The 425282-nt window shown below is 38.4% G+C and overlaps 16 protein-coding genes and 2 pseudogenes across 26 annotated transcripts; 11 read left to right on the top strand and 7 right to left on the bottom strand.

Moving 5' to 3' along the window:
- Nucleotides 1–8712: 8712 nt before the first annotated feature.
- On the top strand, nt 8713–14371 carry LOC127635911 (ras association domain-containing protein 2-like). Of its 2 annotated transcripts, none has more exons than XM_052116200.1 (10): nt 8713–8918; nt 9403–9510; nt 9621–9696; nt 9789–9940; nt 12197–12303; nt 12822–12970; nt 13059–13212; nt 13333–13454; nt 13542–13639; nt 13763–14371. In XM_052116200.1, the coding sequence occupies exons 2-10, from the start codon at nt 9455–9457 to the stop codon at nt 13824–13826; spliced, it is 978 nt and encodes a 325-aa protein (XP_051972160.1). In that variant the 5' UTR covers nt 8713–8918; nt 9403–9454; the 3' UTR covers nt 13827–14371. The 2 variants fall into 2 exon arrangements, with proteins under 2 accessions (XP_051972160.1, XP_051972159.1); XM_052116199.1 differs by having other exon boundaries at nt 9377–9510; nt 13763–14370.
- A 2079-nt stretch (nt 14372–16450) lies between these two features.
- Nucleotides 16451–16840, top strand: sprn2 (shadow of prion protein 2). Its single transcript, XM_052115611.1, has one exon. It carries the CDS (start codon nt 16451–16453, stop codon nt 16838–16840), a length of 390 nt encoding a protein of 129 aa, XP_051971571.1.
- Nucleotides 16841–19806: 2966 nt separating this feature from the next.
- On the bottom strand, nt 19807–24919 carry LOC127635518 (uncharacterized; annotated as a pseudogene).
- Nucleotides 24920–26939: 2020 nt separating this feature from the next.
- On the bottom strand, nt 26940–48290 carry si:dkey-81j8.6 (serine/threonine-protein kinase 10). Its single transcript, XM_052116609.1, has 17 exons — nt 48018–48290; nt 44121–44285; nt 43982–44030; nt 43674–43823; nt 43510–43582; nt 42725–42919; nt 41958–42132; nt 38332–40266; nt 37756–37886; nt 36431–36554; nt 35661–35840; nt 35408–35537; nt 33943–34067; nt 33643–33828; nt 31681–31806; nt 31121–31234; nt 26940–31046 (listed from the first exon to the last, which is right to left on the bottom strand). Exons 1-17 carry the CDS (start codon nt 48165–48167, stop codon nt 30921–30923), a joined length of 4134 nt encoding a protein of 1377 aa, XP_051972569.1. The 5' UTR covers nt 48168–48290; the 3' UTR covers nt 26940–30920.
- A 3508-nt stretch (nt 48291–51798) lies between these two features.
- Nucleotides 51799–64079, bottom strand: letm2 (leucine zipper-EF-hand containing transmembrane protein 2). Its single transcript, XM_052115933.1, has 11 exons — nt 63729–64079; nt 63045–63114; nt 58221–58662; nt 56310–56453; nt 55726–55863; nt 55420–55623; nt 55079–55198; nt 54571–54690; nt 53639–53743; nt 53429–53494; nt 51799–53318 (listed from the first exon to the last, which is right to left on the bottom strand). The coding sequence occupies exons 2-11, from the start codon at nt 63089–63091 to the stop codon at nt 53265–53267; spliced, it is 1440 nt and encodes a 479-aa protein (XP_051971893.1). The 5' UTR covers nt 63092–63114; nt 63729–64079; the 3' UTR covers nt 51799–53264.
- A 1178-nt stretch (nt 64080–65257) lies between these two features.
- Nucleotides 65258–91035, top strand: nsd3 (nuclear receptor binding SET domain protein 3). Of its 4 annotated transcripts, none has more exons than XM_052116392.1 (23): nt 65258–65532; nt 66834–67834; nt 68009–68168; nt 68252–68406; nt 68524–69102; nt 70057–70177; nt 70964–71064; nt 71794–71839; nt 72013–72143; nt 72310–72435; nt 73303–73429; nt 73776–73970; nt 74453–74632; nt 78509–78658; nt 80397–80553; nt 81007–81209; nt 81407–81519; nt 81880–82149; nt 82550–82666; nt 82774–82915; nt 84547–84653; nt 87210–87414; nt 87662–91035. In XM_052116392.1, exons 2-23 carry the CDS (start codon nt 66878–66880, stop codon nt 87955–87957), a joined length of 4638 nt encoding a protein of 1545 aa, XP_051972352.1. In that variant the 5' UTR covers nt 65258–65532; nt 66834–66877; the 3' UTR covers nt 87958–91035. The 4 variants fall into 4 exon arrangements, with proteins under 4 accessions (XP_051972352.1, XP_051972354.1, XP_051972351.1 ...); XM_052116394.1 differs by having other exon boundaries at nt 66831–67834; nt 78635–78658; XM_052116391.1 differs by having other exon boundaries at nt 66831–67834.
- A 1947-nt stretch (nt 91036–92982) lies between these two features.
- On the top strand, nt 92983–98638 carry LOC127635876 (phospholipid phosphatase 5-like). 2 transcript variants are annotated; one of them, XM_052116146.1, is made up of 8 exons: nt 92983–93170; nt 93673–93785; nt 94067–94175; nt 94291–94387; nt 95313–95376; nt 95849–95973; nt 96063–96233; nt 97716–98638. In XM_052116146.1, the coding sequence occupies exons 2-8, from the start codon at nt 93715–93717 to the stop codon at nt 97871–97873; spliced, it is 795 nt and encodes a 264-aa protein (XP_051972106.1). In that variant the 5' UTR covers nt 92983–93170; nt 93673–93714; the 3' UTR covers nt 97874–98638. The 2 variants fall into 2 exon arrangements, with proteins under 2 accessions (XP_051972106.1, XP_051972105.1); XM_052116145.1 differs by having other exon boundaries at nt 92983–93235.
- A 1292-nt stretch (nt 98639–99930) lies between these two features.
- On the top strand, nt 99931–114312 carry ddhd2 (DDHD domain containing 2). The gene is made up of 17 exons (XM_052115902.1): nt 99931–100231; nt 104388–104555; nt 105225–105421; nt 108032–108121; nt 108246–108360; nt 108913–109002; nt 109137–109278; nt 109368–109576; nt 109702–109769; nt 110645–110773; nt 110919–111005; nt 111172–111309; nt 111839–111994; nt 112087–112192; nt 112807–112947; nt 113053–113197; nt 113312–114312. Exons 2-17 carry the CDS (start codon nt 104426–104428, stop codon nt 113382–113384), a joined length of 2016 nt encoding a protein of 671 aa, XP_051971862.1. The 5' UTR covers nt 99931–100231; nt 104388–104425; the 3' UTR covers nt 113385–114312.
- Nucleotides 114313–114509: 197 nt separating this feature from the next.
- On the top strand, nt 114510–159916 carry tacc1 (transforming, acidic coiled-coil containing protein 1). 4 transcript variants are annotated; one of them, XM_052115901.1, is made up of 13 exons: nt 114510–114697; nt 139724–139827; nt 146689–147649; nt 149783–149843; nt 150221–150380; nt 154182–154234; nt 154792–154929; nt 155609–155685; nt 155811–155854; nt 155991–156154; nt 156303–156409; nt 156975–157095; nt 158422–159916. In XM_052115901.1, exons 1-13 carry the CDS (start codon nt 114636–114638, stop codon nt 158488–158490), a joined length of 2121 nt encoding a protein of 706 aa, XP_051971861.1. In that variant the 5' UTR covers nt 114510–114635; the 3' UTR covers nt 158491–159916. The 4 variants fall into 4 exon arrangements, with proteins under 4 accessions (XP_051971861.1, XP_051971860.1, XP_051971858.1 ...); XM_052115900.1 differs by lacking the exon at nt 114510–114697 and adding an exon at nt 123260–123483; XM_052115898.1 differs by lacking the exon at nt 114510–114697 and adding an exon at nt 136535–137192.
- A 521-nt stretch (nt 159917–160437) lies between these two features.
- On the top strand, nt 160438–235845 carry LOC127636181 (lysyl oxidase homolog 2A). 2 transcript variants are annotated; one of them, XM_052116607.1, is made up of 16 exons: nt 160438–160619; nt 161276–161416; nt 161985–163613; nt 166906–167205; nt 168345–168523; nt 179653–179861; nt 223762–223978; nt 225365–225548; nt 227786–227937; nt 228058–228225; nt 231649–231814; nt 232135–232375; nt 234095–234210; nt 234482–234618; nt 234698–234809; nt 234934–235845. In XM_052116607.1, the coding sequence occupies exons 4-16, from the start codon at nt 166926–166928 to the stop codon at nt 234996–234998; spliced, it is 2226 nt and encodes a 741-aa protein (XP_051972567.1). In that variant the 5' UTR covers nt 160438–160619; nt 161276–161416; nt 161985–163613; nt 166906–166925; the 3' UTR covers nt 234999–235845. The 2 variants fall into 2 exon arrangements, with proteins under 2 accessions (XP_051972567.1, XP_051972566.1); XM_052116606.1 differs by having other exon boundaries at nt 160453–160619; nt 161303–161416.
- si:ch211-113d22.2 (CD59 glycoprotein) lies at nt 160571–162202 on the top strand. Its single transcript, XM_052115610.1, has 3 exons — nt 160571–160619; nt 161303–161416; nt 161985–162202. Exons 1-3 carry the CDS (start codon nt 160571–160573, stop codon nt 162200–162202), a joined length of 381 nt encoding a protein of 126 aa, XP_051971570.1.
- A 65-nt stretch (nt 235846–235910) lies between the features above and the next one.
- r3hcc1 (R3H domain and coiled-coil containing 1) lies at nt 235911–243231 on the bottom strand. Its single transcript, XM_052115609.1, has 7 exons — nt 243017–243231; nt 242443–242580; nt 241769–242267; nt 238619–238791; nt 238234–238304; nt 238057–238152; nt 235911–237278 (listed from the first exon to the last, which is right to left on the bottom strand). Exons 1-7 carry the CDS (start codon nt 243229–243231, stop codon nt 237169–237171), a joined length of 1302 nt encoding a protein of 433 aa, XP_051971569.1. The 3' UTR covers nt 235911–237168.
- A 639-nt stretch (nt 243232–243870) lies between these two features.
- golga7 (golgin A7) lies at nt 243871–249285 on the bottom strand. The gene is made up of 6 exons (XM_052116094.1): nt 249217–249285; nt 248483–248605; nt 245931–246083; nt 245309–245410; nt 244896–244952; nt 243871–244752 (listed from the first exon to the last, which is right to left on the bottom strand). Exons 1-5 carry the CDS (start codon nt 249223–249225, stop codon nt 244908–244910), a joined length of 432 nt encoding a protein of 143 aa, XP_051972054.1. The 5' UTR covers nt 249226–249285; the 3' UTR covers nt 243871–244752; nt 244896–244907.
- An 11248-nt stretch (nt 249286–260533) lies between these two features.
- Nucleotides 260534–265642, top strand: LOC127635845 (secreted frizzled-related protein 1-like). Its single transcript, XM_052116091.1, has 3 exons — nt 260534–261262; nt 261810–261890; nt 264875–265642. Exons 1-3 carry the CDS (start codon nt 260770–260772, stop codon nt 265195–265197), a joined length of 897 nt encoding a protein of 298 aa, XP_051972051.1. The 5' UTR covers nt 260534–260769; the 3' UTR covers nt 265198–265642.
- Nucleotides 265643–287698: 22056 nt separating this feature from the next.
- Nucleotides 287699–328051, top strand: LOC127635847 (zinc finger matrin-type protein 4-like). The gene is made up of 7 exons (XM_052116092.1): nt 287699–287785; nt 294752–294853; nt 306418–306507; nt 311790–311946; nt 317100–317324; nt 321513–321609; nt 325196–328051. The coding sequence occupies exons 1-7, from the start codon at nt 287699–287701 to the stop codon at nt 325209–325211; spliced, it is 774 nt and encodes a 257-aa protein (XP_051972052.1). The 3' UTR covers nt 325212–328051.
- A 6119-nt stretch (nt 328052–334170) lies between these two features.
- LOC127635850 (transcriptional and immune response regulator-like) lies at nt 334171–334894 on the bottom strand. The gene has a single exon (XM_052116095.1). It carries the CDS (start codon nt 334777–334779, stop codon nt 334486–334488), a length of 294 nt encoding a protein of 97 aa, XP_051972055.1. The 5' UTR covers nt 334780–334894; the 3' UTR covers nt 334171–334485.
- Nucleotides 334895–351233: 16339 nt separating this feature from the next.
- ppp3ccb (protein phosphatase 3, catalytic subunit, gamma isozyme, b) lies at nt 351234–403046 on the bottom strand. Of its 2 annotated transcripts, XM_052116087.1 has the most exons (14): nt 402571–403045; nt 380300–380497; nt 375749–375873; nt 370210–370321; nt 367731–367876; nt 363486–363625; nt 363229–363306; nt 363017–363111; nt 360507–360632; nt 360224–360301; nt 358888–358972; nt 358318–358415; nt 355620–355646; nt 351234–353442 (listed from the first exon to the last, which is right to left on the bottom strand). In XM_052116087.1, exons 1-14 carry the CDS (start codon nt 402620–402622, stop codon nt 353267–353269), a joined length of 1536 nt encoding a protein of 511 aa, XP_051972047.1. In that variant the 5' UTR covers nt 402623–403045; the 3' UTR covers nt 351234–353266. The 2 variants fall into 2 exon arrangements, with proteins under 2 accessions (XP_051972047.1, XP_051972048.1); XM_052116088.1 differs by lacking the exon at nt 355620–355646 and having other exon boundaries at nt 402571–403046.
- Nucleotides 403047–408986: 5940 nt separating this feature from the next.
- On the top strand, nt 408987–418764 carry LOC127635843 (5-hydroxytryptamine receptor 7-like; annotated as a pseudogene).
- The last annotated feature ends 6518 nt before the right edge of the window (nt 418765–425282 follow it).

Below are 425282 nucleotides of genomic sequence, written 5' to 3'. Positions count from 1 at the left end.
AACATGAAAGATTCCACAATAATTGAAATATTGCCCTGTGCCTGAGATAGAAGATCCTTCCTGTTCAGAATCGCCCAAGGCGAGTCGTCGAGGGAAGAGATTAGCTCCGAGAACCAAGCCCTGTTCGGCCAGCGCGGTGCTATCAGTAAGAGGCAAAAACCCTTGCTGGTGAACCTTAGGGTGGAGTTCTTAACTCCCCCGTTGGTATTTCCTGTCTGGACCGTAAATCTGCTCCCGTATATGGGCATCCAGGGATATAACTGACCTGAGTGACAGGAGCTTACCCTGGGCCCTAAGGAGAATCCGACGTCTCAGAAATACAGCTGACAAGAACGTGGGTCTCCTTGAAGATTTATGTAAGAGGCTACTGCTGTATTGTCCACCCGCACCAAGACATGGCAGCCTCAGGAGGAGGTATTTCAGGGCCAGAAATACAGCCATCAACCCGAGACAGTGACTGTGACAACCGAGCTGACGACCCTCCTATCCCCTTAAGCTGGACGACCACTTAAGGCCGCTACCCCGCCCGTCAGGGAGGTGTCTGTCGTTAGCAGTCTGCGACAACAAGACGCACCTAGAGTGGGACCCAAGGCAGAAAACCGGGGTCTGAACCACATAGAAAGGGAACGAAGCCTGAGGCGCGTAACCCTATTTAGCCCAGGGGTTTTGGCCCTTGGAAGAAATCCCCTGGCTTTTGGCCACAACAAAAACGGTCTCATGAGCAGAAGGTCCAGAGGGATCACCATGGACGCGTTCGCCCTGAGACCTGGAAATCCTTGATACTGATAACAGTGCAACCTTGACCTAGCCTGACTTTGCTCAGGGTGATCTGAATGGACTCAATCCTAGCGGGAGACAGTTGTGCCCGCATTGTGATTGAACTCCATACGATGCCCCGATAGACAGTGTTCTGAGTGGGAGAGAGGACGCTTTTCTTGGCGTTGAGCCTCAACCCCAGAGAAACAGATGAGCTAAGACGATGTCCCTGTGCTGAACTGCCAGTTCCTGGAACTGCGCTAGAATCAGCCAGTCGTCTACTTAATTCAGAATGCAGATGCCCCGGAGTCGCAAGGAGCCAACGCTACATCATGCATTGTGAATGTGCAGTAAAAAGGTAAAAAGGGCTAGGCTGAGTAAAAGCACCTGACCCTGGAAGACTTCGCCCCCGGAAGTGAACCTCAGGAACTTTCCATGTTGTGGCAGAACTTCTAAATGAAGTATAGAAGTGCGTCATAAGATCGATGGTGACCAGCCAAATGAGTTGTAGGCCTTGAGACACGACCGTCTTGACAGGCATCATCTTGGACTTGAACACCCATGGGTAGTTCAAGCTTTAAGATCTAAGCCACCCCTCACCCTCCATGGGAAACGAGAAGTATTTAGTGTAATAACTTAACTCTCTCTCTGGAAGGGGAACACATACCATGGCCCCTTTAACCAGGAGATTGATTTTATTTTATTTTTTTACAAAAAAAAAAGAAATCCGGTTTACGGTAGTGAGAACACGCCGTTGAAACACGGAAAAGCGGCGAGAGAATTAAATCCTGACGCCCTTATAAGACCCACAGAAAAGAATATATCTGGCAGAAGTTTCCACGCTGCCAGGATCTCTGAGATGGGTATTATATTTTAACACTTCCTGTTGAGGGGTTGTCGGGTGTTTCGCGTCCTGAATAAAATGCAGGAACAGCAAAAACACCCAATTTTGACGGAAGCCTCTGCAACCCGAAACACCAAGAGGTGGCGGGAATGGAGGGGCTTCGAGGGGGTACCGGGAGGGGTGAAGTGAAGCACGCGCCCCGTCCCGAGGGGAGCTACCCCCTAATCTAGGCGCAAGACCGTCAGGGTTTTCTCTTACTAGAATTTATAGTCCTGAGGTCTTGCTTCGGAGGCTGGCGAGGGTGGCCAGACTGTCCCCAATCCCTGGGAGGAGGAGCACGACTCGCCACGCTTTGCTTTTGAGCCTCCCTTCAGTCAGGACCGAGGTGGGTCTGAGGCTTGCTCGTCAAGCGCAGAACCCACACTCAGGTCATCCAGGAGGTCAGCCTGGTACGCCTGAAAAACAGCATAGTGTGCAGAGCAGCACCAGCCTGACCTGCTGCTTGATAAGCCCTTCCCACTAAAGTGGAGGTTGTCCTACAAGGCTTTGAGGGGAGAGAGGGCTTCTTAAGTGATGATGCCGAGCCCGGCGAGAGATAGCCCGCAAGCGTCTCTTCGACTGGCGGCATCACTGAATACCCCCGTGCCTCAGCACCCACGATGAATATAATGACGTCGAGGGTATGTGAACACGGGAAGAAAATATATATATTTTTTTTATTTATATATATATATATATATATATATATATATTTTTTTTTTTAGGGGTTCTCCATGAGCGAAAAAGCTCTTCATGGAGGTTATCAAAGAAAGGGAAGGGACCCATGAGGCGTTCCCTTTCTTAGACTGGAAGATAAAATCGATCCCCTAATTTGGAGCATTTGGGGGTCTCTTTTTCGCGTGGCCAGTCCAATCTGGCAACCGCACGAGTAACAACATCGAGCAATTCCTCCGTAGATTTTTTATCGCGGACGGAAAGCTCGGAGGCGGGAAGAGAGTCGCGATCCACCTCATGATCCGAAGAAGCGTCGGAACGCGCTTCGAGATCATGTGAAAGACCAGCTGGGTTTGGGGAGAGAGTGAGAGAAAGGGGTCAACCCGTCTCTTGCTCCTCAGCCAAATCCATGCACAAGCCCCACGAACGATCTTTTCGTGAGTGCTGACTCCCGGAAGCAAGCGAGGCGAGCACGACGCACTCTGCCTGTTAAAGCAAATCGCAGTGCTCGCACCTGCCCTGCTGCAACGCGAGAGCAGCGTGCTCTTACCCCCAAACAAACAGCAAAAACTGATGTGTGCCGTCTTCAGCTATAGAGCGAGAAGAGGGGAATCCCTCTGAGGAAAGACCTTCTTTCTCAGGGACGGGGCGCCATCTGGCATCCACGCCCTGGAACCTCCACGTCTGGCCCCTGGACGGAATGCAGAAGATCTGAGTGGTCTACCACCAGCTGTCGTAGACACCATCAAACAAGTGTTCGCAAACTGGTGTTCTTCCCAATCCGAATACCCGCAGAGGTGCACAGTCGGGTCAGTGCTCTCATTCCTACAGGGAAAGCTGGAGGGGCGGCTGTCCCCCTCCACCTTAAATGTATATGTTGCCGCTATAGCAGCCCGCACTGACGTGGTGGACGTTAAGTCCCTAGGAAAGCATGACCTGATCATCAGGTTTCTAAGAGGCGCCCGGAGGTTGAACCCTCCCAGTCCATGCCTGTTTCCCTAATGGGATCTCTCCATGGTCCTTACGGGCCTTCAGAGAACCCCCTTCGAGCCTCTAGAATCAGTCGAGCTAAGTGCCCTCTCGCAGAAGACGACCTTCCTGATTGTGCTCACTTTCATCAAGAGGGTTGGAGACCTGCAAGCGTTCTTTGTCTCACTCTCTGAGCAGCTCTTTGTTTGCTTTGGCGGACAGTGGAAAGGGAATGCTGTCTTGCCAGAGGCTTGCTCACTGGATAGTTGACGCCATCGTATTGGCCTATCAGACCCAGGCCATGCCCGCCCCACTGCGGGTACGAGCACACTCTACAAGAAGTGTGGCATCCTCGTGGCCACTGGCCAACAGCACCTCTGTAGCAGACATCTGTAGAGCAGCGGGCTGGCTGACACCCAATACCTTTGTGAGATTCTACAATCTATGGGTTGAGTTGCATTCCATAGATCTCTCAGTTTTCGGAGAACATGCACTCTGGCTTAATCTGTCAGGCCTCCCTGACAGTGATAAGCGCCGTATCGTGGGTGCCTCGGTAGAGCCTGGCCAGGCTTTCTTTGGCACTGCTGTTGCTTTGATACAACAATGACAAGAAAAAGGAAGATGTTTAAATGATGCCTTCCTAGGAAAGCGGCACCACGCCAGGCGTCCCCCGTGCAGCCCCCAACCATCCTGGTAAAGCAAAGCCATGCAATAAACCACCTCCTAAAGAGAGTAACCCACCCTCCGCTAAGCACTGGGGCAGAACATCTTTCGCCAAGGCCGTGACCAAGAAACCCCACAACTCTACCCCCTCCAATTCTAAGCGTAAATGGCCGGCCTGATGCACGGAATCAGGGGGCTTTGAGTCTACATGCCTCCCGGACTCTTATATTCCTAGTTCACCCATCCAAAAAAAGAGGTTTTCTCTCAGTGCCCACCATGTGTGTTCCCCCGTCCAACTCATGTCGGGGAGCCTCCCCATGAATGGTTCGTGGCTGACCAAGCTTCATTCGGCCCACATCAATTATTTAGAGCTCATGACTGTATGGAAAGCTCTGAATCATTTCAAGCGAAAACTCCCATTGTCCTATGTTCTTCTCGGAAAGGACGAGGACGTGCCCCTTGGCTTGGAGCACTAACCCACCCATGGCCCAAAGTGCTTTTTCCTTATTTTGATAGCACCCAGGTGTCCCAAAGCACCGTGGCTGGCAGAGATAATTCCTCTTTTGAATGCCCAGTCATGGCCCCTACTTCTACACACAGACCTGTTGTCTCAAGTGAACAGGGAGATATATCACCCCAACCCAGACAGGGTGGCTCTTTGGGCTTGGCACGAGAGAGGACAAACTTTAGGTCGACGGGTCCCCCCATGTGAGGTTGCTTCTATACAAAACACTAGGGCCTCCTCCACACTGTACTTATATGACTGTAAGTGGCAAGTGTTTGAAGGGTGGTGTGATGGGCATGGATCCACATCATATCAGTGTTCAGTCTCTGATATTTTGTGTTTTTTGCAAGACTTTATGGATAAGGGCAGGTCTCCTTGCCCTGATTCATAGATTTATGAAGGGTGCCTGCCGTTCTCTCCCAGTTACCAGGAGAACTGTTCCTGAGTGGGACCTCTCTATGGTGCTGGAAGCTTTATCTCAGCAGCCTTTTGAGACCATGGGAAGCATTTCCCTAAAACTGCTGTCTTTAGAGACAGCTTTGCTCCTGCCCTTAGCATCAACTAAACATGTCAGTGACTTGCATGCTCTCTCAGTTCATTCCTCGTGCACTAAATACTCTCTTAGTGGAGATTAGGTTTTCCTCAGGCCCAACCCAGTCTTTATGCCTAAATGCTTCCCAGCATTTTCATGTGAGGTAATGGAGCTTTTCACCCTCCCCCTTTTTCCGCCCCATGGGTGGAACCAGTACTTGGATAGGACCAGCGCATTTGGAAGAGTGATCAGCTCTTCATCTCTTAACATCCCTCCCCAACACACACACGGGGAATCCCATTTCTAGGCAAGGCCTCTCGCATTGGCTTGTTGAAGCTATAATTTTGGCATATGAACCTAGGGGAGTGCAGCCTCCAGGAGGTCTCAGATCTCACTCCACAGGGGGTATTGCCACCTTTTGGGCTCTGTTTAGGGGAGTTTCATTGCACTAGTAACCTATTGTTTGTGACAGGGCAAGTTCACGTGTCACCTTTTTAGACTAACGTCTTTTCCCATCTATGTTTAGCTTTAATAATCATCATGTTATATGCCTTTCATGACTAACAGTTTTATGTTTTAATTTTGTGAAAATTACCGTAATTTCCGGACTATAAGCCGCAACTTTTTTCCCATGCTTTGAACCTTGCGGCTTAAACAACGACGCGGCTAATATATGGATTTTTCCCGCTTTCAAATTTTATTTAAAAAAAAAAAAAAAAAACATTGTGACGTGCTCAGTTTTTTGGCGGCATGAAGCTTTCATTAGACCAATGAAATTGCCGAACGGGTTAGGTCAAACAACTTTTTTGTTTACTGTTTAGATTAAATCGAGCGCGCTCAAACTTCCCATCATTCTGATTACGGTAGTCATTTTGTCACCCTCAAGACACGGAGAAATGCATATGATGCAGCTTTCAAGTTGAAGGCGATTGATCTGGCTGTTGGAAAAGGAAATAGAGCTGCTGCACGGGAGACGTTGGAAACAGCAGCGTGATGAATTGACTCAGTGCAAAAAGACAACTAAAGCTGAGGCTATTCAACTCCGACACCGAAGGAGATGACTTCAGTGGTTTCATGTGCACAAGAGGAGGAAGATAGTGACCAATGACTTTCTTGCTAGACTACTGTTTACTGCAAATTTTTTATTTTTTGTTACAAGCCGTGTGTGGCAGCGGGGGCGTGGTCAAGCGCCCGTCCGGGAGAGAAAAGCGGTAAGGGCGCTTACACCTGAGCTAATGTCTAATTTCAGTAAGCGTAGGGAGAGCGGCATAAAAAGGCAGCAGAGAGTGAGTGAGTGACAGACAGACACACGTCAGTCTAGTGTTGGCGCATAGAAGACCAAGAATTGAGAAACTTTATAAAATTGATTGTAAACATTGCTGTGGCCATTAAAAGCCTTACCTGGAACGTCAAGTGCCCTGCTTCACGTGTCCTTCTTGGGAAAACTGTCACACTGGCACCAGTGTGACAGTTTTCAGCACTTGATGTAAGCGCCCTTAGCGCTTTTCTCTCCCGGACGGGCGCTTGACCATGCCCCCGCTGCCATACCGTGTTTCGTTAAAGCCTATTTATTTGTGTTACAAGCCGTGTTTCGTTAAAGCCTGTGTAAAGTTCATTTGTTTCAATGTACCGGTTGGCACCTGCGGCTTATAGACAGGTGCGGCTTATAATAATAATTTAATCAATAATTTAATCAAAATTTAATCAATAATTTAATCAAAATAATAATTTTTTGAAAATTCAGTGGGTGCGGCTTATATTCAGGTGCGCTCAATAGTCCGGAAATTACGTTAAGACAAAAAAGAGATGTTATCGTCTCAGATTATTAATTATAATTAATAGAAATTATTAGTAAGCCTGGCTAGGACAGTTCTCTGCTTCTGATGAAAACATTCCCATTATTTGACAGTCAGCCTATTTATACTTAACTTAAGCAAACAGAATTTTTAAGATGTACATTTTTGGTTTATTGTTATGGTCCATTCAGACTTTTACATTTTTTAAATTTTCTATCAGGGGTTACCCCTGAACCCCCATGTAGTAACCTATATTTTATCTGTCAAAAGTACTCCTATGTAACATACAAAGGTATCTAATGAAAAATAAATATTCAGAATGTAAAAAACTGGACTGCTGTCAACCAGCTTGAAAACAAATGTTGAACATGTAATATTAATATCCAAGTGCCCTCGAATAATGAACTCTATGAAATATATTATCCTAAACTTTTGGTAGAAAAGATCCCTCACACCCCACTGCTTTAGCTTTATCTCTGGGCCAGTGTCCTCATCTCTGCTTTAAAGAGTCTAATTTGACTGTTTAACTTTTGTTTTTCTTTTACAAAGTACTATTTCTGCCCATGTGGAAAGTTACAATAACTAGTCCAAAAAAAACAAAAGCCATAATTTCAAAGCCATACTGACTGCTGACAGCTATTTTTCGTACTTTTGCTGGGAAGGAAATGTAGAGACCGGACATCTTGAAACTTTAATTGAATACCCCTGGTCTATGAAATAACATTAACAATGGGCAATCATTTTTTTATTTATTTTTTTGCTTGTTTGTGTGTTTTGTAAACTAACATTAACAAAGATTAATAAAGGCTGGTAAAAATGTATATATTCAAAATTAATAAAAGTTCATTTTTAGTTCATGATCCCTAATGCATTACTTAATATTAACATATGGAACCTTATTTTTAAGCACTACCTTTGTTCTAACATTTAAAGGGATAGTTCACCCAAAAATGAAAATCCTCTCATCATTTACCCTTCTGGCATCCCAGATGTGTTTGACTTATTTTGTTCTGCAGAACACAAATTAAGATTTTTAGAAAATATCTCTGCTCTGTTCCAAAAAGGCAGCATAAATTATCCATACAACATCAATGGCTTTATCCATGTTTTCAGAAGCAATATGATAGGTTTGGGTGAGAAACAGATCAATATTTAAGTAATTTATTACTGTAAATCTCCGCCTTTGATCAGACCTGGCCTGTAGGTGGCTGAATGTGAAAGTGAAGTTTAGTTTTTGGTAAAAAATGACTTAAAGACCTATCATATAACTTCTCAAGACATGGATTTATGCTGCCTTTATGGACCTGCTGAGTTCTGGTCACAATTCACTTACATTGTGAGGACCAACAGAGCTGAAATATTATTCTAAAAATCTTCATTTGTGTTCTGCAGAAGAAAGAAAGTCATACACATCTAGAATGGCATGAGGGTGAGTAAATTATGAGAGGATTTTAATTTTTGGGTTAACTATCACTTTAATACCAGCCACAGCAGTTGTTGGAACATTCCTTGCTAGGTGGGAAGATATGAAAGATCTAAAGATACCAAGTGTTTTATAACATGCATCGTTTCTGATTGGTTTGTTTATTTGGAAAAGGGTCACTTGTACTTTCTTTTATACTTCAAGCAGATCAGCCCAGGTGAATCTTCTCATCTGTGGATGTTTTGGCATGCATTCATGAGACGCTATTTTAACCTCTACCCACATTCTATTGGCCTCTTTTTGTATTTGCTCTCTGGTGGAGCGTACTTCCTGTCTTGGTCAGTAAACTGCCTGAGCTTTGGGTATCTGTTTTCGTAATTATCTTGGCTTGCATGCTGAATTGCTGTTGGGGGCAGAACATTTGCAAATCTGTTGCATATGGGAGGAAGTCTAAATTACAATAAAATAGCCCTGACTTCCTGTGTGAGCGTTTACAATGAGGAAGAGTCTTACAGGGAGGGGCAAAGGGTCCTTTCACTTGTCAAATACACACGTTCTATACCACACAGCTGTTTAAATGAGGACAAGCTAACCCAGCCTAAAAACATCCATATTTCTTGGCTGGTACCATCACACTTTCTGAATCCTACTTCTATTACAGGGCTGCTGGAGTTTGACTTTTTCACTGACGGGCTCTCACGTGTTTGGCTTTTACAGTAAGTCACCTCCCTCATCAGCATCTTCTTGTCATGGCTTTTACTCAATGTCAAGGTTCTTTTCCAAAGCTCTTGGAATGGAGATTTCAGATAACTCAGGGCCTTAAGTGAGCAGCATTTCATATTGCAGTTGATCTAAAAAAAAAAAAATGTACTATATAGATAGTAGCTAAGCTGAAATGTTGATTTAAAACTGTCCTCAGCTCTTGCTGTTGAAAGAGAAGGGCAGAAAGTTGTTACTTGGTTGTGATATAAAAGTATTTCTCTGTCATTACTTTTACATTAGTCATTAATAACTTCAAGCTCAAATTAAAGTAGCTCATGTGCTTTCAACAGCCTGTTTTAATAATTAAATGTGCCATGCCACAGTTTATCTCTTCTGGTGTTTGTTGAGCTTGTATGTGTGACTGCTCTGTGATTACGATGCAAAAAGTCACAAGATTCATCTCTGATCACAGAAAGTTCTCTTCTGTCCATTTGAAAGAGCCAGCTTCAACTAATTACAGGCCTTCTTAGAGTTTCTCCACTGACCCAACATGGACAGTGTGGATTCGGACAAGATGCAGATTGGAGAAAACAAATTTGTAAGCAAGTAAGTCACTCCGCCTGTGTTAATGCAATGTATTTTGCTCTTGCTGGTCATACAAATAAATTTTAGCTACAGTTTTTTATAAACATGACCATATTTCATTTTTGTAACAGGAGGGCTATTCTATCACACCTTAAAACGTATAACATTTACTATGAAGGACAAGCTCTCCAGCTGAGACAAAGAGAGGTTAGTTTGATATGTAACCAACTTCTTGCAGACCTACAACCAGTGACTCAAAGTATTATGTTTTATTGATTTCTTGACTTCTATTTATACAGGAGGAAGGAGAGTTGATCATTGACGGTTTGCTCAACGTGTTTTGGGGCGTGCGGCGGCTGATCAAACTGCAAATGCAAGACGAGAAGGAGCCAGGCAGGCCACACCCCTCACTAACATCACAGAGTGCAGAAACGGACATCAGCACAGACAAGTCACAGAAATTATATCATACTAATCCACAATGTAGAAGTTGTTAAATACAAAACAGTCTTTCACATAGGGGCTTAAACTCAAAGCAGTTTTCTATGCATGAATATTCTGGGTTTAATATAAGTTAAGATCAATCAACAGCATTTGACTGTTGATTACCACAACAAAATAAATAATTGACATCCCTCCTTTTCTTAAAAAAGCAACAATCGAGGTTAAATAAAGGTACTTACAATGGAAGTGAATGGGGCCAATTTTTGGAGTGTTTAAGGCAGAAATGAGACGCTTCTAATTTCATTAAAGCCTTTACATTAATTCTTCTGTTAAAACTTGTGTATTATTTGAGCTATAATTAAATTGTCAATTTTTTGTTTTTGTTTTGGGGTTTACATCCTCATGGCAATGAAGTTGTAAATTTGGATATAGTTTTACACACTAAAAACATGTTCACATGCATATTGTTTATGTCTTGTGGGTATACTTTTGAAACTGTGAGTATTTTAACATTTACAAATTGGTCCCCATTCACTAATTGAACTGCAGTAAGTGCCTTACTGTAACTCATATTTTGCTTTTTTAAAAGAAAATAAGGGACAAGGTGAAATTGTTTTTTGAAATTATAAATATATTTTTAAAATAAATAAATAGTATTGCTCTATAAAATATATTTTGTAAGGTAACCTTACAATAATCTGACTAAATTTACCTGAAATTTTAGGTTACAACAAAAGTATTTTTATAGGTTAAATCAAGTATAAATAAATCCTATAAATAAAGCACTTTGCAATGGAATTTTATGGGGCAACATTTGAGTACTGGCATATACTGTAAATATATATACAGGTATATATATATATATATATATATATATATATATATATATATATATATATATATAGTAGGAACAAGACTATATGTTAACATAAGACTAGTAAAATAGAATAGCTTACTAACCTTATTCAAAGTTGTTCTATCCAATATTTCAATTCCTGTCATGACCATTTAAATCCGGTAAAGCAGCTAGAAACCTGGTAGAAAACGACATGATGTAACTGTTTGCAAACTAGGGATGGGTGATACCACTTATTTTCTTTTCAATCCGATATCAAGTACTTTTAGATATTGCTGATATCAATACCAATACCGATACCTCTAATAAATAAAACATTTATGAATTCTTTGGATAAAATTAGCAACTTAAATTATTACTTAATATTTTTATATATATATTTATAGGCCTTAGCAGAAAAGTATTAGGCTGCTTTGTTTACCTTTTGTAAGAATAAGCAACATTTAAAATCACAAAATGAGCCATAGATATTATTAAATGGCTACTATTACTAAAACCAAGTTACAATATGGATACTACAGTAATGATGTAGCAAAACCATGATTAATTTGATCAAAACCTTGGTTACTACCAAAAAAAAAACTATAAAAAAAATGGTTACTACAGTCGTGGTTACTAGTAATGGTTAATACAATATTACTACAGTAAATCCATGGGTAGTTTTCATAAGGGTATCATTTATTAATGAGGATTAAAGATAATTATCAATGTTTTAAATAAACCTGTAAAAATGGTTACACAAGCCCATTATAATACATGTCATGTCTAGGTTTGCCATTACTTGGTGTGAATAACTCCAGATGCTGTTTTTCTGTTATTATATTAGGAAAGCACTGCTCCGTGTTTGAATTAGTGCTATGGCTGAAAGAGTGAGTGCTGTCTGTCTGCTGGTGTATTTTAGCATTTCTGTGCATCAAGAAAAAAAAAAATTGTTCCGGTGTCATGCAACAATGTGCTACTATAAATATTTTTTTTCCACTTCTAAGCTTATGAGATGCATTAATATTCATGTTATCTAAAAAATAAAATCACTAGTTAAAAAAAAATTAGCGAAAAAATGATCCACCCATCCCTATTGTAAACATTTCCAACCACAGGAATTACATTGGTAATACATAACCAGAAGTTCATCCATCTAGACAAGTAGTCCCACCTCAATAATAACAATTGAGACAAATAAAATAAAATAAAAACAATTCTGAATAATTAATGCGAGGGCTTTAACAAAAATACAGAACATTTCCTGTTTTAAACCCACAGAAACGATGTCCCCTTAGACTTCCATTGTAAGTGTGTTACGCTGTGATTTTTGTTTATTTTTCTTAAACTAAGAGCCATAATGTTGCTGAATCTGTATTCAGCACAGAACAATCCTTTCATTAACGTTTTTACTTCCTTGCACTCTAGAAATCATGAAACAAACCAGACCTCCATTGAGGTCACTGCAGCAGACAACCAATCAAAAGACAGCTTGGTTGAAGAGAAAGAAGAGGCCACACTCTCACAGCGAAATCGTAAGGATTCGTATGAATTTTCTAAATTCTGCTAATTCGTATGATACCGTACGACTGCCCTCGTATGAATTCGTATGACCTTCACTGCAGCCAATGACATCGCTGGACATCGTTTACATCTAATACATGACAATTACATTACACAATAACTTCCTATCATGTTTACACACTCTACTGATCGATTAGGTTTATATAAGAGGGTTTGAGTAAGGGCATAATATTAATAAGCATGTCCTTGAAACCTCGCTGCATGGAACTCGCGCTTACACTTCCAGGCATTTGCTCACATGCATGTGAAATCGTACAAAGTCATACAAACTAAATCGTACAAAATCATACGAAAATAGGCAACTCGTAAAATATGTAAAACATTTTTTGTTGAAGAGGCAGGTGAATGCATTCTTGACTTTTTCCAAAATCTTAAAAGAACTTTACGGTGTGTTCACTGACATTTACTCTCTATTCTGTAAATTTGTTTGACTATGTCTGTCTTGTTTTGGTAATATCGCATCGGACAGATGACGGAATGCAGGAAGCGTCACACTCTGATCCTCTCCTCAGGATAAGAAGTGATGTCGGTGGGAGAAGAATTGGAGGTCGGAGACTTGGAATCAGGAGATTCAACAGACACAGATGCTCCTTCAATGGCCACTTCTACAACCACAAGGCAAAAAATTGTGTTCTTGTGTCTTGTCAGTGTGCATTATTAGACTGTCACTCACTTGTTGATTAAAATAATACTTTCTCTCAAACAGACTGCCGTTTTTACCCCAGCGTTTGGTTCTGTGACCAATGTTCGTGTCAACAGTTGCATGACCACAACACAGGTGTTGCGGGTGTTACTCAACAAGTTCAAGATTGAGAACAGCCCAGATGAATTTACCCTGTATCTCGTCCACACTAGTGGAGGTACGTCAGAACTGGAGCAACCAAGTTAAATTCAGTCTTGTTACATCTTTTTTGACTTTGCGTTCTGTACATTTTGCACACTATTTGCCCTGGTGTTCCTCTCCCTATTCCTGTATCCAGAGAGACATCAGCTAAAACCGACTGACCATCCACTGGCGGTCAGAATTTTGCAAGGCCCTTGTGAACAGGTCAGCAAAATCTTCCTAATGGAGACAGACCAGGTGGAAGAGGTTACCTATGATGTAAGAGACTGAATCAGAACATAGTAGCAAGTACACAACAGTGTGATTATAGTATATTTTGTTGTAATACTCAATCTTGTTCTGAAGGTGGCACAATACATCAAGTTTGAGCTTCCAGTGCTACAAAGCTTCATCACCAAACTGCAAGAGGAAGAGGAAAGAGAGATACTGAAGCTAAAGAGAAGGTACTGACCAAAATAGATAAACAGGCTTGTGTTTCTTATTTATTTATTCATTTTAATTAATCATTTTAATGATAATGTGCTCTCATTTCCTTCCTGTGTGCCTATTATTTCCTGTTATTTCAGGTACACTTATATGCAGCGAATCATCAAGAAATATATGCAGTCTTTAGCTGATAAGACTACTTGAGTTGAAAAAGCTGATACTTTCGATACACTTTTTTTCCTCAAACATGTGTCACTTATATATGAAGACCATCTTTGAAGCACCAACAGCAACAAAATGGTTATCTCTCAGGAATTATTTTGTATTGTACCATGTTTTCAGTTTTCTTAGTAATGCAATATCCAAAGATCCCACGGCTTTCTCTAGATATGCTTCAATGGATAATTCAGAAATGAGGAAACAATGAATTGGGTCAAACTAAGAGCCTCTATAAGTGTGATTGTTTTTATTTAAATTGTATTTATTTATTAATTTTTTTTTCTAAAAGTAAAGAAGCTGCTACAAACCTGCTTGAATATAGAGCTCAAATTATGAAGAGAAATACTTTGTAAATGAAATGCATTTGTATTATTTAATTGCAGACAATTTGTAATAAAGTAATGTTTTTTTTTTGTAACAAAATATTTTATTTCTATAATTTTAACAAATTATATTTAACAAGTATTTTACAAGTGTCTGTTCACATATTTTTTGCCTTTGATAATAAAAATAAATAAATAAAAAACATTCTGAAAGAAATATGATGGAAGAAAAATGAGTATGAAATTAATTTCTGACATTTTCACCACTTGAATGGGTCTCATGGGTCCATTCAGATGTCTTGGATGTCTTAAAGACGTCGCTCGATATTGTTAGACATGATGTTTCAACATAAGGTCTCTTAGTTTTTCCATAGGCAAAAAGTGTAATCTACCCTATCTCATTTTGTTAGTTCTTTTTTCTCTTCTCAACGCTGATCTGTTACCATGACAACTGAGATTTGTGATCATAATGGTCAACAATAATAGGCATGAGAGGAAAAGCAGCGTGTCGACGATCGAAGTGTTTTAATTTGGGATGTAAGTCTTAATATAAATTGCTTTACAATGTGCTTTGACCGTGACAACAGACTAGTACCAGGCTGTAAATCTCCATCTATTGTGCCATTGTTCTCAAAGGGGTGGGGCTATTTAGCATCCCGATCGGTCATTCGCTCCTGTTGAGTGAGTGACTGTTCCACAAGGTGGTTGTTTACCACATAGAGCAGAACTCGCGGCGAGGTTGAGCAGTTCATCTAGCAGTGAATAGAAGCCAGTGTTCAGCACTATTTTCAGGTAATACTCTTGTGTTTGTAGCAACAGGTGGAGCATTGACGGTAAGATCTTGCCTTGTTGGCATTTGCAAATTAAGGAGTACGATAAACATGTTTCTGTCACAAAATTCTGAGATAAATCATATATGTTATAGTTTTATATAAGGATGCACGTGGGTAAGATGAAATTGTATTCTAAAGGTGTTTATAGGTTTATTTATTTTAACTGATTAAAATGATTTAATGCTTTTATAACTATTATGACAATGTTGAATTATTTGAAGTGAATGCAATTCCATCATCAATAAAGATATCTGTTAATTCAATGCAATACATAGATAATAGATCATTACAACACTAGTACTTCATTGATTCACAGCACTCTTTCCAGGTACACTTAATCCATATTATTTCTCTGTACGTTTGCTTGTTTTCAGTCAGCATTTGTCTTGATGTGCAATGATGCATGTAATTGGATTCAGATGACCATTGCCACTCACTGCACTTTAATACTGACCAAAAGAGTCAGACTACTGTTAAATAAAACAGATATCCTGAGGTTCATTTTGAGCAAGCGCTATATTTTTATTTGTAAAGGGGGCTTATGTGTATTGGCAAGTTTGATACAAAACCATTGACACAAAAGCACACATTGTTTCTACCTCATGGCATGAGAATAATAGATGTAACAGTTTTATTATGTGAGTTCCAGTGAACAACCTTGAACTGAGCCGAACAATTAACTGTCAGTTTAAGCATATTCATTGAAAAATTCTTCCACAAATCTGAACTATACACAATATATGGATGTAATATTTAATAGGAACCTTTACAAACAATCATCATACAGACCTGAGACAAATTTGAAACAAAAACATTCAAGTTAGATTTCTATCCAATAGTCCAGTAGCAGTTCTTGCTTGTTTGGCTCCCTGGGCGAAACCTGCTTTAACACACCCCCGAAGTTGTTGACCGGGGGTGGTGATTCTAAACGAGAACACCCCCAAAGTTGTTGACCGGGGGGAGATGCCGCCCTGGGCAACTGCCCATGTCACCCATGCTTAAGTCTTATCTAAATTTGTAATAATAAGTACAGTATAAAATGGCGAAATTGTAAGAAGTCATATAAGTTGGAACATACAAAAACGTATGGCTTATACAAAGTGTAACCACAAACCCAAACTAAACCTAATCATTAACTCTGTCTAACCCCTTACCCAAACCCTAAACCTAAACCATTTTAAAAGGGAAAAAATGTACATCAGCATTGCAAACTATATTTTGCTTACTGACATTTCGTTTCTGAAAATAAATGATAGGATAGGAGGCAAGCTAAAAGTTAATGCCTGTATTGTTTTGGTTTTGGTTGGTCTCTATGGGAATGGGAAGTCGTACCTCTTTTCATACAAGCCAAGTCATACAATATCTTAGGATTTTGTCATTTGATCTGTTACTGTAAATATCTGCATGTTAGCCTAATATATTTCCTTTGTCTTTAAAAGGGAAGATAACAACGATGGCTAATCAAAAGCTACTGATCGTGTGGGTGTGGATTTTACTGGTTGCAACACTTTGTCCTTGGGCCAACTGCAAACTTGGACGGGGTTTTGGTGGAAAAAGCAAGGGAGTAGGACAGGGGGCTAAAGAGCCCCCTTCCCAGAGCAAAGGCTCTTCAAGGCAGGGGCTGAAACTGGCAGGTGCTGCAGCCGCGGGGGCTATCGGAGGAGCGGCCATCGGCTATGGTCTGGGTTCTCTGGGCAGACCTCGGTATGGCCACGGCTATGATGGACATGGATACCACAATCGCTCAGACTGGCAGTATAATAGAAGCGCAGCCAGCTCAGACCATGTGGCCAGCATCCTCATGACGCTTGGAGCTTTGGCACATTTTTTTATATGGAACTAAATTACAAGTTTTGGGGCATTTCCTTTGATTGGGAGACAATTTTGAGGTCATTGCGAGACTTTCATAATTAAAAAAGTTTTAATTTTCAAATTACAACGGAGGATGCAATCATTTCGATAAATGAAATAGCAAAATGCATATGTGTTGGATGAAGACGAAAACACTGACTTTCTTAAAAGTAATTATCTTACATTAGCAATATGACTTTGTTGATAAATACTTGGAGGAATATGGAATTATGATAACAAATTTGGACATCAGATTATACTTTAGAGCTGTTCAAAAATATTATGACATGCTCATGGCAGTTCAGGGTAATAATATAATTTTTAATGATGTCTTTATAAAATCAGCAAGCAAATATACAGAATATTCAAATGTATTTATGCAGTGCAACTAATGGGTGTCCGTTCTGCATTGAAGGTGATTAACATTTTTTATTTATGATTTTATTAATTATGGTGTTCCTTATTTATGATGGTGGTCTGTTAATACAACTGCAAAAGATTTAATTTAAGGGCTAATATTTAAGTGCATTCTCTTATACATCTGATATTATTTAATGCAGAATTAAAGTGTTGTAAATTGGGATAGAAAAAAGTATTTTTGTGTATTTTGGCAAGTATTTTATACTCTTTCAATGTTTGCTTCTAGTGTGGTTTTTCGAGTTGAAATTAATAAATTGACTATGCTTAATTATGTCCACTTTGTTTATTGAAAGGTCAAATTGCTTTCTCTAAATCATGGCATTCTTTTTTCTGTTTTTATGGTTGGTTTCTAAGCTGCCTGCCAGATGGATTATGTGAAGGCCTCAATGTGTTTTATGTTGTTAGTTACCATGGCAAAGGTATTCATTATGGCACAAGGGCTTTCAGACATAGCAGACATTGTTTGATCTATAAAAGACAACATCTGTACCATTTGTTCTCCTGAATTTCAATGTAGTGAACAGGGAAATGCTTTGTGTTTCAAAACTTATGCACAGATCAATCAAAAGTTTAAAAAAAGACGAAAAGTGAAAAACTAAGTGTACATAAGAATACAAAAAAAAGAATATGTTAAAGAATGACTAAAAGATGGTCCTTTCTATAGTTTGAATGAACTTTTATGTAATAAACAATACATATAAATTAATTTATCATTTAGCATTCTTGGTTCCCTGAGACGAAGTGAACGAGACTTTGCGAATGCTAGCGTACCACAAGACTCAGAGTTACACGTGTGTATATGTTTTTCAGGAGAAAAAAATATTGATTGCTTGTGTAAATATCCTTATATAAATACAAGAATATAATACAACAAAATGCATCCATAAAAATGCAGATAGCCTACATTTGGTGATATCTTATCTATATATTATTTATCTGGTACCAGTGGCATAGATAAAGTTATTTTGCATTCATTCTTCAATCCATCCAATTAAGATATTGTGATACATTGATTGAGATATATTGAATCACGACTTGTATCGCGATGTGTCATGATGTAGTTGCCGATACCTGGCCCTAGTATGTGCTACCTTTACGTTATATTTCTAATGTTTAAAACTTAAGAAATAGTATTTTGGGCTCCTCTATTTGGATACTGGAATAGAAGTGCAATGTATGCATTTATAATAGATTATTGTTGAATAATTGCATTACTATGAAGTATATGCAACAGTAACAGTCCAGAACCATAATGTCCATTATGAGTGCTGAACTTTGTCTGCTTTTCCTGAAAGTAGACTAAGTAAAGCTCCAAACACTATCAAGCTATTAGTGCTGGATAGGCGATCTTTAAGATGCTCACTGTTTCACCGTCATCATCCTTATGAATCCCAGCAGCCATTAGATAAGTATTGACTGTTTTAGGGGATGCGGTGCCAGTTTTCTTTGGCCCACCTTTCTCTGGGTTGCTATTATTTAGGCCAGGATAAGTCAGTGGCTCATCTCTTTTAACATTATTGCTATATGTATAATCCTTAGTGTCCTGTTCTGTGGTGGCTGGTCCATAGGGAGCGCTGGGGCACCGCCCCATGTGGTAGAATGTGTTTGTCTTTTCTTTCTTTTTTAAATAAATTTTTTTGTGTGTGTGTGTGTGTGTGTGAATAAAATGTAATAACGTGTAATATATAAAATATATATCATTATTTGGGGGAAAATTATCTTCCTTTTCATCCCTTCTCTCGTCAACTGTCCACCACTGACTGCGCATGCTTGGGGCGCTTTTCCCAGCACCCCTCGGTGGAGCAGTGCCAAGTACCAATGCTGACACAAGATATTCATGTGCAAAAGAAACTCTTTTTTCATGTGCCAATCAACGGCCTCGATATTATGGCCTGAGGCTTGGCTAGCTGGATGTAGACATGCAAATGCCTTATTTTGCTTTCCATGTCTACTTTTTAAGATGACAGGGACAGATGAAACACGGACTGTTTAAGGATTAAGGGACCTAAAACATTTATCAGAGAGGATGAAGAAACATGAGTCTACAAGAGAACATATGGACAACAGTGTCAAGCTAGCAATCCTTGGCAGTCAACATAGCTACACAACTGGGCGAAAGCCACAGAATCAGGGTAAGAAAGCACAATGAAGAGGTGGATAAGAATAGGCACATTTTATCAAAGATGATTGAATGTGTGAAATACTGAATGCTCTGGCTATGCTCTCCATGGAGAAAAAACTTTAATCAAAAGCATTCCCGACTTGTAATAATAGGGTCATTGAGAAGCTTGCCACTCAGAAAGACAGAAGGCCAAAATTCCTGTGCAAAGAAGATGTCTGTCTCACAAACATATATGCACGCACACACGTTTGTAAAAAAAAATAATAATTATACTGGCATTAAATAATATAAAGAATAAAAGAGAATTCAGTGTAAATCGCAATTTATGTCTGGACTGGGATTTATTGATAAATCCATCTGCCTCCATATCAAAAAACGTGCGCATGCGCAACAATTATTCCCACGCGAGCATTGGCTCAGAGCCCCAACTGAAAATTTGGCACCAGCCACCACTGGTCCTCCTCCTTTAAAAGGTCAGTTCACTTCATGCATGTGTCCATGTATTGGTCATATGGCTCAGCCTTGTTTGGTTGCCTCAATGTGTAGTTGCGTCCATGGTTACTTTCTTTATTAGAACCGGAGCCATAACATTAGTACATATAGTGGTTGTAGTAATGTTCCTCTTGAGTGCTTCTGAAGTGGAAGTTAGGGTGAGGAAATTCCCAGACTCTGTATCCTATGGCCATTCCTGCCACTGCCCCAACACCTGCAGCAAGCATTGCCTTGTTTGCAAGGCCTATAATTGTATATTGGGAGCACAGCCCATGCTTTGCACTGATCGGAAGAAAGAAGAGCCACCCACGCCAAATCCTTCAGCTCTGAACATGCCTCTGTAGTGTGGGCAGAGAATCTTATTGTTGGTGTTCCAGTTGGGATACCCCCTCCGATGGATGGGTTTCCTCCTGGGTATGCTCCAGGTGGGTTTCCTGTTCTTATTGGGTAATGTCCAGCTTCTGGATATCCACTAGGGTTGTACCCACTTCTGTACCCTGGATACTGATTAGAATAACCTCCTGCAGTAGGGTAGCCCCCTTGGTTTGGAAATCATCCAGGGTTGGAGCCTCGTCCAGGATTTTGACCTCCAGTGGGATAACTACCACCAGCAGGGTACTGATTGGGATATCCTCCAGGATTAGTCCCCCCTCCACCAGGGTACTGCTGATTAGGCTAGCCTGGGTTGCCACCTGCAGACAGATTGGAGGGTTGCCTGGGATAGTTAGGCTGGGTCTTTGTTCCCTGTGATGGCTTTTGGGGAGGTGTCTTTATGACACCAGTCCCTTTCTTGCCTCCATCTGTATTGTGAAGCACTGCCATCAACACCAAAATGAACAGTACAAGTTTGCATAGCTGTTCCATTTTGGTCCAACCAAACCAATACACCTTGACTTAGAAGAAAAATGTGTTTTACACAGTTCTACACAATACTAATGAAATAAACTTACCTGAATGCTAGTGATGGGACAATATATCAAATTTCAAGCTATCGCAAACTCGCAAAAAATCACAAAATCAAAAAATATTATGAAAAATGCTTGAAGCTAAAATGGACATTTCTTTTCCATGTGAAGTGTCTATCAACAATGAGATCCATGCACTTTACTTTAATAAAATAATATGTCTTTTAATCTGAACTGGTTTTGCTTCGGGCCCAAAAATCATATTCATGGCACATAGCACAGTATAAATTGGTGAAAGCAAGATAATAATTTTGCCTTGAATTTGCCTCGGCTGCCCCATTTTTCAAAAATTGTTAACGGAGATAAAGCCATCATATTGTTCTTTCCTTGCTGTCCATGACCCATTCTGAACAGATCTGTGACCCACTTTTAAATCCACGAGTCACGACCCACAATTTCAGAAACACAGTTTTACTGTAATATCCATTCTGTTTTTTTTTTTTTTTTGCTTCATCTGGGGAATCATTGTAATGTCTGGCAAAAAACCATCATCAAAATTGATTCTAAACATCTTTACCATAGCTCTTATGGAGGACCCTTTTAGTATTAGGGAATTGCACACAATACAAGGAGAAACATGAGAGAATATTGGGTAACACTTTAGAATAATGGTCTGTCATTTATATGTAATTAAGCAGGAATAAATACAGGTTTAATGAGTAGTACTACATTAACACTTTAGTTACTAATATGGTAACATGATTAACCAATCAGTAAGTAATAGCGAACTGATGACTGAGTGTCACGATTGAAGGTGAAGGCAGACACGGGATGAGGATCTGCTTGCAGTTATACTTTATTAACTCAAAAGGCAACACGAAAAAACACGAACAAAGGAAACATCCACAATGGGAAAAGGTAAAACAAAACACGGAAGGCATATGAAGGGTTAACAAAACACGGAAGGCTTACAGAAGGAGTAACCGGGGAATAAACCAAGACAGAGAGAACGGATAACAGGCGTCCACATACATCAAAGACCGACAGGGGAATGGAGAAACAAACGGGGTTAAATACAGCGACACAGGAAGATAAGAAACGATATTCAGGTGCAGACAAAAACGCTGTGGCAGTGGTGATGAGGGCCGGGGACCATGGGAAATGTAGTTTTATACACAGACAGTGAAACACGGGGCGGACAACAAGGAAAATGTGACATGGAACCTGATAAGTGACAAGTGAAACAGAAAACGTGACACTGAGGTAGTTCACTGTTAGGTAATCACTAATTACTGAATTTGATTTTCTTCATTGAGAACTATCTACTATCTATGGCTCATTTAATATAACTTCTTATTAATTACTAATCAAAACTTAAACAGTGTCTAAAATGTGAATGCTTATGTTTTTAATCTTACAAGAAGTGTTTAATTTTATGTAAAGTGATTTTTTTTTAGTAACAATGGATCCAATAAAAAAAAAGAATGAGCATCATGTCCATCAAGCTTCTAATCCAATCAGGTTTTGCCATATTCAATGCTCGCGCTGAAACTGAAAGAAGAGCGAGTGCGATTTTGAGATGTCAACCAAAGCAGGTTCACATCTTAATAGATAGCATGCGTAAATCAACAGAGTCCAAAGGCTCAAAGGGGTGCCCTGCGAGAGCTTTTAGGACTAAAGTTAAGTCCCAAGTCGGAACTCTAGCTGGCCAAGGTGGGTTTAATTGTCTTGCTACTTTTAGGAACTTTATGATTAAGTCATGCTTGCCTATAGAGGCGCTGGCTTCATGTGCGTGATACCCAGATATAGTTGCCACATACACTTTGAGCGTTGACGGGGTGAGTCCTACATCTAATTGCTCTTGAAGAAATATTAGAATTTCATGTATGGGCAGTTTACTGGGTCCTTACTATGTGAGAGACACCAGTCAGTGAAAACCTTCCATTTTAGTGCACAGAGGCATCTTGTGGACAGTGCTCTGGCTTGTAAAATGGTGTTCATGACTGAACGCATCAGTTCTGGTGCATGTAGTTCAGGGGCCCCACATGCAGGTTCCACAGCTGGGGCTGGGGATGCCAGATTGTGCCAGGCACCTGAGAGAGGAGATCCCTCCTCAGCTCTATTTCCCATGGTGGGCTGTATAGCATCTCTATCATTTCTGGAAACCATGGCTGGTTGGGCCATTTTGACACAACTAATAGAACCGTTTCCTTGTCCTCCCGGACTTTGCAAATGACAGAGTGGATCAGGCATACCGTATTTGTGTGCCATTGCATCCATTTTCAAAGTGGCTTGGGACTTCGAATACCAAAGGGGACAGTGGGTATTCTGCACTGAGGCAAATAGATTTATTTCTGCTTTGCCAGATATTTCCCAAATCCTCAACACAGTTTGAGGATGAATTCTCCATTCTCCCAGTATCACCCCTTGGCGTGACAGTAGGTCCGTGCCGTAATACAGGCAGCCTGGGACATATGTTGCTCTCAGGGAGAGGAAATGGCGCTCGCTCCATAGGGGAAGGTGACCTGCCAGTCTCAACAGTGGCGGCGAATTAATTCCACCTTTGCGGGTTATATATGCCACAACTGTCATGCTGTCTGAGCGAACCAGGACATGACAGTTCCCTATTTCCGACTGAAAAGCCTTTAAGGCTATAATTACAACCGATAGCTCTAGGCGGTTGATATGCCACGCCCTCCTCACACCTGTCCAGGTCGAATGTCGGGTGTCCATCGCCCCATTGGGACACCTCACTGGTAAAATGCAGGAGCTGTCTATGGTACCAAAGCAGCTATACAGCTGTGGGATATAGTGATGCGCATATGCCCTTGGAGCCAAGCATGTTGTGGCACACGGCGCTTCAGCCAGCACTGAAGTGGTCTCATGTGTAAGAGACCTAATGGGATGATGGCCATAAATCCCAATGCTTTCTGAAACAGCTTCAGAGGAAGTGTTCTCCCAGTTTGAACTGAGACAGACACTGTAGAATGGCCTGAACGTGCTTGCTTGTGGAGTCGAGGCGGACTCCCAAAAAGGAGATATTTTGGCTGGGAGAGAGTGTGCTCTTCGCTCAGTTTACATTGAGGCCTGTTTAGATGCTGAAGCAGTAAGAATCTGTGTTGGCATAACAGAGCCTCTGATTGTGCTAGTAACAGCCAATCATCTAGGTAGTTCAAGATGTGTACGCCGTATTGATATCTCGTACTGAGTTAGCGGGCATGGGTCTTTTAGCCGGGCACAGGCTTGAGAAAGAGCGGGGGCGAGCCGTCTGCACTATGCTCCGTTTGGGCATAAAGTGCCTTATGGCTTGTGACTGCTGCTGAGTTGTGACGTAGCATTCAGCAAACTCACTGCGCCGCCAAAGAGGCTGGCTGGAGACACAGGGGCAGCCAATAGAGATGTCTTCTCTCTGTCACTCATCTCCGTGAGTCAGCCATATATGCCTTTCTAGAATGCCCAGGTTACCCATTAAATTTACGATGGCCTGCGCCGTGACTTTTGTGGCATGCAGCGCCAAGTCTGTTGTGCCCCGAAGCTCTTTAAAAGTCTCCGGATCAAAGCCTTGCTCATCCATTTGTCTGAGGAGCTTCGCTTGGAACACCTGGAGCACTGCCATTGCATCCAGCTTGTCCTGCCACCGAGTAGGCTTTTTCCGCCAGTGTGGACGTCTGCCTACATGGCTTAGAAGGATGAATGGGGCATGATTTCCATGCCCTGCTACTCGTTGGGCAGAGATGTGCCGCTACTGCCTCCTCCACCGGGGGTAGTTGGGCACAGCCGTTCTTTTCACCGTGGTCCACGTTTGTGAGAATGTAGTCACTGCGTGTGCACGCTGAGAGGGGAGTGTGCCAGGACTTAGATAGTTCGCTGTGCACCTCAGGGAAGAACAAGGCAGATCTGTGGGGCATGGCCGCTAGACGGTGTTCGGACTGCAAGAACCACTCATCAAGGCATACCTCTGGGGAGACAACTCGAGATTGAGTTCTTTGACCGCCCTTGCAAGGACGCGAAGCATCTCCCTGTCAGTGGTGCATACACGGTCCTCACCCTCATTGGGGGGAGGGCCGGTAGCATCATCCACTGACCAGTTGCCCGACGTGGTGAGAGACATGACATCATAATTATCATCCATATCATCCCCTGTGTCAGATCCACCAAACGAGACGGGGCAGCACGCTCCTTCAGAGGGCCGGAGCTCGTCTCGCACATAGCGTATGGGGAAATATGTGCTTCGTGGAGATTGAGGGGCTCGTGTGGCATGTCCACCTCAAGTTCGCCCTGCTCAACCTCGCGGCCCAAGGGGGCGTGGCCCAGACAGAAAATGCAGCTCTCATGCTTGTCTGACAGCAGGATGTGTCTCTCGCACAAGGAACACTTACGGAACGACATCTTGAAAAAGACGCGAACACGTAAGTGGCTCTTCTAGATATATAAAAATAAATATAGATTTATATTTATATAACTTATATTTATAACACACAAGTACAATTTGCTTTAAAAGGATACTCTACACCTGCTCATTAATTATTAAAGCATTACCACGACCCTCTCTTTAGAATAATGGTCCAGATCATTAGTAATTCCATTATACTTATGTGGTAACAATTGACTCATTACTTATTATTGACAATTGACTCATATAACAATTATTAAAAAAAGACCTTCAGCAATATCAAACATGCAGAATTTTATAATTTGATTTAATGAACATAAGAGATATCCCAAGGAATACACAGGTTGGGCACATACATCCCTGTATTTCTGTAATGTAAGCTAACTATGATCATGGCCATAAACACCATAGACACTGAGGGGGACATCATGTTTTCATATTAGTTATTAGTACTAACTAAAGTGTTAATGTAGTACTACTCATTAATCCTGTATTAATTCCTGCATAATTAACTATTAATGACGGACCATTATTCTAAAGTGTTACTTAATAATGGACTAGCCATATAATGAGGCTCTGCAGCTCTTTCAGCTAATCCATGTTGTTGTGGTGTCCATGAACCATGGAAGATTGTAAACCATGAAAATGATCTTGTCATGAAAGATACTTTAAAATAAGAAAGCATGCAAACTCTTTTGGATATTGTTGTTATCAATAGTGTTTTATTGTACTTCAAATCAAGTCTATTACACAAAATCAGAATAAAGAAAGTTAAATAACATACATTTTGAAAATACAGCAGGCATTAATGCCACATTTGATAATAAGTGATTTCTAAATGCAGAGTTAGTTTATATTAAATGGGCCTATATGTTAAATGACTGACACTGTCAGAGTTGAAGATTTCTTGGTAAAATCTGCTAATCCTAAACTCTTTTTCCTCAGAACAGCTGTAGTCTACAGTTACAATGGGCCACAATCTACTATGGCTAAAGTTATCCATCTGTGTGCCTTTTGATTTTGTATGTCCAACAAAAAGTAAATGTCTGATTGCAGTGTTCTAATAATCTCTCAGGACATGATAACAAAACTATGTGCTATGTACAATGCATTGGCTTGCTTGATTATACTACGCCATGAAAAAAGGTAGAAAATGTTAACAAAACAATATTGCTGAATTAAAATGTAATTATAATTTCTGTCATTACACATACATTTGGGTTAGGGTTTGAGTTTTATGTCCTGTCTGGCAAAATGTGCTCCCTTGTTTTCTACCTATTTATTAGAATGTTCATTCTGACACCTGTTTACTCGCTCACAAAATTTGTTAGCATGGTTTAACATATTTTATGGTGATACTGTTAATACACTCTGATGACTATTTTCTGAATGACAAAATGTGTTACCCATGCTTTAACACATGGATTGAGGTCTGGGGTCTATTTTCTGGAACACACATAATTCTTTTACTTCCTCTAATGTGTTTTTAATGCACAAATAAAATAAAATATTTATATACTATGCTACAATAAGCTACTACTTGCCATAAGAACTTTTTAGAAAGATTTACATTTACATTTATGCATTTGGCAGACTCTTTTATCCAAAGCGACTTACAGTGCACTTATGGGACAATCCCCCGGAGCAACCTGGAGTTAAGTGTCTTGCTCATACATACTCATAATACAAATTTAAAAGCATTTATACTGTGTGTATATATATATATATATATATATATATATATATATATATATATATATATATATATATATATATACACACTCTTTGGCCACTTTATTAGGTACACATGAACACCTACTTATTCAGGTCATATTGTTTAATTGGAGATGCGGAACGATGGCGAAAATGTATTAATTTAGACTGGGCCCAATGTCTGAAACCAAACAGACAAGAGTTATTATAGATCCCACTGATAGAAAAGGTGCAAGTTCATCAGCTAATGATGTTAACACAGAGCAAGAAACCACCTGCGAGGAACAGAGCAAGTCGACAACTGCGGAGAGCTCTGGCGGGTTGGGGGAAGAAGCATGTGGAGGTGAGCAGACAAACACTGGAGAAGGTCAAAGAATGGAGGCAATATGGACCAAAGCAGCAGTTTAAAACAAAAAAGACATCATATCCTTGGCTTGTCATGGAGGGGTCGCCGCATCTGGGCTGCGCTGTTTGCGAAAAGGTTTGAAGCCTGGGTCCCGAAAAATCGGCAGGAATGAAACTGGCCAAAGAGTGGGTGACATGCTCTGTAACGTTTTCTGCCACAGAGATTAAAAAAACAACAGAGGGCACTCAGGAAAAAAGTTTTTGAACATTCTCAGAGCGAAGGCACACACTGCAGCACTTAGCATTTTCGAAAAGGCAAAAGAAGACTCGTTACAAACAACTATATTAAATAACCTATCCGATGACGTGAACACTACTGCAAGAATTTTTCGAACAGTCTACAAGGAAGCGAAGCGCCACAGACCAGCGTATGCTTCGAGAGTGAAATTGATTGCCAGGAGTAAAATGTCTCGACATGGGAATAATTCTGCACTCTAAGATTGGTCTCATTCTTGATGAAGCAACTAGCTTAAGCAGAAAGAGTGCTTTACATTTACATTACATTTATGCATTTGGCAGACGCTTTTATCCAAAGCGACTTACAGTGCACTTATTACAGGGACAATCCCCCCGGAGCAACGTGACTTGCTTAAGGACACAATGGTGGTGGCTGTGGGGATCAAACCAGCGACCTTCTGATTAACAGTTATGTGCTTTAGCCCACTACACTATCACCACTCAACATTTTAATCATTTATGTCAGATTTCAGCTGTCTGGCATGGAGTCGCCTGAAAACATTTTTGTTGAACTAGAAGACCTAAGTGCCCATGGAATTGTCGCTCAACTATTAGATGGTGTTAATTTTACCCAGGAGTTTCTGTCTAAAACACTAATAGGGCTTTCATGCGATGGCACATCAGTTATGCTCAGCTGCAAGTCTGGAGTGGCAGCAAGACTTAAATCACTCTTTCCAAATATGAAAGTGTGGCACTGCTCAGCGCATCGACTGGAGCTCGCAGTCGGCGATACGATTAAAGAATTGGGGGCAATAAATCATTTCAGGATTTTCATGGATAAACTCTACACACTGTACAGCACATCAAACAAGAACCGAATTGAGCTTAAACGATGTGCTGACGAATAAGATATTCAGTTGTGCAAAATTGGCCGGGTCTTGGACAACAGATGGGTTGCGTCGAGTTTTAGATCTGTCAAAGCTGTATAGAAAAATGACCCTGCCCTCTACAATCATTTCAGTCAGGCAGCAGAAGATTATTCCCGTGACAGCGTTACTCGTGCGAGCTACAGTGGCCTTGCTAAGTGCTTGTCTTTGTACTGTTTTGTCCAAAATCTAGGCCTCATGTATGATGCACTTCAAGAATTGTCCGAGCTGTCCTTGGAGCTCCAAAAACAAGACTGTAACATTATCACGGCACATAGAGCTATTTGTCACGAGGCAAGAGTGTTTGAGGCAATGTCTGAGAGACCAGGTCGTCATAGCCAAATCAGTCAAAATGCTATAAAGGACAGAATCTTCCAAGGTGTTCCTCTGCATCAAGGATGAAGAGAAGACAAAGGTTTGGGTCACAAGGTTTTTTTGGGGGAGTATGGTGAGAAGCCTGGAGAATCACATGCTATTGTACGGAGGAGGAGAAAGGGACCGAATGGGTTACAGCAAACTCATTGAAGAGCTAAAAGTACTTTTTCCTGAATACTGGCCTCAGGATGCCGGAGCAATTTATAATGATAAAGAGGCCGAGTCACTTTGTCAACAGATTGGCATTGACAGCTCTCGATCTGCCATTCGGGCTTTGAGGGAATATCGAGAGAACGGCGGTGAGCTCATCCCAGTGGGATTAAAATAACTTTTGATTGTGGTCAAAACAGTTCCGATTTCAAGTGCAGAGTGTGAGAGGGGTTTTTCTCAAATTAACTTAATTTGCAATGCCAACCGAGCATCTCTCCACACCTCCATAATTTCATAACTTCTATTTCTCTGCCTTGTTGGACCCCCACTATCTCAGTTTAACCCCATTCCATACGTGAGGTCATGGATTTCAAAAGGACACAGGACCGCAAAAGACACCAGAAGCAAAGCACGAAATAGAGAGACAGAGGGAAAAGCAATGTCTGTTTTATGGTCTATTTTAAAAAACTAAAAGGAAAGGTAAGAGCCGCATTATCTTAATTTACTGTGGCATTGCTTGTGTTGATTACATTTTTTATAATTTTTTGGTTTGTTTGTCAAGTGCACGCTGTAATAAAAGCAACTTATTCAAGCTGTTAATCACTTGAATCGCTAATGTGATTGCTCAAATGTTCCATTACTTCTCCCTTCTCCCAACATGACAAACCTTGAGGAGGATGGGCTACAAAAGCAGAAGACCATGTTGGGTTCCACTTCTGTCAGCCAAGAACAGAAAACTGAGGCTGCAGTGGGCCTATCATTTGTGTACCTCAGCAGAAATCCAAATTTGTCAGACCAGGCGATGTTTTGGTGAGCCTGTGCCCACTGTGGCCTCAGTGTCCTGTTCTTAGCTGACAGTAGTCTCACTGACTGTTTGACAGAATTATCACTGCTTTATATGTTCTGTCAATGAACATAGACAACTATTTTTATGGCCATTAATCTTAAAATGCGACAATTTCTTATTTCAGGTAGCCGTTCATGGCGAAGGGAGATCATATAAAAGATTATGAAACAGAACTTATTATAGGTGATTCAATTTAATAAGCCATTTATTGTTTAGCTGTTTTGAATTGATATTACTGCATTAATAAACTTTGTTATACCTTTAAAGATAAGTGTTTTGGTATTGTTCTGCATGCACCTGTGTCAAGGGCTGGTAGGCAAGTGCTCGGATTCATCGTTTTCCTTTTGTATGTCGATGTTTTCTGGACGTCAACATTCCTAAGAGAACAATCTTATAGTGAGACTGCTATACTGTCTGGTTATTAGTCCCTGTTTCCAGGGTTGTTAATATTAATCATTATTAATATTCTATTGATTTTGATAATAGATAATTATCTTTGATGTTTGTTGATTTGAACAATCAATAACCTAATATTAATTCTAATAAATGCTCAATTGTTTTTAATAATTAATAATTATTTGTCATAATTATTGCTAATAACCAAGCCCGCTCCTGAAGAAAGTGCCCAACAGCTACCAAATATTAACAAATTGTGTTTAAACTTTTGACCCACTGGGAATGTGATGAAAGAAATAAAAGCTGAAATAAGTCATTCTCTTTACTATTATTCTGACATTTCACATTCTTAAAATAAAGTAGTGATCCTAACTGACCTAAGACAAGGAATGATTTCTATGATTAAATGTCAGGAATTGTGAAGAACTGAGTTTAAATATATTTGGCTAAGCTGTAAGTAAACTTCTGACTTCAACTGTATATGGGTAGTAGCTGCAGTTTTCTAATTGTTGTATAATGTGGCACATGATGACTCCATATCAATTAAAATTAATTAAATGCAATTCATTACAAATGGTGAAGGACTTGAAGAAAATGTTAATCAGTTACAGCACCTACACATTTCAATATACACATATATGGTACATTATAACCTAATGTTTAAAAAAGGTTTGTGTCTATGTTCTTTGTCAACTACCCATTTTATACATAAAAGCATTGGGGTTTAGACGCAAAACGTTTAAATTGTTTGTCAAGAGAAGCTTAGGTTTGGAAAGAACTTTAAGCGACGAGTTGCATGGCGGTTTTCAGGCTCACTTCCTCGTCTTCTTTGTCCTTCTTTTTCTCTGCGTCTACGAGCCAGATCTTCCTCTAGCACCTGCACATACAAAAGCAATCATGTATTTTCTGAATTGTGAATCTTTAAAACTGGCTAACTTATCCCACCAATACCTCTTTCCTGCATGCTAGCTTATCTCTCCATTCGTTGAGCTCCAGGGTGTGCTCGTCCTCTAGAGCTTTGATCTTTTTCTTCTCCATGTCCACAAGAACTTGAAGCTTCTCATTCTGTGTCCAAACACACATAGACACTGAGTATTACCATTCCTCAATATGAAACACATTTGCTTTCCACTTAAAATTGTATAATGCTCTTGACAAATGTTTATAATGACGTTGGCACACATGAGATAAAGACTCTAAAGATATTTTATTCTAAAAGGCCATCCATTTGATCATCATGATCATACCATGGATATGACCAGCTAATATCTTCTCACTTTATCTTGGTAACCTCCCAATTATTGAACACTTACATTGGTATAATTAATTAATAATGAGTAACAAATATGTCTGCCAAATTGCAATGGCATTGCTTGATGCTGCATCTACACCAATAGGTGTCTGTATAAAGACCAAGACTACTGTTGTTTCAGCAAGGTTTAGCCAGTGCGACCGAGTGCACTTCTACAACAAAGATGCATTTGCAAGATATTGTACGCAAGGTGTCATACCTGAAGATGCTCTAGTTCAACAGTACTGGCGTCACATTGTTCCTGGACTACTTTCAGATGGTTCTCATGACTCTCTTGCAGACTCTGTCTTTCCTGCTTTTGTCTGGCCTCCTCCTCTGACAAAAACTAAGAAAGCCAACCAAGAGACAACAAGCATGTCAACTGCAACTGTTTTGTTACATTCAAAATGCTGGCTAGTTTTAAAAAAACTGTGTTATGTTGATGTGAAGTGATATCAGCATTCCATCAAAACATTTGACATTTTGGTGGCAGTTCATCTGACTTGGTAGAAGCTAGAGCGAAATTAAGTAGCAAAATTGGGGAGGAAGATGCCAACGTGGACAGGTTAAATGACATGTCCTAATTAAAAAATTATGAACAAAACTGCTAAACAAATGTGAACAATAAACAATATGAAAAATATGAGTTCACTTGTTTAAGAGGATTAACATGGTTTGTGCTGACCAAATAATGATTTGTCTTGTTGTCTACCTAGATTCATATTATTTGAATTGGTATTTTTATTCATATTTATAAATTTAAAAAATAAATTAAGAAATGTCAATGCTTAATTTTAAGGAGATTTTTAGAGTATTTTGTACATGTTTTTATTTTGGTTCTGTGTTCAATTAGGAACAGCTGCAGCCGGCAGATCTTCAAAAGATTGGTGGAATCTCCAAAAGAGGGCAAGGTAGCTCCGGAAGGGGGCGTGGTTATTCCAGAAGGGGAATGGACCAGCTCCAAAAAGGGGCGACACTTCCACACACAATTAGGATTAGGGAAAGGGTTAGATTAGGGCAGGTGTTGGCAACCTTTTTGACATGGAGTGCCATTTTTATTTTCTTGGCCTATGCTGTGCCAAACATCCCCCGCCCCCCCCAAAAAATATATCACAAATTTTCTTATTTGATGACTGATCACAAAATGCTGTGGAATCTTAAATATTCTTTATATTGTGTCATATATTTTTCAAAATCACACAGAGAGTTAATCACTAGTACGCAAGCAACATCGAGAGAGGGGCAGTCTATTTTATTTATATTCGCACCTGCATTCCAATCTACATCTTGATGTAATTCTTCCTCATGAAAAGGAAGTGTGCTTTCATCAGCTGAATAAACAATATTAAAGTGCTGCGCGTGCAAGCCATTCGCACATCACAAGCCAATCAGCTATTCAGCCCTTTTCAGTGAATCGCACCTGTAAAATCCTAAAACTTTATTTCCATAATTATTTCCACTATATTTTGAATAAACTCCGATTTTTGAACCCCACGATGTGGGTTTATGTTTTCTCTTTTAATCGTTTAATGTAATTTTGAATGTAACCATGGTTTATGGAAGGTGTATGCGAAACCTTAAGGGTTAATAGTGGTGTTTTCCTTCTTACATCACGTGTGGTTCTGAAAGCAAAAAGAAACAAATAAACATGGAATATAGGCTGTCATCCGCACAGCCTGACCGAAGCAAAGTGGACGCGTTGACTCACGTGATTAACCGAAAGTGAAGTGCTGACGTCTTGTGATGCGCAAATGGCTTGCAAGTGCTGCACGAGTCTGTTGGGTATACTGCAGTCTTGTCACATTTGAACTTTTTGTTTAGCCTCTCATTCAGCTGATGAAAGCACGCTGCGTGATCATGAGGAAGGATTACATCAAGATGTAGTTTGAAATGCAGGTGTGGAATTTCAAATGAATAAAATAGTCTACTCTCTCACCGTTGCTGGCATGCCAGTGATTACCCCTCCACATGCTGATGCTGGCATGCATGCCATAGGTTGCCGACCTCTTGGTAAGGGGCTCTTTATATCTTTTGCTGCTGGCCTGCAGCTATATCTTCTCACTATGTTAGGTCACCACTTGATATCCAATGTAAAATCTGAAGCAAAACCAGTTGAGAACCACCAATCTTACAATTCCAGTTACATTTTTTCTCATTTAGAGGCTTCATCTAAAATCCAGACCTGTGTGAGACACTGACGCTGTTCAGAACCGCTTAGACCTTTCTTCCTGAGTTCCACTTTAAACTGGTTCAAATGGGCTTTGGCTTCAGCTTTCTGGGCCTTCTGAAAGGAAGCTCTTTCCTGGGCCTGCAATGACTTATGTTCCTCTAGAAGAACCTGCTGGAACCAAGATGCTCTCTCCTTATCCTGCCATAAGAAAGAAAAGAGAAACATAACTGACTACTCAGAATGAGGCTCAGAAACGTAATAAAAACCACAGCATGCGTTAAGAGATTATGTTGAATTAACCACAGATTTAACCTTGTTGTGTTTCTTGGTCAGCTGCTGTCTTTGTAGGGAGTACTGTTCCTTCACCTGCTGTTTGAATAGGTGGTACTTCTCCTGTAAATGTCGCTGTTCTAACTCCCAAATCACTGCCTCACGAGCTTCAGAGAGATTGAAGAAGTGGGTATGTTTAGAATAACATACTGCCATACCACTCTTCTGCAAACTGTGCCTACAGTATTCATTGTGCACAATGTTAACTTACTATGACTGTGCACATGTAACGGGAGTTCCAATTGGTACATGAGAGCTGTGTGGTATGTGTATACCTCATTCCCCTGGCCTCAAGAGGCACACTAGCCACAAGCTACAGTACAGTCAGGGGTGGACTGGGAAGAGAAATCGGCCCTAGATTTGAAATAAAAACCGGGCCAAATGTTGTTGGGGGGGTTGCTTGTTTTGACGTTTTGCGCCTGGCCCACTGGGAAAAGACCCGGTTCTCCCTATGGCCAGTCTGCCCCTGAGTACAGTACATGCAAACTTTCAGTATGCATGGTATACCCGGATGACATCCTACTTTTTCCAAAAATGTGCAGTATGCATCAGAGCTTGTGCAAAGCATTCGTCAACCATTTTTTTTTATAATTTTTTTTTATCGTACTGACAATAGTTACACATTTTATCACACCAAATTGGACTATCAATGCAAGTGTCCAGTTTTATTTCTGAGATTACAACTGGATTGTACTCACTTAAATATGCACATAATAAGGTCATGTGACAATTAATTTTGTTTGAAACATTTATCGTTGCATATTGCATACTGTTTCACATACCGTTTTATAAAAATTTTATTAAATGGGCTCAGTCAGACCAAAAATGATACAGAAATTGACAGAAATGTCCCTGAATATTAACATTTGGGAACCAAAAATGCCCGTAATCATTCTTATGTTTTATGTTGTTTGTTTGCTTTTAATATTTTTGGTTTGTTTGTTTGTTTTTTTGTATCATCTGATTTTATTCTAAGCTTAGTTGAATATAGTTTGTGCTGATTAAATTTGAAAGGTAACAACCTAATCAGATTGAAAACTATTTTAATTAATTAAAAGTATTTTACATGAAAGGATGATGCACAGTGTGTTTTTATGTGGTCAGTAAAAATATGCCCTCATAAAGGTATCATGCTGAAAATGTATTCCATATTGCCCCTTAATCAGAAAACAACTTCTGGCACTTGTAGGCAGTATTAAGTGTAGTATTAAACACAGTATTCATTAAGTAATACAATAGTATTCCTTTCCAAACATAGCCAGTGAGTCATCCCTTAATTATGTGTGGTCCAGTAAACATTCCCGAAATCAAGGTCCACTATTATTTGCTGAATTTCAGTGGATAACCAAGAGCAGTCATATGTTTATGATTTTTTTTTTCTTCGTTTTTTTTTTAGAAATTAGATGATAAATAAATATTGTAGGCATATTAGTAGTGGCACACTTACCTCGCTTCAGCTGCTGAGATTTGACTGTAATCTCCCATTCCATGGATGCCACTTTCCTCTTATGATCCTGAACACCTTTCTGCAGAGCCTCATTCAGTTCCTGCTGCTGCTTCTGTAGGAACAGTTGCTCCTGAAACAGTCACAATCTCACACATTAAATGACACATAATTGACCATTTAAATTTTGTCCACAAGCCCTGGTTCATATCTGGCCTGGTTTCGGCCTAGTCAGTGTGGGTGAATGCAGTAGTACCTCTTTAGGGTCAGCTTTCAGGGCACTGCTCTTGCGGTTTAGCTCTTTCTCTTGTTGTGCCTTGAGTCGCCGTGCATCCTCTCTAAGTCGGGCTGTGTGCTCTGCCTCCATTTGACTGCTTTGCTGCTGGTACTGTTTTTCAAGTCTCTCAAGCTCACTGTCATAGTATTGCTTCTTGCTCTACAAAAGGGAGAACATGCAGACGAGGTTACTATTGGTACTTGCTAAGTGGTGTTTGATGGTACTTTTCCGTACAGGTTTTTCACGAGTATTATACTATGCCATGTACATTTTGACACAGCATTTGTGCAACAGACATAAATAATGCCTCAAATTAAGTTACCTATTGAGGAGAGATGCTGTGCTGTTACTTTTCTAAGCAATCAGACTTACTATTTTCACCTTGCAGATGATAAAACGGATGAATCCCTTAGACTTACAATGAAGGAGTCACATTTATGGACCAGAATATCATTGAGATTTGGGGGTTGGCTATTTTGACTTGGGCTGGTAAGAAACCACCCAGAATGCCTGATAAAATTAAGGTGGATTGAATAAAATTAAGTCCCACCCTACATTATTTCTCAGAAATAAGCCCCATTACAGAAGTCATATGCATTGCGAATGCCATTAATTGTTGTCTTAAAAGTACAACTAATGATCTGCCCATTCTAGAACATTAAACAAGACTCTAAACTGTCTTTTTATAGCATATCTTAAATCGCTAAATGAGACAGAAGTGTTGTGGTGCATGTGGTAAATTGACTAACAGTCATCTCTTGTTCTATGTGACGAAACATCTGTTCTCGCTGCTGCTGTAGTTTCTGCTCCAGATGCACATGCTCTCTTTGCTCCTCCCTCTGCAAGAGCTTCAATGCGTGCAGCTCCTGTCGTCTGCAAACACCAGTGTTGGGTAAGTTTTTCAAAAACAGTAATTCACTTCAAAATACAAATCACTTATTTAATATTGTAATCGGATTACAGACTTTACTGATTACTTAAGCAAAAAAAGTACTCACATTACTAATAACTTTTATGTTACTTTCTAAAACACTTTTCACATAAATGCTTTTATGTAACGATGCGATAGGGAGAACAAACAGACCCAAGAGTAGAGTTAACGTTTATGGAATTTATTAATTACAAAATGCAGTCACTGTGGATGCCGAGGAACCCGGCACCGGCTGCAGCAGCAAGAAGAGGTGGCAGGTTAGCAATCCTTAAAGAGTGTGTTCGTTGGATGTGTGTGTGTGTTGTGGAAGTCAGGAACAGATTCGTAGAACACTCTGTTGAAGCTAGTGAGGTGCAGAACAGCGCCCAGCTGAAGAGGGTGATACTACTTCCGACACATGGGCAGAGACGAGGTAACCTCTGTGGAAGACCAGCTGACACCCAGCAATACTGGATGGCAACCACACACCCGAAATTCATATACACGAGAGTAGTACTAGACATCAAACAACATTGTAGCAAAGATACTGAAAACACGATGGGCTTAAGAAGGGCGTGAATTAGAGAAGAATAGGTGTTGCTCGGCATGCTAATCAGTGGCATGATCAGCGTTTCCCCGGGAACAATCAATGTTCCCATGAAAATGGCAATCATGCATGCCGGCCGTGCCTGAGAGACATTGGGGAGAGAAAACAACAAAATAAACAAAACAAATTGGCAAACTCACCGGAGCCGTGAAGTTTTGTTCATATTAACGTAATTCATGTTTTAAATGCATTCTCCATAATACTTTTTTAGGAATACTGTATGAAAAACTGAAGTAATGTAATTTAATTAACTTAATTGAAAATCAATAATTGTAATCTGATTACAAGAATTAGAAAAGTAAGGTGCTACACTACTGTTATAACATAAAAAGTCATTAGATTGCAGTAACAATTACTTTCTAAATAGATTACACCCCAAAATGGCAAGCATCCAAGCAAACAAACAGTAAACACACTTGCATATGAAAGCAACGAGCCATTTATAGATTTAACTGGGTAGGAGAAATCATTTTAACATTGAAATAGTTACACATAATAGATTTAATAATTTTACACTACAAGTTTCTCCATTAGAAATTATGAAGACCACATGTTACCTGTTGGAGCGCATTTGTTGTTCCTTGCTGTCTCTCTCACTAACCTCTTTGGAGGTGGTAACGCTGACCTCTCGACCATCCACCATAAATTTTCGGGTTTTCTTTACTGTCCTCCTGCTTGGGTGTAAGTCCTGAATTGGCACAAACCGAGAACAACATATATTAAATGTTGAAGTTTTGCTAATGGACCTTTTTCACATTTCCATGTTTGGAACACGAAAGTAAACTATGGTGGGGTAAACTCATATAGTGGTACATGCGAGACCACAGAAATGTTCCCATTTGCTCCAAAAGCAAAAGCAAAAAATCCACTTTTAATTTTCCACAACTTTGATTTGGATCATGAGGTGAGAAAAAAAGAAAAATGCTATATTTACCATCACTTCCTTAGCAGCTGTATTTAAAACCCCCTTATAGCAGAGTTAGAGATTTGTTTTGTTTGTTTTTAATTCTAGGGTAATATAACATAACAAAAAATGTATACATTTAAATAATTAAAAAACTATTGAAAATATAAAAGAGTTTGCTAGATTTAAGCTGGTAATTTTGTTGCTAGTTTGTTTGTTTCAGACTCACCCCTTCAAAGCCAGGGGACAGAGGAGGGGAAGTTGGCTCCGTAGTTGGAGAAAGAGGTGGAATTGTGTCATCATTAGATTCTTTAGGTGTGGTTCCATTTGATCCAACATGTGGTGGTATTAAGTCTGAATCGTCTATGCCATTTGCAAGTGGCCCTTCATCGGTTTTATCTTGCCTTTGTTTGTCCTCCTCAAGTGCAAACATCACCTGCTTTTTCAAATTTGGTCCAGTCACATCTATTGTATCATCACCTTTGCTTTTTGATTGGTCTCTTTTGTTGTTCTGTAAGCTAATATAATTCCTTTGGTTACGTTCTTGGTTCGGTTCCTCTGAATCAGTACAAACTTCTGTCTCTTTAGAACAGTTCACTTTCCCAATGCTGTCAGCTTCTCCTTCATTACCACTGAGACTCATTTCCCCCTCAGGACTGGTCTCTTCTGTATTAACTTTACTTGTTAGCTCTGTTACTTTCTCTGAATTTTGTAAAACAATTATCTTTGTCTCCTCATTTTGGATGGGTGTTTCCATCTCATCTGATTGTCTTGTGTTCTCACCGCATTTGTTTCTTGATTCTAGCTCCATTGGTGCCATAATTTCCTCGGTGACTGAATGTTCTTCTTCCTCCGTTCCTGTATCTGTTGCAGCATTCAGTTCCTCACCTTTTTCACTGCTTTCAGGTTTCTCGTTGTTTTCATCTCTAGAGTCTACATCATCATTGACTACCTCTATAATATTATGGTTTTCATTGGAGGCTAAGTGGACATTCTTGTCCGCTACTTCCATGGTAATGTGCTCTTCCGTGGTGGCTGAATGCTTCTCTTTTTCTGTCCTTGTATCTTTATCTCCATTAATATCTGTGCCTTTTGGGCAACTTTCCTCATTTTTTTCATCCCCTGTTCCTCCATTGGTTTCCATTTCCTCTGGCCCTTCTATTTCTACCTTAGTTTTTTCTTCAACAAATGTGATTATTCCCTCATCAGGGTCACTTTCTAATGGTTCAGTTGTCTGTTGCCCTTTCTGAAGATCAGGAATTTCTTCACGTAAGTTACTAGATGGCATCTCAGCAGCCACGCTCGTGTTTATACCTACTGTGAGATGGGAATTGCAAGTTTTCAGAGGACAGGCCAAATCAAGGTACTCGTTTTTAGATCTTTCCTCATCCCATTTGCACGTTTTGGTAAGTGTTTGTTCCAAACTCAAAGCTTCAACCAGTGTGCTCTGTGGATGTTTTGTTCTTGGAAGTGTGGCTTTGTCAACAATAGCAGAATTTTGGAGGGATTTCCAGAATATTTGGTGACTGTGCCCTGAAACTTCATCTGTGTCAGTGTCCACCTTGAAAAGATCTAGTGTTTCCTCTTCAGAGATATTTGTTGGTAGCTTTGTTTGTGTGCTTAAGTTATTTACGATCTTGGTGTCTTCCTTGTCAGTTTCTACTTTAGCTTCCTTGTCTTTGGCATCAGCAGCCTCATTACTTTTAACTTCAACTAAGTCAGATATTTGCTCTTTGGGTTTGTCAGTGTTTTCACTGTCATGGCTGTCATCTCCTTGTGAAACCGAGGGACAATTTCCGACAGTTTGAACTGCACTGGAATCTTCACAGTCTTTAGTTTCCTGAACAGGTGAATTGTCACCCCAGAATCCAGATTTGCAACGACGAGAGCTCCCTGTCAGAAATGAAAGCAGGTTTCCAGGGATGGAGAGACGTCTTGCTCTCGTCTGGGCTTTAACTGTGGCCTGGGAGGCCCTGCGAGTTACTTTAACCTCATTGTTTGGCTCGGGATTGGTGGGATATTGAGGAACAGCATCTACGGTCTTCTGAGGACTCTCAGGTTCATGTGGTCTTTGTTCTTCAAATGCTTGTACTGGTAGTGGCTGTGTTTGCTCGGACTCTGATGCTACCGTCTCATTCTCTGCACCCTGTAGGTCAAACAGAGCCTGTAGAAGAAGAAATGCAGAAAAATATTATTATTTACCTTGCCATAATAATGTGGCTCGGGATAGGGAAGTTTGGGGCCCCCTGTTGGAGCAGCTGCGCCCGCGACCTGACTTCGGATAAGCGGATGAAGATGGATGGATGGATGATAATAATAATAATATTAATAATAATAATAATGAAAATAATTATCCAGTGAAGATATATGTCCAAGGATGTGTCCCTGGCTACTAATTAGCTAACTAGTTTAGAGGTCTGGTATGGACACCAGCATCCCAACATGCCATCAAAGATACCAGCATTGCAAAATGTAATAGGTATTTCTTATCTAAACTTTCTTAAAAGAAGATACATTTACTTGAGAAGCAAACTTATGTATTATTATTTGAGGTTGGCCTATATACTCTATCGGTAAAATGTATATATGATAAAAACCAATACATCGGTCGACCACTAATCATAATTATGTATGTAATTTTGCTTCACAAAATATATAATATTGCACTGATAGTTGCTTTTTTGAAATAACATTTATGAGCAAAAATCAATGCTGATAGTTTTTTAATTATTTATCTGTGATTCCACGAGGTGTGCAAAGGTGGCCACATGACTACTACTACTGATGAATGGTATACTGTTGATAAATGACTGTTCATACAGTATTCATTAGCCAATGACAATATTTACTTTATAGTGTTTATTTTGTAAGACATTATAAATGATGATAAGAGAGCATGTTTTGTTTCCCTTATGTGTTTCTGTGAGCTGGGAGCACAGACATTTCAAAATAAATCAATTGGGATTTTGGTTGCACAATAAACCACACTGTGGGTGTGTGTTTATGTTTGTTTTATGTTGTTTTAAGTTCAGTTATGTCATTAAAGTTATGATGACTGTCCTGCAGGTTCCCGCCTCCTCCTTCCCCATCCTGAACCCATTACATTGGTGCTGAAAACCGGGAAGGAGGAGGAATTTGCTGACGTGGAGTCCTCGCCGCTGCTGTCTGCCAGGGGAGGAGACACGGCCATCCGACAGAGGAGTCCCTGCCTGGAGTTGGAGGAACCGTGCCATCTGCCAGGAAGGGAAGGAGCCGTTCCATCCACCAGGGGTCGGACAACTTGCTGCTGTCCGCCAGGGGAAGACTGGCTGTCATCCACCATAGGGCAGAGGAGTGGCTGAGGACCAGGTGACGGTGTGTCCAGGGGAGACAAAAACCAGGCGAGCAAGTTTTTCTCTCTCCCTCTCCCCTCTCTCCTCTCCCTGCCCTAGTCTCTCCCCAGGTTCCCAGGAGATGGGGTGGACCATCGACTGGTGGAATGGCCGGAAGGGCAGTGTCTCCCCTCCAGAGATGGGGGGGTTAGCCCAGTCCAGATGGCGCCCTGCCCTGAATCGGGCGGGGGAGGAGTGTGAGAGAGAGAGACACATATGCGGACATGCTGTGTGTGTGTTTATATTTGTATTATGTTGTTTTCAGTTCAGTTACGTCATTAAAGTTATGTTGACTGTCCTGCCAGCTCCCGCCTCCTCCTTGCCATACTGAAGATTGCCATACAGCTGAGATTAATTTTTATTTTATTTATTTATTTTCAGTTTTAGAAGTGCAGTCACGTTTTCGGTAAAATCAAATGTCTTGGAATGTATACTCTTGGAAAGAAACATATGTTTAATCTGGCACAGGACCAGATTTATTTACCTCAGCCTCTATGACCTCAGTCACCTCTGCTTTGGCCTCAGCGATGAGCTCTTTAAGCGCTTGCCCATTTCGCCCAGCGTAAGAGAAAGGGTGGGCCAGGAGCTGTTGGGCTCCCCAACGAGCTTCTGGGTTCTTCTGCAACACCCTCCTCAAAAAGTCTTGGAAATGGGACGACCTGGTGGCAGAATTCAAGATAAGGTAAACTGTGTCCTAAACTAAGGGTTGCACAGATACTAAATGTTTGTGCCAATACAGATATCCCATTATTTACAACAACATTTACTGATACCGATACCAGTAGTTTAGTTGTTGTGCTTTATTTTTGCTATCTTGCTTCAAATAGCTGATAATTAGTTACACAATTTGAAAATACATTTAAATAACTTTATTCTCTATATCTCTATGTGTTTTTCATGTTTTAGATGAATGTTCTCAGTTAAAAACAAAAACCTGAAACAAAAAGCACATTATTAACTCACATTTACATTTGTAACACGCATTAACTGAATTCTGAAAAGCCTCTTGTCATGCTCACATTAACATTACTTGTTGTGTCGAGATTTAAGGTAATTCAATTTATTGTGTGAAAACTTGACAGTAGTTGCACCTTGTGAAATTCTTTTTTTACTGTTATTGACACATAATTCATAGTAACTACACACAAGAGATCGTCTGCCAATATCGATGTTTGGCAATACATATGTGCATCTCTATCCTAATCTTAGCTCCAGATCATTAGCCTAAGGATTAACTGAGTAAACACCCACCATTGGCGAGGGTTGGAAAGTGTGGGTGGCGGAGACTTGGTGATCTTCAGTAGGACCCTCATGGGATTGAGAGAATGATGAGGGGGGTCCATCTCAGCAGCCTCAATCAGAGTAATGCCCAGTGACCAGATATCAGCTTTAGAGCTGTAGGGATTGTCCTTTGATGTTTCACACATTATTACCTCCGGTGCAATCCTTGAAAGACAAGATATTTCAAGTCTTGTTTTACAGCGGCAGACAGGTCATTCTCAATAGAAGGATCACAATTTGCAGAACATTTTGTTTAACTATGATACTGTTTATGATTTGAATTGGTTCAGACTTTACTTTAAATTAACAGTTAACACAAAAATGTTTATTCTGTCATGATTTACTCGCCCTCATGTTGTTAGAAAGCTGTTTGACTATCTTTACTCCACATACTCAAACTTGGTGTGTCGAGATCGGTTATGTGCCAAGTTTGAAAATGCACATAAAAGAGAGCTTAAATTTTTAGTTCAATTTTGATCTCTTCAACAAAGCTATCATGGCTTCAGAACACTTGGAAAATAGTGCACAAGACATTTCTGACAACCTTTTATGATACTTTTAAAGTGATTTTTTGACAATCCCTGATCACTATGCTTTCATTGTATGGAAAAAAGCAGCATGAACATTCTTCGATACATATCAGTTGGTGCTTTCATGATAGAAAGAAAGTCATATGTGTTTGGAATGGCATCGAACACGTCCTTTAAAGGGGATGAGCATTTGAGCAAATATAAGGGTGTAACTCTGAGTCTTACCAGTAAGGAGTTCCAATGAAAGTCGATCGTTTTTGAAGGGTATTGTCATTTTTTGCCGACACACCAAAATCAGCTGAGTGAGAAAGCACACATATGTGAGGCAGACTAACATAGACAGGAACAGACTATATGAACATCAGAGGGGAACACGGAAAAGTATGTACCTAGTTTGACCAGTCCCTCCATCGTGAGCAGAATATTGCCAGCCTTCAGATCTCTGTGTATGATGTGATGTTGGTGCAGGTAAGACAGAGCTTGCAGAGTCTGACAGCACACTTCACTGATCTGTTGCTCCGAAAGGCCCCTTTCCAGTTCTGCAGTACACCGAGCAAATGAAATGTGTGATAATGCCACAAAGATGCAGAAGAAAGAATGTCATACAGGCTTGATACGACATAAGGGTGATTAAATAATGACAGAATTTTCATTTTTGGGTGAACCATTCCTTTAACTATGTCTGTCCCACACATACCCAACATGATATCATCTAGGGCTCCCCCGGGGCAGTACTCAATAAGGATCTGAAGAGAGAGGGTAAACTCAATGACAGTTTAAGACTCTAAGGAAATAAACACTGCCACTATTAGACTCTATAAACAGATGTGGCTCACCCACAGCCAGCCCTCAAAGAACATGGAGTCCAGCAAAGAGATAATGTTTGTATGGCGACATGCTGCGAGGATGTCTATCTCAGTGATGTAGTCATCCAGCTGCTCCTCACTGTGTACTTCAATGACTTTAGCAGCTCCCAGGACCCCTGTTGTCTGATTCTGAACCTAAGATTGAGAGGACATAACACTTGCCTTTATCACTTAAAACACCAATCAGCCACAACATTTAAACCACCTGCCTAATATCGTATAGGTCCCCCTCATGCCACCAAAACAGCTCTGACCTGTCGAGGCATGGACTCCACAAGAACTCTGAAGGTGTTCTGTTGTGTCTAGCACCAAGATATTAGCAGCAGATCCTTTAAGTCATGTAAATTGTGAGGAGGGGCACCCGTGGATCACACTTGTTGGTACAGCACATCCCATAGATGCTCAATTGTATTGAGATCTGGGGAAATTGGAGGCTAAGTCAATACCTTGAACTCTTTGTCACGTTCCTCAAACCATTCCTGAACAATTTTTGCAGTGTGGCAGGGCGCATTATCCTGCTGAAAGAGCCCACCGCCATCAGGGAATACCATTCCCATGAAGGGGTGTACGTGGTCTGCAACAATCTTTAGGTAGGTGGTACATGTCAAAGTAAAATCCACATGAATACCAGGACCCAAGGTTTCCCGGCAGAACATTGCCCAGAGCATCACACTGCCTCCGCCGGCCAACCTTCTTCCCATGGTGCAACCTGCTGCCATCTTTTTTCCCAGGTAAACGATGCACACGCATCCGGCTGTCCACATGGTCTAAAAGAAAATGTGATTCATCAGACCAGGCCACCTTCTTACATTGCTCCATGGTCCAGTTCTGATGCTCACGTGCCCATTGTAGGTGCTTTCAGTGGTGGACAGGGGTCAGCATGGGCACTCTGACCGGTCTGCAGCTACGCAGCCCCATACGCAGCAAGCTGCGACGCACTGTGTGTTCTGATATCTTTCTATCATGGCCAGCATTACGTTTTTCAACAGTTTGTGCTACAGTAGCCCTTCTGTGGGATCGGACCAGACAGGCTAGCCTTCGTTCCCCACGCAAATCAATGAGCCTTGGAAACCCATGACTCTGTCACCGGTTCTCCTTCCTTGGAACACTTTTGGAAGGTACTAACCACTGCATACCAGGAACACCCCACAAGACCTGCCATTTTGGAGATGCTCTGACCCAGTCATCTAGTCATCACAATTTGGCCCTTGTCAAAGTCACTCAGATCCTTACACTTGCCCGTTTTTCCTGCTTCCAACACATGAAATTCAAGAACTGACTGTTCACTTGCTGCCTAATATGTCCCACCCCTTGACAGGTGTCATTGTAACAAGATAACAAATGTTATTCACTTGTCAGTGGTTTTGATATTGTGGCTGATCAGTGTGTCTACCTACCTACCTACCTACCTGTCTGTAGGTAGGTAGGTAGGTAGGTAGGTAAGGTAGACAGGCTGATAGGTCAATGCAAATCTATAGGCTTTTCTTACACTTTGAAGGTCCGATACAGGAAAACTTCTGGATACGGGAAAACTTCTAAATCTGGTATTAAGATGTATTTTTGGAGATCCGATCACATGAGGTCAGCAGAATACAGGTCTAAACGTGTTACAAAATGCTTTGTGATCAGATCACAAAAAACAAACAAAGGTAGTCAAAAACGCATTTGACCACATTGCATTTTATTTTTATTTTGCATTGCCTGATGTGTCCTTGACAGCAGTGCAGTCCCATCCCTCACTTGTCAATCAACCGGTGCGCTTATTTTCTAAAAACTTTTGCCGGTTACCTTTGGATTTAAAAGGAAATAACCGTTTTGAAAAAGCAGATACATAAACAAGCCAGAGAATTTCACTGATCTTTTTCAGTGTGTCTGAAATCAACTTGTACGTTGAGATGACAAGCACACACATCTGAAGCTCCTTAACACAGGTAATCCACTAAAATAACGGATAAATATACTTGAAATGTTGCGTTTGTGCTTAGATTAAATTACAGTTGTAACTGCAAGAAACAGTGCAGTTTTTCACCCACTTTTTCTTTGACTTTTATTACTTTTATGTGGTTTATTATCATGCAGTAACACACACAATGACCTAGTGATTTATGTTTGTCATCATGAAATAAGAGACCCTCCAAATCTGATCACAAGTGGTCACAGGAGACGCATTTTAGTGATCAGGTGTAAACAGCGATGTTACTATCCTGGCCACATGAGATGCATCTTAATATCAGGTGTAAACGGGGTCTATTAGTCCAATTAGTTAGAAAAGATAAGTCAGAACCGTCTGAAGGTCTGTGCCAAGTTTGATGGATGTAGCTTGAAAGTAGAAGTTGGGAGTTAGAGTCAGAAATTGTGGTCTTGTTTTAGTCATTTTGGAAAAACCCTAAACATAGTTTGTTGAGTAACAGCCGTTTGTTGGCTTTGTCAAGATAACATAGTCAGAGCAGACCATGATGCACAAGACATGTAAACTGCAGGCTTGTAAATTGCAAAAGTGCAGAAAGCAATAAAGTTGCATCACTCCGTAAAGTGAGATTCATTTTCAGAGAGGGGGAAAAAAGAGTTTGATGTATAAGGGTGAAAATCGCTAACAGGAAGCCACCTTTCACATTTTGGTTTAACAGGAAGTTGCCGAACAACAGAGTACCCTCATAGTCTATCACCTTGGAAGCAAATAAATCTACAATGGTCATAAATAAATGTGTTCATAAATGGAGAGTGAACAAACCGCAAGGTATGGCCATTCAAAAAATAAATACATTTGCAATATCCTACATTCCATGCCAGTTTTAGCCATACTGTACATTCAACACAAAATATTTTCAAAAAATCAAAATACAATGTTCACACTCCATACAAACACTCCAGCTTAAAATCATTTTAAGACGGTGTATATATGACTACACTTTTTATGTACTGTATGTTGTCACTCTGGTTAAATGTAGCATGAATAATTTTCTTGTGCACTTTATTACAGAAAATATTCATATGAAATACATTATTAAAATTAATAACCACTTTTTAAGGCTAATTGCCATTCATAATTGTGTTTAGCACATAGAGTAAGGTCTAATTGTGTCATCACAAAAACAGTGTGACCCCTATTGTCAACCTTAACCACAATGTTTCGTTATCCACAAACACAGATAAACAGCATCATACATCAAATCGTCTGAAGATATGCAAAGCAATAAAATCATAATCATTAATCAGTATTTTTGTCTTGTTTTCCAGATATAGGAGGTTGCAAAGGAGTTTAAGACATTTAGAGAATATACTTTAAATTAAATGTATTTATTTATTTATTCATTCATTTATTTATTGCCCCATTGGTAATTTCGTTTCTAGTTTTAAAAACGAATCTATCTCAATTTTAAGGGCTTAAATTAAGTTTGACCCACATAAAGTTGGGATATGACAAACAAGTTTACTATAGGAAAAATAAACATATTATATAAAGATGTTTAAAAAAAAAAAGTAGGAATAAAACAAACAATTATTTATAAAGCTTATTCCTTTCCATTTAAATCCTTCTGTAGTCAATTTTTTTTCATCCTGAAAATTGAACATTGCACAAAAAAGGTGGTAAAACTGTAGTATACTGTATAATGACATGCAAAAAAGGATGTATTTGTCTGTTCCATTGAAATGCCAGTTTCTTGTAGGAGGGATTTCCTTATTTACATTACATATTAAGACTATATTTTATATCGGTAAAGACCCAGTCTTGTTTGTTTGAATCATTTAATGCTTTCATTGCCTGTAAATCCAAATGAGGAAAATGTTCCTTTTCTGTCTTGTTACTTTCACTCAGACTTAAAGCTCAACATCATCATCCAAACATCCTCTTAAATGACCCCTTACCTTATACACCTTCCCAAAAGCTCCATCCCCCAGTTCACCCAGAGTCTCCCATGTCTGATGTGGATCCACATCCCTCTTCAGGTTTTCATAGTGCCTAACCCGCTTTTTCTCCACACCCAGCCGAAAGATACGCATAAGGAGGGAGGCCATGGCTCCCTCCTTTTAAATCCACCCCTCCTCCTAAAGAAATCCCAGTCCCTTCAATCTACTGGCGGTCCTCAATGCCTCATGCACACTGGAATGAATTAAAACCACTGTCAAATCAAGTTTCAACACACATAGTTTCTACCAGACTGAGTCTCTGCTGGGCAAAGATGTTTTTGATTGTCACATCTCCCCTCCTGTGCACCTCTGACTGAACGAGACAGGAAGCTGCAAGCAACCACATCCTTTAAAAATACGGCCCACAATAATGTGTAGGATGTGTGCCTCGTATGCAGAAAAGTACATCACGACATCTATGTTACTGTCTTTTTCTGTTACAGTTTATAGAGCAAGCAGTGCCGTATTTTGTGTAAGAGAAACATTTTGTTATTGAAAAAAGCAGAAGAGCAGGATAATGTTCTGTTTAGTATAATAGAAAGGCTAATTGCTGTGCAAGTAGGCCTATGCTCTTCACATTTGGTTTCATATTCTCACTTACAGTTTTAAAACCAACCTGCTCTCACTGCCAAGGTGTCAATATTGAAGCATGGTTACTATGAAGACACAAACAGAACATTTCCCACTGTCCCATTTGCTGTTTACTGCAATATGACGATTGTACTGAGAAATACCACTAGAGGTCACTTTTGTCCCACTTTTATATAATTAGACCAGTGCACTATGTAAACACATGCTAGGTAGGGAGAATACAGGTGAAGCAGGAGACTTTCGGATCATCAGTTTTATACAGTATATGATCCATATGGTTCAGCCATGACGTCACACATGACCAATTTAAATAGTTAAATTATCGCCCCTATGCTGTGCAGAGGAAAAAGGAAGAAATATTAAATACAAAAATGTAAAATGCTTCCTCAAACACACATAGGCCTAATTACAATCTTCCAGGTGTTAATGGTAAACTGGGAGTCTGGGACAACTTTTTTTGTCAAAGCGGGACACCTACCTGTTTTAAATACAACATTTAATTTTAAATGTAGTTATTAAATGTGTAATAACGGTACAATGGGGTTAAAGGCACACTTTAAGAAAATTTGGCTTTTTTTTCATCACAAAATGTATCAAAGTAAAAAAAAATAAATATATATATATATATATATATATACCACAGTTAATTCCGGTCCTCGAATCTGATTGGACGAGTGATGTTCCATGAGCACTGATGGTGTGACAGCATCAGCTCTCTGACGCTTCACTGTGTGTATCACTCCGCTTCTGTTCGTGCTGTTCTAACTAAGTGTAGTGTAAATGCTTTTTTGAGTAACAAACTAAGATGATGCTTACTCAAAATAACAACTTCAGAAAAAAGTCAACCATTTCCTGTTAATTTCAAACACATTTGGCATTTTATTACATCTCAACAAACTAATCTCATTATGATTGGATGAGTCAGTGTGAGCCCGCTATGGACATATTTCATAGCAAATCTATTTGCCCCACTTTAAAAAAAACAACAAAAAAAACAACAAAAAACAACAATGTGTTTAATAATAGGGGCCTTTAGCCCCTGCAATTACTCCAAATCCTACCCTTTCACTTATTGGACAGTTTTTATAATGATGTTTGATTTAATGATCTTAAACAAAACTGAAAATTATATATTAGTATTTTTTCTCAAAGGAAATATTCATTTCAGGGATGTTCATTAGCTACATAAATTTGCAACATTTAAAAAATATTAAAAATGAGATCAAATTGCCTCAAAATCACCCTTTATATAAACATTACACACAATAATCTCACGGAAGAGGAAACATTTGCAGTGCATAGGGTCAAACAGTTGTTAAGGAAAGTGATGTTGGTAGTTTTGCTTTTGCTATTTAGTGTTTTGGGAGAAAATAAAATCAATGGAGCATTTTACTCCAAAGAGCCTTTAGCCCTGTTGTACCCTACAATTTCCTTTATTGTGTTAGATTTACTAAATTATAAAATTCCCTATAACATTCAATATTTATAAAAGCTGGCTTTTCTTTAAATGTGGTTTAACAGCCCCTGAAAAAAGAAGCCTTTTTGTCCCATCGCCTACTAGTTTTAGATGAACTTAAAGGATAGTTCACCCAGAAATGAAAATTCTCTCATCATTTACTCACCCTTGCCATCCCAGATGTGTATAATCTTTTTCTTCTGCTGAACACAAATTAAGATTTTTAGCAGAATATCTCTGCTCTGTAGGTCCATACAACACAAGTGAATGGTGACCAGATCTCTGAAGCTCCAAAAGCACATAAAGGCAGTATAAAAGTAATCAGAACGTCTCCAGTGGTTAAATCCATGTCTTCAGAAGCGATGAGATAGGTGTGGGTGAGCAACAGATGAAGTTAAACCCTTTTTTTTTTTTTTTTTACTATAAATCTCCACTTTTACCTGCCCTCCTAACCATTCCTTTGTTTTTGGCATTTCACATTGTTCATGCATATTGACACCTACTGGGCAAGGAGGAGAATTTCTCCTACTATTCCTATAATGCTGGTTTTTATCAATCGATGTGCATACATAGTTGTGAAGAGTATTCACCCAAGAATAGCCCCAAAAGTATTTGGACACTTAATGACAATAAAATATCAACCTCAACTTCACTGCCAACAAATTATGCTAGAACTTTTCAAAGCAATTTTTGCGATTGGTGTCAAGGTGATTTTTAGTGAAGTTTGTTCTTCTCAAGTTCACACAGGTGCTTTTAAAAAACCTTTTGTGAAGTGCTTTGCTTTTTGTATAGAGTGCATGTGCTATGTTTCTCTCAACTAAATGCCTCTTGGTTTATTGTGTTGTTATATGCAATAACAGTCATACATTGCTTTTTTTAATTAAGCACTGTTTAACCATCTGATTGCACATTATACTAAATGTTACTTTTGCATTATAAAGTTTGTAAAAATGCAAATGTGTCAATGATACATGTTAAAACAAGCAGTGAGTCCTGTCCTTGTCAGACAACACAAAGCAATTAAAGGCATGCACTTAGTGAACTGAACTGTATTAGTGGTGGGGATTTGTGCTTAAATAAATGTGCTAATAGTCTAAATAAACAACATGGGAAAAACAAATCTGACTAATTTTCAAAATTCATCTCATGCCTTATAGCTGGATTATTTTGTAATTTTGAGTTCATGAAGCCCTTGAGCGTATAAAGAAAATTGCACATCTACTGTAACTGCCCATGTGCACTGCATTTCTAATGTTACATAAAATGTTGATACATAACAATGCTTGCAGCTGATAACAAGTGTTGCCCATGTTCTCATGGCAAAATAGTACACACAAGACTTATTTCCCAGTTATATGCCATCAACTTATTTGTCTACTCGGCAATGTCATGAAAAATCATTTTAGATTATGTACACACACACTAGTGGCCACCCAAAACTGTTAATGTACAGAATGATAAAAGCTCAAAACCAGTGATGTTGTTCCATGAAAGACTCTGAAGGGGTTAAGAAGTCTTATGATCAACCTCATGGTATGCACTAGTTGATCACTACCCTAATTCTCCACTGATCTGAGCAATGAAGAACTTCAATGGCATTCCTATTAATCAGCTGGTTTATATTTAGTTTTAAGGTCAGCTGAAATATTTAATGAGTTTGCAGCAAATACAATGATATGTAGTAATTCACATCCACATCAATCTTTTAGACTTTTTTAATTAAATGTTTTTAAACTGAACAAAACTTTTAATTAAATGAAAATGATAAATTGTCACTTTTTGGAAACAAAAAAAACAGTAGTATTTGTTTATAATATGCTACATGAAAAAGGGGAATTGTAACACTTATATTTAGACAAGGTATCTGTTGAAGCAGTAATGAGCACCTTGATTTCTTGACTGTACTGTAGCTAAAGACAGTATGCTGTTTTGCCCACTGAGAGGCAGTTTCAAATTCAATTTGACATATTTGATCGACTTACATAAAAAAGTGCACTGAGAAAGTGTGGGATAGGGTGGTTTGAAGAGGTACAAATTTGGATTAAGATTAGAGTTGGGTCAAAGGCAGGCAAAGCCCTGGGCTACACAAAACATACAGGTCAGATTAATCTATTAATTTTAAAATTAAATCTTTATAACATTGCCATATTATGATTTCCCCTCTCAGTGGTTTATCCAGTGCAATGAGAAACGCAATTACAATCCATAAGTTACATGAATCAAAAATAAACATTTGAGTTCAGGAGAATATCGCCACTGTATTTTTCATCGTAAGTGAAATGTAAACTTTACGACTCCAGTGGTCATTTAGCTTTAATTAATCAGTTTCAGTTTAGTTCAAAGGGGGGCACAGCATGAACACATTAAATAAACACTTCATGATAAACAACCCCCCCATCTGTGCCAAACTACAGAGTCTGCCATAGGCAGGCCTGGCGTAATTGCTACACTGCAAATCGCATCCCCCGAGGGAGTGAATGCAAAATTCCCTTGGCAAAGGGAATTTGAAAATGTCAAATAAAATAAAAAATACCCACGTACTTGGCCATTTACAATTCATCTGCCAAACTACATGCTAGCTTTTGCATTCTGCATATTAAAATAATGACTTAATTATTCTTTCAACTTTTAGCCTACACATATGGCACAGCCGACTGTATAAAGCAGCAGCACTTAGATCATATGCAGGTTTTTCACAATTTATTTACAAATTTACATAACGCAGTTCTGCAAAATGAGAGTTCCTTTAGCATTTCACGTCTGGATTGATGCCGTTTCATTGCTAATTTACAGAATCTGTCAAACTGAAGTAACTGAGGTATCGGAAAGTAGGAGTGATGTTTGAAATGTCTTTACAAATTGAAAGCTTTTGCATAATATAAACCATTTTCCCCTTCTTCTAGGACCAAATAAGTGATGAATGACCAGATATCAATGGAGATGGCGATGTCTGCTTTGGAGTTTAGCAGTTACAAGTCCATCAGGTCAATGTGAGCAGTGTTTGTATGGCTGAATGTGAAACAGAAGGGGCAGCAAGGCCTCTGAAATCCAGAGATTTGATGCTTCCTCTGCAGGAGTAGCAGCGATGACCTAACTGTACGCTCTTCTTTTCAGCTAGAACAAGTAATAGGTCTGTAGTAACGGGAGGAGGGCGCATCTCACATCCCATTGGCACTCATCTTGGATTTCTGTGACAACTCTGCCTCTTTAGCCTGATGGGTCAGAGCAAATGGGGTGAGAGTGGGTTGACATAACAGAAAGCACTATCATTCTAAGAACGGTCCTATAAAAGACTGCAGTAGGGAGAGCTTAAAACACTTACATGTATTAACTGAGCTTCTGGTGATGGCATGTCCAACACTCTGGGTTTTTCCAACAACTCTTCTGACTACAAAGAAAAGGTACATATATTTAGCAGAAATACCTCAAATTACTTATATTCTTTTGCTTGGCCATTGTTATGCAAGGCATTGCCTGAAGAGACCCAATGAGACTGATGTCTTAATTGATTATGTAATAAAGGCATTCTTACCTTTCTGTCTTTAATGACGGGAGAAGAGTCCACCAGCACCTCCACGGAGGATGACAATGGATTCTCTTCGGCTGAAGCTTCGCTCTCCACAGGAGGAGTGGCCTTCTGTTATACAGACGTAAACAGAAAGAGGGTCACTGGTTATGACAAGACCATAAACAATACCAATGATAACTTATCAGCTGGCACTTGTGCAATGACGTGCCAGTCTGCATTTCTGCCTGATATCAGAGCTAAGCATCAGTTTGTTTACATTTCAAGGGCAAGTAGAATAGAGGGGTATTCCAGAAAGTAAGGTTATCTTAACTTGCACTTACACGGTGAACTCAGAAAGGCATTCTCAGCAGATTGCCGAATTTTGTTTTATTTAAAAATTATACAAAAACTGTTCCTACTCCCTTAAAGATATAAATGAAATAAGCATCTCAGCAGTTTCTGTGACAGCTGTCCACTTTGTAAACAGCAAACAAAAATGTGTCCGCAGACATTGGTGCTTTTCACCTGTCAATCATTTTGCTCATTTTACTGAGCTGTATTTGAAGCACATCATTGAGGATATGATTCATAATGTTTGTCAGTAGAGGGCGCTGTTGTGTCACTGTTGAATTTGACAGCCACAGGAACTTTTGCTTGGTTTTGGCCTCAAAATTATCTTTGGAGGGCAGGGTGTTGGAATGAGGGGGCGTGGCTAAGTCAACGGTTCAGTCACGTGTAATCTTTAGAGTGCTAAAATCACTTACAGGATCTTTAAGTTAATGTTCTGGTTTAATTAAGAAATTAAACTCTGCTTAATAAAAATGGATTACATGGATACGTTTGATCTTTGAACACTATAGATGGGGCAACAATGATTGTATTATAGAATTTAAGCTAAAAACACATATGAGGCAAGGGATAAAAGACAAGATCTTTTAAGGATATTGAGAGTTTACCTCCAGTTTGGGCACAGGTGGGATGACTGGGGCTTTAGGAGTGAGGTCTGTGAGGTACATTGCACGCGAGAGCAGCAAGAGGGACGGTGGAACGTTCTCTTTGAGGTGCAGGTCCAGCCACTGAGAGACACAGAAAGTGAAAGAACGGATTAGCAATTCATCAATGATTCGAAACAACACATTTTTAGGAATGGGAATTGTAAAGGGCCATTCACACCAAATGCATTTTTGCATGACTCTGCGATTACATCTTTGAATGTTGCTCTATGCAAGTGTTTACGACAACATGTCAAGTTCAAAGAACTTTAACTTTTAAAAAAAACATCTCGAGACATCTGGATTCTGTTACAGTCATTGCGCAGTGCTTAGTTTTTTTTAAAGCAACAGATCTCCAGATCTAAAATATACATTATAGTGTTCAGAGTCTGCAGGTTTGGAAAGAAAGCAAACACACAAATCCTAAGCAAGCTGTTTTACAACTTAGTCAGGCTGGTCTGTGCACACACACCTGCTGCAGCTGCTGTCGGAGCTGATCTGTGGTCAGACCTAAAGATCTCATGCCACGACTCCTGCAGGCAGCCTGAAGTTCTGCGACAGTCATTGCAGCCACACCCTCTGTGGCAATCATCTACATTGAGACAAAAGCAGTAAACAGTGATTATCCAACAGCTAAATCATAAATTACCACTGAGCGGACAATAAAACAAACATTTAAAGGGATAGTTCATCCACAAAATCAACTTATTCAGTCACTGACAAACCTACAAATCGAAGCAATGTGTTAAGTAATAAATGAAACTGTAAAACTTTACTTTGGAGGGTCAGTGACAAGTGTCTGGTTTGTCTCACCTCATCGTCAGCCTTGATTGTGCGCAGCTGCATCATGAGTTGGAAACGCAGCAGGTTATTGGTGCCGATGGGCTGCAGCTCCAGCAGTTTGCACAGCGCCACCAGCTGTGGCCGCTCCAGGTGTTCCAGCGTCAGCTCATCCTCAAAGAGCTTGGAGAACTTTACAATGTCTTTAGTGCTGGGTTGTTCACCGGTGTGTCTCACCTGTAGCGGACAACAGGACCACAAAAAAATTTATAAAGGTTAAATCACATCAAGAACAATTTTGTATTACCATGCGTAAACGGCTTCAGTTCAAAAGCATACCTGCTGCACATAAGTGGAGAACTTCTGAGTTTCATCTCCAACCGCTGCTTTATTCCTCCTGGCCATCTCACCAATGGTCTCCTGCAAGAACTTAGCCAGCTCCAGTTTAGCAGCAAGCCCCTTCTTCTGTTTTTCCTCCTATTGGGGCAAAACAAATCAAATCAACAGTAAAGTTAATCACTAATCTTGAATTTATCATTTTTCTATTGTATTTTAATTCTGTTTTGGTTCCAAATTTCTAAACAAACAGTGGCACACAGATTTATAAAATAGTGAGTGTTTTAATCTTTTGATGGCAATAACAATCTGTAATAAAAAAAAACATATGGATAAATACAAAACTAGAGCAGATACAATGGGCCATTCAGGAAACAAAAGGAGGACTGGTGCGGTAAATTGCACATAAAACCATTGTTACGCATACTGTCACATTCAATGCAACAATTTACGTAAGAATGGCTTTCTGAACAATTCATCCAGTTTCCTGAATGAGCTTAATGAATCAAACTGCACTAACCCAATGCCACTTTCTAATGTCAGCAAAAGAGGACTAGTTGCATTTACATAACAAAAATAAGACGTACCTTCTTGGACTCAGTCTCAAAGGTGGAAGGCAACATTTCTGGAAAGAGCTTGAGAAAAACCGGGAGCAGAAACTCCATGAAAGGAACGATGACAAAGACCATGAATGGCACGAGACGGAACAAGTCAGCGCATGTTCTCATCAGCTGTGGAGAAAATGGGACAGGTCTTACTCAGAAATACACAAAAGACACACTCAAAAACTGAACTTTCACAGTCATAAATTTTACTCAATCCTCCCCTTGGAATTCATGGAAACAAGGGAACTTAAATGAACAGAGATGATTCAACAAAAAATGTGTTTTGTCAGCTTTACTTAATCCATGTGCGTTGAAACAACATTAATATTTTTTGTTTGGTAAACTGAAACTGGGAAGAGAGAGGATTTCTAGTTCTCAGCATACTTTGCATGTTACTCAATGTTAAAATGCAGTGTTATTTTACATTTACATTTATGCATTTGGCAGACGCTTTTATCCAAAGCGACTTACAGTGCACTTATTACAGTGACAATCCCCCCAGAACAACCTGGAGTTAAGTGCCTTGCTCAATGACACAATGGTGATGGCTGTGGGGTTATTTTATGTGTCTTTGTGCAAGAAAGAATAGGGGAGACTTGTTAGTGTTTAATGTTTTATTGAGATTTAGAATAATTTCTGTTATGTTGTAGTTTTGGGGGTTACCATACTGGTGCCCCCCACCATGTGTTTAGCATGCTTACGTTTCCGCTTATGTCACTAGCTAGCATATCACTAAAAGTACCTGTTTACACTTGGCCTCTTCATGCGTTTTCACTGATCATGAAAAAAAACAGGTCTAATTGACCTCCGAAACTTATTCGAGACAGACGCGATGGATCCAATCACTCAAACCAATTGCATTGGGCTCGGTCACGCAGTAAATAATATCAAAAGAAATTAATGCATGTTGTAGGAGAGACAGAGCATTTTTCCTCATTTATTTAACACAGATCGCTGATGAATCTGAAACTAAACACTGACAATGAGCACAGCTTTATACGTCTCACCTACAACATAGACGCACGTTGGGCAAAGTCACTGTTTTAAAATCACAGCCCGGAATTAGCATAATCACGGAGGTGAACACTGTTTTATTGGCATACAGCGCAGGAATTGAAGATCGGATTTATATCCGTTTGGCAGAGACACGTTGATGTGGCCAAGTGCTTTTTCACAATCAGCAATCCAATCAGTAAAAACGCATGGGGCAAATGTAAACAGGCCCAAATAGTTCAATTGAAAATATTCTGACATGTTAGGTTTTATTTTGTTTACTTGACCAGCTAGGATCCCTCTACTTGGAGTATTTAAATTGAAACTGCATGGTAATTTTAATCTAATAAAACTAATTTCAAACATGTTGTTGAACCACTGTCCATGATTGACAGTTTTTAAAAAAGAAATTTTATTGCATATGGGTTAGTGCAAGGATCTCTTTTTGGCTTAATTCAGCTGTACCTCCAAGGTGTTACCCCTCTTTGTTATGTAATCCTGTTTCTGTCACATTACATTATAAATCCTTGACAAAGCACTGGTTTGTTCTAACAGGATTACTGAACATTATTACCTTGTCCTGAGACTCAAAATAATTTATTTACGTAACATACGTAAATTACGTATTAATACTGTGTGAGATTTGAGTCTATAACAAAAATAAATGTACCATGAAGTATTTTCTTTTGGACATGGTTACTTTGAAGTCCCATGTAAATAAAAAATTTCAGGAGGTAATTTTTCAGCACCATACCAAAGTATCACGGTATTACCATCTGATAGCGTCACAGAACCATGGTGACGCTGCAACCTTTTTATATGAGTAACATCAGTCTTCTAATCGAAAACATCCCAGAAATATATTCATTATGATTTTTTTTTTCCCTTAAGTAGACATACCCTCCGTCTCTCTCTCCTGGTGAGCAGCTGTCCGTGTAATAACCTCCAGACCATCCTGGCAGCGATTTTTGTGTCGATTCCCAAAAGGCGGAACCCATGGTAGTAATGCTTGAGTTCATCTAAGACTCTCTGGCCTAGGGACTTCCCTGGCACTGCTGGTGGTGGTGGTTGAGTGCCAGAGGCGGCTGGGACAGATTCACCTTTGCTGGGCTCAGATCCTGTAGCGCTATCCTTCGCCTCTTGAAGCCAAGCATAAGAACTGTGGAGTGGACGTGCAGCTAAGCAACCAGGGCGAATGTAGCTGGAAGTGTAGCAGGGATAGAGCGGCCTGGGACGCCTGGCTGTGAGAGCAGTCTGTCCGATGAACTCAGAGTGGTAGTGTATGCATGCGGTCGAGGGCAGGGAAACGCAACCATGTCTTTTAGAAAGCAAGTAGGATCCCCTGTAAGAAAACAAGAACTGTGAGCACCAAGGAGGAGACATTTTCCCATGTTAAAGGACAAATAAGGTACAATATTTATGGAATGTTCCGGTACAGTAGAAGTTGCAAGGATGCACCAAAATTTTGGCCCCTGAAAATCTTAGCTGCATATTTGAACATTACTTTAAAATCAGGTAATTGAAAAAGCATTGATTATGTTGCACATTAAAGTCCACATCCCCAGAGGTGAAGTGATGGCTATCTTTGTCACTAGAACAATAATAAAGTGTGTTTTCCAGTGCTTTGGTCCTTACAGTCAACCAATATGACATTAAGAAGCATAAAAGCACCATTATGACTTATGCATTAAATTGAATGTCTCTTTTCACTAAAATTAGTTAATTTTGCTGCTGCATTATCCAGTAGAGTAGTTAACAATAAAGGTCTTCTTAAGAGACAACACGGTTTTTTTTATGTAATTCTTCTCCAGCTACGCTATTTTATTTTGAAATTTGTAGTTATAGAAAAAGTGGCTTCAGTGCATCTCTAATAATAACATTCATGAATTTGTTTAATTATTCCAAATAAAATCTAATTAAAAAAAATCATTCGGTTTCAGTTTTCGGCCCAGTGTGTTTAGAATGTTTGGTTTTCGGCTAAGAATTTTCATTACACGTTTGCAATAATGCACTTACAATGAAAGTCTATGGGGCAAGGAACTGCACCAAGACATATGTTAAAATTCACACCCTTTTGAATGTACAGCCACAAGACCTAAACATTATATGCATTAGCATGAGAAGTATGATAAAATTGGTTACTAGTCTTGTCTGTGCAAAGTTATTTCCAATCCTCTCATGAACATGAACTGCCAGTAAACTATAAAGATAAATTAGTGCCCAAATAATTTCAGTGATACACCAACAGGGTAAGCCTTTGAAAAAGAAGCTGTCTGTCACATTATTTAACCAATCAGGTCAGAGTAAACTGGTCAACGAAAACCTAATTTGACTGGTTACTAGAAGCAGGTAGACACTTTCCCCACTCGCGCTTGCAAAAAAGAAAGTCGTGTCAAATGTGTGAGTGCAACAAAAGGGAAGATGAAACGATGTATATCGGAATATTTCTGGAAAATATTTTCACCACAAACACAAGTCATTTACACTTTTGCAGTAGTTTATTTTTACACACACACACAAACTGATCCTACGCAGTTAATCCATTTAGTTGTTCATGACACCATTTCTTTGCTTGCATAAAAATTTCACATTTAGATTTTGAAATTTAGATCAAATTTACTTTGTGTTAATATAAAGTTACAGATTCACACCACATGAATTATGCTTATGCAAAGCATTTAAGTATTGCTAAAAAATCTAATATTACGATTGCAACTTGATTTACACCTTTACAAAACATTCAGGGCTTATGCAATTTATTTTTATGCTTACAATTTGAGTTACACTTTCACAAACCTTTCTCTACACATGCAAATCTTTCAGGGACTTATTTCTATTCATACTAAAATGCAGTAACTTAAGTAATATAGATATATATACATCCAATATTTGGTGTGGCCACCTTTGCCTTCAGAACAGCACCAATTCTCCTAGGTACACCTGGACACAGTCTCTTTATGTAATCCCAGACAGACTCAATATTCAGTGGGGGGCTTTGTGGGGCCATGCTATCTGTTGCAGAGATCCCTGTTCTTCTATTCTATTTGCAAAAGGAAAGTTTGGGAGTCTAAAATGTAAATTTCCTATTGACACACTAAAGATGAACATATAAATAACCATCTTAAAACAAATGTTTTTGTGAAGTATCTTATTTGCCTAAGATTTTTGCACAGTAATATATATATTAGGGATGCACCGATACGATACCTGGATCAGTATCGCTCCGATACTGAAGCTTTTAGATGAGGTTTTATTGGGTTTCAGTCCGACGAGACCGATCTAAATCCAATAGTGTGTGTTAGTCATGTTTGTTACTGTCAAGTTCCAAAAATGAAATAAAAGAACCATAACAACACAGTTAAAGTAGTTAAAAAGACTTGTGCATTTTATTCAAAGCCACTTGAAGATGTGCGATAGCTCTGTGAATCACAAAAGGCTGGGTTTAATAAATAAATATATAAAATGCACGTGCAGCTCCAGCTGCTCTGTTTATACACACACTCGTGGCTATTTTTAGCCTTCACGCGGTGCGCAATATTTGAGTGCTACTTAGGGTTGCAACGGTATGAGATTTTCATGGTACGATAACAGTCTCAGAAAATATCACGGTTTCACGGTATACGGTGTATATACGATATTACACAATTACTATAATAACTTGAAACCTTTTTATTGAAGTATGTGTAAAAAAAGTCTCCCTTTTGAAAATAAAATAAATAGAAAAAATAAGAATGCTAACAGAATTATAAACATGATAAAAAAATAGCATGTAACTATAACATGTTATATAACTAAAGCATGTTAGTTTACATGTTAAATTAACTACTAAATGAAAAATAACATCAGCTGTGTGAGCTTATAAAGTAATGTCCTTTGATTATTAACAGTTAACATTTACTTTAACTCAGTGGTTCTCAACTGGTTTTGCTTCAGGACAGATTTTACATTGGAAATCACGTGTCGACCTGCCTTAGATTAAACATAACCTGTATTTAATGTATCCTGGGTTGCATTTCCTTTTATGTTGTATAGTTTTGTTCATGGTTTTCCAGTACAAGGACATGCATCAAGTGACATTATTTTTGTTGTTGATGTCAACAAAAAATTAAATTTATAGAACTTTTGAGGTTTGTTGCAAAGCGGGCGAGTTTACTTGTTTTTTTTCTAAAACTTTACCTGTTTACATGCTAAAAGTGTCATGATTAGATTAGATTCAACTTTATTGTCATTGTGCAAAACACAAGTACAGAGCCAATGAAATGCAGTAGATGCGGGTCTCTTCTATGGTTTTGCATTTTTTCTCAATACCGTAGATAAGCAAATGTATCACTTTTCAAACCGTGGTATACCGTGAAACTGGTATACATACCGCTGCAACCCTAGTGCTACTAACGAACAACATCTTTGATGTAGATGCTCAAAAGGTCGCTTCACTTATAATATGCAATTAGAATAGCACTGGTTTTTCTTTCACCAGAATTTGAATAAGAAGCTAAGTAAATTAGTGTGAACTTGCCTACAAACAGACACAGTTACAGGACTTCCTGGAGAGTTCATGTCAAAATAAAAGTGTGAAGGTTTAAAAGTTAAAGGTGCACGATTGAGATATATTACTATTCAAATATATTTTTATTATTATTACTTTTTACAAATTATAATAGTATTTAAGTTGAATGGGTTCCAAAAAAATAACTGTGTGAATGAAAAGTGAGCTGATATCTTACAACTATATTGAAAAAAAAAAGCTTCTTTTCTACTGATGACTTATACTGGAATTACTGTTAATTAAGTTTGTGTTTCTTTACATATTAAAGAGCACACCCAATTAGTTCCACACAATTATGTAAAAATATTCTAAACTGATTATGCAAAAAACAAAAACGGAAGAGAAAACGGTTTCGGTGCATCCCTTATATATATATATATATATATATATATATATATATATATGGCTGTCAATTTAACATGTTAATTCAGTGCGATAAAATAACACGTTAAAAAAATGTATGCAATTAATCGCACTTTATACAGTGAAAAAAACAACCTTCAGCAGCAACAACACAAACATGCGTTACCTTCTTGCATTCAAAACACTTGAAGGAGCGCAAATACAAGGGGATCTCAAGATGTGTCTAAAAATTTAGTATTTAACTTGACACTAGACACATTTTATGTTTATGACGCAACACACCCGAGACGCTACACAAGCATGTCTGACGCAGGTGTAAATTGACGGGTCCATAAACACGCCCTCGTAATAAATCTCGAACGGATTGTCATATTCACTTGTGAAATGGATTGCTGTGAACCGTTTGCCAATGATTGACTTATGATCAATAATATGGTAGTAAACAATACATTGTATTCTAAAGCCGCTTTTTGTATTGTCTTATCAATGATTAACTCTTCTGCTACAAGAATGTAATGCATTTGAATTATCTGAATATTTTTTATTATTATTATATATATATATATATATATAAGCAAGCTTCACATTTCTCCTTTAAACCCTCCAGAATGCATTGTCCCCATAGACTTCCATTTAACGCATTATTTTTTATGATGAGGTATGAGTTAACATTTTTGTCTGTAGTAATCTACAGCATGCCATGATTTGAACCCGGAACATTCATTTAATGGAGAGTTAAATGAATGAACAATACTGGGATAGGATACAAAGGTTTATTTTGATAATAGCATCTTGGATGATGATGATGACCTCACCTTGATCTCGTCACGGCCAGAAGCACCTGTGAGCTGAACACTGCCATTATGTGGTCAAAAGCAGGGCGTCCTGCAATGAGACATCAATGCAATTTTAATTACGATCACATCATATACAAAAACCCACAGGCGTGACGTAACACTCATAAATGTGACGCTGTCGCATGACGATGTGGCCAGTCGTGGCACTGCACACAAATAGTGACTCAAGTGTTTAACTCGGCGACTTGTGTGTTGCTAGTACAAGAACAAAAAAATGCTAAAGGCCAAACATGCCACATTTCATATTAATACGTACCGATAGCACAAAAATCGCAAGCAAATGTTCCCGTCTCAATACATCCGGCTATATATTATATAATAGTTACAAGACATAGTTATGCATAGGTAAAAACAGTGAGGCTTTAATGACGGGCAATGAAGGCCACAACAGCAGAGGCCGCAGACTCAAAACACTGACTCTAACAATACTTCATTCATTCACTAGTCTACAACACGACTTTTACAACTCGTGATCGTGAATACACTCGTAACAATATCGATCAACCTCAAAGAAAAGCGATCGAGTACTTTTTTTGTGTGTCATTCGTTAATGTCTAACTTGACAGTGAGCGGAGACTCAACTGAAAGCAAAGAGTAACTAGGTGGGCTAAATCAGATATTGGCGAATAAATAACAACCAACCTGTCGAAATATGTCCGTTTTGTGTCGGCTGAGACTGCTATTAGGCTGTAACCATTGGATATTGTGTCAGATCGGATGACGGTGGGGGGAAAAATGTTCGGCTCGACAGCGCTCCTCCTGCAGCTGAGGGTCAAATTTCCTCGGAGGCGAGGCGACCGCACGGGAGAACAACGAACCTTTCGCGAGACGAGATAATCCATTCACGACGGTATTTCACTCCTTAAGATTAAATTCAATATTTAGATTAATGTTGATGGACTCTGTTTCGAATTTTAGACTGGGCTGTAATGTTGCCTCCGATGCCCCCCGGTCCAGACCTAACCGTCCTACCGAGGAGGATCATGCGATGAGAGCAGACACGTGATTGACAGTGCTGAGCACCAATAGACGAGCGATACGCGCTCTTGATGCTAGCCAATCAGCTGAACGGGGTGTACAGTGGAACTTCCCATGACCTCATCCGTGACGACGAGGCCAGAGAATGCGTGTCTGCGGTTGCTGATCTCAAATCAGTCTTGGTTCAGTGTTGCCATGACAACAGCTTTATCAACCGTGCCTGGAACAGCGCCGTTGCAGTGTTGTTAGCACACGGTGGCGCTATTTTACAGTTCAACAACGCTTGGGCCTCAAGAATAGTTCACCCAGAAATACAATTTCTCTCTTCATTTACTCACCCTCATGCCAACCCAGATGTCTATGACTTTCTTTCTTCTGCTGAATACAAGCAAATAATATTTTGAAGAATCTTTCATATCTGTAGGTCGATACAATGCAAGTAAATGATGGACAGAATTTTTAAACTCACAAAGCTCATAAAGGCAGCATAAAAGTAATCCATTAGACTCCAGTGGTTAAATCCATGTCAGCAGAAATGACATGATAGGTGTGGGATCCCATATATAAATCACATATACAAATTGTAGAATTAAGGATCTGTTAGTACTGGGCCTAAACATACTAATTCATATTCCTGAAATATCTAGTTTATAATTTGTATTTATATTCTATTTTTAGATAGACCTATCTCTGGAGTTAATTCTCTAATCCCATCATTTCACTTATCACCAAACTCAAACAAATGCACATTGGGGAATACAAATTAAATTGGACAAATTTAACCTGTTCATGATCATTTCATAATTTTTATATAGCTGTCTATTGATGTGCTGGTTCATCTAAGATGTAATAATACCATACAAATAGCTTTTTATATGTTTTAGAAAAGTAATTAATAAAAAAAATATGTATACACACCCTTTTATTTTAAACTACACACAATGTAACCCCTATCACAGGCATGCTGTAACAGTCTGTATGATTGGTTGTGCCTTGTAACACATACAGTATATCATATGTTTTGTTGTCTAGCAATTATATTTCTCTAATGATTTTATTTTTAATGTAATCATGTAAGCGGATACAAAAACTACTCGTCCCAACATGCCCAACATGCAGCACAGCCAATGGATGAGATTTTGTTTTGGCGCTGAGACACAGGCCTTAAGCAGTGAGGGCTTTTGTTACAGCCAGAGGGAGGGAGACGGCTATAATAAAATAAATGGGAGGCAAATTTCCCTAGGTCTGCAGGAGCATCCCGCAAAAAACGGGGCCTCTCCCGATTCCATAGCCACGAATCATATCATGGGAATCGATAATTGACTGATCTAGCCCCATTTTTTTTCTCACACAACGGATGAGATCTAAGAAACGTGGATTCATACATCTTTGTGTGTTCATGTATTTATGATAACTGCACGAGGATTCCAATTTATTTGGTGTTTGTTTAGAATGGAACACGCTGAAGGTACAGACACTTTTATTAATACCGCTGCTTCTTTTGATAATTCTGCATTAAAAAAAGCAAACACTCGCTGCATGTGCTCTTGTGTTTTTGATGATAATAAAGCAAAGGTTTTCATCACACCTTTTCCTCGAGGTAGCGCAGATGGAAATGTAATCTGGCCAATTTGATTTAAAGGGGCACGGGCAGCCATGTTGGCGTGTTCGCATTCACTTATTAATTTGCCAAAGGTTCACCTCATGGTGCAATTATTTTGCCAAGAAACATTCCATTTCTAATCAAAACGTGTGTTTAATAAATTCTCGGATGATAAACTAGGAGAGTCCGCGAGTTAATGTTCCCACATTAGCACATCCGCTAACGCCTCCTTTCATTGAGTGCAGCGACATTTCGTGGTCCGCTTTACATTTTACAAGGCTGTTTGTAGAACAATATCTTTTTTAGTATACTAGGGATTAATTTCCTTAATTTGTTACCCATATAATATTTATATTAAGCTAACTACAAACAATATGTTTATTTCGGGTTTGTTTTGCAATCTAGAAAGGGCTAGCAGGCTAATGTTAGCCAGCTGCTGCTCATTGCAGGTTTGTGTTTCTTTGAAATAAAGCTGTATAACGTTTAGTTGATTTAGAAACATCAATTTGTTGTTCTGTGGCGTTGTGTGATGTGACTTTTTGAAGTGTTACATGAAAGTTCAACATTGTATCTTAAAATGCGTTGTTTTAATATTTTCTTATTAGGCAGACAAAACAATCAAAATAGACACTTTTCTATGGTAAATACGTATTAATGTATTGGCCAGGTGGATTATCGGTTATTTTTGTTGTATACTTCTAATTTTACGGGTAAAGGGTGTATTTGAGGACTCTTATCAAATCAATGAGAAAGATAGTTTTATGTTATGTATATAGGCTAAATCGCAGTATGCATTGTTGACAAATGTTAACTCGTTTTATTGGGGGAAAAAAATAGCAATATGGCAAGGCAATATGATTGTAATCTAAATCATATTTGTCAGTGCCCCCTCATGATTCTGGAGAAGTCAGTGTGAAACTTAGAGTAAACTTTATTTACTCCACAGCAAAGGAAACTGCAGTATAGAAGCAGCCAAATACAGTCACAAACTTTTTTTAATATGAATGATGTTATTAAACTAGTTTAATAGTTACTAATTTTGTGTACTAATACTATTTGTGTGGAGCTAAATCTCACAAATGCAATACATTACAGTGACATTTTTCATAAATAAGGCAAGCCTTTGTGTTATAAAAATGTTTTATTGTGTCTTAATATCTCAGCAGGCCCTGTAAGAAAAAGGGAAACTTAAGGATGCTGGAGCAGAACAATGGATTTCTCCTTCTCTTTCATGCAAGGGATCATGGGAAACACAATTCAGCAACCCCCTCAGCTTATTGACTCAGCCAACATCAGACAGGACGATGTCTATGAAGCTATCAGTGACCCAGGAGATGATGGAGGACAGCAAAACTACGACTCCCCCTTGGAGTCAAGCTTTTCCTACCCTGCTGAAGACCTCCCAGTTATTACAAACGGTTACCCGGCAGGCGTAGGTACTTATGAGCAACAGGCTAAATTTGCCTTGTACTCTCAGTTCCCCAATGGCTCAGCTAATGGATATGGAGCTATTAGAAACTATGGGGATCATGGTTTGCTGCTTGGTGAGGGCACGGTATTGAGACCACCGGTGGTCCAGGAGAAGCCTCTGAACCATATCTCACCTCCAACACATCCCCACCATCACCACCAGCCCCATAATCCTCACCATCTCCACTCGCACAACCCACCGCTGTTACCTCACCACCATCACCTGCCTCCTGCTTCCCACATTATGCCTCCAGTCTTACCACCACCTCCTCCCTTGCTCCTGCCTTCCTCTCTTCCTCTCCTGTCACCTCAAGACAGCACCGTCTCCAACCCCATCACACAAGCCACCACCACTCCCAAAAAGACCAGCTCCCCCGAGATCAAGATAAAGATCATTAAGACATACCAGAATGGCAGAGAACTGTTCGAGTCATCATTATGCGGGGACTTGCTGCAAGAAGTTCAGGCTGGTGAGGCTTCCAGAAGAAGACATGAACAGAAAAAGGAGAAGAGGAAATGTAGAAGCAGACATAGTGTTATAAAAGAACAGGAAAGCCAGCAGCCATGCAAAGGTGTGGAGGAAAGGTCAGGGATAGTTTACAGCTCTACACAGCCCAGCGAAGGTCATGTTGTATTCAGAGAAGAACAACCTACTTCAACCCTCAAAAGCCCCAAAGAAGAACCTAAGGAACAGCGAGTGAGTTCCTCTGCTTTGTTTCATATTCTTGCCATATTTCTGCTAATTTCTGCTTCTGAAGAAGATCTTTTGGGCAATACAATCACAAATTATACAATATGCTGTTTCTTTTATTGATACTGCTCTGCTCTTAAGACCGGCATAACACTTGTATTATCAATTATTTGTTTTTAGAATGAAAAGCACTGTCCTTCAGTCATCACTAGCACTGGCTTTTGTCAAAAGTATGAGATTGGTGACCTGGTGTGGGCTAAGGTTGGGACTTATCCTTGGTGGCCTTGCATGGTATCATCAGATCCACAGTCAAAAGTTCACACACGCATCAATACAAGAGGTAATCCATCTTCTGCAACAAGTACAGATGCTTTAATTGTACTAGTGCACTTTCTAATGCCTTGCTTCCATGGTTCCTGGTAGGTAATAGGGAATACCATGTGCAATTCTTTGGGAGTGTTCCTGAGAGGGCCTGGATCCATGACAAAAGAACCAGGGTGTACCAAGGTGAGAGTCAGTTTGATGAGTTGCAAGCAGAGACACTCCGGAAGACAACTAACCCAACAGAGAGACAAAAGGTATGGCTAGATTCTATATCTATGTTGAAGGTGTTCTCCATAATTTTTTTTCCTTTTGGTGACCACTGTTCTATGGTAATTTGTAAGTACTTATTCTGTGGTTTATTTAATTTATAGCTACTTAAGCCTCAGTCTCAAAAGGAGCGTGCCCAGTGGGAAGTTGGCATGGGCCATGCGGAGGCAGCGTTGCTGATGACACGAGAAGAACGCAATGAGAACTACACCTTCATCTACATTGACAAGGAACCCAGTGTTGAGACTGCTGACACTGTTACCTCACCTAGGGCGACTGGCAAAACCCGTCCAGAACGTAAACAGAGACGTTCTAAAGGCAGTGCCGGAGCAAAAGAGGAGCTCCCACCTCGTCGGCAACAGCCACGGAGACAGTGCAGCATCAATAGTGGTGGGGAACCACCATCTCCAAATGAGGAAGAGGACGATATAGACCATTGTCACAAAAAACAACCCCAAAGCTCCCCAGAACCAGACCCCCAACCACAGCAACCCTCCCCACCTCCAATCAGGACACCCTGGAAGACCGCCGCAGCACGCAAGCTCCTCCCACTCTCAATTACTATGAAGAAACTTAACGTAGAGATCATCAAATGCGACTGGCAGCTGCCGAAGCAAAAGGTTGACCTGCCTAAAAAAGTAGAAAGTGAGGAGAGGCCTGGTGATCGTGTTCAGTCACCAGAGGTTACTTTTATTTATTTTATTCTCATTGAAAATTATTTTTTAAAGTTATTTGACCTTTTCCACAAGCTATTTGTCAAAATGGTCAAACTGTAAGAAATGTTAGTTTTGCATATGCTTAAGGCTTAGAAAGAGATGGATAATAGATCTGAGACCAAAACATCACACTTTGGGTTTGCCTTAGATGGTACAATGAGAAGTTATTTAAATATATCAAATACATTTATGACAAATGGCTGGAGTAGCTCTGCATTGTGACAGAAATAGAAATGGAATGTCCGTCAACTTAAGGCATATCATGCCTCAACAAACACTTACCCTTTAGAAAGCTTCATTTACTGTAATAGCACAATTTAGTTTTGACCCATTGTATCGTTTTGGTCTTGTCACAACTAATATTATGGTTGGTCATTATCACCAATCAAATGTGTTTTAGTAGCTAGTCCAGCTACAATTTCTAAAAATGAGTTCCTTCACAAGAGACTTATCACTATGCAATAAATAATGTTGCATTACTAATACAATGTATCACATTAGCATAAGTGGCAAATGCATTTTACACCCCAGTGTAAAGATTAAAGTACAATTTGCATTCGTGCCAGAGTGTGTTAACTAGCAATTAACTGTGATAACATAATTATTAATGAAGATAACTTTTGCGAACTCGCAGTTAGTTAGATAGTTGACATCACCAAATGCCTTTAAAACATTAGCCTAATAATCCAGTATCAAACAATTAGTTGCGTTAATTTACATGCAAAACTCTTATAGCCTACTACTTTAGAAAGTAAAAAAAAAAACAATTCAACAGAGCTTTGGTGTCACTCATGCATGCTGTTCGAGATTAATTTGTGCCTTCCTGCCAGGTAGCTGTTGGTAGTTTTTCCCCCCATTTTGTCTGGCTCCACCAGACTATTGGTTGCAAATAGCCAATGTTTCTCAATCTATCCAACAAAGGTCTCCAGTGATAAGGCTGAGGCAGAGACAGGTTCCAGTGAAGAGGATCGAGCTGTATCTCCCTTAGGCTGGAGTGACCAGGAAAGCAAAGAGCATGCATCGTCGAAAGAGCAGTCCTCAGGTACATGCACAAATGGATGAGAGACGACCAACTCCCTTTTACAGTGAAAGATGCATGTTATGTATGTAAATATGCATATTTGATTGCGTCCTTGGTTTGGTGGTATTAGTCTGATCTATATAGCTGAAAATGGCTCTACTCATTTCAGTCACAAATCACAGTTTATGACAAACTTGACCTGTGAATTTGCTGCTGAAAAGACCAGCATGAATTTCCATGCTGACTCAGACTGGGTCATGCTGGTTAGTACTGGTTTGGTTATGATCTAGCTGTAAAAGTCATGCAAAACTGGGCTACTGAGGCTGGTCAAACAGCATTTTCTTTCTAGTGTAGCTAGTTAAAAGGTGTTAATTGTACACAGTTCTTTATTTTAGTCATAATTTTAGTTTTTTTATTTAATCATGTTATATTCATTAATTTGAGTAAAATTTACTGAATAAATGCATTCTGACTAGCGCGTCCACCTGTTTGTTCACTCGCTCATTCTTTTTGTCATCATGATATGTCATTTTGTCCCATCTTCATTATAGTTGGCAAAGTTTTTTTGGTTTTGTTTTTGTTGACAAGATTAACAATGTTGTGACTATGAAAAACTTGCTTATTACATTATTTTTGAAGTCTGATGGTCATACCTCAACACACCAAGCATCTGAAACACAAAATATTCTGGTCTCTTTAGCATGGATGGTGGTTGCAAGCTAATGTCACACTTTGATATTGTTACTAGTGGGATTGAGTGATTTACAAATCATGTCTGTGTGTGTCCTGTGTGTGCATGACGTGCAGAGCCTCTAGAGAGAAAACAGCAGCGTAGATCTGTGCGAAGCCGTTCTGAGTCTGAGAAAAGTGTGGAACCAGTGCCAAAAAAGAAAGTGAAGAAAGAACAGGTACAGCACACATCCAAATATTTCCCAGCTATTAAATAGTGATGTATCCAACAAAATCTTTGGCTCCTTCTCAATGTCATATCTATTCATTTTCTTAGTGACAATAAGAATAATTATGACATTAAAGCTGAAGTGTGTAGTTTTCTCTGTTAAAATATTTTCTACTATCCCAGCTTTATATGCAGAGACTATTATAATTAAGACATTCCTAGGTTGATAGTTCTGTATCTCTGTGGCTGTATACAAAGTGCTCTAATCATTAAACAAAAAACAATGGCGTGAGTTTGTGGTGGGACTATAATTTTGTTCAATCAATTGCAGAACGGAAAGCTGTTTGAAAACGATGTTTAATTTTGCAATTCTGTTTGGTTGCGCAGAAATTTACACTCATTACACTTGCAATTTCTCATACATGCAGTCTGTTAGTGCTGGGCGATATGATTTTATATATATCATGGTGATGATATAAAGTGTCAATCGTTAGAGATTTTGCTATATCATGTATATCGTAGTATATTAATATCCATGGGTGCGGCCGGCCGGCCAAGTGGAATTTCAGGCGGCTGAAGTCATTTCGGTTCTAATTTTTTTTAAATATGTTTGATATTAGGAAACAAACTGGCCTTATTATGTTTGCCTTATTATGGTAAGGGTGATGTAAAACAAAGCTGTGTTTTTTTGTTATTTTATTTTTACTTGTGCAGCTGACCAGATTGTGTTTCTCCACAGGCGGATACAGCACCACAAATGGATTTCAAAACAGGGTCGCAAAAAGGTGCTCAAGACATTTTTAGGGAATTTTATTCACAGGATGAATATTACATTTATTTAAATGGCATTCTTAAATACAATGTGTTTGTTTTTTAGGGTTTTTTTGTTATCTTTTCAATCAGTAATCTATATTAGACTTTTGGATCTTGTATCACTATTGATGCTCCTATCCTGCAGGAGCCAGTGAGATCTCAGACTCATGTAAACCACTAAAGAAACGCAGCAGAGCATCTACCGATGTGGAGATGGCCTGTTCCCTGTACAGAGACACATCTGACTCAGACTCCAGAGGCCTCAATGACCCACAGGTCAGATCTCACTCTGAAAACACCTTTTTTGATTTTTAACACCTGAGAAATTAAACTCTTTAAGGATACAGAATGGTTGCAAACTTGTGTATTTTAAAAGCAGTTTTTGGTAGCCAAATGGCTTGTGAACTCTACCTCTAAAGTCAAGTTTTTGCATCCATTGTAGTCTGGATTCGGGAAGCGATCGGACAGTCCTGCTACGGTAGATGCTGATGGATCTGATGCCCAGTCAGTGGACTCCAGCCTATCCCGTCAGGGAGGAAGTTCCTCAAAAAAGGATACAGTCTGTCATGTGAGCTCTATATACACTGTGACAATAACGTTACTGCCCTGTGCTGTGATATTACCTGAAATACATTACAGATGTTATTTAAATATTTGTTGCAGTATCGTGATATCACAATTCAGTCGTACAACTTCAGACAACACTGATATAAAGATGACATCACACGACTGAAAAACTGTGATTTATTGATAAATAATAACATGAGATGCTTGGTTGATTCTTTTTTGACATTAGCATATGTTTCTAAGCTAACAACATGATACTCTTAAAAAGTTAAATATGTGAAACGCACAAATATTAGGTGAAATAGGCCATTTTAATTAGATGGATGTTTTTTCAGCATTAGTATTCATTGCTAAGATAACAACGCAATACTCTAAAAAGCACAACACACATAGCATGCACAGACTGTTGCTGAATTTGTCAATTTTAGTTCGATGGAAACATTTTTAATACATTACACTATTGCATTTTGACTTTAATTTCAACATTTATCTTGACTCTTTTTTTCATCCTCCATCTTGGGTGATTTTTATTTTTCTGTTGAGGTCCTTGTAATGCATTCTGGGATTACCTTGTTCATGAATGATATATGCAAAGCTGTCTTAGATTTGGCCAAAACTATGTATCTTTGAAAGTAGCAGTATGTATCTACCTATCTTTTGGAACAGCCTTCACTTTGGAAGTGCACCTATGAAATGCTGCCTACAGAAGCAACTTATCAGATATTAGAAGTTGCAACAGATCTACAGCCATAGAAATGTACAATAGAAGATGTAGAAAGCTACATGTAATGTCTGTCATTTTTATTATTTATATTTGTCATCTCAGGAGTAATTAGAATCTGTTAAAGCTATTCTATGATCTTTTTAGATCTGTGAAACTTTTGGGGATTCGTTGGTGAGCTGTGAAGGGGAGTGTAACAGGCTGTTTCACCCAGAGTGTATGGGATCCAACAGTGGGAAAGAGGGGGAACTCATGTGTAAAGAGTGTAAGACAGGTGAGCAACCCTATATCACTATGGTGGCAATAAATGTTTAAAAATGAACTCTGAAACTTAATTAAGACCTGTTCACACAAAGGTATTCTGATTTAAAGAGAAGTATAAAATATTGTACATATGTATTGTTTTTGTAGTTCTCCTGAAAAAAGTTGGATAGCTGAATGAATTGTTTGGCAATTGATTATTAATTCAAAAAGAAAAAAAAAAAGTTTCATTGCAGTACGACATTTCTGGTTCATAGAGATGCATTGATTTTTTTTATTTTGTATTTGTATTCATTTTCAAAATCTGTATATACTATAATTTTCTTTTTTAAATCTCTTGTTTCCCACACTTTTTCCAGGTTCGCACCCTTGCTTCTCCTGCAAGGTCACAGAAGGTGATGTGAAGCGCTGCTCTGTAAATGGATGTGGCCGCTTCTACCATGATGCATGTGCCCGTAAGCATCCTGGAACCACAGATAATAGAGGCCTCCGCTGCCCCCAGCACAGTTGTGCCACATGCTGTCTCGACAAGGAACTTCTCAAAGCTAGCAAAGGTACACCACAGACTATTCTAGTTCTGATTCCCATTTTACTTTACTATGACTAGTTATCAAACGATTCTTGCTACATTTTTTGAAAATTACTACACTGGTCAAGCTGTATGTTTGTTGTTGCGCGGGCAACACAATAGAAAACTTTTGTTTGTTTATTATATGTCTAATTTCTTATGTATTTTGCGGTTACAGCCTTTCTCTCTATCACAATCAATACATACTGCAAGTGCACAGCTCAGCTGAAACAGGATATATTTTACCGTGACACTGTAGATTCTGTAGCGGGACACCGCCAGAATATTTTAGGACGGTGTTCCATCTGCATCTGCAGAAAATGCTGCTGTTAAAGAATGGTTAACGGTACCAAACGTCATGAGAGTCCTACAGTTCCAGTATTTTTTGAGAAATGGAAATGGCACAAGAACCAGTTCTTTCTACCCAACCCTAGTTAGATGTCAAGAACATTGTATTTTCCCACATAGGTCGCATGCTGCGTTGTATTCGGTGTCCGATGGCATTTCACACAGGAGACAGCTGTGTGGCGGCTGGCAGTGTGTTGATAACACCTCACATCATCATATGTAGCAATCACTCCAGTTCCCGGAAGAACGGACACTTCTCCTCACCTGTGAATGTAGGCTGGTGTTTCATCTGTGCCCGAGGTACAGTAAATTTGATTACTTTTCTGATGATTTGTTTAAAATGATTATGTGTCCCCAACTTTAATGGCATTTAAGTGTGTTAAACGCATGATGAGTTCTTGTCTAAATGTACATGTAACTCTCAATAGCTTTCATAACACATGAGTATTTTAATGTTCTCTAGTCTGTGTCGTCTTTGCAGATGTCAGTGTTTCTTCTAAGAGTAGAACGTGACTTCTGGCCTTCTTTTTATCTTATTATTTTCTTTTAGATGCACTCTGTGTTTGTACACCATCAGATCATGTTTGTGTTCTACTAATTATTTGTTTACTAATTGTCTGTGATTCTTCTCGGGAGGGACTGAGATTGAATTCAGAATCTGCTTTAATTTGAATTTAGATTTCAGAAGGAATTTTGTGCTCTTGTCATACTTTGTAAGACATTTAAAATAACTATAATAACTATTGAATACTCATATAAAAAGATAAAGTACATAACTTTTGTTTTTATTTATTTATGCAAGTTATCGTTTTTAGTAGGTGTGCTCTGATAAACAAATTGACCAATGCATTATTTTTTAAGTTTGGTCTGACAACTGGTATGATGGATAGTATAATAAATCTATACCTTTACCTACTCAAGTGAAATCGGGTAGTATATCGTAACTGTTTAGTACTGTTAAATTCATAGGGTAATAGTATACTGTTTGAACTGGAATAAATAAACTGTATTATCTACTTCCAATATCTGAAATTGACCGTAAATAATCTGACCAATAGTGAAAAAAAAATCTGCTTATTATTATTAACTATTGGCCGATACCACTATATACTGTGCATCCTTAAATTTCAGTCATTGTTGGTTACTTTTTTATTATAATATAGACACTTGTTTTATTGACTGATTGCACCATTAAGTTTAGACATTTTTAGAAACCTTCCCACTCTTTTAGACTAATTGGTAATTATATGTAATTTCTTTAACAATCTCTGTTGCCTTCAGTAATTTGGATAATCCGTGTTGGCATTGGGAGCAGCTTCACATCACATTTATGACTGATGTTTGTCATAACGACCTTTGTCATTAGCATTTGGCTACTATAAAACACAGAAAGCATTTGGCAAGTTGGATGTGACACAATGGCAATTTTTTTGCTGTTTTTTTGTTTTTGTATTAAAGGAATATTCGGGTTCAATACAAGTGAAACTCAATCGACAGCAATTGTGGCATAATGTTGATTACTCGTCTCCTTTTCTTAAAAAAAATAATATCTAAAATCGAGTTTACATTGAGACACTTATAATGGAATGAGAATGTGGCCAATTTTTGGAGGGTTTAAGGCAGGTTATAAGCTTCTTATTTTAGAAAAGCACATACATTAATTCTTATGTTAAAACTCATGGATTATTTGAGCTGTAAAATTGTTTAAATCATAATTATACAGTTCTTTTTTACAGTGACATTACATTGCAACAAAGTTGTAAAATTGGCTAATACTTTACACAAAAATATTTTGTAAGTGATTTTAGAGCAATAATTATGTTTACATGCATGGTGTTTAAATCTTGTGGCTATACTTTTGTAAAAGCGAGTATTATAACATACTAGCCATAACCCAGATTTGTGCTTTTTTTTTTTTTTTTTTGCTTTTTTTTTTATATATATAAAGAAAATGAGGGATGAGTTAATTAAATTTTTGTGTAATCAACATAATGCCCACAAATGCTGCTGATTGAGCTGAACTTGTATTGAACCTGGAATATTCTTTTTAGTTTTACGTTTAGGGCTCAACAGTAAGGGATTTTTCACTGCCAACATTTTCACTGGTCGCACTAAGAGTAATTGTACATTTTATTTAGCCATGTATTTTGTATTGTGAACTTAAAAATGCTTTTTTTAATTTGCAGTAATGGCCGGAAATATTTGGTCTACAACGATAATGTCATTCATTTTATGTTCAATTTGTCATTACAGTTTAGTTTAGTTTTCTCAGTTTGTCTATGAGTTTAAGTTTAGTTTTAGCATTTTTTTATGGCAGCCAAAGCTGAGCGTTTACTGGTATAATTAAAAAAGTCTATCATCGTTACGTTGCTCTGGGCAGTCTTGTATTACGTCTATATAGTGGTATTGATGCTTAAATGTTGTAAAATGTATAACATAGGACAAAAAACATTTAAACTTGATCTACATTGTATCCATATGCATTTCATTAAATGATTAGAAATCATTACTGAACTAACCTTTGGGGAGTATACAATTAAAGGGATAGTTCACCCAAAACATTGAAGTTCTCTAATAATTTACTCACCCGCATGCTATCCCAGATATATATTATTTACTTTCTTCTGCTGAACACAAATTAAGATTTTTAGAAGAATATCTCAGCTCTGTAAATCCTCACAATACAGGTCAATAGGGGCCAGAACTTTGAAGCTCCAAAAAGCACATGCGAGTTAAATTGCCAGTGGCCCAATCCATTTGTTTAGAAGCAATATGATAGGTGAGAAACAGATCAATATTTAAGTCCTTTTTTTACTGTAAATCTTGACATCAGCAGTCTCTTTGGCAGTCATGATTTCAAATCATGATTTCAAGCTCTATTATATTTCCCAGCATCATCTAGCGCTCTGTGAACTGTACTAGTACGTGTAATGGAGCTTGAAATCCCGATTGTTCCTATAGACTGCAATTACAAGATGTACACTGAAAAAAGAGTTTCAGTTTGGTATGTTCTTACCCAAAACAGATTAGATCTCTTAAGACGACATGAAGCCTTTGTGTGCTTTTTAAAGCTTTTAAGTTTAAGACCCCATTCACTTGCATTGTATGGGCCTACAGAGTTGAATTATTCTTCTAAAAATCTTTTGTGTTCACCTGAAGAAAGAAATACATTTGGGGTGGCATGAGTATGAATAAATGATAAGAGTTTTAATTTTTGGGTCAACTATCCCTTTATCTTTTTGAGGTTTAATATTGATGATTGTTGTGGTAGAACACTGGTGGGAAAAGCAAGAAAATGACAGAAATTTGATGTAAATCTAGTAAAGCATATAAACAAGTAAAAGTTAGCTATGATGTGAAAGTGTAGAAGAAAATATATGAAATTATTTCAAATATATATATATAGTTTCTAGAGATTAATCTTTACCAAGTGTGCTCTGCTGCTTAAACACATCTGGGATTTGTTCAAAAGAGGATCTTCAAAGGATCTACTTCCCAGTATTGAATATTTCTTAATTTTTGCTTTTGACTAAGGTAGAAGACATCCTAAGCCTTCTTACATTTCCAAAATTGTCCCACTTTGCCCATATTATGCCTAAAATTAAAAATGAATTCGAGATGATTTTTATTTCTTTTTTTTGTTAGTTTTTGAGTTATGAAAATGTATTTTAGATTAGTTTCAGTTTTTATTTTTATTTTAGTTTGTTTTTGTTTATTATAATAACACTGGTCCAGGATGGGCCTAAATTCTTAAACAGGATTTTGCTGGAAAATTATTCCAAACGATGCAAAGCATTATTGATTGATTTATCTTTTTCAACACATTCTAACAGAAGCTTCGAGTTAAAATGCAGAATTTGCAACAAAGCATCTGAAAATCTAATGAAGACTAACGAATGTCTGATTTAGTTATAACCCAGCACTGGCCCAATGGTGCAAGTGACCAGAAGGGTTAACTGGCCTAAACACTCTCATCCTTATTGTTGAGCCCTGCATTTTGTCCACCAAAATCTTAATGCTCCCACTGCAACACTGAAGTATTCCTCAACACTTGCATTTTTGTGTTATCTTTTCAGGACTACATATTAAATTGTGTGTCATTTTTTCCTGATGTGTGTTTTTCTGGAATCATGGGTAGTTTCATTGCTCATGACTTTTCCTGTTTGTCTCGTGTAGGGCTTTTAGTGCACGACCGTACTGACACCATATTAAGTTCATATACCTTTAAGTCGCACTACCTTCTGACTGAGTCAAATCGTGCTGAGTTGATGAAATTACCTATGATTCCTTCTTCTTCGTCAGCTACCAAAAAGAATATTGGGAAAGGTAAAATCACGTTTTCTTGGTTAATGTAGTTTGCTATCTGTGTGCTTTCACAGCTGTCTTTTTTTGTGCAACTTGTATATTAGTAAATTGTTTTGCTTGCAGTTTTACGCAATCACAATGCTTCTAATGCAAATAGTGGGCTTGAAGTAACACGCAGCAATAAATATCTTGAATTTTCATGAAGAGTATAGTAGTTGAAGGTCAAAGCAGTGTTTGGTTTAAGTTCAGATTGACCAACACATTTTGGGGATATTGTTGTAGTTGTTGTAAGTGGTTCTCAACTGGTTTTGCCTCAGGACCCAGATTTTACATTGGACTTCAAATGGTGACCCAACACAGAACCAAAATGGTTTATTGCACTAAAGTAACCAAACTGTGCTACTACATCACAATACAAAGCACATTGTGATCAGCACAAACCATGCTAGTTTGGAAGACTTCTACCTAGTGACAGATTAATTTGCGCCAAACAAATCTTAAAGTTTGATTGAAGATGCAAGTACAACTACAATTTACATGGTTAATTTGTGCAGTTTTTAAATTGCATAGTATTATTTTTTCCTGCCGTCTTTTTGCAACCCAGTTGAGAACCAATGATATAGATTGCAACATTAAAGCTGACAAAAAAAAAGGTATTACATAGTCATAAATGGCATTGCAGCTTTTAACAAGGTTATAATATGACATGTTATTTTGAGTCTGTAACGCGCTTTGGCTTAGCATTAGCTTGGCTTGTTTCCAAATTGCTTTCCTTCACCTTTCTGTGTTTGCTTGAGCACAATTATGCCCACTCACCCTCCAAACAAGAACATATTTTGGATGGCATTGCTACTGTAATTTGTTTTATTGCCCATCATTGCTAATTTGCCTTGTTTGCCTAAAATGACACCATCCAGAATACCTGCTCTGTGTGTCTGCTAGTGTACAGCAGGTGATGGACAATCACTGCATGCTTCCCATAGTACCCCCCCCCTCCTTTGATCACTTGCTATTGGCTGCTTAAATCACATGGCACAAACAGCAAATATTATAGTGGAATAGCTCACCCAAAAATGACAATTCTGTCATCACTTACTCACACTTGTGTTGAGCCAATCTTTTTTTCTTATGTGACACACAAAGGGAAATATTTTATTGGATATTCCAGTCTGGCAGTTGATAGTGACTGAACACAGTGCTTAAACAAGACCTAAATGTAAAAAATCATAGAAGTAGTCCATGCGAATCCTGCATCTTATTCCAAGTCTTGGAATATCTTGATGCCTGTTGCATGTTCATGAGGGCTATGAAAGAAGCTGGCATGTTGCATTGTTTCTCTCGTGAACCCAGACTTTCAATAAAGATGACTTTTGGGTTGTTTTTCTAAATTCCTTATTCTAGTCCTTATCAACTGCCACTGTATTATAAGGACCGAAATATTCATAATTTTTATTTTCTTTTGTGCTCCACATAAGAAAAAAAGTGTCATATGGGTTTGGAGTCTTTTGGGTGAACTCTTCTTTAAGCTGAAATGTGTTACTCTTCAAACCATGTCCTTAAGCCAAATTGAACTCCAGATTGGCATGTTAAATCTAAACGCAAAGTGTACAAGATTACAGAACAAACTAATCTTAGACGACATATTCATGGATGAGGTTTGGAGAACATCACCTTTAGTGGGAATGGACAAGCATGTGGTAATACTGTGGACCTATGTGTATTCGAATGTGCGTTTTATGTGTATGTGCTTGTCAAAAAGGAGGAAGACTGTTGTGTTGCGAGGCCTGCCCTGCCTCTTTCCACCCCGAGTGTTTGAACATGGAGATGCCGGAGGGGACATGGCTGTGTGGGGAATGCCGAGCAGGCAAGAAACCCCATTATAAGCAGATAGTCTGGGTCAAGCTGGGCAACTACAGGTACGTCTGTTGAACTCTATCTGTGCTGTATGCAAATCTCCTTTAACTAACCATTTCTGAATACATATAATTTAATATGGAATTTTTCACCCAAAAAAGAAAATTCTCTCATCATTTACTCATCCTCATGTAATCTAAGATGTGTATGACTTTCTTCTGCAGAACAGAAATTAAGATCTTTATAATATTTCAGCTCTCATACAATGCAAGTGAATGGGTGCCAAAATTTTGAAGCTCTAAAGAAAGCATAAAAGTAATCCATACTCAAGTGGTTTAATCCATATGTTCAGACACGATATGACAGATTTACTATCACTTTAAGAAAGGTTTTAGTCTGCAAAATCTCCACTGATCATTTTTACAGTTTTTTAAATTGTTATTTTTTTTATTTTAGTTTTTTGAAAATTAGACCAGAGATTTAGATGTTATATTAATGCTGATATTGACCTGTAGATGGTGGCCTGCTGAGATCTGCAACCCTCGCCTGGTTCCCTCCAACATTCAGAGCCTGAAACATGACATTGGTGACTTTCCAGTCTTTTTCTTTGGATCCCATGACTATTACTGGATTAACCAGGGAAGAGTTTTCCCATATGTTGAGAGTGATAGGAACTTTGCAGAGGGGCAAGTTGGCATCAATAAGACCTTCAAGAAAGGTGAGAAACCAAACCAGTTTGGTTGAGTTTAATTTTTATTCTATTTCATTCATTTGTCAATGTTTAGTTTGAAAGGTGATCAGTCTTAACAGTGACCCTAATTAAATGTGAAGTCAGCAGTGTATGAACTATGAAAATATTGCACAGGCTTTATTTCTGAGCTAAAATGACGTGTGTGTATGTGTATGGATGGAAAGCGCTTGAGGAGGCAGCAAAACGATTCCAGGAGCTAAAAGCGCAGCGAGAAACTAAGGAGGCCCTCGAACAGGAACGCAACTCTCGTAGACCCCCACCATACAAACTTATCAAGGTGCGGTAACAATCACAAAAGTACAGTAGAAGCTCAAACCTTCTACACTGAAATTTTCCCCTTCATATTACTGTTTAGTATTTTTGTGACGTTCGTTCAGCCAACGCAACATAAAAATATGTCATACCAAAAGAAATCCATTTGACAAAAAACTCCCAAAAACACTTTTTGTGATAATTTAGATACATTTAGATTTAGAACATTAAGAACCCACTGAACATTTATCTCTCACAGCCTCGCTTTCAATTGTAAGTATTTCAATATTGTGTCTACCCTGACTAAGGTCTATTTGTCAGTATATGTCAATATATTTTTACCAATACCACTATTTAATATAGATTTCAATGTTCCTTATCTCAGTCCAATAAGCCAGTTGGGAAGGTGCAGGTGCATGTCGCTGACCTGTCCGAGATCCCGCGCTGCAACTGCAAACCCACAGATGAGCGTCCATGTAGCCAGGACTCTCAGTGCTTAAACCGCATGCTGCAGTACGAGTGCCATCCGCAGGTCTGTCCCGCAGGTGACCGCTGCCACAACCAATGCTTCTCCAAACGCCTCTATACCGACACAGAGGTCATAAAGACCAATGGCCGAGGATGGGGTCTTAAGACCAAGCAGGACCTCAAGAAGGTGAGTTAACTATCTGAGTGAGTTCAGAAAGTTATTAGTACATTCAGTGTATGTAGTTAAGTTATGAAAGATCTGTTCTAAAAAATGTGTGAGTATAGTGACTTCATATCAGTTTTCTTATACACTTAATAATAAAATGTAAGGCCTACTATGCACACCATGTCTGACCTTTCAGCACAAAAAATGCAGAAACAAATGTCAAACAATTAATTTGGGTATACAAACATTTTTGGGATGAATGATGAAAATTTAGCATTTATCTTGTGTGAAAGATGTGGTGCAGTTGCATTAGACATGGTGCCAAATTCATTTATCTTTATTCATTCTGTGCAGATTGTGTGTTGTGATTTATTTATTTTTCCTTTTAACTGATCTTGGGGCTTCATTTGGTTGTGTGAAGGGGGATTTTGTTTTGGAGTATGTTGGCGAACTGATCGACTCAGAGGAATGCAAGCAGCGAATAAGACATGCCAATGACAACCACGTGACCAACTTTTACATGCTGACTCTTACTAAGGTATCACCATTTTCATATTCACACTGTGAATGTTACATTGTAACAGTTCAGTTCGACAATGCATGCCATCTCAGCTGTATTAAAGTTCCCCCACCTGTGTTCCTCAGGACCGTGTGATAGATGCAGGACCCAAAGGGAACTTATCACGCTTTATGAACCACAGCTGCAGTCCAAACTGTGAGACTCAGAAGTGGACTGTGAATGGGGACGTGCGAATTGGGCTTTTCACCTTGTATGATATGGCTGCTGGTGAGAATAACTATTAAGCATTTGTAGGACTATTGCTTAAACTTCAAGTTAGGAATTTTTTAAAAACCTTTACTTTAAAAAATGGACCAGATTAGGCCTGTCGCAATTTTTAAATAATCGTCTGTTCGCCGTTATTTGAGATAACCGCGATATATTATCTTAATGCCCAAATAAGGGAATATAGAAATGCCATGAACACCATACCATTTGTGTGTCATTCAGTTCTCAGATTTCAGAGCATAATTGAGCCACACTGAGGACATTAACCAGGGCTACGTTTCCCAAAAACATCACAAGCTTAAGTTGATCAAAGGGAAATGCAGCACTGATCAGCTCCTGTCCGGAAGAGCGAAACTCCCGCAAAAATATAAAAGAACGAATATAAACTTTTGATATTGAACACAAAGTGCTCTGGCTTCACTTTAAATAATCATGTAATGGCAAATATAACTGGTCATAGTGGTTGATACACGCAGTGTTAATGACATGGAGTAACACAGAGGAGACACACGCTTACTCCATTTCTGTGGAGTGAAGGTTTTGCTTCTTGAGAAATAAGGGCTTGTGGGTTTAATCAAAGAGCATGTGAAAGTGAAGAAATTAGAACAGAAATATGTTACTATTGCATAATATATGTCAAGTCAAGTCAAGTGGTTTTTATTGTCGTTTCAACCATATACAGTTAGTACAGTACACAGCAAAACGAGACAACGTTCCTCCAGGACCATGGTGCTACATAAAAACAACAAAGGACCAACACAGGACCACATGAGACAACACAACGAAATAAAATACCTAATCTAATAAATATTTATATATTTTTTTATGAATAAAAGAAAAATTATAATCTTTTTTTTATGAAGATATTAGGACAGAAATATCTTACTATTGCATAATATAATACGAAAAGATATTTTATATAATTTATCAATAAATAAATTATTATTTTTTTGTTACAATAACATCAATGTAATTGTAAATTTGACCAAAACTAAAGTTGACCAAAAAGAGAGACATAAGTATTTAGAAATATTTTGATATTGAAAACATTTTTAATGTAATTTAAAATGTTTTAAAGCATTAAAAGGAAATCATATATCCCTATATTATTATTTGATTTATATATTTGAAGTAAATCATGAAAAAAAAAAAGAATACTTCTTGTATGAAGTACATGCACCTTAATAAATATGACAATTAATCATGAAAGCTCTGAAAGAGACAATTAATCGTTATAATTGCAATTATTTATTTGACAATTAATTGTCAGCCAAATTGTATAATCGTGACAGCCCTAAACCAGATCTAGGAATCAGAATACCATGGAGACTTGGGCAAGTAAGCAACCACCTAAAATGTAGTAACAACTAAAACAACTTAGCAACATGCTAAAACCTCTCAGAACACCTTAGCATTCTAAAAGCAATGCCCTGGCAACCACACAGAACACCCTAGCACTGTGGCAGCAGCTTCTGCACAGGCTAGCACTACTCGCAGTTTCATCAGTAAATGTAAACATTTAGTGTAATTTGATAGTGCAATCATAAATACCCATTGCTTTCTTGAACATGTAAGCAGTGTTTGGTTAGAAGCTAATTGGAGTAATCTTGAAACACTCATGTTTTCTTCAGACACAGAACTGACCTTTAATTACAACTTGGACTGTCTGGGTAATGGGAGGACATCGTGCCACTGTGGAGCTGAGAACTGCAGTGGTTTTCTTGGAGTTAAGCCCAAGGTAAAGATTGAATTAGATGGCAGCACATGAAGTGTTTACACACAATTTCCTTCAGTACCATTGAAAATCCTCTGGTGAAGGCATTAGCTAAGGTGTACTTACTGTAGGCTTTTTTTGCTACTTGGTTGTTGTTTGTTTTTGTTTCTCTTTATTCTTGCACATTTAGCTCATGTACGTAATACAAGGTCTATTGTAAATACATCTATGTAACATTTTGTGAATAAGAGTAGTGATGTAATATCAGTTTCTCAAAATGGACATTTCATAATGAAAATTCATGCCAAATCTTACTTTTCAACAGAAATGTATTGCAAAATTAAACATTTTAATAAAATTAAAAACTACATCTCCATGAACTCTTTCACACTCAACATCTAAAATATCATTCTCTCGTTATTCTTTTTTTTATTATGTGAATGTCCAAAAAATTGCTTAGAAATATTTAATTTTGATGTGGGTTTACGCTTGAATTTCCTGTGGGTTTTAAGATTAACATTTTATTTTTAAATAGTTAAATAAGGTCTGGTGTTTACATTAGTCGAAGAGACTTTCAAGTTTTGTTTTACGACATGAATTACCCCCTGTCAAATAGTAAACATTAATTTTTTAAGCTATTACGTGCTTTAAAAAAAGTTAATAAATAAGGACTACAATTTCCACAAGGATGCAAGTTTACATTCTTAATGAATTGGACAATATTGTAGTCCTTATATGGTAACTTCCATTTGAAGGAATGACTGTCATTTTTGATAATTGCGATTAAAATAGCAAGAAACAACAGTAGTAGAATAGCATAAAAAAAAATCTATTATGAAGACTAGTCATATCAGTCTTAAGGCATGTTCCAAACCGCCAACTTCTCCATTATTCTACATCATTTCATAGTGGAAGTAGTGAGAGTAGTATGGTTACACTGAAAATGCAACAAAAAGTAGTGTACCCGAATGATGCACTTTTTCAAATAGAAAAGAAAGTGTGGTATGTTGGACACTTCATGCACTCAATGTTTACCACAGACCTTATTTTACTTGAGAAAACACTATTCTTCTCCATTGAAAGTTCCCAGGGGAAGCTATGGCGAAATTGCCTTCCAGGTTAAACTAAACGGCTCTATTGTAAGTACCCAGTGACGTGCGGTGATGTCTTAAAGAGGCTAGGCACTGAGTTATGAAAGCCAGATTACCTGATTTATTGTTTAAGCTAATAATACGTAATAACAGTGAACGTTACACACAAGCGCGACATATCAAGAAATGTAAAAATCAGGATGTATATCATGTACTCTCTCTCTCTCTCTCTCTCTCTCTCTCTCTCTCTCTATCACAGACACACACACACACAAGCGCGTAAACGGTGAACGTTACGCACAAGCGCGGCATATCGAGAAATGTATATGTATTTTATATATGTTTTATATATAATATATACGATTTTGTTAATATATCTTCATTAGATATTATTATACAAAATTCAGTAGTCAAAACACAGAACATATAACAGAACATAAGTTGTTTATTTTTTACAACATTATGTGCTTATTTTTTTATGTGCAATCTTCATCTTTATAACAGAAGATACAATACAACAATTCTTTACCTTTTCATTGTGGTAGGTTATATACAGCTTCCTTTGCTCGTCAAGTGCAAGGTCGATCCGAGATTTTCCAAAGATTTTCAGTGTAATTTGACACTGGATGTGAGCTGACAACTTTTCATGCTTGGTTAAAGCTGCGGGCAGGTTGTTCAAATCACAATATCCCGCTGAAGTCCAAACAGTCTGACTGGTTGAAAAAAGCAGGCAGGGATAGCAGTACAGCCGCTGATTGTTAGCACAGCCACATAGCCAATCTTTTCTTACATACCAATCAGTTTGAAATGATCGGATAATTTTGGGGCCCTTTTGCTGTACTAGTCCATCTAAGGCTGGCGTAGACCTCCCTCTTGCAATTAACTCATATTTGGAATTAAAATCGAGCTTGGAAAAAATTCTTAATTCCGTGATTACGGCCGGTGCTGTCATTTTGATTTTGAATTTGGCGGGATTAGGCATGTACGCTAGCTGTGGTGTAATGACGTTAGCTACGCAAATGTCAAGGAATATCTCGATTTTAATTGGTCCATGTCTGATACGTAACGGAGATGATTACGGGCATAACATATTTACGTCAAAAGGCACAGCAGATTTGTGCTTTTTGCCGTACGTGTTAAAGAATACAGGATCGAAGTGCGCATGCGCAACATGGGTTTTCCGCGTGTCGTCTGCAATGAATGGACCGTAAAAGCACTGCTTATTTTACCATTTGTTTTTAGTTGATTATGCGTAACTGCTACATTTGTCATCATAACGTCTAAACAATTGGAATAACACACATATTGCATATATAAATCACAAGAATAAAAAGTAAAAATACAAATACAAGTTTATTATTTAATAAACATATTATTTTTGAATTTTGGCAGGGTAGGCAGTGCCTAGTTTGCCTACCCAGACCGCACGTCATTGTAAGTACCGGTCCATGTCTGTTGCTTTGGTCAAACTTCATTTATCTTCCTGTAGAGTGCAGTGGTTATGGAAAGGGAAGAGAAGGTGCGCATTGCTAAACTCAAACCAAAAAAGCGCAAACTGAAGACGGAGAGCAAACAGACCCATGAATATTTCTGCTACTGCTGTGGAGAGGGAGGAGAGCTGGTCATTTGTGACAAAAAGGATTGCCCAAAGGCCTACCATCTCCTCTGCCTCAACCTGACTAAACCTCCATATGGTATGTGCCGTTTGGCCCTCTTTCTGTGGAATGCTGGAATTTAAGTAATGCTAGCTGGAGAAACTAGTTCTGTCACACACTCTGAATAAAATGTTTTTAAGTACACTTGGTCTAAATTAGATTTTCATATGTCTCTTCCACCTGAAATATTTTATGTGCTTCAAAATCACACTTGTCTCTTCAACTTCCCTAGGCTCTCATAGTGAAAACGTGTAATTGTACACTTGTTTTTTTTTATGCTTCTCAGGGCGATGGGAATGCCCCTGGCACCAGTGCAGCGTGTGCCAGCGCGCCGCCACTTCGTTCTGCCACTTCTGCCCTGCCTCGTTCTGCCGAGAGCATGAGAGAGGACAGCTGGCAGTGTCTGCCCTAGACAACCGGCTCTGCTGCTCAAACCATGACCCTCGGAAACCCTTAGTACCCCAGGCTAACCCTAAACGGGTCACAATAAAGAGGGAACCTCTCGAGCCGAAGAAAGCTGAAAAGGAAGGAGATGATGAGGAGGAGGAAGAAGATGAGGATGAGGAGGGGGAGAGAGAGTGACTGGGCCAAAGCACTGAGGAGAAATGAGGGACGAGAGCTTCAGCAAAACAGCTCGAATTACAACAAGAATGAACCTTAGAGTAGCCACATACAGCAAACTGGTTCTCTTTTCAGTAAAAACAAAGCAGACTTGATAAACTTGGGTCGTTGTCCATTTCAAATACACAGCAGCTGGTATGATTTTTTTTTTTACATATCAATTTATGGCCTCACATTAAATTCATAAGGAGTGCTTATACATTACAATGTAAGCAATTCATCTCTGGTTTTATAAACACAACTTTCACGACACTTTAATATTTTTCAGATGTGCTCTTTCGACAAAAACCTCTTGGTTAAAACGACGCCTGTCAATGGCAAACTCGGTTTCAGTGTCTATGGCACTTCAACACTCTATAAACACTTTAAACCAAGAACTTTATTTATGTACCTCATGTAAATAGCAAAGACTGTTGTAATATGTGTAGGGTCAAATAGTTTGCCCTTCACCGGTAGGATTTCACTACATGGGCCTGTTGTGGTAACATCGAAAAACGAGACTCATTCAAGTAAGGTTTAAACTGCCGCCCCAATCCAGTGAGTTTGTGATTTGTAAGATATATAATCAGTAATATATTTATGTCCATGTTTACATCCATTCACAGTGTACAGTATTATTCATCTGTATTAGTCAATTTGATATCACTAAATGTAATGTTGTATTTGTGCCCTTTTTTGTCAGCAGATTTACATTATTGCTTGGCCAGTGCTGTATTGCAGTCATCTTTTGGTCAATCATTTCAGAGTAACGAGTTATAAGTGTTAGAAATAACTAAGTCACCTGCGAAGAACAGTACTGATGTCTACAAACGGTGTAGAGTTAAGCAGCTGTTGGCTCATTCGTCTACATATACTCTAACACTACCATGTCTCTCTTAAATAGAATATTTACCATTGTGAGTGCTGAACAGATGCCAGTGTCATATCAGTTACAAAGAACCCATATCATGTTTCAGAGCAAACGTTAGTTGTACAATCTTTGAATAATGTGATTTTTTTTTTCTTGATGTTTATATTTGGTTCCCCCACATACAAGTGTAAATATAATCAAACTTAGTTATTTGATACACGATAAAGTTGCCATTGTATTCATGCCTTTCAAATCATCGTATTTCATGTGTACAGTAGAGATGAATTACAAAGGTATCAAACCATACCTTAACCAGACTTTCACTGATCATGTTCAGACTGCTCGATGTTTAGCATCTTTCTTGTATTACGTTTTGTTGTAATGACATATGCTACTGTGCTAAAAGATAACTGTCATTGGGCTCGGACGTAGGGAGGGCTGTACGAATTACGACAGAGTGTTGGATAATCCTCTCTGTGACATCTACTTGATGTGAATCTACTTAATAGCTTTGATCTTGGAGAAACTTCCATGTCTTTGTGTTAAGGTGTCTTGAGATCTCCTAAAGTGGAGTAGCTACCGTGCTAAGTTACTGAACTGTTGCTCTCTTGTAACTGGTGGCTGTACAGTTTGAACTGATTGAAGAATTGATCTTAACAGCTCTGTACTTGCCCATTAGTCATAATATACATTTTACATATAGATCACATTGACAGACAAGTATTATACATGATGGCACCACCAAGTATGTTTGTCACTTTATGGAAAGGAGGGAAAGCACTGCAAGTCTCAGTTTACTTGAATTGTCCCATTTTGCCTTTGTTCATTCTCTGTATTTATTGCTCTTTGTCTCAAAGCGGAGCGTTATTGGTAGATAAGACACTTTGAATTTTTTACTTAATAGATTCTTATACATAACGGCAAATTTAAGGAATTCTGACATTTGGAGATGTTACTGCCAAACTGAGATTTGCGTTTCTGAAAATACTGTATGCTCTTACTTGCATCTGCATTTTGTTATTTTGTGTCTGTTATGAATCATGGAAGGCAATTCAGGTGTCTTTTTGTTTATGTTATGTGTTTCTCTCATTGTGATATGTTTATAGTGTACATTTATTTGTATAGAGGTTTACTCTTACTTATAGATTCCATGGGCACTTTTTTTGTTCCTAAAATACCAATATCTGCCCTTATGTTTATAATGAAAAATATCAAGAAAATGCTGTTTGGCAAGATGCAAAGCACACTTTTTATTTGCCTGATTACAGTCGGTACTCGAAGTTACTTATTTTCTTTATTTGGCCTTAGTTGCTTGTTTAGGCAATTTCTGTATCAATAACATTTTGTAATGACAAACAACTTGGCTACTATAGAAATTGCATTTACTTCAGTACCATTTGTTTATGCAGTGGCTCAATCACTGATTTGACTAATTGATTTGTTGCTATATGTTTTTTGCCGCATCAAATGTTAAAAGTGTATAACTTCCATTGATTCCAGTGTTTGGTGTCAGTGCTCTGTACTTTTTTATGTGTATATGAAAGTGTCTTTATCATTTTGTGCTCTCCAAGCATGCCCTTTTGTGTTGCTTAACTAATTTACTAAAGGCGCTGTCCTACTAGCTTACACTATTTGATTTTATGTACTGTTTTCACATTCCTTTTTAAATAGACTCTTTACTAATTCTTGCTACTGAGTTAGAGTTTGTGTAAAGCTTAATGTGTTATTGTAATATTTTCACCATGCGCATTGAATCAAATTACACACTCCAACTGAATAAAACCTGTCCTAAATTATATGGCTTGGGTAGAATGTATGTCCTCCAAGTTTTACAATGATGTACTCATGAATAGAGATTTCTTTGGCTATGTGTCATTGCATTGTGTAAGAGAATGATGCTTGATAAATTCTACACAGCTGCAAAAAAGAAAACCAAAACAAACCAAAAAAAAAAAAAAAAGCTAAATTGTCATTATATTGTGGTGTCATACGAATGCTTGTAAAATTGCTTCTGAATGTTTGTGAACGTAGAACTATTTTGTACATTTATTGTATTTTATTTGACCAACTTTTGAGATGTATTTCTTTAGAATTCATAATTTATTATGAGAGTACTTTTAAGCGACATTCCACAGATTTAAACATTTTCAGACTTGCCTGGTTTGACTTCAATAAACTGTAATGAATGTTCAAGTGTAACCGTTTCCTTTTAATTCGAGTTCCAGTTTGAATTGAGTTCGTCGTATTTGGCGTTGTTGCAGGTTTGGCAAGAAGCTATATAAGAATATGTAAATTATCTGGAAAGCTTGAGTCTTCATTGGCTGAAGAAAATTTGCATGTGTAAAAGCTGTTGAGGGTTGGGACTTGTAGTACGTGTGATAGCCTCTAGAGAGCACTTGTTTCAAAGAATTGAAGTGAAGAGAAGTCGGTTCGTTCGAACAGTTCCTTTCAACAAGTCTTCGAAAATGATTCATAGATTAATTTAAGTCTCACATAAACTGCATAGACCGCTGTAGCATCATTTTTCTTTTTTTATGACGTTAATGAAAATGAGGCTGGGAGGGGCTTAAAGACTCTTCAATGGCATGCACTGTATTTGCTCAGAGGTTTTCAAACTTTTTAAAGTCAAGGACCCCAATTATGATTATGCCCTTGTAAGGGATAAAATATAGTAAACATGATATTATAAGGACATGTTTGAGAAATGTAAATGTCTGGATTTATAGTGCCATTGTACTACAGCAAAATTAATTATTCAAAATGTATGTGGAAAATAAATCCTTTTAGTAATTTAACATGTTTGTATTTTTTCCATTATAGTAATGTAATATGCTGTAACCAACATGAAACTTTTCAGTTCAAATATATATATAGCACTTTTCACAAAAAATATTTTTAAAGCAGCTTCAAAGAAAATATGGAGGTACAAACCCTCATTTCTTCCAAATAAATGTTTTTCTTCATAATATATGAAATTGCATGCAGATTGTAAATGTATTTTTTTATGTTTTAAAACTATGGCTGTCCATAGAATAAAATAATCGTGGTTTCAAAAAGAAACCGTAAATAATTAACTTTTTTTATTTTGTTTTATTAAAACCCACCCACTAATGGCCCCCAGATTGAATTCCCATGTTTTCTGCAGCGTTTGGTCTACAGAAGTTCCTTATATATATATATATATATTTCCAATTCTCCTCAGCGGAATGACCAAAACGATCCTTTTAAAGTGATAGTTCATCCAAAAATGTTAATTCTTTTACTCACCCTCATGTCATCTCAGATATTACTTTCTTCTGCAGAACACAAATTAAGACTTTTAGATGAATATTTCTCTAGGTCCATACAATGAAAGTGAATGTCGTCCAGAAATCGGAAGGTTCAAAAAGCATACAAAGGCAGCATAAAAGTAATCCATACAACTCCAGCGTTAAATCTATAATCAGAAGTGATATATGTGGGTTAAAACAGATCAGTATTAAAGTCCATTTTTAACTACAAATCTCCATTTTAACAATCTTCTCCTTTTGTTTTTGGCAATTTGCATTCTTCGTGCATTTCGCCACCTAGTGGGCAGGGAGTATTTATAGAAAAAATAGGACATAAATATTGATCTGTTTCTCACCCACACCTATCATATCGCTTCTGATGACATGGATTAAACCACTAAAGTTGTATGGATTACTTTTAAGCTGTCTTTGTGTACTTGTTGGGGCTTCAAAGTTCTGGCCACCATTTATTTGCACTGAATACACCAACAGAGTAGAGATATTCTTCTAAACATCTTAGTTCGTGTTCAGCAGAATTCATACACATCTTAAATTAAATTTTTTGGGGGGGTAAACTATAGCTTTAACAACAAAATATTACACATTGAAGATATGTAGTCTATCTCTGAAAGCTTAGTATGTCTATCCCGTCAAAATATAAAGATAGCGCTGTGAATAAGGTCAATTTCTTTAGTTTTCTTCAAATAAGTTGCCCAATTTTGTCAAGAGTTGCATTGTTTATGTTTCCAACGTGCCACTCATCACAGTTTCTTCCATCCCCAACTTCTCGAGATTCGGTTCGATCGAATCGTTTAAAAAGAACCAATCAAAAAGAACGAGTCGCTCGCGATTCGGAGATCCCTGATAGAACTATATGACGTGTTAATGCTAGGATTCATTGCCTCGTCGGGGTTCTTCATCGCTGATCTGTATCGTGATCAGTTGCTGCTTGACATGTGAATTATATATGAAAGACATCACGAAATTCTGCTCCGGTGGCTGTTCTCAACAGCCAGTGAGGCGTCGTTTTAAGCGAAAAAGGAAAGAACCCGAAGGTCTGTATTCAACTTCGCGTTGCAGACAAAAGACGGAGGATATGCGATGTCGTGTTTGCGGAAATGTTCGTAAGCAAATATATAACAGATGTGCCGCTGAGGGTCGCGCGTCTGGTGGCGGCAGCAGCTCAGACTAATAACAAATAATACATATTTCACGTGGCTAGTTTTCTAGTGGTGCTCTGGTTGTCTCACTTTGAAATATCAGTCCTTACTTCCGTGTTGCAGGCGTGACGAGTGTAATGTTCAGTCCTTAATTTGAATAACACCAGTGAATGGTTTCTTTTCTTGTTATATTGGGTTTATAATACTAACAACGTGTGCTGCTGAAGTGACAGTCACATTTCTCATCTTATTTTCCTGCTGGTGTCAGGCTGTTGGTGTTAAAAATCCAACTGATGGTGAACATTTAAGGGTTGATATTGGTTGTTCCTGGCTATATTCTAAAATATATTTAATTCAGTTTTTTTAAATGTTTTATTCTGTCATAATCTTCTTTCAGGTTTTAGGTGGAGCTGTCTCCAATGACAAACCTGCACCAAAGATGAAGAAGAGTTTTGATACCGGCTTCATTGCTGAAGTTGTTGTACGTCTGTTACTTTTAGGCCTATTTCTGTAAGTACACTTTCTGCTTGTAGAATGATCAGAAATAAGCCACAGCTTTCCAATTACTCTGGTCTGAACTACTTATGGGGGTTTGTTGCACCAAGTAACCCTCCTCATTCATAACCAGTTCTACCAGGCTTTTGTTCTATTGATGAACAAGCCGCCCATGCAAAGCAACAGTCACATTCTCTATCAGTTACGTGGGAAGATTTTCCAGTCTTTTGAGTTGCACGTCAGTTTGTCATGGATTTTGTGGATTGTTTTCTCAGCCTGTTGTTATGTTCTTGCAGCGTAACAGAGAAGCTGCCTCCTTTCACCCGTGAGATCCAACCTGAGGAACTCTGGCTCTATAAGTTCCATCCTGTCAAAAAGGACCTTGTTCCTACCCGCCTCATGTTTGTAAGTTAGCTCATTGTTCTGGACACTCAAGCATGAAACAACATTTAAATATGCCATGAAGGGGTGTGAGATGATGTGTAAGTTGCATCTAATTTGAATGTTTCCTTTTATACAGGCTATTGCCCTTTGTACTCCGTTACTGGTTATTTTCTTCTTTGCCTCTTTGAAACAAGGTGAAAAGGGTAACAAAGATATCAAAGAGGCATCCTTGGGTAAGCCCTGACAAAGTGAAACTACTCTTTACTCTTTAAGAAAAACATCTGCATGACAATATGAGAAATGGTTCATATGCAATATACCATAATATGCAGTATTCCATTTAGATAAGTTTATATTTACTAATCAGACATACTGTATTAATTTCACATTTTGAAGAAATCATTGTGTTTGATTTGATCTTGCCTGGAAAATTCTCTCATCATTTACTCAACCTCATGCCATCCCAGATGTGGATGACTTTCTTTCCTCTGCGGAACACAAATTAAGATTTTTAGTAGAAAATTTCAGCTCTGTAGGTCAATACAATGTGAGTGAATGGTGAGCAAAAAAAAAAAAAAAGCTTCTAGAATCACAAAGTCAGCATAAAAGTGATACATACAAATCCAGTGGTTTAATCCATGTCTTCAGAAGATATATGATAGGTGTGGGTGAGAAACAGATCAATATTTAAGTCCTTTATTTCTTTTTTTGTACTATAAATCTCCACGTTCACATTCTTTAGTTTTTTTTGACAGTTGCCATTCTTCTTGCATATCGCCACCTTCTGGTCAGGGCTGGTCAAAGTTGATCTGTTTCTCACCCACACGTGTAATATTGCTTCTGAAGACATGGATTTATTCACTGGAGTCATGCTTGCATTGGGGGGTGAATAAATGACAAGACAATTTTCATTTTTAGGTGAACTATCCCTTTACTAAAGAGTTGTATCGTAACTTTTGAGTCCATATGACTTTCTTATCTTTCTATTTTAATTTAAAATAGGCTTCAAGCCTCCAATTATTGGTTAAAAATAAGTTATATACAATATAGCTGTGTTGATTAAAAAGTCTGTAAAGAGATATTGTACAGTGGTATCAGATGATCTTGATTGTCATTTCAAGCTAAAGGAAGTCTCTATATGTCTTTTATGTGACACAGCTGTGACTTTGACCCTGGTGTTAAATGGAGTTTTCACTAATGCAATCAAGCTAGCTGTGGGCAGGTGAGTGATGAAACCCAATTCTTATTCTAGAGTTAGCTTTGTCTGAATTTTGCACTAGGTGCACCAAATAAGTGGCTTTGTCGGCAGTATTGTCCACCAAAAGATGGCGCATCAATAATAACTGAATTGTTGTATGTGTATTGTTGTTTGCTATTGTTTGTACCCATAATATCACACTATAAATTAAAAATAACATTTCATCATCTGGTTTGACTTATCATAATGAGCAGTGTCCAAAAGCAAAGATTGTGCATTGTCATTTATTGTTGATTTAAGGATCAAATTCAATTATTTATTATTTGTTAATTTAATATTTATATATGTTTACAGCATCAAGCTCTTGATGAGCTCATTTATTCATGCTGTTAATACATTCCCTAGTAAAAAGCTTGTTTTGCTCACCAAGCTCATACATTCTTACCCCAGGTCCAGTTCCTTTTTCCATTAAACATCATATCTTCCTCCCTGCCAGGCCACGACCAGATTTCTTATACCGTTGCTTCCCGGATGGCCAAATGAACTTGGAGCTTCACTGTAGCGGTGACCTGGATGTTGTAATGGAAGGCAGGAAGAGCTTCCCTAGTGGACACTCTTCCTGTAAGAGCTGCTTTGTTTCTATAGCAATGAATTTGCCAAAGGAAAGTTCAGCTATCTGAGAGTATAACCAAATGTTTCTCTTTTCATAGTTGCATTTGCTGGTCTGGGTTTCACTGCCCTGTATGTGGCAGGGAAGCTGCACTGTTTTAACCCAGTGGGCCGAGGCAAAGCTTGGAGGTTATGTGCCTTCCTCACCCCTCTACTCTTTGCCATCTTGATTGCCCTTTCTAGAACATGTGACTACAAACATCACTGGCAAGGTGAAAACCTTTACCTTGCTTTTGTTCTCTAGGAATAATATTACACTGATGCAAATGGTCCAGGATGACATATAGGGAAAGTAATGTGGTTAGATTATTAGCAGTTGTTAGAACTGGTGCTAGTGAACAAAAAGTTGAATTAGCACAAATTACATTTTCTTAGCACACTGAAGAATGCAGTCAAAATGGTTTTGTTATTTTGGAAGAAAATTATAAAAAAAGTTTTATTTACTTCTACTATTATTTTTATATTATATCATATTTTAAAAGATTAGATATAATGATATATTTTTATTATAATACATCATGCCTCTGCTATACCCTTGTGGAAATGCATCCCACTAGCCACTATAGTGTGTCTAAATCTCATAAACATTCTGTATCCTCGGTTTCTGAGTTAAAAGCACCAATGTTTAAGCTCGTCCTTTGGAAATCAAGCAAGAACATTGCCACAGACTTTGAGGGGAAACAGTAATAATATATTGATATAATTAATTTGTGCCCCGGTCTCTTTTTTTACGGACATAAAGATGTGCGATTGTGCCAGGAACATTACCACGACGCAGCCCGCTAAAGTTCGGCAAAGCAGACATCAGACTCCTTGTACATGTTCTTTGTTGCTCCATGTTTGGTTGATGTTGCTTGAAATCTTTATTGGAGCTATTGTTAGAAATTTCAATGGAAGTCAATGGGATTTTGATTGTCCACTAAAGGAAAACCTTTAGTCCGATCAGTTACAAAACATATAGCACGCTAAAGCCTGATTTATACTATGGAAGAAGCCTAACTTTTTTCTCCTGGAAGAACTGAAGCACCCTAGGGCGAATGTTAGTTTTAAAATGAGTCCATTAAGCCTGACATCACTTTGTTTAACGTACTGTTCCAGGCACAGAAGTAATGACAATAATGCAGGTTTTTCTTTCTGTAGCATTGCATCACTTCTTTGCTTTATTAAACTTGTCACGGAGACCCTTTGTTCATACAAATTCCTACCTCTCTCCACTCTTGTCATGGCTATGCTGTCTCTGTGGAGGTTGTGCTATTATTAATCATATAAAAAAGCATACTTCTGCACAATCTCTGAGAGACAGGCTTCCAAGTTTTCCATTTTAAGGACAGTAACCTTGGTATCAACTCATCAGCTGGCCCGCACGCTTACCCACGATTAGTTTTAACCAATCATCAAGGCTCTTTGACTAGTCGAGATGTGTGCAAACAGGAGAAATGTCACCAATCGAACACATTGGAAGAATAAAAACATCACTGCATTTCATCATAATTTGTAGGCAAAATAAGTGAAGCATGTTTGCCCAGTAAGCATAAATTAACCTTTAGTCAGAACAGTCTGAAGGTCTGTGCTAGATGTGGTGTTTAAAGCTTGAAAGCTCTAGGAGAAATTAGTGTTAGAAATAAAATGAATATTGATATGTACTGTATAGTTTTGAATCATTAACCGTTTATTCATCTCCCATTCTTTTCCAGATGTGTTTGTGGGATCTCTCCTCGGTTTGGCCTTATCCTTCTTATGTTACCGACAGCATTACCCAGCTCTCAGTGAATTGGACTGCCACATACCCCTCAAAATAAGAGAGGCAGCAGAACCCAAGCAAGCCAACCCTGGTTACCTCTTACCTTTGTAGGGACTCTTAATTCTGTCACACCCCACGCAGGCCAACAACCACAATAATGTGTCAGAAGTTTACCTTACCAGTGGATTCTGGATACACAAACTTACTGAAGCCAATATGTCTATTTTTGTATATGCTGCCTGTCAGCCAACGGGTACTTATTGTTCTTGCCTTCCTATACTGTTGTAGACATTCGCAATGGATGTTTTGTGTATTGTCAAGCTGTTTTTTGAAAATGTTTTAACAACTTTGTATCATGTCAAGCTCTTTGAGGTTTATATGTGATATATATCAGTGAAAGACCGTAATGTAATGTTACAGCAGCTTCTATATCTATTTTATTATAAAAGACTCCATTAGAGACTGGATGATGAAAGGAAATCTTCTCCCAATATCTTTGTCAATAAAGTTTGTGATTTCTAACATTTATAATGGATTGGCTGGAATGTGTTAAATTAATTTAGTATACTGTATGTCAACACTATAGTGCATTATTTTCTATGAGGAGAACTTTGGTCAGTGTGCTATCTGTCCATAGGGGATGAGGTACAGTTTGGATCATTACTAGAAGAACAGAATGTCCCAACAATGTGTCAGTGATGTAATTGCTGTTTTGTCAAGTTAAACAAACATGAAAACTAATTTATGCTTCATAGGATCTTATAAATATTCTTCTTAAGGCTTTTGCTTAAATGCTTAAAATGTGTTTTGTAGAAATGTTTTTTGTGTCAATGACTTTATAATAAAATGTGGAATGTAGGAATAATAAAAAAAAAGTATAAGTAGGTGTGTCCAAATCTTTGACTAGTTTGCCCAAAAATGAAAATTGTCTCCTAATTTACTCAACCTCATGCCATCGTAGATGTGTGTGACTTTGTCTTCTGCAGAAATCAAATAAGGGTTTTTAGAAGTCCCTTGTTTTGCAAGTGAATGGTGACCAGGGTAGGGTTGCACCAGCACTTAAGTTGAGACTTAAAGTTCACACTAAGGACTTAGTAACTAATAGTTTGTAACTAAGACAGTGCTTAATTTGGCTGCATTACCTGTTCATAAGGCAAGACTTAACTAGTAGGTTGTAAGCTCTCTGTAAAATAATGCGTAGTCGCATAATATGACATTTACTTGTATTGATCCAATAAACAGCCATCAAATCTGTACAAAGAAGTGTTAAAAAACAGTGAATTTCAGTTTGATCTTGTTTCGATTGTTCAAACCTTGTTTGCTCACGTAACTGTCAGCTGTAATAAAATATATCCCCACTGAAATATGAAACGTAATACAACAAGATTTCATTAATGGTATATTTAGCACCTGTAGATAACAATATTCAATAACTATCTAAAATGAATAAGAGGCAATAAATAATTACTAATACAACAGTCTGGAAAAATAGACATTTATTAATTTTAAGAATTTGTATATGTTGAAACTTGACACCAATAGATCAATATCATGCTTAAGAACTGTGACGGTCCAAAAAGCACATAAATGCAGCATAAAAGTAATCCATATGACTCCAATGGTTAAATCTATGTCATCAGAAGGGTGAGAAACACATCAATAGTCCTTTTTTACAATAAATTCTCCTCCCTGCTCAGTAGGTGGTGATATGCACGAAGTATGTGAATTACCAAAATCAAAAGAGGAACGTGAAAGTTAAAATGGACATTTATAGTAAATAATGACTGAAATAATTATCACATTTATCATATAGCTTCTGAAGACATGGATTATAACACTGGAGTCTTATGGATTACTTTTCTGCTGCCTTTATTTTCTTTTTGTAACTTCAAAGTTCTGGCCACCATTCACTATCATTGAATGGACCCACAGAGCTGAAATATTCTTAAAAAAAATATTTTCATTTCGTTTGTGTTCTGCAGAAGAACAGTTGCACATCTAGGATGGCATGAGGGCAAGTAAACAATAAGATAATTTTCATTTTAGGGTGAACTATCCCTTTAAGGAGACACAATGATATTATAATTGAAGTTCATTCACCACGGTGGTCTTTTTAATGAACACGTCTACAAAAACTTCTTCTGCAACACACTAAAAATCAAGATTACTGCTTCATTATTCTGTTGTGCTATTATGAGTTCATTGCGCATGTGGTTGTTTGACTCCGTTTTTGACTCTTTGACATAGGCTTTTCTTGGCACGTTTAAATCTTAGACTTGTCATTGGTAAATTTTTCACCCCTCTTTCCCGATTTAGTCGACCTATAGACTCTTCAAAGACCACTAATATGATTTCCGCAACGGAGTGATCTGTTTACTTCAGACTTGCACGCCATTGTGAGTAAAACTGGATGCTTGCGCTCTGTCAGAAGTCATTTTTGTCCTAAGTGTGCATCCGTACGAGCAGCCGGTGAGTAGATGGCGATATACTCTTATGTTTTTCCTCTTTCTCAGTTTTCTCAGATGCTCTTTATAATCGGCATCAATATTTACTGACATCACAAATTTGCACATTCATAAAGAGAATCAATGGGAAGCAATCTAAATCAGTTTGTCCTTGCGTAATCTTATAAAATACAGTTGATGTTTCTCGATACATTGTATCACAATTTGTGCTGTAGAAATATCGCGCGTCAATTCGACCATAAGATGACACGATCACACGAAAATAAAGTGTACATTTGTCTTTGTCCTCATCCGCTAATTTCAATGCCGCAGTGTCCTACTTCATAGAACAAACCAAACAGTGACACAGACCAACATGTTCCTTTTTAAATATCGCTAATTCCCATTAAACACAGTCTGGTTATTTTGTATCGTTAACGCCAAGTGTTTTATCAGCATTTCACGTTTGGATCAGCTAACAATTTCACTTTTGTCAGTTGTGCTGTCGCCGTCATCATCCATTACGTAATGCAGCCGACACGAGCGTGATGACGCACACGCGCTTCTTGAAGTTTGACTGATGATGTTAAAGTGATAGTTCAATGAAAATTCTCATCATTTACTCACCCTCATACCATCCAATATGTGTATGAATTTCTTTCTTCTGCTGAACACAAGTGAAGATTTCTAGAAGAATATTTCAGCTCTGCTGGTCCATACAATGCAAGTGAATGGGTGATGAATAGAATAAGCAGATACAAACTCATTTTCTGTTGATTTTATTTTCTATTTAAAAAAGGATTAAAGAGAAAGGAGGAAGTGGCTCAATTTTTGTTTTCTTTCATTGTCTAAAAAATTAATTTACAGCTTCAATATTTGATACGCACTGAAACGCCCCTTTTATCTGATAGGTGAACCCGCCCTGTCTTCTGCACTGCAGCCAGTATTAGAGTTGGGACCGCTCTGCAAAGTTTCATTAAATATTGTCCTGAACCACCACTAACTGCAAACTATGCATCCCATATCTATTAGAACCTTGCTGATTGGCACATCATGGTGCTGTTGCGAGGTGTTGCCTCTAATGGACGAAAGGAGCAAGTCACATCACTTGGCCATATGCTTACTGGGAGATGGTTTTTTATATGCAGGGTTGGGAGGGTTACTTTTGAAATGTACTCCACTACAGATTACAGAATACAAGCTGTAAAATGTCATTTGTAACGTATTTTGTTAGATTACTCAAGCTCAGTAACATATTCTAAATACTTTGGATTACTTCTTCAGCACTGGTAGATTTTTTCACTTGTTTTGAATATAAAAATTCTGCCAGTACAGTAAGAAAAAATACATTCTCTGAAAAACCTAAAATATCTTATGCAGTGTTGTTTCTAAAACAAGATCAATCAAATTGATATTGTTTCAAGGATTTTTAGATATTTTTACAGGAAAACAATTAAAAAAAAAATAATATCAAGGTCTTACTAGAAAATAAGAAATTATGATCTAATGTGAATTTTCTTGATAAATAAATATGATTGTGGCTGGTAACATGTGGATGTAAAATGGCTACAAATAATATTTTAGATTAGCGTAAAGCTGACAATTTACACAAGATTTATTTCTATTTCTTCTGCTCAACTTACTTCAGACTTCTCTTTCTGCTCGTATGAATGTAACACATCATAAGAAAGTGTTATACTTTGTATAAAATCCCCACAAGTTAATATGAGTTAACATTCATGTCGGCAGCACACTCTATCAGCAATCAGATGAAAGGGACATTTAAGTGTCGCTCACATGTGCGTATCAAATATTTAAGGTGTAAACTAATTTTTTCAACGCTGAAGGAAAACAAAAATTTAGCCTTTTCCCACAACCTCTTTATTCCTTTTTAAATAGAAAATGAAATGGTGAACATGAAATATGTTTGTATCTGTTTATTTTAATCATCAGTGTTAAAACCAATCAGTGCAAAAAAAAACAAAAAATGTTTGGGTTAGCAAAAGAAAAAGGAATGATCGCAAAAGTACATGGACTTAAAAGCACAATAAGGCAGCATAAAAGTAATCCATATCTTCAGAAGTGGTATAATAGGTGTGGGTGATAAACAGATTAATATTTAAATAATTTATATTATAAATCTCCACTTTCTTCTTCATTTTTTTTTTATTTTTTTTGGGGGTAAATCACATTCTTTGTGCATATCGCCACCTTCTGGTTGGAGCAGTCGAAGGTGGAGATTTATAGTTAAAAAGGACTTTAATATTGATCTGTTTCTAACCAACACCTATCATATTGCTACTGAAGATATAGATTTAACCACTAGACATATTAATTAACTTCAAAGTTCTGGCCACCATTCTCTTGCACTGAATAGACCAACAGATAGAGATAGTTTTTCTAAAATTCTTTGTTTTCAGCATTAGAAAGAAAGTCATACGTATCTAGGATGGCATGAGGGTGAGTAAATAATGAAAGAATTCTCATTTTTGGGTGAACTATCCGTTTAATGATTACTATTCTATCAAGTTATAACAAGTATTGATTTCTATCAAGTAATAACTCTGCTGTTGAACATGACGTGATTGTTTTTATTTTACAGTGTAAATACTTCATACATTAGAACACATTTCTTGATTCTTCACCCAGATGCAAACGGAGTATTTAGTTTAGTTATTTATTATCATATAAATAAATTCATAAATAATGTATAAAAGTATAATACATTTCTAAGTTATTACTTTATTTTTCATTCTGATAGACCATTTAATTTATTTTCTTATTTATGATAACTTGATTTATTTGTATTTTAAATTATATATCTATATTTTCTCTGACATTTTGGCCTTTTTTTTTATTATTTCTATTTAAAGCAGTGCTCACTTGCACTATTCTTTGTAATGTGCAAAGAATAAATTATTTTTTTTATTTTTTTTAATGTTCACTCTAAAGCTGCTTGAAGCATGTATTTCACCTTTTTGCCTAAGTACATATAAGCCAAGGATTGTATTTATTTCTTTAATGGAAGGATAATTTTAGTTCTTAGTCCAGTCCTTAAAAATCAACAGGCTAATATTTAAAACAAAATTCTATAATTTATTTATAATTATAAAACAGATTGTTCGGACTCTTAAATTCTTATTGTTTCAAAGCCATTGAAGAAGGATGCAAATAAACACACACCTGTGACCAAACATATAATCAATAAATGTACAAAAGGCCATTGTTAGGCACAATGCAAAGTGGATTGCCTACAACCCCTTCAGCCATGACTATATTCACAAAATGGTACAACCTCAACTGCCTTATTGCATCTATACAATGATTACCACTTAATACAAATATTAAAAGGACATAAATAAATTATTTTTCCAAAGTAAAATAATTAAATGCCATCCCCCTACTGTAGTCCCTGATAGGAAGTAGAACGTTGCTATGCAACAAGAACAATGGTCAGCTTTTAGGAGTTGTGTACTGATACAAATAGAAGCTCTATGTTGTTTGGTAACCATAAACACCCTGTGACGAAGCAGGCAGAGAATGAGGATCTAAGTGCAGCTGTTTATTTAACAAACATAAGGAAAACTCAGAACAAAGAAAAACACGGGAAACCTGGCACAGAGCATACCAAAACATGCAAGAACTAACACTGGAAACAGGGAAACCAAGGACTTAAATACATAAAGGAACAAACAAGGGAATGAGGAACACCTGGGGAAACAATCAGGGAATGAGAACTAATCAGGGGAAAACCAATCATAAATGAAACTACAAAATGACTACAAAAACCAAACAGGAAACAGGAACTAAACTAAACTTCAACATAAAAGCACAAAAACAAAAGACAACAGAGAACATGACACAACCTACAGTTAGACTAATTAACTATATTACTTTCCAGAGAAATGGTCCATCTGATTTTTTTTATATTATTAAATGTAACTATTTCTTGAACATTGCTGTTGCTACTTTACTTTGCTTCACATTGTGCCTTAGAACATCCCGTAACCATGGTAAAATCACTGCTTCCTGTGGCTTATTGCTTTATTAGTTACACTTCTGTTGGGTGCCACTATATATAAAATATAAATATTTGTTAATAGAGGAGACTTTTATCCAAGGCAAGATGTATTAATCAAGACTTGGTTATTTTTTAAACTAATAAATGATTATATTTGCAGTTAATTGGCCTTGATGTGGCATCCTTGATGTTCTCAGCATGAATGCTGCTGAGCCTTATGAACCCGTCCAGTACCACTGGTTCTACAACCAGCAGGTGGACTCCAGAGACTCCTGGCAACCGTTCAGCAGAGAAGACTCACAGCGGCTGGAGGATGCTTTCTGTCAAGGTCTGAAAATTGCCTTGTTCTTTGAATTACTTGGTAATATAATTTGATTGACATTTTCATTGATTTATTGAAACAGAACTCTTCAGTTAATGTACTATGACAGTTTTAATAATTTTCAGAACTCAAAATGTCCTCCTCAAATAAAAAATATGCTGCACAAATAGCTCATGTCAAAAAATAAATGTAATATATTAACACATGACCACCCCATTTACATGTGAAGAGTGCCAAAAATGGCCTGTTTAATTTTAGAGTTGAGAAAGAGGGTGGAATATAGTCATACAAAATTAATTCGGACTGTTTTTGGTGCAGAAATCCTCAGAGGGACAAAGGGTTTGATGTGACCCCTTGAAGCCTGTGTTTGCAATTGCTGAAAATCAGGACAGGTACTAGGATGCAATCTTTGGTGGGGCACTTGTATGTTTAGGGAGCAATGTTGACTGTTTCACCATCAGTCTGGGAGTCGAGGTTCTTCTTGATTGTTTCGCTGTCAGACTGTGCTGTGGCATAATTCTAGGGGGTCTCGAGGCAAATCTAAGGGGGCAATGTCCCCCCCAGCCCGCCACAAGACCTGGCCATGCTGAGAATAAAGTTGATCTTTATTGCCATGTAAGTTCATATGACATAAATGCATTTGAATTATAACTGTTGGATTTTGATATTATTCAGCAGGGAAAAGTGGCAGGGAGGAAGTGGTGGTGGCTATAGAAGGAAGGAGATATGATGTCAGGCTGCGCGAAAGGAGACGGTATGCTATGTACTGGGAACAAGCACCCACCGAGGTCAGGCGCTGCTCCTGGTTCCATAAAGGCAGTAAAGATGTGACCTACTCTCCCTATACTGAAGAGCTTAGTGATATCCTTGAGGTGAGTCACTGTGACAATTCCAAGTTTTTTGTGTTTTCCCAGTTTTAACTTATGACTATTTTAAATCTGAAATATGAGAGAATTGGGGTTAGTTGTAACACGTTTTATTCCAGTGAATATTTCTCAGGCTGTGCTTATTTCTGAAAGTAAATTTCTGTATAGGCACATACCTTAAAGTCTTAGCTCCAAAAACTTTTTGTTTAAGCCCCAGTAAGCCTTTGTGTTAATGTGGGTCTGGGCACAGACTTAAAGGCAACAAAAGTTCAAAATGAATAAAATCCCAGATGCAGTCTATTGTTTAACCAAAATCCAAATCCCATTAATAACCAGATAAAAGTGAAGACTTATTGCATAGCATGTGACTTTTAACTTTAACATCATTTTGAAATGACAGAGACTTGGCCCAGTTACAATGCTCTATATTAAGCATTAACCAAATTAAGTTTTTCATAGCCTATGTAGTATATTCACCAGATGAAAGGTTTTGTATATTTCACCATAGGAAGTTTAATAACAAAAAAGGTTCTTTACTATTCACAAGATATTAAGATGGCGATACGATGTATGTGCTGACAGGCACGTTTCCATATAGTCACACTATTCTTTGCATGCCCTCGCCTCAATTTAGGACACTTGATTATCTAAGCAAAATAACCAAATATGCATTGAAGTGAGGATAAAAATATGGATGAATATTGTCAATGATGATAAATATAGATACAGCAAATTCCCATGAGATAGGTGTTTGTTTCTATTTCACATTTAGAGGCCGCTGTTATACTCTAGAAACGTTTTAACTGTAGAATCTTCCAGCACAGGCCACAAAGAAACACAGATAAAAAAATAAAAGTAGTGATAGACCGATATATCATCCAGGCCAATGAATCTGCCGATATTTGTCCATTTTGAGATTATCGGCATCAGCCTACAACCATGCTTGCTTGGCTGATTAGCAGAAGTGTGAACTAGATGTAGACCAATATATTGGTTTTACCGATTAATCTGTACCGATAATTGCTTTTTGGAACTGTCAGTTATCAGAAACAAATACATGGCAATAGTTGCCTGTATTTTATTTTAATTTTTCCTCAAATTTTTTTTTCTTCCTTATCAATAAACATCATCTGATGAAATAAATACATACAAAACTCTTCATCTGTAATTTCAAAATAAGAGTCTCAGGCATACCTGTCAACACTCCCGTTTTTCCCGGGAGTATCCCGTATTTCACACCCATCTCCCGACCCCCTACCATTTAGTTATTTCTCCCGGGAAACTCCCGTAATTTGTAAGGCCCAAACCTTGTTATATGAATAATCACATCAATATATTATTCCAAGGTTGTCCAGTTGCCAGATCTTGTATGAAACGCATCCTACTCACACAATCAACACATCATTCAAATTTCCAGCCATTTGTGACCTCAACCTGGCAACCTACAACCCAGTTGCGCTGTTGAAATCTGCGCAGGTAGTAGATGCGGGAAGTTCAATCAAGCATCACTGGTAGATGGGAGGAGAAGACTCAGGTGGTGCTCCGGAGAAAAAAGAAAAAATATATATATATATGTAAATTTAACAACAGCTGGACGGAAGTCTTACATTTCATATCTCAAAGCCATATCGACAATGCCCACGCCTTTTGCAAAGTGTGTCGCACTGATTTTAATATCGGACACAGTGGGAAAAATTACATTACTCAGCACATTAAATTTGTATGTATTTAGCCTACCTCTGCCATCCGGCACCCCCACCCCCCACTCAGAGGTCTCCCAGATTTTGGTACCCAATTGTTGACTGGTATGGTCTCCAGTGTATTTTTGGCCACATTATGCACCATTTCTCTGGTTATAATTGGGATTTTGGTTGCCAATAAACTGCTTTTGTTAATTTTGCAGCTTCAATGTCTATACTCTTCATGGTAAGGCAAGAATAAGATATGTTTTATTATTCTATTGATCGATAAAAAAAAACAATCCACGATCGGTTAACCTCTAGTGTGAACTTTCCCTTTAGTTGATACAAATATGAGTAAATGTTGCATAAAATAAGTGTTTTCTTTACTTCAGATATGTTGTGTACATCTGATTTGCAGCTGTTAAATTGTATTGTTTATTCACATTTATATCGGCCATCCTGCTTTCTAGATATCGTATTGGCATCTGTCATTAAAAACCCATATCGGTCGACAACTACGGTAAAACAGATTGTAAAGGTCTTCAATGGAAAGGAGGAGGCGGGAACCGGCTTTACAATATAAATAATAGTTTTAATGATCAACTTAAAAGACAACATAAACACACATGACGGACATGTCCGCTAACGATCTCTCTCTCCCGCACGATACTCTGCAGTCGACCTTTAAACCTCAGCGGCTTGATTAGCCCAATACGGACTGGGTGTGTATGATCATGACCCGGCCCCGCCCTCCGCCCTGCCACACAGATATATCGGCCTACCTCTAATTTCCACGAAACAAACATTTGTGTAATTGGACTTTTGCATTCAAACCCTTGTAGTTACTAGAATTAGAAGAGCCCATGTGACAACGCACTTTCCCCTCTATAAATGAATTCATGCAAAGTACATTTCTCCTTCATTCAAAACACAGGATGCATATATGATTGCAGTTACCCTGAACGAATGGAAGACGAATGTGGAGCTCCCAACAGGGGAAACTGTCATCCTTCATAACCCAAAGGTATTGTTCAGGTATCTTAGGTAGCAAAGGTATCTTAGGTATCAAAGGTATCTTATCCCTTTGTAAACAGGGGAAAAAAGTTATTTACCTAGTAAATTTTGTCTTTTTCTGTGCATTACCTCAGCTCATGATACAGCATCCAAACAGCTGCAAGGACTATCCCCCTTCCCCGAATGAGCGGGCTCAACCCAGAACACTAAAGAGAGGGATTGACAGTATTTCAGTGGAGATACCAGAGGGTAAGTGCAGCCCAATGATCAATCTATATGTCAAGTCTTCCTTGGGTTTTGCAGTTTGTAAGATGTGATATGTGACCATATGCATTAGTGTTTACATATCAAACTTTATAAAACACCATTCGGAGGTGCTAAAATTTTATTTTGATGCTAACTGAATGTTTTTCTTGTGGGAAATCCAGATAAAACCAGTTTAACATGATAGCCATTTATTGGAACATGGTAGTTAGCTGGTTTCTATCTGGTCCAATCTGGCCATTTGGTGGCCAAACTAGTAGGGATTTGGACAGTTTTGGGACATAGTGGCTAGTCCAGACTGGTCAAAAAAGCTCAGCCAAGTCAGTTAGTTTGACCATCTACCATCTTAAGCTGATTTTAGCTGGAATTTCCATCATTGTGAAAACACAATTATTCAAGATCAAACTAGGATTTGATTGTATTATTATTAATTTTGTGTGGAGATCTTATTAGGTCACATTCCCATTGGGTTTCAGTTCAGCATCATTCTGTTGCTGTGTGTGATAGTGACCCAGTGATTTTTTTATGTTTCCAAAGGAGAACCAGAAAGAGTAGACCATCTAGTATTCATGGTTCATGGTATTGGTCCAGCCTGTGACATACGGCTCCGGGGCATCGTCCAGTGTGGTGAGCTAAATTTTCTTTTACCAGCAACTTTTATCAGCAAAGAAATGAATATACCTCTGACATCTTATTATGCTCCATGTTATTGCACTATTTATGAGAGCAGTCATGTGACGATTTTTCATTCCTTGCTGTAGTGAATGAGTTCCGTAATACCTCCAATGGCCTCATAAACCGTCACTTCAGGCAGGGTATGGACACAAGCACAATTGGAAGAGTAGAGTATCTTCCGGTCAACTGGCACAGAGTCTTGCATGGCGAAACTACAGGAGTTGACAAGTAAGTTGTTTGACTTATAATAAAAACAATAGCATTTTTGTTAGGGAAAACAACATAACTCTTTTCTGTTTCACTTCGTTCCTCAATAGAGACATAGAGAGAATCACACTTCCTAGCATTAGCCGGCTGCGTCAGTTCAGCAATGACACAGTACTGGACCTTTTTTTCTACAATAGCGCTACATACTGCCAGACCATTGTAGATACAGTGGCCTCTGAAATCAACCGTCTGAACAGCCTCTTCCTCCAGAGGCATCCACACTTCACTGGACACGTTTCCCTGGTCGGACACAGTCTAGGTGAATAGCAACAGTATAGGCATAATAACACTTTAGTATTTATTAAAGCCCTAGTTATGAATATTGCAAATTTTTAAAATGGGAATTTAAGATTCCCTTTGAAATATGTATCCTGTTTTTTGAAGGCTCGTTGATCCTGTTTGATCTCTTGACCAATCAAGAGACAAGTTCAGAAGGCACGGCACATGATGAGGTTTGTCACAGAATATATGTTTGTTGTAATAGATTATCAAAATTGTATAGTAATGGTTTATACATTAATGTATACATTTCAGTGGTTATTGTCTAAAATAATACAGTAAGCTTTGAGATGCGTAAAATCCAAAATTTCAGACATTAAAGGTGCACATGAGGCTCATAATAAATATCATATAATCTATTATCTTTATCAGTGTTATTTCAGAGTAGCTTCCCAAGTTTCTCATAACTTAAGGTATTTAATCTACAGTCAAGTTACTTTTTAAAAAAAGTACTTGGCTACACTACAAGCTACTTACAAAAAGTAATTAACTACATTGAAGCAATGTAAAGTAGAAAATATTTTTTCAGATATAATTTTTTAATTCTGCAGTTTAGATTGCAAATTATATAAAACATTAATAAACATATATATATAAAACTAATGTAGCGTTTTGTTATGCTGGAAAATGTTGCTTGTTACTGAAAGAGCTACATCATTGTGTATAGAGCTTAACTACTGTCACACCACTGAAAAAATGGTTAAGTTAGTAGCGTTGGTAATTTAATTAACTACTCCCCAACACTGATCATTACTTGGCTGGTGCTAATATTTCTCATTTAAATAAATATCAGAAAACCAACATGTCATCACCTCTTACACACATGTCTCTACATCACATTTGGCATGTCTAATAATATCTAAAATAAAAACTTGTAATTTTCCAAAAAATGCGACCATTATACATTTTTTTTCATCAAACCATAGTCCTAATATGATGTGGTAACCTAAATGTTTTAGCTTTTTGTCCTGTATGGAATAGAACCATGTCGCTACATATTTAAAAGCAACTCCTAGATTAGTGACAAAGGGCTTTGTGGTTTCCACAGCTCCATGAGGATCCTTACATTGATACAGCCGACTGTTCCTATGAGAGCCTGGAGGAGGTGGTCAGGGGCCAGGGGTTGGAGGAGTACCTCAAAGTACTGCAGAGAGAACAAGTGGATATAGAGTCCCTGGTCAGTTTTCAGTAATTAAAACACATCAGAAACAAAAATCACATTTTGAAATCACAACTAAAATCAAAACAACATTGTATATTTTTCCTCCTCTTATTCTCATATTTTCAGCTAAATGTAAGATAATGTATATAAACCTTTTCAGATGCTCTGCTCAGAGAAGGACCTAAAAGATATTGGTATACCACTTGGTCCTCGCAAGAAGATTATGAACTATGTGAAGAATTGGAAGGTAATTCCAGGGGAACGGATTGTAGTGTCTGGTTAATTGTTTGCAGTTTCCTCTCCACACCCAAAAATGTTGAAGTGGAAAAGATGAGACACGAGTCCATTGTTTAATTTTTTTTTAGCAATTATATCGACACAATTCTGGTAGCTAATTCTTGAATTTCCAACAGCGCAACAGAACTGGAGGTGGACATGCAGCACAATTTGAGACATATTCCTCAAGTGTAGGGATGAAAAGAGCTCAGGAACATCAGACCCCCACCACTAGTGCAGTTGATTATCAGCATTTTGATGTTGGCATTGGACAGGTAACTAAGTGTCGGGTAAAAATTATTTTATATATATTTATTTTTTATCCGGAGGAATAAAATGGACAAAACTACATTAATACATTTATAATGAAATAATTGTATTATTAATTAGGCATATTTATTAATACTTTCATTGTATTTGTAATTATTTATTCCAACATTTAATTTTGTTTATCATTAAATTATATACATTGATTATTATATGTTGAATTATCTTTAATTGGGGGCCTTTCTCTTCAAATAGAAATGCATAAAAATATTTAAATTAGTACTGTCAATTAATTACTTTTCTAATTATTTACAAAATGCTGATTGATTGTTAATCTGCATCTCTTGTAATTCTATTAAAAGTTTTACAAATTGACAGAACTAATTAAAATATATATTTTAATATTTATCTAATTTTTTTTTTATTATTATTTTGTTTCCTGTTGAATCTCCTTTGATACGAGTAGAAACATCTTAAAAATTGTTTATATCTTAATTTCAGTTGTTGTTGCCAACAAACGTCTACTTTATTCTGCAGGTATCCATTGATTATCCTCAGTTGGCATTTCACCCCCAAGCATTCTTTGCTTTTGGTTCACCCATAGGAATGTTTTTAACTGTTAGAGGTCTGAAGAGGATCGACCCTAATTACAGCTTCCCTACCTGCAAGAGTTTCTACAACATCTTCCATCCTGTAAGAATACACCAAAACAATGACTGAGAATGTTATAATTCTCCAAGCTTCATGCAGCTGTGTTCTTACACCCAAAAATATATTCTGTGCAGTTTGACCCAGTGGCATATCGCATCGAGCCCATGATTTTGCCTCCGGACGTGAACTTGCCACCCATGTTGATGCCCCATCATAAAGGCAGAAAGCGGATGCATCTTGGTATTTGATATTGTTTTATGGGGCTAAATCCTTAAAGGGAAAGTTCACCCAAAAAATAAAATCCTGAGGAAAGGAAAAGAGGTTTCATTCTTGGGAGAACTGTCCTTTTACTTTGTATATTCTAAAATTACTCTTAAGGGGGTCGCACACCGGACGTGTTTGGCAGATGACAATGTGCGTACCTTCATTGAAACAACTGTTTTCAATGAAGGTACGCACACATACGCCACCACTTGGCGTCTGTCGGTGGTGCCCAGCTACGACTCTGGAGGCTGTTCAAATTTCTGCCACGCAACTCGCATATTTTCCATTAAATTCAACCCAAATCATTATCAAAGGACATAGATTATTTACTTTAGCTGCATATTTTCCATTAAATTCAACCCAAATCATTATCAAAGGACATAGATTATTTACTTTAGTGTTCTTCATTCTTGAAGAAGGGAAAACCTTGGTAACTTTTGTGTGTACTCTCTGCAACCTGAACTGCATCGACATGCCCCATGTTTGATACCTGTGCTGTGTCCTAGCAGCGATGCGGTGTTGTGCTTCTCGGCCGGTGTGCGACCACCATTAGGTTAACTATTATTGTTTAATGCCTTTGATGCCCGCAGAGCTGAAAGAGGGACTGACTCGAGTCAGTTCTGACTTACTGGGCTCACTGCGCATGGTTTGGCAGAGCATTTCTCAAGTGCCCGCACCAGCACTTGCAGAGGGTGGAGTCAATTCCATGTTCCCCACAGATGAAGCAGAAGGTATCTAATGAAACTTGTGAAACCTGATATGGTGCAGTAAACAAGTTAGTACTGACTAAAAATCAGAAAGTTGTCCACTTAGCATTTTTATTATTTCTATTCCAGTCTTACTAATGGAACAGGATGAGAGGAAGACCGTCAAGGTTGGGATGTTGAATCGTGGGGAACGTATCGATTATGTTCTTCAGGAGACACCAATTGAGAGTTTCAATGAGTACCTGTTTGCAATACAGAGCCATTTGTGCTACTGGTAAGACAATATCTGGACCATATCTGATATACATGTACAGTACATCATGTGTCTTTTTAACGTGGCGACACTTACTTGGTTGGTCTGTAATGATCAATAATTTTTTGTGTGCAGGGAGTCAGAGGACACAGCTCTGTTGGTTCTGAGAGAGCTTTATGGAAATATTCCAGCAAGTTCTCAGTCGTAGATGTTCTTTCCTGATTGTTATATGCCTATATTATCCACAGTTTTCCTAACAACCCCTGGGCGGCACCATGATGATTCAAATTGCCCCTGGACTCTTTTCTGGTTCCGGTTTCCATAAGAAGCAATGTAATAACTACCAAAACAAGCGAATTAGATGGAGAACAATAACCAGTTTAAGTGTTAGTTGGAGTAAAAATTAGTTCAGGCTTAACTTTTGCAGTTGTTGGCTGTCATAACAACTCAAAGTAATTAATGATATCAACATAACTAAATTTGGGCCATCGCTTCATGTCTTAAACCCATTCCTTGAACTTTGATAGGTGAGCCACTGTCAAAAGGTGGTCATCGCAAGTGTAAAGTATTGGCACTATGGAGCCACAAATACACTACTTCAGTACACTTAACAACACATTATCTTCTAAAAACAAACTCAGATTCAAGTGAAAACACAGGAGACTGGAAAACGATAAAAAAAATATACAGGCTTCTGTTATAAATTGTGGGACACAATTCAGGAAAAAAGGTGAATAATGTACTGACAAACTTTAAAGCAAAGTCCACAGTGAATAGAGCAAGAAACTCTTTGGATTTTGACCAGTAAACTGCCTAAGAAATTTACATTTTTAAGTTTTAAATCTCCCCTGAAGAGATCCCAAGTATTACAGTGTTGTGGCAATATTCTCAAGGCAGGCTTTGAGCATTTGATCCACATTAATGTCCCTATGTGCATCCATGCGCATTGTAGCCTAATAAAAACTTGACTCCTACTTTTATCTGAAATATTAACTTATTGTACACTTTGGCCAGTGACTTTCTTATTTTGAGATTGATTCATTCATATCATATTACTGATATGTATTAATTAATACTATATTCCTGAAATATGGATATTTGTGTTTCTTATTTATTTTATTTTGTATTAAACTCTTATCCCAAAAAATGTTTGTGCTCCGTGTACTTAAATTGACTCACCATTTTATCTATTGTCAGACATTTCTCAGACACCAACAAGGCAGAATTCAGATTATAGCCACCGGGAAGATTATTTCCCATTTATCCGTCTGGAACAGGCGCCAACAAATTACAACACCCTCCTTTCCATACTGAGTCATGAACTGCCCTCCCATCCTCCGCCAAGAATTCCACACAGCCAATGTACGCAACACCATTACCTCAAGTCAAGTCTTACGAGACTTTTAGCCTCTCCTTTTAAATCGGGAAGTTCCGCTACTTGAGGACGTTTCCATTTTTTATGAACACTGGAAAAATAACTTTGCATGAAGTCCGATGTCCTGCCGTTGACGTTCATTCGAGGTAAAGAAGCGTTTTTATTCCACAGGAATTTTACTGTTTCCTTTTTTCTTACTTGCCTAGAGGAGAATTTGCCGTACTGCTGAACATGAAGCCGGTGATGTCACATTCGCATGACCATAGTAACGCACTGTTTGTATATGACCATCGGAAATGATTAATGTAAGACTTGTCTGACTGGTTTCAGATTTGTGAGTGCTCAGCTAAACAAATTATTAAACAGGTACAAAAGTTAAAACGAGCACATGTGTCCCTTAAAATCTTTTCAATTGTTTCCTCAAAATTTTTATCACAAAATTCTGTAAACGGAATAGGTGCTGTGTGTGGCCAATTTACACCGAGGGCATTTTTGCATTCTGTTGCGCTACTTTTTAATAACATTTTTTTTTAATTGTTGGTGTATGGATACATGCGTAAGACGGACGTATTTGGCACTTGCGTCGCGTCCCTCGCGTTGAAGGTGAGAAGCGCGTCCCGAGACCTATACGTTCTGTTTCGTTGCGTTCCGTCTGTGTTTGTGAACGCGTGTCTTGTGTGAACGGACCCTCGGCGAGTATTAGAATTTTGTTCAGCTGCTCAATTTTCAGCAGCTCCTGCTCATACCTGTTGCATCCCATTAAATCTCCATGGAATGTTCGCTTCTTAAAATCTGAACATGCGAAAGGCCGCGACACCTTTTGAGAACGGAACAGCTCAATGTTTCTGTGCTGACAGAACTTTGACTGGGTTTTCGCGGGCTTCGTTCAGTCTCGAGCTGTATAAAGTGTAAACCCTTTCAAATCTAAAACATTTCTATTCTTTTTAAAACATATTTAAAGGAGCAAGGTTGTTTACTTAGGGTCTTATTTCTTGGCTGTCTGTTTTATTTGAGAAAAAGATTGTAGAAGCAAAACAACAAACCACTAGCCTTATGTGGAATATTATTTGTTTTCTTAACCTATCCGTGTTTTTCAGGGTACACTCAGGCCACCTGAATTCATAACTATAAATTTGTTGCCCAAAATGGGTACTGTTGTTTTCACACTTTTGCGGAGTTGCTGGGACTTACACACTTTAGTTAAAAAGTGTTACACGCATATTAATTCAACGCATGTATTACTAAAACTGTGGAGGATATTGTTAGGGGGCGTGATTTTTAATCTTATAATCTAATTTTATCTTGATGTTTAATTTTTTTATATAAAGAGATGATGCAACAAATATAGAACTATTCATTAATTCCACACTGAAATGTCATGAGACGCAACTGGCTCAAATGGCAATAGCTATATCATACTGTTGATGTGTTACACTTGCTATAGTTTACTTCCATGTTGCTTCTTCGTCATATAGAAATGTCAAATGTAAATCAAGCCCAGAACTGAAACAACAGTAGCAAAAAACATGTATAAGATGTATGTGTACACACATATGGGATACTGATAATTCACCACTGTTGCACCGAAAATTAACACGATATAGAAGTTACTTGTATGAAATGTACGCATTTTTCTTGTAATAAACAAAGAAATAGACATCCTGCATTAGTAAACCTAAATAGATATAAAATAATCATACAAATATTATTTATGGAATCACAAAAAAAATCTTGAGTCTTTAATGACCCTTTACACAATGGTAATTAAGCAGTTATAAAAAATTATATATATATATATTTTTATTATAAATTTTGTTGTTACACTGTTCAGAAGAGGGTGATTGAGGTATACTAAAGAGGTGTGGGCACAACTCCAGAAAAAAGGATGAGGTAATGGAGGTGGAAAGAGGTCCTGGGTCACTATAGACCCAAGGTATGTATTAAAGGGTTAAATGAATAGTTCATCCAAAAATGAAATAAAGCCACCATTTACTCACCCTCATGTCGTTTCAAACCCATATGACTTTTTTACACAAAAGAAAATTTTAAAGAATGTTCATGCTGCTTGTTTCCATGAGTCAAAATATATTAAAAACATTAAAACATGCAAGAACCAGTGGCGTTCGGCAAACTGATGTCTTACCTGGCACAACGTGCCTTCACGCACTAAAGTTTGAATATGTTCAAGCGCAGATGAGATTTTGGTTCCATCAAAGAAAAAACAATGTTAGAATGACATGAGTGTGAGTAAATGATGCAAATGTTAATTTTGGGAGAACTATTCCTTTTAACATGATCAGTCACAAATGCTAACCACATAAGACCTCTCCTTTGCAGTCACTGCTGAAAATGTATCTCCGCTTCATCCACTTAGGGAAAGTTAAATTTACTCTGTATTAGTCTCATAAAAAAGAGACATTAAAAAGTCCTGCACAACCCACATTTGGAAAGCACACGTCAAAGACCCTCCCATTTATATAAAGGTCTCACTGTTGACTGCTTCTTAGAAGATTTCTCACATAGTTTTCAAACAAGACTGAGACATCAAGTCGAGTAACTGGTATGGGAAGTTCCATATGGCACTTTGATAAATGGCATGACTATAGTTTTGTCATTATTAACATGTAATTCAAAAATGTCTAATTTTTAGTGACCATCTGCTTCAAAGCTTTGCATATGGATTGCATCATCTTAGCTTGGTTCTCTCTCTCTCTCTCTCTCTCTCTCTCTCTCTCTCTCTCTCTCTCTCTCTCTCTTTCTATGCCATTTTTCCCCACTTTCTTGTATTTTCATGTTTCTTGAGGCTGGGAGAAGTACTATGTCATACCTAAAAACACTAATTTGAACATTTGTAGTCATGTGCCCATCAGTTGACTTACAACAATGGAGGGTGAAACTTTAGCACTAGTTTGCTCTTCTGAATCAGAAGTGCAGAAATAACTGCTATGCTCAGATGCTTATAGTGCAGTGGACTATGCAATGTGGAAAGAGAATATGGAAAGATGTTGAGTCAACAGAGGGAAGTTTCCCAGCCTGTGATTGCTCATGGTTCTGTGCCTCTGAAAGGAGAGTAGACAACTCATTGAAATCTGACTGAAGAGAATTTGACATGTTCTGTCATGTACTTGTGTCATGTTCTACTTGTTGCATGGTAACTAGTTAACACAGATTTGTGAGATAATGCTTAGTCCAATGTTTTGATTATTTTCAGCTGTGTTATGAAGGATTTCATAACACAGTTTTCTTTATGTGGTCTCAAATTGGGTTCCTCATTAAATGTCTTCTTGCTAAAAGCAAAATGGCTTTAAGTAGTTTTTAAAGTATGTTTGATGTCCACTAGCGTTTTATGTGCAACCGTTTCTTCACTATTGTTTTTTCTGGCACAATGTGCACCACACTTCACCTGCTTGCTCTCTTTCCCCACAAGAGGTCAATGTTAACCAAATAACGCCATCTCAAGCTTTCAATAAACTGCTAAAAAAAATCCAATGGTTTCATAATATGTTTGTAACATTGTGCATTCTATCTAATTAAGATGGCCTCTCTATGTAGGGAGTGTTGATAAAAAATAGCACATTGAAGCTAGCATAACCATTCAACATGCACAAAGTAACACCTAGTACACAGACTATCATGTAAGTGTAATGGTCATTAAAAGGAAACTTTTAAGGAGTAGTACACCGTGGGATGGAATCACCTCGTTTGGGGAGTTGTGCGGGGAGGCGGTGTTCGAGAAGGTGATTTTTAGAGAGCTGGGAAAATGGGATTTGTTTGTCAGGAAGTGGGGTGGACGTTTGGCTTTTTTTAGAGGGTTCTTGGGGAGGGGCAGTGGTGAGGGATTTGTAGTTAAGTTAGGTATGTGTATTCTGGATGTTGTTTGAAAGTATATATTTTTGTTTTAATGTTGTTTATTTATTAATTAATTTTTATGTTCTAATTGTTGGTGACCACTGTAGTGCTTTTGTGTCGGGTGTGGGGAAATGTATCAAATTGATTCCATATTTCATGTTATGTTTGTATGATTTATCTATGGAATCAATAAAAACTGTTAATAACAAAAGGAATTGTATACACTAAACTGAAAATATTCTCATCTTCACTCGTCCTTATGCCATTCCGAATGTGTATGACATTCTTTCTTCTGCAGAATACAAATTAGGATTTTTAGACAAATAACACAGCTCTTCAGGTCCATACAATGCAAGTGAATGGTGGCCAGAACATTGAAGCACAATAAAGCACATAAAAGCAGCACACAAGTAATCCATATGACTCCAGTGGTTAAATCCATATCTTCAGAAGCTATGATTAGTGTGGTTGAGAATCAAATCAATATTTAAGTCTTTTTTTATATAAAGCTCAACCTTTGACCAGCCCCAACCAGTAGGTGGCGATATGTACAAAGGTGAATCGCCAATAACCAAAAGATGACGAATGTTGAAGTGAAAGTGGAGATTTATACATTTTTATAATCCTTTAACCCTAACCCAGTAAAATGTGTGATACTGACACCTACAGTTGAAGTCAGAAGTTTACATACACCTTTACCAAATACATTTAAACATTTCCTGTCTTAGGTCAGTTAGGATCACTACTTTATTTTAAGAATGTGAAATGTCAGAATAATAGTAGAGAGAATTATTTATTTCAGCTTTTATTCTATCACATTCCCAGTGGGTCAGAAGTTTATATACACTTTGTTAGTATTTGATAGCATTGAATTTAAATAGTTTAACTTTGGTCAAACGGTTTGAGTAGCCTTCCACAAGCTTCTCAAAATAAGTTGCTGAAATTTTGGCCCAGACAGAACTGGTGTAACTGAGTCAGGTTTGTAGGCCTCCTTGCTCGCACACGCTTTTTCAGTTCTGCCCACAAATTTTCTATTGGATTGAGGTCAGGGCTTTGTGATGGTCACTACAATATCTTGAGTTTGTTGTCCTTAAGCCATTTTGCCACAACTTTGGAGGTATGCTTGGGGTCATTGTCCATTTGCGACCAATCTTTAACTTCCTGGCTGATGTCTTGAGATGTTGCTTTAATATATCCACATAAGTTTCCTTCCTCACAATGCAATCTATTTTTTAAGGTGCACCAGTCCCTCCTGCAGCAAAGCCCCCTCCACAACATGATGCTGCCACCCCATGCTTCACGGTTGGGATGGTGCTCTTCGACTTGCAAGCCTCACCCTTTTTCCTCCTAACATAACAATGGTCATTATGGCCAACCAGTTAAACTGTAGTCTGGCCTTTTTATGGCAGTTTTGGAGCAGTGGCTTCTTCCTTGCTGAGCAGCCTTTCAGATTATGTCGATATAGGACTGGTTTTACTGTGGATATAGATACTTGTCTACCTGTTTCACACCAAACTACGTTCATCTCTAGGAGACAGAATTTCTGACTGACGCAGTTAATGCACAGGAGTATAAACACTCGGCATATAATAGTTATTATGATTAAATCTCATTTTTTTAAAGAAAAACAAGCATATCCACGTGCTCAATAAACTATTCTCATTTATACACACCAGTTTAAATGATGGAATGTCCCTTACCTCAGCTAGCATAGTCTTTCTCAGATGCCATGTTTGTTGTTTACAGAAGCGTTGTGGGGTTTACGTTGCTACGGATGCTGCTTTCTGAAGAGCTGCACATATACGAGAGTAAAGTGTACACCGTTTATCCAGTACATTTAAACAGGAACCCAGATTTCTCACAGTAAGCCATATTCTCACAATAACCCGCTTTCCTGGTGTCCATCTGAACGTACTGAGTGGCAGAACCGTTTGCTCAACAGATCAACTTGTGTCCACACTCAACAGCGCCACCCAGTGCATTCTGTTATAACTGCCAGTTTTAGTTTGTGTGTTCAGGATTTAGCATGCATCTCACTGTATCTATGGCCAGCAAAGCAAAACTTTGCAGAATTCGAATAGTATTTTTACTATTATAATAATTATTTCAGAAGGAATATTCAAATATTCGACTGCTTGTGCACATCGTTAATTAAAAGTGAAACAATCTGTCTTTAAACAACTGTTGGATAAATTACTTGTGTCATGCACTAAGCAGATGTCCTAAACAACTTGCCAAAACTATAGTTTGCTAATATGAAATCTGTGGAGTGGTTAAAAATTAGTTTTAATGACTTCAACCTAAGTGTATATAAATTCCTGACTTCAATTGTAGCTGTATAGCAGCTTGCAAAAACAGAATTCTCAGTTATTGATGTCATTGTAAAAATGTGCTATTTGCAGTCAGATATAATTTTTATTCCACAAGTGAAAGCCTCCAATTGCAGTGTATTATTGAGATACAGTGAGTAATATTCGGCTTGTCATATGATCTGGACTGGCTGCAGCTTATGAATGTGCTCCCAGCATCAATGTAGAATAAAGCAGCCTTTACTCGAAGACTGATATAAGACATCTCATATGAGGGTATATCTTTTTAAACATATATAAAAAAAAAAAAATACTATTCTACTAGTACTTTTTTCTATTTACACTACAGTATGTAGTTCATACTGTATATATATATATATATATATATATATATATATATATATATAGTACAGAGTGCACTTTTAAAGGGTTAGTTCAAAAATGAAAATTCCTTCATTATTTACTCACTCTCATGTTATCCCAGGTGTGTATGACTTTCTTTTTTCACCAGGACACACTTGAAGAAAAATATCTCTGCTCAGTGGGTCCTTAAAATGCAAGTGGATGGTGATGGCCAGAAAGAACCGATAGTCAGCATAAACATCATCCATACGACTGCAGTGTTTACATTAATGTCTTCCAAAGCAATACGATTGCTTTGGGTGCAAAAAAGATCAATATATAAGTACTTTTTAAAGTTGTAAGTTTTTGTTTCTTTACTCACAATGGTATGTTTGTGTGCTTATCCTGGATGTCTCAGCTGAGAGGAGAATGTGAGATTACATCCGTATAGTGGCAACGCGAATACATCACACGAGAGACAGCATAAACTCCACCCTCTCATGAAGCTTAACGGAAGCGATGGCTTATAGTTAAAAAGTACTTAAATATTTATCTTTTTCACACCAAAAGTGATCTTATCACTTTAGAAGACATACATGTAACTGCTGGAGTCGTATGGTTGACGTTTATGCTGACTGTCTGTTCTTTTTGGAGCTTCAAAGGAGAAATCTCTATTCACTTGCAATTTAAGGACCTACTGAGCTAAGATATTTTTCTTCAAATGTGTTCTACTGAAGAAAGAAAATCATATACACCTGAGATATCATGAGGGTGAATAAACGATGAGAGAATTTTCATTTTTGGGTGAACAAACCCTTTAATTATTCTGTGATACATACATGTCATTGCGAGGCAATTCAGAGGCGTCCTCGTTGTTAAGGAACCAATGAACGAACTGAATCTCAGAGTTGAGTTGAACTCTGAACATTTCAGTGTCAACAAATGCAGTGCAAATTCTGAAGATGTGTGTAAAAATGTGTCAGGTACATGTGAGGGGAACTTTGAAACTTCTTTAAAAACCTTTCTCATATTCTGCATTTTCCTTTTTTTTTACCCTAAATTAAAGACTGTATGAAACTTTGCATACTGTTGTAATTGTAGAGGATCCTGTAGGCATTGATATTATGTAATGTTTGTTCATCTGAATGCTCTCTAACTTTACCTGGCAAGGTGCTAACATGTTCAGACAAAGGAATTGTTCATCCAAAAATGAAAAGTCTCATTATGTACTCACTATGATGTTGTTCCCAGCCTGTCTGACTGGGCCCACTAAAAGGCTTGAGCAAACTTCCAAGTTGGCCTTGTGATGACTACAATTGTTTAAAATAAACAAAAACCAAGTAATCTGACATCATATTTCTAATTTTTATGTAACAACTCCAACAACCGTTTTTATTGAAGAACACACAGTTTGTGAAACGTCAGTCATCACAACATGAATCACAAGTGACTTAGATCCAAAAGGATTGAGAACAATTGTTTCAAAACTTAAAACTTGCTTTTAAAACTTTAAAACACACACACAAATGCTAAATGCATTTAGACATAAATGTCATAGACTTTGCATTTAGAAAGCTATCAGTCATTTTAACTATATGCTTTTGCATGCTTATCTGTCCAGGTCTCTAACAAGACTACATCACAAGCACTGCTGTCCTTACTTTAACTTCCCAGTCATTTCACATGCAAGCCATTTTTAGAAAATCAAACGTTATACATTATCTTGATATGGTATTAAAAAAGGACAGCTAATCAGATTTGACCCATTTATGTTGTGAACTTTAATTAGACTGTCTCAGGAGATCACAGCAACATTTTTATGAGATCGGTGCAAACGTTGTCTACACTAAGGAGTTGTTAACAATGTTGAACTTTTGCCAAGACAATGCATTAATGCCTGTTCTGAAAAACATGATCACTTTAGATCTTCAATGCAGATCCATTCAGAACAAGATGAGATAAACAGCTTAGATTTCTTATGATTATCTCACCCAACCAGCGTTTTGTGGAATGTCTCACATCAGAATGACAGCTTGTGTGTGTGTGTGTGTGTGTGTGCGCATGTGTGTGTGTGCATGGTTGGAGGTCATGAGTAGTAGCTGTGCATTTGCTACTGTAAGGGTGTGTTTCTGTGTATGTGTGTGAGCTTAGGTGGGAGGGGCCAGAAAGAGAGAGGCGGAGTTAGAGAAACAAGCTGTTTCTGCATTTCTGTACAGATACACTTTGCACCGTCACTGTTGGAGCTCTAAACTGTAAGACTGTAAGCCAAGATGAGCCCATCTCATTTGCTTGGACCACCACAGCCATATACTTGAGCACTTAGACCAACACACACCATCTTACACACTCTATAGGCAGACTGACATCATGGGGGGATCCCAGAGCAAGAAGGGCAATGTGACAAACTCCCTAAAGCAGAAGAGCGTTAGCACGTAAGTGTTAAAGTTTTACTTTTGATTTCTTGTATTTCGTTATTGAATTCAATAGGTTGGTTACTATTCTGATGTGTATTATTTGCATTAAGAGGATAAGACGTCTGTCATAATGCATGATCATATAAAAAGCAGTCAGTACCTTAACGTCATTATACCTGTTCGTTTCAAGAACAGATGGCATTTTGCCAGAGTTATTGAGTAATATGGTTTGTTTGCTAACACTTCCTGGTATAAGTTGTGATAGCAAAGGTGTGACCTTGATGCTTTATTCCCCTGGAGTAAAACTCTTGGAACTGACACTCGTTGTCTATGCAGGTTTTGCATTTTAAATCCTGTGGTTATAGTAACTGTCCGTCACTTAGACTGGGATAGTTTCAAGAAATGTATTTTATTGTGTATTATCATACTTTGTCTGTGAAAAGAAAAATGTGGTTCATGTGCAAATAATTTCCCTCCTATAAAGTACATTGCAATGTCACAGGAATGTATTTTCAATGACAGAAGTCTAGCCTATTTGAAACCCTTTATTTACTGGTGGAGATACTGTATGTCATATACAGTAATATTGCTGTTTCTGACAAAAAGTATTGTAGTGTCTTGTAGTGCTGCCTTAAAGGAATAGTTTAAAAATAAAATAAAACAATTCTTAAATAATTTACTCCCTCATGCCATCCCAGGTGTGTATGACTTTCTATCTTCTGTAAACCACAAATGAAGAATTGTATGAGAAAATCACATACTCTCTGTCCATACAATGCAAATTAATGGTCGCCAGAATTTTCAAGCTCCAAAGAGCACATAAACACATCATGAAAGTAATCCAGTGGTTTAATCGGTATCTTCAGAAGCTATATGATAGGTGTGGGTGAGAAGAAATATTTAAGTCCTTTTTTACTATAAATGATATTCCCTGCCAAGTAGGTGGCTATATGCATGAAGAATGCAAATAGCCAAAAAACAAAAAAAGGGGTGAACAAAAAAAATTATAGTAAAAAGGGACTTATATATTGATCTGTCTCTCATCCACACCTATCATATCGCTTCTGAAGACATGGATTTAACCACTGGAGTCATATGGATTAATTGTATACTGCCTTTATATGTTTTGGGAGCTTCAAAGTTCTAGTCACCATTCACTTGCATTTTATGGACCTACAGAGCTGACATATTCTTCTAAAAGTCTTTGTTTTTGTTCTGCAGAGAAAGTGATAAACATCTGGGATGGCATGAGGGTGAGTAAATGATTTGGGGGGAACGATTCCTTAAAGTCTTGTCTCATTTGTTCACAGCAGTTCACCCAAAATTGAAAATTCTGTCATAATTTACTCACCCTCTGGTTCCAAAGTTGTATGCCTTTCTTCCTTCTGTAGAACTCAAGAAAGAGATGTTAGGCAAAATGTTAGTCTCAGTGACAATTCACTTTCATTGTGTAATTTGTTATTTATTTATTTATGTACAATGGAAGTGAATGGTGACTGAGATTGACATCCTGCCTAACATCTGGTTACACCACCATCTGCTGGATCTTAAATGTGCACAAATGAAACATCAGCTAGTCATTAGTTAGGCTTGATGATCAGATTACATTTACAGTCCTGAAATCATACTGAATGCCAATATCCTCCCTTTGGTAAGCTCAGTTTGGCATGTGGCACAATTTGTGTAGCTTATTTGCATATGCAAATTAATGGATGATTCATAATCTCTTCATGTGCGAGTCGTTATGGTGCTTTTGATTAACCATGTGAACCATGTTTAGTGTTTGTGGGAAATTTTCCTTATGAGACCCAATAGTTAATTAAATTTGCTCTTAATAAATTGAAACATCATGAGACACATGATGCATCTGATTTATCATAGGTTCAATTTACACTGCTTTTATGACTTAGATCCTTTCAGGATTTGGCTAAGTTGTACATAAAAGTTAAACAGCTCCAACTTTGCAGGTCCTATACTGTGAAGTGCTTGTTGTACAAACAAAGAAACAATCCTCCATACTGGTAGTGATTCTCAGAAGGACGCTGAGAATGTTATCATTTTCCCAGAGTGCAGGTCAGAGATGTCAAACATAGTCATTGTTTATAACTGGGTCATTTCTGTCTGGTTTAAAGTTAGCAATAGGCCTGTTTGTGCTCTTTGTCAGATAAAGAATTTCCATTCATATAACCCCCCCACCCCCCTCTCTCTCTCTCTCACTTTTAAAGAAATGCTAATAAGGGCATTCTTTCTGATTCACATTTATTTCAGTTTTTTTTTTTGGTGGGGTTGAGGGAGGAGAGGTGTTGCTTTGGGTTGTGGGTTAGAGGGTCACAGCTGAAATGATATTCTGTATTTTTTGCATGTGATTTATGATGTACATCTATGGACAATGGCATGCTTGTGTTAAAGGGATAGTTGACCCTAAAATGTTTAATTCTGACATCATTCACTCAACCTTATGTTGTTCCAAGCACATTTGACTTTCTTTCTTGCATGTAACACAGACGATGTAAGGCATAATATTAAGCCGGGCGTACACGGTGCAAGTTCTGACACTCTAGAGGTCGTGAGCCCCTCAACACATTACGAGTCAGTTCATCTGATAATCGTACAGCTGCAATCATACACGACACGACTTTACGACCTGGCGAATTCCGGAGCAATTGCATTAATCGCGCTAGCCAGAGGAGAACATTGCTTTAATTCCTAAATAAAAAAGAAGACTGGCAAGGCCTAGGGCTGCATTAGCTGAAAACTCATCTGCAGAATAATAATTAAAATAAATAAATAAATAAAAATGGATAATTATTACAAATGCTGTCCAACATTTGACAGATTCAGATTTCATGACTACATGCATCAATCATAGGGTCAGTGTGTTGTTGCAAGTTACTGCATGATGATAGTGCACAAAATGTACAAGATTAAAAAGAAAGTGTGGAAAATTCACGAACCATTTCTGTTGGTTATACTTGGATTTAATTTAAGTGCATACATGACATTTAGTGCAGAATTCGAGTTATTTTAGTGGAGTATATCTGTTTTAGGCTACGTCCTTCTGATATGTGTCTCTGCTTGCATGTTGATAGCTGTCATTCTAAAGATGATCCTTGAGGTCTTGTCAATGTAAATATGCTTAAAGTCTGCACACAGCAAAGATAAAATAGATATTTTTTAGTGCTGCGGTTGATTGACAGAACTTTCATGAAGTCTATTGTTGAATCACATATCAATATAATATGCATATACAATTATACCAGATGCTATATCCCCCAAAATGAAGCCCTAGAACTGAAGCAAAAGCAAGGATGATGAATAAAAACAGACCATGATGGAAATTTTAAAACTCTGTACGTCAGAGTGATAAAGATGGTTTTCTAGCACAACCCACATGGCAAATGATTTGTTTGAAGAGCAGAGAACAGCATGGCATTTCTGTAGAATCATTCCCAGTGATGTAGTCTTGAATAATATGGGGAAAACAGTTTTAACATGACCATTTTCTCCAAATGTATAAAAGCTTCATGAACACTCAGTTTTCATTGATCGTGTGAGTTGTAGCATCTTCTACTGATTGGCCAACTTCAGGTAGATCGCCAAATCGGCTTGTTCAACCGCACACACCTCACAAATTCAAGTCGACAGCACCAGAATTTTTTACAGTTTTAAAAATGATCCGGAGGTCATGAGCTGCTCGTAACACGCTCGGCTCCTCTTGTAATTTTTCTCACACAATGCAAGCCGTGACCACACGAGCACCAACGATTTCCACGCGATCTCTCCCGAATGGAAAAAATCGATTGGGAGATCGCACGACAAAATTCCACCATGTACGCCCGCCTTTAGGGACTGACAGCCTCAGTCACCATTCACTTTCATTGTCTGGAAAAATATGCAATGGAAGTAAATGGTGACTGAGGCTAACATAGTATAATTTTTATGGGATTGGAACAACATCAGGGTGAGTAAAGGATGACAGAATTTTATTTTTGGGTCAACTATCCCTTTGATAGATTAGTGGGGAAATGCCTCAAGACGGCTTTTATTGAATTAAAGAACAATATATGTTGAATATAAATAGTGTAAGATATTAAATTTAGCCTTTTAGTTATTATAACTTTGAGAGTTAGAATAACTGCCGTGGATTGATCTTGTTGAGATAACTCAGCTGTTAAATTTTTTTGAAGGATAAACTTATAATTTGTTGAACTTAAAAAAAAAACTATTCAGCTGTAATAAAAAATATAAGTCAAAAGAACAACTCATTGCAGTGGTATGGGATGGTCACAATACACTTTGCGCTCCATTCACTCCCATTTAAACGCATCCGAACGCAGGAGGCTGGAAACACAAGCTCATGCAAAGAAATTTGTTCGATGCTGCATACCAAAGTTCAAGCTTGGTAAACTCTGAACCGTACATTTGTCTGATGAGAGGACGCTTGACCAATAGAAGATCAAAATGTCACACCCTGACCTCTTGGCTCAATACAAAGAATACATATTTTAAAGCTGCGTGTTTTATTGTTGCAAAAAAGTGAATAGACAATATATATTATCATTTTTAATAATTAATAATGAAATGAATAATAACATTATATGTTATTTGTTATGTATTATTTAACAGGATCCCTCCCCAGTGACATCATATCCTGGTTTGTTGCGTTGTCTGAAAAAAAAAGAAATGCGTGCTCAAAGCCTAGTGTGACCGCCCCTTTACTGTCTTACTTTTCTTTGTCTTTTCTTTTTTGTATTTTTACTGTTTGCTGCTTTTATTTATGCTGTTGGTTGTTGTGTTTGATCACTTTCAGTAGTTTGTCATGTAGCAATAATAATAATTAAAAAAAGCTCATCTTTTTACTCGCTGTGTTTGATTATTGTCTCCTTGACAAACTTTTGAATATGATAAAGGGCTCAGACATTTGTCTCTGAAGGCAGTTTTGTTTTTTTACCTCCATTTATGGAATGGCCCGACCCACTTCTATGGTTATCAGTAATATTAAATAATCATTTTTGTAATTTAATTTCTATATTCAATTTAAATAGTCGATTGAACTAAGACAGTCAAGTTTACTTAAAAATTAGCTCATTTAACTTTTCCTCTTAAGTTGACACAATTGAAAACTTTAAGGCAACAGGAACTTATTTTTTAAGTTGACCAGCAGATGTCCCAGCACACTGTTTCTGGCAGTTTAAAACAACATGTTTGGAAGGGATTTAATCAAATCTTCATATGATTTCAAAGTGAGTTGCATTTTACATGTTTAAAGAAAGTATCAGGAAAAACTGCTCTCTGATCTTCTTCATGTGCACTAAGTGTACTGTACATTTTTTTACCTCCAGTATTACACAGTGAATAAAAGCTATTTGACTCCAAAATAACATAGTTCTTGTTTTTCACTTAGCTTCCTTTATTAAACCACTCATTAGTTTAATTGTAAATTTGAAGCAACCTTTATTATAAATAATTCTGTTTTACACCACGAGGTGGCATTGTGGCATTCAGCAACTTGCTCTTGACTGCTTTGAAGTGCACATGATTTTATTTTATTTTTACATCTGGGATAGAGTAAAAACGTGTGGAGGCAATACGATGCCTTATATATTTGCAGTAAAGTCAAAAGTCAAGTCAAAAGACCAAGCTGTGTTTAATTGCAAAAAATAACATATGTTGTAAATGAAACCCAAGAATTGAGATCCTTTTTTAATCTTCAACAGACTTTTGCCATACATTTTGCAACACTTCTTTTTCTTTGCGATGCTCCTTTTAATATTCGCGGCACCTCTTTCCATTTTGCGCTTCAATATGTGGCACTGTTTTGACATTTCGAGTCTGACGACATCACTTGGGGTGTGGCTTATTCACGAGGTCAAGGACCATGCGCAGTTTACATACGCCATGATATGAGAAATATGTTACTGTGATTTAAAGTTTGTCTCATTTCCTCTCATTTCTCTCCAAGAATAATATCACTTAAAGCTCATTTTTAGGGTGAAAGTCCTGGTTACAGTGCGTTTGTGCTTTATGTAGCTTTTTAGCTAATATCACTAGCCTGTGTCCTTTGATGATACAGTCCACTATTTTCACCTTAACTAGGTTTAAAAAAAAAAAATCATATTTACATAATGACAAGTATGTGTTTGTGTCTTGTTTTTAAATGTTATTAATAATAATAATAAGGCATTGATAGTGAAGAACAGTGGTATAGCAATGTAAGTGCCTTTATGTAATATGAATCACAATTCCTGAAGAACATATACCATATATTAATGCTCTAATAATTTGTTGGTGCGGGAATTGGGTTTCACATTTTTTTATGTATTTGATAAAACACATTATATTTAGTATTCTTTTGTTTGTTATGTCAGGCCAGTTTTTTATTACTCTCATATAATACAATTTAATGTTCAGTGATGATTGACATATTGGTTCTTGCTATCGTTTTCAGATGTTTCCCCTGTTAACTGTCCATCAACTTTGAGCACTTGACTCACCTCCTCTCAAAATCTGTGGTCCCAGTTCCAATATAGGATACATTTTAAATGTGTAACATAAGATCAGTAATTCTTCTCTGTGGTGGTTGTCAGACATTTTAGGAATATTTCCGTGTCTTCAAATGAAAATGCAATAAAACTTGACAACATTAGCAACTCTGTCTTCTTTTGTCTAAATTAAAGCATCAGTGCACTCAAAAATTACAATTCTGTCATTGTTTACTCACCCTCATTTCCAACATGAGAAATTGTGAATATTGCTGTCACTGTTTTTCCCATACAATAAAAGTAAATGGTGACTGAGGCTGCCAGTCCCTAACATTCAGCCTAATGTCTTTTGGGTTCCACGGATGAGTGTCATATGGCTTTGAAACTACATAAGGGTGAGTAAATGACAGATTTTGTTTTTTTAACTAATCTCTTTGAAATTAAAAATCTCTTATTCTGTGTTTTACCAAGGCATTTGATGTTAGTTAAGTTTTAGTTCTGTGTTAAACAACACAAAAATGACTGTCTGTTTGCTACAGTATTATTTATAAATTAAAAAAAAACATCCAGTATCTTATTTAAAATAAAATATTATAAATTGTTGTGCATGTTACGACAAAAGACAACTAATTTGGTACACTTTACACACAATGGTATACTTGTTAGCTGGAGCTCTGGCATTTTGTGTGCGGTTATGTCAGTTGTCTGGGACTGATGCCTCTAGTCATCACAAGAGCATTCCTGTTAAATTAATATTATACGTAAAGTCCACTCCTTTATTGAAAGAAAACTATCTCACAAAGAAACAAGATTGTGGTCATGAAGCATTGTAGTGCCTCACCAGTAGCACAAAAGCCCCTCAACCCTTTTCATCATCTTGTGATAATGAGCAGGAATCACAATTTCTCCAGTATACTCTAAATTCTTTAGTCTTCTTAGACCTCAGCCATAGGCTTCCTCAGTAAATAACTGGAATACACATTGTTTACAGGGTTAATATAACATAAATATCCCTTATGAGTAACATTGGATTGGTCTGCCACAAAGAATACAAGAGTGCTAAAGAAAACATATGAATTATACTGCTGTTCTTCTACATTAATGCCTTGTTTTTTTTATTAATAACATTTAAAAATAAGACATACATATTATGTTATGTTGTGTTATGTTGCACTTAAAGTAACAGCTTCTTACACTGAATCAAATGACAGACACCACGAAAAAGGTTTAGGTGTTTTGATCAGACATCAACATGGCACAAACACATACTTCCCATTATGTAACTATAAGTTTTTAAAAACCTAGTTAAGGTGAAAATAGTGGACTGTAACATCAAAGGACACGGGCTAGTGATATTGCACTGTAACCAGGACTTTCACCCTAAAAATGAGCTTTAAGTGATATTATTCTGGAGAGAAAATGAGACAAACATTAAATCACAGTGACATATTTCTGCTGATCATTTCCGCTTGTTTTGAAGTTAGCGGGCATCATAGTGCATGCAAACTGCGCATGGTCCTTGACTTCGTGAATAAGCCACACCTCACGTGATGATGTCAGACTTGAAACTCCGCCCCATGTCAAAACAGTGCCACATAGTGAAGCGCAGAGAGAAACGAAGCACATAGCGAAAGAGGTACCATGAGCACTATAAGAAGCATCGCAAAGAAAAAATACTTTCAGAAAAGTGAAATTCATGCTTTGTTTTGCAAAAATATTGATGCCATAAGTCTGTTTCAGATTAAAAAAAGGATCAAAGTTCTTGGGTTTTGTTTACGACATACTTGTTTTTTTGTCTTTTGCAATACTTTATTTTCATTTGTATTTTTTGCAAATATACAGTATAAGGCATCATATTGACTCCATAAAACGACTCTTGATAAAGAACAAACTACGGTTCCATCTTGCAGTTTTAGTGGTTCAATGTCTCAAATACAAAGTCTAGATACATTTTGGAACTTTTAAATGTTTGAGGATATCATTGACATTGAACTTTGCATCGTTCAGCTAAATCTTTAGGGTTAGATAATTCAATGAATATATACATTAGCTCATGCTTGTTTTCCTCTTGGTGCGCCAAAATGTCTCAAACACAGCTGAAACTTGAGTTCTATTGTCATACTCATTATTCGGCCCTTTTTCTTCACTGTTAAAAATACTTTTTAACACCAAAATTGGAGTTATTACACTGTGCTGACCGACTAATATCCATATTGTAATCAAAGACTATCGGCACAAAATCGTAATTTCCGATATTAATGTTATTTTACTGCTGTTGAGATACACCCTTACTTTGAAGGGAGTAGTTTTTCTCATGTGAGTTGTTTTTGGACAGCTGTTCTCTCTGCCTTGTGACTGGAGTAAAAATAACAATGATTATTCCTGAGCTGAAAATAGACTGGAACTCTATAAGGCTTTATATAGATTAGAAAAGTCACACACAAAACATCAGTTATCAGTAGTAGGTGATCAGTTACAGTATTTTGCAACATTTTTACAGACATTTTCTGTTTGAATATATGTTGATTCAGCCGCATGTAAGCTCAGCTCTGACACAAATGTCTGTACTATTGCTATTTCTGCCATCACGGTTATGTAAGATGCCTCTGCTCTCTAATTTGTGTCTTTTTGCCTCAGTACAGTTCTTCTGTTTAGCCATAATCACCTCTTATATTCTTGGACAGATAAATCTATAATTTTATTTCATGCTGAGTAACCAAACAAGCATTGTTTTTTTTAATACCTTTATTTTTGAAAACCTATACTAACCATACAAAACCACAATGCAGTAAATATGCCAACATTGAAACTAAGAAAAAGACTTCAGAGTTTTTGGATTGTCTTTGTTTTCTCTGTATTAGTTGAGCCAAATCCATCTGTCATAACACAATTCTGACAATATGTGAATTGCTGCATTATTGCAAAGTAGCATATTTTATGGCTGTTTCAAATGTGGAAAAGGTTTGGTTTCAAATCCTGCATGTGAATATATTGGGAGTTAAAGCATGTTGTTGCTTTGGCTCAAGTAATATTGTAATATCTAAAATGAAAACAGATGAAAGAGTTGTCACCCCTAGTTTAATTATTTCCTCTTGGTTTTGAAAAAGTATAGTTCGAGTATCCAGTCTTTGCTACTGCACTAAAATCTCCCTAGTAGCAGATGTCATCATTCACACTCAACCAAGATTGGATGCTAGGAGCTTAGGAGATCTCGTGCTGAGCCTAGTGCTTAAGATGGGAATATGATGCTGTCAAGGTTTCCTGAGAGTGTCATTGTTATGATGTGTAAAGCTGGCCTGACATCACAAGTTCATAGCCCCTGGCAGCTGTGCCCATCAAACAAAACTGAACAAAAAATAGCTCTTTTTCCCAGTCAAATTTCCCTGAATATTTTTGATTGTTTTGGTACTCAAAGCAAATGATCCCTGCTGAAAAGCCATGATGGTCCATTATGGAAAGCAGGTGTGCTGGTTTTCTCAACAGGTTTTTGAAACTAGCTCAACCAGCAAGACTTCCTAGGTCAACCAACTTCATAGAGATGATGTTGGTTGACCAGCTTCACCAGCTAAATTTTGCTGGAGAATAACAAAGCTATGCTGATCCACCAGCTAGACCAGTAACACACCAGAATAAATAAGCATGGAAATTTATGCTTGTCTTTTTCTTATGGTATATACATTTTAATGTACAGTACATATAAATGTAAATATAACTGAGCTGTTTTAAATGTAAATATAACTGAGCTGATTAATTTAAGTAACAAAGGTATTTCAGGAAAGTAGCAACAATTTACAAGATCATGAAAATACCAAAAACCTTGATTTAAAACCTTGGCTCTATTCCTTTCAAGCATGTCATCAGGATTTCATAACGGCCCTTTTGGGAATGGAGGAAGTGGTTTGTAAAAAGTAGTGTATCATTAGACAAGAATGAATGAAGCCAGTATTCCACCATCCTGTAAATCAGTACTGAGTGCTGCCCAAGGCACACCCAAAACACAACTGAAATTCTTCAAATTTTTCTGTCTTCTCATATTTTAGTGTCTTTTTCTGGGTTACTAACAAGGGAATTTACCCTTCGCCAAGCTCCAGCCCCCTTGGTTACCATTGCTCGCTCTGAACAGCCTTGCAGAACTCCTCATAGGAATTAATGGGAGACTTCCGTGAAAGACATGGTTTGACAAAATATTCTCATAAATGGAATTGACAGTATTCTTACATGGGCTGGAATGAAGAGTGACATTGTAATGCATGTTTATCTGAAGTTTTTTGTATGCAAAATTGTTAAATTACATAGTAGATTCAATAAAGACTTTGAAGACTATGAATCAGAATCAAGGCAAACTTTTATAACAATCACATCAGAAAAGCATCATTTGATGCTGATTATACACCATATAACATTAGTTTAAGTGAACAGAACTGCACATAACATCTTATATCACATTCAATATGATGCTGTGAACACTTTATTTACTGTCACCTGTACTAAGACTTGAATCAGTATAAATTAATTAATGGTAAGTTTTTAGCTTTAATTTATCTTGGAGCAAATGTTGGTGTCCTTGCTGATGTTATACATGTTAATTTGGGAATGAGGGCAGACACAGTTTAATCCTTTGTATGCTCTCTTCAATATTTATTATTTATTTTTTAAAGTAAGAAAAACACTGTATGAATCCTTTCTGGGTACCTCGTGTCACTATTACAAGTAACCCATTAACAATGTTTTTTCTTTTTTAAATTTTGTGGATAATTTGTGTAAAATTCCACTTAAAACTACTCAACCACACATTACTCCTGTAGACTCATGGGCAAATGTTTTCAGATAAATGGTGACACGTAAATGTGAACTGTAATTAGAAGCACAGATGCACACTCTCTCAGGACTTTTACCTGGGACACAAAATGTCTGAAAAACTGCAGAATTTAGGTCTGCTTGGCTTTCTTGATGTCTAATAGGAGAACATTTATGTCTTGTGAACAGGAAATGTTCTTTGTTCAACTGACTTGTGCCCAGTCATTGTTTTGGGGAAAGGGGCAACATTTCTCAGACTTTTAAGTTATTCTTAGCCATGCTTGGCCTGTTTTCTTTTGTTTTGTGTTTTTTCTTTGATTCTGGCTACTGTGGTGTCTCCTGCCAAGTTTCCCTCGTGTGTTTGAAATGTGAGACCTTCTTGCGCAGTCTTTCTCAGCATGGTTAATGGAATCATAGCCTCATATCCTGAGCATGTGGTATTAAAAACCTCCAAAATGCTCCACAACGTATATGGGTGGTCCATCTTTAGAAAGATCTACACCAACCAAAACCCACCCTTCCTTTTCTTTCATATTCCATCTCTTTGCCAAGACAACAAACTCATACTCTCATTTAGATGGGCGATTAAATAACATGCCTGTCACATTATGTTAAAACATTCTCCCCAGATTTGAAAAACACATCAAAGCTTCATACCAAAGATGGTCACATTTCAAGCAGTCCTGTTAATGCCATACAGGCTTCCAAGGCTATTTTGTTTCTGTTTTCTCATTCAACTGTCTCAAAGAATGAGTTCTGCATATTGTGGTCTGTTTGCATACAGCACTCTAATGTGGAATGACCCATCTTCTCAAAAGAGATCAGTTATGTAAGTTCAGTAACATCTGTTTTCATGGTCCAGTAGAGGTTTTGTAAAGATTTGATCTCTGAGTACACAATATTTTTGCACTCACACTGTCGATGCATTTAGCTAAAGCTCAATTTTGGGAGTTAAAGCCTCCAGAACTATGCTCTGGTGTGGCTCGGCTTTGTGATGGCAACGACCAGCAACACAGTCTCAGTGGGTCTTTATTTTTAGACTGCTAACAGTGATCAAAGGACATTGTGGCAAGATCTTGGTGTGTTATCCATGAACTGAATGTTTGAGCATGGTTTATTTAATGAAGAATAATTATGTAATCTGAATGCCAAGTGTACTTTGGAATCTGAAGGCATTAGTTGTGCCTTTAGGTGTAAATGGCTTGTTTTCTCAATTTGTATAGGTAAAATTAGTAACATATTGGCCAGACTGTTTTTTGTCCAACACTTGGCTATTCTGAGGTTACCAGCACCTGAAAACCTCCATTGGTCCACCACTAGGTAGAATGTCAAGGATGAGCATTGTTGTTTTCTAAAATCGTACCCTGAAGGTTTGCCTGTTTATTTAAATTCTGATATCCATTTGTCAAAATGGTTTGGCATCCAAAGGTTCTTTCTTTTCTTTTCCACTTTTTATTTGATCAATCTTCTCTTTGAAAGAGATGTTGGTTTGAGTACAAATTAGTCATGGGAACACTGAGTGTCCGAGGCATTCCACTAAGGGCATTCCAAACAGGTAGCAAAGTGTGTGTGCACATGCGTGTCTGTGTATAAGCAAGAGTGAGAAAACAGGTTTTACTGGTTGTGAGCCAGAGCTCAAGGCTAGAGATGGTTAATGGAAAAAAGACTGAGGAGGAGCTCAGCCCTGCATTCCAGAGTCTCCCTACTGAAACCATGGAGCCCCCATCTCCCTCCCCTTCAGCTTTAGTTTGTGTTCCCTTATTCTGATTTTCATATGAGAGAGGCAGTTCTGCTTTGGAAGGAAGCTACCATTCCTACATGCAGGGGCTGCCGGGTCAGCCACATCAGAGAAGCAAGCAGTCTGAACTCTTCTCCCCCTGTTTGCATCTACTCAATAGTCTAATCCTGAAGGGGAGGGGGACGGGAGAGTTATCTGGCAGCCAGCTGATCTTTGCTGTGGTATTCTGTGCTCTGAGAGCCAAGAGAGAAAGGAGGCAGAGTCAACTTGTCTGCACTCAGATAGAGGAAGCCGAAAGAAAAACTGAACATCAACAGTCGCGTGAGAGGTTCCGCACACAGCAGGAAGCACAGAGGCTTTGCGACGAAAATATGAAGCTCAGCTTTATGACCACGTTAAGTTCAGCCCACCACTGAGAAAAACATCTGCAAGAGAGGAGGAGAGTTAAAGAGGGAAGGAGAGAGTGACTCACTTGTTTGGATTCGTCCAGAGGGTGTTTCTGTAGACATTTGGCGGATCACAAGCAAGAGTTCAGAGATGTCTTGGCTGTCACCCGTACAGTGGGCCAAATGGACCTGGTCGGCAGTTAGGGGAGGAGGAGAGGAAGATGCAGAGACGGATTTGTGGATGGATGGCGAGCCCCTCACAGAAGAAGCGCGAAGGGCTCTGACAGGAGATCAAGAGGAGGACGAAAGGTCACATGGCTGCAGGCAAGTCTAGAACCTTGTGTCTGGTGAACTCCCCACAATGACCAAGGAAATAAGATATACTCTTGCGGAGGGGTACAAAGTTGGGGGTTTGGGGTGCTTTTGAGAGAGGCAGTGGAAGAGAATATCTGTTCTTTATGATGTCCTTTCCTAAATCAAATCCTTACCTACAGTTTAGAGAACCAAGAAATGGATCCAAGATCAGTCCAACCTTTGAAAAGCTGCCTCCACTGCCACCTGTTTGAGTCAGATGGAGGTGTTAACTGTACTGAATGCTCTGCATCCAGCAAAGGCTTAACAGGCAGCCAAAGATCAGAGGCTCTGTATGCTGATGACTGTTGGTAATCTAGTAATGGTTGGTGAATGTAATGTGTACACATGTATGTTCATCAGCATTCATTTGTTTCTGGGGGGATTTCCTTAGGAAGTGTGCATGGGTCAGAATTTAGCTGTTAGACTAATGTGTCCCTGTGCTCAGATAAAGATCAGAATCTAACCGTTCTCCTCTCCCTGCCCCCTAACAGAGACACGGCTCACTTCCATGCCTACTGATAACACTGTCTTTGCCTGCACTGCTTTCTTTTGTTAATAGTTAGGAAACGTTTTTGTCTATACACAGTTTTACCTTTGTATATATTTAGGTTTTTCAAATGTTTAATTAATGGTGATTTTTTAGGCATTACTATTGTTCATATCTAGGTTAAGGGGGTTGAACAAATCCATAACTCTAATAGCTAGGGTATACTTAATTTTTCATGTGCAGTTACATCTCACACACATTCAAATGCTCAGCCTTTCAAAGAATTCTGTTTTGACAGCGAGCCAGAATGGATCCATGCCAAGCAAAAATCTCACTAAATCTCAAAAACGGTTGGTCAAGATTACGATCAAAGAAAATTTTTCAAGTCAGCAGTAAAATTTGACAATACTATAATCATAAATTGTGCGATTTTACCTCATATTATGCAAAAAAATAAAATAATTCCCAGCATGTATAGTAAATGCACATGCTCATTCTTGAGTTGATCAACAAGCGATGTCTGTATCTAAAAGGTGATTGGCTTTTTTACATTTAAGGCGGGACTTCCTTTCTACATCCATTGACTGTTGGGCTCTTAGAGCATTTTGGTTCCAGTTTCTCCCATTCATTTTAATAGAAGTGGCTAGTCTTTGCTAAATAGTCTCTGGCTGTATGTGGACAGTGTGCGTGTACTGGGCTTATGATAAAATATGTGTGATGTGCATTATGTATGATACATACTGGTATGCGAAACAATTGAAGTATACTTTGGCTTTAAGTATTAAACTTTGGTGTGTAAATTGTTCTGCATGGTTTGTGCTACATGTTACCTTGAATGTGATTTGTTAAGGAAATGTGTGCTATTTAATTTGATGTACGATTTTTACCTTGCAGACCACAAAGAATACCACAAGCACAACTCACATTTCCTTCAGATAATTTACAAATCTAACTTATAGATTTTTTAGTTTCTAAAGTGTTTTACTTTTATCTTCTGGGTGAGAATTGCATTTTGTTTTGGTTCCCCTAAGCTGTGTTGTTGACATCCTGTATATGTGCTGTTGTCTGCTGACATTCCTTTTGCTAAAGGATTCCTTTCCTCACGCCTTACAGCCTAAGACACTAATGCCAATTAATCACTATACAATTCTGAACAATGGCCCAAAAGACTTGCAAATACACTTGTAAAAGCACTCAGGCACCCACCCACATATTCTTTAGAGAGGGCTAGCTGAGTTAAGACCATAGATATGAGTTGAGCAGGCAGGGATAAAAAAACAACAACAAAAAAAAATGTAATTTAGTGTTTTTAGTGAGTGGTTTATGTAGGTCTTGGTTATGCTAATTTCAGAATGTGTGGTGGTTGGTTTGGAGTAACAATACTTTTGTTCTACACCTTTTCATGTAGCTACCATTAAGAGGTTCGTCTATGGTCTGTTGTTTTTGTTTCTCTAAACCAAACTAATAATGGTAACGGTATTGTGGGACAGCAGGTGGCCAAGTACGACAGGACTGGGCAGTTCTCCCAGACTTGGGGACATATTACACACACAGTGAGCGCACACACACACATAAACATACCAGATTCACAATTCTTCCCTTTCAGCTCAGGCTCATGGCCATTACGCTGTCCTGCGAGTATGGCTCTTCTGTGTGACCTCACAAAAACACATATGAGCATAAGTGTAGAGCAAACCATCAGGATAGACTCATATCTATTGTACCATGATATACCGAATGTATTGGAATAGCAGCTAGGGAAACATTGTTATTATTTAATGAGGACATCATGTGCTTAGACCAGTTTTGTTTCTCCCAAGGCTAAAGCTTTGAGCAATATGTGTGAATTGTTTTGTTGAATACTGATGTCATTTACAAAATGCTCAAACTGATCCGAGAACAGCACTGTCCATCGGATTCAAATCAAGCAGTGCCAAATAACCAGTGTAATGTCAACTAAGTACAGATCTGAGAACTGGTCTGTGATTAACCACACTGTTTCTCTTCCCTTCAGTTCAGATTCAGAGGGCCAATTTGAGACACCTGAAAGTGAGACACCTGTTCATCAGCCACTGAAAGAGCTGACAGACCTTGGTCGACCAGTTACAGAGAGCACAGGTAACAGGAAACCTCCTATATCTTATAATGAGTGTGAGACATTCATTAAAAAATGGTAGACTCAGAAATGGCACAGAGCAGCTGTCGTTGCACGTGCCTTTTCCTCTCATACCATACAATGTTGCCATGGCAACAGGAGGAGAGTATGTTTCTCAGTTGTTTTGTTTGTTTGATTTGAGCTGATCTTTTAGAATCCTCTTTTTATGAAATGAATTGTTCATAATGGCAGTTCTTGGCATTTAAAAGTAGTATAGGGAAGTCTGGTTAATTTTAGTGGTTTGTTTGAAAGAATCAGTTCAAAAAATTTATTCACCATAGCTTAGATTCGTTCCCCGAATTCACACACAGCATTCCAATATTTTCTTCCAAACAAATCTGTCCCTGACAGTCTAGTGATTTACAAACACTAATATATCTTTTGAATTAAATCATTCAAAATAAACATTTTATTTGCATGTTTAAACATCAATATTGAACGGTATTGTCAAATAAAAACTAGATCTTAGTTCGAAAAAAAAAATATTATAAACCTATAGACGGGCCTAATTATATTTACCATGTGACTGCTGCGCCAGTCATCTTTGATCAATATTCTTAACCTTTTTCTTATGTAGAACAGTTACTATATACTTAAAAGACACTGCAGCCTAGCTTTCTTTAGATTTTCCTCTATGCCATCGGACATGTGTGCAGTTGCAGGGAAGTGTACCTTATCACTGTAACTAAAACCAGCTGAACTTCCCTTGCCTCTTTTTAAGGAATTTATCTGCCCATAAAAACCTCATAAACGCTCTACAATTTGACTCGTCACTACCGTTAAGCGCATACATGAAAACACATGTCTTTTCCTATTGTTTCTTATGATTTTAGTCTCTAGGTGACGTTTTAATGAAGTTTTCCAATTATTTCTTCAGTGAGGAAGTTTGAAACACAGTTTCTGTGTTTCAATTTATAAGTATTCAGCAGTTATAGTTCATATCAACCTCAGCCTGAATCAAATCAGCGCAAACAGTATCAGTTACATATGTGTAACGGAGTGGAGGAGGTTTTGAGGTTGGAAAATTGAGGTTTGGGTAAAGAGAGGCCCATGAACCAGTGTGGGAACAGTGCACAGCTTGGAATTCAGGGGATTGGTGTTGAACAAAATGTCAGCTTCTCTCAGAGCACGCTTATCAATAGGCAAGGTCATAGACCAATGGAGTGGAGAACATCATGCGATTCATCATTTACTCTGGATAACACACACAGACAGACACTCTAAACACACATTTGCGTTGCATTGAAATAGGGGTTAGTTAGTTAGCAGGCTTGCTAGCTCTTGCTAGCACCCTTTAAGCTATTCCTTTTTGGTCAAACTTTACAATAAGGTTGAATGCAGTATCATTAACTAGTGCAATAGATAACTTGAATGTATTAATGTTAATCATGTATTATGATGTTAATTTCAACATGCATTTTTAACAAATGCATTGGGCATGTTTCCAAGGGTTAATGCATTATGAACTAACATGAACTAACATGAACTAACAATGAAGAATGTTTATTCATTTTAATTCAACAAGATTAATGAATACTGAGAAAACAAAATTTCATCATCATTGCTAATAATACCTAATACATGAACTAATGTTAACTTATACAATCTTATAGTAAAGTTTGACCTCTTCATTCTTTCCTCAGTAAACTTTATATCTGGCATTATACATTTTTTTTTTTAAGCATTTTTTCAAGTTTTGTGACTGTTAAAAAGTTTCTAAAAGCAGCAGTGTGGTCTGAGCTAACAGAGGCAGCAGTGCTTTGCCTATGTGTCATAGCTTAGGACGCTCATGCGGAAAGACAGTAAAAGTCTCCAGCAGAGAGCACAATCCAATTTCCACCACAGACATCCCCATCCTCAAACTGTCTCACAGCTGTACACACACACACACACACACACACACACACACAAACAGAGCCAATGATGGCATGGTACACACGTCTGGTACACATGTTTTCATGCCTAGCCATGCTTTTGCCAGAACTTGTGGTTATGTAAACAGACGTCTTTATGTGTCCCTTCCACCCAGACACTAAATCTAGCTGCACCCCGAATGTAAAGTCCAACATAAACTTGTACTGATACCTTCCGTGCTCAGCAGACATCAGAAAATATGAATACGATTGTGTAACTACCATTATTTACGGTCCTCTCCCCTTCTCGCATTAGTTGCACCCAGTGACTTTCTTAGCATTTAATGTAGTTTAATCTATTATTTACAGTCGATTTGCCTTTGCTACTGTATAACAAGTTCAGTCATACATGGTGTCATTTTCAACAGTTTTGTTGCAATTCAACTTTTTTGTGATCTTTAATGAACAAATTGACTAAAGTGTTTCTAACAGCTTTGTGCATGTGCTTGGAATGAATTTTGTCATTATTTTGACTCTTTATTACATTATCAAAACTGTCTCCACTGGGTGGAGATGAAGTATTTGTGTTTTGAATGTATTAGCTCATGCTGTCCGAAGCAGTGTCTGCTCTGTTTTGATGAAATAAACATTTAGAGACATCACACTCCCAACAAAAAGAGGAAGCTTGAGTCACGGTCACTAGCGCCGCTTGCAAAACCAGTCACATTTTGTCAGATGAAATTCTCGGTCTTTGGTATGGAGTGTTCAAACTGCATCCTTTGCTTTAATAGCCTGAAATCCTCTAGTTATGTGGGAAAATAACATCCATGTCACATTGCTATGATACAGCCTCAACTACAATTTAAAGGTACGGTACGGATTACATTTTCATAGGAAATACCATTATTGAGCTAGAACACAGACACGCACACAAAGTCTTACCACCCACTACGGTAAGCATAAAATAGTGATTTACAGTCAGCGCTGTGGGATTTGATTTGGCGGGAAATTTCAGGCTTCAGTGATTCATCCTTATGTGTTTACGACATAAACATATGAACACAGGAAAGAAGGTCTGGAGGCAGATGTGCTGCTTGTTTAGACAACATATTTTCTGCATATAAGTCTTGTAGGACTTTATCTCACTATCTGTCAGTACATTTACAGGCATGTTAAAAGTTTGAGTTGTCAGATTAAAACAATTACTCATCTTTTAAAATGTAATGTAACCTCTTTAGTCCAACTGAAATTTTTCCGGTCCAATTTTAGTGAAGTTGGACTGACAGACCCAGATCATGCAATAATAACTTGGTTTCCCTCATCATGTATTCCAGTTAATCAGACCACAATTGAACTTGCCATTTTGTGCTTGCTCTGAAAGACAGAGGTGACACACGATGGATGTGTTTGATGTCCTTCCATCAAATATTCCTTTTTAAAAGGCTTCTTAACTAGCTTAGCCAGCAAGACTTAATTGGTCAACTAGCTTTACCAGGAAGACCATACTGGTTGACCAGCATTTTTGGCTTCTTCAGTCATTGAGTCTGCTGCAGTGTTTCCCAACCACTGTGCCACGGCACACTAATGTGCCATGAAAGATTGTCAGGTGTGCTGTGGAAAATGATAAAATTCCACAAAATAAATAAATGCATGAAAAAAAAAATCATTTCAGGTATCCAAATGAAACCATAATCGGTCACTTTTGTAATTGTGAAGAGCAGTGATTAATGTGCAAATGAATGCCTCATAAATTTCTTTTAATTAAATATTATGTTATCGTTTATGAATATCAGAGTCCCCCAGTTATTGAACCAAGAAAACCTTTACTTAACTCATGTGAAATGCACTTTACAATGACGAAAGAACATTATTAAAACTAAAAATTATTATTATTATTATATTGTTTTTTTCATTACCCATTTAGCACTCTTGCCACCTGTGACCTCACACAGAGTAGCCTACCTATGTGACTTGTTTTTTTTTTTTTTTTTTTTTTGCATAGCTGAATTTCAAACATTACAAGTAAACACGCTACTAAGACAGACAGAAAACATGGACAAGTTCTTGAAAAGGAAAAATATTGATGATAGTTTGCCTTTGTGGGATAGTGCTGTGCCGTATAATATTTTAGTCATAGAAAGTGTGACATGGCAGAAAAAAGGTTGGGAAACACTGGTCTATGCCAGCCCATTGAATAGCATGCAGGAAAGTTGTGAAATTTGGCACACAGGTAGAGGACATTCTGATCATTAACTGAAGCAAATTTGGTGTCTCTAACTCAGACCCTCTAGCACCACCAACTGCCCAAATCTTCACACATGTTTATGCTAATAACGTTTGAACCATAAGTGCTAGAAACAAAATATTGTTTTCCTCCGATTCCTTGGCTCTAAATGAATCAACTGCACCATTGTCATTTTCTGTCTTGAAAATTTTCCCGCCATTTTGAATTTTTTAAAAATTTATTTTTTCAAACTCCTCCTAGACCGTTCATCCGATTTGTGCGAAATTTAATCAGATCATCTTCAGACCCGGCTGACAAAAATAATTCAAGTTGATTAGTCAAACGTTTCTCGAATAAAACGTGAACAAATTCAATGTAGAGCACGCCAAATTAGACATGAGGCTATATCTCCACAACTCTAGCATATTCACACCAAACTTAGTGTGTGTTATGATAATCATGGCCGGAGGGTACCTGCACAGTTTTGGCACAGCACCACCTGAAAAATGCATATTTTTGCTTATAACTTCTGAGCGGTTTCACCTAAAATCACAAATCTAGTCTTGTTAGAGTCTGTGCAGGATGAGGAGTCAAATGATACCAAATGTTCCTATATCGGCCATTTTCGGCATCACCCATTTTTAATTTTTATGTAAAATGCTTTATTTTTCAAATGTATTGACATATTGTTTCGAAACTCGTCATTGGCACAATGTCCTGAAGGTACTCAAAAAGTTTTGGGACAGCGCCACCTTTTTTTAGATTTCATGTTAATTGACCAAACCGCTTTAATTTAAAACAACAATGAATATGATGGCACGTGCCAGAATGGTTTTCAGGCTATCTCGGCAATGCTTTGGCATATTTACATGAAACTTTAAATGTGTCATCATGACCACACCTTCACCATATCAATTTGGTGACAGCGCCACCTGTTGGTCAGAAGTAATAAGCTTTTATGTCCCAATTCAACTGATAGTATTCATGGTTTTTCAACCATTTTGCCTAAAATCATGACCAGATTGCTTGAATTACTTCTTTTTTGCCGTTGTTATGCCTAATAATGGGTGATGTGCTTGGCCCCTTAATTCCTGCTTGCAACTATATTTAGAATTGGATTGTGAAAGAGATATGGTGCATTTCATATTGTCTAAAAGTTAAGCCACTGCAGAAATGTGATAATCCTGACCATGAATATAGAGGAGGAGCCTTGAACTCGATGACAGCGATGACCATGGAGCCAAGTGTGGATCAGAATGTTTTAGTTATCCTCGAAGGGAAGGGCTGGCAGCCATCTCAGTTAACAGTGAAGAATGATGTAGTAGCGGATGTGTAGCAACACAAAGAGGAAAACAAATCTTAACCTTGGCAAAAGCAAGAGGTTTGGACATGGACATTGGAGAGGTCTGTGGGAGAAATGTTGTCACTACAGTGCTGAAACCTATTGTCTCTTCCATGCAGGAAAGGCAAGTTTCCTAAAATGCTGGTTAGTTAAGTTCCCTGTTTTTCAAATGATCGCAATTCAAAGATGTGTCCAGTGGAAAACATTGTACAAGTAAAGATATTACTAAGTGTTGCCTTGCATGCAGTGAAGGAGATTTTTGGGACTTTAGGCCTGTGAGGTTTTTATGTATGGAACGGCACAATGAGGTTATGACTGGATCAGTCCCTCTGCAACCTATGGTTAAGTGCCTTAGTCAAGGACAGGATGGTGATGGCTCTTGGCTTGCTTCTTACATGGATTTGAACTAGCATCCTTATTGTTACCAATCTTAGGCCTTAACCACTACACCACACCACTCAAATAAAAAGCTGCCAGCCAGAGATGAACTCAAATCATCCACATGACCAGCTCAATATGTTAAAGCACTAACTGTGTAGGCCTACAGCTTAAACACTACACAGTTTTACACATCAAGAACTCTAGACTCTATATTACGGCATAAAAGTAGCATTAGTGCTTTCCTTCTCCCTCTGTACTGAATTGTACCAAATGTGTAAAATTAAATGAATTACAGTATTTCAACTCTGAGACAAAGTCTCCTGATCAATGGACATGTTCTCTCTTGCATGTAAATATTTAGAACAGATAAAAACAAGCACTTTCCAAAGCTGTCTTAATCGTAGGTTATAAATAGACTGTCTTCTACTGTCTCTTAGCAACAGGCTGTTGCATCAAAACTCAAAGATGACTGCCAGAAAGATGATTACTCAATGGCTACATTAACATTGATGACATTGTTTTAGTCATTGATTCTCAAGGTGTGATCTGTTACCCTCTAGTTACAGCTTAAACTGGTGCAGTTCTTGCATTTTTTCCATTTAACGACATAGAAAGACCAGACTTCTTTCAAGTACATCCAAAATGGAAATACTGAAATGTCCATCCCATTTTTGTGCATAATTCTTAGTCATAGCTGTCCTGCTAAGTTTCTTTATGCATGTTGAAGATAGAGAAGGGAAGGCTATTGTTGAAAAGTGACATTTCCTGCCTTTTCTGTTGAAAGGAAGTCTGTTCTTAAAATATCCTCCATAGGTTGAACAATACAGCTTAAGTGTTCTAAGAACATGTGAAAGGTAAAGTTGAAAACACCAAAAATATTACATAGAAAGATGTATTAGATGATCATACTGTTATATGCACTTATATATTATTGTATATTTCATCAGAATTGTTGACTATCAGAGTTTAATTTAAAAATATTAAAGACCTTAAAAACCAAAACTACTACTTATACTGTCAACAGGTTTCCCAGAAGATGATGTAAATAAGTTGACCTCCATCATCACCCAAAGCCTCACCCTGACTGAGACCTTTCCTGAGGATGCACCTGCCCTGGGCCTGCAGCAGAGCAGTGTTGACCCCAGCCTGACCCTGAAACCCAGGAACCAGCCTTCCTCTGCTGACATGGATGTGGAACATCCATTCCCTGCTGAAGCAGGTCTGACAGTTGCTGCAGAGCCCATCTGCAATGGTCATATTGAAGAACCATCCCCCAAACCACATACCAAGTCCCTCAAACCTAGACCTCCTTCCCTCAAGGTGAAGGCCCCACTTAATGGCGTAGATCCCGACGAGGTGGATGATGACCCACCGATTCTTCTGAAAGAAAGCTACAACATTGACAATGATCAGCTTGACTCTCCACCTGCCAATGCCAGTATTCCCAAATCAGAACTAACAGACAAAACATCCATGCAGCCAGTTAAGTTGGAGTTTGGACTTGATGATGGCGAAGCCAAGAAACCTCCACCCAAGAGGCTTGGAAAGAAGACAAGAAGCAAGCTGGCTTCTCCAAAAACTCAGAGACCGAAAGCTGCAGAAACAGCAGTCCCACTGCCAGAGACTTCATCAGAACAAGACCAACCACCATCTCAGAATGAAGCCCCCATGAATGTTGATGATATTCCCATTCCTAAGAAATCCTACAACTTTGATCCAAGTCAGTGGGATGATCCCAACTTTAATCCTTTTGGAGGGAACAATAAACCTGACAACTCACAGACACTCCTTAAAGGATCGTATAATTTGGACGCTGATAACTTTGATTCTGTTGATCCGTTTAAGCCACCAAAGACCTTAGGGGGAGGTGACATGATTAAATCAACAACTGAGAAGCTAACAGACAAACAAATACCAGAGGGAACTCTGGAGCAGAGGAAGAAAGCCGGGCAATCACCAAATAAAAACAAAGACAGGATCATCACGTGAGTCCCAATTAAGTTGCCAGATGCTGAAACTATTGTGTATTGCAACTTTTTGTTGGCCTTCTGTCGTGTCTATACCTGGCTGAATTTAAAGTTAACAGTTCTACATAAAATTAGCAAACAGGAGAGGTTTTCATTTTGAATTGTCAGTACGCCCCCTTCATTTTCAAAATCACTGTCTAATCTTTCTTTCCTGTGGCATAATTGTATTTCACATTTCACAATCACATTCCCTCAACAAACTAACGTCTATTTGTGTATAAAGCCTGGAAGCTAAAACTCACTCCTACTTGTTTTGTTCATGCACCTCTCTTGCCCTCTAATGTCTTATGACTCGTCCCCCTCTCCACATCCCCTCCTCTTTGTGTCTGCTTTCTCTCTTCCTCACTGTCATACTGTCCTCAGGACCACTGAGCAAGCATGGTTTCTCTGTTTTCTATTGTAAGTATCCTCTCCTGCCCTCATTTCCTCTTACTTTCACTGTTATCTCTTCTGTCCCTTTGCATGTCATGAGCTCTACAAAGCATTGAGCTGCCCTCTGGCTCTAAATCATGTGTCAGTCCTCCAAACAAACTAGGGCAGGAGTTGTACTTTATTTATTATATTCTGAATGTCCAGGCCGACAGTATTGGTTTAGTCCATTGGCTATTGATAATGATTTTGTACTATGAACCTCTCATCATGGTGATCAACACACAGATGGTCTTTTTCCCAAATACCCAAACAGTGTTATTAACTAGCATATATACATTTTTGGATTTTAGTTATGTAGGCTCTGTTTATTTTTGTTTTTTGTTTTTTTTTCCTAAAATAAAATTACCGTTACTATTTGTATTAGTGGTTGACTGATATCTAGAATGCAGGCTTAGCAATGGTCAACATAATGCTGAAATAAGTATAGTATGTCACACAATTTAAAGGTGCGAGTAATTTTTTGCTTTGCTGGCGGATTCAACAGTAGTTTCGGACTTTATACTGACACCTGTCACTATGGATGCAGCATCAATTAAAGGAATATTCCAGGTTCAGTACAAGTTAAGCTCAATCGACAGCATTTGTGGCATAGTGTTGATTACCACAAACACTTATTTCAACTTGCCCCACCTTTTCTTTAAAAAAAGCAAAAATCAATCCAACTTACAATGGAAGTGAATGGGGACCAATTTAAGGATGGTTTAAAGGCAGACATGTGAAGCTTTTAACTTTAAGAAAGCACATACATTGTATTATCTGAGATGTAGAGTTGTTTAAATCATCGTTTTTACAGTCATTTCAGGGTTTTAGGGTTTGTTTACATTTAATCTTCATGGCTTGTTGTTGTGAAATTGGTTACAACTTTACACAGAAAAGGTTAGTAGGCCTAAGTGATTTTATCACACAAATCATTTTAACACACATATTGTTTACATATTGTGTCTATACTTTTGAAACAGTGAGTATTTTAATGTTTATGGATTGGCCCCACTTCCATTGACCACCATTTTTGCTTTTTTTTTTAAGAAAAGCTGGTGCAAGTCAAACTTAATTTTTGTGGTAATCAACATTAAGTCACAACTGCTTTCAATTTAGCTTAACTTGTATTGAACCTGGAATATTCATTTTAAAAGCAAAAGCAAATATGTTTGGTTTCTGAGACCGTGGTAGAAATACCCTATTCTTATCTTATTAAAATGTATTTTGCAACCAAAAGTGATTAAAGAGGATACCAAGAAAACTTACCAAGTGAGTAGCATTTGCAGATGAATGCAACATTTCTGAAATTAAAATGAAAACTATCCAGAATACTAATATGAAATTTACCTAAAGCAATTTGAAAACAGAAAATGTGCATTATCCACTAACAAACCAGTCAGTAGATTTTGGAACTTACATCTGTCCACCTATATGATATATTGGTCTATCACTAATTTCTCTCTGATACTATGAGTACTGTCTACCAATACGCATGCAGAGTATGTGCCGCTTACAAAATCGGGCCGTACTCATACATTGTGCGAGCGCTGCTGATGACACAATTTATGCCACAAAACGTACACATAAAAGTTTGGGCTTTAAGAGGAAAGAATATTTGTGAAAATTGTTCCAATGCTTCTTGGTTTCATATACTGATGCTGGCTGTGTTCCTTTCTGCAGGAACTCATGTAAAGTAAAGAAGTATGAGAACCAGTCCTTAGTCCTTGATGTCTCTAATCAGGTAAGGTTTCTTGGCACTCTCTCCTATCATCCCTTTCTTAGCAAACCCTCCTTCGCACATCTTTCTATCTCATACACACTGATAAAACTCTGTCTTCAGGACATCAGTGCTCTCTGAACCAGTGCTCAAGAGCTTTCTCATGTGCATCGTTGCTGTGTGCACCCTGTGTACTAAAACAGGATGCAGGGCCCAAAGAGGGTCACTGTGTGTTTCCTGTGCTTCTGTCCCAGAGAGTTTAAGACTATAGGAGGACATGCTTTAATTGATTTTTTAGGCATCCAAAATTTTGCCTGATCAACTTACTACAAGTCTATACAGCATTTTATATTGTTCTTCTTAGGCAGTTCATCATGATATTCTGCTGTTCTGATTTGCAGGAGAAAGATGTGCAGGAGGATCCTGCATCTGAGCTGCCTCACCGCGTGCAGCATGCAACTGATGAGGAGAAACTGGCCTCCACTGTCATGGGACAGAAAGACGGGGTGGAGGAATTTTCAGACTGCACCAAAACCATCACCAGTACCAAGACTGCAGATGGTGAGGGAGCTCTTCCACCTTCAGAAATCAGATGGTGGATAAAATTTTAATAGTTAAATAGCCTATTTAAAAGTTTAAAAAGCGTGCTTTTTTATCATGTTTTTCTTTGTTTTCAAATGTTGCATTTTTGTATGTGTTATAAGTCATTATGACTGGATTAAATGATTTAATGACTTGATTAAGATGAGTTATAACATACCACCCAACCGTTTTACTACCAAATTAAATGCTTTGTGAATTGTTTGGAACAAATCATATGAACATACACTGATCAGCCACAACATTATAACCACCTGCCTAATATTGTGAAGGCCCCCCTCATGTCGCCAAAACAGTGCCAACCCACATCTCAGTAAGAATGTCATCTCAGAATAGCATTCTGAGATGACATTCTTCTCACCATAATTGTATAGAGCGGTTATCTGAGTTACCATAGACTTTGTAAGTTCAAACCAGTCTGACCATTCTCTGTTGACCTCTCTTGTCAACAAGACATTTCAGTCCACAGAACTGCTGCTCACTGGATGTTTTTTGTTTTTGGCGCCATTCGGGTAAATTCTAGAGACTTTTGTGCGTGAAAATCCCAGGAGATCAGCAGTTACAGAAATACTCAAACCAGCCCATCTGGCACCAACAATCATACCACGGTCCAAATAACAGAGATCACAGTTTTACCCATTCTGATGGTTGATGTGAACATTAACTGAAGCTCCTGACCTGTATATGAATGATTTTATGCACTGCACTGCTGTGCACGATTGGCTGATTAGATAATAGCATGGATGATTGTTGGTGCCAGACGGGCTGGTTTGAGTATTTCTGTAACTGCTGATTTCCTGGGATTTTCCACACACAACAGTCTCTAGTATTTACTCCAAAAGGTGCCAAAAATAAAAAACATCCAGTGAGGAGTAGTTCTATGGATGGAAAGCCATGTTGATGAAAGAGGTCAACAGAGAATGGCCAGACTGGTTTGAACTGACAAAGTCTATGGTAACTTCGTTAAGTTGTTCAATTGTGGTGAGAAGAATAGGGTCGATACTGTTTTGGTGGCAGAAGGGGACCGACACAAAATTAGGCAGGTGGTTTTAATGTTGTGGCTGATCGATGTATGTGGTTCAAAAGAGTTATTAATTTACAAATTAGTGAATGAAAACAAGAGGTTATCGGTAGTGTGCTCGTTTCTGTGCTTTGCTCTATTGTAGTGCTGCAGTGTTTATTCTCAGATAATCAATCAATAATCATTAGAGACTAGGGCAATCTGGCACTAATGAGGTTTAACAAGCATTGCTCTGTTAGGTCGGACAGATCAGGGGCATTGTGCAAACACAGAACTCTTTTGAGTGAGAAAGCTTACTTGTTCCCCTCTCTCTCCCAGGAAAAGAACAGCCCTCTGTTCCGTTGGCAGAGAGCACCGGGGGCAAATTTTATTTTATTTGCCCAGTAAACAGAAACAGTCCCAGAAAATCCCAATCTTCCCATTACATTTTAAATAGGATCTTCTGAGCCACCAGAGAACAGCAGTTTGGCAAGATTACATTCTTTGTCACATGCCACTATCTACAGTTTTACTGACTATACCCACTAGGCGGCACCATGATAATTCTTATTGCTGCTGGTCTTCATAAGAAACTTCCAATATAAGCCTTCTAGAAAGAGAATAACAACCATTTTTAATGTTAGTTGAAGTACAAATTTATTCTGGCTCAAATTGTTGCCTGGCATAACAACTCGAAGTAGTTACCCAGATTGCACACATATGTCTCCGAGATGTCTGTTTTAGACCTTCTGCTAAACATCTTAAAAAGATCAGATTTACAAATATTCTGTTTAATGATATCAGTGTAACTCACCTCGGTTCTTAGCCTCACGTCATCCACCCACATCTTAAACTTTGATGGGTGAGTCACTTTCATAAGATTGTCATTGCTAATCTTTAAAGTATTGGCACTGTGGAGCCACATGTTTTAGAATTTGGCAATTTTTTAAATTATTATATGCTAAACATCTCATTATCCACTATAAACATATGCACGTGTGAGTGAAAACACTAGAGACCAGAAAGCGAAAACAGGTTTCCATTATTAATCGTGTAACACTTCCAAGCTCAAGAAAAAGGCAGATAAAAGCACTGGTGGTCATATCATGGATATGTCCAATAAAATGTCCCAACAGTACCTTGCTTATAGGCAACATGAAATTATTAAAATTAATAAGTCCATGTTAATCTTAAGAAAAATGCTTTTTACTGACACACGCATCAGTAATACATCTTTATCAAATGTTTTGGGTAGCCTTCCACAAGCTTATCAAAAAAGTTGCTGGAATTTTGGCCCATTCCTCCAGACAGAACTGGTGTAACTGAGTCAGGTTTGTAGGCCTCCTTGCTCGCATACGCTTTTTCAGATCTGCCCACAAATTTTCTATAGGATTGAGGTCAGGGCTTTGTGATGGCCACTCCAATATCTTGACTCTGTTGTCCTTAAGCCATTTTGCCACAACTTTGGAGGTTGGCTAGGGGTCATTGTCCATTTGGAAGAACCATTTGCAGCCGAGCTTTAACTTCCTGGCTGATGTCTTGAGATGTTGCTTCAATATATCCACAAAATGTTCCTTCCTCATGATGCCATCTATTTTGTGAAGTGCACCAGTCCCTCCTGCAGGAAAAAAAACACGAAGAAAAGAATCTTGAGATTTAACATCGACATGTAATCTGAGGGATCATATATATGGATCAGAATGTCATAGAGACAACAGGGTTGGCACTTTCAACTCAAGTTAACAAGATCTATTTAAGTATCACCTTGGGAACTGCCTAGTTACACCCTAACAACCATCCAGAGCACTCTAGCAACTGAAACCCATAGGAGGGATATCTTCAGATGGGGTTCAGCTCATGTTACTCGAGCTATCAAGCAGCCATTAAGAATTATTCTGGCAACTGTCTAGCTACACCCTAGCAACGATTCAGAACACCCCAGCAACCGTATATAAACACTTGTGTCTCTGCACAAGGACATCGTGGCGACATGGGGGTGGGTTCTGTTGACTCGGGTTAACAAACAGATTTTAGGTATCATCCTAGCAACTGCCTAGCAACCATCCAGAGCACCATAGCAACCATATAGCAACACAAATATCTCTGCAACATTGTAGAAATATGGGGGTGGGCTCTTTTGACTTGGGGCAGACTACTAAGGCCCTTGGTGGGACATAATGCTAACAAGTGACAAGAGCCACTCAACAGTTCTTCAGAAATTGTACCTATCAAGTTTTTTAAATCTTAAAAAGATTTAATACCAATTGTATTAATTGTCTCTACCTCTGAAACAACTTTTCTGTTAACGCAAACTGCATCAAGCGGGAAAAATCTAGCAATGTAATCATAACTTGACTTTAAATGCGATGCAGAAATGCAGTTTCATGTCTTTAAAAATAGTACCTCTACAAATAAGTTTTCCTTCAGTTATTTTTACCTCTACAAATAAGTTTTCCTTCAGTTATTTTCATCCTTCTCTTATTCTCACTTGAAGAAATATTACTTTTAAAGTAGATTCAGAAGAAAGAAGTGAACAGCATTACTGGTAGTGCAGAACTATTGGCCTGAATGCAAGTGACACTTGCAGCATCTTGCTCCTGTAGTAGTAGACTGTGCTGCCCTCTACTGATTACCTTGTGAATAACTGTTTAATACTTCTTTTATACTATACATCTTTGGCAATGCTTAAGAGTTACCCTGTGGAAACACAAGAGGGGTGGCAAAAATAGAGTCTGTAACAATTTGTCTTTCTTTCCAATCAGATCTGCCTGTGGGGATAACAGACCAGTTTGATGAGAAAGACCTCTCCTCTCCGGTAAGTTCTGATCGATATGAGATGAGTTATTCCATTCCCATTCACATGACTACCTACATCACATGAACTCAGAGCAGAGGTCCATATCTTTGAAAGAGATTCACAATCATATCCCATTAAGAGGATTAGTGTCCACAGGCCATAATCTGCCAAGGACAAAGAGTTTCACACCAGCTAATAACTGGGTCAGAGGAAAGATTGTAGTCATTGTATCCTATTTATTTATGATCTGTTTTTGTCATGTGTGGTTTAGCAATATTTGAAAATGTTGTTCATATGTTATTAAAGTTTAATGCAAAATGTGTTTAATTATAATGATAATTATTTGCATTATTAATTGTTATAACAACCATAATAAAATAAGTATTACATTGTAATATAATATCATATAAACATTTGATGTGCTCTGATGCATGTTGTCTTTGTTGCATGTTACAAACATGTGATAAGGTTATAGTAATACTCTTGCAATACACTTATACACATAATATATAATATAAACAAAAATAAAATAGCCACTAATTATTAAAGCTTATCTGTGAACTTGCTCTCTGCAGAGTACAGAGGACTTGTGTAAGAGTCATGCTTTGAGTTCTTCAGACAGTGAGACCGTAGATAATTCAAGTTCAGGGCTGGATTCAATCCCTCTCAGTGAGATGGACAAGGCAGCAGTGCTCACACTGATCAGAGAAGAGGTAACACACGAACACCTGCCCTGTGTCTTATTTTACCATTCCAGATTCCACTTTTCTGAGATCTGTCCCAATCCCATCACAGTAGTAGGCCTGCATGTTCTTTAAATAACAATATTATAATTATAATACTAATCAGGGCTGGTACTAGGATGCCGTCGTTGGCAGAGCACTTGTTTGTTTAAAAAAAGGGGTGGGGCAATGTTGATCGTTTTGCCATTAGTCCGGGGGGCAGAGTGCCTCTTGTCAGTCCTGGTGGGACATCTGAAGTTTCTAGTGGTGTATCTGAAGTTTCTATCAGGTTCATGGAAAATCTAGAGGGGCAATGCCCCAACCAAGCCATCCCTTAGCATAAAACTATGAACATGCGCTACATGGATGGCTTTGACTCCGTGTTTATGTCAGTGTCTCCCACTGAACACATTTAGAAGTGCTCTTCCAGTGAACATCGAGGTGGGAGAAAATGGTGGCGGACGCTGTGAATGGGGCCCCCCTTGGAATTGTGGGGCTTCAGCACGTGTAAGCCGTTGCCCCTTAGACTCGGCCATGATTCGAATAGATTTGTTTTATTTTATTTTAGATTTCAAATGTTTCCATTGAAATGTAAATTGGTCATGGGAACTGTGTGTTGACTTGTGATGGAATATGTATGTGAATTTGTGTTTTTATTGTATACTTGCAGATAATCTCCAAAGAGATTGACGCCAATGAGTGGAAAAGGAAATATGAGGAGAGTAGACTAGAGGTCAATGAAATGAGGTAGGCCTACATCCATATCTTGAACCTTTCCCAGAATATTTTAAGTTTAATCCCCACATATTCTCTAACAATGCATTCCTCACAATGAAACAAAGTTCTAACTTTGTTTACTGGTTTCATCATAGGAAAATAGTGGATGAGTATGAGAAGACAGTAGCCCAAATGATTGGTGAGTGATCATGCTTGCCAGAATTGTTTACTGACAGTATGTAATCAACTACATGTAGATTTTTAGCTTAAATGTTATCACACTTTTATGTAGATTTGAAAAGAAGATCTCTCTTTATCTGAAAATGTTTTCCAAGCAGAGGATGAGCAACGTAAGTCCATAGGATCTGAGAAAAGTGTCAACCAGTTAACCTTGGAGAGAGATCAGGCCATAGCCGACCTCAACTCTGTGGAACGCTCACTGTCCGACCTGTTTAGACGCTACGAAAACATGAAGACTGTCCTTGAGGGTTTTAAGAAGGTAACAGATCATTACCAAAGTCCAGTGCAATTCCAATTAACCAAGAATGATTTGCCATAATGTAAATAATTGAGCTGCTTACATTCAGATGATCTATAGAATTTAAAAATCATAATCTGACTGTTTTTTTTGGTCACTCTTGTTTCAGAATGAAGAAGTGCTAAAGAAGTGTGCTCAGGACTACCTCACACGTGTGAGGCAGGAGGAACAACGTTATCAGACTCTCAAAATCCATGCAGAGGAGAAACTTGAAAAGTTTGTTTAACCTTGATATGTATGATATTCAGTTTTAAAGGAGTGGTTCACCCAAATATTTTAATTCTTTCATTATTTACTCACGTCGTTTCAACCCTGAATGCTATAATTTTTTTCAGTGGAAAACAAAAGGCTACTTTGGAAGACTTGGAATATAACGCACAAGTTAGTTAAAACGATTTTATGGTTCCTTTTTGGAGCTTGACAGCCGTGGCCACTGTTAAATGTTGTTGAATGGAATAGAGCTGTACAAAAACTCTCCTTTTGTGTTAAACAGAAGAAATAAATGCATGGGTTTGGAATGACATGAGCGTGAATAAATGATAACAGAATTTTACATTTTGGGTGAACTATTTCTTTAAATATGCTTACTTCTTACTGTGCTTAATAGTTTTCAGCTGCATAGAATTGCTGAGTGGATCTCATGAGTTGCCAGTGTGAACATAATGTGTTTAATCCAATTTATTTCAATCAATGAAAGACTTAAAATTAAAGCTCCAATTTCTCATGGTTGGATGTGATGTTCTTTTGTCCTCTCAGTCTCTGATCTGTGTTTTTGTTGCAGAGCGAATGAGGAAATAGCTCAGGTACGAGCTAAGGCCAACGCAGAGAGTGTGGCGCTGAATGCCAGCCTGAGAAAAGAGCAAATGAAGGTGGACTCCCTGGAGCGAGCGCTTGAACAGAAGGTAAAATCTCACACATTCAGCTTCATGAAACTGGATCTGATAGGATACAACACATCCTGTAACGTCAAATAGGTGAACAGCTCACTTTTTCAAAGAAAAAGAGATCAAATATAATTGTTAAAACTCTTCTTTCAACTTAAAATTCTCTTTGATCCCTTACAATTTAGACTTGACATGGGAAGTTGTGTAGACGAAGAATACAGTTGACATAAATGTACAAAAATGTATATATATACAGTATATATACACCAATCAGCCACAACATTAAAACTACCTGCCTAATATTGTGTAGGTCCCCCTCATGTCGCCAAAACAGCGCCAACCCGTATCTCAGAATAGCATTCTGAGATTATATTCTTCTCACTACAATTGTACAGAGCGGTTATCTGAGTTACTGTAGGCTTTGTCAGTTCGAACCAGTCTGGCCATTCTCTGTTGACCTCTTTATTCAACAAGACATTTCAGTCCACATAACTGACACTCACTGGTGTTTTTTGTTTTTAGCACCATTCGGAGTAAATTCTAGAGACTTTTGTGCGTGAAAATCCCAGGAGGGGATTGAAAAACATTGAAAAAATTATTTCAGTGTTATGTAGTGGTGAAAAATACTCAAGAGGAACCTGACTTCTGGTTTGTCGATACATGTATATAATTCAATATTATTTAGCAGCTTGAGCAAAAAACGATCAGCACACATAATTCTTTTGGCCTATTGCCCGGTTTTACGTTATTTGTAAACATTACCGCCGTTATTACGGGCTTTTAACGTGTGCAAGTGTTGTACTCATACCTGTTTACATTTCAATGACAAAACCAGAGAATAATAAGTCTCATGTAATAGCACGTTTCTTTCGTTGTCAGATTTTTGAATAAGCTTGTTTTTGTTGCTTAGGAGCATCTTGCTCAGTGTCAAGCTCTGTGTCATCTGAGAGAGGTGCATCTTTTGCTGCTGCTGTTTCTGCAGCATAAATCCACCGATTTGCACAGTGTTGTCGGCGTAATAAAACAACATGTTTTTTGTAACTGTTTTGCAGGGACATGACACCGTTGTTTGGCAAATTCGACAAACTGTAACGCTACAATCCTCTTGTCGTTTGCCATCGATCTCGCCTATGTATTGTATATCAACAAGATCGAACATGTTATATCAAAAAGATAGAAAACGTTATATCAGCAAGATCAAAAAGTTATCTCAACAAGATCAAAAACATTATCTCAACAAGATCACAATTGTTATCTCATCAAGATCAATCCAGGCCTATTAATGCTAATTTTGTCATTTAAAATGTTAAATCATTCTAACTGTCATCCACTTTATGTTTGCAGAATCAGGAAATTGAAGAGCTTTCCAAGATTTGTGATGAGCTCATAGCCAAGTTGGGCACTACGGACTAAGAGGAAGTAGAACATACTCATATTGTTGCTTACAAGCCCTGTCTGACACATACCCACTCTGGCCAAGAACACCTTTAGATCTCCAATTACTGTTTTCTTATTGGAATTTTATTAAAGTCACTTTTCCATGGATCTGGTTATATCCAAGGTATGAGCTGAAGAATCAAATAAAGCAGTCAGAAGCATATTTTTTAATGCTTCAAGATTCAAAAGTGCTGATGTTGGACTTACATCCATATTGCCACAATCCACGTTTGCTGTTATAAAAAATGTTTTATGGTGAGAGCCTTGAAAAGGGTGGAGAAAACCACACGCATATCTCTGACATTCTGACGTCTGCTTCAGAAAGTTGGTGGAGTTTGTGTACTTTGCAGATTCGGCTGTTATGGCAGCTGCTTGTATAAGACTTTGGGAGAATTCTACTACCTAGTGTGTGTGTATGGTCAAGTGTCTAAGTAAAAGAAGAGGTGTTTCGTTGGCCTTTTTTGTAGTTTACATGATCACACTGCTGCTATTTGTACCAGAGGTAGCAAATCATATTATTTACACCTTTTCAAGGTAGATAAAACTTTTTTTTGTTACAATACTTGCCATGATCGTACATATGATACAAATTGAAAGAAAACCTTTGAGCATTTTTAAAACTTATGTTTGAAGGGTTTTCAAACAGTTTGCAGTTCCATTCATTGCTTTTCTACCTTGCTACTGTAGGTGTTTAGGTGCCAAATTATCAGAGCTATGGTGTTACCAAATGTGATGTTAAAGAAATCTGATTAGTTAACTTCCATTCATAAGGTCATAATCTTCCAATCAAATGCTCACTTTGCAAAAATCAACTGCACCATTTTTCAAACTAACTGAAAGCACTTAAACATTTTCATTAAGTAATTCATTACATTGTCTTAAAATATGCATGAAGTACTAAGTTTGTCACAGGTTGAAATAATTTTACATTAACAGAGCCTGTCAAAGTGCTTTAGTGATTGCAAAGTTGCCTATGGACTGAATCATTCTTAAACCATTCAATTAAGTAATTACGAGAATTGAAAATCTTATGCCAGACTTGCTGTGCCAGATTCTGAAGTGATGCTATTGGCTGTAGTTTTTAACACATATCTCCACAACTACTATGTTATGCAATATTTCACTGCCAAATTAAACCACTATCCATGTGCCAAACATTAATGGGTATGTGGAGAAATATAAAATAGCCTGTAAATTGCCATGTCATGTTATTTGAGGAGCTATTTGTTGTTCTTTATAGTACTCACTGAAATCTGACCTGTGTGTATTTTTATGAGAATATTATTGTTCTTTAATTGTGTTATTAATGTTTGTAAAGTGGAGGAGATAATGAGTTACACAGAAATCCCATTGACTAATATATATTTTGTGCATAAATGCATTCCCTGAATAAAACTAATAATCTTCATAGTTTTGTTGCGTCATACTTAAATACTGCAATATTTGAAACTATGGTACAAACAATTTTCTAATCAAGACCTTTTATAAATGCAGTCATTTTGCTATATCACAGTCTCAGTGACCACTTCTGCATGGAAATGAGTCTCATATTGTCAGGGAGTTGCATACTGTAGCTAATCTCTTCTTAAGAAGGATATCTGGTGACAGGATAGATTGAGTATTAATATGTGGGACTCACTAAGAGATTGTCATGCAGTTGAGGTTGAATATACTCCACTGAATTTAAACATATTCAGTGTTTCAATCAAAATGTACATCCTATTGTTTAAAGCGAATAGATAGTTGGTTTAAAGCTTTCTGATGACATTATGTGCCTTCTCTTAAATATAATTGGCTTGCATGTCTCCTGCACCAAACCTTAAAAAGAATTATGACACAAAAGTTACATTTGACTAAACAGCCATAACCAATCATTTCCCATCTTTCAAGGTGCATCACCCCATTACCTGTCAATTACGCAGATGCATTGCAAGTGTTAAGCCTGTGTAATGCTCAGGTGATGGGTGCACACTGTGGGATTATAGATAGCTGTTGAGTGGTTTGTAGTTAAGACTTCCACACTGTCCCAGGACTTCACTCATACATTCTCCTCAACATGAAGACTCTCCTTGCTGTGCTGGTCCTGTTTGCTGCTGTGCTACACAGTAAGTGTTTAATAAGTATCAAAACGTATATTGTCGTATCTATCTATCTATCTATCTATCTATCTATCTATCTATCTATCTATCTATCTATCTATCTATCTATCTATCTATCTATCTATCTATCTATCTATCTATCTATCTATCTATCTATCTATCTATCTATCTATCTATCTATCTATCTATCTATCTAATCTATTCACAGTATTGTGCAAAAGTTTTAGGCTCTCAAGATGTTTCACAAAAGCATTTGTCTTACTGTAAGATGGTTATCTATATGTTCAGCTTTAGTATGTCAATAGGAAAAATACTTTTTATACTCTCAAACATTAATTTTGCAAATAGAAAAGATTGGAATAGAAGAACAGGGTGCTCTGCAAGAGATGTCATGGCCCCCACAGATATATATATATATATATATATATATATATATATATATATATATATATATATACACACACACACACAGTATATTTATGTGTGTGTGTGTGTGTGTGTGTGTGTGTGTGTGTGTGTGTGTGTGTTAATATGAAAGCTATAATATGTATATTTAAATTATAACATTTTGTATTAAATATTATTTAAATATATGCATAAGTCAAATGAGACATTATTTATTGGGTGGTAGGGGTTTGCTCATCATAATAATCTCAGATTAGCTGTGTTGTCTTGTCCGCTGTGTGAAGGTGAGGGACTCAAGTGTTTCACCTGTGTGGCTAATAACCAGGACGAGTGTAACCGGCAGGGGTCTACAGTGTGTCCGGCTCACTCAGATGCCTGCTCTACTATCACAGGACCCCGTGAGTACATGCAGTATTCGGACATATGATAGATATAACAGTGCGTTAGTTGGCCACATGGGGGCGACCTCATCACTCTCAACTTTGTTTCCACTGTGATCAAATTTAACAGTTACTACATTTAAGTACAGTAAATGCATTTAATTGACCCATTAATCTTCTATAATAATAATAATAGCAAATGCAATAATAACTGTTAACTACATTTTATATAATGCATATCCCCCATATTAATGTATTTACAGACTCTGTATTGAGGCTTACATAGCAAAGCCACCAAAATAATCATGAATGATGTACAGTTATATTCTCATACTTAAAATGTTAATTTTACTGAATACATTTTAAAATGGAAGCGACAATGAAACATCTGAACTTTAAGATCTTAATTTTAGCTTTAGTTGAAGTTAACTTAATATTGTATTTTGTTTATTTTTTCAAATTATTCACAAACATTTATTTGAGATCAAAACCCATAAGGGGCAATGCTTGGATTGAGGAAATCTTTCCGTAAATGATGTAATTTGTGGCATCACTCTAAATCCACCATGTGTTTCCTCCGCTATAGACTCAGTGATGAAGTCATGTGCTTACAAGTCCTTCTGTGACAAGTCTCACATGAGCAATGGTGAGATGAAGCTGGAATGTTGCTTCAGCGATGACTGTAATGGCCCTCACCGGTCCCACAGCCACGGGGAGCACCAAAATGCTGCCATGGCACTGAGCTCCAGCCCTGTCCTGCTCATTGGGGTCCTGCTCATTAGAGTGGCTGTCAATTCACTGTAAACCCTAAACACACCGACCTATTGCATTACATATTCAATTAATCTGAGTCTGATGGATTAATGTAAACTGTAACCTTTAACTGTAAATGTAACTGATAGAAGTGCTTTTGTCTATTGAATGGCCACATTATCTGTGCATGTGCTTCTGCTGTTATACATACAAGGTTTAAATAAGCCCTGCTTAGAATGTGTCATTTTATGTTGTATATGAGCTCAAATGAGCATCTACGAAACTAATGAATAAAGTTAATAAATGACTATTTTATTGGCATTATCAAGTCATTGTGTTGTAAATGCTCCATTGTCTGTCTCTTTAAACGATAGTTTCTATCTATCTATCTATCTATCTATCTATCTATCTATCTATCTATCTATCTATCTATCTATCTATCTATCTATCTATCTATCTATCTATCTATCTATCTATCTATCTATCTATCTATCTATCTATCTGTCTGTCTGTCTGTCTGTCTGTCTGTCTGTCTGTCTGTCTGTTATATATCTATTTGTCCATCTGTCTGTCTGTCTATTATATATCTATTTGTCCATCTGTCTATCTGTCTGTCTGTCTGTCTGTCTGTCTGTCTGTCTATCTATCTATTTGTCTGCCCGTCTGTCCATCTATCTATCTATCTATCTATCTATCTATCTATCTATCTATCTATCTATCTATCTATCTATCTATCTATCTATCTATCTATCTATCTATCTATCTATCTATCTATCTATCTATCTGTCTATCTGTCTGTCTGTCTGTCTGTCTGTCTGTCTGTCTGTCTATCTATCTATCTATCTATTTGTCTGCCCATCCGTCCATCCATCCATCCATCCATTCATCCATCCATCCATCCATCCACCCATCTATGTTCGTCCGTTTATCCATCCGTGTCACACTGCATGTCTGTCTTTCTGATTTTATCAGTCTGTCCACATTTCATTTGTCTGTCTACATATTTATCTTTCTGACTGGCTAGCTGTTTGCCTGTCTATTCATCTTTATGATTTTCTGTCTATATATCTGTTTTCCTATATGTCTGCCTGCTTGCCTATCTATCTATTCAAATTTCTTTTTGTCTGTCTGCATGTTTGTCAGACTCTGTGTGTGTATCTGCATGTATCTCTCTATCTGTCAGACAGCTTTCCAGTAAATATGGAACAACGCTCACATTATTCCTGTTGAGGAAACATCACACAGACTACAGGGCATCCCCAGCAGAATGACGTCAGTTATGTGCAGCAGACAAACTGGGGCGTCTGGAACTTTCATAATCTGCCAGTCAGGAATGGTTTCAGATTCCAGTGTTGGTGGGAGGAAAGGGATGAACTCATTTAAAAGTGTCGGAATATATTCAGAGGCAGTGTCGCTGCTGCATCCAACTGAGCGTGTAACTTTGCCGAACTTTTTAAAAAAGGTAAGTGTATGGCGCCAAGCGGTTTTAAATGTATAAACTAGTATTAGCAGTTTGAAATTATTGTTCGATAGATGCACATGTCTGTCTCTGAATAGCTAAACATATATCTTGAAATACCGAGGCTGTATTGGAGTGGTTATCGTTGAATGGATGGATGAATACAAATTTTACTGATTTATTAATTGCTTTTATTTAATTACATTTTAGGTATGATATTATGTATTATATTATATTTACGCCTTTATGTGTGTCTTTAATGTTATCATTGTTTTTTATCCGCTATGCCTCTACGTAGCATTATACTGAAAGACTGGAATGTGTGCAACGTGTGATCATGAATAAAAGCTTAAAAAATCAATCAGATTCAGTTGTGGCCAAAAATATAGATATATGATAAAAGAAGGCTGTGATCCTTTGGGACTTTCAATCAAAATATTAACACAAATCTATCCACAAATATATATCAAATAATTCCAAACACAACACAGGAGATATATATATATATATACAATTTTGTGTGACAAAAATGTGTGACAATTATTGGCACACTTGCATTCAATACTTTGTGCAACCTCCCTTTGTCAAGATAACAGCTCTGAGTCTTCTCCTTTAATGCCTAATGAGGTTGGAGAGCACATGGCAAGGGATCTGAGCCAATTCCTCCATAAATAATCTCTCCAGTTCTTTCAAATTCAGAAGTCCACACTAGTGGACTCTACTCTTCAGTTCACCCCACAGGTTTTCTATGGGATTCAGGCCAGGGGACTGGGATGGCCATGGCAGAACCTTAATTTTGTGGTCAGTGAACTATTTTTGTGTTGATTTTTATGTGTGTCCTGATGGAAGATCCAACCACTGCCCATTTTAAGCTTTCTGGCAGAGCAATCAGGATTTTCTTTTTTATCTGTTGGTATTTGATCAAGTCCATGATGCCATGTATCCGAACAAGATGTCCAGGACCTCTGGCATAAAAACAGCCCCACAACATTAAAGATCCTCCACCATATTTAACCGTGGGCATGAGATACTTTCCCATATGGCTACCTCTCTGTTTGCGGCAAACTCATCTCTGATGTTTACTGCCAAAAAGCTCTGTTTTTGGTTATCTGACCTTAGAACCTGTTCCAATTTGAAGTTCCAGAAGTGTCTGGCAAACCAAAGACACTTGAGTTTGTAGTTGCATGAGAGCAGAGGCTTTTTTCTTGAAACCCTCCTAAACAATTTGTTGTGATGTAGGTGACGTCTGATTGTAGTTTTGGAGACTTTCTGACCCCAATACCAAACTAATGTGATCCTTGAAGAATTTTTGACCACTTGAACCATCCTCCTCACCATGCGTAGAGACAACATAGAGACATGTCCTCTATCAGGCCAATTCGTAACATGTCCAATTGATTGGCAATTCTTAATTATTGCCATGATGGTGGAAATGGGTATATTCAATGCTATAGCTATTTTCTTATAGCCACTTCCCATTTTGAGAAGCTCAATAACCTTTTGCTGCGCATCATAAATGTACCCATTGTGACTGATGATTAAGAGAATTTGGCCAGTATGTTACTTCATATTTATACCTATGTGAAACAGGAAGTCATGGCTGAACAATTTAATGTTCCTTGTCACCCACGTGTACTAAAAAAAGTTAAATATGAATGGGAATATACTTCATATATATTTTAATCATAAGAATTTCTATGGGTGCCAATAATTGCGGCAAACGGGTTTTGGAGAAAAATATTTATTTAATTATGAGATTTTTCCCAACTTTCAATTAATTTACTTCAATTAAAGGTTACATTTTTGTGAATATTTTGAATGAAAGATCAAAAGGATAAACAACAAAGCTTTCTTTGCTCATATTTACCAAGGGTGCCAATATTTTTGACCAATACTGTACACATCACACACACGATCAACAGCTTTTAGTGGGGTTTTTTCCCCAACTATCAAACAAACTTTTGGTTTTCAATACATTAACTGCACCCATCTATAATCAAACAGTCTGTTTTGAAACTTTCATTGTTTGGACAGAGTGATTATGATGTTAATTGCAGTCAATTGTTGATGTTTTAGAATAGAAACCCTTTGGAAAAGGGATTTTCTGAGTCAGAAAATGGGATGTTATGTTACCAACTTGATGTTGTGCTGCTGAGTAGACAGATGAAGTGTGCTGAACTTGCATGATATTATTATGGCTGGACTAATAATGAGTACAATTTTTTTAATGTCCACTGTTAAAGAGCATAAGGATACAAGCCATCAACAATCGATTGTGGATGTATATTAGCTGAGATGTCTACTTCTCTGGAATATGTCTAAGAATGGTGGAGGTTATTTCATAAGTACAGGAGTTTCTTTAAACTCAAGCATTCTAGAAATGATTTGGCAGACTTGTTTTTATTCTTGCGTAAAACAAGAAATTATTTGAAGCATTTGGCTTAAGTACAAAGCTGTTTTCCTGAATTTATTTTCATGCACTGAAGCTTTGTAATTTGTTGTTTGATCAGTTAATTTTTACGAATTGTTTAATGCATTTTATTTACTTTTTTTTTTTTTTTTTTAAATCTGTGGCATTAATAAAATACAATTTTAGTTATTGTAATCTCCAATTATAATGGGGCTTGTTCCTACCAAAACTTAATTGGTGGTGTGTTGGGCTGAGTGGTGGAGAAGGTAAACACTCCAGTCATCTGTCTTTAATGGCTTCTGGACTAGAGGGAGGCTGGGGACAGAACTGACATGAAGAGATGGAGCACAGCATGACCATACATATTCTATGTATTAGTGAAGACAAGCTATAGATCATTGTATGATAGTATGGTATGACCTCAACATTAGGTTTAACATCTTTTCAAAGGTTCAGAGTAGCAGAGGTATGCTTATGTACAAACAGGTTTCCCATTTCATGGTCCATAAGCATTTTCCCTGGAGGAATGGTGAATGCTGGAAGAAAATGTAAAAAAAGCTTACTAGACTGTGTGAAATGAATGGTGTCTTGGATGTTCAGATAACCAACATATGCTATTTCCCCAAATTTACCTGTATTTAACTGTACCCTTTGCAACTGCATGTCACATATCCCAACATATTCCTCTTCACCTGCCTTCCAGACTCTAAAGGCTTCACTATTGATCAGCTGTCCTGTTTTGTCAGTTTATCTATGAAATAGAATGTATCAATTTCCATTTTAACCAGAAATCCCAAGGGTGTAAAAAGGAAATTGGCTTGGTGGTTTAGGTTCACTTATTTTACAATATAATTGCTACATTTGTGCTTTCTAATGCTCTTTTAGGTCCCATTGAAAGCATAGCCATGTTGGTCTCTTCTGCACTGTGGTCCTTCCTCAGTCTCTTGATCCTGCTGACCCTGGTTCAGGCCCAGACTCAATCTCAGCAGCCGAAGATTCAGCTGCGCCTTGCTGGAAACAAACGCAAGCATTACGAGGGCCGCGTGGAGGTTTACTATAACAACGAATGGGGAACTGTCTGTGATGATGATTTCTCAATCGAAGCTGCCCACGTTGTGTGCCAGGAACTTGGCTTCCTGGGCGCTGTTTCTTGGACACCATCTGCAAAGTTCGGACAAGGAGAAGGTAGGAAAGAAAATGGAGACTGAGACTTCTAAACCATATCGTTAAATTGTATTATAAGCTTATGCTCCACTGAAAGCTCTGTTGTGTTCATATTGATTACATTTTTTAATACCCAATTGTCACATTTTGGCCATTATGGGTATATGATACCAATCAGACAGCCGTTACCTTAAGGAAAAAGCACAGTATGGAAACAAGATTTAAAATATAGATCAGACTTAATCTCATCCTAAGTCTCTTTATTATAGAAACATGATGATCTGCCTGTATAAATCTGTCCAAAGATTGTAAATCTGAATCTGCATTTCATTGTGTGGGAAGGTTAAAGTCCTGTGGAAGAATGACCACTGGTGTTTCACTCTTTTTCCACTTTCCACAGAGTAAGCAAAATCACTCTCAGCACATTCAGTATAATATGTACTATTAATGTGAGAAGAAAAGGATATTCTGTAAGGATTCATACTTGAAAAGCTTATAGCATGTATGACATTTTTATGCAAGGACACTTGTGGAAATACAACTGTGAATGGAAAGTGTTAAAGCAATGGTCAGTGTTCAATACAATTTAAGCTCAGAAGCTCCCCCAAAAGAAAAAACTTCAGCTTGTCTCTCATTTATTAAAAATAAATGGAAGTGAATGGGGCCAGTCTATAAACATTAAAATACATGCTGTTTCAAAAGTATATCACCATGGAGTAACCATTATACAAATACACGTGATTTTAGTGTGATAAAATCGCTAACTAACCTTATCTGTGTAAAGTTATATCCATTATTATAACATTGTTGTCATGACGATGTAACACAGGTAAGCTAATCCCTGTAACCCGGTGAAAGTAAGTTTAAATGACAAGAATGCCTGTTGAAGCAATGGAAGTTATCAAAATCTACACTTACCCTGTTGAAAGGACCAGTTTAGAACAGCATGAGCAGCAGGCTGGTTTAAGCTGGTCAACCAACCTGGCTTTTGTTTGACTTGAGGTTTTGCTGTTTAAGCTTGTTAAGCAGCCTGGTAGTGACACCAGCTTTTAAGCATCTCACGCAACGGATCGTCATCCAATACACAACATATGCTAGTGACCAGTCCAAAAAGCCATTTGGAAAAACCAACACTTGCTTTTTTATTCCTTATCCCTCAGGTCGCATTTGGCTGGACAATGTCCACTGTGCAGGAAGAGAGAAATCTCTAGCTGATTGCCCCTCAAATGGCTTTGGGGTGTCTGACTGCAGACACAGTGAAGATGTCGGGGTGGTTTGCAATCAGAAGCGCATTCCTGGCCACAAGTTCATCATCAAAACACTGAACAATGATGTTGAGGTACTTCAACCTTCTTGATAAAAAATGAAATGGTTAATTAATGTAACAAGTTTGACAGGTTTGACATTGCTTATTCATTTGTACTTTTACTGTTGTGAAGTGCAGATGTGTGTTCAAGTAAACCAAGCTTAAGTGTCTGTTGTTTGAGTTCAGTACAGAACAACTCTGCTGAAAAGACTGCTGAAACAAGACCAAGTCTGTCTTTTCTGGTCTCCCAGTTTTTTGCACGTTTAATATGGTCTGGACAGATAATAAACCTAAATAATTACCTACCAGTTAAACCAGTTGATTACCAGCATAGCTAGGCTGAAAGACAATAACTACTGGCTTGGTGAGGCTAGGAGGCCAACTTAAACCAGCTAAGACCAATTTAAACCACTTAAGACCAGCCACCCAGCCCAGGCTGGTTTAAGATTTTGTTTCAGCAGAATGATATGTTGAAAATTCCTTTTTAGGAGCTGTAGGGTTCAAACAACATAGTCAGGTATGTGGTCCAAAGACCAGGCTGTATCACCAGCAGATTCCCATCAGAGTGTGGGAGATCTACTTTCCTGGTTTTCTTGGTGAACATTCTGCCTGTCATTTTATCTCTTGGCTAAAAGGAAGAGAATGTCTGTTACCACAGTTCGCACATTCCTCTCCAAAGTTTGCCACTCCAGAATAGTTTATTAGTGTTCAATTCTGCTTTTATGGTGTGCCAGCTGTCCACACACCCCCATGTCCAATGGTCTGTGCCAGGGTCAGTTAGATTATTAACTGATATTTGTATATTTGCCATGTTGGTATGGAAACCAAGGTAAGCAGGTTTAAAGACGGGCTCTTGAGAGCAGTCAAAGAGCCTATGGTGTACTTTTCCATTTCTATGACCCTCAGACTTAATGGCTTTACCACATTGTGCATCTCTATCCCAGTCCTTCCTGCCACCCCCATCTCCAATCTTTTCTATGGGAATGTTAATGTGGTGGAACACTGTGGAGTTGCTGATTAGCAGAAGGAATGACGGCAACACGGAATCCAACTTGTCAAGCGATAATTCTCTATTTACTGTATTAGAAGCAAAAAGGCTGCTTTGGTCTATAGATTCTGATTGGTGAGGGTGTAATTTCTTTATTCCTATATATGAAAAACAATGCTGTCAATTAGAGGTCACCTCAACTACCAGTCAGACGACAGAGTACGCCTATGAATGGCTGTGAGATGTTAGCTATTGGTAGGTGTAATTGTGAGTTTTCCAGTACGCACATACCAGAGGTCTTGGACACAGGAGCTCCTCTGTGAATCACGTTTGGGCGAATTCTCAAAAGGCTGGTTATACACTGGAGTGACATGGTGAGCTAAGACAAAACAGTCTGCCCAGATTTCACAGGCATCTTTCCAATGCCAATGATTTTAAAAGCAAAAACCCATATTTTTTGCGCATTTTTCACATCAAAGGACAATTCGGCATGCAATCATTCCAACCATAGACGAAACTGGCAGCTGAACAATGTGAAATTCTGTACATCACAACAGGGATGCACTGGCCATAAGGAGCAATAGGACTTTCCTCGTGGCAGGTTAAGTAGTGAGCTGGTCCCTCACTGGTCAGACAGCAAAATGATCAAGGAGAACTCCAATGCCAATAAACCATGAGATAATGAGACTGCTCGTTATCCCATTTATTACAAGATTACTTGCCAAATAAATAAATGGACATTGATTTGAGTTTGAAAGATTTATTGATCTTACTTGTAGAGATTGCAGAGTGATACGAGAAGTAGGAATGATGAGCCATCTGATATCACTTTATCCCTGGAACTGTGGCTATTATTCAGAAATATCAGACTGCTAGATGGTGCAATTGACCAATCAGAATCACGATGCATCATAATATCATATTCTCGTCATGTTAGATCATGGTTATTTTGCTCAAAATTATACTGGTATCGGTATTGTATTGTAAAAAATATATGTGTACAGCCCGAATTTACACTTAGCCAAATAATGTATTATCGCATGTTGTATACGTCTTTGAGTGATCAGGTGACTATCTGTCTCGAATGCATCTCAAAGGGCATTTACACAGGTCTTTTTGTGATTGAAACCCTTCTAATCAGAAAAATGCATGAGGTGGCAAAGTGTAACCCCCTTAGCGCATCACTCGCTAACAGACTAAATAGTTTTCATGCCTAAATGGTATGTTAAAAAATGCTTCCACAAATAATCTTCTGTCCTGCCAAAACTGAAAAATAGCAACACAGAGGTTTTTATGTCTATAAAAAAAAGTATATACAAACGGCCCTATTTTAATGTCTGTTTGCTTGCGTTTATTTACCTCTCCTGTGTGTCAGTACAGTGGACCAGTGTGTGCTTCAAACAGGAAACACTACCACTTAGAGACCGAAGGTAAGGAGAGAGAAGGTGTCCGGTAGATGATTGCACTGTGTTCAGACTTTCATAATAAGGCCTCTATTAGAGCATGCCACGATCACATTTGTTAATTTTTTACATGTAAAGATAAACTTTATTGCCCTAAAAGTATGTGGTTACCTTTCACCATTATAACTACAGAACCGGGTTCAATAAAAGTCAAGCGCAATCGTATTTGTGGCATTATATTGGTTACCATAAAAAAAACTGTTCTTACTCATCTCTCCTTTTCTGGGTTACTTATAATGCAACTTACAATGGAAGTGAATGGGGCTAATCCGTAAACATTAAAACACTCACTTTTCAAAAGTATAGACACAAGACGTAGACAATATGTGTTAACATGATTTTAGTGTAATAAAATAGCTTTTTAACTTTATCTGTGTAAAGTTATAGCTAATTTTACAACTTCATTGCCATGATGATGCAACGCTGTTAACTGAAATGATTGTAAAAAATAAATTAAAATGATGATTTAAACAAATTAATGAATGTGCTATTATAAAATTTCAAATTGTATATTTCTGCCTTTGAACCCTCCAAAATTTGGCCCCATTTTGCTTTGGGAGGAACAAGCCAAATTGTTTTGTGGTAATCAACATTATGCAGCAAATGCTGTTGAGTGAGCTGAACTTGCATTGAATATTCCTTTTACTCTATGTGTGAAACTTCGGCGCGCAACACGTCTTGCATAATTCTGCTATGGACATGAGTTAAACATATCATGTGGCTCACTGTGGAGAGTTATGCTAGTACATATCCAAGTGATCAAACAAAAAAAGGCAGAAAATCTTATATACTACGTTCAAGGAGGGACCCAAGCCAAATCATATCCTAGAGACTTGATGTCAATATCACAGAGACTTGGGGGTGGGCTCTTTTGACATGGGCTAGTAAGCCACCACCCAGTAGCCACCCAGAACATGCTAACATATCCCTAGTAACAACATATCAAAATGCTTAAAACCACTCCTAGCATTATGGCGAAATGTACTACTGAGAATCTAGTTGATGTTTTTGCTGTAGTATTAAGATCATGTAATTAAGTAATTAAGATAATGATCTGATTGTCGTTTTTAATCATTTTGCCTTTTTCTCATTTTTCACACCATATTATTTGCCACTTAAACATAAAATGTTTGGACATTTAGTCCTCATCACATGCTGCTAATTGCAGCTGGACTCTTCATTTATTGTCTAAACTCATAAGACAGAGAGAAGACAGAATCAAAGAACAGATAACAGAGGTAAATGCGTAAAGAGAGTGAAGGACATGTTTTGTATTGTTTTAAACATTCAGCGGAACAGATGGATTGCTTATCGTTGGGTAATCAAATTAATCACCACCACACACAAGTTGCCACAACACATGGAAACAATCGAGGGCCAAGGAGTGTTTACCATATGTTCTGAGAATGTTTCCTTGGTTTGAATTCATGTAACTGTTGCAGTTAATCAGCTAATGATTATAGAATTAATTTACATTCATATTTGTAAAAACCTATGCTTTCACACCAAAGCATCTACAGAATATAAATCATGTTATTGACAAATACCAGGACAGACAGCTGAGTGTACACAATGCTTGATAAGAACTTAAACAACTTATCATACAATACAACCTAAAATGAAATATATTCAGTAATTATAGAATTCATGTGGTCATGAAAAACCTGTAAACATCAGGACTGATCTCTTGAACTTTGTCAGGACATGTTCAAGAGGCAAAATGACAGAATGACTGAACATAAATATGATAAATTGCTTATAATGGATTTCTCTTTGTCATGGTAATTGATTAGAATTTATAGTCATCTCCGGCCAAAAGCATGCTTTTAAGTTAACAAGCCAGCGACTGAGTGAACACTCAGTCTAAACGTATCCCAAAGAGGTCATAGTTCAGGATTTTCCACCAGGGCAAAAGATGTTAGCTTTCTCTCAAATTCCATTTTCCACAAGTGTGGGAAACTCAAGATACATTGTGATTTCTAGACAATTAAAGTGGTCAGATTCAAAACCAGGACACCAAAAAAGAGGGGTCAGATATGTTTTATGTGATTATATGGGAAGGAGTTTGGAACAACATTAGGGTAAATGATAACAGAATTTTCATTTTTGGGTGAACAACACCTTTATTTTAAGCAAATGAAAATGAAAAGTTTAACACTGGACGTCAACATGCTGACATTCTCAGGTTCACTCCGAATTCCCCATTCTGAGTTACTGACAAGCACCATGTCCCAACAGATCTTTTTCCATCAATTCAAATGTGTTTTACTGTGTGAATTTTTCTGCGGCGTGACTGAAACCATATTGTGTAAGCAGCCTCAAAGACACAGGTTTTGGTCCAATAGAAACCAGGAAGTAATTGCATTAACATAAACAATGATGTGCGCAATTTGAAGGTTACGTTCTCACACTAAAATTGCATTTTCACTCCACTGATGGTCAGGTTTAGGGTTGGAGTTTGGGTTAGGGGGTAGAATTGATCAAATAAGCATTCCTGGTGACTGTATCACATCATTTTTAACTAAAAATACAACTCACTTTTGGCTCCACTCTGTGGACAATTCACTCAGAAACGTGAGCTCACACAAGCTCATGGGTTTAACATTACTTCCAGCTTTGGCCACTGGGGTTAGCGGTTCAAATTTCAGGAGGCACGGACCCATTTAAGCCACAGAACGTTTGACCTACTGTTGCTGAATTCACAGCACGATCAGTCTGACTGACAACCCATGACAACATTCTGTTAACCCATTGAACGGACTGTACTTTAGTCCCTCACAGCCATGTTTTCATTGAATGAGCATCTAAGGTTGTTTAGGGCTGACATATTGTTTTACTAATGTTTTGTAATAGTGACTAGTTGTGTTGGTGCTTTTACTTTAATATAAGTTTAATGTATTGTTGCTCATATTGTCTTTCTAAAACCATTCCCAACTCTTGAGAACCCAAGACTTGTTCAGACCAGTTCTTTTGACCAAACCAACCACAAACTGTTCAAAATGGTTTCTGATTCATGCAAGTTGAGCCTTGTGTAAAGACTCTTCAGGGCTGAATGTAAATATGCCCAAAGATGCTCTGTGAAATGGGAGTTCATGGGTCACGTCAAGTTGGAGCGTTTCCTTGGAACTGACTCGTTCATGGGACCCTTGTGACCCTTTTCAACTTTGAATGAGTTCACCTTTAGTTCTGTTATGCTTTGTTTCTTTCTCCCTCTTTCTCTTTTGCACACACACACACACACACACACACACACACACACACACACACACACACACACACACACACACACACACACGCACACACACACACACACACACAGTCGTGAGTGCAGTCCTGACACAAAGCTGACCCTGAAGACAAAAAACTGTCTGAAAATAGCATTGCTCTTAGACAGACAGTTGTAGACTGCCTGGGTTTCGAGTGGTGGTGTGAGTATGTGTTATATTTGTGTGTTGGGTTGGCGACAGTCCGATACGATTATATGCATGTACAGGTAATATATTTTGAAAAATGTCCTTAGAGTGAAACAAAACCGACTTGTGAGGAAATCTGAAGATAAAAGGGGCCACATCATGTTTTGCTTTAATCTTATAATGTCATACTTTAATGTACTTAAGGGCCGTTCACACCACACACGTTTTTCCATCTGCGCTCTTATTCTATTATTCTTATATTTATGTATATATATATATATACTTGACAGACATCTTTGACCATTGCATTGTGCCCAGAAGATTTTTCAGAGTCTTGTATAGAAGCACAGTGTTTTTTGATGTCAAGGTCATAAAAGAATGTCAATTTTCAAGCACATCTCAAGACACCTGCGTTATGTTATATGCAAAAGGTTTTTTGTTCGTGCAAGAATGCGGTCAGTCTGAATGGCCCCTTAGTTATAGTTTGGGGTTCATTAAATCTGACAAAACCTCCCTTAAACCATCCGCCCTTTACACTCTCTTCACTCTTTATCCTTTTCCTTCCTCAGTAGGTGTAGAAACGGTCTCTGCTCCTTTGAACTTTCAAAACCACAAACCTGCTCCATCAAAAAAAGGCACGTGTAAGGCCAACGTGAAACACGTGGCAGGAAGTGAATAATAGAGGAGAAATGCCCAGTTGATTTTGACCATGCACCAGACACATCACCTCTCCCTCATTCACCTCATAAAGCCATTCGGAGTAATAATAACAGCAAGTAAATATTTGGTATCTGGATTCTGTGGAAGTGAAATGAAGGTGGTTCTGTCCCAGCTAGCACGTCAACCAGAGAGAAATGTAGGAATGTCTGGCCTACAAGCCACCCTCCACCCCCCACCCCATTCAGTCTTGCTGCTACTGTGGACCTCCCAATCTTAAATGATGTCATATTTGCCCACGCTTTCTTGCTTGTAGGAGATACTGTAACCCGTTACCTGTCTGTACATGTATGTCTAGAACATGCAAGTTTATATGAGCTAACAGAAAGCATTTACAGTGAAGTATCAAAGACCTCTTTGTGCACACATCATAATAGTGAGGAGATTGAATGAACGATACATTGCATTCTTTCTTTCTTTAAAAAAGAATATATTGAGGTTACAGTGAGGCACTTACAATGGTGAATGTGGCCCATTTTGGAGGTTTTAAAGGACGAAATGTGAAGCTTATAATTTTATAAAAGCACTTACATAACTACTGTTAAAACAGAAGAGTAACGTTATCATCACTTTTACAGTCGTTCATCCATTGTAAGTGCCTCACTGTAACCCAGATATTAGATTTTTCTTTTTTTTTTTAAGAAAAGGAGGGACAAGCCAATATTCATTTTTATGGCAATCAACATTATGCCACAAATGCTTTTGATTGAGCTTAACTTGTATTGAACCAGGAATAATATTTGAATGACACAAACTGGTACCTCAATGGCTAAGCTGTGTCTGGCACCAAGTAGTATTTCTCTTCTATTTTATTTAGAGGAGTCTTCTCTTTTATACATTGCATTGGGAATAGAGGTCTGTTAGCTGTATGTGCTTGGTCCATTACATTGCATTTATTGGGCAGACACTTATATCCAAAGAAACTTGTAGTGCATTCAAAATACATGTCATCAGCAGTGGTGGACGAAGTACACATACCATGTACTTGAGTTAAAGTAAAGATACTCAAGGTAAAATTTTACTCAAGTAAAAGTAGAAGTGCTGCCTTTAAACATTCACTTGAGTAAAAGTACAAAAGTATTTGCCTTCAAATGTACTTAAGTATCCAAGTACTATTATAATTTGTCACAAGACTCTTGCTTAACTCAGTCTACATGAAGACTAATGTCACTCTTGGCACACCAATCTATTAATAAAATTACATTAATTAGTCAGATGTGTGTATATATATATATATATATATATATATATATATATATATATATATATATATATATGTATATATGAATTGAATACATTTTTGTGTGTTTAATTTTGGAGGGAAGGGGCTGTTCCCATAAGGTACAATACATTTACAGTATTTACTGTATATATTTTTCTCAAGTGTCTATGGTCATAATTATTAACATCCTAATGTTATGATACATTCACATAAACCTGCACAACGCCATTAAATATATATATATATATATATATATATATACACACACACACACACACACACACACACACACACACACACACACACACACACACACATATATACACACACACACATACATATACACATACATAGACATATATATATATATATATATATATATATATATATATATATATTCTATGTTATGGGAGCAGCCAATTTCCCTCCAAAATTAAACACAAAAACGTATTAATGCAGTGTTTCATCTTGCTTATTTGGCTCAAGATAATAATTTATTAAGCCCACATGTTATAATAACAAGAAACTCTGCTTCTAACCACAGGTAGAGAGCTGTCGTTCCAACCACACAACTCTGCGATGCTGTTTGCGAATGTTCGTTGGAACGATGGTTTCGGGAAACACCGACTCGTTGAACTATGATGATAACGACGGAACTTGCGACCATAGTTGGCTAACGATGCTTTTGGGAAACGCACCCCTGGTTCGCGCTTAGTAGATGCCGCCAAGGCAAGTTCAAAACAAAGCGCGCTGTACTGTGATTGGTGGCTCATTTGATCAGTTACGTTTTTATCCACTCATAAATAAAAAGGAACGACTGATTTTGAAAATGTAGTAGAGTAAAAAGTAAGATATTTGACTTTGAAATGTAGTGGAGTTAAAGTAAAAGTCCCCCCAAATTTAAATACTTCAGTAAAGTACAGATACGCAAAAAAGCTACTTAAGTACAGTAACGAATTACATTTACTTCGTTACTGTCCTCCACTGGTCATCAGTATGTGTACTGCCTGAGAATTGAACCTATGACCTTGGCATCGCTAGAGCTATGCTCTACCAGCTCCAATCCATATTTGAAGGCATGCATTAAACTCTCTATTTTATAATTAAGCACAATGGAGCCAGTCTTCTTTGCAATCTACAAAACATTACCAGCAATTCCCCCAAAAGAAAACCTTTGATTTGAAGTCCAATCTTGATGGATCCTGTTAAACTTTTCATCCTATCAGTCAAGAAGATTACAACATTGTCCATTGTTGGTCACTGCATGTCTGGTCTTGGGACAGCATTTTGTCACGACTTGCTTTTTTCAATTTACTCTTCTATTCAGAGAACATTCTCTCTTAGGCTTGTATTTCATCACTTTAAAGCTGCTGTATTCAGGATTTTTTATGTTTGTTGTATCAGATTTCATTTTTATTTACAGATGGCGGAGAAATTCCTTTTTATATGATGTCCCTGCTCATAAGGATGTATAAACATTCCAAATGTTTTTATTTTCATTGACATATAGGAAGTTAATGAAAGGCAAAATGAAGCTGCACCATCACAGTAAATCAACCTGTTGGAATTCTTACAGTATGTGAGCAAAACCCGAGACTGATCAAACAGGATGTCTCTTAGGTGTAAAAATAAATTGTGGAAGATGTTTGGTCTGGTCTGGTCTCTTTTGGTGTAGATCAAGTTAAAAGGGAATAGGTGTGGGCTCTTTCTCACAGCTGGCTCGGTGACCCCCGCTCTCACCCTTACCTTGAACACAAAGTTCTTTGTTTTCCTCCAGACTTCTTGTGCTAAAGCAAACAGTGATGTGTCTGATTTGAGAGCCCATTTCATCCATGCCCAACCCATTAGTCTGGCCTTTATATAGTAATATTTACATTAAACTCAAATCTTGCTCTCTCCACATATAGAGAAATTCATTTTTTTCCCTGTTCTGTGAGGCCGCCACTTTCTTCTGGCTTTATCCTGCTGGCCAACATCTCTCTAAATTACAAGCCACATTCTCTGCCTTTTCCTGTATTATGTTTACCATGGTCAGTTGAAACTTGTCCAGTGACCACCTTCTTGTTGGTTGTGAAACACTATGGGTACTACACTACATCTGAAACATACCTAATAGTTGATATCATTGCAAAAAGCCCTTGTAGGGTTATATGAGGGGTATTTGTTGGAGCTAAAGAAGATTCCTTTGAACTCAATAAATGATTGTATCCTTTTTATATCCCTCCAAACTATAAGAATGTTCTGCACTTCTGTGGTCTGGATCCTATGAATTGCTTGGATGCAGATTAATTTGTCGTTCCAAAAAAAGTGAATTGGGCTACCTAGTACAGAGCCAAACAAACCCAACTGACCATGAATTTCCATGCTAGTCCAAGCTAGTTTATGATGGTTAGGTGTTGGTCTACCTGTATCTTGTGCACGAGTATAGCCAGCTGTTGATCATGCAACTTAGCTGGTGAAGATGGCAAATCAGTATGGTCTTTCTTGTGAAACTTCATGCCCAAGAAATCTAAGTTAACCACCACAAGACTGCCTAAGGAGATATTGAGAGCATTTCTGAAGACTTCTGTCAGTTGAAGTGATATTTTTGGTAACATTTCTTCTTTGACCTTGTTTTAAACCATATACTGTATGGTCAACCTTGTCAATTGTGATCCATCTCCTATCTGGCTCCTCAGTTTGGCCCTCAAATTTCACCCTGAAGAACCCAGACATATCTTCTACTAACGAAGTGACTCTGTTACTAAAAAATCTTCAGAACTTCCAAGTTATCTACTGTATATGTATGGAAGTTTTGACAATATATCAGCCAGATCTGATGAAAATTACATGAATGTGGATTTTTTTACGAGGTTCCTTACATGGATCACTGCGGTTTTGAGGTGAAATGTCCACTGAGTGGTGTCAAAAGAGAGTTAAAATGTCTCCCAAACAGGTTATATCTGTCTATCGACTATCGTTAAATCAACAAAACCAACCTACTTATCTACTACCTAAACCTAAGTGTCATAAAAAGCAAATGTATAAAATCATATAATTTTGTGGTGCTTCTATGACACTTTCCACTCATGTGTCAAGTCACGTGCTCAGCAGGACTCAATCTTCTGTACTTTACATCGGAAGTACAACGCTCTATTACGCAGTTAAATCACAATGGAACAAGCTTGTAAATGTAGTTGGTTATGTAATGAAAATGTTACAATTTATCATTTAAAATCATTTTGCAAACATGTAGGTAAAGTTACATGATTCTCTAAGATTAGGTTGCAATATATTCACTTATAAATATTGATAAGGGTTACCAAGACAATGTTGACCATTCTTGGAATGTAAGTGCTCTTTTGTTGATTCCTCCTTAGACTCTCAAAGAAAGGGTAGAAGAAATCCGTGTGAGACCCATATCATCCCACCTCAAGCGCATACCCATCACGGAGGGCTATGTGGAGGTGAAGGCCCACGGAAAGTGGCGACAGATCTGCGATGAGGAGTGGACCCCCATGAACAGCCGCGTCGTCTGTGGAATGTACGGATTCCCTGGAGAGAAGAAATACAACAACAAAATCTACAAGTAAGGAAAAGCCCCTTTTCCTATAATGAACTCCAGAACCAAACCACAAAACTAGTTTCAAATCAGATCTACTGTGTCCTACATATCAGTACTGTACTGCTTGGAAAACAAACAGACAAAAAAAAAACAGCATGGTGTCCTGTATAGTATAAACAATAATACAAAAAAAAGAAAGCCACATGGAGAATTTGAGGTTTCGCCAAAAGTAGCATTAACTTACTCTGCAAGAGATATTCTATTGTACTCAGATGCATGTGAACTCCCCCCTGCCCCTATGGTGAATCATTGAATGATTGTTTCCCAACATAACTCTTCTTGGCCTCTTCCCATCTCGCAGAGAACATTGTGTGAATACTGTTACACTGTTAAGATAATTTCACTGTAGAAATGTCTTTAAATTATGTTGTGATTTTATAAATCAAACCACATACTAGTTAAAGCACCGACATTTGTAAAGGTGGGGTGTTTAGATTAATGGACGTGACCTCCAGTAGTGGCGCCTGCAGCTGTATGGTCACTGTGCGTACCATGAGCGCTCAGTCAGCTAGTGCTTTGCCATGTGAACAAGGGGCTGTTCAAACCGAACATATTTTTGCATCCGCTCGTGCTGTTTTTTCATAGTTTTCCATGTAAACATACTCTAGATGGATGTCTTTGAGAACTGCATGACGTTTCAATGTGTTTTTAGCATATCTCATGGGAGCGCTGCATTTTTTTATGACATGTCAAGAAAAAAAAAAAAAGTTCTTCAACTGATAAAAATGCATCTCGAGGTACCTGCATTCTGCTCTATTCGATGTGGTGCCTTTTGCTTCTTTTATAATTTTTTTTTTCGTGAAAACACGCCTGTCTGAACTGCTACTGGAAGAATTGCTTTATCCAATAGTTACATGAATGCTACTTATATAAGAAATCGAGAAAAAAATACATGCTTGTTATCTCAATGTCACCAGAATTGAACGCCTTGGTGTTTTTTGCATAACAAATCTCACGGGGAGCATGCCCCGGACTCCCCAAGATATAAGGTTTAATAGGCAGATTCAGAGGTCTGCAACCAGGTTTGCAACTAATGAAAAAATGAATAGGCCTACCGGTCTTGTTTCGCACTCTCGCTCACAGACATGCACGAACGGACGAGTTAGGGGCCGTTCACACCGAATGTGTTTTTGCGCACGTCTGTTCTTTTTTCCCCATTGATAAACACATGCTGGACTTTGAAAATGTCTTTGACATTTGCACCGCATCTAGCTTTTTCTTTAGAGTCTCGCGCAAGACTGGCACTGTTTAAACAACATGTCAATTTAAAAAGAACTTCACATTTTCAAAAATGCATATTGAGACACCTGCGCTCTGTTTCATTCGTTGCGCTGCGTCTACGTTGTTTATAGCACATTTTTCACAAAGATTCAACAATCTCAACAAGTTCACGCTGCATAGAGGGGACTGTTGCATTGTTTCATATTATTCCAGATTGTTTGTCACCAGGTGAAGTTTCAGCACATAAACGGTAAGGCAATGCTTTTTTCCCCTTCTGCTCTATGTAAGCATATAGTAACAGTAAACATTACACTAAATACAGCTGTACTAGGAGAAGAAATTAGATAGTAAGCGGGCTGTGTTCAGGCTTAAAATCTGACAATATCATTCGGGACTGGTAGGGTTGGGCCACATGGTCTCGGGTTCGGGTTTAATTTTAAGGCCTGTGCAGACCACTATGCAGATTTCTGTGCCTCCCCTCAGATTAAATCCTGCAGGCGCCCATGGTAAAATGTGAAACATCTCAACAACTCCATCCACACAAACACACAAGTAAGTACAATGGACTAGGATTCAGCGATTCAATTACGTCATTACCTAATGACCTCACAACTAAGTAATTGTAACATTATGTTATGGTGTTCATGCTCAGACATTTAAATTAAGCCATTTGTGAACGCATATTGCTGTTTATTGCATTTTATTAAATTAAATTAAATAACAATAACAATGGTGTTTATTTTCAACAGTGTTTCATTCTGTAATCCTGCACACAACTGACAATATTGATTAGATCTTGGATGAGTTTACAACATTAACATTTTGCAACAAAAGCACCCAATACAGACACCGATGCACAAATGGGATATGTTCTATGTGTCTAAAGCATGTAAAGAGAATAAACTAGTCTTAATCGACTCACAAGAAACATGTTTCATACTCTGCATGCATAATAAATTAAATAGTGAACTTAATTTACATCTCTCAACTGAAAAGTTTTTGCATGTCAGAAATGTACATTTGCCCCAGGCTCGTTTATGTCCTCAGTACACGCATACTCATTGTAGGCCAGAATCAGAATCTCACTCAGACTCCTTGGAACACTTTGACAATTTTTGGACCTGCTCATTCTTTTTGAGTCAGACACAACTGAAAAGCTGACTTTCGATTCTGCCTCTTGGTTGAAGTCATTCATTTCGAACCGGTTCTTTGGCAAATGGTCTAGTAACTTTTAAGAGCCACCTAGCCTGTAAGTTCAACTCACTACTAGCGGTCTGCATTTAGCATGTTATTGCTAATACAGAAGTTAATGAAATTCAGATTTCTTGAATACAAACACAACAAGAAAATAATTTGTAATTTTGTATAAATAGGAGTAAAAATGGCTGCTTATTTCTCAAGGCTTTCATTTGCAAATATTTTTTAAATAACACAAACAGGCATCTGAAGGTTTATAAATGTTTTATTCGGCTACATTAACATCTCAACATTAGTCCTCAGTAATCCTCTGCAAACGTCTACAGTTAATCGGACCTGCTCATTTCATTGAAAGTCGGACAGTTCAACCTGCTGCAGAACCAGTATCCTACAGTTTCAGCTGTGTCTTGCATCACTAATCTGGAATCAGCTTTTTAATTAATCAGCTCAAAAGAATTTGTTCAAGAATCAAACAACTAATATGCTCTTTACATTACTGGTATAGAACCATATATTTGTTTTCAGATTTCTCCACTACACTTGCCATTTCAACTAGATTTTTTCCCCACGCTTCACACACACACACGAGTTCCAGATAATTTGTAAGTATTATGGGCATTAAAATGATGGGCATCTAAGGAGGGTATTACGCACACATTTTACCAGTTCACATATCTGGTGGAAAAAAGCCAAATGTTTTGGCACCAAGACCTTCCACAATGTGAAATGTCCAACATCCACATTACCGAGGGTATATGAAATAAGTGAAATTATACAAGGATCTTAAACTACTTGGATGCTTTTGCTGAATACATGTGCACACCCACTGAATTTAAGAGTGCGGTGTGGAAATAACACTTGGATTTTAAGTGATCACACATTGAACTATGGCTAAAGTGACACCACTTTTACTGCGCAGAAAACAAACCGGTTTAACAGGGTAATGCAATTTGTCCTAGTCGTTACCCTGCTTGATACCTTGGTAATAGGGATTACAAGGATACATCTTCGAAAAGTCAGCCAAGGTTACGGTTCCTCTCAAACTACAGTAAGTAGCAAAAGGAAAAGCTGGATCATGCTTGCTGCACATCCATGTAACGGATACATGTGACCCCATAATTGATGGGTGTAGCCATTTTATACCATTTTGTGTTTTTGTATGCAGTACAAGGTGACCCCACACCAGCGTTACAGTAAAAGCTGAATATACAGGTTAAATAAAAACAACCCCCACAAGTCAGATTTTTGGGAAATTTATTAAGGAGTCTGGAATTACAAAACATGTAGTATTTCAGTTGACACATGAAGAATTTACAAGAACCACTAGCCCTTGACCATAGAGTAGTATCGGCTTGAGGAGCTATAGGAAGGTTGAGAAATAGGAGCGGTCTCTCCAGACACTGAACCAGATCTACTCAAGCTCGCAGAAGGCAAAGAGGTACTGAATGACTTTTGACCAACACTTGGCTTATTAGGCATCAAATTGGATACTAGCTGTGAACCATAGTTGGAGAAACTCTGGGATTGAATATATTGACTGGCTACAGAAGTACTGGTCACTTTTTTGACTAGCTGGCTGACATCTGACTGGGAACCAAACGCCTTTAGTGCCGGAGATGGACCGGAGAACATAGCAGCTCGGGCATTCAAGTCCAGTGAGGGAGTTAAATTGGAATCTGTGGGACGTGGCAATGAAGCAAAGCGACCAGACATCTGGCTATCGGTTGCCGATGAAGGCACTTCAGATGAGGCAAGGAGTCTACAGGGTCTCTCAACCACACCAAAGAGACTCTGGGATGCAGAGATAGGGGTCTTACCACTCGGGGTTAAAGAATTCACAGGAGTGCTCAAGGCATATAAGGGAGAAGAAAACCCACTGGGAGGCTGAGAGCTTTGAGGTGAAAAGCTACTCTGCAAGGCATTTGTACCAGAGCTCTGAATACCATGCACCCAACTCCAGGCTGAAGACGGCAATCTTGGAGGCATTTTGCTCGGAGATGAAGGGGATACACTTGGAGTTAGTTGATGGTACGGTCTGGACATGTGTAAGCTTGCATTCAAGGAAGATACAGAGGCAAGCTGGCTAGTGGGGTTTTGGAGCTGGGCAGATGGACCATCAGTTGAACTACTCCCCTGCACAGACATGGGACCACTGAAAACTGCCAGCTGACTGCCAGACTTGCTCGGAGAGCCCAAACTATATGGACTGGAAGTGCTTTGATCACTGGAAGACTGGGTAGAGACACCAAGGGGTGTGGAACCATGCTTTGCATATGCAGGGGATTCTGGGGTATACTGATTAGATGTGCTTGGAGACTGGGAAAATAGACCACTGTAACCACCACTTCCTACATTCTTGGAGATCAATTGACTGGGACCTCCTTGTGAGGACAGTGAATAGAACTTACTGGGAGCTTGAGAGCTTGGAGAGGTGTTGGGTAATGCAGCTGCACCAGTGGTCTGCAAATCTTGAGTCCAACCTAGAGTAGAAGACTGCAATTTGAGAGATGGGAAGGAGCCACTAGGAGTTGCTGCTTGGTAATACTGACTGGACACAGGCACATTAACCTCCAGGGAATGAGATGCAGGGGCATACTGGCTATAGAAACCTTTTGATTGGATTGCAGATCCAACTGTGGAGTCTGTCCTTCCTTGTGCAGAGACAAAATGACTGAAAGGTGCCAGTTGTGCACCAGCCTTGTTCGGAGAGCTTGAACCATGTAGGCTGTAGGAGCTCGGATCACTGGAAGACTGGGTAGAGACACCAAGGGGTGTCGAACCAAGCTTGGCATATGCAAGGGACATAGGGGTATACTGGCTAGAGGTGCTTGGAGACTGGGAAAATAGACCACTGTAACCACCACTTCCTACATTCTTGGAGATCAATTGACTGGGACCTCCTTGTGAGGACAGTGAATAGAACTTACTGGGAGCTTGAGAGGTTTGAGAAGGTGAGCTGCTTGGGGATTTAGCTGCATCAGGTGTCTGAAAACCTTGAGTGGAGGCTGAAGGCTGCCATCTTTGAGCCATTTGGGTCTTGGACAGTTGATACGCACGAGTTGCTTTGCTTTCCTGGCTAACACCTTGGGGTGACGACAAAGGCACAGACAATGATGAAGACCCATAGGCAAATTGACTTTTGGTTCCTTGAGGCTGGGGTGAGGGGTCAAAATAAGTGCTACTCCCCTGTAATGGAAAGGAAGTGGAATCTGAGAGAGCGTCAGAGATGCCTGGGAAGGTAGAAGTATACTGCCTACGTGAACTCTGAGCAGTGGCAGACTGGCTGAAGACACCTTGGGGTGAGAACACTGAAGTGCTTGCAAATTTACTAGAGGGTGCAGGAGCATACTGACCAAAGGCTTTTTGAGACAGGGGAAATGACCCACTGTAATAGCTACTCTCTCCCTGGGAGGATACAAGTTGACTGGAACCTGCCTGAGAAGGGGAGCCAACCTGTGACGGGAGTTGACTAAAAGCCTGATCACTTATGGGCTGGCTAGAAAAACCAAGAGGTGAGGAACCAAGCTTTGTACATGCAAGATAACCAGAGTCAAGCTGGTTAGAGACCCCTTTAGATTGGATGGAGCCACTGTAAGGACTAGCCATTCCCTGACGGACAAAATGAGAGCTGCCTTGGGAGGCAGGGGCATTTAGATTGGAGGAGCTTAAAACTCTGGACTGGCTAGAAACTAGCGGGGAGGACACCGGAGCAGTTAAATATCTGGAAGGAAAAACCGGGGAATACGGACCAGGGACACTTTGAGGTTTGGGAGAGCTACTTCCTTCTTGCACAGGACTACTGGAAATTGTCCATTTATTGCCAGGGCTATTCAGAGCCCTTGACATATACGGATGACGAGAGCTCTGGTCACTGGTGGACTGGCCAGAAATCCGAAGGGGAAAAGTACCAAGCTTGCTGTACATGGAAACAGGGGAATACAGACTAGACATGCTTTGAGACTGGGGAAAACCACTGTAGCTTCCACTTCGGGTGCTCTGGTCAGTAGTGACCTGCCCATAAACACTTGGAGGCCAGGGACCGAGCCTAGCATTTGTAGGGTAACTGCTACCTCCTTGCGGAGTAGAAACAATTTGACTAGAAGCACTTGCGGATTGTGGCCCAGAGCTGCTCTGTGATGTTGAGGAGTACTGGCTTTGGAGACGCTGTCCACTGGTCAATTGGCTTGCAATGTCCTGAACACTTGAACCGGAGGACCCCTGTGGTTGAAGAAGTGATGTAAAACGGCCTGCATGCTGTTCTTCTTGAGATGGGGCAAATAAAGCAGAAATAACACCACTTTGAACAGGAGACATCGATTGTGGGCCACTGGAATCACCACCTTTCACATACTGTGTGAACGGAGGACACTTGGTCCCACTCTCCTGACTACGGTCAGGGAGCACATTAGAGCCCACTTCAACAGGAGAGATCCCGGTCACTGAGGCCTCCAACACAGAAGACTGGGCTGCACGAGGAGAGAAGGAATTGTGAGGGTGGACACGTGGATAAGCCTCACCTAGAAAATAAACAAATGTTTCTCATAAATTAAATGTTAATATGAAGGGAAATAAGTATATAAATGTTAGACCACATACCCACTTCAATTTCTCACCTTTAAACTTAACAGCATTACTCCAAAACACCAGGAGAGTCACAATAAACCTACAATTAAAAAACAAAAATAAACTTTCCCCTTTTATTATAACACTAACAGTATCCCTCATAACAACACATAGAATAAACAAACTTACCTTTTCCACCCCTGATCCATAGCAGGAAAGACAAAGAAACCAAACAATTTTCTCGTTCACCTTTTCAGAACACCACTTCATCACCAAACTCCAAGCACACATGTCATATGAGGTAAATGTCTTTTATAGGCCTAATCAGATCGAATGACTAATCACGTGACTAATTACTTTAAACAGTGTTCACCTGGGATTGGGACTGGTTTTTTATGGATGAACAATGACAGTGTTTGCGCCAATATAATCACATTGCTCAATTTAGCTGTTATTTTGAAATTATTTAATTAAATAATTAAAAACATCCTGAACAAAGCAACAACGTTCTACTTTTTACTTGGGCTCAAAGCTCATGTTTCAAAATTGGCTTCATTTTCTAAATGCTCTAATACCCTCTGCTGATCAGTCAAAGCAGTGCCAGATTTGAACTTTGCAATGTCTATATTAGGCTTCCTCGTTGACTATATAAAATATATAATGTTTTGTTCATTTCAAAACATTTGTCATGTATGTGACTGTGGTTCTATGACTGGTGAGAGACTGCCAGTGGACACTACTGAGTGGAATACCTTCATGTCTCCCTTTTTGCTGAGAACCCAGTATAAAAGCTGTCACCTTGACATTTTTCGATGACATGGTCATGTATAAATGTCCAACACGCAAGTCTTCTCGCTGTGCCGAGTGACAGGAGGCTCTGGCGGTCTTCTGCCTGTAATAGAACCACGGTTACATACGTAACCAACATTCTATTTCCTTAACTCTAGACCTCCAGAGGACACTACTGAGTGAAAGACGAATAACAAAGCTGTCACTAGGGTCCATTGCTATAGTGACTAGCAGGATTGCAAAGTCAAATACATTACATTTACATTTGCATTCAAGGTATACCTTTTATTTGGATGTGTGTACCCTGGAAATCAAACTTATAATCTTGTTATTTTTGGTGCCATGCACTACCCATTGAGCTACAGGAACTATATTCTATATTATATTACAGTAATTATACTCAAAGTCTTTCCCATTATGCTAAGTATTGACTTGATTTCTTTTAACTATATCACAAAGAGATAATTGAATTACAATTATTTAGAACCTTTTGACATTTTTTGGATGAAACATCAACACAGAAAGCATTCATATGAATACTCAAATTGCAAATCTACTGTGAAGCTGGCGATTGATGACTCACATTTCCATCACAAGAGCGTCTGGTTATCCTGCACTATTTTGTAATTAGTTTAGAAGTGTACTAAATTAAGCCTAATCAAAAAAATTACATGTAGAATGGCATTTCACCGGGTCGACCAGACCTTTATAAAAAAGAATTGTAAAAAAGTAATCACTTAAATTTTCCAATGAGCAAGTCTGAGTAACAAAGTCATTATCAGCCATTAAAGTCATGATTTGAGTGAATGTAAATACATTTACACACAGTTGTTGTAGCGCCTCTAGTCAAGTCAAGTCAAGTGGTTTTTATTGTCGTTTCAACCATATACAGTTAGTACAGTACACAGCGAAACGAAACAACGTTCCTCCAGGACCATGGTGCTACATAAAACAACATAGGACAAACCCAGAACCACATGAGACTAAATAACATACCTATATAAAGTGCACATGCAAATGTTTGCAAAAAGTACAGGACAGTACAATAAATAACTAACAATGAACAGGACAATAGACACAGTAAGAGACAGTGCAGCTCCGACCAGTACACAGTAGCGCAAAAGATGACAGTTTCTAAAAATGCCAAATGTAAACATAACATACTATGAGATAGTGTTCAGTTATTGAGGTAGCAGCCAGTTATAAAGTGACAAAATTAAAGTGCAACTCGGGACACATATGTGTGTGTGTGTGTGTGTGTGTGTGTGTGTGTGTCAAACCAGTCTCTGAGTATTAAAGAAGCTGTTACACAGTCTGGCCGTGAGTGCCCAAATGCTTCGGTACCTCTTGTCAGATGGCAGGAGGGTAAAGAGTTTGTGTGAGGGGTGTGTGGGGTCATCCACAATGCTGGTTGCTTTGTGGATGCAGTGTTTTTTGTAAATGTCTTTGATGAAGGGAAGAGAGACCCCAATGATCTCCTCAGCTGTCCTCACTATCCTCTGCAGGGCTTTGTGCTCCGAAACGGTGCAAGTCCCAAACCAGGCAGTGATGCAGCAGCTCAGGATGCTCTCAATAGTCCCTCTATAAAATGTAGTGAGGATGGGGGATGGGAGATGTGCTTTCCTCAGCCTTCGAAGAAAGTAGAGACGCTGCTGGGCTTTCTTGTTAACAGAGCTGTTGTTGAGGGACCAGGTGAGGTTCTCTGCCAGGCGAACACCAAGGAATTTGGTGCTCTTGACGATCTCCACAGAGGAGCCATCGATGTTCAGCGGAGAGCGGTCACTCTGTGCTCTCCTAAAGTCAACAACCATCTCTTTTGTTTTGTCGACATTCAGAGACAGGTTGTTGGCTCTACACCAGTCCGTTAGCCGCTGCACCTCCTCTCTGTATGCTGACTCGTCGTTCTTGCTAATGAGACCCACCACGGTCATGTCATCGGAGAACTTGATGATGTGATTCGAGCTGTGCATTGCTGCACAGTCATGAGTCAGCAGAGTGAACAGCAGTGGACTGAGCACACAGCCCTGGGGGGCCCCAGTGCTCAGTGTGGTGGTGGTGGAGATGCTGTTCCCGATCCAGACTTTATCCACATTTTGTTATGTTACAGCCTTAATCCAAAATTGATTATATTCATTATTTTCCTCAAAATTCTACAAACAATACCCCATAATGACAACTTGAAAGAAGTTTGTTTGAAATCTTTGTAAATGTATTAATCACAAGTACACAAGTATTCACAGCCTTTGCCATGACACTCAAAATTGAGATCAGGTGCATCCTGTTTCTACTGATCATCCTTGAGATGTTTCTACAACTTGACTGGTGTCCACCTGTGGTAAATTCAGTTAATTGGACATGATTTGGAAAGGCAAACACCTGTCTATATTTGGTCATGAATACTGGTGCATGTCAGAGCACAAACCGAGCCATGAAGTCCAACGAATTGTCTGTAGACCTATGAGACAGGATTGTATCGAGGCACAGATCTGGGGAAGGGTACTGAAAAATATATTCTGCAGCATTGAAGGTCCCTATGAGCACAGTGGCCTCCATCATCTGTAAATGGAAGAATTTTGGAACCACCAGGACTCTTCCTAGAGCTGGCCGCCCGGCCAAACTGAGCGATCAGGGGAGAAGGGCCTTAGTCAGGGAGGTGACCAAGAACCTGATGGTCACTCTGACAGAGCGCCAGCATTTCTCTGTGGAGAGAGGAGAACCTTCCAGAAGAACAACCATCTCTGCAGCACACCACCAATCAGGCCTGTATGGTAGAGTGGCCAGACGGAAGCCACTCCTCAGTAAAAGACACATGACAGCCCATCTGGAGTCTGCCAAAAGGCACCTGAAGGATTCTCAGACCATGAGAAACATAATTCTCTGGTCTGATGAAACAAAGATTGATCTCTTTGGCCTGAATGGCAAGCGTCATGTCTGGAGGAAACCTCTTCACATGGCCAATACCATCCCTACAGTGAAGCATGGTGATGGCAGCATCATGCTTTGGGGATGTTTTTCAGTGGCAGGAACTGGGAGACGAGTCCGGATCAAGGGAAAGATGGATGCAGCAATGTACAGAGACATCCTTGATGAAAACTTGCTCCAGAGCACTCTGGACCTCAGACTGGGGTGAAGGTTCATCTTCCAACAGGACAACGACCCTAAGCACACAGCCAAAATAACAAAGGAGTGGCTACGGGACAACTCTGTGAATGTCCTTGAGTGGCCCAGACTTGAACCCGATTGAACATCTCTGGGGAGGTCCGAAAATGGCTGTGCCAACCTGATGGAGCTTGAGAGGTCCTGCAAAGAAGAATGGGAGAAACTGCCAAAAAATAAGTGTACCAAGCTTGTAGCATCATACACAAAAAGACTTGAGGCTGTAATTGGTGCCAAAGGTATTGAGCAAAGGCTGTGAATACTTCTGTACATGTGGTTTTTTTTAATTTTTTTTTTATAAAGTTTCAAAGATTTCAAACAAACTTTCACGTTGTCATTATGGGGGTATTTTTTGTAGAATTAAGGAAAATAATAAATTTAGTCCATTTTGGAATAAGGCTATAAAATGTGGAAAAAGTGAAGTGCTGAGAATACTTTCCGGATGCACTGTATGTGGGTCAAAAAGAGGTGAAATCTAGATGCTTGTTATTTATAAAAACAAATGGTAATTTTATGAGTAATTTACATTTTAAATTGTTTATAGATATTTTATTGAATTCTAAAGACTTTCAGATATATTGAAAATGAAGTATACACTTTTGAGTGAGAATCCAAAATTCTCAAGTATTACAAAAATATGGGCAATTTCCATGTTTGGTGGTAAAATGCAGTGGTACGGCCATAGACTGACCTGAGAAATGTTTACACTCAGAATATTTTTCCAATCATGAAATGTGTCCCGTATTTCAATTGGATGTTTAAAAGAACTAGCCATTCCCAATTTGTGAATGAATAATTCGTTTGAGTCGGTTCTTTTCAGTGAATTGGTCAAACGGGCTTGTAAAATGTTCCGAATCGATTCATGATTCAGTACAATTCGTTCAGATCGCCCTCTCACTGTATCATTTGGAGTGGTTTCTCACGCTGTAAAACAGTATCTAGGAATTTACGAATACAGTGCTGGATACAGTGTAAATATACCTACAGTCAACTGAAACAAAAGGCTGTCTTTTTGAGAGACTTCAGTTAGTGCTGTGTCATGTGAACAAGGGGCTGTTCAAACCGAATGTATTTTTGCATCTGCTCGTAAAATCATTTTCCATGTAAACATTCGCTAGATGGATGTCTTTTGACAACTGCGTCACGTTTCACTGCATTTTTAGCATCTCTCATGGGAGCGCTGCGTTTTTAGACATCATGTCAAGTTAAAAAAACACTTCTTCAACTGATAAAAACGCACTTGAGACACCCGCGTTCTGCTCTCTTTGTTGTGATGCATTTTGCTTTATTTTTTTTAGCACTAAAACGCATCTGCCTGAACGGCTACTGGAAGAAATGCTTTAGCCAATAGTTACATTAATGCTACTCATATAAAAAATTGAGAAAATAAAGAATGCTTATCTCAAAGTCACCAGAATGAAATGCCTTGTTTTGTGCTAAACAAATCTCACAGGGGAGCATGCCCCCAGACCCCTTTAGATATAAGATTTAATAGGCAGATTTAGAGGTCTGCAACCAGATTTGTAACTAATGGGAAAATAAACAGGCCTACCAATCTTGTTTCGCGCTCTTGCTCACAGACATGCGCGAACGGACGGGTTAGGAATCATTCACACAAAATGTGTTTTTGTGCACGTATATTCTGTTTTCCCATTGATAAACACATGCTGGACGAATGTCTTTGACATTTGTAGCACGTCTCACATTTACTTCAGCATCTCGTGCAACACCATTAAACACCATGTCAATTTAAAAAGAATTTCACCTTTTCCGAAACGCATATTGAGACACCTGCGCTTTGTTTCATTCAATTAAGTTACAATAACAATGGTGTTTATTTTCAACAGTGTTTCATTCTGTAATCCTGCACACAACTGACAATATTGATTAGATCTTGGATGAGTTTACAACATTAACATTTTGCAACAAAAGCACCCAATACAGACACCGATGCACAAATGGGATATGTTCTATGTGTCTAAAGCATGTAAAGAGAATAAACTAGTCTTAATCGACTCACAAGAAGCATGTTTCATACTCTGCATGCATAATAAAAAATAGTGAACTTAATTTACATCTCTCAACTGAAAAGTTTTTGCATGTTTCAATAAAAAAAAATTATAAAACGTCATAATTTCCAGTATGTTTTGTTTGTTATTAAAGAAATGTACATTTGCCCCAGGCTCGTTTATGTCCTCAGTACACCCATACTCATAGTCTCACTCAGACTCCTTGGAACACTTTGACAATTTTTGGACCTGCTCATTCTTTTTGAGTCGGACACAACTGAAAAGCTGACTTTCGATTCTGCCTCTTGGTTGAAGTCATTCATTTCGAACCGGTTCTTTGGCAAATGGTCTAGTAACTTTTAAGAGCCACCTAGCCTGTATGAGTTCAACTCATTAATTTCGAACTCTCTCTTAGAGTACTAGCTGTCTACATTAAGCATAATTTTACAGAAACATACATCTGAAGGTTTATAAAAGTTTTATTCGGCTACCAGGAACATCTCAACACAAGTCTTCAGTAATCCTCTGCAAACTTCTACAGTTAATGGGACCTGCTCATTTCATTCCAAGTCAGACAGTTTGACCTGCTGCATAGCCAGTAGCCTACAGTTTCAGCTGTATGTCTTGCATCACTAATCTGGAAATCAACTTTTTAATTAATCCGCTCAAAAGAACGATTTGTTCAAGAATCAAACAACTAATTTGCGCTTTACATTACTGGTATAGAACCAACTATTTGTTTTCAGATTTCTCCACTACACTTGCCATTTCAACTTGATTTTTTCCCCATGCTTCACACCGGGTTCACACACACACACACACGAGTTCCAGATAATTTGTAAGTATTATGGGCATTAAAATAATGGGCATCTAAGGAGGGTATTACACACAGCATTTTACTAGTTCACATATCTGGTGGAAAAAATGTCTTGGCACCAAGACCTTCCACAATGTGAAATGTCCAACCTCCACATTACAGAGGGTATATGAAAGAAGCGAAATTGTGCAAGGATCTTCACCTACTTGGATGCTTTTGCTGAATACATGTACACACCCACTGAATTTAAGAGTGCGGTGTGGAAATAACACTTGGATTATAAGTGATCACACATTGAACGATGGCTAAAGTGACACCACTTTTACTGCTCAGAAAACAAACTGGTTTAACAGTTTAACACAATTTGTCCTAGTCGTTACCCTGCTTGATACCTTGGTAATAGGGAGTACAAGGATACATTTTCGAAAAGTCAGCCAAGGTTACGGTTCCTCTCAAACTACAGTAAGTAGCATAAAAGGAAAAGCTGGATCAAAGCTTGCTGCACATCTATGTAACTGATACATGTGACCCCATAATTGATGGGTGTAGCCATTTTGCATTTTTTTTTTTTTTTATTAATGCAGTACAAGGTGACCCCCGCACCAACTTTACAGTAAAAGCTGAATATACAGGTTAAATAAAAACAACCCCCACAAGTCAGATTTTTGGGAAATTTATTAAGGAGTCTGGAATTAGAAAACATGTAGCATTTCAGTTGACACGAAGAATTTACAAGAACCACTAGCCCTTGACCATAGAGTAGTATCGGCTTGAGGAGCTATAGGAAGGTTGAGAAATAGGAGCGGTCTCTCCAGACACTGAACCAGATCTACTCAAGATCGCAGAAGGCAAAGAGGTACTGAATGACTTTTGACCAACACTTGGCTTATTAGGCATCAAATTGGATACTCGCTGTGAACCATAGTTGGAGAAACTCTGGGATGGAGTATATTGACTGGCTAGAGAAGTACGGGTCACTTTGTTGACTAGCTTGCTGACATCTGACTGGGAATCAAACCCCTTTAGTGCCGGAGATGGACCGGAGAACACAGCAGCTTGGGCATTCAAGTCCAGCGAGGGAGTTAAATTGGAATCTGTGGGACGTTGCAATGAAGCAAAGCGACCAGACATCTGGCTATCGGTTGCCAATGAAGGCACTTCAGATGAGGCAAGGAGTCTACAGGGTCTCTCAACCACACCAAAGAGACTCTGGGATGCAGAGATAGGGGTCTTACCACTCGGGGTTAAAGAATTCACAGGAGTGCTCAAGGCATATAGGGGAGAAGAAAACCCACTGGGAGGCGGAGAGCTTTGAGGTGAAAAGCTACTCTGCAAGGCATCTGTACCAGAGCTCTGAATACCATGCACCCAACTCCAGGCTGAAGACGGCAATCTTGGAGGCATTTTGCTCGGAGATGAAGGGGATACACTTGGAGTTAGTTGATGGTACGGTCTGGACATGGGTACGCTTGCATACAAGGAAGATACAGAGGCAAGCTGGCTAGTGTGGTTTTGGAGCTGGGCAGATGAACCATCAGTAGAACTACTCCCCTGCACAGACATGGGACCACTGAAGACTGCCAGCTGACTGCCAGACTTGCTCGGAGAGCCCAAACCATATGGACTGGAAGTGCTTTGATCACTGGAAGACTGGGTAGAGACACCAAGGGGTGTAGAACCATGCTTTGCATATGCAGGGGATTCTGGGGTATACTGATTAGATGTGCTTGGAGACTGGGAAAAGAGACCACTGTAACCACCACTTCCTACATTCTTGGAGATCAATTGACTGGGACCTCCTTGTGAGGACCGTGAATAGAACTTACTGGGAGCTTGAGAGCTTGGAGAGGTGTTAGGTGATGCAGCTGCACCAGTGGTCTGCAAATCTCGAGTCCAACCTAGAGTAGAAGACTGCAATTTGAGAGATGGGAAGGATCCACTAGGAGTTGCTGCTTGGTAATACTGACTGGACACAGGCACATTAACCTCTGGAAAATGAGATGCAGGGGAATACTGGCTATAGAAATCTTTTGATTGGATTGCAGATCCAACTGTGGAGTCTCTCCTTCCCTGTGCAGAGACAAAATGACTGAAAGGTGCCAGTCGTGCACCAGCCTTGTTCGGAGAGCTTGAACCATGTAGGCTGTAGAAGCTCGGATCACTGAAAGACTGGGTAGAGACACCAAGGGGTGTAGAACCAAGCTTGGCATATGCAAGGGACACAGGGGTATACTGGCTAGTGCTTTGAGACTGGGGAAACGGACCACTGTAACCACCACTTCCTATATTCTTGGAGATCAATTGACTGGGACCTCCTTGTGAGGACAGGGAAGGGAACATACTGGGAGCCTGAGAGGTTTGAGAAGGTGAGCTGCTTGGGGATTTAGCTGCATCAGCTGTCTGAAAACCTTGAGTGGAGGCTGAAGGCTGCCATCTTTGAGCCATTTGGGTCTTGGACAGGGAGTACGCACGAGTTGCTTTGCTCTCCTGGCTAACACCTTGGGGTGAGAACACTGAAGTGCTTGCAAATTTACTAGAGGGTGCAGGAGCATACTGACCAAAGGCTTCTTGAGACAGGGGAAATGACCCACTGTAATAGCTACTCTCTCCCTGGGAGGATACATATTGACTGGAACCTGCCTGAGAAGGAGAGCCGACCTGTGACGGGAGTTGACTAAAAGCCTGATCACTTTTGGGCTGGCTAGAAACACCAAGAGGTGAGGAACCAAGCTTTGTACATGCAAGATACCCAGAGTCAAGCTGGTTAGAGACCCCTTGAGATTGGATGGAGCCACTGTAAGGACTAGCCATTCCCTGACGGACAAAATGAGAGCTGCCTTGGGAGGCAGGGGCATTTAGATTGGAGGAGCTTAAAACTCTGGACTGGCTAGAAACACCTAGCGGGGAGGACACGGGAGCAGTTAAATATCTGGAAGGGAACACCGGGGAATACGGACCAGGGACACTTTGAGGTTTGGGAGAGCTACTTCCTCCTTGCACAGGACTACTGGAAACTGTCCATTTATTGCCAGGGCTACTCCGAGCACTTGACATATACGGACGATGAGAGCTCTGGTCACTGGTGGACTGGCCAGAAATTCTAAGGGGAAAACTACCAAGCTTGCTGTACATGGAAACAGGGGAATACAGACTAGACATGCTTTGAGACTGGGGCAAAGCACTGTAGCTTCCACTTCGGGTGCTCTGGTCAGTAGTGGCCTGCCCATAAACACTTGGAGGCCAGGGACCGAGCCTAGCATTTGTAGGGTAACTGATACCTCCTTGCAGAGTAGAAACAATTTGACTAGAAGCACTTGCGGATTGTGGCCCAGAGCTGCTCTGTGATGTTGAGTACTGGCTTTGGAGACGCTGTCCACTGGTCAGTTGGCTTGCAATGTCCTGAACACTTGAACCGGAGGTCCCCTGGGGTTGTAGAAGTGATGTAAAACTGCCTGCATGCTGTTCTTCTTGAGATGGGGCAAAGAAAGCAGAAATAACACCACTTTGAACAGGAGACATCGATTGTGGGCCACTGGAATCACCACCTTTCACATACTGTGACAACTGAGGACACTTGGTCCCGCTCTCCTGACTACGGTCATGGAGCACATTAGAGCCCACTTCAACAGGAGAGATCCCAGTCACTGAGGCCTCTAACACAGAAGACTGGACTGCACGAGGAGAGAAGGAATTGTGAGGGTGGACACGTGGATAAGCCCCAACTAGAAAATAAACAAAGGTTTCTCATTATAAATTAAATGTTAATATGAAGGGAAATAAGTGTATAAATGTTAGACCACATACCCACTTCAATTTCTCACCTTTAAACTTAACAGCATTACTCCAAAACACCAGGAGAGTCACAAGAAACCTACATTTAAAAAATAAAAACTTTCCCCTTTTATTACAACACTAACCAGATCCCTCATAAAGACATAGAATAAACACACTTACCTTTTCCACCCCTGATCCATAGCAGGAAAAACAAAGAAACCAAACAATTTTCTAGTTCACCTTTTCAGAGCAACACTTCATCACCAAACTCCAAGTACACTTGTCATATGAGGTAAATGTCTTTTATAGGCCTTTAATGACTAATCACGTGACTAATTACTTGAAACTGTGTTCACCTGGGATTGTGACTAGTTTTTAATGGATGAACAATGACAGTGTTTGCGCCAATATAATCACGTTGTTCAATTTAGCTTTTATTTTGAAATTAGTTAATTAAATAATTAAAAACATCCTGAACAAAGCAACAACGTTCTACTTTTTACTTGGGCTCAAAGCTCATCTTTCAAATTGGCTTCATTTTCTAAATGCTCTAATACCCTCTGCTGATCAGTCGAAGCAGTGCCGGATTTGAAATTTGCAATGTCTATATTAGGCTTCCTCATTGACTATATCAAATATATATTGTTTTGTTCATTTCAAAACATTTGTCATGTATGTGACTGTGGTTCTATGACTGGCGAGAGACTGCCAGTGGACACTACTGAGTGGAATACTTTCATGTCTCCCTTTTTGCTGAGAACCCAGTATAAAAGCTGTCACCTTGACATTTTTCGATGACATGGTCATGTATAAATGTCCAACACGCTTGTCTTCTTGCTGTGCCGAGTGACAGGAGGCTCTGGCGGTCTTCTGCCTGTAATAGAACCATGGTTACATACGTAACCAACATTCTATTTCCTTAACTCCAGACCGCCAGAGGACACTACTGAGTGAAAGACGAATAACAAAGCTGTCACGAGGGTCCATTGCTATAGTGACTAGCAGGATTGCAATGTCAAATACATTACATTTACATTTGCATTCAAGGTATACCTTTTATTTGGATGTGTGTACCCTGGAAATCAAACTTATAATTTGTTATATTTGGTGCCATGCACTACCCATTGAGCTACAGGAACTATATTCTATATTATACAGTAATTATACTCAGAGTCTTTCCCATTATGCTAAGTATTGAGTTGATTCCTTCAACTATTTTGTGAATAACAAGTCACAAAGATATAATTGAATTAAAATTATTTAGAACCTTTTGACATTTTCCATTGATTCAGTTATGCATGCAGAATGAAGACGTGCATTAATAATGTGTTGGATGAAACATCAACACAGAAAGCATTCATATGAATACTCAAATTGCAAATCTACTGTCCTTGTGCATTGTATGCTGTAGTAGGGGTGGGCAATATACCGATAGACACGACCTGACCAATAGTGATTTAAAATGCAGAAGGGAAATTAAAAAGTACAATTTCTGAAGCAATTTCATTTCCTGCTCCTTCTTAGACTCTTTCATGTCATGTGTCAGTTTTACTTCTTGGCTGGTCTTGAACCATGGTCTATCAGGTGAGCTACTGCATAAGCTGAATGTGTTGGAATAAGTGTATATATCAAGGTGGGTATGTAATACAATCATTACAATCAATTGTTTTTCAAAAGATGTTTTAGAGTTTGTGTCGATATAATAAAATAGCAGGGTCTGAGTAACAGATAGAAAAATAAGTATTTGTAAAGTCATTATCAGCCATTAAAGTCATGATTTGAGTGAAAGTAAATATATAACACATAGTTGTTGTAGCTCCTCTAGTCAAGTCAAGTGGTTTTTATTGTCGTTTCAACCATATACAGTTAGTACAGTACACAGCGAAACGAGACAACGTTCCTCCAGGACCATGGTGCTACATAAAACAACATAGGATAAACCCAGAACCACATGAGACTACACAGACTAAATAACATTTCTACACAAAGTGCATGTGCAAACGTGTGCAAAAAGTACAGGACAGTACAATAAATTACTAACAATGAACAGGACAATAGACACAGTAAGAGACAGTGCAGCTCCGACCAGTACACAGTAGTGCACAAGATGACAGTTTCTAACAATGCCAAATGTAAACATAACATATTTTGAGATAGTGTTCAGTTATTGAGGTAGCAGCCAGTTATAAAGTGACAAAATTAAAGTGCAACTCGGGACACATATGTATGTGTGTGTGTGTGAGCGTGTATTTATCACTTTGTGGGGACCAAATGTCCCCATAAGGATAGTAAAACCCGAAATTTTTGACCTTGTGGGGACATTTTGTTGGTCCCCATGAGGAAAACAGCTTATAAATCATACTAAATTATGTTTTTTGAAAATGTAAAAATGCAGAAAGTTTTCTGTGAGGGTTAGGTTTAGGGGTAGGGTTGGGTTTAGGGGATAGAATATAAAGTTTGTACAGTATAAAAACCATTATGTCTATGGAAAGTCCCCATAAAACATGGAAACACAACGTGTGTGTGTGTGTGTGTGTGTCAAACCAGTCTCTGAGTATTGAGGAGTCTGATGACTTGGGGGAAGAAGCTGTTACACAGTCTGGCCGTGAGTGCCCGAATGCTTCGGTACCTCTTGTCAGATGGCAGGAGGGTAAAGATTTTGTGTGAGGGGTGTGTGGGGTCGTCCACATTGCTGGTTGCTTTGTGGATGCAGTGTTTTTTGTAAATGTCTTTGATGAAGGGAAGAGAGACCCTTCCCTCCCAAGGAATTTGGTGCTCTTGACGATCTCCACAGAGGAGCCATCGATGTTCAGCGGAGAGCGGTCACTCTGTGCACTCCTAAATTCAACAACCATCTCTTTTGTTTTGTCGACATTCAGAGACAGGTTGTTGGCTCTACACCAGTCCGTTAGCCGCTGCACCTCCTCTGTGTATGCTGACTCGTCGTTCTTGCTGATGAGACCCACCATGGTCATGTCATTGGTTAACTTGATGATGTGATTTGAGCTGTGCATTGCTGCACAGTCGTGAGTCAGCAGAGTGAACAGCAGTGGACTGAGCACACAGCTCTGGGGGGCCCCAGTTCTCAGTGTGGTGGTGGTGGTGGAGATGATGTTCCCGATCTGGACTGACTGAGGTCTCCCAGTCAGGAAGTCCAGGATCCAGTTGTAGAGTGAGGTTTCCAGGCCCAGCAGGTTCAGCTTTCCAATCAGGTGCTGGGGAATGATTGTGTTGAATGCTGAGCTGAAGTCTATGAACAGCATTGAAACGTATGAGTCCTTTTTTATCTAGTGTTCATTTCACCTGGAAAATGCAGGGAATTGTAACTGCAGACACGTATACTCAAGTTTTCACTATGAGGCCAGGTTGATATTAACACCAAATGTAGTAACATGTATAATTTGACAGACATGTTATAGATTTATATTAAAACTACAAAAGGGCAAGGAGAAGTCTATTTATTTTTATTTTAACAAGGGCTGCTTTAATGCAAAAATAAAACAAACTTTCACGTTGTCATTATGGGGTATTGTTTGTAGAATTAAGGAAAATAATGAATTTAGTCCATTTTGGAATATGTCTGTAACATAACAAAATGTGGAAAAAGTGAAGTGCTGAGAATACTTTCCGGATGCACTGTATGTGGGTCAAAAAGAGGTGAAATCTAGATGCTTGTTATTTATAAAAACAAATGGTAATTTTATGAGTAATTTACATTTTAAATTGTTTATAGATATTTTATTGAATTCTAAAGACTTTCAAATATATTGAAAATGAAGTATACACTTTTGAGTAAGAATCCAAAATTCTCAAGTATTACAAAAATATGGGCAATTTCCATGTTTGGTGGTAAAATGCAGTGGTACGTTCATAGACTGACCAGAGAAATGTTTACACTCAGAATATTTTTCCAATCATGAAATGTGTCCCGTATTTCAATTGGATGTTTAAAAGAACTAGCCATTCCCAATTTGTGAATGAATAATTCGTTTGAGTCGGTTCTTTTCAGTGAATTGGTCAAACGGGCTTGCAAAACGTTCCGAATCGATTCATGATTCAGTACAATTCGTTCAGATCGCCCTCTCACTGTATCATTTGGAGTGGTTTCTCACGCTGTAAAACAGTATCTAGGAATTTACGAATACAGTGCTGGATACAGTGTAAATATACCTACAGTCAACTGAAACAAAAAGGTGTCTTTTTGAGAGACTTCAGTTAGTGCTGTGTCATGTGAAGAAGGGGCTGTTCAAACCGAATGTATTTTTGCATCTGCTCGCAAAATCATTTTCCATGTAAACATTCGGCATCTCGTGCAACACCATTAAACACCATGTCAATTTAAAAAGAATTTCACCTTTTCCGAAACGCATATTGAGACACCTGCGCTCTGTTTCATTCAATTAAGTTACAATAACAATGGTGTTTATTTTCAACAGTGTTTCATTCTGTAATCCTGCACACAACTGACAATATTGATTAGATCTTGGATGAGTTTACAACATTAACATTTTGCAACAAAAGCACCCAATACAGACACCGATGCACAAATGGGATATGTTCTATGTGTCTAAAGCATGTAAAGAGAATAAACTAGTCTTAATCGACTCACAAGAAGCATGTTTCATACTCTGCATGCATAATAAAAAATAGTGAACTTAATTTACATCTCTCAACTGAAAAGTTTTTGCATGTTTTAATAAAAAAGATTATTATAAAACGTCATAATTTCCAGTATGTTTTGTTTGTTATTAAAGAAATGTACATTTGCCCCAGGCTCGTTTATGTCCTCAGTACACCCATACTCATAGTCTCACTCAGACTCCTTGGAACACTTTGACAATTTTTGGACCTGCTCATTCTTTTGGAGTCGGACACAACTGAAAAGCTGACTTTCGATTCTGCCTCTTGGTTGAAGTCATTCATTTCGAACCGGTTCTTTGGCAAATGGTCTAGTAACTTTTAAGAGCCACCTAGCCTGTGAGTTCAACTCACTACTAGCTGTCTACATTTAGCATGTTATTGCTGATACAGAAGTTAATGAAATTCAGATTTCTTGAATACAAACAACTAGAAAATAATTTGTAATAATTTGTATAATGAGTAAAAATGGCTGCTTATTTCTCAAGGCCTTCATTTGCAAATATTTTTTAACAGAAACAGACATCTGAAGGTTTATAAACGTTTTATTCGGCTACATTAACATCTCAACGTTAGTCCTCAGTAATCCTCTGCAAACTTCTACAGTTAATCTGACCTGCTCATTTCATTGAAAGTCGGACAGTTCCACCTGCTGCATAGCCAGTATCCTACAGTTTCAGCTGTATGTCTTGCATCACTAATCTGGAATCAACTTTTTAATTAATCAGCTCAAAAGATTGATTTGTTCAAGAATCAAAACACAACTAATTTGCACTTTACATTACTGGTTTAGAACCATATATTTGTTTTCAGATTTCTCCACTTCACCTGCCATTTCAACTTGATTTTTTCCCCACGCTTCACACCGGGTTCACACACACACACACACACGAGTTCCAGATAATTTGTAAGTATTATGGGCATTAAAATAATGGGCATCTAAGGAGGGTATTACACACAGCATTTTACTAGTTCACATATCTGGTGGAAAAAAGCCAGATGTTTTGGCACCAAGACCTTCCACAATGTGAAATGTCCAACCTCCACATTACAGAGGGTATATGAAAGAAGCGAAATTGTGCAAGGGTCTTCACCTACTTGGATGCTTTTGCTGAATACATGTACACACCCACTGAATTTAAGAGTGCGGTGTGGAAATAACACTTGGATTATAAGTGATCACACATTGAACGATGGCTAAAGTGACACCACTTTTACTGCTCAGAAAACAAACTGGTTTAACAGGGTAACACAATTTGTCCTAATCGTTACCCTGCTTGATACCTTGGTAATAGGGAGTACAAGGATACATCTTCGAAAAGTCAGCCAAGGTTACGGTTCCTCTCAAACTACAGTAAGTAGCATAAAAGGAAAAGCTGGATCATGCTTGCTGCACATCCATGTAACTGATACATGTGACCCCATAATTGATGGGTGCATCCATTTTATACCATTTTGTGTGCAGTAAAAGCTGAATATACAGGTTAAATAAAAACAACCCCCACAAGTCAGATTTTTGGGAAATTTATTAAGGAGTCTGGAATTAGAAAACATGTAGCATTTCAGTTGACACGAAGAATTTACAAGAACCACTAGCCCTTGACCATAGAGCAGTATCGGCTTGAGGAGCTATAGGAAGGTTGAGAAATAGGAGCGGTCTCTCCAGACACTGAACCAGATCTACTCAAGATCGCAGAAGGCAAAGAGGTACTGAATGACTTTTGACCAACACTTGGCTTATTAGGCATCAAATTGGATACTCGCTGTGAACCATAGTTGGAGAAACTCTGGGATGAAGTATATTGACTGGCTACAGAAGTACGCGTCACTTTGTTGAATATCTTGCTGACATCTGACTGGGAATCAAACCCCTTTAGTGCCGGAGATGGACCGGAGAACATAGCAGCTTGGGCATTCAAGTCCAGCGAGGGAGTTAAATTGGAATCTGTGGGACGTTGCAATGAAGCAAAGCGACCAGACATCTGGCTATCGGTTGACGATGAAGGCACTTCAGATGAGGCAAGGAGTCTACAGGGTCTCTCAACCACACCAAAGAGACTCTGGGATGCAGAGATAGGGGTCTTACCACTCGGGGTTAAAGAATTCACAGGAGTGCTCAAGGCATATAGGGGAGAAGAAAACCCACTGGGAGGCGGAGAGCTTTGAGGTGAAAAGCTACTCTGCAAGGCATCTGTACCAGAGCTCTGAATACCATGCACCCAACTCCAGGCTGAAGACGGCAATCTTGGAGGCATTTTGCTCGGAGATGAAGGGGATACACTTGGAGTTAGTTGATGGTACGGTCTGGACATGGGTATGCTTGCATACAAGGAAGATACAGAGGCAAGCTGGCTAGTGGGGTTTTGGAGCTGGGCAGATGGACCATCAGTAGAACTACTCCCCTGCACAGACATGGGACCACTGAAAACTACCAGCTGACTGCCAGACTTGCTCGGAGAGCCCAAACCATATGGACTGGAAGTGCTTTGATCACTGGAAGACTGGGTAGAGACACCAAGGGGTGTGGAACCAAGCTTTGCATATGCAGGGGATTCTGGGGTATACTGATTAGATGTGCTTGGAGACTGGGAAAATAGACCACTGTAACCACCACTTCCTACATTCTTGGAGATCAATTGACTGGGACCTCCTTGTGAGGACAGTGAATTGAACTTACTGGGAGCTTGAGAGCTTGGAGGTGTTAGGTGATGCAGCTGCACCAGTGGTCTGCAAATCTCGAGTCCAACCTAGAGTAGAAGACTGCAATTTGAGAGATGGGAAGGATCCACTAGGAGTTGCTGCTTGGTAATACTGACTGGACACAGGCACATTAACCTCTGGAAAATGAGATGCAGGGGAATACTGGCTGGAGGTGCTTTGAGACTGGGGAAACAGACCACTGTAACCACCACTTCCTATATTCTTGGAGATCAATTGACTGGGACCTCCTTGTGAGGACAGGGAAGGGAACATACTGGGAGCTTGAGAGGTTTGAGAAGGTGAGCTGCTTGGGGATTTAGCTGCATCAGGTGTCTGAAAACCTTGAGTGGAGGCTGAAGGCTGCCATCTTTGAGCCATTTGGGTCTTGGACAGGGAGTACGCACGAGTTGCTTTGTTCTCCTGGCTAACACCTTGGGGTGAGAACACTGAAGTGCTTGCAAATTTACTAGAGGGTGCAGGAGCATACTGACCAAAGGCTTCTTGAGACAGGGGAAATGACCCACTGTAATAGCTACTCTCTCCCTGGGAGGATACATATTGACTGGAACCTGCCTGAGAAGGAGAGCCGACCTGTGACGGGAGTTGACTAAAAGCCTGATCACTTTTGGGGTGGCTAGAAACACCAAGAGATGAGGAACCAAGCTTTGTACATGCAAGATACCCAGAGTCAAGCTGGTTAGAGACCCCTTGAGATTGGATGGAGCCACTGTAAGGACTAGCCATTCCCTGACGGACAAAATGAGAGCTGCCTTGGGAGGCAGGGGCATTTAGATTGGAGGAGCTTAAAACTCTGGACTGGCTAGAAACACCTAGCGGGGAGGACACTGGAGCAGTTAAATATCTGGTAGGGAACACCAGGGGATACGGACCAGGGACACTTTGAGGTTTGGGAGAGCTACTTCCTTCTTGCACAGGACTACTGGAAATTGTCCATTTATTGCCAGGGCTACTCAGAGCACTTGACATGTACGGACGATGAGAGCTCTGGTCACTAGTGGACTGGCCAGAAAGCCGAAGGGGAAAAGTACCAAGCTTGCTGTACATGGAAACAGGGGAATACAGACTAGACATGCTTTGAGACTGGGGCAAACCACTGTAGCTTCCACTTCGGGTGCTCTGGTCAGTAGTGGCCTGCCCATAAACACTTGGAGGCCAGGGACCGAGCCTAGCATTTGTAGGGTAACTGATACCTCCTTGCAGAGTAGAAACAATTTGACTAGAAGCACTTGCGGATTGTGGCCCAGAGCTGCTCTGTGATGTTGAGGAGTACTGGCTTTGGAGACGCTGTCCACTGGTCAATTGGCTTGCAATGTCCTGAACACTTGAACCGGAGGACCCCTGGGGTTGTAGAAGTGATGTAAAACTGCCTGCATGCTGTTCTTGAGATGGGGCAAAGAAAGCAGAAATAACACCACTTTGAACAGGAGACATCGATTGCAGGCCACTGGAATCACCACCTTTCACATACTGTGACAACTGAGAAAACTTGGTCCTGCTCTCCTGACTACGGTCAGGGAGAACATTAGAGCCCACTTCAACAGGAGAGATCCCAGTCACTGAGGCCTCTAACACAGAAGACTGGACTGCACGAGGAGAGAAGGAATTGTGAGGGTGGACACGTGGATAAGCCCCAACTAGAAAATAAACAAAGGTTTCTCATTATAAATTAAATGTTAATATGAAGGGAAATAAGTGTATAAACGTTAGACCACATACCCACTTCAATTTCTCACCTTTAAACTTAACAGCATTACTCCAAAACACCAGGAGAGTCACAAGAAACCTACAATTAAAAAACAAAAATAAACTTCCCCTTTTATTACAACACTAACAGTACCCCTTCATAACAACACATAGAATAAACAAACTTACCTTTTCCACCCCTGATCCATAGCAGGAAAGACAAAGAAACCAAACAATTTTCTAATTCACCTTTTCAGACCACCACTTCATCACCAAACTCCAAGCACACATATCATATGAGGTAAATGTCTTTTATAGGCCTTTAATGGTCTAATCAGATCGAATGACTAATCACGTGACTAATTACTTGAAACAGTGTTCACCTGGGATTGTGACTAGTTTTTAATGGATGAACAATGACAGTGTTTGCGCCAATATAATCACGTTGCTCAATTTAGCTGATATTTTGAAATTAGTTAATTAAATAATTAAAAACATCCTGAACAAAGCAACAACATTCTACTTTTTACTTGGGCTCAAAGCTCATCTTTCAAAATTGGCTTCATTTTCTAAATGCTCTAATACCCTCTGCTGATCAGTCAAAACAGTGCCAGATTTGAATTTTGCAATGTCTATATTAGGCTTCCTCGTTGACTATATAAAATATATAATGTTTTGTTCATTTCAAAACATTTGTCATGTATGTGACTGTGGTTCTATGACTGGTGAGAGACTGCCAGTGGACACTACTGAGTGGAATACCTTCATGTCTCCCTTTTTGCTGAGAACCCAGTATAAAAGCTGTCACCTTGACATTTTTCGATGACATGGTCATGTATAAATGTCCAACACGCAAGTCTTCTCGCTGTGCCGAGTGACAGAAGGCTCTGGCGGTCTTCTGCCTGTAATAGAACCACGGTTACATACGTAACCAACATTATATTTCCTTAACTCTAGACTGCCAGAGGACACTACTGAGTGAAAGACGAATTAAAAAGCTGTCACGAGGGTCCATTGCTATAGTGACTAGCAGGATTGCAATGTCAAATACATTACATTTACATTTGCATTCAAGGTATACCTTTTATTTGGATGTGTGTACCCTGGAAATCAAACTTATAATCTTGTTATATTTGGTGCCATGCACCACCCATTGAGCTACAGGAACTATATTCTATATTATATTACAGTAATTATACTCAGAGTCTTTCCCATTATGCTAAGTATTGAGTTGATTTCTTTTAACTATTTTGTGAATAACAAGTCACAAAGAGATAATTGAATTAAAATTATTTAGAACCTTTTGACATTTTCCATTGATTCAGTTATGCATGCAGAATGCAGACGTGCATTAATAATGTGTTGGATGAAACATCAACACAGAAAGCATTCATATGAATACTCAAATTGCAAATCTACTGTGAAGCTGGCGATTGATGACTCACATTTCCATCACAAGAGCGTCTGGTTATCCTGCACTATTTTGTAATTAGTTTAGAAGTGTACTAAATTAAGCTTCATCAAAAAAATTACATGTAGAATGGCATTTCACCGGGTCGACCAGACCTTTATAAAAAAGAATTGTAAAAAAGTAATCACTGAAATCATTATCAGCCATTAAAGTCATGATTTGAGTGAAAGTAAATATATAACACACAGTTGTTGTAGCGCCTCTAGTCAAGTCAAGTCAAGTGGTTTTTATTGTCGTTTCAACCATATACAGTTAGTACAGTACACAGCGAAACGAGACAACGTTCCTCCAGGACCATGGTGCTACATAAAACAACATAGGACAAACCCAGAACCACATGAGACTAAATAACATACCTATATAAAGTGCACATGCAAACGTTTGCAAAAAGTACAGGACAGTACAATAAATTACTAACAATGAACAGGACAATAGACACAGTAAGAGACAGTGCAGCTCCGACCAGTACACAGTAGTGCAAAAGATGACAGTTTCTAAAAATGCCAAATGTAAACATAACATACTATGAGATAGTGTTCAGTTATTGAGGTAGCAGCCAGTTATAAAGTGACAAAATTAAAGTGCAACTCGGGACACATATGTATGTGTGTGTGTGTGTGTGTGTATGTGTCAAACCAGTCTCTGAGTATTGAAGAAGCTGTTACACAGTCTGGCCGTGAGTGCCCAAATGCTTCGGTACCTCTTGTCAGATGGCAGGAGGGTAAAGAGTTTGTGTGAGGGGTGTGTGGGGTCGTCCACAATGCTGGTTGCTTTGTGGATGCAGTGTTTTTTGTAAATGTCTTTGATGAAGGGAAGAGAGACCCTTCTCAGCTGTCCTCACTATACTCTGCAGGGCTTTGTGCTCCGAAACGGTGCAAGTCCCAAACCAGGCAGTGATGCAGCAGCTCAGGATGCTCACAATAGTCCCTCTATAGAATGTAGTGAGGATGGGGGATGGGAGATGTGCTTTCATCAGCCTTCTAAGAAAGTAGAGACGCTGCTGGGCTTTCTTGTTAATAGAGCTGTTGTTGAGGGACCTGGTGAGGTTCTCTGCCAGGCGAACACCAAGGAATTTGGTGCTCTTGACGATCTCCACAGAGGAGCCATCGATGTTCAACGGAGAGCGATCACTCTGTGCTCTCCTAAAGTCAACAACCATCTCTTTTGTTTTGTCGACATTCAGAGACAGGTTGTTGGCTCTACACCAGTCCGTTAGCCGCTGCACCTCCTCTCTGTATGCTGACTCGTCATTCTTGCTGATGAGACCCACCACGGTCATGTCATCGGAGAACTTGATGATGTGATTTGAGCTGTGCATTGCTGCACAGTCGTGAGTCAGCAGAGTGAACAGCAGTGGACTGAGCACACAGCCCTGGGGGGCCCCAGTGCTCAGTGTGGTGGTGGTGGAGATGCTGTTCCCGATCCAGACTTTTTCCACATTTTGTTATGTTACAGCCTTATTCCAATTATTCCTTATTCCATTATATTCATTATTTTCCTCAAAATTCTACAAACAATACCCCATAATGACAACTTGAAAGAAGTTTGTTTGAAATCTTTGTAAATGTATTAAAAATAAAAAACGAAAAAAAATCACATGTACACAAGTATTCACAGCCTTTGCCATGACACTCAAAATTGAGATCAGGTGCATCCTGTTTCCACTGATCATCCTTGAAATGTTTCTACAACTTGATTGGAGTCCACCTGTGGTAAATTCAGTTGATTGGACATGATTTGGAAAGGCAAACACCTGTCTATATTTGGTCATGAATACTGGTGCATGTCAGAGCACAAACCGAGCCATGAAGTCCAACGAATTGTCTGTAGACCTATGAGACAGGACTGTATCGAGACACAGATCCGGGGAAGGGTACAGAAAAAAAAATATTCTGCAGCATTGAAGGTCCCTATGAGCACAGTGGCCTCCATCATCTGTAAATGGAAGAAGTTTGGAACCACCAGGACTCTTCCTAGAGCTGGCCGCCCGGCCAAACTGAGCGATCAGGGGAGAAGGGCCTTAGTCAGGGAGGTGACCAAGAATCAGATGGTCACTCTGACAGAGCTCCAGCGTTTCTCTGTGGAGAGAGGAGAACCTTCCAGAAGAACAACCATCTCTGCAGCACACCACCAATCAGGCCTGTATGGTAGAGTGGCCAGGCGGAAGCCACTCCTCAGTAAAAGGCACATGACAGCCCATCTGGAGTCTGCCAAAAGGCACCTGAAGGATTCTCAGACCATGAGAAACATAATTCTCTAGTCTGATGAAACAAAGATTGATCTCTTTGGCCTGAATGGCAAGCGTCATGTTTGGAGGAAACCTCTTCACATGGCCAATACCATCCCTACAGTGAAGCATGGTGGTGGCAGCATCATGCTTTGGGGATGTTTTTCAGTGGCAGGAACTGGGAGACTAGTCCGGATCAAGGGAAAGATGGATGCAACAATGTACAGAGACATCCTTGATGAAAACTTGCTCCAGAGCACTCTGGACCTCAGACTGGGGTGAAGGTTCATCTTCCAACAGGACAACGACCCTAAGCACACAGCCAAAATAACAAAGGAGTGGCTAAGGGACAACTCTGTGAATGTCCTTGAGTGGCCCAGACTTGAACCGGATTGAACATCTCTGGGGAGGTCCGAAAATGGCTGTGCCAACCTGATGGAGCTTGAGAGGTCCTGCAAAGAAGAATGGGAGAAACTGCCAAAAAATAAGTGTACCAAGCTTGTAGCATCATACACAAAAAGACTTGAGGCTGTAATTGGTGCCAAAGGTATTGAGCAAAGGCTGTGAATACTTCTGTACATGTGTTTTTTTTTTTTTTTTTAATTTTTTATAAAGTTTCAAAGATTTCAAACAAACTTTCACGTTGTCATTATGGGGGTATTTTTTGTAGAATTAAGGAAAATAATAAATTTAGTCCATTTTGGAATAAGGCTATAAAATGTGGAAAAAGTGAAGTGCTGAGAATACTTTCCGGATGCACTGTATGTGGGTCAAAAAGAGGTGAAATCTAGATGCTTGTTATTTATAAAAACAAATGGTAATTTTATGAGTAATTTACATTTTAAATTGTTTATAGATATTTTATTGAATTCTAAAGACTTTCAGATATATTGAAAATGAAGTATACACTTTTGAGTGAGAATCCAAAATTCTCAAGTATTACAAAAATATGGGCAATTTCCATGTTTGGTGGTAAAATGCAGTGGTACGGCCATAGACTGACCTGAGAAATGTTTACACTCAGAATATTTTTCCAATCATGAAATGTGTCCCGTATTTCAATTGGATGTTTAAAAGAACTAGCCATTCCCAATTTGTGAATGAATAATTCGTTTGAGTCGGTTCTTTTCAGTGAATTGGTCAAACGGGCTTGTAAAATGTTCCGAATCGATTCATGATTCAGTACAATTCGTTCAGATCGCCCTCTCACTGTATCATTTGGAGTGGTTTCTCACGCTGTAAAACAGTATCTAGGAATTTACGAATACAGTGCTGGATACAGTGTAAATATACCTACAGTCAACTGAAACAAAAGGCTGTCTTTTTGAAGAGACTTCAGTTAGTGCTGTGTCATGTGAAGAAGGGGCTGTTCAAACCGAATGTATTTTTGCATCTGCTCGCAAAATCATTTTCCATGTAAACATTCGCTAGATGGATGTCTTTTGACAACTGCGTCACGTTTCACTGCATTTTTAGCATCTCTCATGGGAGCGCTGCATTTTTAGACATCATGTCAAGTTAAAAAAACACTTCTTCAACTGATAAAAACGCACTTGAGACACCCGCGTTCTGCTCTCTTTGTTGTGATGCATTTTGCTTTATTTTTTTTAGCACTAAAACGCATCTGTCTGAATGGCTACTGGAAGAAATGCTTTAGCCAATAGTTACATTAATGCTACTCATATAAAAAATCGAGAAAATAAAGAATGCTTATCTCAAAGTCACCAGAATGAAATGCCTTGTTTTGTGCTAAACAAATCTCACAGGGGAGCATGCCCCCAGACCCCTTTAGATATAAGATTTAATAGGCAGATTTAGAGGTCTGCAACCAGATTTGTAACTAATGGGAAAATAAACAGGCCTACCAATCTTGTTTCGCGCTCTTTCTCACAAGACATGCGCGAACGGACGGGTTAGGAATCATTCACACAAAATGTGTTTTTGTGCACGTATGTTCTGTTTTCCCATTGATAAACACATGCTGGACGAATGTCTTTGACATTTGCAGCACGTCTCACATTTACTTCAGCATCTCGTGCAACACCATTAAACACCATGTCAATTTAAAAAGAACTTCACCTTTTCCGAAACGCATATTGAGACACCTGCGCTTTGTTTCATTCAGTTAAGTTACAATAACAATGGTGTTTATTTTCAACAGTGTTTCATTCTGTAATCCTGCACACAACTGACAATATTGATTAGATCTTGGATGAGTTTACAACATTAACATTTTGCAACAAAAGCACCCAATACAGACACCGATGCACAAATGGGATATGTTCTATGTGTCTAAAGCATGTAAAGAGAATAAACTAGTCTTAATCGACTCACAAGAAGCATTTTTCATATTCTGCATGCATAATAAAAAATAGTGAACTTAATTTACATCTCTCAACTGAAAAGTTTTTGCATGTTTTAATAAAAAAAAATAATTATAAAACGTCATAATTTCCAGTATGTTTTGTTTGTTATTAAAGAAATGTACATTTGCCCCAGGCTCGTTTATGTCCTCAGTACAACCATACTCATAGTCTCACTCAGACTCCTTGGAACACTTTGACAATTTTTGGACCTGCTCATTCTTTTTTAGTCGGACACAACTGAAAAGCTGACTTTCGATTCTGCCTTTTGGTTGAAGTCATTCATTTCGAACCGGTTCTTTGGCAAATGGTCTAGTAACTTTTAAGAGCCACCTAGCCTGTATGAGTTCAACTCATTAATTTCGAACTCTCTCTTAGGGTACTAGCTGTCTACATTAAGCATAATTTTACAGAAACATACATCTGAAGGTTTATAAAAGTTTTATTCGGCTACCATGAACATCTCAACACAAGTCTTCAGTAATCCTCTGCAAACTTCTACAGTTAATGGGACCTGCTCATTTCATTCCAAGTCGGACAGTTTGACCTGCTGCATAGCCAGTAGCCTACAGTTTCATCTGTATGTCTTGCATCACTAATCTGGAAATCAACTTTCTAATTAATCCGCTCAAAGTACGATTTGTTCAAGAATCAAACAACTAATTTGCGCTTTACATTACTGGTATAGAACCATCTATTTGTTTTCAGATTTCTCCACTGCACTTGCCATTTCAACTTGATTTTTTCCCCACGCTTCACACCGGGTTCACACACACGAGTTCCAGATAATTTGTAAATATTATGGGCATTAAAATAATGGGCATCTAAGGAGGGTATTACACACAGCATTTTACTAGTTCACATATCTGGTGGAAAAAAGCCAGATGTTTTGGCACCAAGACCTTCCACAATGTGAAATGTCCAACCTCCACATTACAGAGGGTATATGAAAGCGAAATTGTGCAAGGATCTTCACCTACTTGGATGCTTTTGCTGAATACATGTACACACCCACTGAATTTAAGAGTGCGGTGTGGAAATAACACTTGGATTATAAGTGATCACACATTGAACGATGGCTAAAGTGACACCACTTTTACTGCTCAGAAAACAAACTGGTTTAACAGTTTAACACAATTTGTCCTAGTCGTTACCCTGCTTGATACCTTGGTAATAGGGAGTACAAGGATACATTTTCGAAAAGTCAGCCAAGGTTACGGTTCCTCTCAAACTACAGTAAGTAGCATAAAAGGAAAAGCTGGATCATGCTTGCTGCACATCCATGTAACTGATACATGTGACCCCATAATTGATGGGTGCATCCATTTTATACCATTTTGTGTGCAGTACAAGGTGACCCCACACCAGCTTTACAGTAAAAGCTGAATATACAGGTTAAATAAAAACAACCCCCACAAGTCAGATTTTTGGGAAATTTATTAAGGAGTCTGGAATTAGAAAACATGTAGCATTTCAGTTGACACGAAGAATTTACAAGAACCACTAGCCCTTGACCATAGAGTAGTATCGGCTTGAGGAGCTATAGGAAGGTTGAGAAATAGGAGCGGTCTCTCCAGACACTGAACCAGATCTACTCAAGATCACAGAAGGCAAAGAGGTACTGAATGACTTTTGACCAACACTTGGCTTATTAGGCATCAAATTGGATACTCGCTGTGAACCATAGTTGGAGAAACTCTGGGATGGAGTATATTGACTGGCTACAGAAGTACGCGTCACTTTGTTGAATAGCTTGCTGACATCTGACTGGGAATCAAACCCCTTTAGTGCCGGAGATGGACCGGAGAACATAGCAGCTTGGGCATTCAAGTCCAGCGAGGGAGTTAAATTGGAATCTGTGGGACGTTGCAATGAAGCAAAGCGACCAGACATCTGGCTATCGGTTGACGATGAAGGCACTTCAGATGAGGCAAGGAGTCTACAGGGTCTCTCAACCACACCAAAGAGACTCTGGGATGCAGAGATAGGGGTCTTACCACTCGGGGTTAAAGAATTCACAGGAGTGCTCAAGGCATATAGGGGAGAAGAAAACCCACTGGGAGGCGGAGAGCTTTGAGGTGAAAAGCTACTCTGCAAGGCATCTGTACCAGAGCTCTGAATACCATGCACCCAACTCCAGGCTGAAGACGGCAATCTTGGAGGCATTTTGCTCGGAGATGAAGGGGATACACTTGGAGTTAGTTGATGGTACGGTCTGGACATGGGTATGCTTGCATACAAGGAAGATACAGAGGCAAGCTGGCTAGTGTGGTTTTGGAGCTGGGCAGATGAACCATCAGTAGAACTACTCCCCTGCACAGACATGGGACCACTGAAAACTGCCAGCTGACTGCCAGACTTGCTCGGAGAGCCCAAACCATATGGACTGGAAGTGCTTTGATCACTGGAAGACTGGGTAGAGACACCAAGGGGTGTAGAACCATGCTTTGCATATGCAGGGGATTCTGGGGTATACTGATTAGATGTGCTTGGAGACTGGGAAAATAGACCACTGTAACCACCACTTCCTACATTCTTGGAGATCAATTGACTGGGACCTCCTTGTGAGGACAGTGAATAGAACTTACTGGGAGCTTGAGAGCTTGGAGAGGTGTTAGGTGATGCAGCTGCACCAGTGGTCTGCAAATCTCGAGTCCAACCTAGAGTAGAAGACTGCAATTTGAGAGATGGGAAGGATCCACTAGGAGTTGCTGCTTGGTAATACTGACTGGACACAGGCACATTAACCTCCAGGGAATGATATGCAGGGGCATACTGGCTATAGAAATCTTTTGATTGGATTGCAGATCCAACTGTGGAGTCTCTCCTTCCTTGTGCAGAGACAAAATGACTGAAAGGTGCCAGTCGTGCACCAGCCTTGTTCGGAGAGCTTGAACTATGTAGGCTGTAGGAGCTCGGATCACTGGAAGACGGGGTAGAGACACCAAGGGGTGTGGAACCAAGCTTTGCATATGCAGGGGATTCTGGGGTATACTGATTAGATGTGCTTGGAGACTGGGAAAATAGACCACTGTAACCACCACTTCCTACATTCTTGGAGATCAATTGACTGGGACCTCCTTGTGAGGACATTGAATAGAACTTACTGGGAGCTTCAGAGGTTTGAGAAGGTGAGCTGCTTGGGGATTTAGCTGCATCAGGTGTCTGAAAACCTTGAGTGGAGGCTGAAGGCTGCCATCTTTGAGCCATTTGGGTCTTGGACAGGGAGTACGCACGAGTTGCTTTGCTCTCCTGGCTAACACCTTGGGGTGAGAACACTGAAGTGCTTGCAAATTTACTAGAGGGTGCAGGAGCATACTGACCAAAGGCTTCTTGAGACAGGGGAAATGACCCACTGTAATAGCTACTCTTTCCCTGGGAGGATACATATTGACTGGAACCTGCCTGAGAAGGAGAGCCGACCTGTGACGGGAGTTGACTAAAAGCCTGATCACTTTTGGGCTGGCTAGAAACACCAAGAGGTGAGGAACCAAGCTTTGTACATGCAAGATACCCAGAGTCAAGCTGGTTAGAGACCCCTTGAGATTGGATGGAGCCACTGAAAGGACTAGCCATTCCCTGACGGACAAAATGAGAGCTGCCTTGGGAGGCAGGGGCATTTAGATTGGAGGAGCTTAAAACTCTGGACTGGCTAGAAACACCTAGAGGGGAGGACACTGGAGCAGTTAAATATCTGGTAGGGAACACCAGGGGATACGGACCAGGAACACTTTGAGGTTTGGGAGAGCTACTTCCTTCTTGCACAGGACTACTGGAAATTGTCCATTTATTGCCAGGGCTACTCAGAGCACTTGACACATACGGACGATGAGAGCTCTGGTCACTAGTGGACTGGCCAGAAATCCGAAGGGGAAAAGTACCAAGCTTGCTGTACATGGAAACAGGGGAATACAGACTAGACATGCTTTGAGACTGGGGCAAACCACTGTAGCTTCCACTTCGGGTGCTCTGGTCAGTAGTGGCCTGCCCATAAACACTTGGAGGCCAGGGACCGAGCCTAGCATTTGTAGGGTAACTGCTACCTCCTTGCAGAGTAGAAACAATTTGACTAGAAGCACTTGCGGATTGTGGCCCAGAGCTGCTCTGTGATGTTGAGGAGTACTGGCTTTGGAGATGCTGTCCACTGGTCAATTGGCTTGCAATGTCCTGAACACTTAAACCGGAGGACCCCTGGGGTTGTAGAAGTGATGTAAAACTGCCTGCATGCTGTTCTTCTTGAGATGGGGCAAAGAAAGCAGAAATAACACCACTTTGAACAGGAGACATCGATTGCGGGCCACTGGAATCACCACCTTTCACATACTGTGACAACTGAGGACACTTGGTCCCGCTCTCCTGACTACGGTCAGGGTGCACATTAGAGCCCACTTCAACAGGAGAAATCCCAGTCACTGAAGCCTCTAACACAGAAGACTGGACTGCACGAGGAGAGATGGAATTGAGAGGGTGGACACGTGGATAAGCCCCAACTAGAAAATAAACAAAGGTTTCTCATTATAAATTAAAATGTTAATATGAAGGGAAATAAGTGTATAAATGTTTGACCACATACCCACTTCAATTACTCACCTTTAAACTTAACAGCATTACTCCAAAACACCAGGAGAGTCACAAGAAACCTACAATTAAAAAACAAAAATAAACTTCCCCTTTTATTACAACACTAACCAGATCCCTCAAAGACAAAGAATAGACACACTTACCTTTTCCACCCCTGATCCATAGCAGGGAAAAACCAAACAATTTTCTAGTTCACCTTTTCAGAGAAACACTTCATCACCAAACTCCAAGTACACATGTCAAATGAGTACAATGTCTTTTATAGGCCTTTAACGGTCTAATCAGATCAAATGACTAATCACGTGACTAATTACTTGCAACAGTGTTCACCTGGGATTGTGACTGGTTTTTAATGGATGAACAATGACAGTGTTTGCGCCAATATAATCACGTTGCTCAATTTAGCTGTTATTTTGAAATTATTTAATTAAATAATTAAAAACATCCTGAACAAAGCAACAACATTCTACTTTTTACTTGGGCTCAAAGCTCATCTTTCAAAATTGGCTTCATTTTCTAAATGCTCTAATACCCTCTGCTGATCAGTCAAAGCAGTGCCAGATTTGAACTTTGCAATGTCTATATTAGGCTTCCTCGTTGACTATATAAAATATACAATGTTTTGTTCATTTCAAAACATTTGTCATGTATGTGACTGTGGTTCTATGACTGGCGAGAGACTGCCAGTGGACCCTACTGAGTGGAATACCTTCATGTCTCCCTTTTTGCTGAGAACCCAGTATAAAAGCTGTCACCTTGACATTTTTCGATTACATGGTCATGTATAAATGTCCAACACACAAGTCTTCTCGCTGTGCCGAGTGACAGGAGGCTCTGGCGGTCTTCTGCCTGTAATAGAACCATGGTTACATACGTAACCAACATTCTATTTCCTTAACTCCAGACCACCAGAGGACACTACTGAGTGAAAGACGAATAACAAAGCTGTCATGAGGATCCATTGCTATAGTGACTAGCAGGATTGCAATGTCAAATACATTACATTTACATTTGCATTCAAGGTATACCTTTTATTGGGATGTGTGTACCCTGGAAATCAAACTTATAATCTTGGTGTTTTTGGTGCCATGCTCTACCCATTGAGCTACAGGAACTATATTCTATATTATATTACAGTAATTATACTCAGAGTCTTTCCCATTATTCTGAGTATTGAGTTGATTCCTTCAACTATTTTGTGAATAACAAGTCACAAAGAGATTATTGAATTAAAATTATTTAAAACCTTTTGACATTTTCCATTGATTCAGTTATGCATGCAGAATGAAGACGTGCATTAATAATGTGTTGGATGAAACATCAACACAGAAAGCATTCATATGAATACTCAAATTGCAAATCTACTGTGAAGCTGGCGATTGATGACTCACATTTCCATCACAAGAGCGTCTGTTACGATTCCCTGTTGTCTGCCCCGCATTTCACATGTCACTGCCATCTTTGTGTAATTGTTCTCACCTGTGTCTTGTTTGTAATCATCCTGCCTTGTGTGTATATTAACCCTGTTTGCCTTCCACTCAGTGTCGTTTGTTGAATGAATGTATGTGAACGTGGTTACCCTGTTGATGTTCGCTCCCATGCCTGTGTTCCTGAGTTTCCTGTTCCCGTGTTTTGGTTTCATTTTGCCCATCGTGGTAGTTTTGTTTGTTCTTGCCTGTTCGTTTCCATCCATGTTAAATAAACCCCGCACTTGGATCCTCATTCCTTTGTCTGACTCCGTCCTCATTTGTGACAGAACGAAAGACCAACTATGGATCCAGCGGTTCAGCAAGCGAACTACCGTCTGCTCTGCCTCAAACAAGAGGATCGCCCTCTCGAGGACCACATTGGCGATTTCCTCGAGCTGGCGAATGCCTCTGACTTCCCGGACCACATCCTGGTGAGTTTCTTCAGGGGCAACCTGAACGCCTTGCTGAGGGAGCGGTTGCTGCCGGCAGCGCGCGGGTGGAAGCTCTGCGAATTTGTGGAGGCAACCTTGCTGATCGGCGGCTCGTCGTTGACCGTGGGCGTCGCTGAGGAGGATCCTACCTCGCCTCCCCCGGTGGTGGCTCTCCAGTCACCCTTGGCGCTTCCAGTCACGACAGTCCCGCTTGTCAACGAGGTCACCCTCACCCCAGCTCCGCCCCCCGGTCCACGCACATTACCGTGAGCGAGCCCGAGTCCACGCACATCACCGTGAGCGAGCCCGAGTCCTCGTCAGCCACGGTCAGCGAACCCAAGCCAGCACATATCACGCTCACCCAGCCAGTGCCTGTAGCCTCGACCGCCCCTGAGCCAGCGCCTGTAGCCTCGACCGCCCCTGAGCCAGCGCCTGTAGCCTCGACCGCCCCTGAGCCAGCGCCTGTAGCCTCGACCGCCCCTGAGCCAGCGCCTGTAGCCTCGACCGCCCCTGAGCCAGCGCCTGTAGCCTCGACCGCCCCTGAGCCAGCGCCCCTTGACCGTCCCTGAGCCAGCGCCCCTCGACCGTCCCTGAGCTCCGCCCCTCGAGCTTTCCAGAGCTCCTCTCAAGCCACACTGGCCTTCCAAGGCTCCGCCCCTCAAGTCACTCGAGCCTTCCAGGGCTCCACCTCTCGAGCTTTCTAGAGCTCCGCCCCCTGAGCCTCCTATGGCTCCGCCTCTCGAGCCTCCTCCGGCTCCGCCCCCAGAGCCCCCTACGGCTCTGCAACCAGAGCCTTCTGAGCCCCCCACGGCTCCGCCTCCCGAGCCTCCTACGGCTCCGCCCCTAAAGGCCCCTACGGTGCCACCTTCCTCGGCTCCGCCTCCAGGGCCTCCTACGGCTCCGTCTCCCGAGCCTCCTATGGCTCCGCCCCTAAGGGCCCCTACGGCGCCACCTTCCTCGGCTCCACCTCCAGAGCCTTCCAGGCCTCCGCCTTTAAAGCCTCCTACGGCGCCACCTCCATCGCTTCCGCCTCCTGAACCTGTCCTTGCCCTGTGGCCTCTTCCCAGGCCCCCTGACCCAGCCCCTGTCCTGTGGCCTCTTCCCAGGCCCCCTGACCCGGTCCCTGTCCTGTGGTCAGCTCTCAGGCCTCCTCGAACTGTCCCAGTCCTGTGGCCACCTCCCGGGTCCCCTGAACCGGCCCTTGCCCAGTGGCCAGCTCCCAGGCCCTCTAAACCTGTCCCTACCCAGGGGACGTTCCCCAGGCCACCCGACCTGGTTCCCTGCACACACTCCCAGAGACTGCTCACTTGCCCTCTCGGCCTCCCTGGTCTGCCCGTCTGCCCTTTGTGCCCCCGTGGACTGCCTAATTTCCCCTTGTGCCCCCGTGGTCTGTCCGTCACGAATGAGGACGGAGTCAAAGGAATGAGGATCCAAGTGCGGGGTTTATTTAACATGGATGGAAACGAACAGGCAAGAACAAACAAAACTACCACAATGGGCAAAATGAAACCAAAACATGAAAACACGGGAACAGGAAACTCGGGAACACAGGCATGGGAGCGAACATCAACAGGGTAACCACGTTCACATAAATTCATTCAACAAACGACACCGAGTGGAAGGCAAACAGGGTTAATATACACACAAGGCAGGATGATTACAAACAAGACACAGGTGAGAACAATTACACCATGATGGCAGTGACATGTGAAATGCGGGGCAGACAACAGGGAATCGTAACAGCGTCTGGTTATCCTGCACTATTTTGTTATCAGTTTAGAATACGATATTAAGCCTAATCAAAAAAAATTACATGTAGAATGGCATTTCACCGGGTCGACCAGACCTTTATAAAAAGAATGAGCAAGTCTATTCTTTGACAGGGCAGTGCAGTAAAGCAAATAAATAATTGACCATTGTCCATCGTATGCTGTAGTAGGGGTGGGCGATATACCGATAGACACGACCTGACCAATAGTGATTTAAAATGCAGAAGGGAAATTAAAAAGTACAATTTCTGAAGCAATTTCATTTCCTGCTCCTTCTTAGACACTTTCATGTCATGTGTCAGTTTTACTTCTTGGCTGGTCTTGAACCATGGTCTATCAGGTGAGCTACTGCGTAAGCTGAATGTGTTGGAATAAGTTTTTATATATATATATATATATAGGTGGGTCTGTATTACAATCAATTGTTTTTCAAAAGATGTTTTAGAGTTTGTGACGATATAATAAAATGGCAGGGTCTGAGTAACAGATAGAAAAATAAGTATTTGTAAAGTCATTATCAGCCATTAAAGTCATGATTTGAGTGAAAGTAAATATTTAACACACAGTTGTTGTAGCTTCTCTAGTGTTCATTTCACCTGGAAAATGCAGGGAATTGTACCTGCAGACATAACTGTATATGTATATGGTTTTCAATATGAGGGCCAGGATGGTATTAACACCAAATGTGTTAACGTATAATTTGACAGACATGTTGTAGATTTATATTAAAACTACAAAAGGGCAAGGAGAAGTCTATTTATTTTTATTTTTACAAGCAGTTTTAGTTATATATTTTAAATGTTTAGGCTACAAAATGGTATATTTTGTTTTATAATTATTAGTTTGAGTTGTTTCTTTTCAGTGAATTGGTCAAACGGGCTTGTAAAATGTTCCGAATCGATTCATGATTCAGTACAATTCGTTCAGATCGCCCTCTCACTGTATCATTTGGAGTGGTTTCTCACGCTGTAAAACAGTATCTAGGAATTTACGAATACAGTGCTGGATACAGTGTAAATATACCTACAGTCAACTGAAACAAAAATTTGTCTTTTTGAGAGTTAACTTTTAGATATTTTAGCTAGATTTGTGTCATGTGAACAAGGGGGTGTTCAAGCTGAACATGTTTTTCGTCCGCTGCTGCTTTTTTTCAATCAATCGTTTTCCATGTAAACATACACAAGATGTATGCCTTTTGAAAACTGCGTGACGTTTCACTGTGTTTTTTGTATCTGTCACCGCTCACCGGAGCACTGCATTTTTAGACGCTGTGTCAGGTAAAAAAAAAAAAAAATGTATTCAACTAATAAATACGTGTCTCCAGATACCTGCGTTCTGCTCTATTTGTTGTGGCCCGTTATTCTTTTCTTTTTGTTTGCGCCTGTCTGAACTGCTACGGAAAGGAATGCTTTAGCCAAAAGTTACAGGAAGGCCACTCATACTCGAGAAAATAAATGCTTATCTCAAAATCACCAGAATTGAAAACCTTGGTGTTGTTTTTTGCTAAACAAGTCTCATGGGAGCGCATACCCCCAGACCCCTCTAGATATAAGATTTATTAGGCAGATTCAGAGGTCTGCAACCAGATTTGCAACTAATGAAAAAATGAATAGGCCTACCGATCTTGTTTTGTGCAGGCGCTCACCGAATGTGTACACACCGAATGTGATTTTGTGCACATCTGTTCTGTTTTCCTATAGATAAACACATGCTGGACTTTGAAAATGTCTTTGACATTTGCACCGCGTCTCACATTTTCTTCAGCGTCTCGCGCAAGACTGGCACTGTTTAAACAACATGTCAATGTAAAAAGAACTTCACATTTTCAAAAATGCATATTGAGACACCTGCGCTCTGTTTCATTCGTTGCGCTGCGTCTTCGTTGTTTATAGCACATTTTTCACAAAGATTCAACAATCTCAACAAGTTCACGCTGCATAGAGGGGACTGTTGCATTGTTTCATATTATTCCAGATTGTTTGTCACCAGGTGAAGTTTCAGCACATAAACGGTAAGGCAATGCTTTTTTCCCCTTCTGCTCTAGTGTAGTAAGGGGCTATAACGTGCCTTGTTAAAACTGTGTATGTTTACTGTTACTATATGCTTATATAAATAAAAATACAGCTGTACTAGGAGAAGAAATGAGAAGGTAAGTGATTACGGGTCGTGTTCGGGCTTAAAATCTGACAATATCGTTAGGGACCAGTAGCATTGGGCCACCAGGTCTCGGGGTTCGTCATAGGATTCAGCATTATTCAAACAGTCGTTTTTTAGAAACCGATGCCATTGAAGCTACAACCGTCAGACCACCATTCACTTGCATTGTATGGATCTACAGAGCTGAAATATTCTTCTTAAAAATCTTTGTGTTCTGCTGAAGAAAGAACATCATACACATCTGGGATGGCATGAGGTTAAATGATGAGAGAATTTTTGTGTGAACTATCCCTTTAACTTGTACTGAACCCAAAACATTCCTTTAATCACTTGTTGAAAGACAAGACAGAAGCTTTGCATGTGTATATGAGATTTTATACCTCAGGTAAACAGGAATAAGGCCTTAATTGTTGGACATGTTGTACTCATTAAATGGTCTGCTGATCTGAAAGAAAGGAAACAGATTGTTCAAGTCAAGAAGACATTTGGTGACCCATTCTGCATGACAGTGGAATAATGGGAAATGTCCTGTATTCTTGGGTTCATTGTGTTGATGTAGCACAGTATAACTGCCACAAGCAAGATCTGGTAATAATCAAAACAGAAGTACATAAAAATCAAGTTTGTAATTTTTTTTTTAGCTGTTTAAAAACAGTTGTCCCTATTTGGTGCATTATCCAACATCTGTTCTTAGGGTGGTGATATATTGCAAGGCCTAAAAAAATTGGATAAGATTTGCTATAATTATAAATGATCTGTTATCACATAATAATCTGTTTATTTTATGGCAAAACTGATGATTTCTTTTTCTTTGTGGTTCTATTTCAGGTCACTGTCAATGCGGAAGAAAAAGAACTACTGGGGTTTCTCTGTGAACTGTACAGGAAATGAGGCCCAACTGTCTGGCTGTAGACTGGGCAAACCTCTGGAGCCAAAGCGCAATGGCACCTGTGGACATGGCCTACCCGTGGTGGTCAGCTGTGTGCCTGGAAGAGCTTTTGCCCCCTCACCATCCACTGGCTTTCGAAAGGCCTACAGACCATCGGTTAGTTGCATGCACAGGAACTGAATACATGTATAAATGATGCTAGCATCATCCTATGAATGCCCGTAACTAGTTGAATATTTACCATGTACAGTCCCAGTCCCTCTCACAGATCATTTGCGGTTGTATATGGCATGCCTTCAGCCTGTTTTTCCTCTTCTATCTGCCTCTCGCTCACATTTCTGGAAAGAATCGATTGGCTTTCCATTTTTTTCCTGTGGATCCTCAGGCTCATTCAATCTGGAAAATAGTGGTGGCACATGCAAGGTCATGTACTGCACTAAATCACACATTTACTTTTTTGGATGGAAAGGAGATTACATAATATCGAAACAGCCCCAGAGTTCTGAAGTGAGAGTGTTTATACAGTCAATGAACCCTAAACTCTTCCTAATGGCAGATAAAACAGCCATAAACAGACAGGCCTGGACTGAACAAACATCATCATGATTAAGAGCTTCATTGACATGATTGCTTACTCTCTGCAGATGAGATCTGGCAACCTGTGCATTAATATATAATAACCTCAAATTGACATTTGACTGATTTTAAAGGAACAGTTTTCTTATAAGAGTGCTAGTTATACCATATAACAATATAGCACAAAGTGTAACAAAAATCCAAACTACTACTAATAAGCAATGTTAAGGCAAGCATTACTGTCATTATTGCTCAGACTCCTAACCAGAAGTATTACACTTTTGCACTATTTGCAGTATTGGGTGTAAACCGATTAGTAATTAGTCATTGTAATCAAATTACTTTTAAGTCAAAAAGTAGTGTAGCACATTACATATACATTTATTTTAATCTGATTAGAGTTACTGACTTTAAGTTCATTTAATTTCTTTTAAGTAATAAAATAATTTATGTAGAATACATTTAAAACATTAATTATGTTCATTTGTTCGTGCATTTTTGTTCCTGTGACAGCTGAAAGTCACTGACAATTAATTGTAAGGAAGAAATATGTGGTGTTGAGTGTAGGATTTGTGTGCAACTAATGAAGTTCCAAGCATAAGTTTGGAAGGAACTTGTACATCTAGGACTGCCAATCATATCCCAAGGATAAATAAGAGGCTGCAACTACCCCATCAGTAACAATTCTTCCGTCATCCCTCCAACTCACCCAAAAAAAATGGGCAAAAACAACCAGATTTAAATTTGAAGGAGGGTACCAGGCCAAATCTAGGGACAAGAATTTCACATAGATTTAGGGATTGGTTCATCACAAGAATACCCTAGCAACCACATACCAACACACTAAAAACCGCCTTCAACCTAACAAACTTGCACTTTCTTCAGAATATAGAAATCTAGCTCTTTTACATTTTTTATGATGTTTTCTGTAGAACCCACTAATGTCCTCCACGTCCAATTTTCCAGCAACCCCTGGTGCGTCTGCGGGGAGGTGCTAAGATTGGTGAGGGAAGAGTGGAGTTGCTGAAGAATGGAGTTTGGGGAACTGTGTGTGATGATAACTGGAACCTGAATGCCGCCTCTGTTGTGTGTCGCGAGCTTGGCTATGGGACCGCCGAAGAGGCAATCACGGGAGCAAAGTTAGGCCAAGGTCAGTCTTATGCTCACTTAAACTATATTATTCTATTGCTCAAATATTAATTATTTAAAGGACTGCATATAGAATTTAGCCAATTTTGCATAGAGAATGCAGTTAGGTTAATCCTATTTGATATGAATACATACATTTTACGTTTTAGTTAAGAAGGATTTATTTCTGACTCTTGTTAACCTTTAAAGGGTTAGTTCACCCAAAAATGAGCTCACCCTCAAGCCATCCTAGGTGTGTATGACTTTCTTCTTTCAGCCAAACACAATCAGAGTTATATAAAAAAATATCCTGGCTCTTCCAAGCTTTATAATGGGAGTGAACAGTACCTTAGATTTTGAAGCCCAAAAAAAACCACATCCATCCATCAAAAAAGTAATCCATATGGCTCCAGGGGGTTAATGAAGCCCTTCTGAAATGAAGCGATGCATTTTTGTAAGAAAAATACCCATACTGTATTTATACATTTTTAATCACTGACTTCCGGTAACGGCTGTCCGCGGGTTTACGAGAGAGTCTCATGTGTGACATGAGAAGTGACGAACGCGGAAGCCCGCGTTGTTTACCGCAAAGGCAAATGGCGAAAAGAAGTGACTTATTTTAGATATACTGTAGATTGAATTAGTCTTAAAATGGTGCGTTCGTGCATCTGTCCAGTCATTCCAAATGTCTATTCATGGCAGCAAACACTCTCAGCCTCTTTAAGCATTACCTCGCATTTTCTGCAGGAGCACCACCACGTCTCCCGAATTCTCTGTCTACCAGATTCTTTTGTTTGTGCTGCTGCTGCAGCCTCCTACATCTCCCGGAGTTCTTGATCAGTGTACTCCAGTTCAAACAAATAGGGCTGGGCAAAAAACTCAATCTCCTCTTCTCTTCCATCGAAATCCTCCGATATTCTTGACCGGCCTTTTGTTTTGCTCTATCCTCTGCGCTTCCATGTTCGTTACTTCTCACCAGAGCTTACGATACGCCTTCATTATACGCCAGAACTTGACCCTCTTGTGAACGCACGGATGGCCGTTACCAGAAGCCAGTGATTATAAAGTTATAAATATGGATATTTTTCTTACAAAAACACATCGCTATGCTTCAGAAGGCCTTTATTAACCCCCTAGAGCCATATGGATTACTTTTTTGATGGCTGGATGTGCTTTTTTGGGCTTCAAAATCTAAGGTACCATTCACTCCCATTATAAAGCTCGGAAGAGCCAGGATATTTTTTCATATAACTCTGATTGTGTTTGGCTGAAAGAAGAAAGTCATATACAACTAGGATGGCTTGAGGGTGAGTACATTTTCATTTTTGGGTGAACTAACCCTTTAATATTAAAATTTTGATATGAGAATTATAATGTGATCATATTAAGCAGAATGTTTTGTAAAACTTTAAGTGACACATCAGTGTTAAACTTTTTTTTAAATACCACCTACAACAGCCTTCATCTCATCCATTCATCAGACATTCATGGATCACTGCCGTCTAACTAGTCTCTTTGATCAGACATAAGCATTCTTGGGACAGCAGACTCAGCTGTGTATTCAATTATCTGTTCAGCTGTATTCAAGCAGCTCTTCAGATCATAATGGTTTTTTCAGTAGGTACTTACCTACTATACATATTACCTATAATAGTTTCAAATCCATTTTCAGTAGAACTACTGAGTGCATGCACTTCCAAAATTTAAAATTTCATCATAGCATCCAGTGTAAGTTAGCAATTTTTATTATATTTTTCAAGCCTCAGTCTTTTCAAAATTTCAAATTCTAAATTGTGAGAAAATGTTTTACAAAATATTTTTTTCTCCAAAATGACTATTTTCAGGATTTATTGACAAAAGCGCCCATCAAATTGGCTTTCTTAATCTTAAAATAATTTGTAGTCTTGTCCTTCTACTTTAAAAGTTTCCAAACAGTTTGGATTCACTTTTGGATTGGTTTTGGATTCACCCAAGACAGGGCACACCTCCCAAACCACGCTTCCAGAAAGAAAAACCCTTTTGTGTGCCGCGATTACTGTCATCTGATGTTATAAAAACAAAACTTTTTTTTAAAGCCAAATCCTCCTGTGTCTAATGAAAATGAGCACATGTTTCCTGTGACTCAAGTGAATGATATCTGTCTGTTTATTAGTTTAATCCACTACTAATGTTGATGTATGAAGTTTACTCCAAAAAATTAATATGAATAGCAATGTTTAAAATTGAAAATAGACCAGAGATATGTTTGTGTTTCCTCAGGAATAGGCCCGGTCCATATGAATGAGGTGGAGTGCTCTGGTTTCGAGAAATCTCTTACTGACTGCTACTTCAATAATGATGCACTGGGCTGCAGCCATGAGGAAGATGCTGCTGTACGCTGCAATGTTCCTGCCATGGGTTTCCAGAAGAGGGTGAGAACTCGTCAACATTCCTTCAATTTTCACTTAAATCACTATTTAAACACTGATGAAAAAGGTGATGCTAAACATGCAATGTTAAAGACATCAAATTATTTCATTTTACCTTAACAGATTCGTCTAGCTGGAGGAAGAAACCCATATGAGGGGCGTGTGGAGGTTCTTGCTGAGAAGAATGGTTCTCTGGTTTGGGGAACTGTTTGCAGTGAAAACTGGGGGATAATAGATGCGATGGTGGTCTGCAGACAGTTGGGATTAGGCTTTGCCAGTCATGCATTTCAGGTAAATCAACTAAGAGTTTTCCTTTTAGGCCCTTTCCCACCTCCTGGTACTTTTCCCTCAGTAACTTTCTAGATGAGAACTCTTACGAGGTACGGAACACCCGAGGATAATTTTCTCCTGTTGCATTCACATTCACAAAAGAAACCATCGTAGTGATGTCATCTAGTATCGACCATTTTTTTCTGACGTTATTTGCACCTGTTTCAATAGTAACAACAACAAAATCAACAACACCGATGTAGGACGTGGGGATCGTAACTACACTTTTGTTTGTTTAGGGCTGTTTTATATGAACTTTGGCTGCATCGGAAAACGTAGCTGCTTTATCGGTTAATGGTTTAAACAACAGTGTTTTTGGATGAATGGAACTATCTGAACAATTTAAAAAGCTCCTTATTTCATCTTACCTTCATCCATCCTCATACAGCCTCTGAAGGCAGCGTTTTTTTTCTTCTTCAGGTTCCAGTTTAAACTGGGCTCGCGAGGTGTGCGTGCTTGTAGTACACTGTGCTGCATCCGGAGAGATGAGACAAGGTGGCAAAAGCGCTCTGTAACCACGCTGAACTCAGCGGACATCATTTTGAAAATGCACTAGAAACCTCTAAGTAGCATGCTATCAGGTAGCATAATGGTGTTATGGAGCCCATTCACTTGCATTGTATGGACCTAGAGAGCTGAGATATTCTTCTTAAAATCTTTATATGAGTTCAGCAGATGAAAGAAAGTCATACACATCTGGGATGGCATGAGGGTAAATCATGAGAGAATTTTTATCTTTGGGTGAACTATCCCTTCTTTTTTTTTTACTCCCCTTTTCTCCTCAATTTGGAATTCCCAATGCACTCTAGGTCCTCGTGGTGGCGTAGTGACTCGCCTCAATCTTGGTGGTGGAGAATAAATCCCAGTTGCCTCAGAGACCGTCAATACATGCATTTTATCACTTGGCTTGTTGAGCGCATTACTGTGGAAACAGCGCATGTGGAGGCTTCATGCTATTCTGCGGCATCCACGCACAACTCGCCACACCCCCACCGAGAGCGAGAACCACATTATATTGACCTCAAGGAGGTTTCCCCATGTGACTCTACCCTCCCTAGCAACTGGGCCAATTTAGTAGTTTAGGAGACCTGGCTGAAGTCACTCAGCACACCCTGGATTCAGACTCATGACTCCAGGGGAGGTAGTCAGCATCAATACTCGCTGAGCTTCCCATACCCTCTGGGTGAACTGAAATGGTCACGTTGAAATGGTCTGGTAGCTTGTCATGTTTTCTGGTGTCTTGTAACCAAAGCTCAAAAAAGGCAAGATACAGCTTCCAGATGGTGGAGTGGTCATTGAACATGATTTGTCTGACAATCTGGACTGGTGGTTCTTTCCAGACAGCATGTGTGGAGGGTTCTCGACAGACAAAGTGGAGAAAAAGTGGGAGGGAAGTAAGAAAGAGCATATGGAATATTTTACATTCCCTCTCCCAGCGGTGAAAGTCTGAGAGCTTATCTTTCAGTCATGTGGGGAGGATATGACTAAACTCTGCAGAGTCAAAGACATAACTATTTTCCATCTATTGGAAAAAGGAACAAAATTCTAGATGATTACTCATCATGAACATGTGTTTATGGACTCATACACACTGAGAAAGACTTTCCCAGGGAAAGTTCATGGGGAATGGCACGTCCTATGTTTCGAACCTCTAAACGTGCACAACAAGCTGTAATGAGAAGCAGTCTTTAGAGCTGATGCTGAAATCATATTCAACCACATTCAGTCAATCTCTGTAATAGCACCATCATTTGGCACAAGGATATAATGACACCCAGATACAGTATTCCTCTTCAAGGGTATATATACATTTAGATAAGTGAATAACTTTCGTTCAGTAAGTCATAACACAAAAGTAGTTAAGGGTTTATTTTCATATTTCTCATGTGCTATTAGAAGAGTAAAGTGTCTCCAAGATGACGGCGCAAAACATTTTTAAAGGAATATTCCGGGTTTATTTTAAGTTAAGCGCAATCGACAGCATTTGTGGCATAATCTTGTTTCTACAAAACTTTATTTCGACTTATGCCTTTTCTTTATAAAAAGCTAAACGTTATAGTGAGGTACTTACCATGAAGGTACTTAAATCTGTAAACTTAAAAATACTGACTGTTTCAAAAGTATAGCCACAATACGTAAAACAAATATGTGTTAACGTGATATTATTGTGATAAAATCACTTAGTATCCTTTTCTGTGTAAAGTTAAAGCCACTTTTACAACTTTGTTGCCAAGACGATGGAATACTGTAATCCCTAAAATGACCATAAAACGACAATTTAACAGTTCAAATAATACACAAGTTTTAACAGGAGAATTAATGTAAGTGCGTTTATAAAAAATAAAAGCTTCACATTTCTGCCTTTAAACCCTCCAAATAGCCCCTTATAGGACAAACACTTTAACACATGCTGAAAAGACATGAGCAATAAATGCTAAAATTTAAAACATTTACAATAAATACTGACAATAATGTATATAGAGAGTCATATGTAGGTATAGAGGTACATATTTGTAAAGAGATTAATGGAAAGGAGGCGGCGAGAACCGGCTTGAGAATATAAATAATATTTTAATAAGAAAAATAAACAAAAAGACAAACACACACAGGTGTCGGACAACTGTCCATAAATCTCTCTCTCTCTGTCACACTGCCATCTTCGGTCGGCCTTTATCCCTCTCAAGGGATAATTAGTCTGATTAGGGGTCGGGTGTGCGGAATCACGACCCGGCCCCGCCCTCCGCTCTACCACATTCCTCCCTCGTTCTCTCAGGCCAGGGAGCCCCCGGCATGACGTACACCCCCCCTCCCCTTTCCCTGGGGAGGGGCGTGCTTTCCGCCCCATCTGCCAGCGGGTCATCCCCGCCTTCCTGAATCTGGGAGGGGACAGGGGGAGGGAAACAACAATAATTAAAAACACAGGGGGTACTCCCTGTAACAGTGCAGTACCCCCTAAAAACCAAAGTAAAATGGCAGCGGTAACCGCTCCAGGCGGTTGGTTGGGAGCCCCTCCTCCCCTCGCGGTTGGTGGCCATTCCTCTGCTTCCAGGCGGCAGGGCTCCTCCGTCCGCCGGCGGATGGCCGCGGCTGCTCCATTCGGTTGGCCTTTATCCCTCTCGCGGCTAATTAGTCTGATTAGACCCTGCCACAATATTGTAGTTCAGAATGATTAAAAACATGCAGAACATTAGCATCATAGTTTATGTGTTGGTACATTCTGACTTGGGTCATTAACTGATCCCACCCCCTCTTGTACTATTACTAATATAATCACATCTAATCTGTCCTATCAATAAAGGGCTACTACCCCCCCAAATGATGTTACATGATAACAACAATTACTGGTATAATCTCACTGGTTGAGTAATGTGTGTGTTTTTGTAGGAGACATGGTACTGGGCTGGAGATGGCGGTGTGGATGATGTGGTGATGAGTGGGGTCAGATGCTCAGGCACTGAGATGAGTCTCATGCAGTGTCTTCATCATGGCAAATACATCAACTGTCCTAAAGGAGGCGGACGCTTCGCCGCTGGAGTCTCCTGCTCCGAGAGTGAGACATTCACCTCCTATTGATAAGCATGTCTTTTAGAGAAGTGTTCTAATTGATCTTTCTGTCTTAACCATATTAAATGTAATTATAGTCTAAAAAGCTGCACCTAAAGTAATGGTAGTTATTTTAGGATGACCATAATGCTATGCTGGTGCAGAAAATAATGGTCTTTGGGTCGAGGCTGGAACTGATCATCCTTGTCATAAACCATGTAAATAAACTACCATGTAGTCTTTCTACATGATTTACTGTCCTGATGGTCTAGACCAGCATGCCTGCAGAAATGTGCTCTTTCTGACCTCTGCTGTCATCAATCACAGCTGCCCCTGACCTGGTGCTGAATGCTGAGCTGGTAGAGCAGACCACCTATTTGGAAGACCGGCCCATGTACGCTCTGCAGTGTGCCCTCGAGGAGAATTGCCTATCCAGCACTGCCAGAAAAGATGACCACAGCTCGTATCGGCGCCTGCTCCGTTTCTCCTCCCAGATCCACAATGTCGGCCAATCCGACTTCAGACCCAAAATGGGATACCACGCCTGGATCTGGCATGAGTGTCACAGGCAAGAAAGTCTCAAATCACAACCTTTTACACCACTAGAAAATACAAGATATAAATCAAGACTTAAAAGCTATTTGAGCTGATGAACCAATATGGTAGTTTAAAATTCCTGAAAGTCTATATTAAGATAAATATTTGATAGTCAGTGTAGGGTAGATTACTTCTGAAATGTGATCTGATACTGATTACAAATTACACAACTAATATTGTAATCAGAAACTTTTAAATGACACTTTTTATTTAATCTGGTTACTTTTGAATTATGCATTACATGTTTTGATGACAGTCATTCAATTTAAGTGTGTTTAGTACCGATTTACTTTCGTTAAACATTGGAAAAAATATAATTTATGGATAATGTTATTCATATGTATTTATGTAATTCATAAAAAGTAACTTCTTTAATAATTTGATTACACACACTTAAAAATGTAATGATCTAATACAAGTACTTGATTTTTGTAATCTGATTACACAATCCAGATTCAATGTAGTCCATTACTACCCAACCCTTATGATAGTCTCACATAGTCCGAATTTTGACTGGACGACAAAAGGTCTGTTCCACACTGAATCTTACTTTGACCTGTAACCACCCAGATTTGGTTTTTATGTGCTGTTTGGGTTTGGTTAATCTGAAATAGATTGTTAGGACAACAAAAACCAGTGTAGAAACAGTTAGTTGGCTCAACAACCATAATTTATGAATATAAATAGCTTCTACTGAGAAACGTACTTATTTATAAAATTTGAGCTTTCCTTCATTGTGTGTACAACACAAAATTGAATTATAAGGTGATTTTACAGTGCTAAATAAATAAATAAAAGTAATTGTGATTGTTAATTAATTGTTCCTTGTAAGATTTTAAGTACTACTAACTCAAACAATCAAGTACAGAACTGGTTGTGGGGAACAACTAACACTGTATTAGTTGTTAATCTTATGGGTGGCATACCTTGTTAAGTTAAGTGAACAAACTGTTACATTTGCGTATATCTAACAATGGTTTTCGAGTTATTCTGGCATAACTTGACAATAGATTGAATTTACTTAAAAAGCCTGATGCAAAAATGCTACAAATACCTTTTAAGTAAATTCAACACATAATGTTTTTTCAGTGGAATGGTGTGGCAATCTCTATGAATAGTTTTACAAAAAGCACCATACAATTGTTTAAAATGTGATCTGAATTTCTGTATATCCAAAAGTAATAACTTTTTCACAAACATAACTCAAAACGAAGTGGAATATTCAGTTCTGCACATGGTAATCTAGTTAAATTGAGTCAAACAAATCTCTTTTAAAATGCAATGCCACTAACCTGGCATACATTGGCAAATTCTCAAAAGCACTCAACGTGACAGAAGGGGGCGTTCACATTGAAAGCATTTTAGCATCTGGCTGCACTTTTTTGTAATTGTTTTTCGACTTGTTTTTCTTTAATTGCTGTGTCAAGCTTAAGTAAAAGAGGTCCAAATTTTACAAAAGCATCTCGAGATACTGGCATTCTGTTCTATTCGTCGCAAGAACTCGTTTGGTCTGAACGGTCACTTAGTCCTGGAAGTTGTGTAAAGTCAGCCAATCAGATCAGAGCTAATGAGATCGAGAAAGTGCTTTGCAATTTTTTTTTGTAATATGCATCAGTTTGTCATTGATTGGACTGTGGGTGAGCCGTCTGAGGCTGAGACTACATAAATGCTGATCTCGTTGTCTGTACAGGCATTATCACAGCATAGAGGTTTTCACACATTATGACCTGCTGAGTCTAAATGGCACCAAGGTGGCAGAGGGTCACAAGGCCAGCTTCTGCCTGGAGGACACTCAGTGTGATGAAGGTAAGAGATTACAGGACGGTTCAGTAATTTTACAGCCAAATTCGAATGTTTCACCACACTTTGTCATATTACAGCAAACTGAAACATTATTTGTGGTGCATGCTAAGGACATCATCACCATAATAATCACTATATATTATGCTTGAGCAATGACCACTCACATTCCTCATAAAATGCTCAAATTTAGTTCACTTAAATTTTAACATCTGTTTCTATCAATTTAAATGAATTCTCAAGATCTAATAATTGGCAGTTATTTTCTTTCATGCAGGTATTCAGAAACGATATCTTTGTGCCAACTTTGGTGAACAGGGCATCACCGTTGGCTGCTGGGACACCTACAGACACGACATTGATTGTCAGTGGATCGATATCACAGAAGTGAAACCAGGAGACTACATTTTTCAGGTACCATTTACACCACTTCTCTCATGTGAAATTACAATCTATTTTGATGTCTTACTGAAGTGACTCTACTGTCTGATAGGTTATTATCAATCCAAACTATGATGTAGCAGAATCAGATTACACTAACAACATCATGAGGTGCAAATGTCGTTATGATGGATACAGGATATGGACGTACAACTGTCATACAGGTGAATCAGTGAGAAGTACTTGTTAGTGTGTTTGTTCAAACCCTCTCTTGAGATGATTAAGAATCAATTAAACGTGCCATAAATTAACAAACTCACATCTCGTACCGTTGATACTTTTTTCTAGGTGGCTCGTGGAGTTCAGACATGGATGAATACCCTGGAATGAGCAACCAGTTGTTCCACAGATAGAGGAAACTGCCAGGAAAGACAAAGGTTCTCGGTGGAGGATGTTGCAAGCTGTCACTCAGACTTTTACAATTTGATTGACCACTCAGAACTGTGCTGGGAGCAAGAGATCCAGCACATAAAGGGCAGACACTGACATCTTTCCTTTTACAGACCACCAAGTGGAGATGCACCCTTTAGGTTGAAAGGCATATCATGTTTTGCATAATTCTTACTACAGTATATCGCGCTTGCTCTGAACCTAAAGTATCTCACTTCCTTAACATGTACTGTACCGATTGTATTTGTCGCTTGTAGTCTTTACAAACTCATGCCATGAGGTAATCTTCAAACTGAAATGCGAACTGGGATCATCATTAACATTTCAACTCTTTCATAGGCTTTTTCTTCATTGGAATATAACTTAAAGGGAAACGTTATGTTGTCATTTACTCACCCTCATAGAAAAGTCATTCACAGAAAGTCATTCAGGTTTGAAACTACCCATGAGTAACTGATGACAGAATTTGAACTTTTAGGTGAACTATACCTTTAAAATATTGCGGTTTCATAAACAAACCCAACTTTTTCTTCTCATGTACACATATACTTGCAGCTCTGTTAGACACATTTCTGGTTATTCATCAAGCATGTCAAATAATTTATTATGTTCAGTCAGGGATTTGTCAACTTTAAATGTATGCAATATGAAACTGTAATTAGGTGCAAATCTTTTGAAAAAGCTCCCTCCGTTTTATGAGGGTACCTATGACCAGTTAAATGGTTTTAAGTTATACAGTGTGTTTATGAATGGATTGAACAACACACATTGTGAAACCATTGTATTGTATTCTATAATAAAAGAATGGACTAAGCAATTTATTCTGATTATTTGAAGACTTTTTTTTTTAATGTTTTACAATGTGTGGACAGGAACAATACAAAACAATGACACCAATTAAAAAAAGCAAAATATGTTTAATCAAAATTGAATAATAAAAAACAACAGGTTAAGGTATCAAACAATTTTACAACAATCAAATATGCATTAAATAACTGGCAAGGATTATAACTCTCTCTCACTTTCAACCCCTTTCTTTAAATTAGATTGTAGTTGCAGTAATAAGTTCTTAAAAGTGTGTAGTATTTCAAATCAACTCTCATAATAAACAAAGATAAACACAAAATATATATTAACTGTAGAAACCAAACCAATCGAGTTTATAAAGAACTCTAGATTTCGTTATACATCTGCAAATAATACTAGTTTTAAATACGAGATAAACATCTGATGAGCCAGAAATGCCATGAGGTCTACATTTCAATCTCAAATTACACGCATCCCAAAAATTAGATCAATTGCAATGTGTAAAAAACTAAAAAATAAATCCAAGCTTAATCTACAGCACAAAAAAAAAGAAAACAGAGAAACAACTTGAACAACATTATGTGAAGCAAGGCCAATCATAACAAACACAACAAAAATGACTATTCCCTTGCCAGTGTTCCAGGCCTGTTAACTTTTATCTGCCCTGCTAAGATGTCTGCCATTAATTACACTTAACTCCAATTATTAACTTCAACACTTTCATCCTAGATGACCTGTTAAAAGGTCACCCAATTGAAACACACCAATTATTAACCTCAGAACAATCTTACAATGCGCTTCGAAAATTGCAAGGAAGCCTATTCCTAATTAAAATACTCTTTATTATTAATGAATGGATCTATTGGTAATTGCTGGGCCAGATGCTGAGAGATGCCAGGATTGTTAGTAACCAAGCAGGCTAAAGCAAACAAGGCAGTTAACAAAGCCACATTTCCTGCTTCAAACAAGAAACTCATTTAAATGCTTACAAGATCACACAAAAGGGCACAGAAAATTAAAACCAAAACTGAAACATTTGTGGGACGCCACACATCTCATGGACACCTATGTTTGAGCATTTCCCTTATTATGTGACAATAACAAAGATCTATAGCTTATTCATACCCTTTCCATCCATTTTGCTCTTGTATATACATCTGTCAAAGCGGGCATGGTAAAATACAGCCGTTTTTATCTACATTTAATGTTCAGTCTTGCTTTCAATGGTGTAGTAAATGGTGCTAAAGTTAATGTTTCAGGGAATTCGGTCTATTTAGAAAACAAAAACAGTATAGTCTACATGTGAAACAGAGCTTTGAAGGTTTTTCAGAAGCGTTTCCCCCTTAAGCCTCCTCTCAAACCAAGCGCTCTGGTCACCATCCTGCGAGCTACCACTGTGTCTGTACGTGGCCTCTCCTTCACCGGCTGAATAAACTCTGTACATACAGACATAAAAAAATAATTGTCAATCAGATATTAGGGACACTGGACCTCATTCACTAATAATTGCGTACAAGGAAATGTTCATGAAAATGTTATGTCTGCTTCACAACTGGTGCGTAAACACATGAATATGTTCTTACTCTAGTTCTAATGTTAATGAATCTGGATTATTCTAAATGAAGGAGCCCATGCCTGAAGTTTGTAATTTGCCTGAAACCCACCAAAACAATCTCCATATAAAGGCTTTCAGCACAACATTATATTTACATTTAGAATACATTTTATTGCAAACTTGATGAATCGTGATTTCTTAACAAAATGTTTGTACACAGATTTCATGTGTATGCACGGTTAGTAAATGAGACCCATTGTTTCCCACATTCCGCACCACTTGAAACATTTGAAATTTGCACTTTTTAATTATTTTCACAGCAAACAATACTAAATGCAATAGAAATAATTCATAATAGAACAAATTTACAAAACATTTATCAAAGAACATCTTCGAATCTAACATTGTAACAGTACAGTTAGGATGCTGCCATAAAATGCAGCTGCCCAATTAGGCACAAGACAGCGAGGCAACTCCCTAAATTTTGGAACAGGCCAGTAGCGTTTGTCCAATTAACAATAAACTCGTAGATATTAAACTTTACAACCTGAGGTCTATTGATACTGTAGTTGCAATTGGTGTCACGAAACATCTGAAAAACATCTCTTTTATATACTATGACAAAGTGGTTGTCAGGGATTTTCAGTGGCTCAGCTTACCAGCTCGTCTCATTGCTTTCCACTTTGCTTTCTGGCTCCCCTCTGAGAGAGTGCGGGCCTTCAGTAATGGATGCTTAAGGGAGAGAGCCTGTGTAGCTGAACAGAAGCAAAATTGAGTAAGCCAGACATAGGGAGCACATAAACAGGATGGATGGATGCTTAATAAAAAGAAAATACCTGCAGATTGACTTGCAAATATGCCAAGTGCATGAGTGTTATCCACCCATTTGATCTTCATGCCTCCCTCACTGTGAACAGACAAAAGCATAAGACTGTCATGTTTACAGACCATAGAAATAAAGAATACTTTCTTACATCAAGACTTTGGTGCCTAGCTTGGCTCCGTTCTTTAAATGTAAATATATAATCTTTGTTTCCTGTTTTATAATCTGCCACTGCTAGATAATAATAGGTCTGATCAATAAGATAAATAATTCAACAGGCCATATTGTTTGAGGTAGCATTGCAGAAGTATTTGTTCAGATCCCTAACTAGAGATGCTAGACTTATAAATCACCACTAACTACTGTCAGAAGCTTTGAAAGCAGACATATTAGGCTACCTGTAGCCTGCAAAAGCATCGAGGAGGTCGTCCGTTTTAAACATGGCAGGAAAGTCGTAGATCTCAATAACATGTGCAAACTCCTCTTGATTGAGCCAGATATTTGCGTAACAAGAGTAATCATTGCAGGTGTTCTTTATGACAACGTCCCCATGTTTCAGGTTGGCTTTGATCTAAAATGACCAAGACAGAATGGAAGACAAAATAAGATGTGTAAACAGACCAAATAGAGATAAAGGCTATTATTAAGGATGCACCGATATGACATTTTTTTTGGCTGTTACCAATTTTGACAAAAAACTATATGCCTATATTTTGCCACCAGATTACTGTTTTGCACAGAAATTATGCTTTATAAAATGTTATAAAGAGCCAGCCAAATAAAAAGATAAATAGAAGATAAAAAGACAAATATATATATATATATATATATATATATATATATATATATATATATATATATATATATATATATATATTTACAGTACTGTGCAAAAGTTATAGGCACTTGTGAATAATATTGCATAGTGAGGATGTCTTCATAAATAATGACAAATAGTTTTCATTTCTCACTTAATGTCATACAAAGTAAATATAAAGCTAAATCAATATTCGGCTTGACCACTTTTGCCTTTAAAACAGCACCAATTATTCTAGGTACACCTGGACACAGTTTTTCTTGGTTGTTGGCAGAAAGGATGTTTCAAGCTTCTTGGAGAATTCACCACAGTTCTTCTATTTATTTAGGCTGTCTCAATTACTCCTGTCTCTTTATGTAATCTCAGACTGACATGATGTTCAGTAGGGGGCTTTGTGGGGGCCATGACATCTGTTTCAGGGATCCCTGTTCTTCTATTCTAATCTTTCTATTTGCAAAAGTAATGTTTGGGAGTATAAAATGTATATTTCCTATTGACACACTAACGTAACAGTTATAAATAACCATCTTAAGACAAATATTTTTGTGAAACATCTTATGTGCTTTTGCACAGTACAGTGTGTATATATATATATACACACACACACAGGTGAAACTCGAAAAATTAGAATATCGTGAAATTCATTAATTTCAGTAATTCAACTTAAAAGGTGAAACTAATATATTATATAGACTCATTACAAGCAAAGTAAGATATTTGAAGCCTTTATTTGATATAATTTTGATGATTATGGCTTACAGCTTATGAAAACCCCAAATTCAGAATCTCAGAAAATTTGAATATTGTGAAAAGGTTCAGTATTGTAGGCTCAAAGTGTCACACTCTAATCAGCTAAACACCTGCAAAGGGTTCCTGAGCCTTTAAATGGTCTCTCAGTCTGGTTCAGTTGAATTCACAATCATGGGGAAGACTGCTGACCTGACAGTTGTGCAGAAAACCATCATTGACACCCTCCACAAGGAGGGAAAGCCTCAAAAGGTAATTGCAAAAGAAGTTGGATGTTCTCAAAGTGCTGTATCAAAGCACATTAATAGAAAGTTAAGTGGAAGGGAAAAGTGTGGAAGAAAAAGGTGCACAAGCAGCAGGGATGACCGTAGCCTGGAGAGGATTGTCAGGAAAAGGCCATTCAAATGTGTGGGGGAGCTTCACAAGGAGTGGACTGAGGTTGGAGTTACTGCATCAAGAGCCACCACACACAGACGGGTCCTGGACATGGGCTTCAAATGTCGTATTCCTCTTGTCAAGCCGCTCCTGAACAACAAACAACGTCAGAAGCGTCTTACCTGGGCTAAAGAAAAAAAGAACTGGTCTGTTGCTCAGTGGTCCAAAGTCCTCTTTTCTGATGAGAGCAAATTTTGCATCTCATTTAGAAACCAAGGTCCCAGAGTCTGGAGGAAGAATGGAGAGGCACACAATCCAAGATGCTTGAAGTCCAGTGTGAAGTTTCCACAGTCTGTGTTGGTTTGGGGAGCCATGTCATCGGCTGGTGTTGGTCCACTGTGCTTTATTAAGTCCAGAGTCAACGCAGCTTTATGGAGATGCTGACTTCATTTTCCAGCAGGACTTGGCACCTGCCCACACTGCCAAAAGTACCAAAACCTGGTTCAATGACCATGGTATTACTGTGCTTGATTGGCCAGCAAACTCGCCTGACCTGAACCCCATAGAGAATCTATGGGGCATTGCCAAGAGAAAGATGAGAGACATGAGACCAAACAATGCAGAAGAGCTGAAGGCTGCTATTGAAGCATCTTGGTCTTCCATAACACCTCAGCAGTGCCACAGGCTGATAGCATCCATGCCACGCTGCATTGAGGCAGTAATTAATGCAAAAGGGGCCCAAACCAAGTACTGAGTACATATGCATGATTATACTTTTCAGAGGGCCGACATTCCTGTATTTAAAATCCTTTTTTTTTATTGATTTCATGTAATATTCTAATTTTCTGAGATTCTGAATTTGGGGTTTTCATAAGCTGTAAGCCATAATCATCAAAATTATATCAAATAAAGGCTTGAAATATCTTACTTTGCTTGTAATGAGCCTATATAATATATTAGTTTCACCTTTTAAGTTGAATTACTGAAATTAATGAACTTTTGCAAGATATTCAAATTTTTCGAGTTTCACCTGTTACATACATACAATAATGTATAATGTATCTGCCGTCCAGAACAGTAGAGGGCGCCGCTTGCTCACACAGCACTGACTGAAGCACTGAAATGCATCCTATATTTTAAAATGCAGACTATTAAGTTTAGTAATCGTGCAAAATTGTGCATATTGCGAGTTTAATCTTAAAATAAGATTTTAATGGATATCATTCCATTGTCTCAGAAGTCAAAGTGAATCAAAGCATTTTGGAATATTTCCCTCATCATGTAAATGTAAGTGAGACTTTCACAACTGTCACATCTGTAACACAGATTTTTCCTCAATGTGAGAATGAGAATAAAAATGAAATATACGTTCTTAGGAGTGCTAACCCTTCTAAATATTTGTATTTTATTTTGGCTAGCATTATTTCTGGATTGTTCTGGACTGAATTCACAGAGTTTTAACAAAGTGTGTTGATAATTATGAAATAAACAATCCGTTTTTCATACTGGCATTTTCATGATTAACAATTGTCCGATAAATAATGGTGGCCGATACATTGGTGCATCCCTAGCTATTATAATATAAGTTCTAGTACCACTGGTTACCCACCTCGGAGTACAATTTTTCAGTTTCATCACTGCTCTGTGGCTGGATCGCTGCATCCGTGTTGTCAGCACAATCTTCATCTGCTTGGTCATCTAATGTCAAAGACATGACCAAAGACACTGTCCTATCCCAGTCAGGAGACAACGGAGAAGGTCCAGATCTCGAAAGCTGCACAAACTCCTGTTCATCCAGGGATCGGTCAGTACTGTCTGCTCCTGGCTTTTCGTTGGCTACAAGTGGTCTGTCCACATTGTCAGAGTTGGATTCCTCTGATGTTGGGTTGAGATTCTGCTGCTCCAGATCTGTCGAGTTTTCATACACCTTCTGTCTCATAGCCCGTGGAACATAAATAGGCTTGTCTGGCCGTCTGGCTCCTCGTCTGTTGTTGGATCTGGGCTCCAGTGGTCGGATGTTGCCTTTGTCCTCCATTTTCCTGCTCTGACTGTTTGTTCGCACATGAGAACTGCCCTCTGTGTCGCTACTATACTCTTCTAAATCCAACCTGCCAGATTCACCACAATGATGAGTCACCAAAATCCAGTCACTATAACTGTAGAGTCAAGCACACTCTACAACACTTAAGATTGCCGTAAGTCGGTGCAGGGCGACAAGCTTCAGTCTTGTAGTGTGCACTTGGTTTAAGTGTGCCAACATGACATTAGCTCTCGTAGATTTACCTGATGTTGAAATAGCACACTACGACTCTGCGAGCCCAGCCCTCGCCCACAGAGAAGGTGCTGAAGTTGGGATGGTTCTCAGCGGTTTTGTGAGTCAGGAAACGCAGTCGGCTCGGGAGAGGTGGGAAGAGCAGGACACTAGAACAGAGATACATTTTAATGAGACAATATCCCATGAAGCACAAAGAACAAATGGGTAGTGGACATCAAATTTCAAGCATTTGCAGCATCTAAAACTATTTCCAATTCTTCTATTCTGTAATTATACATGCAACTTATGACCTTGTATTAATTGAGAGACTACATAGACTATCTGTACATGTAACAATGCACAAATTAAAAATGAATTTGACACACTGTAAAAATAATGAAAATGAACAAGTGAGGGCAAAAAAGTGACTATCAAAAGATTAAAAACTGTTTCTTATCTAACAAGACCTTAAATATCCCCTTTTCCTTAAACATATATGAAAACAATTAACCAAAATCTTGATGAATCATAAGGAATAATAATAACAATAATGGACATTTAATATGTTAACCACCCAGATAAAGTGATGTGTAATGAAGTTACCAATTCTGGTCATTTCTCTGCTGAAAGCTTTCCAGCTCCTCAAGCACTGTATGGATAAATTCATTCTCTTGTTTGGGAAGGTAACAGCCATCAATGCAAGGAAGAGCCAGGGTGTTAAAAGAGGATGAGCTTGTTCCAGAAAGGCTTACAGTAGCAGGTTTCAGTTCTGATTTGAACAAATTGAACAGCAGATAAGTTGCATACAGGTCAAGCATCACTTGTATAAAGCATATATCAAGAATATAAATAACATCGCTTGTATTCATGAGCAACCTAAAAGTGTTTGTTTTTTTCCCCCATGAATGCACCTACAACTTAAGTAATGAAACCTGGTATTATAATATTCAAAACGTTATTTCAGTTTAGTGTTAATACAGTATGACATATTATCAAGTATTAAACGTTGTAGAGTATGTATAAATGACACAAAAATTACATATGAGCTCAAACTGAATGTCAGGGAAAGTTAATTACTGAATCTGACTGGACATTTCAAATTAAACTCATTTGTATTTAGCATTAGCCAACTAGCTTAGCACACCAGTTTCATTCAATGACATAAAACTCGCTTCAAGACGCACCCAATTTTACAGCATTTAGTCAAACAATAAAATCGTACCACGGTAAAGGGAGCTTGAACCCGTGACAACGATTAAATCCGTGGTAAAATGTAAGAGTTAAACGGACAAAATGATGTTAAGGACATTGAAAACGGACAGCGCTGACGTCATGAGGATTTTATAGTGCGCAGTGCATCCTGTTGGTGAGGAGTGGGATAACAAAACAAGGGTAAATCATGCTTTACAAATATGACAGTTTTTTCTTCTGCATATTAAAATACAGGACAAATGGAGTGCATTTTTTGATGAAAACACTTTAATTTATTGTAAGATACATAGCCTAAATAAGTGTCAAAATATTTTCAAAAAAGACATTGATACAACACAGATAAAAAGAATTACACAAGAAACAGGTTCAACTGACTGACAGCAGTTGAAAATACAAGGAGGGTATGCAATTTTAAATGCAACCATGCTTTAAGGTTTTTATGGCATTTGTGTGTAATGAGGATTATATCGCAGACCCCAATAAAAGTACAGTAGTCCACTGGTAAATATAGTAAAAAAGTAGTGTTAAAAATGCAAGGAAAAGTAAACAGTATTCTGTAGATGGGCACCATGGAATGGAACGATGATCAGTTGAATTACTCAACTGATCATTACTAAACAAAACCATTCAACACAACAAATCTTTCCATGTACGCAAAACTGAAGCTTCTTCATTATTGTTAGTATGACCATTTTAACAAGCACAAGATTGAGTGGAATCACAGAAGATCCAGACAAAATAATGATGCATCTGCAATGTGAACAAGCATTGTGCACTTAATCTATACTTCTCAATAGAGACAGGTATATACAAAAAACATATATTTTTAATGCAGCATTATAAAATAACATGGCACAACACAAATTTTAAATAATTCTGTTTAGTAAGAGTTTGGGGAGCTGCTAACTGAGGGAAAGCTGATTTGGTGAGTTTTGGTAAGATACACACATATACATATATATTACTCTATCCCTCTATGAAAACAAAAAATCAATTGGAGGAATAAGCTGAAAACAAAGATATCAAATGTATCTAGTTTGATAGTTAAAGCATTAGGGTCTGATATCATGAGATGGAGAAGCAGGTTCTGAGTCCAGCAGGCCAATAATCATGTTTAACACATGATCCTGTGGAAATAAATTATGTATTGCATTATTTGCAGTAATACATATAGCTTCTAAATTCCATTTGTGTGTCTATATTGCAATTTACTTCAATACAAGATGTCACACAGCATTGAGTGAGGAAAAAAAAGCAGCAAAACATTTACCTTTGGTGTGTTTTATCTTGAGCCAATACTTCTATCCTCAAAAATAGTGATTTCCACCTTTAAAAGCTCAGGTTAAGGAATTTAAATGATTTTCCATTACATCAACCGCAGTATGTTAATAGATTACATTAACAGTGAGTGGTGGTGAACCTTCTGATCAAAGCAAATAGCAAATAACAATAGTGAATTCTCCAATTCACAATCAAGGCCAATGCTCTCTCAGATGCAAGTTTCTAAGAATGCTTAAATGTACCGGTACTGCCAACTCTGCTCCATCAGAAAACACCTGTTTCACCAGGGGACATAAAACATCTACATGAAAAATTTAGCACAGTAGAGCTGTGATGTATGGGGCAATGAACTTCACAGTTTGAGAGAAATGTCAAAGGACTTTTTAGTGTAGAAAAGGATACAACTCTGAGCCCCCTCTCTATGGGATCTGTGAGGAGTAGACCAAGAGGAGCATAGATCTTCTCATTCTGCTCCTGGATGTACTTGCTGATCTTTTTCAGTACCTGAATAAAATGAAAATAGTGTCATATTGATGAAATGTCTTAATGTCTCTACTTGGCTTCAATTATGATGTGTAAACTGCAAATAAGACAATGCAATCTAGTCACAAACAACAGGCAAATACGTACAGCCTATTAGACTTGCCAAGATATCATCATTTTCACACCTGAACACACACACGGTTCATGTTCAAACCGACTAACACCAGTTTTAACGCTGGTTGGATGCCAAGTGGTACTATGGGGTAATTTTCATTAGCAATAGCCTACGCAATAACGCAAGGCAGATTGATTTCAAACTTTGAACTTGATTTCAAATTTATTTTAACTAAAAATGAAACTGAAAAAATGAAGTGCAATTAAAATGTGTGTTCAACTTTGTCAACCCACCAGCTGAGGGATCGGTGAATATTCTTGTTTTAATGATTTTGCAAATTAATTTATTGTTTATTAATTTGTGCCGAGTAAAACTGGTAACACCATGGCAACCCTACAGCCTATTGCTGTATAAGTGCACATTTACTTTTTCATAGTGGGTCTCCATACAGAGGAAGATTGTGTATGCAGTGAGGCAAGCCAGACAGCCCTCCAGATATGACCTGCCCCCAAGCTTCTCTGCTTCTGCATATAGATTATTCAGGGTCTGCATGGTCTCTTCAAACTGCTGCTTGTCAATCTGGAACAACAAAACCGTTATCACATTCCACATGTTCAAAAGACCACAAGGGGGTCATATTGCATTTACTGTACTTAATACTGAAGGACGAGTCGATGCATTGCAGGTGGCAATCAAAAGTTGTGAATCTAGTCACCATGCACACATAAGGACGGATTTTGTACTTCAAGAACGGTGAGGATTTTGCAGGTTAGTGAATGAAACTGGTGTAATTGGCCAAACTAATGGTGATGTTTATTATGCAATTTCTCTGTATTCGAAAGGTACATATACACAATATAATATCCAGTGATGGCTAGAGTAAATAATCTAAGCCCCTTGATAATGATTTTGGTCAAATGTAAAGGAAAATTCCCTCCATGGCGCTACAGAATTTTGAGCAGCCTCCGGAATCGTAGCTGGGCACCACCATAAAATGGCGGCGGTGTGCGTACCTTCATAGAAAATAATATTTCAAATTTTAGAACACGTCATCTTGTCTGCCAGATGCGTTCAGTGTGCAACCCACATAAGTTACCTTGCCGCGTACTCGCACTTTACCAAAGTTGTGTTGAGAAATATGTATGAACAGACAGAAACTATTGTGTAATGACTAGCCCTATTTGCATCTGAAAAAAAATGCAGATGTAGACCGATAATCTGGAAAATGTTCAGTTTATTGATGTGTAAATAAGGCGTCGATTCCAAACCTAATATACAGTGAGGAAAATAAGTATTTGAACACCCTGCTATTTTGCAAGTTCTCCCACTTAGAAATCATGGAGGGGTCTGAAATTGTCATCGTAGGTGCATGTCCACTGTGAGAGACATAATCTAAAAAACAAAATCCAGAAATCACAATGTATGATTTTTTAACTATTTATTTGTATGATACAGCTGCAAATAAGTATTTGAACACCTGAGAAAATCAATGTTAATATTTGGTACAGTAGCCTTTGTTTGCAATTACAGAGGTCAAATGTTTCCTCTAGTTTTTCACCAGGTTTGCACACACTGCAGGAGGGATTTTGGCCCACTCCTCCACACAGATCTTCTCTAGATCAGTCAGGTTTCTGGGCTGTCGCTGAGAAACACGGAGTTTGAGCTCCCTCCAAAGATTCTCTATTGGGTTTAGGTCTGGAGACTGGCTAGGCCACACCAGAACCTTGATATGCTTCTTACAGAGCCACTCCTTGGTTATCCTGGCTGTGTGCTTCGGGTCATTGTCATGTTGGAAGACCCAGCCTTGACCCATCTTCAATGCTCTAACTGAGGGAAGGAGGTTGTTCCCCAAAATCTCGCAATACATGGCCCCGGTCATCCTCTCCTTAATACAGTGCAGTCACCCTATCCCATGTGCAGAAAAACACCCCCAAACCATGATGCTACCACCCCCATGCTTCACAGTAGGGATGGTGTTCTTGGATGGTACTCATCATTCTTCTACCTCCAAACACGGTTAGTGGAATTATGACCAAAAAGTTCTATTTTGGTCTCATCTGACCACATGACTTTCTCCCATGACTCCTCTGGATCATCCAAATGGTCACTGGCAAACCTAAGACGGGCCTTGACGTGCTGGTTTAAGCAGGGGAACCTTCCGTGCCATGCATGATTTCAAACCATGACGTCTTAGTGTATTACCAACAGTAACCTTGGAAACGGTGGTCCCAGCTCTTTTCAGGTCATTGACCAGCTCCTCCTGTGTAGTTCTGGGCTGATTTCTCACCTTTCTTAGGATCATTGAGACCCCACGAGGTGAGATCTTGCATGGAGCCCCAGTCCGAGGGAGATTGACAGTCATGTTTAGCTTCTTCCATTTTCTAATGATTGCTCCAACAGTGGACCTTTTTTCACCAAGCTGCTTGGCAATTTCCCCGTAGCCCTTTCCAGCCTTGTGGAGGTGTGCAATTTTGTCTCTAGTGTCTTTGGACAGCTCTTTGGTCTTGGCCATGTTAGTAGTTGGATTCTTACTGATTGTATGGGGTGGACAGGTGTCTTTATGCAGCTAACGAACTGAAACGGGTGCATCTAAGTTAGGATAATAAATGGAGTGGAGGTGGACATTTTAAAGGCAGACTAACAGGTCTTTGAGGGTCAGAATTGTAGCTGATAGACAGGTGTTCAAATACTTATTTGCAGCTGTATCATACAAATAAATAGTTTAAAAATCATACATTGTGATTTCTGGATTTTTTTTTTTAGATTATGTCTCTCACAGTGGACATGCACCTACGATGACAATTTCAGACCCCTCCATGATTTCTAAGTGGGAGAACTTGCAAAATAGCAGGGTGTTCAAATACTTATTTTCCTCACTGTATATGTGTATAGATAGAGAGATAGCAGGTGATACTAATATATCTATCTATATATTACTAATGCTTATTTATGCAGAATGCAGTTCTGTTTCTACACACCCTGGTCTCCAGCTCTGTGGGGAACTTGGTCTGAAACTTGCAGATGGTACCAGAGGTGTAGTCTCTCTGAACAAAAACCTTGGAGGCGACGGCTGCTTGCCGCAGGTCCTGCAAGCTGTGCGTCTGCACAGAGAAACAATTTTAATGTTAATATTTATTGAAGGGATAATTCCTTTCTGTGGAACACAAAAGGAGATTTTAACCAGAATGTTAGGGACTGATTTTGTTTTCCATGCGATACAATTGAATGGTGACCGAGATTGAATACTCTGCCTAACATCTCCTTTTGTATTTCACGGAAGAGAAAAGACATTAAGACATGGAACAACAAGAGGGTGAGTAAATTATGACATTTCGGAGTGAAATAATCCGTTAACAACAAAGAAACTAACAACAAAGCAACGCACTACATCACAAACACAAGTGTCCAAATGAAACGACTGAAATTTGATGACAACCTGACACTAATCTGAAAAATACGACCTACATGCGACCCATCTAATATATATATATATATATATATATAAGGAACTGAATATGACGAGACGTCGATCATTATCTTGGACGGCCACTGGAGAAACGCTCGAGTACTAAATAATAACGGTACTACTGAGAAACAAATGAATGATTCAATTGGTTGAGAACACATTTATTACAACGGAATACTTCAAGCGTTCATACTTCGTCGTGAACATGACAAAAGTATTCCTTAAATATTGTTTGTATTCGCGTACCTCCGCCATAGTGGCTGCTGCTCCTCTTCCTGTTATTCAACCTCCTGTACGCCTGAAAACACAGTCTGGTAGGAACCTTTTGCTACATTAATCAGTTCCGCTGCAACACTCAATGACTTTACTAATATTACCCATAACGTTCTTTTGTGTTAGTTAGTACTTCTGTGGTGTTTATAAAAAGTGTTGGGTGTAATGCATTACTAATTAATTAATTACTGTAATTAAATTACTTTTTCATTGAAAAAGAGTATTTTTCATTAATCTTTCAGTAATTTAATTACAGTTACTTCTGATATAAATGTGTTAAATACTTTATAGACTATAGAACAAATCTATATAAAACAACAGTGAATTTAAAATCGAAATGTAACATCTAATATTAAAATATATGTTTTCTAATTTCATGCTGTCCCCTTAAATTCTTTGGCCAGTTCACAAATAATTTATTTGATTTTGTATTATTTATTTAAAAGAATTAAAAGAACAGTTTCATGTCTATCCTTGTATTTTTCATCTGGGCAAGGTTGATAAGGGTTTAAGAAAGTAATTAGTAAGAACGAAGTAATGCAATTACTTTTCAGACAGAGTAATAAGTACAGTAATCTAATTACACTGTAGAGGATGTAATAAGTAGTTAGTAATTAATACAAATTATAGAGTAACCACCAATTTACAGAGCACATGATAACAGTCCTCTTTGTGCAGGACTTACTGTTTACTTCAAATCATCCTCAGGTGCACTTTGTAATTTTTTATATTCCAGTACAAAAGATGTAGACCTAAAGAAACGAATTGTAATTTGGAAATGTTTGTATTAAATTATGAGCACTCACATGAGATGAAGGCTCCAGTCATAACCTTAGAAAAGAAGCTAAATGCTACTTGCTTAATCTTAGTAAGCGGACTGTTATTGGACACTTTCAATCTTGGATTACATATTTAATCATGGCTGACTGTGAATAGTGAATTTCTACAATGGCATCTGTTACAGAAAACTATTGGTTTTGAATGATGCTGCATCCAAGCCACTAGGTGTCACTATAAGTCAAAGATTACACAAACAAAGTCGCTGAGTGCACCATTAAATGAGGTAGAAATTGATTTCTGTTGCAAATGGGCTAGAACCTCCACACATCACATGGGCTAGGGGACCAGTTAAAATAAGTTTATTTCACAGCTAGTTAAAATACCCCCAAAGAAATACCCTATTAACTAGATCTGGAGTTCAGACTCGTGACTCGGACTCGAGTTTGAGTCACGAGTCCAGGTTTAATTGACTTGGACTTGACATGGACTTGACTCAGGCTCGAGCCTTAAGGACACAGGATTGTTTTTGTTTAATTTGATGGACATTATTAAATGTTTTAATATTACCATTAATTAAAAACATTACATTTATTTAATGTATTTCACCCATAATTTTTTATAAATCTAAATTAAATTGAATGGACAAATTGAAAAAGAAGTAGAAAAAAGCCTATATTAAAATTTGAAATAATAATAACTATGGTTGTAATGACACAGCTTTCACTTTCTTTAGTGTATGTTTGAGTGTGTAGGAAAAGAAACAAATAATTGAAAGCCATATGCTTTCATTCTGAAACCACTTTGAAGTCTGTTCAGCAAGATACTAATCATAAAATGTGAATATGAAATGCAACAGAGGGGTTTTTGTTGCATTTAAATTGACAAACTTTTTTTCTTAGTTGTGAAGGTTAAAATAAGATTGAAATATTGATGTTGAGTTTACGGTTACTGTCAGACTCGACTCGGCCTGTTATGTTCTCAGTCTTGAGTTAGACTCTGCCCCTGTTGGACTTGGACTCGACTCGGACTGGAATGTTTAAAGACTCGGACATGACTCGGACTCGACTAATGTGGACTCGAACACAACACTACTATTAACAGCCCAAAGGGTAGTTCCAGTAGACCTCGACACAAGATTTGTATGAATCATTGACTGTCATCATGTCTAGCAAAACTGTCATAAGTGTGATTATGATGTCTTTACATCATATGTGGCTACAGCAAATAATCTAGGATAATTGCTTTGATCATTAAAAAGTATTTCCTCTAGAACAGCTGCTTCCATGAATCTTCATGTTATGACCCGGTTTATAGCTCTTTCCAGGAATCCCGATGAGTCAGATTGTGGTGTTGGAAAAGATCCAGTCTCTCACAGAGAGTGTTTTCATTGTTAGAGTTAGGTTAGGGGTGGTTTATAGATAGAGATACAATAGATGTGTGCATTTAGGTCAAATGGACGTTCAAAACTTGTTTTTTGGTTCTGTATGAAGGTTCCTGCAAGCATCAAGCTAATTGCAGAGGGAAGACAACAGTATTTGTTGCACAGTCATTACAGTGTGAAAATGATGCTGAAACACTGTTACACTATAATAATTAAGAATGTCTTTGTGGAAAAATAAATCTAATGGAAGCAAAAAGATAATTATGTGTCATATAATATCTTCTCACTTAACAAATAAAAAAGAAAAGGAAACTGTGTAACAGTGTCAATTACGTGGCAAATGCGTAATTGATGCAAATAATTTTGTTTCTGCAGAACACAGATGGATTTTAATTATGTGCTGCTTGTAATTTAAATGTAAAAGTAATGAGAGCATGGATGAATTTGAAACAGACATGAGCTCACTACATACTTTGCATAGTACTGTCTCTGTTTACCAGCACTATGACGATATTGTTACAACATTTCAGAAATAGGGGCACTGATGGGGACATGGAATGTATGTTCCCAAGTTCTGGGAAAAGGGAGCAGCCCTATGGTCCAGATTTAGTGCCACCAAGTACTGAAAGTAAACAGAATGAAATAATTTGTGATACTCTTCAGATTTACTATATGAACGGATTGAAATTTAATTGTAAGGTGTACCGTTGCATTGCAAAGTGCACTGTGCTAACTTTTAGCCATGGTGGAAAATAGGCTAATTCCTCAAACGGTCCTCTCTCCTTTTCCACATTTTAAAATCACTTACTTAGATGACTTGTACAGGGTGACATACATCAGAGAGACATTTTTCTGATGAGAATGCAAGGAGCAACCAATGTCAGTCAACATTATATGATAAATGATTCATCATTGGGATCATTTATTCCGCAATGTTTCCTGTGGGACACCTATAGGCCGTTTGTCATGACATATAACAGCCTCTAACATTGAGTTTTCACCATCACTCAAATCCTTTTAGACAGCATTGGAACATCCTAGTTCTATAAAATATGCATTCAGGCCTGTGTATTTTAACATAACTTGTCAGTCAGTAAGATGTGTAAAACAGCTTGCCAGAACACATTAGACAATTCATCAATATAAATGAATAGAAATGTATGGAAGCCCTGAACCGCAAGGTGAAAAATAAATTGTGTTTCAGTTCCTTCCTGAGCCTTAAAACAAGTCTTACATGTTTTTCTCTCTTTCAACATTTTTTTTTCTCTCTTCAAAAATTGTTTTTTTTCTCTTCAAAATATTTTTTTTCTCTCTTCAAAAAAATATTTTGTTCTCTCAAATGTTTTTTTTTTTTTCTTATCTTCAAATTTTTTTTTTCTCTCTTCCAAAATTTATGCTCCAGGTGTTACATATGTCAACGATGCATATAGGCTTCAATGTATTTATAAATTATGTGTTTTGTGCATATAATTGTTAAAGGAATTGTTATTTTAATTTTTGGATATTTATTTGACATTCTTCATCTGGAACTCTTCACTTCTGCAGTAATATAACAAACTTGTTATATTAAAATATATTAAATATATTTTAAATAAATTAAATTCCACCATGAATGTCTGCACATGACATCCCCATTCAGTCACAAGGATTGAATTTATAAATGATCATTTCGTTTAGAAATTAGATTACTTACAACAAAATTAACATTACCAGATGTAACATTTCAAAATGACAGACATAATAATAATTTACCCATGTTTCCAGTTTTCCTCAATACATTCCTTTGCTTTCACCATGTAACACTGAGCAAACGGCATACAAGTGTATAGATAGGCTAACAATTTCAAACAAAAAAATAACTCCAGTTGTTACACTACAATGAATGCCATATCAAACATATGTAACCTGATTTTGTCTTAAGATTTTTAAACCCTTAAATAAATAGTAAATGTATTATTCAACTATAAAGCAACAGAGAAAGCATTAAAAGCATAAAATTACATGTTTTCTGACAGTGGAACCTGGTGGCCAAGGTTGGTACCGCATGCATTTTTTTGAATAGAGAAAAAAAATTATTTGAAGAGAGAAAACAAATTTAAGACTTAGGCTCAGGAAGGAACCGAGACACTATTTTTCCCCCACCTTGCGGATCAGGGCTTCCATAGAAATGTGTTAAAGTAGATGAGGTAGTTCATAGAGCATTTGCCTGTGGGTGTAGCCTACCCATTTTAATTTCTCTCGACAATAGCATGCTTATGTAGAACTATTGCCTAACTTTTATGGCATTTTATTCAAGTTAAAATATTCAATTAAAAATGTAAGTAATTTGCAAAACTTACTGTAGCATGGTATAAGAGGTTGTACACTAATGTTATAAGCATTCAAAGAACATTTTATTGAAGAGGCCTTATTTTTGTAGCTATATCAGAATATCTGTATTGAGTTTATTGTAATTTAATTTATCTGCAGTTTATTGTAGCAGACAAGAACTTTTGTTTAAACTTTGTTCCATCCACACATGGTCTTTATGATCAACCAAACTTTGGCACTTCTACAACTTTCAAATAAGGGAACTCTTTTAATCAGGACCAGAATCGTACAATCATTCAAGTTTAACTCTATAAAACAGTTAGTTTCTAATCATTAAACTTTATCTTTTTATTCATTCATGTGCCACTATTGTTGCAGAAATGCAGCTTTGATCGCATTTCAGTGCAAGCTGGTCCAACACTACTTAGTTAAAAATCTGTTTGTAATTTCACAACGGTGACATGTGGAAGCTGATGTCTTTTGTTTATGTTACAGACATTGGGATGGAAAAATTATGTGTTATTATTGATAGGCAGTGTACTAATCATCCAACAGATGGATATGTATAATAAACACAGTACATGTATAATAAACGCTGTAATACTGTATGTGTATATATATTAATATGACTGGATGAAGTATAGGCCTACTCATATTTTTGTTTGACCTAGTTCATTTTTCCCCATTTATTTATGGTCTTTCTGATATCATGAACTCCCACCAGGTTATAGAGTAACCTGGGATGAACTCCCACCAGGTTATAGAGTAACCTGGGAAACTCCCACCAGGTTTCTTTATACTGTAGTGTTCTGCAACTTTATTTATATTTCACCAATGCACTGTCAAGGGAATATTGAAAATGCCTTCCTAACATAAGTGCTGTCTCAAAAAGAGGGTAAATATCAGATTGCAGCCAAGTCATGAGTGCAGACATTCATAAATCTTTGAATGACTCTCATTTATACATGGAATCTCAAGATTCTAACAACAGGTGGTCTTACTGGAGGGATGCAGGGTCTGTTACCTCCAAAGATGTCCTCTCAATGTTTCAGTTGTGTGTAGAGAGTAAACCCATTCTGCACTGAAGGGGAAAAAAGCATCTTAAACCAGGCTAAAATGGTTTGCAGATCTTAGCTGGTCTCCCTGCTAGCTGGTTTTTGAAGGGGTTTGGGAACTTGTCAGCTGATCGGGTGAGGAGATCAGCTGGTCAACAAGCTAAACCAGCTTAAACAGGCTAACACCAGCAAACCAGGGCTGCATTTCCCAAAAGCATCGTAAGCTAAGTAGATTGGCGCCAATGGTCTCAACGATCAACTTAAGCTTGCATTGCTTTTGGGAAATGCAGCCCAGTTTAGTCTGGTTTGAGCAGTTTTTTTTTTAATTAGGATGACAATGAAAATTATATTTTGATGTAGGCCTAATGAAAACATCTTAGGTCACTATTACTGTATATTGGCATCCTATGATCGTTGGTGATGTGACAACACATCTGTTTTCATTCAAATGTCACATCATTAAAATGTTAACATTGTGAAACAATCTTACTCTTACTCTTTTACTCTTTTTCTACTGATAAAGTGACAGGTTGTGAAATCCATTACACAGCTGCAGCACTAAGGAGGACATGCCCATGCTGACCGGGAATACAACTTGTGGGTTCCTTTATAATTGTTAAGGTTATAATTTGGGTAAAATATGCCCCTCTCAAATCAGTTTAAATAAAACAGCAACATGCAACACAGGGCATCTTACAAGAATCTGCATCCCAGTCCCAAAACCAATCCAAAAATCGCAGATACTTCTGCATAAATTCTGAAGAAATGTGCAAAGGAGCCATCCGGCTTGCATTGCCCAACTTGACAAACACTACTACAAATCGGGCTGCAGAACTTTAATAGAATTGGATTAGACATTTTACATATGCAACCACTGACACAGTCATTTTCACTTACATTTTATTAGTATGTTGTACAAGAGCTTATGAACCCTAAAGCATTTTCAACAAATGCAGCTGTGAGGAACAGTTTTATGGTTTAAGGAAGAATTTAAATAAGAGGTCCAATTCCTGACAATATATCCAACATATCCGAGTCAAGCCAGGATCTTGCCAACATTGCCACAGTTAAGCCTGAATCAGTTATATAGTCATCTTTTTTTGTTTTGAAGCAATATAGGTCAACAACTTCTATTGTTTTACAGTACATCTAATAAACCATGTTTTGTGAAATGCAAACACGCACATATTCCATCTTTGGCAGGTAATATTTATTTTACTATGGCCTCTTTCTGTTCTATGTTTTACACTTAAACTGTCTGTATATGAGGGGTTTTATTTAGGAAGCTGGCATTGGTTGTGTGGCTTTCATTTTGGTTTGGCAAGCTCTGGTGTTTGTGCTGATTTGCTATTGTTCTGATTCCTTGTGTCATTTGAGCATCACAAACTCAGGACTAGTTGTAAATCAGATACATTGAGTATGCAGTAGTATTCCCTATACTTTAGCCTTGTAATAATGGTGCCATGTTGCCTACCTTGTTTGTGAACAATTTAATACAATTTTAAGGCTTTATAGTGTAGCTTCCAAACAACATATTAATGCTTGCGAACATTATATTGCCCATAATTCAAAACAGATGACTGCCAAGCTCAGTGAATGAATGAATGAATGAAATAAGGAATGTATGTTCATATAACAGGTAAGTTGATGAAACTGAAAAACTGGATTCCATAAAGCAAACCAAAATGACAAATGTTGGAAATTTGTAATTGATTGATTTTTAGCCTCATTTACTAACCCTCGTGCCATCCCAGATGTGTATGACTTTCTTTCTTCTGCTGAACACAAATGAAGATTTTTAGAAGAGTTTCTCAGTCTACTCTATTAGTCCATACAATGCAAGTGAATGATGACCAAAATTTGAAACATGAAAAAGTACATAAAGGCAGCATAAAATTAATTCATTTGACTCCAGTGGTTTAAACCATGTCTTGTGAAATTATCCAATCGGTTTTGGGTGAGAACAGAACAAAATTGTTATGTATACCTTGACTTGTCTCACGTTTGCCCTTTGTTTGTCATTTTTGTCACTTTCGTAGTTCCGTAGTTTTCATTTTGTCCCTTTTGTAGTTCCATAGTTCTTGTTAGCCTCGTGTTCTCTGTTCATTGTTTTCACCTGCCCTTGTTAATTTCCCATTGGTTCCTGTTTATTGCCCTGTTATCTTGTTTGAGTTCTGTTTGTTCATTGGCTCCTGTGTTTCCTTGTCCATGTATTTTAACCCAGTTGTTTTCACTTCCCTTGGTGAATCGTTGAATGTAGATGAATGTTTAATGTTGTCATGCCTGGAATGTGTTCCCTGCCCGAGTTCTCAGTTTTATGTCATCGTGTTTAGTTTCCTGTTTGCCCATTGTGGCTGTTTTCTTTGTGTTTATTCGTTTGTTTGTTTAATTAAAGTACAGCTGCATTTAGATCCACTCTCCTCGTCTGCTTCCAAGCCTCCCATTCGTTACAGAACGATTCACCCAAATGGATCTAGCAGCTTATCCGGCGAATTATCGGCTCCTTTGCCTCAAGCAGGGGGACCGCCCTTTGGAGGACCACGTCCAAGATTTTCTGGAGCTGGCACAAATCTCTGATTTCCCCGACCACGCCCTGGTGGTATTCTTCCGGGGTAGCTTGAACGGGTCTCTGAGGGAGCGGTTGCCGCTGACGAATCGTTGCTGGACACTCCTCAATTATGTGGAGGAGACCCTACGAGTCAGCGGATCGCCGCCCACTATGGACGATCTGGAGGATGACGCTACTGCTCTTCCCACGAAGGTACTCCCCCTGTCTGCCACGATTCATCTCTCCACGCCCGTCCTGACTTACAGGCTGCCAACCTCGTCCACTTCAGAGCCGGTGTGCCCCGCTTCCGCAATCCTCAAGCCGGCACACTCAACTTCGTCCACCCAGAGGAGGAAGAGAAGACGGGCTTCCGCCTCCCGGCCCACGCCTGCCCCGGTGAGCAATCCTGCGCCCACGCCTGCCCCGGTGAGCGAGCCTGCGCCTACCCCTGCCCCGGTGAGGGAGCCTGCGCCCACGTCAGCCACGGTCTGCGAGCCTGAGCCCTCGTCAGCTCCGGTCAACCAGCCAGAGCCATTAGCCTCAGCCGTCAGCGAGCCTGTCGCCTCAGCCGTCAGCGAGCCAGCGCCTGTCGCCTCAGCCGTCAGCGAGCCAGCGCCAGCAGCCGTGACCGTCCAAGAGCCAGCGCCAGCAGCCGTGACCGTCCAAGAGCCAGCGCCAGCAGCCGTGACCGTCCAAGAGCCAGCGCCAGCAGCCGTGACCGTCCAAGAGCCAGCGCCAGCAGCCGTGACGTCCAAGAGCCAGCGCCAGCAGCCATGACCGTCCAAGTGCCAGTAGCCATGGCCGTCCAAAAGCCAGCGCCAGTGGTTGTGCCCGTCCAAGAGTCAGCGCCTCTTGAGCCTCCCGAGCCTCCTACGGCTCTGTCCCCAGAGACTCCAGAGCCTTCTTGTGCTCTGCCGCGGCCCCGCCATCCGCGGATCATCCTCGTACAGCGTCAGACTCTCGACGCCCCTGAGCCTGCTAGGGCTCCTCTTCCAGAGCCTCCCAGGGCTCCGCCTCTCAAGCCCCTCGAGCCTCCCAGGGCTCCGCCTCTCAAGCCTTCCAGGGCTCCGCCTCTCAAGCCCCTCGAGCCTTCCAGGATTCCGCCCCTCAAGCCCCTCGAGCCTCCCAGGGCTCCCCCTCCTGAGACTTCCTCGGCTCCCCCTCCTGAGACTTCCTCGGCTCCCCCTCCTGAGACTTCCTCGGCTCCCCCTCCTGAGAATTCCTCGGCTCCCCCTCCTGAGCCTCCCTCGGCTCCGCCTCCAGAGCCTTCCAGGTCTCCGCCCCTAAAGCTTCCTACGGCGCTACCTCCATCGGCTCCACCTCCTGAACCTTCCAGGCCTCCGCCTCTAGAGCCTCCTGCGGCGCCACCTCCCTCGGCTCCGCCTCCAGAGCCTCCCACGGCTCCGCCTCCCACGGTTAGGCCTCCTGAGCCTGTCCCTGCCCTGTGGCCAGCTCCCAGGCCGCCTGAGCCTGTCCCTGCCCTGTGGCCAGCTCCCAGGCCGCCTGAGCCTGTCCCTGCCCTGTGGCCAGCTCCCAGGCCGCCTGAGCCTGTCCCTGCCCTGTGGCCAGCTCCCAGGCCTCCTGAACCGGTCCCTGTCCTGTGGCCACCTCCCAGGCCCCCTGACCCAGCCCCCTCTGTACCCCCCCTGGACTGCCTGTCTGCCCCTCGTTGCCCCCTGGACTGCCTGTCTGCCCCTCGTTGCCCCCCTTGGTCTGTTTGCCCACCACAAGCTTCCCCCCCAGTCAATGGACATTTGTTTTATGTGATGGTACTTTTGAGCGTCTGGAATCCGCTCCTTAAAGGGGGGGGCTCTGTTATGTATACCTTGCCTTGTCTCACGTTTGCCCTTTGTTTGTCATTTTTGTCCCTTTTGTAGTTCCATAGTTTTCTTGTTAGCCTCGTGTTCTCTGTTCATTGTTTTCACCTGCCCTTGTTAATTTCCCATTGGTTCCTGTTTATTGCCCTGTTATCTTGTTTGAGTTCTGTTTGTTCATTGGCTCCTGTGTTTCCTTGTCCATGTATTTTAACCCGGTTGTTTTCACTCCCCTTGGTGAATCGTTGAATGTAGATGAATGTTTAATGTTGTCATGCCTGGAATGTGTTCCCTGCCCGAGTTCTCAGTTTTTTGTCATCGTGTTTAGTTTCCTGTTTGCCCATTGTGGCTGTTTTCTTTGTGTTTATTCGTTTGTTTAATTAAAGTACAGCTGCATTTAGATCCACTCTCCTCGTCTGTTTCCAAGCCTCCCATTTGAAAAAATACAAAAATATAACTCATTTTTTCCAGTACATCTTGAGAGCAGTCTCCTTGGCGATCATGATTTCAAGCTTGATTACACTCCATATAGTGCTCTGCCCATGTATCAAGCACTAGGAATTGTAATCAAGCTTGAAATCATGATCATGCCAACTTTGCCAAGATCCAGCATTGGCAAGATGTTTACTGAAAAAGGAGAACAATTTTGGTTTGTTCTCACCCAAAAGCGATTGGATCGCTTCAAAGGATATGGGTTAAACTACAGGAGCCATTTGGATTACTTTTATTCTGCCTTTTTGGAGTTTCAAAGTTTTGGTCACCATTTTACCTACATTGTAAGGACCAACAGAACACAGATATCCATCTATAATCATTGCTGTGTTTTGCAGAGGAAGAATAAAATCACAAAACATGGACGGCATGAGGGTGAGTAAATGATGAGAGAATTTTCATTTTTGAGTGAAACACCTTTAAGTGTTTTATCTTTATAGGGATTATGGGGAAATATAATTAGTGTACTGAACACAATGTAGTCTTTTAAGAAGAGTCTTTTAAGTGTAAAAAGTCATTGAATTTCATTCATAATGTGCAGAGCAAACAATTGTGTATTCACACAGGCTACATTTATTTTTAAGGTCAGAAATCTTGCCATTCTTTCCATGAAAGAAAGTGTTTGCTGACCATTGAAAAATCTACGTGTCCACAATTATAGTGCATTGCCAGAAATATAGATAACATGTAAGCTATATTTACAAACGTAAAACAGTTTCTATTGTGTCCTCCTGGACCCTAAACACACGCACATCTCTATTTTCTCTACAATATTCTCTATGAACTTCAATCTATGAATCATTAGAAGGGGTTAATACTGTATACACATTTTGCTTCCCCTTGCACAAGAAAACAATGTCTAAGCACATTGGGCAATCTTTTCTGAGCATGCTATGCCAAACTGCGCTCGCGGTTGCATTACTATTGGCTGTTTCACCTTTCAAGTGCGTTCATTACTCTCGCGCAGCGCCACCAAACAACAGAGCACGATCCTCACATTCCAGGACAGGACGACAAAGAGACCAAGTTAGTGCCGCATTGACACACAAACATCCGTGGAGATATTCAGAAAGCATAGGCCTATTTTTGAAAGTACCAACAGGTGGATATAACTATTACCGATACATTATAATTTATCCGCGTGCCATGAAGAACCTTCTCCCCATCCTGTGGATCTTTATCTGGCTGTTTGTCTTCCCTTCGCTCAGGGCTTCTGAGGATGAGTACATCTGGAATTCGGACATGGAGATACACAGTTACGGCAAAAGTCCGCAATGCATGGACATTCCCGAGGACCTGAGGTTGTGTTTTAATGTGGGCTACCGCCAAATGTTGCTTCCCAATTTGCTGGGACATGAAACCATAGCGGAGGTGAAGCAGCAAGCGGGCAGCTGGGTTCCTCTGGTCCACAAAGCCTGTCACCCCGGCACACAAGTGCTCCTCTGCTCTCTCTTCGCCCCCGTGTGCCTTGAGACACGCATATATCCGTGCCGCAGGTTGTGCGAGGATGTGCGGGACAGTTGCACGCCTATTATGGAGGCATTTGGGTTCCCTTGGCCTGAAATGCTCAAATGTGACAAGTTTCCCCAGGACGATGTTTGCATTTCCATGAACAGTAATGACACGGTCAATTCCGCAGGTGTGTAAAATAATTTCAAGTTTAAAGCTTACTTCTTTTTTCTTATTTAAATAATTGTAATTAATTGTTCAGTTGATCAATTTATTGTTTTTTTTATTATTATATATATTTTTTTTAGTTTTGGATCTTTCTGATAAATCAGGTAGAATATATATATATATATATATATATATATATATATATATATATATATATATATATATATATATATATATTATTATTAGATAAGGTGTCTGATGTGACTGAAAAAGATTTGCAATGCTTTATTCAAACACTTAATTTGTATAATAGTGTGCTGCTCCTAGAATAGTCATATACAATGTTTTAATAAAAATAATGCATAATAATAATAAGATATAATATATATATCTCCAACAACAAAAACAAATATATATATATATATATGTTTTTGTTGGTGAAGGAGATCATTTAATAATCTTAAGATTGCTTCAGTTTGCCTCTCTGTTTACAATTTAGGTCAGTAAATTAACATTACTGAATATGCATGTCAGGATATTTTGATTTAATCTTTACTCTCTTACCTCAGGTCCCTCTTCTGTGTGTCCACCATGTGACAATGAGATGGATACAGATGTTATTCTGGAGCACATGTGTGCCAGTGAATTCGGTAAACTTTATTATCAGATATCATGATATCATTGTATTTGTGCAAACAAACTGGAATTAACTTTCTCCACCCAAAACAATATGGTACAACTTTTAATTCAGGTACCAACAAAATAGTAGCTTATACTTATTTAAAAAATTGGTAAATAAAAAACTAAATATAAGATTAATATAGATTATCTGTGAGATCATCTATCCAAGTTGCTAATTAAGACATTTATTTTATGTCTCATGCAGTAAAAAGCACAATGTAGCCTACGTGAAATATGATGTTTTCACCAAGAAAAGAGAAACAAATGACAGTTTTTATTTATGAGCAGTGGATGTGGCAGTACTTTTTTCACCAAGACCACAGTATCAACATGCTGATCAGTGAGGACTTCCTGTTGAAAAAACTTTAAAGTCAAAGACCATTTCGGATTGGAACTATATATTGTCCTTTAATTACATTAAAACATATAAAGTGTGTTCTTAGAATAGACTGCTATGGGAGTCTTAAAAACTGTGAGTTACTATAAAGACAAAGAGATTAAAAATAAATAGAAGGTTATAATGCATTTATAGATCTTTTATGAACATACTGGAAATCATTTATTTTTCCAAACTCTTTTCAGCATACAGCTAATGCAAGTGATTTTCAAAACGATTCAATTATTGGCTGGACCTTTATGACTTTAGGAGATAAAAATCTGATCGGCTGATTCCCAACATTGTGCTTTCAGGGGTCTAGTCCGCAAATTTGTTTCCTATAATATTTCTGCCTGAAAAAGCACATTATTTTTCTAATATTACATCTGGATTCGCACTCCATTCATATATTTCCCTCTTGAGATAAGAATGGTGCATTGGACTGACAGTGGTGCTTAAACATAACAAAATGTGTGTGCACAAACTGACAAACACTGAGTATTGTGTGGCCACTATTGTTTATTTAACATTGGATTGGTGATTTTTGTTGCTCCATTCCCATAGTTTATTTTTTTATGCAACCTCAAAGGTTTTTATGCTTGTATATTTCATGTCTAGATTTGGTTCATTTTTCCATGAGAGTGAATTATTGGAATTCAACCGCAAATGGAGATATTTTGTATTTACAAAAAGCAGAGCTACTTCTCCATTGCAATTGCAGTCTCAAAAACAAGTGTTGTGGTTGGAATACAGCACGTTTAAGTTTTCAGGGTCTGAGATGTTGTCAAACACAGGAAGCTTGCCGGTGGCAAGAATTTCATGGGACCTTTTATTTTATGGCAGGCTATCAAGCAGCAACCCAACAAAAGCTTTTTTCTATAGGCATTACGTAATGTCTACTATGTCTCATGCAGAGATGGAAACCTGAGTCTGAGACTCACTGGGACTTGATTTAACACTAAAGTTGCAGAAAAGTTACTTGAGAATTGACTTAGACTCAAAGCAATTGACTTGAGACTCCATATTGGACACTCTATGTCTACAAGGAAAAACAATTTATCTCAATATTGCAACACAGTTTAGATACAAGAGTGTCTCTCATGCACTCTCTGTTGCTTTTTTCTCCTTCTGAAATTGTGCAACCATTTTCATACTTTTTCCTGGAAATTCCTTGAAATAATAAATATAGATATAAAAAAAAAATCTAAAATTAATTGTCCTGCAACAGAGTTTATACAACGAATCATATGAAAAACGCGTTACCAAAACATGACTTGGATATGTGACAAAATACTAAAACTTGAGACTTGACTTGTACTCTGTGTTAAAGACTTTAGAGACGTTATTGAACACCTCTGGTCTAAAGTCAGGTGTCCCCTACACTTAAGACTTGTGCTTATGTTTACATTTTCAGCAAGAAACTAAATGCTTTATAGTCATTTAAATGTTTATGTTTTATGTTGGAGATATAAATGTAGCCCATGAATAACATTAGCACAAATATAATCAGAAAGCAATGTAATTTCATTGCTGTCGTCTGAGTTGAAATGCAGTTGTATGAATTGCTTGGCCTTAATAGCTTTCTTCTTTGACCATTCCCATCCATCACACCAGTGTATGGTTTTCACATCATAACAGATCATGATGGTGATGATAGTATAACAGTTGATAGTCGTTATATCAAAATGAAACTCCAGGGAATGATAGCCATATGTTATCTGGATGTTATTGATATTATTTTTGGAATATCAAGTTTGAAAACCCTCACATTCCTTCACAATCTTTAAAAAGCCAGTGTTTTGAGGAGTGCCTAAGGGTTCAGTAATAAGACCCTCTTATTTCAGCTTATTAATAACAGAGGAATGTGGAGAAGATTTCAATGATCTCTGTTAATCTTCAGGGGATTTAGAATTTGATCCATTTGTAAGAATCAAATGGATCAAGAAGGTATCCTCAAACACTCTGGATGATACTGAAGTGCAGTACACTGCACCACACATCTTAGCACAATTAGCACAGAATAGCATCTGAAAGACATAAACTTGAGTGTATTCTTGGCCTCAAATGTGAAAACAAATTATCAGAAACAGCAAAGCATTCAGCATCTACTTGGCCAAGAAATACAACAATGGCCTTAAGGAAAAAATGGTCTCCCCAGAATGCAAGTATTTTGAAGAATTCAAATTAAATGTTGAAACTTACAAAACTGTTGCATGCATTCAGTTCCCAGTTTAATTTGCAGAGACAACTTTAATTAAGCCATTTTTAGGTGGATTTTCTAGAAAAGATTTGACCACTGTGGATTTGTTGTACTATCAATATACTTGTCTGTTTGTTTGAGCATCCCAATCAGTCAGACACAACAAAATTGGCTAAACCAAAGGCATGTGTTGGGGCAGGACTATCTGTTTTGTACAACCAAAGGCAGATGGGGGACTTTTTGCGAAACCTGTATGAAAACAATAATTGTTTTTGTAATTCCATTTGGTGATGCTTGTCACAGAATTTACACAGCTTTAAATCGTGTGAAAAAATGAGTACATGTAAAATCTAAATCTTCATCTTTTTCTATTGTAGCAATCAAGGCAAAGATTAAGGAGGTAAAAAAAGAGAACTTGGACCGACAAATCATTCTGCAGGACAAGAGGAAGCCAGTGAAACTTGGATCTCTGAAAAGGCAGGACCTAAAGAAGCTTGTTCTCTACCTGAAAAATGGAGCAGATTGTCCTTGCCAACAACTGGAGAACACAGGGAGCAACTATTTAATTATGGGTCGTTGGGTGGGGAAACAGTATATTTTGACTGGCATTCACAAGTGGGAGAAATCTAGCAATGAATTTAAGAAGGCCCTTAAGAAAATCAAAAGCCATAAATGTCAAGCGTTTGAGTCAGTGTTGTGAAGCAAGTGATTTAACAATTTGGATTTGATTTTTACTGATTTGTTAACTAGCATTGTATTATATTTTGCATTACAGTACAGCATGTGAAACACGGTTTATAATTCATTTTACTTCCATAATCTGACAAAAACTGGATACTCTACGAGTAAAATTGTAGGGCGGAACTTTATCCATCATGAATTGATCGGATCATGAAAAGTGGCCCAGAATAGAGCCAGGTGGTTGGAGAGGAGGGGTTGAAAAGTTAGAGGGATTCGTGACATCAGCAGAAAAAGAAAGGTTGTTTCAGAAGTGGAGCTTTATTACATTTTGATAAAAGATTTTGATGCTAAGTTTGATACTTGTTTTTTTATTTTATTTTTTTCATAATAATGCACAGTGATGAATCATTCAGAATAAAGACATAAACATGCATTAAGAAAGTAAAATGTGTCCAATTTATTTTCCTGTTTGTTTCCAGCCAAACTCCAAAACTGAGAGAGAGCAACCAACAAAACAAAAATATAGTTTGCTTTAAAGAGTTTATGAGGGTAAAAATGGATGCTTTATTTCAAATTCCCTATAGTTACTTTTTCTAAACATTTAAATCACCATTTAACCAATCCAAGTAAAAAACAGTTTTGCATTGTGCTGCGAGTACCTGCTATTCTGTCATACCTGTACAGTCCTGGACAATGTTAACCACTGAGTAATTTCCGCTTGTATAAACATTGTTTTTTATATATCTTGACATTTTGATGCTGGAATAATACCTATCTACAACCCCAATTTAGAGTGCTTTGCTATATTGAAACTAAACATTATATGATGTTTTACCTTGTCTTTGTATGTACAGTCATTTAAAATAAGATGATTGCAACACACTTCAAAAAGTTGGGACAGTCGAGTGTTTACCACTGTGAAACATCACCATTTCTTCTAATAACACTTATTAAGCATTTGGGCACTGAAGACACAAGTTTGTTAAGTTTAGAAAGTGGAATTTTCCCCTCATTCATCCATTATGCAGGTCTTCAGCTGCACAATTGTACGGGGTCTTTGTTGCCGTATTGTGCGCTTCATAATGCACCACAAATTCTCAATTGGAGATGGTCAGGACTGCAGACAGGCCAATCTAGCACCTGCACTCTCTGCTTATTTGGCCAGTGTGTGACTTGAAGTTGTCCTGCTGAAATTCCGGGACGTCCCTAGAAAAGACTGAGCTGGATGGCAGTATACAGTATGCTGCTCCAAAATTTTTATTATTAATTAATTACATTCATGGTGCCCTCACAGATGTGCGAGTTACCCATGCCATGGGCACTGACTCACCCCTGGCCCATACAGACACTGGCCAGATTACCAGATTCAACTATATTGTGCACTTTAGAGGGTGAAATGCCAAATCCTTACAGTTTGTCTTTGGGGAACATTGTTCTCAAAGTGCTGGATTATTTGCTGAAGCCTCTGTTGGCAAATTGTCTCAAATGATCCTTGATCTTGATGGACTGGTTTGTTTTTGGAGGCTTCTTATATACTATGACACGATTGCCTCACCTGTTTATCATCTCCTGTTTCACATTGCCTTGACATTTTAACTCATCAAATTGTTATTAGTCTTAAATTGCCCCTGTCTCAACATTTTTGGAGCATGTTGCAATCATCTGATTTGAAATTACTGTACTTTTTCCCAAAAAAAAAAGAAAAAAGAAAAAAAACAACAATAAAATTCACAAGGTAAAACATCAGATAATGTGTAGTTGTAGTGCTTTCAATATAACAAAGGGTGAATAACATTTACAAATCACTCTTTTTCTTTTATTGGCATATTTCATACTGTCCCACCTTTTTGAAATTGGGGTTGTATTATACAAATAATCTGTTCCCTATCAAAAGCTACACTTTGATGCTGCGATGATTTAGCACTTTGGGAACGTCTTCAGGAGTGACCAGCTGTGAATATGTGTGCAACACGTCAATTAAATTGACTAGAATTTATAGCCTCTGCCGGTGACATCATCAGGATGCGCCAGTACCAGGGGCTATAAATGGATGCGCCACTGGTGCATCGTCAGGTCTGTTGTGCTTCTCAACACTGTCAAAACTTTCTACTTTCCTCTGTTAGGAGTTAGAATTTGTCAGGCAGTGCGCATAAAACCTTTCTCCTTTCTGAAAATGAGTAATAAACATAGCAAGGGGTGTGTTCCCATGTTTACGCCCTATGGCTGAAACGGACACACACCAGTTTTGTTTTGTGTGTTTGGGGGAAGAGCATGCTGCTCTTGCGTTGAGGCGGGGCGGGTGCAAGCATTGCGAGCTGTTTTTAGTCAAAATGCTTCACACTCGTCTCGCTTACTTCCGAGAGCCAGCGCCCACCATTCCATCATGGGGTTCTCGTATGGATCTGGCCGAGGAGCGAGAAATGGGCCCATCCCTATCGCTTGCTCTCTCCCCAGATCCAGCCGGTCCTTCTTATGATCTTGAAGCGCGCTCCAGCACCTCTTCGGTTCATGAGGGGGGCGCTGAATCTCTTGAATTTGCGGACTTCGAGCTACCCACCTCTGAGCGTTCCTCGCACGATAATAAAGCGGCTGAGGAATTACTTGAGGTGGTTACTCGGGCGGTGGCCAGACTACAGTTAGACATATTTCTGTCTGGTGGCCAGGGGAAGGGAACGCTAAATTAGTCCCTTCCTTTCTTTGATGACCTCTGTGACGAGCTTTCTCGTTGATGGCGGAAACCTTATACTTCCAGTGTCTTCGTGCCTTCGACATCAACATATTTGACCATCGTGGGTGCTGAGGCACGGGGGTATTCCATGCCACAGCAGAAGAGACACTCGCGGGTTATCTTTCGCCTGGCTCGGCATCATCTCTAAAGAGACCTACTCTCCCCACAATGCCGTGCAGGACCAACTCTACGCTTGTAAGGAAAGCTTATCAGGCAGCAGGTAAGGCTGGTGCAGCCCTGCACACTATGGCAGTGTTGCAGGCATACCAGTCTGACCAGTTGAAGGACTTGAGTGCGGGCAGTACGGTCAACGAAGAAGCTTTCTCAGAGCTTCGTCGAGCCACGGATCTGTCTCTCCGGGCAATCAAACAGACGGCTCGCGCCATTGGCCGATCGGCTGCTTTGGTCAGCATGGAGAGACACTTATGGCTGAACCTTTCGGGAATCAGAGTCAAGGACAAAGTGTTCCTTCTTGATGCCCCGGTTTCACCTTCTGGCTTGTTCGGTGACTCAATGAACACAGTCATCACCAGGTTCCAGCAGGCGAAGAGTCATGAGGAAGCCATTGGGCAATTCCTTCCTCGCCGCACTCAGGGGGAGGGGCCACCCAGCCCCGCCCCGGTCCTTCTAGAAGGGAGGCTCAGAAACACTCAGAACGTGGTGAATCGCGCTCCCCCTCGTAAAGACTGGGGACCGGCTCATCGCCCTCAGCAGCCCCCAAAGCAAGACCTCAGGACCATTATCTCCAGAAAGAGAAAGCCCTGATGGTCTTGTGCCCAGCCTTGTGGGGGTAGCCCCCCTCGGGACGGGGCGCGTGAAACATCCACCTGTACCTTACCGACACCCCCACGAAACCTCCCATTCCTGCCGCCTCTTGTGTTTCGGGAGTTAGCCAAATGTTGAGTGTTCTGTTGCTTCCTGCAGTAGTCCAGGACACGGAACACTTGACTTCCCCTCAACAGGAAGTGTCCATCTCAGAGAACCTGGCAGCATAAAAGCTACTGCTGGGTGTTTCTATGTGGGTCCTAAGAACAGTAGAAAAAGGCTATTTTCAACGTGACTGATCATTTTTTACTTCATAACAGTAGCTGGTGTTTATAATAAAGTTTTGCAGATAGATAAATTAAATACAATTCATAATTAATATTTGCTCAGTTTCAGTTATTTTTATTATTATTTTCACCATTATCATCGCTGGTTTTATAGTTATTATTATAATTAATACTAGCCCAACAACAACAAAAAAATAATTATAATTCAGCAAATAAGGAGTAGAAATTCATATATATGATTTAAATATGAAAGCAAGTGTAGAAATAAATAACATGTACACATATATTTACAAAAGCCTTTTGTTTATAAATTATATATTTTTGCAACATGAGTGATAATTTTTTTACTTCTTAACAGTAGCTGGTGTTTATAATAAAGTTTTGCAGAAAAACTGTCTGTGTTTCTCACTTCTTGCTCATAGTTTTGAATGAATACATCACATTCAGTTGGGCGGTCAAATTTGGTCTAGTCGCACAAATATTTCAACCTATCTGAAGCTCAAATCAGATCCGAAATTTGGCCTGTGCAGATGGTCGGATCTCCACACAGCAGACCGTGTGACACTCCATTTGAAAATGACTGAACTCTGGTCTGTCATCTTTGTCGGATGCCGTAAAAAGGAGGATTCAGTCCAGTAAGACAAAAGAAAATGATCTGCAAAAATGTAGTGAGTAATTTTCAAGTTTAAATAAAATATTAAGGAGTTGCAATTGCAATTCTTTCTTTGGAAATGTAATTAAGTAAAACTACAAGTATTCAGTTTAAATTGCACTCAAGTGAAGTACAAATCCCAAAAAATAATACTTAAGGATTTTTACACAATTGCTTTACACCCCTGCATTCATATCCATAGTAAGTGCCTCTGCAAACCAGAATTTTACTCTTTTTTTTTTTTTACAGAGGGGCAAGTCAAAGTAAATTTTTGTGATAATCAATTTTATGCCACAAATGCTGCCTATTGAGCTTAACTTATAATGAACCCGGAATATTCCTTTAAAGACTTTGTCTTTGCTTTATACAACTAAAACAGTATGCAATTGCAAGACACAAGTAGCAGTTGTGACCTGCCAAGCAGCGCAGCTTCATAACTAGCCACATGCAGTTAGATCACTGCTAAATTACTTACAATTGAGATTGGATTAGAGACATATCTGCCACTGCATATGCTGCAGAAGCAGAAAAAGTGTTTATCTTGTATAGACAGAGTGGAGATTTGTTTTGGATAAAGAACATCCAGCTCACCTGATGAAAGGCAGTTTGACCGTACCCTCCTGGTTTTGATTTTCAGATGTTGAATGTTGAGGGGAGTAAATTAACTATAAAAGCCAAAACATTAGATGATAAATGGCTGTTTTGTCATTTTTGAACAAATGTAACCTATACTTTTCAACTATGATCTATCTCAACAATCACAATTCTTGATCATCAGTTGAAGGCTGCAAGATGTACAAATGTATGTAGCTGAAGCTTTGCTGAAAAATATCAAGTAATCTGTCTTTCTCAACATGAGTGAGTATGTGATGAAATTTTAACCATTTTTGGGTGAACTATTCTTTTAAAACAAGGCCTCCGTTAAACATTGCTTTTGGTTTTAAACCAAGGCATTTTCCTGAAGAAACATCTGTGGGGTACTGCCTGCCAGTTAGTAAATACCTTGATACAGTTTAAAGGCTCATATTTGTTGCTGGTGAGCTGTGAAGTAGTAAGATATGTTATCTACTACTATCATGCCACAACAGACAAGGCCTTCAAATGATCTGACTTTGCAATAATTCAGACCTCTCATACACAGCATCAAAATGAGTGGTTTAGTTCCTTATTATCACCGTGATTTAGATGAAATGGACTGCATGTGTTATCTAGCCATGAAAGAAGTCATACAGGAGTCAGCAAATTTAAAATCAAGATGTTGACAAGGTAAACTACAGACAAGCACGTACTACGCAAAAAATTGAGCTCTGAAGTGTAAGGATGCATGACCCAAAGTGGTAGTGTGCAATATGTGTATGTGGCTTGTATCTCACTGTACATTACCCTTTTGGCACTGCACCTGTTTACATTCACAGCATCATAAAGCATGCAATCGAGATACCACCAGATTCAGATAGTGCTGGAGTTGACAACATGGCCATTCAAATCAATTTGCCATGAAATCATACTAGATTGAACACTGGTGCTGCTTTAGAAGAGCATAATGTGGCCATGTTTATATGTGGAAAAATAAAGAGCGACTCCATTCACGTATGGAACTAATTAATTGTGGCAGCAAAAAGTGGCATAAAATCTCTACTTTTCAAAAACAAAAATACTTTTTTTCTTTTGCCTACTTGTTATTTGGAAATCTATAATAATTATGACAGTAGGCTCCTTATGTTTGGTCAATGCATTAATGCAGTGGAACTCAAATTTAAGGAATAGACATACTTTGAATCTAACTTTACAGAAACATTTGAAAACACATTTGTTTAAACTATTTATTTATTATGCACAATCAAACAGCAGAAAAAATGTGTACAGTAATGAACTTCAATGGAAGTCTATGGTGCACTGCACCAGAATAAACACAACAATAAACACTGTTTTAAATCTATAGACACAAGACTTGTGGAATGGAGTTGTTTACAAACCTTGTCTGTGCAATGACCTTTCACAGGAATTACGTCAGTTGTGCATTACTCGAATTTCATCCGCCTAGAACGGTAGTCCTATTGGTAAAACTATTGAGCAACTTTTGTCAGCTCACGTAACTAACGTTTTTGTAGAAGTTATTAATATAAATAAAACTTTAACAATAATACTAGCTTCACATACCTTAAAAACCCTCTGGAAAGGCTTTACCCATAGTCTTTTATTGTACGTACATTTATGTGTTTTTACGAACTGAGGGACAAATCAAAATTATTTTTTGTAGTAATTGATAGCATGCCACAGATGTTGTTGATAAAACTTAACATGCATTGAACCCAGAACATTCCTTTAAAACTGTTTAGTTACTTTTGAAGACCTTATCAACCTTTTGTTCTGACTTCTTTTGGGGTGGCTCAAGCCTTAATTATGTAAGCCATCTGCAAAGAAGCACTCTCTAGAAAGAAAATCCAAAAGAGCAAAAAGCCTGTGCGTGTAACCCCCAGGTAAAGTCAACTCATCCCAGCTCATGCAAAACCTTAGTGATGGTTTATCCAGGTAAAGCAAATAGCTTGTTTTGTGCTCTGGGATGAAACCAACTGCTAGACTCTATGGAATGGTTATTGGAAGCAGCTGTTGGCTTTGCTGCTGCATATTTCCCAGCTTCATTGAATGAAAAAGCTTTGCACTTTTGCCTCCAGTCTTTGAGAAAAAAGTGCATTAAAAGTAATAAATAATATGATGCTTTCACAGGAAAGCATCTGAGGTAAGATCAACTTTGCAGTAAACAAACTTCCACATTGTGCAATGTTCTCACACATGCCAACTGTGAATTCTTGCCATATGGGGTGCCAACCAAGGGTGTAGATATGATTGTTGGGGTTACAGTGTGAAGAATTTGCATGTTTCCATTGATCGTGGTTGTGGCATGGGGGGCGTGGTCATGTGTCGGTCTGCAGGAGAGGGACAGCGGTAAGGCTTGTCACTGAACTGTGATAACTCAAGTTCATATGTTCATGGGCAATGGAGGAATCAGGAGACAGTGAACAGTTGTGGTGAGTCTTTATCACACAGACACACACACACACACAAACACACACATGTTTGTTTTCCTATCCTTATGAGGACTTTCCATAGACATAATGATTTTTATACCGTGCAAACTATAGATTCTATCCCCTAAACCTAACATAACCCCTAACCCTAATCATCACAGGAAACTTTCTGCATTTTTACATTTTCAATAAAACATTGTTTAGTATGATTTTTAAGCGATTTGAAATATGGGGACACTAGTCTATGTCCTCATAAAGCACATTTATAGCATAATAACCTTGTGATTACCAGTTTATAACTTACAAAATTGTCCTGGTATATCACAAAAACGCGCGCACACACACACACACACACACACACACACACACACACACACACACACACATCATATCAAATCAAATCAAATCACTTTATTGTAACACTACTGTGTACACAAGTGCAAGAGTAGGTGAAAGTCTTGTGTGCAGTTCCGAATAACATAGCAGTACCAATTACAATAAACAACATATTTACACAACACAATTTACATAACAAATGTACACATACTTACACAACACAATATACAATATACAGTAAACAATATACAATGTACATTAAACAATACACACAATATAGAATACATATATAAAAATAAGGGTAAGGGTATATAAAATATATATACAGTAGTTGAATTGGGGAGAATATATTTGACAGTCCAGTGTGTGATACAAAATGATAATTAATAAAGTGCAGTGCTGATAGTTGATCGTGAGAGATCAAGTGTTAAAAAGTCTGATTGCTTGGGGGAAGAAGCTATCATGTATTAGGCTGATGCGGGTCCTGATGCTGCGATACCTCCTGCCTGATGGTAGCAGTGAGAGCAGCCCACTGTAGCACAACTGGTAGAGCGTAGATCAACTGTAGCACAACTGGTAGATTGTAGCTCAACTGTAGCTCAACTGGTATAGTGTAGCTCAACTGGTAGAGTGTAGCTCAACTGTAGCTCAACTGGTAGAGTTTAGCTCAACTGTAGCTCAACTGGTAGAGTGTAGCTCAACTGTAGCTCAACTGGTATAGTGTAGCTCAACTGGTAGAGTGTAGATCAACTGTAGCTCAACTGGTATAGTATAGCTCAACTGTAGCACAACTGGTGGAGCGTAGCTCAACTGTAGCAAAACTGGTATAGCCTAGTTCAACTGTAGCTCAACTCATAGAGTGTAGGTCAACTGTAGCTAAACTGGTAGAGTTCAGCTCAACTGTAGCTCAACTGGTAGATTTTAGCTCAACTGTAGCTCAACTGGTAGAATGTAGCTCAACTGTAGCTGAACTGATAGAGTTTAGCTCAACTGTAGCTCAACTGGTAGAGTGTAGCTCAACTGGTATAGTATAGCTCAACTGTAGCTCAACTGGTAAAGCGTAGATCAACTGTAGCTGAACTGGTAGAGAGTAGCTCCACTGGTAGAATGTAGCTCAACTGGTAGAGAGTAGCTCAACTGGTGCTCAACTGGTAGAGTGTAGCTCAAATTTAGCTCAACTGTAGCTCAATTGGTATACTGTAGCTCAACTGTAGCTCAACTGGTATAGTGTAGCTCAACTGAAGCAAAACTGGTAGAGCTTAGCTCAACTCTAGCAAAACTGGTATAGCCTAGTTCAACTGTAGCTCAACGGGTAGTGTACAGCTCAAATGTAGCTCAACTGTAGCTCAACTGGTAGAGTTTAGCTACACTGTAGCTCAAATGGAAGACTATAGCTCAACAGTAGCTCATCTGTAGCTCAACTGTAGCTGAACTGGTAGAGAGTAGCTCAACTGGTAGAGTGTAGCTCAACTGTAGCACAACTGGTAGAGCGTAGATCAACTGTAGCACAACTGGTAGAGTGTAGCTCAACTGTAGCTCAACTGTTATAGTGTAGCTCAATTGGTAGAGTGTAGCTCAACTGTAGCTCAACTGGTAGAGTTTAGCTCAACTGTAGCACAACTGGTAGAGTGTAGCTCAACTGTAGCTCAACTGGTATAATGTAGCTCAACTGTAGCACAACTGGTAGAGCATAGCTCAACTGTAGAAAAACTGGTATAGCCTAGTTCAACTGTAGCTCAACTGGTAGAGAGTAGCTCATCTGTAACTAAACTGTAGCTTGTAGGGTATACTGTAGCTCAACCGGTATAGTGTAGCTCACGTGGTATAGCCTAGTTCAACTGTAGCTCAATTGGTAGAGTGCAGCTCAACTGTAGCTCAACCATAGCTCAGCTGGTAGAGTTTAGCTGAACTGTAGATCAACTGGCAGAGTTTAGCTCAACTGTAGCTCAACTGGTAGAATGTAGCTCAACTATAGCTCAACTGGTAGAGTTTAGCTCAACTGTAGCTCAACTGGTAGAGAGTTGCTCAACTGTAGCTGAACTGATAGAGAGTAGCTCAACTGGTAGAGTTTAGCTGAACTGTAGATCAACTGGCAGAGTTTAGCTCAACTGTAGCTCAACTGGTAGAATGTAGCTCAACTATAGCTCAACTGGTAGAGTTTAGCTCAACTGTAGCTCAACTGGTAGAGATTTGCTCAACTGTAGCTGAACTGGTAGAGAGTAGCTCAACTGGTAGAGTCTAGCTCAACTGGTAGAGTGTAGCTCAACTGTAGAAAAACTGGTAGAGAGTAACTCAACTGTAGCTCAACTGGTAGAGTGTAGCTCAACTGTAGCTCAACTGGTAGAATTTCGCTCAACTGTAGCTCAACTGTAGCTCAACTGTAGCTCAACTGGTAGAATGTAGCTCAACTGGTAGAGTTTAGCTCAACTGGTAGAGAGTAGCTCAACTGGTGCTCAACTGGTATACTGTAGCTCAACTGTAGCTCAATTGGTATACTGTAGCTCAGCTGGTATATTGTAGCTCAACTGGTACAGTTTAGCTCAACTGAAGCAAAACTGGTAGAGCTTAGCTCAACTCTAGCAAAACTGGTATAGCCTAGTTCAACTGTAGCTTAACGGGTAGAGTACAGCTCAAATGTAGCTCAACTGTAGCTCAACTGGTAGAGTTTAGCTCAACTGTAGCTCAAATTGAAGACTGTAGCTCATCTGTAGCTCAACTGCAGCTCAACTGGTAGAGAGTAACTCAACTGTAGCTCAACAGGTAGTGAGTAACTCAACTGTAGCTCAACTGGTAGAGTTTAGCTCAACTGTAGCTGAACTGGTAGAATGTAGCTCAACTGTAGCACAACCGGTAGAGCGTAGATCAACTGTAGCACAACTGGTAGAGTGTAACTCAACTGGTAGAGTGTATCTCAACTGTAGCTCAACTGGTATAGTGTAGCTCAACTGTAGCACAACTGGTATAGTGTATCTCAACTGTAGCAAAACTGGTATAGCCTAGTTCAACTGTAGCTCAACTGGTAGAGAGTAGCTCAGTTTTGCTAAGCTGTACCAGTTGAGCTATAGTTGAGCTACACTCTACCAGTTGAGCTAAAGTTGAGCAACTCTCTACCAGCTGAGCTAGAGTTGAGCTGAACTCTACCAGTTGAGCTACAGTTGAGCTCTATCTCAACTCTAGCTCAACTGGTATAGTGTAGCTCAACTGTAGCTCAACTGGTAGAGTTTAGCTCAACTGTAGCAAAACTGATATTGCCTAGTTCAACTGTAGCTTAACTGGTAGAGAGTAGCTCAGTTTTGCTAAGCTGTACCAGCTGAGCTACAGTTGAGCTACACTCTACCAGTTGAGCTAAAGTTGAGCAACTCTCTACCAGCTGAGCTACAGTTGAGCTGAACTCTACCAGTTGAGCTACAGTTGAGCTCTGTCTCAACTCTAGCTCAACTGGTAGAGTTTAGCTCAACTGTAGCTCAACTGGTAGAGTTTAGCTCAACTGTAGCTCAAGTGGTAGAGAGTAGCTTAACGGTAGCTTATCTGGAAGACTGTAGCTCAATTGTAGCTCAAGTGGTAGAGAGTAGCTCAATTGTAATTTAACTGGTAGTATTGGACATATCTTGGTTTCATTGATGTCACTTTTTCCTCGCAGCCACCATATTTGTGACCATCAGTGGAAGGCAGCATTTGCAGTGAATGTAAAAAATACACAATATTACTAAACATCTGTTTTATTCCCGTCTGTATGAATGTAAGAGCTGCTTTTAACTCCTGAAGAAAGCTATTGTCACATCCCACAACGTAGCACATTGAAGGTATGTGGATTTTTGGTCACAAACATGGCGACGTGGTCGTACAGTGATATCTTTGATCTTTGAAATTGATCAGTAGCACACATGCTGGTACAACGTATGCCCTAAATGTAGTTGCTTCGGAAAAAACCCATCTGTCAAATGTGTAAATGTTAAAGATTACACTGGAAAAAATATTTTGTCAGGCAACCTAAAAATATGCATCATGTGAAAACATCAAAATTAACAGATTTTTATTTAAAATAACAAACATAACTAAATCAGTCAGATTACACAGGGTTACAATAAAATACATTTGTATGGGTTACATTAAGTAGACCTAAATCCTTAAGGTAACAATTAGTTTGATCGTAATGCTCACACCCACCCCGCCCCAACGCAAGAGCAGCATGCTCTTCCCCCAAACATACAAAACAAAACTGATGTGTGTCCCTCTCAGCCATAGAGCATAAACAAGGGAACGCACACCCCTTGCTCTGTCTTTCAGTCATTTTTTAAAGAAAAAGTGAAAGGTTTCTGCGCACTGCCTAAAAAATCAAACTCCTAACAGAGGAAAGTAGAACGTTTCTGACAGGCTCATGAAACACAACACACAGAGAGTGATCTGAAGACAAAAGATCTGATGATGCACCTGTGACTCATCTATTTATAGCCCTGCTACAGGTGCATCCAATGATGTAACGAGCAGAGGCTATAAATTCTGGTCAATCTCATTGACGTGTTACACACATATTCACAGCTGGTCACACCTAAAGTTGTTCCCAATGCGCTAAATCAGCGCTGCATCACTTTTTGACAGGGAACTATCAGATTGTACAGTGATAGTACCATCTTCAGCGTCTACACTCAGGGGGAGGGGCCGCCAGCCACCCAGCCCCGCCCTGCCCCGGTCCTTCTAGAAGGGAGGCTCAGAAATAAAGCGTGGCGAGTCGTGCTCCCACTCGTAGCGAATGGGGACCGGCTCGTCGGCTTCAGCAGCCTCCAAAGCAAGTCCTCAGGGCAGTCATTTCAAAGAGGACAAAACTCAATTACAAAATCTCTTGGTAAGAGGGGCCATAGAACATGTTCCCCTTCCATAGAAAGAGTCAGGTTATTACAGCAGATACTTCCTGGTTCCCAAGAAGGGTGGGGGGGATAGTCCGATCTTAGATCTTCGAGGCTTGTATCTCTCAGTCAGGGCGTTCAAGTTCAAGATGCTAATTATCAAGATGGTCGTGTCTCAAATCCAACATCATGCTTGGTTGGTCACGATCGATCTCATGGACGCATACTTTCATATAGAAATTCTGCCACAACACAGGAAGTTCCTGAGGTTCACTTTCAGGGGCGAAGCCTTCCAATATTCCAATATTTCCAAATTGCTAACGACAGACGCCTCCCTGATGGACTGGGGAGTGGTCTTAAGTGGTCGTCCAGCTCAAGGGGAATGGGAGGGTCATCAGCTCGATTGGCACATCAACTGCCTCGAGTTGATGGCTGTATTTCTGGCCCTGAAATACTTCCTCCAGCATTTGAGAGGCTGCCATGTCCTGGTGCAGGTGGACAACACAGCAGCAGTCTCTTACATAAATCATCAAGGAGGTCTACATTCACGCCAGCTGAACACTCTGGCACGTCAGATTCTCCTTTGGGCCCAGGTCATGCTCCTGTCAGTCAGGGCAGTTTATATCCCTGGATGCCTGAATGTGGGAGCAGATTTACTGACGAGACAGAAAATACCGACCGGGGAGTGAAAACTCCACCCCGAGGTAGTGGAACAAATCTGGGTGAGATTTTAGAGGGTAGAAGTGGACCTCTTCACCTATCAACAGACAGTGCAATGTCCCCTCTACTTCTCTCTGAGTCACCCAGCCCCCCTGGGTCTGGACGCGATGGCACATACATGGCCCAGAATGCGCCTGTATGCATTTCCCCGCGTTGTCTGCTCCCCGGAGTTTTGGCCAGAGTTCACCAGCAAGGGTCCTGCCTCTTACCGCGCTGGCCGAACAGGGTATGGTTCTCGGAGAAAATATCTCTCCTCGACGGCTCGCCTTGTGCGATTCCGGACAGGAGGGACCTTCTGTCTCAGGAGCAGGGGACAATATTTCATCCCCGGCCTGAGCTGTGGAACCTTCATGTTTGGTCCCTGAAGGGTACCAACTGAGGGACACTGGGCTGAAGTTATCGAGACCATTCTGAGTGCTATGCTCCCTCTACTAGAAGAAGTTACGCCAATAAATGGGGTGTCTTTGAAAGATGGTGCAGTGCACATAATGTAGATCCAGTTAACTGCCAGATTGCTTCAGTTCTGGACTTTCTGCAGGAAAAATTGTCAGCAGGCACATACCCCCGCTCTATCAGCTTGCCACGCCTTGATTGACGGGATGCCGTTGGGGAGACATCCTCTGCTCGCTCGCTTTGTTCATGGAGCCATCCAACTGAGACCTCCTGCTAGGACCAGGATCCCTTCATGGGACTTAGCTATAGTCCTTGAGGGTCTGGTTGAGACCCCCTTCGAACCTCTTGAGTCAGCATCTGATAAACTTCTGACTCTCAAGATGGTTTTTCTTATGGCAATTACTTCTCTAAAAAGAATTGGGGATCTACAGGCTTGTCTATCTTGCCAGCCTGTTTAGATTTTGCCCCAAGAATGGCTAAAGCAATTTTGCACCCCGCAGCATCTCGTTCCGCTTTTATCAGGAAACAGCGCTTACAGTTAAGTAACCCAAAATGTTTTGCAGTATGAATATGGGGGGTTTTATGTGTTTATTTTAAACTAACGCAGTACTTGAGTTCAGTGTGAAAGTATGCCAACAGAGGTATGCTTACGCAATCCTTTTGATTTTTTATAAAGCCAAATGACCCTTTTTCCGAATCCCTCTGAGTTGCTTAACATTCATATCTGACAATTTTATCAAACACATGTCCTCCTCAACTCCTGTGGGTGGGAGTAAAGGAATGTTGTCTGGTAAACTGCTTCCCAAACTTTGGGTCCAAGAAATGGATTGCATAATCAGTGTGAATGACAGAACAACGATTTATTTAGACATATTCTAAAACATTATGTGCTGATAACTGGTACTTTAAGGCTGCCACTCTTTTCAGGCACAAATTGCTGAATCAGTTTCTTTTCAAACTGGAAGCATGCACCTCCATTGAAATGTAACAGGGATAGATGATAACGGTCTTGGTGTCGTGAACTCTCTGGATTTGGCAGAGATGGGACTTGGTTTGCTGTTGTACATCTTGAGCTACAGGCCTAAACCCTACTGTGAGGTGAGAGTAGATTTTGGCAGGAGGGAAGGATTTCATAAATCAGCTGATTGCCTTTTTTACCTCCTGGATATAAAAACAGCTTTTGCATATGTCTCGTTTATGACACTATCAAATTTAAATGATGTTCATGCCACTCTTATGTCCTTGTGTCAACATCACAAGCTCATGTCTGAGACCTCTCATGCTCTTGTGAGCACAACTATACAACCATAAGGGGTCCGGACATCCACAGTGCGGCGTGTGGTTATTCTCATTCCCAAAGCGCTAAATCAGCGCAGCATCAAAGTGTAGCTTTTTGACAGGGAACGTTTCGGGTTACTTAACTTTAACCCCTGTTCCCTGATAAAAGCGGAACAAGATGCTACGCTTCATTGCTGCACTGGGATGCCCCAGGACTGCTCTTCAGACAAAATACCTGACGATGCACCTGTGACGCATCTACTTATATCCCTGCTACAGGTGCATCCAATGATGTCACCAGCAGAGGCTATAAATTCTGGTCAATTTCATTGATGTGTTGCACACATATTCACAGCTGGTCACTTCTAAAGTTGTTCCCAAAGGACTAAATCAGTGCAGTATCTCGTTCCGCTTTTATCAGGGAACAGGGGTTACAGTTAAGTAACCCGAGATGTTTTGCAGTATGAATATGGGTGTTTTTATGTGTTTATTTTAAACTAACACAGTACTTGAGTTCAGTGTGAAAGTATGCCAACAGAGGTCTGCTTACACAATCCTTTTTATTTTTTATAAAGCCAAATGACCCTTTTTCCGAATCCCTCTCAGTTGTTTAACATTCATATCTGACAATTTTATCAAACACATGGCCTCCTCAACTCCTGTGGGTGGGAGTAAAGGAATGTTGTCTGGTAAACTGCTTCCCAAACTTTGGGTCCAAGAAATGGACTGCATAATCAGTGTGAATGACAGAACAGCGATTTATTTAGACATATTCTAAAACATTATGTGCTGATAACTGGTACTTTAAGGCTGCCAATCTTTTCAGGCACAAATTGCTGAATCAGTTTCTTTTAAAACTGGAAGCATACACCTCCATTGAAATATAACAGGGATAGATGATAACTGTCTTGGGTGTCATGGATCATGGATTTGGCAGAGATGGGACTTGGTTTGTTGTTACATCTTGAGCTACAGGCCTAAACCCTACTGTGAGGTGAGAGCAGATTTTGGCAGGAGGGCAGGATTTCATAAATCAGCTGATTGCCTTTTATACCTCCTGGATATAAACACAGCTTTTGCTTCACAGCTTTCGTTTATGACACTATCAAATTTCACTAACACTAACAAAGGGAATTCTGCTGTTGAGTTAAACTACACTTACCCACTAACCAGAAAAGAAAATATTTGAGTTTAACAATCTTTATGTCATCTATTCTTGTATGTTTTGTATTAATATAATATTACATTCTGTTTAGAGTTGACAGATTGACAAGTTTCTTCTAATGGGAGGTGTATATGTAAGACAAACTACTTATTTATCATCTCCGACCAAACACTTACATATTCATGCAGATTGATCATCTCCATACATGCACTAACACCAAATGCCCAATAGAGGGAAGCACCTACTTTAGCTGATAATAGACGTTGCCAATCTGTTTACAGTCAAGAGCAGGGGTGGGCAACTATTGGTAAAGGGGCCACATCGGGCTTTTAAGTAGTGCATAGGGGACCACATTGTATTACTTTTGAGATACAATGTTCTGCATTGATTTGGGGATTTTTAAGCCCAGAAATAGTAGTGTACTCAGTAATCTGGAGTGTATCTGTGACTAATGGGACTATTCTGCAATTGCCTAAAATATTGTAGCCTATTGCTCTACAAAAGGTAGATACTTTCCTATCAGGCATTAAAAAAAACGGAATAAGGGCTGAGCTTATAAATGTATTTTACCATCTCTTCTTCCCTGTTAATTTCTTAGTCATTTTAACAATCTCTACATCAGAGGTCTGTTTAAATAAATTACAAAATTGAAATTTATAGAACTTTTAATGTCTGGGCAAAGCGGGCGAGTTTTCTTATTTTTTTTCTAAAACATTACCCGTTTACATGCTAAAAAAGTCATGATGCGGGTCTCCTCGTGGTTTGACTTTCAGCACACAACAGAATAACACAGGCTGCATGACTATGACAAATGATTACTGCAAGAGTTAGATTAGCATACAGGTGCAAAGGGACTTCAACATTTCTAAATTGCACAAATAAAAAACACATAATATGCGTCTCAGATTGGCTTTTGTTCGCATGTCAATGATGCAGATACTTTTATATTTAATTTAATCACTGAGAAGGTTTACCTGCAAAGTAGCACCAAACATCACAAGCAGCCTCAAGAATGGACACAGAGTATAACACTTTTCCTTGAGCAGAATATTGCACTACAGATCACTAAGTTTGTTCAAAGGTGAAAGCGAGACGTGCATGGTTGCCAGATTGCACAAAATAAGTATAACATTAGGCAGAATATTTCCAATTTGTGCAAGTATAAATCTCAAACTGGGGTGTTGCATCTCTTATCTGGCAACCCTGAGCATGTTAAATGCTCGTGGAGACGCGTTAAGGTGCGTAAACACTGCCAGCGACATCAGCGACTCCATACCATTCATTTTCAATGAGAGCACAGCGACTTCCGGCGACACGAGCTGTCGCGACCGTTGGCGACTAGATGTGGGCATGTCCAGCAACGCAACACAGTTGAGACAAGTTCAACTTTATTCAAATGAAGAGCGACTAACGGGAGCGACAGCCAATAGGAGAGAAGACAGGAGAGCTCACGTGATCCTTCTCTCTCTCTCTCTCTCTCTCTCTCTCTCTCTCTCTCTCTCTCTCTCTCTCTCTCTCTCTCTCTCTCTCTCTCTCTCTCTCTCTCAGCTCCTGCAGTAACGGAAAGATGGATGACAGGCTAATTCTTGCTGTTAGAATTTTTCCAGTGCTCTATGATTTGTCTCTTCCCACGTACAAGGACATTTTTAAGAAAAATACTGCGTGGAAAGGTGTATCTGAGATCGCGGGGATTTTATGGACCCAGACAGACCGGCATTTGCATTTTCGCCACAGATAAACAGCCGCAATGGCAAACAGCACGCCTTGTTTCTCATTCATCTTTGATATAAAGCATTTTATGTACTGATTCCATTTATATTTAGTCTTTTCCCTCTAAAATTTTTGTTTATAGTGGCAAGAAAAGAGATTCGCTGTCAACAGCAATGGAATGACATTGTGAATGTCATTTATAAACGTTACTAGGCAACCAGTAGTGGGAACGCCCACTAGCGACTTCACCTCCAGCCACTGGCGACCTGCAGCGAAAAAGTCGCTGGCAGTGTGTACGCACCTTTACGTCCCAATGCAAGTTAACTGAAATATCCAATGAAAAAAATGCTTTTACCTTAAACGAGCCATGGGCCACATTAAACCATGGGTAGCGCCTGATCCGGCCACGGGCCGAATGTTGCCCATGTCTGGTCAAGAGCATTAGGCTACAACACAAATATGAAGACAAATATCAGCGGGGTGAACTACTATGGAGATAGAATTGTTTCTAATTCAGAGACAAATAGAAAGAAATTCACCAATAGAAAGTTGATTCACAAATAAATGTAAGGACTTTAACAAAAATAAAGTGAATTCACAAAAAAATTAAATTATTTACAAAGATGTTGATGAACTCACAAACACAGCTCTGTCCAGGATTCATTTGTGAATTGCGCACATTTATTTGTTGATCACTTGCTGCGCACATGTGGATGCCATAATTCAGAAACATTTCTTGCGGAAAGCTGCAGACAATCCTCAAATAGATAGACTCCACCCATCGTCTACTCAAGCCAATCAGATAACTGTCACATTACTCAATCGTAGCATGTTCTATTTTCAACTAATCACGCTTCGTTTTACTATCGGGGACCAGATTCCCAGTGCTCTCATGAGCATAGAATCAAGCACATACAGTTAAGCTCCAAGGCCGCAAACTTTTAAAGAAATGTACGCCATCAAAGGAATATTATGACTTTTTGTATCATTTTCTCTAAGTTATAAACATGTGTATTGTCTTGTCAAATGTTGACAGCTGAAAATTGCCCATTTTTAGAGTGTCCTGATCATTAGATTTATAGCTAACCAGGCTGACTGTATGAGTCTGCTATTTTTAAAGGAGACCTATTATGCCCCTTTTTACAAGATGTAATATAAGTCTCAGGTGTCCCCAGAATGTGTCTGTTAAGTTTCTGCTCAAAATACCCCACAGACCATTTATTATATCATGTTGTAAATGTCTCTTTTTGGGTGGAATCAAAAACACATGGTTTTCGTTTGTGTCTCTTTAAATGCAAATGAGCTGCTGCTCCCCACCCCCTTTCACGAAGAGGGCTGTGTCTTTACAGTTCCTGCTTCAGATATTACAGCAACAACAAATCAGAACTAATATGACTGACAGCGTAAATGGCGGAGTTCAGGCATATATTTATGAACCAGAGTTGGACACTGATGAAGGACAGACTCTGGCAGAAGCCACAAGTGTGAGAATGAACCAGGATGTTTCTGAATGGTTAATTGACACTACACAGCTGTGGTGAGTCAGTCTGGCAACCAACATCCCTCGTGGTACTGATATGCTGTGCAGATGTGCTGGCCTTTGGAAGTAAATTTCACTTTTAGTACAACTCTCTTATGTTCACAGAAAATGTACATAGTTTTCAAAAAATCATCTTACTGTATTGTGCATAATAAAGGTGCGGTTATTAATTATACAGACAGTGAGCTAAAAATAATGACAAAGCTCTGGTCTCCGTGAATACAATTAGAGACAATGGTAACTTTAGCTTTAGCTGGAACATGAACAGTTGGTACTGATCCATGCTTGAGAGTAACATTTTTGGAAAATACTGCTTTATATTGACACTCATTCACAAAGCCGATGTAAAATGATTTGTACAAACATACACAAATGTTGGTATGTTTTGGGGGCACATTTCCTTCAAAAACAAAACTTGTCAACTGCGTCTTCAGTGGCTCTAATGCCGGGAGTGCATGGGACATTATTGTTCCCACTGTATCTGATCCAGTGCGGAAAAAAATGGCAGACTGTGTGTAGATCATCAGGAGAGGATCTATGATAATAGAGTGGAGTCCGTCACCAGTCGTGGGCGAGGCCTGATCTACCGTGACCTCGCTTTAGAGCAGAAATGAAAACCATTCATTTTAACACACTGTTTTTGATTAACAGAAATATAAGAAAGGGGAGTGTATGGACTTTTAACATTGTAGGGTGGTTATGTACACACGCTGCTGACTCACATTTATGTACAAACACCATGTAAAAGTTCCAAACAGACTGCCAAGTATTAGACACTACAAAAGATCAGTAGTACATTTAGTGTCTTTATAAAACCTGAATCATATTAGATGACCTTAAGAGTTAATTAATACCCTATATTACACAGTGTACAAGATTTGCTATGCCAATAATTTGGTTTCACATTATGTTAATGTATTTAATAAAAGCTGAAAGGTAATATTTATTACAATTTTGCATTTGAGCACTTTTCTGTGCATGTTTTAGGAGTTTCTATATTACGGGGTCCCTTCATAAAATAAAGCGTCATGATAATTCACTCATTGGTTATTGCCATCTTTTTCAGATGTTTCCCCTGTGTACTGCCCATCAACTTTGACCACTTGACACAGGAGAGCTTTTAAAATGTGTAATATGAGATAATTAATTGTTCTGTTCTGTCAGATTTCTTTTAAGTTACAATGTCATGTCTTGAAATGAAAGTGAAATACAAAATTTTTATAAACTGTAACATTGTCTTTGGGTTGACTTACTTGAAAATGAAAATTCTGTAATTCCCCCCATCCCCCCCATCAATTTTTTTTTTCTTTTAAACCTGTATTTAGTTTCTTCTGTGGAATATGAGAATACATTATAAAATGTAGATGCTACTAATAAGGCTGAAATTAAAGCAAGGCAGTCAGTCCATATCATTATTCCTATCATATCTTGTTTTGAGTTCCTCCCACAGAAGAAAGTCAGTCGTTTGGGTTTGGAACAACATGAATATATGGATAAATGATGACTCATCTCATTTGGAAAAAATATTTTTGTAATTTAGTTGACAAATCTTTTATTGAGTTCTATCAAGGCATTTTGAGGTAAATAGGTTTTAAAGAGTGTCTGTTTTTTATACTTTAAAGCAAGTCTGTTGGCTAAAAGGTATGATGTTTTGGTTACCAGTTACAGGTTGTCATGCATGTAACTACAAAAGACAATACATTTGAGTACATGTATTTACACACACACACTGGATTTAAACATTAGGCTACATTTGACAAGACACTACACATGTTTATATCTAAATTCTACAAACCATAAGTCACAGTATTCCTCTGATTGCATCCGTTTCTTTAAAAGTTTGCGGCCTTAGAGCATATCTGTATACTTGATTCCATGCTCATGAGAGTGCTGGGACTCTGGTTCCGCCCTGATACTAAAACAAAGCATGATTGGTTGAAGATAGAACGTGCTGCAAATGTTCAGAGTAATGCGTTATCTGATTGGCTTAAGTAGACGATGGGTGGAGTCCACCTATTTGTGGATTGCTGGCAGATTTCCCCAATAAATGTTACAGAATTCAGAAATGTGAGCTGCCATCCACAAATGCACAGCAAGTGATCCACAAATTAATGTGCGCGATTCACAAATGAATGCTGGACAGAGTTGTGTTTGTGAGTTAAAAAAATATTTTCCATTTGTCTCTGAATTAGAAACAATTCTATCTCCATAAACTACTGATACATACAATCACATCTCATGGAGGTTTCAATGAAAATACATCTACTTCAACAATAGGTCTTTTAAAGTTATACGTGTAGGCCTACATAATGTAACTTACACTTTATTTATTTAATTTTGTTAAACATTGCACAGTGTAATTTGATGATATTGAATTTGTTATGATATTGAAATGCGAGAATTTTAAAAATAGGATAAGAGTGTACGGAAATAAACCGAAGATTGCTGTCCAGTTTGCGTTTTTTGGTGAAAATTGGGCTGACTCAGAGTAGGCTACATATATCTATTTAATACATCAAATATAATGAGTTAAAATTCAAAAGCTTGTGTATTAACACATTTGTATCATTCAAAGCATATCGATCGATGAGCACGCACATCATAAACCGATGCGTAAACAGCCTGCAGTCAGATTAATGAATATTTGGTGGAATAATATTTGTATTATGATTATTGATTATCCTTAATACATGTAAAAATCTAAACAGTGTGACTCTCATTAAAATAACAATAAGAAATCAATCATAATAAAAATAAAAAATAAATAAAAACACAAGAAACGCATGGCTTCTTGTGGATTAAGGAAGCAGCTAAGAACTAAATAAATAATAAATAATAATAAAAAAAAGATTTTACAACGCGTTTTAAATTACTTTTTTTTTTTTTCTTCAAATCCAGCCAGCAGACGGATTATATACATTTCATTTAATTATATTTTACTTAATTTTGTCTGAATTTCACTTTGCCTATTTGTGTAAGAATTTAGCAAATGAGCGCGGCGCGGGGCGGAGCTGAAAAGCGGACACTGATGCAGCACCAGCACGCTTAAAGCATTACTCAACATCACATTCAAATGGACTGTACGTGCAGTCCTCACTTACATTCTCATCTCCCTGTGTATCCTGATAACTTGCACCAGAGCTACAGTCTGGAATTACAAGTAAGATTTTGTTTGGCACTTTTAGTCGAATGTCCATCATTTCTCATTCATCACGATTCATGATGCATGAAGTTGTACAGTGTTGGAGCAAAATGGCTAATGGGCATTATTAATGTCCAGTGTTACAGTGTTTTACAAGTTTAATTTTAGCTTTACGTTGTGTGGATGTTCTTTCTTTCTTTCTTTCTTTCTTTCTTTCTTTCTTTCTTTCTTTCTTTCTTTCTTTCTTTCTTTCATGTATGTTGTTATAAAATTCAGGCAAATGCTCTCATGACAAGCTAACTTTTATTATTTATTAGCTTTTATTAAAACAACCTACATGTCTAGAACTGGATCTAAGATTGAACTGAATTGTTGTAAAACAACAAAAATGAACAACAACAAAAGGCATTTACATAAAGGTAGTATATGCAATATTTATGTATACATCATAATTTCAAAGCTGCTTGTTTTGAGTCAAATTGTTATTTGTACCTTCTTAACAGACTGAAATATTATCCATGTAACAAAAGGTGTGCAACCAAACACACAAACAAAATGTTTTAATATTACAGTTTTTGAGGATGATGGCATGTCATGCAACCTTTCCATGCCTCAAAATGCTGTTCGATTGGACTACAGCCTTTGACATCAACAGCATAAAATATGGGAAGCATTTTCTCATCCCCTTTAAAAGTTAATAAGCCTATTAATTTTGCTATCCTATGCAGAATACATAATGCGTTTTATTATTTGCATTTATCTATGTTTTTCCTGTTGTCGGTGACCCCGTTAGAACAGATCAGTAACTAAATTTGGGGTCATGACCACCAGTTGAGAACCACTGTACATCTATTATACTTCTAGCCTACATATATGTTCCTACATTACTCACAATGTGTTCACCTCATGGTAAGTTAGGCTTAAATATAGAACAGAAAAATGGATTCTTAAGGCAATGCTCCTACAGGGAAGGCTGCACTTATTCTGATGAGACACCTCACTCATTGTCTTTTACAATATTATGATGCTTGTATACTTTGCAGGTGCATCAGTTGAGTAGTCAGTCTTCTCTTTGTGGGTTTTGCGGATATAACAGAAAACACCTGCTCTCCTGTGCCTCTTATTGATAATTTTCTCACTTCATTCTCAAATATAACATCTATTGAAATAATGGAAACTGCATTTTTTCTAACTTGAGCTAACCACAAGGAAATCAATATGTGGTTTTGGGGCTTACGCGAGGCAAGCAATCACTTTTCCCTCCCATGAAAGAAGACTGCTCAGGCCTTTGTTAGCCAGAGCTTTTATTGACGTGATTCAATTTGACAAGTGAGACTGATAAGATTCATCTCTTGAGGAAAAAACAAAACATTCTGGACAATTCCCTTTTCTTCCTCCTATTGGGAAATGCTTGTTTATCTCCCACCCCACTTTTCTTTATTTATGGTTACAGTTAGATATCTGGACATTTTGTACAAGCTCTTTCATGTTAGTTTTGACTTTTTTAGCTGAGGTTTTACAGTAGCAGAATGTGTTGAGCTTTCTGGACTGAGCCTCTATAAACCTTTAAGGGGTGTTCACACAGAATGTGTTTTTTCCATCAGTATAACTGTAAAAAATGAAGTTGCATTTTTCCCAGCTTATGGGGGGTTTTGAGTCACAGATACTACAGAATGTGAATTACTTTGCATCTACATAAAAACACAAGTTAGACCAACAATATTCCTTCAAATGTTTCCCAACTAGCCTAACTGAGTTGACTGAATTAACAATTTCATATTAAACAATGTTGCTGATTTGCGAGTTCCCAGCATGCATTGCAACTAGAGATGCTCATTTGGAATTTTTTTCCTGACCGATAGCCGATGCTTGTTAACCGACCATTAACCGTTAACTGACAAGATTCGAATTTTAAATTAGAATTAAATTAACTTAGAATTAAATAATGAAATTGACTCACGTATCTCTCCGTTGTGAGCACCATCCAGCAGTCGGCTAGCAAGTTGCGTTTAAAGCTCTTTTTTTCTCTCTCTGCTAAACAGGCTTCAATTCGACAGGTAATAGTCGGTCTTGATGGGATTTGGTAATTAGGCTCGATTTAGCCCAGTAGCTGCTGAAACCCCTCGCCACAGACCACACTGATGGGCAAAATGTATTTCACCACCATTGAACAGATTCTCTGAGTTATCTCCTCAGACCGCCGTGCATTCTCTGCTAACATGCAGAGCAAAGTATGTTGTCCTCCATTACCCGATGCTTGTGACTGTTTGCTTCAAAAGTGGTATTGCATTGTGCTTGTGCTACTGCTATATTTCAATACTGCATTGCATATCTTACAAATAACCTCATCGCCCTTTCGGTCGAAATGGTTCCACGCAGTACTTCTTTTTGCTTGCAAAATATGGTTGTTGGCACGTGTGGTTGGTTGCACGTGTCGACACGCCTCCATGAGTTGATTGAAATGGATAGCCTGTTTTTCTTTTACCATGCAGCAAACTTTTTTTAGATAACGGTAAAAATCATTACTGTCGGTTAATGGTTTTCCAGGTAATTAAGCATCCCTAATTGCAACATGAGTAAATTCATGTTAGTTTTGTAGGCTATTTTTTGCTGTCTTTTTTATGCTTATACTGTTGTTTTTTGTTGCCACTGTTAATTCATTGCTGTGTGGTGATGTTAAGAGCTCATCATTTAACTTTGAGGTTTTTTGATTGTCACTGTCATTGAGGTTTTTAATCTGAAGAGTTGATGTCTATTGTGTGTCTATGTGAAACAGTTGTATGTACTGCCTTCCCTTACAAGACATAGTAATTTAAATGGTGACTAAATTAAAGTTATCGCCTTGTGAACGGACATTTGGCTGAACAAGGAATACGTGGTTCTCTCAACAAGAATTTTTGTATTTAGTGAACAAACAAATTCACATTGACTAAAAGCAATGTCACTGAGGACAATTCAGAGACATTTTGAGAGTACTCTAATATCTTACCGCATCATCTTGCCCTAAAGTTGTTCCACAATTAATTTTTTACAGTGTTTATTCAGTACATGCGCTGTTAAATATAGTTTTAACAGCACATTAAAATAGTTTTTCTATACAAACACATGATAGACGTCTTAGACCGTGTTGACGCGTCTCGTTTTTAAGACACGTGTCTAGTTAAAACAACTTCAACTTTTAAAAACACATCTTGAGACAACTTCATTTTATTCCTTTCAATGTGCTTCATTTAGATTTAACACACAAACGTGTTCTATGTTAAGGGCACATGAGGAGAAAGTGTTCTATAACTTTGTTAAAGGAATATTCTGGGTTCAAGACAAGTTAAGCCCAATCGAAATCATTTGTCATAATGTTACAAAATTAAATGTCACAAAAATAAATGTTAACTCAAACCTTTGCTTTAAAACAATCTGGTTTACAGTCAAAAAAAGAAATTGCTAACTAAACTTTTCTGTGTAAAGTTATATCCAATTTTTCAACTTCGTTGCCATGACGACCTAACACTGTAAACACTAAAACGGCTGTAAAACTATGATTTAAACAACATTACAGCTCAAATAATACACAAGTATAATATAAATTCAAACTAATAAACTTCAAACTTAAAACGATATAAAATTATTAGCTTCACATTTCTGTATTTAAACCCTGAATAAATTGGCCCCATTCACTTCCATTGTAAGTGCCTCACAGTTGTCACGAATGTAAGACAATGAAGGCAGACGAAGGTTGAGGATCCAAATGCAGCTTACTTTATTGTTAACAAAAACACAAAGGAAAACCCTCAGTGGGGAAATAAACATAAATGGAGAACTCGGGCAGGGAACATAGACCAGGGTAACAACATTCACAAACATTCAACGACTGACAGAGACTGAACAGACAGTGTTTAAATACAAAAACATGCGACAAAGGGGCCAATGAACAAACAGAACACAAACTAGATGACAAGGTGATTAACAGAAACCAAAAGGCAAATTAACAAGGGCAGGTGAAAACAATGACAGAGAACACGAACGCTAACAAGGAGACTATGGAGTTAAACAAGGGACAAAAGTGAAAACTAAGGAGTGCAAAAGTGACAAAAATGGCAAACAAAAGGGCAACAGAGAAACAAGACAAGGTATACATAACAACGGTAACCTTGATTTTTTTCTTTTCGTTTTTTTTAAAGGAGGGAAGAGTTTAAATATTTTTGGTGGTAATCAATATTATGCCACAAATAATAATATTTAATATTTGGAATGCTTAAAAGGTTCATTTTTACAAGGCTTCAATAAGAATAAAATGATATGGGTTCTTTAAAGCCAGGTCAAAAGGATACACATTATCGAGAATATTTTAAAACTTAAAATAATGTGAAAATACAATATATGTATATGCCTTTTTGTTTTTATAGAAAATGTTAGGCAAAAATGGCTATTTGGAGTTGAATAAACAAGCTTTGGGTTTTCTATAACCATAGTCAACCTTTTTTTTCTGAGTGTTGTGTCTGTGGTCTTTGGACTTACAAGTGAAATCATCTGATTATGTATTATGTGTATAGAGCCAGTCATTCACAGTTCTAATTAAAGTCTCAAATATACACTGTCTGATCAATCGGGGTCTCATTCCCAATTGATTTCCCAACCTGCCAAAGTCTTGCATGTATAAATTAAAGGCTGCATTTCTGAGAAATTGTTATTTTGAACTCCATTTGACCCATTGATTAGCATTTAGAAGGGCTTTTGTAGTGCCAATGGTTTCATTACAACCTATAATTTAATTATTTAATTTATTATTTTTGACAAAGGTTTATGGAAGAAATTATTATTATTATTATTTGTTTTGTTAAAGAAGGTTAAATCACCACTAATGTACTGGATGTATTTGGTGTATAGAGATGACAGATGGGTCTATTTTACATTTGGAAGTTAACTAATTATTTTGGACTATGGGCTGCAGGTAGCCAGAGGGTGTTATTTAGTTTTAGGGGGTATCAGAGGGTCACACACATATGGTGAGCAGACTGGGAAGAGAAATCGGCCCTGGATTTTACATAGAAACCGGCCCAAAAGATCTTAGCAGGGGGCATATCTCTGCCCCATTGGCATATTGAGGCACTGTTTTGTGGCCCTCTTCAGCCAGTTGCGGCCCATTCGGCATAACGCGCCATCCCATTCCAGCTTACTGCCGCCCGTTCTGCCCCATTTCAAGGCCGGCCCACCGGGAAAAGTCCCAGTTCTCCCGATGGCCAGTCCGCCCCTGAGCTACAATTTTTTTGATTTTCTCTCTGTCTGTAAACAACTCTGGAATTTGTATAATGTTTAAAGTAACCAGTGAGAAAAAGTGTTTGAAAATAGCCCTATTTTTTTATTTTATTTAAGGATACGTAGAACTCTTTTTTTCATTATTCAAATTTTAGTTGGCAATACCCTTGAATCACAAACAAGCCCTAAGCAGTTTTTTTCTTCAGATCTGGTCCTCCAAAGTAGAATCTAGAACACCACAATATCTCACATGAAACTCTCTCAAAATGGTTTTGAATGAATAAACCTCAATCAAAGCATGTAAATGCAAGAACACATGCTGATTTGGAAAGTAGTCCATTTTGTACACCGTTTACTATATTACTAGTTGGAAGAATTTTTTATTCAGAATATTATTGATAATAAATGTAACTATTGATGGAACGTTGAAGTATTTTATAATGCTTTGTGAGGCTCTGTGTTACAATGATTTTAGTTTCCTGCTGAAAAAAAACAACAAAACAAAAGAACAAGCCTAAGATGGTTAGCTGGTTTAAGATGGTCTTAGCTGGTTTCCCAGCTTGGCCTTGATGGTTTAGGGGCAACCTCTTTTCCTTCTGTCAATAGAAAAAAACCTTATTGTGATCTAAAATCAGTTTTAGAGTCTCTTTAACAGTCTCTATAATATTGAAGGCGAGGATATGGTAATGCCAGCTGGTCCCTGATCAGCGTAAAGCAGGGTGTCATTTACTCTGCTGCTGTCTCCACCAGGCATGGCAGTGAGTTGTAGCTCTTATAACACAAAACGGTGCCAGATTTATCTCTTCTCTTGTCAGTATCATTATACGTCCTCCGTTCTAAGTTCCTTCTCACTTTGCCAAATCCAAATGTCACAGATTTCATCAGTTTGCAGACAGAATGTCAACGTATGATAAACCCAAATTGTCACACAGATAAAATCTTACATGATTGATGTTGGCAAGGGTATAACTGTGCAAGAAATGCGTGAGAGGATATTGTTGATTACCCTTTTTAACTAGTGTTCATTACAATGAAATTTGATATGGACATCTTTAGTCATTGGTTTATCATTGGTGTAATGCTGTACACAGCATTGCTCATTTTGGTCATGGAACTGTTATACAACTAAAAAGTTTACGATGATGAGTTTAAATAACTTGAGGTAGTCTCATGACTTGAGTTTCAATTCTCAAAGCTCTCTGGTATCATTCAGTTTGAAGTGTCTCTTAATGAATGCCTTAAAAAAAGTTTTTGTGTGGGGAGATTGGGGCTAGTTGTCACACAGGTAAGTTGTCACAAGGGCTATATCTGAGTAACAATGATGTTTTGAATCAAAAGTCCATGTACACAAATGTGTGTTTTCTCTAGCAATGGTTTTATATCTTGGTTTCAAACACCTATTTCAAAACTCGCTTCAATTAATTTGTGTCAATTGAGCTTAATTTGTATTAAACACAAAAAAGGATGGCAGATTCCATTGTGACAACTTACTCCATATTCAGTAATGGCACAACTTTTCCTACTTTTGTCATAAAAGCTCAAGTCTTTTTTATCCTTGGCAATAACAGTGGAATAACTTTTTTTGTCTTTAAGGTATGTGCCTGCATACAAACTTATAAATAAATAAATAAATAAATAAAAAGATAAGGTAAAAATTGTGACAACTAGCCCCAGTCTCTCCTAATTGTTAAAATTGTACATATTAATACTCGCAATAATACTCCTCTGTAGATGAAGTCTACAGAAGTGGAACCGGGGCTCTTCACTGACAGCTATTGCAAAGTATGCAGTGCTCAGCTTATCTCTGAGTCACAGAGAGTCGCCCACTATGAGGTGAGTAACGCACACACAAAGCATAAACATTTACTGATACCCGTTAATTTTATCTGCTGTCAATAATTTTCTTCGGTCTGCTGCACACTTTCTTAAATGAGGGCAGATAAGTAGGTTAATTAGATTTTAGCTGCTAATATTCAGATCCAATTAAAAAGGGGGTGTAAAATTTCACCAACCATCAATCACAGTATGCAAATCAATTTTTTTCTGATATTATCAAGATAGACATGCGAGTAGGTCAATTGTATGAAATTATAAATTCTTTTTGATATATTTAAGAACCATTATGCCCACTTTAACCATTACTAACACAATTAACATTACGACACAGTGTACATCTTAAAGACTGTTTCAAGCTCTAATAACAAGCTGACCGAGCATGGGTGTTACAATAATTGCCTTCTTTGTGCAAGCGTTTTAGTACATTTTAAAAGAAGTAATTGCGTTTATTTATTTGTGACCGTTAATGGTTTGCCGATGCATAGACCCCAGCAGGAGGAGTCATTAAGGACACATATGGATTACTAGCAGAGTATTGTCAGCATTCCATCTTTCTAAAATAAAATCTCCCAGTTTTTCCCTGCCGCTTACTAGGAGCCACATTGTTCCTGGCAATTTTAGAACTGTTTTTAATGGCAGAATCCAAGTCAGATAATTATGTACCAATGCATTGGTAGCTATGCCTACAGTTATCTCAGCAGTCCAAAAAGTCAATGGTTCTTACACAGATCTCAGAAACACCCAGCTGTTCCTCATTCGCTCTTTTCACTCTACACCATTTCACCAACTGACCTATGGAATTAGATGTTGCCTTTATATTGCAATCCAGTCATCAAAGCACCTAGACCAGCTGAGGCTCCCTATTTATCAAATCACCAAAGTTGGAGAAGCTGCTTAAAACTATGACTTTCTAAGCTACAAAGCTACTCATTTAAAGACCCCATGAAGTCTCCCATTACAGAGTTTTGTTGATTTTAGTCTGTGTCTGTTAGCTTTGAGGCCATCTATATACTTGTGTTCCACTTAAAGTTAAAATAATTTTTTATCAGATACACATCTAACAGTATTTCTCCTCCAGGGAAACAGACCAAAAATACTGATGACTCAGACTTCACAGATTTTTGTAAAATCAAACACTCTCTAGAATGGGGAATGTCCCCATGTCGAATACCACCAGCAACAGACTAGAAAGTAGCAAATTACAATGTAACTAAAGCCTGTTGGAGGAAAAGCCTGTAAATATGTCCAAGTACCTGTCAAAATTCCTGTTTAAATAGGAAATACGCGTCTCGGTTACGTATATAACCTCGGTTCCTTTAGATGAAGGGAATGAGACATTAAGTCCTTCTACACAACCTAGTTAAAACCTTACTACATTAACGGCAATATTGGCTATGGTATTTAAGCCCCACCCTTTCAGGTGTGAAGCTGTCTGGTATAGAAGCGGGCACGCAAACACCATTCCTCAGAATTTCCTGACTGAGGGACAAAGAGCGCATCGCTCGCACCTCAAAAAACCTTGAGTCCGTAGTGCGGCCAGCTTTCTCAATGTCTCGTTCCCTTCATCTCAGGGAACCAAGGTCACATTTGTAACTGAGATATTCCCTTACGATTCAGTACACTTGACATTGCGTCACTAACTGATGCTATGGGGAACAGATTCCCATCATACCGCACTACACGACATACCCTTCCCAGAGAGGAAACATGATGCCGCAGTGCTGTGGGACGGTGACCGAATTGAGTATGCTGCAAGTGAATGACCCTCATGGTGAGCCAGGAGGGGAACACTCAAAATATATATATGTATGAACTATGGTCATATTGTATGAATTAACCCCTTCACGAACCCAGTCGGGAAGGAAGTTTATTTGTAATGAAAGTGCCTGTGACTTTTGGGAAATACAATGATCTGAATGCAGGCAGTTGTGTAAAATGACGGGGAGCCCATACTTAAAAAGAAGGGCATAAGTATATGTTTGGCCAATGAAATAGCAAGTGCTCTAGAGAGAGAGGACTTGCTATGAGAGAGACGTTATGTCAAAACTTGCGAATGTGTTTTGAGAAGACCATCCTGCTGCAAAACATATGTCTTGTAAAAACACACCGTTCGTCCATGCCCATGAAGAGGCCACGTCTCTAGTTGAGTGTATTTTAACACAAATTGGGCAATTCACTCCCTGTGACTCAAAAGCCAGGGTAATCACATCAACAATCCGGTGAGAAAGTCTTTGACAGCCATTCCTTTTGTGCGTCCTCCATAGCACACAAAGAGATAGTCAGACAGCCTGAATTGGCAGATGCACTCAACGCACGTGTGTAGCGCTCGCAAAGGGCATAACAAATGCAAGGACTGTTCCTCATCAGAATTATATGGAGGAGGGAAAAAGGCTGGAAGGTGAATCACCTGTGCTCTGCAGGGTGTGGTTAGAACCTTTGGCACATAACCTTTCCTGGGTTTGACAGAATTTTGAAAGACCCGGACCAAACTCCTGATATGAATTGTCAACTGACAGTGCTTGCAAACCACCGACCCGTTTTACTGAAGCCAAAGCAAGCAGTAATGTGGTCTTAAGAGAAAGCACACGCAATTCATCATAGTCCAGAGGCTCGAAGAGAGGCCCCGTGAGCACTTTTAGGACCAAAGTTACACACACGCACACACACAATATCAACAATAGCTTGTAAGGATACAAAACTACTGAGAAGCCCTGTGTGGAATCAGGATGCTGAAGCGGACTGTTCACCAGTGAAGTGTCAAGCGGTGAGGCGGAGTAAATGTTGCCAGAACACTGCAGGGGAGCAGAGAGTCTTCTCATTGCTGACTCATGTATGTCGCCATCAAAGTGTTTGTGGGACCGCTTTTATATTGGACATCTTTGTGCCTAAAAGGGCGGGGCTTAAACACTGCAGCAAATCCTGGCATTATTGTAGAAATGTGTCAACTAGGTAGTGTAGAAGGACACTCCCCATAGTGTCAGCTTAGTGACACAATGTCAAGTATACTGAATCATAAGGGAACTGCATTCATCAGGCTGTTTAAAGTAGTTAGACTATACAGTGAAGCTACCCTTTTAAAAAGATGTTAGCTAAAATCTAAAGAAAAGTACCTAACTACATTGCAGGTAATAATTTTTTTAATACATGTTAAACAGATTACAATCACAGCAGTATTTTTCTACTGTGTGAATATGTTGACAAGATTTAACTTGAAAAATTATATATACAGCTAATAAAGGAGGAAAACATGCTAAATTCTTGAAAACAGAGATGAAAATTAGCATTCAATTAAATATTTCAATATTGCAGGAACTTCTATACAGAGCCTCAATGAACAAGTTAATCATTGTAGTGAAACATTTTGAGGTTTTTATCCATATGAAAGACCCAATTCCCTAAAATGATTCTGACTTCCCAATGCTACATGCTGTAAGTGAAAGAGAGGACAAGTTTTATTTATTTATTTATTAAATTGCATTAATTTATTAAAAATTTTCCCATACAACCATGAAAGTGAATGGTGAATGAAGCCAACTTCACACCTAACATCTCCTTTTGTGTTACAATAGAAATTATATTGGTTTGGAACAACATTACATTCGGATTCAGAACATAACATACATTTTTGTGAATTATCCCTTTAAGTCACACTTCAAAATGTCTGAATGTCATTGCATTAGACGCAAAATATCAACTCTAGTTTTAAGTGTGGCTTTTTTTGTAATTAACAGTTTTTATTGATTCCATCCACAAGACAGACAAACACAACATAAAATACGGAATGAATTATATACATTAAACCCATCCCCCGAACATTCCCCCCCACCCGACACAAACATGCAAAGTGGTCACTTACAATTACAACAAAACAAAATAAAACATAAAAAATATACTTTCAAAGAAACAAGAATGCACATGGGGCGGCTGTGGCTCAGATGGTAGAGCGGGTCGGCTACCAATCACAGGGTTGGTGGTTAGAATCCCGGCCCACACGGCTCCACATGCCAAAGTGTCCTTGGGCAAGACACTGAACCCCGAGTTGCTCCCAATGGCAGGCTAGCGCCTTGCATGGCAGCTCTGCCGCCATTGGTGTGTGAATGTTGTGATTGGGACACAGTGTGGATGGGTGATTGGGACACAGTGTAAAGCGCTTTGGTAACCTCTAAGGTTAATAAAAAAGCGCTATATAAGTACAGACCATTTACCATTTACATACACATTAAACTAAAAATTTAAAATCCCTCTCCACTGCCCCTCTTGCTATCAAACAAATCCCATTTTCCCAGCTTTCTAAAATCATCTCCTCAAATGCTGCCCCCCCCCCCCCACCAAACTCTCCGCACCACTCCCAAACCAAGGGTGCCCCAGCCGTCTTCCACCCCCTAAGGACAATTTGTCTGCCAACCATAACTGCAGCTAGGACCCAACTTTTTATTGACTGCGTCAAAAATGAATGCCGGCCCATCACCTAAGATGCAGAGTTTGGGGCAAAATTAAAATTGTGTGTCCAATATATCACACATAAATCTCTGAACCCTCAACCAAACTTCTTGGATCTTAACACATCCCCAAAAAACACGGGTTGTGTCCCTGTCTTCTGATTGGCATCGCCAGCAGGTGGGTGTGTCTATAAGACCAAGCCTATACAATCTAGAGTGGATCCAATAGAATCAATGCAAAATTGATTGAAAAGCTGTCAGTGCCAAAGCTTCGGATTTAGAACAGTTGACTCTGTTTCCTGAGAACTTAGAAAATTAATTAATAATTCTGTGGAGGCAAGGCATAGATCTAGTGGGGTCGGAGACGAATTATAATATATCATATGCGTAAAGCAAAAGCTACCTCCCACCACCACCCCGGGAAAATCATCTTCCTTTCTTATTGTGGCTGCTAATGGTTCCAGGGCAAGACAGAATAATAAAGGGGAAAGAGTGCAACACTGCCCCATCCAGAGTAAATTAATTAAATGAATCCATTTGTTTCATGTTAAACACATGAAATGAATCCATTTGTGTGTACCAGCACTACCGGGTGTCTATAAAGTAACTTATTCCATCCAATAAATGTATTCCCGAACCCATATACTGTATTTCCAAAATCTTAAACAGATAATCCCATTCTACCATATAAAAAGCCTTTTCTGCATCAAGTGAGATGGCAGCGACCAGATTCTGATAATAAAAGATAACACTGACACATGATATTGACGAGACACCTGATGTTATCGGAAGAGCTGTGGCCCCAAATAAACCACATCTGATCTATATGTATCAGAGATGCTATAACTTGAGCAGTTAGCCAAAAATTTTGACAGTATTTTAACGTGGGAGTGGTGGTGGTGAAGTGGTCTAAAGCACATAACTGGTAAACTGGTAATCAGAAAGTCGCTGGTTCGATCCCCACAGCCACCACCATTGTGTCCTTGTGCAAGACACTTAACTCCAGGTTGCTCCGGGGGGATTGTCCCTGTATTAAGTGCACTGTAAGTCGCTTTGGATAAAAGCGTCTGCCAAATGCGTAAATGTAAAATGTAACGTCTTGCTGGATCAGGGCAATTGGATGGTAACTCTTACACTCGTGTGGATCTTTGACCTTTTTAAGAATCAGACTGATCCGGGTTTGTGTCTTGGTTGGCGGAAGCTTTACATTCTTTAATGATTTCATATAAACTTCTAGGAAATGTGGAGCCAGTTCTGTAGCATAAGATCTAAAAAATTCAGCGGCAAAGCCATCCGGCCCCAGAGCCTTGCCTGTAGGCAAGACCTTAATTATCTCGCCAAGCTCCTCCAAGTTTATCTCAGAATCAAGAGAATTTTTTTGCTCAGTTGTCAGTTTAGGGATTTCTAATGGTTCCTCAAAGTTTCTAATATCTTCATCAGTAGGTGAAGACGTTGTACTATAGAGATCAAGATAGAATTCTTTAAAAGCATTATTAATATCAATGGCCGTGGTAAAAATTTCACCACCAGCAGATTTCACTGAGGGAATGGTAGAAAAAGACTCTCTCCGCTTTACATATCTAGCCAAAAGATTCACTGCTTTGTCCCTCAACTCAAAGCATGACTGTCTTGCCCTGAATAGCCATTATAATATATATCTGTATTTCAATCGATTCAATTCTCTGAGGTCTTCAGACAACATTCTGTGCCTCAGCTCTTACTCTGCACTTTTAATGTTCCCTTCCAACTCCACGAGTTCTCGTGCTTTGGATATTTTGATGAATGAGGCATACTGTATGATCCGACCTCTAAGAAACACTGTAAGTGCCTCCCAAGCCACACCCACAGAGGATACTGAGGACCAGTTAAACACGGATTTCAGCCTTTAACATTTGTTGGAATTCAGGATTTTGCAAAAGGGATATATTAAAGCGCCACCTATATGATTACTTTTTCTCCATTTGTGGCAACACTCACCAGGGCGTGAGATTGTCAGATTACACCTTGGAACTGCCACAAAATGTTTATTAAACAATGTAATACCATTTTGCAAAATGCCCCTACCGGCACATCATTTTCATGAGATCATGCTGTTACTTGTTGGAAGAAGTCCCTTACAAAAATTGAAAGTCCGCAAATTCACCGCTGATAATTTTCACATGCAAATGAGTTTGCGGCAAACTTGCAGCAAATTGTCCATCATGCCAAAGGTTTGCTGCAGGCTCACCACTACAGGTGAAGTGCTGCAAACTTCTGGCAAACATTTGCGGTGAATCACAAGGTAATTTGCAGGTGAAAATAATTATAATTTGCCACAAACTTAAAAAATGTTGTAAGCTTGTTACTGAAAAAGCTACACTGTTTTAAAACAGTTGAACAGCTCCCACACTTCTAAAATAATAGCCTGATGTAGTGTAGCATCCAGTGTTACTCCCTAACACCAGCTGTTTCTTTGTTTTTATTTCTCCATCCTTGCTGATAAATAGGCCTGATAAGAACCCAAACAGTCCTTGATTCAGATGAACTTCATGAATATCATGTGCCATTACCTCAGCCATGAACGGCAATGTTTTAATTATTGCATTTTAATCTGCCCATCGCTTTTCATCTCCTGAGGGAATAGAGCCATGTGGACGACACTTGGGCTGGCAGAGAACAAGCTGTTAGCTTGTTAACCCAATCTAGAATCTGATCTTCGCTGCAATATCATGTCTCATATTTAAATGATGAGTCTTTTGCATAAGAGGTTCAGATTTTATCTGACCTTCATATGCTTGGCATGGTTATGCAAGATGACTGTTGATACATGGACCAGCTGGGTTCTGTAATTGGCAGTATTCCCAAATGAAAGATCACACAAGAAACATTTATGTTTGTGCATTAGGTCACAATCCTATAATAACCATGTACCATCTAGTCTCATGTAGTTAAATATGTCTTGTGGAATAAGTCTGGTTCTTATTGCATCTTATTCTTGCCGAGAACCGCCCACTTTAGCCCAAAGTATACTTCGGTTTTGACGCAAACGCTTAGCGTCTGTGAACAGTCGAACGCTAGCCTTTCAAAGTATACTTAATTTGACTGTGCGCATGCACAGGCGGTTTACGCATGTGTGCTGTGACTGCTATGAGATACTTGACTATTTCACTTCAGGAGTTTAGACCCATAAAGATGTCTTTAAAGTCCTTCAGACTAGCGTTATACAAATGCAGGTCTCTCCTTACATCCTCACACGTGAGATCTTGATATACACATTCACTGTTGTTGTTTCTACCTTCGTCTCCTGTTGTTTACCTGCGATTATGTCTACTAGCGCTTCTCCATGACCGTAACGGCTCAGTTGTGAGTGTTGTCGCCTTGTGGACCCAACAGTTCAAGATGCATGCGCATACAGCGCATTAAGAGTATGTTCTGTTAGAAAAATCATGCAGCACACATTCAGTGCTCGAGCATGCAAGCGTTCACATCCGACTGAAGTATACTTTTGGTTATAGATAGGAAGAGACCATCTGTCTGACATGTGAAACAAAAGATAATCTTGGAAATGTGTGTTGACATTGTGATCGATATTTCTGTCCATCCAAAAGAAATAAGTACTGACTGCCATTTAAAACTAATAGCCTTCAAAGTTGTCATGCTATGCATGTTCTCTATTACAAATAGCAGAGTGACACATCTGCTCAGCAGTGCTTTTGGTTTTCTTTCATTTTTACTGAAGAATTCTTTTCCTCTCAGGATTCTGATAACAAAGGCCTGAGGTGGATGCTTGTTATTGTCAGCTGTGCAGTTACCATTAATGAGGATGGTAGAAGTTAGCAAGAGGCAGAGTGATGAGGATATGTGGTCATGCATTTAATGAGACGGATCTCTGCCCCACCTCCCGCTGAGGAGATTCTAACTTACAAGAAGAAACAAAGTTAAAGATAGCCTTGGCTTTCACTCATTATAAGAGAGCAGACTGTTAAGATTGATGCCAAATATTTGCTAGAGCTTTCTAACTGAGAGGTTGTGGTCTCTTTATGCACCCTGAGTAAATGTAGCAATAGTGCACTAATTTAGGCCTGTTTCACACATACCATATAGCTCTGCAGAATTTAAACGAATAGTTTTATAATTTATGGCCATTATCAAAAGTAAAAACTCAATGTAGTAACCCAGAAATCCAGCCTGGTCTCAAAGAAATATGTTACTGTACCTTCTTTTTTTGGAAACTAATTTTTATGTGGCTCCATGTACGTATCGCACAGTTTCCTGTGAAATGAAGACTTTAATTCACTTTCACACAAATCACGTGAAAAACGTCTGATTATCAGTTCATAATAGGGCTGGGCGATATGGCCAAAATTGTTATCACGATAATCTTTTTCATATTGTTTGATATCGATAATTATCACAATATACATTTACACATTGCACTTTCTTTTTTTGATTTCAAAGTTGATGGAAGAAAAGAAGAAAAAATGTATTCTAAACAGTCAAAATAGTCTCTACAAAACTGCACAGGGGGTCCAGAGACGGCCAAAGCAGTGGGGTCTGTGGGATCTTTTACCAAAATATAAAAATATTTATAGTTTGTCAATTGAAAATGAATGTTAAAAGATCATCTGTTTGTTCTGAAGCATAGTGACATCAGTCCAGTATTTGTTGGAATATTTTTTATATTTCTTTAGATTCAGATACCCAAGTATGGGGCATAGAAGTCTTAGTGACTGTGGAATGATGCTGAATGTGGGTTCAGGGGTGTCCCGAGAGAACACTTAATGTAAAAAATGTAAAAAAAAAATGTTTATATATTCATTTAAGTGAGAGACTAGTCTACCAACTAGTAATTTTAGTCTTTCCTTATCCATTCCAGACATCTAATTAATTTTCACAAAATTAGAAAAGAAATCAATTTGTTTATTCAATTTGTTTATTATTAAAGGGGTCATATAATGGTACATGCACTTTTTCAAGTTGATTGTACTGAAATGTGTGTTGGCTGTGCCTGTACACAACCATCCTATTATGATAAAAATCCATCCAGTGTTTTTGTTTTAATCTCCTTATATATTTTCCCCTGCCTCAAATCGAGCCGTTCGACCGTATGACGTCACGCGGTCGGACGCCCCTCCCAGGATTGTTGATTGACAGCAGTGTTTCAACACAGACCCGCCCTCGCTCGTGAGCGAGCTGTCAATCATAGTCCGTCATCATTGTTGATACACTGGAGCAGAATGGCGCCTAAGCGATTGTGGTGTTCTGTTCTTCGGTGTAATAATGAACACAGCAGTCATTTTGATGTTCCTAAATCTGAAGCGCTGAAGACGCAGTGGCTGAGTTTTGTTTACGATGGGAATATTCCCCACGAGCAACGTCAATGCGTTCATGTTTGCGCGAATCATTTTTCACCAGACTGCTTTATAAATGAGGGTCTGTAAAGCTGGTTTTGCTAAGAAGCTGCTGCTGAAAAAAGATTCGGTACCAACTATTTATATTCCCTCTGCACCTCCAGAAGAAGTAAGTGTAACGTTTTATTAACCTTTGTTAATTTTTGCAAATCGCTTGCACGCTTCACAATGAATGTGGCTAATGTTTACACTCAGGGTACATTATGGCATGTTTTCCATAACGTTACGACGTTCTCAATATAATTCATAATCCCACGTTTATAATGAACAACGCGTTATGGTTATTGTGTTATTAAAAACTGTGTACGCAGGTGTTACAGTTAACATGGTAACACTAAGTTACACCAAGGTTTACTTGTATGTTACTGATTAAGAAGTAATGTCAAAAAACAGTTATACGGAGAATAACTCCAGAACGGAGGGCGGGGTGACCAAAGCTCATTATCATTTAAAGTCATATGCTCTGAAGCGGCGTGCTGAAAACAGAGCTGTTTTTGAGCAGGTAAAATTAGTGTTTTCTTAAAATACTAATGAGAAATTTTAATAAAAGTATATTACAAAGTTTTCATTTAGACCCTAAAGATTCATATTAACTTGTACAAAAATGGCATTATATGACCCCTTTAAAGGCTCGTAACATTCTGATTAATAAAGATACATTTAAAATGTGCTTTGAAACCACGTTAACTCATGTGATGCTTTATGTCTACACACATGCAGGGAAAAGAGGCAACGTGTGCGGAGCGGGACAGGGCAGAAACTATGCATGTTTGGTGCTAGAGGACAATATTCAAGATTACAGAGCAGAAAGAACAGAGCTGTTGTCCACATCATTGTTGTTCTGTTGCGCTCTTCACTAGAGACGATGAGAGGGCACAACCGTTGTCATGAAGTCTTGCGGTTTGGATGGAATCAATCCGGTGTCCGACATAACCTAATCGTTAGCAAGGCAGCTAGCATTAGCAAGTTCATCCGTTCTGACCGTACTTTACCACTGGTGCGTTGTGAGCAAAGCTGAGAGCGTTTTCAATTAATTCCTATGAAAGCCGAGCGTCATGCTCGCTAGGTGGATCGTAGGATTGGCAGTGGTGGAGCAAGCTCTCTCCTTAAAATAAAAAAAAAAACTATTTTTGTGTCCTATGGAATAAAGAGTCATACAGATTTTAAACAATATCAGGGTGAAAAATGTCTAATTTTTGGCTGAACTATTCCTTTAATACTGGATGATTAATCTTTCTGCCCTGTATTTTTGATTCCCAAAATATTTAATCTTCCAGGGATCATAACTATTACAAATCTGGATTGAGGATTCTAGTTTATGATGGCTTTAGGCGAGATCTTACTTAACATTTCTTGTTGAAAATGGAATGTGGAACCTCAGTGAGAATTACTTCTCTGGTAACTTTTCACTGTTCGTATGGCTGGGCTTTTATCTGCTACACAACAATCAATATGAACTTTTATCTACCCACCAGAACAATCATTCAAAGGCTGCAGAGAGACTATCTAGCTCTGAGAAATGAGAGCAGTGGTCCGTAATCTTGTTCCCGTTGCTCTGATGAGAATTGTTGAAGAGAGAAATGAGAAATGGGGCCTGACACTGCTTAGTTTCATAATCAATGGGAAATTCTGTTTTTCTGTCTATGCTAAAATGAAAAGACTGTTTGTTAAACCATCTCATAAACCATGTCCTCCCCTTCACTTTCTTTCTGTCTCTCTTCTTCCCTTGCAGAGTCGAAAGCATGCCAACAAAGTTCGGCTGTATTACATGTTACATCCAGTAGATGGGGGTTGTCCTGCAAAGAAGCTTCGGACAGACAATGTAAGTCTCTTCAAACACGAACAATTTAAACTGATAGATGAATGAAGATAAAGTGCATGCGTTAGCACAGAGAGAAAATGTGTTGCCTATTTGTGGTAGACTACAGAGGAAAAATATAACCCCTTACCACTTTTCTTCATAAAATTTAAGAAGACAGTTATATTACTCTGTTGTGGAATCCTGACGTAGCTTCCCAGGAAAGCGGTTTTATGTCCACAACATATTGATTGACATGGATGGCCTCCGCATCTAAGCTTATCACCCGTGCTTGGTCCTGCGTCTCTCACATTTCAGGCTATCGTTGGAATTTAGTGGTGAAGTGAATCTTTTAGAAGTATGAAGAATGACACTATCTATTTTGTTATGGCTTTCACTTGACAAACTGTCACTTTGGGTCACACATAGTTGTGGATCTTTGATCTACACTGCAGGTCTAGGGATAGTATAATACTGGTACAAAATTAAGTAGACAATTTTCTCAACTAGAATAGATCATATATGTTTGCCGTATTTGTGTCATTCCTATGAGACCAGTCAAGAAAATGTCTTGTTCTTTTTTCAGTCCAAAATCAAAAGAAACAAATAAGAAATTATACTTTGCCTATTGAAAAGGAAGCTTACTTTTTAGTTCCATACATTTTATTTTTACATTGTGACATTATTTTTATGACAGTTACACATATTTTACATTCCAATTCTCATTACCGCAATTATCCCAATTCTCATTACAATATTCTCATATATTTGGCACAATGTGATAATAATTAGAAATGATTTAAATTGTATTTAAACATAGTAGTACTCCCTTGTACAACAGTGATTCTTTCAGTTATTGTTTTTTGTTGTTGTTGTTGAAAAAAGAATAATACTTGAATAATAATTGAAAACAATGGAACTTGAGGATAAATATAACCAAGACATTTTCTTGACAGGTATCATGAGAATCACAAATTTTTTATCTATTTATATGGCTGCATTAGTGCTCAGATTGTTACTGTGACAGATTCACAACATTATATTTGGAAAGTCTCACATTTCCAGACTTGGGGCACCTGGCCCAGTTTTCAGTTTAGTGTAGTTTGCAGTTTTGCTCTTTTCATATATGCCATATATCCGATGTCAGTATGGGTCTCAGTCTAACTCACAATGTAAACTTGCCTCAGTATAAGACGCAACTTTCATCGTCTTCATTGGCAAAGCAGTGTTACTCCTTTGAAATTGCTTCTCTCCTGTGTTGATGTGATGATTGTTTCCAGCCAAGGTCAATGTCTAAATGGACAGGTACGGTTGACCTGGGGGTTTGTGAGGTGTTTCCCCTCGGGGAGAGTAAATAAAGACATTATTGCTGTGTATGGAGAGGAATAACAAGAGGACACAGATCAATGCCCTGCAGAATTTTTCACGCTGAAGTGAGACAGACCTCTGCTCAAGTGCATCAGTTCTTTTGCTGTTACAGAAGAGCTAAAGCTAAAGAAATTCTATGAGGGCATGCCTGGGTCTCATTTTCAGATGTTTAGACTCAGCAACACAATAAAGCTAAGCTACTTGCCTGTTTACTGGATGACATTAACCTTGCAATGCTACTTCCTTTGTACTCAGGCTATTGAATATTGATTTGCTGTATGATGCTTTGAATTTTATATTATTCACTCAAATTGACCTGAATAGACTCAATAGATTATGAGGAATCGCAATAAAAAGAGTTCCCATGGTAATGAAAAAACTGCTGACTCCTGTCCAGCACCCGTCGTCAAGCCTTCTGGCCCCTGTCCGCCACCCAGCCTAACCCTTTGCCATTGGCCATTGTCCAACCTAACCCTTTGCCTTTGTCCATTGTCCAACCTGACCCCAGCCAAGTGGCCATATTCCTATCTGCCCAGTCACCTGCGGTTGCCAACAAGCCAGGCCAGTCCTCTGCGACTGCCAATGAGGTGCCTATTCAGCCGGCAGCGGCCGCTCTCCACTCTGTCCAGCCCACAATGGCCTCTCTCTAGTCTGTTCAGCCTGCAGCGACGCTCTCCAATCTGTCCAGCCCGCAGTAACCACTTCCGTCAGCCCTGCCTCCATGGCCATCCCTGCCCTTCCTGTCAGTACCCTCCTCGTTTCTGCCATCATCCTCTCCCAGATTCCTTCACTCCCTGACGATGACCATTGCCTCAGCCCCATCCCAGGCCTGTCCGGCCTCAACCCCCGTTCCCATTCTGACCTCATCCTTGTCCTGCCTGACCTCCTCATGCCTCCAAGGCCACCAGACCCAGTCCCCTTCCTGAATCCTCTTCCAAGGCCACTGAACCCAGTCCCCTCCCTGAAGCCTCTTCCAAAGCCACCAGACCCAGTCCCCTCCCTGAAGCCTCCTCCCTGGTCCCTCCCAGTGGTTCCACCTTCGTCTGCCCTGACGGTTCCTCTCTGGTTTCCCTCCCTTCTCTCCCTTTCTTTTGTCCATTCTGTACTGTGTTAGTGCATCCTCTGTTTGTCTTGTTTGGTGTTTGATGTTCTTCTTTTGGGATGCCAGGAGACGTCCCATTGAGAGAGGTTAGTGCCAGGATCCTATCATTTTGTCATTCTGTTTTTATGTGGTGAAAGGATCCAGATACTCTTCTGTTCTTTGTTGAGTGCATTGGTCAGGGGTACTCTCCTTACCATGTGCTCTTACTGTCCTTATTTTTTGTCTCTGTGTTAGCGCACAGCTTCAGGTTACCGTGAGCTCTTCAGTCGGATTTGTGTTTCATGTTCAGAGCATGGTGTCTGGGTCCTGACTCTCCTGTCTAGTTCGGTTCCGGTTCTGGTGTTGGGATCCGGACACTCATGCTCCATGTCTCGTCTTTCTCCCAGCCCTCCCTCCTTGGTCAGTCCCTCTTGTGTTTGTTTATCTGTTATGGATGTCAGGAGTCATCTGTCAGGGGAGGGATACTGTCACAGTCTGGCCTTACTGTGCCTCCATTGACTGACTGTCTGTCTCGTATGAGTGGTTGCCTGTGGTTTTTGTCTCTCACAAGCTGGTGTATCTTACAGGTGCCATGTTGAGTTTGCCAGCTCCAGTTGCCTTGGCAAATATCATCACCAATCAGCTGATCATCCATGGCATCTGTTCCCCCAATTACCTCTCCCTATATAAGCTCTCCTCATTCTGAGTCCTTTGTCAAATCATTTGTTATCATTGTGCTGTTTTTATCAAGTCAGTTTGTTTCTGCTCCTGTTATTAACTCGGTCGGTTTCTGTTTTTTGTTAGTTTCTCTATATTACGGTCAGTGACTGTGGAGTGGAGTTTTTTCACTCTCTCTCACTTTCACTCTTGTTCTCTCATTCACCCTCTCTCTCTCTCTCTTTTTCTTTTTGAGTGTGTGTTCTCCTAGGTCCGCCTTTGTGCACCTGTTACTCGTTTGCTCGTCTGAGCTACACTGATTGAGTACAACAGACACTGAAGCATAGCATGAGAAGAGGGGAGAAGATACTTTAACCAGTCCAGCAAACAAGCCCTATTCTTTGTCTAAATTTGGTGTTATGTTAATCTTCCTTATCTTTCGTTATGATTTTGGGTGTTTAATTATACTTTATGCGTAAATAAATACTATACTTTAATTATACTATGGTTTTCCATATCAAAGTTGCTTGTATCATTTTTATGTTACATAAAAACTTGTACATAAACTCAGCAAAAAAGAAGCATTCCTTTTTCAGAACACTGTATTTTAAAGATAATTTTGTAAAAATCCAAATGATTTTATTGTAAAGCGGATAAACTAATTTTTCTATTCTTGTTCAATGAACCATAAACACTTAATGAACATGTACCTGTGGAACGGTCACAGTTATAAAAACTTAGGACACTAAAGAGACCTTTCTACTGACTCTGAAAAACACCAAAAGAAAGATGCCCAGATTCCCTTCTCATCTGCATAAATGTGCCTTAGTTATACTGCATGGAGGTATGAGGACTGCAGATGTGGCCAGGGCAATAAATTGCATTATCCGTACTGTGAGATGCCTAAGACAGTGCTACAGGGAGACAGGAAGGACAGCTGATCATCCTCACAGTGGCAGACCACGTGTAACAACACCTGCTCAGGACCGGTACATCCGAATATCACACCAGCAGGACAGGTACAGGTACAGGATGGCAACACCAACTGCCCGAGTTACACCAGAAATGCATAATCCCTCCATCAGTGCTCAGACTGTCCACAATAGGCTGAGAGAGGCTGGACTGAGGGCTTGTAGGCCTGCTGTAAGGCATTACCAGACATCACCGGCAACAATGTTGTCTATGAGCACAAACCCACCTTTGCTGGACCAGACAGGACTGGCAAAAAGTGCTCTTCACTGACGAGTTGCAGTTTTGTCTCACCAGGGGTGATTGTCGGACTCGCATTTAACGTTGAATAAATGAGGGTCCGTCTTGGTCTGGGTCGGTGTATTACAGCATCATCGGACTGAGCTTGCTGTCATTGCAGGCAATCTCAATGCTGTGCGTTACAGGGAAGACATCCTCCTCCCTCATGTGGTACCCTTCCTGCAGGCTCATCCTGACTCTCCAGCATGACAATGCCACCAGCCATACTGCTCATTCTGTGCATGATTTTCTGCAAGTCAGGAATGTCAGTGTTCTGCCATGGTCAGCGAAGAGCCCGGATCTCAATCCCATTGAGCATGTCTGGGACCTGTTGGATTGGAGGGTGAGGGCTAGGGCCATTACCCCAGAAATGTCCGGGAACTTGCAAGTGCCTTGGTGGAAGAGTGGGGTAACATCTCACAGCAAGAACTGGCAAATCTGGTGCAGTCCATGAGGAGGAGATGCACTGCAGTACTTAATGCAGCTGGTTGCCACACCAGATACTGACTGTTACTTTTGATTTAGAATGACTGGAAATGTCATCATGGACAAATCATGGAATTTCATTGGTCAAAATGTGTGGGAATCTGAAAAGCTGATGTACCTAAAAAGACAGAATGAAGCTTCATTACAATAATAACAACTCCAAAGCAGCAATAGAAGACAATATGAAAAACTCTTAGCATGTCAGGGCAGTTGCGTTAGTGGAAGAATTCGAATAGGTGCTACACCCTTTTTTTTTTTAGTTTGCAAATGATTTCTCAAACAGCGTGGCCTACATATGCCACCGTGACAGCTGAATTTCATATCTTCCTCTAAAAGAAATGATGACACATTTGTTTCATAAATCATTCTGTTCTTCCCATATTAGGAGTTGAACTTGATAAATGGTGCTTGTTATGGGATATCAACCCTGTGAGTCTTCCTCTCTGTTGTCTCTGTGTTGTCCCAGGGCAGCACGGAGGGTGATGTGGACAAGAACAAGTGCTGCACGCTGTGCAATATGTCGTTCACTTCAGCAGTGGTGGCCCAGTCACACTACCAGGGCAAGATCCACGCCAAGAGACTGAGACTACTGCTGGGGGAGCCACCTGCCATCACATCCAAAGGTAGGAGGTGGTAATCTAGGATTAGGTCTAAACTGTCTATATCACCATATTTGAAAGCCAAAACCTTTTCTTGTATCAGTATTTGTACTCAAACAAGTTTCACATGTCTAAAGCAGTCACTGCCAGTGATGTATTATGCTCTGCTGCATTTTATATACTGTACAAACATTTCCCTCTCCAGTATTTTCATATTAGCTGATATCTTCTGTTGGCAATAATGTTGGACATTATTTTTTTTTTATTAGATTTAAAAAAGTTATGGCCTGAGGATCTAGGATCAGATCCACATCACTATATTTGTAGGCCATTGATAATAACAAATAAGTGTTTATACACATATAACATCTAAAGCGCCCAATTAAGAAGAAAATTACCTGCTCAGCCATAGATGGAGTTTGATTATTCAAATAGGCGATTTGCTCTAGGGCATGAATTTAGCATGTTACTCTATTATTAGTTTACTGCTTACTAAGGCAAGGCACTGTACATACAATGTATGATATAATTACTTTTGCTCACATTGAGGGGTTTTTTATATCCCTAAATCTGTTAAACTTTTATATTTAAACAATTATACGCAGATAAGTTGTGCAGCTTGATTAAATCCCATAGACTTACATTGCAGGAGGGACCTGAACCAAATCGACAATATCTTCGAAACTTGAAAGAGGACTCTTTTGGCTTGGTCCAGTAGCAACTACCAAGAAAAACCTAGCAACCACTCAAAACACCCTTGAAACCACATAGAAATGCACAAAACTGCTCAGAACACCTCGGCAACCCCATAGCATAGACAACCACTCATAACATCCTGACAGCATCATGGTGACAAATTTTGCACAGTCACCACTTACATTTTCTTCAGAAAATGTAAAACTCTGGTCTATAATTGACAGCATTACAACTGCCACTGGATGTCCTTTTTTCATTTGTTCATTCAGATGTGAGTGTATTGGGCCCATGATAATTTTGAGTTCTCAAGCATGTCACTTGCGGCATGTTTAAGATAAGAGCAGGGCCTTTAGCAGGAGGAATATATCATCTGACTCACTTAGCGTGCATAACTGTGCGTGGCCACAACACCTGAGGGTTTGTAATGACCCATAAAAATAAAAAATGGAAAGAGCAGGATAGGAACACAATCCAGAACAACTGCATGTGGGAATTATGTTGAATTAGATCAAGTAGGAGTGCCACCGTTGTTTCTCTGCATCTTAAGCTGACTGACAAAAACAGGTACCTCTTTATTGACATCTTCCATTGACTTCAGGGGTTTAGAAAACATATCTTCCCACTTTTAGGGAATTTGTTAGTTCATCCCCTGCACTTTTGGGGGAAAAATTGTTGCATTTTGCTTGTCCACATTGCAAAGAAAAAATACAGCAAATCGGGTAAGACTACAAAGCTAAGGTCAAGTCACATAATTAATAAGGCTGTTGATTTAATGTGTTAATTCAGTTCGATTAATTACATAAAATATAACATGTTAAAGACGTATATGTACATTATGCCCTCTGACTGTACGTAAATTCCATTATGAAGAATTTCTCTACCAATGGAGCAATTCAAGATTGAACTATCCCTTCATGTTTTTCATGTCGCATTCAACACGGGGCAATCAGCACAACACATGGTGTACAAGTAATAAGTCGACAGCTGTTCAAAGACAGCTGGATGGAGCACAACTGCAAATGCATGGGTCTTGTGATGCATTTTTTTAAGCTTCAAACAACATTTAACTTTACGTAATTTTCCTGTGCCGGTTGTGTAAATAACAAACATGGCATCCGAGGAAGACTTCACTATTTTACTCTCTGCTGATTTGCTTTATTTCCAAATATTTGTGTTGTTGTGTTTTGTTTCCTTAACTTACTATCGCAACCTGCAGCTGAATTGCGCTGCAATAGTGGGGTTTCCCTCTTACACTCCGGGATTCCTCCAATGTACTAGCGCATATACAGTATGTAGACTGTAAATAGTGTCATGTGTCAAAATTACCTTTATTTGGGGGACTTTCTCAACAAATATTCATATACTGTTTGTGATTAATTGCTGTTAATTAATCGCAATATCATGTAGTTAATTCAATGAAAACTTTTAATCAATTGACAGCCCTTTTAATATTGTGGAAAACCATTCTCTTAACTTTTACACAACTCAGGTTATTGTACCACTCTTACTTCTGCAGTAAATATATGTGTACTGTGCACAGTATGCACATTTCTGTATGCATTATATCCGTATGATCCTTATGTAGGAGATTTACCACAATGGGCAGTATACTGTACAACCAGAGCACACTGTGCAGAATACTGTATCTCAAAAGCAATGCACTTGACTTGACCTTAATTTACAGTGCGTCTAAAGAGACAGAAGTAATTTTGTTGTAAAATTAGATAAAAATGTGAAATATTATTTTGTATTTACGAGATGATTACTGAACGGCAATTAAACATACACATAATGAGCTCACACGAACACAATGTAGCTTACTACTGTTCTAAATAATGCATGTTTTACAAAAAATAGTCAGTAGTGTTTAGTGTTTAGTGTATACTGCGCAGTATTCCATTCAGATCATAGCCTCAGTCTGCGACAACTCTTCTTACCAGACATCTGTTTCAGACATCTGTTTCCACCTGCATGAGTCTAAACTGAAAGTCTTTTTTGATACCTGTAAGGAGTGCAGCAAAACTAAAAACAGCCATTTGTTAAATGTATTTGTTACACTTATTATTTCATATCACACTCTGATTATGTGTCATAATAAAAACAACCCTTCCGTTCAAACACCCTTGGGAGTTGGATGAAAAGTGAGACAAAAGGAAACAGAAAAAAAGGAAAAAGACTGTTGCATATTATGTGGTTATTTTGACACCTTCTATAAATACTATCGTAAAACTGCCAGTGTCATCTACCACAATATCTTCTATTTCAGAAACCAAAGACGAGGAAAGAGCGGTCCCATTTTTGCGCTCCACTGTTTCTTTTTATATTCATTATGATGTGGGATAGTTGTTATTGTAGTGTCTTTTGTTAGCCATTTAGGAATTAATATAATTAGATTAGGAAAATGGAAAAAACACGCGTTCTCGGCTATGTAATAAAAATTCACTAATCTTCAAAACAGACAGGAAAAATATGGGCATATCCCTGCTAGTGCGAGACAAATTACCTCAACGTCTATTTATGAAACTTATTCATCATATTAGTGTCATGAGATTCAGAATGTGTCCTATTAAGTTGCAGCCACAGGGGACATCATGTGTTTCCCATTTGCAGCCTTTACCTGTGAAATACTTCAAACTGACATGAGACTGTGCCCTATGCTATAACAGGAGAGACAGACCGCAAGCAAAACATGCCAATTTAGTCACATCCGCATGTCTCCGAAATTCTAATATGTGTTATTAATGCTGTCACACACCTGCTGTTGTTGCCTAGATACTGGTAAATAAGATGAAAAATGCCCAGGCTATTGCTGGCTGTTAAGATGAGTTGATATGTCACACTGAATAGTTATTATTTACTTTCTCTCCATTTCTATTTTATTTATTTCCATTTTCCAATTCTATCCATTTTCTCTCCAAAAATTCATTTGATGCTCTTTCAATATTATTTAGTTCTAATTTGTATTTTATATATTTAAAGGAATATTCCGGGTTCAAAACAAGTTAAGCTTAATCAACAGCATTTGTGGCATTATGTTAATTACCACAAGAAATTAGATTGACATGTCCCTTTTCTTAAAATTTAAGACTAACTTAAAAGTGAGGCACTTACAATGGAAATGAATGGGGCCAAATTGTGGAGGGTTTAAAGGCAGAATGTGAAGATTATAATTTTATAAAAGCACTTACATGAATTTTTCTGTTAAAACGTGTTTGTTATTTGAGCTGTAAAGTTGGTTACATTGTAATTTTGTATTGTTGTTTTAGGGTTTATGGAACTAATGTCATCATGGCAACAAATGTGAAATTGGATATTACTTTCACAAAAGGTAGTAAGCGATTTTATCACACTAAAAACATGTTAACATGCAAATTGTTTATGTCGTGTGGCGAGACTTTTGAAATTGTGAGTATTTTTATGTTACAGATTTGCCCCATTCACTTCCATTGTAAGTGCCTCACTGTAACCCAGATTTGTGCTCTTTTTAAAAAAAACATTTGTTAAGAAAATTAGGTTGGGATTATTATGCCACAAATGCTGTTGATTGCAATAAGCGTGTACTGAACCTGGAATATTCCTTTAAGCATTTAATCGAGAGAGGAAGTAAAGAGATCTCAGGAAATAATGGGGCCAAGAAAGGGGATCGGGATTAGGACTAAATGTGGGCTGGATTTCAACCTGCATATCCCACATGAGCACCAAGGCTCATTTTGTCTGAAGCACACTATGTTAACCCCTAGGGCACAGCTTCATATTTTGTTTAGTCTAAGCCTAAAAAAACCTATGTAGATTTTGTTGTACACTAGAATGTTCTAAGGAGGATTTTCAAACAATGTATTGCACCTACTGATAGCTTTGTTTATTTGCACATGCATTCTGTGTAGTTTTAGCACCCGATTTGCAAAATAAATAATGCAAATTCAGTAAAGGTGCAAATGCCAAAGTGCTAAATTGTGCTAGATTGTAAAGGATGAAACAACTACTGCGAACTAAGACGCAGAGTCTGAAATACCTTATGCAAAAATTATGCAAATGTTTTGTGAATTTGCCCCTAAACCATGGTCACACTTCACACTCCATTCACTTCAATTGTTATGCATCCGAACACAGGAGACTGCAAACGCAAGCTCATGTAAACAAATTACGTATTCAGTTGAGCTCTAAAGCTAGTCAAAATCTGGCCTGGGAATTCGGATGACAAGACAACGTGTGACCAATTGAATATTGAAATGTCACACAATGATTTCTTGGCTCAATACAAAGAATGCATATATCAAAGCTGTGTGTTTTTGTTGTTCGGAAGTAATCAGATGTTGTATTTTAACATTTTGAATTTAATGTGATATGTAATATATATTATTTATTAAAAATGAAGACCCTTGGGTGTGGCATCATATCTTGTCTGTTACGGTGTCCAAAATTATTTTGCATGCTCAAAGCCTTATGTGACCGCAGCTGAAATCTGTTATGCCTTCCTGCAGAGTTGACATCCAGTTCAGAGCATATGGTGACAGAAGATTCCCCAGGAAGTCCCTCCAGACAGGACAGACTCTCACATCGCTACTGCCAGATGTGCAAGGCCTGGTTCAACAACCCCTGCATGGCCAAACAGCACTATGACGGCAAGAAGCACAAAAAAAACGCAGCCCAAGCTAACCTCCTCGCACAGCTGGGCAAGAGTCCAGAAAACGGAGATGAATTGATTGGTATGTTTCGTATACTCTCTGCGTGCTTCCTTGAAACGGTCAGATGAATCAGCTAATGGGGTAACCTAATGTATTCAGGTTTATTCAGTTATGTTAAATAATATTTTGTACTTTAATCAAACCAGTTAATTTAGATGTTACCACAGAAGGCATATTAATGTTAAATTAATTCAATAAATTAAAAAAAGTATTCATAATTGAATTAATTGCTGGTTAAGCTAGTTAAGTAGCCTGTTAAGGACACTAGTATACAAGCATCCCATGCAGGTTACCAGCAATGCTAGTCTTTTAAATGGGGTTAAAAATAAGTACAAATATTTCAACCCAGTCTCATGAAAATTCTTACATATTTTACTGAGTTGGCTATTTCCTATGAGTTAAATTTGTATGTAAATTTCATCACGTGCAAATGCCCAGATGTGTAATGCAGAAGTAAACTTGAGTTTGGCGCATGAGGCATTAAGGGCATGCTTATTAATATTATACCCTTACCCAAACCACTTAGCTAAACCTAACTGATCAGAAGAGTGTGTAAACATGATAGGAAGCTGTTGTGCGTGACAGAAGCAAGTAATTGTCGCCGTATTCGATGGAAATAATGTCCAGCGATGTCATTGGCTGTAGTGAAAGTCATACGAAAACAGTGCACTCGTAAGATATCATATGAATTAGCCAAATTTAGAAAAGTCGTATGAATCCTTACGATTTCGCCATGAGAGTGAACAACTTTTTACTGTCATCAATATGTGGTTCATAGTCATAAACAACACAACCATAAATGCCACAGTTTAAGTACAGATAAAATTTCAGCATTGACCATCCACTCTTTTACAAGCCTCAGTTGAGGAATTTAATGCTCTTTAGAGTCTTTTCACAAGCAAGTATTTCATTAAAGATCTGCATTATTCAGCAGAAGAGCTTTCGTTAGAGGCAGTTATCAATAGGTAATTAACAAAACAACAAAAAGCCCCTCCAAGCACAAGATCTTTGCTTGCCAAACACACCAACAATGCCGCCAATTTAGCACAACAAAGCCACCTTATTTGTGAGTTTTTGATGTGTGGATAGAAAAGATTCAATTCATGGGAGGTGTTTACTGCCTGCCAGTTTGGCCGAATGTTGCATTTAGAATTAGATTGCAAAGTCTGTCCCTTACGTCACGTTTATGACTCATAAATATGACTCACTGCTGCAGTTTTAATCAAGGCTTCCCAGTACTACACTTTGCAATAATAGTGCATGCTATGGATTGAAGAAAATCTATTTTTGCTGTGTGCTTGTGATGAATATGGCTCTATCAAATATAACATTACATTTATAATATGAGACTTCTACGCTCAAGTCCTATATGAATGTACACCAGAGTAGTATTTGCTGGGTTGGGGAAGCGATTTTGAAAATGTAGCTTGCCAAGCTACAAGCTAGTCATAATTTAAAGTAGTCACTACAGTCAATCTACCCAAATGGGTAGTGGAGCTAGTAACAAGCTACTAACAATAAGGAGCTAACTACTTGGAAGCAACTTAAGTGGGCACTTTTTTAAGTATTTGAGTATTCTCCCAATGAATGAATAATGAATCTCAATTAGGATGACAGCGCTAAAGGGGTCATGACATGCTTTTTTATTATTTTAATATGTTATAATTATAATTAGGACTGTTGATTTGTCACAGTGCGATTGCTTATATAAAAATTACTTTTTATAAAAGAAATGCAATAAATCATGTTCCCAGGTCATAAAAAGGAATATTCTTAAAATCGGAGCAATTCAAGATTGAAGTTTCTTTTCCGCAGAGGGCAGTAAGCGGAAATCGCAACACAACCAAAGTGAGATGCTCCAAAAGCGTACGTCTGATGCTTGTGTCCATTGACGCATTCTAAGAAAATACGTTTTTATAAATAGTTTCAGACAGGTTAACTAGTTCAGTTACAAAATGGATTAATTTGGACTGTGTAGTCCAATGATAGTATATCTAATATAATATAATATAATATAATAATATGGAATATGGAAATATATAGTATATTGACTTACAAAGCCACATTTTGTAATGTCTTATAAATGCTTTGACAGGCCAACTTATAATATTAGTATTTATTTGTTCTTTGCACAAATAACAGTCATATATTTTTAAAGCGTGATTATTTTACACCCTCATTCTGACCCTCTTTCGCTTCTCCTGAAAGACTTGACAGTAAATGCCCACTGTTATGATTGGCACTCTGCTCTTGACTGACCTCCCATCTCACTGCTAACTGGGTGGGTCTACTGAAGTGATTAGGTAAACAAGGCTTTGATTTGGATGGTTTCAACAAATGCCCTAACCCTCTTTTTATAGTGAGAACGAAGAACGTTTTGAGTTCTGAAACATACAGTATGTTTTTATAGTACAATTACCTCTTATATGTTAAAAGATCAAGGAAAAATATATTCCTTATGTCATGACCCCTTTAAACTTGAAAAGATAAATGTACACTAAATACAACAACAACAAAAGAAAAAAAAAATGTATATAACTGACCCTAATTAATATAGTATCCTAGTCGAAAGCACTGCGATGAGCAGCAACGTTTATCTAAATATAATAAATCAGACTTTCCAAATGAAAGCTTGTTAGACTATTGCCTCAGCTCACCCATCTGTAAAGCAGCATGGACTGTTCAATTTGACATTAAAACAGTTTTGTAGAATGTTGTCGCACTGCACTGCTACTTGTAACTTGTTACTTGAAAAAGTGGCTTGTTACTGGAAAAGCTACACTGATTTGAAAACAGTTGATCTACTGTCACGCTACTGACAAAATGTTCTGAAAAAGGTTAGGAGCGTCACCACTTTTAGCCAGTTTCTCCCCAACTTTGTATTTGTTTGTATTACTTGCTAGCATTGAATACAAAAATGTCAAACTTTAGAAACAGCTGGTAACTGAATCAATGTTCAGCAATAATAAAAACATGTTATGTAGTATTCCAATCTGACCTCCCACCTAACATGTAGCCAGTGACTGATATTCCAAGCTTTCCACAAGCTTATAATTCACTGGCCTGTCCTAGTTAGAGGAGGAGAACAGATTTGGTGTAGGAAGACAGAGCTGTGGGTGAATGTGACTTGTCAATGTGTTTCATAGCCCCTTCTGTTATATTTTTTTAATCATTGTGAAAGTGCACAATATCAAGGAAACACTGAGGAATTTCTTTCATCTGTGTTGCGGTAGTACAGCGTAAACGGTGATGAGGCCGGCGTAATCTACGGTTTTGATTAAATATAGATCTGTGCTAAATGGTATCGATGAGGCTCCAGGATGAGGCTCCATTCATTATCTGGCCTTGTTTAAACACAGGAAGACAGCTTGGGATAGCTTAAGGGTCGCATTTAAAGGGATAGGTACCTCATCGATTTCCCCTCAAAATGAATATTCCGTCATCATTTACTCACACCCATGTCATTCCAAACCTGTACAACTCTTTTTCCTTCTCGTGGAACATGGAGATGTTACTGTCAATCCCCATTCACATTCATTGCATCTTTTTTCCATACAATGAAAGTGAATGGTGATGGAGGCTACACATTCTGTATAATATCTCCTTTTGTGTTCCATATAGGTTTAGAACAGAATGAGGGTGTGTAAATGATGAGGGGATTTTCATTTTTGGGCGAACTATCCCTTTAAGACTAATCACCCTGTTGAAAATTACGTAACAGGCCTAGATGGTTCCACACACGAACATGCTCTTTGATGATATGAGTCATGTATAGTTATAAGCTTATGTTTACATGTGAAGAAAACATAAAATCTGGCTTGTTTACAGGGTCACTGGTGCTATCATCATTTTGGGTTTGTCAAATATGATCTTTTGCTTGAGAGAGAATAGCAATGTGCTGCATCATTTCATGTAATATCATTTATGTATGGTGATCCTTCACACCCTGTCTTTACCTACATTGTGGGAACCAAATATCCACATAAGGACAGTAAAACCTGAAATCACCTACACAGTGCCAACAGTCTCTACAAGGAAAACGTCTTATTAAAAATATGAAATAATGTCTCAATGAAAATGTAAAAAGATTTTAGTGAGGGTTAGGTTTAGAGGTAGGGGATAGACAATATCATTAGCTCAAAATAAATAATAGAAGTCAATGTAAAGTCCCCAGCGTAATAGAAAACATATGTGCGTGTGTTTTCTCAGGCCTGAATCGGAGCCACACATGCAAGGTCTGCTGTGTTACACTGAACTCTGTGGCACAATATCACGCACATCTGCAGGGCTCCAAACACCAGAACAAGTGAGTATCAGCCACATTGAATTGTGTGAAATTAAATGCTGTGAAAACTCACTCTCATGTCGTTCCAAACCCATATGACTTTCTTGCTTCTGTGGAACCAAAAAGGAAATGTAAGACAACATATTAGCCTCAGTCACATTTCACTTTGGATCTTTCTTCCCTACAATGAAAGTGAATGGTGACTCAGGCTGTCAGTCCTTTACATTCTGCTTAACATATTGTGGCATGGGGGGGGCGTGGTCATGTGTCGGAGAGAGAGAGCGTTAAGCCTCGTCACCTGGTTCACAATTATCCCTAACACCTGCCTCTCGTTATAGTGATGCAGAGGGAGACCAAAAGGAATGCCAGAGCATCAGTGGGCAGAGAGAGAGAGTGTCCAGAAAGCACGACAGCCAGAGTGTGCTATGTTTTGATTATCTTTACGTTTATAATGACGGTTACCATCGTGTGTATGCATCAAAGTGCAAATTAAAGCACTGACCTTGAACCTGCTTCATTGTCTCCTGACTCCTCCATTGCCCACGAACTAAGATCTCATTACAGTGGGATAATCTAAACATAGCACACTCTGGCAGTCGTGCTTTCTGGACACTCGCTCTCTGCCCACTCTGGCGACTCTCTGGCATTCCTTTTGGTCTCCCTCCGCATCACTATAACGAGAGACAGGTGTTAGGGATAATTGTGAACCAGGTGACAAGGCTTGCCGCTCTCTCTCCTCCTCAGTCCGACACATGACCACGCCCCCCATGCCACACATCTCTTGCTGTGTTATACAGAAGAAAGACATATAGGTTTGGAATGTCAAGGGTGAGTAAATAATGAAAGAAGTTTCATTTGTGGGTGACCTATTCCTTTAACATGTCATTAATGTCATGTGGATGCTAATGCAAATATTACTGTATGGAAATGTGCAATAGCAATACTCATAGCAGCAGGCACTAGGTGTAAACGTGCATTGTGCTCATGCGAGAGAAGCTAATGGAGTGTATATGGGATCAATATCTGCTCTGAATCAATATTCCGCTTGACCGGGCCATGTCCTAATGGTACCGTGCAGGCCGCAGTTTCCATGCTGAGGCTGCACTGGAGCAGGCAAGGTCAGAACGTAACACGCTGCGTGGAATGCTAATGCGGTAGAAATAAAGGAGAAGGAACGTGAGATGCATGATGGGAACAGCCAGGCGTGTCCAAGCTGTCACCGAGTGGCATGTGGTGGCATTATTACACACACCCTTTCTGCATGCGGTATGTGTTCATAAGAATGCAAAAGAGGCTCTGAGCGTGCACAAGGACAATTCACAATGCTCAATGATTCAAGAGAGAAGCTGGAGGGCAGAGTAGCTACATTTATGCAGACAGAAAGTTAGTCCGTACAAAAATGCCAATTTAATTTTCATTTACTCACTCACATTTTGTTTTCAAACCTGTATGACTTTCTTTCTTCCATGGAACACAAAATGATAATGGAACTAACAGTCTCAGTCACCATTCACTTTAATTGTATGGTAAAAAAACAGGAATGAAAGTGAATGGTGACTGAGACTGTCATTCTCTAACATTCTGTTGAATGAATCTCCTTTTATTTTATACAGAAGAAAGGTATATGAGTTAAACGATGTGTGTGAATAAATAACAGAATTTACATTTTTAGGTGAACTATCACTTTAACTTACTGAAGGTTCTTCTCAAATTCGATGTTGACTTTTACTGATTTTGGAGCAAGTTATGGGGATTCCATTGTGTGCACAGACCTTAGGACTACTGTGTATGCATTGTAAAGATGGGAATCGTGAGGAATTTAACTACTCCAGTTCTGTTTCTGTTTTGTCTTTATGGTTACGATTCTTTAATGGTTCCATTAATGATACTTACTTTTGAGGAAGCGATATTTGGAAGTAAATGCAATTCTTATTCTCATATCTCAGCAGTCTGTTGCCAAATGATGAGATCATTTCAGATTTCAACAGAGCAGATATAACAAATCAGAGATGCATTTAATACAGTTCTTGCAAAAGACGTGTTTAAACAGTATTTTTAATGACTTTTCAAATATTTTTAAGAGGCATAAATTGAATCCAATAATTGGTACATCTGTAACTATATGCAGTCAAAATAAATACAATTCCGTCCAACTGAATTAATCTTAGTAATCTTTGATCAAATTAAATTTAAAAGCCTAAATATTTTAGATTTAATTTATTGAATTTGGTTCAACATTACCCAATTTATTATACAATGATTTAATTTTGTTATGAAATTAAAATGTGTAATAAAAATGGGCTAAAATATTTTTTGAGTGTATTAAACAAGATTAGAAAAATTATAAACAAACAAACATTTGCAAAAAATTTGTATTCATATATTAGTGGAACTGCATTACATGGACATGCTGTGTTGTTTTGTGCTGCAGATTCAAAGAACCGGCTCATAAGAGTCATTTGTTCAGGAATCAGACTACACTGGTAGCACTGTGTTTCGCACTATAAATTCAAAATCTCATTCGAGTCATTCTTTCGGGAATAGGATGACAGTGATGCTGTGTGTTTCACGGTGTAGATTCAGTAGAGGGGCAGAGTATTTCAGTACTGTTTTCTGTCCACATCTGCTGAAAAATTCACATTCAAGAATTGTTAACTGAACCGAAAGTAATGAAAATCAAACATTTCCGGTATTTTAAAAAAAAATGGAACTGATAACAAATAAGAACCAGATCTAGGTTCCCAACCAAACATTATGAATTAAGCTATTACCAATGTTACATTTATAAAGTGTTATCTCTGCTCTCCCCTAAAATTATCTTTACGTTTACTGTATATGTGTAATAATGGCGAAGGGAACACGCAGAGCTGAATGCTTTTTTAACATACTCGGGGCAAGAAATGAGAGCTAAGGCATATGTTCTCTAAGCCTGTTTAGTCATGGGTACTTAAACACTCACTCTGAACTATTCACCTCCCGAAACGCTGCCAAACACAGCAGGGGATTTGGTTGGCAGAAACCTAAATTTCATGCTTTTTGGGTTGTTCTGATTTGTTCATCTTTCGAACCCCAGTCCATTAACCTCAATGACCTGATGGAACTAATCGTTTGACTGAGTACAAGGAGTCGCAGTTCTGGCCAGAGGCTCGTGACTCGGCTTCATTGAGCGTTTCTGCATTTGTGCTGTGGGAGCGTGTGCGGCCGGAATTGGAAAGTCAATGATGGATCAATGAAAGGGCAATGAATGTCATTGCATGGAGTTCAGATTGGGTCACTTTTTGCACACCCTTTGTCCATCATCTATAGTAAAGAGATTACGTCATGCTCAGATGGAGGCTGCTTATGACAATCAATTCGATTAGAATCAATTGTGTTTTATTGGCATGATAAAAGCAGCAGTGTATTGCCAACACATTTGTTTAGAATTTGCAAGGGTTACAAAGAATACAACTTGAACGGAGGAGAACAAAATGAGCAAGTGGAAATGAAAGACAAAAACATTTAAATGCAATGCAGAATTCAAGGTGCCATGTTTAGTATATGTGCATATATGTTCTGCTACTGTTGTTGTGCAAAATGTAATCATGTGTTTTGATTTCTCTCCCAGCTTGAAGAACAAGTGAAGTTTAATGGAACAGAATGGACTTCTTTCAATAACAAACATGTAACTTGAAGTTGTGTCTGTGGAAGTCAAAGAATCCTTCCTTCAAACCATGACAAGACAGCAACATCAACTCCTATTCTCTTGTTAAATAAAAGTGGTATAGACACTACCAATGCAGAGAGAAGGTAACCAGACTTTGGACGTGATAATGGACTATGATAAATATTGCAGTGTATAAATTTGTACAAGAAAAGAAAAGAATCCTGCTCCATCAAGTTATACTATTTTTTTTTTTATAATATTGTGTTTATATTTTAATTTAAATTAAATTAGTCAGAACTGACGCTTCACTGTTTGTATCACTCCACTTGTGTTCGTGCCATTCTAAACTAAAGAGTAAGCGCTAGTAGGCATGGGCTGTCATGGGGGAATTGTTCTCTTATGACATTAATAATAGACATTTTTAGTCTTTTGAGGCTGCATTTCGACTCAAAATTGGAAAGGACCAATCATGTTATTAAACCATTTGCAAACATCTTTCTTTGAAATCAATCTGAAGCTACCTTCTTCATTGCTTTAGGTTTAAGAAGATATTCCAGTGTTGTTCATCGGCATATGCTTTCATTATACGAGCGATATTACTGCGCTATAAAAATAAGTGTTGTTGTATAAATGGATATAAAATGAACCACTTGCAATCTCTTTCAATGATCGTTGAAGAAAGAAACCGTTAGGGAGGCATGAATTCTGAGATAAAAAAGTTATTAGTGTACTTTGCTGAGATGGGGTCATTTTGGTGCTCTTTATAATGAACTGAATGTGCATTTCCATTTGCGTGACAATGTGTCTTTTAAGCGAGCCGAAATAATTGAATTATCCCCAAAGCAACAGCACTTATTGAGATCCTGAAACTTTTTTAAAAGAAGCTGCCCACTCTCATATTATTTCTTTTTAATGTATTGTTTTGTCTCTTTTGAATGGCTTCCTAGAGAATAAAAACAAATCTGACAAACACAATTTGCAGTTCAGGTTCCTCTACATTATGTTAAAGTATCACGGGGCTTGAATTTCAAACACTATCAAGTTGAATGTTCCACGCGGTCTAATGCTAATTCACACATATTTAGCAAGTGCCAGTGTTGTTTGTGTACTGGAATGAGAGGCATCCAACGGAAATAAAAAGCGACCCCCATAAATCACGTCTTAGTGTCTCCCAAAGGCCTTTTTCATACAGTATTTTGCCAAAATGATGTGCGTGGTAAAAGGGCCCATTGGGCCTTAAAGATAAAAGGACCAGTGTAAAAGAACAAGGAAACAATCTTTAAAGATGAAATGCACTGCAAGTAATTCCCAACAGACAGCCAGCATCTGAATTTCTGCAAGCCCTGGAGGGGTTTCCTTTGTACAAAGCTACAGATCTACTGATGTCCTGTGATGCACAATTTATAATTGACTCATACTGAAGTGTTAGTGACATAAAATATCAAAATGCTTGTTAAAATCTACTCTAAATTACATAAAAACTCTAAGTTTTACCAGGTTTAATCATGTATGCCATTTAGTTTGAGGCAGTCACTCTTTTAATCAGTTTTTCTAAGGAATAGTTCACTCAAAAATAAAAAATCCATTAATTTAGGGTACTCACCCTCCTGTTGTTTTAAAACATTTGCTATGTTATCTGTGGAACACAAAAGGAGAATCTACACACAGGCCTTAGCCATACAATGACGTGGCAAACATGTATGTCAAGCTCCAAAAATGACAAATAAGCACCATAAAATTAGTTCACATGAATCATGTGCGATTATTCCAATTGGGATGGTTCAAAATGAACCCCAAAATGGACATTTTGTCATTATTTACTCACCCTCATGCCATCCCAGATGTGTATGTGCCTTTATTCAGCGGGAACACAAACAAAGATTTTTAGAAGATTATCTCCGATCTGTATGACCATACAGTACAAGTGAATGGTGATCAGACCTTTGAAGCTACAAAAATCACATAGGAAACATAGAAGTAATCCATATGACTCCAGAGGTTAAATCTATATCTTCAGAAGCAATATAATAGGTCTGGGTGAGAAACAGATCAAAATCTAAGTCCTTTTTTTTATTCTAAATCTCCACTTTCACTTTTCATCTGAATGTGAAAGTTAAAGTGGAGATTGAGAGTAATAAAAAAATCTATTGTTTCACCATCAGAAGTTTCTGCAGGGGCTCGAGGCAAATTTAGGGGGGGGAAATGCCCCCCAGTCCCCCTTAGACCCAGCCATGTTGCCAGCCAACAGACCAAAATATAAGTCAAGTGAACTTGAGAACTGCTGCGACCAGATCATTGAGTACCGAATCGGTTTGACTCAGATGAGAATTGTTCTATTTAGCCGGTTCTTTTCTGTAAACAGGGTGATCCGGTCTCCAAGTTCAACTCACTGACTCGATAGCGGACAAAATAATGACTTTTCATTTTTGGGCAAATGGAAGTGCCATTTTACCAAAATACAGCTTAAGTTAATACAGGAGGTTTGTTTTAACAAATTGAGGTGGTTTTACAAATTTGCTCCCATGTAAAGAAATAGACTATGTTAGCACAACCACAACTGTGAGTCTCTATTTCTGTGGGCGCAGCTCATTATGTGTTGAGCGCTAAAATGATTGATTATTCAAATGAATGCAAAAAGCACAGCAAGGGCCGCTGATAATGTATTCATAACTTTTACCTTTAAATAATAGAATATAGAGAGAGTAAATCTCAGCGGTATTCTGTCATATAGTTATTAAGCTGTTTGTGCATTGGAGGAAAAAATTGTCATGTGCCGAAAGCCAATTGTTCTGTCATCTGAATTAGCTATTTAATAAAAGTTTGCTGAGGAACACATTTGCTAATTCAACTCAATTAATGATCATAAATGCAATAGTGCTGATTTCAGTGATGTAAATGCAGTATTGGTGAGTAATAACCAGTTAAAATACTTTGTCTTAATTTTGAGCTATACAGTATATCTGTTGTTTTTTGTTTTATTTTATCTCTTGAGAGAGAACAGATTCCTTCAATTAAACCAGAGCAAATGTGGCTATTTAAAACAAACAACTATAGATTAATAGTGATCTACTATAATTTTCTACAAAGATCTGAGAGTATGCTTGTAAACATTAGTATTTTACTCACTTCCATGTGGGGGGTGGATGGATGGAGAGATAAATACAGTGGATAAATGGATGGATAGATGGACAGACTGACAGACAGGTGGATGGATAGATGAAACCGGCAGTACAAGCGTGATATGCATAAATGTAAGTTTCACATGTGCCATATCACATGCAGTCGCTCTCGAATTTTCTAACTACATTTTTTTTTCCCCATCACACATAGGAAATCACTTCAGATGCTGATATTTATATTACCTTTACACAGAGCACTTTGGAGTGAGGGGTTATGGTGCTGAACAATTGATGTTTTCTATCTCATAGTGACCTGTTATAACAAATCCATGTTGCTGCATTCAATGTGCATCCACACGGCAGTGTTTCCCAACTGGCAGATTTGTCAGTTTCATAAACCTATGATAAAACCTTTTCATGAAAAAGGGATTACTAGAGACAAAGAAAATGCTGAGAGCAAGTTTTTCATATATTTTTCAACTTCTACTGTAAATCCAGCAATAAAGATATATTGAATATCCTCTGTGGAATCTGGATAGTTTTGTCGATTCGGCTCTGTATACCTTTGCTGCCGTTTTGGAGCTCTCGCCCTTTTTTGGAGCTCTACCTGCAGCTTAATCGTTCTCTAGTCCATCCAGAAATGAATTTTCTGATGTCATTTGCACACCTTCATTCCCATGTCATTCCCAACCTTTGTGACTTGTTTTTGGAACTCTTCCGTGAACACAAAAGGAGATGTTAGGCAAAATGTTAGCCTCAGACAACATTCCCTTTCATTGTAAAAAGAAAGAAAGAAATGCAATAAAAGAGAATGATGACTGGAACAATCTACCTAATATGTCTCCTTTTTTGTTCCTCAGAGGAAAGGCATACGGGTATGTGTTTGGTACAACATGAGGGGGAGTAAATGATGACAGAACGTTTTCTTTTGGGTGAAATATCACTTGTTTGTTTTTGCCCAAACACTTGTACCTCAATTTTAATCTCAATATGTCTCTAGTAGTTTTATTTCGATTTTGGCCTTTTCAAAGTATGGCCACAATGTCCAAACGTGCCATACTTTGCATGTCCAAATATTGAAGATGTGAGTCAAAAACAACAGCAACAACAGCAAAAATATGTTTGAACACAGAAGTCTAGAACCAGACGTACAAATGCATGATCCAAACATGATAACCCCAGTATTTTTCTGGCAGCACACCTTGGTCTTCCAGCTCAGTATTCAGCGAGCTTGCCGGGCAAGATATATTTAGTGAGATATTCCGAGCTGAACTTTAATCAGCAGAAGGCATGACATAGTTCAGCTGTTTATCATGGCCTACTCTGACCTTACAGAGTACACACGGTGGGAGGGACACTTTTACCATAACACGTCTTGTTGAAGGAGTTCAGATGGACTGTTTCACACTTTTACTTTGTGATTCTCTTTAACTTTTAATCAGTAAAAAAAAGTGACTGACTAAATAAATTATCATGTAAACTTGATTTTTTTTTCCTGCTTTACTCTATAAAAGCAGAACACTCTGTAGTCAGTCAGACAAGACCAAAAGTATGAATAATGTTCCAACATAGTCAATCTTTGGGACATGTTTCCATGTTTTCTCTGCATGCAAAAAAGAAAAAGGAAAAACACCCCCAAAACAACTAAATTAATCATTACTATTATTATAAGAAGAACTCTTACCGACATATTGTAGGCCCTCACTGGCTCTGTGGTGATGAAAATAACACAGGCCTGAAAAATCTGTTTTCAGGTTCAGAACCAGTAACTTCTATGTGGCAAAGACTGGAAAAAGGAAAACAAAAAGAAGAAAAATGTGATTAATAACAAATGAGTTTAGACAGTTGGACTACATTTAAGTTAATGCGATACTTTGTTTGACTACAACTGCCACCATAGTTACTACTACTGAAGATAAACAATAATTTGATATTGGGACTTGTGAAAACACGTCAATCCATCTCTAAATTATAGTTTTATTCCTATGAAAAAACAATTTTGCTTAAATTTGCAATCATTCATGATTTGGAAACTGGTCATTTGTAATTTATCCTTTTTAAAAACAACTTCATATGTCTGATCCCATATGACACCCACATTTAAGAGCATGAGGACTTTATTAAACTAGATGTAACTGACTCTCGCTCAGGCAATATCGGTTAAACACGCTCTTATCTCAGTGAACAGACACGTTTAGTTCCATGACATGTTGTGACATTGCTGATTCAGCATGTATCGATTGGCAGAAATGATTTCTAGCATCAGAAAGTCTCCTCTGACCATAAAAATAATACTGGCTTATGCAAATACTTTTGAAACAGCAAGATGTTTTTTTTGAGTAACAAGTTAAGATAATGCTATTCAAAATAACCACTTCAGAAAAGGGTGTACCATTTCCTGTTAATTTCAAACACATTTGGCATTTCATAACATCTAAGTATTTTATAAACAAATTCATCTCCATTGTAATTGGACCAGTCAATGTGAGCCCACTTTGAACATTCTTCATCAACAAATCTATTCCCCCCACACTACAGTGTGTTTTATGAGGGATTTTAGCCCCTGCAACAGGGGAGCTTTTTACCACAAATAATAGGCAGAGTCTACACTGAGGATACACATATGTGTAACGTAGGCTGGCAAGCAATGACAGGTAGCAACCGATGATGATGATGAAGTGTATTACCCAAGTGCAGTTTATTACATGAAACATTAGTCCAAACAAACTTGACTTGACACTAAACACAAACATGAGCATGAGCATGAACATGGACTTGACTTTACCTAAGCATGCCAACACAAACAAATATACAAACAATACCTAACCCTGATAAAATGGAAACATAAGACTTAAATACATGGACATGGGAAACATAAACCAATGAACAAACAGAACTCTAACCAAGATAACAAGACAATGAGCATAAACCAATGACATAATAGAACCGATAACAAGAATATGAACCAACACAATGAACAGACACAATGAACATGAGGGAAACAGGATGGTCACATGACTTGACATGGAAAAAGGGAATCACATGACAAGGCAGGGACAACGTGACATCCCCCCACACACACAAAGTTCAAGAGGGAGCTGGGGGGGTTAGCTGTGGCAGGCGTGGACGCTGGCTCGTTGGCCGTGACAGGCGTGGGCACTGGCTCGTTGAGGAGGGGTGGGCCTGGGCCGTGGAGCAGAGGCTTGCTTGTGACAGGGCATGGAGCAGACTGAAGTATGGCTGAGACATGGCATTAAGCACTCTCTGGTGTTGCTTTGACATGGCAGGGAGCAGACTGTGGCGTTGCTGTGATGTGACATGAAGCATACTCTGGCGTTGCTGTGCCATGACAGGGAGCAGACACTGGTGTTGCTGTGACATGGCAGGGAGCAGACTCTGGCGTTGCTGTGACATGGCAGGGAGCAGACTCTGGTGTTGCTGTGACATGGCAGGGAGCAGACTCTGGCGTTGCTGTGACATGGCAGGGAGCAGACTCTGGTGTTGCTGTGACATGGCAGGGAGCAGACTCTGGCGTTGCTGTGACATGGCAGGGAGCAGACTCTGGTGTTGCTGTGACATGGCAGGGAGCCGACACTGGTGTTGCTGTGACATGGCAGGGAGCAGACTCTGGTGTTTCTGTGACACGGCAGGGAGCAGACACTGGTGTTGCTGTGACATCACATGGAACAACTTTTCAAAATAAAAGACATTAACAGAAAACATGAACAAAAACACATCTAGATGTGTCATGCCTAGAAACCCCTACCCACAGAAACCCCTACCCCTAAACTTAATATTACCTTATAAAAATTAACCATGGTTTAACTATAGTAACCATAATATCACATGGTATTTTTCTAGTAAAATCATAGTAACAACAAAATTAAAACATGGTTACTATATTAACCGTATTCCTTACCATATTACTGTAGAAACTCCATGGTTAATTGCATTAAAACTATGAATTCCGCCAAAAAAATATGGTTACTACAATATTACTATAATGAAACCAATGACCATATCACCCTGTAGCTCAAAACCCGTTTCCCACTGAAGTTAAGCAGAGTTGAGCCTGGTTAGTACCTGGATGGTAGACCTCCTGGGGGAAACTAAGTTTGCTGCTGGAAGAGGTATTAGGGAGGCCAGCAGGGGATGCTCATCTTGTGGCCTGTTTGGGTCTTAATGCCCCAATATAGTGATGGGGACACTTTACTGTTTAAAGGCACCATCCTTCGGTTGAGACATTAAACAAAGGTACTGACTCTCTGTGGTCATTAAAAATCTCAGAACACTTCTAAAAAAAAAAAGAGTAGGGGTGTAACCCCGGTGTCCTGGCTAAATTCCCCCTTATTGGCTTTTATCAATCATGGCTTCCTAATAATCCCCATCCATGAATTGGCTATATCACTCTACTCTCTCCTCTCCAACAATAGCTGGTGTGTAGTAAGCTACTGGTGCACTTGCTGCTGTCACACCATCCAGGTTGATGCTGCACACTGGTGGTGGTTGAGGAGAGTCCTCTGTTCACTGTGTAAAGTGCTTTGAGTGAAGTGTTAGAAAAGCACTGTATAAATGTAACATTCATTCAAATTGTGATCAAACCTTCTCAACTCCTCGACCTTTACTGTGACCAAATCACTGAGAGTTATCAACCTTTATATATATCTTTATTTTATTTATTTTTAGTAGCAGTCAAGGAAATATTAAGAGTGGAGACAGGAAACAGGATGGGGAAAACTGGGGGAAAAATGGAAATCAAACCCAGGTCGTCCATGCGAGAAAAACACATCCACAGCAACTTTACACCCCACCCCACTGAAGCAACACAAAAGGGTGTAGTTTGTCTTCAATTTCAATGTTTTCAACAGACAATTTGAGTGCAAATAGCCGCACTGTGAGAACAGATGCAAATGGTTCCTTTCACATATTGGATGGCTATTGAAAAAACTTTGATTTAATCACCTTGAACAAAACAGAAAACAACAAATAAGTATTTTGTCTCAAAATAAATTATAAATACAATTTAAATAATAAATTGCAGAATAATTTAATAATAAAGTTAAATAAATAATTAATATAATTAGCTACATACATTTGCAAAATTTACAAAAATATTATTAAATATTACAAATAATTAAATATTAGATACAATAAACCTTTAGACATTACGCGCAATGATCTCATGGATCAGGAAACCTTTGCTGTGCAGTGACAAACTGTCAAAAAGTAGTTTTGTTGCTGTTCAATTGTTTTGAGAGAAAATCAATAATAAAAAAAAAATATTCCCTTATAAATAAGTCCCTTGTTTTCTTAAAAAACAAAACAAAAAAATCCTTAATCCACATTGAATGAGGGCCAGTCCATGAAGTAATGCAACGGAACCCTAAAACGATGACTTTACAGGTTTTATTTTAATAGAAGAATTAATAAGTGCTTTTATTAAATTATAAGTCTCATATTTCTGCCTTCAAACCATCCAAACACTGGCCCCATTCACTTTCATTGTAAGTGCCTCACTGTATGTATGAAATGTATTGGCAAGTCAAAATTATTTTTGTGGTAATTAACTTTATGACACAAATGCTGTCGATTGAGCTTAACTTGTATTGGACCTGGAATATTCCTTTGATAAATGACAACCCTATGTAGCTACTTAAAGTACAGAGTGTACACAACTTGGTTTTTTTTTCAGTCTTTATCAAGATCACACAGTTCTATGTGACAGAACTTAATATTTTTATCAAGTTAGTATCAACAAGAAATGGACTGTATAAACCTCAAATTCAACTCAGAAAAAATATTCAATCAAGTATTCAAAACAGTTTATTTAAAGTCAACAATGGAAAACAGACAATGCTGATTCTTTTCATAGTCTCTATGCAGTAGCACCAATTGCATCAGTCTACATTAAGATGTTCTCTGGGAGCATCAGCACTTCTACAGCCGCAGATCAGTCGTCTATCTCTGATGTTCATAATATGACATGGTTCGACTAGCAAACCAGCACAAGTTCAGCATAAAATTCCTTTGAGGTAGGCTACACCAGAGTCCAGCGTTGGGTAGCACATCCCAATATCACACGTGATTATGGTCCGGATCTGTGCAAACATCGGCACAACTTCCAAACAATCTTCAACGAAACTTGAACGACTGGCGCGAAAGTCCAGTAATAAGCATAAATCTGTCTTTCTTGTCCTGTTGAAGAGCAATGAGCGCTTTGGACACGTCCTCAGGATCCTGGTAGAGCGCGAAGATGCTCTTGGCTCTCTCCACCGCCTTCAGGTCTCCTGCTTTCTCAAAGAGTTTCACCAGAACGTCCTGGTTGATGTTCTCAAAGATGTTCGCCAACGCTTTCTTGCGGTGCGCCGTGTCGAACTTGACGACGCTCATGGCGGGACGAGAGTTTGAGGTCGAGTAGGCAGACATGGTTGTAGAAGGATACGGTTTTTGAGACGTCCTGTGTCTGTTAGAGGTCTGCTGTTGGAAATCTCTGACTGCAGCATTGGAGATAGCAGCCGGTATTATAGGGGGTTGTCTCTGTGACCGAGAATTCCCCATTGAAGTGACTTCATACATGACGGTAAGTTACCGCCCAAGTTCAACTGCTGCTCTCTTAAAGCAAGACGCACTCAGGGAGCTCCAGCTCTGACGCAAAGAATAGTTTAGCTAAGAATTCATTAATAAAGAATATGAAGGAAACTTGTTTTAAAGCTTTATCCCACCTACCTTAAAATTGTATGGTTGATTTCAGTAACTTAACACAGTTACAGACAATTATTGAATATGCTATATGAATATTGCTAGATATGGCAATACTGTACCAACATGAAATTAATATATCAATAATTGTTCTATAACACTGAAGTAATATCACACTCGCAATCGTGCTATTGTTTCCATATCAGCTATTCCGGCCAAATCACAGCTGTGCTGACATGGAACAAAGTGTGATGATATTGCTTTTATACAACAGTTCAGCAAACAAAAGAACACCGTTAAAAAAAAAAAAGCACAACTTTATTCCTGTATGACTCTTGGATTCCAACTATTGGTGCTTTACACACAAATGAATGTTTTGAACAAACCTTTCAAGTAAATGAATCATTCTCGTTGACTTACATTGTTCCGGTGGTGAAAAGCCGTGTTTTAATGAGCCAGTTGAGTCCAAGTTTGAATTACTCATAACATAAAAGATGCTCATTTGTCGCCACGTACTGGCGTAAATATTCAATCTCTGGAAATGGTGACTGAACAAATAAGTGAATTAAGTCAAAAATGAACAACAAATCAAAACCCCCAAAACTATTGGGAAAGCCATTAGCACAGAAGTAATACAAACAGTTAATTCTCCCAATGCTGTTGGACTGTATATCAGCACTCTTGGAACACCACTCGTTCAATCAGATTCAAGGATCGGACTAATTGTTGTGTATAATATTATAAGCAGGATAATGTATAGTCATCCAGTTGTTTTTGCAAAATAAACCAAGACAGGGTGAGCAGGACCCCGTCACGAAGCGTCTTGAAGGTTTTTTTGTTGTTGTTGCAATAACAATCTGCTGACTGTACATTATCCCACTTATTACACGGCTACTAATCAATTAAATAAATAATTGGACATTAAATATTGATTTGCATTCAAATAATGTTAATAGGTGAGAGGTAATAAAATGCTGAACAGCTGAAATCCACCCATTTATTGCATAAATAATCTGACTCATCATTAAGCATCTTGTAACAAGAATACTTACCAAATAAATAAATAAATGGAAATGAAACATTGATTGGAGTTTAAATGATTTTATTAGCTTACTTGAAGAGATTGCACAGTGATCCATGAAGCAGGAAAGATTACTCGCTATAACAGATGAGCGAGAAGGGTATAGTTGCAGGCATTGCTCCAAAAGGTGGCGGGAGCTCCAAACCGCCATTAAAGATATAGGGAACACCTTACATAACCCTTTCACTATCTTAAACGTGATTGGAAGTGACGACACCTTTTGGTGTAGCCACGCCCACTTTTGGAGTAACCCCACCCTCTTTGGAAGTGTGGTTGTTACTTAGAGATTTCGGACCACTAGATGGCGCCATTGACCAATCAGAATAGAGTATTCCAGAGTGCTGTGTAATATAATATAACTTATATTTAGACTATATTAGGTTCTAGTTGGTCTATCACTACTGTAAAAATGTTTTGTCTGGTAACCTTTAAAAACTTTGCTTGTAACATCTATGAACTGCTTAAAAATAGCACTTAAAATTACTGAATCAACCTGACTAATAAAAAAAGCACTTTTTATGGGTTAGCTCAGGTAGCAGTAGCTCATTAATGTAACAACAGCACATCACTTTTTACAGCGTAGCAGATCACTCAAGTTTGTAGTTTTCTTGCTTTACAGATGTTGCAGTCAGTCTCCCCAAAGTATGTTGTCATAACATCTGGTTTATTGATGATGAGGGAGACACACAGGGTGAGAGCACCTTGCTCAGTGCAGATGATTTCATCTGTACAAGTTTAACATTTTAATGTTTTATGTCACCTGGGAAGTAGCTGCATGATGCTCAGATACGTAAAACTTCAATCTTCATGTAAACAACCTCCGTTATTTAAAATTTCAGCACTCATCTTCCTTCAGTAGGACAATACACTGCGTGAAGTAAATTAGCTACAGTACCGTATGTGCTTCATTGGTAGATTAGATCTCATCAGGGATGCTGGTTTGAGGAACAACATGCATTCTTTTAGTTTATGACAATGTCCAAAAATAAGCACTGATGTACTGTAGTGCATGACGTATGCCATGCTTGCATGTCTGATGCATTATAACACATGTGCCAAGGCAAGGGGATCATACAATGAATGCTTGGCTTTTATGAGTGTAGTAGTTTTTGCCACACATTGCAGAGCAAGCAAACATCTAAGTTCCTCTGTATAGCCTACCCTAGTGTAATATAGAATTGTATGACAAATATGGGATAGGAATGCTGTGAGAATTCACTGTCTCCCAAAATCTTCCATCGAAAGAAAATCTGCACCATTAAAATGATCAACATTTCATTTGGTAAATGCATTGATTTTGCATATTTACACACTTTGTCACAAGATAGTTTGAGTCTAGCTGAATGGATATGAACTTCAACTCACAGAGCAACAGTCATAGCAAAAATCAATTCATTTGAAGTGAACTGCTGTGTGATATGACACTGCTGTCAGTAAGTACTAGATAGTGATTTGAGAACAGCGCACTCTAGTGGTGGAAAAGAACATACATCTGCACATCAGTTAACAATTTTAGACAAAATTGGCACTGAATACGGTTGATGCTGAACATATACAATTTGTAGTCTACACAATGACATTCACTGAAACGGTGCATGTACAGAAAATCTATGTGGACATTTAAACATTTGCATTAAAACATGCTGCCTAGTGGTTATGAAACATAATGTATTCTAAAAATATGGGTTGTTTACAAATACAAAATAGTTTGTCACAAGTACTTATTTAGATGAAAAGTAGATTCATATATGCAATTTATCAATTCACGTTTCTTGTCCCCTTACAACATAAATACCTCTGAGTCACCTTTACCACATGTATACAATTTATATTTGCATCAGTCTCAAACAAAAAGACTTGACCTACTTTGTAGACTTCGTTTTCATTTTTCCAGAGAAAGTAAACAATCACTCAAACGTCTGCAAAGGCATTTGAAGACTTAGTCATCATTGCTTTTTTCAGCTTGCTAATATTTTCTGTTGCTTTCTAAAATAACACTTTCTTGTTCCTTTTTTTAAGGTTCAAGTTTGACTTATTTTCCAGGGAAGAACGAATATGGGTTAAAACATCATGGGATTGGGTAAATGATGACAATTTCAGGGCTGGACTGGGACAAAACAACAACAAAAATGGTATATTGGTATATGACAATTATTGAATCGCAAATACAGTTAGCAATATTAATATTGCATATTTTGTCATGTAGATATGCACATTTGACAGTAAAGCATTGAGTTTGAATGCAAGTGTTACGACCTAACTTAAAAATCTGTAAAAAGTTAATTAACACCTAATTTATGAAGGGCTATGTTCAAACATTCTGACAGAAGGACTTCTATACTGATATCAATCTTTTATCAGGCTCTTAATTATTGAATTAACTTTTTCCATTAAAGTTCATTGGAATTATAATTTATAATTTAGATTATGGTAATCATATGAAAAACCATGCTCCTCATTACCATGGTTAGATGTAATTATGGTTTCTAAAAAAAAAATCTATGGTATCTGCAATAAAAAAAAAAAAAAACTGGCCATATAAAAGTGTCTTATAGTCCCCTAATATACATTATTTACCATAATTGTAATAATAGTAAGATTTATTGTAAATAAATAGCAGTATCAGGACAATGATGCTTGTGATGATCAACTTCGTAAACATGGTGAGTGATTTTCCAAATACCCTGGTGCAGAGATGGTTTTCCGACAGGGCTAATGAGGCCAGTGCCCAGGGGCCCTTGACTGCCCGGGGGGGTCCTGGGCTTTAAGGTTGCGTGATCCAGTTTGGCGATTCCCCTGCTAGAAAACACATCAACAATGAAAACAAAACCACCCCTGCTCAACAACTTTTGGCCATGAAAATGAACCCCAATACAACTTTTGGGCTTTGAAATCCATTTTGGAGGGGGACCCTTGGAGATAACTGTCCCCAGAGCTTTTGCAGGTCATAATCCGTCCCTGTCCTGGTGTACCCACAGTATTTGCCCAATACTTAAAGGATAAACACAGGCAAACGTTGTCATTGCAAGGAGTGCATGCACTACCATTTATTACTTATGATTCGCTTAAGTAAAGGCAAATATAAAACAATGGAAGTTGAACTTCAGCCAAGATTTGAGATAAACTGTAAACAAAGACGTACCGTGCGTGTTGTAGACGATGACATAGAGTTCTAAATTATTTGTATTATCACTATTTTTTACTGTCTGCAGGTTTACAGGCAACTAAACACATTTGTGGTTCTGGTGGGGTTGGAGATATGGATGGATAAAGATCAAATTCAAGTAGTTTCCAGTGCATCCAAAACTCTTCCTTTACCCAGTGGAAAAATACCGCATTGGGGAAAACAAGCATGCATGACAACGCTTAGCTGATTTCATGAGTTGGCTATAGATTCTAATAGACGTGTTTGTGTCCGATACATTTTCTTATACAAACTTGTATTTGATCTTTTCTTGGCATCTGTTAGAAATCTGTGTGGCATGTCCTCAGCCCTCATTAGGGTACTACTTTATATTTATGGTTTAATTTAGCTCAGTTATTAGCAATAAGTCACTTGAAACAATTAAAGAGATAATGTTTGCCAATAAGTAAGTGTGTTTACATGCACAAACTTCAACCAATTATGCTTAAGCCAACAACGGGTTTGGTCATGTAAACAACAAACGTGTTGTGCCTATTGTATGTGCATTTAAGCTTTAACATCAAAGAATATTCATATTATTTCAAATCTAATTTAACCATGTGTTTTTTTTTTTTTTTTTGCATTGTTTGATTTTTTTTTTAAAAGGCTGATTTTAGGAAGATCAGCATATTGGTGTGCATGTAAACACACTATCACAAAGGTTGATTGTTTATCACTGCACATTATCCCACTCATTATATGACTACTTACCAAATAAATAAACAAATAAATGTATATGAAATATTTGGTTGAAACTATTTCATAATGCAAGAAGAAAGAGTCCATGATGCGATACAACAGACATGAAACTACCACTGCTATGCAGGAAACTGTTTGTCTGATACAATTAATTATACAGTTTAGCTGTCATTATACAAAAAGTATTTGACCGCAGAATGCCACTGTTGTCCTATCAGAATCAAGTATTCCAGAAAGCTGTAAATGTATATTTAATAGTGCGTTCACATCATGTCATAATTACTGCAATCACAAGATGGAACTCATAGATTCTACTGGAGCTATCCACGTCCTCATAAGTTTCTATGGCAACACTTATAACGCCAAAATGTCTTTGTTGTTAATAACATCAAAATGTTTATCAATTCATAAATTCACCCCTATACTGTATGTTCTTGCAAAATGTTTCAGAACACACACAAAAAAATCTCCAGGCATAATGCCACATGGTATATCAAACAGAAATCTGTTGGAGCTCTCATAGAATTCAGAGTTTAAAACTTATAATTACTAGTTATTTCTTCTTATGGTGTAAGAAGAACCTGCTGTGAAGTGGGTATCATGCTAAAAGCAAAGCAATGATGCTTATTACCTCTTTTTCAGGATTATGCTTCCATTGCGGCTCTGGTTTGGGTGGTTTCATCCCACAAGCTGGGTCACAAGTTGGGTATGGAGCTTGACGAGATCCCACAGTGCTCCTGCTCTCCTAGTACCTGCATCATGGCGCCCTCTCTCAGGTACTGGCCAGCAGTATAATCCAAAGCAATTTAAGCCTATGTTGCATAAGGTTGTCAAAACAATGCCACAACAAATGTGTGCCGTAATCAAAGCTAATGGAGGTCCAACTAAATATTGGGAGTTTTTAATTAATTAATGCATTTTTTTGGCCAGGCAGTTTAGTTAACCAAAGGAATAGTTAAAAAAAAAATACAAAAAATGTGTCAAGTAGTCCATGCAAGTTGTACATCAAATTTCAAATCTTGGTGAGAAAATACCCAAAATACAAGCAATTTCAGTCGCAAGTTCTCGCATGAACGTATGCCACTGTGAAAAAGCTTCTCTCATGGACTCATGAATGCGCAACTATGATACCGTTTTAGTGCCATGAGGAAAATAAATTAATTCTAAGACTTTGTGAATAAATTAATAATATATTGAGAATAAAGTCATATCACTATGAGATTAAATATTTCGATAATGAAGTAAAACTGACGAGAATAAAGTCATAGCATTATGAGATTAAAGTCGTAATATTTTGAGAATCAAGTCAAAATTACCAGAAACATAATTTTTGTTTTATCATGATATATTTCTTTCACATCGCCCAGCCCTACTGTGCACTTGTAGCCTGACTGCCATTATGCAGCATGCAATTTGTGACTGCCATGTAAACAGACTAGGACTATTTGAATCATCCATTGGAGGGAGGAAGAAGAGGAGGAGGAAGAGGGAGAATTAATCACTCATTGCACACTATCACCCTCCTTTGTTAACCATATTTTAATTAATTATTTTGGTCTGTTTTAAACTGCAGTGTCACATTACTCACATGTGTCTTCTAGGCAAATCTTGTAAGAACATATCTTTCTGTTGCCATTTCAATTACGCTTATCAAAGAAGTGCAATAAAGCGTTATACTGTGTTATGTGTCATGTAAATTTAGATCTACCTTTAGAACTAATTCACACCTATCATGTGACTCAATTATTTATTCAGCACTGCATGTTCTTGACGTACAGCTGTCGCGATGTGTCTCATGTGCAATTTGATTTATAGCTACTGCCATTCTCCAGAGAGTGCAGGAACAGTACAGGTGAGTGTGACTTGCCCAAATACTGCTGGGACGTAGTGCACAATAACTGAATACGCCGTTAGCAAGCAAAAAAACTAAAACAAGAATTAAACACAAAACTACCATACATTTAGGTGAAACATGTGGGTGTTGGAAGACCCCTATTTATTTTTGTATTACATTTTTCTGCCACAGACAATGCAAGAAAACGTGTCCAATGTTAAAAAAGACGTGCAATAAATCTGTTAAAACATTTATGAACACTTATATTCAGCATACAAGTGTTCAGCATATATTGCCATTTTCAGATTCGTAGCCTACTGTATTAATAGCACTTCAAATTCTAATCACATTTTATTTTACACATGTGCACCTGTAGCCTTGGTGACAACAACAATCATGCATGCTTGCATTCATCATAAAACTATTAAAAAACTATTTTGGTTACTCACGTCTACAGTACAGTAATTGACAAAATCAATGGGAGCGATCTAAACTAGAAGTTGATTTGTTTTTGATGCACTGCACAGCTACTCTAGCTACTTTATTTTGCATGTCTGTCTGTAATATTGATTTTATTCGGAAACATAGATGTATGGGTGTTTCTTCTACAGTGGGCGCTCTACATAGTTTTCCTTTGCTGAAAATGTTTGCTTTTGTGAAGAATACAATGCTTGAAAATGGATTCTAATAAAAACATTTTGTGATTAGAACCCAAATAAGAAAAGCACAAGAAATGTTCTTACCATCGTAGAAGTAAAAGTCTTCTAAAAAGTCTCAAATGAAGCCCCCACTGGCTCAGCTGTTCCATAAATGCGACATAGAATGTAAACAGAAGTTATCCTTAGAGTTTGCCATCTTACATTTTGGTCTTTAAATAGCCCGATCTTAGTTTTTTATGCAACTGACTGAAAAAGTTAAGAACAAAACTTTAGACGACTAACTAGTAAGACTAGACTTTTATTTATTTATTTATTAAAAGTGATGTTTAAAGAAATCAAAGTAAAAACTACTTTAAGTCCACGGTGCTCAAAATGCCTGAAGTTAAAGAAACACCCATATATTACATTTCAGACATGTCTGGATTGGCTGCGATTTTGTTGTGTTTAGCATTTTTGCTTTGAGGGTGGACAAAAAAATGAAACAACAAATTGTTGGAAACATGTGGCATCATCCTTGGTGAGGACGTACTGTTATTGAGTGTATGAAACCTCCACTGTTACACCAAGTCTTAACCAGCCAATACTGTGACAAAACACATTATAGATCATTATTTTTATTTTTTTGTGGCACATTGAGTAGCCCTGTCCACAGCATCTCGTTGGTCCAAATACCCACACCAAATGAAACATTTTATTGATTTTGTCAGCATTTTCACTTAAAGTGTGAACAGAAATTACATATTACTGGAAATTGACCTGGTTGGGACATGTCAGAATAAAAGGCCAATTTCTTTGCAAAATATAGCATCTGACTCAAGGTTCAGACTTTGCAAGGTTGCAGTAAATGATGAACAGATGCTTAGAATAGGTAAGCTTATATTTGATTGGATTCTTTCAGCTGCTGTGGTTGCCATGGATTCCTGCTACAGTCTGAATGCTGAAGGCACACACACTGCCACACTGCAAGTACCAGACACCAGAGGAATACTTAGGGTGCCAGCAAAAATATGGTGATCAATGTTACTTTGTCAAGAAAAAACATGAATGAACCCCTTCTCTATATATCACTGTCCACCATATTTTTACACCATAGGGATGTGATGTTTGGGAAACCATTCTGCTCTAATGGCAAGGAAGATCCATTATTTGGACACAATGTCGCTATTGTGTCATGCAAGACTACAATTTACAGCGACTACAGATTATGGGCAGGTCTTAACTGGGACAAAGTGTGGAGACGGTTTGGTGAGAAAAGTTCATTCAGCAGACTCCCTGTTGGCCACTCATTTGTGCTGCTTAATGTTAAGGACACAATGGTATAGGCCTCAAAACATTTTACAAGGACCTTTTATCGGTCATCTCAGACTCACAGTGTGTTGTATGGATCTAGGTTTGTAACAACAGTGAATGTTTGCCATTGAGGGCAGTGTATGGAGAGCAGAACAGCACTTGCAATGGACATGCAGTAAGAATGGTTCCTCAATACATTATATAAGCAGTCCACCGACCTTCAAGGCACAATGGAAGATCATTTTGTTCTGTACAGTGATGCATTTCCAAGTGAAACCAAATATGCTTGTAGGGCTTAAATTAAACTGATCTGTTTTTTAAACTTTTACTCATCGGGATTTGATTGGATTGTGCAAAGATTGGCTAAAAACCCAAACAGCCTTGAATATGTCCGCAGAAAAGTGATTTAAAGTGTGAGACAGTTGTTAGTTGTCAACTATGCAACATTTTAACCATTAACATTTTATTAGTTCATTACAAGGCGTAGTTTCATAACAGAATAAAGGGGATTGGTCGAAATGTAAGAGGGATATGTGATGTCAGCCGAAAAGGATAGTTGTTTTAAAGGCAGCGCAAGTTAATACATTTAGATAAAAGACTATGAAGATACATATTTAAAATAAAAAACATGCACTGATGAAACATACCCAATAAGATATTAAGAAAGTAAAAAGGGTCAATATTGCATTTGGTCTTCATTTTGTATCACAATATCGCTTGTGTGGGAGATAGCAAGTAATGAGCTAGCATAGTGTCATTAATTACACAGCAAAGAAAGATGGGTACAACCACTGTAGTGATATCTAGTTTTACAGTGTCTGATGCGGAACACAAACAAAGATATTCTGAAGGATGAGGTGCTTTAGGATTTACAAGGTGTTCTTAAAAACGTAAAGTTTGGTCTGTTTACCCCCCATAGCAATCGTATTACTTCAACAAACATGGATCAAACCACTCAGGTCATATGGATTACCATTTTGATGCCTTTGTGTCCTTTTTGGAGCTGTACATAAAGTACATACTTCAAAATATTTTTGTTTGTGTTCTGCATAAGTCAAACAGCAGAGTCATACGAGTTTGAGATACCGTGACGCATTTTTTTTGGGTGAATCCTCATATGTCTAAATTTGTCTCATTGGTGTGTAATCACAAGCAAGAGTGTCAGTGTGAGCCAGGATGGATGCCTCCAAACTGTAATGAGATGTACAAATACCCTACTGAGTATTCTCAGGAGAGTAATCAAAATCTATGCAAAATATTGTCTTTTAACTGTCACTTTTTGTTAGATAACTCATTTATGAATCTGTATTTCCCATAGTTCTCATTTGTAATTTGTTTCTATATCTGTCATTGTAGCACAGTACAGGGCTCTAACTGTTTGGTTTCTGTCTTCCTGCAGATGGCCGCATTGCAATAGACATTTGGGATCAGGGGTCTATATTCTTGTTTTGGCTATTTCCATGGTCCTCAAACTAAGAACCCTTCGCTCCAGGCACAAGAGGTACTGATTCAACGTTACTGTGAACTTGTGAAGCAAGTAATTTTGGCCAAAATGGCTAATTGAAATGGAAGATTCTGCCAAAATGGGTATTTCCAAGCTTGAACTACATTACAATTACTAGTAAATGAACAGTTAGTGCAAGATAACATTCACATTCTACTTTAAATGTTTAAGATGCCAGGTAAGCCACACCCACAAGTCGGAGACAGAGCCCTAGTGGGCACGAGGCCACGTTTGTAAAACCACCCGGGTTAAAATGGCCAACCCAGTAATAAGCGTCAGTGAGACAGCAGAGGGAGCTCTATGCACTTCCTTTCTCCTATGAACAGAGGAATTTGAAGTCATAGTTGGATGTTTGAAGTAAAAGATACAGGGGTTTTATTTGCGAAACGTTTTTTTGATGTTTCCGCCAAAGTGGGTAATTAAATGAAGTAGTTTGCACAGCTGATACACATATGAACTATATTTAATTGAACACTAAATCTGCATGAGTGAGATATCACTCAAAATTGCACAGAAAAGGATTTATTATGCATTGCTTTGGTAATAAATTGCTTTTACTTTGTGTGTGTGTTATTAAATAAATTGTTTTTGAAAGAGGTGACTAAAGTATTAAATTCTCAAACTAAAATTGCAATATCATATTTTGCTATAGTTCGATAGACACAAGTGAATACAATATCCCACACTAGCAAGGGTCTACTAGATAATGAAGGTAGATTTGAACCTCAATACAACAATACAAGTGTTTGAGGTTGGGGCAATTTGTCAAATGTTTAAAATGCCATAAATGTAATCAATATATTAACTACAATATTTGATACAGCATACACAATGATATGATTTTATACTTTTGTATGTTATCGTGTACATTTTTGCTTCATGAATGTTGTGTTTTGTAATTGTTTTAATGTTTAAATTTAGCTGAAACCCTAATAATGGGCTGTTTAATGGCAGGTTCCATTGTGACAACTTACCCAATGTAGTGTGATGGCATGCCTTGGATTTGGACACATATGGTTATTACGTGTTCACTGAATGGCATTTTTTTCACAATGGAAATGTTCAACAGCTTGTTTGTAGTCAAGACTTTAAGGTATGTGGCTATACAGATATGGCAATTTTGAAAGATCTTCAAGAGATCAGGATTTTCAGTAAGAGAATGGCCTTGACACAAATAGCCTAAGATAAAGAGAAATGAATGACAACGAACATCTAAAAGTAGTGGTGCCATTGCATGGGTGGCCAGTTGTGCTATGCAAAGCCTTTCAGCCAAAACGGGTAATTGTAAGCGGTCAACTGTTTGGCTATTGCTATTAGTTACATGATTAGGTATGCATGTCAACAAGTAAATAAAAACTTCCTTGTGCACAGGTTTACAACAGTGTTTGTTTCAGTCACTTAAAATTTAAGTATGAAATGTGTAGGTCAGCTCGACTGAATTAAACTGCAGTTTGGTCACAAATAATAACATACAGTTGAGCTATAAAGAGATAAAAAATGAGAAACCTCTGCTGGTATTTTCAAAGGCAACCATCACTATTATAATTGGTAATTCTGAAGTATAAGGGTTAAAACAAACAGCAAACAATAAGTGAGAAAATATGGCACGTAATTTGTCCACCATGTGCTATGGACTTGTAGGTGGAATGTAGTTTTGGTTCAGAGCTTATTCAAATCTCTCAGATATCATCACTAATACTGACGTCTGTGAAGAACATCCTCTGTCACTTCCTGAAATATTTTTTGAATACCTCAACATTAAGATATTTGCTGACTGTGGGTTATATTCTATCACACATCTTCCTGTATCTCAGTGGGAACGGTGTTATTATTGAAAGCTAAAAGACCTTCACTTTACCAGCAACAAACAAGAAAAATACCTTTTTTGTTTGTTTTCTTTGAAAACAAATGTGATGCAAAACTTGTCGCTGTAATGCTGAGTTGCTATGCAGTTGCTAAGGTGTTATGAGGGTTTTTAAGTGTTTTGCCATGCACTTGCTTGGAAGTTGCTAGGGTGTTCTGGGTGGTTGCTTTGTTGGCCAAGTCCCCATTAGTCCCTATGTACAGTGCATCTGGAAAGTATTCACAGCGCTTCACTTTATCCACATTTTGTTATGTTACAGCCTTATTCCAAAATTGATTAAATTCATTATTTTCCTCAAAATTCTACAAACAATACCCCATAATGACAACATGAAATAAGTTTGTTTGAAATCTTTGCAAATGTATTAAAAATAAAAACCGAGATCCGGTGCATCCAGTTTCCACTGATCATTCTTGAGATGTTTCTACAACTTGATTAGAGTCCACCTGTGGTAAATTCAGTTGATTGGACATGATTTGGAAAGGCACACCTGTCTATATAAAGGTCCCACAGTTAACAGTGCATGTCAGAGCACAAACCGAGCCATGAGGTCCAAGGAATTGTCTAAAGACCTCCGAGACAGGATTGTATCGAGGCACAGATCTGGGGAAGGGTACAGAAAGATTTCTGCAGCATTGAAGATCCCAATGAGCACAGTGGCCTCCATCATCCGTAAATGGAAGTTTGGAAGCACCAGGACTCTTCCTAGAGCTGGCTGGCCAGCCAAACTGAGCGATCGGGGGAGAAGGGCCTTAGTCAGGGAAGTGACCAAGAACCCGATGGTCACTCTGACAGAGCTCCAGCGTTTCTCTGTGGAGCGAGGAGAACCTTCCAGAAGAACAACCATCTCTGCAGCACACCACCAATCAGGCCTGTATGGTAGAGTGGCCAGATGGCACATGCCTGACAGCCTGCCTGGAGTTTGAAAAAGGCACCTGAAGGACTCTCAGACCATGAGAAACAAAATTCTCTGGTCTGATGAAACAAAGATTGAATCTTTTGGCCTGAATGGCAAGCGTCATGTTGGGAGGAAACCAGGCAACGCTATCACCTGGCCAATACCATCCCTACAGTGAAGCATGGTGGTGGCAGCATCATGCTTTGGGGATGTTTTTCAGCGACAGGAACTGGAAGACTAGTCAGGATTGAGGGAAAGATGAATGCAGCAATGTACAGAGACATCCTTGATGAAAACATTAGGTTACTCACATAACCCTGGTTATTATTTTTAATTCGGTCACGAGAAGAGAATGTCAACTGAGGAGCAGCAGCGCGTGCAGGTCTTATTCTTAGGGTGGGTCCTTACCGAGCATAGGTCACGCGCTTCTGTCTGTCTAGCCAGACTTGGTGCAATTGGATGCTTCTGCAGAGGTCAGTTACGGATACCCTTCCCATAGGTGCATCTCAAACACGAGATGATGAAAGAGAACCTGCTGCAGAACGCTCTGGACCTCAGACTGTGGCAAAGGTTCATCTTCCAACAGGACAACGACCCTAAGCACACAGCCAAGATAACAAAGGAGTGGCTACAGGACAACTCTGTGAATGTCCTTGAGTGGCCCAGCCAGAGCCCAGACTTTAACCCAATTGAACATCTCTGGAGAGATCTAAAAATGGCTGTAAATTTGTAGAATTTTTAGGTAAATAATTAATTTAATCCAATTTGGAATAAGGCTGTAACATAACAAAATGTGGAAAAAGTGAAGTGCTGTGAACACTTTTTGGATGCACTGTATAGCACAAGTTCCTCCGCTCTACCATAAACCTCACAATTTGATAATGTTCATCGTTTTGCACTAAAGATTATTGCTTAGGGTTTGCAAAGAAAAAATACTACTACATTACCTTGACAACATAATATTTCATCTGTTTGGTGCCATCTAACACATTTGTTTTTTGGGTAGCATTGTTCTGTTGTGCTACTGTATGTATCTTACAACAAACCAATCTACAGTGTCTGTAACATTGGTATTGGCAAATGGTCATCAGTTTAGTAAATGTGCATCAAGGGAACAATCTGAAAAAAGAATGTGGACAAACATGAAGGCAGGGAAAAAAAGATCTCTTTTAAACACATCTGTTATCATCAGATTAAAAAAGCATTATTACAGGTACAGATAAAGGATCCCTCTTAGATTAAATGTCAAACACAATGATAGCATTTCATCAATCGGATTAGATAATCCCATTTCTCGTTGACAATAATGGATCAGTTTGGTTTAAATAAAATAAGCCAGTTTACAGTTAGTTCAATAGCATTTCTACGTGGACAATATGCTTTTAGAGGACTGCAACAAGAGCTTTGGAGCAAATAAAAAACAAGAGCAAAGCATCAGCAAGCCTGATAGCAATGAGGCAGAATAGCTGTTAAAACACCAACGCTGATGTAGAGCGGAGGAGGGCGGGGCCGGGCTAGAACAACGCACGCACTGTCCCCAATCAGCCTGATGGGGGCGCGCGAGGGATAAAGGCGGCCGGTGACGACGGCTCGAGAGAGAATGTCATGCAGCTGCTCTGTGTTTGTTTTTCGTTCAGTTTCTTATTAAAACTATTATTTATATTGTCAAGCCAGTTCTCGCCTCCTCCTTTCCCTTAACCCGCTTTACAGCTGATATTTATGTCAGATATCAAATTTCCTGTAATACATGTGGAAGACACTATTTGTCTGTCTGTATATCTACCTTTTAAAATTTCAAGGCTTTTAAAAACCTTGTCTTTGTCAAGACAGTATTCAAAGGCAGTCTAGTTTTAATGTTATTGTTTCCGTTATACCGAGGTTCGAATTCACGAGCAGTCCCATTGCACCAAATGATTCCCATTCACTATTCGGCAAGAGAGCGCTATTATGCCATGATTCACACTACCACTGCGTTTAAATAAACAGATCACCTGGTACAGTAAGGCAGTTTCAATTAAGCAATCCTGTATATATACACATTCCTAAAGCAGTCTTGTCATTCTACCGGACTAATACTCAATTGTACTGAATAATACAGCATAGGCATTATAGGAACAAATATGAAGTCTACACATAAGTTGCATTAGGCTACACCATATTCATTTTAATTGTAATACTTTTAAATATTCCTTGTAAAACACCAGTTCATAACTGCGTTCATAAGTGGTAAAGACTAGCTATCCAGTTAATAACCATTCTGCTATAAAAATGGTGTGCAACTTTTTATTATGGGATTCGTTTTCCACAGTACTTAAAATGCATGATCCACACAATTTGCTGGGGCAATAAGGAAATAAGTGTTTTTAGCTTTTCTGTAAAAGCTTGTATTTGTTGGGAATAATCAGCCAAAATGCACTGAATAGGTGCTTGTGAAACATTCTGTGGTGCAACAAATGTTATTCAAGAGCCTGCTTCAATTCAAGGCCTTTCAATGAAACAAAAGCATCATTTTATTTTGTTCAGCTGCATCCTTTACATGAGAGTAGGCTTACAGGAAGCTGAAAAACCTACAGACTAAAAAAACATTCAACAAGACCTTCAGACTAGAAGCCTGAGCTTTTTAAATGTTAATGATATGTTAAGGTATAAAACAATATGAACACATCAGCATTTGAATTGACACTGTATTATTAGTGTATGCCCATAATTGCTAATAAATTGCTTAAAGATAATTAAACGTTTGAGTTTTTCATATATCAATTCTTATATGTCAAAAGCAGGATAAACTGTATACCGATAAATAAGGTAAAAGGTTTTCAAATGTATCCTGTTGTCTATTCTTACACAAACAGCACATAAAACATAATCTCAGCCATGCTTGGCCTGTACTCTGTTGCATGTGCTCTGTTCTGACAGGTAATAATAATACACCAGCTGTCCTTCACCATGCTTAAGGCACACAACATTAACATTTTTGGAGTTGTAATCATAGAAAAACCTTGACATGAGCAGTCTTGCATAATGTAAATGACAAAGCACTAATTTGCCACCAATCAACAGCTCAAACTGCTCAATTGCAAAAGCAGACACAATATCAAGTGATCAAGTAGAAAAAGTAAAAAATTCTTAACACAATTAAAACAAGACAAATAAAGAAACAAGACTAGGTTCTTTTCCCAAACTTTTGTTGTATTTCATTTACTTCTGTTTAACTTTTTTTTTTCTTCAATGGAGTGATACATCACCATAAATTGAACTTTTTAAGAGGCCTCGCAATGCATGTTCTTGACAAAACGTCCTCCACAGTCCTTTTTATTAGCTATTAAGAAAAAAGCCTTACACATTTTCTGTAGATTCTGACGGATATGTTTGGAATTTTTAACAGATGGCAAAAATGATGCCCTCGTACAATGGGACTATTGGTCTAAATGCCCCCGATTCTTCTCCAATATTTTGAACAATAGCCCCCCCCCCCCAAGCACCACCCCCACCCAAAACACATGACTCTCTCAAACCATAGCAGATATCCCTTTTTAAATTAAACATGGAGGAAAACAAACAAAACCAAACTTAAGTCTGCAGAGGCTCTTTACATAAAACAGAGACTTGAAAAGACAAACACTTCAGAAGTGGACACAAAAAAGGAGGTTATTAGGACATGACTACCTACTCTGTACTTTGGTACCTGTTTAAGGATGTGGGCCTCCCTCAGGTGTGTTTTAGATCACAAAGAGTAAAGCATTCAAGGCTCTTTTTCCTTCCTTTGATTTTTTCTTTAGTGTCTACACCACTAAAAGGCTGATTGAAGCGCTTGCCTCTTCTCAAGCAAATGGAGAGGTATCAACCTTATACAATCAGCAGTTTTTTTTTCTGTTAATAATACAGTCATATATTACATTAAAACACTGATTTTTCTTTGGATGAGAGAGTTCCTTTTAAATACAGTATCGATAACATGCAGGTTTAACCTTGCAGAGTCTCCTTGTTTAAAGGTGTGCACCACAAAACAATGAAGTATTGGACGTATGGAACCTGGATTGCTTGCGGTATTAAATAAAATGGAAAATAGATGTCATAATGTGTGCAATCTCAATGTATGCACACAGAACGCTTGCTATAGTTATTAGCATGGCACATAACCTCAAATGTATAACGTACAGGAAGTCGGAGTCTTTGCACAGCCGAATCGCAAGTTGCCAACAATAACAGTATCATACAGAATGGAGAACCCAAATGAACAAAAACGAGAAAATAAAAACACACAAGCAAACATGATCACTCCTCAAACCATCTCAAGGTCTTTTTGGGGTGGCTTTCACGCTTTCACCTTTTGTAGTTTGAGTTACATAAAGGAACAAAACAAATGAAACAAAGTAAACATTACATTTGGTTGAGGGAACACTCGAAAATGCAAATGTACATACAAATGTGTCAACACTTGAGTTATTAATGCACTCCCCTTATCTATAATTGGCATTATGAAGTTTTTCCCCACATTCTTTTTCATTAACAAAAACATGTTTTGTTTTATGTCATGAGACTTTTTTTTTTTTTTTTTGCTTCAAAGATATCATCATACTAGCTTCGAGTATTCACAAATAAGCACTTGATATAATTATGTTGGGCACAAAATTCCCATGCCAAGCGCACGATAAACAACATTAAAGAAATTCTGCTGAGCAAGTCTTGGTTGTTTAAAAAAGTCAGAAATAAATCTAAATTATTAATGGAAATTTACAAAATGGATTCTCTCTTTTTCCTTTTTTAAACTACTGAATCCAAGATGAACTTACACCACCCCAATGCTATGTGTATGTATTACATTTTATATATATATATATATATATATATATATATATATATATATATATATATATATATATATATATATATATATTCTGTATTTTATATACACCTGTAATATTCATCGTGTATTTATTCAATCATCTCGATTTTTTCCACCGTTACAGATCTTACATTTCTTATCATCTATATCAATAAATAAATAAGAACCATAGATTGTTTTTCACTACGCCCTCTTCATGGTGAGATTCTCCCCCAATCTGGTCCAGGAGAGTTTTGCATTTAGGGGGTATCACCTCTACCAGAAAGAGGGAGAATGGGAAGGAAAAGAGACACAAAAAAAGAGAGAGAAACAAATGGATGAGGGAAAGAGAGTGGTAGGCAGCTGCTGCAGGATACTACGCCTGGCTGTTGGTGCCGTTCTTATCGGGGGAGTTGGCTGAGTTGATAGAGTTGGCAGTGCCGTCCGGCTGCATGCTGTCCTTTCGTGGAGGCATTCTCTCGTTTATTCGGTCCAGACCACGTGCTTCTTCGAAACTCTGGATCTTGTGTTGAGGATTGAAGCCTTGAATGGCTGGAGATGGAGGTGGGAAAGCAGGAAGTAAGCTATTGCCTGCATCATGGTAACTTTGAGATACTAGCAACAATCCTGGTATAAACTTTGAGTATATTTTGTTTCCTGTTTTGCATTTTAGAACATTTAGCTACTATTTTAAGTTTGTTGTAAACTAAAAGTGAAAAGTTTTTGTGTGTGTTATAAATAGCCTTCGAGTACAGGAACAATTAAATTGTTGGCATGAATGTGTTTTATTCTTGATCAGTAAATATATGTTAATAGGAAAACAAACTAAGGCCACTATGGCACACTTTGTGGTGACTTGCTAATGCAGGCTAATAACAAATAATGAATCATCATACCACACAGCAGTTATAGACTTCCAGTGAACTATTACAAATACACAACATGACAAAGCAAAAAAAAAAATTTAAATGCTTATAAAACTTGTTTTTAGCATCTGTGGCATACAACAAATTACTAGAAAATAATTTGACTCCCTCAGTTTGTAAAAGAAACTTGTGCTACAGTAATGCATTTACAATGGAAGTTTATGTGGCAAAAGAAAAGCATTAATCTGAAGTACTTGTTACTGTTAAGCGCTTAATTTAAAATTGCATACAAAATTGTTATTTCGGACATAAAGTTGTCTAAATTGTCCTTTTAGCAGAGCAGTCACTAATGTTCTAGGTGAATTAACATCAGGTTACGCATTACCAATATACTGTGGGTGGATTGCAAGGAAATGTGGAAATTGACTGCTTAACATTGGAAGAGATAGGAATTGAAATATTGGATAGGCCTATAATGTTGCACAGACATGGTTGTAGATTGTAAATCATACTAGTCTTATTTTAACATGTATAAAGTGTTTAGTCTTGTGATTAAAATAATTGTTTTATAGAATTTTAATGATTTTCCTGGTGCAATGCCTAGCCACATAGACTTCCATTCTAAGTGCATTCTAGTGTAAACAATTTCAGTTTTGTTTTACAAAGTAAGAATGAGGTTGAAATTAATATCTGTGTAAACTGACAGCCTGCCACAGGTGCTGTCGAAAGAGCTTCACTTGAATTGAACCGGAATCATTTCTTTAACTGGGATCAACAATCTAAAGATGGTATATATGCAGATGTATTTATTAAAGATACTAATCAAAAGGCTACTGTATCTACATGGCAGAACATCAACAGTTGCTAACCAACAGGGGGCCATTTTTCACAAATCAGCACCCAATGAGATAAAAGGTTGATGAGATAATGTCAAAAGTATCAAAACCAGTCAGCTAAGATAAGAAGAAAGAGAAGTTGAGGTTCTAAAGTAAAACTAGTTTCCCAAACCAAACAGATAACATTAACCAGAAACGCTGGTGTACCCACGTCACAGCTGACATTAAAGTCTAAAAGAGACCTAGATTTGAGCTTATCTATTTGCACGGCCAGGGGCTCACTGCCTTCTTTGGTCAGGAAGTGAAACTGCTAAAAACAAAGATTGAGTCTCACACTGCGGTCCGCTCGCAGCCCTGACTTTGGCTTCCCCCCCTCAAAACAGCTATGCTTGAAAATGCATTTCTGAAACCACCCTCTCTCAATTGCCAGATGTACCAAAGACAATCACGGCACTGACACGTATATGAGGATGGAATACTTTCAGGCAAGTATTTTAGCCAAGAGAATTCATCAAGAAATAAAAATGTATTAGCCTCTCAAACAAATGTCCTTGATGTCACCAAGGCCTCTTCAATTACAAAAAATGGGTGTTGTTGGTGTTTCAGGAGGGGAGTAGTTCTTCACAGTTGACTATAAACTTGTTTGGAAGGCCTACGTTTTACAATACAATCCATCCTCAGTGGATAAAATCGAGTTCCACCTACTTTTTATTCTCGTTACATTATGTACACAACATTACGGAAATAAACAGGGTTGCAAATGTAATTTTATGTTGCCTTTAAATGTTAACATGAACAAATGAAACCGAACAAAACAAATAAACAAACAAACAACAAATAAACATCAATAAAATGAATGAGTTAGCCTGAACATAACTAGTATGTGCACTGCATACAGTAGACAAAAAAAAGACAAAAAAAAAGAAAGCACAGACTACAAAAGGACAAAAAGACACACAAAAGGACAAACAGATAATTACGGGGGGAGGGTCACAGACAGACAACATTGAGAAGGTTACTTGCGTACCTCGTGCTTCCTCTGCTTCTACGGTGGCTGTGTAAGCGTGAGTAGTAGTGCCATGCCCAAAATGAACGGGGAAAGAAAGTGAGTCAAGTTATCAATGCAATCTTTAAAAAAATCCCATCATTCAATTTCCCCTCCCACCATCAGTTCAAATGCTTCAGACAGCACAGGAAAAAACTTGAAGTTTTAGTGGAGTGAAGCTTTATCTAGAATCTTTTTTTTTTTTTTCTGGTGCGGTTTGTTTTTGAGAAACCATGTTTTTGAACCCGAAAAGCTAGGCCTTCTAAACATTTCTGCAATGGACTGGAGTCTATTTTTAAAGCTTAAGGTATACAATAGCCAAACAAGGAGAGGCTTTCAGCGTAAAACTTCACAAGATGTACTGTATATGTGTGATGTCAGTTTATTTGTGGTCTTCACAGGAAGATGAGAAGCAAGGTTGGTTTGAGCTCTATTATCTATGTTCGGCTACTGAAGAAACCTTGTATATACTTCCCCTCCCCCAGTTCACCACTGAGACTATATAATTAACAGACGGTGTTGTATGACCTCACTTCGCCTTTATGTTTTTCAAATAGAGTGTGCAGGCCATTCTTTACAAATACTCAACAGGCCTGAATAGGTAAACAATCTTTTTTAATTTAATTGTTTTGTCTTTGGAGTAGCGGTTTGTGCACAAGCTCTGAGTCTGAATTTGGCTCGTGTCATTCTGCAAACCTGTTCTCCCTATACTCCCAATGTCCTGTCCTTACTATATTACTATCAACAATTAGTTTTAAACACCTCCTAAAGAAAATGAGTGGTTCTTACTCGTGCACAATGTTGTTGTGGGTTATTGCTAGGTGGATTTGAGGGTGTTCTTGGTAGTTGCCAAGGAGCTGCTTGGCAGGTAGTTGCTAAGGCATTACTATGCAGTTTCTAGGGTATTTTGAGTGGTTGTTAAGCAATTACTTGGTAGTTGCGAGGGTTTTCTGGGTGGTTGTTAGGGTGTTGTGAAGGAGTTTTGGGTGAATGATGGGATGTAATGGATGGCTGCCAGATGCTAGGCAGGTATTTTCTAGGGCATTGTTATGCAGTTCCTAATGTATTTTGAGTAGTTGTTAAGGTGTTGCTAAGTGGTTGTGAGGATGTTCAGGGTTGTTGTCAGGGTGGAGCTGCCAGGCTGGTAGTTGCTTGAGTATTACTATGCAGTTCCAAAGGTATTCTTGGTGAGTTCACCCAAAAATTAAAATTCTCTCATCATTTACTCACCCTCATGCCATCCCTAGATGTGTATGACTTACTTTTTTTGCAGAACAGAATTTGTTTTGGAAAAATATTGCAGCTGTGGAAATTGAGTAAAAATGGACTTAAACATTGTTCTGTTTCTCACCCACTCCTATTATATTGCTTCTGAAGACAAGGATTTAACCACGAGAGTCTTATGGATCTCTTCTGTTTCCTTTATGTGATTTTTAGAGCTACAAAAGCATTTTATGGACTTACAGAGCTGAGATATTCTAAAAATCTTCATTTGTGTTCTGTTGAAGAAAAAGTCATACACATCTGGGATGGCATGATAGTGAGTAACTGATGAGAGAACTTTCATTTTTGGGTGAACTATCCCTTTAAGGGGCTGCGAGGTGGTTGTGAGCGTGTTCTGGATGGTTTCTAGGGTGTTATAGATGGTTGCCAGGGAGTTGATAGGCAGGTAGTTGCTAGGGCATTGCTAAGCAGTTCCTAGGGTATTCCGAATGGCTGTTAAGGCATTGCTAGTTGTCAGTGAGGGTTTTCTGGGTGGTTAAGGCAATGCTAGGTGGTTGTGAGTAAGGGTAAAGAGAGTTTTTATTATGATCTACAAATATGGCACCGTTCCCTCTATGTTTTTTTGTTTTGCCCATTTTATAGTGTGCCAGACACAAATTTAAGACACTTAAAAAAAGTAATTGCACACTTCTCAACAAGCCACAGCATGTCTTGAGGTATCATTTATATCTGTAGCACAAAGGGTCCATGAACAAGTTGTAACACGGTTTGTTTAAATTCCAAACAATAAGCACAGTAAAAGTAATGCCTTCTAGCACCACAAATAAAAGTTATAAAACAGCCATTTTCTTTTTAATTAAGTATTTCCAATGTGTTGCAAAATCTGAATCTAACATTGATGTTTAAAGGCATCTTTGGTTTCACCAGAAACAAACCAGAATGTGTTAATTTGATGTTCGTAGGAGAGTATCCGCATGCAGCAGGCCGGTGAGTTTAAAAGTGAAGGCCAGGAGAAAAAGCAAGGCACACCGACAGAAACTGGATAAATTGGGTCATATTGCATCATAGTTATAAGCTCACAGTAGCCCCTCTAACAGTGACAGCATCACCCACAGCAGCCTCTTGGCACCCGCTACAATCTTAGCACGTGAACATTTTTCAGGTCTCTGTTGGGACAGGAAATTTGAAGTGTGTTGATTGATCAATAGTGGTATCGTTTAGAGATGTGGAAAATGAAAGGAGGTTTTGGTAATGAAGGGAACTTGGGAATCGATGATGAGTGTGCTGTACCGTGAGGGAGGCAGAGCTGTTGGGCAAGGTGGTGACAGAGATAGTGGTGGAGAGAAAGGTAAAGACTGAAAAACAGAGTGAGATTGAGCAGGAGATTGATGCAGAACAGGCATCGCCCAAAACACCACAGCATAGTAAGTGCAAGAAGGACAAGGGCAAGACTTACCACTCTGTATGGTCTGTCTGCCTCCTGACAGCACACCCAGAGGCAATGTTCCAGTCGGGGTCAAGCCCTTTAACTGCAACACACTCTCATTCTCCTCTCTGCAAACACACAAACACAGTACTTGTAAAGTCTCTTAAAAATCTAACATATTAATATTTATCATCGAACTGTTAAAATACCAGTCTACCAGGTTTAGACACAGTTGTCTGAAATTATATTTCTCATGATCCTAAAACCTTTTGATTTAAAGGCTTATAAAAGGTCATTCGAGGCACAATTTATATTGGTATTCCAAAAAAATATTTTATAAAACTTACCCTAAAAATGCTGAAAATAGTAATAATAAAGATTACGTTTGTACAAATGTATGAATGGTAGTGTATTTTTCAGAGGTTAATTATGTTAAATATTGAAGGAGCCATTACAAAAATGATGTTTGGTTGTGTGAAATATCGTTATTTATGCTGAGATAAATAAATAATAATAAAATAATTAAGTGCATGAATGTGTGGATGCAAGTGCAAAATCATGAGGTCATGAGGGTTTTGTATGTGAAGTGCATAATTTCACCTAAGAACAGAGAAAACTCTGGCCATCTTGCCAATGGCACGAATCTTATTTCGGATCACCTCCTTGCGGACTGCCGGGGTACCACCTGCCAAACACATGCATGAAAGGGGAGGGGAGAGAGAGAGAGACAGAGACAGAGACAGAGAGAGAGAGAGAGAGAGAGAGAGAGAGAGAGAAAGAGAAAGAGAAAGACAAATAGATAGTTGTTTCTCTGTCCAATTAAAAATTCTTGGACTCAAATAAGCTGCTTTCTATCCAGAAAAATATACTTGACAAGAAAAATACAGTATACAATTTTTGGCCAAGAAACAAAGCAAAAGATTATTGCATATTCATAACTTAAACAGTCTTATCATAAACATTAATATCTGCAAACATCCTATTTGTCTAGGCATTCAAACTCCATATCAAATAAGGCATTATATCCTGAACTCCCTCAAGGAATAAATAAACCCCATTTTGAACCTATAGGCTCACAGAAACAGAGAAAGTGTGTCAGGCCAAGATAAAATTATGCTCCATTTGAAAAAAAAAAGGGCAAATCAAATGGCCATCAAGAACAGTAAATGGGACACTATATTCCTTCATGACAGCTCCTCAGATGTGAGGGGGAGGAGGCGGCACTCAGAATGGGTTCATCTGGTTTCATTACAGCTGAAGAGGTAGGAGTGTACTTCATAGGTCTTGAGTAAAGAGCGTTTATACTTTATACTAATAGGATTTAAAGTGACTGGACTCAGAACCAGTTTGTATTATCTCATGTAAACTGTTGGGTTTTACAAAGGGTACTGCTTGTTTGGTTAAAAGTTTAATGATTAAAAAAAGAAACAAGCTAAATGAAAAGGCTTTAAAGGTTTTTAGTACAAAATAAACTTGCTTATCACACTATGTACTTCCTGTTCCTGCAGTTTCATATGCATCAAAAAGATGAAAAACAAAATACAGTGAGAAAACCATTTATCTCATAATTAATGCTGAGCTCATATTTAAGGCAAGAATACAGTGTTCTTAATAGCATTATATGGGTTATTCACTTCATTAAGAACTTTATTTTTTTTAAAAGAGGGGCTGCTGTAATTAAACTAAGCTGAAATCTCTATTGAGAGGTCAAAAAGAAAGGGGAAAGAAGAAAAAGCTATGCAAGGACACAATTTTCCAATGCAAATGTTCATAAATTTTTATTAGGCTTGAGTTCTTGAGTGGGAAAAAGGGGAACAAACATCCTGTGTTTTGATGGGCTGCAACTTAATAAAAAGGCTTGTATACAAAGTAAGCCAAAATCTAATACAAACTTGGTTATTTAAAAATAATAATGTATCATTTTACATGTTCTTACCTTCACAGGTGTCATCACCCTCTGACATGAGTTCATCATCGGAGCAGATGTTTAACACATTGACCAGCATCTCGGTTACTGAAAACACACAAGAGAGGACTGGTTTTAAAACACACCGTCCCACAAAAAACATTTCAGCAATTATGTACGTACTGTACATTTTAATACATGTATATCTTTATGTTTGATAATGTGTGTTTTGTTGATATATCTATAGCTTAAACACATCAATGTGGGGTGATATAAAAAAAGGTTAAGTATATGATTCTGGTTCGCTTTTTACCTTTTTCCCCGACGAAGGGCAGTGACCACGTGAACACATCCATGAAGTTGGGCAGCCAGTACGGGTGAGGAGAGCAGTTAAACTGCCGGATGTTCATGACGTTGTTTTCATATTTCAACACAGCAGCTGGGGGAAATGGGCAAAGGTTTAGAAAACCTGTACCAGAGTTCCCACTCTTTTGAAGGCACAATTTTCCAGGACATTTTATGTGCCACACAGTTGTAATATTTAAGCAAAAACACATAAGAGGCCATTAAAATTGTGGTTATTTAGACAATTATTATTTTTCAATTCTGAATTAGAGAGTTTAATTAAATGTACTTATCAAAATGGTGTCTAATCAAATGTATTTGTTAAAACTTCAATCAAATGTAAACAACATTGCACTATATTTATCAAATTAAGTGTTTTTCAACAAAATCCTCACAGCACAATCCGAAACAACACTGGAGATATTTTTGTCAAAAGAAGTGCTGCACAACAAAACACAGATTATTTACCATTATTATTAAATTGCATTAAACATGATATTTTTCCCATTTCACGCATCCATTTAAATCAAGTTTTTATTTTGCCGTTGTGTGTTTTTGACAGTAGTTTCTTACCTCCGGATAATCAGTTTGCTACGTGGCCCAGTGTGATAGTTAAACCCCAAAAAGCTATGATTTCATTAAAATTAATATATATTCTGTATGTGCTGCATACTTAAGAGCACGCTGCTCACTGTCATCTAGTACACACATACACGCATCCAAAACACACATGATGCTCATGATGAGGTGTTTTCAGCGTATGAGCAGCCAGCTTCACAGATTCATTTTGAAGCACACAGCACATACAGATTATATACAATGCATTCATAAAGTATTCAGACCCATACATTTTTTTTTTTCACATGTTGCATGCTTTAATGCTAATATGCTTTAAATTCGTTTTTTTTTTCACTATTCACTGTTGGGATGGTATTACGCAGGCGATGAACAGTGCCTGTATCCTCCACACATGACACTTGGAATTGAGGCCAAACAGTTCAATCTTCATTTCATCAGACCAGAGAATCTTGTTTCTCATAGTCCGAGAGTTCTTTAGCTGCTTTTTATGCAAATTCCAAGTGGGCTTTCATGTGTCTTGCAATGAGGAGAGGCTTCCGTCTGGACACACTGCCATAAAACCCAGATCGGTGGAGTGTTGCAGTGATTGTTGTCCTTCAGCAAATTTCACCCATCTCCACACATGATCTCTGGAGCTCAACCAGTGAGAACAACGGGTTCTTGGTCACCTCTCTTACCAAGGCCCTTCTCCCCCCATTGCTCAGTTTGACCTTGCGGCCAGTTCTAGGAAGAGTCCTGGTCGTTTGGAATTTGTAAAAAAAAAAATGTTGTAGCCTTCCCCAGATCTGTGCCTCGACACACATTCCTTTGATCCCATGGCTTGGTTTTTGCTCTGATATGCATTTTCAGCTGTGAGACCTTATATAGACAGGTGTATGTCCAACCAGTTGAATTTGCCACAGGCGGACTCCTATCTAAGTGTAAAAACATCTCAAAGATGATCCAGAGAAATGGGATGCACATGAGCTAAATTTCAAGTGTCATAGCAAAGGGTCTGAATCCTTATGTCAATGTGATAGTTCAGTTTTTTTTTTTTTCTCTTTTTACTAAATTTGTAAAGTTATCAAAATCTGGTTTTTGTTTAGTCATTCTGGGATATGGAGTATAGATTGATATGGGGAAAAAATAAAGCAATTTAGCAGAAGGCTGCAACAACAACATTTGAAAAAATGAAGGGGTCTGAATACTTTATGAATGCACTGTATTTAATTAAATCACAGCCTTTTATAGTTTAATAATCACACTTGGACATATTGAGATTTTAATTAGATTAATTGTTCATTAAAGCATTCATTTTCATCCCAAATATGTAAATTCCATGACATTCTGTATTTTATAGTTAATGCAATTTTTTTACTGGTTTCAGGGATTCCATCAGTGTTTTCCAAATCATAGAGCCTATGTGGTAGGGTAAAAGCAGAATAAGCAGACTTGACAGTTGTCGTTGTCTAAAGTTATCAAATCAAATGTCTTTGTAATATACACTACATCAATGTAGCAACGAATAAAATCGCACTATCAATACTTGTACATGTAAGAATAATCTTGTCAGTGACACAATCAAACAGCTTTATTATACTAAAACATTTTCAAGGACAAATAATTATTTTCCAGGACATTTGGAACCCTGCCGCACTGATTTCCTTAGGCTTTTAGCTAATTCAGCAACTTGCTGTGTATATTCATCTATCATTCTGATTTGAACTTTCTAGAAGTGGTAAACTGACATACAGGGTTCACACATTTTGAACAATCAATTTCCACTGATATCTGAATAATTTGTATTTATTATTTTTTTTAAGGACAGATTTTTTTTATGGCTATCAACATTATGCTACAAATGCTGTCAATTGAGCTTAACTTGTATTAAACCCGGAACATTCCTTCAAAACCTCTTACCTTTATTGTTATATACATCTAAGTAGTTTGGTGCAGAGAATATTGTGATTAATGAGGGGAAGCCTGTTGTCTGACTTTTTCTGTACATTCGATACCTGCAAGAGGGTCAGTAAAGTGGAACAGAAATCGACAGGAAAAGAGTTCATTTGAAAGAGCCATTCAAACAGGATGTGAATTTAGGAACTTAAGTGTGTGGTGTTCAATGGTCTCACCCTGCATCCTGGGCTTCATGCGCTCTTATAACTGACAACAAGTTATTATTTGTCAGAAAGTCACATACTGCAGGGTAACTGAGAGATGGACAGAGAGGTGTAATTAGTAATTTTAATGGGCTGTCCGTCCGTCAGTCAAAACCTCAATGACTAACATTTAAAGCTTCTATAAATGTGCATTTGTGAAGTCGGATACATGGAATGAGTATGCAGCTATCAAACAAATGTGTGAGTGGACTGCCTGTGGGCTGAAGTACCTGTAGAAATAGGAACATCCTCGCACACTGTTGTGACAAAAGTGCTCTGAGCTCTTTTCGCTGCCGTAGTCCTCCCCGGGGTCAGACCACAAAAGATCACACATCGGCCCGAAAGCCGGAGGTTCTTTAAACCTGTCTAACTACAGAAAAACATTCCAAACCCAACAATCAGACTGTGAAAACTGAACAAAACTTACTAATGGTCATTCTTATTAAACTCCAGTCTATTTGTCAAGGAAATACACTTGTACTTTCAAAATAGACCATTATATTATTACAACTGTTATTATTATAAGGGATGGGAATCAAAATAGAACTCTGGTTCTATTCAGATACCACTAACCGATTCTGGTTTATTAACTCCAGTACCAATTGTTTTGGTGCTTGCCATCTGATTCAGGAAGTCATTGAACCGTTTCAAAATCAATAATTTGTTAGTTTAAGACTTGTGTAACTTTGATTTGATTAATTTGGACATTTTCACTTAGGGGTGTACTCACTTTTGTTGCCAGCGGTTTAGACATTAATGGCTGTGTGTTGAATTATTTTGAGGGGACAGCAAATTTACACTGTTATACATGCTGTACACTCACTAACTTACATTGTAGCAAAGTGTCATTTCTTCAGTGTTGTCACATGAAAAGATATAATCAAATATTTACAAAAATGTGAGGGGTGTACTCAATTTTGTGAGATATGTTAACAGCAGGTGGTGGCAAATGCTAATTTTTGTGTGTAGTATGAGCCAGTTAGGTGACGTAAAGTGAATCTGTGTCAGCCGTTTACATACAACAGCTCTTCGTGATAACCCAACACTTACTACACTACAAAAGCTAGGAAATAGCTTTAAACGAACAACTTCTGCATTACGGCTCATCACAGCTGAGACATAACAGACTGATTTATTACCCAATGGGTACTGTTTAAAATGGCGGAGGACATTGTGGTTTCTATAGTTATCGACACTTGTGCACAGGCCACCGCGAAATAGGGAGAAATATCCCCGCTTGGATGCTATTTTTCCACGGAGAAAGCTGACAGCATCTCTGCTTGGGTGAGGCAAAAGGTGACTGCACACGCGTGCACTCTCGCTCTCGCTCGCGCACACACACACACACACACACACACAGTAAAATAGCCATCCGAGCCGGTGTATTCCTTTCTATTTCACATTAGCCAGTGCGCAAACAGTATGTATTCAATGTGGAAACACTGGTTAGTTATGTAATCAATCAGTCTGTTTTTTCTATCAGTTGTGATGAGCCTTAATGCTGAAGTTGTTAGTTTAAAGATGTTTAAAGCTATTTCTTAGCTTTAGAAATGTAGTAGTAATACAAGCGATCACGGAGAACTGTTCTATGTAAACAATGACAAACTGATTAATTTAACGTCACCAGCTGGCTCATATTACACACAAAAATGATCTTTTGCCTCCACCTGCTGGCTAAAATATGTAATGTAAAAAAACAAAATAGATGTAAAAAGAGACATGGCCTACATTAGCTCTTAACACATATGCACGGCTCTTACACTTTAGCTTAGGATGAAGAACACAAGCGGAGTGATACACACAGTGAAGCGTCTGAGTGCTGATGGTGTCAGACCATCAGTGCTCATGGAACGTCTCTCGTCCAATCAGATTTGAGGATCGGAACTAAATAATATATATATATATATAAATAATTTATTTGTGATATCAGATCCAGCTTTTGATACTCAGGACCATTGAGGGACTCACACCTATTACACAAGGTGCAAACATTCACTGAATGCTCAAGTAGGGTACACACTACTATATGGATATTATACTTTATGTAAATACTTGGTTATGTAGATTCTGAAGGGCAGTACTCAATTAAAAAGTTATTTTCTCTCATATATATATATATATATATATATATATATATATATATATATATATAAATTCAAAAAGGGGTGTGAAAACTTATGACAAAAGGGGAATGCACATCTGTGCACTAAACTATACTGTACATACAGTCAGGTCCATAAATATTGGGACATCGACACAATTCTAATATTTTTGGCTCTATACACCACCACAATGGATTTGAAATGAAACGAACAATATGAGCTTTAACTGCAGACTTCCAGCTTTAATTTGAGGGTATTTACATCCAAATCAGGTGAACGGTGTAGGAATTACAACAGTTTGTATATGTGCCTCCCACTTTTTAAGGGACCAAAAGTAATGGGACAACTGGCTGCTCAGCTGTTCCATGGCCAGGTGTGTGTTATTCCCTCATTATCCCATTTACAAGGAGCAGATAAAAGGTCCAGAGTTCATTTCAAGTGTGCTATTTGCATTTGGAATCTGTTGCTGTCAACTCTCAATATGAGATCCAAAGAGCTGTCACTATCAGTGAAGCAAGCCATCATTAGGCTGAAAAATCAAAACAAACCCATCAGAGAGATAGCAAAAACATTAGGTGTGGCCAAATCAACTGTTTGGAACATTCTTAAAAAGAAAGAACGCACCAGTGAGCTCAGCAACACCAAAAGACCCGGAAGACCACGGAAAACAACTCTGGTGGATGACCAAAGAATTCTTTCCCTGGTGAAGAAAACACCCATCACAACAGTTGGCCAGATCAAGAACACTCTCCAGGAGGTAGGTGTATGTGTGTCAAAGTCAACAATCAAGAGAAGACTTCACCAGAGTGAATACAGAGGGTTCACCACAAGATGTAAACCATTGGTGAGCCTCAAAAACAGGAAGGCCAGATTAGAGTTTGCCAAACAACATCTAAAAAAAGCCTTCACAGTTCTGGAACAACATCCTATGGACAGAGGAGACAAAGATCAACTTGTACCAGAGTGATGGGAAGAGAAGAGTATGGAGAAGGAAAGGAACTGCTCATGATCCAAAGCACACCACCTCATCGGTGAAGCATGGTGGTGGTAGTGTCATGGCGTGGGCATGTATGGCTGCCAATGGAACTGGTTCTCTTGTATTTATTGATGATGTGACTGCTGACAAAATCAGCAGGATGAATTCTGAAGTGTTTCGGGCAATATTATCTGCTCATATTCAGCCAAATGCTTCAGAACTCATTGGACAGCACTTCACAGTACAGATGGACAATGACCCGAAGCATACTGCGAAAGCAACCAAAGAGTTTTTTAAGGGAAAGAAGTGGAATGTTATGCAATGGCCAAGTCAATCACCTGACCTGAATCCGATTGAGCATGCATTTCACTTGCTGAAGACAAAACTGAAGGGAAAATGCCCCAAGAACAAGCAGGAACTGAAGACAGTTACAGTAGAGGCCTGGCAGAGCATCACCAGGGATGAAACCCAGCGTCTGTTGATGTCTATGCGTTCCAGACTTCAGGCTGTAATTGACTGCAAAGGATTTGCAACCAAGTATTAAAAGTGAAAGTTTGATTTATGATTGTTAATCTGTCCCATTACTTTTGGTCCCTTAAAAAGTGGGAGGCACATATACAAACCGTTCACCTGATTTGGATGTAAATACCCTTAAATTAAAGCTGAAAGTCTGCAGTTAAAGCACATCTTGTTTGTTTCAGTTCAAATCCATTGTGGTGGTGTATAGAGCCAAAAAGATTAGAATTGTGTTTATGTCCCAATATTTATGGACCTGACTGCATATTAAATACCACCACTGTTCGACACTTCACTGGTTTTCCTTAGACGCATAACTTAAAAAGTGTGTGGAAGTTTCAGCAACGATACAAAGCATATGAATATTTAATGAGGTAAGTACAGAGGCTTTATATGATTGGTTATCTGTTGCTAAACAACTTTCTGAAACATTCAAATAATGCACTGTTTCACACTGTATACCTTTGTCACCACAACACAGGATTAACCCAGCAAATGTGATGCTAACTCTACTCTGGATCAGGGTTTTATAAGCCCGGGTAAAAAGTGGTACTAACCACCTTTCAAAATTACAAGTGTGAAACGTTGCTTTACCCGGGGTTAAGCACAGTGTGAAAAGCATTTTCATAACATTCAATTAATCAGATTCAATTCAGACACAACTACATCTTTTGTCCTGGCATTGTACATTTAGTAGCACTATACCGCTGCCACTGAACAGTAATGCATAAAGTACTGTCACTGAATTTTAGACGGAACAATGTTGACTTTAAAAAATAAAAACAAAACTGAACAGTTTTTTTTTTTTAAAGGCAACAGCACTAAAGTCATTCTATGATGCCTTAAATATTGCTGCATCTCTTCACTAATAACACACTTACTTTCCGAATGTCATCGAGGCAGGTGATCTCGGGGGAAAGGCCTCCATGTACGCACAGGAACTGCTGGTTGAGCAGAGCTGCCAGAGGAAGGCAGTCAAATGCCTCCATGCAGGCATCATACACACCCTCCGAGTACTTAATCTTGCCTGTGAAGAGAGCACCACAATAAAAACACCCATATTTATTTAAACAGGCGCAGGAGTGAACAAGCTTTTCAAGCCATGCTGTCACACTGTCTGTTTGACATATCATAGTAATGCTGGGTGGGTGAGGGCAGACTGGGGCTTGCCAACTTTCCAAGGATGAAGGAAAAGTAGATGGAGGTGGTCACATGCCTTGTTAGGTGATGTTGCACTAGGCCCGTATGCTAACTGGGAGTAACTGAGGAAACCAGCGTAGTGGGAGGCTGATTAAAAGAGGCTGAGGCTGGAGACAGATTACATGTTGAACAAGGCTGCATACCGGTAATAAAAACTTTACATTTCAGAACGGGTCAACTGTGCGGTGTGTTGTAAACAGAAGCAGCGTCAGATGAGAAACAGGCTGCCTTGCGATGAGTGGACAACAACACTGCAATCTGGCAGTTATAAGGGCACTCATCATTATCAAAGAGCTGGATGACGTTCATCTGTCACAGTGTGGTCACAGGGAGGCTCCTGATTGGCTAAATTAAGCAGCTTTCACACTTTTTGTGTGAAGTAGGGCTGGGCAGTATATTGAATATTCACAAAATAATTGTGATGATTTCGCTGAAGATCCCACATTAGGAATTTTGTTAAAGCAATGAGTTCCAGCACTTTTTATTTAGCAAATACTTTTCCAAAAGAGCATGTCATTTCACAATACTTCAGGGCAGCACAATTAATCAAAATAACATAAAAATCATGATATTGTCACATATGATTATAAAACCGCTAAAGTCTGCAATTCATGACAGATAATCATGGTCTGGTGCGCTTCTAAATGAATGGGGAACATGCTGTTCTGTGTGCTCCAAGGGCTCATGATATGCGGTTTTCATCTTTCATCCGTTTCATCTATGAGTGGATTACGTGCATTTTGAAAGCAAAGTGCTTCAGGTTCACAAATTCGTTCAATTAATTTGTAATGAGGAACATTGTAAACTGTCAAATATACATGGCACTTCAAGTTTCCCACCAAAATAAAGGCTGCAGGTCAAGTAAACGTGACAGAAATATATAACTAATGTATAAAACAAATCTAAATCCTCAAAATAACAATAATTATTCAGTATTATAATAAACTTGACTAGGTCCCACAGTAATAATCCAGTATTACGATTCAATGAGCTTCACAAATAAGTGAATAACTGGAGTTTTTACATACTCTGTACCTTCACAAATTGTTTTTTAGTAAATAAAGGTAAATAATGCTTTTTATTACTATGTATTGTATGTTAGGGTTAGGGCTATAGGGTTATATTAAATATGACAAAACTTATTTTTAACTATACTTTTAATGTATTTAACATTTTTAATCTACATTGATACAACCGCTTTGTTTATTTCAAGTTTGGTTAAAATGATCGGTTCCTCTGATAAAACAAATTAAGACTTTTAAGAGCAAATAAATAATTATAAAGATATGCCTGTATACTGAATATAATATAGAGGTAACATTTGGTAGCCATATCGCTCATCCCAAGTGCGAATTCCATTCGACATCAGAGTTTGGTTGTCATGAGTGCTTCTGAATTCAGTAATTGGTATGAAATAATTCAGGCCCAATTTGCAGATAAGAACCACTATTGATGACGTGAATATTTAGTGTTCGATTCACTTTAACGTCAAACAGAACTGATGTCCTGCAAGCAGTTCAATTTGTCATTGCTGCTTGTTTACAAACAAATTGCTTTTGTTCAAGAAGCTAGCATGTTTTACATCTCTTGAAATGCATCTGCTGTGGACAATGCAACTTCAAAAAAGTGAGGTACCTGTTTATTTATGGTGGTAAAAATGTGCCGCTAATATTTACAGTTTTATTCATGTTAATGACTCAAATGTATGCATTCAGAGACCTGTGGGGCTGGAATAGAACCAAACTTTTCGGTCGAAAACCCCTAGACCTTATTCACACTAGTGCCATCTTTGATTTTTAATGGTAATGACAACAAAGCTGTGAGGGATAGACTTGCAGTCTCTTCAATGGGCTTTTTCAAAGTGTCTTTGGATCGTTCCGTCAGTATTTGTCATGACTGTGATGACGGCTGCTGTAAATCTAAGTGGAGAGAGAAGGGCCCTGACAAACGCAGAGGGATGTGATGGAGCGCATCGTCATATAATACTCTTAAGACACAACCTCTCTTTGGGTGCCATGATGGTAATGAGCAAAAAATGACTACGACAGAGTTGAAAGATAGGATGTTGTACCAGCTCTCTTCACTTTCTCGATAACGTTACACACGCACACACACACACACACACACACTCTCTCTGAGGTGTTAAATAGCTGAGCTTACATTCTTGTTTAAAGGTGAAGTACTCTGTGAGATGCCGACACTCATGGTTGCCTCTGAGGAGAAAGAGGGTGGTCGGGTGGTTGATCTTCAAGGTCCACAGGTAGAGCACACACTGCAGATGCAAAGAGAAATTTCAAATATGAAATGTAGAACATCAAAACCAGGAATGGGGAATTTAACAATTATGGTTCTGATTCCACTCAACAGTAATATTAGTAAATAATTTGTTAATAAACACACACAATCTTGATTAACAGGATCATTTCTAGCATACTGAATTAGCCCAAAGTGATATGCTGGAAGGCCACAACGCAACATGGTTATGGGTTTAAGAGGATTATACCTCCATTCTCCTGCTTTTCTATTAAATGGAGTGTTAACCCACAAATGAAATTTCAGCCATCATTTACTCAACCTCACATCTCTCCATACCTTAATTGCATATATGTGGAACACAAATGGAGATATTTTGAGGAATGTTCACACTACTCTTTTTCTTTTTTTATAAAATGCAATAAAATGGGCACATACTGAAGCTAGAAAATGCACAAAAAGCACCATAAAATTAGCCAATATGATTTATGCACTATATTCAAAGTCTTCTGAAGCTACATCTTTTCTTGAGGAACAGACCGATATTTAAGTTGTTACCCCTGCCCCTTTTGTAGCCTTATGTTGTCATCCCCATTTACTTTCATTGTATAGAAGAGCAGCGTGGACATACTGTTATCTCCTTAAACACATAACTCCATACTGTTATGTGTTTAACAGAAGAAAGAAAATCATTGATTGAAAGTACATGAGGGAGAGTAAATGATGGCTGAATAATGAAAGGATTTATTTTTAGGTGAAATCTTCTATTAAGAATCTTAAGGAAGCAAATGTCATGTACTCCAAAAATTCTGAACCACTAACACACCAGAGCAGGCAAAACTATGATTGTGATCATTTCACATTTACTTCTGACATCACCTCTCAAGCCAAAACCTCCCAATCCGACATGCCAGACCAGGACCTTCCAGAGCTAAACAAAACTGTCTGAAGTGATCAAATTGTCTCAAGTTGCTTTAAATCGTGACCTGCCACTCAAGCTTCTCAAATACTCCCTCAGCGCACTCCATTAGCTCATCTTCAATATCCCATTAAACACCCACCAGGCTTTACCGTTCACATCTGGTTAGGTTAACCACAGAATCCAGCTACCTAACAGCAGACAGGATGGCACTGTTAATCAGCACAATACACATTTTTCTCTCCTTTCTCACAGAAAGGATATGCTGCATTTAGGTCACAGTTATCTGTAAAGAGGCCTAACAGCAGTGCCCGTTTCATCAATCTTCTGGATGTCCTGCAGCAGAAGCTTTATGCTTAAAGAAATACACAAAATGAAGCATTCTCCACACAGCTCTGTGTTCAGCATTGCGTGTCAGGGCGGGGCGAAGTCTGCTGGTATAGCCTACAGAAGCGTTTGATGACTGCAGTGCCCCAGTCAAAGGGCATTAGCAGGTGGTGTGGAGGATGACTGAAGTTCAGTCCTTTGTGGTCTGTGATGTCCAGGGAGGGAGTAGGAACTCGGCGTGGCTTTTGTTGTGAAACAAACACAGACTGTTTTTCTATGTGTCTCAGGTGGCTTGCATTCCCTGGACCCTCAGCTGTGTTTGATGGTATTGAGCAGCGGTGTGTCCTCTCTTATACCAGCTCTTTTAACTATGACATTTCTCTCGCCCCTGAACTTTGCAACCAAAGCTTGATGCAGAGAGGGAAGCTTTTTGAGAACTTGCACTCGCTGCTCCATTCAGAGCAACATCAGACATCAAGGCCAATGCCATAAAAGTTGCCAGCTGACAAACCGTCATACAAATTGTCATATTTCTTAAAGTGTAATTTTGCTTTATACACCTTGTCTTTTTTACATATTTACCTTAAAATATATAAATCAAATAATAAAATAGGGATATATGATTTCCTTTTAAGGCTTTAAAATTATATGAATGACATGAAAATAATGTTTTAAATATCAAAATATTTAATATCTTTTTGGTCTACAATAGTTTTTCAATTTTTCATTTACACTGTTGTTTTTTGATATTTTAGTTTTAAAAACAATATGTAAAATATATATTTTTATTATATAATACTATTTTATATTATGCAATAGTAATAGTCATAATTTCTACACTTTTAAATGTTATTTGAATGCTCTTTGATTAAACCTAGGAGCCCTTATTTCTCAAATCCTTTGAGATTTCCTTTCATAATCTGATCACTCCACAGAAATAAATAACACGTCTCCTCTGCGTTAACACTACGTGTATGAACCCGTTATGACCAGGAATATTTGCCATTACATGATTGTTTAAAGTAAAACTGGAGTGCTTTGCGTTCACTATCAAAGATTATATTTGTTCCTTTATATTTTCACAGGATTTTGGCGGAGAGCCTCTACAGATGAAGCGCCCCTCAGAGCGCTTGAGATGCTCTTCTGGACAGGAGCTGCTCTGGTTGAAACTACTTCTGATGTCAAATTAAGTAAAATAACTTAAAATGTCAACCTACTATGACATTTACATATTAGCTATACATATTACGTATGCATTTTACTTTTTAAATTAACAATTACATATTTAAATTAAGAAACTTTAAAAAGATTTCTTAAACTCTGTCAACTTAGTTCTATGACAACTGATTCCTTTATTTACAGTATTATTAAACCATTACTATTCTAAGCATCTCATGTACATTTCTAAACATATATTTATTGGAGAGCGATGTGCTTTCAGTCTTAAACAAATAATCACATGATCATTTAAAGTGTAAAATAATAAGATTTAAAGTATTTTAAAATAGCACATACAGACTTTGACACTTGCTATATAAAACATGCTTAAAATTGTATACATTTATTAGAGAAACAAACTCATCCTGACATCGCAAAACAAGTTACCTACCATGACAACAAGATCGATGACAACAATGTAAATAAAACCATGCACATGGCCAAATGATGCAACAATATTATTCATGCCCCAGTGCATGCAGGGAAGAGTGTAAATGGGACTGAACCACATAAACATTTTGTGTATGCCAATTTGAAATCAAACAAATACATTAATCCAACTCCCTGCTGTGCTTGTTGTGTTGTTAAAAGAATCTAAGCATGTTCTAATATAAAAGCTGCATAACTTGTGCTAAAAAAAAATCTACAATAACCAAGGACATTTTTCAATGTTTTTTCAGCATTGCTTGATATAATCCATTAATCCAAATAATCAATTTGTTATGCATATGATAAGATATCATGGGTCCTGTTATACTGAATAATCAAATGATTATTCAAAAATAAACTAAAACTTGAAAACAGTTAAATGAATTTCTTTGAATTTAATTCCATTTGATTTCTACAACCCTAAATTAAATTTTGTTGGAACTGAATTCTGAATGGTGCACAACCCTGATTGCTACCAGTGTTTACTACTCACACAGAGCTGAATAAAATGTCAGAATCAATTGTCAAAATTTGTATATGCATTAATTGAGTTTACAAAAAAAAAGTATGCATTAGATGTTTTAAATTATTTGCATGCATTAACACATTATTTTGAAACCCTAATTTCCATCAATACAATGCAAGTCAATGGTGTCCAAAACTTCTGACTCTGAGCTTCAAAAAGGACAAAGGCAGCATAAATGTAATTACACCTTTCAAATGATGTATCTGCAGAGTGTGTGTGTGTGTACAGCGCTCTGTGCAATGTGTCAAGCATGAGCAAGTGTAATCAAGCTTCAAATCATGATGGCGCCAATGAGACTGCTGATGTCTAGATTTATAATAAAATATAGCCGCAAGCAGCGATTATCGGGTTCAAGCCTTTAAGTGCATACAAATAATCATGAAAGACAAAAATGAACAACTGGATAACATAAGACAAGTTCGGTTGTACAAAGTTCCCTGTATGTCACGATAACAGACTGGTATTGTCACAGAATGTGATGTTTTGGCAATGAATGTAAGAATTTGTTTTTTTGATGACATGATGTAACTTATCAGAATGAAAGTCTGGTCATTATGTTGTTACATGAAACTTGAAAGTGGAATATTTCTACATGATATCTATGATATTTTATCATAAAGGCATTTCATTGCATGATGGTCATAATATTATATACTATAGCCACAAGCAACAATCATCAGGAGCAAAGCACACATGGATCTTATTCACATTGCGTCATATTTGTTTTTTTGACGGGATGAAAATGAGGGTGTGAGGGACAAACTAACAGTTTCTTCAAAGGGCTGTGCTATCGTTTAAAATATTTGAATCATTTTGTGGACAAAACATTGAAAAAAGATTCTTTCAACAAATACATAAATAAATCAGTAGGGCCAAATAAAAGAATAATTTAAGACCACTTTCACAAAATAAAATAAATAAATAAAAAACATTCATTTAAATACACATACTAAAAAGACAATAATAATGTGTCACTTAAATGTGTCTGAATAAGTCTCCAACTCCCTCATTTGACTTGTATGATTGGTGTTGTCACTGTGTTCAGACGCCACAGTACTTCTGCTTTCAGTGAAGGAGTACACCTGAATGTTATCCAGAGATCTGTTGCTGCTTGCCCTGATGCTGGTATCGGAGATGGGAGGTGGAGGTATGGTGGAGACGAGGGTTGAACAGAACTGGGAAATACCTGCCGTCTGTTTACGGGTTGACTTGGAAGTTTTGTGTTTCTCACTTCGCATGTGTCGAGTTTGGAACACTTCCTGCACAAAATACACCATGCCTCGTATCCATTGCCTGGCACCGGTTTCAGCCATGCCATGAAATCTTGGTTGAATAGACAATTTTCATTGAATTTGTGGACAGTGCATCTGCTCTGAGCATCCTGGCCGCAAACAAAATATGAGTGTTGTTGGTTCCGCTATCCTGATCTGCATGACGTTAATGTGAGAGGCATTCTATAAATGTTATAAAAATTTTTTAATAAATTTTACCAATTATTTTGAGATTTTAAATTGCAATACCAGGAAACAAATCATTCATAAAATCCTACTTCCCATACTGCCTTATCATTTTTAAGACTTTTGAAAGACTGAAGACATTTTAATACCAATTTAAGACTTTTTAAGGATCTTTGGGAACCCTTCTTGGCTTCAGATGACATGGATTAAACAACTCTAGTAAAGATTACCTTTAGGCTACCTTTATGTCCCTTTTGGAGTTTGGAAGTTTTAGACCCCCATTGACTTGGCATTGGCATGGATCATACATCTATGAAAATATCTTTGTGTTCACCAGAATAAAGTCATATGTGTTTGAGCCTGAATAAGTTTAAGTTAATGATTAGAGAATTATAATTTTTAGGTGAATTATTCCTTTTACAAATATGCTAAAGCCTTGAAATTGGACAATCAGACAGACATATAGATGTTGTGCCATATAACAGCAGCACAGCTGTGATTAGGCCATAGGCCACACACCTCTCATTTTCTGGTTTTGAACTAAGGTAAATAGTAAAACAAAACACTCACCTCAATACTAAAATAGCCTCGATCCACGTAGTCTCCCAAAAATAGATAGCGTGTGTTGTGTGGGGAACCTCCCACCTCAAAGAGCTTCATCAGGTCGAAGAACTGCCCATGAACATCTCCACACACTGCATATGGAGACAAAATATATGAGAAACATTTAAAGAGCCCACATTATGCTAATTTAGAGGTTCATGATTTTATTTGGGGGGGTCTACTAGAATAGGCTTACATGCTTAAGTTAAAAAAACACATTTTTCTCACTGTACATTTCTGCTAAACCCATTTGTCAGGCAGCTTTGGTAGAGCGGGTTGTCCACCAATCGCAGGGTTGGTGGTTCGATTCACGGTCCACAAGGCTCCATATGCTGAAGTGTCCTTGGGCAAGACACTGAACCCCAAATTGCTCCCAATGACAGGCTAGTGCCTTGCATGGCAGCTTTGCCATCATTTGTGTGTGAATGGGTGAATGAGATGCAGTGTAAAGCTATTTGAATACCGCTAAGGTTAAAAAGGTGCTATATAAGTGCAGACCATTTACCCATTTTCATCTGATTCAAATGCTATGATTTAGGTCCAGTCTTATTAAAGCCCCTCTTTCCGAAAAGCCCAATCTGCTCTGATTGGTCAGCTAGCCTAAATTGTTGTGATTGGTCAACTGTGTAGAGTGTCTCAGAAATGTAACAACCCTTACCATAACGGAGTTTCAGGCTTCCTTAACAGCTGTAAACACCATTGTAACTATGGCATCAGTTTTTGCCGTAATAGTTTAAGTCAGAATCCGATAATGAAAGTTTGGAATAACAAGTTGATTGATCCGAACCACCTTAGCAATCACTACTTGTGCAGGACTTTTCACAGTGGTAAGTTTTACTTTTGTAGCTTTCTTACAAGTACACTGTTGATTATTGTGAACCTAACAAAGCTTCAGTTAAAAGACATGTAGTGCATCTAAATAAGACATCTTTTGCTGGAATGGGTATAGCCGAACTTTTGTCGCCAGAGCTATGAACGAAGAACAGAGGCTTACTTCCGGTTAGTGAGCAAGTTAGCCGTGGACTACCATGGATAGCGGCCATATCATTACAGCTTGTAATTATATAAGACTCTTGAGATCAACCATTTTGTTACACAGTTTTAGGTAAAAGCCAACCAACAGCTGAATAGTAAACCCTTACCAAAACTTTAACATTACATAGCAAGTTAGCCAAACACTATAGTGGATTGCAGATGGACTATTTGTAAAAAATAACTCCACCACACTTGATCACTATTCATGATCATAAGAACGACAAACAATCTGCATCATTCTACACAATTGTAGGTAAAAGTGGGCCCGCAGCTGATTAGCAAAACTATTTCAACACAATAACATTATCTAGCAGGTTAGCAGAGGCCTACAGCTGTGCACTGGGTTTACACCGTAGCTACAACACAAAACTCTGCATTTAAACCCCAAGTAGCAGATAAATCCACAAATAATCAAGCATACTTACAGGTTGTGATCCTGAAGCACCAGATTGTCCCAACAAAGTGGGAACAGCACCACCTTTCAGGAGTAACTGTCTTGAATCTGGCATTGGTTGTGGTTGTACTGCTAAATAATTCAAATTAATTTAAACCACTGATTCTTCAATTTGTCTGCCTTTGGAAGTTCACACAAAGGGTTTTGCTTTCGCAATTAAGAAAACATTGTCTTCTCGACATGGCGACAACACTAACACAACTCATCCTGGCCTCTGCTACTACTACGTTTTTTGAGGGTGGGACAAATTAGCCCTTAGGCGGGCATTATGCAAATATTTTACATAGTGACGTAGATACTTTCAGAAGAAATGGCTGGACTACAATCCAGCCATTTCTTGTAGTTCTTGAGCAGTGTTTCCCGTGGAAGAGAATAACTAAATTTTGCATGGACTTTGTGCTTTGTAACTTTGCAGATCTTTTACATGCACATACATCTATATTACACACTAAAAGAAAGGTAAAATCCTAAAAAGCATAATAGGCATCTTTAAGGTTGCAGAAACAACAGAGAGAATCACATCAACAGCGGACATCAATGGAAGGATGTGGCCGAGCGAACATAATTTCCTCCAAAATATTTACAAGGTGAAGCATCATAGACAGAAATGAAGAAATATCAGATAGTGTCTATTGGGAGTGGGATGCTTCTTCAGGTCAAAGAACACGGACATCTCTTAATGCAGATAGAAATGTAGTAGAAATGTCAAGCGTTGTAGCACAAGAGGGAGCACAAACACAAAAACCAATAAACGGAAATACACAAAAACTACACTCACTCAAATCTGCAGAGTAAAACCCATCGATAGTGGCCACCACAGACAGGATGTGGCCCAACCAACATCACTTCCTCTTAAACCTTCACAAGGTAAAAGGTTGTAGGAAATACAAACGGACAGAAAGGCAGAAAGTTATCCACACCGCAATTCCACAAACAATGACTTCTAATGTGTCTTAAAGTTTTCTCTTGGGTTAGGGTAGTGTGTGTGTTATGAAAAACATGGGAGTGTGCTGGGGGGGCCCAGGGGTAGATGGATGTGGATACACATGCCCATTTATATCCACACACCTGTTTGTGTGCTTGCTCAAGTGTATGGCGAGTGTTGGGGGTTTCCTGTGGCCTCCCCTGGGGTATTAAAAGCATGCAGATGTGGGTGTGTGAGAGAGATCTCTAGGACGCAACTGCTTCTCCGACCTTTATAGAGCAAGCACATTAGGTGTTGTGGAAGAGTAGATCTGTATGAAAATATTCACACACTTTCCCTGGTTTGAGGATTATGTCAGGGTCGAGTATAATCTAAAAGATTAAGGATGATATCAGAGACACCAGATCAAGTAACTAATGAACCTTGAAGGTAAATTCATGTGTCTGTCTGAGGTACACTTTAACTGTATTTAGGGCTAGGAAATATATTAAATATTCAGGACAAAAATTAAGTGCATTTACAGGTACACCAATATGCTAATATATAACACATTATTACAAATATTAAACAAAGCAAGAAAAACACATACAGACTAAGACATCAGTCATCAGTTTGTTCTCTGCTTTTGACATCAAAACAAAAACAGGCACGCGTACAACATTTGCATACATTGGATATGCCATTAAGAATACAGATAAATGTTTATATGTAACACAAAATTGTGGTAATGGACAAAAATCTACTTGTGCCGATCGTTTTTTTGCCTAAACCATTCATTACCTTAGCCCAAAAAAGAAAAACTGTTCAAGAAGTTTACATAACATTACATGTTGTTGGCTTAAGCTAATTAAAGGGATAGTTCACCCAACATTTTTAATTATCTCATCTTTTACTCATCCTCATGCCATTCCAGATGTGCATGACTTACTTTCTTCTGCAGAAAAACACATTATGATTTTTAGGAGAATATTTCATCTCTGAAGTTTCATACAATACAAGTGAATGGGTGCCATAACTTTGACACTTCAAAAGTACATAATGCATCATAAAAGTAATCCATACATCTCCAGGGATTAAATATATATCTTCTGAAGTGATATGATAGGTGTGGTTGAGAAACAGATGAATATTTAAGTCATGTTTTGGTAGAAATTGTTCTCCCTCAGTAGGGGGCGATATGCATGAAGAATGTGAATCACCAAAACACAAGAATAATTGGAAAGAAGAAGTGGAGATTTATACATTTTTCAGATCACTTCTGAAGATATAGATTTAACCACTGGAGCCATATGGATTACTTTTATGCTACCTTTTATGCTAACCCTACGTTTCTCTGAGCTTCAAAATGTTGACACCCATTCACAAAACAGCTGAGAAATTCATGAGTTTCATGCTGAGAAATTCATGAGCAGAAAGAAAGAAAGTCATAAACATCTGGGATGGCATGAGGGCATGTAAATGAGAGAATTTTAATTTTTTAAGCATAATCAGTGTCAGATCATGCCTGTAAACATGCCCATTGTGAATTTCAAAATGATTTTAATGCACTTTTTATTGGCAATTAACGTTTCCTAAAGGCCATGTCATTAGAATAATTCCAGAATGCCTACTTTTAAGCAGGAAGACAGATGTTTTACTAACTTCAATGCTAGAAACAGTGATAGAGTTAAGTTTGGTGCCTTTACATGAATCAGTTCAAAATGTTTCAAACCACTGATTCATATACATTGAAAAATCTATTAATTCAAAGCAAATCACCTTGATATTAAGCCTAAATAGTCAAAAAGCAGAACATATCAGATTTTGGGGTTTTTGTTATAACAGCCAGCCATAGCATATTAAACCCTAAAAACAACATGACAATTTCAACTGGCATGATCATCTGTCTTGTTTTTAATCTATTATCGACAGCCAGCATCACTGAAATCAGGTGTGTAGGCGAGTACCATTGGCACTGGACATCATACTTGTCAGTTGTAGTAGAGCATTAGGTGTAGCAAACTTGTCTTAACACTGTGAGAACCACATCTTGAATGTAGATGTCACACCAATCATGAATCACGACACGATGAGTCAACAAATGAAACAGCATGAAACAGCCTACCTGTGATAGGGGCCTCCACCTCAAGCATGCACTTCTCATTGCGGAGGATGTTGGCGCCATCATTGATGATGCGTAGGGCCACGTCCTCCTCTAGACGGCCTTCCTTCACCAAGTGGCTCTTAAGGAGCTCGACTTTGGGCTTGCCATCCTCATACAGCTCTTTCATGGTAAGCCGTGTTGTGGGAGGGTACGGCACAGCTGCAAGAAACAGGTACAGAGCAACTCGGTGTTTACATTCATATTATTCAAATCACACATCTTTTATAGCTACCCGATCAAGCATTGCAACAAATGTCTATGTTTAATGCAACATGTTTACATTCACGATCATGCAGTGAGCCAATTATAACATAGTGAATAGTCTATGATGGCATCTGTTGACCAAAATGCCTCCAGTAAAGGAAATAAGACGACTCCACAGATTCACCATGAAAGCCAGATGGTTAGTGCTAAAACTGTAGAAGCAAAAGCAATGCAAAATAAATTTGCTATGGTGTTCCTCTAAACATAAATAGTTCACCTCAAGATTTTCATGCCACTTTAAAGTTTATCTGAGCTTGTTCACAAAAATATTTTTCAAACTTGACTTAACATTTTCTGAAGAAAATGTGAGTGGCGCTCATCCATGCAAAACCCGTGGCTACAATATAAGGGTGTTCTGTGATTTTGCCAGGACATTGATATGCAGTTGGTAATGTATTCTGAGTGGTTGTTGGTGTGCTGCTATGTGCTTGCTAGGTGGTCTATGAGATTTTATCATGTTCGCCTATTAGCCAAAAATGTTAAGTCTGACCACTTGGAATAGCATGAATTGTTCAAATCTTTAACCCTAAGCAATAGTCAGAGCATTTAAATGCAATTTAAAATGGATGATTTCAGTCTGTATGATTCTTTTTTTTTTATTATTTCAGTTTGTCCCACTGAAATCGTACTAGTCCGGACTAAGTCGGACTAACAGACCTAGATAATGTGACTGTAGCTCAGCTTCGTTCAGCAAGTATACACGTTAAACAGGCCAAATTGGCCTTGGGATTATGCAGAGGTTTTCAAGAAGATTTTTAAAACAAGAGGCTTTTCAGAAGATTTACAAGCTCTCAGTTCGATTCGACTTCAATTAATTTGGGTATACTTCAGTTACAATGTCTATTTTGCTTAGACATTAAATAAATGATCTCTCAGCTAATGCTATTAATTATACAGTATATGGGACCTTCTAACTTGCATTACAAAAATACTAATTTGACAAATTGAATCATTTTGGTCAAATTTTTAAAATGAACAAATTATGGATGCGTGTACGGAGAGTTGTTATTGGGTTAACTATTCAATGAGCCTGTATCCAAACACCAAAAACACCATTTAGTTATTCTACCATTTAGTTGTTCTTTGGTGTCCCCAGAATGTGTCTGAAGTTTCAGCTCAAAATACCCTACAGATACTTTTTTATACAATGTTGAAAATGGCAATTTTTGTGTGGGACTAAAAACAAGTTGTGTCTTTAAATGCAAATGAGCTGGTGCTCCGCCCTATTCTGGATACGGGGCAGGGAGTTTTGACATCTCTGCTTTGGATAACTAGACGTCATAAGCAATATGACTGACAGCGAAAATAGTGGTGTTCAGCCCTATATGTTTGAACCGGAGTCAGACACTGATGAGGGAGACAGACTCCGTCAGAAGTAACAACTTTGAGAATGAATCAGGAATTTGGTTATTTGAAAAATGTATTTATTTGTTGTAGAGTTTTTTCAGCAGTTATGCAATGATGGATGAGCAACACACACACACACAACTTGTTTTATGTACTTTTACAAAATTCACTATTAGTTTTTATGAAACAACACAGAAACAAACATGTCCGTCGTTAGTGTCTGTCAACAGGCGTGGGCAGGGCCTGTACAAAGTGACATCACATTGTACAGAATCTGCGACCGGCTTGTTCCGAGACAGTGCTTATGATTAATGGTGATTTAAAAAAAAAATGTTTTTCATTATAGGGTGGTTGTGTACACACATTTATGTTCAAACACCAAGTAAAAGTGAATTTTGCATAATAGGTCCATTTTAAACCCAAAAAACCAATGGGTTTCGGCCGGGTTTTTTTAAAGTATAGGATGAGTTAGGGACTTTCCACATGTGTTTTTGCTGGCATCTACGCTGTTTTTATAATCATGCGCTGGACGGATATTTAACCGCTGTATCGTGTTTTTTGTTCAGCGTCTTGAGCATTACCGTCACATACTTTAGACATCGTGTTAAGTTAAAAATAACTAAATATTTTTTTTTAAATGCATCTAAAAAATGCATCTGTGTTCCATTTCTAGCTTTTTTAACGCAGGTTTCACATAGAACGTTTGGTTTAGGTTGCACACAGGATGTCATGTGATTGTTGATAACTTGATAAACAGTAAGCCAATGCTTTTTTCCATTTGCTCTGGAGTGAAAACAATAATTTCAGTTAAATGCTAAACCAATTAAAATCTAATCATCCCAAAGATCTAAAACCACAGCAGTGTAACTTCACGCACATGACAATTACAGCTGCAACTAATTATTATTTTAATAATCAACTAATATTAATAGAACGATTATTCGATTATTATAGATATAAAAGCAGGGTGTTTCCGCTGACTAATCCTTTCGGCCCTTGTGACAATACTCACATTCGCTTCCTTACAGAAATGTGATACTGGCCGGACAGAGCACTTATCAGGCTTGACACTTCATTAAGAATATGATACAGGCAGTGACAGTCTGATTATTTTTGTTTGATGATTTTTATCATTTAAAGATCTATGTATTGTGCTTTGTGTCTGACACTGCGATAAACATTCAATATTGCATATTATATTGCATATATACACGTACAGGATTTACAATGATTTGTAAAACAAGTGCTAAAACTGTAGTCTCTTTAAGAGTAGCGAGTGTCTCAGTCATGTTTTGGATGAATGTATATAAATGTGAGTGAGATTTAAAGTCTTCCGTTAAGGGCCATTTGAGTATTTACAAAATTATTTGCAGGCCATATTATACTGTCTATTATACAATATTTTGTGTTGTTCAGTGGTGAGCCGGGCATTAAAAGTCTAGGCCTTCAGTGTGATTCATGCAATTAATAAAACACAGTTTCACAATGAATAACACACCCTATGCCTTAGGCCAGGGCAGCTAACTAGTAATACAATTGACATTTTAAAAACCATGTCCAAGCACGAAAGCCAGAACTGGAAACGACACTTAATGCTCAAGCAAGCCTAATTTTAACTGCAGCATGACTGTTTTGGGAAATGAACGTCTCATGAACAGACATTCAAAAATCATAATTTTTCATATGAATCTACCAAGGAGGTCTATAATACCTGGAAAAATTTATCTAATAATATTTGCATGTTACTTGCAATATATTTCGTTTTGTCAGTGTACACGGTTATGCTGAGTTCCATTCAAGTTGGATGAGGGATATTCCTACTTGATATCTCCGACCATAAATGTATTCCATTCCCCGATATTCGGAAGATGACATTTGAACAATCATCTATTCAAATGCATCGCCATCACAACTGCATTATGTCCCACATAGTTCTCCAGCAACTTTTAATGACCAACTGAACTTGATTAGCATCTAAAATGTATTTTAGCTTCATAATGCAAATTTACATTTTCTGAAGAAGCAGTAAATGTGATCTGAGGTAAAGATGGCTAGATTTAAAGTATTTAAATGTTTTAAAATGTTCAAAAGCTCGTTTTCTGAACGTGAACTCAGCATTGGACAAATAGTTCTGATAGTTTATGGTCTTGAAAAAAGTGCTGAACATTCTGAGAACATCATTCAGCCGAGTGTTTTCGTCTACAGAACAGGGTAAAGCTAATTTAAGTTTGTGAAAAGAAAAGGCATATATAGGTCTAAATATATATATATATATATTTTCGTTTGGTAATTTCTTTTTTTAAATGTTCTGCGTTTTTGTTTGGTAATTTCTTTTATTTAATACAGAGAATTTTGCCAGCATTTTTCAAAAGTAAAACTAAACAATAATTTAATAGAATTTGGCTGTAAGTGTAAAAAAAGATTCTTCTAGTATTGTGTATTTATTTATAATTTAAAACATCTTTGTGTGCAGAAATGACATGTTTTATGTTTTGTGGGCTAATTCCTTGACTGCCATCTATTTTTTGAATGGTGTGAAAAAGCAACTTTAATAAATAAACGGATGGAAACAGTGGCCATTAATTTGTTCAACATGCACCCCTGGAAGTGTCACGTTTGCAGATCGGCTCTATATGCCATACAGATCAATCCATAATCACGTACAATATATTGGCTTTCAATACTGTCGTCATGATAAACACAGGCTAATGATTTTTCTCTGTCATGTGACACTACATTTTTGCGTTAATGCCAAATTTCTCATCAAAAAGTGTTTCCAAACCAGTTTTTCACAACATTAGATGTATCTACATAGAGTTTAAGAGTTTGAGTTAAACTGAAATATATTATGTCGACATTTGTGACATTTTAGCGATAATGTGCGTTTAGATGTGCGTTTAGATGTCACAAAAAAAATCCTTGAATGGAAATGTAGATTGTGAGAGAAACAGTGAATCATGCAGACTCCGCTTCAGGCTCTCTTTGCGTCGCATAGCAGAGGCTCTGACTGCATTGAGAAAGGCTGGTCTCAGAGTTCGCACTATTTTAGAACTGTTAGGCCTAAGATTTAAATACATAATACAAATATTGATACATGGACCTCAAGTATCAATACAATATTGTCAGACAAAGTATTGTGATATAATAGATATATTATTGTATTGGCACAGCCCTATCTGATGCCTTTCTTTCAAATATTTTATTATGCATTATGTTATGCATACTTGGACAGACAGATGAAGACAGCTGAATTGTTAATTAGCCTTGCTCCACTATAATGTGTTTGCTCGAATACAGGCAAATTATACAAATGTGTCAAATTTCATGGTTGCAAGTCAACAGTGTCTGAAAATGAAACACTTACATTTTCACTAAGCCAGACACTAAAAGTGAAACATACACATGGTAACTTATTATTACTTTTATAAGATTTGGGGCTCTCCCAAACTATGTGGGTTATCAGAACACTTATGGCCACAGCTGGACCCGCTCCCTTCCCCCAACCAACTTGTGCAGCCCTTGTTAAAACGACATGAAGTCCTAGCTGTTGTGTAGAAGACATCTTAAATTAACCCTAAACAACCTGGGGGCTGGGATTCCACATTCAGACACTGTTTGTATAATGCCATACACCAGAGATCCCAAGAGCGGAGACGGGCAGCATACAAACAAATGTCTGCTGGAATCGCTCAGCATCCCACATGGCCTTGAGCTATTTTCAGTTGCAGGAATTCCACAACATTCAAACCAGTGTCAGAAGACTTGGGAAGTTACATCCTTACAATTGGGGTGGGGTAGAAGCCCAGCTGTTGGCAGCAATATGGAATCCTCTCTGCCATGGTCACAGGCCAGGTTGGCAATGCTCGCTCTACAGAATAATGTAGGTCTGGCCGACAGCCATGGCTTTCAGCAAAGGGACCACAGGCATTATCTGCCACAATAAAGATTCAATCTCGGATGACAACGTGCCTTCCAGGAACTCCAATGCCTGAATAAGGATGTAACTCTAAGGATCAGTTTAGGTTTACAAAAGAAAATGGATTTCAATCATTTTAGTCTCTTCATACTGCACAATTATCAAAAAAGTAACAAGTAATCGAACCAACAACAGTTTTTTCATGCTATTAAAGTAGGTCAATATGAAGTTTGAAATGAAGTGTACTGACAAATAAGACCTAAATTAATTCAGCTCAACACTTCTTAGCATATGTAGCCTATAACGAATATGGCAAAAATTTGAACATATAAGAATCTAATGTAACCCTTATTAAACACTATTACATAATCAGGGCTGATCATCGACAAATACGATTAGTATTATAATGTTGTGGCCCTACTTCAGACCACCAAAGTCCAAGCAAAGCATATGAGAGGGTGTTGGTCTCGTTACATGCTAGTACAGGGAAGAGAAAGAGGGTGCATCTTTCATGCCTGACAGAATAAAGGCAGGACACCTGCTCATTAGCCTGTTTTAAATAAAGCAGTAATTGAGCTATTATCTGGCTTTAGGCTTGAGTTCATCTTTCTGTGGTGATGGCAGCAAAAATGTGCAACCTCTCAGAGTGGCCAATTTGCATGTGAAAATTAAGCTTTCAGGATGTAAGGGGGATTTTCCAATCAAAGTATCAAAAATACACATTTACCCAACAGTATGTGCTTTAGCTGGTGACTGTACTGCACGTGTGGTCTAGCAACCATTGATGAAATCAAAACCGAGACAAGTCGATGATAAAGGCCTAGTTAAAAGAAGGTCAGTTTTGAAGAGTGAAATTGCCTGGTAACTTAGTTTAGCTCACCAAAGCACCTCCTTCTGCCTCTCAAGATTGGTTTGTTTTGTGTATTTCACCAATCTCTGCAGGTCTTTTAGTTTTTCATTGGACAATACCACATGCAGTTTAATAAGGAAGCAAGAAAAGGCGTAACTTCCTGTGCTCTGATGATCAGTGGTTTTATCACAATAACTGGGTCTTATATTTGTGAAAGTCTCACAGTTTGATCAGGCAATGCATCAAATGGACTTTAGAGATTCTGAGCTAAGATGACGAGTGCTGTCTTGGGCATCACAAGTAGATTTGAAATGCGACCGCGTTGAAATGGTGAGAGATGGGGCCTGAGGTTTGTTAATCATGCATGAGGACAGAATAATTACACAAGCAGGGTGACGCTGACCCTGACCGCTCTAGTTTCTATCTGTAAATAAGCCAAAAGGTTAAAACATCAAATTCACCAACAGCCTGAGAAGGGTCCAAAACATTACGGCATCAGGCCCATAACTCACTAAATTCCAGACAACGTGCATTGGATATTGATATGATTTCAGGGTGGGCCGGGTGTTGATGTTGAGCTAAGAGCTATGCTTAAAGGGATATTTCAGACAAAAAATATTATTTTTGAATAATTGTCAAGTAACAAATTCATTATTATTTAAAATGCCACAAGGGTGAGTTAATGACAGAACTTCCAATTTTGAGTGAATTACCACTATAAAAGTAATGTTTTGGGTTCAATACAAGTTAAGCTCATTCAACAGTAGGCCTGTCGCGATTATTAAATAACCATCTGATTGCTGTTATTTGATCTAACCACTGTTATTTTAGACAACCGTAATTATTGGGCATTCAAATTCCAATCACATTTTAATGCCCAAACAAGGGAATTTTTAAGCGAAGACACTGTATAAATGCCATGAATGGCATGATTATGTGTCTTTTAGTCGAGCCCAAGCATCAGTGCTTCACTGCGGAGGTCATCAAACTTCTATCCCGAAGAACCGTGAAACAGTGTCAGCAGAGGCTCGTGCCAAACTCCTGTGAAAATATAAACGAACAAGTATAAACTTCGACAGTGAACTGTTTTCACTTTAAACCAGTTTTTTTTGTGGAATAATGCTGAATACCACAAAATTATTTTTACCCATGCCTCCAAGTTAATGGACCCAATTTTTTTTTTTGTTTTTTTGTTTTTGAGGGTTTAAAGTTAGAAATGTGAAGCTTATAACTTTAGAAAATCACTTTAATTCTGCTGTTTTTTTTCCAATTATTTTAGCTGTAAAGTTGTTTAAATCATCGTTTTTGCAGTCATTTTTGGGTTTAATGCATTCGTTCTGGCAACAAAGTTGTAAAATTGGATAGGCTTTAACTTTAAACAGAAAAGGTTTCTGACTGCTTTCTGAGCCGTCAAGCACCCAATGGAGGAAGAGAGTTTTGTGTCTCAAAGGTAACAGTTTTGCAATTTCAGTTCCTCATACACCACTATTTTATGACATTAGAAAACATGTTAAATAGCACACGAGTCACTGAAGAAAACAAAACTCAAAACTTAAATCAAAGAAAACTCTATAACCTAATGCCCAGCAGTCTTCTATGCTAACTTTTTTCCCAAGGACTACATGTGCTCCTAAATGAAAAAATGTAGGAGCACACAAAGACATTTAGGAGCACAGTGAAAAATGTAATACAGACTTTATTAACAAACAATTTACATACATATTTATACTGCGTACATGAGTGTGTGTGCGCGTGTGAGACACACATCTGTGGAACAGCACAAACCACCCAAATCACACATTGACCCATGCCTACTAGAATCAAAGGATATCAATGTCCAGCAATAAAATGCATGAGTCATATGAACTACTTTGTGTTTTTATGGTTCTTTTGTAATTTTTTTGAGCTTGACAGTAACGAACATGACTAACACAAAGTATCGGATTTGGATCGGGCTCGTCGGCCTAATACCCGATCCATCTAAAAGCTTCAGTATCGGAGCAATACATGCATCCCTAGTATAAACAGACATACAAATAATAGGACATATATTAGCTGTTTGCACATGTGGTAATGTATGTGCAAGGCAGGGGTATGTACAGAATTGTATTAAATATGTGAATTTACATATGTACATGAGATACACACTGGCGGCCAAAAGTTAGGAATATTGTACGGATTTTGATCTTATGGAAATAAATGTATACTTTTATTCACCAAAGTGTCATTAAGTTGATCACAATGTATAGTCAGGACATTAATAATGTGAAAAATTACTATTACAATTTGAAAAAACGAAATGCTCAGAACTTCTTAAATTAAGTTCTCATCAAAAAAATCCTCCACGTGCAGCAATGACAGCTTTGCATATCCTTGGCATTCTAGCTGTCAGTTTGTCCAGATACTCAGGTGACATTTCACACCACGCTTCCTGTAGCACAAAAGCTCAATGAGGTTAAGATCCATAACACTCTTTTGCAATTATCTGTTGTCCACTATCTGTTTTTCTTTTCCCCCTCTAACCTTTTCTTTTTGTTTTTCTGTATCAAAAGTGGCTTTTTCTTTGCAATTCTTCCCATTAGGCCTGCACCCCTGAGTCATCTCTTTAATGTTGTACATGAAACTGGTGTTGAGCGGGTAGAATTCAATGAAGCGGTCAGCTGAGGACATGTGAAGCATCTATTTCTCAAACTAGAGACTCTCATGTACTCAATTGTTTAGTTGTACATCTGGCCTTCCACATCTCTTTCTGTACTTGTTAGAGACATTTGTCCTTTGTCTTTGAAGACTGTAGTGTACACCTTTGTATGAACTCTTCAGCTTTTTGACAATTTCAAGAATTGTATAGCCTTCATTCCACAAAACAATGATTGACTGAGGAGTTGCAAGATAAAGATGTTCCTTTTTTGACCATAAGACATGCCAGTCTAATATTGACCATAAGACATGCCAGTCTTGCATACTATGGCAACTTAAAAACTAACACAAAGACAATGTTAAGCAGCATTTAATGAACCAAATATCTTTCAACTGTGTTTGATATAATGGCAAGTGATTTTCTAATACCAAACTAGCAATAAAGCATGATTACTCAAGGATAAGGTGTTGGAGTGATGGCTGCTGGAAATGGGGCCTGACTAGATTTGATCAAAAATGAGTTTTTTCAAATAGTGATGGCGCTTTTTACATCAGTAATGTCCTGACTATATTTTGTGATCAGATGTGATTAAAGAACCAATTTCCATCCAAAATAGCAAAATCTGTACATTATTCCAAACTTCTGGTTGCCAGTGTATGTATTTACATTACTGCACTATGGGGGAGTCCTGAGGCAGTTTAATTGTTCATGTGTAAAAATGGCCTGAGGGTAAAAACTGTTCTTGTGCCTGGATGTCGCTCAGTGCTATGTAGCGCCGGCCAGATGGCAACAGTTCAATTTCTCCTGAAGTCCAATGTCATCTCCACTGTTTTGAGCGTGTTCAGCTCAAGGTTGTTGTGACTGCACCAGACAGCCAGCTGATCAACCTCTCGTATGTATGCAGACTTGTCACAATCGTCGATGAGGCCGAAGACCGTGGTGTCATCTGCAAACTTCAGGAGCTTGACAGTGGGGTCCTTTGCAGTGCAATCATTTGTGTACAGGGAGATGAGCAGTGGACAGAGGACGCATCCCTGAGGAGAACCATTTCTAATAGTGAGGGTCCTGGATGTGAGTTTCCCTATTCTCACTAGCTACTGCCTATCTGTCAGAAAGCATACTGACAGCATCATCCAAAGATCTGTCTGCTTAGTATGCAAACTGAAGGTGGTCCAGCAGGGGTCCAGTGATGTCCTTAAGGTAGGCCAAAACCAATTTCTAATGACTTCATGACCACAGATGTAGAGCAACAGATCTGTAGTCATTAATTCCTGTAATTATGTTTTTTTGGGGGGACCAGAATAATGGTGGAGTGTTTGAAACAGCAGGAAACTCAGCCATTGGTTGACTTCCTACAGAGCGAGGGGGAGGTGTCTTGTACTTGGTGATGCTTTTCAGGCCTTTTACACACAGATGTAGGATCGTTAGCTTTTGAGAGTAGCTTCTTTTAGCCTTACATTGATGCAACAAATATTATTCACATGGTCTCAACACAATTGTATTAAATAAACCTAGATGGATTGTACAATTAAATTAGAGACCAAATGCTAACGAATTGTGTTGCATTAACCAATTTTAATTAAGTTAATTGAGCAAGCAGTTAAAATCTCGTTGCGTGAAGACCATCCAAAATATGTCTGAATCCATGAACATCTCGTAGCAATGTAATCAGATTACTTTTTGTTGACTGTGTTGATTTTCACATGGAATTTACACAATATAATTGTGTGTTAGTTTAGTATTTTCAATAAAGTGGCTTTCCCATTTTTTCAGTGTATAGGGCCTTAATCCAGCCCTGTTGATCATCATGACATTATCTGAAAAGTTCAATAACAGTAGCACAATACACTAGTACACCATCTTTAGAATTTTGGTACAATTCTTGCCACTTAACCCCAACTTTTGAAGCACAGTATTTGAACATTTATGGACATTTATGTCCCCATTCACTTCCATTGTAAGTGCCTCATTTTAAACCAGATTTTTGCTTCTTTTTAAAAAAGAAAAAAGAAAAGAACGAACAAGTCAAAATGAATGTTTAATGGTAATCAACATTATGCCACAAAGGCTGTCATCTGAGCTTAATTGTATTGCACCTTGAATATTACCAAAAAATCATCCTAAAACAGGCCTGATTAAATTGTTCTTTTTTGATAAACATTTAAAGACATGCATAACATTTCTGGCAAATTGAGACCTGATCAATTTGGCAACTCTGTTTTAATACACAGCAAGAGAAGAAGAAAAAACTAAATTGCTTGTCCTCAGGAGGAGAAAGTATGAAAACGAGTTGTGTGGAAACGTCAAGCGACTAATCAAAGCTTTTAAAAGCACTTAGCGCCATCTTTCCTCCGCCTCCGTCTCATTGTTCCAAGCATGGCTCTGCTGATGAGTGCGGAGTAGGAAAATGGCACGGTGATCCTTGAATCCCCACGATCTGTGCTCTAGCTGTGGGAGGACTCATCAAGATGCGGCCTTGGCGAGAACCTCAACTCCCACTCACCACTTCAATCATGCTGGAGTTCATTCTTACAGAGCTCATGTTCCTTACAAACAAGCTATAGTCATTTATATTCCAAAAAAATAAAAATAATGTTCTGGATAAAAATGACAAAAGGAGAGCATGCATGCAATAGTCTATTTAGTGTATATATATATTTTTTTTTCTTTTTTTTCTTTTTTAAAACATCTGATTGTTTGACAAATTGAATTTATGATTGACTCAGAATGCAACAGTTTGGATTTGGATGTAAAAATCCTATTCATTTTCTCCATGGCTAATTTTTTTTTTGTTTTATGTTTCTATATTTTGTATGTACAGTACTGTGCAAAGGTTTTAAGCACTTGTGAAAAATGTTGAATAGGGAGGATGTCTTCAAAAATAATGACAAATAATTTTCATTTAACAATTAACATCATACAAAGTCCAGCAAACTTAAAACAGCTAAATCAATATTCAGTGTGACCACCTTTGCCTTTAAAACAGCAGCAATTCTTCTAGGTACACCTGGACACAGTTTTGGCAGAAAAGATGATCTAAGCTTCTTGGAGAATTCACCACCGTTCTTCTGTCTATTTAGGCTGTCTCAATTGCTCCTGTCTCTTTATGTAAATCACACACTTACATAATGTTCAGTGGGGGGCTTTGTGGGGCCATGACATCTGTTTCAGGGCTCCCTGTTTTAATCCGTTCTTTCTGCCAAATTAATGTTTGGGAGCCTAACAGTTATATTTCCTATTGACACACTAAAGCTGAAGATATAAATTACCATTTTAAGACAAATGCTTTTGTGAAACATCTTATGTGCCCAAGACGTTTGCACAGTACTATATATTTTTAAAGGTTTACACCTAATAAACCTGTATCAAAGTTTTAAGGTGATGGTTTTGAACGGGTCGGTACTTCCTTTGTTTAGAAAAATATATTACTGCCAAATCCAAAGAATAGTCTATTTGGTAAATACTTCAACAGGCTTGTCCTTAAATAATAATCATGGTTTTACAATAGTACCCATAGTTAAATTATGTTATTTGCAATAAAATCATAGTAACCGCATTATAAACATGGTTACTGTCATGGTTACAATATGTAGTAAAATCATGGTTCCTATATAGAAGCTATAGTATTACTGTTATAAAGCTGTGGTTAATTGTATCAATACAATGATTTCTGCTCAGAAAACCATGGTGACAGCAGTCATGGTTACTACAATATTACTATTGTAAAACCATCGTTAATTTTCGTCAGGTTCCTTTAATAAAAAAAAAAAAAATTCTCTAATTACTAAATCAACATTTTTACTTAATACCTACACTAATACACTACACGCATAAGCATAAATTGCACTTAAAATTAAATCTCAACATATATTCAAAATTCGGAAGCTGTACATTACTCACTATAAAAGGAATAACCTTGCTATTAAAATGCATACGAGAAGGTATTTGCTGTATTTTAATCATACGTGTAAATCCCACATGAACACCCCAAGCAATTTAGTTATTGTTTCATGTCTGTTTGAATTAGCATGGAGTGTCTGCTTAAAAATTGAAGGGAGTGTGTCCAGTTTTGGCTCACATGCAACTCTTTTTCTGGGTGATGTTATCGTAAAAGTTTAATCATGTATCAATGTATTACTATAACGGCATCTTAATGCAATTAATCAAAAGCGCATTATTGGCGCTCGCGATAGATTACAGCCGCACGAGAAAACAGGAAGAACTTGGGTGAATATTTAAATAAACAAACTCTCACTTGTGTCGAATGATGTCTGCAAACAGTGCCTGTTTTGTAAACGTCTTTTGACCATTGCTGTTGTAATTGACTGCAAATAGAATATGTTCCCAGAAAGAAGAAATGCAGGAGGATTCTCTAATTGCCATTTTCAACAACACACAACGCGTCCAGAATGGTGATGTCATCAAGTTGACCCACGTGAAAACACAGGTGGAGCGTATCCATTTAGAGATCCATTAACCCATTTAATTCCACTGGTCACAATTGTGACCACAATTTTTCCTTGCATATTTTAGTGTGCAATCAAAAAGTAACTCGTATTATGAGGCACATGTTCATATATAATGAAAATGTAAGATGTCTATATGAGTTTATGGCAGGTCTAACATGATTGGTTTGTTTAGTCATGTGACCACACACATTTATTTCCTGGTGCTGCCCTCTTAATGGAAGGATGACATCAAAGCTCAGAAAGAACAGGTAAGAATACTAAGTTCCTTTTTGAATAGCTCATACATTTTTTGCACATATCATCATGAAAGGGTTATCTATACATACACATTGAAATTAAATTAATACATGCTTTATTCTGTTGTCAAACTGCACATAAATGAAGACGGTTACAATTGTGACCGGTGGTATAACACAGGGAGTCTATGTTCCCCATATGTAATTCTGTGTTATTTTTATGAACTCTCTTTCAGATTGACTTTAAGTCAAGTTATGGATTTACTTGACACTGATGATCCAGAACCTGCAATTTTTAATATAGCAATGGTCCCTAAGATAGAGAAGGATGCAATAGAAAGCGACTGTGATAGCGATGCATCTGACATGGATTTTACTGGTGACTCAGCTCACATACCATCAAGAATTTTGAATTCTACTGCAGAAGTTTGGATTTGATCATTTTGAGGAAATTGAACCTGAATGCGAGGACCAAACAAAACTCACAATTCAAACAAGAAATCTCTCAAAAAAACTTGAAGCTGCTTCATCATATTTATTGCCATCTTCAGATGCTACCACTGCCACCATGCTAGTGCCCTTGGCAGAAAACATCCCTGAACCTGCCTGCAGCGACCAACCAAAACTAACAATCCGAACAAGAAATCGTACAAAACAACTTGAAGCTGCTTCATCATCTGTATTGCCATCTTCAGATGCTACTACTACCACCATACCAGTGCCCTTGGCAGAAAGCACCCCTGCTCAGCTGATTAAAAGGAACAACAAGAGTAGGTGTTTTTTGAAAGTTTAAAAAAACAGCAAAAAGCAATTTGCCTGACTACATTGTGTATGAACCAACAGCAGCACAATGTCTAAAAGCAACAAATCCGAATCCATTGGATGTGTTTTTAGCAATGTACTTCCCATCTCTGAGAGATCTTACCATAGAAATGTCAAATCTCTACTCTGTTCAGAACAAATACAAACCTCTTAATTTAAGCATGGATGAACTACTTGTATTCTATGGTGTGCTCCTCGCCTTTGGATATTGTACTGTTCCTCGACGGCATTTGCTCTGGTCACTAGATGGTGATGTCCACAACAGCAGCTTCTCCAATGCTATGAGAAGAAACAGATTTGATGAAATTATCGCTTCCATCCATGTTGCGGACAACACAAAGTGCAACAATGAGCCCTTCTTTAAGGTGAGGCCAATCTTCCAGGAGCTCAATAACGCATACAAAATTCTGCCATGCAGTAAATGGCTGTCAGTTGATGAGAGTATGATTCCCTATTATGGGCGCCACGGGTACAAGCAGTTCATAAAGGGAAAACCAATCTGCTACGGCTATAAGGTTTGGAGCCTGGCGTCCTCAGGGGGTTACCTCTACCACATGGAGCCTTATGCTGGAGTGCATACCCTTCTTCCAGAGACTGGGTTAGGTCATGGGCCCAGTGTAGTGCTGGGTTTGGCTGAACAAGCTGGTGTTCCAGGAGGATGCAACTTCACGCATGACAACCTTTTCACCACATTATCCCTGATTGATGAGATGACAAAGCGAGGATATGGGTGCACTGGGACCATGCGGCAAAACCAGTTGTTTGATGTGCCATTCAAGGAATTCCAAAAGTTACAGAGGGGCTTCACAGAAGTTCTGTCTGAAGGAGAAAAGCTACTGGTGAGGTGGAGGGATAACAGTGTGGTCACTGTTGCAAGCAATGTGGAAAAGGTCTACTCTGAGTTACCAGTTAGGAGATGGAACAAGGAAAGAAAGGCATATGACTATAGGGTTGTGCCGATGGACGATATCATCGTCCATCGTGATGGCTGACCAACATCACGATGTAGAGCCACCATCGTGATGCCACGCCCTCTTTTGCGAGTCTTGCTAGTGTGACTCACTAATCCTAGTCTCTTCTATAGTTAACCTAAAAACTTTGCAGGGATTGCTCTGTAAATTAAATTGAGAATATAACTAATGCATATATGCTATTTTAAATACTGTGGTATATGCCAGAGACATGACGTGTTAGTCTGTGAAAATACCGTGTCAGGCAGGCTACACAAATATTGATCTCGACATTGTTAGCTTCTTGTCTTTTTTTTTACATGTCTTACACTGTACATTTAGATTAAAATATTTTATTTTAAGCCTTTATTAATTAATTATTAGTAGTTGTAGTGTCTCAGAAAATCTTGTTCATTGTCACATAGCTCTTGTATACACTGAAGCGGCAGTTTAAGATAAACCCAGACCAGCGAACGTCAAATAACTTTTGTCTGGTTAATACTTTTAAAGAAAAATTTCCTTGGCCATAAATCCATAATGTCAAATCAAATGAAAGAAACAAGGTGAATATGAATAACACACATTTATTAAAACATAGAAGAACAACAAATAAAGAACAGGAAAACGGGAACACTCGGCACCGAAACTCGGCATTAACATTTCACTTATAATTAGCAGCACAATTAACTTCAGCACAGGCTACAAAATAAATAATGTTATTGAAATATTGTAAAGTGGTCATATGAACTACACAAATGAACGTTTAAAAAATTATATGCAAAATCGAATAGCTCCGCAACGGATGGCGAAAAATGCGTAAAGAAGTCTAATATCTTTCACCATAGACCATGTTTAAATTTCGATGTTTCTGGCCAGAAATACCAACATATTCACTTTATCTGGTTTTAATAAGCTGTGGATTGGAGTAACTACACTACCCGCTGTGCTGAAGACCCGCTCTGATGGAGTACTGGTAGCATATATGCACAGATATTTCCGTGCTAATCTTGCCATGAACGGAAACCTTTTGTCGCTCGCTTTTCCACCAAGTCAGCGGTCCTCTTCCCCATCAATGGGCATTTCCTGCAGGTACATGGTCATTTCTGCCTCGACCTTTTGCTCATCAGTGAGTAAAATAACGAAATTATAGTTTTTAAGTGGAAAACAGTATTTATGTAAAGAGATATATTAAAATAAATAGTGCTCTTCTTAAGTGAAAGCTAAAAAAAAATGCTTCACGTGTCGTGCAACCTACTGATAAAGCGCCGATGAGTCATTAGTTGGGTTAGTAAAATAACGCAATAATAATTTTTCATATAATTTTTGAAAATTATATGAAATTATATAATCCCCCCCCGCCCCACCGACGATATCATCGTCCATCGTGATGTTTTACTGTCAACATCGTCAACTGCCAATTTAGGGGACATCGCCCAACCCTATATGACTACCTCCAGCAACCTCAAATAATCCACTCTTACAACCAGCAAATGGGAGGAGTAGATCTACATGATCTTCAGGTGTCCCGTTACCACAGCACAATAAGATCAAAAAAGTGGTGGTGGCCAATTTATGCCTGGACTCTTCACAGTGCTGTGGTCAACAGTTGGCTGTTCCATAGAGATGTCATGAATGGTGACTATGATCTCCTTGGATTTCAGCGAGTAGTTGCCCAAAGTCTCCTGAAAAAATTTGGTACTGCACCAAAAGGACAAGGGAGGCCAGCCTCAATGTTAGACTTAGACTCCCTGTGTTCTACCACCGGTCACAATTGTGACCAGAGATAAAACTCATTTTTTCTTGGACTTTTCGAAAAAAAATGTACATTATTGACATTGATTGTTTAATATACTTACAAATACCACACAAATTATGTATGTCATCTCTGGGAAAAATTTGGGATTAAATGGGTTAAGGTGAATTAGCGGAGGTTGTGCCTGTCTGCTTGATGCTTTGTTTTCTTGACCAAAACTTGAGCTAACGCAATCGAGATGGTCTCCCTACAATCTCAAATTACTTATATTTGATATTTGAATTATATATATATATATATATATATATATATATATATATATATATATATATATTAGGGCTTTGACTTTTGCCCAAAAATCATATTCGAAGTTCGTTTGTTTTTTAATATTAATATTCGAATATATTCGAATATTTATTAATAATATTTTGACCATTTAATGCCTTCAGTAAAACCTATTTTGGTATCAAATTTAAGTTGTATATGTTCTGTCCACCAGAGGGCAGTGTATCACTCAATGTCAATAGGCAAGCAATGATGTTTTCACAAGAAAAAACAAACTGTCACGATTGTTTTTATTTTATTTTTTATTATAATTTATCATCAGACCCTGGAATCACAAACAGTATGCACAGCAATATGTGAGCGTAACAGATTGTTTAGTTTACATGTTCTATCAGCCAGCCATTACTGACATATTGTTTAGCGATCTGACAGCAATTACCAATAGAACAAGGCACTTTGAGATGTAAATCGAACACTCGGGATGCATTCTCCTCCCCAATCTCGATCAATCATGTAGATTAGAACACTTCGAGATGCAGCGCTATCCCCAACAATCAAACATTTAGCCTAGGCTAAATTAGAACTCGCCATTATGGGCTTTCTGGCTGGCCGTGGGAGAAACAAAAAAACAATCCGTGGCAACGGTTTTGCTATCCGTCTGCCCGTATATAAACTGTACTCACGAATTCTCAAACTGTTCCCTCGGTTTAACAAATCGTGCCCACAGAATCTAAACCGTACTCACGAGTTTCTAATCCGCGCTCTCAGATTTGGAAATCGTGCCTTCAGTTTTTGCAATCTGTATCCACAAATTCAAATCTGTCGCTCTATTTTGACAGGCATATGGGAGGCCTCGTGAAGGAGATAGCATGGAGTCGATTCTGACCTGCCTCGTCCCCGATCCAGACTCCCCTTCCAGCTTCCCGGAATGTAGTGTTAACAGGTGGGCTCTCATATTGCTGGTCGTTGCGTGCGTGGTAGGTTAGTTTGGTCCTACACACTTTACACACCACTTTGTCTTTGCTCGTGATGTTTCCCTTTTTTTGGAACCCAAAGTAGCACCACACGTTGCTTTTTAGATTTTCAGGAGTGTATATTTCGAACTCCTCAGGCGTGTTTGTAGGCGCTGGCGCTGCCATTGTTTTTGTTTACAGAATAGGCGCTTAGTAACCATGACGCTTAACGTCACCTATGACGACGCTATGCTAACGGCCCAGATGACCAATAATAGCCTTGTTAATGAACTTGCGATTCACAACTTCACCAGGCGTGAAAAAGCCTCGAATTTTAATTGAAAACAACGTTTCAAGCAAACTCATTTACAAAAATAAATAAATGCACATAACATATTCGAATATTAAAGGCTGCCTATTATTCGTTCGAATATCTTTTTATATATATATATATATATATATATATATATATATATATATATATATATATATATATATATATATTCGAATTATATTCGAATAGCCTAAGTTGAGTCAAAGCCTATATATATATATATATATATATATATATATGAATATTTTGCAGTAAATAAAATAGATTGTTTCTATATTTCCAATCAACAACTTTCAATCAGTAGTTTTTTTATATTTAGCTCGCAAACATGAGAGAGCGTATAATATACTGGATGTGGCGAGGCACAGTCACGTGAGCAAAAATAGCAGGAAAAACAACTTCAGGAATTTTGCAGCAGGATTGCACGTCTTGCACTATATTTTATGCATCCTGCACATTATTCACAGTGCGTGAAATTCCCACATTTTTTCGATTTAACATTTTGGTGAAAATTAGTAATCCACACATTGGAACACAAGGACTGTCCATCTCTCCCCATGAATCTCTCATCATCTCTCTCCTCCGTGCAGCGTAGACACCATTTAAATAATGTTTCAAAACGTAATAATTCGACATGATAATAATGGCATCTGATATGAAAAGTAGCAAGATCACTATGGATATTGTTATTTTTATTATTGTTATTCAGCTGCAGGGTAAAGAAGTCTATTAAAAACAGTCATCCTCATAACACACCTGTTACATTTCACATTTCTGTAGCCTACAGGTATTTTCTTTCTGTACATTGGGTATCAGTTTTGGTCTTGTTTGTGTTGTCTAGTTTTATGTTTATATCCACACAATTAATCCATAGACTTGGCCCGATATCCACATACTGTATTTTACACATCACAACTGACTTAAATAGCAAGGCCTCTCTCTCAGGAATTCATATGTTTTATTATATTCAGCCAATAATCAAATCTTTAACTCATTGACTAAATCATTGATCCTGCTTGTGAAAACGGCCCAAAAGTTGACAGCATGAACAAACGGGTGACTGAAAACCCATCCATTGCTTCACAGAACTCTTCACTTAAAAACACATGTGTAAATGGCAGGACGGCTGATGCCAATATGATTTATTTATACATTTATATCTGTAAAGCACTTGAATGGGATTACATATGGCATAAATCATATCTTGCAAATGATAAATGTGATACAATTTTGAGGGAAATTCTCTTAAATATATATATATATATATATATATATATACACACACACACACACACACACACACACACACACATTTATTTAGCTTTGTACACATTATTTTAAAGCCAAAAATATATTTTTGTCATTTTTGTGTTGGAGGCAGTGAAAATTTTAAAAGTTAAAATTAAAAAAATTAAAAAAAAAGTTAATTAAAATCCCAGTCAGGCAAGTATAAAAACAAAATCCTTAGCATTAAGCCCACAGTCTTGTACATTCGTCTTTTTGTCAAATTTGGTCAAATACTTTGATCAAATTGATTCAGCTTGGTTCTGATTGGCTTGGTTCATGGCTTTGAATTGGCTATTATATAGACTTCTATAAAATCCCTAAGGAAAAAAACACCTTATGGAATGAAGACAAAGTGAAAAAGTGGGCAGGCACTGCTGCCCTCCATAGATTGCATTGCATTCACCTAAAAAGGGATGATGTTGTTTTAATTGGCCAGAAATACTTGTTTGTGATTCAGAATCATCTCAAAGGAGGTAGCAGATAACTGCCATTTGTGCAACATACCGTGGCAGCACTTGACACCGATTGGTGTTCAGGCAGTAGCGGTTTCAAGGTGATAACAGTCCACAATTAACTCTTGCATCATTCCACACACAGTCTTCCCTCTCCACTGGCCTGTTTCTTAGTATAATTCTCCAATATGTGCACGCCAAATCTTCAACGATGTGTCTGCCTGGCAACTATGGCTGACAAAACCAATCCCTATGAAAATATTTTTCACACAGTGTGCAATTACGCATATGCAAAGAGTAGAATGCTTAAACTGAAAGGAGGCATTCGTGATGCCTGGAACCAATTTGACTGCGTATGTGGTGAAATGTCCTGTTCCTGCAACACAGGCATCACAGATTCTAGACAAGCAAGAGGCTTCAGCTCTGTTTAATGAGGACATTTTTGCCGTTGCGATTTCAATCTGTCATGTTCACTGAATGACCCGACTCAGAATGGGAAATTCAAGTCATTACGGATCCAGAAATGGACTACTAAAGAGCCCAGTGACATCAGCTCATTACAGAGGCCTTCTAATAGAGCTTGATTGGCCAAAACACACTGGCACTGAGCTGACAGTAGCACATAAGGGACTGAGAGGGAAGATCAGGCAATGTGCCAGAGGACAGACCAGTTAAAAGGAGTCAAAGTTCCCTGGGTTCTTATGTACCCATGAAGCCACGGACCTAATGATCCAATTACTGTATTACTCAATTGTCTCAACCCTCTGACATGAGAAACTGCCTCAAGCCCTTTATATGGAGCTGATGCTTAAATGTATCACCTAACCAGAGGTCAATCCTTTCTTACGTCTAATGTAAGATTATAAGTATACGGTTAAATGGGATCACACAGATAACTTCAATTAGTTTAGTTGTACCCCAAACAAGCTCTCTGTGGAAGATGCATTCTTCACAGCAATGGTAAAGTGTTGTAACGGTTTTTAAGAACATATTCTCTGAACACTCCTACCATGAGGGAGATCTCAGTAATGTTGCCTGGACCCCACGGAGGGATAAAAGTAATGGGGTCAAAGCAGCAGTACTAATGTGAATGTGAGCCAATGGTCTTCCCTTGTAGACCTCTATAGAGTTTAATTCTGAAAATGTGACACTTAATATTAGAGATTATTATGCAGGGTGATTCATTAAAACGCTAATGATAATAAAACCAAGGCACCAATCTCATTCCCAGACCAGATTGTGAGATTTTATAGAAGAGCATTACTTAAATTGACAGTTTTGCCTGGTTCATCAGTTTCACATGCGCTTTCCTCATTCAGACCACCTTAAACATCATATGTTGCCACTGATGATGGTCAAGTTCACTAATAAGAGCTGTCATTCTGCATATTCCACACAACTTTCAATTTATCTTCTTTATTCATGTTATTTCATCTCATACAGTCTGATTTGACCACATGTCAAATTACACATAAACATGCGCGTGTCATTATTAACTAGACTTCCCAAAGTTATCCAAAAGTCAGTCAGCAAAACAGATGTCCTATCATGTTTGTGTTTATATTGGAGTCTGCCTAATTACACATACACTGAATGTCATCCGTCAGCCAACAGAGCGGGTTGGTTTACCCATCTGAACTGAAGCAAAGACGGACAGATTCAGAGATAAACTGTACCTTTGACGAGCCGTTCAGTGGTGGACTGTTTATTCTGCTCCTTCTCCGACATCCTTCAGTGTCTCTCGGTGGAATAATCGTAACTCCTCTGTGTAGCTGAACCCAGCTAGTCGCGTTAGCCCGCTAGCTCGGCTAAGGTACTGGCGTTTCAGTTGGCGAAGAAGAAGAGTCCCGACCGCTCCGCTTTAAAAGCGGGGAAACCGAGTCACAGCGCTCGTCTAACGTCGGTATTTTGATATGTACACTCAAACGGTGAGGGGAAGGGGGAGGGGGAGCCCACTGTAACGGCAGAGTTTTATTTTCTGCCGTGTCTGTCCTTCGGGGTTTGCTCACACAGGCGAACCAGCTGCTGTGTCAATTTCTCACAAGGAGGGGGAAGCGGGCATGGTGAGCGCGCGAGGAAATGCGCGAGAGCGAAAGGGCTCTGCGCGTGAGTGGTGTTGCCAGTTTTTGCCACACGACTGCAAACAGTAAACTGGTTGTTTCGTTTTCAAAGGAATAGATTATTGGTCTTTTTTTTTCGTTTCTATACTACTTTTTTTTTTTTTTTTTAATCTATCCACTGTAGATAGATTTAAGATAGATCTCTTTTCTCGCGGATTAAATTCTAATCGTCAAAGCAAACGGATTTCCTTCAACATGGCGGCTCGTGCTCCGCGCATAGATCTATGGGTAGTGAAGTTTTTGTAAGATGTATGTAATAACGCATGATAAAAAATAAAAAAAAAAAACAGATTTGATGAAACAACGTAGAGCTGTACAATTATTCTAGAGGATAATTCAATTTTGATTACATGCATATATTTTTATATATCCAATAAACTCATACAGAGAGAGAGAGAGAGACGGGGAGGAAGTTAGACCTTGATGAATGGGAAGAATTTATAGGCTACACAGTAGTACAGCATCGTCACCCAGTGGTCAAATGGAGAAAATCCATGGGCATATCACATTTTAATGCTGACTTCAATAAAGCACATCATTTAGGTAGTGAGAAATATTTCAAAATATTGAATATTTAAATTACATTTTAAAGTAGTTCTATTAGAACTTTGTTTAATTTTCAAATTCACTTATAATTTAGATATCAAGTATCGAGCTCTTCAATGATCTTATAGCAGGGTCACAAAATGTCAGTCCTGGACACAAAACTGTAAAGTGGTCCAGACCTTATATTTTACTACCCCACACTCAAACATTTTAAGATCTATGCATTTTAATTTCATAACAAAATTCCATCAAACTGAATTGAGTAATCTGAAACAAAATACAATAAAAAAAAATTAAATATTTTAAGTTTATTCATTTAATTTAGTTAAAAATGGCACAGTTCAATTTGATGGGATTGTGTTATGAAATTAAACTGCAAAAACCTTAAAAAATATACAAAAATATTTATTTAAGTATGTAATAATGAGAACATTGACCCAAAGGTGAGACACTATCTCAAAATATTCTAGGCTTTGGAGAAGCTCTTGTGTTTTTTTTTTTTTTGTTGTTGTTTTTGTTTTTTGTTGTTAAAATAATATAGGATAAAATTGTAATTTCCTCAACAACAGAAGGAAGACTCTGTGGAAAGAAAAAACAATCAGTAAAATTTTCTGCAAAACCCCGGCAGCTGTGGTTGCCCGAAATATACTATAAAAATACAGAGACCATATTTCAGGCTTTACAAAGAATTTTTGAAAATATTTGGTGTCTGTATATTTTACAGTTCACTACTGTTTATATTAATAAATGATATGCTAGACTTACTAACCTTCTGGAACAAATAAAGTTTGCTTTTCATTTTAAAATGTATTGTAAATGACTGTAGTTATTTTAAAAAAAATGCCACATGAGGACTTTAAGATAATCAATAGTGACAATTCCAGGAGCAATATAATTAACACACATGTAGAGACCGTACACTGTGTTACTCACACAAACACAAAACACCTGTGACACTAAAATAATGCAATAAACATTTACCAAACTACAAAAAAAAATAAAAAATCACAGAACACACAACTTAAATTAAAATGAGAACAAACAACAATTCCTTTGAAAAATAAGGAAATGTGATGCGCCACACAAGGACTTCTGGTAACACCAGATCATTTTACCACTGTAATTTTAACAATTGTTTACCGTAAAATGAACTTGTATTCTCTTGTTAAACATAATATACATTTTTACAGTAAATGATACTGTAAAATAATATTTTTTACATCTAAAAAAAAACAAATGCATGTATTTTTTTTTTTCTGTATACATTATTTTACCATTAAAACTCCAAAATGTTTTTACGGTGTACACATCAAATGTGAATGGAGACCTTTTACAGTGAATTATAGCCTAGGGTCTGAATACTTATATTAATGTGACATTTCAGTTTTTTCTTTTTAATACATTTGAAAAGTTATAAAAAAATCTTTTTTTTGCTTTGTCATAATGGGGGTGTTGAGTGTAGAAAGATGCAATGGGAAAAATAATTTAAAGCATTTTATCATAAGGCTGCAACATAGCAAAATGTGAAATAAAGGAAGGGGTCTGAATACTTTCTGAATGCACTGTGTGTGTGTGTGTGTGTGTGTGTGTGTGTGTGTGTGTGTGTGTGTGTGTGTGTGTGTGTGTATATATACAGTAATGTGCAAATGTTTTAGGCACTTGTTAATAATGTTGCATATAGTGAGGATGTCTTCAAAAATAATGACATAAATAGTTTTCATTTGTCACTTAATGTCATAAAAAGTCCAGCAAACATAAAAAAGCTAAATCAATATTCAGTGTGACCTTTGCCTTTAAAACAGCAGCAATTCTTCTAGGTACACCTGGACACAGTTTTGGCAGAAAAGATGATCTAAGCTTCTTGGAGAATTCACCACAGTTCTTCTTTCTCGTTAGGCTGTCTCAATTACTCCTGTCTCTTTATGTAATCCCACACTTACATAATGTTCAGTGGGGGGGCTTTGTGGGGGCCATGACATCTGTTTCAGGGCTCCCTGTTCTTCTATTCTAATCTTTCTATTTGCAAAATTAATGTTTGGGAGTCTAACAGTTATATTTCCTATTGATACACTAAAGCTGAAGATATAAATTACCATTTTAAGACAAATGCTTTTGTGAAACACCTGTGTATACCTATATATACTTGATAGATATAAATTATAATAATCACTGAATATGAGTGAGTAGGCCTTCATTACAAATGTTAAATATAAAAGTGCATGATAGTGGTGACTGACTGTAACCATATGGTGCTAACTCTCCAATTGATTATGTTGGCTGTATGGATTCTAATGATTCTCCAATCAAGATAATCTATGTAACACATTTTAACCCCTCAAGCAAGATGCAACACCAGAGGGTGACTTTTTTCTGTATAGATGTGAAATTATTTAGCTATTTTAAGCATAAACATTAAAACACAAGCAATACCTGAATTAGGCCTATTTCTTTGTTTGCTTTATATAAACATTTCAATAGTCTTCTTTTGAATAGTTTTAGATGTGATCGGAATATGTTGGCAGAGGTATAGGCTATAGTAACGATGTACAAATAATTTGTTACTGTACTTAAATACAGCTTTTTTATATTTGAACTCTTGGGGTTAAATATTTGTTTGGACTTTTCCTTTCACTTCAATACGTTTTGAAGAGAAAGTTGATACTTTTAAATTTCTGATAAATTTCTCCAGACTCTTTCGTTACTTTTGCGACCGAACACCGCAAAATCATAATAATAATAATAATAATAACAGATGTATGTGCAAAAATGCATGCAGTGATGTGTGATTCGTTGAAAGAATCATTTGAGTCAAATCTTTTAACTTTGATTCATTTGATCTGAACAAAAAGATTCAAAAAGCGTTCTGAATGATTCATTTTGCGAATCACAAATCTGAATCAAAATCACAAGCGAAGCGCGCGCCAGATTACGTATTCCGTCGTCTGTCTCCATTGGGGAAGACACGAAACTGCTCATGTTATATTATTTATTGATTGATTAATTAGTTTGATAAGTTTAGGCTTAAATAATGAAGTTATGTGCGATCAGTTTCCCGCGAGTCCCGCCTTTCCAGGAGACCTGTTCAATTATAAATCAATCGCATGCGTTTACATTTTATGTTTAAACAAAGTATGATGTGTATGAATAATTACCAGCGCTCATGAAGATGTCCAAAAATATTTATTTTAATATTTTATAAAGATGTGAATGGTCTTTGTCTCAGCAAAACTCGTTTTCTGATGGTTGCTAAACTGTTATATTTGCTTTGTAGCACATTTATTCTACAGTATGCGCTCACTAGGGTTTTCTGGATGGTTGCTAGGGCATGTTATGCAGTTGTCAAGGCGATCTCTGCTGTATTTTGGCGCATTGCTACAGTATGTGTTTGCCAGGTTGTTACTATGCTGTTGCCAAGTTGTTTTCTGTTTTTTGCACACTGCGCTGCAGTTGACAGAGTGTTCTAGGTGGTTGTCAGGTTGTTGCTATGCTGTTGTTAAATTGTTTTAACTGTGTTTCAGCACATTGCTATGCAGTTGCCAGGGTATTCTGGGTTGTTGCTTATTGGCCCAAATGAAAAGAAACCACCCCACAAGTCTCTGTTCTGGTCACTAATATGAATCAACTCCCTCCTTCAATGTTCCCATTTTTATTGACTGTGGTGTTCATTTACACTCATCCCATAAATATGATCATTTTGATGTGACTTGAATGTGCCATTAAAGGGATAGTTCATTTAAAAATTAAAATTCTCATAATTTTCTCACCCTCATTCGATCCAAGATGTGTACGGCTTTCATTTTTTCCCCTGCAGAACACAATATAAAAAGATTTTCAGAGGAATATCACTGTTATGTAACAGTTCAATGTAAGTGAATTATGGCCAGATCTTTGAAGCTCAAAAAAGCACATAAATGCAACATAAGAGTAATCCATAAGACTCCAGTGGTTTCAACAATGTCTTCTGAATGGATCCAATTGGTTTTGGGTGAGAACATACTAAAATATAACACATTTTTTCACTATAAACCTTGACATTAACAGTCTTCTTGGCGATCAGGATTTCAAGCTCGATTGCACTTCCTATAGCGCCATTTAGGACCCTGCGTCAAGTACTAGAAAGTGAAATCAAGCTTGAAATTATCAGCCTTAGAGATTGCAGTGGCAAGATATTCAGTGAAAACGAGTTACAATTTGGTTTGTTCTCACCCAAAATCAACTGAAGCGTTACAGAGGACATGGATTTAACCACTGTAGTGTTATGGATAATTTAAGCTCCCTTAATGTGCTTTTTGTAGCTTGAAATGTCTGGTCACCATTCACTTGCATTGAATTGACCTATAGAGCTGAAATATTCTTCAAAAATCTTTGTTTGTGTTCTGCAGATGAAAGAAAGTCATACATATCTGAGATGGCATGAGGGTGAGTAAATGATGAGCACCACCAATCAAATAAGTTGCCATGGGTTTAATTAACTGTTCAATAATGTATGCAGTTTACTTGTACTTTTCATACTTATGTAAATTTAATATCAGTTACTTATACCAAAGTGTTTACTCATGAGCTACTTTAACTTTTACTTGAGTCAATTTCCATGAAGGGATCTTTACTTTTACTCCAGTATGATGGTTACATTATCCCACACTGTATGTTGGTTATTTTGAGTTCTATAGTAACACAAAACCACTGAATGGATGGGAAAGGTGTGAGAATCTTAAATTGGACATATATCGCTACTTTATGCTATAAAACTGGCAGACATTTCTTATTTATTTCATATTTGTGTAACACTTCATAAGAATTTATATGATTACCGTGACCGTCACTTCATTATCTTTGATTAACAAATCATTATTGCACTTTTGAATAGAAATGACATGCATTTTGATTAATATATTAATATACATGTATAAACTATTCATATTTGATTGAACTTACTGATCTTTTAGGTATTGTGATTTTATATTCTTTAACTTGGCTACTGTTTTGCTGATTTACAAAGAATTTATAACGATTTTCAGAAGTTTCTGTATAAAGTATTGAAGGAATATTTTCATTTCAAGTTAAATGAAATAATACATAAAAGAATGCACTTATTTTCAAAAGAAATCTTGCCAGAGGAGGGAGGGTTTGCCCATAACATCTACCATGCAGTTACTGTGTCTCTATTTGGCGCGAGACAAGAATTGTTCTTTAGAGACCGGTTCTCAAAACTACTTGTCCGTACTAGATATCCCCCCTTCACAACACACCAGACAGAGAGTTCAGTGCGATTTACTGGTCTCCTCTATCCTTCGTAAGTGTCTTTTTGTTTATTTGGTCACTGAGGACCAGTGAAGCCGGACTCAGAAAGGTCGAAAGCACAATGACGTTCAATGTCCACTTCAGACGCTCGGAAGGTTTTTTCACTCTCAAAATATGATACCGTGATGTTCACGACACATGGAGCCGAACTGGTTTTGGGTTCCACAGAGATCGAAATCGCATTTCTCAATGGAACAACTGAGTTTTTTCCCCAGTGTCAGGACCACAGCGGATCCCAAAAGTAACGAGTCGTGTGGAGAGCAGCAAACTCTGGACTTGGACTTGACTAAGACAGTCATCATTGGGATGATGCTCAGCACCATCACTGCGGTCACTGTAATGGGAAACACTTTGGTCGTGATTGCGGTGTGTGTCGTGAAAAAACTAAGACAGCCGTCAAACTATCTACTAGTTTCTCTTGCCATAGCGGATCTGTCTGTGGCAGTGGTGGTGATGCCCTTTGTCATAGTGACTGACCTGACTGGAGGCGTTTGGCTGTTCGGGGAGATTTTCTGCAACATCTTTATTGGGATGGATGTCATGTGCTGCACGGCATCAATTATGACATTATGTGTGATCAGTGTGGATAGGTAAGTTAATATATAGTGTTGTCAACACTTTTCTACCACACTGAATTCAGTATTTATTCTTTAAACACAGCAAATTACATTTACGTTTTATTAATTACATTTTGTTACACATTACTCAGTTCAGTTTGATACAATTGAAATGAGTAAATATTAAAAAATACTCTTGGGTGATTCTCACAAAACCTATATTTGTATAAAACCTTTATTTTACTCCAAAATCAAAGGAAAATTGCAACCTGTTTTGCACAAAATGAAGCCTCCTGTAGTTTAGGGCCATTAAGATTTATTTATTTATTATTTGCATGGTGACATAATTTTAATGACAGAGAATTTTACACCCATATTCTCATTAAATGTGAAAAATTACATTTCAATTATGAAGTAGTTATACATTATAGATACATGCCTTTCATTTTAGCTGATTTTACTAATAATACAAAATATATAACAACATCATCTTGCTTAATGCAATACAGTAAAACTGTCCGGATGGGCTACATTAATGAGAATTGGGGGGAAAATGTGCTTAAGTGTTCAGAAAATAATGTCAAAATGCAAAATGTCCTACATGAAGGCCTAATTAGTTTTTTTTTATTTTCTATTTTTCATTGATTTATGTTTAAATATGATCATCAAATCAAATCAAATCACTTTATTGTCGCACTACCATGTATACAAGTGCAACAGTAGGTGAAATTCTTGTGTGCAGTTCCGAGCAACATAGCAGTCATGACAGTGACGAGACATATACCAATTACAGTAAACAACAAACTTACACAACACAATTTACATATCAAATGTACGCATACTTACACAACACAATAATTATATACAATGTACAGTAAACAATACACACAATATAGAATACGCAATATACAATAAGTAACAGTATATGAAATATATATATATATAACTAGTTGTATTAAATGACATTTAATTGATGCAATTTTCTATAATTACAGTACAACACCCATTTTATAATGACACTATATAATAACTTACATTAGTGACATTAACAACATTTTATAATTCTTGACAGATTTTTATTTGCTTTGAATTGTTAAAAAATTGTTAAGGAACTTAACTTTAAAAAATAACCCTGTGAGAAGTATTATTATTGACAGTATTATTGGGACAACTTGCCCCAATCAGACATTCATGAAACAAATTCACACTTCAACCTTTCAATGAAAATCTATTGAACCCGAACTTAATATGTGTGTGTGTGTGTGTGTGTGTGTGTGTGTGTGTGTGTGTGTGTGGTTTTATGGTGTTGGTCATTATGGTGTTTTATTGTGCAATTTTTGTTTGCAGAGTAAAATGCCTCAATGTCCTAATTTAAAACTGATTTGAACTGGGTGGTTTGAAACAAACAAACAAACCCAGATCATGCATTAGTGAATTTCTGACTCAAAATCAAATAGGCCTAATTATCGAGATTATAAGAGCAACAATGTCCCCATGTCCCCACTACATCTGTCCTCATATATATATATATATATATATGAAAGATATCCAAAAAAGAAAAGGAAAAATATTCCTCAGAGCCATTAAATTTAAGTAACCCTAAATAAATAAACAGAACATTAAAAATGCTTCCATGACATTTGAAACCCTGAATTAAGATGCCTCCTTGTCTGCGTGCGATTTTGAAGGTGCTCTTTGATAAAGTTCTGAGTACTACATGTTGAAACACCCTGCTTGGCCATATAATTTGAATACATGTAGTCAATGATGAACAATCCGGCAACAAGGTTTTTAGATTTGTAAATTCAAATACATAGCATAACCTTTGCCCAGTGGTGTCTCTTAAATATTTGATTAGCTAACCTAATATTTGTTCCTACATAATAAATAAATATTTTAGAAAGGCCAGTACATCCTAAGGAGTATGAAATGTTTCATCCCCATTTAGCAAATTATAGCCTACTAATATGTTAAACTCTTTAACACTGTGAAAAGTGGCTGATAATGACTACTTATTTAGTTTTAAGAAGATGTTAAAGGGATAATTGTGTCATTATTCACTGGAGATGTTGGTCACCGTTCAATTTCTTTGTATGGAGGAAAGATTCAATGAAAGTAAATGGGTTTAACAAACTGAAATAAAAATAGTAATGTTTAAAATGTTTTTTTCTTCTTCCCTACATTATCCCTTTGACTGTGTGTGTTTAGCATTTGCAATAGATTCACAGAAATATTAACTGTTTTTCTCTATCATAATTCAGACTTTGACTTGCAGACATAAGGATTGGATTACTTTACTAACCTTTAAGGTTAGACATTGAATGGAAAATTTTGAAAGGTGCTTGAGATAAATAATTCAGGTATCATAGATGGCTGTAGAAATATTGCCTTTTAAAGAGATTTTCAGCATTCTATCCAGATAGGCCAAGTCTTCATTTCAAAATCAACGTTTAATGCTTCATTTAAAAAATAGACAATCAAATAGCCAAGCACAACTATATGCATGCACCTGCTGGAGGTCATTTCTGTTTTGTTTGAATGATTAAAAAAGTAAATGAAAACGAATTGGATTATCAACCCAATCCAACTATATCAAACCAAATGGCGTTTGTTTTAATACATTTGGGAATTTTTGCCACATTTCTTTTATTGATAGATGCAACAGTAGGCTATACTTTAAAAAGTTGTAAACTGCAATTGTTACCTTAAGGAGCTATTTATACCATGGCATATTGTTTTGATGGCATAACCTAATGTATACAGGTTGAGCCTGTGATACTATACACTAAAAATGCCCTAAAAATGGGAATTGCAAAAATTCAACGTTGGTTAAAATGAATTGCAAAAATTGTGAAATGCAAAAAAAGTATAGTTAGTTCTGTGAGAGTCTGTTTGCAGGTGCCACTTGTTTTGATATTTTTGATACCTAATGCAATTTTATGGATGACGGTAGGAACTGTATGACATTTAAAAGGGTGTTATGGCACACTGTAAAAAGGTGTAATGGCACACTTTATAGAGTCCTTTATAACACTGCTTTATTTCTATACAGACTAAACAGTATGGATATATTTTCTCAAATGCAAGTGAAAGGGAAAAATACACATAATACTGTAGATCCCAGGTGAAGATACTAATTTATTTCAGGCAGATAAGACCTCTTCATAAAACTATTCAAAACAGGGGCCTGAACTTCAGTAGATGATGCTGAAATGAAAGGACGATTCTCTAATGAATTCCCCACAGAATATTTGTTCCTTTGTTTCCAGTACAGTATGTTCTCTCATTAATCAGTCTTGATATTAACCATCAGTTTAAGAGCGCATTTCATTACACATAATTGAACACAGAGACAAATAACTGCCCTATAATGATCCTAGCATAGCAAGAACTTAAAATTTGCTTTGATCCATGTTTTTGCTTTTGTCTGAAAAGCCATGCCACTGAAACCCTCGCTTCCACACAATGCAGCTATTGCAGCTTTGGACATTAATACTGATGCTGCCGTGACTTTAATTATAGCAATAACTACACAGATCGACATACAGTAAGGCTTATATTTGCTGATCACATTCAGAAATGAAATGTATGCATTCATCAGTGCGGTCGAATGAATGTAAGCTGGTTAAGTGTCTGTTTAGTATTAGCTCATTCTAATTGGTGCACTGTTCCTAATGTGGGATTAGATGAATTCAAGGTGCTTTTCATCAGAAGTGAATGCTAAATATGTACTTGCATGCAAAAATGCTTACTTTCAAGACATCTCAGCATTTATAACTAGCCTGTCCTTGCAGTCCCTTTTTCATCCTCTTGCAATTTCCGACTAATTTATAGTCACAGTTAACATTTTATCCAAGGATAGTAAGATGGACAGTGCATGTACAAAGTACCTTCATTTAATTGAACTGCCACAGACAACAGCTGCTTAATCATAAGAAGAGCACCAGTCCACATTGTTCCATCCCACTTATTAACTGTTGTGTTCTGTGTTAACTGTTCTGGATCCAGTTATTATTTCCTGTCTGAACTGGAGTGTAGACAGTACTCAACATCAAAAGATGCCCAGATTGCAGATTTATTTTGCAGATGACAATGTATTATAGTAAGAAGGGGCTTTTAAACATCTGAAAATTATAGCAAGCACCATTATTGCTATTGTGTCATACTTAGGGTTAAGGATTTGAACAAATCTGAATGAAATATTGAACTTCAAAAACCTAAATTAATACACAGGCATGAATAAAACATAAAATTGTGCATGGGGAGATGTGTGCTATTAGTTTTCTAAGCAATCACACTTAACACTTAACAAAAACACATAGACTCACATTAAAGGAGGGACCAGAGGTATATCTAACGACCACTATATTATGAAGATGTGGGGGTGGGCTCATTTGGCTTAAGCCAGTAAGCAACCACCCAGAGCATCCTGGCGAAAAAAGTGCCTACCTGTAGGAACGCCCTGGAAATTACCCCATAATACCCTAATGGTGGAGTTTTTTTTTTGCAATGCTCACATATTGTTTTAGAAAACATTAAAATATAGATATTTCATTATTTTTGTTACCTCCAAATGCATACATTGAGTAAATGGTCTACTCCTAAAGGTCCATTTGCATTTTAAACGCCAGTTGAAAAAAACAACAGCCCTGAAATAAGACCAAGAAAGCACATTAGCAACTAATGTGAAATGGTTTCATGGCCCAGCGATTTATTGGGAGTTTCTGTGTATATCTACGAAAGGTTTTAACTACCTTAAATGTCCAGTCCAATGAGTGTTACTAAGCCCTTTCCTGATTAGCAGCATTCTCATGCATGAAATGAAAGGTTTTATTTTTAGAGGTAGGCAGGGGAATAAAGACTATCTGCTTTCTTAGGTAAAAAGAGAAGTGAACTTACCAAATAGTCCATTCAAAATTCAAATCCATAGAACCTGCTAGTTAGTTCACGTCTCTTTGAAATGCCCACTACAATTTCAGTTTGTTTTTACATTTGCTTTATACCATGTTTGGCTAATACAGGGCATTATATAAAGTGAATGACACATACAGCTACACTGGAACAAAGTTGCATGCTGCTTTCCGAATGTTCGTGTACCCCAGACATTTAATGAAATCGCATTAAATGTCTGGGGTACATGCGGAAGTAATCGCATTCACGCAAAGTATGGTGAGCATGACTAGGAGGTTGCACTTTCGATCTAAGACTACATTTTTACTTCACTGATGTTAGGTTTAGAGTTGAGGTTCAAGTTACGGGATAAACTATTAATTCCTGTTGACTGTATTGCATCATTTCCAACTAAAAATACAACTTACTTTTGGTGCCACACTGTGGACATTTCAACTTGAAACTGGAGCTCACACACGCCAATTCGTCCATCAACACTTCCAGCTTTGGGCACTGGGGGCACTGTTTAGAATTTCGGTAAGCACTGACCAGTTATAGCAGCAGAACTTTAGACATCCTGTCGCTGAAATCATAGTGTGATCAGTCCAGAGGTGGGTAGTAACACGCTAAATGTACTTTCTGATGAAAATGTTTTACTTCGTTACAACGGGTAGTGTTCCTGTCATTACATTACAGGATTTAATTTAATAAGTGTAAATAAATGCGTAATTTACTGAGATTTTTGAATGGGGCTCTTACGACAGCATAACTTCACAGCTGCACGCTGTCACTCGAGTGGCGTTCAACACTACTGCAGCAAGCGTGCAAAACAAACATTCCTTCAATTTACACCAAGACAAGGATATATTTCAATATTAAAATTGTAGCTCCAACTTAAGAAAACACGGTGAGGTAAGTTTTAGAGATTGTGACAATGTGGACTAGTCTGTCATGGTGATACTCATTCATTTTCAGCGTGAATCTGTAACTGTGGGCGCTTATGAACTCAATTTCTAAGTTTGCATTTTTATATCAACACTGCAACATATCATTGCCTTCTGCATAAATCCTTGTAAACATCTGCTTTAAGAGCAAATGTTTTGCCCTGCCTATCGCAATTGTGAGCATTTCTGCATGTGCAAGGTTTTACCATGTGCAACTTACCCTTAGTGTACATAACTAATGAGTGGAGTAGAGGGTGTGGCCCACATCTTGGCTCATCAGACAAACTCCTGCAGTGTTGATGTTCTGAGCCCAGCCACAGAACGGGGCAGGGTCATGGATGCTGACACCAACCAGACACCGACCAGACACCGACAATCATCTTGGCCATCAGTTGACTGTCACTGAACTAAATTCATGCAGGGTGTAAAATGCTGTGAAATGATGACAGAAGGCTTGAATAAAAAAATGATCTTACTTCAGTGTATAAATAAACATATATAACTTGTGACTGTGTGACATTGTTCACGTTTTTCACCGTAATAATTACTAGAAAATGGTTTCCAACTTCTCTTCTAACTGAAAGATTCGTCCAAATCTGAGAAGCATTCTTAAAGGGATGGTTCAGCCTTTATTTAATATTATATCATCATTTCCCCGCCCTCATGTTCTTCCAACCCCGTGACAGTCTTCAGTCACCATTCCCTTTCAAAATATGGAAGGGAACAAAACATGCAGTGAAAGTAAATGATGATTAAGCATTCTGCCTAACATCACCTAATAGGAATAATTTTTCCAAAATGTACTCACCCTCATGCCATCCCAGATGTGTTTTTTTCTTCTGCTGCACAACAAGATTTTTAGAAGAATATCTCAGCTCTGTTAGTTTATACTAGAATGCAAGTGAATGGGTACCAAAACTTTGAAGCTCAGAAAGCACATAAAAGGCAGCATTAAAGGAATTCAAATGACAATGGTTCAATCTATGTCTTCAGATGGGATCTGATAAGTGTGGGTGAGAAACAGATCAATATTTATATCCTTTTTTTTTACTAATAAATCTCCAATTTCACATTCTTCTAGAGTTTTTTGGTGATTCAATTATTTGTGTATATCGCCACCTACTGAGCAGGGAGAAGAATTAATAGTAAAAGGACTTTATATATTATGAAGTTATATATATATTTATCTGTTTCTCACCCACACCTATCATATTGCTTCTGAAAATCACTGGAGTCATATGAATTACTTTTATGCTGCCTCTAGGTGCCTTTTGGAGCTTAAAAGTTCTGGTCAACATTCACTTGCATTGTATGGACCAACAGAGCTGTGATATTCTTCATTTTTGCAGAGGAAAGTCATACACATCTGGGATGGCATGAGGGTGAGTAAATGAGAGCATTTTCAATCTTTGGTGAACTATCCCTTTAATTTGATGCATGGAAGAAATAAGTCATATGGGTTTGGAACAGCATGGTGGTGAATGATGACAATTTCTATTATTAACAATATTACTATTATTAATCATTCTGTAATGCATGTTAAATGTGTATCGTGTACTGGAATATAGAAGAGTAAACATCCGTTCCGTTATATGTAAAAGTAACTAGTTACTCACTACTTGAGTACTCTTTTTATAAGATATTATCTTACTCTTACTCGAGTAATTTAAAACATTATTACTTTTATGTCTACTTGAGTAACTATATTTTTAAGTAATTGTATTTTTACTTAAGTAAAGTTTTTGGCTACTCTACCCACCTCTGGATCAGTCTGCTATTTTCCACCTGCTTTCGGCATGTATAGAACAAGGAAAGTGCAGCTCAAGTTGTGAATGTGATCTGTGACAATTCAACAGTCAGTTCCTTGACTGCCAGGCCATGACTCAGAATAATGTGAAATTCAAAAGTGCATTTTAATCTACAAAATTATGAAATAATGATTTTGAAGGCATCAGAGGTCTTGAGTTAATATTCTAATGCTGTCTGAAACTTTTTGACAGAGCTTTCACATTTAAGATCTCAATGCAAGTTTAACATGCACAGAGAAATGGAACACATATGGCTGTCTTTCTTTTGTGGAATACAAAATGAGAAGTTTTAAGAATGTTTACACTGCTTTTTTAATACTAAGAAAGTGAAGGGTGACCAGGAGCGAAGAATAGAATTTTCTATAGAAGATAGAATTTTCATGTTTGCTGAGCTATTCCCTTAACAGCTTACTGTGAACCAAATAAAATGCAGTTAATATTAATTAATCCCATATTAATTAATGTCCAAATATCTTATGGGTAAAAACATATCTTCTGTTTTATCTTCTGAGATGCCAGATATTCAACTGTGAACACAAAGACTTCTCTCAGGATGTTGGGGAAATTCAGGTCAGTGGAATTTCTTGGGTCTGGTGCTTTTGAGGTATGCTGAGCCAAATATGGCAAATTATGGGCAGATGAGAAATCTTTTGGGTTCATTTGTTTTGAGGAATGAAGCTTCTTTACTGTAACGTAAAACATCCCGTGTGACGCTATCTTTCCTGCTGACAAAAGATATAAACACAGAGACAGTCTGCAACAGCGAAAGCCGTCGGGGTAACGCACGTTGATGGAATAACTGTCCGCAAGCTGGTCTTTCTAGAAAGTTTATTAACCGTGTACCATTTCTACCCTCTGTTTCCACAGATACCTTGGAATCACTCGACCTTTGACTTACCCCGCAAGACAGAATGGACAACTGATGGCCAAGATGATTGTTGGTGTCTGGTTGGTGTCGGCATCTATCACCCTGCCCCCGTTCTGTGGCTGGGCTCAAAACATCAATACTGCAGGAGTTTGTCTGATAAGCCAAGATGTGGGCTACACCCTCTACTCCACAGCTGTGGCCTTCTACATCCCAATGGTGGTCATGCTTATCATGTATTACAAGATCTTCAAGGCTGCTCGCAAAAGTGGGGCCAAACATCACTTCACTGAACCTCCCCCAATTCAGTTGATGTGTCCCGAGCCAACGTTAGCCACCGTGGAGGGTGTCTACATGCATGGGTTGAAGACCCCCTCAGAAACGGAGGAGTTCTCCACCTTGTCCTGCCTGTTGAACCGTGAACGTCGTAGCGCCTCCATTTTCAGACGTGAGCAGAAGGCAGCCACCACCCTTGGGGTGATCATGGGAGTTTTTTCGTTCTGCTGGTTGCCCTTTTTCCTCTTCACCACAGCACGGCCATTCATATGTGGGATGCTTGGCAATTGCGCCCCCGTTTGGTTGGAGCGGGTACTGTTGTGGCTGGGCTACACCAACTCACTCATGAACCCTTTCATCTATGCCTTCTTCAACCGAGATCTGCGCTGTACTTATAAAGACTTGCTTCGCTGTCATTACCGAAACATCAACCGTCGACTCTCGGCTATGGGAGTGCATGAGGCTCTAAAATTCTGAGAAATCAAGAACAGTCACAGTCTGTTTATATTTTGGGATGCTGCAAGATATATCTTCTTGACTCTACAAGAAGCTAAGTAACACAATTTGTAGAGTTTAATCACAATAATTGGTGTCTTGTTCCATCAGGCCCTTTCACATAACTTCAGCATTTCCACTTGTGCCACATTGTGCACCGATCAAGCAGTGTAGAGCATTACTCAAGATCAAACAGTTTTAACTTTGACCCTATTTTCTGCTGACCTGTTGAAGCATAGCCATACAGTTTGCATGACGTATGCAATATCTGTCAAACAAATTGTACTCTGACATCAAACAGACACAGGTGTGCACCAAAAGCTTGAATGTGTAAGCTCCCTTTAGCTCAAGTTATACTACTGTTTTGACACAAACGGTAAGCATATAGTCGATCTCTCAGCCTTTTTAAAGTACACTCCATTTGACTCTGCACACACACATAGGTGGTTGGTGCATGCACGCTATGATTGCTATGAGATACTGGATTATTCCTCTTTAGGAATTTAGTCCCATAAAGATATAGTCCTTCAGACTTGTGTTATACAGATGCAGGTTTCTCCTGATCGCTTCACACATGTTGTTGTTTCCATGTTTGTCTTCTCGATGATTACATTACACTTCTTTGTGACTCAATTGTGAGGGTTGCCAGCTTGTGGACCCACTAATTAGTGCAAATAATGCCAGGCACATATGCATACTGCTTGTTCAATGTACGCACCTTTAGAAAAATCGGTCTGCATGGTCTACAAACTGTCTACAAACTGTGTTCCAGTGTAGCTGTTTGTCATTAGATTTGTATAATGCCCTGTAATAGCCAAATGCGGTAATATTCTTATGTGGAAATAAAGTGAAAATCGATTTTATTGTAGTGGGCATTTCAAAGAGACTTAAACTAACTAGCAGGTTCTATGGATTTGAATTTTGAATGTTACCTTTGGTAACATTTGGACCACATCGGCTTTCGGTGAACATGTCTCTTTAAGTGTTAAAGACAGCTGATTTTGCCCTACGATAACAGAAATCTTTTATGATCCACAAAATTGGTCTCAGATGGCAAAATCCTGACTAGTCTGTGTAAACCTGGCTGAATTTAAATTCACCAAGAGCATCCCAAGGCAGTAAAGTTTCACAAACCCACATCCATTTTTCTATGATTTATCAAAGTAAACGCCAGGACTGCATTCTGTTCTAAGCTCACTGTTTACTGTGTATATTTTCCCACTTTCTTGCTACCGAACAACCTTGTAAAACCAGCCTTCTGTGATGCTATCTGCAACACTTTTCATGTGGTGGTCAAAGCAGTGAGTGAATGCTGTGTTAAAGCCCTGATACAAGTAATGTAAAAAGGGCCTTTTAGCACAGCAAGATACCTACCTATTGTGCTACAACAGACTGAACAGAGCCTTGAATTTTACACAAGATTACAATAGGTTGATTTATCTGGCCTTTTTTAGACATTCATTTTGTTGCCGTAAGAATACAGTTTTGAATTCATGAATCCAAATGAATTCATAAAATATCCTGAACAAATTAATAAGCAAAAAACAAGGTGATGGAGTACCATTGCTGATGTTTATTAAAAATATGATGCTTTGGTTCACATACACAGTTAAGTTTGGAAATTAAATATGTAGATATGATTGTCCTTTTTTCTGTAGCTACATCTTTACCAATGTATAAATATGTTATTTGTGGTTTAGTACATGTTTTGTAAAATTATTTTATAGAAAGAATGTACTTTAGATTGCTAAATTGAAATAAATTATATTGTGATTAGAAATGAAAATAAAATGGCATAAATATATTTGTAGTTCATAATTTGACTCTTTGAGTTTGGTGTACATGCCTTAGCTGTCTTAATAATTCCCATGTTTTCTTAATAAATATTACTCTAATGAATATTCCATTGCACATGAATTTCATTTGCATACTCTTAGAAGCCCAAGTGTCTGCCTTACATGTTTAACATTTGATATGGGTTATGAAAATTAGAAGCTTTAATATTATATTTACTGCACCACTCTGATCAAGTCAGTATTTTAATACTTATCCAAATCTTTAAGGGTAGAAACAAGGTGGACTGATATCCAAAATACATATATTGATTTGAAACCTAATGATTAATCAGAGCATGATCCTTTAATTAACAACCAAATGTACTTTATATACAAAGCCACTAGCTTTCATACAGAAAAAAAACCTCAATTTGTAATTCAGTTAATTAGGCTGGTTTGTTTGTGCTGGGTTAACACCAGGGTACAAAACAAGTTTTAACATTATAATAGCACACCATTGTGGCTTTTTTATTTATTTTATTTTTTAACACCATTATACACCCTTATTTGTCCTGTTGATTGCAAAGGGTTGCTGTTAGGCTATTGATGAACTATACTATAAATCAGTGGCGGCCTGTGCATTTCATTCTTCAGAGCGGTTCATTCCATTAACCCTCTGGGGTCAACAGACACGCCGTCGCGTCCTACTGGATTTTTTCATCATGACAGTGGAAACAACATAAAATTCTCCATCATTTTGGGGTAAACAGATAAGTGTAAGACATCATTAGAGACTATAAAGGGTCTACTTTTATTTGTGTACACGCACTAAAATAAAGAAAATAAAAAGCAGTCTCTGGGTTCGCGATTTACTAGTGGGACTGTTTCCAGACTTGCCAGCCAGGAGTATAGAAATTTGAAATATGACTCATAATAAGCGAGTTTTAGTTACATTTAAATGTTGTTTCGGCTAAAGCAGGTATTTAAATTGTATGCTGTATGATATAAATATGATATGTAATATGATATAAAAATAATATGAATGTTTAGATTATATTTTTAACTAGTGTTAATGCTGCCTCATAATCATCAACAAAGCTTGTGCTTGCAAATATGTGTTCAGGTTAAATGAGTAAAATGCACTTTAAATATGCCCATATTAGAAAATCAGCATATTATAATGATTTCTGAAGGATCATGTGACACTGAAGACTGCAGTAATGATGCTGAAAATTCAGCTTTGATCACAAATTGCATTTTACAATGTATTCAAATAGAAAACTGTTCTTTTAAATTGTAAAAATAGTTCAAAATAACACTGTTCTTACTGTATTGTGCATCAAATAAATGCAGCCTTGGTGAGCAGAAGAGACTTCTTTTAAATGGTAGTGTAGGACTAAAATTAAGTAAAGTCTTTATGTAAAGAAAATTTATAGTCAGATTACTTCTTTTAACTTAAAACTTGATTTTGATCATTGAGTCTCCTCACATTAATTCTCTTCCTGTCACATTCCTCATTGATAGGCCCAGGGGAGGGGTCTTTTGTCTCCTCAGGTGTGAATTACAATCAATATTCATTATAGTTCACATCGCATATGACCTTTCTAACACTAAAAGTGTCTTACAAATGTTAAATGACAATATTGTTTTGTATGAATGAGTGATCAGGATGGTTTTCACATAATTTTGTAGCTAGGCTACAAGATCCAGTTCTCAAAAGTCTTCTGGACAAATGTTTATCAAATCGAATCAAATCAAATCACTTTGTCACACTACCATGTATACAAGTGCAAAAGTAGGTGAAAGTCTTGTGTGCAGTTCCGAGCAACATAGCAGTCATGGCAGTGACGAGACATATACCAATTACAATAAACAACATATTTACACAACACAATTTACATATCAAATGTACACATAATTACACAACAATAATAATATACAATGTACAGTAAACAATACACACAATATAGAATGCACATACAATAAAAAAATCAATAAATAAATAGTATATAAAATATATATATACAGTAGTTGTATTGTGGAGAATATAATTATGACAGTCCAGTGTGAGATATAAGATTAATAAAGTGCAGTGCTGATTACTGATCGTGAGAGATCAAGTGTTCAAAAGACTGATTGCTTAGGGGAAGAAACTGTCATGTAGTCGGCTGGTGCGGGTCCTGAGCAGCCCATGACTCGGGTGGCTGGAGTCTCTCATGATCCTCCAAGCTATTTTCACACACTGCCTGTTATATATGTCCTGGAGGGAGGGAAGCTCACCTCCGATGATGTGTCTGGCAGTTCGCACCACCCTTTGCAGGGCTTTGCGGTTGTGGGCAGTGCTATTGTCGTACCAGGCAGTGATGCGGCCAGTCAGGATGCTCTCTACAGTACTGGTGTAGAACCGTGTGAGGATGTAGTGGTTCATTCCAAGCTTCCTCAGCTGTCTCAGGAAGAAGAGGGGCTGGTGAGCCTTCTTCACAACGGCCTCAGTGTGGACGGACCATGTGAGTTCCTCAGTAATGTGGACACAGAGGAACTTGAAGCTGCTGACTCTCTCCACCGGTGCTCCGTTAATTGTGATGGGGCTGTGTTCCCTGTCTTTTCTACTGAAGTCCACTACAAACTCCTTGGTTTTACTAATATTGAGGGAGAGGTTTTGATCCTGAAACCAGAGTGTGCACCTCCTCTCTGTAGGCTGTTTCATCATTGTCAGTGATCAGACCTACCACAGTCGTATCATCAGCAAACTTAATGATGGCATTGGAGCTATGTGTTGCCACACAGTCATGTGTGTACAGGGAATACAGGAGTGGGTTGAGAACACAGCCCTGCGGGGCTCCAGTGTTGAGGGTCAGTGATGAGGAGATGTTTCTGCCCGTTCTAACCACCTGACGTCATCTTACAATGCCCTAGCAACCATCAGAACACGCTGGCAACAACATTCTAAAAACCTCTGAACATCTTAGCATCCATATATGAAAGTCTTGGCAACCACCCCAAAACTCTAGATGCCAATTCTTACATAAATCAGCAATTCATAACTTAAAACAAAAGTACAGTAATACTAAGCATATTCATGCAGGTGGCTAACAAATTGGTTCTCTTCTCACACATCAGCTACAAATTAACCAAGTCCAGATTGCCCTAACTCTTATCTAATTTCTGGCAAAAGTGGAACATGCTAATAAAAGCACTAATACTCCAAGTCAAGGCCATCTACGCACCAGCACCAAAACACTGTTTCCCCAATCAGGGCTGGACTGGGAAGAGAAATCGGCCTGGGATTTTACATAGCTACTGGCCCAAAAGTGTGGGTGTGGGGGGGTATGCTTTTCTGCATATTGAGGTGCCGTTTTGTGGTCTGTTCTGCATAACGCAGTTGCTCATTTTAGCTTATCGCAGCCTATTAGGCCCGTTTCGCAGCCGACCCTCCGGCCCGCTCAGTTCTCCCAATGGCCAGTCCGCCCCTGATCGGCCACAAAGTTCAACGGCCCACCAGGAAAATGCCCAGTATGCCAGATTACCAGTCCAGTCCTGTCCCCAATGGTCAAGTTAAAACATAAACATACCAGTGAAATCAAGCTACAAACTCCGTCAGCAACTTTAACAGAGGATTTGATGGCTCACACCATAGAAGCATCTACACCAGCACTGAGCTTGGAGGTGTTTTGTTGCTCTAATATGCATTACTTTGCAATAAGGAAATACCAGTATGCATGCAAGTATGCTGTTTAGAATCAGCAAGTATCTTGCTTCAAGAAGAGTGCTCCTCAAGGCCTTTTGTGCCCACGTTCACTGGTCAAAACCTTGTGTACTAGAATGCGACTTATGAATTAAAACTTCTCACTGTAAAACTTCTGCATTTTGCCTTCTGGGTGCTGAAGATGCCCTTAACTTTGCCAAACCTCGATCTAAAATGAGGAAGACAACATGTGCAGGGGTTTTCTGCTCCAGTTTATTAATGCATTGCAACATGCAAAAGCTAATGTGCTAGAAATGTTTAAATTTGTACCACATCTCAGGGCCATTAGATACTCACATACTGGCTTAAATTACAAGATGAAATTTTGCCGATGTTTTGCACCTACATCAAGTTCTGCATAGCAGCTTTTTACAGTAAATACAAAATGAATATGAGATGATGGCATTTTAAAGTGTTACAACACTCAGTTGGTCTCAGCCATAAAACAAGAGTAAAACGAATTTGAGTGTAAATTGTATGCAAAACCATGCTTACATAAATTGTCACTTAAAAGTAGAATTGGAAATTGTAAGAATCCACATCTCTAGTTGTTACGAATGAGGCAGCGAGGAGAGAGGATCTAAATGCAGGTTTCTTTATTTAGCAAAATCAAAACAAACACAAAGGAAAAACCCTATGGGGGAAACAAACATAAACTAAGAACTCAGGCAGGGAAACACAGATCAGGCTTGACAACATTCAACGAACGACAAGGAGTGAACAAAAAGCAGGGCTTAAATAACCAGGGAGTGATGACTGAATTAGGATTCTGGGAAGTGTAGTATATTTAACAATGACAAGTGAAACCCAGGGCAGACAACAAGGGAATCGTGACATAGCCCCCCTCAAAGGAGCGGCTTCCAGACGCTCCTCAGAGAAAAAAAATAAATGAAAAAAAATAAATAAATAAATCGTCCAAGGAGTGAGGGGGGGGGGGAGCAAACAGACAGACCAGAGGAGCACAAGGGGCAAACAAACAGACCAAGGGAGTACAAGGGGAAAACAGGCAGTCCAAGGGGCACAAAGGGCAGACAGGCAGTCTAAGGAGGCACAGGGGGCAGACAGG

This window comes from Xyrauchen texanus, chromosome 43, assembly GCF_025860055.1.
Source record: "Xyrauchen texanus isolate HMW12.3.18 chromosome 43, RBS_HiC_50CHRs, whole genome shotgun sequence".
Classification (NCBI taxonomy): Eukaryota; Metazoa; Chordata; class Actinopteri; order Cypriniformes; family Catostomidae; genus Xyrauchen; species Xyrauchen texanus.
Note: the sequence above shows the minus strand (reverse complement) of the source record. Positions and strands in the feature narration are given on the sequence as shown.

Bases quoted from the DNA above. Each gene is read 5' to 3' on its own strand.
- nsd3 (XM_052116392.1), top strand. From the start codon at position 66,878: ATGGATTTCTCCTTCTCTTTCATGCAAGGGATCATGGGAAACACAATT. The intron at 68,407-68,523 runs GTATGGCTAGAT...TTTAATTTATAG, and splicing joins ACCCAACAGAGAGACAAAAG to CTACTTAAGCCTCAGTCTCA. The intron at 80,554-81,006 runs GTACGTCTGTTG...ATTGACCTGTAG, and splicing joins GTCAAGCTGGGCAACTACAG to ATGGTGGCCTGCTGAGATCT.
- LOC127635845 (XM_052116091.1), top strand. From the start codon at position 260,770: ATGAAGAACCTTCTCCCCATCCTGTGGATCTTTATCTGGCTGTTTGTC. The intron at 261,263-261,809 runs GTGTGTAAAATA...CTCTTACCTCAG, and splicing joins TGACACGGTCAATTCCGCAG to GTCCCTCTTCTGTGTGTCCA. The intron at 261,891-264,874 runs GTAAACTTTATT...TTTCTATTGTAG, and splicing joins CATGTGTGCCAGTGAATTCG to CAATCAAGGCAAAGATTAAG.
- LOC127635847 (XM_052116092.1), top strand. From the start codon at position 287,699: ATGGACTGTACGTGCAGTCCTCACTTACATTCTCATCTCCCTGTGTAT. The intron at 294,854-306,417 runs GTGAGTAACGCA...CTTCCCTTGCAG, and splicing joins AGAGAGTCGCCCACTATGAG to AGTCGAAAGCATGCCAACAA. The intron at 306,508-311,789 runs GTAAGTCTCTTC...GTGTTGTCCCAG, and splicing joins AGAAGCTTCGGACAGACAAT to GGCAGCACGGAGGGTGATGT.
- si:dkey-81j8.6 (XM_052116609.1), bottom strand. From the start codon at position 48,167: ATGGCCTCCCTCCTTATGCGTATCTTTCGGCTGGGTGTGGAGAAAAAG. The intron at 43,824-43,981 runs GTATGTGTGGGA...GGTGTACTGCAG, and splicing joins CCTAGATGATATCATGTTGG to AACTGGAAAGGGGCCTTTCG. The intron at 34,068-35,407 runs GTAAGTGTGCCA...ATCTCTCTGAAG, and splicing joins ATCTCAGCAGCTGAAGCGAG to CTCGTGAGGCAGTGATTTGG.
- r3hcc1 (XM_052115609.1), bottom strand. From the start codon at position 243,231: ATGCTTGACCTGTATGCAACTTATCTGCTGTTCAATTTGTTCAAATCA. The intron at 238,305-238,618 runs GTAGCCTAATAT...GTCTGTTCACAG, and splicing joins GATGCTTTTGCAGGCTACAG to TGAGGGAGGCATGAAGATCA. The intron at 238,153-238,233 runs GTATTTTCTTTT...GCTTCTGTTCAG, and splicing joins ATTTGCAAGTCAATCTGCAG to CTACACAGGCTCTCTCCCTT.
- LOC127635876 (XM_052116145.1), top strand. From the start codon at position 93,083: ATGAAAGACATCACGAAATTCTGCTCCGGTGGCTGTTCTCAACAGCCA. The intron at 94,388-95,312 runs GTAAGCCCTGAC...TATGTGACACAG, and splicing joins TATCAAAGAGGCATCCTTGG to CTGTGACTTTGACCCTGGTG. The intron at 96,234-97,715 runs GTGAAAACCTTT...ATTCTTTTCCAG, and splicing joins CTACAAACATCACTGGCAAG to ATGTGTTTGTGGGATCTCTC.
- ddhd2 (XM_052115902.1), top strand. From the start codon at position 104,426: ATGAATGCTGCTGAGCCTTATGAACCCGTCCAGTACCACTGGTTCTAC. The intron at 104,556-105,224 runs GTCTGAAAATTG...GATATTATTCAG, and splicing joins GGAGGATGCTTTCTGTCAAG to CAGGGAAAAGTGGCAGGGAG. The intron at 108,122-108,245 runs GTATTGTTCAGG...GCATTACCTCAG, and splicing joins TCATCCTTCATAACCCAAAG to CTCATGATACAGCATCCAAA.
- si:ch211-113d22.2 (XM_052115610.1), top strand. From the start codon at position 160,571: ATGAAGACTCTCCTTGCTGTGCTGGTCCTGTTTGCTGCTGTGCTACAC. The intron at 160,620-161,302 runs GTAAGTGTTTAA...CGCTGTGTGAAG, and splicing joins GTTTGCTGCTGTGCTACACA to GTGAGGGACTCAAGTGTTTC. The intron at 161,417-161,984 runs GTGAGTACATGC...CCTCCGCTATAG, and splicing joins CTCTACTATCACAGGACCCC to ACTCAGTGATGAAGTCATGT.
- ppp3ccb (XM_052116087.1), bottom strand. From the start codon at position 402,622: ATGTCGGAGAAGGAGCAGAATAAACAGTCCACCACTGAACGGCTCGTC. The intron at 363,626-367,730 runs GTAAGTGTGTTA...GTTTTTCTGTAG, and splicing joins GCCTCGATGACATTCGGAAA to TTAGACAGGTTTAAAGAACC. The intron at 353,443-355,619 runs GTACGCAAGTAA...CTCCATCTCCAG, and splicing joins AGAAGCAGAGGAAGCACGAG to CCATTCAAGGCTTCAATCCT.
- sprn2 (XM_052115611.1), top strand. From the start codon at position 16,451: ATGGCTAATCAAAAGCTACTGATCGTGTGGGTGTGGATTTTACTGGTT.
- LOC127635911 (XM_052116200.1), top strand. From the start codon at position 9,455: ATGGACAGTGTGGATTCGGACAAGATGCAGATTGGAGAAAACAAATTT. The intron at 12,304-12,821 runs GTAAGGATTCGT...CGCATCGGACAG, and splicing joins CACACTCTCACAGCGAAATC to ATGACGGAATGCAGGAAGCG. The intron at 13,640-13,762 runs GTACTGACCAAA...CTGTTATTTCAG, and splicing joins ATACTGAAGCTAAAGAGAAG to GTACACTTATATGCAGCGAA.
- letm2 (XM_052115933.1), bottom strand. From the start codon at position 63,091: ATGGCAGTGTTCAGCTCACAGGTGCTTCTGGCCGTGACGAGATCAAG. The intron at 56,454-58,220 runs GTATGTCTACTT...TTTTCTCCACAG, and splicing joins CCAGGAGAGAGAGACGGAGG to CTGATGAGAACATGCGCTGA. The intron at 55,864-56,309 runs GTACGTCTTATT...TTGCCCCAATAG, and splicing joins TTGAGACTGAGTCCAAGAAG to GAGGAAAAACAGAAGAAGGG.
- golga7 (XM_052116094.1), bottom strand. The intron at 246,084-248,482 runs GTGTGTAGAAAC...TTGTTGTTCCAG, and splicing joins CCACAGAGCTGGAGACCAGG to ATTGACAAGCAGCAGTTTGA. The intron at 245,411-245,930 runs GTAAATGTGCAC...CATTTTATTCAG, and splicing joins TGGAGACCCACTATGAAAAA to GTACTGAAAAAGATCAGCAA.
- LOC127635850 (XM_052116095.1), bottom strand. From the start codon at position 334,779: ATGTCTGCCTACTCGACCTCAAACTCTCGTCCCGCCATGAGCGTCGTC.
- LOC127636181 (XM_052116607.1), top strand. From the start codon at position 166,926: ATGTTGGTCTCTTCTGCACTGTGGTCCTTCCTCAGTCTCTTGATCCTG. The intron at 167,206-168,344 runs GTAGGAAAGAAA...CTTATCCCTCAG, and splicing joins AAAGTTCGGACAAGGAGAAG to GTCGCATTTGGCTGGACAAT. The intron at 232,376-234,094 runs GCAAGAAAGTCT...TTGTCTGTACAG, and splicing joins ATCTGGCATGAGTGTCACAG to GCATTATCACAGCATAGAGG.
- tacc1 (XM_052115898.1), top strand. From the start codon at position 137,020: ATGTCTTGGCTGTCACCCGTACAGTGGGCCAAATGGACCTGGTCGGCA. The intron at 137,193-139,723 runs GCAAGTCTAGAA...TCTTCCCTTCAG, and splicing joins GAAAGGTCACATGGCTGCAG to TTCAGATTCAGAGGGCCAAT. The intron at 157,096-158,421 runs GTAAAATCTCAC...TTATGTTTGCAG, and splicing joins AGCGAGCGCTTGAACAGAAG to AATCAGGAAATTGAAGAGCT.